The sequence below is a fragment of the Mauremys mutica genome, chromosome 2 (genome assembly GCF_020497125.1).
Source record: "Mauremys mutica isolate MM-2020 ecotype Southern chromosome 2, ASM2049712v1, whole genome shotgun sequence".
NCBI lineage: Eukaryota > Metazoa > Chordata > Testudines > Geoemydidae > Mauremys > Mauremys mutica.
Genome location: NC_059073.1, coordinates 189574083 through 190148268, shown reverse-complemented (window position 1 = coordinate 190148268; position 574186 = coordinate 189574083). Strand labels below are relative to the sequence as shown.

Below are 574186 nucleotides of genomic sequence, written 5' to 3'. Positions count from 1 at the left end.
ATTGCATCATGTTATTCCTAGAAGTCATGGATGATGTAATCATAACGAAGCTTACATCACTCTGCTGAACAAATTGCCCTATATCAGCTCTAGAAATCATACAGTGTCGTGCTCTTTTATTTGTCAGTGTTTGATTTTGCAAAGGGACACATTTCTGTTTAGCCAAAGTGAGCAGAGATGCCTCGTACTTGAGTGAACAGTGCAGATAACTTCTGCTATGTTTGTGGTGAAGTGACTTTTGCATCACAAAAGCGCAGTATAACCACTATGGTTAAGAAAGCCTATCACCTTTATTTTGGCTGCAAAATTGGAGATCAGGACAAGAGGTGGGCCCCACACATATGCTGCAACACTTGTGCAACAAATCTTCGCCAGTGGTTGAACAGGAAAAGGAAATCTATGCCTTTTGCAGTGCCAATGATTTGGAGAGAGCCAACAGATCATACACCAGCAATTGTTACTTCTGCATGGTGCCTCCAGTTGGGAAAGGTGTGTCAAAGAAGAAAAAGTGGACTGTGCATTATCCAAACATTCCATCAGCTATACGCCCAGTACCCCACGGAGAAGGACTGCTGGTTCCTGATGCACCAGAATCATTCTCACTTGAGTCAGACGAGGAAGAGGAAGAGGATGGAACTTCTGGTCCTGAACCATCAATGTCACAGGACCCACATTTTCTCCCATCCTCCTCCTCTGAACCACACCTCAGAACACAAGGTGAACTGAATGACCTTGTCAGGGATTTGGAACTACCCAAGAGTAAGGCAGAGCTGTTGGGCTCCAGACTCCAGCAGTGGAATCTCCTGGCAAGTGATGTTAGGGTTTCCATGTTCCGTGACCGTCAAAAGGATCTTGTCCCATTCTTCATGGAAGGTGATCTTGTAGCCTGCAACAACATCGATGGTGTGATGGCAGCCCTCAACATCGTTCACGATCCAGATGAGTGGAGACTGTTCATTGATTCATCGAAGACGAGTCTTAAAGCTGTTTTACTGCATAATGGCAGTGTTTTGCCATCAATTCCAGTTGGTCATGCAGTCCATATGAAAGAAACCTATGACAACATGAAACAACTTTTGAGGTGCATAAACTATGACCAACATCAGTGGCAGCTTTGTGGCGATTTGAAGGTTGTTGCTCTCTTGCTTGGTCTGCAGACTGGATACACAAAGTACTGCTGTTTTCTCTGCAAATGGGATAGTCGTGCAAGAGATTCCCACTACATCAAGAAAGATTGGCCACTCCGACAGTCATTGGAGCCTGGGAGGAAAAGTGTTCAGCATCCACCACTTGTTGAATCAAGGAAGATTTTGTTACCACCCTTACACATCAAGCTGGGTCTGATGAAGAACTTTGTCAAGGCCATTGACAAAACACAAGCAGTTTTCAAGTACCTCCGTGGAAAATTTCCAAGGTTAAGTGAAGCTAAGATAAAGGAAGGTGTCTTTGTTGGTCCTCAGATTCGTGAACTTCTTCGAGATGATGCATTTGACCATGCACTGCGTGGCAAGGAAAAGACGGCATGGAAAGCCTTCCAGTTAGTGGCAATAAATTTTCTCGGAAACAACAAGGCAGACAACTACAGGTTGTTGATGGAAAACCTCCTCAAGGCATACAAAAGCCTTGGTTGCAACATGTCACTAAAGAGACATTTTTTGCACTCTCATCTAGATTTTTTTCCACCGAACTGCGGAGCAGTGAGCGACGAGCATGGCGAGCGATTTCACCAGGACATTGCAACAATGGAGAAACGCTATCAGGGCAAATGGAGCCCATCAATGCTTGCAGACTATTGCTGGACAGTGACAAGAGATGCTCCATTTAATGAATACAAGAGACAAGCCAAGAAGCGCCGAGTAGACACTGAATAGGACTAAACTATGTACATAATAGTTTTTTGCCTTTTGTTTCATAATAAATTTTAGTTATATAACCCTTTTGCTGATTTTTAAAGTGTTACATAAACAGGACAGGTGAAATATTATCATGTAAAGCAACCATAAGCACATGAAAAGACCTAGGTTTACAATTTATGATTAAAACTCTACTATCTACACAATATACATAGACATAAAATGTAAAAACTTACATATCTTAGAAACAGTAGCCAATCAGTTGTTTTAATTGTCATATTTGAATTCAGCACATCAAAATACATAATAAATAGCACATTTTATCTCTGAAGCACACGACTTCTCAAAAATTCTAGACCAGTGTTATATTATGGTTTTGGTCTGACTTGATTTTTGAACGCCCATCTCCCACCTTTACAGGAGGTTACAATTCATTTTTGCCAATGCTTCAGAATTTATTCAGGTGATTTTGGCCCCCACTGCAAAAGCTTTCACCCCTGCCCTCTGCCCATCAAATAATTCTGCCTCCTGATACCCATCAATTTTGCCCACACAGGAGTTTGGTGCCCCACCACCACTTACCTCACCTCTGTTCCTTCTGTATTTCTTGCAGCACTTCATCCATCCCTCCCAGGACCAAAGCAGAGGGCTGCAGCTCGATCCCCTTCTCCTCTTTCCAGGGTTGAGGGGAACAGCTCCAAGGGTTCTTCATCACTCCTGCCCCTTCGCAAGCCAGGTGTTGCAGGGAGGGAGGGAGGCAAAGAAGAGCCAGCCCATAGAAGGGAAGGGAGAAGTTGAGATACCTTGAGTGGCTAGGTTCTTTCTGCTCCTTCTCCCTCCCACCTGTGAGAAATGGGGTCACCTCCTGGTGGGGGGGGCTCCTCCTGCTCCTTGCTGCTGCTCTGAGTGGTTGCACTTCCCTAGGAGGTGGGACAAGCAGCCAATCAGAGGGGGTTCCTCCCAGGCAGGGCTCAAATTAGCCCTGTCATTGCAAAGCTGCAACCCAAGCCAAACTCTAGCAGAAACGGGCAGAGTTAAAGACTCTGCAGTTTGTAACTGTTAGAGATCAGAGTGAGGCCTGTGTAGGGGCTGATTGTGCAACATACACCAACTGAAGGGTTCTTGTCACCTTCAGAAGCATCTAGTTCTGGAGACTATCAGGGACAGGATACTGCACCAGAGGGACTATTGGTCTGATGCAGTATGGCAATTCTTACGTTCCTGAGGTCTTGGGGCCTGGGCAGGTGTTGGAGAGGCCCTGCTGCTTCCCGGCTAGTCACTGAGGACTGTCAGCCATGGTTAGATCTTTATATTTTACCAGTTGGTCTTGGCCACCTGTAACAACCCACTCAAAGCGTGGGCAGAACCTCAGGTCAGCAGGTCTCTGCACTACAAGGGGCAGAAGTCCCACTTCCTGTGGACTGGCTCCACCAGAGGGATATTACCAGCTGCCTGATCAGCAGGGAGCTTTTTTGAGGTGCGGGGAGAGGGGAGCAGCAGCTAGAGGAAATGTGAAATGTTTGTAAGGTGGCATGCCTGGGGTTGGGGTGTGGCTTGGATGGATGGTTACAGGGGACTGGAGGTCTTTAAAGGAGCAGAATGATGGGTAAGTAGGGAGGATTGGACAGTGATAGGGGACAGAGGAGATCTGGAAGGAGATTCTAGTGTGTTAGAAATACACATGTAAACACTCTTTGTACATATTGTAGGACATATTTCCAAACACGATGTATGCAAGTAACTAACTACACAACCCCTTTTTTCCCCAACCTTGTCTGCCCCTTCTGTTTTCATTCTGTGCTCTCACGTCTTTCATCAAGACCACCATTTATGCCACAGAGAATGTGCCTGGCTATCTGATCTGTGAGACACATAGCATGCTGTATGTCCTTGGAACAATTCATGGTAACAGAGACTGCAGGGGAGCCTTTATAAACTGGGCAGCCCCTCCACTCTTTTGGATTCTCAAGCATTCCCCAGGGCTCTCACACACTTGTAATACTTACAACTCTTCAGCAGCAGGGGTCCTTGTGCATTTCAACTTTACCTATTACCAGGGCTGCACTGGCAGCTCCACATAATCCAAAGAATATTTTTAAGTGGCTCACATGTTGACAAGTAATTTGTGGAACTGAGAAATGGCTCTTCCAAGGAATCCAGGGGTATCCCCCCCTAAGGAAACTTTTGACGTGTGTGTGCACGCGCATGCCATTTGGTGCAATCTAGTGCATTCTAAAGGTGGGAGGGGCAGAGAGCATTCTATAAACCATGCCTAGAAACACCCACTTGTAGAAAAATATCAGCTGTATCTATAGAAGAGGCTGAATGCCACTGGAAGCAGGGAAATTCCCAGTGCTCCTCATTATTATTAGAAACCACTATTGGCATGTATTAATTATAGCATTGTCATTCAACTTTCTATTAAACACCTTTTAAAAAGTAACTTACTATTTCTACATTGCTTTTGTTCTCCCTTCTTTCTCCATTTCCATTCTTTTAGTCCCCTATACAGTATATGTTGGTGTCTTTTCACAGCTATCCCTTAATTTCACCTTCCTCTTTCTGTACATGTGCCGTGTCCTTCCCTGTGTTCTTTCATCTGTCCATCCCCCAGTCACTCCCTCATATAGAATCATAGAATCTCAGGGTTGGAAGGGACCTCAGGAGGTCATCTAGTCCAACCCCCTGCTCAAAGCAGGACCAAACCCAACTAAATCATCCCAGCCAGGGCTTTGTCAAGCCTGACCTTAAAAACCTCTAAGGAAGGAGATTCCACTACCTCCCTAGGTAACCCATTCCAGTGCTTCACCACCCTCCTAGTGAAAAAGTTTTTCCTAATGTCCAACCTAAACCTCCCCCTCTGCAACTTGAGACCATTACTCCTTGTTCTGTCATCTTCTACCACTGAGAACAGTCTAGATCCATCCTCTTTGGAACCCCCTTTCAGGTAGTTGAAAGCAGCTATCAAATCCCCCCTTATTCTTCTCTTCTGCAGACTAAACAATCCCAGTTCCCTCAGCCTCTCCTCATAAGTCATGTGCTCCAGCCCCCTAATCATTTTTGTTGCCCTCCGCTGGACTCTCTCCAATTTATCCACATCCTTCTTGTAGTGTGGGGCCCAAAACTGGACACAGTACTCCAGATGAGGCCTCACCAGTGCTGAGTAGAGGGGAATGATCACATCCCTCGATCTGCTGGAAATGCCCCTACTTATACAACCCAAAATGCCATTAGCCTTCTTGGCAACAAGGGCACACTGTTGACTCATATTCAGCTTTTCGTCCACCGTAACCCCTAGGTCCTTTTCTTCATCTCTCCAGTCTCTCACACATATCAAATAGCCTCTGACAGATACACATGACCCAGCCATATGCTTACTATTCACCCACCATATACTCACTCAGTGTCTCTAACCCCAGCAGAGGGCTAGGTGTGGGAAGCCACTCCTGCCACCAATGCTAGGAAGTAGGGGGCAGAGCTGCCTGATGGACAGGATGGTGTAAGCAGGGACCTCTCCCTGCACCACAGGGCCTCCTTTGCTAGAGCTACTGGGGCCTCTCCTCCAAGGGCCCTCTGCTTCAGATAGAGAGTAGGACTCAGAGAACTGCATAGCCATAGTAATGGAGGAAGCAAGGGAGGCCCCCAGAGGACCAGCAGCAAAGAGTGACAACAGAGCCTCTTGTTCTGGCCCTTTATTTCAGGAGTGTAGGCGCTGGGCCCTCCTACAGCATCCTTTGTTCTAGTGAGGGTGTGTGGAGCTGAGCTCCCCTATCACAAGACACTCTGTTGTGGAAGGGAAGGAGGCTGTGAAAAGCTGCTGAAGAGGAAGATGTCTCTTGGGTCAGCCTGAGGAGAATAGCAGTAATATTGTCCCTGGCAATATTGGGAAAATGGAATTGTGAGACAAACCCCTTCTTGGTGAGGTTGACAAGCCAGGCCTTCCCATAGCCCTTACCCCATGCCCATCTGCGTTTCTGCTTGAGATCCCAATCCACTAGTATGGCAAGGGGATGAATGGAAAGTCTCTCCCCTTCTTCACTGGCTGTGAGTAGAGAGGCAGCTGATCCTGTTCCTTTTTCACATGGAGCATGCTGTCCATGCAGGAAATTTTCGCCTCATACCTGGAAAGTGTGTGATGACATTACTGTGACATCCCATGATCCTGGAGCTAGTCCCAGCCCCATTGTGCTTATTGGTTAATCATATTCAACACATGCTTCTTTAGTTATACTTTGCAATTCTATAGCATTTTTCACTCTAAGGCCTGGTCTACACTACGAGTTTATCTTGAATTTAGCAGTGTTAAACCGAATTAACCCTGCACCCGTCCACACAACGAATCCCCTTATTTCTATATAAAGGGCTCTTAGTATCGATATCTGTACTCGTCCCCGACGAGGGGAGTAGTGCTGAAATCGGTATTGCCATTTCGAATTAGGGTTAGTGTGGCCGCAATTCGACGGAATTGGCCTCCGGTAGCTATCCCACAGTGCACCATTGTGACCGCTCTGGACAGCAATCTGAACTCGGATGCACTGGCCAGGTAGACAGGAAAAGCCCCGCGAACTTTTGAATTTCATTTCCTGTTTGCCCAGCGTGGAGAGCTGATGAGCACAGGGGACCATGCAGTCCGAGAATTGAAAAAGAGCACCAGCATGGACTGTACGGGAGGTACTGGATCTGATCGCTATACGGGAAGAGGATTCCGTGCTAGCAGAACTACGTTCCAAAAGACGAATTGCCAAAACATTTGAAAAAAATCTCCAAGGGCATGATGGAGAGAGGCCACAATAGGAACTCACTACAGTGCCACGTGAAAGTTAAGAAGCTCAGACAAGCCTACCAGAAAACCAAAGAAGCAAATGGAAGGTCCGGGGCAGAGCAGCAGACATGCCGCTTCTACACTGAGCTGCATGCAATTCTAGGCGGTGGGGGCGCCACCACTACCCCTCCTCTGACCATGGATTCCGAGGAGGGGGTAATCTCAGCCATGCCTGAGGATTCTGCGGACAGAGAAGATGAGGAGGAGGAGGAGGAGGAGGAGCTTGCGGAGAGCACACAGCACTCCGTTCTCCCCAACAGCCAGGACCTTTTTCTCAGCCTGACTGAAGTACCCTCCCAACCCTCCCAAGGCATTATCCCAGACCATGAAGCCATGGAAGGGACCTCTGGTGAGTGTACCTTTGTAAATATAAAACATGGTTTAAAAGCAAGCTTTTTTTAATGATTAATTTGCCCTGAGGACTTGGGATGCATTCGCAGCCAGTATAGCTACTGGAAAAGTCTATTAACGTGTCCTGGGATGGAGCGGAAATCCTCCAGGGTCATCTCCATGAAGCTCTCCTGGAGGTACTCCAAAGCCTTTCCAGAAGGTTTCTGGTCAATGCAGACTTATTCTGTCCTCCATGGTAGGACACTTGACCACGCCATACTAGTAGCAAGTAATCTGCTTTCATTGCATGACAAAGCCTGGCAGCGTATGGTCCCGGTGTTTGCTGGCATTCAAGCAACATCTGTTCTTTATCTCTCTGTGTTATCCTCAGGAGAATGATATCATTCATGGTAACCTGGTTGAAATATGGGAATTTAATTAAGGGGACAGAGGTGGCCGTTCCTACTTGGCTGTTTGCCTGTGGCTGAAAAGAAATCTTTCCCTGCAGTTAGCCAAGCCGGGGGGTGAAGGGGTTTTGGCGCTGAGCTTTTTCGCGTTTGGCTAGCAGGGATCTTTCCTGATACCAGCCACACAGTGGGGGGAGGCGTAAAGTGATCATCCCAGAGAATTGGATGAGCGGGGGGGTTAATTTGGTTTTTGCTGCTGCACGTTAACAGGAAAGCCGCAGCACTCAATGGGCTTTGTTTGGTATGTGGGAAAGGAGGGCGCTGCTTTTATGAAGGCTGCAGAAGCCGAAAGACAATGGCTTACCATGGCCGCATGCAAGCCAAATTCTGTTGCCCGGAGCTGCGTCTGTGATCTCTAACACCAAAGCCACAGGCACTCAATATTAAGATGCAAAATGTGACCTTGTACTGAAATCACATGTGCTATGTAATGTGAATAGTGTTGTTCACCGTGAAAGAGTATAAGCATTGTTCTGTAAAATGTATCTTTTTAAATACTTCTCTCCCTTTTTTCCCTCCCTCCCTCCCACAGCTGCAAATTTTTCAACCCTCTCTCCTCCATCCCGAAGGCTATCTCAGATAAGACGGCGGAAAAAAAGAACACAAGACAAAATGTTCTCTGAACTCATGGAATCGACCCGCAATGAAAGAGCTCATCTGAATGAGTGGAAGGATGCAGTATCAACGTACAGGAAAGATGCCAGTGAACGTGAGGACAGGAGGGACCAACGTGAGAACAGGAGGGACCAACGTGAAGAGAGGAGGGATGCTCGAGATGAGAGGTGTCGGCAGGAAGATCAGAGGTGGTGGGATGCAACACTGGGGCTGCTGTGTGATCAAACTGACATGCTCCGGCATCTAGTGGAGCTTCAGAAATGGCAGCAGGATCACAGAGTGCCGCTGTAACACTTGTATAACCACCCTCCCACCTCCTCAAGTTCCATAGCCTCCTCACCCAGATGTGTAAGAACGCGGGGGGGAGGGGGGGGAGGAGGCTCAGTGCATCCACCCACTCCACACCAGTGGACAGCCCAAGCAAAAGGCTGTCATTATTTTGAACTTCTGAAGTGGCCTTTTCCTTCCCTCCTATCCTCCTCCCAAATCCCACCCGGGCTACCTTGTCAGTTCTCTCCCTCCTTTTATAATCAGTTAATAAAGAATACATGGTTTTTAAACAATAGTGACTTTATTTCCTTAGAAAGCAAGCTGTGATCAAAGGAGGAGGGTGGGTTGCTTACAGGGAATGAGTCAATCAAGGGGGCGGGTTTTCATCAAGGAGAAACAAACACAACATCACACTGTAGCCTGGCCAGCCATGAAACGGGTTTTCAAAGCTTCTCTGATGCGCACCGCTTCCTGGTGTGCTCTTCTAATCGCTCTGGTGTCTTGCTGCATGTAATCAACGGCCAGGTGATTTGCTTCAGCCTCCCACCCCGCCATAAACTTCTCCCCCGCACACAGCAAGCAGCAATAACAATGGATATATTGGTTTGGCTGAGGTCTGAGCGAGTCAGTAACGTGCGCCAGCATCCCTTTAAACGTCCAAATGCACATTCTACCACCATTCTGCACTTGTTCAGCCTGTAGTTGAACAGCTCCTGACTACTGTCCAGGCTGCCTGTGTATGGCTTCATGAGCCATGGCATCAAGGGATAGGCTGGGTCCCCAAGGATAACTATAGGCATTTCAACATCCCTAACTGTTATTTTCTGGTCTGGGAAGTAAATCCCTTGCTGCGGCCGTTTAAACAGAGTGTTCCTGAAGACGCGAGCGTCATGAACCCTTCCTGGCCATCCCACGTTGATGTTGGTGAAATGTCCCTTGTGATCCACCAGTGCTTGCAGCATCACTGAAAAGTACCCCATGTGGTTTATGTACTGGCTTCCCTGGTGCTCCGGTGCCAGGAGATGGGTTCCATCTATCGCCCCACCACAGTTAGGGAATCCCATTGCAGCAAAGCCATCCACTATGACCTGCACATTTCCCAGAGTCACTACCTTTGGTAGCAGCAGCTTAGTGATTGCTTTGGCTACTTGCATCACAGCAGCCCCCACAGTAGATTTGCCCACTCCAAATTGATTCCTGACTGACCGGTAGCTGTCTGGCATTGCAAGCTTCCACAGGGCTATTGCCATTCGCTTCTCAACTGTGAGGGCTGCTCTCATCTTGGTATTCTGGCGCTTCAGGACAGGGGAAAGCAAGTCACAAAGTTTCATGAAAGTGCCCTTATGCATGCGAAAGTTTTGCAGCCACTGGGAATCATCCCACACCTGCAACACTATGCGGTCCCACCAGTCTGTGCTTGTTTCCAGGGCCCAAAATTGGCATTCCATGGCTAGAAGAAATCTTTCCCTGCAGTTAGCCAAGCCGGGGGGTGAAGGGGTTTTGGCGCTGAGCTTTTTCGCGTTTGGCTAGCAGGGATCTTCCCTGATACGCTCCTCCTCGCTTGGTGTTTCAGGTCCTGGTTCAGCATAAACTGCACGAGAATGCGCGAGGTGTTTACAATGTTCATGGCTGCTGTCTTGAGCTGAGTGGGCTCCAGGCTTGCTGTGGTATGGCGTCTGCACAGTTCACCCAGGAAAAAAGGCGCGAAATGGTTGTCTGCTGTTGCTTTCACGGAAGGAGGGGTGAGGTTGTACCCAGAACCACCTGCGACAGTTCTGGAACTATGGGATAGCTACCCACAGTGCAATGCTCCGGAAGTCGACACTAGCCTTGGTACATGGACGCACACCGCCGAATTAATGTGCTTAGTGTGGCCGCGTGCACTCGACTTTATACAATCTGTTTCCAAAAATTGGTTTCTGTAAAATCGGAATAATCCCGTAATGTAGACATACCCTAAGAGAGCAGTGTGCATTACAAATATTATGTTTCACCCTATCTAAAGAGGGGGAAACTAAAACACATAGGGGTAAAATGATTTGTCCAAGGTCACAAAGCAAGTCAGAATTATATCTCATGAATTCCTGGTTTCCAAATTATTCTCTCTCTTCAGCCAAAGTATCACCAAATATTTCAGATTGACTATTAAAAATAAATAACAGTGTTAGAAATACACAATGTTACATACAATACAAAAGATATGTCGGGGGTCTTTCTTGAACCACCATTTCTGGAGCTTAACTGGATTTCTTCCAATAAGTGTGGTCTCACTATATAACACTGCTGATCCATCAGTTTATCATGAATTAACTTTAATATTTTACAGGTGTGAGAACATGTCTATTTGCTATTACACATTATTTTTAAAGGATTAAAATGCATACACTGTGTGTCATTATGTTACATTTTACAGACAATAAAATGACTTGAACTGGAGCCAAACTTGTTGATAGAAGATTCCTTTACAAGTGCTTATGACAAAGAAAAAGAGTGTCTAGTTGAATGGTTATGAAATGGGTGTCTGAGCATAAATTTCCTTATATAAAAATAAACCATTTTACTAGAAGATTGTTGAAGTGTTCATCTATATAATATTTATTTGTCTCATCATGGCAGTAAAAAAAACAAAAAACCCCAAAACACTAGTGTGTGAGGAATATTTCCTGTACATTCTGGCAAGTATAAATAGTAGGCAAGACATGTTTAGTTTCCTGGACTACAGCTGTGTTGTTTGAAACTAAACTATACTGTCATAAAACAATTAAAATGGTTAACTATAGCTGTAGAACTAGATCCTTGTAGCTGAATGGAAGAGCAGATTTATGAGATAGTTAGCTTCTTTCCCCTGAACTAACAAATCTCTGAAAAAGTCACAGTATACTATATCATGGAAATAATGTAAAACAGCCTTCAAGACAACATACACCAACTGTAGAGTTCTTGTCACCTTCAGAAGCATCTAGTTCAAGATAACCCAATATTTTCCAGGAAAATAAGTTGTACTCTACTTAAGGAAAATGTGCAAGAATCGGTGGTGACAATGCCATTTTGTCTGTGTATCTTCTCAAAGACAGTCACAGAAGTAGGTGTAAATTACAGAGACTCAAGTTCCTAAAACTTTTCTATGCAAATGAATTGGTCAGGGGCATTACACCAGAGATGAATTTGGCCTAAGAATATCACTGTCTTCTCTTCCTCATAATAGTTAATATAAGTGGTAGATAAGAGCCCACACTTAATTCTGGTATAACTTCATTGACTTCAGTGGAGTTAATTCTGATTTACCCTAGAGATCGGAATCGGGCTTCCCTGTACTTGAAATTTCTTGCTGGAAGAAGCATGGTTAGATTAGGGCATAGGCACTATCGGCCCATACCTAGGGCCCCAGTCTAATGGACAGGGCCCTACCAAATTCACAGTCCATTTTGGTCAATGTCACGGTCATAGGATTTTTTAAATAATAAATTTCATTATTTCAGCTATTTAAAGCTGAAATGTCACGGTGTTGTAATTGTAGGGGTCTTGACCCAAAAAGGAGTTGGGGGGGGGAGAGTTTGCAAGGTTATTGTGTGTGGGGGGTGGTATTGCTACCCTTACTTCTGCGCTGCTACTGGTAGCAATGCTGCCTTCAGAGCTGGGCAGCTGGAGAGCAGCAGCTGCTGCTGGCCAGGATCCCAGTTCTGAAGGCAGAGCCGCCACCAGCAGCAGCACAGAAGTAAGGATTCCATGGTATGGTATTGACACACTTACTTCTGCGCTGCTGCCTGCAGAGCTGGACCCTCAGTCAGCAGTCGCCACTCTCCAGCTGCTCACCTCTGAAGGCAGCAGAGCAGAAGTATGGGTGGCATGGTATGGTATTGCCACCCTTACTTCTGTGCTGCTGCTGGCAGGGTGCTACCTTCAGAGCTGGGTGCCTGGCCAACAGCTGCCACTCTCTGGCCGCCCAGCTCTGAAGGCAGCGCAGAAGTAAGGGTGGCAATACCATGACCCCCCTAAAATAACCTTGTGACCCTGCTGCAACTCCCTTTTGGGTCAGGACCCCCAATTTGAGAAACGCTGGTCTCCTCCATGAAATCTATATAGTATAGGGTAAAAGCACACAAAAAAACAGATTTCATGCAGGTTTCACGATCTGTGGTGCGTTTTTCATGGCCACGAATTTGGTAGGGCCCTACTCATGGAGTCATGTGATTACATCGGCGTCTTGTCTTTCATTTTAAAATAAAGTATGTTTCTAGGCCTTATGGATGCAAAAAATCCTGAAAATGTGAACTCAGTGTAACTGATGCAGTGATGTCTTCAGGCTGTCCTGTCTGCAGACCCAAGCAACAATAGCTCTGAGAAATGTGAATTGCCCCATATATGGGGAGTTAATCTCAAGACTCGCTGCTCTTGGAGCCCTACCAACACCACCCCACCAGAGGACACTTAAGTACAGCAGGCCCAATCCACCTATCTAAACAGATACACCTTCCTTGCCTGTTGGTGTTAGTACTCAGGGATCCCTGGCTGTCACCCTAGCTGCTCCTGTGGGGAGAATGTCCCCTGCTGTCATTCCTGGTTAGAAGCTATCCTGTCTTTCTGGGGGTGGTGGGCCTTCCCCGGCCATACAGAGTAAGGTTCAGAGCTATAGTGTGGACCCTGTCTTGCAGTGTGCCTAGGGTGCTAGATTGCCTTATGATTTATATTATCGTAGCACCTAGGAGCCCAGTGAGAAGACTCCATTTACTTTGACAACTGTTGAAATTATTATGTCATGGTAGGATAAGCTTAAATATTGCGGGTCCCATTCTAATTCTAGAGAAGTTTTGATTCAATGGGAGGTTTGCTGAGTAAGCACTGCAGGACCAGGTCCTAAAAATATAAGTGAAATACAGATGTTCTGCACTTGCTTAGCCTGGAAATAAAACCTTGATACTTAAATAGAAGAACACATGGTGTCAAATTCTCCCCCTGTGTAATGTCACTGGACTCTCAGTTTGCTCTGCACAGATGTTTAGCAACATAAAATGACTGTTCCTCATTCAGAACTTACCCTGTGACACATTTTAACCTTCAGCATTCAGTCATTTTTGAGTTGTGTACAAAAAAAGTCTAGTACTTTCAAAGCAGAGAAAAATGAAAAAAAATGTTCCTCTCTCCTTTCACTCAAAAACAGATGAAGATGTTTTCCTTAACATTTCCAGAAAAATTCATCTTTATTCTGAGACCAAGGAGTAAAACAGGAGTAACTCCACTGAAGGCAATGGAGTTACATCAGTGTACAGTCTGTGCAGGAGAGGTTGAAATCAAATCAGACAGTTCAGTCCCAAATGGCACATTCTTGAGAAAGTTATATGAAAGAGGATGCTGAGTATCAACTTTATGACAAATGGTGTAATTAAAGATTTCAGCAGTTGAAAAACATCAACATAGTCATATTAGCTGATGAATATACCGTGGAAAAATTGGTGAGGAACCTTTAAAATGGGCTCTGCTTGGCACAAAGAAACTTCGGACGGACAAGAAGTCTAACACAGTGGTTCTCAAACTTATTTGATCACGCCCCCCGTCTTTGTGTCCAGGGCCGGCTCCAGACCCCAGTGCGGCAAGCACGCGCGTGGGGCGGCCCTTTCCCGGGGGGACGGCAGGCTGGGCCGGCGGACCTGCCGCAGTCATGCCTGCGGGAGGTCCACCGGAGCCCCGGGATGACCGGACCTCCCGCAGGCATGACTGCGGAGGGGGCGCTCGTCCCGCGGCTCGGCTGGACCTCCCGCAGGCATGACTGCGGCAGCTCCAGCGGAGCCGCCGGACCTGCGAACCGTCCGCAGCTGCAGGAGGTTCAGCTGAGCCGCGCGACCAGCGGACCCTCCGCAGTCATGCCCGCGGGAGGTCCGCTGCTCCTGCGGCTCCGGGGCGCCTCCCGCGCATGACTGCTTGGGGCGGCCAAAAAGGTAGAGCCGCCCCTGTTTGTGTCTGTAGTAGTTTATCTCCCCACACCCCCAAGTACATATATCGATTAAAAAACATCAACATGCAACTCTCACTAAATATTAAAAACAGTAAGGCATTGATTCACACAGAGCCAATGATCCATTGTAATAAGAACAAAAGCAAAACTGCAATTGTGGTTCATGCTTACAATTAAATGCGTACATTGCGTTGTAGCAAACGGATTAACGCAGCAACTTTGTATAATGCTCTGCAAGCTTAACAGAAATCTGTCAAAATGCACAGCACCATCTAGAGTTAAATGCATAGCGCCATCTAAGGACCTGATATATCTGGAGGAATCAGCGTTGCTAGTTATTCATTGCTGCGGGTAAAATGTGCACAGGACTTTTTTCCCCCTAAAGTTTCTCACATACCCCCAGAGTACATTCCAGGCCCCCCAGTTACAGAACCTCTGTTCTAACAGATTTTAATTGCCATGAATATTAATGTCATATCTGGAAAAAATATTCTTTTACTAGAATTGGTTGACGCATTTAGAATTTTTTTAATAATAAAAAATGACTTTTCCTAAAGTGTTTTTGCTATTCATTTTTTTTACAATATTCAAAATGGAAAAAAATTAGCCTTTTTTTGTGTCCCCCACTTCCTTTCTCCCCTTCTTTCCTTCCCTTCTTTACATGTTTTCCATTTTGCCACTAAATGCAATAGAACAAAGGCAGTCCCAAGTGGTTTTATTTTGTGTTATTTTGTTTTTTCACTTTTTCTTTTTGCTCACTCTAGAACTTCTAGAAACTTTCTCCACTTACTGTAAACTCAAGTTAGCAAAAGCAAAAATGAAAAAGAAAGAACAAAATTTATTCTATCAATTTAGTAGAAATGAGGTGGGGACTAAAAGGAAAAACTGGTTAATTTTGAAAATATTTTAAAGTTTCACATTTTTTAGCAGATAAATTCTGCTTCCATTTCAAAACTCACCTAACGAAAATGACTGAATTTTTCCAAAACTTTTCACTAATTCTTTTTCATCATTCAATTAGCTCTATATTTTTTACCTCATCCTGCAGAATATTTTATCAACTACATTAAATAGTAAAGTTTAGATATTTCAGCTTCTGCCAAGTTGAACCAGTGGAGTACTTTTTTAAGATCAGATGAGTATGTGAAAGGATTTTTTTAAGTAGGTATTTGTTACTTTCTGTCACATAAATATATTTAAAATAGAATATATTCACTGCTGAGGGTATATCATAGATGTTTCACTGTAGACTGTAAAGATTCATTTTCTGTGGCTAGTTAATTTGCATCTCTCTTTTCACATTTCCTTAAAAGGCTGCACAGATTATAGTAGCTGGGGACACACTGTAACTGGAGATAGCATTATAAACCCTAGCAGAAGATATTTGTTCCTTCCTGCTGGTATGAGGTAGAACAGTTATGCAAGTTTGTAAAAAGGAGAATTGCATTCTAAAAGGGGGAAGGGGATTGTACTAAAAGAAAGCACATGAGAAAAACCTTTTGAGTCCATTTGGCCCACAGCTGTATGAGAGCGCAACATCTAGTCCAAGTATTATCCTTACAATTAACACATCAATGAATTCAGTGTTAATTAGGACATTATATCATCATCATCATCCAGAAACTGATAAAGGAGAAAATGGCATATTTTTGAGGATCCAAGAGGATTTAATGTATATTGACATAAAATATAAGGTTTTCACTATTTCCAAAGGCTGTGTCTATTACTTGATCCACAAAAAGGATTTCCGGAAGCACAAAAGCTGGAGCAAGGTGCCAAATAATGCTAGATGGAAGAAGGCAGTAAAAAAAAAAAGAACGTCCCTCCCTCCATCTGCCATAAGATTAGAGTCAGCTCAAGTTATACACTATTTCTCACATTCATCAACAGAAACTAGGATTTATCCGTAAACGTATAAGCCTTATTCATGGCCACATGCCCAGAACAAGGGGCAGCACAATGTAATGTCCAGATGCAGGCCAGGAGGGAGACTGTGACTCTGAGAGTGAAATCCTGGCAGAATTAAAGTCAATGGCAAAACTCCCATTGACTTCAGTATGGTCAGGATTTCACCCTGAGTCTCTCTCCCAGTTCTCCTGCTTCTCCAGGAAGGGAACAAACAATGCTGTACCTAGTGCAGAGTAAATTTCTATGTTGGTCTGCATGATGTGAAAGCAGAGCCAAGGCTACATCTGATCTCCACCTTCTTCCATCCCCTCCCACTCATGTGCACAAGGTGGGACAGGAGGTACGTTTACACTGCAGTCAGGGGTGTGATTTGCAGGAACACTGCTACCCAGCTGGCAATCACTTGTGTGCCAGAAACTTCAATGGTGCAATAAGCTTGTCAGTAATGGACACAAGCTGAATGTACAGCCAGACCACCTTAAGGACCTAGCCAGAGATCTATTTGGGTGGCACTTGACTTGCAAGCGTGCCACATCCCTTTGGGATTTGCCATGATGATGCTGAATGTACCCACACTTACTTTCATCTAGCTGGCTTGCTAAAAATATCAGAGAGGATGTGGTGCCACATGCGTCAGCCCAGGCTGCACAAGCCAATACATACCCAGGGGGGCAAGGCAGGCTCGCAGAGCCTGCACTGCGATGTGCTCACTGATATTTTTAGTGAGCTAACTCAATTAAGGCTAGTGTGGCTACATCTACATGAGCTGCGAATTGCATTCCTGGCTGCAGTACAGCTGTACCCACAGTGCAGAGCTTGCTTCTCCTCCCACACTACTGCCCTTGATGCAGGTAGCCAATGCAGAAGTGTAATGGATGCTTGTGGCCTTGCTAGCATGATAGCACAGTTTGGACCCAGCTGCTCCTTTGCATCTATCAGGGGTTGAAGAGACCCCCGTCCTCTCCAACTGCAGGCTGGGGTAGGTCAGTTGTTCAGATATAACCCAAGTCTTAATCCAGTCTTATCTCCTCTGTTTCCCACAGCAGTGCAGCACAAGAGAGTATTATGGTCCTGTGGGCCTAATAATTTCAGTACCTCACTCGGCGACACAGGGAAAGGGAACAGAGAGTAGTAGTACTGCTTAATGCGCTGACAGAGCTCAAGGTCCCCACCTTTGAAAAGCTTCATAACTACTTGGTGTTGAACAGGTGTGTTCTTAAAAATGTGCCTTAAGCACTTGGCCAAGCTGAATAGGTCAGCCTTGTGTAGAACCAGCATATGTGGCCATGTGTGAGTTGGAAAGCCACTATCTTATCTACTCAGTAGGAGTCGCTAGAACCTCTAACATTCTAGGCGCAGTCAACTCTTTTCTCATCCATTCTTCTCTCAAAATATTATAGTGGCAAGTTATTTTATATTATGGTAGTGGCTAAAGGGATCCAACAGGACCAGGACCCTGTTGTGCTAGGTACTTTTTAAACACAGGATTGGGTTTGAGTTGAACAACTGCCCTACCACACAGGCATGGCTTCTGCACCCAAAGAATTTACATTCTAAGGCAACAAGTGACATGTTCATTCTGGTCTTACCCTGAGTGGTTTTGAGGATTTTAGATTGCCTGGTTCTTGTCCTCTGGTTATTGTCTGTGAAGCATTTGAATTGACCTTTGTTTCACCTATGCTTCTGTGATGAGATCATTTAGAAAGTATCATATAAAAAAAAAGCACTTAAGTCTGTGAACCCGAATGGAGTGAAGATACAGCAAGGATATTTATGGCAAATCAATGTATCCATCTAATTGCTGTCTTCCAAATTTAAAGGATTTATTTTTACTGCAGAAAGAATACTATTGGTAGTTTGTTCCTCCCTGAGAGCTACAGTACTTGAAACCAATAGCTGGATTTGTCGTATAGTGAAAAAGTGAGAGAAAATTCATCACATTAGGCACCACAAAGCAATTGGAATCAAGCCAAAAGCAGATGGTAACTCAAAAAGAAATCCTCTTTCTTCTGTAGAAGTAATATTAATACTTTGCACTTCTGTAGTGGTACCCATCTAAGGATCTCAGTATGTTTTACAAACATTAATGAACATAGCCTCACACCACTCTTGTAGCTAGGTGAGTATAATTATCTGAGGCATATACATGTTAATGAGAAAATTTCTCTCTCTCTCACCGGAACATTTTTCATTCTGGTAGGGGTATGGGGTCCATAAACTCAGTAGCGAAGGGTTCTTCAGTCACCACACTGTAGTAGGCAGTCCCACTAATGAGCCCTTCTAGAGTGTCACTTCCAAAGATAATAGCTATCATATCTGAATAAAACGCTTTCAACGTTAAGAACAACAGGTAATAATGCCCAACACTAAGAAATAGTAACTGTCCAACCTGTGGAAAACAAACAAGGGCCATAGATTAAATGTAAAAACAGTTTTCCACCAGCTCTCCCTAAGAAAGGAAACAAACAATTCAACACTATTTAAAATTAACCTTCCATAAGCAGGAGATGAAAAGTACAGTACCCACCCCATCCCTACCAGAATGAAAAACATTTATGAGACACAAATTTTCTCATTCTCACTGTGGGGGATGGGTCCATAAATTCAGTAGAGATTGAATTTTTGTAGCAGTACTCTCCCCTGCACCCATCACTATCAATTGTTGGGTGGGCTAAAAGAGAGCTCCTCCTGAAGGCTGCTTCACCTGACGGAAGTCTATCAGTTTTATAGAATTTTGTGAACATATGCAGGGATGCCCAAGTTGGTACCCTGCAAATTTGTTCATATGGTGCACTGGATCTGTCCCCCTATGAAGCTGCCATTGCCCTCATGGAATTGAATAGGAGAGTTTTCTCCTTGGCTTTATATGTCTCAGAAGTATATCTCACCTAGTATATCTTGCTATGGAGGCCCTCTGTCCCCTAACCCAGTGGTGCATTAGCTCTCTTAATAAAGATCTTAATTGCCCTCCAGACATCTAAAGCGTGCCATACTCGTTCTTTCGGATGGGCTGGATTTAGGCAAAAGGAGATGGACAAAAATCTCCTGGGACTGGTGAAAGGAAGATAGAAGTTCTGCCCTGTCATTATGGAAAACACAATTTTGAGGGAGTTACATAGAGGAATCCCAACCCAGAGACCCATCGGACAGATGTTATTGCCACTGTAAAGTGAATTTAGCTGTCTGGAAATTTGGAGACACTTTGGACATGGGTTTGAAAGGTAGATCCAAGAGTGCATTCAGTACTAGGGAAAGATCCCATGGGGCTACTCTGTGACTAGGACAGGGGTCGACAACCTTTCAGAAGTGGTGTGCCAAATCTTCATTTCTTCACTCTAATTTAAGGTGTCGCGTGCCAGTAATATATTTTAACGTTTTCAGAAGGTCTCTTTCTATGTCTAAAATATATAACTAAACTATTGTTGTATGTAAAGTAAATATGGTTTTTAAAATGTTTAAGAAGCTTCATTTAAAATTAAATTAAAATGCAGAGCCCCCCAGATCGGTGGCCAGGACCCGGGCACTGTGAGTGCCACTGAAATTCAGCTTACGTGCCACCTTCGGCACGCGTGCCATAGGTTGCCTACCTCTGGACTACGAGGATGTCTGATTAGGGAACTAGCTTTGTGGAATTTTTTGACGTGGGGATAAGGAAGATCAATCCCTGGCTTCCAGAATAGAGACTATAACAGATGCTTGAGTCTAAGTGTGTTGTACTGTAGCCTCATAGACAGACCTGTCTGTAAGAATTCTAGGAGCAATTTGACCAAACTGATTTTGCCATGCATCCTTTTGGCATGCACCAGGAATAAAATATTCTCCATATTCATGTTTACTAAGAGTTGGTGGAAAACTTTCTGGACTTCAATAATGTTGAGATCCCCCTCTTGGAGTATCCTAGTTGATTTTAATATGACTTCTCAATAACCAGGCAGTCATGTTCAGAGATACCAGGTTGTGGTGGAACATATGGCCCTGAAATCGTACATCCAGAGTATACTGGAGAGGTAATAGAAGGTGTGATGGTTCTCGAGGTAGCCAGGACTGAGAGTCCTCTTGTTAGGCCTCCACCTGCAGCATCAGGGAGACTTACTGGTGTTTAACTGAGTGTCAGCTCTCTCACGACACCAGCCTGTTAGCCACCCAAACAATCTCCTGTTAGCCACCCAAACAATCTCCTCTGGGCTATGCCAGCCCTTAGTTTGCCTTGCAGGTTAACATTAGGTGTTATCACCCCTGAGCTCCTTTGAAACATTCCCTTGTAGTGTCCAGCTCCTTATCCACCGAACACTCACAGAAGTACCAGGTCTATTGTCCCCAAAGGAACTGTATATGCACCAGCTTGAATGATTAAACTCAGCATCAGCTCCTTGTATAATACCCCACAGCACTGAAATATATTTATAGTGAAAAAAATGATACGTTTATTATCAAAAATTTGAAATTCAAGAAAAAAAAATGAGCACAGTTAATGAAAACAAAAGGGTTAAATATAAAACAAAATCACAACACAATTTTTAGAGATGAAACATAACAGGCTAACCTTCTGTCTAAAGAAGTGTACCTCACCCCCAAGCCCTTTGCAGCATGTTAACCAAGTCTGGCTAAGGTCCTGTTTTCATGAATACAAACATGTTGCCAGTTTACTTGTTAGGTGCAGGACTTCTACTTATATCCCCAAAGTTCATCCTCTGTCCTCAGGGACTGTAAAACCCCCTGTGGCTTGCTTTTCCTGGGTCCTGCTCCATCCTCACTGAATTCTCTTCCCGCTGTTGATTTCATATGTAAATGGGGCTTCCACTGTGTTGGCTTACAATGCTTAATTTATATACTGACAAAGATAGGTGAATAAACATATTTTGTCTGGCAGAAAACCTGTTTGTCAACTCTGCCTTAATACTGACTTTAGGAACATATTTTTGGTATACATATGTAAGTCCTCACATAGTATCTGTACATGCATTTCACAACCAATATTGATGACCAGCATAACCCTGGCTTTCCTTTAAGACCTACATGATATTCTTTGGTGAACCAGAATGTACATCCTAGGATCAGGATATTCTTGTAACCCTCTTGTCAATCAGCATTGAGGGATTCATGGGTCACAGAGGGGTCTCAGACATCTCCACAAAGTTTGAAAATCAGGGACATCTGGGCCAGTGTGGTACAATCAGAGATGCTGTAGCCTATTGTCTCTGTATGTGTTGGATAATGCATGTTATCACAGGAAAAGGAGGGAATGCATATAGGAGAGCCCTTGCCCATACCTGGGTGATGATCTTTTTTCCTGACCTAGAAGTTGTTCATTTTGGCATTGGAGCTGGATACAGAAATCCCATGTTGGTTTCTTAGACATTAGGACTATGTGGTCAACTCCCTCTGGTAAGACACCACTGCCCCTGTCTGCAATTTTGTGGCTTAGCAAATTTGCCATAGCAATCAGCTTTCCTTTGACAGGCATGGCGCAGACTGACAGAACATTTCTCTCATCCTACCTGAAGAAGGTTGTGGCTTCTGCTTGTAACAAGCTCAACCAGGTGTCCCCCTGTCCCCAGGTGTCTGTTTTGTCTGTTTATGTATGCCATGGCAGTAGTGTTGTCTGTGAATACAAGTATGTGTCTGGAGTTACGGTAGGGAGGAGTGCCTGAAGAGCTAGGTGAATCACTCTCAGTTCCAAACGGCTTATGGTGTAGTGAGATTCCATCTGTGACCATTGATTTTGTACCATGTGTTGAGTTGCATAAGTTCCCCATCCCTCCAAGCTGGCATCCATCATTATGATGTCTGTCTGCTGTTCTGCCAATTGGCTACTGTCCATGAATCTTGTCAAATCTAACCACCGTCTGAGGGATCTTTTTTACTGTGAAGGGAAGTCTTACAGTGTGAGTTGGAATTACGAACGTGATTAGGGAAATTCAGCAGGTGGTACTGAAAACCCTTGAGATGAACCTTTGCCCAGATGAGTAGGTGTATGCAGGACATGAGCATGCCTATTAAACGTAGCAAGTCGTTCCTGTAGGAATGTGGACTGTGAAGGATCTTGTAAGTTTGCTCCAGAAACTGTACTTGCATGTCGCTGGAGAGGAAGGCTTTCTGGACTGAAGTGTCCAGCCAAGCCCCCAGCTGTTCTATTGTCTGTGTAGGGACTAGCTGGCTTTTCTCCAGACTGATTATAAACCCATGCCATTGAAGGGTGTGTACTGTCAGTTGCATGTCTCTGGCTGACTTCAGGGCGTAGGGAGGGGATTCTTATCAGAATGTCATTGAGAAAAGGGTACACGTGTATCGCTTTTGGATGTTGGGATGCCACTGCTAGCACCAGCCCTTTTTGAATACCAGGGAGACAATGGCAATGCAAAAAGGAAGTGCTTTGTACTGCATGTGCAGAGTGCTTTATACAAATTGTGAATGGGAAAGATGGGAATGTGAGATATGCCTCCTTCAGGTCCACAGAGCTTAGGAAATCCCCAAGTGACAGTTGACACAGTAGACATGGTCTCCATTTTGAACATGCAGGAGCTGATCTTGCTTGTTGAGAGTCTTTAAATCCAGTACTGCCCTGTCCTCTCCATTTCTTTGGACAGATTCTGTTGCCCTTCTTTGGAGAAGGTGATCAATTTGCTGGAATATAGCCTTCCTTTTGGATAGGTTAAAGGAGAGGGGAGAAATCTGGAATGTGGGATCCCTTTGAATTCTATTCCTGGAGAAGGAGTCATCTCTGGGGTTATTGGACCTGGCGTTACCCCATCTATTCTTAAGAATCTGTTGTCTCTCCTACCATATTTCTCTGAGGCTCCCTAAACCCAAAAGGACAGTCTAGGGTGTAAAACTAACTTAAAAATCTCTCTTCTGAGCTTTATGATCATTAGCAGAGGAGAGATTTTTTTGGTTTTGTCCTGTGCTCCAGAAAAGGCTTTTTATAATTGGTTCCTCAAAAAGTTTCTCTCCTGAGTATCAGTTTGCTACCAAACCCCTGATTTGCAGAAACACCCCACTTTTATGTTCATAGCATAGATGTCATCTAGCTACCACATTGGATTTGATCAATCTGGTGAAGAATCTGAAAACATTGAGCAAACCATCTGGAACTAGCACAGATGTTAGGATTTTTTTTTTAAAGAGGATCCAAACCCCTTGGCTTTTGGGGGGATGTCACGTCAGAGAACAGCGACTCAGTATAAGTGAGTCCTGCTCTGGCGAAAAAAATGGCTACTGCTGACGGTCTGAGGGCTGATTCCACCCTTTGATCAGAGATATTTTTGGGAAGGAAGTTCCCTTCAGCCAGGAGGACAGTGTCCTTGACAAGGCTGCATCAATTTTAGGTACAGCAACCAAGAACACTTTTAACTGGCGTGCATTATAGAATTTTTTGGCTCATTTGATCAGATCCCTTGGCCTTTGTTGGGCTTTCCCTTTCCGCCTTTGCAGCCTTAAGCAGGACAGCCAGGATGAGAATTTAAGGGTCAGTTTTAGAGCCTGTTGGAAAATATTTCTGGGTATTTTATGCCTCCTCATCCCTCTTTTCACCCTTTTTGGTCAAACGCTCTGGGGAGATTCAAAGAAAGTAACTGCCTTTCTCAGCATAGACTCGAAAACTGTGTGGGGAACAAGAGCTCCTGGGGATTTGTTGAGGTTTCTTTTGCCTCAGATTTTGAAAGTTTATCCTGTTCCAAAGAGAAGGAGTATGTAGACTTGGAGGATTTATTTGCCGTATGGCTGCACTTGTGATCCTTACTCCACTTGGAGGAAGAACTAGCAGGAAAGAGAGAGATGAGGATTCCGAGTCATCTGCTGGGTGTGATCACCTCATGGAGGGAGGAGGAGAAAGTGGGGGAAAACTCCCCAGATGAGTTGTCTTTTCTGATCCCTTAGGAATTTGTCCCGGTGCTTTTTGGTCCCTTTTTCCCCCCTTGCCTGGGCTCCAGGAAGGAGGAAGTGGATGAGGAATTGCCTCGGTGTCTACATTTTGTCCTGTTCCTTGGTTTTTTTCATTGGATGCCACAGGGGTGGTGGTGGGGTGGGGGGCTTTAAGATGGCCACCAAGGAGGCAGTGTCAGGAGGCTGCCTATGGAACATGAGCTCTTGGCTTCAAACTGGTCACCGTGACTCTGCTATGAAAGAAAGAAGAGAAAACTGATTTCTCTGGGCTGCCACTGGTTCTCTGGAACGCTGAGGAACAAAGGGGTGTCCTGATTGCAGCATGCCCACCAGTAGGAAGGAGGAGGTCACTGGCAAAATGTGCAGCCCCACCCCCGCTCCCCTGTCACAGTGCCTTCACTGGTGAAAGAGAGGAGGGAAGGTGACTGGGGTCCTGGGGTTTTACCCTGCTTTCATTCTGCTTACTAGAGTTCCTGGGTCTCCTGTGATTCACTTCCTGGGGTGGGACACCTACTGAGGAGGCCCAGTCTATGTCACTGGCTGTAGATTGAACCTGTGGTGTCCTGGGTGCTTTTTTCAGTGCCTTGTTTTTCTGTGTCTTGTTTGACTGCAGCCACCCCCGTGCTGCTCTGTTGCAGCGGGCTGGCCTGCTTACTAAGTGGTGGCACCAAGGTTGGAGGAACGAAAGGAACACTTTTCCCCTTCGATATACTTATCCAAGGGAGCAGAGCACAGAGTACAGAACCTGCCCTTTCCCTTCTTTTTCAACCATTATCAGGGGCCAACTTGAGAGAAGAGCTTGGTAAAAGTCCCTGCAATTGCCTGGAGCTCCATGAGGTAAATTTTAGTGGGCCTTAAAAAGCCAGTAACCCCCTCCACTAAAAAGTGGAGAGCTCAAACAAACAAACAAGACAATCATCATCAGGTTATAGACAGGCTAGAAGACCTGACTCTAGACCTGCTGTGCCTTTGGCAACAGAGAAAATTCTGGAGGGGCTATTCAGCATGAAGAGTCATCTGGAGAATCAACCCAGCCAATCAAAACATCTGACTCTGCCTACTACAGTGTGGGGACTGCAGAACCCTTTGCTATTGAATTTATGGACCCATCGCCCGCTGTGGGAAGGGTGTAATTTTCAAAAGGCCCACTAATAAGAGTCCACATTGCAATTCCTAGATTTAAATAGATGCCAAGCCACCACAACTCCAATAAGCACCTCTGAAAACCAGGCCCTTGTTATCTTAAATTTGGAACCCAAAATACTGAGGCTCACGAAGTTAATGGCTACTTGAAAATGTTGGCATAAGAGACTTTTGCAAGGTCTCTTAGGAAGTCTGTAGCAGGGCTGCCAAAAGAAATAAGACCTCCAGACTTTAAGTCCTGTGTCTCAATTATAAGATCATTTTTCTTTTGGGCTCCTCTTTTTACCCAAACCCCTTTCTTTCCATAATACAACCACATTTTGTGACACCTTGGTTGTTGTCTCTTCCAAGGTCAAATCTTTCCGAGTAATTTTCACCAAACACACAGGCAATGGTAAATGTGAGAAAACAGATGCCTCAACATTTACTTAATTGCAAGTAATCTACATGATATAAAAATACAAGTAATTCTTGATTTTAAGAAAAGTCTCTGAGCATACAAAAAATTGGATTTAATAAAATCAGAGGAAAATACTAGGCTGAAGGATACACTATTGACAATTTTTTTAACATATAAATTTGGGGTTTACCTGTATGTACTTTAAATGGACAAACTGATCCTACATTTCACTTGTTTTCCTTCTTTGGCAAGGAGATGTGGATGGTTTTACATAAAATCCCAGCCCTTTTAAAATCAAAGGGAATATTCACATTGACGTCAATGGAGGCAGAATCTCTAACTTCTGTTATATGATTCTCAAAATTCACCTTTTATTTTAACTACAGCTAATGTACCTAAAAAGCTTTGGGGGGGGGGGTAGGGGGATGGGAGTTATGGGAGATACTCTGAAGTCCCTGTATTTTTCTCTCTTTTTCAATTCTTTTCATGAAATCATCTCTTACTGGGGCAACCACCACCAGTTGGAGTCCAACCACCACCACTCACAAACTGGCCAGATGGACAGTCTTAAAGGTATAGAGAGGAAAACAAATCTTACCCTTGGGGCTGCAAATGATGCTTCCTCTTACACTTTGATTTAACCATCTAATGCTACATCTGCAGAAAACAAATTCTGACAAAGGGTATGTCCATACTACCCGCCCGGGTTGGCGGGTAGCGATCGACTTCTCGGAGTTCGATATATCGCGTCTCATCTAGACGCGATATATCAAACTCCGAACGTGCTCCCGTCGACTCCGGAACTCCACCACCGCGAACGGCGGTGGCGGAGTTGACGGGGGAGCCGCGGACTTCGATCCCACGCCGTGAGGACGGGTAAGTACTTCGAACTAAGGTACTTCGAGTTCAGCTATGCTATTCGCGTAGCTGAACTTGCGTACCTTAGTTCGAACCGCCCCTCCCCCCCAGTGTAGACCAGGCCTTAGTCCAGAGTGGAGTCAAAATGCAGACTTTTGCTGTCAGGCCATTGAAAACTCAAGGCATAGGCTACATTTTGATAAAGCAAATAAAAAATGTAAAGCACTAATACGGGCTATTGCTGTGGAGCTTTAAGTTAATGAGGACCTTAAAGCTGATGTGGAACTTAAAGCTGATGAAGAATTTAAAGACAGAGCTAAAGACCCTGCGTATTTAAACATGCAACTCGGTTCAGTTAACGTGTACTACACATATACTAACTACTATATTGATGAATAAAAAGTTTCTTCAACTGTACTACATCAACATATTGATGAATGGGAAGCAAATCACATATTTATCTTTCATAAATTGAAGTGCTAAATCCTAACCGTTATTTGTGTCAAAATTCAAAAGTTAGCTGGCAACAAAGGGTGGCTGAGAATGGTGTTATTCTTATTATTTGTATCACCGCAGAGCCAGGGAGCCCCAGTCATGGACCAGAACCCCATTGTGCTAGACCCTGCACAAACGAAGGAAGCATTTCATTAGCAGATAAAGAATGATAGCCATGTGTGCACACCGTAATCAAATGCACTCGACTTGGAATGTAACCCTAAAGAAGTACTGGGCTAGTTTGCTCTCTCATTCTAAGATGGTGTCTATGCTTAGGGTTTTCGCACTGGTGTAACTATGCCAGTGTAGCTGCAAACCCTCAGGGTAGATGCACTGCTCTCGTATAAAACAGGGCTTGAACCGATGTGACTACAATTCAGTGTTTCTCAAACTTCATTGCACCGTGATCCCCTTCTAACAACAAAAATTATGACCCGACCCTGGGAAGGGCGACTGAAGCCCGAGCCCCACCACTCCAAGCTCGGGGGCCAAAGCTCACACCCAGCTTGAGGGCTTCAGCCATGGGTTGTGGGGCTCAGATTTTGGCTTCAGTCCCAAGCCCCAGCAAGTCTAACACCAGCCCTGGTGACCCCATTAAAATGAAGTCGCGACCCACTCTGGGGTTCTGACCCACCGTTTGAGAACCGCTGGACTACATTAATGTAGTTACGTCAGTACAAATTTTCCTTATCTAGAGAAGTCCTAAGGTATTTCTTAATGCCTGTTGTTGAGTATCTTACTCCCTCTCTCCTGTCTGTCTTCTCTAGTTACATCCCAATCCTGCAAACACCTGCACCTGTACTTAACATTGGATATGAGAGTACTCCTATTGAAGTCAACATGGCTACTCATAGGCATAAAAGTTAGCCACTTGTGTAAGTGTTTGCAGGACCTGGAAGCTCCTTGGGACTGGAACTGTCCCTTACTAAATGTTTGTACAGGGCCTAGCACAATGGGGCCTTGATCTTTGTTGGAGTAATAAACGAGCGCTCTTCTCTATAGACCTGTTCCTAGGTTTTGTTTATTTGTATTGAGTCTTGTTTGATCACTGTTCTCAAAGGTAGGGGTGGTTTAAGTATGAAGGCCCAGTGAGCGAAGGAACAGGGGGATAAAGGACGAAGGGGTACAGTGATAGAGCCTGATGTGGGCAATAAACACCTCTCAGGAAAACAGTGCTTCCTCTTTTTCCACACAATTTTTGTTTGGGAAACAAAGCAACAGTCTGCCCAAGGTAAAATACCAAACCTAGAGCTGAGGCAGAAGTAAAATAAATGCTTTAAAATTTCAGCATAAGGCATCATAGCTTCTAGTGCAACAGCCACTGATCTACTAAGGTGCTATAAATCTGTCCTTGGCAGAGTATGCCCTCATACATTCATGCCACTCCTACCCAGCTCCATCTCCTTAAGAAAAATAGCAGAGCTTTATTAATATTACTCCACTTTCCCCAAACTTTCACTAACCCCCCTACTATATTCCGTCTCCTTAAAGACTCTAAATTCTTCATAATGAACCTATCTTTCCTGGGAACGCTCCCTATATTCCCATATCAGGTGATCAACTTGTTCTTTAACCTTACATGTGTTACATAACCCAGCTTTGTGTCTACTGACTAAATATAAATTGTTTATTCAGACCACAGGGAGCAGTTAACAGACTAAATATGAGTACTTCACTGATCCTTTCATGACATTGGAGTAGCAGGTTATCCTCTCTATTTTGGGGCATACTTCATAGAATCTTCTTCCTCTTTCTCCTTGGTTCATAATGTTTAAATTCCTGTTTACTCAAAGGAGTCTTTATATCAATTCCTCCATTTTTAAAGCATTTTTTGCTTCCTTATCTGCCCCTTCATTGCCAGATATCCCAGCATGTGCCGGAATCCATGCTAGTACTATGGTCATGCTGGAGCATACTAACCCTGTTGTCAAAAACAATATTTCATTTATTAGCTCACCTCTGCTTTCTCAGGTACCCCCTTTAAGTGCCAGCATACCAGATCATGAATCTGAAAAGATAACAGCTATGGTAAGCTGTATGTCCCTTATTCATAATGGTAATATTATTCCCGCCAATTCAGCTGTCATAATGGCTACAAAATTAGATATTCTTTTAGATTTATTAACTCCAATCTCAGGGATGCACAAGGTTGCACCCACACTACGTGTTTTTTTATATTTAGAGCCATCCGTTTATATTCGAGAACGGTGACTCCATTTACCGTATATAAACTCATAAACTTTATCTGTCATATAGGTCAACTCTTTCCCTTTATTTTAGAATACAATTCTAAATCCTCATCCAGAGAGACATTTTTTCAGGTATAATTGACTGCCCCATAACTATAGATTTAAATCTCTTCTAGTCCTTCCTTTTCACTTAACTCCTTCACCCACATTTTAACCCTAAAACCCTAAGGGAGTTTATTGTGTCGGGCTACAATTCATCCACTTAATTCCCAACATTCCTCATATATTTTTCCAGTATTCTATTTAGTATATAGTATTCACTATTTCCCGTGATTTTAGCCCAAAATGTCAGCTCTAACATTTTCTTTCTTAAATAGACAGGCATTTCACCTGTAACTACCTGCATGATACACAGTGGCATTGGAAGAAATGTAACACATGCAGTACATAGCCCTTGATCTTGAATTGATGCTAACTTTCTAAGCTCTGGTCCAGATGCAAAAGTGAAGGTTTGACACGCATACTCCATGACTGATTTTATTAACACTCTATCTAGCATCATCAGCACTTTCTTATCTGCTCCCCAATTAATCCCAGCAGTACTCGTAAACAGATTAATCCTGCCTTAACATTTATTTGTAATACTTCCAGTATGGCCCTTCCAAGTAAGTTAATTATCAAACAATACATCCACATTTAAAACTATTAACTATATGCACCTGTTTTCCATAAAGATATAAATTGCCCATATCTCTAATTTTTCTCCCACTGAAGATCATTTCCTTTGTTTTAGCAATTGAAAATTTAAATACCCAAGCAGGTCTGAGACCTCTCTGAGTGTTTCATTGATTCTCTCTCTCCAGCCAGACTTATTCTCCAGTGTTTAACCCACAGAGCACAATCATCCACAAATAGGGTAATACCTATTCCTGCCCTCAGACTTTTTGGGAAATCATTTATCATAATGTTAAATAAAGTAGGGCTGACGACACCCCCTGGAAGAGTGCCATTGGCAATATTATAGATACCTGATGAGAATTTCCCTACTCTATCCTGTCTGGTTCTTTTACTCAAAAAAATCACTTCTCCATCAGAACATTCGTCCTTTCAATCCTACCATTGTCTATTTATATAACAAACAATCCCTCCCCGTAGGGTATCATATGCTTTTTCAATATCCAAAAAACCAGTTATCATATACTCTTCATTACTTATACTATTTTGTATTTCTGTTTCTAATCTTACAATATGATCAGATGTGCCTCTCCCCTTCTTAAAACCGTTTTGCACATTTTGCATCCTACTGATTGGAGTTCCCTCCTTTTAACGCCTCCTCCTCCAGTCCTGGCACGATTTGCAGGAGTAGAGGGGCAAGGTTACTCAAGCCCATAGCAGCTCCTCAATCCCTTCCATGCTGTTGCATATTTGTATACCCCATCACACAGGGACTGAACCAGAGAGCTCATCACACAAGCCTCTACAACTTGAGCTAGAACATGTCTACACTAGGAGTGCTTTGTCGGTGTAGATATACCAGAGCACTGTAATGGCAAAGTGCACTTTCCTGCTGTAGCTTATACTATACCTTATACCACCATCATCCCAAGAGAAACAATCCATACTGGCAAAACTGCCAGTATAACTGTGTCTACACTTGAGCTTTTGCCATCAAAGGTATGTTGGTCAGGGATCACACTTCTTCACACCCCTGACTGACATAGCGCTGCTGGCAGAAGTCTGTAGTTGGCAAACTGAGTTGGACTGGTCATAGAAGGGGATATTTAACATACACTGTCCTGGTGGTTATGCTGGTGCCATTTTTAAAATCTCCACTTTTTTGTGATCCCTTGATGGTTATGCTGTACAGAAAACTTTGACTTACAGAAGGAATGAGGCAGGATGGGAAGAGGCGGGGTTGGGGCAGGGAAGGGGCTTTGGGGTAGGGGTGGAGTGGGGGCAGGGCAGGGGCGGAGCACGGGTGGGAAGAGGCGGGGCAGGGGATGGAGCAGCACGCAGCTGCGTAGGGCACCAGGAAATGTGGTTCCCCAAATTTCCTGGTGCCCTACACAGCTGCATACTTTGCGTATGGGTAGGGACAGCCCCAGTTCCTGCCCCATACAGCATACAATCTAAGTAGTTCAAGTATTGGGTAAATGCAATGTTGTATCATGCCAGTATATCAAATCCCTCTGTCAAATTCCCCTTTCACCAGTGAGTTTTGTGATGGTTACTTAGGGCTAGGTCCTTGGAGATCTACTGAACTCAATGGCATTATGCTGATCAGCAATGGTTCAGGATCTGGCCCTTCAACTATATCAATAACTTTTAGTTCCATTTCTCTCTGTTTCCATTTCTCTCTGTTTCCAACTATCTCACTTACTATTATGAGAATGTTACGGCCAAATACAGCAAAGAGCAACTATTGGCAGACTTATGTCTCCCTTACGCCCGCTAAAACTTTCCATGAATGCCAGTGGGAGTCTGAGGTATGGAAGCATAGCAGGATTGGGCCTGTACGAGGAGGTTGTCATTTATAAATATTGACTTGACTGTTTATTTCATGTAGTTGCTTGTAAAATTCTTTTAGGCTGAAGCAGAAGGCACAGTGCAGATGGCAAGGATATTTTTCACAGTTTTCATGGTGGATAACAATATACGTGACATTTTGCTCATTAAATGTGAGCTCTGGTATGTGAGTAAATATGCCAGGCATCTGTGCTCTAAAATTACCAATATGAAAATGAACAACTCAAGTGTTTCAGTCAATAAATGTACAGCACACAATCAACATTCAGCAATTTTATGGCTATTGTGTGCAAGAAAAGCCCTGATTACAATATTGCAGGGAAAGTTCCTATACTGGCAGACAGTTGGCCATATTGATCTAATACTCCCCTGCCCTCTATATTTTATATTATATAGGCCTGATCCAAAGGTCATTGAAGTCAGTGGAAAGACTCCTATTGACTTCAATGAGCAGTGGATCACACCCAATGAATCTATGTTTTTAGTGGAAATAACACCTGCACTGCTGATCCTGGCAAGATAAAGCCATGGAGAAAAGAAAGGGAGATGACCAGGATAGGGGAGGAAAGAATGGGAGAAAGCCAACATAGGCAAAGATGGAGGAACAGATGAGCTAGACTGCAGAAGTTTGGGGAGGGAAAGAGAAGGGCCATTGGGGAGGAAATGGGATATGGGTAGGGTTGGACAAGAAGAAATAGCAAAATGGTTGAGCAGCAGTAGTAGTGGGTGAACAAGGGCAGAGAAAAGAGAATGGATAGTGGAAAATATGGGGAAGAATACATCGAAGAAAGAACAACGGGAAAGGAAAAAGTGCTCCAGTTTAGGAAAAAAGAAGAGTATGCTTTCACAAAGAAAGAAAAGAGAGGGGAATATAATGTACATGGAAAGAAAAGGCAGAAAGAAAAGACACCTGGTAGTGAATGTTATTTATTTGTGTTCTAGATTTTCTAGAGATATTAGTTTGAGATGGCTGCATTACTCAACAGCAGTGAAATTAAAAAAGTAACTAGAGAAAAAGACAAATAAGGTGTTTTGCTTCAGGATTTCATTCCAACCTGATCAAATCCAAGCCCTTCCCCAAGTCAAGATTATGGAGGCACAGGTATATAATGTACATGGAAATGTACAGGGATCACACTTCTTCACTCCCCTGACTGACATAGCTCTGCTGGCAGAAGTCTGTAGTTGGCAAACTGAGTTGGACTGGTCATAGAAGGGGATATTTAACAGGTATATAATGTACATGGAAATGTACAGGGATCACACTTCTTCACACCCCTGACTGACATAGCTCTGCTGGCAGAAGTCTGTAGTTGGCAAACTGAGTTGGACTGATCATAGAAGGGGATAGAACCTGATAGAAGCCCTTCCCCAAGTCAAGATTATGGAGGCACAGGTAGCAGCTCTGTATTTAATGTTCGACTGACGTTTGGACTTAAAGCCAGACTAAAATGCTTCTTGTTCCTGGTTAAATTAATTTATTTTGTTTCCATATATGGTACAATTTCGACTCAGAGAACAACTAATTTTTATTTATTATTTTCTTTTATTAAAAGGGTTCTGATAAAAGAGTGACATTTCATGTAAAATTTCAAAAAAAAAATATTTTTAAGCTGTTAATATTCAATTCAAAATACCAGTTCCTGGGTTCAGCTTGTCATAACCTTGTAGTGATACATAAAAAGGAAAGATTTAACAGCCCAAATGAAATGAAAACCCTGGTGCATTCCTAACCATAGTGCTGATAGTGCTTCATGACACTAAAAGGCTTGACCCTATATACCCATTGACCCCAGTGATAAAAGTCTCATAGATTTCAGTGGAAACAGGATTAGGTAATGATGCGACGAGTGGAAAACAGATTGGCATTTACTCAAAGAGGCACATGTCAGAACTTCTTCCTGATCTTGCTCCCTACAAGACCTTTTTATCCCTGGCCCTATTTACTTCTTTCTCAGAGAGCGGCTCAAACATATTTATGCCCTGTGTCCACCTGTTTCAAGTGGATTTGTACTCAGCATGGCTAAGCCATGCTTCCACTGCCTCTGCCTGTGTTATCGTGTCTACACTACTATTTATATCCATGCTATCTCGATGAGAACTAGCACACGTATGTGTACATGAGCGGGGAATTACACCCCAGCTCACAGTACAGAAGTAGATTAATGCAATAAAGATTGTAAGGCACTCAGACACTACATAAATGGGGGCCAAATACTAATAAATAAAATAAAACATAATAATAAATAATAAAAATACCTGGTTCTTATAAGAATACCTCAGGTGTAGGTAGAATACCAGACTTGATGGACGAGTGGTCAGGATACCAGGGTGAGTCAGCTGTATAGCTCTGCATATTGATCTGTGCAAGGTCCTACAACCTGTCATCTTGTCCAATCATCTTATCAGAGGGGAAAACAGGAAAGGAGGTAGTTGCAAAAGTGAAGAAGTGCTGGGAAAGAAATAATAAACAATCTAGCAATAAATTTAACAGAAAACTGGTTTGATACCTTACATACTAAACCAAACAATAACGCAATCATACATTTATGAATATGACAAGGAAGCATTTCCTTACACAATACTGAAAACCAGAAAGATGCTAATTTTGTTGTACTTTTAAAAAACATAATAAAAATCGATACACCATATTGAACTTAATAGGAGTTTTTCCATTAACTTCAGGAGTTTTGGATCAGGTCCCATGAAAATTGGAGCACGTACAAATCTTTATGATATCAAAGCAAGTATTGTGCTAATTCAGAGCTATTTTGGAGATTAGTATGGGCTCAGTTGTGCATTCCTTTGCACCTAAAACTCCTACTGAAGTTATTGAGAGCTCTGGGTGTGCAAGAAATGCAGGGCTGGGTTCTATATTTGTAAAGAATTTACTTTATGCCACTGCTGCTTCATTGAATAATGTCTTGCTCCTCAAATAGCCCCAAGGGGCTCCAGATTTGATGGCCACCCCATTAAGGTGTAGGGGACTATTCAGCATGAGGGAAGGTGGCAGAATCTAGCTGCCTGAAAGTTTGCAAACACTGTCCTTTTTCCTGCAAATGTCCATAACCAGTTTATTATTATAAAGGTCTATTCCACCCATAGATACTCTCTCAGGCCATAAATCCTACTTAAAGTGAAGAATTGGAAGTCTGCATGTTCAATATTAATATATTCTTTTGCTAACACCAGACTATTCAGTGCATAAGACATTTACTCCAGACAGATAACAATGAGATATTTCCAATTATTTATTATATATATTTTATAATTTAGAAGAAGCTGTGAGTAGTAAGATGCTGCATCTGCTTTGCATTTGTTAAAAATGGAGAAATCCTAGATATTTTAAAAGAACTGCAAAGGTTTTGCTGTTACCAACTGGCTTGTAAAATTCCTAAAGAGGAAAGCTGTTTTAAAAATACAGTTAGCATCGAATTTAAAAAAAAAAATTGTAGCATTAAACACCTCCCTAAGATCTTGAGAAATCAAAGCTATAGACTTCCTGTTGTCCCTGATAGAGTATGTGACATTATGACTACCATAAACAGTGAATGGAAAGAGCAACTCCATTCTAACCCCATCAGCCAGCCACCATTCGATGCAGTATAAGGCCCTTGACTTTGTATGGCCTTGACCTGGCTAAAGGATACTGCAGGACTGAGTTTTATGCATCTGGTTCCGGGCAGATATTTGATGCAGCAGAAAACAAGGGGGGATTGTTAAGGAAGGGGTGTAGCTTTGTTTACATGCAAAATAAAGACTAGATGTTTCCAAAATTAGATCTGATAGTATCGCTATTTGTATGCAAGCCCTGTGTGCAACCATACTAATTATTATAATAATAGAGCCTGTGTAACATGCTAGGTGCTTCAGATAAATTAACAATATTTAATACAAAACTCAAAATCAACGTCATCCTTATAGGACTGCGAGTGCTCTACAATAGAATGAGGCCAGCAGACAGGCCTCGGGATAAAAACTCCAGAGTAAACCCATTGTATTCCTAACCCACCTCCTCCCTGCATGACTGATAACAAATTTGCTAGCAGGGGAAAGGGCCCAAGGGTGTGAGGGAAAGCTTTACAAACACACCATTAATTACAATGTAATAAAGAGATGAATTACTCATTGGGGTGGAGTAAGGAAAAGCCGAGGGAACATAAAAGTTTCTGTGGGGGTGATAGTGTGGGAGGAGAGTAAGAAGCTGAGGTGGCCAGGTGTGGATGAAGCATGCCGAGGACTATAGCAAATCAGAGTCCACAGATCAATATATTGTCCGATTATAAGATTTATTGGTCAATAGCCATACATTGTCACTGGCTTTTTATTGGCTTCATAAAATTATATTTAATTATATGTTTATTTCTCAGTTATGCAAATCCCTGCACTTGAGAGGCTGAAGGGTTCTGCTTTAGATAATGATTGAACTGTGGTTTCTCCAATAGGTGTACAGCATTCCAATCCCTGCGCTCTGCCTAGCGCATGCTAGTGTTTCACAAGGGCTGTGCTGCTATAGCATTATAGTAGCACCTGGAGACTCCAGCTAAGAACAGAGCTCTGGTGTTCTCGGTATACAGACACATAATGAGAGACAGTCCCTGAACTGAAAGGGTGGGTGGGGGAACACTGGCACAGAGACGTGATGGCCCTGATCCTCACAGATATTGAAATCGATGGAAGTTAGGAGCCTAAATACCTGGCCACCTTAATGTCCACCCTGTTACCACAGATGGCCACTGCTCCTTTCAGCCTACTCCCACTCCGTCAATGATCCTGAGGAATCCAAGACACACAATGAGCCACACATTTCTTCCTACTTATTTTAAATGCTCCCATTCCTGCCTGTGTCTGAGCATCAGTAATAGTGGTGTTGGAGAAAAGGCCAACCTCACCTCCTGCTCATTCAGATTTCAAACTGTTTTGCATGTCAAACATACTGTTTTTTGAGTTGAGGAGAGAGACAATAGGGGGAGCTATAAAATAAACAGCCAGATTTTGGCTGGCCCCATTGTGGATGTGCACATGGATGAGAAGAGTGCAAGAAACCTCTGGACACTTTGTCGTCAGCACCACTGGCTACAATGCCAGTGCTGTGCTCTTCAAAATGGCACCCGAAAATGTGTGAGAAGGAGGCATGTCCATGGACCCACCTCCTCACCTCTGCATCAGTGGATATAGCCAGTCAGCTGCTAAGGAAGCTCTGTGAAACATTGTGCACGATTAGTAGTCAAGGACAAAAAATATTTATACACTCCTACTGAAACAGTATAGAGTGGTTAAAAAATACTCTCTCGCAGAGCCCCCTCAATGCCCTCCAGTTCCACGAGCTTCTCAGGGAAACCCCTCAGAACAGGTCTTCTGTCCATACAGAAGAGACTGGTCCTCATACCTCAAGCCACAGGAGGTAATGATCCTCCAATCTCTCATCCTGACCCAAAACCAAATCCGGAGTATGGATTGAGACTTCAGTCACCTGAGATAACCCCATAAGGTGACCATGAAGTCTTGAGCCAATCCAGAAGTTTTATCACCTCTGTGGAAGCCAAATTCAATAAGCAAAAGCAGCCTCGGTGTCTCCCAGACCACAGCAGAGAGAAACTTCATCAACTCATGCAGGGACTTTGCACTGCAACAAAGCAATCTATGCTAGCATTAACTGCATTTTAACATTATTATATAGTGTAGTCCAATGGATAAAGCACTTAGTTGGGTGTTTAAGGGCCTGGTTTTAGTCCTGGTTCTATCTGCTAGGTGACTTTGGGCAAGTCACTTCGGCCTAGATCCTCAAAGGCATTTAGGCTCCTAACTTCCATTGTTTTCAATACTGGTGAAGATTGGGGCCTTCACCTCTGTGTGCCTATGTTCCCCCTCTAGGTGCTACTGTACTACTTTATCAGTACAGCCCTTCTGAAACACTAGCAGGAAGAGTCCATGTGGGTAGCACTGTTACTCAGAAGCCTATTTAGCACTGGTTTTCAAACTACCTCTCTTTTACACTTCTACAACTTGGCCACGAGTAAAGGCTGGTGACACATATTCCAATAACTATTCCAGATAGCCTGGATCCTTAAAGAGATTGGGCCCCACATGAGGGAAACACTTTTGTTATAGAGTAAGTTCCCCAGACAGTGTAGAGATGCTACATTTCCAGTACACACCTCATGAAGACTTTGGTTCCCCAATGACACAATTCCTGCTTGGGAGCAGAAATAAAGCGGCCCAGGACAGGGCAATGACAGGCTGCAGCTACACAAAGCAGCAGGATACACCTCTGCCCCGATATAACACGACCCGATATAACACAAATTCGGATGTAACGTGGTAAAGCAGGGCTCTGGGGGGGTGGGGGGGGGACTGTGCACTCTGGCGGATCAAAGCAAATTCGATATAATGCAGTTTTAGCTATAATGTGGTAAGATTTTTTGGCTCCCGAGGACAGCGTTATATCGGGCTAAAGGTGTATTTTGTTACCTCATTGCTATACACAGTACCTGTTCAGAATAAAGGGTTTACCAGGACGTTGTGAGATCTTGTCAGTGAGATACTGTATGGTACCAGGAGTGGAAGGCACAGCGTGCCAGCAGACCCTGTGAGAGATCAGACCGAAATGGCTGATACAGAGCTTGTGCACCTCACAGTGTAACTCCCCCACCAACTCTAAGAATCAGGGGAAGTGCTGAATGTGCCTGGAAACAGTCCAAACAGCAACCTGAGCTGTATATGAAAGCCAGTGGGCAGGGCCGGTGCAACCCATTAGGTGACCTAGACGGTCGCCAAGGGCACTAACATTTGGGGGGCAGCAAACGTGGCGGCCGGATGTTTGGCTGCCACGGTCGTCGTCGGTATTTCGGGGGCGGGACCTTCCGCTGCCTCCATCGGGGGCACCATTTTGGGGGCGGGACCTTCCGCCGCCTAGGTCGCCAAAAAGGCTGCCGGCGCTCCTGCCACTGGGGCAAACAAAGTGGAGGTTGAGCAAAAGATTTTTTTTGTGCTCAATACTAGCAGACAGGTGTACAATGCAGTCTATAAAGATAGGGAAAAAGAAGAAAGCATTGCAGAAATAATGAAAATGTTTGAGGATCATTGTATCTCTAGAAAAAAAGTTACTTATGAAAGGTGTGTGTTCAGGACGAGAAGATAGAATTAAAGGGAAACAAAAGAGGAGTTTTCACACGCTTTAAACTAAAAGGTCAATCCTGTGAATATGGAATATTAAAGACTCTCTCGTTAAAAAAGAGATTGTCCTGGGATGTAACAATAAAAAAAAGTCTGTGAACAGTAACTAAGGGAGATGGATCTAATACTAGAAAGGGCAATATATATATATGCTAAGCAGGAGAACAAACAGAAACACCTAGGGAAAGCCTAGGGAAAGGCTCTAGTATATGACTGAGAGTACCTTAGTTAAATCAGCAAGGGAAAATTTCACAGAAACTAAATTGACCAAGTACAGAAACATGGAAAGCAGGAATAATGCCAGTGAAGTGGCAACCAGCATAAATATAGGAAATGCTCAGTATTCGGGCAAGTATGTAGAATCTATAATACACCCCACTATTATGCTAAAATGTGAAGAGAAATCAAGAAAGTGTATGTATTAAGTGCAGATAGGAATTCCTTAAGTGAAGAGAGAGCTGATCTTAAATAGAATAATGGCAGAGGCTGAAAACTTAAAGATTGGCTAATTAAAATGTGCAGAAATGGCACATAGGTGAGATATAAGATAGACACTGAGGCACAGGTACATGTGATGACAGAAACTGAAATAGAGAGCTGTACGGAGCACATAGAAATGGCAGAGTCAAAAAGAACCTGTGAAAGACTATAGTGGAGGAACAATTCCAGTGTTGCGAGACTGCACACTGACACTTAAATACAAAGGGAAAACAATAAAACAAGAGTTTGTGGTAGTACACAGAGGCAAGCAGCCAGTCTTGGGTCTACACACATATGAGGTGCGTGGTCTCGTTAAGAGGATGTCTGACATAGAGAGACAGAAAGATAACATAGAACCAGATATGAAAGTATAATAGCAACATTTCAAGATATATTCACAGGAGATGGGGGCCTCTTAGTAACATACATGATGCCGTTAAGAGAAGATGCAGAACCTGTGGTACATGCTACATGAAAAGTTTCACTAGTCTTAGAGGGTAGAAGAAGAGCTGTAACACATAACAGCAAATGGTATCATTTGGAGAATAGAAGAACCAACAGACTGGGTTCACTCCTTAGTAATTGAAAAGAGGAAAAGAGGGGGACTATGGCTGTGTATGGTCCCCAAGGAGTTGAACAAAAACATAAAAAGAGAACGCTACCACTTGCCAACAAGAAGTAAATTATCTGAGATGGCAGAAGCCAAATTCTTCAGCAAATTAGATGTACTGGCAGGATTTTGGCAGATCCCCTTGGACACTGAGAGCTCCACGATCTGTACTTTCAACACAGCATTTGGCAGCTACTACTGCTTCTTCAGACTGTCTCTTCAGAATACATTTGGCTCCAGAATTATGTCACTGTACAATGAGCCAAATGCTAGAGAGTCTAGCAGGTGTGAGAATGTACATAATAAGACCAAATGTCAATTTCAAACAGAAATAACATAGTAGGGAGAGAGACAGACTGCAAAGGGAATCTTGCCCGATGAATCAAAGATTCAGGCAATACTGAACATGCCGAGATCTGAAGATAAAAAGGGAAGTCAAAGGCTGCTAAGTGTGCTGATCAGCTCACACAACTCACCTAAGACATCTTCTCCACAAGGTCACAGAATGGGCACTAATGCCAGAGCATGAAGAGAGTTCAATGATTCAAAGCACATTCTGACATCAGCTGTGGTGCTGCAATTTTTTGACCCACTGTAAGAGATAATACTCTCCACAGATGCCTTCAAAGGAAGGCTAGGAGCAGGGCCGGCTCCAGGCACCAGCCCAGCATGCAGGTGCTTGGGGCGGCCAACGATGAGGGTCGGCAAGTCCGGCTCTTCGGTGGCAATTCGCCGGCGGGGCCCTCACTCCCTCTCGGAGCGAAGGACCAGCTGCCAAATTGCTGCCGAAGACTGAAGTGGCGGCGGTAGAGCTGCTGCCGAAGTCCCGCAGATCGCGATTGTGGCTTTTTTTTTTTTTTTTTGCTGCTTGGGGCAGCAAAAACCCTGGAGCCGACCCTGGCTGGGAGCAGTACTATTCCAGTGTCATGGAACTGATGGGTTGTCACTCTTAAATGCATCTACACATAGGTGCCGACTTCCCCGCTTTCCAGTGGGTGCTTGACCCCTGCTCTGCCCCCGGCCCCGCCTCCACTCCAGCCCTTCCATGAGGTCCTGCCCCTGCCCTGCCCCTTCCCACCCCTGCCCCACCTCATTCCAATCCCTTCCCCAAAGTCCCTGCCCCAACTACGCCCCCTCCCTGCCCCTATTACAACTCCTTCCCCAAATCCCCGGCTACGCCTCTTCCCTGACGCCACACCTGAGTGCGCCACGTTTCCGCTCCTCCCTCTCCTTCCCGGAGTGTGCTAACGCCACCAAACAGCTGTTTCGTGGTGGCCGGGGGATGAGCTGGGAGGTAGGCAGAGGAGCAGGGAGGCAGCATGCTCAGGGGAGGGGGAGGAGGTGGGGCGGGAGGGGAGGGGAGCTTGGCTGCCAGTGGGTGCAGAGCACCCACTAATTTTTTGCCATAGGTGCTCCAGCCCCGGAGCACCCACGGAGTCAGCGCCTATGCATCTACATGCAGAGCAGATGTACGCACAAATTGAAAAAGAGACACTAGGTTTGGCGTATGAGATTTCAAGACTTTCTCTAGGGTTGTAGCTTCAAAGCAGAAACTGATCACAAACCACTGCCTGCAATACACAAAAAAAAAAAAAGGACTTGGGGAAGTACCACCAAAGATACAGCAACTACTTTTGAAAATACAAAAAAAAAAGTTCCAATCTGGACATCGCTTAGTAATTGCAGACAGACTCTCAAGAACATGTGCTCTTTCTGATAGTACACAGCCTATGATCTGGAACAAGCAGTAAACAAACATGATAAAAGCATCATGTGCTGTGTCTCCAGGCATAGGAGATGAACTGGAGACAGAAACAGCTAAATATGAAGTGCTGCAAGCAGTGATACAAACTATAAGTAATGATGGGGGGGGGGGAACCAACCCTTCCGCCTGCCTATTTCCACTATAAAAATGAGCTTTCAGTGATCTCAGCAATGCTCTCAAATGTAGATTGAGGTTCCCACAATAATGACAAGGAAAATATTGGGACAAATACACTCAGGACGCCTGGGAATGACCAAATCAAAGAGGAGAGCTAGAGAAGTTGTATGCTTGCCACAGATGAATAGTGACATTAAAGAAATGGTGAGCAGGTGTGGAAGTGCTCCAGGAAGTGCAGACTTCACTTCTTCATGCAGGCTTTGGTTTTCTGGGACACATTTCCTGCTGTGGGCAGAAATAAAGAGGCCTAGGACAGGGCAGTCTCGGGCTGCAGCTACACAGAGTCGTAGGAAGTTTTGGTACCTCATTTCTGTACGTAGTTCTGTTCATAATAATGTGTTTATCTGTACATCAGCATGACATACAACAACACCCATCTCCAACTGGTTTGTGGATCAGATTCAGGCTTAGGTAGGAGATAGGCGAGTGGGCACCTGCCTGAGACAGCAGTGCACATGCTCAAGGCATAAATTTAGGTGCCTAGGGTACTTTTACAGCAAAAATGTAGGCACTGAGTGAATTTAGCTGCCTAACTGGTTAGGTGGCAGCTGAGCAGGTTTTGTGGATCTCAGTAGCACATAATCTGGGATTTAGGCACCTAAATCCCTTTGTAGATCTGGGCTGATGTGTTTTAGAGAAGAGTCACACAGGGCTGCCCAGAGGGGGGGCAAGTGGGGTAATTTGCCCCAGGCCCTGGGCCCTGCAGGGGTCCCTGGAGCAGGGTCCTTCACTCGCTATGCGGGCCCCAGAGAACTCTCACGGGGCCTGGGCCCCCCGAGCTTCTTCCACTCTGGGTCTTTGGCAGCAATTCGGCGGCGGGGACCCCCACCGCCGAAGACCCCCAGGCCCCCTGAATCCTCTGCGCGGCCCTGAAGTCACAAGACATATTTCTATATCCTTGACTGACATCATGCAGGGCTTATCACTCAGCGGAATATATTAAAAGGCTCTGTAACACTTTAAGCATCAATGTAACCAGTTTCCTTAGAGGTTTCCAGTCAGAATTCACGTTTATTATTTGTTTTCCTCTGCATGAAAGGAAAATATTTCCAGGGTGCAGCACTGTGAAATTTAGTACATGATAGACTTTAGCAAACTAATCTTCCATTTATTATTGTAGTATGTGACCGTGTTTGCCACTTGACTTGTTCTAGTTATCTATTTTCAGTGTCGTTGAACAGAGTAGCGCTGCAAAGGGACCTCCTAAAGACCTCTTGATGTACTATTGTATGTGGCACAATGATTAGGCACTTTAATAAATTATGGGTCCTATAAAATCGATTCTGATATATTTGTGTCATTCGGAGACACCCCCAACAGGTTTTTTTGGGGTTATCTGAATAACGGAGGGGGTCTACTTTACACTGCCCAGAACTAAATTAGTACATGGATGAGTTCTTCCTGTTCTCAGCATCTAGCTCTTAATTTCAGGTGCTGTGAGAAGACAGACCTTTCCAGTCAACCTCAGCGAGAAAGGGGATAAGGGTAGCAAAGATAGGGGATGAAGAGAATAAGAGTACCAGTTCTTGGAAGTCATGATATCATATACACTGGAGACAGGAAAGGCTTGGAGCTCCATGTTTCCCTTTCTGTGAGAGGAGGAGAGCCTGTACCTACACTAGGAGATCATTCTTCTTGAGCAGTATGCTCCTCCTTCCTTCTGAGGAAGCCCTACTGTTGGTTCCCTGCATTGTGACATGAGGGGGTGAGGAGGCATCTGGGCTCTTCCCATAGGTTTGGCGTGGGGTCAGAACCCTGGACACAGTGCGACTTAATAAAGGTGTGTTAACTTGTGATATTGCCCCTCCATGTTGTTGAATGCAGAGTAAGGGAGTTACATGGTAGCTAGCATAGGAGGAGCATTCTGAAGAATGTCTCCGGCAGGACCCATGCTATTCAGGGACTGGTGGGAGATGGCGGGGTGGGGCAGTACAGCAGAGGCAAGGAGTACCTATATGGATATTTTCCCAGGCTCTCCATGTGTGAGTTAAAACATGTTCCCTAACAGACGAATGTGTAGGAAACTCTATGAATTTGCTCTCTACTACATAGATTACCACCTCACAAGGAAGAATAGGGCCTTTAATTGGATTAGATTTAATCTAATCCATCTCTTTGCCAATGGAAAATTTCTCCCCACAAATCCTCCAGTGACATATAAAGAGTATGAGCCCAATATTTCTCCCATTACATTCAAAAGGAGAGTTATCTTTGACTTAAGTGGGAGTTACATCAGACACTAAATGCAGAAAATAGTGGGCCCAATCCTCAGCTGGTATAACCTGACATAGCTACATTGACTTCTGTGGAGCTACAACAATTTACAACAGGTGAGGATCTGGCCCTGTATTTTATTATATTTTTAAACAATCTGTCGTTCAAGAAAACAAATCATGGCTGTGTTTGTCTATTGTGTAGGTCTTTTATGCAGTTCTCTTTTACTAGCCATCACAGATCACACAGAGGGCATTGTTAGTTACACTTTGCAAGAGAGAGGAAACCATTAAATTATGGTTTGGGAAAATAAAACTCTTACCCTGAGGCAGTATGAGGCACGCAATTCTTCAGTACTGCAACGCAGCATGCACAATGATGCATTTTAACTGGATTCCGGGCCATATAAATACTTGTGATTCTCTATCCTAAATTACGCCTGTGTCCAATATTTTGGATTTTCATATAATTTGAACATAGAACTGTCACAGTGTAGACTTCAGGTTTAAATTATGTAGAGCTGATATTTTATTGCATAGAATTTGTTTCACATCTCGGTGGAAACCTGACAGCTGCATGACTATGTTGCATAAATCCAAAGGGGCATAGAAAATGTAAAGCAGAGGAAATGCTCCAGCAGAGCCAGCTAAATACACTTTGTTCTCTAATTATTTTTTAATCTTGAAAAAATTGCATGTGTAAGTCAAAGGTGACCTTAAGCACTTTTAAAATGTGTGGAACATCAGCATGATAATAATATTTTCTAAGGGACAGACCTGGTTATGCTCCTGAAGAGAAGAGCAAGAGGGCAAAAAGGAGCTTACTTATTCCCGTGTGTAAGTGGCTTACGCACAAGTAGCAGCACAGGTTGGGGAGATAGTAGTACCCAGTTGTGGCTGTTCTCTCTCTCATACACATGTTGGCAGGGAATGGAGGTGAGTGGACCCTTGACTCCATCTACCAGTGTAGCTGAGCCAGCACAGATTGGAAAAGAAGTGGTGCGAGGTAAAGGGCTGGCGCAGCTTCCTTCTTTCATGGAGCAAGGCGGGGAGAAGAGACTGAATTGTGACTCGGAAAGTTACAATGTGGACTGAGGTCTGCTCCTGGGGCAGCATAATTATGTGCTGCCCCTTACATATAGTGGGTTGAAAGGTTACAGCCTAGCCCAGTGGTTTTCAGCCTCTTTTCATTTGCGGACCCCTAAAAAAATTCAAATGGAGGTGCGGACCCCTTTGGAAATCTTAGACATAGTCTGCAGGCCCGCAGGGGTCTGTGGACCACAGGTTGAAAACCACTGATCTAACCCTTAAGATAAACTCTTCTCTTGAATAGTTATTGATGCAAACTTACTTTCTTTTAGTATGGTGTACTGTACTTTGTGTCTTCCACTTCCGGCTTTTGAGCTGGCAATATCATGATCAACACAAAGTTCGATAGGGCATTACTTATGTAGTGTGAAGTGCTTTGCACTGGGGTAATTTTCACCTCCTTACATCTGTGTTCTGTGTAAAGTGAAGAGCAGCAGACAAAATTCTACAAGATTAGGCTAAATGGGGCTCTGCAAAAATGTTTTGCAGATCCCTATATAGAAAAATGGCCACATCAAAAAGACCCATCACACAGTTCTGTGCTCCTTCTGGAATTCCTGAGGCTAATATTGGAGAACCACCTCTTTTCTAGACTCAAGTCTGGTGATTACCTCCTTGCTTCCTTGATAACTCTATTTCTATAGAGCATCTGTTAGACACCAATCTGCCCTCCAAAAGCTCACCAAGGGATTGAATGGCTCTACTGTTATATGGGAGTGTGGTCTGAAGATAAGACTGTAAGCCAAACTCAGCCCAGCTCCAACTCCGCCTCCCTCTGTGGCCTTTGACAAATCACGTCAAGGATTTTTTTTTCAATTGGGTGCCAAAAGGAAAGCAACTAAATCCACATTTAAGAATCTACATTACATAAGTGGCCTGAATTTTAGAAGGGATGAGCACCTGCATGTCTCATTTATTTCAGTGAATGATTCAGGTGTTCACTGCCTCCATAAAGTGGGTGATTTATTTAGGGATCTAAATATGAACTTTGGTGTCTAAATTTGGGCACTAAGGGCTAGAGTCACAAAAGAACTTAGGTGCCTAGATCCCAGAATCAGGCCTCTCTGGGATTCACAAAGCCAACAATCAGCTGCCCCCAGATCCTGTAGGCACAGTACAAGTTCCATAGGCATCTACGTTTCTGCTTCTGTGCATGCGTACTGCAGCCCTGCACCAGGCTGCTGGATGCCTGAGCCCCACAACAATGCACGAACTAGGGGAAGATAGGCATTCCTCTGCCTAGCTAAACTGAGGGGTCCAGTCCAGTAAGTGTGCTCAGAGCTTGCCTACCACATTTGGTACTTGAAAGTTAGGTGTGGTGATGTGCAGCATCACCATGCCTCAGTTTCTTATCTAGCTCTTAACCGAAACAAAAATTGGCTTCAGTGTCTGTGCCTCCATTTCTCCATCTGTAAAATGGGGATATTAATATTTACCTAGACCACAGGGTCAGCATTAACATAGTTAACATTGGCAAAGCATTTTGAAGCTATGAAATGTTGTATGCCGGAAAACGATAACAAACACTCCCTTAGTATCCAGCCACTTCGCAATCATCAACAGATTTTATCCTTGAAACACTCCTCTGAAGTAAGGAAATACTATTATCCCCATTTTACAGATTGGGAACTGAGGCCAGGGTAGATTAAGTGACCTGTAAAAGGTCTCACAAGTTGACCATAGCTGAGCTAGAAATTGAACTCATGCTTCTTGAGTCCTAGTCCAGTGCCCTGTCTATTACTTCTTATACCAAACCAGACTTCTACTGAAGTTGATCATTCTACTCACATGCTTAACGTTAAGCAGATGCTTAAGTGCTCTGCTGGATGGGGGTGCTAAATACAAACCTGAGAATAGACTGCAGCACTTTGCAACACGTGATTTCCCTCTGAGTGAAGTGCAAACCTTTTGGTTTTGGCTGTTCTATGGCACAGCTGAATAACTATCTTGTTGATAGGCTCATATTTTACTCAGAGACATGCCACAAGTAAACAGAATGCTGCAGCCCCCACTGCAAACTGCTGCAGCACGTACTGGTCTAGTGTACAATATTGCCAGACTGTATGCCATTCTTGATTGCAACCTTACTAAATAGACTCAGTGAAATGGAAGCAGACACTATGTACCTCTTATTGCGTTTCCTGCTCATACACATGTGGAGGAGCTATTTGGACAGTGCACTTTAAGCCAAGACTGTTTATTTCTCCTACAATGCTTATCTCAGTCAGTTACTATTCTTGTACATGTTGTGTCTGGTAAAGAAAAAGCTAGGCGGCTTGCCCTGGGTAGCTGGGACAATGCACATGGAGACAGTGCTTAATTAGTAATGAAAGAGGTGCCGGGGCTCAAGCAATGATTAATTTTAAATTTTAAACTTGTTATGACTTCGAATGTGTGGCAGTATTATTGTCATTACCAATGTATTATATTATTAAGAAACATTGTTAGTAGAAATCAACAAATTATATTTTTGATATGGATGGAACATATGTAACCAAACTTAAAAAAAAAAAAAAGATATAAGATTTTTCCTTACCCTAATCCTGCAGTGCTTGGGAGAGCTGGTACCGGATATAACCTTGTGCTTTACTTCTCCAGAAAAGTCCATAAAATAGCCATATTTGCCTGGCTATTCTCCTGTTTTCTCTCCTTGCTTCTTGCGTCATTGGCTCCTTTGCATCCTCTGCATCATCCGGGCACCCAGCTCTGAAGGCTGCGCAGAAGTAAGTGGGGCATGGTATGGTGCATTGCCAGCCTTACTTCTGTGCTGCTGCTGGCGGCGGCGCTGCCTTCAGACCTGAGCACCTGGAGGGCGGTGGCTGCTGGCTGGGCACCCCGCTCGAAAGGCAGCACCGCCGCCAGCAGCAGCACAGAAGTAAGGATGGTATGGTAACAAGACCCCTGGGATCCCAGTCCTCCTGCAGGGCTCTACTACCCCTACTCCCCCCCCCATCTTTTCCAGACCCCTCCCCCCCGGGTTTTGCATGGTGGGTGGCTGCCTCACTTGCCCTACTCTGATTATGGCCCTCCTGGATACAACCGTGTTGAGAATTTAAAGAAAATCATGTTTCAGAGCAAAAAATAGAGATTTTTTGAAAAAAACTTTCATAACTGATGCAGCAAGCCTTGAGGTGCCAGGACTATGAACTGCCAAGCCTAGAGGTGCTCAGCCCTGGCACAAATCAAGCACAGCTTAATAATAATATTGAGGGTAGCTAGAAGTGAATGAACCCTCAATTACACAAATAGGCTGTTAAAAGCTTTGTCAACATACCAAATCCTAAGAGTTTGGGATTCTATAGAAATATCCTCAGTTAATCTCTTCCACTGGCCGTAGGATCCCCCCAACCATCTCTTAGTTGTCTTTTGAGGATCTATTGGCCTGACTCTTTCCTGCCCTTGCTAATACCCTGCTCTCCCACTCCTTCAGTTTCACTGGGCATTTGCTTCCCTCATTCTCTACTTACCTCTCTCCCATTTCAAAGACCCACAAGCGTTTTGAGGGGAAAGAAATCATCCTGACCCTCTACCAGCTTTTACTGCACCAAGGCAGCCCCTGGCACATTGTTACTAGAGAAGAAACACTAGCTTATCTCCAGGGCCGGCTCCAGACCCCAGCGCGCCAAGCGCGCGCTTGGGGCGGCATTTTGCCGGCAGGGCGGCAGGCGGCTCCGGCGGACCTTCCGCAGTCATGCCTGCGGAGGGTCTGCTGGTCCCGCGGCTCTGGTGGACCTCCCGCAGGCATGACTGCGGAGGATTCGGTGGTCCCGCGGCTCGGGTGGACCTCCCGCAGGCATGCCTGCGGATGCTCCACCGGAGCCGCGGGACCAGCGCACCCTCTGCAGACACGTCTGCAAGAGGTCCCCCGGAGCCGCGGGACCGGCAGCGCGTCCCCTGCGGCATGCCGCCGTGCTTGGGGTGGCCAAATTCCTAGAGCCGCCCCTGCTTATCTCACTATAGTATCCCTAGTGCAGAGCTGCACCTAAGTGCTTCCCTGCTTCTGCAGCCCTATACCTCCTCCTCTATCTCTCCACAGGGGCCTGCAACCTATCTGATTGTGGATATGGGTTTGCACATTGCACCTTCTTCAGGGAAGGTACAGAAGGCATGCTTCCCTGCACACTGGGGAACTGCAGGATGTTTGAACATTTGTTCTGTGGATTTAATAGTGGATCCCTGTGTCTTCATACATGAAATCCACATTCAGACAGATAGAAAGCCACTCAAGCCTGATCTTCAGCTGCTGTAAATCAGCATAGCTCTGTTGACTTTACTGGAGCTATACCAGTGTACACAAGCTGAGGATCTGGGCCCTTATGTTTTGGATGGTTTTTGGAAAGAGCACTATACACCCAGTGCACCAGTAGTTGTACCAGATATAAAGGGGAAACAAGTGTGTAAATAAAAACAAAAAAAAGCCCCTCCTCACTTAGCTTTCATTTTATACAGTGCATATACTTACAGCAAAATGCCTTTGTGAAACAGAATCCCTCGCTAAAGAAATAGCTTTGGAAAGATTACCTTAGGTTTGTTTTATTTTTAAACAAAATAGGGTGCATAGCTTAAAAATTCTCCAACCACTTTTACCTCTCTCTCTCTCTTTTTTTTTTTGTTAGAGTGTATGTGCATTTCTTTTCAAAGTGAGCTAATAAACCTAAGAAAACTGATGATACTGGTGCTTGGACAGCCATCAGAGAAAACGGAATAAAGGTATTAGTGCAGGAAGAGAATTGAAACACTTCCAGAACTCCATTAACAGGATGAGAAAGTGGTTTCAGAGATGAGCTTCTATATTAGGAAAGCTTTACTTATTTCCTCTGAGATTCTGCCAGTCTCAAGAGGAGAGAGGGGTTGGGGAAGAGACAGCAAGATGGACATGAATAGGTGGATGATGTAGGGAAGAAAGGTTTTGATTCTTCATTATCTGGAGAAAATTGTTGAAATTAGATAGTCTATTCTTGAGGTAGATGGGGCTTGATCCTGTGCCACTGAGTTTTGCCTTTGACTTTAGTACTGGGACCATGAATTATTAGTGACGTACAGGGATTTAAACAAGAGGAGGAAATGGAACATAACACCAACCTAATACACACAGTAAGACAGAGGTGCAATCACATAAACAGAGCTGTGAAGCAGGAGTGAACATGCATGAGTCCTACAACCAGTTTGGGGAAGAACATCAACAGAACAGTAAAAAGTCAGTGGGGCTATAGTCCCTCAAACTGTGCCTCTGTAGCAGGAACAAATAGAAATGAACGTTAAAGGGACAGCACCAAATTAAAAGTATAGATTTCTGTTGGTAAAATATATTGTCACAAACATCTACATTTACTGAGATGTTTACTGTGTACATTGGACAGCTCTTTTGTGTCTTGCAACTTGTAAGAGAAAAGCATTTTGAAAGATAAGAAAATATGATTGCAAAGCCACAATGATATCAAGGAGACACAGGGGCTGGGTGGTACCTAAAACTGCTTTAAATTAATTTAAAAAAAAAAGATTATATTTCAACTTGGTGTCATTTGAGGATAGATAGATAGATAGATAGATATTCAAGTGTCCTTACACAAAAGCAAGAGGCATGGGGAAGAAACAAGAATAAAGTGAATTAATACTGTAATAAACCAGAGGGACTATGATTTTCTGGGTAATCAAAAGATGGTGATGTAATTAACACCTCTGCAGCATGAGAACCAATATTTACAGTCAACCTGATTCTCAACTGCCCTGCACTTTGAATGTTCCCCTGAGTGTTAAGGTGACAGGCCCAGAGAGAGGCTATTCTGATTCAGTAGGATTCTACCCCCAATTTGCACCAGTCTAAATAACTGTGAAGTAAAAGGCAGTGGGAATCAGGCCTAATGTTTATATAGAACGGAAAGGAGAGAAAAGAGAAAAAGTGTGGAAGGTGGTAGCTCTGTGTTTGTATGCATAATGAAATACCTAAGAAGGAAAAACATAATCAAGAGTATATTGCAGGTGGTCTCTGATGCCATCCAATCGTTAGGATGGAGAGATTCTCAGCAGGTAGCTCCTTTGTTGGTGTAGCTCCTTTACACCAGCTAAGTATCTGATCCTAGATTTCTGGGAGCAGCAACCTCAGACAATCCTGATGAGGATCAATGGAGGAGGTGGATCTGTACCGACGGTGACCTCATCTGAGGGTTTCACATATAATACAATAAAAACATCTCTCTGAAATAAACAAAAATTAAGACAGAGGGAGAAGGTAATAAATATGAGCCTAACTGTGATAATACAGAAAATAAGTCAGGAGAGATGGCATGACATGGGTATTAAGGGCTGCTAGTTCTAGGGCCCAGCTCAGCAAAAGCGTGATTGTGCATCAGCCACATCCCTTAAGGGAAGTTCTGCCCTAAACACAACACAAGTTTACCAGTTCTGCTTCAGGGCAGATGTCCGAGGAATGCATTTGATATTATCTAGAATAAAGAGTCCAGTAGCTTCTTCGTGTACCATCTCAGTTATTCATCTCCTGGGGGGGCGGGGGTGGGGAGTGTTATAAATATCTGGTACAATGTGGTCCTTGTCTTTTTTTATTCTGAATCCTCACATGATAACTTCTTAGATCTTCTAATTCAAACAGCTTTAATGTTTCCAGCCCTCAGCAAACTCACCTCAGAATCAAAGGTCTCATTCTCCCCCCGTCTCCCAACCCTCGGCTTGACAGCTTAGCTCCTAAACAACTGGAGAGCTAAGAGTTCCAACTTTCCCAGGACTATATATAGTTTATTATAAGCTTTCTGTGAAGAAACTATGTAGCACAACATAGAAGTGATACTCCCCTAGGCATTGGGAACAGCTGTTGGATCCTACACTTGACATTTTAGTCATTATCTTTTGTTTATAGTCCAGTTTGGTCCTCAAATTCCATCAGGAAGAGGCTATCAAGGTAGTGTGTCAGCTTTTAGATGCTTCTTCCCAGAGTTTCCTCCTCCTATCTTCTTCAGGGGCCTATTTCATTTGTATCTACTAGGAAAGCCTTCCCCATCCTTTCTCTGCAATCGTAACCCAGTCTTAAGCTGACTGACCTTTGTTTTCAAGCATCATTCACAAGCATGTTCTTTCAGTGTTCAGTAAAAATCATTTTCTCCCCACCCTTCCTCTAGCTAGAAGAGAGTGCAAATCACGGGCCTTTTGGACTATACAGCAGGAGAAAGATGCCTGCAAAAGCCTCTAGTTCCAAGAAGAGATAGAGATAGTCACAGATTGTTTCCTTCAACAGAGTTCTACTTACTTCTTTATTTTTCACCTTGACTTGACTCATATCCAGTAGGAATTTATGTGCTGACAGAATGACTCAGCGGAAAAGAAAAACAGCCACAGAGAAGCAGTCTTTTCTTTCAGGGATAAGATGTATAACAAGAAAGTAAGTTAAGCGAACATAAGAAGAAAAAGAAACAAAAAACTCCCTGTATGGGAGGTTTAACACAGTCCTGTGACCACAGGTCTAGAAGCCCAGCATCCTGTCAGCATTCTCTCCCCCAGCAGTCAACATATAGCTATTTGGAGCACCTGGGAAAGAGGAAGAGGGAAAGTTAACCCATTATTCGCTGGGAACCAGGTGGTGGTGCCCTTTCCCCACCCCAATCACATGATGTTACAAAAATGGTTTGTCAAAAGAATCCTTTGTTTTATTTTAAAATGTATTGCTTCCTTGTGTCTTTGTGAATTATGGACCCAAACCTGCTCTCATTAAAATGCATGAGACAGCGTCTGGCAGCTTGGCCCTGATGCAGTTTACATAAACAAACCTAAAGGCTCCCTTATGTCCAAGCAGTACAGTTTGAGCCAACTGCTGACTTCATTTCATCTAGACTGTCTTCTGCTGGATAGAGAGCAACACGAGAGATTCTTTTCATTCATTTATTTGAGTAGCTTAAAATGATCCGGTGCAGAGAGCTCATGGAAAGTGAAAATGTAGTCGTCTGGTTGGTGAACTCTGTTTTACCACATAAGCAAGATTATGATGAATACCAGAAAGTTGAATCACATTTATAACCAAGCAGAACCCTTCTACTGTCCAATTTATTTCAAAGCCTCCATTTTTCAAGTCTGCCTGTGTATTCTGCATTTAGGAGACGTAAAAATTGATTATCCTTTTTATTAGCTGTGCAAAGCTATTAAGACACTACTGACCAGATCATGCGCTGCAGCAGGCTGATGAGCGTGTGATATAAAGGTGGCTTTAAAGCCCATCCTCCCTCCTACACTAGTCCACTGCTACAAAGCTGCTTTAAACTGTGCTGGCTATCCCCAGCCCCAAAGGGATTGCTTTGCAGAGATTGCCAGGGCACAGGGACACCCTACTCATGTAAATACTAAATAAGGAAGTGTTATTTACTCCTTCTAAAAACACAAGAACTTGGGGTCACCAAATGAAATAAATAGGCAGCAGATTTAAAACAAACAAAAGGAAGAATTTCTTCACACAACACACAGTCAACCTGTGGAACTCTTTGCCAGAGGACATTGTGAAGGCCAAGACTATAACAGGGTTCAAAAAAGAACTAGATAAATTCATGGAGGCTAGGTCCATCAATGGCTATTAGCCAGAATGGGCAGGGATGGTGTCCCTAGTCTCTGTTTGTCAGAAGCTGGGAATGGGCAACAGGGGATGGATCACTTGATTACCTGTTCTGTTCATTCTCTCTACGCACATGGCATTGGCCACTGTCGGAAGACAGGATACTGGGCTAGATGGACCTTTGGTCTGACCCAGTATGGCCGTTCTTCCTGCATTATATGGTGTATATACAGAAGCCGGTTCATCCCTGCTGTAACTCCACTGATTTCAGTGGAGTATTTGGCCCATATAGCTGAATCTGGACATTCTTAACTCCTATTAGGCCAAACTCTCCCCTGCTTTGGAGTCTGCACAATCATTCCCAGCTCTGCTCAGGGAATGCAAAGTGGGATTAAAGTACTACCCACTCAGAACTGTCCACTTATTTTCCACAGATGATAGCATTTTACCCCCACTTTGCACACCTCTAAATGACTACACAAGGAGGATGGCAGTGGACAAGCAGACCCATTGACTTCATATATACGTACTTATAAACCATGGAAAATTGGGAGTAATTTATTTTCATGTTAGCAGTTAAAGAAAGGTGGTGAGTAAATTCTTTTGATGACTCACACCACTAATCAGAAAATTAAAAGAAAAATAGTCTTTCCAGTGTCATTTCTTCATCTTTTTGTTTGATTTTGAGAGATGAAAATATAAAAAGATGCTGTTTGCAATAACTCACTTCAAATTATAAATTTCCAGTAATTTCTTCTCTTTGAAGATGTTGCATACAACAAACAGGTATACAACCCAATCCTGGAAGCCTTTATGAAACTAAATGCACCAGAGTATTTTCATTGTATTCAATAGGGTTAGTCATGGACTGTTCTTGTGTTCACATGCTTAAATGCTTTGTAGGATCAGTATCATAGGCATGGGGCTTGCATTCACTAGAAGATTGTGTTGTGTTTGAACATAACAATGAAAAGTAGCTGATGCTGACCATGTTTGGCTGGTGAATGTAGACCAGGACCAAAAAAAATCACATTTAGTGTTGTGATAGCTAATTTGGAATAAATCTGGGTCTCACCATTGGCTGGGTAATTGGGAATGGATATTTTGAAGTTAAAAAGGAAACCACATAAAACACACTAATGGGAATCAGAGGAACTTAAGTCTGATATCACAAACCCTTTCTTGAAACCAGCCCTGGAAGGTTCTGAAGGAGAGGTGTGATGCATAGGAAGAGGAAAGGCATTCCAGGCATAAAGGCAGCATAAAAAAAAAGGCAGAAATGCATGAGTTGGAGAATGGGAGCAACAAGAAGAGTAAGGCATGGGTAAACAATATGGCGTAAAATGGGAAGTAGGGAGAAACAAAGGCAGAGATGTGAGTAGTGATAGAGTTGTGCAGAACCTCAAAGTAAAGACAAGGAATTTGACCTGCATGGAGTGGGAGCCAGTGACAAGAGTCAAAAGTGGAGTAGTGACATTCTAATTAGAACCTATTGAATAGACCAAAAAGAGGTGAGAACCATGGAACTGAAGAGGAGGAGATAACTTAGTCCAAAATGGAGAAAAGCCATGGCACGAAACTAAACTTTGGAGAGGATGCAAAGCTAGTGGCCAGACTCTTCCACACAAAAGAATGCATCAAATGCAAAGGCCATCAGGTAGCTATGTTGCAGCTCTGCAGCTTGGAAGGAGTACCCCAATACAAAGAACATTTTCTCAAGCTTGACACAGGATTTGGTCCTGGTATATTGACCTTCTGGAATCTCTTTGTTTTCTCTTTCTTCAGCCAGGCCTCTACCTCAGGCACTGCAAGAAAGGGATTATTGTGAAAAGTGATCATCATCATCACTGCCTGACATCACTGTGGATGCCATCTTCTCCAAGGTATCCAAAGATAGCTTCTCAGCATCTTTATTAAAGGGGCAACTGGGGGATAGAAAAGTGAAGTGTGCACTGAAAAAACAAAATGGTTTTCCTTGCCATTAAAGCAGGAGTGGGCAAACTTTTTGGCTCGAGGGCCACAACTGGGAATAGAAATTGTATGGCAGGCTATGAATGCTCAGAAAATTGGGGTTGGGGTGCGGGAGGAGGTGAGAGCTCTGGTTGGGGGTGCGGGCCCAGGTGGGGCTGGGAATGAGGGGTTTGGGGTGCAGAAGGGTGCTCTGAGCTGTGATCAAAGGGTTCAGAGGGCAGGAGGGGGATCAGGGCTGGGGCAGGGGGTTGGGGCATGGGGAGAGACTCAGGGGTGCAGGATCCGGCTGGTGCTTACCTCAAGTGGCTCCCAGAAGCAGTGTCCATGTCCCTACTCTGGCTCCTACATGGGAGCCGCGGCCAGGCAGCTCTGTGCACTGCCCCGTCTGCAGGTGCCACCCCGCAGGTCCCATTGGCCGCAATTCCCAGCCAATGGGAGCTGCGGGGGCAGTGCTTGGGATGGAGGCGGTGTACAGAGTGGAGCCCTCTGGCTGCCCCTACATGTAGAAGCCAGAGCGGGGCCATGCCACTGCTTCCTGAAGCAGCATGGAGAGGCCCCTGACCCTGTTCCCCAGCTGGAGCGGCAGAGTGGGGCCATGCCGCTGCTTCTGGGAGCCACATGGAGTGGCCCCCGACCCTGCTCCCTGGTTGGTGCGCAGGAGCAGAGCAAGCCCCAGACCCTGCTCCCCAACGGGAGCTCATGGGCCGGCTTAAAATGGCTGGTGGGCCAGATCTGGCCTGCGGGCCATAGTTTCCCCACCCCTGCATTAAAGGATATGTTCATCCTCCTCTTCCCTGCAATTCATATGCCCAATCTAGAAAAAACTGCATGCACCAACAGCAGTAAAGAATCATAGAATCTTAGGACTGGAAGGGACCTTAAGAGGTCATCTAGTTCAGTCCCCTCCACTCATGGTAGGAGGACTAAGTATTATTGGCAGGACTGATGTATTAAAGAATATTCACAATAAAAATAAAGAAAGAAAATGAGCTCCATTAAAAAGGTCAAAACACCCACTTACATTTGATGAATTAGTTGCAGTTGCAGTTGTGAGGAGCTTCCAAGTCCATTCAAAAGGAGAATGAAATACTCCACTGCCTTGCCTCTTGGGGAGCCGTTACACAGGTACAGGAGATTCATGCCAAGCAAGTTTTGGGGAATCACTTCCCAAACAATGGTCAGAATTTTTAGCTAATCTAACCCAACCTGCCATGAACTAGATGCACTATATCCACAAAGTGAAGGTCTGTTGACTAGGTATCTTTAGAGATACTAGGAAAACACACAGACTAATGTAATGAGCATGCATGGCCTAATACTGCTCCTTACTAAGAAAAGGGATTTTGCTATCGACTTCCATGGGAGCAAAAGCAGGTCTACAATTAGGGCTGCAGCACTTATACATGCTATAGATATTCTGATCCTGACCAAATACTAACAAAAATGACTTGCAAAGTTATTGATCTCTAAATGCTTTCCCAGTTGTTAATACTGAATGAGAGTATTCAGTATGTTGAGTCTAGTTCTTCACTCGCACACACCAGGCTAAGCCAGGAGTAATTCAACTGAAGTGAATTACCATGTGCTGGTGTAAAACCCATGTTGTTATCTGAGTGGAAAATCAAGCTCGCAATATTTTACTTCTGCATTGCTCTACTCTAAATGAGAAACTAATGCAAACATTTTAGCTACCCAAGAGAGGAGTTGTGAAACATCTACCATATTTTAATATGTAATCACACACTATTATCATAAATAGGATTTGAAATAATTATCAATACATCATTTTAACTATGACTCATCCTTAGGTTGTCTCCCTAAGTAGACTGCACATTTAATAATTAATGCCTTATACTTTAGCATCACTTATCACATTAGATATTATCCCATGTTCAGTCCATTCACTGGGAGCAAAATATATTGCCACTACATAGCAAAAACCAGACCACAGCCAAAATGGATCCATATGAGAATATGATCATGAATTCCCTTGTCATACAATCCATGCAATGCCACCCAGTCATTTTTGCATCAAACTCATAACTTCTTTTTGAGCAATAGCATATCTTATGGAATGACATCCAGTCTCAATGTAAAGACTGCAAGTGATACAGAATCCACCACTTCCCTAGGTAAGTTGTTCCAATGCTTAGTTACCCACACTGTTACTAATTTGTGCTTTATTTCTAGTCTATGTCCAGCTTCAGCTTCCTGCCAGGGATCGTGTTATACCTTTTTTCCCCCCTACTGGATTAAAGAGATGTTTACAGTTAGAAATGTCTTCCCCAGGTATAGGCCATGATCAAATCACCTCTTAACCTTCTCTTGGATAAACTAAATAGATCGAATTCCTTCATTCTTTCATTAGAAGATGTTTTCCAAACTCTGAATCATTCTTGTTGCTCTTTTATGAACCATTTCCAATGTTGTTTTTGAAATGTGGACACCAGAATTGGATACAGTTTTCTAGTAATGGTCTCACTAATACATTTTACAGAGGTAATGCCACCTTCTCACTCTTACTTGGTATTCCCCTGCTTATGCATCCAACAATTGCTTTTGCTCTCTTAGCACCAAGTGTAATGCTGTAACTCACATTAAAAGTTTATCTACTGTACTATTATCCTATAGTCCTTTTCAGTGTCACTGAATTCCAAGATACTCCCATCTTGTAAGTATGATCTATATTCTTTGTTCCTAGATGTATGATTGCATTTGCCTGTGTTAAAATGCATGCTACTCAAATGAGCCCACCTTACCAAATGAGGAGGCTGAGATAGCACCCAGTGGCAGAAGCAGAGATAGTCCTGAATCTTTACACTGCATATCTGAAGCATGGGTAATAAGGCACTCCAGGAATGATAGACACTATATGCAATCTGTTTGCAGCATCCCTGGCACACTTCTGGGACAGTAATAGAGGCAGGTGAATTGTGGAAGAAATGCAAGGCAGAGGCAGGGAAGCAACGTGCTGAGGTGAGCCAGCAAAGCTAAACTTTGTCAGGACCAAAAGCCATGGTGGCAGGTCTGGACTTTATGGAGCCTTCATCTCATGTGCAGTCTAGACTCTCACAGAGGTAAAGATGCTGCCATCACTCAGCACAGCCAGGCTTTCTGCTGGATGCCCTAGCTGACAAATTACCACCAGCTGCACAGCACAGTTTGTAGACTCTTTGCTAACAATTTCTGATTTTGTTTCTTTCACACATCAGAAAGGGCCTGCTGACTTCTGGATAGCACTAATACAGAAAGGAGTGAGTACAACACATTCGGCACACGTGAGAATCTGCCTGAAGCTAGCATGCCATACAGCACTGGAATCAGAACACAACATTCTCTGGGCAAGTAAATTGCCAAGTATTGCCCACCTGAATTTCCAAAATATCCACAGATTTTTAGATGCAAAAGTCAACACGTTCTGTGAATACTTCCACAGTGAACTTGTAATGAATGTATTCACCTTCCTGACTACAGGGAGTAAGAAAACAACATAATGTGGGCCTGAATGGCTACAGTGAGACGTATAGGACACACTTAACAAGTATTGTACAACATGGAATACACATGCTCTTCATAGGTAGCCTCTCCTCTCATCTCATTCACAATCATTTCTTCTACCAGAAGAGAGTGAAAATCCCTGACTGACCAGAGATCATCTATTGAAATGGACCTGGAATACTCATACTGGAAATCTCTACCATGATATTTTAAACATCCATCTATTTGGAAAAATGACCTGAAAGTCAAGAACAGTACATTCAGAGTATTCAAGTTGGCATTAGAATTACTATTTGCCTCAGCACACACTATGCTGTTCAGTCACAAATACTGGAGACTCCCAGGGCAACTAAGTTATGTTTTCAGTACACAATGGTCATCTTTAAAAGCTTTTTATTTGCTTAATTATTCATTATTATTATTCATTATTATTATTATTATTGTGCCTTCAAGCCCCAGTCACAATCCAGGTCTCCATTGTGTTAGGCACTGTACAAACACAACAAAAAGACAGTCCCTGCCCCAAAGAGCTTAATACAAGACACAACAGATGGATACACACAGACTGTTGGAGGACTACAAAGAGACACTAATGGTTAGCATAATAGCCAGTGGTTTCAGCATTACTTCAATATTTGCGTTATTGCCTAGAAATTCCGTATATTAAGTATAGGGAAGACAGGGAGTATTACAAATACTGAAGTGACATTATCTAGTTATCTAAGACAAAATTAGAATGTATTTAGGGGAATCACTCTATGCTATGAATTAAAATCTATTTTTAATTACAGATTTTGAAATTCATTTTTAAGAACTAAAACATCAAAGCTAATATGAAAAAAAATTTAAAATAAATACCTATTAAAGTCACACTTTATATTGAGGATATGTTTATGAATAGTTTATATAGGGTTAATGGATGTTAAAAGCAAGTTACAGACATAAGCAATGTGTGTTATAGGTGGTTATAAGCACTTCAATAGACACAGGGCCAGCTCCAGACCCCAGCGTGTGCTTGGGGCGGCATGCCACGGGGGGCGCTCTGCCGGTCGCCGGGAGGGTGGCAGGTGGCTCCGGTGGACCTCCCGCAGGCATGCCTGCGGATGCTCCACCGGAGCCACGGGACCAGCGGACACTCCGCAGGCACGTCTGCAGGAGGTCCACCGGAGCCGCGGGACTGGCGACCGCCAGTGCGCCCCCCGCGGCGTGCCGCCGTGCTTGGGGCGGCGAAATTATTAGAGCCGCCCCTGAATAGACACCATGGATATAAGCAAGATATTGACTTGGACTCTAACAATTGAATAAACATTAATTAAAAACATGTATATATCATATATTAACCATTCAGAAACTATAAATGCACCCTTAATATAAATGAGATCCTTATTAAAATGAACAAAATATTACAGTTTTGCATGCCTTATAGATGTTCATAATTTAAAAAGAAAGAGAAGTATGAATATGAATATCTTTTAGACGAAAAAATGCTTTTTACCTTTGGAATATTTACTTTTACACCTTTGTGCTGACTACAAGTTCTCTATGTACTTGTTCAAGCACCTGAACTCATCCACTGAAATCCAAGGTAGAATTACAAGGATATGTGAATACATATTTCCCTTCCCCCCCTTCGCCACAGTAACATATCTAAGCAAGCGTGGCACTATACCTACAAAATAAGAATACCACCAAATGGACACACACCCAGACTCTAGGGATAAGTCTATAGCTCATAAGTTTTCATATTTGATTTAGAGGACTGTCCAGAGCTACTGCATTAGTCCAGTTCAGTGGTCCTAGTCATTTCTATTATTCTCTAGCCCAAACTAAAATTATTATAATTCAGATTTTTATCATTTTCAACACAAATGTAAGCAATAAAACAAAACAAAAAACCTATCACCTCATATGCCCCCCCACACACAATTAATTCTGATGCTTCTCCCACCCAACCCTCCAACTGATTGCAGGGCCCAACAGTTTTTAGGTGATTTGCCTGACAGGCCACCCTGCTAACATCCCAGGTCCAGCTCCTTTCTCTTCTCCCATAACCCCTCTACTAAATCATGGGGGGGACGGGGGACAGATCTTCACCCTCCTAATGAGGAGATGATGGTTATCATAATCAATCATCATCAGAGATTTTTTTTTAAACCACTACCACCCCCCCCATACACCCCTGCCTGGGGAGCAAGAAGAGTAGGGAGTTATTGCAGAGCCAGCAGAGAGCAGCTGCTCCCCAACAGGCTCTGAGGACAGGGGCTGAATGCTGCAGGCGCATACCAGGCCTGTGCTCACAGGAGGAAGGGAAGAGGGTTGTTCCTGCCAGGTGGGTTGAGGGACCAGGGTGTCACTTGGCACACACAGCACCTCTGATTGGCTGCTGTTCCCCAGGAGAGAGGGGGATTGGGGAAAGGCAGTCAATTAGCTGGGGATTTCCCCACAGACTAGGTGGTTTCCCCACAAACCTGCAGGAAGGTCTGAAATCCCTTTGTCTACAGGAAACCCAGTAGGGTTATTTTTGTTTACTTATATTTTATGAATTTATTTCAAAATTAAAGGGCAAGCAGAAAGCAAAAGAGAGGGGAAGTATAAAAATCACAAAGATAGAGGGAGTTCAGTTCTGACAATTAAAGTACCAAAACCTCCATTGTCCACCTGTAGACAAGTGCCATCGCAGGGAACCCCCTGGTGACAGGGAGGCACTACAGGCACCTGGCCTCAGTTTCCCTTCAAGTCCTAAATATAATTCACATGGACCTACTGTCTTTAAAACAATGTTCCCCCTCTCTTAGGGACTAGTTTGTTATATATCACTCAGCTCCCCAAAAGACTCCTTTCTACTCACTCCTCAGGTTTAGGTTCAAAGTCCTTGTCAGGACTATGGATTGAAGTCCTGGCCTCTCCAGCTCATAGCTCACTTCTCAAATTTAAGATCTCACAGTCCTCTGTCTTTCCAGCTGATCTCTCCTGCTAAGCACTTCCCCCGTCTGGGCTTGGAGTCTTTTTAATTTTTTTGATTCCCCTGCCCACTGATCTATTCCATCTCTTAATCTTCCCCAGGTGGGTCTAATAACGCCAAACAACAGTCTGTGCTGGCTGGAGAGAGAGAGCGCGCATTGCCCAGTGTACTCTACAAGGCTCCTGGTCCCAGGCCCTTAAAGGAACAGCAGTCTGGGATGGCCCCATACCTTCCCTCTCCCAGACATTGACTGCTCCCCCAGACCCTATTCCTCTCTCCCATTGAGTGCTTCAGTTACTTTCTGGCCTTCATCTGCTTCCTTGGACACACGGAAGAGGGTAAATGGGCCTCTCACAGTACCCACTCTGGCCCCATTGCACCAATAATCAAGAATTTACATTATAAACATGTCTAGATACACTATACACCTCTACCTCGATATAACGCTGTTCTCGGGAGCCAAAAAAATCTTACTGCGTTATAGGTGAAACCGCGTTATATCGAACTTGCTTTGATCCGCCGGAGCGCACAGCCCTGCCCTGCCCTGCCCCGGAGCACTGCTTTACCGCGTTATATCCGAATTCATGTTACATTGGGTCGCGTTATATCGGGGTAGAGGTGTATTTCAGCAATGATGATTCTGTGTGACAGATTCACTAAATAGGTACAGGAAACTATATTACAGTATTTCTTTCGGCATACTGTATAAATTCAATCCTCCTGCTTGCTGAACTAATCTGAGTTTTGTGTTGGTGCTATGCGTATACGTCAAATGTACTGGAAGGGAAACCCAGTAGGGTTGGCTAATTGGCTGTTTGTTAGCCCAGCCCTACACTAATGTGTTAGGGCAGAGGGCATCCACTGGTGGGAGGCATCCAGCAAATGCTAGAATGCACTACACTTTGCACAAGAAAAGCAGCACAAAAATAGTATCCTTATATAAACTCAGCTTTTTCTAGTTTTTCTAGTCTTTTTAAAATAGGTTTGCATTCCACATTTGAATTTGTCCTTTGATGTATAGAGAGGTCCCAGGACTGCAATGCATCTCCTCCACAGACCATGGCCTGTCTAGAATGGTTGCTGCAGGCCCTCTATTCAACCTGTGTGAGGGCTTTGGGCCACTTAAGTATGCGTCCAGTACTTTCACCCCCAAACAGGCCAAAATCCAGCTTTGTTTGATCCTCTTCTAGATTCAGCAGTTGTGCAGGCTATGCTTTTGTCACTGCCAGTGCTTCTACTGGAGCCAAGCTAATGAAATATAAAGAAAAGGTTGGCCATTTCTCTCACCATGCACCATCCTTCCATTTGTTTGTTATTTTTCTGGATGGAATCCACATTCTTGTTCCGGAGACAGTCATTCATGGGTTACCTTGCTGTAACTCAGCTCAGCTAACAGGGGCAACAGAAGCCTGTGACAGCTGCTTGGCTAGAGATCATGAAAACCAGAAATGTCCCTGTTTTCAAGGACTGTCTCAGTTTCTAAACTGTTCAAGATATACTTTATTCAAAATTATAAGACAGATATTGCTACCTTTTCATTTACAAATTTCTTTAACTCCACTATTCCTTCCACCATTTCTCTTTGTCTCTCTCCCTCCTCCCGTACACAAAATCACTCCATCTTCATTAAGTCATGCCTCAAAGATGGCAGAATTTGGCTGAGAATTTCTTATTATTTGTTTTTATATCTTTGGCTATTTGGTCTTCAAAACTCCTTCTCAGCTTTTCTGTGTACTTACACTTTTACGTACCATAATCTGTAACTCTTTCTGTTGCCTTTGACAAAGAGTTGTCCATCAACAGTATTCCTTAATAAGTTTACCTGTATTTTGTTTCCCTCTTGTACCAAATTTTTACAAATCCATATATATTCTGCAATATGAGTATCTAAATATCGGAGAGACCTGAGTGTCTGTAGATCAGACAGAAGAAAGTATGTGTGATTTTGTCTGAGTAAAGAAGGAGTCGTGGAGGCACGTAGCAGTTCTGAGTGAAAATTTTATTAGCGTTAACTCTTAGGTTAACATGTTAACATTGTTTAAATACATTTTAAAATAATCCATGACCTTTCAAATGATATTCCAGGCTCCAGTAAAAGAAACTCCCAGCGCACGTGACAAGCAGTGACATGCCAAAACAGTTGCAAGAGAAAAATGTGTGTCCAGTGTACCATTCGTTTGGTATGTCAGGATGAATGTATTTCCTGCCAGAAATGCCATCCATGCACACTGGTATCCAAAGTGTGGCAAACAAAATTCTCTAATGCACACGTGAAAATGAAAGCAAAAGCATGTACAAGAAGAGCCCTTCAGATGCATACATGCACAGAAAGTGAGAGAACATATATAAGAATTTTTGCTATAGATTGTGAGATTTACAGCTTTGCAACGCCTTCCAAACCCTCTTTGGAAAAAATTCACAATGTTTTTTTCCATCAGACCAGTTCACCTTGGTTTCCAGGCCAAAAAAAAAACAACAACAAAAAACAGGTAGGGAAAAATGTTTGAACCACACTGTAAACTTGTAGGCAAGTGATGAGTTTCTCCAGGTACACGTATATTTGTGATGGTTTGTCGGTGTGCCAGAACCTAAAGCAGGGCTTGGGACTATTCAGATGAGCCTGAGCCACAAAGTGCAGATCCATTCATGTGGTAAGGACGTGTATGTTTCAAACACAGACAGGATGGAGTATGCTTTGTATATGTTAAATATATACGTGTGTGAGTATGTGTAGAAGTTATAACAGATAAAATCAGCCATTTCATATTAGTTCATATAAAAGTTAACATTCCTACCCAAGTCCAACACATACCACATGTGATTCTTATGTAGGGTCAGACTTTCCTTCTCTTGCTCATGCTGAGTAGTATCATACTCAGAATTCCCCACTGAAATCAGCAGCCTACACACAACATAAGTATTACATCACATAAATAAAGGTGGCAAAAATTGGCTCATTGCATTCACAAAAGGGCTAACTTGTGACTTAGACTACAAACCCCTACAGGGGAGTAGAAATCACCAAAACCTCATCTGAGGGCAATCCGGACCTAGGAATGCAGGAGTATTCCATCCTGTAGCAGGTGGGCGTGGAATAGGCAGAGCCTTAGCTCCACCCTTCTACATGCCAGCTGGTGCAGCTAAACCCAAATAGGGCTGGCATAATTTGCTGCTGGCCAAGGCCAACAGCAAATTACTTCCTACCCATGACAAGACAGTAGCAGGTGAGGAATTGGGATTCAGGCATTCTCTGGTTGCTCCTGCATTAATGCAAGTTATGTTAGCTTCACTCCTCAGGGCTGGCCTAAACGCACAATCTAACTTATATAAAACTATGAGGCCTATTTCTATCACTCTGTAATTCAGTAATACCTTCTTGCATGGTTGAGGTACTACTCCATGTAAGGGTGGCAAATCTGGGCCATACATTTATGTTTCATGTGGGAGCAAGGCCGGCTTCAGGGGTTTTGCCGCCCCAAGCAGCCAAAAAAAAAAAAAAAAAAGCCGCGACTGCGATCTGTGGCAATTCAGCGGGAGGTCCTTCGCTCCGAGCGGGAGTGAGGGACCCTCCACTGAATTGCCGCCGAATAGCTGGACATGCCACCCCTCTCCGGAGTGGCCGCCCCAAGCACCTGCGTGCTAAACTAGTGCCTGGAGCCGGCCTTGTGTGGAAGCACCCTGAAGTACAAGGGTGTTCAGATCCAAAGTTTGGGTTAAGGTCCAGCACTAATGGTCATATTGGAAGGGGAGAGGACTATCAAGGAGGCAAGGCAGAGTCCTTTGAGAGCCTGAAGCAGATAATTGTCAGCAGTGTGTGCTACCAACTCCTTCATATCACTCCCTCTTTTACCTCAGAGCCAATGTAATATTTCTTGCTAATGCAGACCAAGAAAAATTAAATGGGGAAACTTAGTTTGAAAGGAAAGTCACTGTTTACTTCACTTCCACAGCACTCTCAGTTTTCATACTGAGTGACAGCTTAAGACAGCTTTGGTTTCCGTATGATAATTACTTTTGAAAGATTATCTGTTCTTTTGGTTTGGTTTCAGTAGGAGTGAAGTAGCCATTTTATCTTGTTCATACATACACAAATACATGGGCATTCTCCCATCCACCTGTAGAAAGATGACATTTATCCATTAAAAGAAGTGCTAGCATAAAAATCTTCCATAACAGAAAATATAGGCAGATATTGGGAACACAAATTGTAATAAGCTCTTAAGTTAATGTTGTACACAGATTAGTGCTCCATAAGAGTATTATGTGTGTGTAATATCTTAGTTTTCAAGTGGATTTTTTATGTATGTTTGGACTAGTCCACCTTTACAAGATTTTTTTTTGCAAAAGAAAAAAAAAAGCAGTTAAGAAATATTGCTGAAATCCTTATTTCTGTATTGATTTTGCTGAATGAGTTTCTGGGAGTCCTTTAAAGTGGAATATTTTAAGAGATTAATAGGAGGAAGTGCCATGCTCCTAAATCTGTCTCTTCTTCACCCTCCCCCACTCCTTTTTTTTAAAGACACCATTTGATAGGCAATTATTTGTATTAGCTTCCTGTGTAACAGAATTGCATACTAAGCATTACCAACTGACTGCCTCATTAATTATGCTAAAAAACACAGCTGGTTCTCACTAGCTGATGAAATAAAGCACAATAGCGTACTAGCCTATGACTCTGCCTGCCAGAGTCAAAGACAGACAGAAAAAGAGTTTGACCTCTACTCTAGTTCAAAGTTTCACACACACACACACACTCTCTCTCTCTCTCTCTATGGGAAACTGCTGAACACACACACACACACATTGCTGACATTGAATCAGGAGAGTTTTCCCTTGCAAAACTACAACATTAGTATATGATACCATGAGGCAAAAATTATAGCTTGAGCAGTAGTGACAACTTTAGTTAAGGTTGCTAAGGTCCTTTCAAAACACTTCTTTTCTGTTATTGATGGAATTCAGGCAGAGAACCTACTTTTATCTGTGATATGCTCCGCCTTTTAAAAGAACTTCACCACATCTGACAATAAGAATTTCTTCAATAACTAACAGCTATGCATTCAAACAAAACAAAAAAGGTCATCTACAATGGCACCATCTGGTGATACTCAATAATGTTACAACATTTTTAAAATTAGGGATAGATTCTGCCACTCCTACTTACTTTCAGTAGTACCTTACTTCTCAAGTAGTCCCTTTAATTTAAATGGGACTTCTTATAGAGTAAGATACTTCTCCACATTAGTAAGGACTATAATTAATTATACATTACATCCCCATGGGAGGGAGGTCATTATTATCCACATTTTACAGATGAGGAAACTAAAGCTCAGAGGTCTTATGAGTTACCTAAATTCATGGCAAATAGAAATAGAACTCAGGAGTTCTGCCTTTCAGTCTCTTGCCCTAATTACTGAACACCTTACCTCTGTAGAACTATTCTTCAAAAAGTGTTTTAACCTCCTATGAAAGGTAGGAATGAGTTTCTCTCTCTTTTTAAACATCAATGAAAGAAGAGACTCTTGTTTCCCTCACTTTTGCATAGAAGTATCCTATCTCTCCGAGGCAAATCATTTGATATTTTAGGGCTTGATTTTTGTCAGCCTCGCTCATGCCGCTAGTACAGCCTTCCATGGGATTTCTCCCAGAGCAAGGTACTACTCAAACTAAGGAAAGATAGCACAGTTGGGCTCTTACACATTATTAATGATCTTTTAAAGAATTTTAAAACACAGCAATATCCTGCTATCTAGAACATCCACATGAAGAAAACCATACATCAGAATAGAACATGTGAATATGAATGATACTAGAGTTCTTTAAGTGAAAGAAGAACATTTCTGGACCTGGCTTTTAAATGTCTCTAAGATTAAGAGGACAGTTTTCCTTTTTGGCCTTCTGCCATTCTGTTAGCAATGTCTCAGTGAGCAGTGTTTATATTTCACATTGTTAAGGATAATCCTGAAGACATATACAATATACCATGCCTACAGCTGGATCACTGAGAAAATGGAGGAGGATGAAAGTGTAGAGGAGGCTGAGGTCCAGCACTTTTATTTCAAGCTTTTCTTTCCACTTCAGCCAAGTTAATCAGCAAAGTCATAAATTAAAGGTTTATTCCTAGACATCACATGACTTACTCAGAAATCATCATAATCACAAGTTTCTTATTTATTGGTTCCACATGTATTGGAAAAAAATGCTCAAGGAATTGTTTGCGGTTTCAGTACTTAGTCACCATTTGTGGGCTTTCCAGATAAGTATTGTAATATGGTCTGCTTTCTTATCATCCATTATCTGAAGTTAGACACAACTGAACTAGATTATTGCTGCTATGTTCTATTTGTTTACATTTTTCAGTAAGGAAGCCACAGAGCAGTTGCATAAAACTCAACTCCATATACTTCCTTCTTCCTTCCAAACCATACAAACCCGCACTGGGTCAAAGATTAAATAAGTTTATTTTGATATGTTTATTCAGGAATTTGGGCAGTAAATGTGACACTGAGCATGTGGAAAAAGACTATTCCTTCCTTTCATTCCCCATTGCAGTATAATACAACACTGGTATGTGCTCTTCATTAATTTCCTATATGACTTTGGTAAACTGAGACAGTGGTTCATTTTATTAATATAACTTTGTTTATGGGGGAAAAAATGAAGTCCCTAGAGAGGCTGGTATGCTCTGGCAGATAGATACTTCATAGCCTTCCACTCTCTTTTAAGGTTAAGTTCAGCAATACATACACTCACAAACAGGGTCTATATAATTTTACCAGCTTAGCTGTCCTCAACATGTGTTGTAAAATAATATTTTTGTACCAAAAATCAGATGAAGTTCTGCCCTTCTTTGGTTTGTGACTCATTCATGGACCCTTTTATGATTTCTGCAAATCCATTCATTATTAGGAAGAATTTCCTAAAGAGCATGGGTGAATATTTTTCTGCCTATGTGTACTTGCAAATTGTTACTGTGATTATTCACTATTTTTGGAGTGTTTGGAGTGATATTTCTGATTCCTGATGAGATGATTGAAATAGTGCAACATGAGAACAATGAATAACAGCAAATAGTATATGTTTATTAAAAAATGAGAAATTTTGGATTTTCACAAGCATTTTTATAAATACCCAACAGTCATCTGAATACACCGAAATGAAAAACACAGACCCCAGAAATAACAGTGAATTACAGTCAAGTCACTAATTACAAATTAAGTCTTCATTATTCAGCCAACTCTTGTTATAGCCATCAACTGCCTTTAACCACCTCTCCTGCATTCTCCCCACTGATGCAACTTCTTATAACAGATCAAACCTCTGATCAGCTTTGAACAGCTGCCATAGTTTAAAAATAAAATAAAACAAAACAAAACAAAACAAAAACACAAATGCTGCCCAGAAAATATTTCCTTCTTACCCCTGAATTGTGGAATTCCTGATTTTCAACCAGTCATACTGGTCTGAGTCCCAGGACAAGCAACATTCAGTCATTGACCAGAGACAATTATGAGCTCCAATATAACATGATCTACCAGGGCCATAAATGAGAACTATGTACTCTCAGAAAGCCAGGAATCGCTCTCTTAACAGCCTAGGGAATTTGTTTCTAGTCCTGGTAAATTAAAGATAGCAGACTATGTATGGAAAAGTATCAGAGGGGTAGCCGTGTTAGTCTGGTTCTGTAAAAGCAGCAAAGAATCCTGTGGCACCTTATAGACTAACAGACGTTTTGCAGCATGAGCTTTCGTGGGTGAATACCCACTTCTTCGGATGCAAGTGGTGGAAATTTCCAGGGGCAGGTATATATAAGCAAGCAAGAAGCAAGCTACAGATAACGAGGTTAGATCAATCAGGGAGGATGAGGCCCTGTTCTAGTAGTTGAGGTATGAAAACCAAGGGAGGAGAAACTGGTTCTGTAATTGGCAAGCCATTCACAGTCTTTGTTTAGTCCTGAGCTGATGGTGTCAAATTTGCAGATGAACTGGAGCTCAGCTGTTTCTCTTTGAAGTCTGGTTCTAAAGTTTTTTTGCTGCAGGATGGCCACCTTAAGATCTGCTATTGTGTGGCCAGGAAGGTTGAAGTGTTCTCGTACAGGTTTTTGTATATTGACATTCCGAATGTCTGATTTGTGTCCATTTATCCTTTTCCTTAGAGACTGTCCAGTTTGGCCGATGTACATAGCAGAGGGGCATTGCTGGCATATGATGGCATATATTACATTGGTGGACATGCAGGTGAATGAACCGGTGATGGTGTGGCTGATCTGGTTAGGTCCTGTGATGGTGTTGCTGGTGTAGATATGTGGGCAGAGTTGGCATCGAGGTTTGGCATGGATTGGTTCCTGAGCTAGAGTTACTATGGTGCGGTGTGCAGTTGCTGGTGAGAATATGCTTCAGGTTGGCAGGTTGTCTGTGGGCGAGGACTGGCCTGCCACCCAAGGCCTGTGAAAGTGTGGGATCATTGTCCAGGATGGGTTGTAGATCCCTGATGATGCGTTGGAGGGGTTTTAGCTGGGGACTGTATGTGATGGCCAGTGCAGTCCTGTTGGTTTCTTTCTTGGGTTTGTCTTGCCGTAGGAGGCTTCTGGGTACATGTCTGGCTCTACTGATCTGTTTCCCTATTTCCTCGTGTGGGTACTGTAGTCTTGAGAATGCTTGGTGGAGATTTTCTAGGTGTTGGTCTCTGTATGGAAAAGCTACTTCAGGAAGTTTTAAAAATTTATTACATATAATTTTTCTCTTCCTCCAAAGTCTGCACAGTTGCACTCATGGCACTGAAGCAGCCTAACTTCATTACAGGTAGAGTGAACTGAAAAATAATACTAATATCAATAAAAAGGCCTAAAACATTACTAATACTGGTATTTTTCTTCTGTGAAATATTTGCTTTGTAGAGAATACATGATGATGTGGAACGATAGACAGGTTTTATTGACATTTGCTTGAGACAACCTGCATAACTCACTCATGGTTTTGCTAATGATGATAATGTGGCCATCTCAAAGTCATGCTAGTAAAACTTTTACACCACAACAGCTTGTCATATCTATGGGCCAAATCCTCATCCCACTGAAAAGAATCAGTTTTTATCTAATGAGTTGAAAGGGACGAGAATATGTCCCTTTGCCCCACATCTACTGGAAAGCATCGGGAACCCTGAAAATTGTTTTTCAGTGGCTTCTGGGGTTTCATGCCCAGACCAGATACATTTTGATCTGGGGCCCGCTCACTTACACAAAGATGGCCCTAGGTATATACAGGGTTTTCTTATATATAATTCTGTATAAAGGCAGAGAGGCTTGAATAAAATAAGGATCAGCCTGAATCTTAGCCCAAAACTCAAAAGGAATAAAACACATTTACTCATTTGTTTAAGATAAACACATTCTCTGCAGTTCTTCAGTTCAGCAAGGGCAGGAAGCAGAAATCCTGAAACATCCTGGGCAAAGGCTATTCTTGTAAATTTCCTACTTTTGCTGAAACTGGGAAGGACTCAAAACCTCACAAGAAAGCCTGGACTCTTTAGACTTCCAGTCTGAGTCTGAAACTTCTAGAGACTTATCCACAATGAACAAAAACACCAAGGGCCAAATTCAGAGCCAGGCTGGGAAATCTACAAGAACAGCCTTTATCATGGTATTTCTACTGCTTCCTGTCCTGACTGAAATCAGGAAGTGTAGAGAATGTGTTTCTTTAAACAAGGTTTTCTCAACCACATAAAGGTTCTGGTTTTGTCTGCTTTGAGTCTAAAGGTCAAGATCCAGGCAGCAAAGTTAATGGGATTGTGTGGGATGTAAGTTAGTGATGGAATTTGACCCATTGTTCCTCTAATGTCTCTACTACTGTGATTTAGCCAAGAGGCCTCAAGTCCATTTCCATTTCTCCTGCAGACTGAAGCAAGTTGCTTAAACACTTTATGCCTCAATTTTTTCACATCTTAAAATGGAATAATAACCCTTTCCTATGTTACCGGGATATATTCAATTGATTGTTGACAAATGCCTTGAGATCATCTGGCATAAAGCACCATAAAGGTGATGAGTATTATTCTAATATTCTGTCACTGAAGAGCATCATAACATGTTGTATTTCAGCTGTGCCAGAAGGAAGGACTGTACTGACAAAATCAAATTGCCATGTGATTTTCTTATAATGTTCAATTCTGCATACACTTGATCACTCTATTAACATCAAGCTGAACTGTAATAAGATATACCAGAACATTAGTATAATAAAACTATTATAGCTCATTTCTATGTCACTGATGTTAATATTTAATGGACAGTGAGACAGGTGCCCCATTTTATGAGGCAATAATATGTTTCCTGACTGGATAAACTATGAATGCTGAAGGGCTGAACAGTTTGTCCCTAGAAGGGAACCAGATTATTGCTGAGGGAAATGGGACATCTATTGTAATGTCCAATGTTGTTCTGATTTAGAAAAAGGCAAAACCTCTTTTATTTCTCCCATGCTGCCTGCCACTGTTTATTGCTGTGTTTAGCTGTTGGCTTCCTTGCTGTGTTGGCTCAGAAACCAACCAGGGAGACTTCAGTTCTTTAACACTGGAGCAATGCACGGCTTACAGAACTGGAGGAGAAAGGGAAAAGTTTTTTATGGTAGTTCGCATTTCTTAAAATCAGACTTAAACCACAGACTTGGGGAGGGATGATAGAGTGAAGATGGTTTATTTTTGTTAATTAAAAAGAGATAGTTGGACTCTAAAGGGCAGATTCTCAGCTGGTCACCATGGCCTGACAATAAAGCTATGTCTATACTACACAGCTTTTAGCGACATGGCTGTGTTGCTACAGCCGTGTTGCTAAAAGTCGCACAGTATAGCTGTTGTTTATTGGCTGTCCTGCTGATAAAAAATTTCCACCCCCAATGAGTGGCATTACCATTGTCAGCAGGAGAGCACTCCTGCCAACAAAGAGTTGTTCACACCGGCACTTGTCGTCAGCAAAACTTTTGTCTTTCGGGGTGTGTGTGTGTTTTTAATACCTCTGAAAGACAAAAGTTTTGTCATTCAGTTACCAGTGTAGACATAGCCTCAGTCAATAGAGCCCATACTCCAGTGCTGGGATGTGACTCTCAGAGGACAGCCTGGCCACATGAAGGAGACTCAAAGGCTGCCACAGCATGAACTGCAAAAACACCAAGATGACCCTGGGATGTAGAACCTCACCTGACTTCCATTAGCAGGGTCCCTTTTATCCTCTAGCCATGGAATTTACACCTTGCAGAGGAATTATGCTACAGAATCTCAGCATTCATTAAAAAAAAAATGGAGAGCCCCTACGGTTGCAGAGAATACACTCTGGTCACTTTTTTGAGGTTACCTCTGCAGAATTGTGGGCATGAGTCTGCAGAGAGCCTGACACAATAGCTCTAACAGCTATGAATTCCTGCTCCAAGTATCTCAGTCAAGGACCCATGCACCCAATGATTCTGCAGCAGTGGAACCTGACATTTTTACGACATGCTACAGAATTCAACATTTTGATGCAGCTAGGTGCTTCAAATTTAGTTCTTGGGCTGTCACTTGCTCTCCAGCTTTCCCAACAAGGGAGAGCTAATTAGAGTACAGTGCATGCTTCCTGGACTATTCCGGGAAGCCAGGCAAAGGTAGGGGCTTAGGGAAGCCAGAGCCGGAGTCCTGCCTGTAGGCAGAGAGAGAGGTGAAGTATAAGCTAGGTAACCATGATGGAGGGGGATGGGAATGAAGGCTATTTACTTAGATTTTGATTTCTCTGAGGCAAAGGGTTGTCTTTTTGTTCTCTGTTTGTACAGTACCTAGTGCAGTGGCATTCCTACAAGTTACTGCAATACAAATAAGAAAATAATATTTCCTGGGAAAACAATATACTAATGTCACCACAGAATTTAGATGCTCCCAACAGAGTTTAGAGGTCGTTGCCATGGAATTTGTTCCAATTTTGCAATGGGATACACAGGGCCTTCTCCATGATGTAGGTAGCAGCCAAGAAGGGCTCTACACTCTAGGAACACACCAGTAAGTGAAAGGAGAAGGGCAATCACTCTGTCCTGTGGCCAGGCCCTCTCTTGCCCATTACATTCTGACACTGGAGCCTGGGCTCCATAGAATTACTGCCAGGCTGTGAGGACATATTTATCAATGCACCAATGTAAGCAGGTTGAGTTCCAGATTCTCCAGTCTTTTTAGTGAGAACCCAGATCAGTAGCCAAACCCCAGCAGGTTTACCTGGCCCTACTTAAAATGGAGATTATGGAAAGAAAGGGATTAGCTAGGCAACTGTGACTGAGCGAGTCAGATTACCGGGGGGTGATGTGCTTCAGCACAGATGGGTCCTTTTATTGAGAAATAATAATACCACAGCAGATCTGCTGGAATTTTCATTCATAGCATAGTTACCTTATTATTTAAAGGGACCTCTGTGGGTGGTCCCAGCAGGAAACAAGGCAAGTGGGTCTAAGTGCCTCTGTGGGTGGCCCAAACAGGAGGCGGGATAGCCAGGTCTTCAGATTCAAGCTTCCATCTCTGGGGGAAGAAGGTTTTGTGGGTGAAGAAGCAGAGAGAAACATTGCTGAATGGTGGGGAAACAGGAGACATGGGGGAGAGGCAGGACAAACTGAAAGTAGATTGAGAAAATGAAGATAAGGATGAAGTTATAACTGTCGATCCTTCCCAAAGTTCAGGGGTGGTCGGACCCAGGATTTCTACATTATGCCTTTCAACCAAACAGTAATGAGTTATGCATAACTGAAATAAAGCATAACTTTTTAACAGTGAGTGTAATTATATTTTGGAGCAACTTAACAAGGGTTGTGGTAGATTCTCCATCACTGGCATTTTTTAAAAATCAAGGTTGTTTCTAAAAGATGTGCTCTAGTTCAAACAGGAATCAATTCCGGGAAGTCCTCGGCCTGTATTATACAGGAGGTCAGACTAGATGATCACAATGGTTCTTATTGGCTTTATAATCTCTGAATCTAGAAGCATCACAATCCCCTGAGGTGCAGTAGCCAGGTACAATTACACCATTTACTAATGAGCAAACTGAGGCACAGAAAGGTTGCACAACAAGTCGTTGGCAGCACCAGAAATAAAACAAAAGGGTGCCCTGGTCTCCTAAAGGGTTACCATGACCTGGGGTAGATCTGAAAGTGAGCTCCCAGTCTTTATAAAATATTCCATATGGCCAGTATGACAAAGCCTCTAACAACCAAATTCATACCACTTGCATTCTTGTGGTACAGGTGGTCCAGACATGGGAGACAACTTACCTGTGAAAAGAAAAAAACTTCAAATTAAACCCTCTCAAGATGAGAGAAAATGGTTTAGAGTACTGAGCAGCAGCAGTCATTTTATGGAGCTCTGGAGAGACAAGTGAAAATTGCATATATACTCCTGAGAACCAGCTGGATGGCACGGTATCCCATGAAGATGGGAAATGGCTGCCAGCCCACAGACTTGTCAGACCTTGCCAACTGGGGACCTAGATCATGGTGTAAGGTGACATGCTGGACCTTTGCTCTTTTTCAGCTTGCACTTAAAGGGTAGGAGTAGTTAGTGGTTTTAAGGAGTAGCTAGTGCAGCCTACATATTGTCCTTCCAGGGACTCTTGCACATAGTGGGAGGGCTGTTTAACCCTAGACCAAGAGTTCACCTGCCTGAAGCCTTGGCCAATAGGATTCCAGGTAGCCAGCATCTGGTTGTCTCCTCAGAGTCATGGAGAATAACCCAAAAGGTGAATCTCTAGCTGAAAATTCAGACTTGTGAAAGAAAGGTCTAACAAAACTTTGCAAGTTGCTACTCTAGATGTGTCATCTTTAAACAGGTAAAAGCATAGAATTGGCCAAGGTGGTGGTCCAAAGAAACATCAATATACTGTGCATGCAGGAGACCAGTTATTCAGGAACTGTAACCCAAGAGCTGGGTGTGGCCTGTAAGTGGCATTACATAGGTTGTGGTGGAAGGAGAAATGGTGTAGGAATGGTGGTTTGTGAAAACTTTGTAAAACTATTTGGGAAATCATCAGGGTGAATGACAGTTTAATAGCTGTCCATATACAAATGAAGGCATGTGAGTTATCTGTGGTATTGGTATATGCCCTACAACAAGGCTGCTCTGAGGAAGAGATGAGGCAGAGCCTGCAGAATCTAGTAGATGTGGCCAGACTTGATAAATTACTGCTAATTCAGGGAGATTTCAGTGCTCATACAGGCTCAAGTGGATCAGGCATTGAGCAGATACTGGGATGGTATCTACTGGGATCTCAGAACTTAAAGAGTGCTGCACTGCTTGACATGTATTTAAGCAATCAGTGGACGATTGCTAACACTTTGTTTAAGAAGAGAGAAAGTCATCTTTACATATACTGAAGCAAGCATGCATATAGATTTCTTGCTAATGCCAGTGAACCAGAGGGAATAGTTAATTATTATAAGGTTGTCCCAAGCGAAATGGCCACACTCCAACACAAACCATGGTTGCGACTAGCAAATGAACCCAGCATGAGATTTGCTCCAACAAGACATGCACCAGAATGGGGAGACTGCGCAGCACAACTACAAAGGAGCTGGTCGCAAGATTTGAGCCAAGAGAGAGACAAATTGTAACAGCAGAAAAGGAGTGGTGTTGCTTCAAAAATATATTGACCCAAAAAGCTGAGATGCTATGTGAACATGCTAAGCAGGATAGAATGGTGTTGTAACACAGAGGTTCATTCACGTTGTTTGGAAAGAGAAGACAATCCCCAGAAAATAGAAAAAGTCTTTACTGGTACTGATACACAAAACAAAAAGGTGACATAAACAACTGTTCGAAGTACTGAGGAATTAAGCTGCTGTCTCACTGCATGAAACTGTTAGAGAGCCTCATAGATAGTTGTATTTGTTGAATAGCGGAATCCATTTTAGAAAAATAGCAGTTTGGTTTTAGAAAAGGAGAAGGGACACCAGATGGTGTGTTCATCACTAGATGGTGAAAAAAAATGTTGGAGGGGAATGTTGAGCATGTTTGGGCTTTCCTTGAATTGGAAAAACATTCAATAGAGTGCCTAGGCCAGGGGCGGCTCTAGACCCCAGCGCGCCAAGCAGGCGCGTGGGGCGGCCCTTTCCCGGGGGGGCGGCATTTGGCTCCGGTTGAGCTCCCGCCGGCATGCCTGCGGCAGGTCCGCTCGTCCCGGGCTCCGGTGGACCTGCCGCAGGCATGCCGGCGGGAGCTCAACCGGAGCCGCGGGAAGAGGGGACCCGCCGCGGGACCGGGGAAGGGCGGCGCAGTGCACCACGCTGCTTGGGGCAGCCTACTTTCTAGAGCCCCCCCTGGCCTAGGCAAATGCTGGTGTCTCTGCTTCGATTCTGCAGTGTACCAGAGAACCTTGTCCAGATGGTGATGGTCTTGTTTAAACAGTTCTATGACAAGAGTTTGGCCAGCGGTCAGTGTAATGGAGGGTTCTGAGTTGAAGGTTAGGCTCTACCAGGGCACGTTGCTATTTATTATTGTGATGGACTTCATTAATAAGCAAATACAAATGGAAGGTGGTACAAAGTTGATCTATGCAGATAACATTACACTAATCGCTAATAGCAAGGCAGATTTGGTCTAAGCAATCAATGCCTGGAACAGAGAACTAACAAAAGTATGAGTAAAGAAAAGACTGAGGAAAATGACTATACAACGTACAGGGCAGTGGAGAATCAATGCCACAGCCTCTTCATGCATAAAATAAGTTGGGCGCGTATTCTCAAGTTACTTAAAATTCCTGTTTGTAAATTGGCAATGAATTTAAGTGTGTCCCTCATGAGCATCAGTTCTATTTAATGGTATTTTATGCCACTTTGAAATGGAAAATGGATTTTAGCTTCTAGGGAAGTTTTTACTGGCTCCAGTTATACTGCATTTTATGTGGTTAGATGATGAATAGTAACTATGGGATGTCAGGCAGCAGAACACAGTTATGTCATGCTGAAGATAGGAGTGCCCAGATCAGTGGTTCTCAAGCAGGGGTCTGTGGCCCCTGGGGGGCCATGAGCAGATTTCAGGGGGGCCACCAAGCAGAGCCAGACTTAGACTCACTGGGGCCCAGGGCAGAAAGCCAAAGCCGCACTGCACGGGGATGAAGCTTGGGGCCCTGAGTCCTGCCACCTGGGGTTGAAGCTGAAGCCTGAGCAACTTAGCTTTGCAGGGGGCTCCCATGGCATGGGGCCCCAGACAGTTGCCCTGCTTGCTGCCCCCTAATGCCAGTCCTGGCTTTTATATGCAGAAAACCAGTTGTTGTGGCACAGGTGGGTCATGGAGTCTTTATAGCATGTTGAGAGAGGGGTCTCACAAAGAAAAAGGTTGAGAACTCCTGCCCTAGGTCAGAATTTTTAGATTTCATACAGTTTATAAACTGTCTAGTCATTCCTTTGATTTAAATCTTTATCCCCACATTTCAAACACGTCCTTTTTGTGAGCAGCTGGTCACAGAATATGTCAGCAATTTATAACTCAGCCTCCCTCTCTCTCTCTCTTTGCTTTATATTGAGGTGTAACTTGCGGTAGCCTGGGTAATTTAATTCTCATCCAACAGAAGCTCCAAAAAGGTGAAGTCTGTTCCAGTCCATTAAGTTTAAATGGGCTACCACCTTATTTATTTACTTACTTTTGGGCTGCTGTACAAAAGCATCTCTTAAATTCCATGTCTTCATTTCATTTCCAGTTCTGTCTCGCTTTTGAAGAGTGCTATTTTCCACCCAAGTGCAGATTGAAAAAAAAATAAAGAAAAGAAAAAAAAAGAAAAGAAAAGAAAAGAAAAAAGGAAACCCCCACAGAACTGCAGTACTAAAGAAAGGAAAATGCTCTCAGTGCAAAATCAGTTTGTAATTAAATTGTTTCTCTTTGATAAAAGGTATCTGAGCTGTTCTGGCAGGATACATTCGTTTTATATGCTGGATTATGGAGATGTTTGTGCAGATTTTCTTTACGTTGCAGAATTGATGAAAGAGTATTTAAATACAGCAACTGTTAGCAGACATTCCCCTTTTATTAGGTGCATCTGAAAGCCTTTCAGACCATGGCAGACTGCACTTCCCTACACTAGTTAGTACCAGCAGTGTAGTCAAATGCTTATCATATATAACTAAAGGACCTGACTCCATAAGGTGCTGAGTGCCCTCAATCCCCCTCAGAATCCCATGGGAGTGGATTACACTCAGCACCTTTCAGGATCAGGCCCTTAGGTAGGTTGAATATTTAGCTACGAACAGCAGTAACTTTTTAATCTGGAATTCAAGTGACCTTTAAGATAGGAATCAGTTCTTATCACATGTAAAGTTTGTGCCTTGTCCCACTGAAATCAGTCTCCACAGGCCTCTGATTTTCCATAGCCACAAAGGCTAGTGGCAATTCTCAGCTCTGCATCCTTCTCTTCAGCAGCCATGGACACGCCAACAAGCATTTCATATTGTCCAACTCTGCCCAGGTACAATAGGACTTTTAGAATGGTATCGGGGTGTGGCATAAGGAGCATAAGCACCATGGTACTGTGGGAACTCAATGCTCAGTCAAATGCAGAATCTGAGTTCAGACCCTGAGCTTGGTTTCTAAGCCAACAAGCAGCTCCTGGAAGGGAGGGAAGCTGCTCATGTTGATCTTTAGGGACTCCCCTGGGCTGACATAAAGAGCAACATTAGTAGGTTCCAGAGGATCTCACATCCAGCCATCCTCTTTTAGAGAGAAGGTCACAATGACATGGAGTATTGGATGGGGAAGTAATGAACCTCTTGATGTGCCCTCACTCAACTAAAGGAGGTTCAAAGCCATCACCCTTCCTACCTGCCCCAGTTCCTGTTTTGCTCCTTTTCTGTGCTGCTCGCCTTAGGTCTGGTGTAGCATGGTTCATTCTCTGAAGCATCTGGAGCTGGTGCTTCAGAGATCAGGATGCTAAGGGCTTTTCACACTGCTGCTGCTGCTGCCAGCATGAGAAAAGAGGAGCAGCTTTGCAAGGAAACAATACAGGAACTCAGAGGCGGTGGGAGGAAAGGAGACCCATCATGTAGTGTCTGTGGTGTAGAGGTACATACACATATATATGTGTGTGTTTATTTGGGATTGATTTTGTCAAGCCCACTGTAGCTACACAAGGGGAATGTGAAAGGAACCTTCTCTCACTCTGAGGCCAGGCACAATCATAGTCCTCGTGTTTTCCCACTGATGGCAGCAGCAATTGTATTTGGCAGCCTGGTTGCATCTTACCAAACTTCAGCCTTACAATAAATCCAGGTGAAGATGGACTAGCATGCAGAGTGCAGGTGAGGTGATCAATGGGGCATGATAAATTCAGTTTGTCACATGATTCTGCAGTTTAATGTACCAATCTGTATTTCAATACACACACACAAAATGGGCCAGATCCTCAGATGATGTAACTCAGCATATGTAACTCTATTGAAGCCTCTAGCTGAGGATCTGACTCCACGTGTTCTGGCAGTAACTCGGTGTTATTTTTTTCAAGTCTGACTCAGTTCTATTGTCTCATCGATGTCACAACAGCTCACAAGTTATTAAAAATTCATGGCATTCTCTTCCCTTCTACAGCATTTCTTAATATTTCAAGTGCTTTGAATTCTCCACAGATGGCCTTTAAGACAGTTGCAGCCAAGGGTGTAGCGCAGGGTATATAGGCTATGGATGTGTTTTATTTTTGGAGGCAGGACCATGCCCACATTTTAGCAGCTGTGAATGCTGGCATATGCTGGGGAAGAAAAGGTTTACATTGCATAGATTCCAATAGACTGCTTTAGAACAACTGATTTTGAAGCAGTTGGGCTGATAAACCACCATGATTGATCCCTGATGAGGGGTGATGTTTGAAGACAATTGTCAAATCTTCTGTTTTAGCTTCAGGAAAACTGATTCTTAAAACCCTCAAACTTTTCTTCTTCTGGTCCTTCTCTGTCATGCTCCTAGTCCCTGACAGGCAAAGGACAATGCCATATTTTAGAGATACATTCTTATTGCTTATTTTTGGCAGGGCTATAGCAGCTTTTTACTAAAAGTTTGAGAACTTCTGCAGTGTGGATAGTGCTGTCAAGCCCATTTTTAATGCAAGAACTTGGATAATCAGAGAGGTACAGTGTAACAGGGTAGGGTGCTGATGGAAAGATTATTTATGGTTTGTTTTCATTAAGGTCAATGTCCCTAGTCCACTGCTAGACAATGGATGATTAATTTCTGTCACTTTTTGGCATGTCAATTGGCCTGTAAAACATTTTGCCAACGTCAGTGACCCAATCAGAGATATGATGCAGTAATTAGTAATCAAAACCCTGATCATCTTATTTAATGACTGCAGTTGTGACAGCTACAGCAAGAGAGCTCACCCTTTGTAGGCATTAGTTTCTTAATGATGTAATACACATCATGCTTTAAAGTATCCCTGCATTTGTAATAAATTAAACACAATTCAATAAATTAAACATTGTTCAGAGTGAAATGCTGCAAGTGTGGAGGGACACTCAGCCTATGTCAGAAACAGGTTGGAAATCCTAAGGTTATATGTAAAGCTATGCTTTTGATTACTCTTGACTGTAGTGCTGTGAGAGAGTTATTGTAACACCTTCTGTCCTAATCTGACCTGCAAAGCATCGTCTCAGGCCAATGTGGTTTGGATTCTCCTCATTATTCGAGCTCTCTCCATTGTACAATTGGCAATAGATTCATGTCCTGAAATCACAGCCCACAACAAATCGAGGTGGGACAGCACGTCTCCAAGAAATGCATGTAAGTCAATTGCTGCAACACCATTTTTGTAGAATACGGATGTAACTGATAACTGGCAGCATTACAGTGTGCTGCATTTGACTCATTCTGTACATCAGAGAATTCCTCTTTTGAGACAGAAAAAGGGAATTTACAATTCACTATTTTTTTTCTAATATGGATCCTGATTCTCTCTTCCACCATGGTCCCTTTATTCCATGCCCAGTGGTAAAAATGGGGCAGAATTGGCCCCCAGGGAATACACCTGTGATCAGTGGGTTCCCTGGCTAGAGTAAAGCTAGCAGAACAGCTCCATGCTGGCCCCTATCTGGCCCCTGATATAGAGGGGCATGTCAGAAGTGGTGTGAGTCATTGTCAAAGAGCTCCTGCAGTCCAGCTCTTCTCAGTTGGCAAATGGCTTTCTGAGAGTCAGTATAGCCAGAGTGCAAATTAGAGTAGCCTCAATTCCTCCCTAATTTAAGGTCCCAGCACAACCAAGAATTTGAGAGGAGTAAAGGTAGTGTAATGCCACATTTGTCTCTGCACCCACACAGTTCCCTTGATGAGCACAGCAGTGAAGAAACAGGGAAATGGGGCCATAATGTAGTAGCACCTCAGCCTTCTTTACACATACTACTGACTACAAGGAATGGTGTAGTGCTTGCCAGCCATTTCAGCATGCTACAGAAATTCCGACTCAAAGGGTCAGACAGACTCCAGGTGAATCCAGTTATCCTGCCTAACTGTTATGAAGGTGCTTGCCTGAAGAGATTAATCGTACTTTGTTGCATGAAGGTTGAAACACTTGTGCTCAACTGGATCTCTGAATGAAGCCACTTTCACCCCAAGTCCCTGTGAAGTATGCCCTGAGCTCCATCAATTGAAGCCTTCTTGTTCATTGCGGCTACCACTCTGGGACCCATGGAAGATGTCTCTGAGACAGACAGAGAATGGCATATTTGGGAATTTGAAAATGGACCCATAACTACATAAATAACTAATGGGGCCTTGTTAGCCTTCCCTACTTTTCAAGTGGGCTACTGCATGTTGCATCAGCTGCAGTGAAACAACATGAGACTTTTCTGGTCAGCCCCAGATATGTTGCATAATAATAGTCAAGCTTGGAAGTGATGACAGTGGACAGTTTCCTGCTACCTATAGATGGAAGAAGGCTTTTTGAGTCACTTCCATTCTAGTGGAGTCTAGGAGCAGCAGCAGTGTTTGACAGTTGGGTGGCAGCTACCGTCACTTGACAATGCATTTATAGTTCATGCTACATTTTCAATGCACTTTTCTCTGCTAATCAGAATTACCACTCTTTTGCTCAGATTGAGCCAAAGCCAGTTGTTTTAAAGAGCTATGTCCCTGGGACCTCTGCCTTGCAGCAGGATGGTAGGCTAGGGGCTTCTGCCCAGCGGGGAAGGGCATCTTGGGGCTTCAGCCCTGTGGGGTGTGCCTGCAGCCCTGAGCCCTGATAGGTGCCTCCTGCAGGGCTGAAGTCCCAAGCCCTGGCAGGTTTGCCCGGGTCTCAAACTTCAGAAAATTGTCATATGCGGCTCGGAGGGTCAGTAAGTTTGGCCACCTCTGTCATATAGATTTGAAAAGGAAGGGTCAGACTCTACCAGTGAAGGTCTTCAAAGAGGATGAAGAGCACCCTTTGGAAAGACTGCATCCAGTTTAACAGAACTCCATCTACCCTCACCACGTGGGTAAATCAGCTCCCTTGGTTCACAGTGCCAATAGTCTAACAGTATTTGTATGGGCATTTCACCTTTGTGAAAGCCAGAAGATTGTCCTTCAGTGCAACCAGAACATTCTCTGTGTCGGGTCTGGACCCTGACTGGAAGAGATTTAGGAAGAAGTCAGATGCTGTAGGAGATTCCAATAACCTTCTACATGGAAGAGACCTTTGAGAAAAGAATTTCATGGGTGAGATCACTGATGTTGAATGGGTGTTTTTTGTTTTGTTTTTGAGCACAGACTAGACCATAGCATGTTTAAAGGCTATTTGTTGCTTGTTCTAGTCAAGCCACAAGGGCATAGATCCTACAGTTTGTGTGCATGTTTGTGCGTGATGTAATATATCACATCTATCTAGATTGTAAACTCTTTGAGGAAGAGCTGTCTTTATCTTTGTGTCTTGGGCAGCACTCAGCACATCGTCAGAAGCAAGCATATAAATAAATTATGCCTATGTTTATACTTACGGGTGTACAAATGTCTAATTCTAATACTGGACTGAACATTGAATAACTGAAAAGGGGATGATGCCAAAATCCAAGCTAGAAGATAAGTAATGGATAAAACACTAAATAATTCAGCCACATTAATTATATCTTATGATTTTGTGCTAGTAATATAAAATACATTCATCTTTGTTACCCCTCTGAACATAAATTATATTACTTTTCTTATTATAATTTGGTTAATAATTTGCTATAGACATAACACGTTGTTTAAAAAAGGACTGTAGATGTTTTACCAAAAATAAATGGTACAAGTGCAGCAGGAGTTGTGTATACCCTTATTCATTATTAAATGTTATCATTCCCATAGTCTATAAATATAATTGGTCAGTTAAATGAATTCCACAGAGAACAACTTTAAAATATATAAAATGACTGTGTTTGTTTCTAAAAATTAAAGTGAACTAATATACACTGGAAAGGTTAAAGTCTGAACATTTTTTTTCTCCATACTGTTGAGGATTAAGATAAGTAAACTTGCATTATAATCATATTGCCCTCTTTTTAAGACAAGTTTGCTGATACTGACAAAATGTTAATTTTTAAAATACAGATTACAACAACGAACAAGGAGTCAAACAGTTACTGACAGTTGATAGACACTTTGGGCCAGATCCTTAGCTAGTGCAAATCAGTGTGAATCAATGGACCTACACCGGATTTACACAAACTGAGGATCAAGCCCCTTAATCATGCTCTGTTCATCCTGCCTGAATTCTCTCCAGAGCAGAAGCAAGGGTGAGGGATTTCTGATACTGGAGGAGGTATAGAAAGAGTGGGATTCTGTGGCCTGCATTGTGCAGGAGGTCAGACTAGATGATCATAATGGTCCCTTCTGACCTTAAAGTCTATGAGTCTATGAGAATACCTGCTTTTAGCTATTTATCTTCAAAGAGACATATAAAAAACTATGTGGACAAAACCAAACATCAGCATATTTGCCAAAAGGTGGCTGGATACTACAGAAGAATACTCACCACCCTTTATGATTGGCTATGGCATAGCAGGCTTTTGTCTTCTAGCACCGCCTCCCAATGGTTGATCCAATCCTACAGTGGTCTACCTTTTCTTGTGACCTGGCCGGAGTTTCCTCATCTGAAGACCTCCCAGGGTTCTTTCCTTAGAAGTCCAGTTCCCACCTTATTATCAAGGCTCACCATTGGTGACTGCTCCATGTCTTTCCTTGGCTCCAGCCAGACTTCTCTATGGAGTAGAGGATCCCAGGGCCAACTATGCCCCTGGGCCTCCTCCTTGATCTACCTGCTCTCTCTATTCTCTAGTTCCAGAGAGTGATTGCAGCATTTATTCCTGCAGCCCCTTTTTGCTCCAGACTTTTCTTTATAGTCATCACTTAGCTCCTTCCTCAGCTGAGCTCATGTACCCTATCACAATACCTATTTTGGCATAGCTCATGAATATTTTAGGTACCTATGTCTATATCTAGAAGGCATTTAACCAAATAGAGTGGCAATTTCTGAGTCAAAGGATAGCTAAATTTGGCCAAGGGAAAGTTTTGATTATTGGCTAGTGCACATGTAACCCACACACCTCCTGGGTGTGGTGTTCTGTCCCTAGGGGCACCAAGACCACTTAGAGAGAGTTAATCAGTCTGCTTTACAGCTTTAGCTCATACACTCAGGGCCAGCTCCAGGTTTTCTCCCGCCCCAAGCAGCGGGGGAAAAAAAAACAAAAACCGATCGGCGGCAGCTCAATCGCGCCGCTCCATTCTTCGGCAGCAGTTCGGCAGTGGGTCCTTCACTCCCTCTTCTTCTTCGGCAGCAGCTCAGAGGGACTGAGGGACCCGCCGCTGAATTTCTGCTGAAGACCCAGACGTGCCGCCCCTTTGTATTGGCCGCCCCAAGCACCTGCTTCCTTAGCTGGTGCCTGAAGCCGGCCCTGCATGCACTAAGCTCCAGAGGCCCCAGGTTCAATCCTGCCCACTGACAATCGGGGTCTGTCGGTGTTACACACATATCTAAAGTTATTGGAAAGACTGACATTCTATTCAGTCCCTTAAGACTCAGTCTTGGTAACTAAATGTTATCTGGGGAAGTACCAGGCAAGGATGTCTCTTCTTCCTGATGATATATGAATTGATAATCAACCCAGCACAAGATATCATCAAAATGTGCTGATAAGTAATAAAGATAAGTAAGATAAGTACTAAAGGTCACATTTACTGTATATGCGGATGAATGACTAGATTGTATTACACAGTCTAAACAGTCTATCCCTACATTATTAGAAATTAGTGGTGTAATCAAAGGTAAATGCAAGTAAGTTTGCCTACTTCTCATTGATGAATATAAAGTTTAGGTTAGGTTAGTTTACCTACTTTTCTTTTTTACCACCATGTCACCATTAGAATCATCGAATAATTTAATGCATGATTAGGACACAAACTCACATTTGAGGTTTTACTTTGCAGGAAAGCCACACAATACCCACTTGAATTAATTCTAAAAGAATTTAAATCCTTTGGAATTAAAGTTCCCTAAAACTGGAAACAAATCCCAATATTAAACATCAGTCCTCCAGTCCAGACAATTAGGGTTGATTTAGATATGTGGATAAACCAGCATGAGGGGTATGGTAACCAGCAGGAAAGCTAACTATTTCTTCCCTGTTTATTGTGCCGACCTCAAGTGCATTCACAGAAACTAAACTTTCCAATCAAGTACAGAGAATGTCCCCCTATTTGGCTCAGTCAAAAAAAAAAAAGACAATTATAAAAGTCTCAAAGATTTTTAAGTATAAGAGTTAGAAGGCCTCAAACTCCATCTATATAGAGGTACATTTTGGGGCCTTGCTAATGTAATATCTATCTGGTTGACTAATGGAACATACTGGCTGCCACTGGGTCCAGAGAGAACAGCATACACATGACACATTAAGGGTCCAATGTTGCAATGTCTACACTACGAGTTTAGGTCGAATTTAGCAGTGTTACCTCGATTTAACCCTGCACCCATCCACACAACGAAGCCCTTTTTTTCGACTTAAAGGGCTCTTAAAATCGATTTCTTTACTCCACCCCCAATGAGGGGATTAGCACTGAAATTGGCCTTGCTGAGTCGAATTTGGGGTAGTGTGGACACAATTCGATGGTATTGGCCTCCGGGAGCTATCCCAGAGTGCTCCATTGTAACCGCTCTGGACAGCACTCTCAACTCAGATGCACTGGCCAGGTAGACAGGAAAAGGCCTGCGAACTTTTGAATCTCATTTCTTGTTTGGCCAGCATGGCAAGGTGCAGGTGAGTGCAGATCTCATAAGCAGAGTTGACAATGATGGAGTCCCAGAATCGCAAAAGAACTCCAGCATAGACTGAACAGGAGGTACGGGATCTGATTGCTGTATGGGGAGATGAATCCGTGCTATCAGAACTCTGTTCCAGTAAATGAAATGCCAGAACATTTGAAAAAATCTCCAAGGGCATAAAGGACAGAGGCTATAACAGGGACCCGTAGCAGTGCCGTGTGAAACTTAAGGATCTCAGGCAAGCCTACCAAAAAAACAGAGAAGCAAACAGCCGCTCCAGGTCACAGCCCCAAACATGCCACTTCTATGATGACCTGCATGCCATTCTAGGGGGTGCAGCCATCAGTACCCCAACCCTGTGCTTTGACTCCATCAATGGAGTAGGACGCAATATGGAAGCAGGTTTTGGGGACGAGGAAGATGATGATGAGGAGGTTGAAGATAGCTCACAACAAGGAAGCAGAGAAACCGTTTTCCCCAACAGCCAGTACCTGTTTCTCACCCTGGACCTGGAGCCAGTAACCCCCAAACCCACCCAAAGCAGGCTCCTGGACCCTGAAGGTGGAGAAGGGACCTCTGGTGAGTGTACCTTTGTAAATATTAGACATGGTTTAAAAGCAAGCGTGTTTAATGATTAATTTGCCCTGGCATTCACGGCCAGTACAGCTACTGGAAAAGTCTGTTAACGTGTCTGGGGATGGAGCGGAAATCCTCCAGGGATATCTCCATAAAGCTCTCCTGGATGAACTCCCAAAGCCTTTGCAAAAGGTTTCTGGGAAGGGCAGCCATATTCCGTCCTCCATAATAGGGTTAGTTGGGTTTCTGCTGCACGTTAACCCAGAAACTGCAGCCCCTCCTTTTAAATTGCCAACCCATTTTAAATGGCCAACCCAAGAGCCGCTTGGTATGGGAATTGAGGGCGCTACTGTTTGAAACCATTCCCACATGTTATGAAGGTTAAAGAAGCCAAAAGACTGCAGCTTACCATGGATGCCTGCAAGCCGAATTCTGTTGCCCAGCCCTGCATGAGCGATCTCTCACACCAAACCGGCAGGCCCTCAATAAGAGGCAAAATGTGACCTTGTAATGAAAGCACACGTGCTATGCAATGTTAACAGCAAGGTTTACCATGAAAGAGGGTACCCATTGTTCTATAAAATGTGTCTTTTTAACTACCTCTCTCCCTTTTTTCCCCTCCACCAGCTGTATATGTTTCTCCTTCCCAGAGGCTAGCAAAGATTAGAAGGCGAAAAAAAACACACTCGGGATGAAATGTTCTCTGAGTTCATGCTGTCCTCCCACACTGACAGAGCACAGCAGAATGCCGTGTCCTTCCCTCCTCCCCCACCCCTCCCGGGCTACCTTGGCAGTTATCCCCCTATTTGTGTGATGAATTAATGAAGAATGCAGGAATGTGAAGCAAGCGGTGATCAAAAGGGAGAGGGGAGGGTGGTTAGCTTACAGGGAAGTAGAGTGAACCAAGGGGGGCGGGGGTCATCAAGGAGAAACAAACAGAACTTTCACACTGTAGCCTGGCCAGTCATGAAACTGTTTTTTAAAGCTTCTCTGATGCGCACCGCACCCTCTTGTATTCTTCTAACCGCCCTGGTGTCTGGCTGTGTGTAGAATCATAGAATCTCAGGGTTGGAAGGGACCTCAGGAGGTCATCTAGTCCAACCCCCTGCTCAAAGCAGGACCAAACCCAACTAAATCATCCCAGCCAGGGCTTTGTCAAGCCTGACCTTAAAAACCTCTAAGGAAGGAGATTCCACCACCTCCCTAGATAACCCATTCCAGTGCTTCACCACCCTACTAGTGAAAAAGTTTTTCCTAATATCCAACCTAAACCTCCCCCTCTGCAACTTGAGACCATTACTCCTTGTTCTGTAATCAGCAGCCAGGCGATTTGCCTCGATCTTCCACCCCACCATAAACGTCTCCCCCATTACTCTCACAGATATTGTGGAGCGCACAGCAAGCAGTAATAACAATGCGAATATTGGTTTCGCTGAGGTCTGGCCGAGTCAGTAACCTGCGCCAGCACGCTCTTAAACGTCCAAATGCACATTCTACCACCATTCTGCACTTGCTCAGCACCTGACTATTGTCCAGGCTGCCTGTGTATGGCTTCATGAGCCATGGCATTAAAGGGTAGGCTGGGTCCCCAAGGATAACTATAGGCATTTCAACATCCCCAACAGTTATTTTCTGGTCTGGGAAGAAAGTCCCTTCCTGCAGCTTTTGAAACAGACCACAGTTCCTGAAGATGCAAGTGTCGTGTACCTTTCCCAGCCATCCCACGCTGATGTTGGTGAAATGTCCCTTGTGATCCACCAGTGCTTGCAGCACCATTGAAAAGTACCTCTTTCGGTTTATGTACTCACTGGCTTGGTGCTCCGGTGCCAAGATAGGGATATGGGTTCCGTCTATCACCCCACCACAGTTAGGGAATCCCATTGCAGCAAAGTCATCCACTATGGCCTGCACATTTCCCAGAGTCACTACGCTTGATATCAGCAGCTCTTTGATTGCGTTGGCTACTTGGATCTCAGCAGCCCCCACAGTAGATTTGCCCACTCCAAATTGATGCCCGATTAAATGGTAGCTGTCTGGCATTGCAAGCTTCCACAGGGCTATTGCCACTCGCTTCTCAACTATGAGGGCTGCTCTCATCTTGGTATTCTGGTGCTTCAGGGCAGGGGAAAGCAAGTCACAAAGTTCCATGAAAGTGCCCTTACGCATGCGAAAGTTTCGCAGACACTAGGAATCGTCCCAGACCTGCAACGCTATGCGGTCCCACCAGTCTGTGCTTGTTTCCCGGGCCCAGAATCAGTGTTCCATGGCATGAACCTGCCCAATTAACACCATGATGTGCACAATGCTGGGGCCCATACTTTGTGATAAGTTTGTGTCCATGTCTACGTCCTCATCAGTCTCGTCACCGTACTGCCATTGCCTCCTTGCCTGGCTTTGCTTTTGCAGGTTCTGGTTCTGCATATACTGCAGGATAATGCGCATGGTGTTTACAGTGCTCATAATTGCCGCAGTGATCTGAGTGGGTTCCATGTTCCCAGTGCTATGGTGTCTGCACTGAAAAAAGATGCGAAACGATTGTCTGCCATTGCTCTGATGGAGGGAGGGGCGACTAATGACATGGCTTACAGGGAATTAAAATCGATGAAGGGGTGGCATCACGAAGAAACACAAACAACTGTCACACAGAATGGCCTCCTCAAGGATTGAACTCAAACCCTGGGTTTAGCAGGCTGTTGATTTTACGGAGGGCCGGGGGAGCAAATGAATACGAATGAATACAAAACAAATCTGCTCTATTTCTTGTTTTGATCCACTCCATCTCTCTTATACATCTTAGGCTGGCAGCAGATGGTGCAGTACAACTCCTAGCCATCGTCATCTCCTGGCAGCTCACTAGAAGATGGTGCAGTACGACTGCCAGCAGGACTGAGTCTCCAGGAGACGAAACTTAAAAAGGGAATGAACCCTGAGTCACTCCCATGTCTGCCCAGGCGCCCGTGACCGACCTCACTGAGGTGGGCTAAAAGAGCACGCAGGAGTATGACAACGATGGCTACCAGTCGTAATGCACCGTCTGCTGCCAAAAGGCAATAAGCTGAGCTGCTGCTGCTGTGTAGCAATGCAGTCCCATGTCTGCCAGCACCCAGGAGACGTATGGTGATGGTCAGCTGAGCAGGCTCCGTGCTTGCCGTGGTATGGCATCTGCACAGGTAACCCAGGAAAAAAGGTGTGAAATGATTGTCTGCCTTTGCCTTCGTGGAGGAAGGGAGGGAGATGGCGGCCCAATGACATGTATGCAGAACCACCCGCAACACTGTTTTTGCCCCATTGGGCATTGGAATCTCAACCCAGAATTCCAATGGGCAGCGGAGACTGCGGGAACTGTGGGATAGCTACCCACAGCGCAACGCTCTGGAAGTCGACGCTAGCCTTGGTACTGTGGACGCAGACTGCCGACTTAATGTACTTAGAGCATTTTGTGTGGGGACATGCACAATCGACTGTATAAAAACGATTTCTAAAAAACGACTTCTATAAGTTCAACCTAATTTCATAGTGTAGACATACCTCCTGCAAGGTACTGATCCTGTAGGAAGTATCAATGAAGTCAATGGGAATAGAGTGTTCTCAGCTCCTCTCAAGAAGCACTTAGGGCTAGATCCTGCAAATGGATGCATTCAGACAGATCCTTGAAGCCTGGTCTACTTCAGTGCAGGAGGTGTCCACATGCAATAAATGTCATTATTGGGGGCTTTAGGGAGTAAATCTACTATTTTCTAGCTTTGAACTGTTCCTTTCCAGAATAAGAACTGACCCAAGAGTGACTTTAGCAACCTGTCTGTATCCCTGAATTTGGAGAAAACTCAGCCTTCCAGAATTGTATATATAGGGTAGGCATAAAGTACAAGCCTACTGAGATTTAAAACTATTACTAATTTAAGTTTACTAAAAAAGATTAAAAGCACAGTGACATCATAGCCTTTGCAGAACTTGAAATAATTTAAATTAACTCCCAAACCTGCAGGCCTTTTACTATGATAGGGCAATAGGAATTTGGGGGTTAAAAAAAAACAAACTTTAGGAAAAAAACAGAGGAACAGGTCCCATAAAGTGACTATTGTCAGTGGGCCCGAGAGAGAGAGAGAGTGTGTACATACTGTAACAAATCTGTGACCATCTAGGAACTTCATAGTTATCATTCAGCAGAACAGTTTGGCCACTCAAATCTTTATGGTGACAGTGAGGACCTAACGATTCCTTTAACTACCGGTATTACCAGCACAGGGTCTATGACCGAGATGAGCAATTTGATTCCACACACGTAGAGGGCAGTGTTACACATACATACTAGCCCAGGGTCAAAAGTGGGGTGCCGAGTCTTCATTTATTCACTCTAATTTAAGGTTTTGCGTGCCAGTAATACATTTTAACCTTTTTAGGTCTCTTTCTATAAGTCTATAATATATAACTAAACTATTGTTGTATGTAAAGTAAATAAGGTTTCAGAATGTTTAAGAAGCTTCATTTAAAATTAAATTAAAATGCAGAGCCCCCTGGACTGATGCCACTGAAAATCAATGTGGGTGCTGCCTTCGGCACCCTTGCCATAGGTTGCCTACCCCTGCACTAGCCTGTTCATTACAATAGCTATCATCCTTCTATCTAACTTGCAAAACCTCAGCTTCCACCCCCCGCCCCTCGAATTTGTGTGTGAAATTTCCCAGTGGGCAAACAATATACAATCTCTATTGTCAGAGAAGTAATGGAACAATTCCTGAAAGTGTGAATTTATGTTATGTTGTGTTTAGCCCATTTTCCATACTGCTTCTCATTCTTGGAACAGCCTCCCTTCTTTATGATCCAAACAACCCCCTAGTTCCATTTAAATTGCTCCTTGAAACACATTTCTGTGAAGCCTCCAGCAATAGATGACTGGGTATGACAAAAAACAGTGTTTGCAAACAACCATTTCAGTTCAGGACAGGCTTTTTGTTCATACAAATGTCTGGTCTTCATACCAGACAGGACATTCAACCAGGCATTAACGTGCAAACAAGAATTCGTTATTTGCTTTTTATGAGTTGCTGTTCGTTATTCTTCTCTTAAAAGTTTCAGCCATCCAGTCTCTGCAACAAGGGAACAGAAACAAGATCGTGTCATTTGGCTGAGCAAATCACATGCCACAAATGAAGAATAGCAAATTGTCAAAGTGAAAAGCTTGCTAACAAGCTAGAGGATGAAATCAGGATCAGTTTCCAGACAAGCTAGGGATACATTTTGGATAATTGATTTGCAATGAATAATTCAACAAGCAACAGAATGTTTTGTTTAAATTGTGCCTATTTTGAGCCTGAATGGTCTCTGTATGGTGTGTGGTATTATGTGACTTGTCTTCCTATGTTAGATTGTATGTTCCATTTGGCAAGGACTTCCTCTTTGCAGAGTACAGGTTGTCATCAGTGCTATACTCATAAATAATTACTATGTATCAACAATTTAAAAAGGGCAATGGAGAGAAAGGAAGTGATCCAGAGAAACCTATAAAAGTCAGTTCTGTTGTTGGAGAGGAGAGCTTTCTGTACTCCATCCCCCCACAGCACACACCAGGCTCCACTTTGGTTACCCAAAATCTGCTAAAGAGAGAGGGAGTTGGGAACCTCTGTAAAGGAAACAGCCAGTAAAACCACAGCCCCAAGCTTTTATTCTCATCTTGAATGAATTTCTGGAATTCCTTCCACAGAAAAATAGCAGTGGATTTATGGACTTTATTTAGCAGGCCAAATTAAACAGTCTTGGGATGGATGCCCAGTTGTCTGTGTGAGAGCAGAGTTTCATTGTCAAGTACCATAAATTCTATCTGTAATCCTCTGAAGTTGTGTAGATTTGATCCATTACATCATTTACCACCACAATCACATTGTACCTTTGGTCTCAAGGATCTATGTTTCTTCCGCTTTCTTGATATCTTGAGTCACCGAATGAAGGTTGGATCACGCTGACCTAACTATCCTGTCAAGGACTAAGTAGATGTGAGCAGCCATCACATCCTGAGAAGAATCCAGCTGAATAAAGTCATCAGAACTATTTGGCATCATTTGTGTTACAATAATCAAGAAAAGCTGATAAAGAAGCATGTGAGGACTCAGAAATGTTATTTAAAAAAAAAACCAAAACAAAAATCTCTTGCTAATCATTCTAGTCATTTAAATCAAGTTTGTACTCAAATATGTACCTGGCCAAATGTTTAAAAATAGACTTCTGCCTTATGCATACAAATTACGTCTGTGCATGAGCTAACCACTGATAAGGTGTTGCATACACAAAAGAAAATGTTTGTGCCTGCATATTTCCCATGGAGAACTTGGTTCAAGGTTTCAGCAGCAGGCACCTATTATACTATAGTGGAGGTTGTTTGTAACTCTGAAATGTTCATAACTCTGAACGAAATGTTATGGTTGTTCTTCCAAAAGTTTGCAACTGAATATTGACTTAATACAGCCTTGAAACTTTACTATACGGAAGAAAAATGCTTCTTTTAACCATCTTAATTTAAATGAAACAAGCAGGGACAGTTTCCTTACCTTGTCAAATCTTTTTTTAAATCTTTCCCTCCTCCCCGCCCCCCCCCAGTAATTTACGTTTAGCACAGTACTGTACTGTAATTGCCTTTTTTTTTTGGCGGCAGGGGGGCGGGGAGGGGCAGTGTCTCTGCTGCTGCCTCATTGCATACTTCTGGTTCCAAATGAGGTGTGTGGTTGACTGGTGAGTTCATAACTCTGAGGTCCTCTTGTACTATGAAAGCACTGTGTTGCAACAGTTCTCAGCAAGAATCGATGACCACCCTGTCCTTCCCATACTGCTAAATGGGAGGGTGTGGGGTGAGTCTCAACTAGATCAGGGTGCTGGTATGGAAAACAAGGTCATGGTATGGAAATGGCTGAGAACAACTGCTGCATTGCCTCAGTGCAAAATTATGAGGCAAGTAATTTAGACAGGTGTATCTGTGACCTTTGCAGTTCCTTTGCTTAAATGTATGACAAAAACAAAAGAAGTCTTCACCTTATTTTTCTTTATGGAGAACAGGCTTTCTTTACACTATGAACATACTGTGCAACAGAGCATTGCTTTATTAACAAATCCTGCCAAATGCTAACTGATGAGGCATAACCCTTACCTAACAGATTAATAAACATTTCCTAAGATGACACACTCGGCATTCTAATGCATTTATTTCTAGGGAAGCAGCTGGTCCAAGCCAGTGTGGACAGTATTAGTGGTCTTATGTTCTTTAAAAGACACATTAAGACTGAATTCAATCTCTCTCTGGGGTAGGGCTGCTCAGCCTGTCCAGGACCAGTCAGATGCAGCCATAAATGGAAGAACGAACATCTTTAGATAGTCAATAATTTGGTTGTTCCGCCAGGGAAAGATAAATGGTCTATACACAGAGAGGTGGCCATGTTAAGACTATTAAGAAGGGAGCAGTATGGTCTGACATGTTGTTTCTAGCCTCCTTTGTCCACAGCATCTACGCCCTTGTGCTGTGACACAAATATTGATCCTGCGGCCTGAAGAGGATTCAAATTCTAGGGCCAAATCCAGTAGCACACCCTCCATCCTTACCCAGATGGTATCCCAGGGACAAGTGAAGACCGAGTCCAAAGAAAGTAAAATGAACCTCCCCTGAACCATGCAAATCCAGTGTGATTTCAACAGGCATGCTCAGGAGCTGGGTGGTAGAGCAGCTGCAGTGCAGTGGGAAAGACTTTCCTTCAGTGCCTGGCACTGGGCTTTCAGTGACAGGAGTAACAGGGCTGGGGAGTATAAAGGAGGGGCCTATGAAGAAACATGTATTTGTCTTAACTTGGAAGTCAGGTTCAAGTGCATTTTGATGAGCTGGCTTCAGTCTTCCTGGGCTGGAAACAGCTCACTGCAACACAGGGCCTGGTGGAAAGGGGAGCTTAAGGAAAGAATGAACATTAGTGAGGAAGTAGAGGGTTGGGTATAGGGTGGGGTGGGGAGGGCGAGAGAAGACATAATTGTTGCTCAAGTAGAATCTTTTAGAAGAAAAACCATCATGAAGCCAATAATGAACTTTTTTAGAGAGAGCCCTTCTAACACTGCTTGCATCCGAAGAAGTGGGTATTCATCCACGAAAGCTCATGCTGCAAAACGTCTGTTAGTCTACAAGGTGCCACAGGATTCTTTGCTAACACTGGTGTATGGCTTTTTGCACCCTGTGTCTCTCTAGTGGCAAAAGGGGGGGGGGAGTCAGATAAGTACTAACGAGTAGCAATGGGCCCAAGCTATGGAGTTTCAGATTCGAGTCTCCATTAAGCTGTGCTTAGATTAAGTGTTTTGGTGCGGCCCATTATATGGATACAAAGTTGCAGATCTGAATTTCTATTTGCATATTCCCAAAGGGAAAGATTAGTTGGACACAAAGTTGCAGTCTAGGCCTCTCTCTCTATTACTGAGTATGGATAAGGCTAAGCCTTAGCATTAGAAAACACAAAATGTCTTTGTAGAGCTCCCTCTGTGCCATAACATTAGCTTGTGCTCTACGAGGAAGCCTGCCAGAGAGGCAGAGAAGAACATTCTTTAGAGAGAGTATATCTGAAAGCCTTGATTCAATTTGTATCCATCTTGACTCTAACATTGTCTCTAAGGGTATGTCTACACTGCCATGAAAGTCTGGGCTCAGACTCAAGCTTGAGCCCAAACCCCACTTCACTCTACTCACAAATTTCTCAGACTTGGGCTCAAACCTAGGACTCTGCAGGTCTGGAGGGTTCAAGCCGAAGTGAAGCCAGGACCCAGGGTTCAAGCCCTATTGCTTTGCAGTGCAGACACAGAGCCCCCTGACTTGAATCCTGGAAGTCTGCCAAAAGTATCCCCAGGGCCGGCTCCAGGAACCAGCTCAGCAAGCAGGTGCTTGGGGCTGCCAAGTGGAAGGGGCAGCACGTCAGGCTTTTTGGCAGCAATTCGGCAGTGGGGTCCCTCGGTCCCTTTTGGTAGGGAAGGACCAGCTGCCAAATTGCCGCCGAAGAAGAAAGCAGCGCGGTGGAGCAGGCACCGATTGCAACTTTTTTTTTTTGGCCGCTTGGGATGGCAAAAGCCCTGGTGCCAGCACTGAGTATCCCACAATCCCATTCCCACAATTGCATGGGCCATCTTCCTTTGTCCTCTCTATCGCAAGAATCTCCAGTCGACTCCAGGAAAATGGAAGCAATTCTGCTTGGCATACAGCAGCAACTCAGTGGTCAGCTGTACGCCAGCATTAACCCTTCTATTGTTTTCTGAACACCAAGCTGCAAGCATCTCATTAGAGAGCCTTCTGTGTTTGCAGTGGAGACAGACCAGAGCAAGCTTTTTGCAAAGCACATGGCTTCATAGTCACAGGAGCACAGCTCAAATTTGGTGACTCTCTAGGGCAAGGCCAGCAAAACAGTGGACTTCAGTAAAAAGTACCAGGAATGATCACACATAGCGGCAAATAGTGATGAAGTTGGCAGGACTGCAAATTTACCAGGCCAGTGAACAGTGCAGGGAGTGGATTAAGTGGTTCAAAACTATGTACAGGAAAAGCTGGGACCAGATCCACATCTCAGGCAGCTCACAAACATCATGCCTGTTTTATGAGGAGTTTGACCAGGTGCTGCATATGGAGCCAACTGTGGTGCATGACGACCATGCTGGCCCCAAAATCCAGCATAGGAAGTGATGGGAGCCAGCAGCAGGTGCCAAGCAAGGACAGTAAATTGACTGTTGATGCAACTGACCCCAAAGGATGCTTTATTGCAGGAGCAGCAGCACCACCCCCACCTGGGCTCACACTTGTAGGATGTCCTCCTGAGGAGCAGCCTGCTGCAGAGCCTGAAGCCGACACAAAAAGGGACAGAAGCCACCGTGAGCCTGACATGTTTCTGGATCCATTGTAATCTGGGTGAAGGCAGCATCTATACTGTCCTCCTTGAGGAGAGCTCCCCACCTCAATTGGTTCCCCCCAATCCCTGCCCCATCCTACCCTACAGGGCTCCTGGTCCCAGGCCTTCAAAGAGACAGTATCCTGGTTGTCATAGCCAACTACTAACTCCCCAGGACTGCTTCCTCTCTTCCTCCATTTCTGTGGCCTTTCTTTATTCCAAATTCCCTGGAACAAGGTCTTCTGTCCCCCTTTGGTCTTAAAGAGCCAGTATACCCCATTACAGTTATTTGTAAAGTATTTCCTTTGATTAGTTTTATGTATTTTGTCTTTTTAATTTAATTGGGTGTCTCCTTGTTCTTATATTATGAAAAAGCCCCAAACTACCTCCGCTAAACTCATTATTTTCTCTCTCTTTCTCTATCATGTCACCACTTATTTTTCTCCTCTCTGAAGAATGCCTTATATTTCTCACTCTCTCGTGTATATACATATATATATACACACACACACACGTATTCTCATTTGAACATTAGTACCAGAGGTATTTTATTCACTAGCTTTTGTCTGTCATTTGTTAATGATGACATCTATGTTATGAAAATGCCTCATCCAAGCAAGGAAAATCATTAGGGTGAATGCATGGTTTTGATAAACAACAACAAAAGTTACAAAACAACAACAAAAGATCCCCAGTTAGGAAGAGAATATATATGCAGCCAGCTCATGGCTATCTGCTCCAGCACTGTCTGCCAGAGCTGTCATGATGGGAAAAATATATTGTTCCACCATGGATTATCCCTGACAGTACTTAACAAAAATAGTATTTGTCTTCAGATTCCTCTCCGTCCCACACGCTCTAGCAGGAGCTCAGTTTCCATCCCAGCTGCTGCTCCCTCCTTTTCTACTTCTCCTAGCCCCACTCAGCCACAGAACGCCTCCTCCCCACCCTCAAGACCTGACTGCAGTGATGGCTGATGCCCAAGATGACTGGACACAAGCTGCCTCCTTCCACCCCACTCTCCTACCCTCCTCTTCAGGTTGATCAGATTTTCAAATTGGAAAAATGAGAACACTCTCAGGGTATGGGTGTCACTGACAGGGAATTGTTTGGGTGGGTCATAGATGGGAAACTTGTGGGGTCAGAAGAAGAAAGTGGCATCCTCTTCCCCTTCCAGAAGGGAATATGGGAACATTTTGCAGTGAAGGGCAGGGGGAAGAAGAGGGTATTTATCCCAGTGACCCCTTTACTGTCCTCCGCTAGGTCTAGGCTCTCCCCCTCCAGTCTAGCTCTTCTTATCCTCTCATAGTCCTCTAGGGACTCTTCCCTCTCCCTCTCCCTCCCCCAACCACTCTCTTCCATCCTCAAGCCCAGCTGACTCCATTCCCCCCGGCCCTCAACTCTGCCAATCCAAACCATCCTCTCCAATTTCAGAGCTTCACCAAGCCGTCTCAGCTCTTCCCATACTAACACCCATGTGCACAGAAATCCCTGCCCCACACACCTATCCCCTAAGCTTTTCCTGCTTGATGTATGTAGAACTCAGAACCACTCCTCAGCTGTGACCTTTCTCCCACTGGACACCCCAAGCTCGCACCCTGCCCCTATACACACAACCCTCCAGCATCAGAAAACCCACCCTCAGCCTCAGTACTCTTCCCTTTCCTGGTTAACATTCACCATCACCAAGCTAAGCAGCTGCCCCACCTATGTCACATTACCCTTCCTGTGGCTGTGCTTGAAGAAGAAAGAGCAGAGAAGGACTATGGTTACAGAGAGTCCTGTATTGTGAATTACACCTGTACTCCCTGCTCTGTCTCTCTTTCCCTCTGCTGCTTGCAGTCTATATGCATCAGTTCCAGTCCACCAGGAGTACCCTAGTGGTAGCTAAGTGTACTGCTGCGTCTCTGAATTCAGCAATTCCAATCCAACCAATGAGTCCTCTACAGTATATCAGCTATGCTTAATATTACGGTACAGCAATCATTCTTTAGCACTATAAAGCTGCAACTGTTCAGGCACTTGCTACTAAATGGGCCAAATTTTGTCCTGATTTACAACCTGTGCAGTGCCATTAAGGTCAAGGGGAGTCAGTGTTGGCAGGTTGATAGCACCATTGGAAAAAAAAAATCACACCACTTTTTGATAGGTGTGGATCTAGGGGCCTCACCTTAGGCACTCAGGTTTGAAAAAGCTTGGCCCAAAGGGACTTGCCTGAAGTCAGAGTCATGTCAATGGAACAGGAGTTCCTGGCTCCCAGTTCTGTGATCATACCACCTCTTCATTGGAAACTATGGATATTACAGACAGAGTGGAATGGGTGGAAACATCCCCATCCTTCATTATTCCTGACTGCATTTGAGTACTATTAGATTTGCACTTTCAGAAGCACTATGATTCACTGAATAATTTAAAAACCTCTGTATTTGTTGATGTGGGTATGCAGCCACTTGAACATAAAACACTATACTCCCTTGGTAACAGAAAACACCCAGGGATACTGGCTTAAAGCTGTGTCTGGGATACTAAGTAGTCTGAGGTGATTGTTGTCTCATGATGCTATTCTAAGTCTCAATATTTGGTGTCTCTCTTAAAGATCCAGCTCCTGGAGTCAAGTGATGATGTTTGAATCTCAGTTTTCATTTCAGGAAAAGTAAATTTCTATCCCTCATGGCAATGGAGAAAAATCTGAAAATGTGAACTGAGTGTACCTTAATGACTTAAGCTAGAAGGCAAAAAAACAACAAAACATTTTTTAAAAACTGTCATCATTTTAAAGCCAAACTCAATTTTTAAATACCTTGGTCGGGCAATGTTGGGTATACCTTGACCTCTCACTTAGGGTATGTCTACCTTGGATTAAAACAGCCATGGCTGGCTCAGGTCAGCTGACTCTAGCTCATGGGGCTTGGGTTGCAGGGCTATAGAATTGCAGTGTAGACATTCAGGCCCAGACTAGAGACTGGGCTTTGAGACACTCCAAAGAGGGAGAGTCCCAGAATCCAGATGAAGCCTGAACATCTACACTGCAATCTGATAGCCCTGGAACCTAGACCCAAGTCAGTTGACATGGGCCAGCCACAGGTGTTTCATTGCAGTGTAAATATAGCCTGTGGGTACACGTACACTGTGAATTAAAGTGTGATTGTAGTGCAGGTTGGCATACCAGCTCTAGCTTTATTCTAGCTAGCACAGGTAACAATAGCAGTGAGGACATGATGGCATAGGCCTTTGTGCAGGCTAGCCACCTGAGTACATACCCTCAGTCCCTGACACACTGGAACTGGGGAACTAGCTCATGCAGAAGCCCGTGCCACCACCTCTGCATTGCTATTTTTACCCACGCTAGCTAGAGGTCTACCACTGCTAAAAATCACATCTTAATTTGCAGTGTCTCAAAACACTCCCCTGACCTACCTGAACCAAGCAAGCTAAAAAAAATAATGTGGAGTTTGAGCTTCTCCTAGCAAACTTGAATGATTACTGGAGACCTGTTCTGGAGAGGACTTTGTGGTAATGGGTACTTATCTTTTTTTTTTTTTTTTTTTTTTTTAAAAGAATAGCAGGAAACCAGGGAGGAGGGGAGTTGGGAAAGTTCTAGGCAGAAGCTTTAAAATAAAGAAGAAAGATGGAACAGCTTTGGCCATAATACTGTATGCCTTAGTCTCAAAGTTTCTTGTTCAGTGTTAGAAGATAGTGGCTGTCTTTGTGATTGTCACATGAGACTCTGGGTAAATTAAGCCTTTCTGAGCAATGTCAAATTCATCATGACAAGTAGTACAGGAAGGGGTTCAGGCCTGTAGTGTGGTCAAGCCAGGCTCAGGGAGGCTCTGTGTGGTGACAGAGGCCGTGTTTATTCTGGAAGCTAGAGAGGAAGAACTACAGGGTCTGTCTTAGCTGACGTCTCTAGAAACACATGACAGATGTTAGTCATGATGATTAGTGCACTACAGGAAGGAGTTCAGATAATACCATGATGAGCATGGTATAATAATTGATATTAGGTACTATAAGGGTTACTGGAGGCCCATCTCTAGTTCTGAGACTATCCAGACAGCCAAAAGAGATGTTCTGTAATGAGTGTAAGATCAGTCTTTTTCTAGGTAGTAGCAACAAGTTAACAACAGCAAGAAAAGGAAAGGCACCATGTCTGTGAAGCAAAGAAGTTCCTCAAAAACTAAGGCATTTAGTGTCTTAATATCCCCAGCCAACCTTCATATCACTTGGAACAATGCGTGTGTGTGCGTGTGCGTGTGCGTGTGCGAGAGAGAGAGAGAGAGAGACTTATTTAATTCCCCCGAGGAGGTCACAGAGTTTATCATGGCCAAAGGCTTACAGCCTGGTACTCATTCTACAGAAAATAGCAGGGACTGTTTTAGAAAATGATGTATCCTTTCTCCTTCTCTCAGGACTTTGCTTCTGCCTAATCAGATAAGAATGCTATCTAAATCAGTATATTTAAAGGTGACCTACAAAGGAAAAAAATAGATTAGTGCCCAGTTTTGCTTCTTTAAGGTCTTTAAATAAAGCGTGAAAGAAGGTCACTACCTCCTCCCTGAACCTCTACCCCCTTGTACTTGTTTTTTCTTAGAAATTCAAGTCTTCTCTATTTTGTTTTTTGTTGAATGACTCTGACTTAGATTTTCAAGAGTGCTCAGTGCTGGCCTAATTCTGCTCCCACTGGGGAACCAGGACACTTAATATCACAGAAACCATCAGGCAAGTGAAACCTGATTAAACAGGGAGAGGAACAGTTTCTTATTCACACTTGTTTTGTTTATACCTATTTGACTCAAATAGTTGGGAAAATAACTTCTTAAGTCATCACCCTGCTCCTTTGATAAAGGATTGAGAAAACTCCCACTCCACGTCTCTGAATTATCCCAGAAATCCTCCACTAAAAGCAGCGATAAAACATTCCCAATATTCCTAAACAAAAAACAAACTCACACCAGTAGACAGCAACTCCTCCTCATCACAGTTTTTTTAAAAAAAGAATAAAACCATCTGTCAAGCCTTTTTCAAACATTTAAAAGCCAACCAAAAAGGGCAAAAAAGGTTTTTTTTTTTTAATTTCAGCTTCAACTCTTGGCTGCAGACATCACAGCTTCTGAGATTGGACTAAATGTAATGCTTTTTTTTTTTTTTTTTTAAATCAGATCCAGAAGGCCACCTAGAAACCACTGCTTATTCAGCATGTAACTGCTCACCAGCAGGATAGGGCAAATCAACAAGAGTATTTCACACCCATGCTCCACAATGGCTTCCTAGCCAGTTTCAGGCCCATTTCAGAATCCTGGCACTTGGCTTCATAGTTGAAAAGGGGCTAAGGCAGTGCTACTCAGACCTTAGTGGTCCAGGAGCCAAATTAGTGATCATAATTACCCAAAAGCCACAGTCATGTGGATTCATTGTTTCATTTACTAATTATATATTATATATATATTTTACACACCCCCACCCAAAATGACTGACCAAGTATTTTGTCAACTACAATTGGATAACATCATAAAAGCATCCTGATTTGTTAATAATTTAGATTGGTTAATAATTAAATCACAGAGTATTTTAATACATGCTGTAAAGAGCCACAGGAGACACATTCAAGAGCCATTTGTGGCTTGTGAGCCTCAGTCTGAGTATCAGTGGGCTAAGGCATAGGGGTCAGTGACGCCACCTCTTGTTCAACACCCCACTCCATCAGTTGGTTCTGATGGGGACATTGAGACTAATGGTTCAAACTTTATGGGGACAGAGTGATCTTAGTGGCAGGTCTTCAGCTGTGGAATTCACTGCAGCTGAGGAGAAAGTTCAGCCAGAGTCTTTCTACCTCTACAGCCTTATTGTTAATTTTCAGTAGCACCCACTATAGGTGAGGCTCTTCCCAAACGCTTACATAGGGAGGTCTCTGCTCTGAGGAGCTCACAGTCTGATGCAGGGCTGGATGAATCTTTTGTGGGACTTGGACCGTGGCCCCACCCTCATGCTGAGGCTCTGCACACTGCTCAGCCCAGGAGAGCAAGTGGAGAGGAGCAAATAGAGGGGAGGTGGGGGGAGTGAGTGAGTGAGGGACACGACCTCAGGGGGAAGAGGCTGAGCAGGGGTGGGGCCTCGGGTCAGAGTGCAGGCAGCTTGGGGCCACAACCTGGGCACTGACGGTGGGCCTGGTGCCCTAGCGCCATTGTAAACCCAGTACTGGTGTAATGCAAACAGGTAGACTGTGATCAGGGGACAGGGAAATCACAATAGCAATTTATGTCGAGTTTATTTACAGATAAAGCACAAGGCAAGGTGCTTTTTTGACAAGCCTTCTTCTAAGATCAGTGAGACAAATTGTGGATCCCACTACAACTGCTCTGCTGTCCAAAGTAACTATACTGGGTGTTTAGTCAGCCAGGAGAAAGCAGGGGGATCCACCAGCGCAGGGGGAATCCCTGAGTTGATTAGTGCTCCCATGCTAATCCTGGGGCTGTGTCCAGATGAAAGGAAATGTGACCTGGACATTGCTATTCCCCATTGGTTGTCAGACGCTAAAGTTACCTCATATGGCCATATGCAGTAGGGAGTAATTACTCTAAAGAGTAGCCCAGTTCCTAGCTGGCCCCAGGATTGTGAGTGTGAATATGGCTTAAAGCCACCACTGATCAACCCTCTTTCTGAGCTGTGCCAAAAGCAGCTCCTTTTGAAGCCCAAGATTGGAGCCTGAGTTACCAAAGAGGCCCCAGACATGTGCACTAGGGAATATATTACATGGGTCTGATTTCTCTGAATGGGAAACCCCACTTGGATGGTTTTAATTCGAGAGTCATCTTGGCTTATATCAAAACCAGTGATGGGGGGATTTTTCCAGAAAGGTAAAATTTGGTTGTTGCTTGGAGAGGCTGCCATTAGCTGTGACAGGAGAAAATAAACCCACTCCTGAGTGTGTCAGATCCTGCCCATACCCCAAGCAAGCCAACCCCATTCTCCCAGTATGAAATATTATGTTGGCTTCCCCCTCCAGGATTCACTCAAGCATCAGGAAACATCTCCAGAAAGCCTGGGCCACACAGGCAGCTGGCAAACCTGGCCACCCTTAGGAGGAAGAAAGCCAGGACCAGACATTTTGCAGGAGGGGCTGGGGAGCCAGTGCTGCCCTGGCAACTGACCTGATTGCTTGCCAAGAACAGCAGGGGAAAGTGGGAAGGAAGCTCCCAAGGAAAACCTAGCTTCTTAGCAGATTGTTGGCTCAAAAAGGGAGGGGCTAGGCAACGGTGCTGGAAAGCGGGGATGAGGTCAGGCTGAGAGGGTAATTGAGATTCAAGGTCTGGCTGACAGGGAGATATTTACCGATGCTTGAGTGACATTTACAGGCGAGAGGGGGAGCTGTGGAATGTTATATGCTGGGAAGGGAAGCATGTGAGAGTGGATGCAGTTGCCAGCATTTTTTAAATGTTTCTAATGACAGCTCTCCATTAGCCTGGGTTCTGGGGACAGCAGGCTCCCAACCGACAAGGGGCTACATCTGCATTCTGGAAAATGACAAGTTATCTTTGGCTATGACTCTTAATTACACAGGCCTCTAAAGGTTGGGGGTTCAGGTAAGCATCCCAAAGTTAGAGCCCATACAGCCCTTAGGTGAACCTGTGGAGGTCTCTTATTCTTCAGCCCCTAAACAACCCCTTCTTCCTCAACTGACTCCCATTACCTGCAGCTGTATTTGTCTGGGAGGAGGCCTGGTGAGCTGCAGCTCACCACATCTTCAGAACAGGACAAAAGGCATGTCCCTCTCATCCGGCATGTTCAGGGCAGGATAACAAGTCTTCCCCACCCACACTGGCATCACAACAGGTCTCTTCTCCCTTTTGACCTCTTCAAGGGGCATATCCCTTGCTTCCTCATATCCATGGGAGGGATGTGTGTGTGTGAGAGAGAACTTTCATGGTCTCTTCACTGTGGTTAATTTAGATACCAGACACAAAGTTTGTTTATTTAAGTTTTTAGAATAAAACTGTGTGTGTGTGTCTATTCCATAAATTAATCACCACATAAACAAAGACCTGCCCATAAATAGAGGAAAAACAATGGGAACATGAAGAGAGAATCATAGAATCATAGAATTCAAGATCAGAAGGGACCATTATGATCATCTAGTCTGACCTCCTGCAAGATGCAGGCCACATTAGCCGATCTACCCACTCTTTTAGCAAGCGACCCCTGCCCCATGCTTCGGAGGAAGGCGAAAAACCTCCAGGGACACTGCCAATCTGCCCTGGAGGAAAATTCCTTCCCGACCCCAAATATGGCGGTCAGCTGAACCCCGAGCATGCGGGCAAGACTCTCCAGCCATACCCTCTGAAAGAGGTTAAGAATATCATATCATTGACCCAATTTGACCCAATTAAGTACCAGTTTGGCACTTAATTGACCTATTGACTAAGCCCGTTATCCTATTATACCATCTCCTCCATAAACTTATCTAGCTTAATCTTAAAGTCATGGAGGTCCTTCGCCCCTACTGTTTCCCTCGGTAGGCTGTTCCAGTATTGCACTCCCCTGATGGTTAGAAACCTTCGTCTAATTTCAAGCCTAAATTTCCTGACTGACAATTTATATCCGTTTGTCCTCGTGTCTACATTAGCACTGAGCTGAAATAATTCCTCTCCTTCCCTGGTATTTATCCCTCTGATATATTTAAAGAGTGCAATCATATCTCCCCTTATCCTTCTTTTGGTTAAGGAAAACAAACCGAGCTCCTCAAGTCTCCTGTCATACGACAGGCCTTCCATTCCTCGGATCATTCTAGTGGCCCTTCTTTGTACCCATTCCAGTTTTAACTCATCCTTCTTAAACATGGGAGACCAAAACTGCACACAATACTCCAAATGAGGTCTCACCAACGCCTTATATAACGGGACTAGCACTTCCTTATCCCTACTAGAAATACCCCGCCTAATGCAACCCAAGACCGCATTAGCTTTTTTAACGGCCACATCACATTGCCTACTCATAGTCATCCTACGATCAACCAGGACTCCCAGGTCCTTCTCCTCCTCCGTTACTTCCAACTGGTGCGTCCCTAGCTTATAACTAAAATTCTTGTTAGTCATCCCTAAATGCATAACCTTACACTTCTCACTGTTGAATTTCATCCTGTTACTAATACTCCAGTTTACAAGGTCATCCAAATCTCCCTGGAGGATATCCCGATCCTTCTCCGAATTGGCAATACCTCCCAACTTGGTGTCGTCCGCAAACTTTATCAGCCCACTCCTACTCTTGGTTCCCAGGTCAGCAATAAATAGATTGAATAAAATAGGACCCAAAACCGAACCTTGAGGAACTCCACTGGTAACCCCCCTCCAACCCGACAGTTCCCCTTTCAGTACTACCCTCTGCAGTCTCCCCTTTAACCAACTCCTTATCCACCTCTGGATTTTCATTTCGATCCCCATCTTTTCCAATTTAACCAATAATTCCTCATGCGGTACCGTATCAAACGCCTTACTGAAATCCAGATATATTAGATCCACCGCATTTCCCTTGTCTAAGAAATCTGTTACTTTCTCAAAGAAGGAGATCAGATTGGTTTGGCACGATCTACCTTTCGTAAATCCATGCTGTAATCTATCCCAGTTGTCATCGGCCTCCTGCTCCTTAACCACTCTCTCTTTCAAAATTTTTTCCATTACTTTGCATACTACAGATGTTAAACTAACAGGCCTGTAGTTACCCGGGTCACTTTTTTTCCCCTTCTTGAATATAGGAACTACATTAGCTAATCTCCAGTCCAACGGTACAATCCCCGAATTTAGAGATTTATTAAAAATCATCGCTAACGGGCTAGCAATATCACTCGCCAATTCCCTTAATATTCTAGGATGAAGATTATCCGGGCCCCCCGATTTACTTCCGTTAAGCTGTTCAAGTTTGGCCTCCACCTCAGATACCGTAATGTCTACCCCCATTACTTCATTCCCATCGGTCCCTCTATCACTATTCCTTAGCCCTTCATTAGCCTCATTAAAGACCGTGGCAAAATATTCATTCAGATATTGTGCCATTCCAAGGTTATCCCTAATCTCCACTCCGTTTAAAGTTTTAAGCGGTCCCACTTCTTCCTTCTTGGTTTTCTTCCTATTTATATGGCTAAAAAACCTTTTGCTATTGGTTTTAATCCCCTTCGCTAGGTCCATCTCCACCCGTCGCTTTGCCTTTCTCACTGCATCCCTACACCCTCTGACCTCAATAAGGTAGGTTTCTTTGCTGATCCCTCCCATTTTCCACTCCCGGTACGCTTTCTGTTTTTTCTTAATGACCCCTCTAAGACGCTTGGTCATCCAGCTCGGTCTAAAACTGCTACCTACGAGCCGTTTTCCCTTTCTCGGGATACATGCCTCTGACAACTCCTGCAATTTCAACCTGAAGTAACCCCAGGCGTCATCTACCTTTAGATTCCTAAATATGTTGGTCCAGTCCACTTCCCTAACTAGTCGTTTTAATTTAGTAAAGTTAGCCCTTTTGAAATCGTAAACCCTAGTCTCAGATGCAATATTGATTATCCTCTCATTAATTATGAATCGAATTAGCTCGTGATCACTCGAGCCAAGGTTGTCCCCTACAACTATTTCCTCAACAAGGTCCTCATTACTCACCAAAATCAGATCTAAAATGGCATCCCCCCTCGTCGGTTCAGCAACCACTTGATGGAGGAATTCATCAGCTATCACGTCTAGGAAAAGCTGAGCCCTATTGTTATTACTAGCATTTGTTTCCCAATCTATATCTGGGAAGTTAAAGTCTCCCATGATCAAGCAGTTCCTATTAGTGTTTACCTCCTTAAAAACATTAAAGAGCTCCCTATCCGTCTCCAAGCTAGATCCCGGTGGTCTATAGCACACCCCAATCACTATCCCGGGTGAGGCTCTGGTAGTTTTCTTCCCTAATGTGACCATTGCCCACACAGACTCCGTATTAACCATTGCATTGCTAGTTATTTCATTACATTTCACCTCATTATTGATATACAATGCTACTCCCCCACCTTTACCTTTGCATCGGTCTTTTCTAAACAGCACATACCCTTCCATACCTGTAATCCAGTCATGGCTATCGTTCCACCATGTTTCGGTTATTCCTACGATATCCGGTTTCAATTCTCGGACCAGGAGCTCCAGTTCCTCCATTTTATTACCTAAGCTTCTCGCATTGGTGAACAAACATCCTACCTTTTGCTGTTGGGCTCCTCTCACTCTTCTCACCCCGCTCGGTAGGGACGCAGTACTACCAGTATGACCTGTCGATCTAGTATCTGTCCCCCCCCTCTTCCTTACACCTAACCGTCCCCCTCTGGCTATATCTGTTGTTAACTTCTTGTTCTCACTCCCAATGTATAAATTTGGCGTGGAGTGCACCAGGGCCCCTCCCAACCGTCTCCCCCCAGTGTCTAGTTTAAAGCTCTTTTAATCAGATGGGCCAGCCTCCCTCCTAGAAGTCTACTTCCTTCCCTACTTAGGTGGAGCCCATCCCGTGAGAACAGTTGTCTGTCCCCAAAAGCCTCCCAGTGCCCATACATCCCAAAGCCCTCCTTGTAACACCACTCTCTCAGCCAACTATTAATCGTCAGGATTCTCTCACCCCTTTGGCGCCCTTCCCTAGGGACAGGTAGGATCCCACTGAAGATCACCTGAGCCTCAATTTCCTTAAGCGTCTTACCCAACCTGGCATAGTCTCCCTTGATCCTGTCTAGCGAGAATCTAGCAGTATCATTCGTTCCCACATGAAGGATGACCAAAGGGTTCTTACCTGCTCCTCTTAGGATCCTTTTCAACCTCAGGTCCACATCCCGTATTTTAGCGCCCGGTAGACAGCACACCCTTCTGTTCTCCGGATCGGCCCTGGTCACAGGCCTGTCCAACCTTCTCAGTATGGAGTCCCCAATCACGTAGACCTGCCTTTGCCTGGGGACAGTGCGGTCCTCTAACCTATCCCCCATTCCCCCTGGTTGCAAGCTCCTTCCAGAATGCAATATCTTGGATCAATAGAGCGCTGTGCTTAACTTCTCCCTCAATGGAAATCTTTTTTGTTAGCCCGTGTGTTAACTTTATTCAAGCCCCTGGACTCCAAGCTTGTGTTATTAAAGATTGCATTGGTTCTGTGTTACTTGCAGCAGTAACAATATATCTCAGGTGAGGGGGAGGAAGGGAAACCCTATTTCCATCATGAATTATCTTCTGGAGTAGTCTCTGTGGCCCTGAGGATTGCTATGGTCCGGCTACTGCTTGTGGTCTTAGAGGAGAAATCAAAATCTGAAAGGCCCCCAGATCGCCTCCAAGCAGTGGCTCTATGGCTGCTTCACCATCACTGGGCCCCACTCTTCAACTTACTACCACATGTGGTATTGGCACTGATAGAGTGATGCTGGGGATGAGGTGCATTGTGGGGAGGGGGCCCTTCAGCTGAATGACAGGAGGGGAAATGGTGAAGGGGTAGAGTGACCTGCAGAGACACTGGAGCCAGAGGATGGTTCCAAACTAAGCTGTTCTTGAGGGACAATGAGCCTATCGGAGGTGGAGACATCTTCCCAGGGCAATTGGCAGGCAAAGGGCGGGGAGGGGAGGCACAGCCTACTGAGCTTCTCCCAAAGTGCCTCTGCACTCACAGAGGATGCTTTTGTCCCCGTCCCCTCCCCACCCATCTCCAGACTCTTCTTAGTCTCATAGAAGCTTGGTGTAGCTTCTGTGTGATCTCCACAGAGGAGCGGGACAGAATCTAATGTTGGCAAATCTGGGAGATATGGAGCCAGCAAGTTAATTTCTATGAGCCCTCTGCTAACCAGCAATTCTGCAGGTTCTGACCATGCAGCTCTGCATACTCTGTGCCCATGTTGGCAGCAGACTAACCATTCTCAGAACTGGTGAGGCCATTGCAGAAGCACTATGGAGTAAGGCAGAAATGCATCCATTAATCCTGTTTAAGAGAGATAAAGGATTTGGCCTGGTGTGCTGGTACATTTTTTTCTAGCACCATCTTATGCCTGAATCATGTAGGCTTATTTGTGGATTTATAGGCAAACTTGTCTTTTGGCCACAATGATAATACCAAGAGGACACTAGTGTGTATTGCATTTTGACTGCCAAGTTTGTGAACATCTCTTTCAGAAACCACTCCCTGGCTAAGGGGCTCATCCTGCTCCAGCGAAAGTCAGAGTCTATCATTGAACTAGACAAGGGAAGCATCGGGTCCAAACATGTATACCTAAGGTAATGGTTTCCAAGATTTTCATGCAGTAATACTTAGCACTTTTCAAACATTACTAATTAACCCTCACAACCTCTTGATGATTAAGTAACTATTATTATCTAAGGCAGCAAGGTTCAGTGAGTTGTCCAAATGTTTTTTTATGTGTATTACAGTAGCATCTAGAAGCCTCAAAGCAGCATTAGGGCACCGTTGTGCTAAGTGCTGTCCAAAATTAAGTAGTATAGATGCACTCTCTGCCTCAAACAGTTTACATTCCAAATATGTGGAAGGTGAAGGGTAAGAGAAAGGGGTACAATGTATAAGCAGAAGATCGGGAACTGAGGCACATAAAGTAACTTGCCTCACATCACACATTAAGTTTGTGGCAGTGCCAAGAATTTAACCCAGAACTCTGGAGTCCCAGGACAGCTTCTTAACCACAAGCTCAGAGGGAATCCATGTCAGGCATTGCTTTGGGACCTTTTAGGTCCCAATCCCAAGCTCAGATCACATTCCCGTTTACCAGCCATTACCCTAACTCATGCTGGAAATTGGGGTGCTCCTCTTGAGTGAAGGGAGAAACTCCATTGTGGATTGCAATACAAAACAAACAGCAGACAGTAACTGTGCACTGGGGCTCAGCACACCAGTGCATCTTCTATTAGTCTTACTGTAGCCCTCTCGGAGACCAGTTATGCACCAGGATCTCCTTCTGTGAGGCACTGTACAAACAGAACAAAAAGACAGTCCCTGGCCCAAGAAGCTTACAATTTAAGTATAAGATAAGAGACAACACCTACAGACAGACTGACGGGAATACAAGGAAATAATGGGATAATATTGGTCAGTGTGACATGGGGTCCACTCACCACAAGTGGAACCTCCTTCTGGTCAGTCTGGGGGAAATCAGCTTTCACCAGGTAAAAGGCCTCCTTCTGCTTCTCACTGTAGGTGCCATTGCCATTCTCTCACTGCGACTCCATTTTTGTGACTCGGCCCTCTGGCCAGGCCAGGGCATGGGTTTGCCCCTTTGGGAGTATCAAAGGCTTTCCTCTCTGTGTCTCAAGCAGTCTTCCCATTCACTGCCCCATAGTGCCACTCCCTCAGTAGTTGTCTGAGAAAGCCAGGACTCCAGGGTTAAGGACCCTCTAGTCAGCAGCCAATATCTGTTCCCCCCCCCCCTTGGACCTTACAGTCTGTCCCTGAGCCCTTTCCTTACCATCTGGCTTTCCCCAGCTCCCTGGGTTTGGTAGCTTCACAACACCCTCCTCCCAGGCAGTAACTATAGGCTACTTGCCTCTGTAGCCTCAAACACACCTCCAAGGGAATAACTACAGACTACCTCTCCAGAGCACAGCTGCTCTCAGCTACTGGGCTTTACACAGGTCCCTTGTGTTCTGTCCAGCTGAGGCTCATTTAATCAGTTCCTGCTCCTTGGTTCCTCCTCCAGGTGCAGTCTGGGGAGTTAATTGGCACAGTTAGCCACCTTAACCCTTCCAGGGTTTGTCTGAGGTGGACACTCCATCACACAGCATGACAGGCAGTATTCTCTGCACACTAGCAGCCTCACCATTGCCAAATTGAACATAGATAGGTGAGCCTAGAGTGCCAGTCACATACAGGGAAGTAGCAGCATAGGTACACATCCCTGTGGTTTGGAACTACTGCTTTAGCAGATCCCTGAAAAACCTTGGGAAAGTCTGTAGTCCCAGTGACTGACCTGTCTCCCCTTTGACATGAATCGGTTACATTTGTTCAGCTGATATGAACCTCTTAAATGCTTTTTTCCCTTGCCACATTGCCCACCCATTACCTTATAAAAATGAAATGAAATACCATGCTGGAACATAATGATTAAAATATGAGACTGCACTTTTTATCTTGAAATGAAATATGGAGGCAAAGCAGACAGAAGCACAGCCTTTTGTGTTTGGTTGGGTGCATGTATTATTTATGATGTGGAATGAGTGAATGATTGCCTTGAATTTTGATATGTGAGAGAAATGAAGTGTTATTAGTACTTTTAATGCACTGCTACAGGAAAAAGGTTTCCTTTAAGCCTCTGATCTGAGAAGAGCAGGATTATGGCACATTTCACATATATAAATTATAACTGAATATGCAGAGCTTATTTAGCAACACTGAGCTATCTTCACCTATGTGTAAACTCCATTACATTTAGTAGGTTACATCAGGGATTAATCTGCCCTGTATTTGTCAATTAAAACTGCAAACAATGGCAACCTGGTTCTTGGCAGAGTGGTGACCTTCACCCCAGTAACTTAGTTTCAAGGGCCACAGAGCTTTGCGGCTGAATAATAGACTCATGTCTGTAGAAGACTTGAGTCATAAAAATCAGGCTTCTGTTCTGACATTGTGATTTCCCCACAATAGCCATCAGGAGAGGAGATGAATTAATCCCTCTTCTGAGTGCCAAAATGACCTTTAATAATTCAAAGTTAAAGAGACAAAGCTATACATTCTTATACAACTGGAAGAGACTGGGTCAGGAGTCTGGATGCTGTTATCAATAACACTATATTCTTCAGGAGATGATTCATCATCAAAGAATAGCAAAAGATGATCGTGTTGGGGCACGTGTTTAAAAGCCATTTGGACCCTATTTTCAAAGCTTGTTACCCCTTTTAACTTGAAAACCAAGAGCCTGATTCCATTTTCAGTGTAACTAAAGGTCACCAGACAATATCCTTCATTTTCTTACCACATATGAGTCCTAACATCAGTTGTGTGACTATTTTCCAACCACTGCTATTCACAAGACTCCCATTTTCCTGCTGCATCTATCCATTTTGTGAATTCTGTCTATTCTCCTCACTAACTTTATATACAGTACATATAAAAAGAGACCTAACACCCATAAAGATACTCACACACACATACATGCTATAGTGGCATCAATTTAAATCTAATTAATGTTTGGAAAGCATTTTAAGATGAAAAGCTTTGTATACATACTGATTATCATGATTATTCAAATTCTGTTTTTCCTTATCCTATCATAAATGTAAGAGAGAATGTCAACAGACCAGAATGTTCTCACAAGGTAATGGCCCCCTGCTGCTACAGAAGTGCTAAGGCAAACTGGAGGCATTTATGGAAAAACACTGTTGAGGCAAAGGAAAGATGCTCATTTTCAAAGCAGAAGACATTGATTCAGTGACAATGTTATCATCACAGCAGCTTTATTCTTATTGTAAAAAATAAACAGATGTAGATTTAGTCATTTTATATCTCATAGCTGTAGATGTATGAAGGGTGGCACTTGCTCACTATAATATATTAGAGAATCTGTTCCAATCTACATAGTCTCTCTGTTGTATCTAGGTACTCATAAAACCTTTAGCCAGAGATCAATTTATATGTAACCCTTCTGCCAGGTGAAGCCAGCAACAACCAGGGCCGGATTCAATATCTACGGGTTCCTTTTCAACAATACAACACAGAACCAGCTCGAGCCTCTATCCAGTAATCAGGGAAAATGACACATCACCTCTGTGTGCCTCTGAGAGGCAATATTTCTCCAATTGCAAGCACGGAGTCTTTTAATAAAAGGAGGGAAGTCACCCAACAATTAGGAAAAATGTCACAAGCAGAATTCATAATCATAAAACTCTGAGCAGGACACCCACCCCAGAGTGAGTGGGGAAGTGCCTTCTGCCTCATGTTCTTGAGTTCTACAACCAACAATTCCTTTGCTGTGCCCCCACCGCACTCACAGTGGTTGTCCTTGGTCAGTGAGGACCTAGGGTTCAGAGGTGCATCTGTATGAGTTCACCTCCCACCTGGGGAAAAAGGCACCTTGCTTGCTCTGCTATCTGCACACTTGCTCTGGCTGGCCACCCTGCCAGCCATGGTTCCTCGTTGCTGGCCGCCTGGCCAGCCATGGTTCCTCTTTGCTCGCCACCTAGCCAGCCACTCATTCGTGGCTGACTGTCAGTCACCTTTTACTGCTACCTGTATCTCTGCTGTGACCTCTGCACATCAGTCTCTTAGTAATTTTCAACTCTTTGCAGGCTGGGCAGAAACACTTCCCCACCACCACTGATTTCAGCTCTCATTTGAGCACTTTAACAAAAAGCTCCTAATGAAGCCTATTTAACTCTATCTTTGAACAGTGGGGAGGAACAGGTTAAACCAGACCGGGAACCCTTGGGGAGAGTCCACAACTCCTGGCTAAAACACCTATCCCCACCCCTATTACTTTCACAGGGCTCTGGCATTCGAGCCCCTGGCTTTGTGAGGGCCTTTCAGCTGAGAGTGACCCCTTAATCGGGACAAGCTCAGCACAGTTTTGCTCTGCTTTAGTCATACAATGAAGATAACAACATTTCATAACCCCTGCATTCAATATTTAAAAATTTCATTGAAGTTAATGTTAAAATTATATAATACACAGCTTGAGACAAGAGTGTCTGTACATCTGGGTATAGTGCTTAGATTATCCACAAATACAAAGTTTGATTTTAAAAGTCATATGATACATTTAGCACATAATCAGCAATAACCCAAATTTAGGTGAATAAATTTAACAATACAGTTTAGATATTAGCATCCAAGAATTTGGGTACATCACTCATAAAAAGGTATAAAGATATTTGGCTGTGGAAACCAAAATATATCAATGAGTAAAGATTGTCCCTCAGTAATGGAGAATTTAGGGTAGGTTGTCCATTTAGAAAATATAATCCATCACGGAAGTATTTCAGTTACTTTCCTTACTGCACTCTCATCAGCACTCCAGCTTATCACTCCTGGTATTGCCGATGTCAGGTGATGTGTTCTAGATAGATGTCCCTCAACTACCTGATGGTGTCCAACACCATAAGTTGCTGCATCAGCCAAGCGTAGCACTGACGGATTCCAGATTCTCTCAATGCTCGCTTGTTACTGGGGTCCCCTGCGTCCAGAGCTCGACAATCAGCGCATGTGTCTGAACCTGGTAGCCCTTAGCTCTCAAGGTGTCGGCCAGAGGGGCATATTTCTCCACTTTTCAAGCTTGGGCATCGCGGAAAACCAGGGTCCTATTCTCAAAGGGCACTCTAACATCCACCATCAAGATCTTCTTCCAGTCCTCATTGGTGATGATAATATCTGGTTGTAGTTCACTGTCAGTTCCAGGGATGGCAGAGTTCACAGCCTCCTTCCCTACGGGTGGTGGGATGGCTCTGACTAGGCGATCTTGGATGGCTTTGTGTTGCTGTTGCCAGGTTCTGAAATGGGGCTTGCAGCTACACAGGATGTGGGGTAGTGTCTTGTTGGAATAGCCGCATTTCCTACATCACTTGTCCCATGGCAGATGATTCTGCTCAGTGAACCTCCAGTCTGCAAATCGGGTGAAGCTGCCCCTGGGAGGAAGTGGTTGCTGGCGTCTCACTTGCATATCACCTCAAATGCCTTGCCCTGGTCTGGCTTCTGCTTCAGGTTTTCCACATACTGGCAGTGGATAACATCCTTCAGGGTCCTCTCCAGCATGGTTCTAGCTTTCGGAGTGAGGATTGTGTGGTCCGTGTACTTCACCTGTGGCACCAGGACTCCCACCAGGACTCCCACCACATCCAGTAGCAGCCAAAACACTTCTCCAGTCATCGCGTAGCATTGCGAGCACGAGTTCAGAGTGAAGCAGTCTCCCCCCTCTTTCAAATTCGCCTTCCATCCAGCTACTCAGGTACGTGGTGACATCTTGGTTGGATGGGGTCCTGGTGATTCGCTTCTTGATGGCATCCTGCAGAGCACTCTCCGTGATGTTTCTCACCATGGCATCCAGGCATGTCAGAGGACATAAGGCGTGAATGATCACAGCAACGTCGCACAGATCACCCATTCGAGGGATGTTGGTGCCGCCCTGCCTGTGTGAGATGTACACAGGTTCATTGCTGGCTCTCTGGGGAAGAAACATGCACTTCTTCACCAGCTGCCTGATGGTGTTCTCTGCCTTGTTCAGAGGTACCTTTGCCACAGCCAGTCCCCTCAGGATGAATGAGATATGGGGGATCAGGAAGGTGTTCAAGGTGTTGATTTTTTGTCACGGTGCCAGTAGGGAGGAGTCTATCCTGGCCCCATCTCGTGATCTCCGTGATGGTATCCTTAGGTGTCAGCTGGATGTGGAAACCCTTGGGCCTACTGAGATGTTGGTATGCTTGCCCGTCCTCGAGGAAGATCATGGGCAACATAGACTGGTAGAGTTGAACTCTTCCAGTTTGAGATGTTCTTTGCAGGTGATTCATTGAGACTTACATTTCTTCTGTGTCTCGAAAGGCAGGTCACAGAGGGCAAACCAGAAGGCGATCCACGATCCACTTGCTATGGATTCTCCTGAGGTGTCTGCTGAGACCGCCAATGTACTGGAATCCTCAGACCAGATAGCAAAAGTATGTCCGTAGGGAGGGAATACTGGAGATAGACGCATTCATTCTCCTTTTCTTCTCCCTCTGTTGGATGGGCTTCAGTCGTATCAGCTGATTTGCTAGATGCTTCTCGTTGATCTGGGAGAGTAGTATGGAGGTTCAGCTGTGCAGGCATCTAGTGAGGTGTTGAGGTCCCCCTGGGTGGTTTCTGAGGAGAGGCTGGTGTTTCCGGTTGGAGTACCCTCCAGAACAGCAGGACAATGACCAGCTTCAGGATCCTGGGCAGTAGAGAAGATGGAAGAAGTTCTCCTTGTAGCATCCTTATCCTGAAAAGTGGACGAGATGATGTTTCTCCTGGCAGTGATGTCCTGGAAGACCATCCTTGACATGCAAGATCTCCCTGAAGCAGTGTCTCCAAGGGTTTTCTTCATGGAGGTGCTGCTTTTCCCATTGATATTGCTCATCTGTGATGTTCTGGAAGCATTAAGGGTCTTCTTAGAGGCTGTTCCCCCATAGGCATTCCATGGAGCAGCAGCAGTCCGAGCAGCAGTTGAAGGTTTCTGTGGAATCGGCAAGGGAGCGATCATCTTCTCAGTCTGTCCTGGAGTCTCCAAAGGAACATGAAAATTTTCTTTTGAAGCAGTAGCAGTAGAATCCATCTTCAAAAAAGTAGTCTTCTTCAGGAAAGCAAGTTGAGTGTTCTAGAAGGTGTATTTTGTGCCTCAGTAATTAAACTGATAAGAACAGAGACTACACTTGATCTTAGCTGAGAAGCCTATATGGGACTATTTGAGAAGTAAAATACTATCCAACATGACTTAGACTAGCAGATTCTGGCTCAAAATGAAAAGTGTTGGCTCTGTATAGATATATATATCTAAAACAACCAGGGTCTGAATGAACTAGCCCCTGACAGCTAGTTCAGGATGGGGAGAGACTTCAGGAGCCAACTGTGTTTACATGAACATACCTACTCTCCGTAGAGTCTAGCAGACAGGAGTTGTGTAGCTCCAAGTGATCAGTTTTGGCTGGTGTTGGGTTACAAAGACAAATGAACCCTAAGATAAGTCTCTGAAGAAGGGACCTTCTGGGGTAAGAGACAATAGTCTGTAACTGCATAAAAAAAGAGGAGTGGGGACAAGCTTTTATCCCTCACCTAGGAGACAAGCTGACAGCATGCTTGTCTCATGAAAAAGGGATCTCAGCCTGCCTGTCTGGAAGGTGCTGGTGAGCAATACTTTAGACATGAGAGTATCTTGTTAATTAAGTCTAGGCTCTAGAATGTGTGTTATGATTTTATGATATATGTAACCATTTGTTTCCAGTACTTTTACGGGCTATTAATCAAGTGTCCATATTTTGTTAAATAGACTTTTACTTGTTTAAACTATCAACCTATCTAAGTGCTGTGTGTTTAAGTGCAGCAGTGATCTGAGGTGTAACTGGTAAACTATGGGTGCAGCGAATCTGTGAATACTGCAAGTGTCCAGTGGACCAGAGACTGGGCACTCCAGGGCGACACTTGGAGCACTTGGGGGTTGGAATGTGCCTATTGCTATCCGGTAGAGAGAAAGCAGGGCCTGCAGAGGCCTAGAAGGGAGGGCTTGTGTTGTTTGTGGCTGGTGGAGTTTGGGAGCTGGTCCCTGGCAGACGAAGACAAGACTTCCTCAAACTAAGAGCAGGTGATAGTGAGATGTGTCAGAATCTGGGGTACTCCCAGGAAGCCTCCTAGTAGTTATACTGATGCTTATTTATAATGGTATAGTTATTCCTGCCCAAGAAATGGAATAAGCTATTTGAGTATCAGGCACCTTTATACCAGTATAACTGTGTTCCCACTAGGGGATGTACAGGTATAACTATTTTGGTTAAAAAGTCCCACCCTTCACTGAAGTAGTTATCATGGTATCTATGTGTAGAGACAGCCTGAGTATGGGTTGCAAATTCAGGCCCATTTTTCTGAAATACTGTTTTACAGTATTTTAATGAGAAAGCTGGTTTCTGACTGGCTGGAATTCTTTTCAACATGAATCAGTAAATAAGCATCAAACATCCAGTAATCAAATTGGCTGGCAGAGGCTCCATTTTATATAAGAGAAATATTCTGAAGAAAAAAAAAGCTAATGTCTTTTCCACCTACTTTAGTGGGGCATGTTATGTTTTCCTACACATAAAAAGTGATCAGATGCCTTCAGTCTGAATGATTGAGTGAGAGAAAGCAATTAAACAAAAAAAGAACAAATGTAAAGTCTCTATGATAGTGCACAGTTTGGGTGCCTCCTTTGTAACACATGCTACATCAATGGTCTCAGAAAATGGCAGCGGCCTTTGGAGGCAGCAAAATCCCAAAAGTTTAGAAGTGCAGAATGCAGAAAACAAAATCATTACAGTTACTTAGCTACATACAACATGGGTTTTCTTGCTGGTACTCTTTTTTCTGTTGTTTTCTTCCCTCTTGAAATGATTAAAATGGTTAGAGAACAGTGAAACATGCTGATAGATAGTGAAACACGCAAAGCTTAGAAAGCAATTTTGGAGGTCACATGTGCTCAGATTGATTATGCAGTAACCTGATGGTATCAACCTTTTCATTTTCCAAAGCTGGGGGGAAAAAAAACAACTTTAATATAACTGCTGGCAGATTGTCCTTTTCCAGATACAGCCTTGTCTAAACAATAGAACAAATGCCACAAACTGGAGCACCATGTTTTTCCCCATTCCCTATACTGCACACACTGCTTCTTCTGTTAGCTAGCTGCATTAGCCATAATAACACTAATGTATTTTTGATCTTCATCCTAAAAGATTCCAATGTGTTGTGCAATTTTTGAGCCCCATGCTTCCCTCCATTCTGCACCACAAAGGGGAATGGGGGAGGTGGGAGGGATTCAAGAAAGAATAAGAAGGCCTCAGAACTCATAGAGGAGTTCTATGGGAATACCCTATCCCTCCCCAGGGCCCAAAAACCTTCACTCAGCAGAGTTGGGACTCCATGGGTCTTGGAAGGGCCAGAGCTTTTGTTCTGTGCAACTCTGTCCCCTTCAGCCATCAGAGTAAATCCCAGGGAGAATGCACATAGTAGCAAACTCTGGTTAAAACAGCATTAATTCCTCTCCATGGCTCCGGAGGAATAAAGTGTAGGCACACCAGGAGCTAGCGTGGGAGCCACGGTGCCAGAAGAAGGCCAGGAAGCTTTGTGTGGAGGGGCTGACCCGCTAATCTAATCTCTCCCTTGGTTCTTATATGACCCCCTCCCTCTGGTAGCTGAATGCAATCCAAGTATTTAAAAACAGAAACAACAATAACCTTTATCTGAAGCCTGGCTCAGTGTCAGCTGGGATGGAGCATAGTTTCTCCATGAAGGTTACAGCGTTGTAGGATTTCCAAGCATTGGTCTGTGCACTTTGGTGCCGCACCCCCCCAAAGAATCTCCAAGCCGTTTGAAGGGAGCAAGCCAAGAAATCGCAGTGAGGTGATTCTCATGGAATTTCCTGCTTACTTTGCCCCTTCTGCGGTTCCCCCCACCCGTACAAGAACAAGTAGAGTCACATATAGAGGAATCCTTCCTTCACCACTAAAGCACAGCCACCAGCATGGTAGAACACAGCAGATATTTAAAGGCCTGATCCAGTGCCCACTGGAGTCTTTTGAAAGCTCCCATTGGCTTCAATGGGCATTTCCCCCCCTTCTCATTAAAGCAATGAGAGCATGCAGGTAACAACTTTATTGTTATTTAACACTTACATAACTCTAACACAACAGAAACCAGTCTGCTACTGTCCGAAGCTTGCAACTCACTGTCTGTCCTTGCAGTCCAGGGCCATGCTTTCCAAAATGGAGGGCACCCTCTTTGATCTCCACAGCTGTACCCAATATCTTTACAGAACAGCTGCTCCACACAGGCATTGGGTCAAGCCCTAAGTGTGAACAACACCCCTTTGCAATAGTTTGAGACAGGAAATATCCCATTGCAATAAGGTGTATTGAAATGATCCAATTGTATAATACCATTTATTTGCCTCATCTATTGCATTTAAAAATCTGTTCTTCAACCCAAACAGGTCCAGATACCAAGTTTTGAAATATATATATTTTAAATCCAGGTTTACTGATTTCCTTAGTTGTCTTGCTGGCAGGTTCTGCTGTTGGAGTTTCAGCTGGATTGCAGCTGTGGAAAAGAATGTGAGACAGCACTGGGAGATTCTTAGCTGAAAAGTTATCTTGCCCTTCTAGGAACTAGGTTTTCTTTGACTTACCTTTGATTATAAAGCATTTGTTGCCTAACGTACAATGTATGTGCGGAAATTATCTTATATAGTTTTGTCCCTTGAGATGCTTGTTCCAGGCTTCCCTTTGGTTAAAGAAAACCGAGTTCCCTCCAGGAAAACATACAGCAAAGGATCTGGTTTAAATTACTTTACAAGCCGTATTGAAAGTGGGCCCTGAGTAATGAAACATGAGATCAGCCTCCTGAGGAAAAACAAGAAATCCTCACCCTTTGTTCTCAAGTTGGGAACATACAGCACGTTGCTATCTTGGGTTGGAGTTTGTGAAATGTATTTAGAGCCAGCACAAATCTTCTTACTACACAGAGCGAGGTTCTGCATCTTGCTGGAGACCACACAAACCTAAGAATGGTTCTGATTCAATCCAGAAAAGAAAGAAAGAAAGAAAGTACAGGCTGTCCCCAAACCATTTCAGAGCTTTTGCATTTGCTGTATGCTCACCATGTTTTTACTTGTTATAGAATCAAGATTAAAATCCAGTCTCTCCACTGTGAATTTTTTTAAATAGTTTTTAACCTTGTGTTGACAAATCTTTCCCATGAGAATAGGACTTGTATTGGGTCAGTTGACAGTAGCTTTGCTAGTCTGAAATAGTCCTCATCACACCCAAAGCAAAGTCTGTAACACAGGACATGCTTTTTATAGAAAGAGCCCCTGTGATGTAGATCATTTAAACATTTTAATAATTAAAAACCATCTGTGTCCTATCAAGAAAATAACTTAGGAAAACCATGGAACTGAATACCTACTTTTTGTGAATGCAGCTCCATCTCCTCCTTGCATTTTGTAACAAACCTGTGGATACCTATTTTGGGAACTTTATGGTTAATCTATACTACACATTATGGCCACAGCAACTGCAAGGAAAGAACAAGATTCTTTTTCTCCAAAACTTTAAAAATTAAATTCTTCTGATACTCTCCATTACCTGCTAGTAGTACAGGGACCAGGACATACTGAGTACTTCTGATTCCATCCACTAAAGGATAATGGAATACTTACATATTAGTCAGGTCAATACACCATAAACTCCTTGCTTCATCATTGTTTAAATCCATATCTCAAACATTCAGATTCTAATCATGCCCAGGGATGCCAATTTAGCTCCCAGCCATCTCATCCTAGCATCAACAAGAGCAAAAGGAGAGCTAGATAAATAGATGCAAATATTCACTAAGGCCTGGTCTACACTAGGATCTTAAATCGAATTTAGCAGCGTTAATTCGAACTAATCGCTCAACCGTCCACACCAGGAAGCCATTTAATTCGAACTAGGGGGCTCCTTAGTTCGAATTTGGTACTCCACCCCGACAGGTGGAGTAACGCTAAATTCGCACTTGCTAGCTCGAATTAGGCTAGGTGTGGATGCAAATCGAACTTAGTAGCTCCGGGAGCTATCCCACACTGCACCACTCTGTTGACGCTCTGGACAGCAGTCCGAGCTTGGATGTTCTGAGCAGCCACAAAGGAAATGACCCGGGAAAATTTGAAATCCTTTTCCTGTCTGGACAGTTAGAATCTCATTTCTTGCTTTGACATCGGGGCGAGCTCCGCGGCACCTGCAACGATGCAGAGCTCTCCAGCAGAGGAGTCAGCCCAATGCAAGAATAGAAAGAGATCCCCAGCATGGACAGACCGGGAAGTCCAGGATCTGATCGCTGTGTGGGGCGAGGAGTCTGTGCTGTCGGAGCTGCGCTCCAACAAGCGTAATGCAAAGACCTTCGAGAAGGTCTCCCAAGCCATGACACAGAAAGGATACAGCCGGGATGCGATGCAGTGCCGCGTGAAAGTCAAGGACCTGAGGCAAGGCTATCAAAAAGTCAGAGCGGCAAACGGACGCTCCGGAGCACAGCCCCAGACATGCCGCTTCTACGAGGCACTGCATGCCATTCTCGGTGGGTCTGCCACCACTGTCCCACCAGTGACCGTGGACTCAGTGGATGGCATAGTGAGCCAGGACAGTTCCTACTCGATGTTCGCCGATGGGCAAGACGACGAAGGGTCCGTGGAGGAAGGCGCAGGCGACAGCGAACACAATGCCGCTTTCCCTGACAGCCAGGATCTCTTCATCACCCTCACAGAGATCCCCTACCAACCCTCACGGCCGTGAACCCGGACTCAGAGTCAGGGGAAGGATCAGGCGGTAAGTCGTATAAACAAGAAAATATTTATTTGCTCGAAAACATGTATACCAAAAATATAAATTCTATCTATAAATACTATATCTAAAAGTTTTTAAAGGGAAACTAAACGAACAGTAGGTCTACACAGATTGGGATGGAACAATAGTCCTCCATGGACAATTCCACAAATGCTTCAAACAGTTCCTCAAATACCCTCCGCAGGAGGTTTCGAGGAAGAGGTGCCTTATTTGGTCCTCCGGTGAAGCTCACTCTTCCACGCCACGACATCCTCAGATACAGGGGAACCATCGCCTCTACCAGCATGGCCGCGTAGGGTCCCGGTCGGTGAAGTGCTTCCCTTAACATCCTTTCTTTCTGCACTCGAGAGACACGCCTCAGGGTAATCTCGTTACTGAAGTGCTGCATCTAATTAGGGCAATTAGCGAATAGTTACTGTTCTTAATGGTTTACTTATACTTTGCATAACAAAGCCCCGCGCTTAGCAGCCACGTGCTGTAGGCCACACAGGAAAAGCATACATTGATCTTTCCCCTGCAGTTTCGGGAGTGGCTGCAAAAGGGTCATAGTATCTGATTTCCAGATTGCCTTTAGCACGACGGCACAGCTATCCGTTAACTGATAAGCATAATGTACTGTAAGGCTTACCAGGACTCTCTGCTAGAGGGATTCTGCTATCTCTCCCGACTTCTCCGCTCTCCTGTTCAATGGCGCAGCCAATCAGAGCGTAGGCCAAAATGTTGTGCTTCTCTGGAGACCACGTGACACTTGTTGTCCGGTACGGTCTTCTTCATAGAAATTGACTAGACGGTGTTCACTGTTCGCCAAAATGTATCTGTACAAGGAAATCACTAACTTTCCCCATCACACAGCTTCGGCTCCTTCCCGGACTGCCCCGGCATCCCCCTCGCAGAGACTGGCAATGATTAGACGGCGAAAGAAGAAGACTAGGGACGACATGTTCGCTGAACTGATGGCCTGCTCCTGAGCAGAGGCTGCAGAGCAGAAACACTGGAGGGAGACCCTATGTGAGCAGCATCGCACACTCATGGAACGTGAGGATAGGTGGCGGCAGGAAGACCAGCAGACCACCCAAACGCTGCTTGGTATCATGAAGGAACAAACGGACACGCTTCGTCGCCTTGTTGATGTCCTGCAGGACCGCAGGCTGGAGGACAGGGCCCCCCTGCAGTGTCTCTGCAATCGCCCTCCCCAGCCAAGAAGTCCTGGTCCCCCCTCACCCAAAAGTACAAGACGGAGGGGTGGTAGAGGCCGTGAGAACTGTCACTGAACCAGAGCAGAGCGGCCGTGTACCCCGCACTTCTCACGTTAGAAATTTGTAGAAGTGCTTCCCTTATAGGCTCAGCCAGTCCCAAATCCAAGGTTCATCCCCCCACTGTTTATTAGATTAATAAAAGATGTTTGCTGTTAATCACTGTTTCCGTCATGTCTTTCCTGTCAGAGGATTTTTCGGTGTATGGGTTGGACAGGGGTTTCATACTTGCACGGTATAGCCTACAGTACCAGGGTACAGACTTGGGGAAAGGATCAACTGCGGGGCACACACACACTGCAGTCAGTAGGCACCAGGGTCATTCTGTGTTGTGTATGCTGCCCCTGATCATTTCGTAATGTGTATGCTTGTCCAGGGTCCTAGCGCCTGCCACGCCATTACTGTGAAGGCAGGCTGCCCTTACGATGCACTTGCAACGGATCCACGAGCCTATCTGCTGCCCTGAGCCCCAACAAGAGCCCTCATCCACGGACAGATAGTCACCCTTCTCCCACACCCATCACCCCTTCCCACGCAGAAACCCGCAGCCCACTGCCGTCATCCAAACCCCTATGCAAAGAAGGCACCACTCGCCCCTTCCTGCAAACCCTCCCCTTCATGCAGAACCACTGTCATCCGTCCCCCACCCCAGGGACCTATGTAGGAGCAGGAGGATGTCAGTCCTCTATGGAGGAAGCGGTCTGTACGTCAGTGCACACCGTGCCCAGCACAGTATGCGTCCATGTCTCAACACCAGAACAGAAATGCAAAGTAAAAGAAAGATTTATTAATAATGAGTGTAACAATTAATTTGCTTAAAAACGTGCTTTGGAAGTGGGGGAAACTTGGAGAACGCGGCATGTAGCCGCAGATCCAAATCGACACAAACTGACACAGGCCCAGGGTCAGTTTCTCTTGAAAGCAAGTGGAGAGTCATAGGTTACCCTGATCTCCGAGGAAACTTGCTTTCAAAGCCTCCCGGATACAGAGCGCTTCCCGCTGGGATATTCTCTCGGCACGGGTGTCTGGCTGAGCGTAAACTGCAGCCAGGCGATTTGCCTCAACCTCCCATCCGGACAAAAAGGCCTCGCCCTTGCTCTCACACAGATTGTGCAGCACACAGTATGCAGCAATAACTACGGGGATATTCTTTTCGCTGATGTCCGAGCGAGTCAGTAAGCTCCGCCATCTCCCCTTGAGACGTCCGAAAGCACACTCCACCACCATTCTGCACTTGCTCAGCCAGTAGTTGAAGAGTTCCTTCTCTCTGTCCAGGGCGCCTGTATAGGGCTTCATGAGCCAGGGCATTAGCGGGTAGGCTGGGTCCCCGAGGATCACTGTAGGCATCTGCACATCCCCAACCGTTATTTTGTGGTCCGGGAAGAAAGTACCTGCCTGGAGGAGTCTAAAGAGACCAGAGCTCCTGAACACACGCGCGTCATGAACCTTGCCCGCCCACCCGACGTTGATGTTGGTAAAACGTCCCCTATGGTCCACCAGTCCTTGCAGCACCATGGAAAAGTAGCCCTTTCGGTTAATGTAATGGCTGGCCTGGTGGGCCGGTGCCAGGATAGGGATGTGAGTCCCATCTATAGCCCCACCGCAGTTTGGGAATCCCATCGCGGCGAAGCCGTCTATGACAACCTGGACGTTTCCCAGGGTCACCACCTTTGAGAGCAGTTGCTCAACGATTGCGTGGGCTACTTGCATCACAGCAACCCCCACGGTAGATTTGCCCACGCCAAAGTGGTTCGCTACTGACCGGTAGCTGTCTGGCGTGGCAAGTTTCCAGAGGGCTATGGCCACTCGCTTCTGCACACTCAGGGCTGCTCGCATCCGGGTGTCCTGGCGCTTCAGGGCAGGGGACAGCAAGTCACACAGTTCAAGGAAAGTGCCCTTACGCATCCTGAAGTTTCGCAGCCACTCTGTGTCATCCCAGACCTGCAGCACTATGCGGTCCCACCAGTCCGTGCTTGTTTCCCGGGCCCAGAATCTCCGTTCCACACCATGAACGTGACCCATTGCCACCATGATCTCCACTGCCCGGCGTACCCTGCTTTCTGAGAGGTCTGCGCCACTCTCCTCACCGCGCTGCCGGAGCCTCCTCGCCCGATTTCTCAGCAGCTGACTGTTGCAGAGGTGGACGATAAGGTGCGAGGAGTTGACAACGGCCATAAGTGCAGCGATGATCGCAGCGGGCTCCATGCTCGCAGTGCTGTGGCGTCCGCGCTGTCACTGACCAGAAAAGTGCGCGAACAGATTTCCCACCGGCGCTTTCAGGGAGGGAGGGCGTTTGTGAGTGACGGTTGAATGATGACAGTTACCCAAAACCACCCTCGACACATTTCTCCCCCCAGCAGGCATTGTGAGCTCTACCCAGCATTCCAATGGGCAGCGGGGACTGCGGGAACTGTGGGATAGCTTCCCACAGTGCACCGCTTCCAAAGTCGACGCTGGCCCCGTGAATGTGGACTCAGAAATTCGAATTAGTGTATTTAGTATGGATACACAAATTCGACTTCATAAGGTCGAATCCACAAATTCGAACTAAGTTGATTCGAAATAGTCTTGTAGTGTAGACAAGGCCTAAGAAATCTACCCTATGCCATTTTTTCCTCTGAGACTGTAGATGTCTTTTGAAGCATGACACTTGAAAACAAGCTATCCTGTCATGAAGAAATAATGGGCCAGATTCACCAATATGCTCTGGCTGCTTTCTGTAGGATCAGACCCAGACAACTCCAGATCCAAGAGGTTTTTGAGTGACAGTCTAATCACATCTGATTACAAAAGGCTTGTTAATGGTGTTGGTTTTTCCCTAGAATTCCTTAAGTGTCTCAGGCCTTCTTCCTTTAGTAACTAGCTGTAATACTGGGACTGCTGTGATCATCTGAGGCATTCGATCTAATGGCCCTCTGATTGGGGGCAGGGGTAGCATTTAAGCAGCTCGGTGATGGGCCCTGGAATTCACTTCTCATCTTGAGTCACCTGAGCCTGGACTAGATTTCCAGGACACAGTGTCAGACTTGCACTTTGGTCTTGTGATGAAAACAGCGGACAGGGACTCAGGAGGGGTGGGTTCAGATCTTGGCTCTGCCACAGAGTTAACTCCAGGATCAGTACCTTAGATTGTACACTCTTAAGGCAGGGACTGCCTGTTATGATGTGCTTGTACAGCAGCAAGCTCAACAGATCTTTGATGGGCCATCAAGGGCATGTCTGCACAGTCTACAGCAGCCAACCTCCCAGCCCAGAGGCACAGATTTGGGTTTGCAAGGCTCAGGCGAGCATTCTAAAAGTAGCTGCGCAGACAGTACTTTGTCGTGGCTCAGGCTCTGACCCCCCCCGGCCTCCAAGGCTACAGAGCCCACACCTCAACTTCGAAGTGCTGTCTACACAGCTATTTTTAGAGTGCTAGTGTTAGCCCTGCTAGCCCAAGTCTGTTGGCCCAGGCTGTGGGGTGGGGCTCGCTGCTGTGGGCTGCATAGACATTCGCTTAGGTGCTACTGTAACAATAACCTTTTTGCTTAGGGTACGTCCATACTACCCACCGGATCGGCGGGTAGCAATCAACTTCTCGGAGTTCGATATATCGCGTCTCATCTAGACGCGATATATCGAACTCCGAACGTGCTCCCGTCGACTCCGGAACTCCACCACCGCGAACGGCGGTGGCGGAGTTGACGGGGGAGCCGCGGACTTCGATCCTGCGCCGTGAGGACGGGTAAGTAGTTCGAACTAAGGTAGTTCAACTTCAGCTACGCTATTCGCGTAGCTGAAGTTGCGTACCTTAGTTTGACCCCCCCCCCCAGTGTAGACCAGGCCTTAGGCTTTCTCTGAGGGAGAAGAATGAGTAAGGCTTAGGGAGGCAGAACTGGATGCCATAATGGAGATGTGTGTTTATAATCAGGAAGGTGTTACTCTGTTGAAAGCCTGCTTTAAATTTAGTAGCTGTATTCGCATTTGTACATTTTGGTGGTTCTGCTGGGAATGTGTCTAGTTTAGATACTTGATGCTGGAAATGCATTTAGCTCAAAAGATGAAAGGAATACATAGTATCTGTTTGGGAGGATTTAAAAACAGAGTTGGAAGCAGCAGTTTGGTACATTTTATCTTGAGAACTGCTGGCTAGCTGAACAGCTGCTTTCGCTGGAGTTCTGAAACAGATGCTACATCTGGGGATTGTCAGTTTTCCTGCTGCACTCTCTGTCTGTGTTCGATGTTCTCACGTGAATGATGTGCACGCTGGGAAGCAGCATGGTTCAGCGGCTAGGGGGTTAATTATAAATCAAGAGATTTGGCTTCTAATTCTGTCTCTGCCACTGACTTACTGCGACACCTTGGGCAAGTCTCTGTGCTTCTGTTTCCTCCCATACTGTTAGTCTATTTTGTTGTAAAAGTCTTTGGGGCAGGGATTGTCTATGTGTTTGTACTGCACCTCGCACAAGGAGGCCGAGATCTCAATTGGGTGCTGTAGCCACAACTTACTGTAAGACAAATTAATAATAATAATATACAGGAAAAGAAACAAGGAAAGAAAGCTCTTGCCTTTTTGTCAACTCAGCTCTCTCACCAAATAAAGAATTAACCCATTCCAGAAGTCTAACCTCTTCTTGACTGCTTGGATGGCAGGGTAATATGAATAAAACATGCTATTCACTACTTTTAAAAGTATTTACATAAAATACATTGCTATATTTTACTGCTTTTTCATGTTATACAAGCCCACCTTTAGGTGGTAAGATTTACAGCAGGCTAAGATTTATTGACCTAGTTCAGCATGGAAATGGCTGCTAAGATTGACTTGTCAGCAGTTTTTAATTTAATTGCTCTTTGATCCTTCAGCCTTGAAGATATTTGCATTTTCAGCTTAGCATCTCTTGGCAACACTTGTAGAATACAGCAGCAGCAGCTGAGACCCAGAGCCCTACAACCTGTTAATTGCTCCATTTCTAGACGTGTCCTGATGTTGAATTACAATAAAGTTTCAACCTCTCTCTGCCCCTATAAGCATGCTTTCTAGTGGGAATAATACTCCTATTTGTTTTCATTCCCTAATATTTTAATCCTCTTTGGATCACAGAAAATATACAGTCTCAAAGGGACATTTTTCAACTGGAAACCAAAAATGGATACATCCGTGCGGCCAAACTGCCTGTTCTTTGCTCAAATAAGTGCACAAGAGAGATCCTCACGGTGGGGGAACAAAACCTACCGCTGCTAAACATGGTTGTGAGGCAATGGCTTGTCCCCTTAATATAAAATAGGCCTCTATTTAAGATGTCTCATTTTAATGGTCTTTAGTTAGGGGATGGGGGAAAAAAAATAACACACCACATCCTTCTCGGTTCACAAAAGCAGCATTAATCAACAGGTGCGTCTCAGGGCAAAAGTGGCTACTTGGATAATAGGCAGGACCATTAAGGGAAAGCAGAGTGAGAAAAGAGAATCAACAGCTCCAGGAATAAGAGAACAGCCTTGGTTCATGAATGAAACCTTGAGTAATTCTATGAAATACCAGAGGTAGGAATATGTAACGTATAGATCTGGGGCTTAGAAAGAAATTTCACACAAACGCTGACCAGAGCAGCAGCAAAGCAGTGCTCTTACATGGGGTGGGATAACTGTTGCTAAAAGATTAATACAGAAATAAAAACAATACTTTCTACAGCACCTTCCAGCTGAACACTGCCATGGACTGTTTCCCACTTGAATTCTAGTCTGAAGGCTTGGGACAATAAGAGTGGGTCTGGTGCCAGGAGGAAAAGTGTGACTGTTCTTTGACAAAATGGACTGAATCCTCCGAACTGGCATGTGCAAGAAACCCAGTACTGGCCAGCGTAGAGGCACCATGCACTGCTGAGGTCAGGGGTATGGAGGACACCACTCCATGAATCAGGCAGATCAAAAGGACGAGGTGCTAACCAGGGAGATGCTCGGCACCTTTCTGGGGCCTGTGGATCTCTCTGAGGAATCCCTGGATCCAGATGTAGCAGCAGAGTTGGTATCCAAACTGGTTAGGCAGGAGGGGGTCCTCTGCATAGAACTTTGCAGTGTAACATGTACCAATGGAGGCTCATTTTACAGGCTTGTGGGCAGGAAGAAGAGTTTTCCTAGTTTTGTGGTTCATATGAATGTCAGCATCAGCATTTTTAAAAGGGCAGATATAGCCTCACGTGTGGACAGACACATCCTTCTCTCCCCCTGACCTCTACCATTACCCCTCCCCCACACCTCCTAAGCAAAGTGCAGGCTGCTGAGCCCCACCCGCCCCAAGCCACCTAGTTCACTTCCTCTGTCATACCCCCAAGGTCAGAATCATCCTCAGTAACCCCTCCCCCTGCTTTGGCTATATGGGCCGCTGTTCCCAGTCGGAGTGCACATGCCCGCTCTGCATGTACAATGGCTGTCTGAATCACACCATGTACATGGATTCAAAATGACTGACAAGTGAGAGGGAAAACAAGTGATACAACAAAATCTGTGGTAAAGGCAACAATAGAAGCCAAGAGTCTTGACTTCCAGTCCTGGACTCTAAGCTCAGAAAAGCACAGACCCAAACCTGCTTTATGGAAGAATCCTTTTTCTTTGGACTGGCACATTATAACCAATGTAAAACAAATCCCATTCATATTTGCACTGCGTCCACTGCATCCATATTACAGGAAGTGTGGGTGACAATGGTGCATATGATGGTGTCCCACAATTTTGTTCTTTTGCTAGGATTTTCTGTCTCACAGCTCCTGGGGCATAAAGCACCTAGCAGTTGTTGGCACCTGAATAGTGTTGGTTTCCCCCCAATCACATGCAACTGCACCAGCATCTCAGTTTGTCTAAATAGAAACTTTTCAGGACTGTGGGCATAACAGTACCAGTATCAGGAGCATAAAAAGGTCAGAAAAGCGATATGGCACATGTAAGCTTTTAATTCAACCCATACAAATCAAACAGAGGCCAGGAGGAAAAATAGGAGAAAAAAGAAGATGGAGTTTCGAGGCAACCTGCTGCCTTCAGATTTGGCTGAAGAATACAGCAATTTATGGAGTTGGATTTGACTCTGCCTCTACCAGTGTTTGAGTAGTCGTTCTGAATACATATGCCCTGATTTCTTACTGGTTCCTATTTTAACAGGTTCAGAAGCTACAGTTAATTTTTCAAAAAGGTTTCCATGATAATCTCCTGTTTTTAGCTGTACATAACAACTTCATGAAAAGTTTTCTTTGGGGGATGAAACATCCTGTGATTTGTCCCCACCTGAAGGCTTTTCTTGAATTTCTTGAGTGAAAAATATACACTTTCGCCATTAAACATTTCTAACCATTCTTTTTTGCTAAAAGAGTTAGACTTAGCAAAAGTTTCAAACTTGAAAATTTGCTTCTAAATAGTCCTTAATGAGGGCTTTTGCTAGGTTTTGTAATAAGAGAAGGTTAACAACAAAACACAAGATAAAAGACAGTATAAGCAATTGATGTTTTGCTGAACATGCTCAGTAAAAGCCTCTGGTAAGATTTCTTTTCTGACACCCATATTGCTCCCTGGCAGCCCGATAAGTCCAAGAGCTTCTTCAGCGACAATTTGCATGAGGTTCATGGTATAATTTTCCATTGCAGTACACACAGGAAAACCCTTCCAAACAACAACGGCTTCCTTAAAGTGACACCATCAACTTGAAATCAAGTCAATTAGGCGGGGAAAAAAAAAGGTTCAGGTATTATGTCTGGTCCTATGTTTAAAATAATAGGAAAATGTTGTGAAACTACAAAAATTGGTAGATGGATACAGGGAGCAAAACTTCTGCTACATAAACAGCATCGAGTACCTTGTCAGTGCTTAAATAAATAGTAAATAACAATATTCAGTTAATAATAAATAATACCTTTGTTTCCTCTTTAGGAAGGTACAGTCATGCCGGTGTAAACCAATGCACTTTGCTAAGGAGTGAGACACACAGTAACCTTTTCCAGCCAAATGAAGACAGCAGCAGTGAAGGGTACTCACAATTCTATTAACTGCAATGAAGTGAGAACTTCTGAGCCTAGTTGTGATCATTCACATGCTAACCCTAACCATTCTCTTTTTCTTCAGTTTTCTTTTCAAAAGAAGATATTAAATGCAAATACTGTTAAAGCAACATTAGTGTTATACAGTTTTTTTAAAATCAAGAAATGCAAAAATTAAGGTTGCTATAGCAACATCAATTTAAGCACATTGTACATGTATGTGTTATGGCCCACACTTAGCAATACACACACATACACACACATATATAACAAAAATATATTAAACTGAACAATAGGAATAAAAATAAATTGTATATTAAGTTGTTAAAAACTTTAAAGTATCAGAGGCAAATCATTCTGGTGCAAATAATCACTTATTGAAAAATCAATGGAAATTTTTCTGTGAGTAATGTGAGCAAGTTTTGGTCCTTATTATATTAATAAATAACCTATACACATGCAATTTGTTTAAGTTCATGTTGTTGCAAAAACCTATTCTTAAAGTTGCTGCAACAAAGGGGCAGACACTGAGGTCTTACTCTTTATACAGTCATTCAGACAAACATCCACTGCAGGCAAAATTTTGTCCTGATTATTAATTATTAGTATTATTTTTTGCATTCAGGTGATAAGCATGTGTTTAACTCTAAAGCACCTGGAGGAGTGTTTCATTCTGTTCTAGAAAGATTACCACATGAACTGCCTGTGGTAGGTGCATCTATTTCCTAACCTTGAAAATTCATCTGTGTTGCAGTGACAAGCTGATGCTGGCCACATTTTTGCCTTTGATCAATGTGGTGTAAAGTGTGCAAATCACATCTGTGGGGTGAAGAAGGTGAATTCTTCCCTGCTTGAAACCCAGGCGATTGATGTACACTTCAAAAGATATTTTTGTCCAGTGCCGTGTAGCCAATATTTGCAGCCTACTACTGAACATGGAAAAAAAAGAATCCCAGAAAAAACAAAGCTATATTACCTAAGTCAAATATTTTGTGCATATAACCAGAATTATTTAAAATTAAAAATGGAAAGACACCGTTAAGAACTGTTTCATGATCAAGTGATACTCTGAGCTGAGGATATAGTTATAAAGCAATGTAAAAAGTGAATGAAACCAGCACATTCTCTATTGTAGCTTTGGGACCCGATTCTCTCCTACTTTACACCAGGTGTAGTTACTTACACCTATGCAAAGTGTAGACACTACCATATCTGAATTCTCCATTCCCTTATGCTCGGGGTAGTGTTTTCACTCCCTCTTTGAACAGGTATAAATAATGACGATAGGGCAGGGGGTGCAGGGAGTTGGAGGGGGTAGTAATCAGGCCCCATGGAATTGCCTTGTAAAATTGATATGAGGAGAATAAGTCTGTATACAATTCAACGAGTTGATGAAAAACCTTCCTGTCTCCCTGATCACACACATTAAGTATGCATATTCAGAATAAATACCTTGCTAGCAATGACTATTTCCCATGTTCTTTTCTTCACCACTTGCCATGTGCTGCTCCTCTCCTCAGGCCAAATTCTGGTTAAGTGCATGCTAGAAAAATCTTGGCCAGCAGGTGTATGATGGAGCAGTTGATGGTCTGTATTTTGGCCCTTCCAGGAGAGCACCCACTTTGCTGGCTTTCCACAACAGGAGCCATGTAGGGACACTACAGGGACCAGCCAAGAGGTAAGTGGGTATCTTCCTCATGTATGCTCCCTTATCTGGCCATGGTCTCTAGGAAACAGTGCCCCACAGAGATGAATCCTACTTTTAGTGGGAAGAGATTGTATAAGGGGGCTACACACTTAGTTAGAATTGGCTTGAACATAGGTGCAAATTAACTCTCCCATTTGTTGGGTTCATTAGGGCCTATTTTCAGGCAGCCACCAGAATATGGCCCTCATGTAAGTAGAAGCTGTGGTTGTAGTGAAGAGAGGAACAGGAATAGTGTACTCATTTTCCAGCAATGATGGTGCAAGAAGTTGGACTCCCCATTGGCCTCAAGGCAGCTTTAACTTGCTCTGTGACCCCTGAAGTGGACTTTCGATCATCTTTTCTGTGTCACAGTGAATTTGACATTTTGTACCACAGATGTTCTTACTCTTATAATTGTTTTATGCTTTGGATTTTGATAATTGGAGGTTTCTTCAAGGATAACATTTTAAAAAATTTAGCTCTGTATCATTAGTGCAAGCCTTATGGCTGAGGATGGTTGTATGGCTTGAATCTTAAGGCATATAATATACAGTATATCATTCTCTTGGGATCCAATTTTGCAGCCCTTGTTCCACTGAGTAGCATTTACTCATGCATGTAGTCTCATTGAATTCAATAGTAATCACATAAGCACCAAGGGGTACAGAATCGGTGGGCACTAAGGAGATTCACTCTCATACCAAGAGAACAATATACTCCTGTGAGCCCAGTCTTGCAACTCCTTATCTATAGAAGCTGCACTTGTCTTCAGTGGAATTATTCGTATGCAGGGCCGCCCAGAGGATTCCGGGGGCCCGGGGTCTTCGGCGGCGGGGGGCCCTTCCGTTCCGGGACCCGCCGCCAAAGTGCCCCGAAGACCCGCGGCGGGAGCCCCCCGCCGCCGAATTACCACCCGCTGCCGAAGTGCAGCCCGGTCTTCGGCGGTAATTCGGTGGCGGGGGGGGGGTCCCCGCCGCGGGCCTTCGGGGCACTTCGGCGGCGGGTCCCGGACCGGAAGGGGCCCCCCGCCGCCAAAGACCGGGCTGCGCTTCGGCGGCGGGTCCCGCTTCCCCCCCCCCGGCCTCGGCCTCTTACCCGAGCGCGTCTCCGGCGGGGCCTGAGCTCCGTCCCGCTCAGAGCCGCGTGGTGAGGGGGCGGGGCTGGGAGCTCCACGCCGAGCGGAGGCAGCTGCCCCGCCCCCTCCCCACGCCGCTCTGAGCGGGGCGGGGCTCAGGCCCCGTTGGAGCTCCCAGCCCCGCCCCCTCACCACGCGGCTCGGATCGGGGCGGGGCTCAGGGGCTCGGCCGGAGACTCGGCGCTTGATGCGCTGAGGCTCCAGGAGAGGGGCGGAGGCGGGAGCCTCCGCTCTTCTCTTGGGGGCCCCTGCGGAGCCCGGGGCAAATTGCCCCCTTTGCCCCCCCCTCTGGGCGGCCCTGTTCGTATGAGTAAGATTTACTACTTTGAGTAACAATTGTCAGGATTAGTTCCAATGTATGTAAATCCATTTTTATGGTGGTACCTCTAGTTTTCTGCTGTAGGATAAATTGGTAAGATTCTAGGGCCAAGATGACCACTATGTAACTAGGCCAGGGGTCGGCAACCTTTCAGAAGTGGTGTGCTGAATCTTCATTTATTCACTCCAATTTAAGGTTTCATGTGCCAGTAATACATTTGAACGTTTTTAGAAGGTCTCTTTCTATAAGTCTATAATATATAACTAAACTATTGTTGTAAACTAAATAAGGTTTTTAAAATGTTTAAGAAGCTTCATTTAAAATTAAATTAAAATGCAGAGCCCCCTGACCGGTGGCCAGGACCCGGGCAGCGTGAGTGCCACTGAAAATCAGCTTGTGTGCCGCCTTTGGCACGCGTGCCATAGGTTGCCTTCCCTGAACTAGACCAACCCACAAAACGGTGATCTTAACTGATTATCATGGTTATGAAACAACAGCAAGTGGCTTTGTGACTATACATAATTCCATAATTAGGAGATAATCTTTCTCCATAAGTGTTGCACTAATATCAGGATTTATATCGATTTGGTTCCTTGGTTCCATTTGTCAGTTTTTAATAGCATTCCCATCAGATCAGTCATGAGCCTTTTTCTGGTTTGAAACAGTTTACGTGAAGACTCTGAGAACTGAAACGACATGCTGCTGTATTACCTTTTCATCCCTCTCGAGTTCCCAGTAACTGTACAGATAGTTCTGTAACTGTAAAGAGCAAGGCAAAGATTCTTGCAAATCTTGTACAATTTTTTTAATTGTGGCACTAACAGATGAATATTTTACAATATGTAACATACAGTCATATTAAGTACAGATGGCTAAACAGTCCTTCTCTTTTTTAACATTAGCCACACTACAGAGCTATGTTTTTAAACTCCAGCTCTGAAACCCTCCCCCCACTCAAATATATCCATTCTGGGCTGTGTACAGTGCTAAAATTATTATAAAAAAATTAAAATATACAAACTCTCACTTCCTCAGATTCATTACAATATAGTAAATATGAAAAAATGTTGACTGATCTGTCCTTCTGAAGTTATCATTTCAATTTAACGAAATATTTTCAAAATATATGTCAACTACCAAAGTAGTTAATATTTGTAAAATAAGCTGCTATAAATAATGGTGAGACAACACTAGAGCCATCATGAATTAGAAACAAGGGGCCAGATTATGTGCAATTTACACCAGCTCAGGTTCTGACCCACAGACTTGGTCCTGCTCTTTCATATGTGAGTGGGCACACCTCCGTTTCAGAGGGCAGGAATGAGTCCCAGATCCTGAAAGACTAAGCAGTGTTTTGAAACGTTACATTAGAGACTGTGAAGGCTTTAAGTAAAGGTCCTTTTTATTTCACATCTCACAACACTTTCACAGTGTCATGAATGGGTTCAGTATATCTCATGTTCACTGTTGATTACCTGCTTAGTGAGAGTTCTAGAGATATAAAACTCACCTAATTACATAACATAACAGCATATGGCAAATTTAGGCAATTCAGAATCTGCCACAACTTATTTCTTGTGATTAATATTGAGGGATCTTTATTCTACTTGCTTTTTTTCTTATTGGTTCTAGCTATTTTGTCCAAATCAAAGAGTAAGAAACAAGTGTATTGTTTGAAACATTTGCATATTTTAAACAACTTAAGACTGAATGAATGTTATTGTTCACACAGATAGCAAAAATCTTTATTTTCCCCGTATACACCATTAAGTGTTAATGTAGGACTACACAGTGTTTATATTTGTATTAATCTGCCAACAATAGTTTATTGGCAATCTTAAATATTTAGAGGCAAAACACACGTCCTTGGCACAGAAACTGTGCAGCAAAGCATCATATTTTCCCCTTAGAATCATTATGCAGGTACACTCAATTGCAACTTATTTTGGCCCGTAGACAGGAGAATAAACTAAACTTCTTGATGTTCTTTGCCACTTCAGTCTTTGAATGATGATTATGTGTGTGTGTGTGAAGTTAGATTTTCCAATTACCTGTTCTTTAAACATGATTCAAACTAGGAGAGGGACCTATAATAAAAGAAAAGAACATGATCATTCAATATGTTGTTAAACCTCCAACTGTTGACATTACTAGCCAAACATTCTCTTGTGGGGTCATTTTATTGTTATTTTTATATCACCATTCTTTACTAGCGAATAATTTGCACTCAGTGAATTTAGTGTCTTTTCTTTCTTGCAGACTGTGGACAGACAGATCAAAATTTCTTTCTGTGATGTGATTGGTCACATAAATTACCTGGTGGTTTGTTTTTGTGTGCATGTTCCCTGGTGAGAGGAGAGGGAAATGCATAGGCCTGGATTCAGGAAAGCATTTAAGCACATACTTAACTTCACCCCCATTCATGAAAACACCTAAGAATGTGCTTAATTTAAGCTTAACTTTACACACGTGCTTAAGTGCACATGCTTACGTGTCCGTCCAAAATAGGGATGCTTTCCTGAGTCAAGGCCAGAATGAGGAGAAGAACTTGAAAAGCCATTGGGCTTTGACTCACTCGGGAGGAGAGAGGATTTTAGGATCACATAAAAGTAAAACAGATTAGCAAATTTTTGATAATTTTAAACCTTTTCCTTTCTTGGCCATAAAGGCATTGGCAGAAGCACGGTTCCTTGAAAAATTAGTCTGATTAGTCTGCATGATTTATTAGCTAGGAGAGGAGTTGAAATTTATTTTTGTCTTTTCACATTCACACAAAGTAACAGTGCGCAAGTGAATGCTTCTAATTGTGAAGGGAGATGGTCAGATTACTGTCTGGCTCATTTAACCTGTGCACCAGAGCTTGGCCAGATGCTTTTGAGGGAAACTTCTGCCCCACTTCTGTGCTAAGCACCCAGCACACTATTTCAGAATTTCATTTGTCCTATTTAATCAAACTACACTCTCCTAGGGTGACCAGATAGCAAGTGTGAAAAACTGGGACAGCTGGTGGGGGGTAATAGGAGCCTATATAAGAAAAAGAAAAAGACCCCAAAATCGGGACTGTCTCTATACAATCGGGACATCTGGTCACCCTACATTCTCCAGATATGCAACCCACCTCCTCCACCTGAATGCCAGCACTCCCCCGCCCACACACTATCCAATATAAAATACATGGGTGTAACTCCCAACGAATGGGATTTGTATAGATGTGAGAAAAAAATTTGCCCAGTGGTAGTTGCAACTGTGTAACTGAGAGGAGAACTGGGTCCATCCTATATTTCCATTTTATCGGGCAGACATTGGCTGCCATTGTGCTCACAGCTAGATGTATAATTGGTCATTTGCATATGGAATAACTGTGATTCCTAGTATAATGATGGTAAATCCATGTGCAAATTACACACATATACACATGCAGAAGTATACATAATTTCAGAAGTCTGACCCATATATTCTCATACTATCTCTGAGATAAAAGGAAATGAAAGTAAACAGAAATAAAAGGAAATGAGTATAGCCAAACTGATATAAAAGCCACATGATACAATATTTTGAATACATTATATCACTATTGAAACTAAGGCCAAATGGGTGCAGCACCATTAGTAGAGTTTTGTCTCTTAATACCACCAGAGAATTTGGGCCTAGATAGGCAGTAAATCTTTTATTCTTCCCTATATCATCCCATTCATCCTCTTGCCTTAATGCTTCTGTCTAATACTATCCAGTCACCGCTGCTTCCAGTGAAAGCCAGGAATTAAATATCTTGTGTGCTCTTGTCCACAATCTGTTAGTAGCTAAGAACCCAGGCCATTGAAACCCACAGCAGCCAAAGCAAAGGGAGATCAGATAAGGGCTCCTGTTGATGATTAACTGCCCTTAGGCTATGGTAACCCATAAGCCCCCCTTACACACTCACATATACTATCTAACATAATGACCATGCACTTCTCACAGGTGGTCCCCAGCAACACACCTGCAGCTGGATACATGATAGGCCTTATCTATGGCTTGCCGTCAGACCTTGGAAGTGTGAACACCACACCATGTTCCTGGATAGGCCACTATTTCATTAATACTGAAACGAAAGACCTTCTCTTTATGTTCATGGTCCCCACCTCTTTCAAGTGATAGGCACGAGCCTCCACTTCTCTCTGGGATGGCACCCTGTGATCCAACCACTCTTAAAATGTGTCTTTGGGTTACATCCTCCCGGCTGCCAACCATGATATAGAGCAGGCCCAACAATCCTGGCCCCTGAAAGTGTTTTTCATTGAGAGTCTCTGGACAGTAACAGTATGCAGTGATACAAATGCCACTTCAAAACAAAGTACGATTTATTTGCCAAGAGGTCCAGAGCATTCAGATAAATGGATTAAAAACAACAACATAGTGTCTTGCCTACAATTGGCATTCCCCTCAAATGATCAGTGTCTTTTGATCTCTAGGAACTCAGCCCTGGCAAAACAGCTGTGTGACCCAGGTTGGAGCCAAGGAGTTTCCTCTTCACAGCTATTAATTTGGCCATTGTTTGAGTGTTTGTTGGGCTGTTCCTTATCTAGGCCATTGTGTTGCCTTTCCTGCCTGGTTCCTGAGACAGCTCCATGTAGTCTAACACCATGGCAAGTAACCCATCACAAATGAAAATACAAATGCATGGATGTTATTCATAAAAAGAATAGAGATATTTCCTGGTTCTCCCAACTATGCACTAGCCAAATTACTTCACCATCAGAAGTTCTTGGTTCCAGAAAACTTCAAGAGGACAATGGAAGAGAAATCCACACAACTGAAAGACCACTTGTTGACAATCTGTAACCAACATCTAATAGAAAACATTGACAAAGGAGTTTCAAAATGAGCCCTGCCCTCATGCCTCCCACACATGCCACTGTGGTTCTCTGATGAATGACGCAAAATGAAGCAAGACAGAAGTCTGCAGTGCCGGTGGCACAAAATTCCCTCACATCTGCTGTCCATGAACAACTCAAGGCTCACCAGCAAGGCTCATGCTGCAGCCATAAAGGAAGCAAAACATGACTCTCCCTCAAACATACAACCAGCCAAATAATGGCCGGCAGAACTATTCCATGCTATGAACCTGCCAATCAACCCAGAGTGCCTATCTCCATGCAATGTAGAGATATATAAACACAAAAGCCTAAATCCTATCCACTCTGAATAGTTCTCATCTTGCTTTGCAATTAAAATCAACTAAATCAGAGTAGGCCTCACTGAGACAGGGATACCACCTAGGAAACCTCTCCCATCCCATCTGCCTTAATGGAATTTGAACCATTCTCCCAAATAGAAACCCTGGAGGATTCAAAGAAGTTCCAGTCCACCAACTATACAGCTGAACGCCTATCCAACTACTGACCACTTTCCAGCCCTCCCTTTTTCTGGAGGACATTGAAAGGGTGGTGGCATCCTACCTTCAGCAGTACTCATCCTCAGCTTACATCCTGGGTGCCTCACCTTCTAGATCCAGAGGAGGGCACAACAAAAAACCAATCTGGCTAATGGTGATGCATGATTTTCTGGCACTGGTCAGAAAACAAACCTCTCTGCTAATACTGCTAGAGCGCTCTCTGACCTCTGACACCATAATTCTTACAGTGCTAACGAATTGCGTGCCAGAAGCTGTAGGCGCAAATGCAGCAGCATTCAGCTGGACGCACTCATTCCTAGTAGACAAAATTCAGAGAGCTGTGATGCAGAGTCCGGCAAGGCTCAAGAGACCTTTCTTCTCCACTTTAATTTGTACAACGGACTGTCTGGAGAAATTATGAGGTGCCCCAGATTCATCTATCACCAGTATGCAGATAACATATATCCCTCTCCACCAATGCAGCCTCTGCCTAGGTGTCCTAATGCCAGAAAGAAATGAGCATCTGGCTCTAGCTTAACCCAGGAAAGACAGGAGTAACATTTGTAGAAACTGAGGGAAACACTTTGAGGAATTTGTCAGTACTCTAACATTGCCAATGAGGGCATTGGGTGCCAGATTGTCAAAAAGATGTGGAGCTCTAGGGCCACACAGGACTTGCTATTCAATTGCTCCTTTTCATCTTGGCAAAAGCCATAGGTGAGGTCCTCTTTGGTCTCCTCCATGTTAGAACTACAGGAAACTCATCTACCCTCAGAATGTAACCACCAGGACAAAGATGAAATTGCCACAGTGCTTACCTGCATGCCTTCTAAACAACAAAGGCCAATGTAAATGTATCACATCTGCCTTCATGGACTCCTCTGGCTCTCCGTTCACTTCAGAACAGGTTTCAAAGTCCTGATCCTGATCTATAAAGCTTTAGTGAATGGGGGCCTGACTAGTTCTGAGACCACCACCACCAGCAGCCCTTTCACCCTGCAAGACAGCTAACCTCCACAGGGATAATGTAACTGGAGGGATCTATGTTTAGACTATTAGACACTTTGAGAAGACCTGGGACTCAGAAGCAGGACCATGGCTGTTGAACTCCTTGCTGGAAGAGTTCAGACTGAACCCAATCCTGATCGCACCATTGTGTAAAACCCACTGTTGCTAGGAAGCATTTCTTCAGGAATAGCATGGATAAATAAACAAACAATAATACATAAAATATACCAGAAGATCTAAATCAACATTTTTCTGTAACCGGGTGGAATGGAGAGAGAAAGCACCATTTGTTCTGAAGTCTTTTGCTTCTTCATAACGTTGTTAGATGGTTTACACCAGGGTCGGCAACCTCTGGCACACAGCTCGCCAGGGTAAGCACCCTGGCGGGCTGAGCCAGTTTGTTTACCTGCTGCGTCGGCAGGTTCGGCCGACCGCGGCTCCCACTGGCAGCGGTTCACCATCCCAGGCCAATGGGGGTGGCGGGAAGCCGTGGCCAGCACATCCCTCGGCCCACACCGCTTCCTGCCGCCCTCATTGGCCTGGGGCAGCGAACCGCAGCCAGTGGGAGCCGCGGCAGGTAAACAAACTGGCCTGGCCTGCCAGAGTGCTTACCCTGGCGAGCCGTGTGCCAGAGGCTGCCGACCCCTAGTTTACACCAAAGTGATAGGTGCCTTATACATACCTAAGAGAGCATATTATGTGTAATTTTACACATACAAAATAACTGCACAAATTGGTTTATTTTAGCATGCTGAAGCTGGACCCTTAGAGGTTCCCTGAAACACTACTTGTTTGTGTAATGAGTAATAACTCTGTAAGAGTTGTACTTTATAAGAAATTAGATCTTTTATAGCTATAGTATCAATTGGTTGATAATATTGCTCAGTTTGTTTTATTAAGGGGAAATGGACAAGGCTAAATCATATTTATGTGTTTATGGTTTGCATCAGCGGAGTCCCAAGGTGGGAAAACTCCATCTGTGCTTGCAAATACCCAAAAGTCCATGGGCTAAAGTCCATTCTCAGTTACTGAGTGAATTCTGGAATAAAGCCACTGAAGCCAATGGGCCTGAATCTGTTCTCACCATCATTTGTGTAAATCAGGAGTAACTCAGTTTGACAACAGAATCTGGCTCAAAGAGTTTAATACAGTGACTCCAAAATACCCCACTGTCACTCAGAGCAATATTTGGCCCCTTGGGAGTTGCATTTATACAACTAAAACCAGAATGAAACCCACAGGGCCTGAAACTTATCTCATATGAACTTTGTACTGGTATAATTCTATTAACTTCAGCGGAGTTATTCCTGACTCACACCAGCGTATGAAAGTCTGGAAATCACCATGTGCGCTGTGTGCACATACTTGCATACTGGGTGGTTCAGTTTCATTTTCTTCACAAGGTTTATGTAGAACCACAATTTAGGAGAGATATGGAATGTATTAGTAAAAATCTGGCATATCATAAAAGGGAGACTGTCAAGAATATTAGGCCTCACAATCTGATCCACAGTCAGCCTTGAGGGTGGCTGACTGGGCGAATGCACTGAGTCCCAAAACTTATTGGAATTAAAGGTGAATATTTATCCCTAAATTGCTTAGGTGCAAGTTTTTTGGAAAGGGCTAGAGGAAAGGTAGATGCGCCTAATTCTGGCTTATTCTAGGCCCTGTTTGTTCAGAGGTCAACTGGAATTATTAGTTTGTCAGAATATAATGGAAGAGGTCATCCAAATTCTATGATTTTTTAAAATTAATGTTCTTAATGTTCCTCTTCAAAAGAAAAATATGTATGCAAATTTTATTCTCACACGAAGAAAACCACACGTGAGGTGATGTGCTCCAATGTCCAAAGACTTGAGATGCAGCACTAATCTTTCCACTGCAGTTAAAGAAAACATGGTACGTATCTCTTTAAGTTGGCAAAAAAAAAAAAAAAACATAGCTAGCACAACTTGCAAACTGCTCCCAGGGCAGCACTGCAACCTCAGCTTGTTTCAGCGAAAAGGCTGAAATTATAGATGAGCACGTTTACCTTTCTTAACCTTGCTGCTCCAGCGCCAGAGCGAATAGCCTCCATTAGGGCCTCTCTTGCCTCCCCAGGGTTACTGGTAGCAGTGACAGGAAATTTAGGAGCTGTCATTGACTTGTGGCTGGGAGGAGGTGGTGGCGGCGGCAGGACAGGTGGAGGGGGGATCCAAAGTTGCTCTGCCTGACAGGCTTCTTTATTTTGCAAGGACAGTTCTGCATTTCTAAAGCTCTGCAGCTCTTCAGAGGCCGATGATGAGATCTACCACCGAGACAGTTGAACGTGAATAGTTAATATCTGGCATAACACTAAATTGTAATTATTTGACACTTGATGCACACTTTTATTTCACCACTCCCAACTTCAGTTTGCTCAACTGATATAAAACATGTAGAACTTTTGTTTGCTCATTGGTTTAAACATCTGTTACTACTCTCTCACATCACTCAACCGGGCTGATTACCAGGACCAAGGACTTGGCATTGACTGTGTCTCAGAAACTCTATCTTTACTTACTGTGAACTCTAGCATCCTGTAACTCTTCTTTTAGTGTAAGGTAAAAGGCTGACAGTTGGACTTGGTGTGAGTTTGGGTTACTTTGGAATTCCTTAATCTAAAACTTCTGCATGGATTATATGTGCAGAAGCCTGCTCTAACATAAACAACCTGGTGGGGAGCTTGCTTGTGCTTTTTTCAACAGTCTTTTGTCTTAAACAATATGCTTAATACCTATTAATAACAATGATCATGTCATAAATGTCAAGAATTTATTTATCCTCCAAGTATTTTGCAAACATTAACAAATTTATCCTCACAGGACAAAAGCGGGGATACAAAGTAAATATTATTATCCCCATTTCATAGATGGGGAAATTGAGGCAGAGAGTGGCATGTGAATTATCTAAGGCCAAGGAGGGAGCCAATAGCAGAACAAGAAAAGACGGTTACTCACCTGTAGTAACTGGTGTTCTTCGAGATGTGTTGCTCCTATCCATTCCATGTAGGTGTGCGCGCCGCGCGTGCACGGTTCTTCGGAACATTTTTAGCCTAGCAACTCCGGCGGGCCGGCTGGCGCCCCCTGGAGTGGCGCCGCCATGGCGGCGGATATATACCCCAGCCGGCCCGTCCGCTCCTCAGTTCCTTCTTGCCGGCTATTCCGACCGTGGGGAAGGAGGGCGGGATTGGAATGGATAGGAGCAACACATCTCGAAGAACACCAGTTACTACAGGTGAGTAACCGTCTTTTCTTCTTCGAGTGATTGCTCCTATCCATTCCATGTAGGTGATTCCCAAGCCTTACCTAGGCGGTGGGGTCGGAATGAGACGTGGCGGAGTGTAATACCGCAGAGCCGAAGGCTGCGTCGTCTCGAGACTGGTGCACCAACGCGTAGTGGGAAGCGAAGGTATGGACTGAAGACCAGGTGGCCGCTCTACAGATGTCCTGGATGGGGACATGGGCCAGGAAAGCGGCCGATGAGGCGTGTGCCCTCATCGAGTGTGCGGTGAGTCGGCACGGGGGAACGCGAGCAAGCTCGTAACACGTTCTGATGCAGGACGTCACCCAGGAAGAAATCCGCTGCGAGGAAACCGGCTCGCCTTTCATGCGGTCAGCTATTGCCACAAACAGCTGGGACGAACGCCGAAAAGGCTTCGTGCGGTCGATGTAGAACGCGAGTGCTCGGCGGACGTCGAGGGTATGCAGCTGCTGTTCCCGAGGCGAGGCATGCGGCTTCAGGAAGAAGACCGGGAGGAAGATCTCCTGGTTGAGATGGAAGGCCAACACCACCTTGGGGAGGAAGGCCGGGTGTGGTCGGAGCTGCACCTTGTCCCCGTGAAAGACGGTATATGGGGGACCCGCCGTCAGGGCGCGGAGCTCTGAGACCCGTCTGGCGGATGTGATCGCCACGAGGAAGGCCGTCTTACAGGTAAGATGGAGGAGAGAGCACGTAGCGAGGGGCTCGAAGGGTGGGCCCATGAGCTGGGCGAGGACCAGGTTAAGATCCCATGTCGGAGCAGGAGGACGCACCTGCGGGTAGAGACGGTCTAACCCTTTAAGGAATCGTGATACCATCGGGTTGGAGAAGATCGAGCGACCTCCTATAGCTGGTCGAAATGCTGACAGCGCTGCCAGGTGCACCCTGAGGGACGAGATTGCAAGACCTTGACCTTTGAGGTACCAAAGGTAGTCGAGGACAGTCTGGATGGGGGCCGAGAAAGGGTTGATACCTCTCTGGTCGCACCAGAGGGCAAAGCGCTTCCACTTGGCGAGGTAAGTAGTTCGCGTTGAAGGTTTCCTGCTTTCGAGCAGAACTTGCTGCACCGCTGCGGAGCAATCCCTCTCTGCGTCGGTTAGCCACTCAGGAACCAAGCTGTAAGATGCAGCGATTGCAGGTTCGGGTGACGAAGCCTGCCGAGGTCCTGGGTTATGAGGTCCGGCCACAGCGGAAGGGGAATGGGTTCCCGAACCGACAGCTCGAGCAGCAGGGTATACCAGTGCTGCCTCGGCCAGGCCGGAGCGACGAGTATGATGCGGGCGCTGTCTCTCCGGATCTTGAGTAACACTCGGTGGACGAGCGGAAACGGAGGAAACGCGTAGAGAAGAGGCTCTGTCCATGACAGGAGAAACGCATCTGAGAGGGAGCCTGGAGCTTGACCTTGGAAGGAGCAGAACCTGTGGCATTTGCGGTTGGACCGGGAAGCAAAGAGGTCTATCTGGGGAAAGCCCCACCTCTGGAAGATGGAATAAGCCACATCTGGGCGAAGGGACCACTCGTGAGAGGCGAAGGACCTGCTGAGGCGGTCGGCCAACGTGTTCTGCGCTCCTGGCAGAAAAAACGCTTCGAGGCGAATCGAGTGGGTTACGCAGAAATCCCAGAGGAGCAATGCCTCGTTGCAAAGTGGGGAGGACCGCGCCCCGCCCTGCTTGTTGACATAAAACATGGCTGTGGTGTTGTCCGTGTAGACCGCTACACAGCGGTTCTGCAGGTGAGCCCGAAAGGCGAGACAAGCTAAGCGGATCGCTCTCAGCTCCCGGACGTTGATATGGAGGGAGAGCTCCTGGGGTGACCAGAGACCCTGGGTGTGTCGGTCTCCTACGTGAGCCCCCCAGCCCAGCGCCGAGGCGTCCGTCGTCAAGGTGATTGACGGGCGAGGCGGGCGGAACGGAACTCCCTCGCAGACCGTTTCCGGGTTCAGCCACCAGGTGAGCGTCTGGAGAGCGGGCTTTGCCACCGTTACCACCATGTCTAGGGGATCGCGATGAGGGCGGTACACCGACGCCAACCACATTTGGAATGGGCGAAGTCGCAGCCTGGCGTGTGCGGTCACAAATGTGGACGCTGCCATGTGACCCAGGAGGCGGAGGCAGGATCGCACCGTTGTCGTCAGAAAGGCCTGCAGCTCCCGAATGAGGGAGGCCAACGTCTCGTGCCGAGTGCGAGGGAGGCACGCTCTGGCCAGATTGGAGTCGAGGACCGCTCCTATGAACTCCACTCTTTGCGCTGGAACTAAAAGGGACTTCTCGGTGTTGACAAGCAGGCCGAGAGACCGGAACAGATGTAGAATCTCGGTCACCTGATTCGCCACCAGCTCTTGGGAGCGGCCCCGAATCAGCCAGTCGTCGAGATATGGGTAGACGTGGATGCGACGACGGTGGAGGGCTGCGGCGACGACCGCCATGCACTTGGTGAATACCCTCGGCGCGGTGGAGAGGCCGAAGGGGAGCACTGCGAACTGGTAATGAGCTCCGTTGACCATGAAGCGCAGGAAGCGTCTGTGGGGGGGGTAGATTGCCACATGAAAGTAGGCATCCCTCATGTCGAGGGCAGCAAACCAGTCTCCAGGATCCAAGGAAGGGATAATGGACCCCAAGGTTACCATTCGAAACTTGAGCTTGCACAGGTATCTGTTGAGCTCCCGGAGGTCTAAGATGGGACGAAGGCGTCCTTTCGCCTTGGGGATGAGGAAGTATCTGGAATAGAATCCCCTGCCTCGCCTGCTGGGAGGCACCTCCTCGATGGCACCCACGCTCAACAGAGATTGGACCTCCTGTAAGAGGACTTGCTCGTGAGAGGGGTCCCTGAAGAGGGACAGGGAGGGTGGGTGGGAGGGAGGGGGCGAAATGAACTGTAGGCGGTAGCCGTATTGGACAGTGCTGAGGACCCAACTGTCTGATGTTATAGATGACCACGCCTGGAGGAAGCGGGAAAGGCGATCGGAAAACAGAAGGGGTGGATCCTGATTGGAGAGTGGTGAGCGGCCCTCGGGCGTCCCATCAAAAGGCCGTCTTTGGGTCTTGAGGGGCCTTGGACGATCCCTGGGCTTGATTACGCCGCCCGATGGTCTGCGGCGGAAGGGGGCTGAGCGCCTATTGTTAGGCGGGCGAGGTCGGTTGTGTTGAAAGGGGCGATAAGGTTGACGCCGGAAGGAACGCCTTTGGGTGGCCGGCGTGTGCATTCCTAATGTGCGGATCGCCACTCTGCCGTCCTTTAGGGTCTGAATGCGGGTATCAGTCTTTTCTGAGAATAGACCCTGCATCTCAAAAGGAAGGTCCTGGAGCGTGTATTGGACCTCCGGCGGCAGAGTAGAGGACTGAAGCCATGCAATGCGTCGCATGGTTACCCCTGACGCTATGGTCCTGGCCCCCGAGTCCGCTGCGTCTACCGCTGCCTTAATTAAGGTTCGGGAAGCCAGCTTTCCTTCCTCCAGCAGTGCCGAGAATTCTCGGCGGGAATCCTGCGGGGTGAGCTCTGCAAATTTCCCTAGGCAGCCCAAGATGTTGAATGTATATCTCGAGAGCAGGGCCATTTGGTTGGCGATGCGGAGTTGGAGGCCGCCCGCTGAGTAAATTTTCCGGCCTAACAAGTCCATGCGCTTGGACTCCTTCGACTTTGGCGCAGCGGCGGGCTGTCCGTGTCGCTCCCGGTCATTGACAGATTGGACAACTAGAGAGTCCGGAGCTGGGTGAACGTAAAGGTATTCGTACCCCCTCGGGGGGACCGAGTACTTCCTCTCAACCCCGCGCGCTGTAGGCGGGACGGAAGAGGGCGACTGCCAGATAGCGGCATTGTTCTTTTGAATTGTCCGGATGAAGGGGAGCGCTACCCTCACGGGGGCCTCCGCCCCCACCACGTCCGTGATGGGGTCATCGACCTCCTGGACTTCTTCCACGGGTAGGTTGATGGCCTTAGCTACCCTTCTGAGAAGGTCCTGGTGAGCCTTGAGGTCGATCGGCGGAGGCTCCGACGGTGACGCCCCTGCCACCGCCTCATCGGGGGAGGAGGATGAGGAAGGACCCGGTAGCACTTCTTCCGGTGCCTGCTCCGTGTCTGCGGGAATAGGTGCCCGCGTTTCATGCTCTAAGTGCGTGCCGTGAGCGGCGGCCTGTGGAGTGGGGGACGGAGGTGGCCTGCTGACCGTGGCTACCGGTACCGAGCGCACCGAGCCTGGCTGTCGCGGCGGAAGGGGAGGCCCCTGTTCATGTTCGGCCCAAGGCACCCAAAATCCCCATTGTTGAGGTCCATGTTCTGGTGGGAGGGACCCCGCCCGGAAGTCAATTGCGCTGCCCCTAGGGGAAGCGACTGAGGGCTCTCTTGATGGCCAGGGGGGGGCCGAAGCGGTGGCCGGGCGGACGTCCGGTGCCGGAGTAAAGTGCCCCCGCGGTGCCGACGGACGGTGCCGGTCGTCACGTGGTGTAGCCGGCGAACGGGACCTGCGCGTGGCGCGGTGCTGGGAGCTCGACCGGCGGTGCCGGGAGCTCGACCTACGGCCCCGGGAGCTCGACCGGCGGCCCCGGGAGCTCGACCTGCGGCGTCGGGAGCGCGACCTGCGGCGTCGGGAGCGCGACCGACGGTGCCGGGAGCTCGACCGACGGTGCCGGGATGCGGATCTGGACCGCGTGCGGCGGCGCCTGGAGCGACTGCGTGAGTCTCGACGCCTCTCGCGGTGCCTGGAGCCGGACCTGGTGCGGTGCCGGCGAGTCGGCGACCGGGACTTGGAACGTCGCCGGGAGTGCGACCGGTACCGCGACTGGGAGCGGTACCGGGACTGCGACCGGCGAGGAGACGGGGAGCGTCGTCTCGACGTGGATCGTCGTGCCCGGTGCGGTGGAGAGCGGTGCCGTGAGCGAGATCGGGACCGAGATCTGGCGGCGGTGCTGCGATCAGCTCGGAGGCCCGGGGACGGGGGGCGCATCATAAGTGGCTTCCCAATAGATTTGAGAGTCCGCACCGGTGGCACCGGCAGCTGAGCGCTTGCATCAGCGGTAAGGTCAATCAAATGTCTTGCCGTCGCGAACGCCTCGGGCGTGGACGGCAGCCTCAGCTCCTCCTCGGTAGGTACCGGGGAGCCGGGCGGTGCCGGACTCGACAGGCCTTGCGGCGTCGGAGTCGACAGCACGGTGCACGTTTTGTGCACAGCCTCAGCCTGCACCGTTACAGTCGGAGGCGGCTGGGCTAACGGTTTCTTGTGCTTGTCCGAGACCGTCTTCGGCACTTTGCGCTTCTTTCCCGGGGAGATGGAGCGGTGCCGGGTCTTCGGTGCCGGGTGCTGAGATGCATCATCGGCACCGGGGCGGCTGGGTGCGGTCGGCGCGCTGCTAGCTGAGGCAGTCTTTGGCGCCGCCGGTGCTGGTGCCGGAGGTTGGAGGGCCGACTCCATGAGGAGTTGTTTCAACCTTGAGTCCCGCTCCTTCCTTGTGCGAGGCCTGAAAGCGACGCAAATGGGGCACTTGTCCGACTGGTGTGCCTCTCCAAGACAGCGGAGGCAGGAGTCGTGCGGGTCACTCACCGGCATAGACCGCTGGCAAGCCGCGCAGGGCTTGAAACCCGCCGGTCCGGGCATAAGCCCGCACCGGGGCGGAAGAAGAGGGCTAACCCCTCTAATTCCCTAATGACTATCGTAACACTAACTATAGAACTATTAACAAAACTTAACAACTATGATAACTATATACACTAACGATCGGAGAACGCTAAGGCTGTGGAGGAAAGCAGATCACTCCACTGATCTGGTCACGGGTGGAAAGAAGGAACTGAGGAGCGGACGGGCCGGCTGGGGTATATATCCGCCGCCATGGCGGTGCCACTCCAGGGGGCGCCAGCCGGCCCGCCGGAGTTGCTAGGCTAAAAATGTTCCGAAGAGCCGTGCACGCGCGGCGCGCACACCTACATGGAATGGATAGGAGCAATCACTCGAAGAAGAACTCAGGAGACCTTATACACCATTCCTGGGTGGAGGGATAGCTCAGTGGTTTGAGCATTAGCCTGCTAAACCCAGGATTGAGAGTTCAATCCTTGAGGGGGAAATTTGGGGTAAAAATCTGTCTGGGGATTGGTCCTGCTTTGAGCAGGGGGTTGGATTAGATGACCTTCTGAGGTTCCTTCCAATCCTGATCTTCTGTACTCTGTCCCCTACAATACATATACATTGCACTAATAAGCACAGGCCACATTGTGTGAAAGTGATGGATAGTTCCTTAAAAATAATGCAAAAAGCCCCTCTTTACTGGAGAAAAGAATTTGAAAGTGTCTCTCTGATACAACAATTTATTTTCAGAACTTCCTTCACATGGATTCTCAGCTATGCCCAAGAAGTTCAGTAGCGTGTGTGTGTGTGCAAACATGGCCTTTGCCTTCATCAGTCCTGGAATGGCTGTGTGCCAGGCTGCTCTTTCTCTGCCTCTGGTAACATACTGTGTTGTGGGATGTCAGTACCCGAGGAAGCTGTCTATTCTATCTGCCCCAAGAGTAATGAGGCATTCACAGTTGCTTTGAGGATAATGGAGTAACATAGGGAAGAACAGGGACATTTTGTGGTTGGTAGACATCCAGTGATCCCCAGCTGTGGGGATAGTTGGTAATGGTTTGAGTCACTGCATCAGGGAGATGGGACACTTCTTGCCCAATACACTTCCTTGGCTGGGCCAGTGAACTGAGTAAAGGTTCATATTAGAGCAATTCAAACTCTGGCTATTAAAAATAAGAGATGCCTTAATTAATGGTTAGATAAATTCTTTCAACAGAAGGCGTCATCCAGCTGTCGGGAAATAAGTCAGATTTTTAGTTAGTCGCATACAATTGCATGTATACATTGCATGCATCTAACTAATTACCATAAACAGAATGTGCGTGTGGAGGTCAAGTATTTGCATGCACATATGTCCAGTAGGTAGATTTGTGGGGTAGGTTGACACATAAATTAGGTGGGTTGCAAACTGCCTATTCCTACCATGAAAAGCTAATCCGTAATGTCTAATCCTGTGCAAATGCCGAACTGAAGATTGTTGGGTTAAGTATCTGGAGTGTGCAGTCCCATATTAAACTAATTTGGGTTTACCTTGATTTAATGTTAGCCATCACATTAAAAATGTTTTCCCCTCAGCTACCAGTGTACAACTCTAGTGGAGGCAATGAAGTTCTATAGCTGAGTGCAGAATTTGGCCCATCACATAAACATTACAGTCCTGTCCTTTGTTGTCATAATTTTTTCTAAGGTCTTCTTGTTGCAATGCAAATTATTTTGCATCACTCTAGGTCACCGTGCACCCAGCACATTCAGTAGGAACAACCAATGAGAAGAGCACTGATCCTATTTATCTATTTCTTACCTTTTTTAGTCTTGAGGTGCCACTGTGGCCTCTGATCGCTGCCAGCAGGGCTGAATGCTCATTCTCTGGCTCAGCATATGAGGATTTCTTCTGACTTCCATTTATCATGCTGTCTGAACTCTAGAGTATGAACAAAATAGACACCATCAAGTTGTTACTAGATATTTGCTTAAAGGTAGTTTGAAAACACTTTATTAAAATTGTTCGGAGCACATATCTGTATTTTAAGCTCTGTGGGCCAGGCAGCTTTGCTTCCTTTGGGCCTGATTCTGCAGCCCTTATTCATAATGGATACTACTTACTCAAGCAAGTGGTCCCACTGAGTTAAAAAGGAATGCAGAATCAAGCCTTCTGTGTACTGTGCAGAACACCAAGCACAGTATCAGCAGTTAACAAATAATAAATCTCGATGATATAAAGTAACTGTATATCTTTCATTGACGTGTAGCTAAATGTTTCCTATATACTGCACATTCCGATGTTTATATAACTTTCAGGAATACAGGTTAGGCTTTTAGGTTAACCTCAATTACTCCTCTCTTTATACTGTACAGCTGTATTCCTCTGGTTATTCTAACTAGTGCAAGTGGCTATGCTGTTGCATAACAATATACAGTACGTGCGGAATAACCAGTGGCCTGGTTCTGAATTTTGCTATTATAAATTTTTTAAATACTACGTGTACTACGGCTCATCAACAAGAGTACCAGTTATAAAATAGGCTGCTGTCTACTCCAGTGAATACAGGCTTTTTCCAGTTTCCATGGCCTAAATGAAGTCTCCACTTTACCTTTCGGAGTTTTTCCTTTCCTCCTGCAGTCTGAATGGCTTCCATTAAAGTGCTGTGCAGAGATGTATCTTTTGGAACTGGTTTCTGGACAATGGGTTTAAACTTCTTCTTTGGCCCAAAGATATCGGTCTGTACAGTGACATCAGATTTATTTATACTGTCAGGCTTCTCATCCCTTTGAGAAATGACGTGGTTATTCACAGGCGTAATATTTAGCTCTGACAAGGCTTCCGAAGAATTAGTTTGTATATTGTTACCAGGATGCCATTTAGTGGGCCTCAACAATGAGCTGGAAGAGGATGTAGGTGCTGGGAGATCAGGTGATGTGAATGATGAGGAAGAATTAGTATGGTCCGTCTTCTCACATTTCTGATCAGTCAAAGGATGTGTGTTTTTATCAACTATACTATGTTTCTTGTTAAAACTGTGATCACCTTCTGCAGTCCTGTTATCCTTTGAAGAAGATTTAGTTGGTACACTGATACTCCGTTTATAGAAACCTACAGGGGTTGTCTGATTCAGTAACCTGATGTTCACTGCTTTGTTTTTCGCAGCAGAATTATCACCAAGCATCAACCTGCTATTTGATGCTGTGTGACTGCAAGTAAAAATATTTGAATAAGAGTCTCTCATTTCTGCTGGTTTTATTTCCATAGGGCTGTTTTTGGCCATAATAATGCATCCTTTGGGGAGAGGTTCTGTTCCAGTTTTTATCAATTTTTCTTCATGATTATTCTCCTCTTTATCATGCTTCTCTATCAAATCAGTCTTAAACGTAAGTGGATCTAGGCGTTTTGCAATGGCAGAGGCAACGTAATGGCTTGACGTTCTTTTATAAGGCTTTAGAAATGGGAACTCTGTCTTATCCTTGGTAATTGTTGGGGACACTAAAGTTTTTACCTGAGACTGTGTGGCTGGCACAGGTGGCTTGATTCTTTCGAGCTCAAAATGCCTTTCAGCCACATTTGAAGTAACTGGTTGTGATGGTATAGGTTTTGGATCTGTTAGAGAGAAAGGTTTGCTTTCAGATTTTGAATTAAAGGGTTTGGCGCTCACATTGACTATTGACTTTTTAGAATTATGTTCTATAGAATTGTCAGATTGTTTTCCTGAAGAGTTTGACCTCCAGAATTCCTTTACTCTCCCAATAAGAGGTTCCTCAGTTTCACTGGAAGAAATATCTGACATGTTCTTCTTACCAGCATTTGGAATCATCAGGTTGCCTAGGTCATCTATCTTAATGGCACCAGTGGAGAAGGAATTACCTCTATCGAAGTATTTTATTTCAGGTTTGGGAGGGACAACTTTAAAGGTTGTCAGACCTACTTTAGGTTCATAGCTTGTTACAGAACTAGGGGCACGATGACCCCACAGAGGTGGTGATAGGATATCTTCTTTCTCCTCAGTTGTTTTGGTTGATGGGGGCTTGAATTCCAATTCTGTTTTCATTTTGTTCAAGAATCTTTCCTGACTATTTTGTTCATTAAATGGATTTGTTTTCTCGCTTGCTATGTGGATTTGAGTCTTAGGCTTGAGGTGAGAAGAAATCAGCATGGGTTTGCATTCCTCAGAACTAACACCATCTTTATAGGTGTTTTCCAGTCCCAGGTTGTTTTCATTTCTCTTTTCAAACGAGGATGTAAGAGATTCAAACATCTCTCGCCTCTGTTCTACGGGCAGGGGTTTAGATACATCGTCAGAGGACTGTTGGTGAATTAAGTCCATGGATATACTCCAAGACCCACCATCTACATGTTTTTTATCAAAAGACCCTGCACTGTTATTATTTGTAAAGTTCCCTAAATTAATGGAATCAGCTGAGATATCTTCATCATCTGCGTTAGGGAGTAATGCATTCTCTTCATCTTCAATTGGACCTACTGCGTTAATATCCAGAATCTCATCTATAATTGTTACTGGAACAACAAAGGCAGCATCTTGAGCAGTGTCTGCATCACTGAAATGCGGGCTGGATGCCCCATTTGTGTGGTTTGATACAGAGTCATTATCTGCTTCATAACGTATACCTTCCATTGCTGCAAAAATATAAACAAAAACTTTCACTAATTGTCAGATACGTGCAACATCACTGTCAATTACTCAAAGATAGTTTAGACAATCAACAAATCAGGATTTTGATCACACTTACATAACTTATGACATACCTGTTCACAAGTTTCCATACGTGTTCCTGTGGTAAGAAAAAGCAGTATCTGCATACATTTTACTGTCTGGTTGATGATTACCATCAGCCTATTGTGCGTACACACCTCCTGATGTGGCCAATGGGAATCTCAAATGTGTAGTTGAGGGTAGAATTTAGTCTATTGTTTATACCTTAACTTTCACAAATGTCTCAGTGACAAATACTTCACCACAATATTCCAAAGGAGTATTTCAGAAAAATGGCAAACATCTCTCAATTATGATTTTCAAACCTGGTTAATAAAAACAGTCTGTCTGAGGGACTACCTCAAGCAAGCCAACAACGAAACTGAACTTACATTTCTTTTTCTACCATCCCGCCCTCTCATCATCATCCAGGAATGTAACAATTTCACTGTGAAAGGAGCTATTGGGGTTTATTTCTTCTTTCAATTACTTTGGTGTAAATCAAGAGTGACTACACTCAACTTAATGGACTTGCAAAGGTATAAACCTCCCATAAATGAGATCATAATAGGCCCACTGCATTCTAAGATGCTGCAAAATTATGAGGTTTAAAGAAGGGTTTACATCATTTTGCATCAAACAAATAATTGTGTGATATTTTGATTTATCACAGGTGGTTAGGAAGCAGGGTATTTCTTTGTGAAGACATTTAGTCTCTTTTTATCTATTCTGGTCAGGATTTAGAGTTCTAACTTTAAACTACATTTAGGAATGCAGTTGAAATATCACACAGAAAACATCCCCCCTTCTCCATTTGATCCTGATGAAATATACGCAGTTTGTGTGGTATAAAATGATAGGATCTGGCTACAAAATTGCAAACTACATATGGCACATTGATCACAAACATCGTGCCAAATTCTCTACTTCCACTGAAGTCAGTGAAAATATGCCAGCAGCAAATGTGGCCCATAAAGTGCTAGCTTTCTGGTAGCAGGCACTCATATACAGTGATGTCCATATAAATAACTGGATAAATAGATAATAGCAGTCTAAGGATACTGATTTGATCTAGCAGCAAAACAATATGGGTTGGAGTAGCAGAATTGTATAGTGTGGGTAAAATTTTGCTCACAGATATACGTGTAGCTCCCAGTGACTTCCATGAGAACCTTGCACATGCACAGGGCAGAAACTGACTCTGTATATTTTTGCCATGCCTTGCAACTTCTGTAGCTGACACAGTTCCCTACCTTCTAAATCTTCATCCAGTTCAGCCAAAGTCTGTTGGAGTCGTGCAGCAGTGAATACATCCTCATTGTCATTCTTAGCTGCAGTCGTTTCTTCATCTCTGCTACTAATTGAAAGAAAAAAATGGTGGGGTTATTTTTGCATTGTCACTCTGAAATCCATTCTCATTTCAACCCCTTTGGTTTCATTGTAGATGTGCAGCACCCCCCCCCAAAGAACAAAACCCATGCAGAGCTACAGGCACACACCATACTGACACAACCACGTCTCTTATTAAAGTATCTTTGCACTGTGGGATCTTTGTAGTTTCTCAGTGTGCTGGTGATCAAAAGATTAGGATTAATAAAGCTTGTCACAAAGAAATGGCTTGGTTTCACTGTGAAGTCTGTACAAAGGAGAGTGCCCAAATGGAAATTGTTTGCATATCTGTGTTATTTTAGAGCAGGCTGCTACATGTATTGTGCACACAATCTACATACATATGGATTGCAATAAAAAATAAATACAATTAAGGTCTGTTAAACATCCATTTTTCATTCTGAGGGGAGGAAAAAGGAGTAACTAATCTCTTTGGAGACAGTTCTAACCATATTAATTATAAGCCTGATTATTCACTCAAATATAACAGTATAATCAACAGTAACACCCCTGGTTTCAATGAAGTTATGCAATGGTTTAAAATCAGTGTGAAATCAGAATCAGGTCTCTCATATTTTCTTCAATTGTTTTTTTTTTTTTTAATTACCAGAGATATTTGTGTGAGAACAAGATCTTTGTTCCTTAGAGGTGGAATCCTGACCCCACTGAGGTCAGTGGGAATCTTGCCACTGACATCAGTGGACCCAGGATTTCACTCTAGGACAGGTGTGGCCAACCTGTGGCTCTGGAGCCACATGCGGCTCTTCAGAAGTTAATATGCGGCTCCTTGTATAGTCACTGACTCTGGGGCTGGAGCTACAGGCGCCAACTTTCCAGTGGGTCAGGGGTGCTCACTGCTCAACCTCTGGCTCTGCCACAGGCCCTTCCCCCACTCCATCCCTTCCCACTCCCTCCCCTCAGCCTGCCATGCTCTCGCTTCTCCCTCCCGCCCCCAGAGCCTCCTGCATGCCAGGAAACAGCTGATTGGGAGGTGCAGGGAGGGAGCGGGAGGTGCTGATTGGCAGGGCTGCCAGTGGGTGGGAGGCGCTGAGAGTGGCGGGGATGGGGGAAGGGTGGAGCTGATGGGGGGCTGCTGACTTATTACTGTGGCTCTTTGGAAATGTACATTGGTAAATTCTGGCTCCTTCTCAGGCTCAGGTTGGCCACTCCTGCCTAGGCGTTTGTTTATTCCTTCTCCTTATTCCTCACTTTAAGTCATAACTTGCCAGTCTGTGACATCCCAGTTAGGATTTGTCCTTGTGCTTAGGCTACTGACAAAATAATTTCCTGCTCCAGCCACTCTCAAATCCTTTCACTAGCTTCTGTTTGCCTGTCAAACTTCTTATCCTCATCCAGACACTGTACAACTAGCTCCTGTCCACATCTGCTCTGTTTCCATTTGCTCCCCCACCCACTACCTACGCTCCTCCAAACCCTCCTCCTTCCTGTATGTTCAATTTATACTATTCTCCTCTTCCATCTTTGTGCCATCTTCCATGCCCCAGTCTTATTCTTGAAACTCTTTCCCTTTCCTTCTGTCCCTAATAGTGTGAACCTTCTCACTCAAACCCATCCTTGAACATGCTTCCTTCTGGGAGGTCCTCATACATACAATAAAATGTACTGCTTCAAGTAAAACTGTTCAGCAAATCATATAAGTCTGAATGTTGTTGTCTGTGTTTGAGTCAGACTGCAGGGGCCCAATCCTGCAGAGTACTGCTGAGTGCCAAGGAACCTCAACTGCAGTTATAATTAATAGGCACTCAGCACTTCCTCAAAACAGGCCTTCTGAGTTTCAGTGGGTTCTAAATTAGCTGTTATCACTCAAGAGAGAGATTTGGGCGTCACCGTGGATAGTTCTCTGAAAAGTTCAGCTCAGTGTGCAGCCGTGGTCAAAAAGGATAACAGAATGTTAGGAACCATTCAGAAGCGGTAGAAAAAAAGACATAAGACTAGACACCCACACCTCTAATACTGTGTCCAGTTGTGGTCACTCCTTCTCAAAAAGAATACAGTGGAAATGGAAAAGGGAGAAGGGCAACAAAGAAGATTAAGGGTATGGAACATCTTACAATAGACTAAATAATAGACTAAAACAATTAGGACTCTTCAGCTTAGAAAAGAGATGACTAAGGGAGGGGATATGATAGAGGTCTATAATATCATAAATGGTGCGGGAAAAGTGAATAGAGAAGTGTTATTTACCCTTTTACACAACCCAAAAGCCAAGAGTCACCCAATGAAATTAACAGATAGCAGGTTTAATAGTGAAAAAGTATTTCCTCAACTAACTTGTGGAACTCATTGCCATGTGACGTTGTGAAAGCCAAAAGTATAACTGAGTTTTTAAAAAGAACTGGATAAGTTCATGGAGGGTAGGTCCATCAATGGCTACTAACCCAGAGGGTCAGGGATGCAACCCAAAGTTTGGGGTGACCCTAAATCTCTGACTACCAGAATTTGGGAGTGGAAGACAGGGGTTGATCACTCCATAATTGCCTTGTTCTGTATATACTCCATGAAGCTCTGATATGGGCCCAAACGAGACAGGATACTGGGCAAGATGGATCATGGTCGGACCCTAAACTCTTATGTCCTTATGAGAATCTACCTGAAGCCATTTTGTTTTCATTTATTGAACTTGGGCTGCAAAAAGTCCTTTTGCTATTGCCCGTTGAAATAGACCTCTGAATTATTTTTTGGGGTTGTTCTCCTGTTTCTGTTGTTGACTTAATTAACTTATTACAACACATTTTACTTTCTATGCCATTTTGTTATATAAGTTTCCCCTACTGACTTCAGAATGAACTGAATAAAAATATCACATCCATAGAATCAATGTCTTTTAAAGTTCACCTCTACTTTCTCGCTTCACTGTGTCAGCATTCCTGCAGCTCTGTGCTTAAATGCACAGATAAATTCCTTGAGCCTGACTCTCCTCTTACTTACACCAGCGTAAATCAGAAGTAACTCCCCTGAAGTTATATAAATAAATTGGTATAAGTGAGATCAGAATCAAGCCCCCAGTCCATGCCAATACATAAATAAATAAGCCCCAGAACATTTTTCAGATGTTTGCCATTGCCAAAGACACCAGCTCAGCGAAGCATTTGACCATGTGCTGAATAATAATCAAGTTAAAACATAGCACTTTAACACCTGCTTAACTTTAAGCAAGCAGGCATGTAAGTCCATCTGAAAGCAATGTTTAAGTGCCGTGCTGAATTGGGATCAAATCCAGTAACCAAAATCTATTGTTTAAATACAGAGAGAAAGAACTGACAAACCAAAATGTTATATAGGAAACAGACTGCAAACGGTATATATACATTGCTTCAACAACACAATGGGCCAGATCTTAGGAAGTGCTGATCATCCACCGAAGCCAATGGGAGCTGAAGATGCTCAGTACCACCTGGGATCAGGCCCTACATGTGTTACTCATCAGTCACATTGGAATGCTTATGTTAACCTGAGTTTTCTTGTCAACAGACCTATGGAAAGGCAAGGGAGCAAGAAGAGACAGGTTCATTCTCATCTGATCTACAGGCTGAAGAAGTGAAGGTTCCAGTGCAGAAGCCAGAGGATGCAAGGCCCCAATCTTACAAAAAACATGAAGTAAATGGAATTAATTATTTGAGAAAAGTTACCGAACTATCTAAGCTCTTTGCTGGACCAGGCCTAAGCAAGGAGCTGTTATCCACACGCAGTGCAGAGTTCTATTATGTGTGGGTTCTCATACTGTGCTCATCACCGTAGTATCTACGCAAATTCCAGCAGTGCACTAAACCTCATGATTAATACCTGTCATGTGCTGTTTGTTCTCTCATCCTCTTGACCCCAGAGTCCAAACTATTTCTTCCCGTTTTATGTATACTCCCTCCCCCCACCCCAAAAACCTTATTACTCCTGGGGGAATTCTAGGCCGCTGCGCAATGCAGAATTTTACAGAAATTAATGTTGTGGAGGCAGAATTTCCTTTTCCCCACAGAAATGGGCTGCAGTGCAGCTGGCAGCCATTAGGGGCCACTGGACCTGGCAGAGCCCAGCCCCCACCCCTAAGAGACACTGCGGAGGAGAGGGGGAGGGAGCTAAAGGGTTCCTGGCAGCTGCAGTTCCCAGCATGCCCTGAGGGAAGGAGAGGGCGGTGCACAGGAAAGTGTGTGCAAGCCGGGGACCGAGCATCAGACTGTTTTTCCCTCTGGATCCCTGTGCTCGGGGGAGGGGAAGAGAGAGGCGGGTGTCTGGGCTGTGGGGGCACAGCTGGGCTCTGAGGGGAAAGAGGTGCAGGTATCTGGGCAAGGGGGGAGCCCCACGGCTTGGTTTCGGGAGGGTGCGGATATCTGGGCTGGGGGAGGGGATTTAGATATATTGGCTGGGGGTAGGGACCACGGCTAGGCTCTGCGGGGGGTGGGTTGTGGGTGTCTGGCCCACTGGCTAGGCTCAGGGGGGAAGGGAGCGGAGAAACAGGAACTGGTTTGTCATAGGGGGTTTCTTTAACTCTCTACTCCTGGGGGAATTTTTGTGTGTATCTGTATTGTTACAGACATACTTGCTTACAGGTATTTTGGAATAAATTACCAAAATGATGTGATTATGTAGTGTTATTTTGAAAAATTAAATCTGCAGAATTTTGCAGAATTTTGCAATATTGTACACAGATTTTTTTTTTCAGGGCACAGAAATTTTAATTTTTTGTTGCAGAGTGCCCCGGAGAGTAACTTATGTTTTATTCTGATAGTGTTCATTCAGTCTCCTAAAATACATAGGAAAGTGGCATTACAGATAAAGTCTAGTGGATTGTGCTCAGGGGCTAGGAACCAGAAAGTCTTGAGGTACAATTCTAGCTATAGTATGGACTCACTGTGTGGTCTCAGGGATGTTGTGTAGAATCCAATCCATCTCTCACTGAAATCAGTAAGAGCCTTTCCAAGATGCTGGATTTGGCCCTTACAGCTAAATTATTACTTCCCCTTAATAGGCACAGAATGGGCAGGGATTTCTTCCCAATTTCTCTGTGTACTTGTGCAGTGATAGAGTATTGTCTGCTTCCTAATCTCTGTGCCTCAGTTTCCCTAGCTGTAAAACTGAGATAACAATACCTAACTCATAGGAGTGTTACAAAGAAAATTAGTTGCTTGTACAGTGCTTTGGAAATGAAAGTACTGTACTATTATTATTTTTCTCTTAAGCATAAGGCTTTAGGGAAGGTGCAATTTTTTGTGTATTTCTTAATTCTAACAAGATTCATTCTCCTTCCCCCAAAAAACTTTCCAGTGTCCATATACAAATATTAGGGCTTTTCTTGAAATGATCATGGTTTCAAAATACAAGTGTGTGTGTCTTGCGTGAGGGGAAGATCTAGGGGTTTCCAGTAGCTCACGTGACATATACATATGCTTAAAACTACTTTTCACATGACAGTCTTTAGCAAAAGAAAACAAAAGAGCCTTTAATTTCTTTTTAAACCCTCCCTCCCTACCCTTTAGCTTTTTCTTTTGTTGACAGTTCTGTTTTGGCTAGAATCCAAGACAAACATAAGATTTATTCTGATATTGTGTTTTACATGCTGGATAAACATTAGCAATGGCATTTTCTCACACACTATTTTTCATTCGGGAAAGAACATGATAAACTTTAGGTTGCTTTTCTCATACAGTAAGAGGTGCTGAAAATTATAGCACTGCTGAGTTTTTAGCCAAGCTAGAAAGAGCAAACGTGCATAGCTCCAGAACGCTGCTCTCTATATTCCTTATGTAGATTAGCAGAGATCCATGCAAGGGCAAAGCCTGGGGTGCAGCAACTCCTCACCTACTGACTTTAATGTTCCACTGAGCTGAGGCCCCAACATATAATTATTCCTCCGCAGTCACTCTCTCAGCTGGAGACAAAATGAAAGTTACGGCAGCATTTTGTCAAATTAGCACCACAGAAAAAGGACTTTTATGAGAAAGTTTAATTCAAAGGGGGAAGAGAAAAAGCTCAGCTACATCTAATCATAAATACAGCTTACAGTTAAAGACACTATAATTGCAGTCAGAGACGCTGCCATTATAGTATATTTAGAGCGACTTCTTTGGGTTTTAGCACATGATCAAATTAACCCAATCCTGAATTAAGAGTATTTCCAAAGAGTTATGGAAAGCTTGATATATAGTATCAGATGTGGATGGCTGCAAAACAAGCTTAGTGTAGCTGAAAAACACAATGGGTAACACAGGGCTATGTGAACTGCCTTAAGGAGACAGAACAGTCATGCTGATTTTCTGCCCCCATCCAGTAATATCAAAAGACCCAGGTTAGCGGTTCCCAGATGTCCATTCTTGGCACAAGGCTCATCTATGCTAAATAATCGTGGGCCCTATCTTGAAAGGTGCTGAGCACTGATGACTTCCACTGAGGGGCCTACTTGAATGGGTGTTGAGAGCACTTGGCACCTCACAAGAGGCAGTCAGTAGCTTGGAGGAACCAGCCTGCCCTTTGGTGTAGCAGGATGATCCTAGGATTAAAACAACGGACAGGGACTCAAGAGCTTCAATTCCCTTTTCTTCCACAGACTTTCTTGTGTGGTGTTGGGCAAAACACTTTATTTCTCTGTGCCTCAATTGTTCATCTGTAAAACAGGACTAATGATCCTTCCCTATCTCACAGAAGTGACGTGAGAAGAAATGCTTGGAGTACTCTGGGAATGGGAGCTACGTAACAAGATAGATATTGAATGAGTTTAAGCTGCCCTGAGAACATGTTTTTGAAAGAGCATCCTTGTGAATAAGGCTTTCTATTTAAATTAAGTCACGGTGGGGACCCCAGACAACCTCCATGTATTGTATTGCCATTTGGACTGGATTTTGTAATTAATGTAGCTAAATGCTTTTCAATGGTGGGAGTAGCTGTTTTCCAAATTAGCCAACAGGCCTCCAAAACCTTTGAAAGCATTTGTTTTCCTCTTCATCTTGTCAGAGGTGAAGGGGCTTTTTGATTTGCCATTTGAAAGAGAACGTAAAGGCTGAAAAACAGCACAGTTAGGCAACCACACTCCCAGAGGGCACCCTACAGTTTGACACCTCCAATTCCAACCCCTTCCCTCCGCCAAAAAAAGTTAGAAAATGATCTCCTTTCCCCTCAAGCCTACTCCCTCCTTTCTGAGGTGCAAGTGAACTTCAGTGTGAAAACTTTTAATGTTCCAGCTTCATATGACCAAAACCTGCAAACAGTGCCAAACTGTATGCTGTTAATGTACTGGAAAGTACATTCCATTTGGGACCGGTTAGATAATAAAGTCATCATTTGTTTTTAATGCAAGGTTTCTGAAAGTGACAGACAAATAGAAGAAAAGAAAAAACATTAGGTCTGTATTCTGCCATTGTGTGAATGCCACATATCCCTGCTTTTCATGTTGTTAAAGGAGAATAAAAGGCAAGCAGCACTCCCTTTTTGGACACAGGAGAGTTTGGTTATCAGGTTTATTGGAGTGTATTATATTTATAGGAGGGTAAAAGTGTGCACAAAGGTTGAATGCATCCATTTCCCATTCTCAAAGAGTAACTGGCTTGTCAAGACTAGGATATATGGGCCCAGTTCTGCCCTCAGATATATAAGCATTACCACCAATTGATTTTAATGGGAACTGCATGAATATGAGAGAAAAATTGGGTTGCTTCTTTGTAGCAAAAATAATGTGCATTTCTACTACAGGTCTCTTTCATGTTCACTGGTCAAAAAACACCACACTGAAATTCAAAATGTTGCTGTTTAATATATATTACTGCTTTGCATTTCTTAATATTATCCGAGTGCTTTATATACAAACATTAATGAATTAACCCACAATATAACGCTCTGGAGTGTAGAAATATTACCCCTGTTTTAAAGATGGGGAAACTGAGGTACTGTGAGGTTATAGTACTTGTCTCAGGTTGAGCACCAAAAATCTGAGCCAGAATCTTGATCTCCTAACTCCCAGCACTGCAGCTTTATCAATACTACACTTCCTTACATGTAAAAGATTCTGCAATTCCACAAGGACAAAACACTTTGCTTATGTATACATTTAATTAAAAGGCTGGCTTGGATTGTTACTCTAATGACTGTGAAGGTCTATTACTTTAGAATAATAGTTTCATCATCATCTTCCCTCTATGTGCATCAGCCAGCAAAGAAATGCATGAATATGTCCAGATTTTTAATATTCTTTTATGGGGGGGGGAACCAAGGGAGGGGGAAGCCAGAGATAGAGAAGGAAAGGATGGAAATAACCATATTTGTAGAATATGAGGGTTGTAAACCTCTCAAACATTTGCGGGGTTCATAAAAGTAATTTCCATTCCCCCAAATTCTCCCATTTTAACCTATTTCTTCCCTATAAACACAATTCAGATAATATAAAATGTCCTTTTTACCTCGCTAAAATAAAACCCATCCTATGTATTATGGATAGTACAGTCCAACATGACATTCTCATAAAAAACTAGGGAAAATGAGATCTAGATTAAATTAGTACAGTATAAGGTGGGTGAAAAACTGGTTAAAAGATCATTCTCAAAGAGTAGTTATCAACGGATCACTATAAAATGGCGAGAGTGTGCGGGAACGTATCTAGTGAGGTTTCACAGGGGTCAATCCCTGGGTCCGGTACTATTCAATATTTTCATTAATGACTTAGATAACGGAGTGAAGAGCATGTTTATAAAATTTGAAGATGATGCCAATCTGGGAGGAGTTGCTAGCACTTTGTAGGATAGGATTAGAATTGAAAAAACCAACATGACAAATTGGAGAAATGGCCTGAAATCAACAAGATGAAATTTAATAAAGACAAGTGCAAAGTACTACATTTAGGAATTTAAAAAAAAGAAACACACAAAATGGGGAATAACTGTCTAGGCAGTACTACTGCTGAAAAGGATCTGAGAGTTATAGTGGATCACAAATTGAATATGAACAATATGATGCAGTTACAAAAACGGTTAGTATCATTCTGGGATATATTAATAGGAGTGTTGTATTGAAGACACATGATGTAATTTTTCTGCCTTACTCAGCACTGTGGGTAGGAGCCTCAGCTGGAGTACTGTGTCCAGGTCTGTGCGCCACAATTTAAGAAAGATGTGGACAAATTGGACAGAATCTACAGGAGAGCAATTAAAATGATAAAAACTTTAGAAAACCTGACCTATGAGAAAAGGTTGAGAAAAGGTTAAAAAAACTAGGCATGTTTCGTCTTGAGAAAAGACGACTTAGGGATGACCTGACAACAGTCTTCAAATATCCAAGGGCTGTTATATAGAACAATGATCAGTTGGCCTCCATGTCCACCAAAGGTAGGTCAAGTAATTTGCTTAGTGTGCAGCAAAAAAGACATTATGAAACACTGTCTAAGTATAAAGATACTTAAACTCTGGAATAGGCTTCTAAGGGTGGCTGTGGAATCCACAACATAGATTTTTAAGAAGAGGCTGGAGGAACACCTGTCAGGGGTGGTCTAGGTTTACTTGATCCTGCCCTAGGGCAGTTGGGCAGGACTAGATGACCTCTTCAGGCCCCTTCCAGCCCTGCATTTCCATCATTCTCCTCTGTCCCAATGCTAGGCTGTCACAAGTGGCATAGATGTTCTACGTGGGATATTCATTTTTCATTAGAATTTCTCTGTTCCTCTCTGCTCTTCCTCCACTAGTTTCTCTATATTTGTTTTTCACTCTGACCACTTTCTGCTTGAATTTCATCATTACATTCCCCCCCTCTTCTCTCAGTTCCCATTTTCCCTAAGGAACACAAAGCTTATATCATTCAAGTTTAAATGGGCTGAAAATTAGGCACAAGTTCATCCACCCCTACTCTTTTATCATCAGCCCATCAAAAAAAACAAATAGCTCTGTAACGAACAGAACAACAGTTTCTCAGGTTGGTAACAAAAAGACGCTTCTCCTGCTCACAGTAGCCTCAGCTACTCGGATGAGAGTCAAGTGTTACAAACTCTCCAAAAAAGAGAGGAAATAGGCTCCTTAATTCGAATCCAGGTCATTAATTGATCCCAATAGATTTTTTTCATGCCCTCAATCAGCTTCATCTGGAGGAATCTGCCTCCACTCGTTACTGCTGAAACTATCTCAGGCAAGGGAAAAATCCCCTTCCCATAGCCCATGGACAGATATTAACACATGGCTCAGCACTGTGTTGCATTTACACATCTGGTCACAGGCTAAGAATGCTGTATTTTTTGGCTTTGTAATCTGCACATTCCTCTACTTTATAATTTACAAATCTCTAGCTGGTTATTATTAATTATTATTATTATTATTATAGGTGGGGCTGGTGGCACTGCCTGTTATTAAGGTTGCCTGATTTTTCCATTGTAAGACCCTGTTTTCAGTTGCATACATCTCTGTGAAACTTCAACTGTTTGGGTTTAAATTTTCAAGGCTGGGTGTTTGTCTCTGGCATTTTTGGGGAATTCAGCTGTTTCTGAGAATGAAGCAAGGGAAAAATATGCTGTTTTGCCATGCTAAAAAATCCTTGAGATCTCTTTGGAGCAAGGACTTGAAATTTGGAAGTGAGTGGCCTTTCTTAAGGGATGTGCCTTTTGCATTCCTGTGAAAATCTGCCCACGTTATAAGTTTTTGAAAAATCACAGTTTGCATATGCTCCACAGCAGCTAAAATCTCTGAATTCTGCCCTCACCAAGCATGTTTGAACCTCTCAGCTCCTAGTGATGACCTAGAGTATGCACCAAAGCCATTCCCACAGTGAGACTGAGTATGCTCCACACCCAGGGTTACATGGGAGAACCCGGACCTTTCCTGTAATGGCTGCTCCCCCTGCCCCTCTGGACAAGGGTGGGGCCAGGCACTGGAAGTCAGACCAGGGAGCGTCTGTCCTGTGCTCTCAATGGCCACGCTACTTGCGCCCAGGCACTGTGAGGGAGGAAGTAATCTGATTCAAATGCAGAGGGGATAAACGTGGGACACGGGGGAGAGAACAAGGAGTCTGTTGAGACTGGGGCTGGAGAAGGGAGAGAAACTGGGACAGGGAGTTGGAGTGGGGGATCCTGGGACTAATTTGGTGGGAAAGCTGGGACAGGAGCCACAGAGGAAGAGGCTAATTGGTTGGGAGCTGTGGGGGAAAGAATGGGACTGGAAACTGGTGAGAGACCAAGAGGGGGGACTGTAAGTCATTTGGCTGATGGAGGGGAAATCGAGTTTGGACACAGCTTGGGGGGAGACTGGGACTAGGAACCAGTGGAGGGAGATGGGAGGGATGAGACAGATCTGACAAGGAGCTAGGGTGCAGAGGGAGAACTGGGACAAAGAGCTAGGGAGTGGGTGAGGGAGATTGGATGAGGAGCCTGGGGATGAAGACTGTGACTGGGAACTAGTGAGGTGAGGGAGAGAGTTTGGATGAGAAGCCAGGAAAGAGAAACTGGGACTGACTGGGCAAGGAGACTGGGGACAAGGAGCTGGGCATGAGGGTGAGGAACTGGGACTGGCTGCGTGAATACAGTGGAGGGAGACCGAGTTGTGGAATAAATTGAGACTCAGACAATGAATCTGGAGAGAGATTGGGACTGGCTGGCCAAGGAGACTGGGACTAAGACAAGAAGCCAGGTGTGCGAAACAGACAAGGCAGGGACAGGTTGGAGAGGGTGGGGCACAAGGGGTCAGGCTTATAGGAAATGGGTAGAACAGTCTGTCCCCACTAGACACACTGCCTTCCAGAGCCTGGAATGGAAGCCAAGATTCCCAAGTCTCCCCTTTTCTTTGCTGTCAGCAAATATGTGCAAAAGTGAAACCCACTGGGAAAGTGTGTCTCTCATCCCCTTCTAGTGCTTGTCTACATACAGGATGGCAACCTACTAGTGCTATCATTTACTTTGTTAGCTCAAGTCTGTGCGGTGGATCTTAAGGTTCTAACCCTCTAATCACCCATGTGGGTATCAATATGATGTCACAACATGAAAATTTTCTTTTTTCATTTTGCTTTTTTAAAATCTAGGAAATTATACACACAAATCTATGTTAAAAGAAGTTTATTAAGGTTGCTAAGTCACTCACTCAAAAGTTAGGAAATGTCAGAATTAAAGTTGCCCAGGCAACCTTAATTCAGCTCCCTTGCACATATGAAGTAGATACAGTCTTTAATTACATGATCGCATACTATTTTTTCCTACAGCGCCCCACTTCATTTAGTGCACAGGATCGTCCAGTTCTAGATCTGGAGCAGGGTTTTGTAATTAAGGAGGCTGTTGTCTGTAGGACCCCTGCCTCATTTGTTGTTGAAGCTGGAAGATTGTAGTGAATAAGGCAGGAGCCTGCAGGAAGAGAAATAGGGGGTCTTATGGTTAATGTGACCTTGGAGAACTGAACTCTATTCTTGCCTGTGTCACAGGGTTCCTGAGAAATGCTAAACAAGTCACTTAAATCAAACTTGTCATAGACAATCACTAATTGGTGTGTTCTTCATTTTCTGGGTGCCCAACTTATGGCTCTGGGGCCTGATTTGCAGAAGTGCTGAACAGAGCAGGCCAAATAAATGATTGAGACTCATTTGAGTTTGGGGGCTCAACCAAAATATATGGAAAAAAATGGGTTTAATTCGAACCCATATCAATTTTTTTTGAATTTTTTTGTCAAATTGAAAACTTGAAAAATATTTCTTTTGAATAGACTAAAAATATTTTGGTCAACTGAAACCAATTTTTTTTCAAGCTTTTTGGTTCAATTGGGACATTTTTGGGCGGTTTTCATCTTTGTGTGCGTGTGTGTGTGTTTGTGTGTCTTAAAAAATTGGTCAGATTTCAAAATAGAATGCTGTTTCAAAATGAAAAAGCCAAAATGAAATGGTTCGAAACAGTCAAAGAAAAAATGTTTGGACTTTTTTGATTTTTCCCCATAGTTCTTTGGCTGAAACTATCAGTCCAATTTGACCCAAATCTGCAAATGGTTTTGGAGCCCCCCAAAAAGCATTTTTCAGCAAAAACGTTATTTGCTAAAACCATTTCACCCAGCTCTAGTGCTGAGCCCTCAGCATTGCAACTTCAAGGTCAGCAAGAGCTATATTTGAACATATTAAGTTCTATATACTGCTAAGTACCCTGAAAAATCAGGTCCTAGGAGTCTGAAATGGGAACCCAACATTAGTGGACACTTTTGACCTTAATCTCTCTGTGTCTCAATTTCCCATGTGTAAAATGGGGGTAATGCCAACCCCACACCTCACGGGGGGGCTGTGAAAATAAATTAATTAGTGTTCAGGTACTGCTTGGATACAAGAATGATGAGCATCATAGGTAAGCTCATGAGGATATTAATCATTCTGACTTCAGAGCAGGGTTTGAATAGTCTGCAGTAAATAAGGCATGGGCCCCAAACTGAGCAAAGAGGATCAAACAAAATATTGAATAGCTGCTCATTAAGTGAGCACTATCCATCCTGTGCACAGAATAAGGCTGGGGTCCTGCAGAAAAAATTATATGTGATCAGGTGATTAAAGACTATGTCATAATACAAAAGCACAAGGGGGCCAAATGAAGGTTACGCTGGCAGAGCCTAACTTTTGACTGCTTGATTTTACAACCTGAATAATGTTCTTTTAACACAGCATTTTGTGTGTAATTATTTATACAGTTCCACACTGTAGGTGTGCATGATGCTTTGCAGATATATAAAAGTGACCGATCCTTGCCCCAAGGAGCTGGCATGCTGACACCAAACAAAGAATGGGAAAAGAGGGGGTATGGGAGGACAGGAGTAACAACTGTGAGAGATCATGAGATGTGTTTATTGCTACGTATGCAACATTTTAACTTCTCTGTGGTTTGCTTATTATTCATATAATACTATATATTAAAATTTTGTGAGCAGGTATGTGATAAGATGCTAACCAAAAGAAGCCAGTTGCAAAGAGGGATATTAAGGAAGTGAGTTAGGCTGAAAGGTTGTTCAGGGTCAATGCTTAATGATGCTTACAATCATTTTTTCTATTATGGTAGACCCTAAGGCCCCCAACAGAAACCAGGAGAACATTGTGCTAGGCACTGTGAAAACACTAAGGGTAGGTCTACACTTACCTGCCGGGTCGACGCGCAGAGTTCGACTTCTCGGAGTTCGAACTATCGCGTCTAATCTAGACGCGATAGTTCGAACTCCAAACGCGCTCCCGTCGACTCCAGAACTCCACCACCGCTAACGGCGGTGGCGGAGTCGACGGGGGAGCCGCGGACTTCGATCCCGCGGCGTCTGGACGGGTGAGTAGTTCGAACTAAGGTAGTTTGAGTTCAGCTACGCTATTCGCGTAGCTGAACTTGCGTACCTTAGTTTGACACCCCCCCCTAGTGTAGACCAGGCCTAAGGCATAGATGTACTCTCTAGCTCTGCTTGAGATGCCACCTAAAAATAGCAGTGAGGCCAGGGTAGTATGGTGGCAGCTTGGGCTAGCTAACTGCCCACAGGTCTAGCCTGAGCCGGCACTCGTGCTACACTGGCTGCACTCCTATTTTAAGTATACTAGCTCAAGCAGAGCTAGCACAGGTATGTCTACGTGAGCTGGGAATCACACCTCCCAGCTTCAATGTAGCCATACCCATAGCAAGAAACAAGCTCTGCCCCTAAGAGCTTACAATTAAAACAGACAAATGGTGAGAAGGAAACCAGAGGGAAAAGAAAGGTGAAGTGACTTGCCCAAAGTCACACAGCAAGTTGATGGCAGAGCCCAGAATAGACTGGATTCCCAGTCCAGTGCTCTACTTAACCCCAAAACAGACATGAAATTACATTTTTGAAAATTAGTGACCCGGCAAGCTGCTCATTGTGCATGGGCAAAGCTCTATGAAGGCAATAGGACTCCAGCATGGGCACCCGGCAGAGCTGGGTGACATTTTTTGTCCAAAACTTTTTCCTGCCAAAAATGCAGATTTGGTGACACTAAAACATTTCACAAATTTGTGTCGGTATCAGTGAGCTATTCCTTTTGAAAAAGAACAAAGCTGATAAAAAGAAAGAAACATTTTGTTCAGACATTTTTGAAAATAAATGTTTGGTTCAAAACCACTTTTTATTTAGAAATATCATTTAATTTTATTGAAAACACATTAAAATGCTTGAAATCAAAACAAAATGTTTTGTCTGACCCCCTATCTTTTTTTTCCCATTCACCAGAAATTTCAAAAGACTTCATTTTTGGGTTGATCCAAAAATCTCTCCCTCTCCCGCCTGCCAATTTTTTGGAATCGCCAGTGAAACGAAAAATCTATTATTTGCACAGCTCTAGCATTCTGGTCACCTGCTGGAGCAGCTCGCAGGATTTGGGGTTTTACTTTGAAATCTCTCTGCCCTGCGTATTATGGGTAGTACCCTATAAGACCTTCTACTTGAGAAAACTTCGTTGGAGACACAATTGCTGTAGTTATTGTCAGTTCTGAAAGTGTGAAGATAGCTGTACATGTCATTTCATATCTGAGGATAGATTTATGCTTGCAAACACATACGTCTACTCCATACTAAGAGCCAGATTTTGCCTTTGAATGCACACATGGTTTTCACTGACTTACATAGCATCTGATGGGCAGACTCGGATTGTAATTCTCTCCTGTGATTTTCAAAGGCTGGCATGCATTTCAGTTGCACTTTCTCAGAGTTTAGTCATACATCCCTTATGATAATAAATAATAAATAAACTTTTAATTTTTAAAGCCACCCATGCCTGAAGGCCCCTGGAAGCCTTAAGAAAATGAATTAAAAAATATAATTTGCCAAAAGTAGGCAACATCGCAGAATACCTCCTGGAGCATGAGCTAAGCATTATGTGGGACTCATTAGCTTATGTAAACACTCTGGACCTGATTTTCACTTACTCATAGGCTCTTTACTGCACTGGCAGTGCAGATGGGCCTTAAAGCGAGTGAATGTAATTTACTCCCACTTCCAGAACAGTGTAAAGTGACTTCAGTGCAAATGAGACTCAGACCTTTTCTTTCTGTAATAGGTCTGTTTTCCTAGAAATTACTTATTTTGCAAGGTAACTAAAGCCTAGCGTTTAGTCAACTTTATAATGATTAATAAAAATAATACAAAATGTTTAGAATCTCCTGTAACAGCCTTTACAATCAGTTTTCAAATACTGGGCCAAACTAGTCCCTGGTGTAACTGCACTGGGCTCAATGGAGTTCAGAACCATAGATGACTCTGTCCCATTCTTGCTAACTGGTGCACTTTCATATAACACAAAACTAATTGGCTCCTGGAATATTAAAGTGAATCAAAAAATGGCATTTTACATCACATATTACTTGTCCTTTATAGCATTTACATACTTTCCAGTTTATTTTATTTTATTTTAAAGTTGAGCTAGATCCTAATATCTGGAACTGGTAGAAATGTAGCAAGAATTCATGAGCTTCATTCATTGTTTTCTACTGGAGCTCCAATGCTTAAGGAACAGAAATATAAGAAAGTATAACTTACTGTAAACGTTCATACAAAACTCTACTTTGACTTCACCGGGAGTTCAGCTCCCAGATGGAGGAGAGGGGATTGTGTAGAAGGCTCATTTCTACAGTCCCTGCTCATGTAAGGAACTATATAAAATCCCAAAGTTTTCAGCTGACTTTACTACATAGGCAGTGGATCTGCTATGACATAGAAGCTTTGAAAATGACATGCTGTAACTTTTCCTGCAGTGCTCAAAACTGACTCAAATTCAGATCATGAACCTAAGATTTTAATACAAACAGGTATTTAAAAAAATAAAACAAACTTATTTATTTTCTTTCCTAAGAAGTGGTTTTTTGAAGACTTAAGGAGTTGACCTCAAGGGGAGTAAAAATGGCATTGTTTTCAATACTAGTTTGTTTGCAAACAGGTTAGAAGCGGAGTTGGAATTCACACACTATAGGAGAGAACACATCAGTTTAAAAGATTTTGCTATTGGCATCTCTGGTACCGCAGCATCAGCTGCTGTTGCCGTAGTACTAAAACCTATTACAGATTTTAGGCTCCCACAGGGCCCTAACGTTGATCTGAAGTGATTTCATACTCACAGGAAGTGAATTAAAAAAAATAAAAGGTAAAACATGCAAAAAACACCCACAATGTGCTAATTCAACATGAGGACTGAGATTTTTACATGGACAAAAGTTAGCAAATTTTAAGTGATATTTCCAACATGATCCATAACTTACATCTCTTGCTTATGTGTAACATTTCCTAAAATTTTCTATAATCATAACTTTATTGTCATCTTTGTGTGGATCAGAGGCAAAGCTGAGTCCAAAACGAGAGATGTTTTTGCCTTACAATGAAGTGAAAATTAAGGCAGATGTTGACTTTTAAGCTGTGGTATGTGATGTTTTAATGGCATGCGATAGGTCTTTCACTTTATTGGGAAGCATGAAACATGCCATCAAATGCTGCAAAATACTTTGCACTGATTAGGAATGCTATATTACTGGGCTATGCTGTGGTGTATTTTGTGCTTCAAAGTCACAATTATGATATGAAATTTGGGGATAAGTAAGGAGTGTTTGTGGTAGTGAAGATTGTAGTTACTTTTGGGCAGTGTATACAACAGCCTGGACATGCATATTTTATCTAATCAGTTTGGGCCTTGCTGTTTCAAGTGAAGACAGCTTATTCCTCTCATGAGCCCTGATACAAAGCCTATTGAAATCAGTGGGAGTCTTTCCACTGACTTCAATGGTGTTTGGATCAAGTGGTTAGTGCTAATCATACTTATTATGCTAGTCTATGTCATCCTCCATAAAGAAATTATTAGGGGATCTATAGTGGATTATACAGCAAGGAAAAGCCACATGGAAGACAGAGTTAAAAAGACATCTGTAGGGGTCTTGACATCAATGGGAATAGGATCAGGCCCAGGGTCAGATTTAGGGATTAAATATTGACTGCAGGCCAATTTATCCCCTACTTCAAGTTTTGCCCCAGAAATGCGTGGAAGGAGATAATTAGGCCAATGCTACATGCTCTTTTGAAGGTACAGTAGATTAGATACTAAACAGAGGGAGCATGGGCTTTGTGTCGAACAAGTAGTAACAGGTTTTTTCCCCCCTTGAATCTTGCAGTGTCACACAGAGTGGGTGCCCTTCTGTGTGTCATCTTGGACCACCCTCCTTGCTGGTGGCATAGCTCCCCTTGATTTCCGGTTTGCATCAGCAGAGCACTAAGAATTGAGTTTTCTTTTCAGTTCCACCATTGACTCACTATGTGACTTTTGGCAAATAATAGAAAAGTCAGTTTCACTTGTGTTTGCAATCAGTTTCCAGGTTTTCATGTATTAGCTGAGTGCTGTGATATTTGGGCTGAAGAAACTGCAGGAAAATATTTATTTGTCTAAAAAACATTATTTCCTTGGTTGGCAGTGTTGCTGTAGATATGCCGATCTGCAATAAAATTACAGCCCTTCCCTCATACATTATCGCTGCTGCAGAATTAACCAAACGATGACACAGAATTATTTTAGCCTTCATGGAGAAATCAACCCCGAAGAGCAGCAGAATTTTGCAAGAAATTACAAATTAAAACAAAAAAGTTACTTCTGCCAGTTGTTACAAGCACATGATCTTAGGGCGTTTTGGCACTAAATATTTTCATTAGGATGAGCCCTTAGGTGTTTATTTGGCATTGGGTTATGAAATAGCAACAAAAAGTAGAAGCTGGCTTTGCTAAATGCTTTCCTATAAGAAAGGCAAATGAGATTTTTTTTAGACTATTTTACAAGTGGGACTTACCTCTGGTGAGCATTTCCAGAATCGTTGCTATCACAGGAGGTATTCCTCACAGAGCACAACTCTGCTGCGTAAGTTCCATCCCTTTCGGTATTGTCCTCCTGACCATTCACTGGCTTGTCTTTCAATTTCATATTGTCATTTTGTGAATCCAAAGATACGACATCAGATGGAGAACTCACAACACCTGAGTCTTCAGTGGTGTCTTCTGATGCAAAACAGCTGCTTACTGATGTTGTCTCCTCTACCTCTGATAGTTCCAAAACCATACCATCCACAACATAAATATTATCATGTGCAAGCTGCAGGCTCTCTGAATGAAATACAGTAAAGATAGTTAGCTAAAAATCACTGCTCATGCTTAGATAACTGAAAGAACATAGGGTGAAATCCTGGATCCACTGAAGTTAATGGGAGTTTTGCCACTGACTTCAATGGGTCCTGGTTTTCACCCTTGATATAAATACTAGCTTGACTGGAAATGAATGGAAATGCCACCAGAAACACCAGACCAGAAACAGAAGACATTTGATAAAGATGACCTGCAAAAGGAAAAAAAAATGGGGACTTTGCCTATCTTTGCTTCCTGAAAGGTGGTTCTCTTCTTACATACTCCCTTCAACATTATTTTCCTTACCATTTTTCCTTTAAAAATGTCAGCAAACTCAAGTCTGTCTCTGTTTACTCTGAAGAACTTCTTGGAGAATTATAGGAGTGGAAGCTTTCTGCTCCTTCAAACAAAGGGGCAGAGCTATGTTAATCTTTAACAAAGAGAACTATATTATTATTAATTATTATTATTATTAAGAACAGAAAACCCCAACATTTCAGTTTTATAAAGAAGCAACAGGGAACACACACAATATTTTTCCTTTTGCAAGTCAAACTTTAATCTTGTAAAAGATGTAAGTAATGAGACTTTTAACAGACACAGTATAACTGTTAACTCAGTACTTCAATTAATTTCCTATGCTTTTTTCCCCTTCTTTAAGTGAAATATACAATTTTTAATTCCCCCAAAGATATATACAAATTTGGGCTCCATCCTGCAATTTATTCATGTAAGGGAAACTCCCACTGATGTCAACAGTTTTGATGATGGATTGGAGGCAGATTCGAGTCCCAAACAGATTTCTTTCAACAAAAGGAATTATTATTATATTTATAGAGATTAGATAAAAATGTCTGCTATGACCTGATCCTACAAACATTTATAATTGTGCTGAACTTTAATTATGTGAATACTCCCACTGGTGCCAATGGATCTACAATGATGGGTAAGATCAAGCACACGCTTAAGTGTTTCCAGGATCAGAGCCCAAGACTTAGAAATAATACACGATCTGCAAATCAGTAAGAGGAATACAGACAAACAACTATTGAATTTGTTTTGTTACATTTTGAGCTGCAGTATATTATTCCTGAGGGTTTTAAAATATCTATTAGTCAACTGAGGACCACTTTGTGTAAGAAAAAAAAGATTATAATCAAAATGGAGCTTTAAATAAAATATTTATTTTAAAAAGATGTATCTTAGCAATGAAGCTTCAAATAACATTTAAATCAAATCAAACCAAAATTCTCCTTGGTTGAGTTACACAATGTCATTAAATACTGAAATTGATTTCTGACAGCAGAAACAATAAAATCCATAGGGTTACAAGCCATGATTAAAGCTATAAGTGCTGTCAAAACGTATTTATTACTGAGGCTGCTGCAAAAACTCTACTGCAAGTTTGAGGGGGATGTTACTCAGTTTTGTTGACCTTATTTTCTATGATGCTAGCTCTTGTTTTTCACATTTAATCACATATTTTATTCTATTTAAAAATCCTGTTAAAATAGTCTTAAAAAATAAATAAGAGGCAGTACATTGATTATAGTATGGTCATGGTATAGGAAAGTGTTTAGAAGAGCATCAACACATGCACAGATCTGAGAATAACCATAGTACATAATCACCAACACTGAAAAAGGATAACATGACCAGAAAATACACAATAAACAAACACCACCATACTGTTTGTGCTGCTTGGTTTTCAATTACTTTCAAAAATACAATTATTAAAGCTATAGTAAGAGAAGAACAGATCATAGTGGAATACATTATAGTGAAGTAAGAAAGCAATTTAAAGAATGAAGCAATGCACAATGCAATATACCTTGATGCATGAAGTTCTGTATGTGACAATAAAATGGCTACATCTATTGCCACAAACATGCGATAAATAAGTCCGATATGCTGTTGCCAGAGCTGTGCATGCTCAGTTTGCTGCTCTAGCACAGCTGGCTGGAGTGATCCCTGCAATATGTGTCTGCCTGTGGAATTCTCCCCTTCCTCCTGTGTCTCCCAGCACCCCCACTTTTCCCCCCACCCAGCAAATGTCTCCTGATGTGGAGAAATGGGTCTGAGACCTCCACTTGCCAATATCATCCAGCAAGATGCCCAGTTACAGGAAATGTCTTGAGATCCCCAAAGCTCCTATGCCATATACTGAAAAACAAAATAAATACCCCTCCTCCAAACCGCTAGGCCCAAGTGAGAATTGAAACCAGTGTGTAAGCCTTTGACTCCTGCAGGCACACGATTCAATGTGAGGGCTTCCCCATGGTCATTAAACTGCAGTTCTGCTCTGAAAAGTGACAGTGTAAAATGGCACCTTCCTATTCAACAAGGAAGGAGTAAGGATATGATTGAAGTTGCTTCTAAAAAAAAAAACCCAGATGCTTGTTCCTTTCTTCCTCTTATCACACCACTCCCAACAAAACAGCAAATATACGGCCACATCCTGACATCCTTACTCAGTGGAAACTGCCATTCAAGTCACAATTATAGACTGAGTAAGGACTTCAGGATTTGGTCCATAGATAATAATTACTACAGATAAATTAACGTAGCTGAAACACTGCTGCACTCTGGAACGCTGTCTATACTAATAACTATACAATGGGGCCAAACTCCGCTCTCAGTGACATCCAGCTTCTCCACAAACTTCATTTGGATTGTACCAGTGTAACATAGTGTAGAGTTAGGCCTGCAGTTGATAAATAAGCATTAACATTTCATACTGTGTGCCATGTCTTCTCTAACTGCAGTTAGATGGTGCCCAGCAATACACAGCACACTTTCTCACCTACCAGGATACGGACTCTGGAAAGCCCAAATGTGTCTTGCAACACAGATCTGCCCTGCCTAGCAATAAAATGCCCTGCCACTGCACAATTAGGTCAGTCATAAGTTACAAACTTTTTGTTTTGTTTTTTTTTTGTTTTGTTTTTAAGAATGTTTCCTGTGATCATCTAGAGGCAAAGAGGAGAGTACCTCATCAGTCAGGAATGTGAGCTCTTGCTTAACACAAAAGGAACCTTGTCACTCTAATTTCAATACCCTGTAAGTAATTAAGATAACACTAAACTCTGAGTTGAGGAGAATCAGATAGTATACATATAAATAAATGTATTTTGATATTGCATGTATATATACATACACATCATACACACATACAATACATAAAATACATACAGTGTCTACATATGGTACAGACATCACTTTCAGTTCTATCCTGCCTGATTTACATTTTCCACAATTTCAAACTGATTATTACATTTAATATTTTATGAGTGACAGGGGATATATCCTGTTCCTAGTTACATTGATGTAAGCCTGGAGTATCTCCACTGCATTCAAATGAGGTCAGATTCAGGCTCCAAGACTTTAAAACAAGCATATCCTAAGAGTATGAGCCTGCACTCACTGAAGCCAATCAAAAAACTCTCTCAATGGATTCAGGTTAAGCTGCTTTATTTTCCAAATTATGTCTTCTGTTTTTATGACATTGCTGGTTTACTGCCATATCCAGCCATGATAGAAACAGCAAATCAAAATGCATTTTAAAAGAGGAAATTGTTGCTTTAACCCCTGTCTAGTGAATAATCAGGGCTCAGTAATAGATTTACAAATGAAACGTTCCTTTAATTCTTCTCAGTATTTGCTCTCTGTGCTAACAGGGCAACCATTATGTTCAGATTTTTTTCAACTGCTTGTTTCACTGCCAAATATTCTTTTTTCACAGGGTGAAATCATTTTGCTGTACTGCAAGTGGTTTATTACAGTATTTTTGTGAGTAATAATAAAAAAATTACCATATGTTAAACAACACTGAATTCTTATAATGGCGCAAATATTACAACATACTTATTTTAGTGACAGTGCTCAAAACCTCTAGACAATTGCTCTAAGTATTAGCAATAGTCATAAAAAGCTGGACATGGGTCACACAAAGAAGCAATATTTGAAAAAAATTCAGTAGTATATCGTCAAGAAAGAAAATGTACCTTTATAAGAGGCATGGCAGGTGACACAGCAAAAATATAGTCTATAATTCATTTTTATAATGATTACAAGAGATTATGAAAATAGGTAATGCAAGGATCACTGTAGCAATCTTCATACAAGATAGACATTTTCTAGAAAAATTATTTTGTTTTTAACAATGGACTAAAAACTTAATGCAAATATAATTGGGAAACGAATCGCTCTCACTAAGCAGAATTAGCAAAAAAGACAAAATGGACGAAATTCTCCCTTGAGTTATGCCAGTCCAGGCCCATTTACTTCAGTCAGGTTGCCTAATGTAACTGAGGGGAGAATTCAGCCAATGGGTATCTCTACACTCTACACTTTGAGTGATGGATGTGATTCCCAGCTTGAGTCGTCATACCCACAATAGCTCTGATTGCGGCAGTGTGAACTGCAGAAGGGGCTAGCTGCCCTGAATATGTACCTGTCTGAGATGCTAGGCACATACTGGGGGAGGGGGGATGGGCAAGCCCCTCCCACCACTCTTGCTGCCAGAGTTGTGCTCTATTTTTAACATGCTAACTCAGTCAGAGATAGCATGGGTATGTCTCCTCAAGCTGGGAATCAAGCCCTCAGCTTGAAGTGTAGATATACGTGTGTGTGTGTGTGTGTGTGTGTAACTGAAAGCCTTGCAGAACTCAATCAATTTGACAGCTCTTCTCAGTAACCACAATATATATTTATAGTCATTCATATGGGCATCAGCGGAAGGAACCTAGATTTAGCTCTGAGGCTTTACCTCTCCATGTGGTTGCTCTGCAAGGCCCGGGGGTCATGGGCCAGGAGAAGGTACAGATGATTGCCCTTCGCTAGGGTGACCACACAGCAAGTGTGAAAAATTGGGACAGGAGGTGGTGGTGGGGGGGGGGTCCCCAAAATCGGGACTGTCCCTATAAAATCAGGACATCTGGACACCCTACTCTTTGCAGTGCAGTCCCCCTTCCTACTCCAGAGCATCCTAGTGTAGTATAATGCTGGCCTATTCAGGATTAGTCTGCATGTTGTGCATGGTCATCTCCGCATGCTTTGAGAGCGGGGGCTCAGGGACACCAGCCAGAATCAGAGCACCTGGGAGTGCAGCTTCTGCAGCTGCGATTATAATCTAGAGGCCTCCACATGAAAGGCTTTAACCTCTGCAGAGTGTCATACTTCTGTACCAGAAATGGACTGGTTACAGAGTTTGCTTACATGCACCAGATGTGTTCATCAAGATCCTTTGATGCTATGCCAGGTATGGCTAAGGTTCATTTAAATAAAGTATTTTACACATTGCAACCTAGTGGCTGAACAGTACAATACAATTTAGCATTCCATTACATCTTCCCCTTTAAGTTCTACAATCCTATCATTTACAATATGTACATTATCACGCGGTCTTTGAAGTTTAATCCGTTAAGCATCTCTGAACTGTACTGGTTTTCTAATTACACAACCCCAACATGTAACAACTTGGTCATCTGTCTGTCCATTAGTTGCAACAGCTGGTTCTGGTCATCAGTTTGGAATCCTTGAGTCTTCTTGTTTTGCATCTGTCATCTGAACAGTTTGCTCTGTTGATTGTTCCTTCTGAGGAACAAACTATAGATGTTGAAGGTTTCCACTGAAGGCTCAACCACATATGGCCTGGGCACTGGATTCTTTTTCTTTACGAGAGCTGTAATGTATTCCACTGTGATCTGTTCTTCTCTTACCATAGCTTTAATAATTGTATTTCTTTACGACAGCTTTACGACATCCTTCTTCTCCACCCAATTTGACATGAACACAGTCACCAGGTTCTAGATCTGTCAGTTCTCTGAGTGATGTCTGTTGTAAAAGTGTTCATAAGCTTTAGTCTTTTTGTCCAATTTGGCCACTCTCTTCATGTCTGGCCAGTTTGGAGATTCTTTTCCAAAGTTGGAACAGTAGTTCTGAATTGTCTTCCCATCAGCAGTTGTACTGGACTATATGCAGTAACTGCTACTGGTACTGATCTGTAGCTTAGAAGAGCAAGGAATGGATCTTCATGCTATAGGATTTTCTTGGCTGTCTGTACAACTCTCTCAGACTCTCCATTTGTCTGCGGGTAATGTGGGCTGCTAGTAATATGATCAAAATCATATTTTCTTCAGAAGAACTTAAATTCTGCTGCAGTGAATTGGGATCCATTGTCTGTCACTGGTTGTTCTGGAATACCAAAAATGAGGAAAGCTGCCTTTCAAGTACATTATTTCTATATATATATATATTCTATATATATCTATATATTCTATATATATATATATATATATATGGGAAAATAGTCCCCGATGACCCGGTAATGATGCCCACTGAATTCGCATAAAACTGCAGCAAGCTCTTCCAACATCTGTCTGGCAGAGGCATTTTTATTAAAGGTTCTTTGTGTTGTGTTGGTCCATTCGTTCTTCAATGTTCACATGCAGATGCTTATTCTTTATGTCCTTGCTGATGCCCAGCCACCACATTGACTGGTTGGGCCATTTACGATATCTAGTTAATCCTTGATATTCTTCAAGGATGAGGTTTAAGATTTCTCCTCTCATTTCATTTGGAATTACAAGGTAATTGCTTTTAATCATGAGTCCATTTGACTTGCTCAATTGTCCACATACTGCAAAGTAGTCTCTTGTCACTTTCTTAGCCCTGGTCTTCGCTACGAGTTTAGGTCGAATTTAGCAGCGTTAGATTGATTTAACCCTGCACCCGTCCACCCAACGAAGCCATTTTTGTCGACTTAAAGGGCTCTTAAAATCGATTTCTGTACTCTTCCCCGACGGGATTAGTGCTGAAATTGACCCTCCTGGTTCGAATATGGGGTAGTGTGGACGCAATTCGATGGTATTGGCCTCCGGGAGCTATCCCAGAGTGCCCCATGGTGACCACTCTGGACAGCACTCTCAACTCAGATGCACTGGCCAGGTAGACAGGAAAAGCCCCGCAAACTTTTGAATTTCATTTCCTGTTTGGCCAGTGTAGCGAGCTGATCAGCACAGGAGGCCATGCAGAGTTCATCAGCAGAGGTGACCATGAAATCCCAGAATCGCAAAAGAGCTCCAGTATGGACCAAACGGGAGGTACTGCACCTGATCGCTGTATGGGGAGATGAATCCGTGCTATCTGAACTCCGTTCCAAAAGACGAAATGCCGGAATATTTGAAAGAATCTCCAAGGGCATGAAGGACAGAGGTTATAACAGGGACCCGCAGCAGTGCTGCGTGAAGCCTACCAAGAACCAGAGAGGCAAACGGCTGCTCCAGGTCAGAGCCCCAGACATGCCGCTTCTATGATGAGCTGCATGCCATTCTAGGGGGTGCCCCTACAACTACCCCACCCCTGTGCTTCCCTCCTCCCCCACCCCTCCTGTTCTATCTTGGCAGTTATCCCCCCATTTGTGTGACGAATTAATAAAGAATGCATGAATTTGAAACAACAATGACTTTATTGCCTCTGCAAGCGGAGATCAAAGGGGGGAGGGGAGGACGGTTGGCTTACAGGGAAGTACAGTAAACCAAGGGGGCGGGTTTTCATCAAGGTGAAACAAACAGAACTTTCACACCGTAGCCCGGCCAGTTATGAAACTGGTTTTCAAAGCTTCTCTGATGCACAGCATTCGCTGCTGTGCTCTTCTAACCGCCCTGGTGTCTGGCTGCGCGTAATCAGCGGCCAGGCGATTTGTCTCAACCTCCCACCCCGCCATAAACATCTCCCCCTTACTCTCACAGATATTGTGGAGCACACAGCAAGCAGTAATAATGATGGGAATATTGGTTTCGCTGAGGTCTAACCGAGTCAGTAAACTGCACTAGCGAGCTTTTAAACGGCCAAAGGCACATTCTACCACCATTATGCACTTGCTCGGCCTATAGTTGAACTGCTCCTTACTACTGTCCAGGCTTCATGAGCTATGGGAGCAAGGGATAAGCTGGGGTAGGTGCAACTGCACGGTGCTGCCGACTGGTAGAGCAGCCTGAGGCAGAAGCCTCCAGCTGGCATGATATTCCAGGCAGGACTGAATCTCCATTAGACAAAACTTAAAGAAGAGAATGACCTGGAGTCATTCCCATTTTAGTACAGGTGCCCCCGACCAACCTAACCAAGGTCGACCAGGAGAACCCACGGGATGACGACGACGGCTAGCCCCATCTGCTGTCCACAAGGCAAGACAAGGGGATACTGCTGTGTAGCACTGCAATACTGTGTCTGACAGCAGCACCCAGGAGACATATGGTGACAGTGAGCTGAGTGGGCTCCATGCTTGCCATGGTATGTCGCCTGCACGGGTAACCCAGCAAAAAAGGCGAGAAACTATTTTTTGCTGTTGCTTTCACGGATGGAGGAAGGGGGGGCTGATGACATGTACCCAGAACCACCCGCAACAATGTTTTTGCCCCATCAGGCATTGGGAGCTCAACCCAGAATTCCAATGGGCGGCGGAGACTGCGGGAACTGTGGGATAGCTACCACAGTGCAATGCTCCAAAAGTCGACGCTAGCATCAGTACTATGGACACACACCGCCGACTTAATGGGGACACACACAATCGACTGTATGAAATTGATTTCTAAAAAATTGACTTCTATTAAATCGATCGAATTTCGTAGTGTAGACATACCCTTTAGATACTTGGGCCAGCCACCCCAATGTAACTTAGAACTTCCTGAAGTTGAGTGTCTGTGAGGTTGCTTTTTGAAGGTGGTTTGGTGTCTTTTCTGACAATGCTTCGCATGCATCCGTATCAGCCATGAAGACCTTTATGTCATCTTAGAGTTCACAGGTAACTGAGTGTGATGTTGGGCTCCATGTGAACGTCTGCTTCTATCAGATTTTTCCCAGGAACGTATTTAACAATTGGGTTAAATGGAATTAACCGTAGCAATAGACATTGGCATCTCAGTGGTGCTTCATCCAGTTTTCCATTGATAAGGGTTACAATCAGTTTATGGTCTGTTATCAGTGAAAATTAATCCAGTACACAGAGATATCTGTAAAAGTTCTCACAGGCCCATACTCTTACCAGGCACACCTTTTCAATCTGTGCATACTGTTTTTCTGCTACCGTGAGTGTGCAAGAACAATATGCGACTGGCTTCCACTCAGAGCCATGTTGTTGCAACAACACACCACTTACGCCATAGCTGCTTGCATCCGCACCGACCCTGGTGGATTTGTTCACATTATAGTACTTGAGAACTGCAGCTGTTGAGATCATTTCTTTTATCTTTTCGAAGGCAATTTCTTGATTTGGCCCTCGTAATCGAGAAGTGCTGGAATTTAACAGTTCATTCAGTGGTTTTGTCACTGTAGAATTGCCTTGTAGGTATTGACCAAGGTAATTTACCATCCTCAGTATATGTCTCTATCTGGTACATTAGTTGGTGCATTCAATTCTCAAATTGCTTTTACCTTCTCAGGGTTACGTTCCCATCTTTGTTTATTGTTTTTCTCAAAAACTCAGTTTGGGGTAAGTGGAAAATGCATTTTTCCTTCATTAGCTTCAGTCCAGAAGGTCTGATTAGGCCAAGGACTTCATTGACGGTCTTGTTGTTTTCTTCCATCTAAGATCACACATGAAAACTACCACAGTATGCCAACATTTTTATGGCTGACTTAGAACAACACTTCCTCAGCTCTCATCCCCTAAAGCCCCTACTCTACTTGCGCTACACTGATGGCATCTTCATCATCTGGACCCATGGAAAAGAAGCCCTTGAGGAATTCCACCAGGATTTCAACAATTTCCATCCCACCATCAACCTCAGCCTGGACCAGTCCACACAAGAAATCCACTTCCTGGACACTACAGTGCTAATAAGCGATGGTCACATAAACACCACCCTATACCAGAAACCTACTGACCGCTATACTTACCTACATGCCTCCAGCTTCATCCAGACCACATCACACGATCCATTGTCTACAGCCAACCTCTAAGATACAACCACATTTTCTCCAATCCCTCAGACAGAGACAAACACCTACAAAATCTCTAGCAAGCATTCTTAAAACTACAATACCCACCTGCTGAAGTGAAGGAACAGATTGACAGAGCCAGAAGAGTACCCAGAATTCACCTACTACAGGACAGGCCCAACAAAGAAAGTAACAGAACACCACTAGCTGTCACCTTCAGCCCTCAACTAAAACCTCTCCAGCGCATCATCAAGGATCTACAACCTATCCTGAAGGACGATCCCTCACTCTCATAGACTTTGGGAGACAAGCCAGTCCTCGCTTACAGACAGCCCCCCAACCTGAAGCAAATACTCACCAGCAACCACACACCACACAACAAAAACACTAACCCAGGAACCTATCCTTGCTAGAAAGCCCATTGCCAACTCTGTCCACATATCTATTCAAGGGACACTATCATAGGACCTAAACACATCAGCCACAGTATCAGAGGCTCGTTCACCTGCACATGTACCAATGTAATATATGCCATCATGTGCCAGCAATGCCCTTCTGCCATGTACATTGGCCAAACCGGACAGTGTCTACACAAAAGAATAAATGGACACAAATCAGACGTCAAGAATTATAACATTCAAAAACCAGTTGGAGAACACTTCAACCTCCCTGGACAATCAATTACAGACCTAAAAGTCGCAATTTTTCAACAAAAAATCTTCATAAACAGGCTTAAATGAGAAACTGAAGAACTGGAATTAATTTGCAAACTGGACACCATTAAATTAGGCTTGAATAAAGACTGGGAGTGGATGGGTCATTACACAAACTAAAAAAACTATTTCCCCATGCTAATTCTTCCTCCTTACTGTTACTCAAACCTTCTTGTCAACTGTTTGAAATGAGCCATCCTGATTATCATGACAAAAGTTTTTTTTCCACCTGCTGATAATAGCCCACCTTAATTGATTTGTCTGGTTAGAGTTGGTATGGCAACCCCCATCTTTTCATATATATATATATCTTCATGAAAACTTATGCCCAAATAAATTTGTTAGTCTCTCAGGTGCCACAAGTATTCCTCGTTCTTTTTGCTGATATAGACTAACACGGCTACCACTCTGAAACTCCATTTGTGCTTGTTAACAGTTCTGCTATCTTTCTTTGGAAAATTTCAGGTGTATTGGTAATCCCAAAAAGTTATCTTTGAAAGAGATGTGATAAATTTAGTCAGTTTAGCACTGTCTTTGGCTAAAGGAATTTGCCAGAATCCACTCAAGGCATCCACTTTGGATAATATAATAGTGCCTTTCACTCTGGGGAGAAAATATTTTTCTCTCTCAACTGCTTCATTGAAGTCTTTTAAGATCCACAAAGATTCATATTTTTCCATTTTTCTTGATAACTGTTACCACTGGGGCACACCATGCTGGTGGCTCAGAGATTTTCTCACTTATGCCAATCTGCTCCATTCTCTTTAACTCAGTTTCCACTTTATGAGGTATTGGCATAGTAATCCTGCAAGGTGTGTGTACCTGTAAGATTCAGCATTGTCGCTTAAGATTATTTGTTCTGGATTGCCTTTCAAAAATCCAATATTACCAAATATTCACCATTGAGTTCTTCTACATTTCTCATCAGGCCCATCATGGCTGCCTCATTGAGGCTGAGAAGGCTGTTGGTCTGTGGCCATTTGATCACATACACTCTGAATGTACAGCTTTTTTCTTTGTAAGCTGATTCTGTGGTGAACTGGCCCATGCAGTTCAGAATACCTCCAGGGCTAGTCAGAGCTATGTCAGGTGACTTCAGCTCTGGGAGGGATTGAAGGTGATTGTAAGTCCCTTCTGAGATGACTGTGACATCAGCTCCTGAGTCGTTTTTAAAGTAAATAGTCTTGCCATGAATATTCAGTTTCATTCTCCAGTCAGACTCTATCTCGTCACAAGAAATAGATCCCAGAAACTATGGCTCTTGAAGGTCTATAGTATGAGTGGAATCCCTGACTGCTTTGGTGCGGCAAACAGCTGAAAATTGTCCATATTTCACGCATTTATTATACTCCATGCCTCTGGTTGGACATGTATCATCTCTTGGGATATGACTTTTTCCACACATTGTGCATGTAGGCTGGAATTTGTCCCTGTTAGCCTGTAATTTCTTTCTGCTTGCCTCAGGGATTTTATGATAATGACTTTTAACACTCAAGTGTCTCTTTACAGTTTCTAAGCTACTTTCAGGTTTTTCAAGTGTGTCAAGGTTTTGCTGTCTCATCAGCTCAGACTTCTTTACTCTCTGTATAGCTGTGGCTAGGGTTAAATCTCTCTTCAGTTGTAGCTGTTGTGAAAGGTTTTTATTTGTTAATCCAATATCAAGCCTCAGTCTTATATTTTCATATTTTGCATTCCCAAAATCATAGTTTTCAGACAATATATGCAGAACTCATAAAACATTCAGCATTTTCTCCTGGTTCTGGAATTCTCTGATGGAAACATACTCTTTCATAAACCATAATTCTCTGAGGTATACATTATGCATCAAACATAGCCAGAATCCTTTCATAGTCATCTTTGTGACTGCATTCAGTAAAGTCAAAGGATTTAAAGATATTGCTCTTCTTGTTTTCCCAAAGCATACGTTAAAGAAGATACTTGTATATCACAGTTTTCTTTGTGGAATTTGTTTGCAGTTGGAAATCTTGCAAAATACTACTTCCAGTCGTCCATTGTGAAGGTTTGTCAAAGGTGACGTTCTCTGAGGCATTCAAGAGCGGCATGTTGATGAGACCCTCCAACCTTTGTTGCTTTGTTCCTTCCGTTTGCAACCTTTGTTGGTATCTTCCTTCTGTTTCTTAGGTTTCAGAGTAGCAGCCGTGTTAGTCTGTATCCGCAAAAAAACCAGGAGTACTTGTGGCACCTTAAAGACTAACAAATTTATTTTAGCATGAGCTTTCGTGAGCTAAAGCTCACTTCTTCGGATGCATAGAATGGAACACACAGACAGGAGTCTATGCATCCGAAGAAGTGAGCTTTAGCTCACGAAAGCTCATGCTAAAATAAATTTGTTAGTCTTTAAGGTGCCACAAGTACTCCTGTTTTTTTTCTGTTTCTTAGTTTACTCCTGACATCATGTCATGTACTTCTGTGCCAGATATGGACTGGCTACAAAGCTTACTTATCATACCAAACGTGTTCATCATAAAATCCTTTAATGATCTGCCTGGTATGACTGAGGTTAGTTTAAATAAAGTAGTTTTCACACTGTGCCACCTAGTGGCTGAACAGGATAACACAGTTTAACCTTCCATTACAGCTCTGTCCCAGGAAACAAGTGGGTTTATAGTGCTGAAGCCTCAGTTGGTTTCGTGGGATGAGGAATGGGGGCTATCTTTGCCGCAGATGTGGCACAGGCAGGTAAAGTCCACAGGGCTTAATCCTGGGTTGCAGCTACAGTTCTGGTGTAATGGAATCAGTTACACTGTTCCAATTCAATGGTGGTGTGTGTCAGATAGCCACAAATGCAGATACACAGGTAATGGGAGAAAGACTCTCCAACCATAACCCAATTCCCAGCCCTCCATTCTCTTGTGTCTACAGCAGCCCGGGAGATATAGTAGTCCCTGAACAGATCTGGTCACTGCTATTCAGGGAATCTGGAGAGCAGCACGAGATGAAGAAAGTCAGTTGGCTTTGTGTAAAATAGACACAAGCAGTTCCTAACTAATGTGCAGAATAAATTGGCAGAGAAAAATGGCACTTAGGGAAAAAAAATCTCACTTCCATGGCACAAGCTACTGTGAAATTCCTCCAAATCTATGGTAGTACAAGACTCAGCATTTGCCTACAAAATGACCCTTCCCCAGTCCAAACATTATTGGCTGAATATTGGAGGAGCTCACCTTAATAAACAATAATCTGCTTCAGATCATTTAGCCACTTTCCCCCGTTTCCTACATCTCCTGTCTGCACAAATCCTCAATGGTTTTTGGACACTACACACATTCACATTTCCTATGCAAATAGGTTCTATAAGGACAATCTCTCCATACTGCACAAAAGTGAACCTACTACAGATGCACCATCTCTGTGCCAGGAAAGCATGAAAAGGGACAAGTCTCACCTGAGACAGCAGCAGAAAGGCAGACACGGAGTATTAAGTCACTGGATGCTCTCCTTGTACACACTTTGCGCTTGCGATTACAGTAGTCTCAAGGCTGCTTTAATTTGTGCCAGCCGCTTGGACCAACTGTCCTCAAACAGGAGAATCAGTGCAGTGTAGATTTATTTCACTAACGATGCCCACTTTGCAGGTTACACCTCAGCTTTCACAGCATAGCTGCAACGACAACAACTTCACACAGACCAAGCTGCCTACACAAAATACAGTACAATGGAGAATCAAGTGTTGGGAACTTCAGAAGTTTTCCATCTCTTTTTCTGGATTTTCATGCACAGGGGACAATCAAGCCCTGTGTATCCAATTACATGTGGAAAATAGGACTGTAAAGCGATTTAAAAAATTAATCGTGATCACATGATTAAAAAATAAATTGTGATTAATCACAATCACACTGTTAAACAATAATGGAATACCATTTTTAAAAATATTTTGTATGTTTTCTACATTTTCAAATATATTGATTTCAGTTATGCAGAATACAGAGTGTACAGTGCTCATTTTATATTATTTTTTATTACAAATATTTGCACTGTGAAAAACAAAAATAGTAGTATTTGTCAATTCCCCTAATACAAGTACTGTACTGCAATCTCTTTATCATGAAAGTTGAACTTAAAAAGTAGAATTATGTATAAAAATAACTGCATTCAAAAATAAAACAATGTAAAACTCTAGAGCCTACAAGTCCACTCAGTCTTAATTGTTCAGCCAATCACTCAAACTAGTTTGTTTACATTTTCAGGAGATAATGCTGCCTGCTTCTTATTTACAGTATCACCTGAAAGTGAGAACAGGCGTTCGCATGGCACTGCTGTAGCCAGCATCACAAGATATTTATGTGCCAGATGCACTAAAGATTCACATGTCCCTTCATGCTTCAACCGCCATTCCAGAGGACGTGTCTATGCTAATGACGGGTTCTGTTCTATAACCATCCAAAGCAGTGCAGCCCAAAGTAAGTTCATTTTCATTATCTGAGTCAGATGCCACCAGCAGAAGGCTGATTTTCTTTTTTGGTTGTTTGGGTTTTGTAGTTTCCACATCGGAGTGTTGCTCTTTTAAGACTTCTGAAAGCATGCTCTAAACCTCGATCCCTCTCAGATTTTGGAAGATACTTCAGATTCTTAAACCTGGGTCAAGTGATGTAGCTATCTTTAGAAATCTCACATTGGTACTTCTCTGTGTTTTGTCAGATCTGCAGTGAAAGTGTTCTTAAAATGAACAACATGTTCTGGGTCATCATCCAAGACTGCTATAACATGAAATATATAGCAGAATGTGGGTAAAACAAAGAGACATACAATTCTCTCCCAAGGAGTTCAGACACAAATTCAATTAATGTATTTTTTTAATGCGCATCATCAGCATGGAAGCATGTCCTCTGGAATGGTGGCCAAAGCATGAAGGGGCATATGAATGTTTAGCATAACTGGTACGTAAATATCTTGCAACGCCAGCTACAAAAGCGCCATGCGAATGCCTGTTCTCACTTTCAGGTGACATTGTAAATAAGAAGTGCACAGCATTATCTCCCGTAAATGTAAAGAAACTTGTTTGTCTTAGCAACTGGCTAAGCAAGAAGTAGGACTGAGTGGACTTGTAGGCTCTAAAGGTTTACATTGTTTTGTTTTTGAGTGCAGTTACGTAACAAAAACAAATTGACATTTGTAAGTTATTCTTACATAATAAAAGCAGCAAAGAGTCCTGTGGCACCTTATAGACTAACAGAAGTTTTGGAGCATGAGCTTTCATGGGTGAATACCCACTTCATTGGACATGCATCATGTGAATTAACTGCGATTAATCCACAGTCCTAGCGGAAATTATTATTATATGGCTAAATTTCCACTATAAAATGGTACTCTAAAATTTATTTACCAGGTCTGTGAGCAGTCTTAGAGGAAACAATAAAAGTCCCAATTGAAAGTAGTTATTCCTTCCCATTTCTTATACTTATTTTCACCACAAGCCATCAAAGAGAAAAAAGGCAGATTTAACAGGAAATGGAGAATTAATCAACATGAGCAAAATCACCCCTTTCTCTTGCCTTGATCCTCTCTCACCTCAACTACTGTAGCCTCTTTCTCTCTGATCTCCCACCTTTCCACAGTTCAGCTGATCTAAAGTGCCATTTTTTCCCTTTCACTCACTACCCATACCTATGACCCTGAGTCCCTTTGCTGGTTCCTTGACTTTTATTGCATCGAGATACAGTTCCTTGACTTCACCCTCAGTGCAGAGTAGCTCTGACTTGAGGGATCTCTCTGTACTCAGAGACCCCACCCCTCCTCTCCTGCTCTGTGGACAGTAACAGGTAGGAGATGCCCTGGGGCTGAGAGGTACATGGAGTAGCTACTCACACTGGGTACCCCGCCTGCCTTACCTGGCCCTACGTAGGCTGGGGTTTAAGCTATAATGAAAAGGAAGGAGACAACACAGATCAGGATAACATGGGAATACAGTCAAGAATATTTAGCAGATTTCTTCAGACTTCCACTTTATAAATCATCCCAAGTAGTTCTAGTAGTATGCAGTGATTGATAAAGGGGATTCCAGCAAGTCTCAGTGAGACAGAAGGAAAACTAGATCTAAAACCAGAAACTGCCCTATATAATAAGGGTTGGTTGAGAAATATGCTGCTAGCCACATTTTGCTGGTAACTGTTAGTCTTGAGTGGTAGTTTTTGGCAAACTGCATCCTTTACAAGGGTGGTCTGCTGCAATCCAAGCATGCTTCAGGATCTGAACAAATGGACTGTGAAGGTGATTTTCAGCAGCTATCTTGGAGAACAAAGACTTAAGCATGTATAAAATTGCATGAATAACACATGCAGTATCGTGGTTAAAAGTAAAAACGATTAATGCACCTCTGCTACAAACCGACATTTTATTAGGTGATTTTAAAAACCACAGAAAAGAGCCCATTTTCTAAACCTTTTTCTTTTAAACTTCACCATGAGTTCCCCTGTGCATTCTGGTTTATTCAATTCATCCTTTTTCTTACTGATGTTTTCCATGGTTAAGAATTCCATAAAATCCCTATGACAGATTCATACTTCCAGGATAATCCAGCGAAAGAACATAAAACACATTTGTGCTGTACTTATGCCTTCCTTCCCAATGGACTAGCTGCCAGCAAAGTCAGCAAGAGGAGACAAATATTTTGTACAGTTGAAAAAAACGGAGGCAAATTCTCTTCTCATGGGCCTGATTCACCTCACTATTACAATGGTGTAACTCCATTCACTTAAAAACAGAGTTACTACTGATTTGCACTGATCTAACTGTAAGAAACGGACTCACTTATGCTTAACTCTTATAGAAGTCAGTGGGAATTGCACTCAACTGAGGACAGGTTTTGGACATCAGTTTTGTATTTATGTGGTCAAATCCTGTTCGCCATACCCATATAAATAGTACCCTTGCGGCAAATGGGACTGCTGCATGAATAAGGCAACTAGTATTTAGCCCCCTGTCAGCAATATGAATTATTTTATGGGTAATTATAATCACAGGGAGTCCAGAAGTTGCCATCAGTCCATGGTAAGCCATCACTAATATTTTTCACCTATGCTAATGGTTGAAAGTAAAACCCAGACTGGAGCTGTGCCTAACGGGAAGGAATTTTATCATTCTGTCCATTTTTTTGTGTCAAACTTTCTATTTATCTCATACAGACATAGCCCATTATAAATTGTGACATCATTCTCTAGCTCCACAGTCAGCTCATTCATTGTTTCCCCTTGCTTCTTTATTTCTATACATATATAGAATAGTATCTATAACCATCCAAAGTCAACAGTTAGAACATCCAGAAAATTAAACGTTTCACATAGAACCCCCATGTCTAATTAGTTAGGTGACCCAAAAGAACTTCACTTTATTGGCCAGAAACATAAAGCTCAGCTAAAACCACCAATAACAAGTACGCTCATAGAAGAGTTTCAACAGCTAACTTCCAAATATAGCTCTATTTTACGCATTCTTTCAGACATCTCCATGGCCTAAAGACTCTGAGCTCTACTCTGGTCTCTTTTGATTTATGTGACTTGACCTTCTTTTCCTCTTGGACCTTCTGAGTCATAGTACAGCCCTGCTTGTTTTCCTGTTCAAAGAACAAAGCACCACCGACGTTCAGGTGCAGTTTGGCTAGTGGTTTATTTTTGGCTATTATAAGGATATTTTAAATATGGGGAAGGCAATTCTTTTTATTGAGCATGTGTGTGATCCTTCTAGATCTTAATGCACAGTATACACTGTAAGGATCTGATCTTGCAGTACTCATATACTTAGACAGCTGGCTCTTTGGGGCAGGGTCTGTCTTTGTGTTGTGTTTGTACAGCACCTAGCACAGTGGAGTCTGGTCCATGACTTGGGCTCCTAGGTTCTACTGTAAGTCAAATAATAAATAATAATCACATATGTGCTACACAGCGTGGCACCCGATTTAGCGTTCATGAATGCTTTGCTGGGTCAAGGCTATATCTGGAGTTTGAGGTTTTTGTGTACACGTTTCCCCATAAAAGACAGGCTGGCTCAAGGAAATGGTTTAGTGACATGAAGCCTTGCAACTGAGCTAGTGGTCTTCGATCAGGTTAGGGATGGCTGAGAAAAATCATTTCCCCCATCCCAGCCCCTGGGGAATTTCAAAAAGATTTTGGTGAAAAATGTTTGACAAAGGAGGGCAAGGACAGAGGAACAAAATAGGGAGAGAAAAGGGGAAAATACCAAAACCCCAACTCATTTGGTTTTGTGTTTTTTTAAACAAAAATTTCATTTTCAGTGTTTTTCCCCCATCCCTTTCTCTCCCAACACTCCTATTTCTCCCTTTCCCCTTCTCTTTTCAAATGCCATTTTTTGCTTCTGTTTTACTTACAAACCTTTTTTTTCCTGACAAAAAGCTATTTTCTTTCCATTTGGTTGGAAAATTCTCTACGAGCTCTAGGGAGAACATGGAGATCCACTGATCCTGATAAAACTCACCTTCATGACTGGAAGTCTTGCTTACAGTTTCAGCAGAGGCCATGCACTGAATAAGAGTGACCTCTTCAGAAAATTTAGTCATGCTGGTGGGATAGTAATTAGTTATCAGTGTCTGTGCTGTACTTAGAGTGAGGGCTTTAGTGTCCAGTGCAATCAATATGGTAACTTTTCTACAGATACTAAATTCACTCAGAAGGAAAACACATCATAGGCACGTGTACTGTATGCTATTGACATCATATGTCAAAGCTGTGTATTACAAACAGATTTTTATTTCATGCACAATGAAAGCGAAGAGAAGTTACTTTATTTCTTTTTCTGGAGAGTATTTTGAGAGTGTGGGAAAGTGAATGTGATTGGTGATTTCATTTGAAGACTATCTGAATCACATTTTTTAGCTTTGGTGTACACAGCACAGGAAAGTTGCCAGGTACAGAAGAAGCTGGGCATGTCCACAAGGGAGTGGAGCAAACAAGCAAATTACAGCATATGCATTCTTTTTAACCAAATGTTTTCATCCGGAAAACTTGGGTACTTAAATGAAAGCTACCCCCAAGCTTCTTTTATGCACATGGCCAATGCTTAATCAGCAGATTGCTCTAGTTTTTCACAGACTCTCATCTTGAATAGTTTTCAATGGATTAAGTTTTTCTCCGAAAAGACACTTGCAGCTTTTCTCTTTTGAAAGGGAAGTGGGACAGGTTTTACCAGTACCCTGTCAAAAGGGAACTGTATGGCTCCAGATGGTTGATTTACGTGGCTGTAGGACTGTTAGTGAACCAAAACCAAGGGGTTTAAATATAAGCCTAACATACCTCGCTCAAAATAATCAATACATTCTTGCATTTTGTCCCAAAGCTTCCAAGTTCCTACCTTCAATAAGGCCTTGAAGTGACACAGGCTGGCCTTTTCAGAGGCTTCATTAAACCATGTTGGTGCAGAGAGCATCTGTGTTCCTGGAGCATTTCTACTAGCTTTTATATTCAGTAAAACTCCCAGAATTCTCTCTCTCTCAAACGGGCCATACTCTTTATTTCATCCAGCATACACAAACTAAACTCAAATAAAGAAAATATTGGTTTTGGATTTAAAGTTATGTCAATAGATGACTACCTGTTACATTTGCTACACTCAGGTCCTGATTGTGACACACATATCTCATAAGTAGAGTTGGTTGAATATTTTTTTCCCCTCAACAAAATCTTTTTTGGGGTAAAAAAGCCTTTATAAGACAAAAATATTTTTTTCTCAAAATTTTCCATTTTTTTATAATCCCAAAATGATTTTTCCCCTTTTCTCCCTTTTGTTTATTTATCCTTTTTTGGTGGCAAAATAGAAGACAGGGAAAAAGGAATAAAAAGAAGGAAAGAAGGAAAACATCTCAAAACCTAAACATTTTCAAACCAAACTTTTTCAATCAAATATTTCAAATAAAAATGATTGTTTTTAGAAACCTGTGGAATTATTTTTTTTTCCAAATTTTGAATTGCTTAGTTTTCATACACATCATTTTTCTACCAGTTCTATTCTTAACGAGCTATTCTGGCAACCATGAAAGGGAAAATGACTGTGCCAGCCATAGCTCTCCTGCGCCTCATGATCATCCTGTTATGTTGTGTCCATCCACCCCTCATTTTACGTTTTGTCCTCCACTATGTCCCACCTTTAGCTTATGGTACAGTAGGTTGGGAAGTATGTCCTTAATACAAGCCAAGAACCAATTACTGCATTCCCAAAAGGAGCTGACACAACAGACACTGCCTCTGACCTCAATCCCTTGCTCCCCAATACTCTAAACCCAGAAATGAATGTACATAGGCAGAATTCTCTAGTTTTTAGAATGAAAAATAAGGAAGAAAACAGAAAGAGCATTTTAGCCAGTATTTACAGATAGAGAAGCTGTCTGTCCTATCACATAGGATAAGGAGTGAGCATCTGAGCAGGGGCAAGCGCTAGGCTACGGGCATTATGAGCTACCTGAGGCAGAGAATCAGAGAACTCCCAACCACTCACTACTGGGAGCCTTCACTCCCAAGATCCCTTTTAAATCATGATGGGCCTGAGCTATACATTTCAGATTTGTATTTCAAACATCAACCTTCGAGATTTTGGTTCGGCCCATTATAGATATAGGAGGCCCTGAAATTAAGATCCAGCTTGAGATTCCAAAAGAATACACACATACAAAAATAACATGGGAGAGGTGCTCAGTGCAGCTCTGCTAGTGATAGAGTACAAGAGTATTTATATTTGGGTGTGTAGGAGAACCTCCAAATTCAAATGGCAATTGAGCATGTTTTCAGTGCTTTCCAATCAGTAAGGGTTTGCTAAGGAGGCAGGTAAGGGTACATTTTCCTTATTTTGAGAAGGGAGGGGCAAGCCTTAAAAGTATAGAGTTCAGTTCATAGGATAAGCACTCATACAACTTTAGCCGCATTGTCCTTGTGTGTGTGGGACTGGGCTGAAAATCTCACAAGAACAGAGTTCCATGAAAGAGTCCTGGTACTTCCTGCTTCCAGTTACTCTGGAAAGTATGAAATGTAGGTTTGTTCCACACTTCATAAATTAATCACACAGCCAGAGTCAAAGAGTCAAATTCAGCTTTGGCAAAAGAATGCAAAATTTCATAGAGTACAATGGAATTGTTCCCTCTTATGCCAGGGCTGATTTTGACCCAGATCCTCCAGAGTCATATCTATTATCTTTAATGCCATAGTAGTGGAACAGATGTACAAATAATGAAATATACAGGCGCCATTAGGAAGGGTGGCTATATTTTCCTAAGCCTGCTTCATTCTCTGCAGAATTTTCTTAAACTGTGGGAAAGTGAAAGGATTTGTGATTAAATTTTAGGAACTACTGACTGGATTAGAGAATTTAGAACAGGATAGGTTGCTATGTCATCTTTTACATTCAAGGTGCATCAGAGTGCTATAGGGGATTCATTAGTGTTTGTACATACTTTGGAGACGTAAAGTTCTGTATGGACTTAAGTATTGTTATGAGCCTGATGCTAAGCACTTTCAACACCCACTGACATTGCAGGATCATTCCCCTTATTATATCAGCAGAGTATATTGAAAGCAAGTGGTAAAGCAATCTCTTCCTGGGTTGTGGATATACAGACAGAGGACAATATCTTCCAAACAGTTAGTGGGGGATGTGTACACTAACCCCAGTTTTTAGAGGGGTTACTGGAATAGGAAGGGTATTGTGCATATTTTCTTGTATAGTGTTTCTCCAATACCAAATTATGTCACTAGTTGTAATTTTCAATGGTGTATTTATCTAGCCACACAGGTGTTCTTGCTTTGCTACATGAGACATTTGCATAAGAAGTGTGTAAACTGTGGCAGTAGGTTTGGCTCTCTGACCTGGAGCAGGGAGTTCACAGCTTTGTAATAAGCTTAGAAAACAGTAATAACAACATGGAATAAGTTATGTTCTATCTTTTAAAATAACATGTATTTTAGTATGGAAACTTAAATGGTACCTATTGCATGTACTAAATATATGTTGAGAATCATGGAAGTGATCTGAAGCCACGTTAGAAAGAGAGCACTACTTTCTTATACACACACAGAGGGACTGATTCTCATTTACACTACGGCCCTTTTATACCGCTCTGACAGTGTAAAAGGTCCTTAATAGCTCTTCAATCTAGCAGAGAAAGGCATACCAGGATTCAATGGCTGGAAGCTGAAGCTAGACAAATTCAGACTGGAAAAAAGGTGTAAATTTTTGACAGTGAGGGTAAATTAACCACTGGAACAATTTACCAAAGGTCATGGTGGATTCTCCATCACTGGTCATTTTTAAATCAAGACTGCCAGTTTTTCTAAAAGATCTGCTCTAGGAATTATTGTGGGGAAGTTCTATGGCCTGTGTTAATACAGGAGGTCAGGCTAAATGATTACAATGGTTCCTTCTGACCTTGGAATCTATGAAGAGCAGGTGTCAATGTAATTAATGGGCACATCAGAATCAGGCCCACAGATTTCATTTTACATTCTCACCGCCGATAGGCATTTGATAAATGGCATGGGCATATGTTACGTAAATAAATATATCATATGCCTGTGCAATTTATCACAAATTAGGACTGGATCACATACCCAGTAATCCAGCTCCTCTGGTACTTATTCTAACTTTCCAAACCCATGACCAGCTTCAAACAGTTGACAAAATAAATAAAATCAAGTATCAATCTACCAGAGAGAGGTTTCCTCCTTCTTCTTGCAAATACGAAACTGGAATTTTCTCCCCAAATTACACCTGCTTGAGGCCCAGGATGAGTAAGATTCAGTTCTGGACTGGAGATAGATTTTCTACACATAACAATATAATGAATGTAAGGATTGGTATCTTGTAGCCCTACCACTGAAAAGGCATAATTTCTAGCTTCTCAAAGGGAAACACAGCTATCATTTCAATCTTTAGAAAGGTCTACGAGAATGGACCTTAAAACTATGACATTATGTATAAAATATATTTTAGTGGTTTATAAAACCTGTTACTTTTTTCTCTTCCTTTGATCCTTGAGCAAATGGACTGATGGTTCACAGATTCACAGAATATAAAGCCAGATGGGGTCACTGTGATCATCCTATCTGACCTCCTGCATAACACAGGCCATAGAATTTCCCTGAATTAATTCCTCTTTGAACTAGAATCTATCTTTTAGAAAAAAACAACCAATTTAATTTAAAAACTAAAAATTGACAATGATGGAGAATCCACCACAACCCTTGGTAACTGTTCCAGTGGTTAATTACCCTCTCTGGTAACAAAGACACCAGCTTTTACAAGTGGAAGGATACTAAAATAATCTCTAAAGACAATTGAAAAGTTCTGTAAAACTCATGCTGATAAAAATCTTTCCACCACAGCACATCATCATGTATCACAACTCTCTTGAACACTAGGCTGAAAATCTGTCCTGTTCCTGTGCAGTTGTGCTTGCAGATCTCAGGGAAGCCCCTGCACCCTCTCTGATACTTACAGTACAGGGCACTGCAGAATTTGATTAGCTATCATATGTATAGTAACACATATAGGTAACCAGGGCTGCCCAGAGTGGGGGGCAAGTGGGGCAATTTGCCTCAGGCCCCGGGCCCCGCAGGGGCCCCCATGAGAGTTTTTCGGGGCCCCTGGAGTGGGGTCCTTCTCTTCCTCCAGGGGCCCCGGAAAACTCTCGCGGGGCCCGGGCTCCCGGAGCTTCTTCCGCTCCGGGTCTTCGGCGGCAATTCGGCGGCGGGGGCCGAAGACCCCAGACCCCCTGAATCCTCTGGGTGGCCCTGTAGGTAACACACATTCCAACACAAAAAAACATTATGAGAGCCTTGGTAACAATCTGGGACAACATGAGCTCCCTCTGGTGGTTACAGTAACACTGGACAATTCCTATGGTGGTTCACCAAAGCCTAATCTGGAGTAGTTAATGAATGCCTACAACTCTACTGTATGCAATACAAGTTGACTGGCACTTGGCATGTCTCAAAACTGGATCCATCATGATTTAAGCATCTCCCTATGGTCATTTTGGCACTGACTTCTCATATGTATTGGAATTCAAATCATTGAGTTATCTTGTGATTTATAAACTATCCACATATTTCTCCCCTCCTTCCGTCAAATGAGTCATTACATTTTCAAACACAGTTCTTTTTACCATCCCAAATTATCTGGTGCTGAAGGAAAATATCTGGCCAATCCTATTTGGTGGAGAAACAAAATGCTGAGCAAATTAAATCCACACCATTTCCCATTCATTTTTCAGCTTAGTATGAGTTGACAAACACACTTTGTTGGAATTCAATAGTCCTTATAGTCAATTTGGTATTAGCTTTCCCATGTAATTCTCATTATGTTTCTACTGCCCTCATGGAATAATATGGGCAGTAAAACCAACCAATGTACACTTCCACCAATGCTAACTTGAGACACTACCCTAGTGAATAAAGGGCCTGCTCCTGCTCCCAGTGAAGTCAATTGGCAAGGTCCCATTAACGTCAATGGTTCAAGATAAAGGCCAAAGTAGCTGTCATATGTTTCAAAGACACTGGGCTAAATTCTTGTTTTTAGCCAAAACTTTTTTTACTGTTGAAAACTTTTTGGTTTTTGGAAGTTTGGCTGGAAACAGAAAAGCTTTTAGTCAAAAAACCAGAAGTCTTCCATTGGAGATTTTCGTTTTTCAGGGTTCCAATTTTCCAACCCAAAAAACCCCTGATTTTTTTTTGAAGAATGCAGACACTTTCCAGGAAAAATTTTCTTTAGTTTAAAACCTAATTTTCCATTGAACAAAAATGTTTTTGACCAATCCTACTTAAAACATACCAGGCGCAACTCACGACTGCATTACTCTGGTTTTATACCAGTGGAACTCCAGGGATTTTAATGTAGTTACATGCAGTGTAAAACTGCAGTAATGGAGACTGATTAGCCCAACATTTTGTGAACATTTACAAAGTTTTAAAGAATGGAGAATTACAATGAAACCTGCACAAAAGCCTCTTTTCTTAAGAGACTTCCCCAAAGTACCTTACAATATACTGAGTAAAATTTTGCTCTATTTTTTTAAAAAGAAGACTCTGCAGTATGTGTTGATTCCTTGAGTGGGTTCTTAAAACAGGTGTAACTGAACACATAATAGCCACTTTATCCTTAAGACCTGTCAAAACTCTTTCTCATCATATTCCACCCTCTTTGTAGGAATACTCTGCTTTCTTTCTCCTCTTTTTGCATACCTGGAAAGGATCCAAAAGGCATATGATTTTGCTCAGGTTAGAATAAGAATTTTGTGTGATGTAAGTAAGGCCTGGTCTACACTGGCGGGGGGGTTCGAACTAAGGTACGCAAGTTCAGCTACGCGAATAGCGTAGCTGAACTCGAACTACCTTAGTTCGAACTACTTACCCGTCCAGATGCAGCGGGATCGAAGTCCGCGGCTCCCCCGTCGACTCCGCCACCGCCGTTCGCGGTGGTGGAGTTCCGGAGTCGACGGGAACGCGTTCGGAGTTCGATATATCGCGTCTAGATGAGACGTGATATATCGAACTCCGAGAAGTCGAACGCTACCCGCCGACCCGGGCGGGTAGTATAGACGTACCCTAAGAGTCACATTCTCCATCACACTCATTTAAATAACAAACATCTTAAATACCTGTTGCCCATGAAGGCAGAATAGGGTTTTGGGTGTGTACGCTGTTTCAGCTCATAAAACCCATGGTTATGATCCAGAATGAGTAAAAAAATGTGCTGGGGAGCCGTTTGCATGAACAAGTGTCCTCAGTGCAAAGAGTTTTAGGTGGGTGTGATCCTACCAACAGTTCATATTTTAACTATAATCATCTGCATATTCCTTTTGTAAATGAAAAATGAAGACCTGCAGAATCAGATTTATCTCGAGCAAACAATGTTTTGAATCTTGTTACAGAAATATGACAAATATTTTAGTTTCCATAGTGTGTTTGTAGAATCAAGAAGAAATTAATCAAAGTAAGCATTAGTTTGAAAAGTAAAAGTAAAGGCTATGAATTAATGTACTTGGTACTTATCCTCAGTTTTCTGTTTAGGCCCATTATAGGTTCGACAGACCTTTAAGGTTTCTATTTTTAACTCAGTAACTTGATCAGTGGCCAAGATATGAAAGGAATCTTGGACTGTAGGCTATGCTCACTTTCAGGTCTATCCAGATGGCACAAAATAGCTGCAATAAGGGAAAACATAAAATGCTTGGGAAAATGCAGACTGCAAAAGGCCTAGCCTTATAGAAAAATGAGCAATTGTACTAGAACCTTTTCAATAAATTTGTAAAACAGATTGCATGTAAGGAAAAAAAATGTGAAACACTGAATCAAATTAAATATTGACCCAAAGCAACAAGAATAATTTGTAATGAAACAGACATATGAATTGGGAATCTTTTTGATGGTGATACGTATCTGTATAACACAGGCTTCAGTTCTGGAGAATACACTTAACAAATGAGTGTGAAACAAAGCCAAACATAATCAATATTAATTAAATGAAGGTGTGCAAGTTCAAAAAGAAAGGAAGCCAAGGTTTCAGTCAGATAAAAGGAGCTCTTCTAGCAGGGAAGGAAGAAAGGCAACGGAAGAGTCAGGGTAGCAGAGGCAACGGGAGGCGTCAGAGGTATGAAGGTCATAGGATGAGGCAAGTTCTGTCAGACGTGCTTGGTGTGTGAAGGGAATGATGCACAACAATAAACTGTTGGGAAAAAAGTAAATGGTAAAACATATAAACATAAGTGAAGGCAAAAATGAAAGAATGGCTAGCATGCAAACTAACCTTCAGGGTTAGCTTTTTAAAAGAGCCAAATCTCACTGAAATTCAATGGCATTTGGGTATGTAACTCCCATAGGCGCCTTTGAAAATCCTAGCCTGGATTCGTGGGGCCAAATTCATCACTGAAAAAGCAGGCTCAATTCCTCTGTAGTCAATGTAACAACATGCATAGATGCTCAAGGTGCACGTGACATCTGGTTTTCTGGAGTGAACTTTAATACCCATGGAAGGTGCTAGGTTGACAGTCTGGGAGCTCGAAGTTCTTTATTTAGTCACAGGCCAGGCATGGCAGGAGGAGTGTCCAGACAAGCTTCCCTATACTACCCTTTCAATGCACCTTAACTACGTTCTAGGGACCATCTCTAAGCAGTGAGAGGTAGCTCATTCTCTAGGCTCACATAAATCTTAGCATCTTATGCTGAGAAAAAAAACTGGGACATTGATTATTTGCAACTGTTGTGAGATGTGTGTGATGTCAACACCTCCCTGACTAGCAAAACAGCCCACAGAGTAGCCCACTTCAGAGTAGCCCACTTCACTTCAGATCTAATTTACATGTACTCAAATCTTTACATCTATGAAAAGATGGCTTCCCCACTATGGATGTCTCCTGTTATTTTTATTTAAATTTAATAAACTTCAGTCTTTAGAAATTGTCCTTAAAGGGCTGACAATACCAGATACCTCCACCTTAAGTTACTGAATGGAGGTGCTGAAGGTGTTTGTAGAACTGTTCACTCTCACATCTGTTGTCATTTATGGTTATATGAGCTATGCCACACAAGGTTTTCATTAAAAAAACAACACACGGGATGGGAGGAAAGAGGTACCTTATCAACTCCCTGTTCTCCTCAAACAGAATTGAATTACCAGTCAGCTAGAAATATACATCTTGGTATGTTATCCATATAATAAAACTGGAAAATAGGCTTGCAACCCCTCTCCCCCCATTTTATGGTAATGGAGGATATTTGACCATTGTATGGTACTTTATTTTTGCATAGAATGCAAATTTTGAGTCAAATTAGGATTTCAGTTTATGGGTTAGGTGCCTATAGTTACATTTTAGAAATTTAATACGGAACCCGGCCCTTGTTGCTGTTGGCTCCACTTGGCAGAAGGGTTACAACTACATCAATTAATCATCCTTACTCAGTAAAAACTCTTATTGACTTCACTGGTATGCCAGCCTGCACAAGAGGGAAGAATAGATTTCAGGATCCGACCCAATAAGAAGGTGAAATATTTATCCATTTTAAACTAACTTTTAGTTCTCTATTGTATTTTTATTTTGTGGTCCATAACATGACAAAATAAAAAGATACCATATAAAGGACACAGGAGTAAGGCTGCTATTCAAATGGCCTGTTTCAAACCATTTTAAGAAAACATACTGTAGTATCAGCTCTAAGTACAGCATCCTCTACATGGCATAACAGATAGCTTGTTAACAGCTCATTCATTAAGAACATACAAATTATGGGGCAAAATCAAACTCCATGCAACAGATGTAACAGAGTCTCCATTTGTGAACTACAGTCAAAACTCAACCAAACTCGGAATAACAGGTCACAACAGCCAGATTAATAAGTTAAGGGAGGAAAAAGGATCCCACAAATATAACATTTCAAGACATGCGTACAAAACATATATCTCTCTCTACTGGTGCAAATATTAACAAGAAAGCTCAGTTAATGACAATAAGATTAAAGAGCAAAAATCATGTAGAACAATTGTACTGTTGTTTGCAGAAAACACTCTTACCATTAAGGCAGAAAAGCTCAAATATCTCACGAAAGGCCCTATTCATGAATGACTTACGCTCCACATAAGTTTGGGAAACTGTGAAGAGTGATTTCCCCCCCAACCCCCATCTAACGCCTACAAAATGGCTATTCTTCAATATAGGCTTGTTGGAGCACAATGGGACAACTGTCTGGTTGGCGGAGGGGGGGGGGAGGGAAATGAAGAAAGGGATGTAGTGCCTGATAAAGAGGTGGCAGAGAATAAGGGATAGGAATGTAACTTGCCACAAATGATCACAGAGTTTGAGCTCTAAAACAGCAATCATGAGAAGACAGGCTGAGGTGGTAATTTTCCTGGTCAACATTAGAAGGATATGATCCTTACCAGCGTGAATTCTTTTGTCATTTAGGAACAAACTTACTTTCCATTAATATCAGGCATCAATAACTTATTCTTCCTCCCACATTTTTAATGAGAAAACACTTTTATTGTCTAAATCTAAATCTATGCTCTTTGAATCGTCTGCATAGGTCCTATCTGCAGTGTACAAAGCATTCTCAGGCAACAGGACGTCATTGCAAACTCATGTGTGGTTCTAACCCACCCAACCCCTCAATCTTCTCATTTCCTGTCTTTAAGGCCAATTTTCTCAAGCTTAGGTGCTTAATTTTAGGCACTTAAATAAAAGTGTCCTGACCTTCAAAGGCTCTGAGCACTCACAACTTTCACTGAAGTGACACTGAAACGCCTACACTTGAAAATTTGGACCTAGTACTCTGGTACATATAGCAGTTTTTAGTGACCTTTTAAATGAGTATTTCCATTTTTGGAAAAAGCTGATTTTCTTCATTTTTGCAACATGTGCAAAGCCCCCCTGGGCTGCAGTGTCTATTATCATGCCAGGGCAGCCACAGTAAAGGATGTCAAGAAAGCATGGGTGAAATCCTGGCTCCATTGAAGTTAATGGCAAAATTCCTATTCACCCCATTGCTTATGAATTCAGAAGTGGCAGTATCAGAAGACAAAGCAGGAGCACAGAGTAGAAATGTACTTCCTCCCACTCAATGCTGTGAAACGCTCCCCGCTCCACCAATGGAAAGGATAGTTTATTTGTTGAAATTTGCGAAGTTATCTGTTATCACCATCAGAAAAGGGGGATTTCCTCGTAAAATAGCTGAGATCTGTGTTTTTGTGAATGGCAGACAAGACATCACCATTTACTTCTATTCAGGTTCTTATTCTGCATCTCTCACTGTGGCATCTGAGCAACTTTTTAGTGCACACTAAGCAATGTGGTGCCTTCTTTCTCCTTTTCTCTCCCCAGGAATAAAGTTGTGCGGGAACTGCAGAAATTGATCAAGAGCACATAAAGTATGTATATGTATATTTCTAGGGGAGTACAGAGTATAAATATGAAGGTGCAATAGGTGCAGATTTGCCCAGGTCCAATATTGAATAAGAGTCCTTAAAAGATGTACTAAGCTCTGCTTCCTTGATTTGGATAAGCTGAGGATACTAAAAGCTCATGTAATGTTTCCATGTAAAAGCTTAAATCAAAGACATTTAGCTGGGATATCACATTTGTTTAAGAACAAAATGATCCGACGGATAAAAATCAGAGGAGAATTGATTAAAATGCATTTGATTGCTAGAGTGGAGCGGAGGACCATTGCAAAATATTGTAAAGATAGGAAGTCAGTTGAAGCACAAATATTGATTAAAACAAGTCCAGAACAGATCTTTAAAAAGAGAACCACTGTGTACAAGCTGATGGTATCGAACCAAAAATCGAATTACAACAAGAATTTTGTTCATACATTAGTAGGAATAAAATAGGTTAATCCACATTAACAGTTGTGTTTTCTAGTAGCAGAAATCCTTCACATAGAGACTTTTTCCTCCTTCCCCCCTTTATAAAACTTGACATTCTACATCTCTTTACCTAAGATTTGAACAATAATGCATTGGGTTTAGCTAGTGGGCAACTACCCCGCCCAACATTTATACATTAGGTGAAGATAGGGTTGCCAGCCCTCCAGGAATTAAAGATTAATCTTTAATTAAAGATTATGTCATGTGATTAAATCTCCAGGAATACGTCCAACCAAAATTGGCAACCCTAGGTGGAGAGCTACTTAGAGTATAATCTTTGCAATGAAAGCTTCCCAGAGAAGGATCTCAGTGGGATTAGCAGAGATACACAACCCTTTATGTGGTTACCAAACAGGCTCTGATGCTGCAAGTTATTGCATCTGAGAGGACACTGCACCTGTATAGAACCCTGCTGGTGTGTGTGTGTGTGTGTGTGTGTGTGTGTGTGTGTGTGTGTGTGTGTGTGTGAGAGAGAGAGAGAGAGAGAGAGAGAGAGAGAGAGAGAGAGAGAGAGAGAGAGAGAGAAGGGGGGCTTACCCATGTGGAGTCATTTGCAGGATCTGAGTCTTAGATCATGTACCAAGATTTGAAAACAGTCAAGTCTATATGATAACTCTGAAAATACAACCATGTTTCACACAAATAAGGAAGAGTGGCACAACTATCACATTGCATTGTCTGATAAGATTTCCCAAGGGAGAGAGTGCACCCAGGGCTAGTCAGGAGGCATTGGAAGATGTACATATTAAGGTGAGTAGACCTTTAACAGTACATGGTGGGTGTGACTGATTTTCTTGAAAGGGGATTTCAGCTTGCAAAAGCTTGGGAAATACTAGTCTGATAGATTACAGTGGTTGCTCAATAGTTTATTGCACCTCTATGTTTTTGGATGGAGGGGGAGAATGCTCATGCAGAAACAAATCAAATACTAAACCACACATTTCTGCTTTGAAATGCATGAAACTGCATGATTTGATAGTCATATTTACACATCTCCATATAAGAGCTAAGCAGCTGTAGCAATATTATCTATAAGCAAATGTTTCATTCACCTCATATTAATTAATCATATGGATATAATGCATTGAGCATTTCTAAAGAAGAGGCTGGAAAAGAAAAACATGTATGTCTGGAGAACAGAGAGGAAAGTCTGGAAAAGCTATCCTTGACAATAACCGCTAAAAGAAATGAAAAACAAATACATAGATTTTTAAACATACGTTTAGGTACCAGGTTTGTTGGTGCTGTAACATCTGGTGCTTCACTGTAATAGTCAGTTGGATCCATAATGTCTGTATCAGGAGGAGGGTAAGGTGGGGGTGGGGGAATCACTAACTGGGGTGGACCACGTGTGTTGCCTCTAGGAGGCTTTTGTGGCACCTGTCGTCCATTACCTACAGGAGGATCAATTAGCTAGTTACTTTATTGTCAAGTCAATTATTTGTATGTTTCTTTTAAAACACACAGAAGTGTGTGTATTCACCTGCTCCCCCCCCAACCATCCACTCTGTCTGGGTCTGATTCTGCTCTCACTTACACCAATGTAAACCAGGAGAAAGTTGACAGATATATGCTGGTGTTAAATTTAGCTACATGAGATAAGAATCAGGCCCAATATATACATGTATGGCACAATCTATACACATCAATCAGCATAAATCTCAATTGCTGTTTTGGCAGATAGTAAAACACACTAATTTAAAAACACTATACAGAAAATATCTTCCTGAAGGTGGATTTTTAAAAAAATTGTTTCTCCCTTAGACACATAGACTTTAAAGTCAGAAGGAACCATCATGATCATCTAGTCTGACCTCCTGCACACTGCAGGCCACAGAACCTCACCCACCCACTCGTGTAATAGACCCCTAACCTCTGGCTGAGTTACTGAACTCCTCAAATCATGATTTAAAGACTTCAAGTTACAGAGAATCCACCATTTGCACTAGTTTAAACCTGCAAGTGACCCATGCCTCATGCTGCAGAGGAAGGCGAAAACCCTCAGGGTCTCTTGGTCCCTTGGTCTGACACAGCCCCACATCTGTTGAGCTATAGGATACTATGCAAAACTATTTCCCTAACTCTTTGAGGAGGTAGGGGAATGGTGAACGTTGGTATTTCTGAATGGATGTGCTATTTGGGCTTTCATTTTCTTTTTATAGTTTTTTCTTTTCGGCTTTGACAATGGGCAGAAGCTGCTGGTTTTGTTGCTGTTTCTATGATGGAGTTTCCAACCTGTGTCAGAAATGCTTAGAACCTCAGAACAGTACTTAATTTAGTATCATGCATACTAAATGGAATAAATGGGTGTCCTTTACATTATTAGACATATTAATAAATACCAGCAGTGTCACATCTTGCTTGCAAATGATTGTGGGTAAACCCTGGAGATGTTTGGTCTTGATAGAAGCCAGATCTCTCTCTCTTCTTTTGGAATAAGACAAAGAGACGAGATAATTCATAGGTCTGAAGAACATGTTCTCCATTTGTGATAGTGCTGGAGTCATACTCGGCTACCACTAACATTCTCTTGAAATCCAGCAGGCCCCTGTGCCTTCTGACCGTATCTCAAACTTTCTTCTGTGTTTATGGGAAGGCTCCAGCTTAACCAAACCTTAAGTGGAATTAGTGAACCACTAGGAATAGCTCTGAGCTATCAATCAGCCAACTTCACCCAAGCCTCCACAAAGGATTTAATTTTGGCACTTTAGATTTCTTCTTACAAGGCCTTCAAAGTGTGGTCATGCATGCATTAGTGCAGCAGTGTAGTGGGAGCAAGAAGGCTGGAAAAGATTTAACTGAATAGGGTTTTCATAGACTACATCCAGCTGATAAAGGTTCATGGAACAATTTAATGTCCATAAGTATGCTGAACTCCAGTGACGTTTTTGACTGCTTTAAGAGAATTAGGCACAGCACTTTGGGGTCAGTATAAGTGATTTGGTGTTAAATATTTGATCTGACCCGTTTGCCAGTTTAAGAGGTTTTTCTCCATGATTTTTACATTCCGATTAGTAGGGTCAGGGTGGGAGGAGGTATTTTAATCTGCCCCATCATGCTGCTGACTATTTCCTGTAGCAATTTTTCTCTATACAGTCTTGCTTTGTTCGCTCCTTTCTTTTTGCTTCCTGACACATCTGTGCTGTCTCATGGTTTCATAGTTAGCGCCCCAAAGAGAAGCTGTTTTACCAAGCTTCCCTCATTATAACATTGTGTGTCTATAATTATATTAATCTAAGACTGCAGCAGAAAATGAAAAATATATAGGAGATTATTATGCGACATATCCTTAAATCAGCAAAGCTCCAGTAAAGTTAACTGAGCTGTGCTGATTTACAACAACTAAGGTTCTGGCCAAAAGACACCTATCTATATAGCTGTGGATAGAAATAAGTGTGTCTGTTCTGTTTTATTTCATCTGTAACATTTCAAGCAGTGACATAAAATAAAGTTAACATTAACATAGTTAAAACACCAAATGTTATCAGTAATGACTTGTGGTTTTCAAGGGGAGGCATTGGGAATGACAGATTGTGACATCCGCAATAGTTAACAGGCAGCCAATTTTCTGAAAACGATTGTGCTATATTGCACAGCGATAGCATTCTCCTTTGCGAGTTTAAATAAGAGATGTCAATGGAGTCAAATATGTTACAGGATAATGGACTCCTGCTGCTACATAAATGCTGACGCATTAAATGTGAGGCATTTACTGAAAATAAATGTTGAAACAAAGCTAAGAGGTTTCTTTCTAAAGTGTGAAGCATTTGTAATGTTAGCAATTATACATGACAGGGTGTTCATTTATGGTATCATATATGCAGTCTTCAGTGCTATGTGAAAATGCTGAGGTCGAAGGTGCAACCTGGAGTGTACCAAGTGTACTGTAGCACATTTTAAATGATTCCCTTAATGTACTGGATAATGAGTTCCAACGCAAGGGGTTATTAACTCATATCTTTCAGAAATCAGTTTTTTATCTAAGGGAATAATCTTGCAGTCCTCACACAGACAAAACTCCCAGTGACCTGAAATATCTGGAGGGCTTTTTCTCAGTTTCTCTTTCTATCTGTGTGTGAGTAAATGAGTTATATTGCATAAAACTGAAAACTATAATTTTCTTGAGGTATGTATGAAATTTATTGCAGAACCTATCCGTTCTTTTCTTGCACTGATTAGCTAAAGACTCTATTAATGCAGATTCATCTCAAACAGGACTGAAGACAAGAACAAAACTTTATGGAACATACTCCACTGCCATAAAACCATCATGGGACAACGGAAAAAGTGTATTCAACAGTAGCAAGGGCGATGGCTTTGAAAACAATGGGGCAGCCCTTCAGCTGGTGCAAATTACGATAGGTCCATTGAAGAGAATGGAGCTATAACAACTGAAGTGTAAGAACATAAGAACGGAAAAAAAAAACAACCCAACCTGTGTGGTGCTATGTCAATTTACATCAGCTGAGAATCTCCCTCTCTCCATAGAAGTCACCCGTTGGGTCCAAACTCCATTCAACTGGGGCAGGGGAATGGGCCGGGAGGGCATCTTCAGAAGGGCATAGTGTTGGCCTAACTCTGTTTCCACTGAACTCAATGATGAAACTGACTTAAATGGGAGGAGAGTTGAGCAAAAGCAGAGCGGGATTTTCCAAAGCACGTTTAAGTGTCATGCAAAAACATTCTACTCACCCAAGCAGTATTATTCACCTTTCAAAACTCTGTGAACCTCAAACACTTAATTACCAGACTTTCATTCTTTAGGATAAATATTTTTACAGATTACATAGTTTCCAATGCAAGGGGCCATTTTAGGGAATCTTCAAATAGCGAGCAGTGCCACATAACGCACATGCATTCAATTCGAGGAAGAAGAGAAGAGAAGTGCTTACCCACTGTGCTCTTCCTCTTGTCTTCCTTTTCTTCTGTTCTGTTTGGCATGACAGGAACAGGAGGAGTCGGTGGTGGAGGGGCTCGTCTCTTTTTTTTCTGTAAATCATTCTGTGTTGCCCCTTGCGGAATCTAGCAAAAAACAAATGGAAAAATTCACATGGTGAGGGATGTAATGTTAGGTTTCCTGCATTATCAGTAACAGAAATGCACAGCAGGTCACAGAATTTGTTTCTTACATAAATGTACTTCAGCTCAGAATATTGCCATGATGCTTTGTAATGAAAGTCAGTCCTAAACTAAAAGGACATTATAAGGTAAGATTGGAAGAGAAGGGAGGATATAGCGACTCAGTAGGAGGAGTTCCAGTCTGCAAAAGTATGTGTATTTGTTGATCCTGGGAATTAATGGGCCAAATATTCTCAGATGCATGCTCCTGAAAGGTGTTGGGTGCATAAAATACCCAATCCAAAGTTCATTGATATCTTTCTATTGGCATCTATAGCCTTTGGATTATGGCTAACTACTCGACGTTGTTCATGTAGGGCCTGATTGGCTCTCATTTTCCCTGATTTTCTTCTCAAACTAGTGTAAATCAGGAGCAATCCCAGTGAAGCCAATGGAGTTACACTGGTATAAGTGGGAAAAGAATCAGATCTACAAGTCCTATGTTATGTGGCCAAGTGCCTACGTTGGAATGTTGTACTTTTCAAGCGAGCTTTTGAAGATTTGGCTGAGGTGCTGAGACTTCAAATAAAGGCAAAATGCTGAAGTTGGTCAGTCATGAGTTAAAAGCTTATTAGATCCTTTTACAAAAAACAAACAAACAAAACCAAGTGACTAGAGTGTTGTTGGATGGCACAATGTTTTCTGCAGTTTATTGGAATATGGTTGTGTGTGTGTGCATGGCTTTATGTTATTGACGACCCTGAAAAATTTACTGGAAACAGGTTAGGCTGTTATATGTCCTCCATTTTGAATCTTTGAGTGAATAGAGTGTTTGTGAGGTACTAATAGCACGAGGCTGAGACAAACTTAATATAGACAGCAGCTATGGAAGCCTCCCATACATGCAGCTCTGCCTATGCACCGTCATCATCACTTGCAATACAGCTGCTATTCCTGTCCTGAAACTCTACTGAGCAGAAACTACCAAACATGCTGGGGTGGAAAAAAAAGGTTATGTTTATGAACCTGTATATTTATTGTGGAGGATGACAATATAGCAAACAATATCTTCACAATGCTAAAGGCTACTTTCAAAGTTTCAGCTGAGCAATCGCACGTGAAAACATCTTTCGTAAGCATGCAGTGCATCCTGACAATATCTGGGATACGTGACTGAGTTCCTAACGAGGTCTATGAAAGAGTAGTACCCAATTTAAACCAATCTTCTTCCACAGTGCCAGCAAAATCCTTCCATGTCAGCTCAATCATTACTGTACTTTATGGTAAAGATCACGTGGTAAAAATATGAAATCTCGACGCAGGTGCATCCAGACAAATAAATGCTAACGAAAACATCTCCTAACACCACAAGCTTTGGTGTCTGGAAAGACCAGCCCCAGGAATAGTGCATGGAAAATTAGTAGAAGGAAAAAAATTCTCTACATTAGTACTTTGTCTGGGGATCATTTTCCTGATCCTTCTAGCAACTTTATTGCAGTGGAACACTATACTCTATTAATTTTAAAGTTCAAGAAATTTTACATTTCCCCCCACTTCTCTACCATATTTAAATCTGGTTTCTAGATGCTAAGAAAAGTTTATATAAGCCAGGGAAGACTGGTAACAAATTGCATAGTTAAGAAGGATCTGCATAATAGCACATGCTGTTATGCAATGGGAATCAGAGTGTTTTTTTTTTTAAACTATATTTAATAATCTGTGAGCCAAACCCTGCAGACCTTAGGGCCCAATTCAGCAAAGCGCCCGAGCTCATGTTTAAAGTTAAGCATGTAGTTAAGTGCTTTGTTGAACTGGGGCCTTAGTTCCTATTCTTTTTTTGGGGGGGGGGGGCGGAATAGAGGGGGAGGGGAGAGCGAGGGGAAGACAACACATTAAAGTAAAAAGGAGTTTTTCCTGGAACACTCTTTGTGACTGGGGCTGTGGTGGAGGAGGTGCTGACAAAGCAAGTTCTACATCTGGGTGTAATGAAAGACATGCCAGGAGATGTTAAAAGGGCCATAGGGCAATGATGAATAGGGCCCAGTTTTCCTAACTGCTGGTGCCTCAACTCAGCCTAAAATGTGAAAATGGTGCTGGGCTCTGGCTGCTTGGAACATCAGCAAAAATGAAGATTCTTCAGTTAGAATTGAATTAGCAATTTTGATGATGATGTATGAACCAGAGCTTAGACACATCTTTTGAATGAGGAGTGAGAGAGTTTTTATTTCGCTAGTGTTCTGAACACAACCCCAGTTTTTGGATGATTGCCATAAGCCCTGCTGAGAAATACACTGCTGGGGTTTTTGTTCACAATTTGATAGTATAGATAATTACATCAAGGAAATATTTGGAAGCCTTGCATTTATTAAATGCTACATTTTTATGAGAAAATTAGTAATAAATTGCCTACTAGGCAGCAGTTAAGTGATGAGTCACACAAATAAATCCAAAACGTTAAAATAACAAATAGATACCAGACATATAGTTATATTAGATACAAACTACATTGTTATATAAATTAGATATATTAGATATAAACTAGATTGACTGATTTACAAAAATTTTAAACTTGGAACTAATAAGAAGTTTGCAGTTTGCCTGTCAGCTCACTGATCACTTTGCACATGAGTTTTAACCCCATGTCCCACTTTCAATTTCTTTTAGTTTTTTTATATTGTGAACTATTTCAGAGAAGCACCATGTTTTCCTGAGAGTTTGTACAGTTCCATCTGGAATGCTACCACTGCATAAAGAAATCACCACCACCAAAGAGCCTGAGTCAGAGAACTCCTGTCCTTGGTTCCAACCTAACTGAACGTGGGCAGTGATAGACCACCCTACTCCATCGTTACTGCCAGCCATTGACTGGTAATCACAGAAGTAGTGAAGGCCTAGCTTATAAAGGGATCTGTCTACCAATACTACATTATTAATGACAGGTTTCAGAGTAGCAGCCATGTTAGTCTGTATCCGCAAAAAGAACAGGAGTACTTGTGGCACCTTAGAGACTAACAAATTTATTTGAGCATAAGCTTTCGTGGGCTACAGCTCACTTCATCGGATGCATGTTCTTCAGAACATTCCATTCTATGCATCCGAAGAAGTGGGCTGTAGCCCACGAAAGCTTATGCTCAAATAAATTTGTTAGTCTCTAAGATGCCACAAGTACTTCTGTTCTTTTTACATTATTAATAAAACCGAGGCAAATATTTCTCTCCACCTGGGAAGTAAATGAATAATACTTTTAAAAGAATCAAGTATTGCAAATAAGCAAAAGGTATACATATGTTAGAGAAAAGTCTGTGCTCTACCAACTCAGCATTTGAATGTAAAACTGTTGCTGAAGCTTGAAACTGGTTCCAAATACAGGTTACTTGCCACCAAGGTAATTTGTTGAATGAATACTTAGGTGCAGTAGGCTAGTTTTCTTCTGTATTCATAAGACATTCATTTACAGTTGATGAAGCTATTTTGAGCTCTGAACGTGTACCTTTTAATTCTACACAAAATAAAAAATGGAGTTAATAACTATTGCACTGTGTGGGTGTGAGAGCACATGACTGTGTGCAGTGGTCCTTTATCTGGAAAGTATTATACTCTGTATGCGCAGTGCGCCTGACTTGCATTCAGTTGACAAATAGCTATTTCATGACAAATAGAAATACACAGGATCTAGAAGAGCTGTAATGAGTGGCTGTGAGGCATCACAGTAAATGTACCCTAGCTTGGAAAATATAGGTTGGAATTTTGGTGGAATAAGAATGCCCTAAACTAACTGGTGTTACTGCTAAAGTGGCTACTGTATCTTTTTCAACATCTGCTATTCTGCAGTCCTCAAATTCCAAGCGTCCAGCATGGCACCTCCCAGCACAAGGCAATTTCCATCATCAAAACAGAAAAGTGACAATTCATCAAGATAAAACAAAAAATAAAATAAGTTAAAAATAAATTCTTGCACATGCATCTCTTTGCACTAATGTCAACTGAGTTACAGCTGAGGTATATTTACCACATTAGCACTTTTCATCCAACAATCTCATTTTTACAAAGCAAATGTTCAGACTTCGAGTTACAGCTGTATCATCATAAGAAAGAGCATAACCATAAGAGAGAGTGGTAAATTTGAAACATATATTGCCTGGGACTTATATTTACCAGTAACTCCATTATATTACATACAGTAAATATATGTGCATATATATACACTTCTATCTAAAGTTTAAGGTATGGTGAAGTTAGCTATAATTAAGGCCAAGATTTTCAAAAGTGACTAGTCATTTTGAGGACTCAATTTTTGGGTGCCTAATGCTGGTCACTTTAAAGTGGTCTGATTTATAGAGACACTCAGCACTTAGAGGTGTCAAGTTGGGCATCCAAAAACAGAGGCAGCAAAATTCACTTGTCACTTCTGAAAATCAATGGAGTTATTCCAGATTTACACAGGGGTCACTGAGGTTAGAGCCTGTCTCTAAAGAGCTCATTTCTAATCTTCTTCGTCATGAACTGACTGCAATTGATAGAAATTCAATAAAAGGCCAATCTCAAAGAAAGTCCTTATAAGCTGATATCTCTGATGGTTTTGAAGGGGCTAACGTACAGCAGACAGTCCAATCTTTAACGGAATGTGGGAAACTCTGTGTCCACTCTAGTATGCTCAACAGGCTTTTGTTTTGCTGAAGGAAGAGCTAGACTGAGGACCACTAATGTTACATTTTCTTGTCCATGTCTGTTGTGTTTGTAGAGGAATTAAGCAGCAATCAGGCATTTAGAAGGAAATAAGTTACTTTATTGTGCATCCGACGAAGTGGGTATTCACCCACGAAAGCTCATGCTCCAATATGTCTGTTAGTCTATAAGGTGCCACAGGACTCTTTGCTGCTTTTACAGATCCAGACTAACACGGCTACCCCTCTGATACTTTATTCATTATGGCATTTTAGATCACCGCTAAGAGAAAATAAATGATCTCTGTAACTCCATCTTTCATGATACTATCTTACAAAAAAGGGTCAAAAATTAAAGGTGGGGCTGAGACCTGAAATTCAAATCTGAATCTGAAATGTCCCCAAATTCAGTAAGGTTTGGATCTGAGGGATTCAGCTTGGCCATTATGAAGATACCCAGGAAGGCAGGATATGGATTCAAACTTTCTCAGCTGGGTGACTGGATGCAGGGTTTCTGTTTGGGATCATTTTTAATCATCACCTATTCCACAAGATGTTCTACCGGCATGTAACAGCTTCCATGTTCTCTCTGCATTCCTGCAGACAAAGCAGCCATTTCCACTGCTTTGGAGAAAACTGGACAGACTGGTGGAAGAGAGATAAAAGACTAGAAGCCTTGAGAACCAAAGGGAAGAGTAGCATAACAGAATTTTCCTCTGTAAATGATAAAGATCCTTTGGCACTTGGTGAAGAAGAACTCGCATGTGAAAGGCATTAGCTTGGTGCGTCAAATTCCTCAAAGATGTATTACTTCCTACTCTACGAAGAGGAAAGAATCCTCTGCAGATAGCAGTTTATTTTCAGCTTGCATACTTATTTACCAGTGATACTTGCTTTCAGGGCTGAGCTTAGATAGATGTATAGAGACACAAACAACCTGAATGTTACAGAAAAAGGAAAAAAAAAATCAAATGCACCAACCACTTCAATAAGGAAGGCTTAGTCAACTACATAAAAATATTGCTTCTCTTATCCTGTTGGCTAAGTGCGATGTACTCACAAACACATCATAAAGAAGATGAAAAGCTTGTTTAAAACTAGCAATGCTATACATATATAAAGAGTGTCTAGTTCAAGACTGGGTCATAAAAATTGTTAAAAGTGGTTCTTTAATGTCAACCTTGGTAAATCTATCTAGGAGGCTAAACATAAATGGCAAAAAAACACAAAGAACATTGTGTTTCTTTTTCGCAATCGTATATACCAAAACAATAGAACTTGAAAATAATTTGTTATGGCTGGCTGCTTCTTTTATAAAGAAATCAAGCCTTAACAATATTATCTGAAGTAATTTCCCATCCAAACTTTGTTATAAGAGCCCCTTACTGAGTGCAATAGATTATTTTGCTGTTCTCAGCACTTGTGTTTAGCTTTTGTGACATTTTTAAGAAAGCTTGATGAGATGATTAGGTGAGTTTCTGGTTATGCAACAAATAAATAAAGAGCAATGTTAACTTCAGGACATGTTTTTAAAATGTTCTTTGAGTACGGGCTACTGTAAAACTGAACTAAAATAGTCCTTTGTGACCTAAATCTGATAAATACTGTTCACCCCTTCTGCCTCCTTTATTGGTGAGACCACACAAGATGCAAAAGGCGATTTTCTATTAAATTCATGTCACTGGCTCATGTATTACTTTGGAAAATATTTACAGTATTACAGACAAAGCATTTGAAGAACATGGTGAGGGTATTTTAATTTTGTGAGAGTTCAAAACTTGAATTACATTTTTGGCCCAGAGATGAGATTTTGGTAGATATTAAAAACTAAAAGTGTATTACAAACAATGCCAAGAAAAAATGATGTGTCAAAGTGGTTGGGAACAGAGTCCTATCTGGCTAAAACCTGAGAGTTTCATTCAATAGCATTCCATAATGGGCACATTATGGACATTAGCAATTGACAGGAACAGATTATGTAGATATGGTACAGAGGGACTGTCATAAATAAACAGATCAGGGTTAAGGTCTCTTTTCCCTGGAAAGGGTTAACATGTAGTACCTGGTGACCACCTGACCAGAGGACCAATCAGAGACGAGATAATTTCAAATCTCTGTGGAGTGAAGCTTTTGTCTGTGTTTTCTTTGTTTGTCTCGGGTTCTCTTTTTGGATCTAAAAGAGACCAGTCATGTCTCCAAGTTCTCCTGGAGTAGTTTCTACTAATTAATAGTGAGTATTAATTAGAAAGGCGAATTAGTCTTATGATTTGATTTCTATATTTGCAATTGTGGGTTTGCTAAAGGAAATGCTTTATTCCTGTTTGCTGATATTGCTTTTACTGAGAAAAGGGGGAGGGGGAATTCTCTCCAAAGATTGATAAGCTTAGACCCTGTATTGTTCTATCTTGAATTACAGAGACAAGTTACTTTCTTTTTATTCTTTAATAAATTCTTTTCTATTAAGGACTTGTTTGGTCTTTCCTTGGGTGGATTCTCAGGGAAAGAGAAGGGGGAGGTATCCCTCTGTAGTTAGATCCCGGTATCTCTCCTAGGAAAAGGGAGGGGGGAGGAAGCAGGGGGAATGGTTTGTTTCTCCTGGGTGTAAGAACTCCATGGATTTGGGGTTCTTGGAATCCCCTAGGATTTTGGGGAAGGACTGTGTCTCAATCCACATTTCCTGATTGAGTGGTGGCAGCTTACTAGATCTAAACTAGGATTTTAGTTTAGAGGGAAACCAAGTCGGGTCCCCATCTTTGAACTCACAAGCTCAAAGTGGGGGTGAGACCCTAGGACATGGTGGCAGAATACATGCGGGTCCCCATCTTTGAACCCACAAGCTCAAAGTGGGGGTGAGACCCCAGGACATGGTGGGCAGCGATGGGAAATCTACCCTACGGGTTAGGGTGGGGGGAGAATACCTGCGGGTCCCCATCTTTGAACTCACAAGCTCAAAATGTTCTTTGAGTACGGGCTACTGTAAAACTGAACTAAAATAGTCCTTTGTGACCTAAATCTGATAAATACTGTTCACCCCTTCTGCCTCCTTTATTGGTGAGACCACACAAGATGCAAAAGGCGATTTTCTATTAAATTCATGTCACTGGCTCATGTATTACTTTGGAAAATATTTACAGTATTACAGACAAAGCATTTGAAGAACATGGTGAGGGTATTTTAATTTTGTGAGAGTTCAAAACTTGAATTACATTTTTGGCCCAGAGATGAGATTTTGGTAGATATTAAAAACTAAAAGTGTATTACAAACAATGCCAAGAAAAAATGATGTGTCAAAGTGGTTGGGAACAGAGTCCTATCTGGCTAAAACCTGAGAGTTTCATTCAATAGCATTCTAGTGGGCACATTATGGACATTAGCAATTGACAGGAACAGATTATGTAGATATGGTACAGAGGGACATATCCAGATGGAATCCAACCCGAAAGGGATAGCGAACTTTTTCACATGAAATAAACAACAACATAAAAGTTCAAACGTCAGAAGATCATCAAGTAAGCTTTCAACTCCAGCATTAGCTCTGTCCCTTAAATTTTGCCCATGCTCTGCCTACAGGCCAGGCACTCCCATTGTGCTTGTCAATTTTTCACCATCATTCTTTTCAATAGATCCCCAATATTCCTGCCAACACTCACTGTGCTGGTCTGGCAAATGCCAGCCACTCCGTATTCACAGGCCAAAGACCTGACTTTCTCCAAACCTGTCCTCAGTGAACTGTTGAGCATGAGAAAGGTGTCAGTAAGATGGGTGCCCAGAACATTGAGTATTGATCAGAACAGAGCACAACCTGACTTTTCCAGGGAACTTCTGAGGTGCTTTCAAGTAAACCCAAAAAATTCACGAGCAGGATTGTAACTCAGGATGAGACATGGGTTTCCCATCCAGCCTATTCACCAGATTTGGCTCCCTCAGTCTTCTAGCTGCTCCCTAAGTTGAAGGAAGACCATTGTGGGAAGAGTTTCAGTGATGATGAGATGATTGCAGCAGCCCATGGGTTTCTAGACATACAAGACAAGGATGTCTACAAGATAAACATAGACAAGCTGCAGCTGTAATGGACCAAGTGCACTGATATCAAAAGGGACTTATTGAAAAAGAAACAAATAACTGAATGCAAATTATGTTTTTTCCTTTGTCAGTCTAGAAACTTTCTGAACGCCACTTGTAGTCCGAACACACACATACAAAGTTATCATCTTTAGGTCAATGTGTGACCAAGACCTTGCAGGGCAAGCACTCGCTGGTGAAATGTTCTTGCCTTCCAGCTCTCACTCCCTCTCCTTTCCCCCTTTTCTGTAATGTTTCCTCCTTTATTCTTTGTTATTTTACTGACTGCTCTCATCTTTGTTATTTTTTCAGTTTTTAATTGTTTGTCTAGTGTACTACCAACCGTACTGGAGGAGGTCCAGCGGGTGTTTGACAGATAACTATTTTTTGTATTTTACAGATTCATGTACTTGGACAAAAAGAAGAATGCACCTTTACTAAATCATGTATTGACTATGGGCCACATTCTGCCACCCTTACTTATGCTGAGCCATACCTGACAGAGTTGCCATATTCTCTGATTTCAGCCAGCCAGACTTTGATACTCTTACTTGCATGTATTTCTATCAGCCTACTTGGGACAGTGGGAGTGGCTTTTTAAGTGGAGTCAGGGGCCAGCCTACCTGGGACAGACTCCTGTAAGGGAGAATGAACTCAGCCCTACCTGGAGGCAACTCAATCCTTATGTAATTGATTGGCAGTTGTTTAGCTAATGACTTCCCAAGAGAGCTCATTAGAGCAAGGAGCCAGGATGCTGTGCTCCCAGAGAGAACAGCTCCCTAGAGAGGACAGCAACAGAAGAAAAGTGGCTACAGGTGAGGGCTGCCATGGATTAAGGTAGAGACTGAACTGGAACAGACAACTGCAGGCCCCAAGGAGGAAGGGTGTGCACCCTTGAGCCCTGCCAAGAGGGGCTGTGACTAAGAAACTCAGGCCACCAGGAGGAGGGGGCATAGAATATCAGGGTTGGAAGGGACCTCAGGAGATCATCTAATCCAACCCCCTGCTCAAAGCAGGACCAGTCCCCTGACAGATTTTTGCCCCAGATCCCTAAATGGCTGCCTCAAGGATTGAGCTCACAACCCTGGGTTTAGCAGGCCAATGCTCAAACCACTGAGCTATCCCTTCCCCACATGCAACTTCAAATTCAGGGGGAGACATTTTTATATCTAATTTATTTACATTTAATAAAGTAAAACCCAAAGAGGGGAATACCCTTTTGGAATTCTTAGGAGACCCTGAGGCAGGGGAAACTGATGAACACAGTGCCTGTAGTGCCCCTGAACTACAGGGAGTAAGGTCCTACAGAGTGTAAGGAGGAGTGGGAGATCCTGGCCTGGTAAAACCCTTCATAGTTAATATTCTAACTGGGCAAACAATTGTAACATCAGGGAATACATATCAGACCACCCTGTCTTCTCCCTCACAAGGAACAGTAGCAGATCTTGAAATAGGAAGAATGAATTTACAGGAAGCCCTGCTCAACAACTTTACTGATTCTTCTGTAGCATTGTGTGAATTTTATATGGTAGAATGGTAGAGTTTTTTTAATTTGTAAGGTTTTCACTGAGATTTTGTATATCACTTACTGCAGATGAGAAGAAAATGTTTTGAACCAAGCAGAAGCCATTTTAAAGATATCAACGGCATAGAGATAAATTTTTAAGCTGCAGAAAGGAGATATAAAGCTGTCTGTTCAGCTTGGTGATATAAAAGCTGCTCCATGCATTTTCACAGAACAGCAGACCCTTCACCCTGCCTCAATCTAACAGCCATAGGAAGTCCCAGTTTGACATTAATATGTCCTTCACACTATTTACTCACATGTCTAATACATTCAGAACAGGTCATGCGTTATTAGACTTTTCTTTGGCATACATTGACCGAGAAACCAGATTTTGGGAGCCTCTCAAACAAACAACACTGAGTAATTTTATGAAGGCTGATCACACTAAGTTAAACTGTGTAGTGTTTCTGGCCAACGCTGAATTCCTCCCTTCCCGCTCCATAGAATAATGTGACTAGAAATTGAATTTATCTGACTGAATTCCATATGTACTGTAAGCATAAAGTCAGTATGGTCTGATGTTTCTTTGAGTAATTCCCAAAATATGGTCATTGTGTTACAGGAGATCATTTCAGTGGTGGGACATTTTAGTAGCGTTCTCTGATCCCTAATGTAACACAACAAAAATCAATACCTTGTGGCTCTATTGAGATATTCAGAAACATGGTATATGGAAAGAGTTTTAGGCTGACTTTTGAACAGGATATTCTATAAAGTAGTTGTAATTTACTATGGACAATTATCCATAGATTTAATGCGGATTCTACTCTGATCGATGCCAGTACAGTTCCTTTGAATGGGCACTGTTAATTCTGCTGGCCCTACACTACTGAACATTTTTATGAATGACCTGGAAGAAACCCCCAAATTATCACTGATACAGTTTCCAGATGACCCAAAAACTGTGGGAGTGGTAAATAATGAAAAGGACAGGTCACTGATATAGAGCGATCTGGATCTCTGGGTAAACCGGGTCCAAGCAACTGAGATGAGTTAATGGAAATGTATACATCTCAGAACAAAAAGTACAGGCCTTATTTACAGGATGGGGGACTCGCATGTGGATGGAAGCTTGAACCAACATGTAAGAAAATCAAGCTTGCCTGCGAAGACTTCTCCAGCCATCCAAAGAAGAAAGATACTTGAAAGAACATTCTAAGAACATCCTCTAAGTCTGGATAGGCTTCTGAAGTTGATGGGCAAAGATCCACTGGTGATGGTTCATATCAGCATTAATGACATTGTGCCATGGGATATCTTGCAGACAGTAGATGACTTCAGGGAATTTGAAAGTGTGCTGAGATCCTTCCTGTCCCAGGAGTGAAGGAAGACAAAAGGCAGAATATTCTGGAAGTGAACCACTGGCTAGGTAAGTGGTGTGGGGTGGAAGGCTTTGTTTTTTTGGAACATCGATCCACCTTCTATGAGGAGAGGGACATATATAGTTTATACAGCCTCCACCTCAGTAGATGGGGGACCAATATCCTCAGGGACAGGCTGGCTAAAGTACTCAGGACAGAGTTAAAAAGACGGTTACTCACCGTTGTAACTGTTGTTCTTCGAGATGTGTTGCTCCTATCCATTCCATGTAGGTGTGCGCGCCGCGCGTGCACGGCTCTTCGGAACATTTTTAGCCTAGCAACACCGGCGGGCCGGCTGGGTGCCCCCTGGAGTGGCGCCGCTATAGCGCTAGTTATATACCCCAGCCGGCCCGTCCGCTCCTCAGTTCCTTCTTGCCGGCTACTCCGACAGTGGGGAAGGAGGGCGGGTCTGGAATGGATAGGAGCAACACATCTCGAAGAACAACAGTTACAACGGTGAGTAACCGTCTTTTCTTCTTCGAGTGATTGCTCCTATGCATTCCATGTAGGTGACTCCCAAGCCTTACCTAGGCGGTGGGGTCGGAGTGAGACGTGGCAGAGTGCAAGACTGCGGAGCCGAAGGCTGCATCGTCTCTGGATTGCTGCACCAACGCGTAGTGGGAAGCGAAGGTGTGGACAGAAGACCAGGTGGCCGCTCTACAGATGTCCTGAATGGGGATGTGGGCCAGGAAGGCTGCAGATGAGGTGTGCGCTCTTGTAGAGTGAGCGGTAAGACGGTCAGCTGGCACCCCAGCCAGCTCATAGCAAGTTTTGATGCATGCGGTGATCCATGAGGATATCCTCTGAGAGGAGACCGGCTTGCCTTTCATACGTTCCGCAACCGCTATGAACAGTTGTGGCGATTGCCAGAAGGATTTTGTCCGATGTATGTAGAACGCAAGGGCCCGTCGGACATCTAGGGTGTGCAGCTGTTGATCCCGACCCGAGGCATGAGGTTTCGGGAAAAAAACGGGAAGGAAAATGTCCTGATTTACATGGAAGGCTGACACCACCTTAGGGAGGAAGGCCGGGTGAGGCCGAAGCTGGACCTTGTCCGCATGAAAGACGGTGTACGGAGGACCGGCCGTTAGGGCCTGGAGCTCGGAAACTTGCCTTGCTGAGGTTATTGCGACGAGAAATGCCGTTTTCCACGACAGGTGGAGCAGGGAACACGTAGCCATGGGCTCGAAGGGGGGCCCCATGAGCCTGCCCAAGACCAGATTCAGGTCCCAGCGCGGAGTCGGGGCCCGCACTGGTGGGAACAAACGCTCAAGACCCTTGAGGAAGCGAGAGACCGTAGGATCAGAGAAGATGGATCGGTGACCGACGGGTGGCCTGAAGGCCGATATTGCTGCCAGGTGCACCCTTAACGATGAGAGCACAAGACCCTGCTCTTTAAGCGACCAGAGGTAGTCCAGTATCGTTGGGATAGGGACGACGAATGGATTCAGATCTCTCTGATCGCACCATATGGCGAATCGCTTCCATTTGGAGAGGTAGGTCGAGCGAGTGGAGGGCTTTCTGCTCTCCAGCAGGACCCGCTGAACCGCCGCCGAACAGGTCCGCTCCGCGTGGGTTAACCACTCAGGTACCAGGCTGTCAGATGGAGGGACTGCAGGTCCGGATGGCGGAGCCTGCCGAAGTCCTGTGTTATCAGGTCCGGCCATAAGGGCAGAGGGATGGGATCTCATACCGATAGCTCGAGCAGCAGAGTGTACCAGTGCTGTCTCGGCCAGGCCGGAGCGACGAGTATGAGGCGGGCTCTGTCCCTCCGAAGCTTGAGCAGCACCCGATGTACGAGCGGGAACGGAGGGAAGGCATACATTAGGTGATCCGTCCAGGGGTAGAGGAAGGCGTCCGACAGGGAGCCCGTGGCGCGACCCTGGAACGAGCAGAACTGGTGGCATTTCCTGTTCTCCCTGGAGGCGAACAGGTCTATCCGGGGAAACCCCCACCTCCGGAAAAGCGTGTGAACCACATCTGGGCGGAGGGACCACTCGTGGGACAGGAACGACCTGCTCAGGCGGTCGGCCAGCGTGTTCTGCACCCCTGGAAGATAGGACGCCACCAGGTGAATGGAGTGGGCTATACAGAAGTCCCACAGTAGCATCGCCTCCGTGCACAGCGGGGAAGATCGGGCTCCACACTGCTTGTTGACATAAAACATCGCCGTTGTGTTGTCTGTCAACACCGCGATGCAACGCCCCTGGAGAGTGGGGCAAAAAGCTTGACAGGCGAGGCGAATGACTCGGAGCTCTCTGACATTGATATGGAGGGAGAGCTCTCGGGGCGACCAGAAGCCTTGGGTGTGCAGGTCGGCTAGGTGCGCTCCCCACCCCAGCTCTGACGCATCCGTGGTCAGAGTGGCGGATGGTTGAAGGGGGCGGAAAGAGACTCCGGCACACACGACTGCTGGGTCCAGCCACCAAGTGAGCGAAGCGAGTGCTGGCTTCGTGGGCGTGACCACCATATCGATGGAGTCGCGGTGGGGCCGGTACACTGACGCGAGCCAAATTTGAAATGGGCGAAAGTGCAACCTCGCGTACTGGGTGACGAACGTACACGACGCCATGTGGCCTAGAAGGCGGAGGCAGGAACGTACTGTTGTCCGTGGGAAAGCTTGTAGGTCTCGAACTAGAGAGACCAGAGACTGATGCCGAGGTTGGGGCAGGCAGGCCCTGGCCAAATTGGAATCCAGGACCGCTCCGATGAATTCCACTCTTTGCGAGGGGGTCAACATCGACTTCTCGGCATTGATCATGAGCCCTAGACGTTGAAACAGGGCTAGGACCGTGGCCATGTGGGACGCCAACAGTTGGCGGGATGGTCCTCGGATTAGCCAGTCGTCGAGATAGGGGTAGACATGTATCCGACGACGGCGGATGGCCGCGGCCACCACTGCCATGCACTTGGTGAATACCCTCGGTGCTGTAGAGAGGCCGAAGGGCAGCACTGCGAACTGGTAGTGTGTATTGTTGACAACGAAGCGCAGGTAGCGCCGATGAGGAGGGTAAATGGCGACATGAAAATACGCGTCCTTCATGTCGAGGGCGGCAAACCAGTCTCCCGGATCCAGGGAGGGAATGATAGTCCCCAGGGTCACCATGCGAAACTTGAGCTTGACCAGGTATTTGTTGAGCTCTCGGAGGTCTAGTATGGGTCGTAGGCCTCCCTTCGCCTTGGGGATTAAGAAATATCGGGAGTAAAATCCCCTGCCTCGCATGTTGCTCGGCACCTCCTCTATAGCACCCAATCTCAGTAGAGACTCGACCTCTTGTAGGAGGACTTGCTCGTGAGAGGGGTCCCTGAAGAGGGACGGGGTGGGTGGGTGGGAGGGAGGGGGCGAAACAAACTGGAGATGGTAACCAGACTCTACCGTGCGTAGCACCCAGTTGTCTGATGTAATCTGGGACCACGCCGGGAGGAAGTGGGAAAGACGATTGAAAAAGAACGGGGAAGGATCCGGAGGAGAGACTGATGGGCCGTCCTCGGGCGTCCCATCAAAACGCCTGCTTCGGGCCTTGGGGGGCCTTGGAAGGCGCCTGGGATTGGGTACGGCGATTGCCCGATGGGCGACGTCGATTCAGTCTGCCCTTGCGTGTATTGTCCGGTCGAGACCTGGACTGGTTGAACGGCCGAAAAGGCTGCTGCCTGAAAGGCCTCCGTTGTGTCGCAGGCGTATGCATGCCTAGCGTACGGATGGCAATGCGCCCATCCTTAAGGGTCTGTATCCTGGAGTCCGTTTTCTCCGAGAATAAGCCCTTCGTATCAAAAGGCAAGTCTTGCAGAGTATACTGGACCTCTGGCGGCAAGGTGGACGATTGCAGCCAGGAGATCCTTCTCATTGTCACCCCTGATGCTAAGGTCCTGGCTCCGGAGTCTGCAGAGTCCAGTGAGCCCTGAATAGAGGACCTGGTAGCTTTCTTGCCCTCTTCCAGCAAAGCTGAGAACTCTTGCCTGGAGGATGTTGGAACCAACTCTGTAAATTTAGAGAGGGCTACGAAGTTATCGTAAGCATAGCGGGCCAGAAGAACCAACTGGTTCGCTATGCGTAATTGGAGGCCGCCAGCCGAATATATCTTCCGGCCCAACAGGTCCATCCTGCGCGCGTCTTTAGATTTAGGAGCAGGCGCAGGTTGTCCATTCCGCTCCCTGTCATTCACAGACTGCACCACTAGGGAGTCCGGGGCCGGGTGGGTGTATAGGTACTCGTACCCAGTCGGGGGTACCGAGTACTTCCGCTCCACCCCACGGGCAGTGGGAGGGATGGACGCTGGGGACTGCCAGAGCGTGGTGGCATTTTTCTGGATGGTCCGAACAAATGGTAGGGCCACTCGCATGGGGGCCTCCGTTCCGACCACATTCGTGATCGGGTCCTCGTCCTCAACAACCTCCGCTACCGGGAGGTTAACAGCTTGTGCCACCCTACGCAGGAGGTCCTGATGGGCACGTAAGTCAATCGGTGGTGGATCGGATGACGAGGATCCTGCCACCGCCTCGTCTGGCGAGGAAGACGAGGAATGGGCCTGAGCAAAAGGAAGTGGCTGAGGTTCGTCCATGGGGTGCGCAGCCGCCGCCTCCCCGGGATGTTCCGTCTGCACCGGCGGTGGTGGAACCTCAACCGGAGGCGATGGAGGGGGCCTGCTGACAGTGGCTTCCGGCACCCCTTGGACCGAAGTCCCCTGTCGCGGGAGGAAGGGGGCACCCTGAGTCTCGTGGGCGGCCCAGGGGGTCCAGAAACCCCATTGCTGGGGACCCGGGTCTTGACCTTGCGGGTCCGCGTGGTAATCTGTGCCGGCGTCGTCGTGTGAAGCGACCGACGGCTGACGGGAAGGCCACGGGGGGGCAGAGGCGCTCAGAGACTGCGCCGTCGATGCCACTAGTCTGTCCGTGGACGGTGCCGGGTACCGGTGCCGATCGTCTTGGTGCCGGGAGCGGGAGCGGGACCTGCGACCGCGAGAGTAGCGGGAGGTCGACCGCGATCTCGATCGCCGTCGATGGGAGCGGCTTCGAGAGCGGCGTCGGGAGTGGTGCCGGGAGCCGGATCTCCCTCGGTGCCAACGGTCCGGAGAGCGGGACCGGGACCTGGAACGCCTCTGGGAGTACGACCGGTACCGCGATGGAGAGCGGTACCGGGACTGCGACCGGCGCCGAGAAGGAGAGCGGTACCGGGATGGAGACCGGTGCCGCGACCTTGAACGGCGGGAAGGTGACCGTCTCCGGGATCGGGACCGGGAGTGGGACCTGGATCGCCTTCTATCCCGTGAGTCAGGGGTGGCAGGTCGTACCATGGCCGGTTTGCCCACTGACAGAACGGCTCGCACCGGCGGTGCCGGGGGCCGGAGGCTCGGTGCCTCTGTGAGCTCTATGAGCTCCCTCGCCGTCGAGAACGTCTCGGGCGTGGACGGGAGAGGCAGCTCTACCACGGCGTGCACCGGGGAGCGCGGAGGTACCGGACTCGACGGCCCAGCCGGTGCCGGAGTCGACGGTACCGCGCACGGTCCGTGCGCTGTCTTGGACGGTGCCGAAGGCGCCGCTGCTGGCTGCTGGACCACTGGTCTCGCTGAAGTAGTCTCTACAGCCTTGGGCTTAGGCTTCCGTTTCCCCGATGGTGAATGGGAACGGTGCCGGGGCTTCGTTGCCGGCTGTTTCTTAACAGTCTCGGTACCGGACCGGCCGGGGACCGCTGGAGCACTCCTCACCGAGGACGACGCCGGAGCCGGAGGAGTCGGCACCGCAGGGGTAAGCGCCGACTCCATAAGGAGCTGCCGCAACCTAATGTCCCGCTCCTTTTTAGTTCGCGGCTTGAAGGACCTGCAAATGAGGCACTTGTCAGGTCGATGTCCCTCGCCGAGACAACGAAGGCAGGCGTCGTGGGGGTCCCCAACGGGCATATGCCGCTGGCAAGCCGCACAGGGCTTGAATCCCGGTGTCTTGGGCATACGCCCGCACCGGACGGGAAAAGAGGGGCTAAGCCCCCCTAACTCCCCTTAATCTAACTACTAACTACTCAATTAACTCAATTTAACAACTAACTATATACACTAAATACAAACTAGAACCAAGGTGAGCTAGGTACGTGGAGGACGACAAGCACTCCACAGTTCCAACTGCCGTCACGGGCGGGAAGAAGGAACTGAGGAGCGGACGGGCCGGCTGGGGTATATAACTAGCGCTATAGCGGCGCCACTCCAGGGGGCGCCCAGCCGGCCCGCCGGTGTTGCTAGGCTAAAAATGTTCCGAAGAGCCGTGCACGCACGGCGCGCACACCTACATGGAATGCATAGGAGCAATCACTCGAAGAAGAACTAATAGCACAATGGGAGGATAAAGAGAGGGAAGACTGAGCACTCAGCACAAAATCAAGACATTTTGAGAACAAAATCAAGGAACCATAGGACATGAAGAGAAGAAATTATTTAATTGCCTATACACTAATGCTAGGATCCTAGGTAACAAACAAGAAAAAATTGAATTGCTCATTTATGAGCATAAATTCAATCGAGTTGGTATTATTGAAACCTGGTGGGATGATTTGCACAACTGGATTATTAAAATATCAATGGTTATAACGTATTTAAGAAGGACTGAGTAGGCAAAAGTGGAAGGGAAATAGAACTCTATGTCAAAAATGGCATTATCTGGTTCTGAGTCACTGATAACTGGGAAGAAAATGGTCTTGAATGCTTATGGATCAATGTCCTAACAGATGAAGCACAAGATGAGATATTATCTGGTGTCTGCTACAGACCACAAAATCACAATGGAGAACAGAACAACTGCCTCCTTATTCACCTATCTATAATGTGTAGAGGGAAAAAAACCCCGTGTAATCACGAGGGACTTCAATGAGAGTGACATATGCTGGAAGTCTCATGCTGCCAGTACTAAAACATCCTTGGAATTTCTAAGCATCAGAGATGACGATTTCCTAACTCAGAAAGCATTGCAGCTGACATGAGGGAATTCTGTATTAGACCTTGTCCTAACAGATAAAGGCGGAATGGATCACATAACTAAACATTAATGGTAGCTTAGGTACATGTAATCATGACAGGATCACATTTATAATGTGCAAGCAGAATAAAGTCCAAACCAGGTGGGGTGTGTGTATGTGTGTGGTTTGGACTTTATTCTGCTTGCACATTATAAATGTGATCCTGTCATGATTACATGTACCTAAGCTACCATTAATTTTTAGTGATATATATAAAAATACACACACACACTCTCTCTCTCTCTCTCTAGGTGCTTCAATAGGGCCAATTTCACAAAACTGACAATAATTATGAGCCAAATCTGAGTAGTGGAAGAATATAATCAGAAAAATGTGAATGATAATTGGGAATCATTTAAGAACACCTACTAGATGCCCAAAATGCCACAACCCCACAACTGAAGGAGAACGTTATGCTAGTTAATAAACTGATTTGATTTATAGGGGAAGAAAAGGCAACTATAAAAAATAAAAACATAAGATATAATAAATGGAAGAAAAGGGATGTTGATAGTGATGAATATAAATCAGAAGTTAGGAATTGTAGAAAATTGATACAGGAAGCAAAGGTACACAAGGAGAAGTCTATGCCCAGCAGAGATAAGGATAATAATGAGTTTTTAAAAACATATTTGGAATACAATAATTCTGTTAATAGTATTGGTACATTACTAGATGGAAATGATAGAATAATCAATACTAATGTAAAATAGGCAGAAGTGTTTAGTAACTATTTCCATTCTGTATTTGTGGAAAAAATTATATAGTCTCATTATATGGTGATAACAGTCTTTTCATTCAACTAGTAACTTTGGAGGATGTTAAATAGAAGCTACTAAAATCAGAAATTTTTAAACAGCAGGTCCAGATAACTTGCATCCAAGAGTTTTAAAAGAGCTGTCCGAGGAGCTGACTGGACCTTAATACTGATATCGCTGGTCTACAATTTTTGAGAAGTCGTCTGCTTCAGAGATAAAATGTGCTATTTATTATGTATTTTGATGTGCTGAATTCAAATATGAGAATTAACACAACTGATTGGCTACTAGAAAAAAGAACAGGAGTACTTGTGGCACCTTAAAGACTAACAAATTTATTTTAGCATGAGCTTTCGTGAGCTACAGCTCACTTCTTCGGATGCATAGAATGGAACACACAGACAGGAGATTGGCTACTGTTTCTAAGATATTTAAGTTTTGACATAAGAACATAAGAACATAAGAATGGCCGTACCGGGTCAGACCAAAGGTCCATCTAGCCCAGTATCTGTCCACCGACAGTGGCCAATGCCAGGTGCCCCAGAGGGAGTGAACCTAACAGGCAATGATCAAGTGATCTTCCTCATGCCATCCATCTCCATCCTCTGACGAACAGAGGCTAGGGACACCATTCTTACCCGTCCTGGCTAATAGCCATTTATGGACTTAGCCACCATGAATGTATCCAGTTCCCTTTTAAACATTGTTATAGTCCTAGCCTTCACAACCTCCTCAGGTAAGGAGTTCCACAAGTTGACTGTGCGCTGCGTGAAGAAGAACTTCCTTTTATTTGTTTTAAACCTGCTGCCTATTAATTTCATTTGGTGACCCCTAGTTCTCGTATTATGGGAATAAGTAAATAACTTCTCCTTATCCACTTTCTCAACATCACTCATGATTTTATATACCTCTATCATATCCCCCCCTTAGTCTCCTCTTTTCCAAGCTGAAGAGTCCTAGCCTCTTTAATCTTTCCTTGTATGGGACCCTCTCCAAACCCCTAATCATTTTAGTTGCCCTTTTCTGAACCTTTTCTAGTGCCAGAATATCTTTTTTGAGGTGAGGAGACCACATCTGTACACAGTATTCGAGATGTGGGCGTACCATGGATTTATATAAGGGCAATACTATATTCTCCGTCTTGTTCTCTATCCCCTTTTTAATGTTTCCTAATATCCTGTTTGCTTTTTTGATCGCCTCTGCACACTGCGTGGACATCTTCAGAGAACTATCCACAATGACTCCAAGATCTTTTTCCTGACTCGTTGTAGCTAAATTAGCACCCATCATATTGTATGTATAGTTGGGGTTATTTTTTCCAATGTGCATTACTTTACATTTATCCACATTAAATTCATTTGCCATTTTGTTGCCCAATCACTTAGTTTTGTGAGATCTTTTTGAAGTTCTTCACAATCTGCTTTGGTCTTAACTATCTTGAGCAGTTTAGTATCATCTGCAAACTTTGCCACCTCACTGTTTACCCCTTTCTCCAGATCATTTATGAATAAATTGAATAGGATTGGTCCTAGGACTGACCCTTGGGGAACACCACTAGTTACTCCTCTCCATTCTGAGAATTTACCATTAATTCCTACCCTTTGTTCCCTGTCTTTTAACCAGTTCTCAATCCATGAAAGGACCTTCCCCTTTATCCCATGACAACTTAATTTACGTAAGAGCCTTTGGTGAGGGACCTTGTCAAAGGCTTTCTGGAAATCCAAGTACACTATGTCCACCGGATCCCCCTTGTCCACATGTTTGTTGACCCCTTCAAAGAACTCTAATAGATTAGTAAGACTGATTTCCCTTTACAGAAACCATGTTGACTACTGCTCAATAATTTATGTTTTTCTATGCGTCTGACAATTTTATTTTTACCTATTGTTTCAACTAATTTGCCCGGTACCAACGTTAGACTTACCGGTCTGTAATTGCCGGGATCACCTCTAGAGCCCTTTTTAAATATTGGCGTTACATTAGCTAACTTCCAATCATTGGGTACCGAAGCCGATTTAAAGGACAGGTTACAAACCTTAGTTAATAGTTCCGCAACTTCACATTTGAGTTCAGAACTCTTGGGTGAATGCCATCTGGTCCTGGTGACTTGTTAATGTTGAGTTTATCAATTAATTCCAAAACCTCCTCTAGTGACACTTCAATCTGTGACAGTTCCTCAGATTTGTCACCTACAAAAGCCAGCTCAGGTTTGGGAATCTCCCTAATATCCTCAGCCGTGAAGACTGAAGCAAAGAATCCATTTAGTTTCTCCGCAATGACTTTATCGTCTTTAAGCGCTCCTTTTGTATTTTGATCGTCATGGGGCCCCACTGGTTGTTTAGCTGGCTTCCTGCTTCTGATGTACTTAAACAACATTTTGTTATTACCTTTGGAGTTTTTGGCTAGCTGTTCTTCAAACTCCTCTTTGGCTTTTCTTATTACACTCTTGCACTTAAGTTGGCAGTGTTTGTGCTCCTTTCTATTTGCCTCACTAGGATTTGACTTCCACTTTTTAAAGGAACTCTTTTTATCTCTCACTGCTTCTTTTACATGGTTATTAAGCCACAGTGGCTCTTTTTTAGTTCTTTTACTGTGTTTCTTAATTTGGGGTATACATTGAAGTTGGGCCTCTATTATGGTGTCTTTAAAAAGGGCCCACGCAACTTGCAGGGATTTCACTTTAGTCACTGTACCTTTTAACTTTTGTCTAACTAACCCCCTCATTTTTGTACAGTTCCCCCTTTTTAAATTAAATGCCACCGTGTTGGGCTGTTGAGGTGTTCTTCCCACCACAGGGATGTTGAATGCTATTGTATTATGGTCACTATTTCCAAGCGGTCCTGCTATAGTTACCTCCTGGACCAGCTCCTGTGCTCCACTCAGGATTAAATCTAGAGTTGCCTCTCCCCTTGTGGGTTCCCGTACCAGCTGCTCCATGAAGCAGTCATTTAAAGTATCGAGAAATTTTATCTCTGCATTTCGTCCTGAAGAAATGTTCCCAGTCAATATGGGGATAACTGAAATCCCCCACTATTATTGGGTTCTTAATTTTGATAGCCTCTCTAATTTCCCTTAGCATTTCATCATCACCATTACTGTCCTGGTCAGGTGGTCGATAATAGATCCCTAATGTTATATTTTTATTGGAGCATGGAATTTCTATCCATAGAGATTCTATGGAACATGTGGATTCGCTTAAGATTTTTACTTCATTTGAATCTACATTTTCTTTCACATATAGTGCCACTCCTCCCCCTGCACGACCTGTTCTGTCCTTCCGATATATTTTGTACCCCGGAATGATTGTGTCCCATTGATTGCTCTCATTCCACCAGGTTTCTGTGATGCCTATTATATCAATATCCTCCTTTATCACAAGGCACTCTAGTTCACCCATCTTATTATTTAGACTTCTAGCATTTGTGTACAAGCACTTAAAAACCTGCCCCTGTTTATTTGTCTGCCCTTTTCTGATGTGCCAGATTCTTTTTTATGTGACTGTTTATCATCTGACCCAGCCCTTACATTATACTCTTTCGTCCTCTGCTCCTGACTATAACCTGGAGATTCTCTATCATCAGACTCTCCCCTAAGAGAAGTCTGTGTCCGATCCACATGCTCCTCTGCAGCAGTCGGCTTTCCCCCATCTCCTAGTTTAAAAACTGCTCTACAACCTTTTTAATGTTTAGTGCCAGCCGTCTGGTTCCACTTTGGTTTAGGTGCCAAAGTGGAGCCATTTTATGTCTATGTATATTGTGTAGATAGTAGAGTTTAAATCATAAATTGTAAACCTAGGTCTTTTCATGTGTTTATGGTTGCTTTACATGATAATATTTCACCTGTCCTGTTTATGTAACACTTTAAAAATCAGCAAAAGGGTTATATAAATAACATTTATTATGAAACAAAAGGCAAAAAACTATTATGTACATAGTTTAGTCCTATTCAGTGTCTACTCGGCGCTTCTTGGCTTGTCTCTTGTATTCATTAAATGGAGCATCTCTTGTCACTGTCCAGCAATAATCTGCAAGCATTGATGGGCTCCATTTGCCCTGATAGCGTTTCTCCATTGTTGCAATGTCCTGGTGAAATCGCTCGCTGTGCTCATTGCTCACTGCTCCGCAGTTCGGTGGAAAAAAATCTAGATGAGAGTGCAAAAAATGTCTCTTTAGTGACATGTTGCAACCAAGGCTTTTGTATGCCTTGAGGAGGTTTTCCACCAACAACCTGTAGTTGTCTGCCTTGTTGTTTCCGAGAAAATTTATTGCCACTAACTGGAAGGCTTTCCATGCCATCTATTCCTTGCCACACAGTGCATGGTCAAATGCATCATCTCGAAGAAGTTCACGAATCTGAGGACCAACAAAGACACCTTCCTTTATCTTAGCTTCACTTAACCTTGGAAATTTTCCACGGAGGTACTTGAAAGCTGCTTGTGTTTTGTCAATGGCCTTGACAAAGTTCTTCATCAGACCCAGCTTGATGTGTAAGGGTGGTAACAAAATCTTCCTTGATTCAACAAGTGGTGGATGCTGAACACTTTTCCTCCCAGGCTCCAATGACTGTCGGAGTGGCCAATCTTTCTTGATGTAGTGGGAATCTCTTGCACGACTATCCCATTCGCAGAGAAAACAGCAGTACTTTGTGTATCCAGTCTGCAGACCAAGCAAGAGAGCAACAACCTTCAAATCGCCACAAAGCTGCCACTGATGTTGGTCATAGTTTATGCACCTCAAAAGTTGTTTCATGTTGTCATAGGTTTCCTTCATATGGACTGCATGACCAACTGGAATTGATGGCAAAACACTGCCATTATGCAGTAAAACAGCTTTAAGACTCGTCTTCGATGAATCAATGAACAGTCTCCACTCATCTGGATCGTGAACGATGTTGAGGGCTGCCATCACACCATCGATGTTGTTGCAGGCTACTAGATCACCTTCCATGAAGAAGAATGGGACAAGATCCTTTTGACGGTCACGGAACATGGAAACCCTAACATCACCTGCCAGGAGATTCCACTGCTGTAGTCTGGAGCCCGACAGCTCTGCCTTACTCTTGGGTAGTTCCAAATCCCTGACAAGGTCATTCAGTTCACCTTGTGTTATGAGGTGTGGTTCAGAGGAGGAGGATGGGAGAAAATGTGGGTCCTGTGACATTGATGGTTCAGGACCAGAAGTTTCATCCTCTTCCTCGTCTGACTCAAGTGAGAATGATTCTGGTGCATCAGGAACCGTCAGTCCTTCTCCGTGGGGTACTGGGCGTATAGCTGATGGAATATTTGGATAATGCACAGTCCACTTTTTCTTCTTTGACACACCTTTCCCAACTGGAGGCACCATGCAGAAGTAACAATTGCTGGTATGATCTGTTGGCTCTCTCCAAATCATTGGCACTGCAAAAGGCATAGATTTCCTTTTCCTGTTCAACCACTGGCGAAGATTTGTTGCACAAGTGTTGCAGCATATGTGTGGGGCCCACCTCTTGTCCTGATCTCCAATTTTGCAGCCAAAATAAAGGTGATAGGCTTTCTTAACCATAGTGGTTATACTGCGCTTTTGTGATGCAAAAGTCACTTCACCACAAACATAGCAGAAGTTATCTGCACTGTTCACACAAGTACAAGGCATCTCTGCTCACTTTGGCTAAACAGAAATGTGTCCCTTTGCAAAATCAAACACTGACAAATAAGAGAGCACGACACTGTATGATTTCTAGAGCTGATATAGGGCAATTTGTTCAGCAGAGTGATGTAAGCTTCGTTATGATTGCATCATCCATGACTTCTAGGAATAACATGATGCAATTCATATAATGTATGACGCAATACCAGCTTCAGATTGCATCATTCATTGTTTTGCCTAAAACAAGTACTGTCCAAACCCAGTCATAGATTTATTCATAGATCCAGTCAAAGATGTATTTTAGTCATTTCTGGTTTAAATTGAGATCCCTTCCCTTTATAACTCACTTATCCTCCGCCATTCCCAAGTCAAGGGTCGTATATACTGACCCAAAGCATATCTTGAAAACTAGAGCCAATCAACAATTTTAAGCATCATTTTCGTTCTCAGTGACCCAGAATTAGTAAAGTTGGACTACATTTATTTCAGAAGCATTTTGGCTGTAGAGCAGTGTATTCAATAACTCTTGGAACACTGGGGAGGTTCTAGAAGAATGGAAGAAAGCTCATGTTGTGCCAATTTTTTAAAAGGGTAAATGGGATGACCTATGTAATTATATGCCTGTCAGCCTGACATCAGTCCTGGGCAAGATGATGGAGCAGTTAATATAGGACTCAGTTAATAAAAAAATTAAAGGATGATAATGTATTGGGATTCTCCTCAAGACCTTTTTCTTACTTGGCTTCCCAAGAACTCACTTGATCAGACTCAAGCGAAGGGGGTGGGAACCACACATCTACATTTACACAGCAAACTTTTCGATAGACATATTTAAACATTACATTTACTATACATTGCATTACACGTTTTGGGATTGGCTTGGTTACTTTATAGGAACCAACACCTTTACAGCATGCTTTGCCACGCACTGTCCACACACAAGTTACTTTTTAACCTCATCATATGTTTCAGGCTTATTTTGTCCATTGTAAATAGTTCCTGGGGTGTTCCCTCTTATCTTAGCTACTACAAACATTCTGTCTCTTAGCTTACTGACACATTTACCTATCTTAGTTAGCACAGTCTTTCTGTTTCAAGCCTGCTGATTAATTTACCTTCCTAGTCCTGAATCCCCAAAATGGAGCCTGCCTCACACATGCCCAATTACTTATGCCAAGCCAGTCATACATAATGTAATTGATGCAAATCAACATGGGCTATGGAAAATAGATCCTATCAAACTAAAATGATTTTTTTATGAGATTACAAGTTTAGAAGATAAAGGTAATAGTGTTGATGTAACATGCATAGACTTCAATAAGGCATTTGACTTGGTATTGCACATTTTGATTAAAAAACTAGAACAAAGTAAAACTAACAGCGCACACATTAAATAGAATAAAAACTGACTAAATGTTAGGTCACAAAATTTAAGGGTAAATGGAGCATCATAATGAACTAGGTATGTTTCCAGTGGGGTCCCACAGGAATGTTTGCTATTTAACATTTTTATCAATGACCTGGAAGAAAACAAAATTATCACTGATAAAATTTACAGATGACACAAAATTTGGGGTAGTGGTAAATAATGAAGAGAGCAGTTCACTGATTCAGAGTGAGCTGGATTGCTCGGTAAACTGGGTGCAAGCAAACAATATGCTTTATGTTTTAATACAGCTAAATGTATACATTTAGGAATAAAGACTATAGGCCATACTTACAAAACAAAGGACACTATTCTGGGAAGCCGTGACTCTGAAGAGATTTGGAAGTTGTAGCGGATAATCAGCTGAAGATGAGCTCCCAGTGAGATGCTGGGGCCAAAAGAGTTAATGCAATTCTGGGATGCAAAGAATCATTGAACTGGAGAGGTCATCTAGTCCAGTCCCCTGCACTCAAGGCAGGACTAAGTATTATAGACCATCGCTGACAAGTGTTTGTCTAACTTGCTCTTAAAAATCCCCAATGATGGAGATTCCACCACCTCCCTAGGCAATTTATTCCAGTGCTTAACCACTCTGACAGTAAGGAAGTTCTTCCTAATGTCCAACCTAAACTGCCCTTGCTGCAATTTAAGCCCATTGCTTCTTGTCCTATCCTCGGAGATTAAGAACAAATTTTCTCCCTCCTCCTTGTAACAACCTTTTATGTACTTGAAAACTGTTATCATGTCCCCTCTCTGTCTTCTCTTCTCCAGACTAAACAAACCCAATTTTTTCAATCTTCCCTCATAGGTCATGTTTTCTAGACCTTTAATCATTTTTGTTGCTCTTTTCTGGACTGTCTCCAATTTATCCACATCTTTCCTGAAATGTGGCACCCAGAACTGGACACAATACTCCAGTTGAGGCCTAATCAGCATGGAGTAGAGCGGAAGAATTACTTCTTGTGTCTTGATTACCAGGGTCGGCTCCAGGCACCAGCTCAGCAAGCAGGTGCTTGGGGCGGCCAAGGGGAAGGGGCGGCACATCGGGCTCTTCGGCGGCAATTCGGCGGTGGGTCCCTCGGTCCCTCTCGGAGGGAAGAACCTGGCGCCGAATTGCCGCCAAAGAAGAAAGCAGCGCGGTGGAGCTGCTGCCGATCAAGGCTTTTTTTTTCCCCGCCGCTTGGGGTGGCAAAAACCCTGGAGCCGGTCCTTTTGCTTACAATACTCCTGCGAATACATCCCAGAATGGTGTTTGCTTTTTTTGCAAGAGCGGTACACTGTTGACTCATATTTAGCTTGTGATCCACTACGACCCCCAGATCCCTTTCCGCAGTACTACTTCCTAGGCGGTCATTTCCCATTTTGAATGTGTGCAACTGATTGTTCCTTCCTAAGTGGAGTACTTTGCATTTGTTCTTATTGAATTTCATCCTATTTACTTCAGACCATTTCTCCAGTTTGTCCAGATCATTTTGAATTTTAATTCTATCTTCCAAAGCACTTGCAACCCCTCCCAGCTTGGTATCGTCCACAAACTTTATAAGTGTACTCTTTATGTCATTATCTAAATCATTGGTGAAGATATTGAACAGAACCAGATGCAGAACCGATCCCTGCAGGACCCCGCTCGTTATGCCCTTCCAGCATGAGTGTGAACCATTGATAACTACTATATATACTTGTTCATAAGCCAAATATTTTTGGTAAAAAAGTGACGCATCAAAGAGTGGGGGTCGGCTTATAAATGGGTCTACACCAAAATTTGATGATTTTAAACTCTATGGAATCATTGAATTGAATATCTAATACATTGTCATTTTGTTTACCTGGAGCGTCTGGAGGCATGGAGCCCCTCAGCTCCTGTAGCCTCAGGTCGCTGTTCCCAGCCAATGGAAGCTGTGGGAAGTGGTGCCACCTCCCGCAGCTCCCATCGGCTGGGAACGGCGAACTGCAGTCACAGGGAGCTGAGGGGCTCCGTGCCTGCAGACACTACAAGTAAACAAAGCGTCCTGACCCGCCAGCGGCTTACTCTGACGGGCCGGGAGCCAAAGTTTGCCAATCCCTGAAATATAGGGTCGGCTTATGAAGGAGTCATACAGTTTTTGCTATTTTTACCTAACCATCTTGGGGGGGTCGGCTTATAAACAAATGGGCTAATGAACAAGTATATAGGGTACTCTCTGGGAACGATTTTCCAACCAGTTATGCACCCACCTTATAGTAGCTCCATCTAGGTTGTATTTCCCTAGTTTGTTTATGAAAAGGTCATGCAAGACGGTATCAAAAGCCACAGTAAAGTCAAGATATACCACATCTACCGCTTCCTCCCATCCAGAAGGCTTGTTACCCTGTCAAAGAAAGCTATCAGGTTGGTTTGACATGATTTGTTCTTGACAAATCCATGCTGATTGTTATTTATCACCTCATTATCTTCTAGGTGTTTGCAAATTCATTGTTTAATTATTTGCTCCATTATCTTTCTGGGTACAGAAGTTAAGCTGACTGGTCTGTAATTCTCAGGGTTGTTCGTATTTCCCTTTTTATAGATGGACACTATGTTTGCCCTTTTCTAGTCTTCTGGAATGTTTGCCGTCTTCCATGACTTTTCAAAGATAATTGCTAATGGCTCAGATATCTCCTCAGTCAGCTCCTTGAGTATTCCAGGATGCATTTCATCAGGCCCTGGAGATTTGAAGACATCTAACTTGTCTAAGTAATTTTTGACTTGTTCTTTCCCTATTTTAGACTCTGATCCTACCACATTTTCACAAACATTCACTATTTTAGACATCCCATTGCCACCAACCTTCTTGTCATTAAGCACCTCTGCCATTTCCACATTTTTTGTCATGGTCATTGTCTTTCCCTCCTCAATGAGTAACAGGCCTACTCTGTCCTTGGTCTTAAACAAGTGAATATCGAGTAGGAGTACAGACATTATTTTACCTCTGTATTTAGCACTGGTGTCAATACTGCTGGAATACTGTGTCTATTTCTGGTGCCCATGATTCAAGAAGGATGTTCATCAATTGGATAAGATTCAGAGAGGAGCCATGAGAATGATTAATGGATTAGAAAACTGCCCTCATAGTGACAGAGCTCCATATATTTAGCTTAAGGTTAAGTAGGAAGGTTAAGGGATGACTTAATTACAGTCTAAGTATCTACATGGGGAACAAATATTTAATAATGGCCTCTTCATTCTAGCAGAGAAAGGTGTAACACAATCCAGTGGCTGGAAGTTGAAGCTGGATAAATTCAGACTGGAAATAAAGCATAATCTTTGACTCAGAGTGTCATTACCCATTGGAACAATTTACCAAGGATCATGGTTGATTCTCCATCACAGACAATTTTTTAAATCAAGATTGGATGCTATTCTAAAAGATCAGCTTTAGGAATTATTTGGGGGCTATTTTATGGCCTGTGTTATACAGCAAGTCAGATGAGATGATCGCAGTAGTCCCTTTTGGCCATGGAATCTATTACTTCCCAATACTTCACTTTTGGATTTTGTAACCCAAATAGCATTCTTTTAACATACTTGTTTTGCATGTTATATAAGTAAAGGCTAACAAAAGACAATACTGCAGGCTTACTTTAGGCCACGACACATTCTAAATTAACTGGACTATGCTTGATGAGGCTAAGGTATTATAAATAGAGCTGGGCAGAAAATGCAGTTTTGGTTGATCTGAAACTTCACAAATTCATGTTAAGTTTGCTGAATAGTTTTGACTGAACTGAAAAATCAAAATGTGTTGGCAATGCCCAAACGTATCATTGGGCTGAAGTCATAAAATGGCTGGAGAAGGTCCAAGTGGTTATGGTGGTGCCACCCTTTTTACAACTTTAGCCCAATCTTTAAGGCACTTGCCTGAAATCTGAGAGACCTAGATTCAATTCCCCTTCTCCACATCACGCAGAGGACTCAAACCTGGTGGGCGTTAGCCCAGTGTGCTAAAAGTTAGAAGAAAGGTGGCACTTCCTCCTCCTCCCCTGTTGGTTTTGTGAATCTAGTCCTCTTTTGCTTTTGTTTAATGCTGGAATCAAAACAAACAACTTCAAGTTGGGCCAAATGAAACATTTGATCCAAAATGAGTTCTGACCATTTTGATTTGCCAAAAATGCCTAAAAACTTCATTTTTGGTTTGACCTTTTTTTCAGAATTGCCAAGAAAACAAAATATCCATTATTTGTGCAGGTCTAATTAGAAATTCTGTGCTAATTTTTAAACCTAAGTATAACAGACTATGAAAAATATTTTAAAGTAATAAAATTTCTAACCAACTTAGGCTGGGATTTTAAAAGAAGCCTTACAGAGTTAAGAGGAGGCTATCCTATTGATTAGGGGGCTACTCAGGCTCTTGGAAAATATTGGTTCAATTCCTTGCTATGGCACAGACTTCCTGGGTGAGCTTGCGTATAGCAATTACGTCCTATGTTTCTCAGTTACCCATATCTAAAATGAGGATAATTCTTCTCCCTCAGATAGAAGTGTCATGAGTATGAATCCATTAAACATTGTTAGCTGTTCAGATGCTATGGACATGGGGCCACAGTGTATATAGTTAGGCTCAAATCTTATTAAAATTTAATGGGATTAAAACACCTACTCCCATGACACTCTTTTTTTAAATCTCACCCTTATTTAATATTATTTTAAATACAATTCACAAAATATTTTAGAACTTGGCTCTTTTATTGAAAATCTAAATCACACTCTCTCTCTCCTCTCACACTGCAATGCATCTCGCAAGTTACCTGAAATACCAAATATAAAGTGAAGCCAATACAGATGGTGTTACACCAATCTCTCAGTTAGCTACAGTAACAGAAGTGGAGCTTAGTATTATATAGACTGACTAAAAGGATAAAAAATCGTTACGCTACCTTGATAATTGATAAAATTTGAGACGACAAAAGTCAAAGATGGCCTTAGTTACTGAAATTAATAGAGACTATAAACCAATAATTGTTTATCGCAACGACATAAGAAAGCCAACTGAGGGTGAAGGGGCAAGCTCATTTTTCCATCTGTTTTTAATGAACTCACCCAATGTCACAGTCAGAGGCAGTTAAAATTAATATGTCTAATCATCTTCAAACATTAACTTGTTCAGCTGAATGTGTCAGACAGGAAGCTATCCATAAACAAATCTAAGATGTTAAATTACTAAAATAGCTGCAGTTTCCTCCCTCTGAAAAATCTCATTATTAGCTTTGGTATTATTTCCACTCAAGGAAGTCACTCTACAACACCAAATATTTTCACATGCACTGAAATGTATAGACTACACAAGTCCACGGATGTTTGTTTTGGCAAGAGAACTGAATTTCCTCCGTTTCTCTGAATACATTGTATACATTCCTCTTCGTTGCTGTCTTCATTTAGAAAGAGGAAGAAACCCCAAACGCTCACACAGATCATCTCTTGAAAAAAGCAGTTTGACTTGCTACTAAGGTGCACTCTTCTTCCTATAATATCTTAGATCGAGTGGGGGGGGGACTGATTATTACAAAAAACCCTCAGAACAATCTATAACATTTTTAGTTGTACATTTGCAGTCATTTGATTAGTTTGTGTGGACAATAATTTGGAAAACAATTAAAAAAAAAAACAACAACTTTGATTCTGTGATCAGACAAGTACATAATGTGGAGGACCGTGACTTATTTTTTCTTCTAATAAATTATGAATGAATTTAGTAGGGATTAATTATATTGGCTTGATCTAGGCATATAGTGCTATCGGGCAGATGTGTAAGGCAAGAGTGGAAGCTATGGGCATAAGGGTTATATTGCCTTTTTAGTGTTAGATTTTGGATTATGACTTAAAAAAAAACAAACAGGAGATTGTTGGGGGAAAGAAGTTAATTTGGCATATTCCATTCTCCCTGGGAAGGACTATCCCTACCCTTCCACAGAAGAACCCAAAGAAGAGGAAAGCCACCTGGAAAATCCAGGAGATTCATCTCATATAGTTTTCTCTCTTGTTCATCCTCTGGGGGAGAATGTTTTCAATCTTGTGCTGGAGAAAAGGAGTATGGCCTGTAAATCCTAGGTTCTAGGGGAGAAACCAGACAGCAATCCTGTGAAGCTTGGGGCAGTTGTGCAGGGAGCAGCCCCTTCCTGGTGCTCCTCAGTTCCTGCCCTTGGCAGTACAGGTCACCCTGGTGCTACGCTATACGTGCCTCCTTCAGCCCCTCCTCTCCCACTGGGAAGGAAGACAAAATGAGTTACTATTGCTTGGAACAACACGAAGACCGAGATGGGATTTCTTCTCAGAAGTCTGCCAGGTTTGGAGGAGAGCAGGCCTAGCCCCACACCAGCTCTATCCAGGGGCAGCTCCAGATCCCAGCGCGTGCTTGGGGCGGCATGCCGCGGGGGGCGCTCTGCTGGTCGCTGGGAGGGCGGCAGGCGGCTCCGGTGGACCTCCCGCAGACATGCCTGCGGAGGGTCCGCTAGTCCCACGGCTTCGGTGGAGCATGCGCAGGCACGCCGTGCTTGGGGCGGCTAAATGGCTAGAGCCGCCCCTGGCTCTATCACACCCTGCTCCTGAAACTTCCCTTCCCAGTCCAGTGAGCCACAGCCGCATAGAATGTTTATGAAGGAGCTGGCTTGGAACCGAGAGCGAGCCAGCAATGAAGCTAAACCACCTCCTTCCATTATTCCCTGACTCTTTCCATAACATAGCTTCCTTCCCCTAGTACAAAATGAATGAGAGTAACAAATCCCTAGTTACAAGGTCTTTGGAAAATAAGAAAGGGTTAACAGACCACAATGAGATCCAATCAGAAAGTTGTGACTTATTACAAAATATGGTCCTATAAGTCTCTAGTGTACAGTGCATACCAGTAGTGTAAGGATAGATAGCCTTTTCTAAAATGACACTTTCCCACACAGCTTTGCTAGTGTATCCTACTATTGCTATTGCGGTCCTGGGCATGTCTTAGACTTCCAACAGTGTACTCTTATGCATAATTCTACAGGGTTTCTTTGTCAAACTGCGATGTGTTTGAATGGTAGGCACCAATTGCAACTAGGATGAGACCAGCTTATTTTCTCCTGTAACCTAAATGAAGCAATCTTTACAGAGGTGAAAGACTAATGCTGTAACCACCCAAAGAGCCTGAGGAAAAGAATGTGGATTCATTTAAATGAGAAACAATTCAGAGTTCTAACCAGCTTGAGAACGCTGACTATTGGACTGCATTCATTTTGGTATGTTTTTCTTGCTTACTTACTAGTATTTAAATTACAAGCATGCCCCTATCTAGTTTAGTCTTCCAGAAAGCCACTCTTTGGTACATTTCTTTCCTTTTAAAAATCAAAGTATTTACATCATTGGAGTTAAGGATGAAAATTAAAGAGAAAATGGGGTTTCTTATAGAAATAAGCTTATATTCTATAAAACAGAGCAAGGACATAATCATTTCCCTCCATTTACTGGTTGCCACTTCTTAAGAGCTTTCGCTGCTTAACATTATTTTATAGTTGTTCTATCTAATGTCCACAAATACTTTGCCCAACAGAGATTAATAATTATTTGACACATTTTCTTTCTAATTAGAGTTTAAGCCCAACATGACGTCAGCATATGCCATTTGTCTGTGTGACTGGTGAGCCAGATTAAATTTACTTTATTTACTAAATGCTGCAACCTTGCCAAATTGCAGGCTTGCACAGAACAGTATGTTCGGGTGCTGACTGTCTTGCCAGCTTTCAAGGAAGTACTTGACGGAGACCACATGTGGAGGTCAAGTGATTCTATCATGATATCACCAGATGGTAAATTATGGTATTATTCCCAAGACAGGTAGCATAGTTTGTTTTGAAACAGTTGGTAGTTGCTCCATGAACTCTCAGCCAGAAGCAATTTCACAATTGCAAAAGACAAGGAATGCTGTCGATGTTGGGGGGAATGCTTTCCCAAAGAGACTTCGTACAAATAATTTGAATTCTAAGCGTCCAATCTGTATGTTTTCTAAAAAATAAATAAAAGTGCTGTTTTATTAACTCCTATTTCAAATCAGAGTCCTTCCTTTCCAAGCTCACTCTGAACAAATCCTGTATTCACACATGGTTTTTGATGGCATGGGGTGAATTCTGCACTAGAGGCTGAAAATAATAAAATGACAGTAACTACATCTTATATAGCGCTTTTCATCGGTGCATCTCAAAGCACTTAACAAAACATGTCACTATTATTATCCCCATTTTACATAATGTGAAAACTGAGGCAAAGGGAAGTGAAATTACTTGCCCAAGGTCACCCAGTAGGCAAGCGGAACCAGATATCCTGAGCCCCAATCTAGTGCTCTGTTAATTAGGCCATAGTCTTTGTATGTAAATTAAAACTGCATGTGTTTCTGTGATATACTGCAATCCCCCAACTTCCACAGCCTTCACTGGGAGTTGAGAGCTCCCATCGCATTCCAGGACTGAGTGGATTGGTGTGCTACAACTATGTGATTGACCGGGTAGGAGCGGTACATAACCAAGCTTGCAGAAGCCACTAGAAAAGCTGCCGCCTGAGGGATCTTGCAGGGCCTTCAATGCTCATCAACTTAATGTGAGATGAGGGCAGGGCACACAACACTTTGCACAATCTAGCCCTAATTTATACCTGCTGTGCAACCTAAGCCACCACTGAATTCAGCTGACGTTGCCCATGTTTTTCTCGAATGGGTAGGTTAATGTTTTTTTTTTCTGGGCATATTTGGCAAATTGCACTAAACTCTTAATTTCAAAAACAAACATTTGTATAGCAAAATGCTATAAAAACCACAGGGACGAAGGACTCTCTTTCTTTCAGTTTTTATCATAAATGTCCGATGACTTTTTTAAAATCTAAAGCTAAAAAGTGGAACACAGTTTAAATAACCAATCATTTTGAAGGGAGTGTTCAAAAGGTAAGTACCTGTGTTCATTTCCCAATACACTGAATGGGAGTTTGGATTGAGACAGGGTTGCAAGACAGATCCACACAGGGCCAGTGCAGAGGAATTTTTGCTCCCTATTGCATGTCTATTCAGCGATACAGCTTGGGCCATAATCTAGCCCTAAATCTTCACTTGAACTCTCACAATAACATCCTCATTCACCCTTGCCAAATTTCAGAAGCAAATCAATGACCCTTAATTGCCTTGGGACTGAGGAAGTTGGGATTTTTTAATTGGCTCATCATATTGGGACATTTTAACCTATTTAAAACTATGGGACAAACGAGACCAAAAAAGGTGACACAGAAGTTACTAGGGAAGGAAGCTGCCTGAATAAAATGGAAAATATTATTAGTACACTTTCTGCAATTTTGCTTTTATAAATTGGACACTCGCTGCTAGCAAATTACTCTGCAACAACCCCAGGTTGAACAGCAGGAGATGAGGAAAGGATGGGTGGAAATTTGGATTCGCACTGTGGAAACTCTTTAGATTTACAGAGAAGAGAATTATGTCATATGTACTATTCAAGTGGAATATGTACTTAACTGACACTCTTAGAAGATGTTAAGAAAATATATTCACAAGCACTAGAGAGATTTAATATAAATCATTATGCTAGTAGCCTTTGATAACTTTTATTTTAAAGAGCTTATACATTTTAGCTTATGATGGAATATGCATGTAAAGGCCCAGAATTCATTATAGTTAGGGATAATTTTTTTCTTTTTTAAAAAATTGGGCCAAATCATTCCCTCTGCTAACAGTCCTGTCAACCCTCTGTATGTTTCCCAATCTAAATGTGACCACTCTCAGAAGGGCATTACATGTCTTTAGCTGCCATGGCATTTTTCTCCCTGTTATTTTAATTTGGTGCTTGCATCATTAGCAGAATCACTGTGTAGTTGTCTAGTTAAATTATGCTTTATGAGTGTGTAGCAGATGTTAAGTACTATCAGTTGATTTCATATTTACCACACAAACATTAACTTCTCAGACATGAATAGAACAAGCTTGTATCTTTGGTTACGTCTTGTTCGGCTATCTGAATGGTATATTTAAAGCTCTTTAAGGAGAGAGGAACAAATATATTTCAAATTAGAAATTAATTATTCTGTGTTCTAATTCCATAGACATTACCTTAGGAGAATGCCCAAAAGACGTCATTGTAAGGACCTCAGTCCTCCTTTACTTCATGCTATTGTTTTCTACAAATGAGTTCTAGTACATTTTGATAATGGATTGTGTAATGAGGTCATTATAGTCCAGAACAAATCCAGCAGAAATATTAGGCAGATAAAACTTTCAGATTTATGATTGGTTACTGTTGCAAAATTTTAGTTGATTTATTTCTTCCCACAATTTATTGGCTGATGAGGAAAACAAGTTTAAGACTGGCTTTTATAGCATAAGATTACTAGTAGCAACATTTGAAAAACCCTAGATAGCTACAATTTTTTAATTTATATTACAATTTTCAGCTTCAGAATCATTTCTCACCTGGTTATTTAGATTTTCTAGAATAAACCACTGTCCAACACTCTCACAGAAGTGGTTTAATTCAGTCTAAACTCATCTCTAGTATAACTCCATTGAAGCCAGTGGAGTTTCACCAGGGATGAATTTGCCCCAATGTATTCTGACAGGTTAGAAACATCATTCTTATTTGCTAAGCGCCAGCAATTAGATCTGCACTGTACAAGTTCATCATGTCCTGAATAATGCAGGTCTAGTGCCAGGCAATTTACAGCTGCGCACCTATCAAGCAAGTTGCTTTAAATTGTTTGGTGTAAAAATTCACATTGGGGATACAGTTATTCCTTAAAGGACCATTTACACTTAACACAGAGCTTCATCTCACAGAGTGCAAGTGTGGAGTTTTATGCTTTGAGCAGAAGACAAAAACCAAAAAAAATCCCTGATAAGCAGCACTAGGAATGCAAAGGTTACTGATACTGCATTAATGAAAGTCTTGCTGCATGGCTGCCAAGCTGCTCCGGCTTAGTGAAACAAAGAACTAATGGGTCGCTCCAGTGAAGTCAGTGGGAATGGTGCCACTGAATAGTGCCAGTGGGTATGGGTCAGGGCCGGCTCTAGACCCCAGCGCGCCAAGCGCGCGCTTGGGGCGGCATGCCGCCGGGAGGGCGGCAAGTGGCTCCGGTGGAGCATGCGCAGGCACGTCTGCGGGAGGTCCACCGGAGCCGCCGGACCGGCAACCGCCGGCACGCCCCCCTTGGCGTGCCGCCCTGCTTGGGGCGGCGCAATTGCTAGAGCCGCCCCTGGTGTGGGTTCAGATCCTATGAGAGGAATGTGTCGATAAGTGCCTCTGTAGCATTCTCCAAGAGCATTAGACCCTATTTGAATCCTAACTTGCAGTCAGAAAGGAGAGTGAGGGGCTTGAAACTTACTACCACTGTGTGCTTCACTTTACTTGCTCCTAACAGCCCCAACTCAGACTTGTAGAGGAGTGCAACAGCCCTCCCCCATCTGCAACCTTGCTGCATGCCCCACAAGGACTTGTGACAAGAGACCAAACTCCCTCCCTGAGAAAACAAGCAGAAAAAGTAGTGCAAATGTCGAACTAGGAATGACAGGTTGAATGTGGGGAATCTCCGTTATGGGCAAATCTGGAATATCCTGTGGGCTTGGGTGCAAGTGGCTACTCTGAGTCCCTGCTGGTGCCGCAGCATTCACATTGCTAATCTTAGTGCCAGCTCAAGCCGAGCTAGCACATGTCTGTCTACCTGGGCTGGGAGGCACACTCTCCCAGTTGCAGTGTAGACATACCCATGAGGCTAGTGCCCAGGAGCCTAGTGGCAGAAAGTAGATTGAGAACAGAATGGTGTATCGTGTAACAGGGTGGCTTGGCTGCATTCTTCCTGCCCTCCTAGGAGCTCGAAAAGGTGATGTGTCTTTGGGCCCCAAGGATGGATCTTATAAGCATTCAACCCCTAAAAATATATCCCTATTACCAAAAACCACTTTAAGGCAGGGTTACAACTACGACCACTGGGGAGATTGCCAAGAAAATTCAAGGTGATACAGGTAATAGTGTTGGTGATTAGATGGCACTCAAAGAATAAGTATTGGAATAAATTCCTCAGAAAAGTTACAGTGTTGCCAAAAGTGTCATGTTTTGGTTGAACCCCAGTCCTCAGCCTGTCAATAAGAGTACAGGAGCACTTTTATTTATTTATTTTTCTAAGAGTAAGATTTTTTCTGTTAAATGTTAATGACAATTTCAATGACTAATCATTGAAGAAAGTGTGTCTTTGTTAAAGTTTCAACAGCCCTGTACTTTTAATGAAAATATTGATTCTCTGAGAGCTACAACAATTCCTACAGTAAAATAAGGCAACACAGGAGGTTGACATTCCTGATATTCCTAAAGTAATAAACAAAGGCAAAAGAACTTTTAAAAAGAAAACAACCCCCCTTCTTTATACACCATAGAGAAGAAGAAAAAAAAAGAAGAGACAGGAACCAGATTTTTAACTTTCTTTGAAAGTCACCTTTAAGAAAAGAAACCATGTGCTCTTTTCTCCTTGGGAACCAATTTTGTTTTCCTGTCTCTAGGGAATGAATAAAAGCTGGAAACTAATCTAGAAGATGCAGGGAAAGATGTATTCTGAAAAACAGCTTTTTCCTGTTGCAGAACCTGATTCACTGCATCCTGCCTCAGAAAATGAAATGTCTCCTGGATGCTCCACAGAAAAAACATTCACAACCCACTGAAAGAAGAAAGGAAATGTGCATGAGACAAAGGTTGAGAAGACCTGACCCACAAAACCTCCAAGTCAAAAGAAACCTCCCTTCCTCAAGGGAGAGAAAAACATACGCCTGCATTTTGATAACTTGTGATGATGTCTTTGACTTAGGGGTAACCTACAAAAGGAAGATACAGTAATTGATTGGAATCCACCCATCCCTTTTGTTGAATTAAGGGCTCCTTGGTAACAGGGGATACAACTGGAATCTGTTTCCAACACTTAACTATTCATGACCTTGATCCAAAGCAGAAAATTACACAGAAGTACAGAATAAGGTAGAAAACGAAGGGAAAAACCACTCAAGACATAAACCCTACACTCTCATAGCATAGCAAAACAAAGACTGAACAAATGTCATCACTGCTGTCATTTGAGGAAATGTAAAATTGACCACCAGCTTGACCCTAAAGAGACTGGAAATTCCTTCATGCTAAATATGGTTCTAAAGATTGTCCAAGGGAAACTGAGGACCTGGTGTGCTGGATACAGCAGAAAACAGACTGTGTTTTACCCTACACTCTTGCAGTGTCTGCATTAGTGAACAGATGTTAATTGAACAGATGGGATAGCACTGGTGCATAGTGAATGCCAACTGTGCCATGTGTCTACACTAGCCATTCCCATTCAATTGCAATTTTGCCCCGTGTCCACACTTGTCCTGTTTTACGACACCACAGCTGCACCTCCCTCTGGGTATTTCCCATACATCTTTCTGAAGCAATGGCTTCTGGGAGCCCAAGAAAATTGTGGGGAAAGAGGTCAAATCCTGCAACCCAGTCCCCATCTCCAAAGAGAAGCTAGGATCAATGCTCTGCTGTTGCTCAGCAAGCAAGGCTTTTGCTGAACCTTTTGAAAAACAGTTGTGAGGCCTCAATGGGGGCTGGAGCAAGATAGCAGCTGGTGTTCTACGAATGCCTGTGGGGAATAGCAGAAGATGCTCTAATGGTATGTCTACACTTAGAGCTGGGGGTGAAATTCCCAGCTCAATGACACATACCCATGCTAGAGCTCACTGAGCAAGCCCACTAAAATAGAGTGTAGCTGTGGCTAGCCATCCCAAGTACATACCCATCTGAGATGCTAGGCACCTACTCAGGCAGCTAGCCTCTCCCGCCACTCACGCTGCCGGAGCTACACTTTATTTTTAGCACTCTAGCTGGATCAGAGCTAGTGCGGATAAGTCTCCTTGAGCTGGGAATCACAACCCCTCTCCAAGTGTAGATGTACCCTGAGAGTATTTGTGAGGAATGGAGAACAAGACCAGTAGTAGCTGGAGATTGTGGAAATGGTTTTCTCCCTATGAGTAGCTGGCTCTGTGCAGTACAACGGGATGGTGTTCATCAGCTGGAACACTGCTCCCGGGTTCAGGCTGTGACCACAGACTAGTGGACACAAGTCATTCTGAAGACTGAGCGTGGTCAGCTAGCCATGATCTCATAGTGTCAGTCCAGAAGGATGAGAACTCCAAGTGGAAGAGTGGCAATTGATCTGTGGAGCTATGAGACAGGTCACCTCTGTAGACTGGTGCACTGTGGGGGCACTAATGGGAAGACTGTTTGCACTGGTGAGGCTATTACACCTGAGTCCCATCTACACTAACACTGGCCCAGTAGAGACTGACATAGAGAAGAATGATAGAACAGTTAAATAAAGCAAGCCTAATTTTTAGAGGTGTTGTGCAAGAAAGTAAATGAAGCCTTTTAATAGTTACCTAATTATGGACTGCAGAACCTAACTTTAGGCACCTATTTTGAAAATCTTGGCCCATGTTTTTAACTATGTAACTAGTAATTCATAAGGCAGAGATAATGGGCCAATTTTTCAAGAGGCTCCTAAACTAGTGCATGCAAAAGCAACATTTGTGCATACAAGCCAAAGTGCACAAATGCCCATTTGTATGGGAAATTTGGGGAATGCAAATTTAGAGTCCACTTCTGAAAATCTGGTTCAATGTATAAAACACTAATGCTTCCAATGGTTCTTTCTTACACATGCTAGTTCTCATTGCTGGCATACCTTATTCACACCCACGTCTCTCCCATCCCATTCCTTTTCCTGTTATTCTTTTAATAACATTAAAATATTTAAAACAAAACACTTAGATCTTAATTTGTTCTGTGGTTGACAAAATTGTCTTTTTTGTGTGAATAGCACGCAGCTGGCTTGCTGAGCATGCACCCAATGCTAGGATAATTGTTCCATATTCACTTGAGAGGGCAGTAACTTCCAAGTCCTAATTGTAGCCATTTAAGTGCACTATTAAACAACAAAACAGAATACAAACAAAGAAATAAACATACAAATAAACAAAAAAACCCAACACCCATTGGCCCAGAGCATCCCCTACCACAGTAATATTTGTTTAAGGTGGCCTAATGGGGGAGGAAACATTTTCTTTTGCCCCTTCCCCCAAATTGTTCTGGTCTCACAACCATTGGCACTTTCAGAATTCAGAGGATCCTATGGCACCATAAAAGACAAGGCTCATCCACCCATGACTGCGGAGGCCCTGTGCACCAACTCTAGTGTCCCAGCTCTGCTGCCTCCAGCAGCTTGGCTCCAGTGGAGCTATGCTACCAGTGCCTCCTCTGGCGACAGCTGCAGTTGGGATCCCCTGCGATGTGGAGAGCTATGGTAGAGGAAATAAAGCCTGGAACTATGTTTCCTTAGTAATTTGTATGGAGCAGGTGAGGGGGTTGATGTGACCTTCCAACTCAGGGCCCTCCTCTGTCCCTGCCGCTGTGCAGGTCCCGGATGCCAATCCAGCAGCTGTACTTCTTCAGGGTCATAGAATGGGATGAATTTGGTCTATGGTCTCCAGTACAGGGTACCAACAGGGAATGGCCCCCACAAGTGTGCGGCTTGGGAGACTCCTTGGGCCAGCAGTGGTGGTATTTCATTTTGTGCCATAGCTGTCCTAGATTTGTGTGCAGAATAGTCACTGGTGGCCTCAGAAAACCTTGGCCCTTTCCCTGGATTGTACATATAAAAATAAAGAACATGGGCTTATCCCTCGGGTTTCATCTATCTCCAATCAGACCAGGGCCCCAAGTTGGAAGAGGCAAAGGGGACTTTATGTCCCTAATCCAAGGCTGGCCATTTTCAATGTACATTAAAACATCCTCAGAGTAGCTCTAACTTGGACCCAACTTCATTGGCCCTCAAAGTACTATTCTGGCAGCAGGCAATCACTTCTGCTTTTAGTCATGCCCACAAGGCTGTGCACCAGAGGGTGGCCAAAGATCTGGCCCTATGCACTGGTATTTATTTGTACTGATTTTTTAAAAACAGAAAATGGATGCGTCTGTTGTGGATAAACTGGCTTTTTACAAGTTAGGGAATCCCTGTAAATGGAGTGATAAGGCCACCAAGCACTGACTGTTTAACCAGGCAGCTCACTATCTCAGCAGCATTGATATCACACACTAGTGATGATGGAACAAGGACAAGTGAAGAGTCCTGCACTTAGGACGGAAGAATCCCATTCACTGTTACAGACTAGGGACCGAATGGCTAGGAAGCAGTTCTGCCGAAAACGACCTAGGGGTTACAGTGGACGAGAAGCTGGATATGAGTCAACAGTGTGCCCTTGTTGCCAAGAAGGCTAACGGCATTTTGGGCTGTATAAGTAGGAGCATTGCCAGCAGATCGAGGGATGTGATCATTCCCCTCTATTTGACATTGGTGAGGCCTCATCTGGAGTACTGTGTCCAGTTTTGGGCCCCACACTACAAGAAGGATGTGGAAAAATTGGAAAGAGTCCAGCGGAGGGCAACAAAAATGATTAGGGGGCTGGAGCACATGACTTATGAGGAGAGGCTGAGGGAACTGGGATTGTTTAGTCTGCAGAAGAGAAGAATGAGGGGGGAATTGATAGCTGCTTTCAACTACCTAAAAGGGGGTTCCAAAGAGGATGGATCTAGATTGTTCTCAGTGGTACCTGCTGTCAGAACGAGGAGTAATGGTCTCAAGTTGCAGTGGGAGAGATTTAGGTTGGATATTAGGAAAAACTTTTTCACTAGGAGGGTGGTGAAGCACTGGAATGGTTACCTAGGGAGGTGGTGGACTCTCCTTCCTTAGAGGTTAAGGTCAGGCTTGACAAAGCCCTGGCTGGGATGATTTAGTTGGGGATTGGTCCTGCTTTGAGCAGGGGGTTGGACTAGATGACCTCCTGAGTTCCCTTCCAACCCTCATCTTCTGTGATTCTATGATTCTAACTTCTGCTAGTAGAAAATGGGCTGGAAATACCATATACTTAAAAAGCTATCTGTCTCCACCAGCTTTAAAAAAAACCTCACAGAAGTCAGTGTTAGGAACTTGCCAATTGGCTTAGGTAACTAAATAGTGTTCCTCAGTATTTCCAGTATTCTTTGCACTTCTACTTCCCATTATTTATTGAAATGTGGATGGCAAATATTGAGGTACATTTATCTAGGTCTCTAGGAGAAAACCGGCACCTGTTTTTATTTTTTTTTTAAAAGGGCAGCCACTTTACTTCCTTGTGAAAAGATTTTTACAAAGGTCTGATTTACATTTGTTTACACAATACTAATCTCAGGACTAACCTTTCCTTTAGGGCATAAAAATAAAACTTTTCACCAATACTGTGAATAAGTTGGTTCACTATGACCTGGATCCTTCAAACACTTACAAATATACAACTTTATTCCCACTGCAGTCAACAGGAATACTCATGTGAGTAATGTTAAGCATGCACCTAAGTGTCTGAGGGATTGGGGCCTCATATTCTGCCCCTAAGGATCTGATCCTGCTCCCATATAATTCAGAGGCAAAACTCCCATTGACTTCAGTATAGCCTGATTAAGCCCTAAGTGAGATACAGGAAAGGAACTGAAGTAGTAAGGAAAAATCCACATCAATTAATCTACATCAATTCACCTCTAACAGCAGCAATCTCAAAACATTCCTGGGAACGTAGGTAAAAATGGCAAAATCTGTTTAAAGCAAGGGAACACTGTGGAACACAGAGTCGACAGTGCTATTCCAATATACACCCACTCAGGAGCTGACCCTAATTTAGAATAAAATTAAAGATGCTCTGAAATGAACACTGGAATGCCAATTGCTCTGTTATGTTGCCTCATCTGTCTGTCTCCTTAAGGGAGCCATAACTGGCTAATAACAAACCTCAGATACCAACGTACAACAGATTAAAAAAAAACAAAAAAAACCAAAACATTTTTTTAAACATCCAAAGCAAGAGAACCAGCATGTGGCTCCTATAGCACATTCCACAGAAATTGCATTTATGGCTTTTGGGGTTGACACTGGGTCTATCGTGTAGATGACGGTGGCTGAAGAGACCCATTTTGTTTTTGATGTTGTTTCCTGAAACCTTAGGGTTTCATGTTGAATAAACTATCTACATACTGTAAAAAGGCTCTTAGCCAAAGCCCACAGTGCCTTGTTTACAATCTTTTCCTGCTCTCACCTCTGTATTTTTCCCACCCCCTATACACAGAATGCTCTTCTTACCTTAGTTTGCCAGTTCACTATTCTCCCTGCCTTCAAGTCCCTCCTAAAGACTCATTTCTTCTGTGATGCCCACATGAAACAAACTGCACCAAATATATTTTTTAAAAACGGACCTTGTCATTAGGACACTAGACAGGGATGCAGTAGCTCTGGGTTCAATTCCCAGCTCTGCCAGACTTCCTTGGCAAGTCACTCAGGGTACGTCTAACACAGCGGCTGGGAGGTATAATCCCCAGCATGGGCAGATGTACACATTCTAGTTCTGCTTGAGCTAGCACCTAAAACAACAATGCGGTCGGGCCAGAGGCTGAGGCTAACCACCCCAAGTACTTGCCATTGGGGGTCGGGTGGGACTGTACTTGAGTGGCTACCCTGCTGTGCATTGGTTCAAGCAAAGCTAGTGCGTGTATCTCTACCCACGCTGGGAATTACATCTCCCAGCTGTTGTGTAGACATACCCTCAAGTCTCTCTGTGTCTGGGTTCCCCATCTATACAGTGGGATAACAGTACTACCTTTCTCCCATCCTTTGTTTGTCTTGTCTATTTAGACTGTACAGTCTTTGGGGCATGGACTGTATTTGCAGAGTGCTTAGCATAAGGAAACCCCAGTCATAGCTGGCTCCTCTGAATTTCCCTGTGCGTCCAGTTTTCCCCAATTCTCTTCTACCGTTAGCTCTCCGAGGCATGGAGATTTTGCATTTTGCATTTAGCTCAGCACTTCGAACATTTTTGGCTCTGAGTCAATAACAAATAAAATAATATTCCCTAATTGGTAGAGCTAGTCAAAACAAAAAGGCTTGAATATTTGTCACTGAAATTTCAAAAATTCCACCATTGAACATTTCCACCATCACTATTAACGGGATCACTAAGGTCTCTGGAGGCTGTACAGGAATTGCTGGAAAAAGGAGTTCACCTTTTGCTGAGCCCTCACAGAATGCCTTTTGCATGAATTGGCAAACTAATCTCAATGGTCTGTGAACTCAATATCAGAACTGAAGATGGGGAAGATTCCCCTGCTTCTGAGGCAGCCTATCCCTGCCAGGATTGGTATTTTAACCCTGGCTCACAACGATACTTATGAAGAATATTTTTTGTGGACTTTGCATTATAATAAATTGCATCAAATGGCAGATGTCAAAAAATGTCTTGAGGGAACATAGAATCATAGAATTCAAGATCAGAAGGGACCATTATGATAATCTAGTCTGACCTCCTGCAAGATGCAGGCCACATAAGCCGATCCACCCACTCCTTAAGCAAGCGACCCCTGCCCCATGCTTCGGAGGAAGGCGAAAAACCTCCAGGGCCATTGCCAATCTACCCTGGAGGAAAATTCCTTCCCGACCCCAAATATGGCGGTCAGCTGAACCCCGAGCATGCGGGCAAGACTCTCCAGCCATACCCAGACAACTGAACAGACAACTGGATTCCCTTCTTGGGCTTTTTCCTCCCTCCCTGCTGTAAATTACTGAGTGGAAACTCTGCACAGTCTGGAATACTGCTTAATTGTGCTCTGAATATAAATGAATACTTTCTAGTAGAGGTTTTTAAATGGGAGAGGAGAAAATACTACCCGTGAGCAAGTCTTGGGAGGCAAATGTTTGGCAGGTCATTCCAGCGGTCTTTCCCTCATAGAGGTCAGCTATCATTGTATGCCCCTCTGAGATGGCAATCGAGATATGATTAAATTACACAGCAAGCAGTTATCTGACTATCTGGAAAACATGATTGAAGAAAATCTAAACAATTAATAAGGTATATTCCAATCTCATTGCATATGGCTGTTACAGATTGCAATCACTGGGCACAAACATGAGAAATGCATCACTTACAATTTATCTACACTGCTATAAAAATGGAATGTCCTAGAGCTTAATAGTGAGTAGGAAATAGTAGGAAAGGGGGTCAGGGTAAGTTTGCTACGCCTCCAGTGCTCACTTTTCTATACCGCTTTTAGGGAAACAGATTCAGTTTAAAGGTAAAAATCCTTTTCAAGTTCAGAACACTACCATTCTCATTTTCTAATAATCTGCTAGCCTCACTGAAAATAAACATGTTCTCCTTTTGCAGGATCTTCCTGTTAGTAACAGTTGCACATAAATAAAGTTTTCTAAACAGACATCTTATCTTTTTATGGAAGGAAGTCCATTAATAAGGAATTGACGTTCTTCCCTAAAAAAAAAATACATTTGTTAATTCTTTCCCATAAACTATAGAAATAAACTAACACCCTGAGATTTTTTATTCTATTTTCACAGCAAACTGGATAGTCTGCACGTAGATAAGGTTAGCACTGTTTGCGTTTCTGTATAAACAATGCTCTTGTTGCTACCTTACCATGCAACATCAAATAACTAATCTTTTTTCTCAGGTTTCAACTGCTTCATGGAATTGTTGGTTCATTTCTGCTGGATTCCTTGCAGTTATGTTGGATCATCTTCTACAGTACAGGTTGTGAACAGTTTGCCAAACAAGGCACTTCAGAAGCACATTACCCATGTTTGCTGTCTTGAACTGCAAAACTGTTTTCATAGAGATGTCCTTTCCCCATCAAAAATAGGACAAAGGAGCACTCAGATGAACTCAAACAATTGATCTGATAAACTTCAGTACTTCAACTTTACTGACTTCGTAAACTAGGCAAGACATTTCTAGTGTCCCAAATTAACACTATTATATAGAAAATATATGATCCTTATTCAACCACACGTTTTCCTTCTACAAAATGTTGTTCTTTTAAAGAAAAAAAATTATAACAAACTTGATGTATGTTATGTCACTTTCAACAAATAACAGACATATTTGTTCCCAGACAATCCAGAAAGCAGTACTTTTAGTGATGGGAAAACAATACTGAATTGGGAATGTTAGTATGTAAAAAGGTTTCTGTGCTCCAAAATTAAAAATGTAAATGACATTTTAAATGAAGATAAGCTCGAAACAGTGTAGCCTTTATATTGTGATTATACTTGTGTAAACGTCTTATAAAATGCCATAATATTTGTTCAGAAATATCCATGTTTCATAAACACAGTGAATGTTTAATTTTAGGGGCATCAATGTATTTATTAACATGGAAGCCAAAAGGAATTAAAAATATACACAGTGCACCAAACATTGCAACACAAGGTATGTTGCTGATGCAAAACGCATGGGAAGGGATGTTAGTAAACAGCACCTATCCAAGTTCTAGAAGAAATCTTAATGTTATGTCATACATATCACATTTTTACCAGAAGAGCTACAATAATGGGAAATTTGGGACTCATAGGTATGAATCATGGAATGTCTGGGGTGTGAGGGTGTGAGTGAAAGAAAGAGAGAGAATATGGAAGGGGAAATGAATCAAAGGAAAGTGATGTCTGTGTGTGCATGGGATAATCTATCCAAACTAACCTGAATCCATCTCGCCTGGGTAACAACAGCAGTGAAGACAGTGCAGTGAGAGCTTTGCAGCAGGATAGGGAGTCAAGTATGTACCCACAGACAGGGCTGGGCTTGTACTACTTGCAGTGAAGCCCACTGCACTGATTTCACTGCTGTTGTTACTGGCGCTAGCTAGATTTAAGCTAGCTCAGGCAGGCTAGCCTGTGCACAGCTTCTGCTGCATAGACATGACCTTGGTATATCAACACTGTCTATACAGCCTTCTATCTGAGAAGGCATTTAAAGTACAATACTGTTCTTTTCTGATCACCAGACCAGGAAGAAGTTACTTCAATGGAAGGCAGAAAAAAGTAAGCCATTGTAAAAGACATTTAACAAGATACAAAGTCACTGGGTAAACTCCTGCAATAACTACTCACATCAGCTCATTCTAATCATTAAAATTAAACTAAGAAATAAAAACAACTAACAATAACATCAGCATAATAATTCTACTGTTCAGTCCCATTGTTTTTATGTTGCAAAATTTCCTCCTCCTTTAGGTATTTATTGTCTATTCAGGGGTCAGTTGTGGCTTTGCTGCAAGCCTCACAAATAGGGCAACAGGCACCTGTGCTGGCCTGGAAGCAAACTGGGAAACAGACTGTTATTCAGACAATCTGCCTCCCATTTTGTTGGGGGACATAACCAGGGCTGGCTCCAGGCAGGTGCTTGGGGCAGCCAAGGGGAAGGGGTGGCACCGGCACGTCGGGCTCTTTGGCGGTGGGTCCCTCGGTCCCCCTCGGAGGGAAGGACCTGCCGCCAAAGTGCCGCTGAAGAAGAAAGCAGCGCGGTGGAGCTGCTGTTGATCACGATCGCGGCCTTCTCCCCCCCCTCTCCCCCCCCCGCCGCTTGGGGCGACAAAAACCCTGGAACCGGCCCTGGACATAACCTGGAACAGCATATGTCTTCTAGCACACCAGTGCTGGCCTGTGCACTGGAGGCAGAACCAGGGCTCTGGATCACATCAGTTCTGGATAATTGTATTACGGGAGAGCAGTCCTTTGCTTTTTAGGATTCAACCCAACAAAAAATTGCTCACTTGGAAGGGTGCTGACAGAGTTAGGAATGGATCTTTAGGAATGAGGGGCAGTTCTAGCAATTGAGGTGAGTGATACATTCAAAGCTCAACAACATTCAACAAGAGTCCTCACTGAAGTTATTGAAGAGTTTCACTGGTTGCAGGATTGACTGGCTGACCAAAGCATCCAATCAGTGGGATTTATTTCTAACTCCATTATGGGTTGGTTCTAGTCAGTGCATTTAGCAACTCTGCATTTCCTTATGTCATTCTTACCTGCATTGTCATCTTTGCCACTCCACTTGTCTCCATACTTTGCAAATGGGGTGTTGCCACTGGCGGAGGAGGTGCTCTGCGTTTTTTAATTTCTGGGTTGGCGGTCATTCCTGAAATGTTGCCAAGAGATAGTGATGGACCCAGCGTAATGGAACGTGAATTCACTGAAGGTGAATTTGGAGCTGTTGCAAAGCCCTGTAAGTAGATGTATAACTTGGTCACAATCACTTTTTAAAGACTATGGGAAGAAACACAAGAAAAACAATTACACCCATTTACCCTTAAACTCAGACAATGTTCTGAGTGATTGTGTATGATCCTCTGTCAAACTTTGCCACATTACACACTGCACAATATCTGGACATTTTTCCAAGATCAACTGACATGTAGTAACCCCGTTCAGAAGGGGGTGAAAGTTGCAACAGATGAAACATATATTCATATTTAGAAAGAAACAGTCAACCCCGTACAACTTATTAGAACCATTGTTGGGTAATAGTAAGGAAAAATGCACAAAATTAAAAACAAATTTGACCATCTCTTTTCCACCATGAACTATGTGCAGCTTGTTAATATGTCAATCCCTTTTAATCACACCCAGAGTATTGAAATATCACTTAAAACTCCAGAACGAGGATTATAGTCAGCAACTCTACTCCTCAGCACAATGCAAATTTCTACTGTAAGTATAAGATCATTTGTGCAGAGACAGAGCTTTCTTGGGGGCCGATCTGAGGTGATGGAACAAACACCAACAGAAACTAAGGACCATCACAAACCTCACCACCCTCTGCTCCAAGTTCAAGGTGCACTTCTTCAACCTTTCCCTCTCAAACTCAAACACATACATAGCATCACAGACATATTATGTTTTCTGAAAAAGCAAACTACCAAAGCACTGAATTGAACACACAATTTCCTCCCTGGGGTAGAGATAAGAGAAAAAATGAACAACACATGACAGATATTAGTCACATTCTTTAACACAGTACTGGAAGGCTGCTTAGATACTACATTGATGAGGATGGGTAAAGAACCTACATAGAATAAAATAGATTCCATTTCCTACTAGACATATGTCCACATCACAAACACTATCACAAGCTGACAGTCTAAGCAACAAGGTCAAGGACACAGAGATAATGAACTATCGTCTCACACAAGAGATGGCCCCCTCCAGCTCAGGACTGAGGCACATTAGCAACCCCGGGGAAGCTTGCAATGCTGCTGCCCATTCTGTATCTATTCTGTGGATAGAGAACTACTCTTCTAGGGGGGTCATTCTGGCACCTTTCACCAGCACTACACTTACACTATTTTTAATTGCTTGGCTTGACAGCACATCTTCTTCCACAACAGTTGGGATGTCACAGAGAAGAGAGCACAAAAAAGGAAGACTAAATATACACAGCAGGTTCTGAGCAGAAATCACATCAAAGAAAATACTGGCATGTAGTGGCAGCTGATCCGGAAAAGGTTTCCTCTCAGTTTCTTGGTTCCCTAATTAGGCCATCCATACTTCCAGCAAAGAGTCACCGGTCAGATTCATCACTGGTGAAAATAAGTGAAACTTGGTTGCCATGGCATTATCCATCTGTGTGGAGAGCAGTATTCCTCTTCAAGATGTTGGATGATCTAATTGGGGATTGGTCCTGCTTTGAGAGGGGGCTGGACTAGATGATCTCCTTCCAACCCTGATATTCTATGATTCTATGATATGGAAACTGCAACAGTCCAATGCTAGTTTGTGTAGTTTTAAGGAGACCACCACTGAAATGAAGAGCTGGATTAGATAGGGGAAAAAAAAACAATACAAGAAGAAACATGGTGCACATGTTTTTGACTGCTCAGTAAAGTTCCATGTTCTGCAGGCACCATAATAAACTATGAAAGAGAACTCAGATGCTACTTTTACAGGATTAATTGATTTGAGTCTGATCCTGCATCTACTATTCACATGGACCTAGCATGGACTTAAGTAGGAATTCTGGATGGACTGGGTGCAGGCCACTTTATTACTATGTAGATTGCTTACTATACAGTCGACCTTCAGGCTGGACAAATATAGCTGGCACAGGAAGTCCCTGGTACTAGTATACCAGTAAGTGTTCTCTCATGGACTATAACCTGCATTTACAGGGGGGTTAGATCATCATCTAATATATCTTTTCCATCTCTGATTTCTCTGAATGAGAAATAGGGTTTATGGTTTAGGGTTTAACAGGGTTTCTCAACCTTTGTACCTATTCAACAAAATCACAGCCTATAGTATGGGCTTCTAATAAATATGGTTTTGCTGCATCTTTCAGGCTTTATCTACACTGGCAATTGAATGACAAAACTTTTGTCTTTCAGAGGTGTTAACCCCACCCTCAAAAGACAAAAAATTTTACTGCGACAAGTGCCAGTGTGAACAGCGCGTTGTCCGCAGGAGCGCTCTCCTGCCAACAACGCAAACGCCGCTTGTTAGGGGTAGAAGTTCTTTGTCGGCAGGAGAGCCGGTAGTGACACAGCTCTGTTGCTAAAAGCGGTGTAGTGTAGACATAGCCTTAGAGGTGAACATACTCTATCCTTGGCTGTATCTGCTAGGCAGCAGCAGATAGCCTGATCTCATCTGTAATCTGCAGGGTCTCTGTGTTCTTAGATACTGTGTCTGTTGTGTCTGGCTCTATATAATAGAGTATGTTTACTCCTAAGTATATGCTACCCTACAGACAGTAGAATATAAAGAAGTTTCCTTTTTTGCACTCTTAGAGGAAGACTGAAGAAAACCAGTTTTAGCACTAATTTATGTTTTCTAAGTTTTTACCGAATGTTTCAAAAGGTTGGGGAATCTTGTTAATAGGTTCACAGAAGTTAGAGATTAAAATGACAATTCAGATCTTCAAGTCTATCTTCCCTGCAAGTGCAGAATATTATCAGCAACAGAGGACTTATCCAGTATTAATCTGGCATTGCATTTGATCCAAGGTCATACTCTCAGTAAAGGGCCACCAGAATCTTTTTGTTGAACAAAGCACTCTGGGAAGAAAATACATGAAAAAATATTTTTGACTAGATTTTGTTTTAAACTAGTTAATATTTCTGAAGGGAGGTGGGGGGAGGAAGGGGGAAACACCGCAACATTGACATGTACCAACACGCAAGTAAGTTAAAACAAAACAGTAAGAAAAAAATAAGTAAGGATCTACCCCAATTCATTTCTGTGTGTTTCCGAGAGCCAAGTCTAAGAATAAATGCAATTGATGCTTGAGTGGGATTTTCAAAAGCATTCACTGCTGCCCTAACTCTGCTCAGATTGAAGTCAAACTTCCATTGTCTTCAAGGGAGCAGAGTCTGGCAAACACTGGGAACTTCTGAAAATCCCACCCTTTTCAAAAGAACTTTACACAAGTCTGGATAGAAAGATAATCTAGGGGCTGATCTTGTAGACCTCTACTCACTCAAGTACTCCTCACACAGGCAAGTCATCATCAGGGGCGGCTCCAGGCCCCAGCACGCCAAGCGCGTGCTTGGGGCGACATGCCGCAGGGGGCGCTGGTCCCGTGGCTCCGGTGGACCTCCCGCAGGTGTGCCTGCGGAGGATCCGCTGGTCCTGCGGCTTCGGTGGAGCCGTGGGACCAGCGGACCCTCCGCAGGCATGCCTGCGGGAGGTCCACCGGAGCCGCGGGATCAGCAGACCCTCCGCAGGCACGCCTGCGGGGGGTCCACCGGAGCCGCAGGACCGGCGACCGGCAGAGCGCCCCCCACAGCATGCCACCATGCTTGGGGCGGCGAAATGTCTAGAGCCGCCCCTGGTCATCATTTTCATTCATTTCTGTAGAACATATACCCTTGTATGAGGACTAATCACATGAGTAGGACTGTGCCAGGACCAGACCCTTACTAGTAACTCTGGATCTGATCTATTTTCCACTAAAGTTATCAGGAGTCTTTCCATTGATTTCAATGGGAATAGGATCAGGCCCTGTGTTAGATTCCTTTAGAAACAATAGATTGGGGGCTTGATTTTCAGACAGTTTAGGTATGCAGTTACTGAGAATGTGTACACACACACACACACACACACACACTTGTAAAATTAACTATGTTCAAATACAATTATTTTATTTGCACACATATTTTGCCCAAATTATCTCTCACTTACTATTATTTTATGCTATTGTCACTACATTGACTCCACATGAATTATTCTTGATTTTCACCAGTGTAAGTGAAAGCAGACTCAATCTTCATAATTGCAACTGTCTGCCTAGGTTCTCAGAAAAAAACAGGCCCTTTATCCTCTATTTTTATTCCATTTAATAATACATTATTGATTTTGTGAACATGCTGTGAAAAGACAATCAAATTTAGTTCCTACAACCTTTGCATTTCCCTGCATTACAAAAACCAGTACAGCTTCAGATATCAATGAAGTACATTAATAAAGACATGTTAAAATATCTTCCAACTTTTAAAGTCACAGACGTGGGGCATTTATAGAGCTTTTGCTCCTGGTTCAAAACCACAGTATATATTAAAAGAAAAGAAATCTTATATTTGTATTAGCTCACATTGTACTTTTTTCTGAATACAGCCAGGGAACACTTACTGTTGGCACAAGCAGATACAAATGCCCTGACAGAGTTGTGCCAGTTTATGTCAGCAGTGAATTTAGGCCCCAATTCAGCAAAGTCCTTAAGCATATGCTGAACTTTAAGAATGTACTTACATCCATTCCTATTCAGCAAAACACTTAAGCACATGCTAAAAGTTAAACCACTGTCAGCTGCAATGCTTACTATTATTTTAAGTGTGTGCTGCCATAGGAACTTGTGATAAACACACACACTCTTCTGTGGACATTTAATTCAGTTTATTAACAACCAGAGAAGGTGTAGGCCAGTGTCTGTCACAAAGCTTTCCCTTAGCTTTTCTATCACTCTCTGATGTACCTCGCAGTCCTAGGCAACTGATTTTTTGGCTCACCAACCAAACTCTCTAACTGTGGTCCACCTCCTCCATTTTTTGGAAGAAATGTCTGACCTTTGAAGGGTAGGGTTTAAGCTTAGGGTCCATCCCTGTCCTCAGCATATCTTATGGGCTAGCTAGCTCGAGCAGCTCCCTTCTCAGTCTGCGGGCTTCTGTTAATCCCATTCTTTGGTTGCTGATTCTCCCCATGCATCATACAGGGAGCCTAGGTACTTACCTCAGGGCAGTTTATTGCATTCGGCAGCAGGGCACCTAAATGTTACGTGTTGCAATGCTGAGTTTTAGTTCCCTTTGTGAATCTAGCCCTATGTGCCTAACTTCGGTTGACATCAGTGGGGGTTAGGTGCTTAGAAGCTCCTGAATATCTCACTAGGGGCCTAAACACTTTTATAAATCTGGCCCTAAGACACTTTTGAAAATAGGAATTGGGTTCTTAAGTCATTTAGCTGCTTAAAAAATATTACCCTAATATATTAATAAGATTTAAATTATATTAGATATAGACATAGTTAGGCTATAAAGCTGAAAGTCAATGAGGTTTTTTACCCCAAACAGTTTCCCTCACCACCCTCTTTTATTAGTTTCCTTGGCTTTCTCATGACACAAAGTGGCATTTAAAGGTCATCAGGAGACTGAATGCTGCTTGCCTGCAATAGCAATTTGGCTTCCTGTTCTCTGTCCACACTGGTCAATAATTTTTTTTCAAAATGTCAAGGTTTTTTTTTTTTTTCCCTTGTGGGAGTGTTACAGCCAGGCCTTTCTTCTGCATCTTTGTGCCAAACCTCACAGATTCCAGCTACCTGTTTTGTTATGCAATTTCCTTCTGAATGGTTTGTATATCAAAAACCAATCAATTGGGTTGTTTTAAGAGTTGGAACTACTACATGTAACAGGAACAAGAACAGCTTTTTTTTAAAAAAAAAAAAGCCAAGACATAAAAAAATAAAAATAAAAACAAAACAAAAAATATCTCTGTATGGGAGATGAACTTTTGTGTGATCGTACTGAGAATTAATGTGAACTGAAAGATCTGGAAGGAACAGACAAATCCATCAGCCCAGTGACAACGGGAGTATTTATCGTAGTGGGAAATGTAAACCCTATTAACACAAACTCACATTGATTGGCTGAATGCCACTACAGCTGATTACTAGTAACCATTTAGAATGCCAGGCAGGTTAAGTCAGAGACTATGGTAAAAATTGAAGTTGGATGATGCTCTCCTGGAAATGATGATAAAACTCCACATATTAGCATTAAATGTGACAACAAAGAAACTGAATCAATTCAAACACATGCTTCATAACCAAAGCATAGTAGTGTGGTCTCCAGGCCACCTGGAGGGACACACATACAAAAAACATACTCACTGAGACCACTGACTTTTTTTAAAGTGGGTCATCTTAAATATAGTTTGCTTTTTCTAATCACTGAAATTCCCTAATGACTTTTAACTGTGATGCGCACATCCTACTTGCAATCAGAGGTTTAAGAGAACAACTGCATTTCTTTTTTTTCTTGATTTTTATATTATCTCACTCCATTCAACTTTGGAAAAAAAAAGAGTCTACCCACCTAGTACAAAATTAACAGTACAAAGGCAACTATATAGTTTCCATAATAGTGCCAGCTATAGTTGTAACGCTGTTCATTTTATACAAACAATATCTTATTGAATACACTTTGACATCCATGTTTTCAAGGTTTTATTTCAAGGTTTTGAATTAATCCTTTGGAGACTATAAGCCAAATTCCCAGCCTCCTCTGCTGTCATTTTGGTGCTAAGCTGGCAATACAATACCTATGTTCTAATTTATTAGAATTTATTTGGTGAATACCAGAACTTGTACAACTAGAATTAGAAATGCTAGAACCGGATGCAGAGAACACACAGGGATAAGGAGGGCAGGCTCTCTTGCTAAGCTCTGCTAATTCTCCTTCACACTGATCTAGTACATTCCTCCTCTTTTAGTTCTGGTTTGCAGAGGAGCAGGAATCAGGCATCCTAAGTTTTGGTGGTTTTCTGTAATGTGCACAAAGAGCGCTATGGACCAGGCTGACATCACATTTAACTGGTGACCTGTTTGAACAGTATTTCCCAGTGTAGGAGAATGGATGGACTCCTCTGCTGACCTATCATATCAGCAGATATTAAGACCATCTATCAAGCTGTTGAAGTCCTACAGGCTCTATGTGGCAGGTGCCGCTCACTAGCCCCTTCTGGATATATGAAAGGTAGGAACACCCCTCATGAGGAGGGGATTCTAGAACACAGGAGGTCCTGGAAGCAAAACTTAGGGACAGTCAATCTCAGAGAGACAGCTTAGGTTGCGGTTTGTATAGTACTATTGTGTTTGAGTCCCCAGGAAGGGAGTAAGTAGGATGACCAGACAGCAAGTGTGATAAATCGGGACGAGGGTGGGGGGTAATAGGAGCCTATATAAGAAAAAGGCCCAAAAATCGGGACTGTCCCAATAAAATTGGGACATCTGGTCACCCTAGGAGTAAGTCTGGATTTAAACACAGGGTCTGTGTGATCTGTTAAGAGTGAGACCCTAGCCTATTCCCGAAAAATACAAAATGATGTAAAATGATGTGTGTGTGTGTGTGTGTGTCTGTGAGAGAGAGTGGAGTGAGTGAGAAGCATTCATAAGTCAATCCTTTTATTTGAAAATCTATTTGGTATTTTAATATATTTCTATATTCCACCCCTACTCCCATTTGGGTCCACGCCCATACAGAAGAGACACCCCTCTCCTCCTTCCCCGTACACTCTGGGGGCAGTAGGATCCAGGTGCTGCCTCCCCTTCTCCTGCCATAGTACCTTGAGTAAGAACTAGAGAGCAGCCAGCCAGACTCCGACCCCACAGGAGCAGAAGCAGCCAAAGCAGGGACCTCTGGACATTCCAGTCAAAATTGTAGAAAGTTCTCTGATTTTCTCTGTCCTGGGCTGACTGGCTGTTTGCCCCAAACCTCCCCCGTCACAGTCTCTGTACCTCATATTCTTTCCACACCTGCCCCTCCACCCTGTCCTCCTTAGCCCCCTTCCCTTTTCTTGCCATTTAGCAGATCCCCTCCTAAGTAAACTCACCCACATAAACAAAAACAAACAAAAAAAACCCAACGAACCAAAATCATGGCACGAGCATTCCGTTTGATGCTATGACACTGTTTGCTCTGCTTGTGTGTTATAATCCTTACCCCACCCAGTATCTGTCTTGTTTATTTAGACTATAATGTGTCACTGTTCATTTGTACTGCCCCACTGGTCTGTATCCATTTGCCTTATGCTTAGACTGTTATATTTTTGGGGCAGTGACTGTCTTTTTGTTCTGTGTTTGTACAACGCTTAGCACAATGTGGTCCTGGTCCATGACTGGAGCTCCTAGGCATGACCATAATACAATATCGAACACCACAAATGAGTCTATAGATTATTCATGAAGTATCTAAAGGTTGCTAAATAATGTTAATGTTGCTTAATATTTAAGCTTCATTAGCGGGTGAAAAAAAAAGTATTTAATGGAGAATACATGTTTTGACTTACAGATACATTTGTGAATTCATGAAAACTAAAAAAAAATCAAATACTGTCACATCAACCTTAAGCACCAATATCTAGTCATTATTCATAATTTTTTCCTTCCAATATTCAACCAATGCCATCTATTATAAATTTGATCCTAAGTCTCAAAAGATGAATTAATTGTTGTGGCAGCTATAAATTATATCAGAATACAGATTTATCAATTTATGGAACTGATTTTGACACTCAGATACACATTCTTAATTATATGCATCCCCAGATAATTTATATATTTTCCAGAATTTCCTATAGGCAAGACCCTGCGATTCTTCATGAGACAAGAACTAATTGAAATACAGGTTGAAAATAGAAATATATAAATGCAAAACACCAGCTGCTTAGTCCTAAATTTTATCTGTATATCTCTGTCTCCAAGCCCATGTTACAGTTCAATACATTTGCTCCAAGCAATCCGTCCTGTTTTAAAGTCTCACTCCTCAGATTGTTCCGAAGTGAAACAAATCAGGGCATTTTATAAAACTTTTTTCTGTCACTACTACTTGACAACATGCCAGTGCCAACAGTAATGAGATTTCATTTGCAAAAATCTCATCCCTATAGCAAGGAAATCTCCTCATTGGCAGAAGAGGAAAGCAATCAGGGTATCAAGGAAAACTGGGAGCAAAATCTTCTTCACTTATAGCAATGCAGCGGAATAGAAGTTAAGCTTGATTTACATTTTTCTGTGTTCATGTAATCTGCTGTTATTTAAGTGGCAACGTGTCACTAACACATTTTATAGTTTAAGCAAAATATTCTATAGGAACAATTAGAACCAAGCTTTTCCTGACAGGAGGCATATATAAAACACTTGGATTCTCTGGTCCCATACTGGACATTTCAGGTCATATGTGATAGCCAACAAATGTAGACCCTATTGAATCTTGTGACTCAGAGCTGGGTAGCTTGGTGAGATGGAAGGAAATAAATCTCCTTTAATTCAAAGGTCTTAGCATTGACAGAAAAGAAAAAAAAAGCCTTCTCAATTTAATGCAGTGAATATATAATTGCTGTTAATCCCTCTTATGCATAATCTGCTCAATTCCTGTCATTAAGTGTCACATAAAGGGTGAACAAAGGGTTTCTCTGAAATTGAAGGTGACTAGTCACAAAGACTAGAAACTAAAGTTGATGATGGTTCTTTACAAAACAATGATTCCCAAATCAAGCAGGTAGGTTCTCCAAGAAACAAACAGCAATGTTCTGTTAACTCTTTCAATGTCAAGCCAATTAAATTTGCAGCTAGTACTCCTGTATCTGTCTTCTTCAAGTTTCTCAATTCCCAGTAATAATAGTTTAACAGTTCAAAATCCGTGAGAAGTACAATTTTTCAAAGACAAAGGCCTTGGCTACACTTGCCGCGCGGGTCGACGCGGTGAGTTCGACTTCTCGGAGTTCGAACTATCGCATCTAATCTAGACGCGATAGTTCGAACTCCCCGCACGCTCCGGTCGACTCCGGAACTCCACCACTGCAAACGGCGGTGGCGGAGTCGACCTTGGAGCCGCGGACTTTGATCCCACGGCGTCTGTACGGGTAAGTAGTTCGAACTAGGGTACTTCGAGTTCAGCAGCTGAACTTGCGTACCTTAGTTCGACACCCGCCCTTAGTGTAGACCAGGCCAAACATAACTACACACAGGAACCTGCTACCGAATGTTTCTAGATAGGGATGTACGTCTATATGTGTTATAAAAGCAATTGTGAATTGTGTGTGTGAATATATGAAAACACCATGTTTTCTAAAACTCCATACAGCTCCAAACAACATAACATTGCACATTAAAATTGACGCTATGTCCTAAATCATAGAAATATCAATGGGCATGATGCTAGCATTGCAGAGCTCCAACGACTCCCACTAAGGCTAAGCACTTTGTACTATCATCCTGTACGACATCACATAAATACTGACATGCTTTTTTGGATTATGAAAATCTCTACCTGTAAATATTCTCAAATGTATTTGGAATATTCTTAACTAAACATGGACAAGACAATCACAAATGCAGCATAGAAAACTATCCTGCATTGAATATTTTCTATTCCACTCAATAGTTTAATGTAAATTTTATTGTCTGGTGTTCTGGCAGGCTGTAAATCAGTGTTTCTCAAACTGGAGTCGCCGCTTGTGTAGGGAAAGCCCCTGGCAGGCCGGGCCAGTTTGTTTACCTGCCCCATCCGCAGGTCCGGCCGATCGCGGCTCCCACTGGCTGCGGTTTGCTGCTCCAGGCCAATGGGAGCTGCTGAAAGTGGCGCAGGCCGAGGGACTTACTGGGGCTTTCCCTACACAAGCAGTGACTCTAGTTTGAGAAACACTGAACTAATTAGTGGGTGACAGTTTGGAATGCTGACAACAAGCAGTTAGAATTAGGTTTGTTTGCATTTCATACAACTGTGAAATGATTGATAGTATGCTGCAGAAGTGTGCAAAGACATTTCAGTGTCTCAGCTGCTAGAATGTAGTTTTTAATAGATTGAGCTTTCAGGAAACACTAGAATCAATCTGCATATATTGCACGCTACTCTATGGTGGTGACCTAGCTACACAGTCCATCTAGACCGCTAAAAGCTTACTTTTCAGAAATATCTTTTTTGCATAACATTGTCAAAATGCTTCATTCTATGGAAACAGAAAACTGCTGGGAGGTTTTGTATTGTTTTAATGAATTTGAAACACATTTCTTAGATCAATAAAGGAATTGGGGGGAGGAGAGGAAAGGGGTACAATCACCACTCTGATATATTAAAGAAAAAAATAAAGGAAAAAAATCCCAAACAACCCAGTGAACCACTTAAAGATTGATTTATACTCTGTGCATGACATATTTCTGCTCTATTTTAAATTATTTGTAGACATTCATATAACATAATTTACGTGGACTACAGTGTATAGTAGTGGGACTGTGCCAAAGTGATAAAAGGTCCCTGCCCTGTAAAAGAAAAAAAACCCACCCCAATACAGAGCAGATCATATATAAAGAAGAGACTTGGCTGAAACTTGTAAAATTGCTTCCCGCCTTCCACCACAGTTTGGAATGGAAGAGGTTGAGGGAACCTGATGTATATTGAAAAGGAGGTTATTCCAATCATATAGGGCTTTATGGCAAAAAGTTCAGAACAGAAAGTGGTCAAAGGAGATAATTAAGGTGGTGCCAACAGAAGCCGGGACAGTACAAGAATCAGAAGGGGATGTTGGATGAAGAGAGGGAAGAAATAAAAACAGGAATGATGGAGAATTAGGAGGATTAAGTGTTCACTTGATATAGAAGAAGAGTGAGAGCTGCTGCAGAGATTCAAGGAGAGGAGAGGTTCTGCTGGAGGAACAGTGATGAGAATGGGGTGAGACACCTGGGATGAAGACTGAGAGAAGCTCCAAAGTCCAAGAAAAAGCTGAGGTGGAAGAGAAGACAGTGAAATATTAACAGAGTTGAAGGCTGCAGAAAGGTCAAGAGAATGAAGATAGAGAAGAGGCCATTTAGACTCGGCCAAGAGAAAGTCATTAGTAAATCTGGTAAGAGCAATTGTAGCAGACTGAAGACAACAAAAGCCAGATTATGTGAGACTGCAGAGAATATGGGCCTGATTCTTCTTTCACTTACAGCAGTGTAAATCAAGAATAACTCCACTGAACAGAGTTACACTGGAGTAAAACTAATGTGAGATCAGAACTGGACTCTGTAAATGCACCTGCAGCAGGGAACATGACGTGGCGAGAATGAAAGGGAAGAGACACTCACTTAATTTCTTCTATTATTAAGCACTTATCAATCATATTACCTCCTGGAAGCTGATCAGAGTTCTTTAACACACTGAATTTATCATGGCATTGAGAGTTATTTTCTCTAGCCTTACTGGATCAAATCTGAGGTGTCCTCCGTCAAGTTATGCCAGCTTAAATTAATTAAAAATTAATAAATTAAAAAATCAATAAATCAGTTTGATAGGTCCCTAGAAGATGTGCATTTCCATTTTTGCCAGACATCTGGTTTTGCAATTAGAAGTGCTTTTAAAAACAAATTGGCCAGAACTCCCAGCAAGTGTATATAATTCTAGTTTACAGGAACATAGGAATTGCCATACTGGATCAAATCTGAGGTGTCCTCCGCCAAGTTATGTCAGCTTAAATTAATTAAAAATATATGTATCTCCTAGAACTGGAAAGGACCTTGAAAGGTCATTGAGTCCAGCCCCCTGCCCTCACTAGCAGGACCAAGTACTGATTTTTGTCCCAGACCCCCTGAGTGGTCCCCTCAAGGATTGAACTCACAACCCTGGGTTTAGCAGGCCAATGCTCCAACCACTGAGCTATCCCTCCCCCCTTATACCAGTTCACATTCTATCTCAAAGTTGTTAACTTTAAAATAAACCTACTATAATACCCACAAAGCATAAGATCAATAGGAATGATTACCAAGAAATACTAGTATTAAAAATGTTAGCATTAACTATTTTTTCTTTTAAAGAGCAATATATTCATGTTTTCTGGAGGCAGATGGAAGGGATTTCCACTCCAACCTAATTAAAAAAGTAGACTTTTCAATTTTACTACATGATTTTCCTTTACGAATGCCTGAGGGAGATTTTCAAAGGCACAAAGGACAGTCAGCTCCCATCAACCTTTGATAGGTGGGATCCTAACTGTCCTTTCTGCATCTGAAAGTTTCCTACATATTCTCTTAGCAAAAAACTACAGATGGAGACCACTGGAGAAGACCACTAGAGAACATCTTACCTGGAATATAGCGCCAGATCTTCAGCTAATATAAATCAGTATAGCGCAGTGTTTCTCAAACTTGGGACGCCGCTTGTGTAGGGAAAGCCCCTGGCGGGCCGGGCCGGTTTGTTTACCTGCCCCATTTGCAGGTTCGGCTGATCGCGGCTCCCACTGGCCGCAGTTCGCCGCTGCAGGCCAATGGGAGCTGCTGGAAGTGGTGCGGGCCAAGGGACTTACTGGCCGCCGCTTCCAGCAGCCCCCATTGGCCTGCAGCGGCGAACCGCAGCCAGTGAGAGCTGCGATCAGCTGGACCTGCGGACAGGGCAGGTAAACAAACCAGCCCGGCCCGCCAGGGGCTTTCCCTACACAAGCGGCGACCCCAGTTTGAGAAATACTGGTATAGCTCTTCTGGGCGCTACTCCATATTACAGAAGCTGAGGAAATGGCTCCCAGTTTCTAGTCTCATTCCCATACAAACGCTCTGTTAATTTAGAGCTAAGATTGTGCAACAGCATTTTGCTTTTAAGTCTGTGGTAACCGTGGGAGGTAAATAAAACCATGAGATTGTCAGGGCAAAATTTTTAAAAAGGGACCATTTTAAAATATTGCCTTTGCAATTAGCTAATATTTTGCTAAAAATACTATGAAAAATTCACATGCCTTCTGAACAGTTATAATGTGAAACTTGGAGACTAAGTTCAGTTGTTGAACCGTGCAATAGAAGGATTTTTATTCTGCTTGAAGTGCAGATCTCAAAAACAAACTTTAATTATGGAGTCACTAATGACATCCTCTATAAGAAGAGGATTCTAATGTGGTGATTCAGATGAAAATAGCCTGAAACTTTATGGCTTCAATTAGCGCTTTTAAACTTTTAAAAAGTAATTAATAAATATTGTACGTTGAGTTTTAACCACCTAAGGCACTTACCCCAGCCCAAAGAACTGTATCTGCACCTTTCCATGCTGAGCAAGCTACAGAAGGCTGTGGATAATGGCACTCAGCAGATCATTCTGTTCAGGTGAAAGGTCAGCCTGCTGTTGAAGAAAAACATCACCACACGGGCCAGATCCTCAGCTGGTGAAGTTACTGGAGCAATGGCCATTTATACCAACTAAGGACTGGCTCCAATCCAACAATAGGCAGGAGATATGAAAGAGCTGGGTGGTAGGAGATCTCTTAGGAAGAACGGATGCAAAGGCAGCAGCATAATACCCCAGTCTGTATGACACTGCCATTTCTGTACAACAATTATTTCATATCCCAAAGGGCTTCAAAACGATGTACGTATGACATCAGTGAGATGCACCAATCAGCCCACAGCACGTTGGACAACATTTTGACCAGCCACACCAAACACATGCAGTCTTTCAGAAAGTTCAACAGGACCTTTAACATTATACGACAAAACAAGACCTCAGTTTTTTAGGTCTTATTTCAAAGATACCTACATAAAAAAATCACAGGGTTCAGTTCATTTACCTCAAAAGAAAGAAGGGCTAGACTAGACACTATCAAGATTTGAATTTAGGATTTCAGGAAGTATAAAGATTTTATCCCTGATACTTCAGCCACCAAGCCATCTTAACACTATTAGCTAGCAGCTGTGGAGTAGTCTTTCCAGGGAAGTAGAGGCACCCACATTGATTAATATAAGCACATAAAAACAGCCATACTGGGTCAGACCAAAGGTCCATCTAGCCCAGTATCCTGTCTTCCGACAGTGGCCAACACCAGGTGCTTCAGAGGAATGAACAGAACAGGCAATCATCAAGTGATCTATCCTGTCGCCCATTCCCAGCTTTTGGCAAACAGAGGCAAGGAATACCATTGCCGCCCATCCTGACTAATAGCCACTGATGGACCTATACTCCAAGAATTTATCTAGTTCTTTTCTGAACCATGTTATAGTCTTGGCCTTCACAACATCCCGTGGCAAAGAGCTCCACAGATTGACTGTGCATTGTATGAAGAAATGCTTCCTTTTGTTTGTTTTAAACCTGCTGCATATTAATTTAATTTGGTGACCCCTAGTTCTTGTGTTATGAGAAGGTGTAAATAACACTTCCTTATTTACTTTCTCCACACCAGTCATGATTTTATAGACCTCTATCATAGACCCCCTTAGTCATCTCTTTTCCAAGATGAACAGTCCCAGTCTTATTAATCTCTCCTCATACAGAAGCTGTTCCATATCCCTAATAATTTTTGTTGCCCTTTTCTGTACCTTTTCCAATTCCAATATATCTTTTTTATATTTGAAACTTTTAAACCAGATTACAGGCTCTCTGGCAAAGGGATTTTCTCTGAATTATTTACTTGTGTTGTGGCTGGTACAATAAGGCCCTGAACCCTGACTGAGTTCTTTAGGTGCTTCTACAATAGAAATACATAATAAGAACATACACAGTTCTAGCAATGTTCTGTAAGGAATAATACTCCACTGTTAGATGGACTCAATACATGATCTAATAGGTTTTTCCATCTCTCATTTTAAAATACTATGATTCCTGGGGTCAGAAACCATGGCAGGTACTTCTCCTTTGTATGGAATTTTAAATTTGGATCGCAAATGTGTGTACTTAAACGCTGAAGAAATCGTGATAATGTTAATTTCAGGGTATGACAATCTCACGAGAGCAAAGGAATGCAGAGTAGAGACTTCCACTCTGCCCTTGTGTCATCCCATTTGGCAGACAAAATAATCAATATTCTGAAACTTGCTGGTAAAGACTAGCTGAGCTGTAATAACTGAGCACATCAGGGTGAGTTAAGGGTAAAAAAGCAGATTTCCCTCCAAATGTTCTTCCTCTGTTAGGATTAAACCCGATCCTCATTGTTATTTTAAAACAGATTTCAATATTGGTTTTTTGTTTAAATAGTGGTATCACTCGTCATTTATTATTTGTATTCTGGTAGCATCTAGAGGCCTTGCTCTGGGGTCAATTTCCCATTGGTCTAGCCCCTGTACAAACAAAAGGACGGTCCCTGCCCCAATATAGGACATTGCTGGGTGACAAAGTACAGCTTTTCTGGAGCTCCACCTGCTTCAGTCCTCTCTCATTTCACACACACCACTGCACACCGGTCTCACTTTCTGCATTTACGAACAGGCAGTATCTTACTGAAACCACAAAGGGTATTCCAGGTCTAAAGGTTATTAGGGTCACTTTAGGACTGACAGTCCTAACCTGTGAATGCTCCACACTCATGACTCTTTTGGGCCTTGATCCTCTGCTGCCTTGCACCTCGTCAGGTCAGTTACACCTGCGTAAGGTAGGCATGCAATGCTTTCAAGTCACAGTTCTCCACTCCCCATCACAGATGGTGGCATTTTGCACCCACTTTTTGCACTTGCAGTCAGAGTGCTGTGCCACATGTATTTTCCGTATCAGTCCTGAGTTTAACTGACACAAACCATGGAAGTCCATGGATCCTTGTCTATATTTGGGGACCCGCTGGTGCTAGCACCACTGCATCTGAAGCAGTGGCAGCACTGGTGGGAATTTTCTCCTGCAGTTCCCATGTGTACGCACAGCCCTAGATAATAAAAGAAAAACTTACTCTTGCATCAAGTTATTTTTCATCAAAGCCACTCCTTGTTTTGCCATTGTACATAACTCTGCAAGTCTCCACTTGTTTACTGTGTTCTTCCAATGGGAAAATCTTTGCATGTGCTTTTTAAATGAAGAGAATTAACCAATATGAGCTGCTCATCTGCGTCAATAGCACACCAACAAGGAATTAAGCCCCGAGGTGCTAAGATAGCCAGAAACTGCCACGGTGTTCACTGCACTGAACTGAACAGGAGGGAGCACGGGTGGTTTTCTAGAAATTCCTAGTGTAGACAATTCCTGGAAGCTCAGAAAGGGCCTTAAAATCCAATGCCCCTGAAGTTAATTGGAGCCTTTCCATCGACTTCAATGAGCTTTGTGTCAGGCCTCCAATGGCCACTGTAAATTGACTGTGCCAATGGTCCCACTGTAAGCCACCATATATTGCCAATCCCAATACAAAATCCTAAAAGCCCAATAACTGGAAGACAAAAAGCTCTTATTCTTTTAATATACGTAATCACTTCAGGTTTTACTATTTAATTCCTACCAAGGAAACACCTGGGGAAAGTGAAACATCTTTTAAAAATGCTCAACCACATTGGCCTTGTTAGGCAACAGAGTTGTGTTGGGGGTAGTTTGGAACCACACCAATGGGGGAGCTCCAGGGTCTGCAGGAAGAGTGAGTGCGTTATGCTGGTCAATTCTCTGTCCACAGCCAGCTTCTCAGAGAGAGAAGTGTGTGTGTAACCATTCCTTTTGCAATGGCCTGCCCTAGAGGAGGGTGCAGGAGGGATGAGTCTCTGACTGGACGACTGGATCTTGGGGTGGCAGGGAGGAAAGGAGAAGCTCCTGAGCCCTTCCCCTCTTATGTACTCTTGCAAAGACCAATTATGCAAAGTATGAGCAAGGATGGGAGAGTGTGTGTGTGTTGTGCTGAGAGATTTTGTGCTGATTTTACAGGTGGTGAATGAGGGGTGTGCATGAGGTGGTGTGAGGGGCTGTGTGTCTTTGGGGTTATTGTGCTTGCTGGTTGTGTTTTTGTGTTGGGAGATTAGTAATGAGTTGTGTCAGTGGTGTTGTGCTATAAGATTTTGTGTTTATTTGTGTGAGTGGTGGATGAAGGATGTGTGCTGCTGTGAAAGCCCAAGTGTGTTTGGGGTACTTTGAGTCAAATGGATGTGGTAGTTGGGCCAAGCAATCCATCATCCGTACAGTCAGCATACAACCAACAAAACTGTTTCATGCAAAGTAGCTGTATAGTAAGGGTGGTGATTTGGTTGTTATCACAGTGTTTTCAGGACTCTTGGTATGGCAGAGATACCTGCCTTTCTGCAGCTGTACACCGCACAGGTGTATTTTGTAAAGTCAAATGGCTGAGAACATAAATATTGGATGGTAACAGACAGTGAATCCCAGTGATGATTTAACCTGATATTCTAAACAAAATGAGCTCTCAACCACACTTGCAGCTGTTTCCATCACTTCACACTGACTCAACTGACATTCTAGGCTTCATAGTGACACACAGGTGACAATCCTGGAATCTTATTATATCAGTAACACTGTTATTTCTATTTTCATTGTTGAGTTCACAAAAAAGGTTAAGCTTCTTCCTTTAACAAGAGAATGGGCATAGTCCTCTTTCCCTTTTTTAAGTGTGATCAACCGCCTTCATTTTAATTCAACTTTGTTAAAGGGGGCCCATTTTGAGACTCTCACTGTGTCTTCATGACTGTGAGGAAACATCTATGGTAGGTTAAAAAGTGGACTCAGTTGCAAGCCCACTTTTACACCCCGCCAGGGGAGTGATGAAGTATAAAGCACCCCATCATTCCCCTGCATGAGGGCATGCTACTCTTCCTCCCATGCAGAACCTTGCTGCCAACATGGAAAGGGAGTCAGGATCCAAATTATTACTTTGCTTCATAATTTTGTCCCTGATCTGCTCATGGGAAAGAGCAGCAATGTGCTGTCCTTTACACAGAGCTTGTGGTGACCCCACAATCTAGAACCGTACGATATAAGCCACAGTATGATCATGCATGGAGGAAAAAAAAGTAAGGCTTCCCTATGGCTGACTGCATAATATGAGGTAAAAAATCCTTCCCAGAAGAGGAAAGTGTGAAATTTTACTCACAGCCATGGCAATGAGGTAACAATCCCCATATAAGCTACAGAGAGAGATCTAGAACTAGGTTAAGCAGATACATCTACAAAAAGGCAGAATTTGGCCATAGGGACACATTTTTTATAAATGGATCAAGTGATTTTGAATATTAACACACACAAGTATCTTGATCTGGATTTGACAGCTTGTACACTGTTTTGCAGCTCAATGCAGTTTGTAAAATGTGACCAAATTGTGAGGGAAAACATGACCAGATACACACATGCATAATCTTGTTCTGCAGTTGTTAGAGGAAAGCAGAGGATTATCTTAAACACTGGTAAAGCTGAAAACACTGATAACTGGTATAATCAAAACCTCTGAATCTTAACTAGTGTGGTGCTCCAGTATGTTGCTATCTGTTTATTTAATATTCAACCTGATAAAATTAGAAATTGAACATGTCAAAACCGTTAACAATCACAAGCACAATTTTAAAGAAGTGCTGGGTTTTGTTATTAGTCTAATCTGGTTGCCCATAATGACTTTTACTAATTTTTCTCCATTTGGGTACTTCTGAAAAGAGAGGTAATTTTAATTAAATACTAGTTTAAAAGCCAAGTTAATTACTTGTGCTGACTTGTGTACTCATCAGTAGTTTTAGGTTCAGGTAATATAGTCTTTCTGATCTATACCCCTTGTACCAGAACAAGGTACTTACCTAGCATTAGTTAAATTTAGATGGCACCACTATCCACTATTATTCTCCGCCCACTACTGTTTTGCTAATCTCCCATGCCAGCTGCTCAAATGTTTACATTTGAAGGGTTTTCTCTGTTTGTACAGAAACAGTCTCTGCACAGTATCTCTCATCTGTACATTTACCAGACTGAAGGCAAGAAAAGCTTGCTGCTTGATTAATAGTTTTAAATGTTTCTTACTCCCCCCCCTCTTCCCCTTGTGTCAAATACATTGCCATTAGATTTTTACAAAGCAAGCCCGCTGTTGCAATTTGTGGCCTTGATTCTAATTTCATTTATTCAACTATAAATGAAAAGTGACTCCACTGAAGTCAGTGTAGTTACACCAAGTTCACACGAGTGTAAGGGAGATCAGAATCAAACCCTGTATCTGAAAGTATGTAGTGCTGCACAAAACTAAGGAACAATTGTTATAATTGGAGAAAAATCCTTACATTTTACATTGCTTTAAAAACATCCTGCGCAAAACTCTCAACACAAAATTTCCCAGGGTTAAGACAGGGAGCGCTGGCAAGTGGGTACAGCAGGAGACTGGGAGTCAGGAACCCGAATTCTATTTCTGGCTCATTATGATACTGGGTCAGCAAGGCACTTAAGCAGGTGCGTAACGTTAAGCATATGATTGTAAGCTCTTTGGGGCAGGGACCGTCTTTCTGTTCTGTGTACAGCACCTAGCATAATGGGGTTAATAATAATAGGAGATATACCAATCTCCTAGAACTGGAAGGAACCTTGAAAGGTCATCAAGTCCAGGCCCCTGCCTTCAATAGCAAGACCAATTTTTGCCCCAGATCCCTAAGTGGCCTCCTCAAGGATTGAACTCACAACCCTGGGTTTAATATGCCAATGCGCAAACCACTGAGCTATCCCACCCACCTAGTCTGGCTCATGACTAGGGCTCCTAGGCAGTAACACAATAGATTAACAAATAATAATATATGTCAATGGGCCTACTCGGATGCTTAAAGTTAAGATGCTGTTTAAGTGCTTTCATGGGCCAGTGCCTATGTTACTTGCCTTGACCACACCACGTTTCTTATCTCCCCTCCAGCTTCCCCATTTATAAAATGGGAATGATGCTTCCTTCCCTCACATGATTATTGTGCAATCTGAAGTTTGTGAAATGCTTTGAGATCCTTTGCTGAAAGGTTCTATTCAAGTAGGAATTGTTGTTACATGTAAGAAAACACATTTCAAGAACAGAAGTGAGCCTGGGTGGATCAGAATATGCTATCAAAAGTGTATAGATTCCCCTCCAGGCAATGTACTGTTTCCTATTTCTCCTCCTTCCTTTCACAAAATGTTGTATAGAATGTCTTCATTTAAATTAAGGATGCTAGGAATAGGAAGAAAGTCCTGAATCGTTTAGAAAGCTTTAGTCATTGACTCTGCTCTGTGAGGGCAAGGCCAGTGTTAGGTTTACAGATACAAGAACAATAAAATCTAGTTTGGTGATAGTCAAGAAACTAAGAAAAAATTGTCACATGGCTACTTCGGCTGTGAGCTACCTTATCCTAGAAAATCCAGTCTCACACCGAGGTACAAGGGAGGTATTCACATAATTCTCATTAACGTCATACTGCCCTAGATCCATGTGAACAACTCCCACGGATGTCAAAGGCAGGATTGAAGACAGTATATGGCCCAGTCAGAGTTACGTAACTCCCCTGTGCATCAAAGAGAGAACACAGCTCTAAGGCTCAATTGGACAAACATTCTTCCTCCCACAAAGTGAAATACATTGTGTCCTGTCAGCAAATCCTCTCTCCCCTGCCGTTTGCTGAAACACATAATTTCACACATTACCAAGTAACTCAATGCTACCAATGAACAGTGTGAAATTTATGCCCAAATCACGAGATCATTTTATGTAAAATATATAAGATATTGCTCTCTAATATTTTTAATGAAATTGAGTCTGCGCTATCCATGCAAGTATTTGGAAAACAACCAAATGGAATTTTTGCTCAAGCTTCATTATTCTATAGCTCTTTGGATGGAAAATAATTCATATAATCAGCAAAGGCAAAAAACTGTATTTTATCTAAATTCTGTATACTCATAATTATATTCGGGGTGCTGGAACAACTTGTATAGTGGGGGTGCTGAGATTCATTGAACCAAACTGTAAACCCTGCAAATGATGGAAACCACTTCAAGACAGGAGGTGCAGCAGCACCCCCAGCACCCGCACCTATGATTATTTTATACTAATATAATAAACATGTGACTATGACTCAGTCTTCTGCTCCAAAGATATAGGCCTTTATCACTTGAAGAAAAGGAGACTCTCCATTGCATATTAGCAATATATGGCCTATGACACACAATTAAACAGTTCTCACTACATACAGTAAAGGGCAGTAACAGACAAGTTGTTTATTACCAGTAGTAATATTTAGGAACTTTAAGCCTTAGAAGGAAAAGTTTAGATAGCCAATATAGACTGTATCTTACATACACAGAAATATGAGAAATCTTTTTTTATGAAACTATATATTAAATAGTAGAAAATCAATCACAAACCTTGACCCTAAGGTACACTTGTCTTTAAAGGTGTTATTTCCAACACCCCTATACTTTTGCCAATTGCACTGAGCACTGTGTGAATGTGAATTACAAGCCTATTTTGCCATTAAGGGATTTCTGGCAATGTCATATACCAAAGAAGCAGCGTTAGAATAGATTGAGATGGCACCAGAAACTATCAAATGGAATTAATCGCTTTGTCTTTCTGTTTTTTGGTTTTTTTTTTAAATAAAATATATAATAGCCAGACACACACAAATTAAACAAAAAACATGGGCCTGATTTGCTGCTGCTTTATTTCAGCTTTGCACTTACTCAACATCACTGATTTCAGTGAAAAGGTGGAACAACATAATAGTGAATCAGAAACTTAGTCTTTTCCATTCCCCTTCCCTCCTTTCTCCTCTTCTTCACCTGAAAATGCCACTGCAGGGTCTTTTCTTTAAAATGACTTTAATTAAAAATCACTGCAGGAGCAGCTTTTGCTGAAATGCTTCTGGAACAGCAACAACTAAATGGAAAGATATTAAACCTCCTAGTGTCCAGAGGCAATCTGGCATTCCATCCATAAATTACAAGTCAGGGAACAATGAACAGGTGGACTCTGAGAGTCTACTGTGTAGGAAAGCAATGCACAGCATTGCTAACTCTATGATTTTATCCTGCGTATTGCAGTATTTGATGTTTTACTTAAAGAGCCAGCTCCTGGAGGCAAATTATTATAAAGGAATCTCACCAGTCATTTTAAAAAAAAGCTTCAAGCCACCATGATTGCAGAGAAAAGCTTGAAAATGTGACCTGAATGTATCATAAATGCTCAAAAATCAGAAGGTAAAAGAAAAAGAACCTCTACATTATTGTTTTTAAATCTCATGGTTTTTTAGCCATTCTTCTGATTTCTGGGGCAGGGCAGACAAATTATTTTTGAAGGCTTGGGGTTGGCGACACTGTGTTATAGACAGGGCTGATCGTACTGCCTGCTACTAAGTTTGCTGTACACGTCCCAAAATAAGACCCTGTTTTCAGTCACTTATAAATTGTGTGAAACAAATTCTTTGGGTTGAAGTTTGCCATGCTGGGTGTCTGTCAGGCTGAATTATTTTGGAAAATTTCAGCCAAAACAATTCAGCTGATTCTGAGAATGAGGCCAGGGAAAAATATGTTGTTTTTCCCATGTTAAAATAATTATTTGAAAAGCTCTAGCACCCCATGTTTTCGAGCAAGGACTTAAAGTAGCAGAGCGGTGGCCTTTTGCTGTCCCCGTGAAAATCCACCTAAATTTGGCCAGATTACAAACTTTTGAAAAACCACAGTTTGCACATGCTCAGCAGAGATGTTTAGATTTCAGCAGCTAAATTCCCAGATGATTCCATGAGTACTGGGCGTGCTCCAGTCTGGGGCTCAGCAGCACCTTCCCTGTAACTGCAGCTGTTGTGGGCTGTGTATTGTGTGAGTGTCTGGGCACCTGAAATGACAGAAAGGAGACCGCCTCTCCTGTACTCTCAAGGACCCTCCTGTTGGGCCCAGGAAGCCTGGAGGAGAAAGCTGCATGATTCAGCTGTAGAGGGTACAACAGCAGGACTTGCAGGGGGCTAGGACACAAAACAGTGTGTGTGGGGGAAAAGACTGGGAGATGACGGCACAATTGGCCATCTGCCCTGAGTAAGATCCCATCTGAAATCTGAGTTAGGTAATTGGGTAGCTAGCCTCTGCTGCTCACACCACCACAGACACATTTCTATTTTTGGCACACTACCTCAATCCGAGCTAGAGCTGATATGTCTAACCAAGATGGAAATTATACCTCCTGCTCCAGTGTAAACATACTCTTAGTCCTGAAAAACCCAGAAACTAGAGTACATGTGCTTGAGCTCCACCTACTGGCACCTTATCTGTTAACTAACTAACTATATACAGACACTCATAACATTAGCAAAAAGAACAGGAGTACTTGTAGCACCTTAGAGGCTAACAAATTTAGCCTAACTTGATGGGCTTGAATAGAGACTGGGAATGGCTGAGCCATTACACACATTGAATCTATTTCCCCATGTTAAGTATTTTCACACCTCTTGTCAAACTGTCTGCAATGGGCCATCTTGATTATCACTACAAAAGTTTTTTCTCTTAATTAATTAGTTGGTTGGGCAACTCCCACCTTTTCATGTTCTCTGTATGTGTATATATATCGCCTTACTATATATATCCCCTTACAATATGTTCCATTCTATGCATCCGATGAAGTGGGCTGTAGCCCACGAAAGATTATTCAAATAAATTTGTTAGTCTCTAAGGTGCCACATGTACTCCTGTTCTTGTTACTCTGAAACCTTTCATAACATTAGGTAAATGGTGACAACTCCCATCTCCTGCAGCTTTTGGAGAACATTTTCTGGCTCTTCTGCTGCTGGTTAGACAAACTCTGTTAAAGAAAAATTGTGTGTGGGGAGAAGGAGAGAATTTAAAGTGAATGGGAGGGTGAGAAATTGCAAAAATAAAAACAAAAAGTGTAAACAGAAACAAACAATTATTTACAACATGGTCACCATTATTACTGTGAGAGCTTTGCTACTGGCTGAAACAGTCACATGTCCTACTGGAGGACAACAGAACCCTTAATGGAGGTTACAGAAGTTGCAGCATATTAAGAGCAAAAAATATTTTTAAAAGGTTGGCAGATGTTCTGGAATTTCTTGTTTATAGGAAAAACTTAAAAGGTGACCACTAATGGTTACCAATATCCACAAACTGTGGCATTAGCTATTAAATACCAGTATTGGTTACTTTTTCAAACACCAGTGCAATAGTTTTCCACTACAAATCAACCCTACTTCATATTTTAGAGTTGTACTGTGCTGTAATGTGTGAATATTGATATAAACTCATACAAATACACAATAACAGACTGGCACATATAAAACATGGTAATGCACATTAATAACACCATGGGTTTGATTTTCAGACTGGACTTAAGCTGACCTCACTTTTTGTGCTTGTGAGTTCATATTAGCGCAGGGGTCTCAAACATGCGGCCCGCGGAGCTCTTCCCTGCGGCCCGCGGAGCTCCCCAGGGCCGCCCAGAGGGGGGGGCAAAGGGGGCAATTTGCCCCGGGCCCCGGGCTCCGCAGGGGCCCCCAAGAGAAAAGCGGAGGCTCCCGCCTCCGCCCCTCTCCTGGAGCCTTTCCCCCCCCCTTACCCCCCCCGCCTTACCCGAGCGCGTCTCCGTCCGAGCGCCTGAGCCCCGCCCCGATCCGAGTGGGGAGGGGACGGGGCTGGGAGCTCTGGGCTGAGCGCTGCGCTCGGCGTGGAGCTCACAGCCCCGCCCCCTCACCATGCGGCTCTGAGCGGGATGAAGCTCAGGCCTCGCCGGAGACGCGCTCGGGTAAGGGGGGGGGGGAGCGGCCGGGGCCGGGCCGTGGGGGGGGGGGAAGGGAAGCGAAGCGAGACCCGCCGGGCCGGGCCGGGGGTGGGGAAGGGAAGCGAGACCCGCCGGGGCCGGGGCCGGGCCGTGGGGGGGGGGGGAAGGGAAGCGAGACCCGCCGGGCCGGGCCGGGGGTGGGGAAGGGAAGCGAGACCCGCCGGGGCGGGGCGGGGCCGGGCGGGGGGGGAAGGGAAGCGAGACCCGCCGGGCCGGGCCGGGGGGGGGGAAGGGAAGCGAGACCCGCCGGGGCCGCCTAAGTGCCCCGCCGCCAAGCCACCAAACAGTTGTTGGTGGCGCTTAGCACTTTCCAGGAGGGAGGGGGGAGGAGCGGGGAGCCGCGCGCTTAGGGGAGGAGGTGGAGAAGAGACAGGGCAGGGGCGGGGCCTCATGGAAGGGGTGGATTGGGGGTGGGGCCAGGGGCAGCAAGGGGGCGTGTCAGTGATGCGGCCCTCGGGCCAATGCACTAGTCCTCATGCGGCCCTCGGGGTCATTTGAGTTTGAGACCCCTGTATTAGCGGATGCTGTTTGTCATTTTAGACACAGAACTATCAGAGACTGTGCATCATAACAAGATTAGTTGGCTCAAATTATTCACAATGGCTAACTTCAGGCATACAAAGGAAGGCCAGATTTTAAAAAGCTTGCTCGGTATGTGCTGAAGGAAATCTCTGAACATTATTCTTCTGAAATCATCTTCCTAAACCACAGAAACCTTGTGTGATAAGATTTTGTGCTGAAGTTTCAAAACCTCTGACAAAATGCCTGACTGTGTTTTTATTAAGTATTTTTTTCCAAACTGATTTATAACATAAACAAATTCCACATTAGAGATATATGTGATTCAGCACTTGGGATACGTTGCTTCCTTGTGATTTATTAAACTATTAGGACCCTCCAAAATAAACATAACTAATTTTAGCTCTTGCTGGTAGGAGTATCAGGTTTCATTTAGATTAGCTGTTCTTTGGAGGATAGTGACACCATGTGGCAAAAATTACTCTATTCTCCCATTTCTTGCAGGCTGTTCTAAATTCCAACTGAAAGACAATAATCCTTCTGAATAGAGCAGTGGCTCTCAACCTTTCCAGACTACTGTACCCCTTTCAGGAGTCTGACTTGTCTTGTGTACCCCCAAGTTTCACCTCACTTAAAAACTACTTGCTTACAAAATCAGGCATAAAAACACAGATGTGTCACAGCACACTATTACTGAAAAATTGCGGACTTTCTCATTTGTACCATATAATTATAAAATAAATCAATTGGAATATAAATATTGTACTTACATTTCAGTGTATAGTATACAGAGCAGTATAAACAAATCATTGTCTGTATGAAATTTTAGTTTCTACAGACTTTGCTAGTGCTTTTTATGTAGCCTGTTGTAAAACTAGACAAATATCTAGATGAGTTGATGTACTCCCTGGAAGATCCCCCAGGGATATGCATACCCCTGGTTGAGAACCACTGGAATAGAAAGAGAAGTATAACAAACTGTTCCAAATATGTTGTGACTTCTGACTACCATGTTTGTTTGCATGTAAATACATACTATATATATATATATATATATATACATATACATACATACATACACACACACACACACACACTTTTCAGTAATTTGTTCACTTTACAAAACATCATATTAGGCCTATGCATGTCTGTTTTTCAGTTCTGCACAGAGCTGACAGATCCAGCACACAATGAGGGAAATTATTTTTGTTTCATTTAGAATAATTACTTTATTCCTATACAATCTTTTACTTTTATAATGAAGCCTTATTTTTGATGGGTGCTGCAGACCACTAAGCAGAATTTTCTTCTCTTACTTTGTATACATTCTATATCTCTGTGGGATTACACTTTCCTCCTACCTTTATCTCCCCTTATTTTTACTGATGCCAGCAATACATGTCCTGTCTCGTTTATTTTGTCTGATTCCCCCCATTGATTTAAAAGAGAATTTTCCCTTATCCTGTAAATGACTAACTACTTGGTGGTGGTATTAATGGCTCCAAACAAATTTGTATAAACATGACACTGAAGACTGTTTGACTGATAATATGAATATACAACCATAGGCGTTGACTCCGTGAGTGCTCTGGGGCTAGAGCACCCACGGGAAAAAATTGGTGCGTGCTCTGCACCCACCAGAAGCTCCCTGCCCCGCTCCCCCACCTCAGCTCACCTCTGCCTCCTTCCCTGAGCATGCCACGTGCCCGCTTTTCCCCCCCAGCTCCCAGCGCTTGCGCCGCGAAACAGGAGTTGGGGCAGGGACTGTGGGGAAGGGGTTGGACTGGGGGCAAGGAAGGGGTGGGGAAAGGGTGGAGTTGGGGCGGGGCCAAGGATGGGGGGGGGCGCGAGCACCCACCAGCGCTGGGGAAAGTTGGCGCCTATGTATACAACCTTTGCTTGAATAAGCTCTCACTATCTCTCATTTTGTAGAGTTACCTTCCATTTCTCCATATCGCCTGGCTCTCATACCCTAGAATTATCATTTATTCTACAGTTCAGTTTAGTAAAGAGACTGGAGACCATTGATGTAGAGAGAGGATGGATGGTCCAGGACTTGTGAGAACTGTGTTCAATTTCCTGCTCTACCTGAGACTTCCTGTTTGACCACAGCCAGCTCACTCACTTTCTCAGTTCCCCATCTGCAAAATGGGGATAATTGTACTTCTCTACTTCACAGAAGTATTCTGAGGATCAGCAGATTAAAGAGTGTGAGGTGCTCAGATACTATAGTAATAGGGGCCATATGAGTATTGTAGATAGAGCTCTGCTGTTCAAAGGGCATTGACCAGGAGCTTCCAAAACCCTCTTTTCCACTCGCTTACCCCTCAAAGGCATGACATTGCAATGACCTTTTCTTTGGCAGCCAATGCTGAACAAAGCTCCCTCATGGGCCCAACATTGCTTTCCCTTATGCCACCCAGAAGGGAATCTCTGAAGAGTCATGGAAGATATCCCCTCCTTGCAGGTCCAGAGCATATACCAGCTTGCCTTTGCTCCGGCACCTGCTCACCCTGGTGGCTCAGCACCAAATTTGAAAGCCATGCTCTGGGGCAATGCAAAATGCCTTGAGGACGACACAGAATTGCAAATAACTCTGAAGGGAGCCTTAAAGGGAATTATAGTAGAGGAAACACTTAACAGAGAACATTTTGAGAAAATTAATATCTTCCTTTATAACACTTCTCAGCCTATAGGATCCCAACATATCTTTCTAATTTAGGGCTGACCCTGATGTCCTCACTCATACCAATTAGTACTTTACTTCAAAGGGACCATTAGTGGAGTAAGCTGTTATTCAATATGATAAGGGTTTCAGCGTCTGGCCCATAAGGAGCTATATATATGATAATTTCACTGACTACTGAAATGCATCCACCTCTGCAGTGTGTTAGAGCAGCTGTTCTACAAGGCAAGACTATATGAGAAACTGGGACTTGAAATGAAAAGCAACATCGTATCTAATTAAAAATGCAGAAATTTCGATAGGTAGGTAGGCAGGTAAATAGGTAGACTGTAATTGGCTGAGCTGGAATTTGGCTAGGACACCAGAATTAATACCCTTATTCTTAAACAAAAAGAGTGTAATGGAATCTTTAATGCAAGTGATCATGAGCTTGGTTTTATGTCACATCTAAATAATGATGGTTACTCAGTGCCACAGTGGGGTGGACACTGACTCACAGGGAAAAGTGTCATGTATGGAGTCATTAACTCCATCTTCTTAAGCACCTAGAAGTTCCTCTGCCATGTACTGATCTGGAGTGGCCCTTCTTACATCTGCAGGTCACAAATAATATGCTCAACTATTATTCTTTACAAATAGTAATTAAAATAATTACTAAGCATAAAATAAAGGGCAAGCTATACTTAAGAGGATTTTCACAATGTTTAGTAACCAAATCTTACTTTTTCCTAAATGTATGTATTATCAGAGCCCCCAGTCTCTTAGTTCTGCCAGCCTGTATCGTTCATAAATCATTCATTTGAAAGGAGAGTAATTAAAAAAAAACAGTAAAGAAACCAGAGTTTGTGGTCATATATACTTTAGCAAAGCTATATATGTCTACTCTCAACTATCCTAAGACTAGATTTAGTTTTCTATCAGATGTCTGGTGTTACATACTATGCAATGATTGAGTTAGAAAGAAATGTATTATTGGAATCTAGAGTTTAAAAGCTACAATAAAGCAGTTTTTATTATTATTAATATTAATCCATATTAATTAAGTACCATTCCCATCAAGTATATATACTTGAAAAATGATGAGTGACTAGCAAGAACACAAAATAGAAAAAATATAACAAAACTGCAAAGTGATCCAATACACATCAGCTCTAGGGTCTAAACAAGGTGATAGCTCATTCTGTCTCCTTTACATAAAAAAAATACCTACAGTTCACTGATGTTGGATGTTCATAGATATTATGGCCAGGGGGATCATTTTGATCTCTAGTTTGACCTGCTTCGTAACACAGGCTGTACAGTTTCATCAAGTAGTTCCTGTGTCAAGCTCTGGCTGAGCTACAGCATATCTTTTAGAAAAACATCCAATCTCTATTTAAAGATATCAAATTATGGAGAATCCACCAGAACCCCTAAATAACTTGCTCCAATGATTAATTACCTTTAGTGTAAAACATTTGCACTCTATTTCTAGGGAGAATTTTTCTCACTTCAGCCTCCAGCAATCAGATTTTGTTATGACTTAGTGCTAGATTAAAAAGCCCCTTACTATTAGAAATATTCTCTCCATGTAAGGCCATGTAGACCATGGTAAAGTCATTTCGTACCCTTCTCTTTGTCAAGTTAAGTAGTTTGAGTTTCTTTAGGCTATAATGTCAGCAGGTGTTTTTTACTTTTGTTAGTTTTCAAGTGGTGAAACCCTAAAGAAGACGAGACAATTTGTAGTTTTCATACGTGAACAATTTGAGTTAAGGGGTATATCACAATCTGCTAACTCATGTTAAAACTACAAACTGCCTAGATTTTACCTTGTTTTTGTTATCACCTTTTTTTATATAGTGAAGGCACACCATAAAAGGCATGTTTCCAGACCACAAGCTATTGCAGCTCTTTTCTGAAGTTTTTCCCACTGGTTTCAGATACATGCATTAAGATGGAGATGCAATACTGCTGAGCAGACTACTTACATGTCTCATTATATGAATTTTCTGAGGAACAACTTTCATACTTCTATTTTAAGCATGTCCATACATTTTATCAGGATGAGAACCATAGCAAATAACATAGAAAGCTAGCTGCAAAAGCGTGAAGTAGTGAACAATGCCCACATTGTACTTGAAGATTAATTGCTCTTTGGAGGAAAAAAATAAAGGATTAATCACTCGACCTAAAAACGTTCCAGTTATTGAACATTGGCACAGTACCTCTGATTATAAGATTTGTTTGTACCTAAAGTTATATTGTTGTGATTTTAAAATAAATAGTTAGTGTTAGAGGTAATTTTTAAAACTGTTCTTTTCTTCCAGTGTCATAAAGTGTGATTCGATCAGTCAAAAAGAAATGTAAGGATGTAGGCCAAGGGATAGCACAAAGTGTAAACGAAGGAACTGTGGCTATGTCTTTATTGCAAAAAAGTGTGTTTTACAGTCAGATAGTTGTCTCAATGTAAAATCCTTGTGTAGACAGGGCACGGATAGGTGTTATCCAGATGTACCTAGTTGAAGTCAACTCTATACCCCTTACCAGGGGTATACTTTGACTAGTTACAGCCATATAAAAACCATCTTTGCCTCCTCTAGGACTTTACATACCCTTTTTGAAGTGAAAATATGGTCTATACCCCACCTATCCTGTAACACCATCATTACCTTTGCTGTACCTGCCCCTGTGATTGAGAAAATTCTCTCTGGACTTATTGAACTACAGTTTTCAAATCTAACATCCACCCACCCAGGGCCAGCTTTAGGAAGTGCGGGGCCCAATTCGAACATTTTCGGCGGGGCCCTGGCAGGGATGACTAAAAAAAAAAAAAAAGTGTAAAAAAAGCCTTTCATTTCTTCCATGTATTATTTACTTTCCATAACTATATAAATAATAAAATTATATATTATGTACATTGCATCATATATGCTGTTGATTGGTTATTAATGACTGCTGTTTCACATGTGTGGGTCCCCGCCACTCCCTGGGGGGTGTGCTCATGTGTGGGTCCCAGCTGCTCCCTGCCTCCCTCATTGAAGCAGGTGTGCAGGGTTACTGCCGTGGGAACTGCAGGGCAGCAGTGGACATGGGTCTGGTTGGAGGCAGGGCAGGGGCTGACTGGAGGTAGGGTCTGGCTGCAGGCAAGGCAAGGGGTGCAGGGCTGGCTGGAGACAGGGGGTGTGTGGGGTGGGCTGGCTTCAGGCAGGACCACAGGGGAGTGCAGCAGGGGTTGGCAGGGCTGGAGACAGAGGAGTGCGGCACTGGCTGGCTTCAGGCAGGAGGGTGCAGCAGGGGTTGGCTGGAGACAGGGCAGGGGGTGTGGGGCTGGGTGCGGGCAGGGCGGGCAGGGCAGGGTGTGCAGGGCTGGTGCGGGCAGGGGTGTGTGGGGGGCTGGCTGGCTTTGGGCAGGGCTGCCGGAGGGTGTGGCAGGGGTTGGCTGGAGACAGGGCAGGGGGTGCAGGGCTGGCTGCAGGCAGGGGGGCGGGGCTGGTGAGCAGGGCAGGGGGTGCAGCAGAGGCAGCTGGAGCCCCGGCCTTTAAATAGCCCCCAACCTCCCCGCTATTCCAGGGCTCTGTGGGGGCTATTTAAAGGGCCCAGGGCTCCCCTGCTTCTACCCCGCCCCGGACCTTTTAAATAGCCGCGGGAGCCCTGGGGAATGCATGGGGGCGTCAGGGCTCTGGCGGCTATTTAAAGGACCGGGGTGGCAGAGGCAGCTGCAGCCCTGGCCCTTTAAATAGCCCCCGGAGCCCCCCGCTACCACAGGGTTCTGGGGCTATTTAAAGGGCCCGGAGCTCCAGCCGGGAGAGCAGGGCTGCAGGGTAGGGCTTGCCGCGCTCCAGCTAGAGCTCCAACTGGGAGAGCGGGGCTGTGGGGCAGACGCACTACCGCCGGGGCTTTGGTCAGGGTAGCGGGGCCACGGAAGACCCTGGAGCAGACCGCAGCCGGGGTAAGTAAAAAAAATTTTTAAAAGGCGCCTAAGGCGCGGGGCCCTTTTAGGCGCAGGGCCCGATTCCTGGGAATCGGGCAAATCGGCCTAAAGCCGGCCCTGCACCCAGCCCTGCCATATGTGTTCCATCCATTTCTCCTGTCTTGGCCTCTTTTTCACAACTGTCGCCATTTTGGAATTGCTCTATCATTTGTTCTGCCTCAGTGATCTGACATTTTCTTCCCACCCCTTCCTCTTAGCCAAAGAGCTGCAGTTTCAGCCTGAGCATCACCTCCCCAGACACTCCTTCCTGTCTCACTAAGGGACTGTGAGAGCTCAGGCTCATGTTTCAGTCATCTGAGATGTCATCAATATCCTCTTCTAAAGATTTTGAAAGGTCCTCCAACAAAAAGGTAATTATTGTGATTAATAATTAGTTCACAGATTATGAGGCCAAAAGAGACAACAGTGAGCATCTAGTCTGATATCTGGTATAATCAGTTAGTGTCTAGGTTCTCCAACTATCTTGCCACGGTCATCTATCATAAAGAGGACCTGATATTTCTAATGTTAAAAACAAAAGCAAAAAATTATTTATAAAAGTATTAGGAGCCACACTGATGCACCAAAAAGGAGTGCACCAGACCACAAATTAAACTTATTATTTGCACACAGTTCAGCATTAAAGTCCTTGGGTGAAATCCAGGCTACACTGAAGTCATTGAGAGTTTTATTTGAAGACCCCATGTTGCATTTTAGGTGGTCAGAAAAGCCTGAACTGTGTGTTAAGACATCCAAGGATTGGGGCAACCACACTATAAAGCGCACTATTGCTACTTTTTTTAGTCAAGCAGCTGGAATAGCATCTGCTGATCTGAACAGTCTAAGGAGGCAGAAGCAGCAAAAGCATCTATAAGCCATGTTAGTACTTACATCCAAGCTCCTTTCACTAGCAGTTGCAGAACTAAAACCATCCTCATCCCCATAGTTACCGTCCATCCTCAAACGATCTTCTGTCTGCAATACAAACAAGCAGCCTATACCAATGTGGGAAAAACAAACAAAACAAGGCGTAATTGTGCCAAATCAAAGCACCAAATCTGGGCAAGGCCAGGGCATTCAACTAGCACAGCTGCATTGGACTTCTTTTTTTAAAAGAAATATTGACTAGTTTGCAAGATCTCCCTAATATAGCCAAGGCCAGAGAAACAGATGAACAGAGAGACCTAGGAAGAGCAGAAAAAACAAACAAATGCAGGAATTATTCAGCACGACAAAAGAAAAGAAGAGCTAGTAGAAAATGGATACTGAAGAACAAGGATCACATTGCCACTGATTCTCCTGGGTGCACAGGGGTAGGGGAACGTGCAAGGGACAAGCACAACATCTGTCTCTGTGACAAGGTACTACTCATCTTTGCTGATTCCAATGAGCAGACTAGCCAAAAGAGGGGTGGGGAAACACTGAGCTGTGGCCTTGCAACCCCTTCACAATAGCCTGCAGGGTAGAGCAATAAGCAGCCCTGTGGTCCCTGTAGAGCTGGTGCAGCTGCGTTTGGCTCCCTTATGCAGGGCTTTGTGCAAAGCATACAATCTAGCCCTAAGTGTAAAGTGTGTGCAAATCAGAATGAATCTAAATACATGGGAAGCAGAAAATCAAGTAGTGAATCACGTCTTGAATGAAATCTTGAGAATGGAAGGCAAGAGAATTGTGACTTGAGAAAGACCACTGTAAAGGATAGAAATTGCTTATCTTCAGTGTTAGCATCAGGAAAGAACTGTAAATTGCATTTTTTAAATATATTTTTCATGCTTTATTTATGAAGTGTCTGGTTTCTCAGACTGTAGCCAGTGAAGACTAGAAACAGGACTGGGATTCCTTTAAGCTCCTTTGAAAATAATAGCCAAGAATGTGTTATTCTTTTGTCCCTAGTTTATGAACATTAGAGAGAGAAAGGAGTTTGGAATCCTGCATAGCTCATGAGTAATCTCATCCCCATCCCCGGTGGATGTCATAAAACCAGGATTGTAATAATAGAAATGGTGCAAGTCAAACCTGAGGAGAACCAAGTAGAATACCAAGAGCATACAATTCACAGCAGAGATTTTTTTTAAAGTAAAAATTATATGCATAGTAATATATTATAAACAAGCCCTCCAGAGGAAGGATGGTCCTGCAGTTAAGGCTTTGGATCTCCCTTTAAGAGACCTGGGTTCAGTTCCCTGGTTTGCTATATACTTTCTGCCAGGCAAGTCTTCTTGGTGCCTTAGTTCTTTACCTGTAAAGTAGGGATAATTTTATCATAGAGGATAGCAACCCCTGCTTGACCTGCTTCCCATCCCTTAAAACAACCAATTTGCAGGTGTCACCAATAAGAATTTTCAGATGGGTCCAGAAGCTCAACTCAGGACAGATTTTCAAAAGCACTCAGCACCCAGCAATTCCCATTGTTCTCAATGGGAGCTACAGGGTGCTAAACTCTTACAAATATCTGACCCCAACTGTGGTTGCTGAAACCTTCTGACAGCCTAATTGAGCATTTTAGAAAATTTGACCCTAGGACACTGGCTGGGTTTAAGCTAAATACCAGTGAAGTACAAGCACATATTTCTTAGTAATAGTTAATCAAATATATTTATCAACTTCTGAGTTTACTGCTCCTGCCTTAGGACCAATTGAGATGTTGGGCTATAGAAACATGAAACTAAGTATTCCTTTTCTACCCTGGTATTGTACCAGGGTGAACTTTGTAGTACTTTATTATCCCATTTTTCCCTTTCAGAAAGTTACTGCTACATTTTCCTCCTCGGTTATGTTAAAAACGCTTGAAATCTGACAGTTGTCATAAAATGTTGACCCCAGTGAAGTTAATGGCAAAACTGCCAGCAGGGTCAGGATTTCACCCTTAATGTGTAAAATGACCTCAGTTGAAAAACAGTGTTGCCAACTCTCACAGTGTTATTGTGAGTCTCACCAATATTTGACATTTTTCTTAAAAGCACCAGGATTCATGTGATTAGCTGAGAAACTCAGTTTTAATTTAAGAAAAAAGGTTCCAGCTCTCATAGTTGTAAAGAAAAGCTTTAAAAAATTGACCCCAGTGCACCCTAAGGCTCAGAAACAAGGTAGCAAAGAAAATGAGCCCCCGAATTTATTAATTTTTAAATATCTCATGATTTTTAAGCCAGTCTCATGATTTTGGAATGCTTGGGTTTGGCAACACTGCAGCTGGGCAGAAATTAATAAAGTTAAAAAAATATATAAAATTGGCTGCTGTGTATGCACAATATAAACTTTCTAGTATAAGTTTGCACTTACAAAAAATGTGCTGTACATATGCAAGTTCTTTCCTAAACACACTCTTATCAGTGTTGGTTATTAATGACTTATGCTCTGACACTACATCACCATCCTTACCCCGTCACAATGGAATGGTTTGTTAATAAGAACGCTACATGCTTATCTAAGGTCAGATTTTCAAAAGAGCCCATTAACACTGGATGCCTCCATTTTAGGTTGCTCAGTGTGGGACCTCTGGATTCTGGTTTTTCAGAGGCTGAACAGACACAGCTCCTATTAACTTAACATGGAATTATGGTAGCTATCCACTACATGCAAGTGGATACATATAGGTGGACTTATGCCCACAAGGAGTCTCCCTAACTTTTATGAGATGCTGCAGGAGCATAAGAGTTTGCCCATGCATCTCTTTGAAGGAGTGGGGTCTTAGGTGCGCTATCCTTGTGATTCACACACACCCAGCCCCCATATGAATTTACAAACTGGGGTGTGTATACCTCACTGAAAGACAGAAGAGGTCCTAAGCTCCACCCCCGCAAGTCTAGTAGGTGGAGAATGGGGCAGGGGGCTTGGGAACTGCACTTTAATGGTAGAAGAGCTGTATATGGCTTGCAAGCCACAGTTTGGCCACACCTGCTATACAGTACCCTTCATTCAAGAGTGGATTAAGGCAGTATCCTGGGATCCATGCTTGGTCTGAGGGAGTCAATAAGAAAACAGGAGGCTATTGAGATGGAGGGGTCTTGAGAGAAAGAATTTATTGTGTGGAAGGAACATCAAAGAGTCCTTGAGGAGGTTGTGAGAAGAGTCTCTGCTAGAGGGGATTTAACTAGACTCCAAATTCTTGGTGCATCCTATCTCCAGTTAAGGCCTTGTTCCTCCACCCAAGGAACTGAAATCCCACTGACTTCAATAGAAGCAGGACTGGGCCCTTCATTGTAAAAGGTAACTAGAAAAGAAAGCAAATAATGTTTTGGTTTTTTTTCCACTTTCTTATCATGTATAAAGAAAGATTGAGTTCTTCCCTTTCTTTTTTATGCTGCGCTCATAGAAATGTTGACCTTGTCCATTCTGGTTTTCCTGGAGGCATGGATAGATGTCTGCAGAACTGGCAGGTTCTTGACATCACAGATTCAAAGGAAGAAAAGTCTGAAGGCTTATCTACACTTAAAATGCCACAGGGGCACAGCTGAGCTGCATCACTGCAGCGCTTCAGCATAGACACTTCCTACACCGATGGGAGGGGTTTTCCTGTCAGCACAGGTAATCCAACTCTCTGCGAGACAGGCTACATCAGTTTACACAGGGATATAGGTCATTTTAACAACATGGCTCAGGAGTGTGGATTTTTCACACCCCAACTGACACAGTTAAACCGATCTAATTTTCTAGTGAAGATCAGGCTTGAGTTACTGAAGGCTTGGCTACACTTGAAAGCTGCAGCGCTGGTGGAGGCTTTCCAGCACTGCAATTAGTAACCGTCCACACCTGCAAGGCACATCCAGCGCTGCAACTCCCTGGCTGCAGCGCTGGCTGTACACGTGGTCTGGTTGGGGTGTAACGATTGCAGCGCTGGTGATCCAGCGCTGCTCGTCAAGTGTGGACACACACCAGCGCTGTTATTGGCCTCCAGGGTATTAGCAGATATCCCAGAATGCTTTTATAAATTACTCTCTTTGTTTTGTTATACAGCCTCTCTTTGTTTTGTTGTGAACAGGGAGCTCCGTTGATCCCGGAGCTGCTTATAACACAGCTCCTGTTTGCTTTGATCAATCTGTACCTGGCTGTGAACAATCAAATGAGATAATGAGGCAGGCAGGGAGTGAGTGTTTGCTTGACAGAGAAACAGCGGGGAGTCCGTTTGGATGCAGGCTGTTTGCAATTAAGAGTTAAGACTAAGGGGTCGCGAACATTTTCTGATTTTTCAAGGCAGGAAGCTAAACACACAGTGTTGGCTCCAAAAATCCACTCTCTCTCTCTCCCCCCACTCCCTGTCACACTACAGCCCCACCCCACCCCTCTCTTTTGAAAAGCACGTTGCTGCCACTTGAACGCTGGGATAGCTGCCCATAATGCATCACTCCCAACAGCGCTGCAAATGTGGCCACACACCAGCGCTGGTAGCTGTGAGTGTGGCCACACACCAGCGCTGTCCCTACACAGCTGCACGACCAGCGCTGTAACTTTCAAGTGTAGCCAAGCCCTCGTGGAAGTGACTTATCTGAAACTGCTTATCATTGTTAATGCCTATTGAACTCAAAAGCTTAACATTTAGAAGAGAATGTGTTTTGTTAAATGCTCAACACACCCAACTACTTCAATTAAGGGCTGGATTTGAGACTTCTCATCTTTCTAAAGTAAAAAAGCCTAGCAGCCAGGACAACTGCCTTTTAAAATTGAGAAACACATCTTTCAGGCTTCAGCAAAACCAAAATAAACCCATTTTTTAATTCTTGTCCAGCTCACTTTTAACTCTATTCCCAAAAGCAAAACTTCTCCAGCCTGTCAGTGCATCACAGTTTGATATTAATATAATGCATGTGGGAATTGTATTGGATTTTTGGATATTGAGATTTTACACCTGAGACTATTTTTGTAATCTAAAACATGGTGTTCCACTTATCAGACCCTCTTAAGAATGGCCATTAAATATTGCTCACTCCTTCCCATGGACTTGTTGATCAAAATGGTTGTGCTTGAATGTAGTTTATACATTTGTGGATAAACAAATCCTTGAAAGAAATATAAAAGGCACCCTAAATAAAGGTAGAAAGAAAACAATTCTGTAGCATGATATAAAATAGATAATGGTTTGCAGAACCCTTACCTTGCTGCTTCTTTTATTAACTTTGAAAAATCCCAGAAATCCTCTCTTTTCTTTTTCTGCTGCGTCGTTGCTTATTGAAGAATTTTGACTTGTTTCTGAAACAATTATATTGGGTTATTTTTTATACTCTCAAAAGCACAGTTACAAACCCAGAAGTTTTAAAAACAATGATTCCAAGTTAACCCTTTACTCCCTGAGTTGTGTGTGCATAAGGGTGATCATGAGGCAAAATAATATAATTAAGTAACAGATTCTGGATCCTCACCTGGATCAGATCCTCTCTAATTTAGGGCCTGACCCACAGCTCTGAAGCCAATGGGAGTCTTTCCACTGACTTCAACAGGTTTTGGATGAGACCCATTGTAATCCTGAGTCTCAGGATTATGCATTACACACAGGAGTAAGGGGTTGTAAGATCAGTCCTGAAGTTGTCATTAAGACACTACAACAGTAATTTAGGGCTTGTGTCCTTCTAAAACACTACAGTGGCACAGATGTGCTGTCACAGCTGCACCACTGTAGCACTTCAGTATAGACACTACCTACCCTGACAAGAGGGGTTTTCCCATTGATTAGGTAATCCACCTCCCTGAGAAGCAGTAGCAAAGTCAACAGAAGATTCAGTTCAGCTCAAAAATCACCGCTCAGGGGTGTGGATTTTTCACACCATGGACCAACTCAACCTAATATTCCTAGTGTAGACCAGGCATTAGTCTTTGAAAATGCTTTTAAAGTACATATGAGGAGTCAACCCTCCCCCACTACCAACAATGCTCCTTTAAAAAACGTGATTATAAATTTTTAACAACCCATGGGCATGGTTCAAACCCATCAGAAGTCAATGGAAAGACTCCCATTGACATCAGAGGGTTATGGATCAAGCCATGTTATAGGAAAAGTAAACCTTCCTGTGGAAGCGGAAGCTCTTTAGAGACTGATCTTGCAACCTTTACTCATACTAGTAGTGCCATTTAATAACCTCTTTCTTGGTATTTCTGTGGATGTTTTAGGGCAGTGTTTCCCAAACTTGGGACGCCGCTTGTGTAGGGAAAGCCCCTGGCGGGCCGGGACGGTTTGTTTACCTGCCGCGTCCGCAGGTCCGGCCGATCGTGTCTCCCACTGGCTGCGGTTTGCTGCTCCAGGACAATGGGAGCTGCTGGAAGTGGCGGCCAGTACGTCCCTCAGCCCGCGCCACTTCCAGCAGCTTCCATTGGCCTGGAGCAGCGAACCATGGCCAGTGGGAGTCGTGATCAGCCGGACCTGCGGACGCGGCAGGTAAACAAACCGGCCCGGCCCACCAGGGGCCTTCCCTACACAAGCAGCGTCCCAAGTTTGGGAAACACTGTTTTAGGGGAAAGATGACGTAGGTGTGAACAGGCTTTGGCCAAGCAGCCAAATGCAGCCCAGAGAGTCCATGTCTTCCAGACTGTCATGTCTTAGATACAGAAATCAGCCTTGAACTGACTAGGGGATTGCATATCCCAAAATTCACTGCTCTATACTCATCTGTTTCACTGGCAGCTCGTGGTATAAGGAACAATATGATGCGACCCTGCATTACGTGGCCAGCAGCCAATAGGAAAGGCCATTCTGAGATCAAGAAGCTGAATTCAATACACCAGTTGAACAACTCTGAACACCCAGCTCTGATTAATGATAGTTCACCACCTCTCAGCCATTTGCTCTGCCACTTTAAAGGCCTGATCCAATGCTCATTGAAACCAATGCAGTTGTTCTCCCATTGACTTTAGTGGGCAACTGATCAGACCCTAAATGCGGTCCTCTAGCTCCTGGCAAGTTGTAATAGTCTTGATGTTTGCAGAAGTTTTAACAAACTGAGAAAATTCACAAGTTAAAAATACTTGCTTGTTTTGTAACATGAAAAATAAGCAAAATGACCTTAAATTATTTTTAACCATAAAAAACCATGTCACAAAGGAGACTCTTGTAAAACTTTTTGCATGTCATATAAAGCATCACATTTTTGTTAGAAGGTGTTAAGTGCATACAGCAGACCAAAATACAGTAGAAGAGTAAATATGATTAACAGATTAAAAACAGAACCAAGAAGAAAATGCCCCTCCAGCTCAACAAAAATACCAGCAATAAACTAACCAATATCTTCCTATATGGACTACTAAGCATTGCCTGCATTCATTGGTCTCAAATTGCTATCCCCGTGCTTAGGGCTAGACTGTGATTCACTGTGAATAAGGGCTTCACAAGCCATCCCTTAATATTTAAAAGTAAAGACTGACGGCCAAGTGGAGTTAATGGGAGCTATATGCAAATGTATGGGAGCAATTGGTCCCAAAAGTTGAAAGGGAAAAAGACGGTTACTCACCTGTAGTAACTGTTGTTCTTCGAGATGTGTTGCTCCAATCCATTCCAGTTAGGTGTGCGCGCCGCGCGTGCACGGCTCTTCGGAAGATTTTTACCCTAGCAACTCCGGCGGGCCGGCTGGGCGCCCCCTGGAGTGGCGCCGCTATAGCGCTGAATATATACCGCAGCCGGCCCATCCGCTCCTCAGTTCCTTCTTGCCGGCTACTCCGACAGTGGGGAAGGAGGGCGGGTCTGGAATGGATTGGAGCAACACATCTCGAAGAACAACAGTTACTACAGGTGAGTAACCGTCTTTTCTTCTTCGAGTGATTGCTCCAATGCATTCCAGTTAGGTGATTCCCAAGCCTTACCTAGGCGGTGGGGTCGGAGTGAGACGTGGCAGAGTGTAAAACTGCTGAGCCGAAGGCTGCGTCGTCTCGAGACTGCTGCACCAACGCATAGTGGGAGGCGAAGGTGTGGACCGAAGACCATGTGGCCGCTCGACATATGTCCTGGATGGGGACCTGGCTCAGGAAGGCGGCAGACGAGGCTTGCGCCCTCGTGGAATGAGCGGTGAAGCGGCCCGGGGGCACGCGAGCCAGCTCGTAGCATGCTCTGATGCACTGAGTTACCCAGGAGGAGATGCGCTGGGCAGAGACCGGCTCGCCTTTCATGCGATCGGCGACTGCTATGAAGAGTTGTGTAGAACGCCGAAAAGGTTTCGTCCGCTCGATGTAAAAAGCGAGCGCTCTACGGACGTCGAGGGTGTGGAGCTGTTGTTCCCTTGGCGAGGCATGGGGCTTCGGGAAGAAGACCGGGAGAAAGATGTCCTGATTGAGGTGGAAAGCCGAGACCACTTTTGGCAGGAAGGCCGGATGCGGACGAAGCTGCACCTTGTCTGTGTGGAAGACGGTGTATGGCGGACCTACCGTCAGAGCCCGGAGCTCCGAGACTCGTCTGGCCGATGTTATGGCGACGAGGAAGGCCGTCTTCCAGGAGAGGTAAAGAAGAGAACACGTGGCCATCGGTTCGAATGGCGGACCCATGAGTTTGGACAGGACGAGGTTCAAATCCCAGGTTGGGGCCGGACGCCGCACCGGCGGGTACAATCGGTCCAGGCCTTTCAGGAAGCGGGAGACCATCGGATTGGAAAAGATGGAGCGACCTTCCAGAGAAGAAGGACGAAAAGCGGACACCGCTGCCAGGTGTACCCGCAAGGAGGAGACCGCCAGACCTTGCTCCTTAAGGTACCAAAGGTAGTCCAAGATGGTAGGGACGGGTACGACGAAAGGGTTGAGCCCTCGTTGGTCACACCAGAGCGCAAACCTCTTCCATTTCGCCAGGTAGGTGGAGCGAGTGGAAGGCTTTCTGCTCTCAAGCAGGACTTGCTGCACGGCCGCCGAACAGTCCCTCTCTGCGTGGGTCAACCACGCAGCTACCAGGCTGTAAGATGGAGGGACTGCAGGTTCGGATGGTGGAGTCTGCCGAAGTCCTGCGTGATGAGGTCCGGCCATAACGGGAGGGGGATGGGATCCCGAACGGAGAGCTCGAGCAGCAGGGTGTACCAATGCTGTCTCGGCCAGGCCGGAGCCACGAGTATGACGGTGGCTCGATCCCTCCTCAGCTTCTGGAGCACTCTGTGCACGAGAGGAAAAGGAGGGAAGGCATAGAGGAGATGAGTCTGCCAGGGATACAGGAACGCGTCCGACAGAGAGCCCGGCGAGTGACCTCGGAACGAGCAAAACTGGAGACACTTCCTGTTCGCCTTGGAGGCGAAGAGGTCGACCCGGGGAAACCCCCACCTCTGGAAAATCGTATGTGCAACGTCGGGACGAAGGGACCACTCGTGGGAGAGAAACGACCTGCTGAGATGGTCGGCCAGCGTGTTCTGCACTCCCGGAAGAAAAGACGCTTCTAGGTGAATGGAGTGGGTCACGCAGAAGTCCCACAGGAGGATCGCTTCCTCGCAGAGGGGAGAAGAGCGGGCTCCGCCCTGCTTGTTTACATAGTACATCGCAGCGGTGTTGTCCGTGAGTACTGTTACACAACGGCATTGTAGGTGGGAGCAGAAGGTCCGGCAGGCGAGGCGGATGGCACGGAGCTCGCGGACATTGATGTGTAGCGCGAGTTCCTGGGGCGACCAAAGGCCTTGGGTGTGAAGCTCGCCCAGGTGGGCCCCCCAACCGAGCGCTGAGGCATCCGTCGTCAGCGTAACGGATGGGCGAGGAGGATGGAACGGGACCCCCGCACACACGACCTCCGGGGTGAGCCACCAGCGGAGGGAGTCGAGGGCCGTCCTGTTGACCGTGACCACCATGTCGATGGGGTCTCGATGAGGCCGGTACACCGTCGCGAGCCAGGACTGGAAGGGGCGAAGATGGAGCCGCGCATATGCGGTGACATATGTGCAGGAGGCCATGTGACCCAGAAGGCGTAGGCAGGAGCGCACGGTTGTGGTCGGGAAGGCGACGAGATTCCGGATGATGGAGGTCATCGTCTGGTGCCGGGCGCGGGGAAGAGAGGCCCTGCCAACCGTGGAGTCGAGAACCGCTCCGATGAACTCCAGCCGCTGCGTTGGGAGCAAAGTGGACTTCTCGGTGTTGATGAGAAGACCAAGCCGCTGAAAGAGAGACAGAATTTCTGCCATCTGTTCTATCACGAGCTGACGGGACTGAGCTCGGACCAGCCAGTCGTCGAGATACGGGTAGACGTGCATCTGACGACGGCGGAGGGCTGCTGCTACGACTGCCATGCATTTTGTGAATACCCTCGGTGCCGTGGAGAGTCCGAATGGCAACACGGCGAACTGGTAGTGGGCGTTGTTGACCACAAACCGAAGGTAACGCCGATGAGGAGGATAGATCGCGACATGGAAGTAGGCGTCCTTCATGTCGAGGGCGGCAAACCAGTCTCCCGGATCCAGGGAAGGAATAATGGTCCCCAGGGTGACCATACGAAACTTGGGCTTGAGCAGATATTTGTTCAGCTCGCGAAGGTCCAGGATAGGACGTAGCCCGCCTTTCGCCTTGGGGATGAGAAAATAACGGGAGTAGAATCCCCTGCCCCGCCTGTCTTGAGGCACTGCTTCTATGGCACCCACGCTCAACAGAGTCCGAACCTCTTGCAAGAGGACTTGCTCGTGAGAGGGGTCCCTGAAGAGGGACAGGGAGGGTGGGTGGGAAAGCGGGGGCGAAACAAATTGAAGGCGGTATCCCGACTGGACTGTTTGAAGCACCCAGTTGTCCGATGTTAAGCGGGACCACGCCGAAAAGAAATGGGAAAGGCGGTTGTAAAATAAATGGGAAGGATCCGGTAGGGAGAGTGATGGGCCGTCCTCGATCGTCCCATCAAAAGGCCTGCTTAACCCCCTGAGGGGTCTTGGAAGCGGCCTGGCCCTGGTTGCGGCGGTTGCCGGACGGACGACGGCGATTTTGGGTCGGACGTCTGCTGGTGTAGGGGCGATAACACTGTTGATAGCGGGAGGGCTGCGGCCGGAAGGGCCTGCACTGCGTCGCCGGCGTGTGCATTCCGAGCGTGCGGATGGCAACACGCCCGTCCTTCAGGGTCTGGATCCGAGCATCCGTCTTCTCGGAAAACAGACCCTGGGTGTCGAAGGGGAGGTCCTGGAGTGTATATTGCACCTCCGGCGGCAGGGTGGAGGACTGCAGCCAGGAGATGCGCCTCATTGTCACGCCGGATGCCAAGGTCCGAGCCCCGGAGTCCGCGGCGTCGAGGGCGGCCGTAATAGATGACCGAGAGGACTTCTTCCCCTCGTCCAGCAAGGCGGAGAACTCCTGGCGTGATGTGGAAGGCAGGAGCTCCGAGAACTTCGCCAGGGACGTCAGAATGTCAAAGACGTACCTGGCGAGGAGGACCATGATGTTTGCGATCCTCAGCTGCAAACCCCCGGCGGAGTAAATCTTACGGCCGAGCAAGTCCATGCGCTTGGCTTCCTTGGATTTAGGCGCAGCGGCAGGTTGGCCGCGCCTCTCCCGGTCATTAACAGATTGGACCACGAGGGAGTCCGGGGTTGGGTGAGAGTAAAGGTACTCATAGCCTGATGGTGGGGCTGAGTACTTCCGCTCGACCCCGCGTGCTGTGGGAGGAATAGAAGCGGGGGTCTGCCATAGCGTAGTGGCGTTCTTTTGAATGGTCCGGACGAAGGGCAACGCCACGCGGACGGGCGCATCCGCACCCACCACGTTGGTGATTGGGTCCTCATCCTCCTGGACCTCCTCTACGGGAAGATTCATGGACGCCGCCACCCTGCGAAGCAGGTCTTGGAAGGCCCGGAGGTCAATGGGCGGGGGTTCGCTGGTCGCAGCCCCTGCCACCGCCTCGTCCGGCGAGGATGACGAAGATGCACCCTGCAGAACCGGCTCCGGCTCTACGTCCGGTGGGTGAGCCTCCTCCGAACCGTGAAGCGTGGGCGATTGGCGGACCGGATGAGCAGATGGCTCGTGCGGAGGAGAGGGAGGCGACCGGCTAACAGTCGCTTCAGGGACCCTGGTGCTGGTGGTCACATCCCTCCTGGGAAACGGGATACCTTGACCTTCATGCTGTCCCCACGGGACCCAGTAGCCCCACTGCTCATGCGGAAGTCCTTGTGGGGTAGGCCACCGGTGGGTAGTATCATCGGCACCGGAGGCTACGGAAGCCGTGCGGGATGGCCAAGGCGGTGCTGTAGTGCCGACGGACTGAACCGCTGACGGCGGGAGGCCATGCACCGACGGCACCGAGGGTCGATACGCAGAGCGCCGACGGGACGGTGACCATGAGCGTGGACTCCGACGGTGCCGGGAGCTCGACCGGCGCCGGGAGCTCGACCGGGACCGGGATCCGCGGTGCCGGGAGTGACTCCGGGAGTCGCGGTGCCGAGACGACCTCCGACGGTACCGACGGTACGGTGACCTGGATCGGTGCCGGGAGTGCGACCGGTACCGAGATCGAGAACGGTACCGGGACTCAGACCGGCGTCGGGATGGTGCTCGGTGCCGCGAGGAGGAGCGGCGACGAGACTCCGAGCGGCGGGACGGGGACCTGCGCCGGGACCTGGACCGGGACCGGGACCGGGACCTCGACCGTCTTCCACGCCGCTCGTCAACCGAGGGCGGTCTTGTCATCCTGGCTGGCTTGCCGAGAGAGACAACAGCCCGCACCGGCGGTGCCGGGGGCCGGAGGCTCGGAGCCTCTATGAGCCTGATGAGGTCTCTGGCAGGGGAGAATGTCTCCGGCGTTGAAGGCAGCCTTGGCTCCACCTCGGTCGGTGCCGGGGAGCGTGGCGGTGCCGGACTCGACGGCGCTTGCGGAGCCGGAGTCGAGGGCTCAGGGCCCGTTTTACGCACTGCCGCAGCCACTCTCGTAGCGGACTCTGTGCGTGCCTTCGCCACAGCCTTCACCAGTCTCTGCTTGCGTGCAGGCGAGAGCGAGAGGTGCCGGGTCGTCTTCGGCGGCCGTTTAGGTACCGTGGCCACGGTGCCGGCGCCGGTCGGTGCCGCGGGTGCACTCTGCACTGAAGAAGCCCTCGGTGCCGGCGCTGACGGTGCCGGGGGCTGGAGGGACGCCTCCATAAGGAGCTGCTTGAGGCGACTGTCTCTGTCCTTACGCGTCCGCGGCTTAAAAGCCGAACAAATGGCACACTTATCTGTACGGTGTGCCTCGCCCAGGCAACGGAGGCAGGAGCCGTGAGGGTCACCCACTGGCATAGGCCTCTGGCACGTTGCACAGGGCTTAAAGCCCGGTGCCTTGGGCATGAGCCCGCACCGGGGAGGGGGAGGGAGAAAATACTCCCCCTATCCTTATCTAAACTAACTAACTATTAAAACTAACTATACTAACAGTAAAGAACTATATACAAAACCAGTAGAGAGAGCTAGGGATGTGGAGGACTACTGAGCACTCCACAGTTCCGACTGCCGTCACGGGCGGGAAGAAGGAACTGAGGAGCGGACGGGCCGGCTGGGGTATATATTCAGCGCTATAGCGGCGCCACTCCAGGGGGCGCCCAGCCGGCCCGCCGGAGTTGCTAGGGTAAAAATCTTCCGAAGAGCCGTGCACGCGCGGCGCGCACACCTAACTGGAATGCATTGGAGCAATCACTCGAAGAAGAATACATGTTTATTAAGGAACATCTGCACTAAACACACACTATGGTCTCAGTCCTGCAATCAGATGCACACGGGCAGATCTCATGGATGCAGAGAAGTTCCCTTGATTTCAATGGAACTCCCGTATGGGTGCACCCGGGTCGTCCCACATGGATCAGCTTTCCAAAGTATGTAATTTCCATGGTGAATTTACAGACTGTCAACAGCTTTATTATAAATCCCTTAAAAATTTTACACAGAGATGGGATTTCAGACATTGTGTATATTATTTCACGTCAACAAAGAATTCAGGGCAAAAATTTCCTCTTAAGTCCATATGGCAGATCATGACTGATACTACGCTCTCTGAATAGGAGGACAATGCAAGTAAGGACAGAGAATGCTGAAGTCAAGGGATGAAATCATGGCCCCACTGAAGTCAACAGTTTTGCTACTTATTTCAATGGGGCCAGGATTTCACACAAGGTCCTCAATATGAATCAGAACACTGTGCTTATAATTTTTTTAATGCATTTGAAAATAACTCCCACTTTTTGTTTCTGAATCACATACAGTAAACACAAAAGAACACTGAGGACTACTTTTCTAAAGTTGGGCAATTTTAGATAGACTTGCAAAATGAGTTCCTGCACCTGTTGTGCCAATATTCACATTTGTGTAAATCAAACAGCCATATGCACATATGTCCAAGTATGTCCATGTTTGCACACATATTTTTCAGGCACAGTTTAGAAATCAATGGCTGAAAATGTTTTAGTTTCAAATCTTTTCCCCAGGTTGTTGTAAAAAAAAGTTGGCATTGGTTTCTAAAGCAAAAATGCGTAATGGAAAAGCTCACGATCACAATGATGTCTACATGTATGTCTACACAAGATTCAATCATACCCAGTGATTGCAATATAGACATCTTGTGACACTGTACTCCTATTCTTCACAGTGATATTATGATGATATGATTATGACATAATTATAATGTATTTTATGCAAGATAAGTCATGTGAGATGTCACTGAAAAGGTTATGATTTGCTGAATATGATTATCCTATTTGTATGCATGTATCATTTTTGTATCTGAAGTTATGAATATTGACGATGTAGCTATATTTCAAATGTAGTTGCACCTGGGTAACGCCCACTACACAAGATGCTTGTAGTATAGATTGCTGTATGGGGAAGGACCTATTCAAGACAATGGGCCATTAGGAAAAAACAACAGGCCTTAGGAGAAGCTTATCTCCCATCTGGGGAGCATTCCTGAGAACGCTATAGACAGCCTCTGAGTAATGGCTGCTATGACTCTACAAAGACATGATGTGACCACATGTCTCTAGACTCCATCTTGGGATATATCAATGTTTTTCCACAGACCGGTCTGGGAACCAAGCTTTGAAACAAAGGGTTCCCACCATAAGCAAAAGCTATATAAGGCGGGGAGCGACATCATCTGGTGTGCTTCACTCCCTACCCAAGGAGACTCCTGAAAACACCTGAGGAACAAAGATTGAACTGAGGAAAGTGCTGGACCCAGACTAAAGGGATGTTTAGCCTGTGAATGGTACACCTAGGGATTCCAACCTGTAAGCAAGTGCAGCTTGCTCCTTAAGAATCTGCAGCCTACTCGTATCATCTCTTAGGGTGAGAATCTGCTATTCATAACCAATCTAATTAGTATATTAATTTTTGTTCACGTCTTTTGTTTATTTGCTAGGTAATCTGCTTTGATCTGCTTGCTAGCCCTTATAATCACTTAAAATCTATCTTTTGTAGTTAATAAACTTGTTTTTGCTTTATCTAAACCAGGGTGTGGGAATCATAACTTGGGGGAAAAGACTGTTGCATATTCCTCTCCACATTGAGGGAAGGGGCAAATTTTATGAGCTTATGCTGTACAGTTCCCTGTGCAACACAAGATGAAATGATTTTGGGTTTATACGCCAGAGGGGGTACGTGCCTGAGTAGCTTTCCCATGTAGGGGCTGGTCAGAGAGCCTGCTTCTAACCGCAGCTGGATGTGTCCCTGTATGTATGCTGGTGAAAGTGCAGGCTGGAAGACTTTGTAGCTTGTCACAGCAATATGGTGTGAGAGGGAGCCCACGCAGGACCCCTTGATGGGTCAGGGGCCTCAGTGGTACTCCAGTTCCAAGTGGCACCCTGGGGGGAACCCATCACACATCCCCTAATACAGTGGTCTCACTTAAAATGTCATTGTTTATCCACAATTATCACACACACGGGTATCTCAGTATGTTTTTTTCCAGTTCAAAAATAAAGTACAGGTAAACCCCAATTAGTTAAATGCATCCAGGGCAATCAAAACATTCTCATTTTGCTCATATGTGAATTTTGAAATCATGAGACATATCAGAATTTAAGATGATCTGAATTCAGATATCACATTTTAGATTACAGGCATCTACCAGGATTCCATGCATCAGTATGTGATAAGGTTTTAAAATATTAACATTTTAATGGAAACCATTCTATGACGAATGTATTTTCCCTCCTCCCACTTTGGCCAGAAATGCAGGCAAGTGAAGCAGTCCATCTGTACTGAAAAAAATCACTGTCTATGATATAAAACAGATAATGCAAACAACTCTGTTCCCTGTAGTATTTTATGCCATGACCTTGCAATTTTGTTATGCTACCAAAGCCATGCTAAAGACAACCTGAAGGGGAAACTGATTTCCCTCAAGCATTATTGTACAGTACCTCTATAGCTTAGAGAAGGTTCAGACTGAGTTTTTGATGGAAGAACTGGAAAAGGCAGGCAATGAGAAGACAAAAGAAACCACATTAACTTTCTGACATGTCACCCGGTAAACCACAGATACTATCCCAGGGGTCGGCAACCTTTCAGAAGTGGTGTGCCAAGTCTTCAATTATTCACTCTAATTTAAGATTTCGCGTGCTGGTAATACATTTTAATGTTTTTTAGAAGGTCTCTCTCTAGGTCTATATATTATATAAATAAACTAGTGTTGTATTGTAAAATAAACAAGGTTTTCAAAATGTTTAAGAAGCTTCATTTAAAATTACATTAAAATGTTCATCTTACGCCGCCAGCCCGCTGCTGGTAAGGAGTTCTGTTCACTTAGGCCAGCAGTGGGCTGAGCGAGGCCGGTGGCCGGAGACCCCAGACCGGCAGTGGGCTGAGCAGCTCAGCCCACTGCCGCTCAGGGGTTCCATCCGCCGGCTCCTGCCAGCCAGGATCCCGGCTGCCGGATCCGCTCAGCCCACTGCCAGTCTGGAGTCCCGGCCCTGCCCACATACAGTGGGTACCTACCTTCTCCCTGGTTCTGGCCCATTCTCTTCCTCTCTCTGCACTGAGCTGAAGATGGGAGTGCACTGAGCACAGGGCTGGGGGTGAAGGGTCTGGCCAGGAGCTAGAATGAGGGAGGGGGCTCAGGGTTGTGGCAGGAGGTTTGGGTGTGGGGCTCTTACCTGGGCAGCTCCCATTTGATGCAAGGGGTGCAGATGGGAATATGGGAGGGGGGTGCAGAAGCTCCCGTTTGGTGCTCAGGGTGGGGATGTGGGGGGTGCATGGGGTGTGGGAGGGCTGGGGATGTGTGGGGATGCCAGAGTCAGGGCAGAGGGCTGGGGGCATGTGAGGGGGTGCAGGTGTCAGGGCGGGGGGGGGGTGGGTATGTGTGGGGATGCCAGAGTCAGGGCTAGGGTTGTGGGCGGGGGGAGGTGAAGGAGTCAAGCAGAGGGCTGGGTATGTATGAGGGAGGTACATGGCTCAGGGCAGAGGGCTGGTGTGTGTGTGGGATGGGGGTCAGGGTTCAGGGCAGAGGGCTGGGTGACTGACCCCCTCAGAAATCCCAACCCCCCGGCTCCTTGTCCCCTGACTACCCCCTCCTGGGACCCCTGCCCCTAACTGCCCCCCAGGACCCCACTCCCTACCTGTCCCCTGACTGCCCCGACCCTTATCCACACCCCCACCCCCAGACAGACCTCCAGGACTCTCATGCCTATCCAACTGCTCCTCGCCCCCTGACAGGACCCCCAGAACTCCCAACCCATCCAACCCTCCCCCTGCTCCCTGCCTGCGCCAACCACTCTCCACACCCCTGCCTCTTGACAGGACCCCCAGAACTCCTGACTCATCCAACCCCCCCAGCTCCTTGTCCTCTGACCATCCCCTCCAGAGACTCCCACCCTGACTGACCCCCCCAGGACCCTCCTTGCTTCCTGTCCCCTGAATTCCCTGACCCCATCCACCCCCTAACAGACCCTGGGACTCCCATGCCCCATCCAACCCCCCCTGCTTCCTGACTGCCCCCTCCAGAGACTCCCCCCAACCACCACCACCCGGGATCCCACCCCCATCCAACCCACCCTGCTCCCTGTCCCCTGACTGCCCCCACCCCTTATCCAACCCCCCCCAGCCCCAGCCCCTTTACCATGAGGCTCCAAGCAGAGCCAGATACGCTGCCCCATGAGAGTGCGCAGCCCCGCCCCTCAGAGCGCTGCGCGCACGGCGGCAGGGCTCTGGTTGAGCGGGGAGCGTGTCTACTTCCCCGCAGAGCCAAACACTGCCCCGCGGGAGCGCGCAGCCCCGACCCCCTGAGCACTGCACGCACGGCGGCTGGGCTCCAGGGGAGGGGGGGAAGGTGGGGATGGGACGGCAGCTTGCTGCGCTCGGCCGGGCACTCCGGCCTGGGAGTGCGGACCCCCCGGCTTGCCGCGCTGGGAGAGTGGGGCCATTTGCCCATTTGCCTATGTTTCTGCTCCCTGCCCCCACAGGCGGAGCGGAGGGCAGAGGAGAGCGGGCCGGTCTGGCAGGGCCGGCTCCAGGGGTTTAGCTGCCCCAAGCAGCCAAAGAAAAAAAAAGAGCCGCAATCGCGATCTGCGGCAATTCAGCGGGAGGTCCTTCGCTCCGAGTGGGAGTGAGGGACCCTCCACTGAATTGCCGCCGAATACCTAAAAGTGCGCCCTGCTCCGGAGTGGCCGCCTCAAGCACCTGCTTGATAAGCTGGTGCCTGGAGCTGGCCCTGCGGGCTGGACAGCATTTTTAATGGCACACTGAAGTCCTAGCAGACAGCAGCGTACCATTAAAAATCAGCTTGTGTGCCGTCTTTGGCATGCATGCCATAGGTTGCTGACCCCTGTACTATCCATTACCCTTAATATTTGGTCTTCAGAAACACTATAAAGAAAGGTGTTTTTTGCCCCCCTGAAACTGGACATGCAAGGCTGCTGTTAGAAGCAACAGTGCACTTATCTGAGTAGAGAGGTTTGTTGTTCTAATTCTTAATCAGGGGTAGGCAACCTATGGCACGCATGCCGAAGGCGGCAAGCGAGCTGATTTTCAGTGGCACTCACACTGCCGGGTCCTGGCAACCAGTCCGGGAGGCTCTGCATTTTAATGTAATTTTAAATGAAGCTTCTTAAACATTTTAAAAACCTTATTTACTTTAGATACAACAATAGTTTAGTTATATGTTATAGACTTATAGAAAGAGACCTTCTAAAAATGTTTAAATGTATTACCGGCATGCGAAACCTTAAATTGGAGTGAATAAATGAAGACTCGGCACAGCACTTCTGAAAGGTTGCCGACCCCTGTTCTTAATCTTTATTGAAACTGCTTCAACTTCTAAGAGAAATGATGTAAGCAGGTGGAAGCAGTTTCTCTTTTAACAAAAGACTTAATAGAACTTTAGAAGTGGAGTCACTCAACTAGAATTTTCTCTTACACACAGTCTGTGTTTTAAGCACATCCAATACCATATTTAGGGTTACAGGTGGCTCCTGCTAATGAGATAAGATGCTGGAACAATCCATTTTGTCGACTTGATAATTGAGATGGGGACCTATTCTGCAGCCCAAATGAATGGGTTACTGCCACTGGGCAGGGGAAATGATACCAGAAAAACCTGGGAAGAAATATTGTGTTTGCAGGATCACCCTGGGGAAACTCCACTAAAATTATTTCTTTTTTATTTCTCAGGACTGACACCCAGACAGGTAGATATGAAAAAACAACAGAAAAGAATTAATCCTGCAGAAATACATTTGGGCTCAGATGTAAGATCATTCTAATGTAATGGTTAATTGAGAAACAAAATTTAATTTCTCATATCAATCACCTATGCAGTGGGTAACATTTGTACTATTACAGTCTGCTCCTATAGTTCAAATCCTGCAATTGGATCTAGCATGGGCTTCAGTAGGGCTCTTCACGGGTACAAAAACGTGACCCTGATTAGGGCCAATATTGTACACAATGCACTTTGCCACTTTTCTGGTCCAAACATTAAATTAAAAGAAAAATGTTTTAAGAAGGCCCAGACTCATTATTCTAGCGAGAGGTCTCTGAAATATGCCAAGTTATAAGGATGAACACTCTGTATGCTTAACATGCTGCTCCAAAGTGGTTCACTGTAAATATGTCTAAATAGAAGAGAAGTAGCATTTGAGTTGTGGCACTTTAATTTGTGGGTGTCGTTTTTGAGTCTCTCGCCATTTCAAAGGTAAGGAGATACTTAGTTTACTTAAAAGCCTAAACTCATTGAAATATAGATCATTTCAGGGTAAAACTGCTATTTAACGGACGGATTTGAAAGAAGAGACCAAATGCCAATGTAAATAAATGACTGTATAAATAAAAAATATGACTGCCTAGCACCATATGCAGTGGCAACATTATCTAAACAATAAACAATGACATCAACTCTGTTGGAAGAGCTACTCAGTGAGAGAAAAATGAAAGAAACAATTTTTAATGAAGATCACTTTTTGTTGGTTAAAAAATAGCACTTGGCAGTGTCAGCCTAAGAGGTTTAAAGCATATTTAATACCTCTACTCTCTGATCAAAGTGCTGTCTGAACAAACTGAAGTCCAGGTAGGTGGCATTAGAATATTGTTTAGAGGAGGAGAGAAAACACAAGAGAACATTATTTTAAATAAAAATACCTCATTGGTTCCTCTTCATTAACAGTAAATAGCTTTGTTCATAGGAGGAATTGCTTTGGAATGTAGCAGCAATTATTTCTCATAAGCCCTGGTCTATTTCTGTTCCTCTCATTTCTATCAGCTGCCATGATGATGGCATGTTAGCTCTCCCTCGTTCTCTGTGTCACAGCACAGGTGGATGAGCAGCTCTGTCTGGATACAGCACCAGTGCCCTGTGTGCCCCTGTTAACAGCAGCCCTCAGGGGCAACGAGGCTCCTCCTTTTGTGTTTAGACTGAGCCAACCATCTCTTTCACAGCTGTTAGCCTCTACTGGCATGATGCCTGGGAACAAGTCACGCTATTTACATTCTGGGGACTCCTGGATGGCAGCTGAATGCACTGTTATCCTTGCTGCTGCTACTGGCCTTGATTATAAAACATGAGTAGCTCTATAAAGCTGACATGAATGTCACCCTTCTATTTAAGTCTGGTTTTAAAGCAACAAAGATGTAAATACTGATCATGTGGCATGTGTAACCGTTGGTATGTCACTAAAGCCATAGCAGATGTGGTTCATCTAGACTCACCTCTTTTCCTGTCCCAGGCATACAGTTCCTTTATCCCTAACTCGTCCAAGGACTTTGTAAGTTCCAGCTCTTCCCCGGTGATATTGTCCCTCAGGAGGACGACATGCTCTGGACTGACCTCGCACTTTTCACAAATAGCTGGGATTATGCTATGCAGAGGCACCTCAGGACTAACTCGAACCACAGCCTTGTGTGTCTTCAGGTAATTCACTACCAACCTCATGGATTTCTGAGAAAGCAAAGGAAACAGACAGACACTGTCAGGCTTTATGTGGGTGTCTCCACACCGACCTCTCCGTGCTTTGCAGTGACACAGAGCAGGTACTGAAGACTTTTGTTTTGCCTTGATCCTTCCAGTGCAAACTTAGTGACTCAAATGGGGAAACCTGCTATTGGACAAGAACTTAAAAAAAACCAAGCAGTGATTCACGAGGTCAGTTTAATAAGAGAAAACTCAGAGGTAGTCGTGCATTAGGAATCCTACCGTAAATAAGCACCACCATATTTGAATGACATTCAAAGCATAGACAGTAAATACCTGGTGGAAGAGTGAAAAGTAAAGTTAATCAAATGGGAGGGGGGAAAAATCTGTTCCAAAACCAGATACTGGCAAATCAAGATTTTAATTCAAAGAGCAGAGGGGGAAGAAATTTTGGCCCATATTCTGGGTCACACGAAGGCCCCTTTGCACTGCCTAAAGGGGTCATAAATCCAAGAGATCTTGCCAAGTAAGGATTCTCCAGGTGGAGAACAGCAGCTCTTACACCACGCCCCTGCTCACAGTGCCTATACAGGATACATGGCCAGGGCAAAGGAGCTGTGGCCAGAGCACCGCTTATTTAAAACAATGTCATTTTTCAGTGTGCATAAGTAGCTCCCTCAGTGATATTTTAATGTGATCAGATGCACTGATTCCCATTAACGTTTATATTTCAGAGAAGCAATAAGTCTTTGGAAGACAGTTAGCTTCAAATCTCTCCCAGATGGTGAAACTTTCCATTTGGTTTAAGGTTTATTGTCTTCCTGCCCATTTAGTTTAAGGTTTGTTGTCTTCTTGATAAAAAACTTTTACTTATACAATATACTGTATGTGCAAAGTCACTACATAAAGGAAACAGGTGAAACATCTTAAAATTCACTTTAGGGATTATTTTCAGTTTAAAAACTTTATTTCATAAATGTCCTTTCAGATTCTGAGTCATAATGATTTAATTTGCCTTAAATACTATATTTAACCTTATTACTACAACAGAACGCTAGTATCCAGAGTGAGTAATAGTAATTTTACCAGTTTAACAGATGACTGCATCAGTCTGTACACAAGCCTCTCCCATCCTGATTTAAAGATAAAAAACAAAAGCGGGTGGAATAGGGAGAATCAGCATCACTGCTTGAAGTCATACTAGTATAATAATGGTCCCATAGCATTGTTCTAGCAGCGGGCAGTACTGACCTCAGGGATCCTAGGTGGAGGTCGTTTTGTCTTCCCTTCAGGAACTTTCTCCTTCAGAAGTACTGTCTGTACATCCAGCGCCCCAACCAAAGTATTAGGCTTATAACTCAAAGGTTCCATCCCACAAGCCTTCAACTCAAGAGTATGGTGAGCTGGATTCAAGTGGTACCGGCTGCACAAATCCACCAACAGATCCATCACGGCTTTACTGCAAAGAAAAAAGACTCTGTAATCGCAGTTGCAGGCATTTTACTGCAGGGTGATAGGGCCTGAAGCAGCAGCCCAGCTGTGTACATGTCCCGAGTTCAGCACTTCAACTCTTCCTCCTCAAGATGGTTAAAAACAGACTCAAATGTTACAAATCACATATTTTCCCCACTGCTGTGTGTGTGTTTGTGAGCCTTTGATTAATGACACATAGTTAGACCAGAACTCTTACAGCATAATCCAATGGTACTCATAGCATAAACCAAGGGTAGGCAGAGTGCACCTTGTCTGCTAAATGCCCCCATAAAGTTCTACAATCCAGTGGCCCTCATCCTTTTTATGTTGTTGAAGACAGAGATTACATGTCCCAGTATGCAATGCTCACATTGATGGGAGAAACCTGGTCAGTCAGATAAAAAAGAAGCGCTTCAGTCTGGGATCTGTAATCTTCATGGGTGATGTTTTTCAGTGAGAGAGAAAGAAACAGGAAAAACTACATAGATGTTGCACCATCTGGGGGGACAGGCATATTTCCACTATGCACCTTTAATTACACTATTAATTCACAAGCACTACAAGGAGCAGGCACTTAATGGAGTCACTGGGGAATTTGCAAGAACTGCTTTGGCAGCTCCAAAAAGTCAGGCATGGAGCTGTTTAGGAATCCTCTCTCCAGTGAGACAAAGGAGTTAGGGATTGAGCCCAACTTTCCGACCAGGATGCACCGGATATAGGGAGCAGCAACCTTGAAGCAGGAGCCAAGAAACAGTCTGAGAGGATGCTCTGCTCTTCTATCATCTGTTACAGATGTCTGGGTTGTGAAGGCTCCAAGTACATTCTCAGATGCAAAACGGACAAGCCTGGGAAATTTGAAAAATCAGATCATAGCTGAAAGAGGAACACTATTGGGAAGAATAAGAAGACTGAAGATCTAACCATGGTGGTTTTATGATGAGGGGTAACATTTCAGGGAAACCAGGCACCTTAGATAGCTGTGCTCCCTTGTGCAGTACATCATTATGAAAGTACATTTGGAAGTTCCATTGTCTAATATGCGTGCACTATTTCACATTTTCAAGCATTTATAATTATATTTTGAAACTGTTTCTCCATCCAAATGTAGCAATACACAAATCCATTGAAATATGCACACACGTGTGCAGAACTACAGCACATTCCCACATACACACATGTGCAGCAGTGAACATCCATAGTTAAGGTTGAGGTTGTATATCTGTCCATTGCAATATAGATATCAGTTTGCCTCTTTGTGTATAGACAGTGGTAAGTAGCTCTCTTTTCAAATAGAATTTGCATATGCTGTTTTCTTTGCCTAATTGCTGCTGTTTCAGAGAACAGAACAATCTGGAAGAACTTAAATTCATAACACCTCATTATAAGTTCTATACGCTACTAGACATTTTCATTTAAATAAGATTATGTGTTTCTGCAACACGTAGCATAGCAGTAATTCACACAAGTTTGGCTAACAAACAAAATGCCATCTTAAAAAATGCAAGCTATTTCATTCCAAAAAAAAATTAGCATAGAGACTGAAAAAAATACTGACCTTCATGCACTTAATTATTGCAGTTCCAGAACACAACTGTAATACTCATGCTGTGGTATCTCATTAAAAGTATGCATTGTGTTCATCAGCACTTTTCTAACAGCAATCACATTTCCAACAAAGCAGTAGACCTCATCCAGATGATATGAAAAAGGCAAATTATGGTCAATCATTTGAGATGAATTCAACTCCAGCAGAGAGAGAAGAAAGCTGATTTCAAAATCTCCAGCTAACTGCTGAGTACAGAGAAGATGGGAACTACATACAGTAAGTATTTCAGATGAGATCTGCAATGCCCAATCCTGTTTCATCCTGCTTATAAATACTCAAAACTGCCATGGAAAACATCCCCAAGCTTCAACTGTACTATTTAGGAGCCCACAGATTAAAAGATAACAACTTCAAAGAGCAAGTTTATCAAAACGGAAACTTGAAACATTTCCCCAGAATGTCAGCAGAATAAAAACAGAACTAAAAGAAGTCTGTGGACTAAATGCAGAATGAATAGATTCCCTTATAGATGAGAGTTTCCAGAGAGATAAGAACTCAAACTAAATGAAGTGGAAGCCCTTTGTATTAACATTATTTTTTTCTATAGAACTTCACCATAAGCAGAGTTCATTATCACTGGAAATGCACTTTGTACATTACAATGTACTTCAATATACAAGGAGTGTAGTGATCTCTGCATTTGCTGTAAATAGGATCCACAATGAACACCTCACTCACCATCCACAGAGAGGGTTGGCACTATACTGTCTGTATGGATGTGAAAGTTCAAAACATTTTCTGATTGTTACTGGTAACTTGTGGACTGGTTCCTACCTCACTTCATTGTTGGCCTTCAGGCAGTTATCTTGATTTTGGAGAGGTCTCTCTTTGGCTCATGTTGAAAATCAACTCTTCTATCTCTTTAATAACTGGAGATATACCTATCTCCTAGAACTGGAAGGGACCTCAAAAGGTCATTAAGTACAGCCTCCTGCCTTCACTAGGCAGAACCAAGTACTGATTTTTGCCACAGATCCCTAAGTGAATTCACAACCCTGGGTTTAGCAGGCCAATGCTCAAACCACTGAGCTAGCCCTCCTCCCTCTTGCTTCTTCCTGCTGGAGTTGTACATGCTGTGGAAGCCATGAAGTGCACTCTGTTCACAGAATACTATGTCAGGGTTGCTGTCAGCCATTTACACTTGCCACTCTCTTCTGGAGCTCTCTCATTAGGGATGCAAGATGGGATGTGTGTATCTTGCTTTTGACTGGACAGTAAAGGGTTCAAGCTCCTCCTTTGGGTTTAAAGGAAGAGTCTCTCTCTCTCTCACAGACTGTCATAAGTGCCAGGCTTGTGGGGAGGAGCTGACAGCTGTGGCCCATTAGGTAGTTTGGAGGGTGAAGCTGAAAGCTGGACTCATTAAGAGGAAACCAAGAGAGGTCAGGACAGAGGACTCTTGGAAAGCAGAAGTTCAACTTCCTTTCATGGTGAATAGAATGGATTATTCACCATCTATAAGAAATCATCATATAGAGCCAGTGATTTCTTATTCCCTGTTATAACCTGGGCTTGGACCATCCCGCTGGACTTTGTTGAAAGGGGAACTTTAGGGATATCTTTAGGCCACCCTGCTGAGAAAGGAACAGCTTGCACTGAATTTCCGTGATACAAGATTGAATTGGAATGTGCTCTTTTTGCCTGTCCCATTGGGACCCCTGAAGAAACATTTCCTTACCACGAAGAGAAAGGGATTCCCCTTGTTTGTTCTCCACTGCTTTAAAGTGTTGGTGAATCCTTTCCAAGTAGTAGCATCCATGTGACAGGGTTCTTCCCTATTTCCTCTTTATTTATTCCCACCTGCCCAGTGCCTTAAGACTCAGAAGTAGGCTGACCCTTCTTCCCCATCATCTGGACCTTGCTGCTTTCTCGGGAGCTTGTTACTGTCACTTCTAGAATAACCAAAAGGGGCTTCCTCCATCTCTGCCTCTTCACCTTGTCCCCTGGTGCCCCATTCTGACCACGATTGGGTGAAGCAGGTCATTGCTTTTAAAGTCCAGTTTCAGGACTACTCCAGCTCCAGAGCTGAGACCTCCTTTCTTTGCCCCCTCCTGCACAGGTTAATCTCTTTTACACTGACTGTCTAGCTAGGATGTACATTCTTTATTTATTCAAGCCAGAACTTGGAGGTATTAGAGGGAAGAGTCAGAAAACTAACCAAGTATATTTCCAACACTCTTTAGAGAGCTGTAAACTCTATAGCACAAAAAGGCCCCAGGAACTGCAGGGAGAAACCATGTTAAGGTTCAAACATGATTGCCCAGGCAGATATTTTTAGCAAGGGACTGTAATTTGGCTCCATGTCACTCTTGTATTATTAAACAGTATGATATTCAAAACCAAAGCTGGAAAGTAAAGAAGAGAGACTGCTGTATCAGCAATATTTATCAGGCTGACAGCCCACTTAGGTACAGTGTGTGGCTCATTTCTGCCACAGGGTTCCCCTGTAAAAATCAAGGAAGAGATTTACATTTGTGTATTACTTTGAAGACAGAGTAAACAACAGAATTATTCTGGGACTGGCCTCAACTTAGTCTCAACTAGAAGCATCAAGAGTAGTTAGTTTAAATATACACTAGTACATTTCAGGGGGTGGGAGAGAGATACTCTACTGACAATAAAAACAGGTCCCTGCCCTGTGAAACTTACAAACTAAACAGGTGAATGAGGTAATATCTTTTACTGCCCCAACTTCTGTTGGTAAGAGAGACCAGCTTTCTTCAGGTCTGGGAAATGTCCTCAGAGTGTCACAGCTAAATACAAGGTGGAACAGATTGTTTAGCTGTGTTAGGAGTTAACACATATTTGAAGGAACCTTTTAAGGTGAAGTGGCCCATTAACACCCATCCAGTCATGGGGGGAAAAGGAAGGTGGGGGTTGGGGTGGGAACAGCTGGGTGGGTGTTGTTAATAGGTTATAGATTGTTGTAATAAGTCATAAATCCAGTGTCTCTATTCAGTCCATGATTTTTAGTGTCTAGCATGGTTATGAATTTAAGTTGCCAGGATCATCTTTTGAAAGTGTTGTTCAGGTTTTGTTTGAGGATGAGAACTGACAGGTCAGATATAGAGTGAAAAGTGTTCACCCATCGGTGATAGGGTGCTTTTGTCTTTTATCATTTTCCTGCGTCAGTTCATTCGAGAGCACTGTGATTGTCTGGTTTTACCTATATAGTTGCTGTTGTTGGAGCATTTAATGCACTGGATGAGGCACACTACATGTTGTGATAGGCATATGTAGAAGCCATGACTCTTGAGCGGTGTGACTGCTACAATGATCAACACCCCTCACAACACACCGGAGTACATTTCCCAGACCTGAAGAAAAGCTCTGCGTAAGCTTGTCTGTCTCACCAACTGAAGTTGATCCAATAAAAGATATTACCGCACCCACCTTGTCTCTCTAATATCTTGGGACTGCACGGCTACAACACTGCATAAACTAAATAGGGAACCTTCAGCAAAAAGTGGAGTGGGGAGGAGGGGTGACAGATGCCAAAAAATGTCCTTTTGCTTTGTATTTCCTTATACTTGTCTATTTTGCCCATTTGCCTTTTGACTGCCTATTGTGGCTTAGGACCAGCCTTGCTCCTCTAATTTTGACTCGCATCCTATTTGCTATTTTGTACTTCAATTCTTGTTATTCACTTTTAATCCTTCCGTGGTTTTAAGTTTCCTAATTATTTGTTTTTAAACCTCTTCTACATTTAGCCCTTTATTATTTGTAACTATTTCCTTCTATTAACCTGGACCTGGTACCACCACTATGTACACAAACACACCCCCAGTCCCTCTCTCTTTAGAACTGCTCCTCTTTAGAAACCATTCTGTGAGATGACTTGTAAGCTGTAGCTGTTATCGTTTAGGTCTCGATCCTGCATTCAGAACAGGGAGAGCAGACCCCCCATATGCCTGTGCAGAGCCCCACTGAAATCAGTAAGACTCCATATAGGCCCAGGACTCTTTCCGCAAGGCTCTCAGTGTGGGATTTGGGCTTTAACTTGTACATTTTTTAGGTCAAGGATCTGTCTTTTATGGATTATCTGTGAAGTGCTAGCTTACTGTAAATCACCATAATAGATATGACTGTGGAAGCTTAGCCATCATCCGAGCTAGCTCCCTAGATGATCAAAAAGACATTCTCTCCTTCTCCTGTCCCATTAATCACCTCTCACCCTCCCTCGTCCAAATCTGGAGGTTGTTTTCCAAAGTCAAGGATAGTTCAAAATTCCCTGGCTATTCTTCTGCAACACATGGCAATATTATATGCAAAGTCCACCATAACCACTCCTAATGCTGCAGATATCAAACCCCAACAGTGACAAAAAGAGGGCCAACACATTAGCTAAAAAGGTATAGAAATTGTCTCTAGAGTATCTGGTGTATTTCATTAGTATAACAATGCTGTTGACAAGGTTGGAGAAGGCGGAGAAACTGGGAAGAAGAAAGCAACTGTACACTGTACTGTTAAACCAAAGGAACAGGATAATAGAAAACCACAGCCCTCAGAAACTTCTCCACGGGGGGCACTTACTGGGCCTTTTCATGGAGGTATCATCAGGTATTATAATCATAGAATCACAGGAAGGGACCTCCAGGGGTCTTCTATTCCATTCCCCTGCACTCATGGCAGGGCTAAGTATTATCTAGACCATTCCTGACAGGTGTTTGTCTAACCTGCTCCTAAAAATCTCCAATGATGGAGATTCTATAACCTCCATAGACAATTCATTCCAGTGCTTAAACCACCTGATAGTTAGGACATTTTTCCTAATGTCCAACCTAAATCTCCCTTGCTGCAATTTAAGCTCATTGCTTCTAGTCCTATCCTCAGAGGTTAAGAAGAACAATTTGTCTCCCTCCTCCTTGTAACCACCTTTTATATACTTGAAAACTGTTATCATGTCCCCTTTCAGCCTTCTCTTCTCCAGACTAGACAAACCCAATTTTTTCAATCTTGCCTCATAGGTCACGTTTTCTAGACCTTTAATCATTTTTGTTGCTCAATTTTTTTTGTTCTCAATAACGAGGACTATCCAGGCATAAGGACCTCATCTTACACACACACACACACACACACACACACACACACACACACACAGTCCCTTGCAGGAAACTAAACCTGATGCAATTTAAATTGCAAATAATCTCTGTCAATAAACACAAGCTATTAAGAGGCCAGGGATTAAAACATTAGGAAGTACAAAAGGGCAGGACAACAGAGGTGTTTGTCTCACATGAAGAAGAAAGCTTTGGCGATTTTGCATTAGAGCAAGTTTCATGCAAATCTGAAATTCTTGGAGATATTTTCCACAAATGATTCTTTAATTATAGGACTCAGTGCTCCACCGTCCTAGAACTTGTGCAACAAATCAGCAGGAGAGCTTTCAGTCAAACCTTCCACAGTCCCAATAGGGATGTATTGTAGAATTGCAATGAAAGTGTAACTGGATTTCATAGTGTATGAATCAAGCCAGTGATCATTCTTGCGGGGGTTAGTCTCAGAAGTTCACACACAAAAATGCTAGCTGGAGCACTCGACACATACTGCGAACACATAACATCGCAATTCAGCAGCACACAGAGGTGGGCAGAGGAGTGTCAGAACTCCCTGAAATATCCCCAGACCCTCTATCTCTCCTGATGATGCACCAGGCTGAAGTTGCTCAGTTGGATGTAGTGGGCTTGATTCTCCACCACCCTGCACCTTATCTAATCATAGATACCTATGCACAGTGGGGTACAAAGCTATAAAGAGTCAGGCTCAATGGATCTCTCACAAATGCACGTTCTACACTAGCAACTCGAATGGCATCACTTCTCATTTACACTTTCGTGCAAGTGAAAGGGGAATCAGCCCCAGTCCCTCCTGTAATTCACTAATCAAGATGGGTCCAACTGAGCTGCTACGTTGTACTGGTGCATCAGTTGGCCAGTCACAGAAAAGGCAGAGACTATGGACAGGAGGCAGGGTAAGACACTGTACGATGGGACTGGAAAGCAAAGAGAGCATCAGATAATGGGTGGAGGCTGGAAGGGCGGGGGAGAGAGAGAGAGGAGAAGGAGAAGGAAAGGAGAAAGGGAGAAAATGGAGGGAAAGAAGGAGAAATGAATGAACAACTTTGTGTTACACAATTATAATGCCTGGAAAGTATTGCAGAAGCCACAGACATCTGCAGAAGGGCCTCAGCAGCGGAGCACGGTGAAAAGGCTGCTTGACTTCGTCCCACCTGCCTTCTTCTAAGGGAGGGAGGCTCTACATCTTCCTCCCACCCCATGAAAGAAGTGTTTTTCAGGGAGCCTCTGTGCCTTCTACACCCTGTGCAGCATTCACCTGCAGGTGGCTTGACAGACCTTTCCAGTGGTGCTGCTAAGTGAGTGTTAGGCCTGCTGCTGGCTAAATTGTAATTAATGCACTCTAGGCTTGTCCAGTTGGCAACATCCCAGGGTACACAGTGCAGCTGGGATGTTCTACAGCATCCCAGACACGTTGTGCTCTCTGGGGTATACTAGAGAAGCCCCCGAAAGGAACTGCAGCAGTGTAAGATCCCAGCAGAAAAAGACCAGGGTATTGGGAGGGAGAGTCAGCCAAACAGGTCTTAAATCTTACAAATGGTTCAGATTTTGTTCAATTCCAGAAATGGGCAAAGTTGAAACCAGTTTTCAATTCACTCATAGGAAATACTGGGAAGAGGAGTGAACAGCAAGGTGGACTTTCTTCAGATCAATCCAGTTAAAAGTTAAACTACGGGGATAGTGATTCCTTCCTTTGCTTTCACGGACTCGAAGTGTCTGCTTCAAGCAACAAAAAGAATATTAGATCTGCAATTGCTTTATGAGTGCTCACATTTATTTGCTTTCTTAATGTCTTGTCATCCTTCCTCTTTCAGACCTGCCAGAAGCTTGTGCTGATCTGGTGCAATAAAAATCACACATTTAGGTTATTGTTTCAGGACATGATGCAGTGGTTACACAAGAGTACAAGCACTGATTAGTTGTTTAAAAAAAGATATTCCACGACTATTTTGGTACAGGAAGTCTGATTTCCCAAGAGGCAAACATATTATTCTGGAGTTCACAGGGATTAATTATTCTAAAAGGACAAAACGCTTTGTACAATACTATTATATCACAACACCATTCATCAGCAGCTCCATTCTGCCCTCAAATCTGCAGAGTGGCTTTTCCAAATTCTGAAACAACTTGTGCGTTTGAGGAGCCACTAGTAGCCACAACAATAAAGAGACACTGTCAATTTTAATTGTTTTTATACTTAAAAAAAATCCAATTTCTGATAAAGTGTTCTTAATAAAAAGAATTAAAGTCAGGCTATACTACTTAAACATCATTCAAATACTTTTTATAAGGACCTCCCTGCTTTCTTGCTGATGTCTAAAAGGGTCTTTTCTGCAAGGGAGAAATTGACTATACATAAATAAAGTCAAATACACAAAGTGAACAAAAATAGAGAATGTTTTTTCCTCTCTAGCTACTTTCAGTTATAATAATCTAAGGTATTACTTGTAACTATAGGAGGTCCAATATTTTGAGACAAACGTGATTCTCAAGTGGACACTTTCCTTTTAAATTGCTCTTCCTCAATTACTCAGCCATCTTTCATGATACTGATTTCCAGAGCCACATTACTTACTTTGCTGCTGGCAGATCTCAAAAGAGGAAGTGGTTTTACAGCCCTAAAAAGACAGATTTATCACAATATATAAAGGCAAATTCTGCTTGCACATTCACTGATATAAATTCTGAATGACTTCCATTGATGTCAGTGGAGTCATTGGTGCTTTACACTCGTGTAACAGAGCAGAATGCCACCCACCCGACTCAACTGGTGGAAAACTTGATAGGACTGGTGACGATTGAGATAGCCCCTGAAGAAAAAACAGGGAAGGGAGGAGACGCAAGTGCTTGTGGGAACATGGGGATGGCCTCTCTTCTTTCGACAGACACAACTGGTACCTGCTGATAGCGAGTGGGGCACAATTTAAAGGTTTTCCCCCCTCCCAACACCTTGAGTCACGCCTCCACCCCACTCTCAATGGCCCATCCTTGAAGCTCCCAGGTGTTCGCTCTGCTGGGAAAGGCAGCAGTGAAAGCAGTGGCTCTCCCTGCAGCTCCCACCTGTTTGCTGCTGCCTCTCTCCAAGGCCGCAGCTTACAGCTTGCCAGCCCCAGGAACTGTCACACAGGGAAGCGGCCTGGCAAGCAAACCCTGGCAGAAGTCTGGGGGGGGGAGGCACATGACCCCACATTTCCCCCCAACACACATCATCTCTGCTCTATCCCCACACTGGTCAGGCAGAGCAGGAGGGAAACTGATGTTTGATGAAGTTATGGCCTGCTGCTTAAAATCTATCCCTGTTTCTATTCTCATTGGCTGATGTGTACTGATCAACATGCAAAGTATTTTATGATATCATCTGAAACAGGCGTAACTGGGGTAGGCATGTATGAACTGAGCTGGCTTGATTAAAATAAGAACTGGCTCAGATGTTTGTCTCAAATTATAACTGAACCCCAAATTAAAAATTTTCATACAACTTCTTCCTCTATTACATTTTTACTTTTAAAAGTCTTTTCACTTTCTTGTTTCAAGTAGGCCTGGAAATGGAAGTGCAAAAACTGAAATTGTTATTGTGAGTCTTCTAACCCAATTTTGCAGCCTCGAGAAGTTAAGATAGTTCATATAAAATTCAGAAAGAAGCTGAACTTTTAGGCATTTCTCTCAACTACCCCTCTACCTCGATATAACGCTGTTCTTGGGAGCTAAAAAATCTTACTGCGTTATAGGTGAAACCGCTTTATATTGAACATGCTTTGATCCACCGGAGTGCGCAGCCCCTCCTCCCCCCCGAAGCACTGCTTTACCGCATTATATCCAAATTTGTGTTATATCGGGTCGCATTATATCGAGGTAGAGGTGTACTTTCAACATCCAAATCTTTGAAAGTTTGACCAATCCTAACCTAGAGCCAATTTCCTCAGCTGCGTGCTGATACTTCCCTATATTCATAGTCACCAATAGGAGTTCTCCACACAGATTGATGGCAATGCATTACATGGTTCATTGAGCATAATTTATTTCACACCCTTGCTGGGATACACTTCAGCTGCCATAAATAGTTAACCTATGGGGAACAGTCTATTTATAGATGATGGTACATTTTCAGCCAACTTTCAAAGGCTAAAGCCAGCACCTAGCAACTTTTGGTGTATTTCCAACATCCCCTGACAACCTTGGGCCCACAAACCAAATGACTGGATTCCACTGATCAATATATACAATATTAGCACTAGCCATGGTAGGGATAACAAACATCCATGAAAATCAAAGGCAGGTTATGGTATAAATTCCAATGCCCTGTTCAAGTGCAAATAGCTACTAAATGTATTTTCCTTTTTCATTCACTTCTCTCTCCCCCTCCCCCCCTCCAAAAAAAGATCACAATAGGGACCGTTGTAATTTTAGTGCTTTTGCAAATTTATTTTTGGAAGGAAAATATTTTTTCTTGGTCACTAGGCCCATGATGGCTAGTATCCTTTGCATGACACTCAGAGCTTGTTCAGGTTTGCTGATGAAATATCTGTACTTTTTGGCCAATGACAGCCAATAATTCTTCATTTCCTGAATCTGTTCTGTTTTCTGGGCCTCTTCTTTCATTTTGTAATTAGGTTCAAATAGCTCTTCTCTTTCATCATACCTGTAACCTGATGTCAGAGATAACTATTACTTTCCTTTGACCTTTCAGTTCCTTGAGTCTACTGAGGCTTTGGGCCTGATCCTGTAAACTGATACGTGCTGTGTGTTCTGCATTTTGTAGCTGGCTGTGGGTTTGAAACTGGTACATCAGGCACGGTTTGCTGGCAGAGTGTGCATCTCCCAAAGGCATCAAAGTGCCCACCCCCACCCCGCCATCCCTCAGCCAGAGAAGTGAGCATGCGTCTAGACTTTTGTTGCTGATTACAGGATGCTGTGTCAGATTGGGGCTCCTACCTGTACACAGGGGTTTTGCCCAGTGCTTAGCAGTAAGTACTAGAATATAAATACATGCACAATCAGACCCTCAATTATGTGTTTCTGCTCTAACTTTGTCACTGTTTAGAAGTTTAGTTACCCAAATATAGGTGCTGCTATGTCAAGAACTAGGAATTCTGCTGCTGTTTTGAGCCTTTTCTGTGTAAAGTATCAGAGAGTAAATTACTGGGTCTTGATGCCAAGGCATTGCCTGCTAGGAATTCAATGTTCCTTGTTTGGGTGATCACATTAGGTCCAGTACTGGTGCCAGCTTTCCTTCTATAGTTTAGCATATTAGTATTAATTGTTGATTCTACTGCGGGTTAGGGTTTATAGTGTAGGGTATTATACAACATATTTACATGAGTATTTATTCCTGTGTTGTTCTACAGCATCCCAGACACTCTGAAGAGGCTTGTGAAGTGCTTTTAAAGTATTATTAATGGGCCAGATCCTTCCTTCCCTCCATAGCAAATCCCATTAGTGGGGGTCCAGAGGAAGAAACGACCTCAGCTGTCTCCTCAGAAATATTTCTCCCCAATCTTCATTCATTGGTGACAGGATTCTTATTCCCCTGCCTCTATTCTCTGGCCACTCACACACACCAGGAGGCTGCGTTCCCCGCTTCCCTGCAGAAACCCAGCAGATCTCTGGGATATGCATGGACTAATTTCTTGGGGTTTAGTGAAGATAGAGGCCATATACATCCACACCAGCTCTGCTTCCCAGTGGCACATGCTCCTTTGTGCCCTAGCTGACTGGTTCCAATACAGCCACACTGTCAGGTCTCTCACAGACAGTGTTTCTCACCAGGATTCCTGTAATGAGGAATCCTTTAGCAGGGGGCTACAGAAATGTGCTACAGCCTAAGACACTCTTATTTGTCTCCCATAGCTCCATAGAACTGTGGGAGGACTGCCCATGCCCTCTTTCCACAGATCCCCTGAGGGGTTCTGTGGAAAGTGGGGGAAAACAGCTGCAGAGTTCCTCTTCCATTTGGGATGGAGGAGATCAGCATAGCTCTGGGGGCATAATCGGGCCCACTGATATAATAATTTTCTCTCTAACCTAGAATCCTACAGGAAAGGATGAAAAAAAAGAGACAAACTCCACCAGTCCTGAGAGGGGTGAGTTTACCCACCAGCATCCTATTAAAAATGCAAGATGTGGGGGAAAGGAGGTTCCAGGATGACAGAGCTGATTGGTGCCTTACCTCCCATGTACATTGTTCTTCTGTTCCACACCACTTGGTAAAACGACTGTGAAGTCCACTGTCCTGTTTATCAGATTTTCTTTCATGGTCACCAGGCTCTGGTCAGGGATTACTCCCAGCTCTGAGAGTGACTTCTGTTCACTCTGAATTTGACTTGCAGCAAGAGGTTGACTTGGTGGAGGGGGAGCTCGAGCCTTCATTTTTCTCCTTAAGAAATAAAAAGAAGTAGAGAGTTAGTGATTTCAAATACAATCCCTTGGTGGGAGGGTAAGCATGTGTTAAAAGGGAAATGCTTTCCCCCTGATTTTAGGCCATTTATAACACCTCCTACACAGGGGTGAAAGAAACTTAAAGGACTTACCAGTACGCTGGAGTCCTGAGCGCCAGCGTGGCCTCAACCAGAAGAGGCGTGGCCTCAACCGGAAGAGGGGGCGCCTTTCAAGATTAAAAGGCCCTGGGGCTCTGGCTGTGGCTGGGAATCCCAGGACCTTTAAATCACCCCAGAGCTACCAGCTGTAGAGGCATCTGGGAGCCCCAGGGCTCAGGGACGAATTAAAGGGCCTGGGGCTCCAGCCACCGTGGAGCTCCGGGCCCTTTAAAGCACTGCCAGAGCCCTGCCAGAGCTGGGGCTCCAGTAGTCGGGCTCGGGTGGGGATTTAAAGGGCTCGGTGCTCCTGCCACTGTGGGGAGCCCCAGGCCCTTTAAAGCGCCGCCGGAGCCCTGGCGCCGCTGGGGTAGCCAGCCTTCTTCAAGAACAAGTACGGTTTATTGATTCATAGAAATTTAACAAGTAGAGAGAAACAGGATTAAAACAATAAAAACCTAGATGGATATTTCTTACCCAAACCGAGCCTTCTCCTGCCAGTTTAGACAGCTTCCGCTTAATCCAGGCACATGCCAAGTACTGGGGCTGGGTGAGACAGGTTGCTGCCTCCCTAACTGCTGCCTCCCTAACATTCTGACCCACCATAGTGAGTCTCCCACCTCAGCTCGCAAGCAGACCTTGAAATCTTAAACAAAGGGTCTTTCGAATGGATAGAAGTTCCTTTGTCTGACTTGGAATCCTGCAGCTGGTGCAAACTGGTTTATGCATTTCTCCAGAAGGAGTTGGCCATGGTCTCCCAATAGTGGATACACAGTATTGTCTACTTGAGTATTATGCAATTAAGTTTGTCTATACTTATTAACTTTTCTTCTGGAACCCAAAAATTAAATAGGACTAATTTTAACTCTTAACAAGCAAACTAATCCATCAAACCCACATATATTGTATATATAATGCGGATCATTCCCATGTTCTTCACAGGTGGGAGCAGAGTTAGGCCTATACTTTCTCCACACCTTGTGCACTTTAGCAGGGCAGAGCACAATAATGCCCCAAGATATGTGAAGTGTTAGTTCTAGAGAAGCTTACTTACTAAGGCCTCAAACCTGTGAGGTGTTGAGCACCCTGAACTCCCATGGAAGTCAGTGAGAGCTGAGGGTGCTCAGGCCTCATCAGGATCAAGCCCTCAAAGACTCAGAAACGAGGAGATACTCCTTATCAATGTCTCTGTTTCAATTTCTCTAAACACTCCATTGTCCATTCATCATTTGTGTAGTAAATTGAGCCAAACAAGGACATTTCTAGTACAATTCATGCAATATAACAAATAAGACAATACCTATAACCTAGCCTGTAACAATGCAATGTAACAATGAATGATAAACAACTGATCTTTCTCTCTAAATGAACAACATTACTTTGCCCCTCTTGTCATTCATAGATTTTTAAAGGCCAAAAGGGACCATCAGGATCATCTAGTCTAGTCTCCAGCAGGCAGAAGAATTTGATCTATTAATTCCTGCATCATACATTCTCTCCTTTCTGCCTCTCTGTATATCTACAAAATTTAATAAAATAAAGCATTAAATGGAGTTAATTGTTTCCACTTGGGTGATAAAGGTGTGCGTACAAAATGCAGATATGGTAAACAGGTAACATGAAACATATCAACCTGGAATCCTAATACAAAGGCATAAGTACGTGAGGCAAGTCTGGAGGAAAAACCTCACTCATGAAAGTTATTTTGGACCATTTACATAATCCACGAACAGTAACATTACATGTTCTATTATTTTGTGTATGAAAGAGGTAGATCCAAAGCCCAGTGAAGCCAATAGGAAGACTCCTATTGACTTTGTCAGGCTTGGGATCAGGCCCTATTTCAACAGAAATAACAGTGATTGTTATAACAGCATTCGTTTTGGGGTTTAGGGCCTGGTCCTACTTCCATGGACTTCAATGAGAGCATCATTTGGCTCTAAATGATCTTTGGGTAAACAACTGGTCAAATTCCACAATGACATCTCATGGAAACACATTCCTAACTGGTTTCAGAGTGGTAGCCGTGTTAGTCTCTATCAGCAAAAACAATGAGAAGTACTTGTGGCACCTTAGAGACTAACAGATTTATTTGGGTATAAGCTTTCATGGGCTAAAACCCACTTCATCAGATGCATGGAGTCATTCTTGAGGACAGTGTCTTGTTACACAGGATAGTAGTGCATCTCTAAGCATGAGAAAGGGTGGTTAGGAACTGTGAGACATGAGACAGCCTCTCCTCTTCTGAGTAAGAAGTCATTGCACTGAATACTGGCATACCTTGGAAAAATAAGAGATGGTTCATACAGTATCATGTGAATGGTGGCTCTTTACACCAGGACAGTATAGTTCTGTGGATACACCCTGACACCAATCCATCATTCTCCAGAAACAGTTACATAGTTTTTGAGATACAGATGGAGAAGGTGCATCAACTTGCATCAAACAACAAACATCCTTAATAACAGAGAAAGTTCCACATAAAGTCAACTTTTACTTTCTCATTTGTTTGGAGGTAGCCAGGCAGACATATGATAAGTACCATATAAATGCTAATGCAATATGAGCAGCTGACTGTGCATATATTTAAGACAATTGGTTCTGATGACTAGTATCCTAATGACCCAGTCTCATTAGACTCATGCCCTGCTTATGTCAGATTTTAAGATAATATAGATGGGAAAGCAGTGCAATGTTGATCACACTAATTTGCAAAAAAAAAACCACCCAAAATCCAAAAAACACCCCCCCCACTGACCTAGATACATAGATTTTTTTGGGGGGGGGTGACTGGGTTCCATTTTGGGCTACCTCTCCTGCTAAATAATATAGATGGAGCAGAAACCCAGAAAAGGCTCAGAACACACCAAAAAAAGCATATCAGAGGGGTGTGAATTAGCTAGAAAAGGGGGCAGGGAAAGACAGAGAGAGATCAAACTCTGGGAAGCTGAGTAAGACCTGGACCTTTATCATCATGGCAAATCCCAAAGGGATGTAGCCTCCTTGCAGATGGAGTGCCAGAAAAGGACCATGAGCTTCAGCCAGAAGATCAACGAAGGACACAACTGGATTCAGGATAAAAGATTTAAATTAAACCAGGTGAATGACACAGGAGCCCCTATATCAGCTGTACACCATCTTGGCTCACTCTTACGCTGGAGTAATCCTTCCTTGGCCAAACATACAGCCTCGAAAGCGGAAGTATGTTGGTGGTACAGTGCAAAACAGCTGCCTCACACCTAATGGTCTGGTCCCCAAAGCTAGCAAAAAATCTGACTGACACCATCTGTATGTAGACTGACAATTCCCATGACAAGCTTAAGTCTGAGAAATCCAATATAATGCCTGAAAATTGTACTTTATGATGAAAATGCCCATAGAATGAGATGGTCACCAGAATGCTATGATATTACCCATGATACAGCTATAGGACAGTGCTGCTGCTTCCGGGAGCTGCTTGAGGTAAGCACTGCCTGGAGCCTGCACCCCTGACCCCTTCCTGTGCCCCAGCCCTGATCCCCCTCCCACCCTCTAAACCCCTCTGTCCCAACCTAGAGCACCCTTCTGCACCCCCAATCCCTCATCTCTAGCCCCCCCCCACCCCAGAGCCCGCACCACCCCCCCTGCACCCAACCCCCTGCCCCAGCCCGGAGCCCCCTCCTGTTCCCTGAACTCCTCATTTTTGGCTCTACCCCAGAGCCCACACCTCAAGCTGGATGCCTCACCCCCTCCCGCACCCCAACCCCAATTTCGTGAGCATTCACGGCCTGCCACACAATTTCCATACCCAGATTTGGCACTCGGGCCAAAAAGTTTGCCTGCCCCTGTTCTAGTAAGACAATTGCACAAACATTTATAGCTACACACTGGCTCAAACACAATGATTCACATGGACATGGCTGCTAAAAAAAAATCAAACAAGTCCTGACTTCAACTGTTCTACTGTGTGAGGTCAGTCTCTCATTCTGTATTATTGACGCAGCAAGGAAACTGGAATGGTGAGGGAGGAAAGAGCAAGGTGAGTTTTCTGGATTCCAGGGATGTTGGGACTTTTATTGTAACTTACCTGCAGTTGCAACTCTCTGAGGAACCAATGGGAGGGGAGAGAAGACAGTGAATATAGAAAGCAAGAGGAAGACTGAGAAAAGCTGTGACACTGAAAATGTCAGAAATTTAAGAAGAGGAAGAAGCGATTAGAACCGAAAGCTAAGTGAAGATGGTAATGGAACTCAGAGAGAGTAAGAAAGTTAAAAGGGATATATTAGTTCTGAATTAAAGCTGCATGTTATTTTTTAAACACACAGTAAGGCAGGAACAGACACTCTGGAGCTGATGACCTACTGCTGGGCCCCTCATGTAATTTATACCTAGATTTGCATGGATTTGATTTTTATTGGTAAATGTTGATTTCACTGTACACACACAAACTGCTGAAAAAATATTTCCATTGATAACAGTAACAATTTACAGATATGCAAAGTAAGACTTTATGGACAAAATGCTGTGACGTAGACTTTTGAAGTAGTAGATATTTGCTATGCATATTTTGACATGTGATTTTGACATTTATATTTTAACGGCTGATAAAGCTAATTTTTTTGAAACTCAAAGTCTACTGTCAATAAATAATTGTGACTCTTCCCACTGTCAGACCCTCCCCTGAGAATTTCCTGCAACTGTGAAAATTTAAATCTAAGAAAAAATCCCACTTAAAAGCAGATATCTGTGAACATTATAGAAAACTAAAAATCAAATTCTACCAAGCCTATTTATACCTGTGCAAATTGGAATGCAAGGGAAGTGAAAATGCTATAATTTTGATTTGATCATATTTTTAACCCACTTTGCAGACCTTTTGCACAGTTGTTAATGACTACACAAGGAACGTGGCAGTGGAAAATCAGGTCTAATGCCTGGAGAGGAGCTGGGGGTGGGTGCATACTCACCAGTGACCATTACTCAATGTGGATAAAACCTGCAGCATACACTTCCCCAAAGCAGTCCTGCAGTCACTTGACTTACTGATGCACACAAGGTCATGGTTGTGACCCAAGCATGCCCAGATATGACCCCTCTGGGGTGAATCTCTGCTGGCAGTTCTACAGACTTCCATCCTCTCCAAAATCAGAACTTTGCTAGGAATTCTGTTGATCCAAGAGTATATGAGCCAGAGTGGGATCCAGCTCACTCTCTCATACCTATGATGTTTTAGCAGGATAAACTGGAGTATACAGTCATAAGAGCTTAGTTTTGTTGCTAACCTAATGCTCAGAGAGAGCAGATCTGTAGATTAAGGTGGTGTATTGTTTACATAGTTACATTTCACACCATAACCACATTTTAATGCACTTAACTTTTAAAAATAATAACAACGTACCTTTCTTTGGCCACTGGCAATTCTCCAGACTAATTTTAACTCTACATCAAAAGAGTGTTTTCACAAGAAACACCGGAACAGTCGTGAGATTCTTGATAATCCCTGCTACCAGGCTGCTGATAAAATTACAGTCAAGAACACTTCTAGCCTGGATGATTCAATCCGTTTGTAAGCTTATATAAGAATGGTTCATTCTATGCCCCAATACAAGATAAAATAAAAATAAGCCGTTGCTATTATTACATACAATGCTCCATTTCTCCATAGACATATAGCACTGTTTACGAAGGGCTGAAATTCCTTATAACGATATATTCTAAACAGAAGAAAATGGATATGGCAGGGAGATAACGTGATGATATAAACAAATCCTCTGGCAACATTATCCTAAATCTCAGATTTGCCTCCTTGAGATTAGATTCCTCAAGGGGAAAAACAAAAACAGCTCCTCCATAGTACAGCAAGTGGTAGCAGCACTGCAGAAATGATGAATAGTCCCTTGTGTTTCTCCACACCACCAAGACATTGCAGTGCAATGAGAACAAGCCAAAAGCCCTTTGGACCTACACCTCTCTTGGTTATTTATTAATAAAAGTGCAATATGACGCAGCTTTGACATTCCAACTCCCATGACAAAAAACAAAACAAACTAAAACAGTCTGCATACCTGAAATACCACTGGTGCTAGAATTTAGACAGACCTTAGACAGTGTGTGGTAACGCTGTACTGCACAGGTTGCTTTCCTCAGTGCGTGGACTAGATATCCTGATAACTGCAATGACCCTGTGCATTTCAACATCCTGAAGAGAGAATCCCAGAGTTCTGTCTTTTCTCTAGCGCAAAGGTCACGTTAACAAGCATGAGGGTTCAGCCAGCCTCAATCAGAGGAAATGGATTGGGGCTGGGGAGAAGGCTGGTGCCTGGCCCCAGAAACTGGCTGCACCTGTGGGCCTGCTCAGGAAGGAGCTATAAAGCCTGGCTGGCAGCCAGGGCAGAGGGGGAATGGCCAGGGAAGGGTTAGTATCCAGACAGAAGGGAGAAACCCTGTAAAGAGGAGAAAAGCCTGTAAAGTTTGTATATAGTATTGCTGGTGGTGGGAACTATTCTGTGAATAAACCACGGGTGCTGCAAAGGAGAAGCCTGACGGAGCTTTATTAAAGGAGCCCAGAGCACCAGGGGGGCAGGCCAGGCAAGGACCCGGTTATAGAGGGTAAACGGGCTCACTTTTGCAAAGCGTTGAGAGCTGTGTCTCAAGCTCTTCACAGGCTGAGGACCCACTGACATCCACAGAAGTTAAGCGCACTCATCACCACGCAGGAAGAGCTCAGCAGTTCACTGTCCTGATCTCACTAAGAGCAGAATCTGTGCCTGTCCCCTTCCCGCATACAGTATATAAGCATGCTCCCAAATATTCATTAGGAAAATCCCAGTCTTTTAAGCATAATGAGCAAAATGCACTTTTGGCACAGAAAGCTAGCTCAGTATCTCTGCCCACTTAAGTTGATGGTGGGCCTGTCAAGGATGTGTATGTGGTGACCAGGGCCATTCGCTGACAATTTTGGAAAGGATGTGTGGTTAATTTTAGTGATTTTATTCATTGTTTAGGATAATCAGAGAGAGTATTGTCATTGGAACTTAGTCTGATGTACACAGAATGCTTCATAATCCATCAGTGTCTTCAGCATAGATAGTTTATGGTTTTACCTAATAGCACATATGTACTACTCTTGCATTAAAATAATTTAACCATTTGAAATACTTATCACAGACCCACATTCATAGATTCCAAAGCCAGAAGTTACCACTGTGATCAACTAGTCTCGCCTCATGTACAACACAGGCCACAGAACTTCCCTAAGATAATCGCTAGAGTATATCTTTAAGAAAAGCATTCCATCTTGATTTAAAAATCATCAGTAATAGAGAATCCACCCCTTGATAAATTGTTCCAATGGCTAATTACACCTCAATTAACAGAATGGTTCCCATGGAGGGAGAGCCCAGGGAAGAGTGAAATTTGTTTTAGTTACGGTACTTTAATTCTTCATTTCCGCACTTGTAAACAATAATAATAATAATAAAATAATAATAATAACGACCCAGCACCATAACTATGAATTACGTGGCTTTCTGGGTTTTGCTTTGGCTATAAAATTACATGTTTTGAAGCTTTCTTTAAGTTATTGATATGCATTTTCATGCTTAGCTTTTAAATGCTGCTGCGTTTTTTACGGAGAGCCCCCAAAGGTATGGTGATAATGATTCCCTGAATGGCATGAACAAGTCCTCCTGCACAGGTGGGAAAAATTAATTTGGTTCTGGCATAGCGATGATAATTATCAGCTTACTTTTTGATCTTCTATTTGATTCTACTGATGGAAAAACCGTGCAGCTTTGTGTGTTTTAAATATTAGTTTTAATGCAAGGAAGATTTAAATTGGAAATATTTACAGATAAGCACATTGTGGTGGGGGAGGAGGGAAGGGAATATCACTGTCCAGGGTGAAAGCTTAAAACAAGGGTCATCTTAGTATATATGAAAAATCTACTCAGGATTTGAGCTGAGATGTAGCATATCTAGCAGAATGTCTGGAACTCCATAATTCTAATCCTAACTCTTCCATAGATTCACTGTAAGCAAATCATTTAACCTCCATGTGCATCAATTTTCCAATCTCAAAATGGGGAAAATACTTATTTATTGCACAGGTGCCATTAGAATTAATTAATGGGTCTGATTCTGCCATGGGAAAGATACTCCTAAGATATGGCAGGTTCAGGCCCTATGTTTATAAAAAACTACATAATTGCTAAATATTATTTTTCATTTGTCCAGGACTCAGATTTCTGCACCAACATGGCATCTGCATTCTTGAGTGAATAGGAAGCAGTCATCTGACAGGTATGCCAAATGATTTGCCAGTCCTCAAGTGAAAGTCTGTATACCTTATTTCTATCTGTAAGCAAGTATGTGTTAGTTTCTTTGTGGCAGACTCCATCTTTCTACATTCACAGGGCCTATTTATCTGCTTTGTCTTTGTCAGGTGCCTTTTTCCTCCCCAAAAATCTATTGCCCACCTTCCCCTGAACAATATTTGTCTAGTTAAGGACATTTATTTCCTGCATGAGATAACACACAGTGCTTTGTTCATAAGACAATGTGGTATTTTGAATGGAACTAGATGGCAATACAAAATGGAGAGCTCATCTCTAAAAGCCTTTTCAAGCTTCAATGGCCAAGGTATTTTCTTTCCATTACCATTTCCTTTATCTTTTCAGAAAGCTATCTTATCTTTGCAAGGTGCCTTTTTTGTTCTATTGCTGTCTTTATTCTGATGCTTTCACGCGAAAGACAAAGCTTGAAGGTTGATCACAAAGCACAGGCTTAGGACCCAACAAAAGCTTATGAGGGAGATTTTTCAAAAGACACAAATGGGACTCCCACTGAAAGTCAATGAGATTTGGGCACCTATCTGCCCTTTTCGTTTTTGAAAAGCTTCCACAAAATCCAGAGTAAAGAATAAAGTTTGCAGATTCACAGATTTTAAGGTCCTGAAGGGACTAGTCTGACTTCCTGTATAACACAGACCAGAGAATTTCATCCAGTTTCTCCTGTATTGATCCCTCACTTGAAGGACAGCGAGGCTGAAGCTCTACCCATTTGCGAGCCTTGTATTGTCAGTGGATCCTAATACCAACTATGGAAGTAAGTTACGCCATATAAGCGTCTTTTATACCAGTAGGACTACATATCCACGGGGGAGTTGTACGGCTTTAACTATGTCAGTTTCTAAACTAATATAGTTAAAATGACAGAAAACTATGTCAAGTATCAGAGGGGTAGCCATGTTAGTCTGGATCTGTAAAAGCAGCAAAGAGTCCTGTGGCACCTTATAGACTAACAGACGTATTGCATCCGACGAAGTGGGTATTCACCCACGAAAGCTCATGCTCCAATATGTCTGTTAGTCTATAAGGTGCCACAGGACTCTTTGCTGATTTTACAGAAAACTGTGTGTAGACAAGCCCTAAAAGACATCAAGGATAACTTTTTTCAGAATACTTGGTGAGCCAAATCATGACTCAGCAAGCACTCACTGAAGTTAGTGAGAGTGCCGCCTGAACAACCTCTGCAGGTGTACACCTAACAGCTCTATGGCAGGACTGCAAGCTCCCGCTCACACAACCAGTATGTGGTGAAGATCGCACTTGGTGCTGGTGTTCTGTGGTTTTGCCTTAGTACAGAGGTGCACAGCAGGTGAGTAGTGAATACTATTTAATTATTTACAGCGTATGCTTGAGTGCATGTTAAGAAAAGAAAACACAGCCTTATGTTTTGGGGTGTGGGAGTGTGGGTAAATTACTCATTTTTAACATGATACCCCAATATGATTTTACTTCCAGACACTACATGTGGTAATTAGAGTGATAACATATCAGAAGCTCCCAACACCAATATTTTATTTTGAAGCTGTACCTTTTTTCTGCTTGTCAGTTTTTTCTCTTGTATTATTTTGTTACTGAAGGGCATATGTAGGGCACACTCAAAACCAGACACTCTTGTCCCTAAAAGCAGTCATATTGTACACAGTGAAAAGTTATTTTCCTCTCACTGGTTTGTTTTGTTTTTAATTTAGTACTGATGAAAGCTGATGAATTAATAGCCCTGCAGACCAATCTCTTCTGTTTAGCCAGACAACAGGTAGAGCACAAGCAATGCCAAGGCAAGCTTTCACCTTACCATCTGGCTATCATGCTTCAACCCTCACCGGCGGGGACCAACTTTAGGGGTAAGATTCTATCCTGAAGATTCAATAGACAGAGGCTGAAACTGCTAATAAAGGTGCCTATTAGCAGCAGTTACAACTGGGTGAGTTTTGTGATGTAGATGCCCAGCCAGTAAGGATATATACTGTAATTAGACACCAGTGGCTGGCCCATGCCAGCTGACCTAGACTCCCGGGGCTCCAGGGAAGAGAATATTTAATTGCAGTGCAGACATTCTGGCCTGAGCTCTGGGACCCTTCTGCCTCGCAGGGTCCTAGCACCTGAGCTGCAACACAAGCCCAAATGCCTACTCCGCAATTAGACAGACTCTTAGCCTGAGCCCGAGTCAGCTGGCATGACCCAGCCACAGGTTTTTAATTGCAGTTTAGACATAGCCTCAATTCAGCTCTTAGGGTACCAACTTATTTCACATACACTAACATCAAGTAATTGTCATCTGATACCTATTAAAGTGAACTGCATTGAGCCACTGAACTAGCAGTGAAAGGCATAGTATCCCATTACCGGTCTCCCTGACACATCCAGTCCCATCCCCAAACTCCACTGTTGGTTTTGAATTTTGACTCTTCAATCATCCAGTCTGGCTTTCCGCTCACATGTTAATCCCGCCGTGATCAAGCACTGAGCCATTGGTACCGTTTGATTTCAGGCAAACAAAAGAAACTATAAACAAAGCACAACACTGAGGAAATGTCATTGTTTGTACACATACTATTATATATGTTATCATAGTGCCTCTCAGCCTCAGTCATGGACCAGGAACCCTTTATGCTAGGTGCTGTGCAAAAAGACTGTCCTGCCCCAAAGAGTTTACAGTCTAATGGAAGAGACAACAGATGGATATAGACAGACTGATGGTGGAATACAAGTGAAAGAGTCAATCCTGCAGTCCATCTGAAGCATTACCTGATGCCCCCCCGTTAGGGTCAAACTGTGGCTGTCTCTGCATGGATGTGCTCAAGTAGCTAATGTTATAAGTGCACAAGGGTGCTGGATAGGGAAAAAAAGCCCACCCTCATCCATACCAAACCCATGTGAAAGACATCCACAACATTGCCACCTGCATTGCATTAGATCACAGCTAGCACTGTTAGCAATGCCCGAAAGGGTGCCCCACCCTACGCAATTTTACTATGCATTTGGGAAGAATCAGTTTAGCTGACATAATGCTGGCCATGACTTTGCAGTCAGTGTGGACCTGGACAAGTCACAAGATTGAACCCTAAAAACCCAAGTGTTAAATCACAATTAGCTGGTAACAGACATGATTTTTCTACACTTACCACAAAGTTGTGGCAGTCTGTCAGCTAATTTGATTCTACACAACTATGCCCACCTGCAGCAAATTTCTGTAGTGCAGACAAACCCAAAGTGATGTCTCTAAACAGGTTGCAGCCATGGTTGGAGTTGTGACACCCTGATCATTAATTAGTCTGGACACAGGAGGAGAAGTCCACAGTGCAATGTTTTATTTCAAGGGCACAGTTGCCAACTTTCACGTGGTAAATAAGCACTCCGACTTTCACAACAAGCCAAAAATCAAGCTAATCCCATTTCAAAACAAGGCCAAAACCAGACAGTCCCTAAGAACCCCAACACTCTATGTCAGTGGTTCTCAAAGCCGGTGCGCCGCTTGTTCAGGGAAAGCCCCTGGCAGGCTGGGCCGGTTTGTTTACCAGCCGTATCCCACAGGCCGTGGTTCGCCGCTCCAGGCCAATGGGGGCTGCGGGAAGTGGCGCGGAGCGGCTTTGAGAACCACTGCTCTCAGGGCCGGCTCTAGCTTTTCTGCCGCCCCAGGCAGAAAAGAAGAGCGCCGCCCCCCCCGAGCAGCGCCGACCGCAGCCCGACCCCCGCCCCCCCGAGCAGCGCAGCGCCGCCCTAGCCCCCCCCCAGGGAGGCGGCCCGCAGCTGGCTACCGGTTCGTCTGGAGGGTGGGGGGTGGCCGCTGCCCGCAGGAGAGCAGCGCGAACAAGCTGAGGAGCGGCCCCTCCTCTGCAGCTGGGGCAGGGCCGCGCTACCAGCTCCGCCTGGGGGGGGGGCCCTTACTGCGGAAGAGCGGCGGGAGCTGGTAGCGCGGCCCTGCCCCAGCTGCAGAGAAGGGGCCGCTTCTCGGAGTGCACCGGCGGGGACAAGCGGAGGAGAAGCGGCCCCTCCTCTGCAGCCCGGGCAGGGCTGCGCTACCGGCTCCCGCCTTTCCGCGGTAAGCAACCCCCCCAGGCGGAGCTGGTAGCGCGGCCCTGCCCGGGCTGCAGAGGAGGGGCCGCTTCTCCTCCGCGTGTCCCCGCCGGTGCACTCCGAGAAGCGGCCCCTCCTCTGCAGCCGGGGCAGGGCCGTGCTACCTGCTCCGCCGGGGGGGTAGGGGGGGATGCTTACCGCGGAAAGGTGGGAGCCGGTAGCGCAGCCCTGCCCGGGCTGCAGAGAAGGGGCCGCTTCTTGGTGTGCACCCGCGGGGACAAGCCGAGGAGCGGCCTGTCCTCTGCAGCCGGGGAAGAGCTCCCGCCACTCTTCCGGTAAGCGGGCACATGCACGCCCGTCATTTCGCCGCCCCCTAAATTTCGCCGCCCTAGGCACCTGCTTGTTTAGCTGGTGCCTAGAGCCGCCCCTGACTGCTCTATGTGATTAGATCTCCCCGGCGTGCAGTCTGGGACTGTGGTGAGCCCGCTGTGCGCCCCGACTCTCTTCTCCCCTTGTCCTCCCTGGCCGGGAGCCAATCAAAAAAAAGAAGCAACAAGTTACAACAAGCAACAAGCCACAAGCCAATCTACAAGCCAAAAACTAGTCAACAAGCAACTCACAAGCCAATTAAGCCAAAAACAAGTCCAATTTCTGTGTGTGGGGGGGGAGGGGGTTGTGGGTTTTGCTCATGTGCACTCTCTCTAGCACCACCAAAGTCCATATGCCCTCACACTACCACATGTACATTGCACTTTCTCACCTAGCTTATCAACCAGCACACCTCAGTAAAACAATTTAGTCCTTGGTTGTGAAAAAAACCTCAGCTCAGTAAAATATGAGAGAGAGATTCTAAAACTGTACATTTGGAAACACGGGTTAGTTATTAATATTATCAACTGCAAACTTTGACAGGATTACCACAGAATGAGACCAGTAGGCACTTCTAGTTTTATTACTTGTCAATAACTATAAAGCAATGAAATAATTAGTTTCTACAGGCGTCAATGGCTGAGGACTGGGATAGGTAAGACCGATGCGTTCCCGGAAAGTTTCACACTATTATTTTAAACCAGCGTAAGCAATAATTATTATACAAGTTTTCACAGGGTTTTTCCTTTTACAGCTGCTCTTCTCAAGCAGTATGTAAATATAAGAAATACAGTGTGGTTAGGCAAAGTGCTGATTAATGAACTGTGTTATGGCAACTGATATTTATAGCTAAGAGGTAACTTCAATGTGTATTTGCAACTCATATGTTACTGATTGTATTTTGGATTGTGCTCTATTTCTGTGCACCACCTAGTCCCTGATCCAACAAATTAAGCACATGTGAGTAATCTCACTAAGTAGACTTCATTAAGGTTACTTCTGTGCTTAAAGTTTAACATGTGCTTAAGTGCTTTGCTGGATGGGGCTCTAGAACAGTGTTTCTCAACCTTTTGATACCAGGGACCAGCTTGCTGCCTTCCTAAACTGTGTCAGGGAGATCTCAGGGATCGGTGCCAGTCCATGGACCGGTCTTGGAGAAACACTGCTCTAGAACACTGGCTTAAAAAAAATCTAAGGGCCAGATCATAGAATCATAGAATCTCAGGGTTGGAAGGGACCTCAGGAGGTCATCTAGTCCAACCCCCTGCTCATAGCAGGACCAAACCCAACTAAGATGTGAACCCTTTACTCACTGTGGCGAGCAGTTAGTCACATGACTATGCTACTGCAGTCACAGTGCTTGCATGAGCAACTGCTTGGGAAAGTGATCAAAGGGCTCACAATCTGGCCCTCTAAAAATAAATAATACAATTTGAGCTACTCAAGTCTTTTTACGTTCTTGTAACATCTGCATAAGTGTGCGCAATATGCAGCACCAGAAACATAAGGTGGAACTGGCTCAGAAAAACTGATGCCTCCATTTATTTTTAAAATGTCAAAAAATAGTGACCTTATTTCATGAAAACGGTCTCTTTAGAGAAGAAGCTTGTTTGTCATCTTCTTTAGCTATGTCTGCTCACAAGAAAAGCAGGTTAAACTGGGCATCACGAAGAAAATCCATGATGGCATCATTAGCTGGTTTTATATCTCAGTTTTGCAAGTTACTGAGCACTGCAGTAAGGTGATGGGTGTCCTCAACTCCCCATGATGTCAGTGGGAGATGAGGATGCTTATCACACTGCAGGATCATGCTCTTACTGCTGCTGGATATGGCTAGTGTCACACTGCAGGCTCTGATGTGCAGAGGTAAGAGAACTATGCTTAGAAAGATGCATTGCTGAACCAGGGTGGCAGCAGCAAATATTAACATAAGTTAGCAAGAGCCAACGGGTCTTCTGCACTGATCTGAATAATATTTTATTTAATAAGAATGTTTTCAGTACAGTTTAGCTACATTTATTGCACCTGCCTTGAAATAGGTGCTGTAAGCAGTGATGAGCTGCCAAAATATTAACAACCAGTTCCCTCCTCCTCACCCCAGGAGGGGGTCATGCCCCCCCACCCCGGGGACTCCTGCCCCATCCAACCCCCCCATGTTCCTTGACCGCCCCCCCGGGACCCCTGCCCTATCCACCCCCCTTCCCTGTCCCCTGACTGCCCCTTGCCACCCCATCCAACCTTTCTCTCATTCTTGATGGCACCCCGGGACCCCTGCCCCATCCAACCACCCCTTCTCTCTGTCCCCTGACTGTCCCTGGAATCCCTACCCCTAACTGCCCCCCACCGCCCCATCCAACCCCTGCTCCTTTCTGACTGCCCCCCCCGGGACCCTTGCCCCCGTTCAATCCCCCTGTTCCCTGCCCTCTGACCGCTCAGACACTAATCCACCCCCCCCAACTCCCCTGCCCTCTATCCAACATGCCCTCCCTGCTCCCTTACCGTGCTGCCTGGAGGTGGGGGCCCAGCTGGGCTGGGACTGGGGCTGGGACCGGGGCTGGGACCGGAGCCACCCGGCCGACGTCGGGGCCGGACCCGGGGGCCGGGCAGGAGCTGCGCCGCCAGGCTGAGTTTGCGGCAGGACCCAGGGGCCGGGCTGGAGCCGCGCCGCCCGGCCCCAGGGTCCGGCCGCGACCTCGCCGGGCGGCGCGGCGCCTGGAGCCCTCCTCCCACTGGCACGCCCGCCCCCCAGCCCCTACCCCAGCTCAAGCTCACCTGCAGGAAGCCGCTGCTTCCTTCTCAGCCCTCCCCAGCTTCCCGCGCGAACAGCTGATTCGCAGGAAGCTGGGAAGGGGGAGGAGAAGCTGGGGGAGCTTCAGAAGAGGAGGCAGAGGTGGAGTGAGGTGAGCTGGGGCCATGGGAAAGGGTAGGGAGCTGCTAGAGCTTTTGTTAAATTTAAAAGCCCTTTTGGAACTAGTTGTCCCTCCAGGAATAACCGGTTCTAAACAGGCTTCTAAATTTAACAACCGGTTCTCGCGAACCAGTGCAAACCGACTGCAGCTCACCACTGCCTGTAAGCACTTTGCCAAATGCATTCAGTGGGAATTGAGGGTGCTTGGCTCCTTTCAGGATGAGATCCATACACTGTGATTCTACCCATCTGACTGTCATATGGAACAATCCGTCCCTCTTGCTCTAAGTCACACTTGCTCCAAGAGTCCCAGACACCCTAACGCAGCAAGGAAGCAAGTTCTTCCCAGATGACTGAAGAATTTTAAAAGGTGTGGCGAAAAGCAATCAGGCTTCCTTGAAGAGGTAAGCCGTGGAAAGGAAAGGAGCAATGCAGCTAGAAGATGTACTCCTGCTGTAATCTAAGGGCAACACCCTGGCTGCATTTCCCTCCTTGGATAAGAGGACTTTTTCCCAACATAGTGGTTATTGGGTGGCTCCAGGAGCAACCTGCAGCAGGTAAGTGTAACTATATAACTGCAGCCCAAAGACCAGGAGACATTTCTTTTATTCAGCCAGAGCTGGATTGTCTTGGAGGCTACATGGCCCTGGATGAAGGAGCTGGATGAAAAGTCCTGAGAATCACAGAGCAGCAAAGTATGGCAGATGAATATTTATTTCAGTGATCTATCTTCCACCAAGTGATTTTGCAGTTTACTGGTATTGAGCTTTGTTAATGAGAGAAGGTTTCCACCCAGGGCCGGTTCCAGGGGTTTTGCCACCCCAAGCAGCCAAAAAAAAAAAAAAAAAAAAAGCCGTGATCGCGATCTGCGGCAATTCAGTGGGAGGTCCTTCGCTCCGAGCGGGAGTGAGGGACCCTCCACTGAATTGCCGCCCAATACCTGGACTTGCCGCCCCTTTCCGGAGTGGCCGCCCCAAGCACCTGCTTGCTAAGCTGGTACCTGGAGCCAGCCCTGCTTCCGCCTATCTTTTTCCAGAGTAGGCTTACATGGAGGCAGCACCAGTGACCTTCCAGTGTCTGCAGAAACCCCCAGACTGGAGAAAGGCCTGAATCAAAACTCCATCTCTAAACAAACCTACATTTGTTTTTATCTTAACTTGCATAGCTTACCCATGTGTCTAAAATATGAGGAAGCAAACCACTGGCCATGAAACAACCCTCCAGTTTGAGTCATCTAAATGCAAGTCTGAACTTTGTAGCTGGATTGGACTCTTAAAGAGCAGATATCTCACTCTGATTTTGCAGTACGTTCTATGTTCCCCCGCAACAAATGAAATCAGAGGTGCCAGGACATAAAGATGCCTCTCTTTACTATTTAATCATCTTTTTAATCAGCATTAATAATTAATTTGTAATTCATGTTCAAACAGACATTAAAAATCACACAAACCAACTTATTTAAAAATGTTAAGGAAGTGGTAATGAAATGAGCAACCTTAATACAATACTGGTGTTGTGTCAGGATCCCTCAATGATTAAATGCCAGAGCCACTAGTAGGAAATTTCCTACTTCATCTGAATTTCTATGTATTTTCTTGGTGCTGATTTGCTTAAGAAAGTTTGTATAAAAAAGGCAGAGAGAGATCTATATTTAGCTTTCACTTGGTTATTCTTTACAACTATAAATGGCACAGTAATAAATTGTTTCTTAATTAGATATAGACAGTTGAAATAAGAACATTTTTACAGATAATAAACCACTAAAGTTCAGTGTAATCTAATAAATTAATGGTCAGAGTGAAAAAAGATCAAGCCAGTAAATTACAATTTGATGAAAAACAAAGAAAATGCTATATTGACATATAATCTCCTCCCTTACACAGACTTACTGTGGGCACAAAACAGCTGGTTAAAGTGACAATGATCATAAAAGCCCTTCCCATCACCACATCCAATAAGAATAGAAATGTTCATGCTTTAAAAAATAAAAAGTCAGTGAAAATCTTTTAGTTAGTTAGTTTCAGTTTCTTGAATGTGCTTATTGTGCTCCTAGGCCCATGTATTAATGGTTGTGTTTTCAGTTGTACAAAACAGAAAGGGACACACTGGCAACTTGAGGATTTAACAGCCCCCTGAAAAGCAAACTAAGTGATGCTACATGGAACACCTGACTAAACATACAGCACCACCCAAAATGTCAACAAACCCAGATATTATCAGACCTACAGGGGGAAGCAAGCTTCTGAGCCAAGGGCCATTCACTGACAATATCCTACCTCCCAGGGCTGTTAGCTTGAACAAGTCATTTGATCTGAACCACTGGAAAATTATGTGAGGAGAGAGGCTGTCTCTAAGCTGGCTAGGACCTGAACCCTTATAGGGCTTTATTTATTAAAAACCAACACCTTGAACTCAGAGGTGAAAGTGGGCCCGTACGGCATACCGGTAAGAAGTGGCCGCCGGTACCAGCCCCTTTTGCCCTGCACCCCGAGGGCTGCCGATGGGGGGAGGAAAGGGGCAGCTGCCCTGGGGCCCGAGCCCTTTAAATCACCGCCAGAGCCCCGGGCAGCGTGGAAGGACTGGCTGGGGGAGGCTGCATTTGATAGCCATCGGATGTTGTTACCCCATACCCTTTTATCTTACTTTCACCCCTGCTTGAACTACTATTAGCAGCAGACTGCAAACCTCTGCTGAGGACGGTGTAACATGTTACAAGCGAGACGCCACTCTGAGAATGGAAGCTCCATATTACATGGAAGCATTGAGAGTGATAGTCAGTTGCTGCCCCATCCAGAGCAGTGACAAAGATATGGAGATCTGTGATCATGCCTGCATCCAAGAGAAGAGGTTGTCAAGAAGAGGAGATAAAAGAAAAGCTCAGTTGACCAGAACCTCCCTGTGGCTGCATGGCTGTGTATGCTGCTAGCAGGCAAAATGCAAGGCAGTGTGCATGCTGTGTCAGGTAGCTGCCCTCTGGGGACACTAGATGGAGGGTAGCAAAGGAAAGCACTACAGGTCTCCTCCTTCCCCTGGCTGATAAACACAAGGGATGGAATCTTGGCCCCACTGAATTCAGTAGGAGTCTTACCATTTTCTTTGAAGGAGCCAGGATTTCACCCAAGATGCAGAACTGAGTTCACAACATTTTGATGACACTGAAACCCAAACTATCTTAACTATCTCCTCCAGCAGGCTCTAGTACAGGTTAATCAAGAGTGATGACAAAACAGAATCCTATGGCATGGCACTTGAGACAGCTGTTGGGACAGATGAGCAGTCACAAAACACGGCCTCCCGCATCCTATCAGTTCACCTTCTGACACCTTCAAAACATAATTCCATCTTCTCTTACCAGGATCCACAATTTTATCAACATCCGATGGCTATCAAATGCAACCAACAGATCTAAAAAGCTCTAGCAAAGATATCTGGTCTTCCATCCATTGGGAAAAGATACCACCAATCCTGCCATTTACAAATCTAACCCCCCACTGAAAGGGCCCAAGAGAACATGAGGAAACCAGATAAAGCCAGAGCTACCATGCCACACCCTTCACAGTAGGGTTCTCTGACACAGGAAGGTCAGAGACATGGTGATAATTAGTCAGATTATTGGCATCCAGAGATGACTTCTTGAGCAGGGGCCTAAAAGTTGCTCATTTGAGCAGTGAAGGCGCCTTTCCTTCCCATATGGAGATGACGACACTATCCACCAATAACAGTTCTAACAGTCTTCCTGAATTCAACAGGAGGATTTTACTAGCCAGGTAGTACGCAGAACAAAATTCTTTAAAAACATTCTCTCTCTTGCAGCTTGCTGAACCCAAACACACACAGCCCTGGGCTAGTTAAGGCAGAGAACACAAAGTGAAACTGACTAAAACAAAAAGTGAAACTGCCCAAACTCAGGGCTGATCAAAGAGTAAATAAAAAGAGGGACTTTGACTTCACACTTGCACAAGGAACTAAAACCCTCTTCCCTTCCCACCTACACAGATTATCCAGATCTTGGATTCAGCCATGTGGGATTAAGCAGGGTCAATTATCTAGTTCATCCCATACTGGAAGAATGAGTAGAGCTTTGGTTCCAGAGTAGCTGAACCAGTGCAAACTAAGGTGGGGCAGAGGGTAGTAATTAATGCCAGTATAGGCTAGCAGGAATTTACCTCTCCTTGAAAGGAAGCAGGAGGAAGGGGAGGAATTATGTCTGAGAGGTGCTCTGAGTCAGAAGATCTCCCTGGGCTGCTTCTGGGGAGGTGCAGCTCATACCAGCCCCCTTTGCTCAGAGCTGTGCCTGAAGTCTAATTATAGCCCTTAAGGACTATGATTCCATTCAAGTTCTTACTGATATTTAACAGATAAGAAAGAATACAGCTAAATAGGCATTGCTCATGCAAATGTGGGAAAGGGCCCAGCATTTTGTGGCATGTGAGAGGCCTCTGAGGATTGGGCCCCTTTTTGGGGAGGGGAGCAGACAGGGAAAGAAAAAGCAAGAATTTCATTTCACAACTACCCCCAAATAAAAATGAACTAAAAGTTTAATCTTGCCCTGAAATCCTGGCATGCCTATAGTATTGGCAAAGGAAAACCAAATTAAGCATAGATGAATGGTGTCCCATACCAAATCTAATCACTTATTTTTAAATTTGGAAGGGCTTGAACAATTGAAAATATCTGGGTTGGGCTTAGAAAGAAATTCCACACATCCTTCTCATGCACCACAAGGGCATAGCTAACTATAATACATGGCACTGAAAAAAAAAGAAGGGGGAGAGGGATAGCTCAGTGGTTTGAGCATTAGCCTGCTGAACCTATGGCTGTGAGTTCAATCCTTGAGGGGGCCATTTAGAGATCTAAGGCAAAATCAGTACTTAGTCCTGCTAGTGAAGATAGGGGGCTGGACTCAATGCCTTTCCAGTTCTATAAGATAGGTATAGCTCCATATTATAAGGTAAAACAATAAAGAAATACAAAAGAAAAATTGTAAAAATCTACCTAACCCTTATGATGTAAATGAACAAATATGCACTTAGCACACACTTGTTTATAGTTTCTGCTGCAGGTAGGGTCAAGATACCATTATAATGGAATCAACTCTGTACATAACAGAAATATTTTTGTAATAAATAACTTTGGTGTGATAGCTAGATAAGGGAAACATTAAGTCTGACCGTGATCTCATTTCTCTCCTGTGTGAATTAGCAGTCACTACATTGAAGTCAATAGACATACACTCACACAAGTCTATTTTAAGCTTATGTAAAATGGGTGTAAGTAAGGAGAAACAGGCCATGGATTTCAGTCATACATGTGAATGACAAGAAACTTCTACATCTCTATAAAATATCTTTATTTCTCATGCTACAAAAGGGTGTGCTGTCAGAAGTTATTTTGTTTGTGAATATTTGATTTTGGTTTCATTCTGTGTTGTGATATAATAAATAGATTATATAACCCAACTACATTTTAATTGATACACAGTTTCTACTGTGGTCAATCTGAAAAACACATTGCCATATAGCCACAATTTTCCTACTGAAACATTTCCAGAATAAATATAAAATATGACTTTCTTTGCAGCATTTGGGGGGGACTGCAGGGAGCAAGAGAGTTAACAAGATAAAGGCTTTCATCTCTATACTGCCATTTCAATTTCAGTCCAGATCAGTCATGGACAAAAACTGTTACCATCTGATGGCTGTAATGGTCCCATGTGAAATGAGTCAATGGGCTCCAGTCCAATTTCCAATGGACAAGCACCCACATCACAAAAACAACCGCTCTTGCCACTAATTGAAACCATGCTCTGCGGTGGCTAAGGACTGACTGAGCAGAGACTGAACTACCCTCTCACAGAGGTCTCTCGAGGCATTGAATTGTGCTGGGGAGGAGCGATGGTCCAGTGGTTAGGGTGCTAACCTGGGCTACAAGAGATTGAGTTCAATTCACTGCTCAGCCAGAGTTCCTGTCTGACCTGTACAAGTCACTTAGGCCAAATCCTCAAAGGTATTTGAGGATCTGGGCCTTAATCAATCTGTGCCTCACTTCTCCACCTGCAAAACAGGGATAAAGGAAACTTCCCTACCTCACAGGAGTGTTGTGAGGTGTTCCGATACTATGGTGATGAAGGCCATATTAGATAGAGAGGAATAGGTAGGGCACATTGGTGGGCCATTGTGGGAAAGTTAGCATATGCGGTAGCAGTGCAATCTCTCTGTTTATTTTTAACTGTGTAACCAAGGTGCCTCGAAGCCTCAACCAAGATCAGGGCACCATCGTGCTAGCACTGTACATACACATAGTTAATGGAGACAGTCCCTGTTTTTAAGATAAGAGCGACAAAAGGTAGGAGAGGAAATAGAAGCACAGACATACCTCTGTCCAAGCTTACATAGCCAACAATGGCCACAACTAGGAATATAAACCTGGTTTCCTGATTCCCTGTCCTGTGACCTTATCCACTAGATCATAGTCTCATGTATTGTCATTCAGCACTTTTTACTAACACTGACCTTAGTGTCACTGTCCATATAAATTCTAGTCAATTAAAAAAGGAGTTAAATTTTAAATCCTCCATTTGTCCATTAATTTCTCTGCCAAACTGTGTTGTCCCTATTTTAAAAAATGCATTTCTTCCCTTGTTTTTACCTAAAAAGACCGACACAAATAACAAGTGGAACAGACAAGATGACTATACAAAATGCCATCAAATTCACAAAGTGAGAACATTAGAAAGAATAAAGCCTCCCCCGCCCCACCCCCCCAATCACCACCCCAGCTCAGTTATAGCAATCTGAAGTGCTATCATAACAATAGCTGGGACAATATTTTTAGACAAAATTTTGGCTTAAGTTGAAAGCATCCTTTACAAACAAACAAAACAAACAATAAATCATCTACCGTGGACAGAATAAAAGAAATATAAAAACATCCCAACCCAACCCCCCGCAACCACACACCAAATCTAACCAAGTCCATCTATCACTAAGCTTATGTCACAAGCCAGCTCACAAAGAGCATAACTTCATCACACACTAAAACAAGATAACTGCAGCTTCCAACTACAAAAATACAATATAGGGATGCAGTACAAGGCCTAAGGGCAAATGGACAAGGTTGTCTGGCCAATATGTTAAACTCACCCACCCACCCACATTCCTATATATAATTTTCCTTAATTTACCAAATAAAGTTGGAAGCCTCCAAAACAAACACTGTATTTAAGATATCAGCTCCTCACAAGGATAAGCCATCAGCAATAATACTACAAAGAGACAGATTCTGATCCTCTAACTAAAAAATGTAAAAAAAAAAATCTATTTTTTTTTCTTCACCAAAAAAACGGGGTTAATTGTAAAACAAGGTACTTCTCAACATGGGTAAAGGTATCAGCATCTGTCCCAATGCCAGATTTCTTGTGCTCACGGACACAGAGACACACACCAGGCACCATCCCTACTGTCTTTCTAACAGATTTGATCTTGTGAGGCAGAAGAGGACTGTGATGGATCAGAATCCAGGTTGAGTCAGAGTGAGATTCTTGTCTATTTCAAATCGCTATACGCTTGTAAGCATGGGCACACTTGAGATAATTTAATTCTATTTGTCTTTTTAAATGACTAATATTTATTAACCCCAGTGGCTTTTGAATATTTTTTAGGACTTTAAAAATATTAGATTTCACCTGTTGTTTCAGTTGAAAAAATAAAAGACTATTCATTCATTCACTTATATCACATGGAGACAAAGCTTTGTTAGCACTAATAAGTATTTTTCATGAAAGCACAATCCAAAGAGATTTGCATCCATAGTCTTTTAAATGAATTTATATCAACACACTCTTTGGTAAAGCAAAACAATGAACTTTAATATATATTAACCACCAGGGGGAGCTTCTACAGCCTCTGGAACAGTGGTTCTCAACCTTTCCAAACTACTGTACCCCTTTCAGGAGCCTGATTTGTCTTGCGTACTCCAAGTTTCACCTCACTTAAAAACTACTTGCTTACAAAATCAGACATAAAACACTAAAGTGTCACAGCACACTGTTACTGAGAAATTTCTTACTTTCTTATTTTTACCATTTAATTATAAAAATAATTGATTGGAATATAAATATTGTACTTACATTTCAGTATGATACTTGAGCCTGTTTTGCACTTCTAAGCCTTATCTGAAGCCTGAGTCCCAAGCAGCAGGGCTGAAGCATATAACTGAGCTTGTCAGGACCCCCTATGGCATGGAACCTGAAGTATTTGCCCTGCCTGCCACACCCTAATGCCAGCCCTGCACTTGCGCCGCCCCCCCAACCTGTCCCGTGACCCTCATTGGGGGCTGCAACCCCCAGGTTGAGAAACACTAATCTAGAATAGTTGAGTACCCCTTTGAAGGCCTGTGAGTACCCCTAGGTGTACATGCGTTCCCCTATTTGAGAACCACTGCTCTAGAAAAGAACAGAAACGTGACAAAAAACAAGTTTAGCTTAAGGGCTACAGAGTTGAAACTTTGTAGATTCCCTATTTCATCCTAAGCTTTGTGAGCAATCAAAACTTGCTTATATTTTGTTTCCCCTACCAAAGAGAGCTAGTGAAATATTTTAGACACAGCATGATTAAGGCTGATAAAAATTAAGTGATTAAAAGTTAAAGGGGTCTCCTCTCACCTTGATATAGCGGTGTAACTTGCATAGATGCTAAGGGAAGTTACTTGCTTGGATCAAAGGGAGAGTGAGGGCACTTTAGTTATCTATCTCATACAGAGAAAAAAGCAGGCATACTTAATTTTGTAATCAAAACAGACCACCCTACAGGATTTAAACTCAGAAGGCCAAATTCTCAGCAGGAAGAAAATGACATATATATATAGTGATTTCAACAGAGCTACCTCAATTTACCTCATTGGAGGATTGGTCCCACATGCTTCTCACCAACACAGATAGACAATCCATCCAGTAGGCTACAAAGCCTGAGTTTAGAGTCAAACATTTGCAAGTGTTAAATTGACCCCAAGAGTGAGATCCTCTATTATTCCATGAATTCAAGAAAAACAAATTGAGAACCATGCATAAACATTAAGAAGAGTATGTATATGCTATAATTTTTTAAAGGAATTTCCTAGTTGATACCAGATACATAAAAATCACAAAAATAAGATTTAGTTTTTACAATGAGAGAAATGTGAAGAAACTGGATTTTTATATTTCTAAAAGTTATGCAGGACCTTTCTCAATAACGAGCCCATTTAGTATTATTATATTATTATTTAAGAGTGCTGGACACAAATGCAATGGTTTGGTTCTTGTGACAATGCTCTGGTTCCAGATCAGGGTCCTGGCTACCATGCGGATAGATGTAACAGCAATGCTTTTGTTCTCACTTAGCCAGACTCAGTATCCTGACTTCCTATGAAAAATAATATGCACGACTATTTACCTAATAAGCTATATTTTCTCCATATATAATGTAAATACAAGTGTCTCAGGTATACAAGGGCCTATCTTTACCAATTTAAAAACAAACCAGTCTAACATAATATTGACTGGCTATCAGCTGGCTAAACATTGCTGACTGGAGTCTAATGGGGTAGTGTTTCCAGAGTCTAACACTACTTGCTCTACGAGCATTAGACACTCAAACTATTACAAGTATCCAGTGTCAAAGCACTTGGCGTCTTTCACAGTAGTAATACACTGGAGCTGAGACAAGGAGGAGTAGAAAGAGTGGGGGTAAGAGGTGAGTTACAAGGTACGAGTTGGAATAGGGAAAGGGGCAGAAGAGTGAAGAGAAGGTAAGAGATAACAGAGAAGGCGAGGAAAAAACAAAACAGAGGAGGCAAGAAAAAGAAGGGGCAGAGACATGTGACCTGCCATAAACCGAATCTCTTGTCAGTTACAGAAAAGAAATTTTGCATACAGAACAGACCTGTCAAATACAGGGAAGCAGCAGGATTGATGGAGGGAAAATTCTGACCGAAGCTGTAGAAATGTTTTTCTTACATCAGCACATTTCTGAAATGAACTATGGAAATAAAGAGAGGCAGGGTCCAAATACATAATAATACTTTGAGGAGTCACTTGTCAATAATGACAGCAAAGACCCCAAGGGAAGCGAGTAAATCAGCATTGCTCCCTTTTTACACATAAGGAAACTGAGCCTCAGGGAGGAGGCAGTTATATGGCAAGGCCACACTGTAAATCGTTCACAGAGCTGGGATGAGAACAGTGAAGTCCTTCTTTGCTCCCAACCTTTTGCACAAGCCATTAGATTTTGCAGCTTCCCTCTTGTAGCAGAATCAGCAATGGGAACTTTCTGAACATTATCCAGCATGAGCAGTGTGTCACATTCACTGATGCTATACAGCTTGTAGCTCATATCTCAAAATGGTGCTTAATTGATTTTCAATCTTCAAAAAAAAATAATGGAAGTGACACTCTATCCAGACTTAACTGAATGACTGCTAAAATGCCATGTTTTAAAGCTGAGACCTGCAAGAACTGCAAGAGACCCACTGTATCTCCTTTTTTTAGTAATCTGCTAAAAGCTAACTTTCAGTATCACAAGTAAGTCATTGTGTGCAAGAAAAGACCACTGTCTCTACTACTGCTGCACACAATAACTATTCTGCAGTATCCAATACTGGAGTGGAAACTCCTCACTGCCAATGTAATGTGATTATGCATTATGGAGAATGCCCATTTAGTGCTACAGACAGTAAGAAAAATGACTAGTGAAAAAAACAACATCCCACCATATTTACTTTCTCACTATCCAGTAGTGTTCACATTTAAAAGAAAGAAAGAACAAAAGGAAGAAAGAGGTATACTGTGTAAATTTATTATATATATATATATATATATATATATATATACATACATACACACACACACACACACACACACACACACACAGTGGGAGATTAATTTATAGGTCACCATGCAAATTTAATGTATTTCAAAGATTGTTAATGATCACACAACAGGGGATCTGCATAAATCCCAATGTCATGAAACAGAAGGCACATCTGCAGTGGAGTATATATATTTTGAGGCAGATCTAGACATAGAATGTCTGTGTTACCCAGGGCCACCCAGAGGATTCAGGGGGCCTGGGGCAAAGCGGGGGAGCTGCAGTGCTTGTACTCACCCGGTGGTGGTCCGGATCTTCGGCAGCATTTCGGCGGCGGGGGGCCCTTTAGTTGCTCCACGTCTTCGGCAGCACTGAAGGGCCCCCCCGCAGCCAAAATTCTGCTGAAGACCCGGACCGTCACCGGGCCAGGGCTCATGTGGGGTCAAGGGCCTGGAGCAAATTGCCCCACTTGCCCCCCTCTCTGGGCGGCCCTGGTGTTACAGCACCAATCTTTCTTCAAGTTATTGGTCTTGGACAAGAGATGCTGTGAATAGATCTTCTTGAGGCTGGGGTAAGCATTCCAGCAAGTTTCCTGAAGTCTCTCCTCCTACCATCATAGACTCATAGACTTTAAGGTCAGAAGGGACCATTATGATCATCTAGTCTGACCTCCTGCACAATGCAGGCCACAGAATCTCACTCATCCACTTCAATAACAAACCCCTAACCTATGTCTGAGTTATTGAAGTCCTCAAATTGAGGTTTGAAGACCTCAAGCTGCAGAGAATCCTCCAGCAAGTGACCCGTGCCCCAGGCTGCAGAGGAAGGCGAAAAACCTCCAGAGCCTCTGCCAATCTGCCCTGGAGGAAAATTCCTTCCCAACCCCAAATATGGCGATCAGTTAAACCCTGAGCATGTGGCAAGACCCACCAGCCAGCACCCAGGAAAGAATTCTCTGTAGTAACTCAGATCCCATCCCATCTAACATCCCATCATAGACCACTGGGCATACTTACCTGCTGATAATCAAAGATCAATTGCCAAAATTAGGCTATCCCATCATACCATCCCCTCCATAAACTTATCAAGCTTAGTCTTAAAGCCAGATATGTCTTTTGCCCCCACTGCTCCCCTTGGAAGGCTGTTCCAGAACTTCACTCCTCTAATGGTTAGAAACCTTCATCTAATTTCAAGTCTAAACTTCCTAGTGTCTAGTTTATATCCATTTGTTCTTGTGTCCACATTGGCACTAAGCTTAAATCATTGCTTTTGTTGCTGTGGATTAAGTCTGAGCTAACTGTTCTATTTATTCTAGGCACTGGCATACCTTGGAGATGCCAGAGGCTGCATTGGTGAAGAAGATAGTTGACACTGAAGTCCCATGGTGTTTCCTGATCTCTCCACTTGGAGTCATGTGTGTGTTAAAGAAGAGTCACAATATTGAACTCTGAAGGCCTTCACACAGTAAGGCGGACACATGCTCATCGTGATTGCCTGTGTATGAGGTCAGACTGAAACCAGAATAGTGCTGTTCAACCCATTCCCCCAGCAAAAGCTTTGAGCTAAAATATCAAAGGGGTTGAAAGATGGAGCAGCAGAAGCATGGAGATTTGACCTTTGTCCATGGCAAGAAATACATTTTGAACAGGTTGCTGCAGTGGTGTGTACCAGTTCATTTGGTGCATTTTAATGTGGGATGTGTTTAGTTCAAGTCTTTGCTAAAATGTTATCTATGGCTGCAGTAACATTAGAAGATCCTTATCCAGGTACTACAGTATTTGCTTTAAGAGCAAATAAAGATGCAGTCTGCAACAATAACAGCCAGACCAAGAGTGGTTCTTTTTCAGGTGCCCAGACAATGAACATAGGGGGCGGGGAATGCGCAGAGACTATTCCTGCCTTGCATATCCCATGCAACTGCACAGTAATTTGCACCAATACAACAATTTACAGAATCACGGTGAAATAGATTAACCTCCAAATGCATCCCCATTAAAATGTTTCTGATTTCAGGTCATTGTGCATATACCCTAAAAGAGCCAATGACCCTCTCCTACAGGCATGATAACCTCAAGACTGTCAGGATGATCTCTTCCCAGATGGGAGTTCCTCACTCCTTTCCATCAACAGACTGGCCTGAGACCAAATCCAGAGCTGGCAACCACTTCAGAATATGTTTATAGAGCGTTAACCATTTAGCCATGATCTTCACCATAATGCGCATCTCTTATATCTTTTGCTGCCAAAATATGACATCAGGAGGGATGGAAGACAGTTCATTTCTCAGCAGCTACCACAAATATCCTAAATATATATATTTTCCTTTCTGAATCTCTGAGAGAGAGAGATCTGACCTAGAATATAATGAAAGGGCATTTGATTCAAATTTTGTATCCAATGTTTTTTCTTACTTGGTTTGTTTATCTTCTTCTAAAAGAAAGTCAACATCGGCCAATCTGATTGGGCAACCTTACTATACTGCAGAGTCATCAGTACAGACTGGACAACAAATTGTCCCTTCTGGTTTTGTGGCAAAGGTTGAAAAGTATCTGGTGGTAACTTTCTATATGGATTTTCTTCTTGTCAGTAGAAACCATAACAGATATCAGCCTCTCCAGAGTCCAATGCTTCAGTCACCCTGTTCATATGCTTACCCCGTGTTTTTTAAATCAAATTCAGACCCTTCTGGATCTTCAAGGCATAGTTTACATAATTGGTCAAATTTTCCAAAAAGGCACCCTCGATTTGCAGACATAAATGGGGCTTGCATTTTTGCATCTGCAACAGAGCTGTGGGCACAAATTAGCATGCTTCTACGTCTAATCTTCTGCTTGCCATGCAAATTATATAGTCAAGGGTGCGAGTGTTCAGACTTCAGACCACAACTGAAATGCATTTGCAAAAGTGTAAGCGCAAGTTGTATAAACAAGAAAATAGGCCAGGACTCTGCCCTTCTGAAAATTTACCCCATAGTGTCATGCATTTATCATCAATAGGCTCTCATAAAAACTTAAGGGAAAAAATTCCCCCTCCCAGATGACTTCAGTAGGGTGAGAACACCTTTCACCTTAAAAACCTCATATACCCAAGCCTGAAACCTCTCTTCTCCTTCCTACACCAAGCTCAGAGCCCAGCAGGATCTGGAACCTCTAATCAACTCCCCGCCTCCAGGCTCCAAATCCTTCCTTGCTCCAAGATAATTCCCCCAAGACTTATAACTCATCCCTGTCACCCAAACTCTAGATTCAGAAATCCCTCCTCCAGGCCAGAACCCTTCTCCTGCCCATTTCAGTAAGTCCACAGCTCCCACCTTTGTCCCCCAGATTCTTGACATTAACTTCAGCTCAGAAACCCTTAAAGACCGTCCGCCCAACTCAACCTGCCAGCTCAGAAAACCTCTACCTGTTGCTAGGCCTGTAGAAGCAGAAGCAGAGGCAGCCGGGCTAGACTGTGGCTCCAGCCAGCAATTCTCTTCCTTTTGGGAAGCTAAAATTGAATTAGTCCAATTGTATTGCAGGCATCAGGAACCTCCTAGGGGCAGTAGGTGGTACTGCACATTGCAACTCGGCAGCCACACCATACACACTACACAGGCCTGGTCTACACTAGGCGTTTAAATCGGTTTTAGGAGCATAAAACCGATTTAACGCCAAAACCGTCCACACTAGGAGGCACCTTATATCGATTTTAATGGCTCTTTAAACCGGTTTCTGTACTCCTCCCTAACGAGAGGAGTAACGCTAGTATCGGTATTAACATATCGGATTAGGGTTAGTGTGGACGCTGATCGACGGTATTGGCCTCCGGGAGCTATCCCACAGTGCACCAGTGACCGCTCTGGACCGCAATCTGAACTCGGATGCAGTGGTCAGGTAAACAGGAAAAGCCCCGCGAACTTTTGAATATTTCCTGTTTGCCCAGCGTGGAGCTCCGATCAGCACGGGTGGCGATGCAGTCCGAAATCAAAATAAAAAAAAGAGCTCCCGCATGGACCATGCGGATGTGATCGCTGTAAGGGCAGGCAAATCCGTTCTATCCGTTCTATCAGCGCTCCGTTACAGAAGATGAAATTCAGAATCCTTTTTTAAAAATCTCCTGACAGACGCCATAGCAGGGACTCAGCGCACTGCAGCGTGACAAGCGTAACGGAAAGCCAAAGAATCAAATGGATGCGCATGGACTGGAGGACTGAAGCTATCCCACAGTTCCTGCAGCCTCCTAAAATTATTTGCATTCTTGGCTGAGCTCCAAATGCTTCTAGGGTCAAACACAGTGCCCGCGGGTCAGGGCATAGCTTGGCAATCTACTCACCCACCCCCACCCACCCCCAGAAGCGAAAGGTAAAACAATCCTCTGACTCTTTTACATGTCACCCTATCTTTACTGAATGCTGCAGATAGACGCGATAGTGCAGCACTCAACACCAACATCCTTGCTGGCCCCGTCATGGGCGGCTGATGGTACAATACGATGGAAATCCATCCTCATCATCAGCATAAGCTGATCGTGCAAAAAGATGGAAATCCATCCTCATCATCAGCCTCAGCTGATGGTACAAAAGGACTGGTAACCGTCCTCGTCATCAGCCTATTGGCCCTAATTTTTTCTGGTGGATGGATGGTGCAATATGGCTGGTAACCATCCTCATCATAGCAACAGGGGGCTGAGCTCCATCAGCCCCCACCCTTCATGTGTAAAGAAAAGATTCAGTTGCCCCTGGACTAGCAGTGGGATGCTGGGCTTCTCTCCTACACACTGCTTAATGTCCTGTCTGGACTATCATAGCAGCTGGAGGCTGCCTTCCACTCATTTCTCACTAACAAGTCAGTGTGTCTTATTCCTGCATTCTTTATTAATTCATCACACAAGTGGGGGGACAATGCTACGGTAGCCAAGAAAGGCTGGGGGAAGAACGGAATCAACAGGTGGGGTTGTTACAGGAGCACCCCCTGTGAATAGCATACAGATAATAATTTCTGCGGGCTCTGACACAGAGCAGGTGGTTCTCTAGCACACTTGCCTATATTAGGCAGCACTGATTCTATTTTTTGATACCAAAAAGGAGGGATTGACTCAGGGAGTCATTCCCAATTTTTGCTTTTGCGCCCCTGGCTGATCGGCCAGGGGCACTTATGACAGCAGCCAATGGTACAAAACGATGGAAGGTACAATATGGCTAGTAACCACTCTTGGCTTTTGCGCCCCTGGCTGATTGACCAGGGGCACTAGCAGCAAATGGTACAAAAGGACTGGTAGCCATGATCATCCTCAGTTCCAATTTATGGAAGGGTTTGGATGGTGCAATATGGCTAGTAACCATCTCTGCTGTCATGCAAAAGCAAAAGCATGCTTCTGTGTAGCGCTGCTGAATCGCCTCTGTGAGCGGCATCTAGTACACATACGGTGAGAGTCACAAACGGCAAAAAAAGCTCCATGATTGCCATGCTATGGCATCTGCCAGGGCAATCCAGGGGAAAAAGGCGCGAAATGCTTGTCTGCCGTTGCTTTCCCAGACGAAGGAGTGACTGACGACATTTACCCAGAACCACCCGCAACAATGATTTTTGCCCCATCAGGCACTGGGATCTCAACCCGGAAGTTCCAAGGGGCGGGGGAGGCTGCGGGAACTATGGGATAGCTAGGGAATAGCTACCCACAGTGCAACGCTCCAGAAATCGACGCTAGCCTCGGACCATGGACGCACACCACCGATTTAATGTGTTTAGTGTGGCCGCGCGCACTCGATTTTATAAAATCTGTTTTACAAAACCGGTTTATGCAAATTCGGAATAGTCCCGTAGTGTAGACGTACCCACAGTGTCTAGTATAGGCTGATCGCTGGGGCTTAGCCACCCCACAAGACTCTAGTGACCAGCTGCCTCTGATGCTATACCCTTCACTGCATCACAGAAAAGAAAAATGGAGAAAGCCTAGTAGATCCCATGCCCAGGCCGGTACAGAAATGCTCCTCCCAATGCTTTAGTACTTTTAAATATCACAAGCACAGGAACTTACCCCACTTCTCTTAGGACTGTCTGTAAGTCAGTGGGATTTGAGGGTGTTTAGCAGCTCACAGAAACCAATCAGCATCCCTCAATCCTTCAGCCTCTCTGCTGAGGCAGGTACCAAGGGTGTCAGTTATGGGACTTTTTGCAACATGGAGATCTGTCCACCGTAAATTACCTGAGTCCACCAAATATATTTTATAGGATATCAATCATCATACATGAACAGTAAGATAACTACTGATCTAAGTTGGAGATACAGGTGTAACCTTTGACGTGAAAGTCTTCATATTTCCCTACAGATTCCCTGAACGATTCCATCCCGCTGAAATACTCTCAGCACAGCATATGGATGTGTTGAAACCTTATTAGTCATGTTGCCTGGAGCCTCATTTTGCCACCCTTTCTTGTGTTGAGTAGTAGGTAGTTATGTGAGCAGTCCCACTGAAGCTGATGTGACTGCTCAGATACATACTGCTCCATGTGAGTTATGGAGGCAGTACAAAGCCCTTAAATAGGATCTGTTGTGTGTTTTGAGAATCTGCTCTAACTGTGTCCAAGTATTGAGAGTAGGACTCAGTGTCTTGAGCATCAAGATTCTTTGGCCAAGGTTCAGGTCAAGTATTGTAGACCCTACACCTCCTTGGCCAAAGGAATTGGATGATATTTATTCTCTTCTTCAAACCAGGGTGGCAGAGCTAAAAACAGAAACATGTTTTATTATGCATGTATAGGTTTTGTGTTGTTACAATCAAGCTGTTTTTACAGTCCAAGTCTATTCATTCATGTTTGTCAACAGAGTAGCAGTTTCAATACATAGATATTAAAACAAAAACAAAAAAAGCGGCTAAACAAGCTAAGATTTTATAAAGAATTCCTGAAGTTATTTAAAACAACATAGTCATTCTGAAGCACCTCAAGGGTTAAATCAGTTTTCCTAACTGGAAACTCTACTAGAATAAACCAACAGTGTTAAATGCTCAGACCCTCTACTCCTGAACAACTAGGTTTAAATCCAGGTTACCACCACTCAAATAGGAGGTTTTAGGGAAAATAGGGGAGGGGAAGTCAGTTATGCAAAGAAGGCATTAAAAAAACCACACACACACACACACACACACCACACCTTCTCTCTGTGCAGCCAGTGGAGCACAAAAATCTATGCTGATCATAATATAGGAATGCACCTATATTAGGATAAGGAATGCCTTATCCTCACAACCTAATTGAAAACAGTATCCTGGAAACATTCCCTTTTCCACCTTTTTCTTCAGAGATCCTCTACACACCAAGTGAAACACTCGGCCCAATTTTGCTTAACCTTACTTTTAGCTGCTCCTCCTTGGATAGCTATGTAGCCTTGACAAAGTCAGTTCACCTCAGTTTTCCCACCTGTAAAATAAGACAGCAATACTCACCCTGCTTTGCAAAATGCTTTGAGATCTATAGACAATTAAAAAAACCTAACATATCTGTCACATGCTTGCCTGAGCCAGTGGGTGTCTTAGAAAGCCAGCTCACCTTAATTTTACAGCAGTAAATTGATATTCAACTCAGTGCTACCTGGAGTTTAGATTCCATAAAACAAAATAGTCCTTTTCAAGTGCAACCAAAAAGATGGAGACAGGGATAGGCCCCAGGACCAGGTGAGATTTCATGGATTATCACACAGGAGCTCTTTCCTCCCATCTCAACTTCACCCAGACCTACATCCTGGAAGAAGCCACCAGCATTTTTAATCTTGCCTTCTGGGTCCTGATTGGCTTCTGTCTGCTCCCAGCCCCTCTAGCCCTGGAGAACCACTTCTTATGGGTTTTGCCAGCATCTGATCCTGGATGGCCTCTCTGAGCAGCACTTACAGATCTAAAACTTCACTCTTCTTTTTATCCAAAGGTCACCTTATTTGGGAGGGGTGCATCAAGGTGGTAGGGGCTCCAGCATGGGGGTAATAAATGCCTGGTACACCTTGCCATAGTTATTATTATTAAATGGTATTATATATTCATGTCACTCTTCTATATCATACTATATTTCAGGTTATGTATGGTACATACAAGCATGTGCCATATGTCTAGAGAATCTGTCCTAAGCCGCTCCGAATAGCGGCAGCTTAACTGAATGGCTGAAGCATAACCTAATGCCCCCTTATTTCATGCTGGTGAGGCAATGAAAGAAAACCTATTTCCTTAGCATGACTGGAGCTCTGCTTTGTTTTTCTTGATCCTAGATTTATATTCATAGTTGATCTTCAATGAATCTTTGGTTGCTAAACAACAGCTCCTCTGTCTGTAGTCAGTGAGGATGTGGAAGAGAAACTGCCAGAAGGAATCGTCTAACGGAGCTAAGGGTGAATTTACACAGTCTGCAGCATTCTCTGGTCAAATTCCCTTTTTTCTGGGCAGGTTTAATAGAATCCTGAAGTCAGAGCAATGTATACGATCCAAGGTAACCCGACAAGTGTGTGATTTCTTTTGATGTGTGTTCACACCCTCCTCTCTCTGAAGTTGATTTATGTATTGCAACACCTGTGTTGTCTTAGAAACACTTTGGCCAAGAATAACTCAACACACAGTAGCAGACTCTTTTTTACACCTGACTCGGGGGCACAGAGCGGCACGTCACGTAGCTGACTCGTTTTGAGTCAGCATGAAAGGCCCCGTTTTACAGAGATAGAGTCAAAACAGAAACTTTAGGAGGGCATGACACAGTAATAGCCCAGCTGAGCAAAAATTCTGGAAGGGGAGCCAGAGTAGTCTAAAGGACAGGGGAAAAACCTGACACATAAGGTGGGTCCTGAGGTTTCAAATCACCCTGTTACCTTTACTTTCCACATCCTCAGTCATTTAAACATAACATGGAGGAGAAAGGGGAGCTCTATGAAAAAAGAAATGCAGCATCAGGCTGGAACCAGGCTCAAAAGTGTGTTGCAAACGACACCCATTTTGGAGAGAGGAGTAAATTGCTGCCGGCGCTGGCAGCAAAGGAACAGGCTCAGGTGCTCAGGTAGCAGGCTGATGGCTGCAGGAACTTCCACAAATATTTTCTCACCATGCCTCTTGATTGTTCAAGTGCTTCAGGCTCCCCATTTCAAGAATGACAGCAAGTGGCTCCGGTCAACCCATAACTAGTTTAAAGCCTCCCTTATGTTCTATCTGTTCTGGGGGTTTATTTTAATCCAGAGCTCTCTCCATTCGTGCAGATTTCATAAACATTACATTTTTGTCTTTTTAAAGCACTGCCTGCTTTCCAGTAGTGGGATCCATTTACTGCAAAAATCTTTGCTCATTTGTTATATAAGTACAATGTATGGTTGGGGCCTCTGGGCACGCAAATACACAGAGTAAATAAATAACCAAATAAATATTTAATGTGCCAAATTCAACTTTGGTGTAAGCAGACACACTCCTATTAATGGGTGGAGGGTGTTGCTGCTTACTCCAGGAATAAACTTGGTCCATTATTGCCTTGTCTTTGAATGTATCCCTTGAAAACAACGATCTGATACTGCACTGAGAACTATGTGGTCAAACCCCTGCATCCGTGTGGAGTCCCGTTGGTCAATGGGACTCAATTCAGGCATCAGGATCTGATTCTGCCATTCTCATTATGGGGCTATACAAAGCAACACCTATTGTAAACTACAATACCAGCAAATGTCACTTGCCTTTAAGACATGAAATCTGACTTCAATTCCCACCCCAGCCTCTGTACACAACTCTGGTAGTGCATAGAGTCTGACAGGAATCACGAGGGGATTTGGGACAATTTGCTGAATGCAGGAGCAGCAGAGGGCTGAAATAAGTAGCCCTATGTTGTATTTAGTAATGCCAATCTCAAGAGATCAACAATCATGAATCAGACCCACAAAATAATGATTGCCCCAAAAATCAAGAGAGTATTAAAAAAGTATTATATTGTGGGGGTTTGGTTTTTTTGGTCTGTCTTTTGATTTTTGAACTCCCCCTGCACCACACCCCCCTCACCCCAAACTCACCTCTGCTCCTCCAGGAATTCTTCACCTCCATCTCCCAGGTGGGGTGGGGGAGGCTGCAGCAGAGTCCCCTCTATCCCTTCAAGGCTTGGCCTGGCACAGCTTCATGGGCTCTTCATCACCCACCCCGTCCTTTCCCAGGCTAAATTTTTTTTGGGGGGGGGACGAGCTCTTTGCCAGGGGGCTGGAGTTTCTTCTCTCATTGTGAGATGAGCTCCAGCTCCCTCTGAAATCCCGTACTCACGAAAAAAATGGCAAGAGATGGCAATACTGCGTACCTCCTCACAGGCCCAAGTACAGGGCAGTGCTGAAGGCGGAGCTAGGTGCAAGAGAGGGTATAGCTACACTACAATTAAAAGCCTGTGGCTGGCCTGCGTCCGCTGAGTTGGGCTCACAGGACTTGGTCTAAGGGGCTCTTTCATTATGATAATCACATTCAGGCTAAGGGTGGGTGGTCCCAGAGCTCAGGCTGCAGCCTGAGCCAGAATGTCTATGGCACCTGACAGCCCAGCGAGTCTGGGACAGCTTGCATGGGCCAGACGTGGGTTTTTAACTGCAGTGTAGACATACCCATCGTGCTCAGCATGATGAGGATTCTGGGCTGTGGGGAGGTATAGCTCACAGGCAGCCCAGGACAGGCTGCTATAAATTAGAGCTTTCCCTGGAACAGCTCTAATTTACACCTGGTGCCATTTCAGCTCCTGCAGCAGCCCAGAATCCGGAGAGCACAAAAGGTGGTGTCAAGCCCCCTTTGCCGCCCCTCTCTATAAACTATGCCGTCTGTGCTGTAGCATCTCTCAGGGGGCACAGCACAGAATCAATCCCACAGTTTTTAATTAAACACCTAATTAAAGCAAATGGCAACTTAAGACAGGGAAGCAGCAAAGAATCCTGTGGCACCTTATAGACTAACAGACGTTTTGCAGCATGAGCTTTCGTGGGTGAATACCCACTTCTTCTTGCATCCGAAGAAGTGGGTATTCACCCACGAAAGCTCATGCTGCAAAACGTCTGTTAGTCTATAAGGTGCCACAGGATTCTTTGCTGCTTCTACAGAACCAGACTAACACGGCTACCCCTCTGATACTTAAGACAGGGAGTTTGTTGTTGGAGGTGGCCCTTTTGTGCATATTATCTAGTGTTAACGGCAGAAAACTGTGTCTGAAACATAAGATAATGCTGTGTAAGAAGACAATTATATTCTTCCTCACATACTAATGATTATATATGTGCACAAAGTAAAGCCTAGCAAAGATTTAGCCATGCTTGTCTGGATCAGGGGTTCTCAACTGTTTTCTTTCTGAAGCCCATCCCAACAGGCTATAAAAGCTCCACGGCCCACAACAACTGTTTTTCTGCATATAAAAGCCAGGGCTGACATTAGGGGCAGCAAACAGGGCTATTGCCCAGGCCCCATGCCACAGGGGGCTCCGCGAAGCTAAATTGCTCAGGCTTCTGCTTCAGCCCTGGGTGGCAGGCCTCAGGGCCCCAGGCTTCAGTCCCATGCAGTCAGGCTACAGCTTTCTACCCTGGGCCCCAGCAAGTCTAACGCTGGCCCTGCTTGGCAGACCCCCTGAAACCTGCTCGTGGCCCCCAGGGGGTCCCAGACCCCTGGTTGAGAACCACGGGTCTGGATGATATGGCAGCTATATATATACACATACATATATAGCAACTGGATTTCTGTTGCTTCCAATTTAGAAACTGGGATTAGGGAAGCAAATAGCAACACAGTAAAATGCCACCCTGTTGGCATACCTTTTTCATCAGTAATAAAAAAAAAGTGAAAATTTCTGCTCTGTTATTCAGTGAACTTGTATGCATACAAATGAATTTGGAACTAAACTTTTTAATCCTCCCATTTATATTTTTGCACTTACAAAATGATTAAATAATCAATCTATTGTGGATCTATTTTAGAAATTTATTTGTATACATTGAATTAAATTGCCTGACTTCAGGAACAAGCTGAATAAAAAGATTGTGTTGTGTTGAGAAATATAAACAGGAGGAGACTATCAGAAAAAAGTTAATCACAGATCCCACACATGACACTAAAGTTGCTAGGACATTTCCAGTAAACGTGCATAAGCCAGGTTTAATTGTTTATCATGGAATTTGAAGTTCCCATCAAATGTGTCTTTTAAAGGCCTAATTTTGAAAGCACCGAGCAACCTTAATTAGTATTGAAGACAATGGGAGCTGAGGGCATTTGCCAGGCTGTACAATCGAGCTGTAAAGCATTCTCTTGCACCCCATAATCTCCAAAGCAGAGTTCTACTATGAGAAATGCATAACCCTTTCATTTATATTAATAACATAAATTTATTTAAACAGCTATGTAAAGTATATATAAAAGTTGGAAGATCACAATAAGGTTTGAATTAAAGATTCACATTACTGAACAACCTAATGATCATGTCACATACATTGGGGTAGTGCCATCAACTTTAATGGAAATAACTCTGGTTTACACTGGTGTAAATGAGAGAAGAATGAAACTTATGGTGTCTATATGCACACAACGGGCAACATTCTGCCCTGCAAATCAATGGGGCTGATCCCGTGCTGTGATTGCACTTAATAGCTCATCCATCATGTTTTTTCCCCCCATAGGCTGTGAAAACAGGAAGTTCTAAGAAACCATATGTCCCAATACAGACACATCTTGATCTGAATCTGAAGCTCTTTGAATTGCGCCATCTGAATAAAAAAATTTTATGAGAAGATAGGTGTAACCATTAAAAGTGTGAAAGCAGTAACTGCATTGGAGATTTTGAGGTGCTATTACCTGGAAACTGATTTGATCATGATGGAAATTCAGAACATGTCAGGTCATAAGAATACACTGCATAGCACAGGCCAAGAGATCATGCCTCGTGTCTTTATATTTGACATTAAACATTCCAAGTAAAAATACAGACATTTGTTCCTCCTAGAATCATCCAATACTTAAATAGCTACACCCACATCACTGGTGCGGGATCAGTCTCCAGTAGCTATAGCATTAATATTATATGCACACAATAATTATTGGAGGTATTGAAAGCAGAGGAAGAGGAGACTCCAACAGCACTGCAGAGGCAGATTTTGTTTTGCACAGTGTACAGAAATGTGTAAGAAAGACACAGTCAAAACAAGAATGTACATAAGAGTGACACTGAACTAATACAATAGTTAAACTGTAGGACAGTGTTCAGGAATACCCCCAAAATGCTGGAGCAATCAGTGTCAGCCTAAGGTACCTGCTGCACAAGTGACAAGTGCTCAGGTTGAAATTGTTGGAGGAGAGTCTTCACTTAACACCACAATGGCTAAAAAAAACCCTGATATATTTCACTTGTGAATCAAGGTAACTTGCTTAAATAAGCCTTTCACTTCCACTATTCCTGCTTCTCCACCTAACCTCCTTCAGAGTGTCTATGTGCAGCATGTTAGCCATGCTGCAGAAAACCGTCACTTCCCAGTCTGAATATTAGATCAAGGTATATTTCCCTGCTACTGTATTTTTCCATTTGAGCTGCATTAAAATCAGGCATAGGTGGAAAGAAAAAGAGATTCCGCTCAGAGAAGCACCTCAATCATACTCCAGCCATGACTTTAAAACTCACTCTCACTAACTCAGGCCTTGTATATATTACAAAGTTTTGTCAGCAAAAGCTGCCTTTTGCTGACAAAACAGAGGTATGCACACTACTACAAAGCTACTTTTGGCAGCAAAACTCTGACGTTTTGCTGACAAAATAAAACCACCTCAACAAGAGGCATAAACCTTTTTTGCAGCAAGGTTAAAGCGACAAAGCATCTGTGCCGCCCCACCACTCCCTTTCAAAGCTTTGGGAAGTATATGACAGCTGAGCGCCCTGCTCCCTTTGGGGAACAAAGAGCAAATCACTAACGTGGAATGCTCCTGTTCTGCCCTGCACTAGGAACACAGGGGCTGGCAGACTGCTGCTGCAGGGATCAGGGGTCAGGGGGGTACTGCTGTGCTGCTTTGACATTCTTCAGCACCGAGAGCTCCCGGAGCTGCTCAGGATGCCACTCCCGGCAGCTGAGGAGGCTGTGGGAGAACTCAGAGGGAATCGCAGAACCACAGGCAGGCAGAGCGGGCTGCTTCGGGAGAGACTGCTGTGCCGAACAGATCCAGGGGGTGATGTGGGAAGGTTTTCCCCTCCTCTGACCTCGGGATAAGTAATTCAGCCTGCTGCCCCTTCCCTGCCCCCCACACCAGACATGCCACTTTCCTCTCCCTCCCCTCTCTACTCCTGGGGGAATTCTGCACCACTGCACAATGCAGAAATTAACATTGTGCACACAGAATTTCCTTTCCCCCACAGAAATAGACTGCAGCGCTGTTGGCTGCCACTAGGAGCCTCTGGACCTGGCAGAGCCCAGCTCAGGCATAGAAGACACTGATGGGGGGAGGGAGAGGCAGCTAAAGGGTTCCTGGCAGCTGCAGTTCCCCACACGCCATGAGGGAAGGAGAGGGAGGTGCGCAGGAAACTCTGTGCAAGCCAGGGACCGAGCATCAGGCTGTTTCTTCCTATGGATCCCTGGGAGGGGAGGGGGTACGGGTATCTGGGCAAGGGGGGCACCGTGGGTGGGCTCTAGGGCAAAGACAGTGCAGTGTATTTGGGCCGGGGGGCCCCCATCGCTGAGCTCTGGGGGGAGGGAGTGCAAGTATCTGGGCTAGCGGGGCCCCTGCAGTTGGGCTCTGGGTGGGGAGGGGTTGTGTGTGTCTGGCCCCCTGGCTAGGCTTGAGGAGGAGAAGGGGGCAGAGAAACAGGAACTGGTTTGTCATAGGGGGTTTCTTTAACTCTCTACTCCTGGGAGAATTTTTGTGTGTGTCTGTATTGTTACAGACATACTTGCTTACAGGTATTTTGAAATAAATTACCAAAATAATTGAAACTCACGTGATTATGTAGTGTTATTTTGACAAATAACACTTGCAGAATTTTAAAAATATTGTGAGCAGAATGCCCCCAGGAGTACCCCTCTACACTTCAGTTGAAAAAGGGGCTGACAATCTACTAGGATGCCCCTGGAACAAAGGGAATGAGAAACCTACATCATGTGATGCTGTACCTACCCTATGGTGCAAACCCTTCCCAAAGCACCCTGCAGCCAATTGTACAGTGGGATAGCTACCACAGTGCACTGCTCTCTGTGTGGATGCAAGAGCTGCTAGTGTGGATGCGCTCTGCCGACACAAGGAGCTAGTGTGGACATGCAACAGTGGTTTGATTAAAGTGCTTTAATTAAAGCGGCATAACTTTTGCCAACAAAACTTCGTAGTGTAGACAGTGTAACTCATTATCCCCATTTTACAAAGATTGGATTAGAACTAAGTAACACGTATATGTAAGTAATCAGGTAGCATTTTGCACCTGTTCATGATGAATGGGATCTAAATTTACCCCATACATTTAATGTTTATTTAAATAACAAAGCAAAATATAAACCTCAACCAAAACTTTTCTCTGACTTGTTTTTTCCCTGTAGGATCCCTTTGCCCTTGACCTTAGTTTTCCTCTTAGGATGGAGGTAAGAGAATCTAGTCTGGCTGCCAGGGTGATCAGCAGAATCAATTTTCATCTCTCTGCAGTGTCATAGGGTCTGACACACTATTACAAATATGCATTTCTGTACTGACTTTTTAGGTGTTCTAAATGCATACTATTATGTTGTATCATGAAGAGACTATGGAATAGTGATGATATACAATTACAGTAAAAAGTCAGCATTTATCCATTATTATCAGCTACGTTCATCTTAGGCCTCATGCAGCCGTGCTCCATTCTTATAAAATGGTTCAATGGATAAACCAAAACGCTCAAATATAAACATCCCCTCCCAACAACTGAGTGATGCTGAAACCCACTGTGCGCATCCTATTTAGTTTCAACATTAGAGGGATGAGGTGACTTACATGTGAGTATATTTGAGCATTAATTGGCTTGAAAGTGTGGTTTCCATGCCAATTAAAGGCTGCACAAATATTCCTTCTTGCCCTCATGTCAGAGTCTGTGAGTAATGTATTAAGACAGAGGATGCTTTTTAAGGGCTACAGTCTACTACTGTTGCTTGTGTTGAAGTGAACTGAAGACAGTGAGAGCTTTGTGCTAAAACAGAGGAGTAGAACGTGACCTAAATATCCTAGGGAACTTTGCTTTAGCCAATGAATAACATTTAGAAAGGGTGCAGGATCGGAACATCGTTGAGGTATGATAGCCTACAGCATCTAAGCAAATGCTGTTATTTTGTTTGAACTTTAATGGCTAAACGCTGCCCTTATATAAGTGCACATATAACTCCCATTGACTGCAGAATTTAACCCTTGTGTTACATTCTTTAAAAACGTGTTAATAGATACTTGCTATCTACCATCATCAAAACTCTTTTTTTCTTTCCCAAACAAAACACAATATTGACTTAGAGTTAAGGTGCCTGAAGCAATTACTCTAACCCTGATGCAAAATACATAACTGCAGCATTAGCATTTAAAACCCATGCATTAGAAAGACTAGAAGTGACAAGCCAAAATGAGGTCCTACTCTGAAAATTGGCACTTTCTTATCAAATAGATCTAGTCCCCTCTGTGTTCAGAATTGCCTTTACTGACTCCAGTGACAAACATAAATATCGCTTTTCATTCCTGGTGCACAGACTTAAGTGGTGGACAGAGCTTGTTTTGGCCGCCTGCACAGGGGTGAACTTCACCCAGGCTGTATGTGCTTCTAAAGGTCCAAAGTAGTGGAGCTTTCCTCCTGTACATTTCCTAAAGTGCGCAGAAAAGACACTCTGGGTGTGATCCAGGGAGATACTTAGGTGCCCACATCCTGTTTTTAGGCATCACTACAATCCACAAAACCCCCACTCTGCTGTCCCCGAACTCCATAGGCACCTAACCTCACTTGGTGCCTAATTTTTTCCAGTAAAAGGTTCCCATGCATCTAAGTTTTTGCCTCTAGACATGCACAGTGCCACCTCTCTCTAGGTGTCCAGACACTCATTTCATGGCTAAGTCCCAGAGCAATTCACAACCCAAGGGAAGACAGGTGTTTGGCTGCCTTAGCCACGACTTGGGGCCTGATCTAGTAGGCATGCTCAGGGGCTGTATACCAGATTGGGCCCCTCTAGTGAGTTCTCACAAAGCAGCCAGGGGTGGGACCTCCCATACAGCCTTTAGCCCAGTGGTTCAGATAACTTACCCAGGATATTGGAGATCTCAGTTCAAGTCCCCCTCCTCCTGTGGTGGAGAAGGGATGTGACCAGACATCTGTCACCTCTTATGAGTGCTCCTAACTAGTGGGCTACAGGATACTCTGTTGTGGGGCTCTCTCAGACTCTCTGGTTGAAGTTGTTAAACTTTAATTAAATAATTGAATTAAATATTAATTGGGCCAGAAAAAGCATTAAAATGACTCTACAGCCCAGCAGTTAAGGCACTTACCTGAGCGGTGGCAGGTCCCTGTTCAAATCCCTTCTCCCCGCTCAGGATGGTGAGAGGGGGGACTGGAGCTGGGGGTCTCCAACATCCCAGATGAATACCCTAACCACTAGGTTAAAGGTTATAAAGGAGAGCCTCCTCTTTCCCCTCTCTAGCCATTTTGTTTCAAGCCCTGCATGCCACTTAGGCAGAGGAGCACCTATGTTCCCCCAGTTTGTGGCTTACAAGGAGTGATAGGCGCCTATCTCTGAGAAGAGGTGAGGCTTAGAACACACTGCTGTTGTTGGCAGCGCCCACTGGCTAGCTTAGGTGACTCCCCACCTCGCACGCTGGCTGTGTGGATAGCAGGCCAAGGTGCTCACCTCTCCCCATTTATTGTTTAGGAGGCTACATGCCTAACTCAAGCTTTGCAGATCGCAATGTTGTTCCTCTGATTTCTTTTTTTTTTAGGCACCTAAAGGTTAGGTACTGTGACACTCAGTGTTGTGAAGCCTAAGTCCCATCATGGATCCCACCCTCAGTTACTCCACATCTTAAAGAGATGCACAGAATCAGACTCCTTCCCACCAGGAGCTCTAGATGGGAACCCCCAAACTGTGGACTTCCTACAATCAGCAGGAGAGAATCTTATTCCTGGGAATGGTGGGAGGGACAACAACCAGCGAAGACTCTGCCCTAGTGAGCTTCTAAATGGTGTCAGCTGGAGCCCTGCTTCTGCAAAGCTTTGAGGGCTGCCAACCAGGCACTTTTTTTTTTAACCCCACTTAAATAGGGTTGCCAATTTTGGTTGGAAGTATTCTTGGAGGTTTCATCACATGGCATAATCTTTAATTAAAGATTAACCTTTTATTCCTGGAGACACCGGGACAATCCTGGAGGGTTGGCAATCCTACACATAAAAGAGCTGACAACTACAATTTTAAATACTGGCATGTATTTTATGTGTTAAATTTTAAGATCATAGCCTTTGACCATTTTTGTTAACTACCAATTTTTGTTGCATAAACAGAAAGATTAGTGAGTAATAAATGCATTAACTTTAAAAACTTAATCTGACCTCTGCATGAGATTTTGGTAGTGCATCTACTGATATTTTCATTGTTTATAAAACAACAACAACAAAGCACTGGTAAGATAGAGAGGGTCAAGAAAACACTAAACACCAGGCCTGAACTTTCAGGAGGAAGTTCTGTTTTACTCCTTAGCTATTGAACACATTTACTGGGGATGTTTGCACTGACACAGGCACACTTACACAGTTTCACAATCCCCTCTGGTTAATCCTGGTCCAAGTCACTTTTTATACCAGTGCACAGCATCTACATCAGGAGGTTGCATCGCTGTAGCTTATACTTACACAACTGCAAAAATCCCCAGTGTAGACAAGCCCTTACCTTTCAGAAAATTAACCCTGTATTCTAGGAGTAAGTGGTGTAATATTTGTTAGGACAACAATGGTTTTCTACTGTATGGCTAATAAAGAGATTTGGGGCCTGATCCAGCTCCCATTGATTTCAGTGTCCAAATTCCCATTAACCTCACTGGTGGTGGACTGAACCTTATTTTAGTATAATATTTAAATACAATCCTAACTCTGGGGTTAGTAGCTATGCCTCTACAATAGCTATTTGATTTTCCTTTGATTTTTCATAGTGGTTCAGTTTTTACATAATTTTATAACTAAAGAACTGCATATGTTCTTATTTCACACACATTCATTATATCAGCATCTTTGCTTTCAAAAATTCATCAATTAATAAGATATACTGAGGAAAAAGTTCATGCACTAATAAAAATAGTCTATATTTTCAATGAAAGAGAATATACCAGATACAAATAACCCCTCCCCACCAGCCCCATGGCTTTCCTTTGAGTCATCGCTAAAGAGCAACTACATGCTAAAAATTCTCAATAACCTACACACCCACACAACATGCGTCCAAAGATCATTTCCCAGCAAACATTTGTGGAGTTATTACTAACGATCCAGCTGCTAATTTAGCATCTGCTCTTCCTCTCAAGTTACCAACAAGTCCCCTCCCTATGTAGCAACCTGGCTCTGAATGGATAGTACTCACGCAAAGATTTGCCTCTTTAAAATACACTGATATATTTAGAATGAGTACACCACTTTATATGCAAAACAGTAAGAATATTTCAGATTAACTGAAAGACTTCAGATAAATAAAGTCAGCCTAATGAAAAAAATAGACATGCCAAACAAATAACTCTTCTTGATCTGGTAACTTCAAGATGGATTATGGAAAGGGGCAGGGGGACAGAGAGAGCTTTTTCCTATAAAAAGGAGCATTTTTAAAAGTACACTTTGCTTTAGGAAATTCAGTTTCTCTTTTTAAAGGTATGTCTTGCTATAGTATACTTAAACTGGAATTTCCTTTTTATAAAAAGAAAATATACAAGGTTTGCAATATAAAATATATTTTTATAAAGACAAAATATACAAGATGTTCAGAAGTACATACTTTATTAAGACTGGACCAGCATATTAGAATATGCACTCCCTCAAACAAAACTGCCTCTGATAAATAAAAAGCCTGACCCTTCTCCTTCTAAAAACAATGACAGTTTTGCACATGAACAGGTCTTTTGTTTTCTCTGTTCTGTGGTGTGGGTATTTTTGAGTGACTATGACTGAACTTCAGTCATGACTGATCTAACAGTGTGTAGCTAATTGACTTTCATTAGTCAAACTTTATTTTTACCTTTATTTTTACCTTTATCTAATGCACTGACTTCCTAAAATCGTATAGCTTAGTTCATTGGCATGTGTTTACAATGCATCATATTTTTAAAGGAAAAAATCATTTTACTATAAAAAAAATCAGTGCTTTGATACATATTCAGATGTCTCAAGGAATTTAACCTGTACCATATAATATTCTACTGTTATATATACATTTATATGCAACTGTAATAGCTATATATAAACATGACCATTTATGTTGTGTGAATTATGTACTACAGACCGATATAAATATACACACATACCTAGACATAATGAATGAACTGGCGCCAATGCCAGCATAGCCCTCTTAGTGAAGATCAGAACTATAACTAACAAGAAGCCAAACCATAGTTTATAATTAGTTATAACAAATATATATAAGGCATACATCACTGGATACATGTAAATGGTTTAGATTAAGAAGAACTGGGGTCAAACTGAGTGAGGAGAAATGTAGTGATGCACGTTCTATCCACAATCGCAAACTGCAGCCTTACAGTGTTCATATTAGCAGTTTTAATAGAAACATCCAGATACTATAGATTGTGAGACAAATCATTAGTATACTTAAGGCTTATCTACATGAACATTTAGTTTGCAGCAAGTTGGGGTATGAATCTACCCTGCACTAGCCTGCGATGACTAACTGTCTATGTGGACCCTGCTGACATGCATCAACATGTTAATGTGCTTTGATTTAGTCCTCTTTGAAATGGAATTATATCAAAGCACATTAATAAACTGTTAATGGTCATCAGCAGGGTCCACACTGATAGTTAGTCCATGACAGGGTAGATTCACTCCCAGTTAGCCAGAAATTAAATGTTCATATAGACACGCCCTGGGAAGAATAGGGTAATTTATTTGCTTGTGAGCACATATCTAATTCCCTCTTGATGCCATGCAAAACCCACGTAAAAAGGCTTTCTACAGAGAACCAATGAGGAGTTGAGGGAAAAGTTATGCCCCATTGGCTCAGTAGGATGGCATGAAACAGCTGCATAGCTGCAACTAGGGATTCTGGGAGTTTAGGCTAGTGGATTTGCATAGCAGTGCACTTATAAGCCACCATTCTGCACTGCCCTTGCCAGACCTTGAACTCCCTCTCTGCACAGATTCCCTGGCAGAAAGGAATCATTGTGGTTCTACTGGGTTTAGGACTTTCCATGACCACTGCTGCAGTGGGACAGCATTGGGGCCTTCAAGCTAATATTGCAATATATTTGCAGACCCAGCATTGCATTCAGTTGTGTCCAGAATGAGAGTTTTGCAAAGATAATGGTTAGAAATAAACTTTGAAAACTTAGGCCTGGTCTCGACTACAGAGTTAGGTCAACATAAGGCAGCTTAGGTCAACCTAACTCTGTAAGTTTCTACATTACAACGCTGCTCCTACTGATGTAAGTAGCTCACTACATTGACTTAACTCCACCTCCATGAGAGGCATAGCACTTTGGTCAATGTTAGGATGATACAGTGTCTGGGTAGACGCTACATTACTTACATCAGCATGTTGGCTGTCAGCCTCGGGGGTGGAGTAGAGGCTCCAACAGTGAGTCCTATGTGCACAGCTGAGGTTGTCAGCCCTAGGTCTGCCGAGCTCCAGCTGTCACTGCCTCACAATGCCCCACTTCAGTGGGTGGAAGCACTCCTGGTGAGGACGCGCACTCAGAAGAAGCAGAATGTAGACATGAACCACCGCTTTAATTATTGTGGTGGTTGTAGGTTGACTTAACTTGACTTAATTTTGTAGTGTAAACAAGCCTTTAAACTCTGCAAATAGCGATAGGACCAAAGGAGAAATGCTGGTACCGTCAACCACTTTAAACTGGTTCATATCCAACCCGAGAGGCAATAATTTCCCCCCTCCCTCCAAAGTAGAATGAGCAAATAAATACATTCTCCTTCTCCATTGCCAGGCCACAAATCTTAAACTTATAAGAGTGAACAGAAACTGAATGAAGTATAACCTCTCCTGCCTAGGGTTAGTTATCTTTTATCCCAATGATCTTTTCTTGAATGAATTATGTTTATACTTGGTGATGGGTAGTATATTTTCACATAGTTTTAATAAAAAGATAAATGCCTGAATTCTAGCATATAAGAGTTTGGCAGACACCACTGCCAAATCACAGCAACAAAAGCTATGTGCCTTAAGCATTGCGCTAGACAAGCCTACATAGGATTTCAGGTGATTGGGATTCTACACCAAATGCCTACATGGCTGCATTCTACCAGGCAGCAATCAGTACCTGTAAATCTCCCCCTCACTCTATGTCCTCTGCATGTGTTCTGAGGAAAAGACCAGCACTTGACAAATATTGCTAAACTTGCGTTTAGATGCATACACTGCAAATATCACAATCAGCATTGTATAGCGTCTGTCAAATGATCCTCTCCATGTGTTCCTGTCCCACTCAGCCACTTGCTGGCAGATGTAACTGGAGCCCAGAAATACTTCTGGAAGGAGGGGCAGACTAGTATGTAGTATGACACGATGGAAACTCTGGCTTCATAAGTAAGGTCCCCTAAGGTATCTGCATGTTTCTTTATATATATTTCATGACTTTTGTATGCGTAACTGTGTAACCTCAACCTTGCATTAGCAGCTTTATGCCTGGAATTTTAATACACACGTGTTCTTCCCCCCAGCATAGGTTGTGATTTTTCAAAGGCTCCAAAAGGAATAGGGCACCCATCTCCCTTTGAATTTCAACAGGATTGGGGGACCTAAGTCCCTTCGGTGCCTTTGAAAATCCCAACCATAAAATGCACCGGAACACTGAAGGCAGCTCCATGGCAGACCACAGTGTTGGATGAAGCATAAAGAATCATAGAAGATTAGGTCTGGAAGAGACCTCAGGAGGTCACCTAGTTCAACCCCCAAGACAGCAAAGTGACAGATCACCATCATAATAACACCACCTAGGTCTTATCTAGCACTTTTCATCAGGAGATCTCAAAGTACTTCACAAAGGAAATCAGTATTATCATCATTATCCCCGTTTTACAGATGGGGAAACCAAGGCGCAGAGAGGGCAAGCAACTTGCCCAAGGTCACCCAGCAGGACCATTGCAGTGCCAGAGAATAGATCCCAGCTCTCCCTAGTCATATACTAGTGTGTTGTCCACTAGGTCACATTGCCTCTCCAGGTTTGTTTCTGAAGTTTTGCTTTTGCACCAAGATCTAGGCACCAAATCTTGATCCTGAGCACAGAACCCAAGAAGGCACAGGGAATATAGTGGGAATCAAGGGGGAAAAATCTTTCAGATCAAAATCAACAGATCGGCCTTTCTACAGCTAGTACTGTAGATTCTACACAAGGTGCAGGCTTTTGGCTAGTAGAGCTGCACAGTTCCAGACCTACTGCTCACATCTCCACTTTGCTTTCCAACCTTCCTTCCAACATTGTGAAAAGACCTGCTGCAGAGCTGTAGAGCATGCAAGGAGTCCAGAGTCCAGTTCATGAACTGTCTGCATCCTGACCTCTTTAGCGAGGCATACACACATATTGTATTCTAAAGCAGTGCCTCCTATCTTCTAACCATGCGAGGGAGGGCACAGAACACCAAGAAAGCCCATTAGGGAGACTCTATGCCCTTTATATATTACAGTGATGATTACGATAGAAAATGATTGAATGGATTAAGGGAGAGATCTTCAAAAGGCACAAATATAACTTGGGCACCTAACTCCCTTGTGTAAATCTCTTCCTAATACATATTTTGGAACATACACCTTTGGGTGTTTAAAAATAGGAATAATGTTAATTAATTTTTTAAAAGTGGATCTAACATTTACTGTTTTCTTTCTACGTATGTGTGTGGCAACCTTTTTTTTGGTGGGGGGGGGAAGAACACAGAGAACAGAGAAAACATCCCTTCATAATTTAGCTTCATCCTTTAATAATTCTCAGAGAAAGAAATTTAATCCAGGAAAACCCCTGGTGCGGATTGAAATCACTTGGGTTTTTGTCTTTAGATGTATAATACTTATGAAAGATTTATAGCCACTCAGATGTTGTAGTGCACATCTAGCCAGGTGCTAAACACAGCCTGAGGGGACTGTTTGCAAGCTGACCTTATGCAGTTTGTTTTTCAAAGTAACTCTGCCATACCCTGATGAAACCACTTTCTGACGAGATGACAAAATTCAGTCTCCATATTCATTACCATCTGTTCAGAGATGGAAAAGTGTTAGAGCAGTGGTGAGCAGCCTGCAGCCCACAGGCCACATGCGGCCCATCAGGATAATCTGATTGGAGGCCGCGAGACATTTTGCTGACATTGACCGTCCGCAAGCATGCCCTCCCCTTCCCCCTACAGCTCCCAGTGACCACGTTTCTCTGTTCCTGGCCAATTGGAGCTGCAGGTAGCGGCAGCCAGCATGTCCTTGCAGCCCGCAGCTTCCCACAGCTCCCATTGGCTGAGAACGGTGAACTGCAGCCACTGAGAGCTGCGGGGGGCAAGAACACTCCAAGAACTTTAGAAAAGCTCAGCTCCAGATCCTGAACTTCATGGCTCAGGTCTATCTCTAGCAAAGACAAACGTGAAAAGATAAGAAACTTGAGAGAAATATATGGTCATATACACCTTTCTTATCTCCAGGTTGATCTGTTTACATGGGCCTACCCAGCAAATCCTATGCAATTAGGTCTTGATCTAACAGAATGCTTAAGCATATGATGAACTTTAAGCACGTGTGCAGTCCCATTGATGTTAAAGAGACTAATTATGTGAGTGAAGGTTGCAGAATCAGGCCCCATATTATAGATGTTCCTAACGCTTTAACTTTCTGGAACAGAGATAACTCACAGACTACCATACAGATTTCATAAATGGTTGGGGGGGGAAAAAACAACAGACAACAAATTTTAAAATCAGAAAATCCTCTTGTGTAGCAAGTTAGAATACAAATAATTGGCAATACTTTGTAAGCACCTTTTCATTCTAAGTTACTCTTCATGAAAAACAAACAACATGGGGAATTTACAGTGCTTTTCATAGCACGAAAGCCAAGATATATGTGTAAACAAGTTTTGTACTCAAGGCAGTTTTATATTTGTAAACTACTTCCCAGTAGGCATGGCTCACATATTTTCTCCTATTAAAAATATCTAACCACCAGACTTCAAGGAGTAACATTTCATTCCAAAACAGCTATGGCTAATTTGAGAATTCATTACCATAAACAGTGATAAAAACGGGCAGGGTTTTCAATTACAGGTGGCCTAAAGTCACAAAACAATTTGCACGCTTTTAAAAAATATTATTGGTATCTGGTCATGAGGCTAACAGCACTAAGAGAAGGAACAACCTATCCTTCTTCCTCAAACAAAGACTATGGCTTTACTGCCAAAAAAGTGTGCTTTTACAGCAAGGCAACAAATCCACATTCACCTATCTCACTGGTAAATGCTAATGGAGGCAAGGCACTGAAGTTTTACCATGATGTAGCTACTTGAGGTCAACCACAGGTGGAGGTATAGTTCTGAGTCTGACATTGCAGTAAGAACCACCTGTGCCTTGTCTCAATAGCATTTAACAGTGAGCCAACTGATGCATGCATGTTAGCTATCTCTCTGTAAAAAACAGGCTGTTGATTAATTTCAGTTGACTCGTGATTAACTCAAAAAAAGTTATCATGATTACATAAGAACATAAGAATGGCCATATTGGGTCAGACCAAAGGTCCATCCAGCCCAGTATCCTGTCTACCAACAGTGACCAATGCCAGGTGTCCCAGAGGGAGTGAACCCAACAGGTAATGATCAAGTGATCTCTCTCCTGCCATCTATCTCCACCCTCTGAGAAACAGAGGCTAGGGACACCATTCCTTACCCATCCTGGCTAATAGCCATTTATGGGCTTAGCCACCATGAATTTATCCAGTTCTCTTTTAAACCCTGTTATAGTCCTAGCCTTCACAACCTCCTCAGGCAAGGAGTTCCACAGGTTGACTGTGTGCTGTGTGAAGAAGAACTTTCTTTTATTTGTTTTAAACCTGCTGCCCATTAATTTCATTTGGTGGCCTCTAGTTCTTATATTATGGGAACAAGTAAATAACTTTTCCTTATTCACTTTCTCCACACCACTCATGATTTTATATACCTCTATCATATCCCCCCTTAGTCTCCTCTTTTCCAAGCTGAAAAGTCTTAGCCTCTTTAATCTCTCCTCATATGGGACCCATTCCAAACCCCTAATCATTTTAGTTGCCCTTCTCTGAAACTTTTCTAATGCCAGTATATCTTTTCTGAGATGAGGAGACCACATCTGTGATACAGCATGGCCAGAGGGCAGCAGGAGAGGGTTAGAAAGGAGCCTTATTCCCTGTAAGGGGAGGAAAGTTTGCTATAGATTAACTAGCGCACCTGACGCCAGTTAGAGCACGTGAAGCCAATTAGAGCACCTGCAGTCAGTCACATGATAAAATCCCATGCTTCAGTCAGACAGTGTGGGAGTTGGAGCAGAGAACAGTTTGGAGAAGTGCTGCAGTGGGCTAAGAAGTCCTAGACCCTAGGTAAGGGGCACCTGGCTTGTGCAGAGGGAGGGCAGGAAGCCCCCCACAAGCTGAAGGGCAGGAGAGGGAAGTAGCCCAGGAGAAGGAACTGTCAGTTCAAGTGGTTCACCACTATCCTCAGGGCCCCTGGGCTGGGACCTGGAGTAGAGGGTGGGCCCAGGTCCCTCCCTCTCCACTCCCCTCCTCTAGGACACTAGTGGGGCAATTCATATTCTAATTCAGGGGCAAGAAATGGCACCCTGAACCCCTCCCCAAAGAAGAAAAAGTGTGAAACCCATCATAACAGTGCTGGCAATTTGCCACACTATGCAGTATTCAAAATGTGGGCGTACCATGGATTTATATAAGGGCAATAAGATATTCTCCATCTTATTCTCTATCCCTTTTTGAATGATTCCTAATATCCTGTTTGCTTTTTTGACTGCTGCTGAACACTGTGTGGATGTCTTCAGAGAACTATCCACGATGACTCCAAGATCTCTTTCCTGATTAGTTGTAGCTAAATTAGCCCCCATCATATTGTATGTATAGTTGGGGTTATTTTTTTCCAACGTGCATTACTTTACATTTATCCACATTATATTTCATTTGCCATTTTGTTGCCCAATCACTTAGTTTTGTGAGATCTTTTTGAAGTTCTTCACAGTCTGCTTTGGTCTTAACTATCTTGAGCAGTTTAGTATCATCTGCAAACTTTGTCACCTCACTGTTTACCCCTTTCTCCAGATCATTTATGAATAAGTTGAATAGGATTGGGCCCAGGACTGACCTTTCGGGAACACCACTAGTTACCCCTCTCCATTCTGAAAATGTACGGTTTATTCCTATCCTTTGTTCCCTGTCTTTTAACCAGTTCTCAATCCATGAAAGGACCTTCCCTTTTATCCCATGACAACTTAATTTACGTAAGAGCCTTTGGTGAGGGACCTTGTCAAGGCTTTCTGGAAATCTAAGTACACTATGTCCACTGGATCCCCCTTGTCCACATGTTTGTTGATCCCTTCAAAGAACTCTAATAGATTAGTAAGACATGATTTCCCTTTACAGAAACCATATTGACTTTTGCCCAACAATTTATGTTGTTCTATGTGTCTGACCATTTTATTCTTTACTATTGTTTCAACTAATTTGCCCGGTACTGATGTTAGACTTACCAATCTGTAATTGCGGGGATCACCTCTAGAGCCCTTTTTAAATATTGGCGTCACATTAGCTATCTTCCAGTCATTGGGTACAGAAGCCAATTTAAAGGACAGGTTACAAACCATAGTAAAAAAAATTAATCGCGATTAATCACAATTTTAATCACACTGTTAAACCATAGACTATCAATTGAAATTTATTAAATATTTTGGATGTTTTTCTACATTTTCATTTATACTGTGTTGTAACTGAAATCAAAGTGTATATTATTTTTTATTACAAATATTTGCACTGTAAAAATGAAACAAAATAAATAGTATTTTTCAATTCACCTCATACAAGTACTGTAGTGAAATCTCTCTATGGTGAAAGTGCAACTTACATATTAAGGGGTTGTTTGTTTTTGTTTTTGAGTGCAGTTATGTAACAATGTAAAACTTCAGCACCTACATGTCCACTCACTCCTACTTCCTGTTCAGCCAATGGCTAAGACAAACAAGTTTGTTTACATTTACAGGAGATAATGCTGCCTGCTTCTTATTTACAATGTCACCAGAAAGTTAGAACAAGCATTTGCATGGCAGTTGTGTAGCTGGCGTTGCAAAGTATTTATGTGCCAGATATGCTAAACATTCACATGCCCATTCATGCTTCAGCCACCACTCCAGAGGACACGCTTCCATGCTGATGACGCTTGTTAAAAAAAATAATGCATTAATTAAATTTGTGACTGAACTTCTTGGGGGGGAAATTGTATGTCCCCTGCTCTGTTTTACCTGCATTCTGCCATATATTTCATGTTAGAGCAGTTTGGTATGACGACCCAGAACATGTTGTTCATTTTAAGAACACTTTCACAGCAGATTTGACACAATGAAAAGAAGGTATCAATGTGAGATTTCTAAAGATAGCTAGCTACAGCACTTGACTCAAGGTTTAAGAATCTGAAGTGCCTTCCAAAATCTGAGACGGATGAGGTGTGAAGCATGCTTTCAGAAGTCTTAAAAAAACAACACTCCAATGCGGAAACTACAGAACCCAAACCACCAAAAACGAAAATCAACCTTCTGCTGGTGGCATCTGACTCAAATAATGAAAATGAACATGTGTTGGTCCGCACTGCTTTGGATTGTTATCGAGCAGAACTCGTTATCAGCATGGACGCATGTCCCCTGGAATGGTAGTCGAAGCATGAAGTGCTAAAGATTCATATGTCCCATCTGGCACATAAATATCTTGTGACGCTGGCTACAACAGTGCCATGAGAACATCTGTTCTCACTTTCAGGTGACATTGTAAACCCAGGCAGCATTATCGCCTGAAAATGTAAACAAAGTAGTTTGTTTGAGTGACTGGCTGAACAAGAAGTAGGATTGAGTGGACTTGCAGGCTCTAAAACTTTACATTGTTTTACTTTTGAGTGTAAGTTTTTTGTACATAATTCTACATTTGTAAGTTCAACTTTCATGATAAAGAGATTGCAGTACAGCACTTGTGTTTGGTGAACTGAAAAATACTACACCTCTACCCTGATATAACGCGACCCGAAATAAGGCGGGTTCGCATACAAGGCGGTAAAGCTCTGACACGCTGTTCTGAGCAGCCTGTTAAGGGTGCTGGGCCAGGCCGGGGCTGAGGGGTTCGATAAGGGGCAGAGGATCTCTGGGGCGGTCAGAGGCTCCCCCCCGCCAAGGTCTGGGAGGCAGGAGCTGTTGGAGGGCACTTGTGGGGGTCCCGCAGTCCCAGAGTGGCCTGGGGGATTAGCGAGGGGCTGGAGCAGCCCGCTCTGCTTCCCTTGCCCCGGCCCCAGCCGTGTCACTTGGGGGAGGGGGCTTGGGGAAGGGATCCCCCCCTGTACTCACCAGCAGCGGCGGAAGCGGAGCAGCCTGGCCCCAGCCCCTCCACTCCGCCAGCTCCCAGCCGTGGAGCTCCACTTCCCGCCGCAGGTGAGTGCAGGACCTTTCCCCAGTCACCCCCCAGCGACATGGCTGGGGCCAGGGCAAGGAAAGCAGAGCGAACTGGGGCCGCGTCCCTCCGCTTCCAGCCACAGGTGACTGTGGAGGGGCATCCTTTCCCCAACCTCCCCGCACTCACCGGCAGCGGGAAGCGGAGCGCCGCAGCTTGGAGGTGATGGAGTGGAGCGGGCTGGGGCCGTGCTGCTCTGCTTCCCACCACTGCCAGTGAGTGCCTGTCAGGGGGTGGGGGGAAGCTGGATAGGGGTCGGAGCAGTCAGGGGAAAGGGGGATTGGGTAGGGGGTGGGGTCCTGGGGGTGATTAGGGATGGGGGCCTCTGGAGGGGGCAGTCAGGGAACAAGGAATCGGGGGGGGGGGCAAAGCAAGGTTGATATAACGCGGTCTCACCTATAACGCGGTGAGAATTTTTTGTCTCCCAAGGACAGCCTTATAATCAGGGTAGAGGTGTATTCTGTTGGTTTTTTACAGTGAAAATACTTGTAATCACCAATAAATATAAAGTGAGCACTGTACACTTTGTATTCTGTGTTGTAACTGAAATCAATATATTTGAAAATGTAGACATCCAAAATATTTAAATAAATGGTATTCTATTATTGCTTACCAGTGCGATGAATCACAATTATTTTTTTAATCGCAAAATTAAGCATGATTAATTTTTTTTAATCGCTTGACAGCCTTAGTAAAAAAACATCTTTTCTGGCAGTGAAGACATAGCATCAGATAACATCTAAAAGCAGGGGGTCAAATTAATTTGGATGATTAGGAGAGGGGGTGTGTGTGGCTTAAACCACCAGTATTAACACACGGTACATGAGAGGTCCTGATTCTGGTCTCATTATGTCTATTTGTATAATTTCTGCTCCTTCAGTCTTACAACACTGTAAATCAGGAGTAACACCACTGAAGTCAGTGGAATAACACCAGTGTCAGACTCCTGTGTTGCAAGCAAGGCGCAGTAATATGAGTGCAGGTGGGGATAGGAAGGTAGCAGTAGCTTGCTTATTTCCCTTAATGATCAAAGGACAGAATAAAGTTCTATCACAAATTGCCTCAAAGGAACTGATCAAAGCCCATTTTATGATTCTCCAACAACTATCAGTCAATCAGGGTGTTTTATGTGAGTCACCACTTTCATTTTCTCACAAATGCAAGCAGACTCATACGGTCTCTGTCTCAGATTCCCGTAAACCACAGGAATAGACAGCACCTGAGACCGTCCTGCCTGCCCTTAGTCTGTCTGCACAGTGTTACATTAGAAACATCACTTAGGGAAGAGATCCACAATTCTAACTAAGAATTCCGGAAGGTCTAACCAAAAAAAAAAAAAAAAAGCTGAGTCTCTTGTTGATCATATATTTAAGGATGACAGAAAAGAGCTTTGACAAGAAAGGGAGAGAGCATGGATGAAGAAAGTTACTCATTTTTAACCTTTCAATCATTCCCACACCAGAATCTGGCCTTCTGATTGTCTTGTCAGCTACAAGAGAAATCCATTCTATTAATTAAATAAAAATAAGTATAATACTTTGCATGTATGCAACTCTCATCCCTGGATCTTAAAACAATTTCTGAAGTCCATATTTTTTATTTATTTTACAGATGGAGAAACTGAACCATGACTAGTTTAAATGGTTTTCTTAAAGTCACATGCAAATCAGTGGAAGAGCTGGAAAGAGATTTTACTTACCACATTTGTTGGAAGGATAAGGAAAGAAGAAACTTTGTCTCAACTCTGCAACAATTAGTCTACCAATGTATTATATAGTTCTAATATAGTATTTAATTTTGCTATTCAAATATTGTTATGAGTGATTTATCAGATGGTCTAGAAATGCTTGAAATTGGGTGGAGGGAGAGGGGTTATAATTCAGATCACTAGGATTACTATCAAATTTACTCCTAAAGTGCATGATGGTTGACTCTAAAATTCAAAGATTTCTGGATTTAAGACCCCCATTTAAGATTGTCAGCATTTAACCATAGGAAAGGCAATGTATAGCTTTCATTTTATTTTTCTAATAAGTCTGGTCCTGCATTCTTTACTCAGGCATCTTTGTTGTTGATTTCTAATTGCATATCTTTGAGTTAAAACTGACATATGAAGGCTGGGTTCAATTTGAAGTTACTAACTTTGCATTCATGCATGTGCAGTAGGCATTTTCTGGTTTTTAAAAACCAGAAACCATAGTAAATAATTAAAATGTGTGTTGTTTGGAAAAATCTGGCTCCTCCTCTGCAGACACAGTGGGCCCTTAGGTCACAGAACCTCTCTCAAGCCCTGCACAGCACAAACCAGTTTCATGGAGGCGTGGCATGATGGCAGGAGTTGCACTTCGCAGCAAGGGAGGTGGTCATCTCCTCCGCTGCAAAGCGCAGCCCCTGCTAGCGGCTCCAGCCTCTTCCCAGTGGGGGGCTGAGGTGAGCCATAGCTCCCATCACCACAGGGCCCCGCCCCCGCTCCTCCTCTTCCCCCTGAGAACCCACCCTTGGCCAGGCCAGAAGTCAGACCCAGGCCATGGTAAGTGTGGCACAGGGAGCCTGGGCTTCTGTGGGAAGCCCCGGACCCTCCAACTGCCCTGGACGGCGTGCTCCGGGGGTGGGGACACAGGCCCTCTTCTACACAGGTGCTGCGGTGCCCCCCAAATTGTTCAGGGTCCATGGGCACGGGGCCTGTGGGCTTGTGTGTTAATCCACCACTGCATGAAGGCTACCTGTACAGCTGAGCATGAGGAGGAAGGGATTTAGGGTGGATGCTCTTGCATCAAGGAACATCCACCTCTATGGGGTTTATGGGCCAGAAGAGAGGTAAGAAACATATTTTCTTCCTTCCAAGAAGCTAGAAAGGAAGAACGCACACAAGCATACAACCAGAGATACTTGTGCACTTACAGACAGAGCGGGACAGAGAAAGAGAAGACTATATATGGCCAGAGGGCCACAAAATTATCCCCATGTGGTATTCTGGTATATTATTATGGCAATACATTATGGCTTTCTGCAATGCCATTGGATAACCAAGGAGCTCTCCAAGTCATCAAGCTCCAGCACCAGTGATAGCAAATAAAATCATCAGGAATTTCGGGAACAAATCCAATTAAAAATATAGCCTGAAAAAGAGATTGCTTCAGGACCACTACCTTCAACTAGCAGACTGCAGAGCAATAGAGAGAGAAATACAAAGAGAAGGAGAAGGATAATTGGCAAAATCCTTTCTGTGAACTAGAACTCTGGTAGCGGGGTGACAAGGTTTGATCTGTTTACAATATTTGTACAACAAATCCTGATTAGAAGCATCCATCTTAAGCATTATAACTTACCAGTAGGTGTCATTTACCTAGGTTTTTGTGATGTTAGATCCTAAAGTTTGGTAGCCTTATCTAGCAGAAAGTCTTATTATATTTCTCAGAACAGCAGAGTGTGTTTTGGAGAGGCAAATAGTAAGACAAGATTGGTTAGCATTGAGAGAGCTATGATGATGTTGAAATAGGAGCTATGCTCCGAGGGACCCAGGAATAACTTCTCACACGGTACCCATAAATGCATAGGGTGGGTATCAAGTGCCAAAAGAAGTTACTCCCAAAAAAAAAAAAAAAAAAAAAAGATTGTCCGCAGTTGCACCAAGATATTTTTTTCCTCGGCATTCAGAGCCTCTGCCATTTCATGTACATGTAAAGCACTCAAACAAGATGAAAGCAGATAAGAGGACAACATAGAAAAAAGTAAAATGATTTCTTCACATTGGGCTGAAGTTACTTACTGACTCTGCAGACTAATTTCACCAAGCTGTGAGAGCCATCATGAAAAGGAAAGCATATGTCTGGTCCATAGTGAATACAGAATGTGCCATTCAATCATAAGCATAGTTGGGGAAGGCGGGTTGATGGGATGTTGCACCCTCCAACTGCAAGCCAGGGGCATGAAATTTGCCCCCCCCCCACATGCGTGGCCCCGTTGGCCTGACTGGAGCTGTCCCCCCAAATACAGAAGTTAAACTACACCTATGCATTCAGTCCTGGCTCTATTTAGTTAGTGTTTTTGCTGCATATGCGCAATAATCCCCCCAGTCAAAAATGTAGTCAGGAAAACCACTAAGTGCAGAAGTAAGAGCAAAAATTAAACAACTTTTGTGTGCGTGTGTTTCTCACTTCTCCCCGCATACTCAGGAGGGTAGAGAGGGATGGGAAAGGAGAATAAGAGCAAGTACTTAGTGTACCCCCAAACATAACTTCAACAAACTCTCAAGAGAGAGTTCAAAAACTTTTAAATTTAAAACTTCACTAAAAGATAGTAAAATAAAATGATTTGAGATTGTTTTTAAAGACCTTTGAATAGGATTTGCTTTTGTATTTTCTGCCATGAACAGGTTGTATTGGCCTCAAGCTATGCTGAGAAGTTATGGCAAGCTCACGTCATGGGATGTGTGCATTGGGGAGAGGGGAGCGCTTTTGAAGCAAAGGCCAGTGTAGATAGGTAGTTTAACTAGATGATCAATCTGCATTTTTTCCAATTCACACCAATGCTATGACTACTGCTGGTTCCAATATTTTGAGAATTTCATGTGTGGGAGCTCCATCCAGCTTCCCTGCTCCATTGAGGAAGCCAAATTCCTGCCTTTGGCCTTCCTTCCCCATGTCAGGTCACCCAAGAATTAAAAACAATCCCAGGAACTCAAAAAGTAAGGGTGACTCCAGACATGGAGAGGAAGGAGGTTTGGCAGACAAGTGGGAATCATAGAGGCCTATAGTGAAAATGGAGATCCATGAATTATGAATGTATGTTGACAGCAAGACCTCAAAAAAAAAAGAATTTTGTTGTATGCCTGTTGTTGCCTGAGCATTTGTCTCAAAGACTCTGTATGCTGATTTTTTAGATGCACTTACATTAAGCTATATAAATAGAAAATTAATTGCAGCACTCGGTAAATTTATTAAAGCCATGCTTGGTGATTGGGACAGGAAACTTCACCAGCCATCAATGAATATTGTGCAGACAAAATCCCTATGCACTGTGAAAACGTGCCCTGGTATTTACTTGTTCTTCCTAAGGCAAGATTTAACTGTGACTACTGCAAGAAAGTGTACCATGCATAGCAGTTCTACCTTTCTAATTCAGATTCACAACCATATTACAATAAGGGGTGATTTGATTAACAAGTATGCATATATATTAATCAACAGACTACCAATTAACACACAACTGCAGAAATAAAAGTATGGAGAATGCAGTAGTCTAAGTGGATTGTTAGCAGTCCTTTGCTTACAGATAAAGGCTCACTTATTGGACTGATTAAGTATTATTATGTTTGTCTCTACTGCTGAACTTTACAGGTGATTATTGTTAGAAAACTGACTATGTGACAATGTCACCTTTTAATTCAACATCTGTGCCCCCTGTGTGACACTGAGCCTTATCTATTTACTGAGAAAAACAAGTTCCTACTCTGATTAGCATAACAGAGCTACTACAATTTAGAAAGACCAGGCTGGATTCTCTTCAACCTCATACATCATTAGTAAAATTATCATCTCAAGCCTGATTGTTGAATATTAGCTATGGCTGGTGATGCAACAGTTTGACCTTCTTATCCCAGGTTGAACAAAGAGGGATTGCAGTTAGAATTTTTTTTTCTTTTTTTGACATGTAAACAGAACAGTGTTAGTCTGGAAGTTATTGAGAGAAAGAGAGAGAATAAATAGGGAACTGTCATAGTGTCATTTTTTTTGCAGTCATTTTCAAACTGCAAGTACTATGGTTCAAAAGTACACACAGAAACCCAGAGCACATTAAAGGGTGGAATAATGCAACATTAATCCATTGATAAGGCAACCTTATTTCTGGTGCACAAGTACTAAATGTGGATATCAGATATTGTGGGTCACAGATGTCTCAGCACTCCCCCGACATGCAATCTTTCTGACTCATTTTTTGGCATATGCTAAATCTCTGGCTAAATTCTGCCACTGTAATGCTGAAACTATGACAATATACTGTTCACAGGTTCACTTACTTAGTGATAAGCAGTCTGGCCCACTGGTCACCTACCTCACATCTCTGAAAACATTAATTAATGTTATTCATTGAAAGATCAATGCAACTATTCATGTTATTTACTGTAGGAGCATGCATACTGAAAGACAGGAGAGGACATTTGATAATAGCTCGAATTTCTATTATCTGGAGATCAGACTACTTTGAAGAGCTCCTTAAAATCCTGAAATTGTCTAGAAAATGTTGATTTAAAATCTCTTTGTGATTCTAATCTACCAGCTGGCTTCACCCACCAAGATAGAAAATAAGCTTCTGGAGCCTTCTGGATGTCCCAGCATAGGGGGTTAAAATGTAAAAGCTGTCCATTTTCATAGAGATCTAGATGGCAGACCAATGGAGAAAACTGCACCACAGCATGGCATCAGATATGTCAAAAAATAAGTTTGTTGGAATCAACGAGAGTGTGTTAAAAATCTAGCTCAGTGGAAACTTTGTTAGGGCACTGAACTGGGAGTCAGGAAATCTGGGTTCCCTTCCTAGCTTAAACACAGACATCCTGTGCAACTTTGGGCAAGTCATTTAATCTGTTCAGTTTCCCATCTGTAGATGGGGTTATCAGTTCCCTGCCTCACAGAGGTGCTCTGAGGAGGCAATCATTAATTTTTATGAGGAGCTCAGGCCTTTTAAATACGTAGATAAAGACCTTCCCAAAATGCCAGAAATGTTGGGAAGATTGTGTACAAGCATTCAGATAACTGTGACTCATGTGAGGGCAATAACTCTGGCCATAACTACTAATACACTTTGATCTTTGCCATTCCATGCCAGAAGAAGCACTATACATCTCTGTTAAGAAATGGAAAGCCATTAAGGGATGAGTCTGGGGATGCATTTCCCCACCAGCACCTCTCGTGGCTGTGGCTGGTGTCATAGAAAGTCTGCATCAGTATCCCCACCTCTCCACCTACAGTTGTTTGACCAGGGCCGGCTCCAGCCTTTTTGCTGCCCCAAGCAGCGAAGAAAAGAAAAAAAAAAAAAAAAGATAAAGCCACAATCGGCGGCACTTTGGTGGCGGCACTTTGGCGGCAGCTCTACCATGCCGCTTCATTCTTCGGCGGTAATTCAGCGGCCAGTCCTTCCCTCCGAGAGGGACTCGCTGCCGAATTGCCGCCGAAGACCCAGACGTGCCGCCCCTTTCCATTGGCCGCCCCAAGCACCTGCTTCCTGCGCTGATGCCTGAAGCCGGCCCTGTGTTTGACCCTGTGCCAGGTGGCTCTCCTCTTATAACTCCAGCCCAGTGCTGAATTTGTGCTAGGGCTTAACAGGGCTGAGCCCCAGTACCCGTAGGCTTGGCAGTTCATAGCCCCAGCACCTCTGGGCTTGCCACATCAGTTATGAATATAAAAAAACATTGCTTGAGCCCCGGCATTTTTTTCATTACAAATTAAACACTGCTGCAGCCCTCTGGCTGGGTTGTTTATAGTCTCTAACCGTCCATGACAATAAAGAGTCTGACAGACTAGAAGTCCAATGACTCTAGCAATTGTCATTTATAACAACCTCCACAAAGTCCTGCCCCTTTTGCTCTGAGGGATTCTCATAATTTTTAGATTCCAAGGCCAGGAGGGACCACTGTGATCATCCAGTCTGACCTCCTGTATAGCACAGGCCATAGAACTTCCCCCAACATTATTCCTTTTGAAGTAGAGCATATCTTTTAAAAAGACATCCAGTCTTGATTTTTAAATTGCCATTGATGGGGAACCCACAACAAACCTTGGTAAAAACCATCGTGAAGAGATAATTACTCTCACTGCTAAAAATGTACACCTAATTTTCAGTCTGAATTTGTCTAGCTTTAACTTCCAGCCACTGTGTTATACTTTTCTCTGCTAGGTCAAATAATTTGTTCCCTATTGCAGTAGGGTGGCTTGCCCCTTTAGAGATAGGACTAGCCAATGCTGATTACTAAAAATTGGATTGGATCAGTTAATTCCCTATGAAGGGCAGCAGATGTCTGTAGGGAAAAGGGAAATTCAGAAAATGTCAGGATGTAAAAAAGACTTCTTCAAGGAAGACTTTGATACCAGGCTGTTTGGAAGCCAAAGCAAGAACCCCGAGGCTTCAGCCAGGTAGGTGCTGGGAGTGACCTGATAGGTGGGTAAAAACCCTGGACTCTGTTTTGGGACTTTGAAGATTATTTTTAAGTTTATTCACATAAATAAAGCTCCGACCCCCAAGAAGGGATGGTGAGTGGATGAGAAAAACCTGTGCGAAGTTTGTTTAAGAAGCCCTTTGAGGGAAAAACTGTTAGCATGAAACCCCTGGTCATGAAGGGTTACAAGGAAGACGGCCGACTCCATTACACCCATCTAGGTACTGCTAGACTGTGTTCATGTCTCTCCTTAACCTTCTCTTTGATAAGCTAAATAGATTGAGCTCCTTGAGCATATCACCATAAGGCAGGTTTTCTAATTCTTTAATTGTTCTCCTTGCTCCTCTCCGAACCCTCTCCAATCAACATCCTTGTTGAACTGTTGACACCAGAACTGGACACAGTGTTCCAGCAGCAGTTACATCAGAGCCAGATACAAAGGCAAAAATAACCTCTCAGCTCCTACTTGTGATTCCAAGGATCATATTAGCCGTTTTTACTGCTCCCTTTGCTGGTGATGGCAGGGAATCCCAGGCTCACTCGCTCCTCTGACTACCAGCCCAGTGACCCTACTTCAGTAGCTGCGACCAGGTCCTCACAATCTCTTCCTGCTTCTTACCTTGCCTCTCTTGTAGGCCTTCTCCAGACTCAAGTACTGTGATTCTCCCTCTCTGGAAGTCCAAACTCTGGAGTGATTCCAGCTAGTCTGAGCAGCTGAAGGAATCTTCTCTCTGTAGATCCTCAGTTTTTCTAGCAGTCACCTATCTCTCCTGATCTGCAGACTTCTTATCCCTCAGCTGTTTCTGGCCCAGTAATTAGCCACAGCTGGAGAGATAGCTAGCCTGCTTATAACCCCTAAGTGGCCATGGTAGTCTGGGCCTATACTCCCCATGACAGAATGTCAAGGAGTTGCTCGTCCCAAATCTGAATTTGCTGTCTTTCTAATACAGTAATATAATGGATACCATCTTCAAAATACGTCTTTTCATTGTGTCCCATGATGCATGCTACGTCAATTCATATCTCATAGACTATTTTAAATTACAAGTATTTTAAAATGTTATTTCCATGCTGTTGGACTATCCCACTGGTGCTGATTGCCTGATGGGGAAAAAAAGTAAAACAGATCATAGCACAATGCCAGTGTAACTAATCCCTGTGCAATCACATACTTTCCTAAAATTGAACTGAAGCAGCTCTGAAGATACAGGAACAAAAGCCAGGAGAAACCAAACAGAAACTACATGGAAGGGATATGGAGGACAAACAAGGATGCAGACCACCCAAGAGATGGCAGGGTAGAGTTAACTGGGACTAACAGGACCCCAGGGGGCAAAGCAGAATGGGAGGAAAGGGAATGCAAAATATACAAGAGGAAAAGAGGATGATGAGGGGGAGAGAGAGAAGGATAGTGAAAGAATAAGGGAGAATGGAATGAGAGCATGAAAACAATGGAAGAGATGGTAAAATGGAATATGAGAGAAGGAATAGATCAGAAACGGAAGCTTTGGAAAATGGTTGAGAGAATAAGAAAAATAGCATACATTCTACTGCATTTTTCTGACAATTCTGTTGTATAACCAATTTATTTTTAAATGAGTATATAATAAATAGTTTATTTTTACAATGATCTTTAATAATGTTGATGCATCAGTCATAATGAACTGAACAATATTTTATTTTCATTTTATGTCAGTATTTATACAAAATGTAAACTGTAACAGGATTGTTTTTGTTGTAAGCAATGGGCTTGATTCTTTTCCCACTTGCCATAGTTTTACATTGATGTAACTCTATCGACATCAATGGAATTACTTTTGATCTAGACCCTTGAATCAGGCCTTATGTCTGCAATGATGCTAGGACATATTTTATGGGGAATTTTCAGCATTAAGATACATATACACAACTCCCACTGAATTCCATGGGAGTTGTGTGTGTATGAGGGTGGAATTTGGCTCCATGTGGTTATTACTATTTGTAATATGAGGGATGATGCCCAGAGTAGGCATGTTTGCATAAGAGTTGCCGGAGGCAGGCAATGTTTAAAATATTTACCATAATATTTGTTTGCATTTCTAATCACACTCTGTCCTCCTTGCACATCAATTATTCTACACATTAGACAAGAGTCTTATACAAGTATAATGAAGGTGTTGTGTAGGCAGAGTATCAAGCTTTCCAGTTGTTCTACTTTTTTATTTAAAGATAAAAACACTTCAGGGCTTTTGTATATCTCAAATATTTTGACGCCTGAATATTATGATACAATGAAGTGTCCAAGTGGAGGCAAAGAAATAGTGCAGAGTAATGTTCTATATACAGCAGGTCTTCTCAGTCCTTTAAACACATGGCTTAGGGAGTTAAATAGTAAAGATAGATAAATACACAGTAAAACTTTTTTTAGAAGTTAGCTGTGCAATTCCATGATGTATGTCATTTAACATTAACTACACAGACAAGGAGCATAAGTAGAATTATACTGAAAGTCAAAACAAGACTTAAAAACTTGGCCTATTCTTTACTCAGAGACTTGTTTTCCTGAGGCCTGAATGTAACTGCTAGTAATGATATATGATCTTTATCTGTCTAGGTACTTAAACACTACACTGAAGGGACCCTATAAGTAACTCCCAAATGTATATTTGTATTTACCTTCACAATGCCCCTGTGAGGCAGGGAAATATTATCCTGTTTTACACAGGGGGAACTGAGGCACAGAGCTTAAGGCCCTGATTCAAGAAAGCACTTAAGTGCCCTGCTGAATAAGGATACTTCCTGAATTAGGGCCGAAGGGCCTTGTCCAAGGTCACACAGGAAGTCAGTAGGGGCTTGACCTGGCAAGACGCTGAACACTTGCAACTCCCAATGGCTATAGTCGGAAGTGAGGATGCTCAGCACCTTGCAAGACTGAACCCATGAAAAGTGGGAATTGAGCACAGATCTCATGAGCCCTCAGTTCAGTGCTTTAACTATATGACCATCCTTTCACCTAGGACTCAGTGCTGAATTCCTTGAGCACCCAGAACTCCCTCTGAAATGCAAGAGCAGAGACCTGCCCCTACTCCCATTGAAACCACTAGGAAGAGCAGCAGGCCCCATGCTGCTAGTGAACAATGTTTTAAACTGATGTATTTCTTGATTCTAACATCTGCTATGAACTAAGTTCTGCTCGTTGTTGTTTATGTTCATCTCCCACTTATGTCAATGAGAAATGGATCTTGTGCAACCAATGGCAGAATTTAGCCCACAATGCAGAGTTTAAGTTATGTTTGCTTGTATTTATTATTACATTATCTAAGAATTTAACATACAATCAGATTCTCTTTCTTCCAAATGCACATGTTCAAGGTAAGGTGCAATTAAAACTTTTAGGACTTGGTCCTACACAGGGACCATGGACAAATTAAGTCACAACAAGATCGTCCCATCAGGGCTTCAGGGGGACATAAGTAAAGCATACGCTTTGTGCTGGCCCTCTGCATAGAAGTGAATTTCACCCATGTTGGCACTACTACATAGTTTAAAAATCAGCTTCCTCATCTGAAAATGTATATTTAAATATAGCATTACTAATTATTATATAGAACATCCATCTAGTAACTGGTAATTATAATATTTCTTAGCTAGTAAATTCTAAAAATATTATCCAAAACTGACAAATACTTGGAAGGGCGGGGGGGGGGGGGACTGCAAGACTCTCATCAGATTGTTGTTTATCTCACTTTTAAAAACAACACAACACTATCACACTCCTAAGTGGGTAATTCTCCCAGAAACTGTGTCATGTATTACTTTTAGTTAGGGCCCTATCAAATTCACAGTCCATTTTGGTCAATTTCATGGTCATAGGATTTTAAAAATCGTAAATTCCATGATTTCAGCTATTTAAATCTGAAATTTCACGGTCTTGTAATTGTAGGGGTCCTGACCCAAAAAGGACCATGGGGGGTTGCAAGGTTATTGTAGGGGGGTTGCAGTACTGCTACCCATAATTCTGTGCTGCTGCTGGTAGCGGTGCTACCTTCAGAGCTGGGCAGCCAGAGAGTGGCAGCTGCTGGCCGTGAGCCCAGCTCCGAAGGCAGAGCCGCTGCCAGCAGCAGCGCTGAAGGATGGCATGGTATGGTACTGCCACCCTTACTTCTGTGCTGCTAACGCCTTTAGAGGTGGGTGCCGAGCCAATAGCCACCACCCTCTGGCTGCCCAGCTCTGAAGGCAGTGCAGAAGAAAGGGTGGCAATACCATGACCACCCCTAAAATAACCTTGCGATCCCCCCCACCACAAACCGCTCTAGGGTCAGGATCCCCAGTTTGAGAAACGCTGGTCTCCCCAATGAAATCTGTATAGTATAGGGTAAAAGCACACAAAAGACCAGATTTCACAGGGGGAGACCACAGTTCACTGTCCTTGACGCGTTTTTACTGGCCATTAATTTGGTAGGGCCGTACTTATAGTAAATTTATCTAGAGGAAATACATAGTAAAACTGTTCTACTGTGGACCACATGATGCGTTAATTTTGCTCACCAGTTTAACAAAGGAAGCTAGTAATAGTGCTATTAATGATTTAACCAGAGACAAAAGACAGTGCTGCTTAAATTTTGTTAAAAATTGCAAAGTAAAGGTCATTTTAACCTCTTGCTCTTATTTAACTATGTCAATTACTAGTGAAATCAGAAACATTTCTTGAGGGTTTTTTTTCTCAGACAGGTAACTTATTTATTTTATAGTCCTTTCATGAGAAAAACAGTACTTCCACAGACCCATGTATATATTTCCATATCCACCTGAAAGTCTCAAATGCTCATTTATTTTCTTGATACCGGCAAGCCAACAAAGGCAATCTAAATAAGCCTCTTCCCATATTTCATTGGTACCTCCTATTTTCGCATTTAATGGTAAGGAAAAATTTAGTAAAGAACCAAATTAAGATATTCATCAGTATCAGATACTAAAATTAGAAATTCAATAGTGTACTAATCTACATCTGCAGTGGATGGCATGCATGCATCATGTTGTGTAAAATTCCAAATCAAGATGATGGTATACAACTGCTGAGCTGAATGCTGATGAAATAGACTACCTGGCCCCACTAAAGTTTATGTGACTTTTGTCATCAACTTTACCAGGAGAAGGTTGAGACCTAAATTCTGTACAATAAGACATTCCAAGCACATCTCACCTTTGGAACAAATTCTACTGTCATGGTGGTGTAAATCTGGAATAATTCCACTGAAGTTTATGAAGATACTCCAAGATTTATACTCACGTACATGAGATCAGAATCTGGTCTATATACTCCAGTGGGATTACTCCAGTTTTACTACACTCAGATAAAACTGGATGGAGAACTTGGGGTTTATTTAGAAGTATCCATAATAACTCAATATATCTGCAGGCATTCTATCAGTTACAATCTTGGAGATAGGCACATAATATGCACTCCCAAAACAAGGTTGTGAAACTGCTTAAAGTATCCATTACAGAGACAAGGTGGGCGAGGCAATATCTTTTATTGCACCAACTTCTGTTGGTGAGAGACAAACTTACAGAGCAATCCAGGTATAGACTTTTCATCATAGTCACAATTTAGACACAAACCTATTCTTCAAAACATATATTCAAATTCACACCTTAGTTCCCATTTCTCAGCACTTTTTAAACTAATTCATGTTAATGCCTCAAATCCTTAAAAATACAGGAGAGAGATGTCAGATTTACTAGTTTCTTAAAATAAATTATAATTTTAAAAGATACTATTCAGATACAGGTCAGATACTCAAAGAGGTTACTATTAAAAAGAAAACTATCTTTAACATGAATTAAACCTCAAATCAACAACTACCACCAAGCTGACATTTCATCCTACAGGCCAAAGAAATACTGTACCTACACTATTTTTATTAGTACAGCACAAAGGAATACCTTTGGAGGCAATTTTCCTGCATCCACCACTCCCTGCATAGATCTGAAAACCAGTCATAACACTACAAGAACTAGCAAATGTAAACAAGTGGACAAGTTAATGAAACATTATATTAACAAAAGCACTGTTACACTTCAATCCTCTGCTTTATTCCAACTAAAAAGAAGAGAAATCAGAGACTTGTTTTCTTAGTTTAATTTAAGGTATAAATACCAGAATTACTGATTTTTCATTTCAATATTATTTATTCTGAACTAAAATTAAATGGCAAGCTTTTGAAAGAATCATGTTCTTTACCATGTTCTTGGAAAATGGTGTGAAGTAGAGCTATAAATTATGAGAGAAAAGAGAGTGACTTTTAAATGCTTGGTAAGTTTTTACTCCAATAAATGATGACCCACACCTTCATGTTATTGGTTTTATTAGTTAGCAACTGGACTAATAGTCACCTCTTTGACATCCAGCATTAATTTATTCTTTAAGGTTCCCAATCTATATTATATGGGTTACGTTGGGGTTGGTTACTTTGGGACAAAGGAGAAATAAGTTTCTTTCACAAAAGAGCCACCTGAAAGCCTGGGGACTGTAGCAGCAGTGGGTGGCAGCAGCAGGGCAGAGCATTACTGTCCCAGGAGCCTCCTAATGCTAGCCTAGAATGGGAGTTGAAATGTGGTAGGCCTTTTCCTCACAACAGCTAGAGTCATGGCACACTCCTTCTCTGCTCTAATTCCAGAACACCAGCACTTGCTCCTCTCCACCTGTGATTCTAGAACCTCATCACATTATCCCAGTCTGTTCTGATTCTAGAGTGTCAACATTTTCTCCCCTTGGCAACTTTACATGTCAACTCCAGAACCCCAGCACCTCCTGCATTGTGCCTGCAACTATCTTCCTCATTGCCGTGACATACGGACACAGGGCAGAGGAAACGGAGGTAACAGGGACAAGGCAAAACATAACTACACATGCTGTGTTTGTGCCTGTGGGCACACCCAAGGGAATGCTGGACAGTTATCAAAACTGTAAACATTTTGCTAGGAATAGTTTTCAACCAAGTGCTGGGGCTCGGTGCCATTACCTCCTCAGTTGCAGGAGGGTTATATACATGTCCTAGTGAATTTTAAGCTACTTTCTTTCTAATGACAGAAGCACTGAAAAATAGTCTGAAATTCCTCAATAATCATTCTCCTTCTCCCTATGATGCCTCCTGTCCCTCCTCTGTTCCTACACTTTACCCTCTTCTAGCCTTACATCATTCCCATAGTTCCTTCCCTTCTTTTTCCCTTTTGCACAACTTTTCTCTCCCTTCCAGGCTAACTTCCTCTTGTATCCTGTCAGTCCAGAGCAGTTTCCCCTTCTTTTCCCCCACCCCCATTTTCATGACTCTCTCCTCGGGGTTGCCTTCCTGCTCTCCCCATTGGTGCCTGCCCCTCAGGGATTGGCATCTGCCCCTCGGGGCTCCTCTCCTGGCAGCAGCTCAGCACCATGACATGCCACTTCCCCTCCTCCACTCTCCACCTTCTCCCTGCCAGCTACCCTTTATTCTCCCACCCCTCTCCTTCTGAGCAGCAGGCACCACCTCCTCCCCCTTCTGTGAACAGCTGGGGGGGGGGGGCTGGAGGGTGGTGGACGGTCTTGGCCAGATCAGGACTGTTGACAGCTATGAGCCTAGGCTCCCTAGCTCAGATCAAGCCAGTTACCTGGGAAACCTCCCCAGCAGCAGCAGTAGCAGGAGGAGAGAGAAACCACATGCCCAGAGCAACTCAGGCTCTGCTTCCCCTGGCTGCTGCCATCCCCAGAGGGCTGGGTGAATACTGCAAACAGAGGAAGAGGGTCACCCCTGGTTTGTGGGAGGAGAGGGGGCCGGGGTGAGGTAAATGATTATTATGAGAATAGCACCCAGGGTCCCCAGGATAGGAGGGGGGCCCCGTTGTGCTGGGCGCTGTACAAACGCATTGTAGGAAACCTTCCTGGAGCTTACCAAAATAAAATCAATCAATAAATCACCCCAGGCGAGTCATTAAAGCCACAAAGCCCTTCCCTGCCCAGTGTGTTGCAGGTCTCTTACCCGCTGGGAGGTTTATTGGTCCCAGACGCGAGAGTCTCCATGGATGGCTCACTCCTTTCCACTGAATGAAAGGCTTGATACAATTCCAGTTTGGGAGAGGGAGGTGAGGTGGGAGGGGGAAATGATGAGCTGATGCCTTTCTCCTCCTCCTCCTTTTTTCATTCACACTGTCCTCCCTTCTGGCTGAGCCATCCTCCCCTGGCTATCTGGGAGAGGAGAGAGTAAAGTTACTGTTCCCTGCCTGGCATCCGCTGAGCAAATAAGGCAGCTGGCAGGAGTGACTCCTCTCAGCCAGGCACCACGGCCGAGCGGGGGACACAGGCAAGGAGGGAAAAGGAAACGCAGCAGCCGCCACCGCCGCCGCCGCCCGGTGGCCCCCAGCACCTACCGCTGCCAGCCCAGCCCGCCCACAGCCTTCAAGGTGGCGGGCGCCCCGCAGGGCGCAGAGCCGGGATGCCCCGGGACACATGGCGATGCCCCACCCGCTGTCCCTGGGACAGTACGTGCCCCGCGCGCGGCCAACCCCGCAGGCACAAAACACCCGCACATTGCAAGCCCAAGCCCCCGCACATTGCAAACAAGCCCCCGCACATTGCAAGCAAACACCCCCTCCCCCCCCCCGCCGCGCGCGCCTACCCCCGCCGCCCACAGGAACCTCCTCCCCGCCTCACTCCGCCGGGCAGCGCCAGCTCCGACGCCCGTGGCGGCAGCGCCAAGCCCCGGGCCACTCACCTGAAGGCTGGGAGGGCCGAGCCTAGTCCCGGCTCCGCGCTGTCACACGGGCATGGCCGCTGCCTTACAGGGGCCGCCCCCTGGCGCCTGGCGAAACGGACCCGTTTTGAAGCGCGGCTCCGGCTCCGAGCCGGTGCTGAAGTTTAGGCGCGGGGAGGCGGAGGCGCGCGGCGAGCCCGTTTCCATGTGACTGCTCGGGACAAATACAAACACAGCGACGGAGCCTTTTCTGGGGCAGGGAGGGTGACACTGCCATGCACGCCGCTCCGCTCGGCCAGCCCGCCCGCCCGCGCCATAAATCACCCTCAAAGGGCAACGCCGGTCCAACTCCTCTTACACAGCCCGGCCCCGCGCCAGGACGGCAGCCCGCCAGAGGGAGGAGAGGGCAGGAGACAGGGCACAGCAAAGCGCCTCGTGCAACGAGCCAGATCGTATCACAGCACAGACCGCAGGCACCTGGGGGACAACGGCGCTGTCCGTCTCAAGGGTAAAAACACCTGTGGCCAGGAGCCGGGGCTTTCAAGGGGGTTGTCCAGGACTGTGGCATTTACTCCCTGGGGAACTAAAAAGAGCCATGAACCTCACAGCATGTATTGGTCCAAATGCAAAACTCCCTTCTTCGTCTCCCATATGGCAATGGAAAGTACATGGGGTGGGGGAAGGGTATTTATTTTTTTACTGAAAATTAACAAACAAAACCATCCGTCTATAAATGTTCCTTGTGGGGGTGGGAATGGAATTTGCCGGCCTAATTGAGGGTAGAGGGGAATATAGAAAGATTAGATTACATTACATTAGATTAGATTAGACAGAGAGCCTTTAAGGTGTCAGCTCTACTGAAGAAAATATTTCCAAGGTATAACACAGAACTCTCCTGGAACAGTTTAGTCAAGCAGTATAGTCAGGACAGATTATAGTGGACCCCCAGGTCTCCTATAGTTAAAAAGGTCCTATAGTTAAAAAGATTAGGACCAACTTTCTGTTTACTGCTCAAATCTTCTAGGTGTTTTAAACCCTCACAGTTACCTGGATTTCTTTAAAACTTGGTGTGCCTCATGGGGGTGCTGGCTAGGGTTAGTGGTCCAAATTTGACCACGAGATTCCTGAGATAGCCATGATCACAAGTCATGCTACAGCTGTGGACTTTCCAGCGCTGCAGGGCAGTTTGGAAACTGTTTAGAATGGCTCTGTCCCTTCCAGATTGCAAGGGTGAACTAGGTTTTCACCGGGTTCCCAATCAGTGTTTTCTGCAGCGTAGATGACACCTTAAGATGGTACTCAACTAAAAATAGTTCCCCTCATTCAAATTGTCCCAAACTAACAGCCTAGGCAAGCAAGAGTTGTGCTTGCCTCTGCCATGAGGCCAACGTTATGTTGCCACTGTATGTGTGTCACTGTTGCTCCTGTGCTTTTGGGTGTTATTGGACTATCAGACGAGAGTATCTGCACCACTCCCTTCCACCCACTCCATTTGCTCCATTTTCTTCCTTCAATCACTGGTGATGGTAGGAAAGGGGCACGGGGAGTATTGATGGACAGCTCAGCCTGCCAGGTTGGGCAGAGACCAGAGATAGGAACATGCAGGTTCACTAGCTTTAAAGCAAGAAATTTAACCAAGTCAATCTGACAAATGGGACAAGGGAAATGAAGCTCTCCCTGGCCCTGCTTTTTCACTCAGCAGCACCTCTGACAGCTCCAGAGGCTTCTCTTTCTGGAGCCCCCGGGGAAGAAGCCACTAAAGTTCACTCCATATTGAGCTCTCCTCTCACACACACCTACTTATCAGAGCGTATCTGGCTCAGGTTAGCATCCAGCAAGGAATTATTCACCAGACACTGCTGCTAGCACAAAATAATGAGGGAGTTCCCCCCCCCCATACACACACACTGAGTGATACCTGGCAGGTCCTAGTCAGCAGCAACACAGAAAAGATGTCATTGTTGTTTGCAAGAAAGCTACCATCCTTTCCCCAGGCATAGGATAAACTCTGGCAAACATTTCAGACATGGATTAATTTGCTAATGACAGCTAAGGTAGAGGTGTGCACCTCCCCTGTTCTGCGCTACAAGTGCCTTTGACTGAATTTCCCTGCACCATACTGTACTTCATTAGTACCAAGAATTTGGGGAAAGGATCATAATCTTCACCTACAATGTAAACAAAATGCAATTAATATAAACAAAATTCAGATAACTTAATCTAGTATAATACACCTGTATAATCATTCATGATTTCATCTCCTCTTTCCTTACATATCTGGAGTTCACTCCACTTAGCTCCCAATGCTCCAAACTGCAGAAGGTAAAGAATGCAGCTTGTGCTTGCACACACATACACGGTGTGATTACAACTCCACCATTCACAATCCACCTTACTGGCTTCTACATTCATTTCATGATCCTGTTCAAAATTGCCTTCTTTTATCCAGATTCTGCTTAGAGTTACACAAGTGCAACTTCTGTTCCAATTCATGGGATTTGCATCTGTGTAACGTGAGAGTAGAATTTAGCTACCCCGCTTTAAAATTCTCCATGGCTTGTAGTAGTCTGCTCCACACATCTTCTCTCTCTCTCTACTCCACCTGCTTGTCAAGCACCTGCCTTCTCTGCCCCCTCGCATAATCAGCCCACTGCTGAGAGAGCCTCTCTCATGTAGCTTCTGTTCCATGAAACAGCCTTCCTATATTTCTACCTTACATTGTACAGTCTTACAACCTACCTTAATTGACACTTTACATTTTCTCTCCCTCTATTATTGGCCTTATCCTTTTATGTTCTTATTTATTCACCATCTAATGTTGTCATATAAGAGTTTTCTGTGATTTATACCTCATTCTTATTCTCATATTTTAATATATAATTCTTTAAAAACTTTTGTGATGTAATTGGTAAGAAAGATGTTACACACAATAGTATCATTCTATACACACAATGTTGGTCTATTGTCATAGTAATTGAGTTTAAGGCCAGAAGGGACAACCACATCATCTAATGAGACCTCCTGTATATCATAGGCCATCAACACCACTCAGCATTCGGACACTAAACCCAACAACCAAAATTAGACCACAGTATTACAGCCCACAGGAGAGTGAACTATTATGTGCCACAGGCAGAGACTAGGAGGAACTGAGGCGGGTTGGCAACCTTGGGCATGCAGCCCATCCATCAGGGTAATTCGCTGGTGGGCTGTGAGACATTTTGTTTACAGGCACATCCCCCCACACTCTCCGCAGCTCCCAGTGGCCTCAGTTTGCCATTCCCGGCCAATGGGAGCTGCGGGAAGCAGCAGGCCGCAGTGATGTGCAAACCACCACTTCCCACAGCTTCCCTTGGCTGTGAACGGCAAACCTTGGCCACTGGGAGCTGCAGGGGGCTGTGCCTGCGGACGGCCAACATAAACAGATCATCATCAGCCCATCAGCAGATTACCCTGATAGGCCATGTGCCGAAGGTTGCCGACTCCTGGACTGAGGTTTACCACAGCAGAATGGAAGTCTGTATAACATTAGAATTATCATTATTATTCTAATGTATCTTCAGACATGCTGGAAGCAATAACAGAGTAATCTATTACTGTATATGCGACCGAAGAATCTGGGTTATGGGTGGATAAGGGTCTGATCCTGAAATGTGCTGAGCGCCTTCCACTCCCATTGGCTCCAACAGAGCATTTAGCACTTTGCAAGATCCTCTGAAATAGACCCAGTTCTCTGAAAGGGCAAAGGGTGCAGCATTTTCAGTGGGCATTGTAATTCCCACAGTACAAATGGCAGCGTGTTAATCAAGGCCATTTTTAGGCACCGGGCTGTCATTCTCAGAAGGACTGAGTGAGCAGCTGCAAATCCTGTACAATTATTTGAGTTTGGGAATGCTTCATTGCTCCCAAGACGGGGTTTTTAATCTCTCCCTAGCTGTATAGTCTCCAGTGCCATGCAATTCAACTGAAAGGATCCTTCATAGAAATCCTTAGAAAAAAATATTAAAAGTGTTTGGGCAATGGCTTCTTTTCAGTCAAAGGTCTTAGGTCTTAAAAAAAAAAAAGTGAAAAAATAAGCAACCAGAACATTACTATGGATTGGTTGTTGGTGCCAGGGCCAACCCAACCCATTAGGCAATCTAGGCGGTCATCTAGGGCGCTAAAATTTGGGGGGTGGTGACTGCGGCGGCCGGATCTTCGGCCACCCCGGTCTTTGGCGGTATTTCGGGGGCGGGACCTTCCGCCACCTCTGTCGGGGGCGGCATTTCGGGTGCAGGACCTTCCACTGCCTCTGTCGGGGGCGGCATTTTGGAGGCGGGACCTTCCCCCTCCTAGGATGCCAAAAAAGTTGGCGGCGCTCCTGGTTGGTGCAATATCTTTTTAAAGTCAGTTGACGCTCTGTTACACACATTTTAAAAAATCCTTAAATTGCTATATTTTTATCTTGTTTCATACTAAATAAAATACTACTGATTCAACCCTTTGAAACTATTTAATAATACATTCTCCTCGGAAGAAAACTGGTCCACCATGTTTTAGGGTTTAGCAAATTTTAGTAGCTCGAAGTTATACACACCTAATATATGAAATGTATAGTGCAAAATTAGCTGAACATGTGAGGAATCTAGTCAGACAGGTCAGAAGTTAAGATAGTTTCCAGCAACTAAATTGGTTTCTCTAGATCAGGAGGAGAGGTCAAGATTAGGTCAGGATTAAGTAACCTTTGTTAGCTAACCATGGGCTTTACCCTAGTGTAGATACCGGTTAACAAACCGTTTACCTAGATTTAGCTGGCTGAGGTCCACCCTTGAACCTTAACCGAGGTGGACCTTGACCAGTTAAATCAAGGTAAAAGATGTTAACCTGCATCTACAATAGGGAAAGATTGCACATAGATCAGGGTTAGTTAATATGTCACTAACTTGGTAGCTGCTCAGTCAGAATTTGTCTACCACCTTTAATACCTCTGCTTGAATTTTGTCAACCCTAGGAGCTTTCCTCCATTTGAAACCTTTGGTGGCTGCTTTAATTAGTGTTATTAGTCCCTCTTCTTTTTCTAATTTAGCATTTGCATTTCTCTTGAACCTGCATGATTGTTGGCTCTGGACAGTTTTAATGCAGAATGGAAATGTCTCTTCCATTGTTTGGCTTGTTCATGCATTTTCAAAATCTGTCCATGAGAGTCCCCTACGGGCATCACCTGTGATGGCCTGGTCCTTCCTGAGAGACCTTTCACTATTCTATAGAACTGCCATAAGTCTCCCCTCCCTGCTGCTGCTTCTACCTCTGCAGCCTTGTCCTGAACCCAGATATTTCTATCTTGCCTGAATCTCTAATTTATTTCGTTGTCCTTTTCTTTGTATTTTACATCTGATTCTAAAAGTTCTGCCTCTTTCTCGCACTCTTCCATTTTTATCTTCAGAGCTTTCCACTCGTCAATTGCTGCCCATGTTCCAGATGTAATCCATGCATCTTTCTTCCACTCTCTTCGGTGGCCAACTACTTCCTCTGCTATTGTCTTCTTCTGGTTTGACCATTTGTCTTTCATACTTTCATTAGCCTGGTCTGGTTAAAAACTGGAATCCGGTCTGTGTTTCTTTGTTTCTGTGAGGAAATGGGTGAAAAAACAAGTGCCACAAGACTGGAAAGATGGCCTCATCATGGCTTTGCCGATAAAAGGGTGATCTTATTCAGCGTATAAACTGGAGAGGCATTGTACTGCTATCGATCACAGGCAAAGAACTGACTAAATAGAATGAAGAAAGCAGGGGATGAAATATTACAAGAACAGGCTTGGCTTCATCCAGGTAGACAAGGTTGTGAACAGATATTCACTCTTCAAAAGGATCATAGAAAAAGCTACTGCTTGACAAAACCGTGTCTTATTCAGCATTATTGACTTTAAGAAAATGTTCAATGGTGTCCTCAGAGAGATCCTGTGGAATGTTACTAGGAGCTATGGAATGCCAGACAAGCTATCAACATAATAAGGAGATTATATGATGGAAGTAGAAGTACAGTAAGATAGGATACAGGCCTGAGTCAGTGGTTCGGTATTGTGTCTGGAGTTAGACACGGTTGTGTGTTATCACCTCCTCTTTGCATTAGCAACAAAAGGTATTGTGGACAGAGTAAAATGGGTTAAGCAAGATGAGCTACACAACCTTGACTTTGCAAAAGACATTGCTTTACAAGTAGGACATGGAGTGGAATGATTGTCTTTATATCAGAGGTAGAACAGGAAACAGAAAAGTTAAATAGAAAGTAAATGCAGAGAAAACCAAGATTATGAAGGTAAGAAACCAGACAACAGATACAAAGCTGTATGCGGATGGAAAATAAATCAAATAGGTAGAAGTGTTCTGCTATCTGGGGTGTGTGATGACATCTGAATGTGGCTTTCATAAAGATTTTCTTATGAGATTAGGAAAAGCAAACATCGCTTTTGAAGGTGGAACGGCATCTGGTGAAAGAGAGGTGTAAGAATGCGTGGCTATCCCACCCTGTTAATCTCTGAGGGAGGCCATGCCTCCTCACTGGCACACACCTGTGAGGGCGATATAAAAAGGGGAATTAGCTGCTCCCAGTGTTCAGGTCCTCAGGACAGGCAGAGCAGTAAAGCTGTCTATGAGCCTTGGCCCGCAGTCAGGGCAGGGTAGCTAATAGTGTAGGGCAGGGGTTGGCAACCTCTGGTACGTGGCTCGCCAGGGTAAGCACCCTGGCGGGCCGGGCCATTCTGTTTACCTGCCATATCGGCAGGTTCAGCCGACCACGGCTCCCACTGTCTGTGGTTCACCATCCCATGCCAATGGGGGCGGCGGGAAGTGGTGCGGGCGAGGGATGTGCTGGCCACGGCTTCCCGCCACCCCATTGGCCTGGGACAGCAAACTGCGGCCAGTGGGAGCTGCAAGCTGCCAAACCTGCCGACCCAGCAGGTAAACAAAGTGGCCCGGCCCGCCAGGGTGCTTACCCTGGCGAACCGCGTGCCAGAGGTTGCGACCCCTGGTGTAGGGGGCTCTGGCCTGCAGGCAAGGCAGAGCAACAAAGTCTGGAAGCCCCAGGCCCTCAGGGCAGGGCAGCAAATAGTCTAGGGGGTTCTGGCAGGGGAGCGCACCAACACAGTCTAGGGGGTTCTGTCAGTCTCAGAGGGAGGCCACACCTCCTCATTACATGAGGTCTCTGTGCCAAACTGATCCAATTATACCACGTAACTGTACTGAGCATACTACTATATGGAGCAGAGACCTGGCCAATAAAATGAGATTGGAGGCTTCTCATCACAGATGGCTGAGAAGATACTTCACATTTCATGGAAAGACAAAACAACAAATCCGAGAATAAAGGAGCTGACAGAGCAGACATATTAGAAAATATCATCAAAGAACGGTGGTATAGAAGATAGGAAATAGGCTACGCAAGCATTGAATTGCATACCTGAGGGAGGAAGAAGAAAGTGAGGATGGCCAAAAAAGAACTGGCAGAAGATAGTGACAGAGGATATAGAATGCATTGGCATCACCTGGAAAGAAGTATCACAAATACTGAGCAACTATAATCAATGGAGGCACTGGAAAACCCACTGTGTCAGTGGCACAGGAGAGATTAAGACAGGGGTAGGCAACCTATGGCACACGTGCTGAAGGCGGCACACAAGCTGATTTTCAGTGGCACTCCCACTGCCCGGGTCCTGGCCACCGACCGAGGGGCTCTGCATTTTAATTTAATTTTAAATGAAGCTTCTTAAACATTTTAAAAACCTCATTTACTTTACATACAACAATAGTTTAGTTATTATTACTGGCACGCAAAACCTTAAATTAGAGTGAATAAATGAAGACTCGGCACACCACTTCTGAAAGGTTGCCGACCCCTGTATTAAGAACTACCTTGTATTCACTAATCTTATCTAACCTCTTTTTCTACTCTAGGCAAATCCAAAGTACACAATCTTGAATGTTATTCCATAACACAGATGAGATCCTGATCTCAGTTCACAACTGCAGCTTTCTTGGCTCTATAACTCTGTGTCAATGGGAGTTTTGATTGAATAATGAGTGTAGGCTCAAGCCCATTAAAAGCAAAAAATGTTTTAAATGAATAGGAAAATCCACAGGGATCAGAACACTTCCAATAGTTTTACTTAAACCATTTCCTTCAGCCCCAGACTCACTTTGCTGTAAATTTTCAGCCAGAGGTATGGGAGTTTAACTCAACAATTCTTATTGATTTTAATGGGAGCCTATAATAACTACAAAGGAATAATATACATTTTAGGGACAACCTATCAAAATAGCAAACAAAACTGAGAATGTGGCAAAGTTGTATTTTTGGAAAATATCAAGCCAGAGTTAATTATGTCCCATTAGTCTCAAATATCAACTGTAAGAAAGCAGTAAAGAGAATGAATTTACTTTAGAGAGTCAGTATGGTCTAGTAGATAAGACACAACTAGGTGTTTGGACACCTGAGTTCTATTCCTGGCTCTGCCAATGACCTGCCATCTGACTCTGGGCAAATTAACCTTCCACTGTTTCCTGTGGCACCTTATAGACTAACAGAAGTTTTGCAGCATGAGCTTTCGTGGGTGAATACCCACTTCTTCGGATGCAAGCTTGCATCCGAAGAAGTGGGTATTCACCCACGAAAGCTCATGCTGCAAAACTTCTGTTAGTCTATAAGGTGCCACAGGATTCTTTGCTGCTTCTACAGAACCAGACTAACACGGCTACCCCTCTGATACTTCCACTGTTTGTTTTATTATTATTTGTATTGTGGTAGCACCCAGGACTCCTGGTCGTGAAGCAGGACCTCATTGTGCTAGGTGCTGTACAAACACAGAACAAAGAGACTGCTTCTGCCCCCAAGGAGTTTGCAATCTAAATTCTATTTAGATCCCAATCTGTTTGGGATAGGTACTTTCTGTTATTATCTGTTTTAACAGTGTTTAGTATAATGGGGCTCTGATCTCAGTTGGGATCTCTAGGAGCTGCTGTAATACAAATAAATACTAATATACTAAAACATGCCAACTAGCCTTGTCAATGAGCACAATGATATGCATACATTTATAGTTAGGCATTATATGGTTACAACATGGCCTAATCTGTATTAGCAATGATTTGTCAATGACTATTACTGTACATGTTCAACCAAATAGGTTTGTTTATTAGTACACAATGGCAAATTCTACCTGAATCTATGCTGGTGTGAAAGGTAGAAGAGGACCAGGGGGCTTCTTCTTTCTCCTATCCCACTGTAACCCATGCAGATGTCTACAAGGATGTTGACCTGATGCTTGGGCTAGGTGGTGGTCCATGCCTCCAAGACAGCTGGAAGTAGGAGCTGGGGAAAGTGTACACTATTCCTTTCTGCACCAGCAGCTAGAGCTTTGCTGTTAAGCATGCTGCCCCCAGATCCATGGACTTTTTCTGCCTTTGAAAGGAAGAACAGTTCAAGGAACCTCCACTTGGCCACTACACATTGGCTCCGCACCTCAACATAGACCAGGGAGACAATGCCACAGTTTAGAACATGCAGTCCATGGTGAGTAGAAGTCATGTGACTCAGAGTTGGCACAACAGACAGACATTTTATGAGACTGCAGGCTTGATCCACCAGGGATTTTGATGGGAGTTTTGCCTGAGTAAGGACTTCAGGATTGGACTCTGCCTGCAGTGCAGGAAGTCTTATGTTGATGCACTCTAAAGGGAAAACTTAAAAAATTGGCTGTAAATAGAATAAAAAGAATTTCTGTAAACTCAGCTGTCTGTAGATTAAAAACAGTGTATTTTAAAAGGGGTTATAAGTAGACAGTGAAGACACTGAGTAGCTCAGGCTGAAGCCGATATTTCTCTATAATGTATGGACACAGTCCTATGATCATAAGAATTGCAGGCTCCCCAGGACTTTTAAAAATATATATGTTAATTACATGTTTACAGGGATTATTTTTGTTTGTTTTACCTCCAATTTATGGATTGGTGGGGTAGTTAACATATCAAACCACGCATTTTGGATTGGAACCTTCCATACCCAATCATATTGTTCCCTCTGGCCTACTGATTTTGTGCTCAGTTGTGTCTTATGTGCATTAGCCCATGCTGGAGAGCCACGCTGCCCTAGAGAAATTTAAGAAGAGACCCCAGCGAGGCATAGTGAATGTGTGCTTGGGAGGTTGGGAGTCTTCCCCTCCCACACTATACAGGAGCAGTAGAACTACTTTGTGACTACTGCTACAATCCTGGAATAGATGCAGTAGTCCCCGTGGACTAAACTATGCAGGTACCGACCAGTGGACCCACACAGCCACAGATCTGTCAGCACCACTCCCAAATTACTGCTTTGTGCTGGGACATAGCCCCCACAGAGCACAGCTCCATGCCTTATGTGGAACATGCACTGTTGTATTAATTTAAATGGAATAAATGGGCCAAAAGTGTTGTTATAACCCAGTCACAGTCCAACACTGAAGAGTGTTAAACAAGGTCTGGTATACAGAAACATCAACCTGCTTAGTATCATGGCAAACACCACTAAAAATCATTATAACCTTTCATTAAAGGTAAAGAAAAGAAGGGGAAAACAGTTAAAGCATTTGAAATGTATACTACTGAATAAGGCTTTCATTTTAACATCATCTCTTGTTCCCTTTCCCTTTAGCTGGAAAGAGTTTTTAGAAGGCAAAAAGCCCTTGTTTCACAAGCTCTTAGATGGTCTCAAACGTGGAAATAACTGGCCTTTTGGAGAAAAGAGAAGTAGTAGTTCAGATGGGCTGGAGCTGTTGTTGTTAAAGTCCATTCCCGTTTCATCCCAGGTGGTGCTGGAGCCAACAGCTGGGCCCAGTAGATGTGGAGATGTCATCTGGGTCCCTCTCTCTGGTCTGGTCAGGACATCTCTCAGGATCAGGATGATGAAGGGCTCGGGGTCCCAGGAGATAGTGGGTTTGGCAGCCATGATAATGAAACTCACTCCACTCGCCACTTTTTCTCCCCAAAGTCTCTTTCTTTTGAGGACTCACAAAGGGAATGGTGGGTGGGATAGCCCATCCCCTCATTATTTTGTCCACCAATTAGGCCTAGTTTTCTACACACCAATTTTGGTTCACTGATTTCTGGTTCCACACTTTTCTTGTTTACCTGGCACAATCTTAACACAGTCCTTAAGTTATATTAGTAGGCTATTTTGTTTGGACTAATTCAGTCAGTCATTCTGTCTTGCTTTTACACCTTTTCCCATCAACATTTTTTATTATATGTTACTGCGACTCTTATGAACTTTCACATACTTTTCACAGTTGAGCTCAAAATTAGGGTAAATTTGGAGGCCCAGTTATCACGACAGTTTTTTCTCTGTCTGAAGCATGAGCCCTTTGTGTGGTCTCCCTTGAATTCTCCTTCTTCCCTTACATACCAGCCCCCGCCCCTGCACACACACATTTCTGCAGCTAAACCACAGCTGTTGCCAGGATACCAGACTAGGTGAACTACTGGCCGGATCCAATATGCCCATTCCTATGTTTCCTGGTTCTGCAGTGTTAAGGTCCTTTTGTGCCTGTAAAAGTGATGGTGTTGGGGGTAAGATTCTCCCCACAATGAGCAGCTGAGAGATGTTTGACTCATGCCCACCCGCTCTGTTATGCATTTATTTATGGCATGGGCAGTATAAGAGAATGCAGTAAAAGGTGTCAATTCTCTCTCTTTCTTTGGATGCTGTGCATTGGTACTACAGGACTGAAAAATCCCTGAGTGTATCCCATGCTTTTCCAGCCTGAGCTCCCCCACCCCGCTGTAAGCTAAGCTATGTACAATAATCCCCACGGATACCTTTTACAATGCTAAGCATAGAGACTTACCTACAACCATGCCTCATGGCAGTGTTGTTTGCTCCTTACTCACATCATTGTCAGATTTTTCCCGTCACTAAGCAGCATTTCAGACATGAGCAGCTGCTGTTCCGAAATACATATTCCCCAAGAACTTGTAGAAACACTGACTGATCACTATGCAATATTTGCTTAGGATTCCCTTCCATGTCCTGCAACTTCCAGAACATTCAACCAGGCAGGCATCTGACTGCAAGGGACACAGTGATCTTTATCCTAAATATGCCATCTGTATAGCTGGCTCTCCATTGTTTCAGGAAGTCAACCTGTCCTGGAGCAGGGATAAAGGTTTAATGAAATGTTGCTCAGTGAGCCATGCCGCACTTTCCCAATTGCTCAACTTGAGACAAGTCTGTGTTTTCAGATCTAAGCCTAGAACGAAGTGCAGAAAGAACATTCCAGTTACTGCCTGGGAAAGCCATGAACATTGCTAAACGAACTATCTACATATAACACACACCAAATTTTCTTTATGCAAATCATGACTATGTATGTGCGTGCATGTGGCTTTACCATGTGACCTGCCTTCTTGCCTACTCCATCCCTGTGTTGTAATCTATAAGTAATGTACTGGATTGTAGGTAGGTTGTGGGAGGCCTGACCTTGATCGAGAACTGCTCACATTGCAGATAATTATGACCAGGAGGAAACACATGCTTTTAATCAGTACTGTATTATTCACCGGCATAATTCCTCATAGTACAGGGTTCCGCCCTCAAGCCTTTGCTTATATTTACTTTTTGTGATGGATCCATTTGGTCTCTTTGGATTCGTATAGAGATGGGCTCAAACTAAGCCTCTCAATCCTAATTATCATGAACTTCAGGGAAGATGAGATCCAAAATTACCAGCTTCTCCCTAAATCTATAAAAGGCTACACAAGCCTCCTCTTTCCCTGCATGTTAGAGCAGTTCATCTCAGAGGGCAGCTCAGAACTTTGCAACTTGGGCCCATATCTAATTGTATGGTGTTACAATCTGCTTTCGCTAATACAGAGTCCTAAATAAAAACAAGGCCTCTGTCTATATAGAATATCAACATAAAGTCAGCAGCCAGAGCATAAATAATGACTGAGTTCCTATGCTAATTTCTCATTTGACTTTAAAATGAAGTGTCTATGTTGGACACTTAGGGTATGTCTATGCTGAAGTGTATTCCCCGGGTTAGAAGAACTTGAGGTAGCTTCCCCTCAGTTTGTTAACCTAGGACTTGGGCACCTAGATTCATATATAACCCCACATTAGGAACTGCTGAACCCTGGGTCCCAATCTGGGGCTCCAGTATCTATACTGCATTATGCGGGCCTAAGGCCAACAACCTGCATCCCAGAATTCCTGGTGCCCTCTCAAAATGTGGCCACTCTAGCCCTTTGTTCATAGTGCAGTGGGGGAAAAAGCTTGACTGTCCATAGAACACTAAACTGGGAGGAGTGGTAGATATGCTGGAGGGTAGGGATAAGTTACAGAGGACAAATTAGAGGATTGGGCCAAAAGAAACCTGATGAGGTTCAAACAAGGACAAGTGCAGAGTCCTGAACTTAGGACGGAAGAATCCCATGTGCTGCTACAGAGTACGGACCGAATGGCTGGGCAGCAGTTCTGCAGAAAAGGACCTAGGGGTTACAGTGGACAAGAAGCTGGATATGAGTCGACAGTGTGCCCTTGTTGCCAAGAAGGCTAACGGCATTTTGGGCTGTATAAGTAGGGGCATTGCCAGCAGATTGAGGGACGTGATCATTCCCCTCTATTCAACATTGGTGAGACCTCATCTGGAGTACTGTGTCCAGTTTTGGGCCCCACACTACAAGAAGGATGTTGAAAAATTGACAAAGCCCTGTCTGGGATGATTTAGTTGGGGATTGGTCCTGCTTTGAGTAGGGGGTTGGACTAGATGAACTCCTGAGGTCCTTTCCAACCCCAATCTTCTATGATTCTATGAAAGAAAGTCAGCCTGTGGGATTTTGGTGGACTCTCAGAGCATGAGTCCAGTGGGGTTGCGTCTATACAGCAAACCAATAGAGCTTGAACCCTGGGTCCTGACTTGACGCAGGCTTGGACCCTCCATGCCTGCAGGGTCCTAGGAACCTGGGTTCAAGCCCTAGGTTAGCACAGTTTGTATGTATACAGGAGGGGGGTTAGGCCTGAGCCTGAGTTCAAACCCTGGGCTCGTATTGCAGTCTAGACATACACTTAGTAATAGAGCTTCCATTTAAAAGGGACTTTATCTTTAGTCGTGTGTGTATTTATAGCTAGACTATATTATTAAGATTATATTCACAGACAGTCCGTTAGTTAAAAAAAAGAGGCTCTTTCTGAGACAAGGCACAATGTTATTACAAGGTTTCAACAGTTTTGTAGCTCCCTGTGCTGATTGCAAAATGAGAAAACATTGCATTAAAAACAGTCACTATTTAAAAATCTAAATTTCAATAATCTCTTTCATCAAAATTCAGAAAGTTTAACCTCCTCTAGTTGCTAATATCCTAAGGTGCCATTTTGAAACTTTAAGATGGATACAGAATTGCAATACTAATCTTCATAGCTATAATTTATGGGCCCAATTCTCATTTCACAGTGGTATTACCTAGATGTAGCTACCTTGACTTCAATGTAGTTAATCATGATTTACATAAAAGTAAATGGAAACAGAATCAGGTCCCCAATCTTATCAAAACTGTTATGCTACTGATACATACATATTTAGGCAAATATAGCTGAACCAATACTTCAACTGAATCACTTCAACTGCATTCTTCCATCATTATGGCCTTATGCTAAACAGCACTAATGAGCATACACAGATCTGAATGAATGCAAAAATTCATTAAAATTAGATTTAATGTACTCTGCGTATCTTGCTTCTTCAATAAAAAAAACAAAAAAGAAAAGGAAGATTCTTTGTCATGCTATCTGTAGCTTACTCCATAAACTGAGCACCATTAAAATATGTTTGATGTTAAATGATTAAATCTGTGCAAACCCACAAAGGGTCTGATTCTGTAGGGGTAAATCTGTTGAAATCAATAGAGTTATTCTGGTATGAGAGAAGAATCAGGCCTCAAAGGAAAAGAGATTCAATGATTGCTATTGAAAGGGTAATACCCAGAGAAAGCTTATGATGTCTGAAAGTTGGCAGATAAAATTAAGACAAAGTTTTGTTCCCAGAGCCAGGTTACAGCAATGAGTAAGGTCACACTGTCTCTGTATTTTCCTGCTTTTCCTCCCCTGAGGAGCCTCCACTGGCAATACCCCAGATTCCTCATCAAGTATAGATAGTGATGGTAGTACCCGCTTTTGAGCTTGGCTCTACTCATCACTGTGACCTGGCATGTTCACATTTTCAAGGGATTTTTTCAGATCTTTCAGAGCTCGTATCCAGGCAAGCTATTGTAGTCTTAATTGCACCCACACTAATTTGACAGCCAGTCGGCTGGAATTCAAAATCAAGGCACATAATCATCCTGTCTGGTTTTATTTCTAGGCGTAATGAAATGTCTTGCCTCTCAAAAAGCTCTACATGTATTTAAAAGGGTATTAGAGCTTAACATTAAATACGTGAGAAAGCAACAATAGGCTAGGCTAACACAGCTAAACATTGATGATCTCTTCTTTTCTAAAAGATGCATCGTTCATGAATACATTTTATTCTAGGGGATTGTAGTGGGAGGAAGAGGAAATGGAAGTCTTCCAAAAATGTCACATTCTGGAACCAATCAGGGTGACCTTAGGTAGACACTAAGGAGGTGGTTGCCTGGAGATCTTCATTCCAGGGTGCACCACCACCACACCACTTGGACATGTGCAATCATTCAAGAACAGGCCAGAGTCCTGACTAAGGCTTCTTTCTTCAGGGATTCTGCTCACTTGTTGCACCTCTGTTAACTGTACACAATTGGGCAAAAACAGAGACATTTTTGGAGGAAAAAAATATTCAGATAAGGGATTGGTAACTTGGTGAGCTGGGAAGAGGGGAGGAAACAAGGCATGGTAGGAGAAGAGCTTCATGGGCCTGATCCAAAGGCCATTGTAATCAATGGAAGGGTTTGCATGGGACCCTGTCTTTGGCCAGGATGCCACAACGCCTTCCAGTCCAGGCCGCACGGGCCATGATTTTTACACAAATACATCTTGATTCCATAGGCTTTTTTTGTAGAGTTGATGGGCTTTTGAAATTATTCATGTATTACAGTCATTATCCCTTTATCATTCATGCTGTCATGTTTCACAGTATCACAAAACTGCATTTATCTTACCAGGAACATACAAAAACCCTACCATTTACAACCCACCGAAAAACATCCCAGCTCAGGAAGCAAATGCCTAAAAGAGAGAGAGATATAAATCCAACATCCCTTTTAATATCCCTACTTTCTGCTAGGTGGATGTGCTGTTTGAACTTTGGAATCCTTTTTCCATTGTCTCAGGCTTTTGCTCCGTCAGTAGTTTTATTACACCTTTAACATACAGTCCTCACTCTATACTTCCACGTTATGTAATAGGGGTGGGGTAACAAATTATGACACAGTTAATCAGAAACGGGATTTTAATTTCATACGGAATCATCTGAATTTATTCAAAGAATGTACAGAACGAAAAACACCACACATTCAGCATATTCATTAACAGCCCAAAACAACTGTTTAGAGTTAATTTGAAAAACAAAATATTGTACATCTCTAATTTATAAATAAAGGAAATTAAGTCCCAGCTGACATGCTTGGTAGGATAACCTGACTGGGGGGAAATTATGCCTCCGCTCCAAGCCCTGGGAATAGGACAGTGCATTTTTGCACTGTCCTAGGAGCACACCAGGAAGCAGATTGTGATACGGAGTCACAATTTGCCTCCCAGTTCCTCCTCTACTCTAGGATCAGAGACATACCATGCACCAGCTCTATACCTGGCACAATGTTCAGCCCCCAGCATATTGGCATAGTTGTGCTGGCTGGAGTTTTAGGGTGGAAGCAAGCCAAGGTTCCACCCATTCTCCTCCTGCTCACCTGCATAGGATCGCAAGGGGAAATACAGCAGCTCTGCAGAGATTGCGCCACCCCCCAATCAACTACTGACAGTATAGGTAGCTGGCACAGGAGAGTAAAGGAGCTCCTTACATCCCCTCTATCCACCTGTACAAGTGCACAGCATAGGCCCCAATCTGGCCCTTTAATAAACTGAAGTTTATGCACCGAGATGAAGAATAATTCCAGGTTATGAGTAAGTAAATAACTAACACCAATTAAAAATCCATCATGGAGTAGACCATAATCACTCAGCTTCAATTGATTTATTCTTTTTATAGCATAAAACAGAAAATCCAATCTTCAAATATATTCAAAATGAATGCCTAACATGAATAGGAGTGTTTTCAGTATTTCTCAGTGTTTGAACTGAAAAACTCCCATTGATTTTCATAGTAAACATTGAACAAAAATCCCATGTATATTTTTGAAAATCAACCCCAATAATTAATTCAATGCCCCCCTTCCGAATGAGATAGTAGTAGTAAAACTGTGGACTGCCACCGATACCTCTTTAAAAAAACAGCCCAAGTTTTCAAAAGCGCATGCACATTTTGCATATTCCATACATGTCCATGCCCAAAGCTCATGCAGACATCGAGAACTTGCACGCACAGACATATGCATGTGCTGATCTGCTGTACAGATAAGCAACCCGTTTATGGCCCAAGCCAGATTGTGGATGAAGGTTACTTGCCTAACAGTTTGATCAGCATTGTGATTCCTTTCTGAGGGCATGTGACTGGGTTACCTGTGGAGTAGTGAATGTACGTATACAGACCGGGCACTGATGGAGACATTGCTATGCTCTCTCTCCACATGCATTTGCAGTGACTTTGAAGTAAACTGCTGTCGGAGGTGTCTGCTGATTTGAATTCTGCTATGAGAGAACTATTGTTCATATGGATCAGATGCTCTTGCCCTCACACAGGGGTGTGCAGGGCCACTATCTGCAAACATCTTTGGGTTTGCTGTCGTGGCCTGACTATGCAATTGCCTCCTTGTGCTTGCAGATGGTTGTTCTGCTCTTGAGGTAGAGTATCATAAGGGACCTACCCATGCTGGAGGCCCTTTCTGCATATGGAATGCAGAGTAACAACTTCTTCTGATGCTCACACCCTGTTCTGCTCACTCTCCACCCCTTTTCCAACTTGTACAGCCTATAGCAGACTCTCCAGGTCTATGTGCTGTTGTCTGGGATATGGAGGCTGCTTACTCACCCACTTAACCGGTTCATCCTCCCTTATACAGTTCCCAAAATGTGTGATATGCTTATTCACCAGAAGCTGCCTTACTGTTACATGCCCTTTTTCTCCCATATATCTCTACATGTTATAGAACTTTAAATGAAAGATTTTCCAAACTGAAACCTTAATAACCCCTCAAACAGGAAGCCCAGCTCATTGGAGCTGAACCCACTCTGTGTACTGCATAGGGAAACCCTACAAAAGTCCTTGCCAAGCTCAGCTAGTACCCAATACAATGAGGAAGGTTTGTGGATCTCAATCCTCCTACTATAGAATGATAGCTATCCTGTGAGCATAATCCTTCTATTCTTTCTGCTAAGACTTAGTAAAAGAGGTTAAAGTCACAGCATAGAAGGGCAATTGGACACACCATCTTCCATTCTTTTACACAAGAATATGACTTTTAAGAGAAGAATGTAATCCCCAGTATTCTATCTTAACTCTGAATCATCTGTTTCACTGTGTTTGAAGTCAGATCCTGGCTCAGGATATTATAAAGGAGGTTAATAATTTGTACAATAGTTTCCATTCCCTCAGTGTTGTTTATAACAGTGGATCTTGACAATGACATTTGTTACCTTGCCTCTTTCTGCCTTCATACTATTAATTAAGATAAAATGTGTATCACAGATATTTTTCAGACAGATATAATACAAGTAACATTTTTAGATACTTTACTCATAGAATTTTTTATCTAGGGATCTCAAGGCATGTTTACTTCACTGGGAGTTGCAGGTGCTCATCACCTCTGAAAATCAAGCCACGTATGTGGGTATTTAAATTGAGGCACCCAGGTTTGAACATTTGAGCCTACGTGAGTTACTAAGGGTCACAAAGGAAGTACAAGGTAGAACCAGGACTAGAACTCCAGAGTCCTGATTCTGAGTCCCCTGCTATACACACAAAATAGGAGCTCAAATACTGGCTCAACAAACTTGACAAGCCATCCTTTATTTCAGATATACCACAGTAGCTCACAGTTGTACACAAAAGCACTGCAGTAATATTGATGTGAGATGCAGAGTTTGGGGATGTAGAATACACAGAATCAAAAGGCCTTCAAAATAATGAACATGATTTCCAGAACTGTACCATTACACTAGTGATGCTGTTGAACCAGAAAGCCAACACAAAAGCTCAGCAACATTTCAAATATCGGGGTGGGGAAGGAATCATTGATTGCCAAAGTGATAAGGAGAAAAATCAGTAAGGAAAGAAGTGTTATTGCGAAAGCAAGCTTTAAAACATCTGTATGTAGAAAAACTGTGATGCTCCACTAGAACACAATATTGGCAGCTCTCCCTGAGGCTGAATTGAGAGAGCAGAGCCAAGAAGAGCTGATTCCCCAAATCTGATTCCAGAACTTTTCACACCCTCCCTTCCTGAAGGGGTGGGCATGCAGCAGCATTGCCCTGTTGAAACACAGGATAAGGGAGGGATTCTCAAGATCTGATCTCAATGTGTTTAACCCCAGAGGGCTCCATTGTGCTCCAACTGAAGTCAATTGGCCTTTTGTTTTTTACTTCAATGGGAGCAGGTCCCAGAGGATGAATCAGATGATGCTGGTCCGAGAAGGAACCTTGTGGGAAGTGGGCAATGAAAAATCCTACTAACACCTCCACGTAGGTAAAGGACTAACAGAAAGCATAAAGAACACTGTGATGAATTCTGTTAAATGAAGTTTTCAGTTCTGGTGTGTGAGAGAGGTGCAATGATGAAGTAATGAAGGGATTTTGAATTACACAGGTAGTTTTACAAGGTAAAGAGTTTGGGTGAAATTTTGGCTCCATTGACGTGAATGGGAATTTTGCCTTTGACTTCAATTGGATCAGGATTTCTCTCTCTCTCTCTCTCTCTCTCTCTCTCTCCACTCCCTGCTCCCCATGGTACAGGCGTATTAAAGTTGCAATGTCGAGCACTCAAAAGTTAGGTGGCCTGTGCAAACTTAATTCAGCCCTTCGTGCATATACATCATGATACAGCCAATGATTACATGATCACATACTAGTTTCCAACACTGCTGCCTCATTCAGTGCACAGGATGGAGGAGTTCTGGAGATGAACCAGGTTTGCATAGTGAAGGAGACTCTTGTGTGTAGGACCCCTGGCTCATTTGTTGCAGAAGTTAGAAATTGAGTAGTGAATGAGGCAGTGGAATGCAGGAAGAGGAAGGATGGGCTCATTGTTAAGGCAGTTGAATGCTGCACTAGATAATTGGATTCTATCCCTTCCTCTGTTAAAGAGTTCCTGTGTGATGCTAGGCAAGTCATGTAGGGTATGTCTGAACTGCAATACAACATCTGTGAGTGGCCTGTGTCAGCAGATTCGGGCTCTTGAGGCTTGGGCTGCAGGGCTATAAAACTGCAGTGTAGACATTAGGGCCTGGGCTAGAGCCCGGGACCCTTTGAGGTGGGGGAAGGTCCTAGAGCCAGTCTCTAGGCTGAGCCTGAACATCTACGCTGCAATTTATAGTTCTGCAGCCAAACCCCATGAGTCTGAGTGAGCTGACACAGGCCAGTGACGGGTGTTTTATTGCAGTGTTGACATATCCTTAAACAAAACTTTTCACAGGTGCTGACTGACTGTGTGCACCAGATATTCTGGGTGCCCAATTCGCCAGCCTGGGGTCTGCTTTGCAGAAGTGCTGAACACTCACTGCTGCAACTGACGTTTGCTGCAACTGGAACTGTGCTTTAAAAATACAAAGCTCTATATCATGCTAAGTACTCTGAAAAATCAGGTTCTAGGCATCTCAATTTGGGCACCCAATATAGGAGGACACTTTTGGCCTTAATCTCTCTATGCCTCAATGCCCCATTTGTAAAATAGGGATAATATCACCCCTTCACCTCAAAGGGTGTTACATATACATTAACAAATACATTAATGAATGTTTGTGAAGCACACTGATATTATAGTGATGAGTGTCATAGAAAAAGCCACAAGAAAATTAATAAATTTATGTTCACAGCAAGGCTTCAATAGTGTGCAGTAAATAAGGCATAGGGCCACCCACTGAGCAATGAGGATAAAATAGAGTATTGAATACTGATTCACTAAGTGTCCACCATCCATTCTGTGCACTGAATGAGGCTGGGGTTCTCTGGAAAAAATAGTATGTGATCGTGTAATTGATGATTGAATCATAATGCATACGCATAAGGGGGCAGAATTAAAATTGCACCTTAATTCTGGCATTTCCTAACTTTTGAGTGCTTGACTGTGTGTATACACACACACACACATTATATATGTATGTATATATATATACATATATATATATATAGAAAGAGAGAGAGAGAGAATATATATGCAGATAGCAAAAGACACTTTGTGCTGCTTCATTTCCACTTGTGAATGGTTTAGAAATCAAACCTCCTCATTTAATTAAGGGCAACAGTTATCACTCTATCTCATGCCCTTGCCAAAGGTTTGGCCTCTGCAATTACGTGGCTCATCTCATCAACATCTGCAGGAGATGTTAGCTTGCTTGTGCCAACTGTATATAAATGGGCAACAAAAGTGCCTTTGTACTACATGTTTGTCTGGTTTTGTAGCACTACAGCTGCCAGAAAATGCTAGATTTTTAATATAAACAATATGAGCCTGTTTCTTCCTTCACACACACTTAGGAATATCACAATGTATCTGGAAAATTGTACAGTGGGTGCAGTAAAAACATTATTGTTAAACCTTTTCCCCCGTAGCTGCTGCCAGTATGAGTGTGGAATTCCCATTCCACGGTCAGAGAACAGCTTCTCAAACCAAGCAGGGAGGGGAGACTCAGACAATACCAGCAAAGAGTCCTGTGGCACCTTATAGACTAACAGAAGTTTTGGAGCATACAATACCGATTCAATCCCTCTACGCACCTCAGGCAAGGCCATGCAATATATAGACTTGGGGACCACGATATGAAAGAACAAAATGGGAGACACCAAATGCAGCGGGAACCCAGAGATGAATAATTGTGTAACCAAGTTGATAAAGGAGAGATGGAAAACTGGAGACATTTTCTTCTCCCTTGCTTAAGACAGGAGGGAACTGTGGAAGTGGTTTCCTCACATTATATGCTAGAAAAAGCCTTTCTATCATAAAGTGAGGGAGTAAAATCCTGCCTAACCCTGGGAGAAAGGAAGGCGACAGGAAAGAGCTGCTCAATGTCATCTTGTCAGAATAAAGCCCAGCCCTGTGATGTAGCTGATGAGGTCAGTGCTTTACCTGAGTGGAAGATGAACGCTAGGCTGACTTTCCAGAAGAGACTCCGCAGTTTGGTAGGAAGGGAGAAGTGTGGATGTATGTCCAGTTTCATAGCCATTGGGACACATATGGGTAATTCAGAAAGAGACAGACAGGGAATGTGGACAAGGGGGATCCTGTGGACATAGTGTATTTAGATTTTCAGAAAGCCTTTGATAAGATTCCTCACCAAAGGCTCTTAAGCAAAGTAAGCTGTCATCGGATGAGAGGAAAGGTTCTCTCATGGATTGGAAACTGGTTAAAAGATAGGAAACAAAGAGTAGGAATAAATGGTCAGTTTTCAGAATGGAGAGAGGCAAATAGTAGTTTCCCCTAGGGATCTGTACTGGGCCTCGTCCTATTTAACATATTCATAAATGATCTGGAAAAAGTGGTAAACAGTGAGGTGGCAAAATTTGCAGATGATACAAGCTATTCAAGATAGTTAAGTTCCAGGCAGACTGCGAAGAGCTACAAAAGGATCTCTCAAAACTGGGTAGCTGGGCAACAAAACGGCAGATGAAATTCAATGTTGATAAATGCAAAGTAATGCACATTGGAAAACATAATCCTAATTATACATATAAAATGATGGGGTACAAAATAGCTGTTACCACTCAAGAAAGATCTTGGAGTCATTGTGGATAGTTCTCTGAAAACATCCACTCAATGTGCAGCAGCTGTCAAAAAAGCAAACAATGTTGGGAATCATTAAGAAAGAGAAAGATAATAAGACAGAAAATATCATACTGCCTCTATATAAATCCATGGTACGCCCACATCTTGAATGTTGCATGCAGATATGGTTGCCCCATCTCAAAAGAGATATATTGGAATTGAAAAAGGTTCAGAAAAGGGCAAAAAAAAAAAAAAAAGGATGCGGGGTATGGAATGGCTTCCATCTGAGGAGAGATTAATAAGACTGGGACATTTCAGCTTGGAAAAGAGACGACTAAGGGTGGGGAAGAGATGAAACAAGTCTATAAATCATGACTGCTGTGGCGAAAGTAAATAAGGAAGTGTTATTTACTCCTCATAACACAAGAATTAGGGGTCACCAAATGAAATTAATAAGCAGCAGGTTTAAAACATACATAAGGAAGTATTTTTTCCACACAATGCACAATCAACCTGTGGAACTCCTTGCCAGAGAATGTTGTGAAGGCCAAGACTATAACAGGGTTCAAAAAAGAACTAGATAAGTTCATGGAGGATAGGCCCATCAACGGCTACTAGCCAGGATAGATAGGGATGTTGTCCCTAGCCTCTGTTTTCCATCGGGTTAGCTGAGGCCAAGAACCTTGGGTATATAGCGGGGAGGGGCATGGTGAAGCCCCAGCTCAACAAGTTAGAAGCTATACAGAAGTGGCCCCAACCACTCCGGAAAAAACAGGTCAGAGCATTCCTGGGACTAGTGGGGTTCTATAGGCGGTTCATTCCCCACTTCGCCACCAAGGCATGCCCGTTAACGGGCCTAACCAAAGCTCGGGGCCCAGACATACTAAAATGGTCTGCTGCAGCCGAACCCGCTTTTGCGGATCTGAGGACGGCCCTCTGCACAGACCCCGTACTAGTAGCCCCAGACTGGGGGAAGGAGTTTATCCTACAAACGGACGCCTCTGAAGTAGGGCTGGGGGCGGTGCTTTCACAAATGGTCGGAGATGACAAACACCCCGTCCTCTTCCTCAGTAGGAAGCTCCTACCTAGGGAATGGAAATATGCCATAGTGGAGAAGGAATGCCTGGCAGTAAAATGGGCCATAGAAAGCCTCTGCTACTATCTACTTGGACAGAGGTTTACCCTTGTCACAGACCATGCCCCTTTGCAGTGGATGCACCAAAACAAGGACAAAAACGTGAGAGTAACAAGATGGTTTCTGTCACTTCAACCCTTCCACTTCACAGTACGACATAGGTCTGGAACCCAACATGGCAATGCGGATGGCCTGTCGAGGGTGCACTGCTTTCCGACCCAAGTAGCCCAACCCCGTAGTGTTGAGCAGGGGCGGGGGATATGTGGCAAACCCAGGACAAATGGCTACAAAGGGAGGGGTAGTAATTAGTCCCAGGGGTTAAAAGGCCTCTCCCTATCCACTGAGGAGAGGTAGCCATGGGGAAATAAGGTTCAGCTGGAACAGGGGTTACCAGGGAACTAGTTAGGTTCAGCTGGCCCCAACTGCTGGAGACCTTTTTAAACCCTCCCTGGCGTGGAAGCAGTGGGGAGAGTGAGAGAAGCAGAGAAGCTGCCAGCAAGTTAGGTGCAGCAAGGCTCTGAACCCCTCCCGCAAGGAAGGCTGCACTCTGTCCCCAGAAGGGGAGAAAACCAGCACAAGGGACTGACTGAGGGAAGGATCAGCCAGACCCTGTGCTACCTGGAAGGACTTTGCTTTGCCCAAGCCGGTGTCTCCAAGGCTAAAAAGGACTGAGCCCGCTGAGGAGAAGCAGGTACTTTGCCACAATATGCATTACATCCATATTTTAAACACCTAAAACAAATTAAAAATAATGGAGGGTTAAACAAAATTAACACACTATATTAATACTTGAAGTAATTTTTAAGGTCAGATGGCATTTACATTGAGCCTCCTTCACCCTGCTCTGTAAAGGGGCAGTAAAGTGGGTATATGTGCCAAAGCAGCATAATGGGGCCACAGTGTAAATGAGAATGTTTTATATTTTATTGCTCACACCTCTTGAGCACTAGCCCATACGCACTCTATGAAGAATTCATGGGAGTTTATTCAGTATTGGCACATTACTGTTAAACATTAATTCACAGGAATGTGGAGATTATTCAATCTTTTCATGTGCTGTTTGATCTGGTTATTAATTTATAGGGATACTGTCAGATAGATCAGTACCGAAGTCTAATGTGAGTAAACAAACTGTAATAACAGAAGTGTTTTAATGACTAAGGCCTGGTCCACACTAGGACTTTAATTCGAATTTAGCAGCGTTAATTCGAATTAACCGTGCACCCATCCACACCAGGAAGCCATTTAATTCGACCTAGAGGGCTCTTTAGTTCGAATTCGGTACTCCACCCCGACGAGGGGAGTAGCGCTAAATTCAACATGGCTATGTCGAATTAGGCTAGGTGTGGATGCAAATCGAACTTACTAGCTCCGGGAGCTATCCCACACTGCACCACTCTGTTGACGCTCTGGACAGCAGTCCGAGCTTGGATGCTCTGAGCAGCCATATAGGAAAAGTCCCGGGAAAATTTGAATTCCTTTTCCTGTCTGGACAGTTAGAATCTCATTTCATGGTTGGACATTGGGGTGAGCTCAGCAGCACCGGCAGCGATGCAGAGCTCTCCAGCAGAGGAGTTCATGTAATCTCTGAATAGAAAGAGGGACCCAGCATACACTGACCGGGAACTCTTGGATCTGATCGGTGTGTGGGGCGAGGAGTCTGTGCTTTCGGAGCTGCGCTCCAAAAAACGGAATGCAAAGACCTACGAGAAGGTCTCCAAAGCCATGAGAGACAGAGGATACAGCCGGGATGCAACGCAGCGCCGCGTGAAAATCAAGGACCCCAGACAAGGCTACCAAAAAATCAAAGCGGCAAACGGACGCTACGGAGCCTGCCACCACTGCCCCACCAGTGACCATGGACTCTGATGATGGGACAGTGTCGACGGCCAGTTCCTCGGCGATGTTCGCGGACGGGGAAGATGAGGAAGGGTTTGTGGAGGACGAGGCAGGCGACAGCGCTTACAACGCTGCTTTCCCCGACAGCCAGGATCTCTTCATCACCGTCACGGAGATCCCCTACCAACCGTCCCCGGCCATTAACCCGGACCCTGAATCAGGGGAAGGAGCAGTCGGTAAGTGCTTTAACCATGTAAACTTTTATTCTTAATATAACAGGAAGCTGAAGTATGTGAAAAGGAGGTCTCTCTATATATGGGGATAGAACAGAAATCCTCCTGGGAGATCTCCACGAAGCTCTCCTGGAGGTAATCGAAAAGCCTCCGCAGGAGGTTCCTGGGGAGAGCTGCCTTATTGGGTGCTCCGTGGTAGCACACTTTTCCGCGCGAGGCTTTCATGAGGTACTCAGGGAGCATTGCCTCCCCGAGCACGGCTGCATAGGGCCCTGGTTTGTGCTGGCTTTCACGCAGCATGCGCTCTCTATCTCCTTCAGTGACCGTCCTCAGGGTGATCTCGCTCGGAGACTCCTGCATCTAATTAGGGGAATTACTGTAATGTTATGCCTGGTCCAAAGTATTTTTAAAAAATCTCCGGACAGACGGCATAGCAGAGACTCAGCACGCTGCTGCGTGACGAGCGTAACGGAAACCCAAAGACTCAAATGGACGCTCATGGAGGGAGGAGGGACTGAGGACGCAAGATATCCCACAGTTCCAGCTGTCTCCGAAAAGGATTTGCATTCTTGGCTGAGCTCCAAATGCTTCTAGGGTCAAAAACAGTGTCCGCGGTGGGCCAGGGCATAGCTCGGCAATTTACGCAGCCCCCCACCCACCCCCAGAAGTGAAAGGGAAAACAATCCTCTCTTGACTCTTTTACATGTCACCCTATCTTTACTGAATGCTGCAGATAGACATGATGGTGCAGCACTCAACGCCAACATCCTTGCTCCCCCCACGCTATGGATGGCTGATGGTACAATAAGACTGATATTCATCGTCATCATCAGCCTATTGGCACATGGGGCAGTGCAAAAGGACTGGTAACCATGCAGACTACCATCTGTCAGGTCCCCCAGTGTCAGGTGAACCTAATTTTTCATGGTAGATGGTGCAGTATGGCTGGTAACCGTCTTCATCATAGCAACAGGGGGCTGAGCTTCATCAGCCCCCAACCCTTCATGTGTAAAGAAAAGATTCAATTGCCCCTGGACTAGCAGCAGGATGCTGGGCTCCTCTCCTCCACACTCCTTAATGTCCTATCTGGACTATCATAGCAACTGGAGGCTGCCTTCCACTCATTTCTCACTAACAAGTCACTGTGTCTTATTCCTGCATTCTTTATTACTTCATCACACAAGTGGGGGGACAATGCTATGGTAGCCCAGGAAGGCTGGGGAAGAACGGAATGAACAGGTGGGGTTGTTGCAGGAGCACCCCCTGTGAATAGCATACAGCTCATAATCTATGCAGGATCTGACAGAGAGCAGCTGTGCTCTCTGGTTCTCTGATACAGTGGTTCTCTAGTACACTTGCCCATATTCTAGGCAGGACTGATTCTATTTTTAGATACCAAAAAGGAGGGATTGACTCAGGGAGTCATTCCCAATTTTGGCTTTTGCGCCCCTGGCTAAGAGCAGCCAGGGGCACTTATGACAGCAGCAAATGGTGCAGTGCAAAAGGACTGGTAACCATGCCCATCTTATTACCAATTTATGGTATGGTAGATGGTACAGTATGGCTGGTAACCATCTCTGCTGTCATGCAAAAGCAAAAGCATGCTGCTGTGTAGCGCCGCTGGACCGCCTCGGTCAGCGGTATCTAGTACACATACGGTGACAGGCACAAAAGGCAAAACAGGCTCCATGGTTTACACGCTGTGGCGTCTGCCAGGGCAATCCAGGGAAAACGGGCTTGAAATGATTGTCTGCTGTAGCTTTCCCGGAGGAAGGGATGACTGACGACATTTACCCAGAACCACCCGCGAAAATGGTTTTTGCCCCATCAGGCACTGGGATCTCAACCCAGAATTCACAGAGACAGACTAGACTGTGTTCATTGTTCGCAAAAATTTATCTTTGCAAGGAATTCACTCCCTTTTTCCCATCACACAGCTTCGACTGTCTCCAGACCTGCCACAGCATCCCCCTCACAGAGGCTGGTAAAGATTAGGTGGCGAAAGAAAAAGACAGGGGACGAGATGTTCGCTGAACTTATGGGGTGCTACCTAGCCGAGGCGGACCAGCAGAGCCAGTGGAGGGAGACCCTCTCTCTGTACCAGCGCTCACACAGCGAACGGGAGGAGAGGTGTCGTGAGGAAGACAAGCAGGCGACTCAAACGCTGCTTGGACTAATGAGGGAGCAAACGGACATGCTCCTGCGCCATGTGCATGTTCTGCAGGACCTCGGGCAGGAGGACAGAGCCCCCCTGCAGTGTATCTGCAACCGCCCTCCCCCGCCACAAAGTCCCATACTCCCCTCACCCAAAATAACCAGAAGGAGGGGCGCCAGAGGCCGTGTAAACTGTCACTGCACCCCAGCAGAGTGCTCAAGTACCCAAAAGCTCTCATACCCTAAATTTTGAGAAGTCCTTTCCTTCCTGCCTCACCCAAGCCCCCATCCCAGTTTCATCCCCTAACTTTCTAGTTGATAATAAAAAATACTTTTCTGTTAATTACTGTTTCCGTCATGTTCTTTTAGAGGAGACTGTGTTTGAAGGGGGGGAAGGGGGTTGGTAATTTGACAGGAGAATCACCTTTACCAGGGTACAGACATGGGGGCAGGATCAGCAGCAGGTCACACACACACTGCAGTCAGTACGCACCCTGGTCAGTATGGGAGGTGGTTTGCAGGTTCTGTGTGGGTGGGGGGGTACGTGACTTTGTAGCGGGGGAGGGGGGTTACAGATCTCATGCAACGGTCCCTGTCCTGGACCACAGAGCCACACAGCAGAGGAATCTGTATCCGTCCTCCCCCGCCAAAAGGCCACATAGCCCCCCCACACAGAGTCCCAAAAAGGAGGGATGGCAGGCTCCGTTGAAACATCCAGTCCGGCACTGCAGACCGCTCTGGGAGCAGGAGCCTGTCATTCCTCGAGTTTACAGGCGGTCTTTACATCACTGCACACCCTACCCAGCACAGTCCGTGTTCCGGTTTCAACCCTGTAACGCAAAGTTATCAATAAAGCAACCTTTGTAAAGTTACAGTGGAACATGTATTTTATTTTTAAACGTGTGTTGGAAGTTGGGGAAGCGGGGAGGGCGGGATATGTAACTGCAGATGCTAGTCAACAGTCACTTGGTAAAGAAACAGGGGCAGGTTCAGCTTCTCTGTAAAGAAACTGAACAGTCACAGGTCATGCTGCTCGCTGCTCGCTGGTACTTGAAGAGTTCCTTGTCGCTGTGCAAGGCGCCTGCACAGAGCTTCACGAGCCAGGGCATTAGTGGGTAGGCTGGGTCCCCGACGATCACTATAGGCATCTGCACATCCCCAAGACTTATTTTGTGGTCCGGGAAGAAACTACCTTCCTGCAGGCGTCTAAACAGACCACAGTTCCTGAATACACGCACGTCATGAACTTTGCCTGGCCACCCGACGTTGATGTTGGTAAAACGTCCCCCATGGTCCACCAGTGCTCGCAGCACCATTGAAAAGTAGCCCTATTTCTCAGCAGCTGACTGTGGAAGAGGTGGACGATAAGGTGCGAGGAGTTGACAACGGCCATAACTGCAGCGGGATCCGTGCTCAAAGTGCTGTGGCGCCCGCGCTGTCACTGAGCAGAAAAGTGCACGAACAGATTGCCCGCAGGTGCTTTCAGGGAGGGAGGGAGGGAGGGCGTGATTGACGGTTCAATGATGACAGTTACCCAAAACCACCCTCGACACATTTTTCCCCCCAGCATGCATTGGGGGGAAATCCCAGAATTCCAATGGGCAGCGGGGAGTGCGGGAACTGTGGGATAGCTTCCCACAGTGCACCGCTTCCAAAGTCGACACTGGCCCCGTTACTGTGGACTCACACAGTCGAACTAGTGTATTTAGTGTGGATACACAACTTCGACTTCATAAGGTCGATTCCACAAATTCGAATTAAGTTGATTCGAAATAGTCTTGTAGTGTAGACATACCCTAAGTGAAAGCAGTTTTTGTTTTGTCATAAATAAGGCCCTACCAAATTCACAGTCCATTTTGGTCAATTTCACAGTCATAGGATTTTAAAAATAGTAAATTTCATGATTTCAGCAATTTAAATTGTTCTAATTGTAGGGGTCCTGACCCATAAAGGAGTTGTGTGTGGGGTCGCAAGGTTATCGTATGAGGGGGTGGGGTTGCAGTACAGCTACCCTTACTTCTGCGCTGCTTCTGGTGGCGGTGCTGCCTTCAGAGCTGGGCACCTGGAGAGTGATGGCTGCAGGCTGGGATCCCAGCTCTGAAGGCAGAGCCGCCGCCAGCAGCAGCGCAGAAGTAAGGATGCTATGGTATGGTATTGCCACCCTTACATCTACGTAACTGCCTGCAGAGCTGGGCCCCCAGTCAGCAGCTGCCACTCTCTGGTCGCCCAGCTCTGAAGACAGCAGCGCAGAAGTAAGGGTGGCATGGTATGGTATTGCCACCCTTACTTCTGTGCTGCTACTAGCGGGGCGCTGCCTTCAGAGCTGGGTGCCCGGCTAACAGACGCCACTTTCCAGCCACGCAGATCTGAAGGCAGCGCAGAAGTAAGGGTGGCAATACTGTGACCCACCTAAAATAACCTGCAACTCCCCTTTGGCTCAGGACCCCCAATTTGAGAAACGCTGGTCTCCCCTATGAAATCTGTATAGTATAGAGTAAAAGCACACACAAAAAACAGGTTTCATGGGGGGAGACCAGATTTCACGGTCTGTGACGTGTTTTTCATGGCTGTGAATAAAGTCCCCTAGTCATAAAGGTCCCTAAAGTCTTTGTCACTCAAACATTGCAAGATTGTGCTAGTGTATAAGAGCCAAAAAGCGAAAGTGATTAAAAAGGCAAACTTGACTTGAAGATGAAACTGACTAGTACATTTTAATTGCCCAAGATAAAGGAAAAAGCAAAAAAGAGTAGCATAAATAAGGAAAAGTGAGTTCATTATACATGAAATAATCTGAAAATATCTAGGATACAACTAGTAACACAAAGGACATTTGCTATTTTAAAATGTAAACCTTCTGGCCAGAAGGTCCAGAGAACAAAAAAACCCCACCCTCTCTATTTCTTCTGTTGGCGACAAGATAAAATGCCGCCAGAGAGAGCTTCATTTGTATAGGCCACCATTCCTCTAGTGACATTTGGGAAGTCTACATGTTCTATGTAATCTAAAGCAGTGGTTCTCAACCAGGGGTATGCATAGGTCTTCCAGGGGTACATCAAGTCATCTAGATATTTGCTTAGCCTTACAACAGGCTACATAAAAAGCTGAAAAGGCTTTCCAATGCAGACAAGACCCAAGAGTGTCCACACAGGGTCACACTAGTAAAACTTACCCATGTACACAAGTCCCTAATGTAAATCAGGCCCAAATACTACTTTTCTTATTCTGATAGAATCCTTTGTTCAGTGTTAGAAGAAAATACCTCTTTGTGCAATTCTTTACTATTGTCACATGACATGTCAGACATTAATCTTTTATTTTTGTATCAAGATTATAAAAAGAGAAAAAGAATATGCTACAATTCAGCACTCCAAAAGACTCAGTTTCGCAAATGAAACCTAAAAAGGAGGCATAATTTGGTTAGAATAAACAAAGTAAAACTCACACACACCCCTCAGAAATATTTAACCTGGTGAGTGAATCTGTGTATTGTTTCTAAACTATCTTTTATACCTCTCCCCGTGCCCCCCGCAAGAGCCATATCTAACAATGAATGATTATAGATGTGTCTCAAAGACTCAATAAATTGAATTCTCCAATCAGGGTGCACTAAGGCAGGTTTGAAGCTCAGAAGAGATGAGGATTCATAGACATGTATTAGAATGAAGAACACGCAGATTAGATCCAAAAAAAAAAAGAAAAAAAAAGCAGCTCCATAAAATCTCAGGAAGTATAACAAAGGTTCAACTGCACAACTAAATACACTTTTTTTAGAAAGGATAAAATCTCTCTAAATCTGTAGGATTTGTTTGAAAAAAAAATTCAATAGTACAGTAATTAACTACTTAGAGTAAATCCTCCCTTCAACCCACAGGGCAGATTTCAGATAATCAGCTCAAATGAAGGATTATCTTGCCTACAATGCGGAAATATTGATCAGCTTGATATTTCTGTCATCTGAACAACAATTCATGTTAGCTGCTCACCCTTGTCCCAGTGAGGCAAATACCTCTCCAAAAAGAGGACAGTTGCGGTCAAAAGAGGGTTTGGGTTTTTTTAGTCCAGCCTATGGCTAATTCACATTCTTCAGTCCTCACACAGAGATGGGATTCGAATATAATTGAACTGCAGCGGCCTCAAGAAATGTGGGCTCACTAGACAGATGGATGGAACATACCTCATATCTGCTAATGTAATGTTCCTAATACAAACATAAGCACTTAAGAACAGAACATGGATTTGAGACACTCTGGAAGATTTTTAGCTCTGTAAATATGTTGGCATCTTCTGACAGATATCAACCTCCAGGCATATGTTTCATGTCATTTAAAAAGAAATGCTATCCATTTTTCTTCTGACCAAGAAGCTGAAGTGTCAAGAGATAAGAACCACCTCTCTTCAGGAATAAACTCAAATGTATATGAAAATTCAATGGGATTTTTTTTTTTTTATTTCAGACTTCTAGGATGAACTAAATGGACAGCGTTGTGTTTCATTGATTGCTGTTGAGAAGCAAAGCTGGGAAAGTAACAGAAATATTTCTCTGATAGGTTGTCCCTCAGTAAATACAACCCATCTTAAATTCTCAATTACTTAGGGACAATCTACACTCATTGTTATATTTGCTTTCCACAACTAATATTACTATAATCTTTTATGAATAATGTACCGTACTTGAATATGTGAATGCTAATGCTTTAACTGTATCACTGAATTTATTAACCTTAATTTGGGATATTGAAGATTATGTACTATATGTATTTTATGACTTTAAACCAAACTTTGTATTTTTGGATAATTTAAGCATTATACCCAGATGTACAGACACTCTTTCCTTAAACTGTGTATTAGATAATTTTAACATTACCTTTAATAATTTTTTTAATCTGTCCTTTTTTAAGTGCCTCACACAATGGTTGGTCCATAGTCATTATTGTAATAAACATGAATAATTACATTCATTAACAAATAGGAAATTTCTACTCCAATACAGCAGGATACTACAGCATTTTGTGGCATCTTGCATATGTGTCAGTGGAGCAAAAGGTATCTATGCACCTGCTTTTTGGCATATGTAATTTCAATCAGAAAGGAGGGGTGTTTTCTGCTTGTCACTCATTGATATCCCTGGGAGATGCCATAGAATGCTTCAGTGCTTTTTATGCCATCTTTTGGACCAAACTTCTTGGTGACAGTAAAATAGATTTGATAGATGGTCCAGCACAGGGATTACAAACATGATCAACAGCCTTTGTGTGACATGAACCATGCCCATTGTCTGGGATAATTCATTGTGGAATGATCTTCTGGACTTCCTTTTGAAAATCTGCCCCCCCCAACAAAAATAAATGTGTTTCTGGTTATGTTGATCTCATTTAGGATGATAATCTGTGTACCTTCAAGTTGGAGAACAACTAAGGATCTTGTTTGATGCCTGACAGACAGATCACGGTGCTCTGCACAAACACTAGTTGCTTATAGTTTTGGTTAGAACAATGACTGTAAAATATGGAACCTTCTTACTCAACAAATCTGATCCTTGTGTGTATTATAACTCCAATCTTCTCTGACATTATTAATAATAATAATTATATTGTGGTAGCACTTAGAAGTCAACCAGGTCAAGGCCCATTGTGCAAGGGGCTGCAAAAACATATAGCAAATGTCAGTCCCCCTCCAAAGAGTTTACAAGTGACAAAGTTAATCTTCTACAGCTTTTTCCTCTCATCAGTAATGCAGAGGTAGCACAATTATGAGAATGTGAACTGGATGCAGTGTCATCCTGAGTATCATCATGAGAATTCTTAACTTAGTTCTAGTTCCAGGAACTGGTGTAAGCACATGAAGGATTTTGCTCACAGACTCTATATTGCTGAATTAGGAGGAAAAAGCCAAGCTTCACTTTCAGAATCTAGGGTGAGTTTGCTGGGATGGTATTTTACAAGCAAAAAAATGATCTGGGAGCCATCAAGACACAGTAAGACATGTGACTATGCCATTATCACACTCACTTTTCAGAGCACAGCCACACTTTCAGTCTAGATTTAGATTTTATATTCACTGAATATGGACTACATATGGACAGTCCATCCATTCCCGTATCTGTAGAGAGAACTCTGTGTTGAGACAAACGATTTTGACTGATTTCCATTTCCCTGCTTGTGCGAAGAGATAGGCATATCTATGGGCAAATCTCCTCTCTGCCAGCTATAATATAACCCATATGGAGGAATGAAAAAAACATGACTGATATATCAAGTCTCAAGTGCCCACAGGAAGAATTTATCCTAGAGATCCAGTCTTTAACGTCTAATGAGACCAAGCTTCCCACAGTTGTCAGCTGGGGAAATTTTGAATGTCCTTGTAACAGACCTATATTAATTTCTTCCTTCAGTGATACATACAGCCCAGAAATGCTGAACGTGAAGAAACAACTCTCTTACTCTGTCTGTAGTCTAGACTGGAAAGGTAAGCTTTCCTACACCCTTAAAGAGATGAAAATGGGAAACATTGTCGATATTGGCATCTCTTAAGTGATCAGTGGGCTTCCTGGCTTACCTCCTGTATTATCTAATTCTCTGGGGAAGAAAATAAATAGATATTCCCCTCCTGGGACAGAAACCATAAAATATTATAACTGCAGGAGAAAAAGGGCGCAAGAAAACCAATATAGGGTATTTTTAATGGAGGATTTCCCTGAAATTTTGAAGTTGTGGACTCAGAGAATTCATTTTAGGGCTAACTGTGTGTATTGTAAGTACCTGCAAGGGAGCTCCTCTCAAGTACCTCAGCTGTGGTAGTATGGCAAAGAGAGAGAGGCGTATGTAGGCAAGTCCAAAACCATTTAAGGCCTTATAGATCAGAGCCAACATCTTAAACATCACCTAGAAATCAATAGCCAGACAGTGTAGATCACAAAACATTAGCATCACGTACTCACAGTAAGAGGCTCAGCAGAACAAGATGTCCAGTGCAACCAGTTCTGCACCAGCTTCAGAGCTGACAGAAGTGTACGTCTTATGAATTACAACAAAACAGTGTATTCTGAAATGACAAAGGCATGGATGATGGTAATGAGGCCCATATCAGAAAGAAACAGTCAATCTCCTAGAACCTTTTTCTCTTCTAGTCACTGCTGCTGCATGATCATCTAACAGCATCTGAGAGTCCAACTAGACCCTCATGGGACAAATGGTGAACACCTACCCTCAATCAGGAGCACCAATAAAATCCTCTGTTAGCCTCCTTCAACCTAGCAACCTCAGCATTCATGTCGCACTCTCCATCAGTACCTGGCCCAAGCCAGGGAAGCTAATGATCCAACCAGTGGACCAAATTGGTGGTAAATCATGGTCACTTGCCACCTAAGCCACAGTGTGCATATGCTAAGAAGAAGATCTTAGTCTTCCCTGGATTGAGCCCCTTCCAGTTCCCTAGCAGTTATTACCATATCCTGAGAAAGACATTCTCGAGTAGCCAGACTTCTGAGCTGGACAAAAATGGAGAGAGAGAGCTGAATGTCATCCACATATTGAAAACATTTCAACCGTGTTCCTTGCTATCTTTCCAATGGCAACATAGACACAGGAATATGGAGGGGTAATAAGCTGGAACTTTGTGGAAACCCATATGAGAGGCGCTTTTGGGCAAATTTCTCAAATACTACCCCAACTCTCTCCACGATCAAAGAACAGAGACACCTCAAAACAGTCCTGTCTACCCCTGCTGTATGGCAATGCTGATATTCCACAGTCAAATGATGGGGCCACCTGTGTCCTTCTAGCAACAGGAACTGTACCAGGGTATCAGAGGGCAGAACTGGGCCAGACACACTTCTCTAGCTGATAAATGTTGCTTTTTTCCCCACAGGTATAATACTCTCAAACAAGTCAACAGTCAAATAAGAGGGTTGCGAAACAGTCATACAATGGAGTTAGCATTGCCCTACTTTCATTATCTTGATAGACTGGGTCACCTTTATAGTAGCAGCATTATCCGAGTGTTTCCACCTGTTTCATTCCCCTTGCAGCCTTCTTAAATCTGTACATGTGGAACTTAAAGACAGAAACACTCCAAATAGATTGAACACAACTACAGATTGTAGCCATATTAAAACTCATTCAGGCCATGTCTACACCATAACACAGTGTGGACTATGGGAGCATGAATTGCAGAGTGCACCAAAGTATTGCACTGTAACTGCCCTGTACGGACGCTGCTGCCGTGAACTAAAAGTGTGTGTTAATGTAGTCCTGTCTGAAAAGGATTACGTTAGCGCACTGCAGCGCAATGCAAACAAGCCCTTAGAGAATATGATTTTCTTGCTGCAGGATTAGAGTCCTGGTGATAACTTATAGTCCATCACTCTGCCTATAGAGCAAGCGTGGGAAGGGAGCAGGAATTTAATGAATGTGATATCAATTAGCTAGGAGTAGGAGGGCAAGGTCCACTGTGGTCTTATCCTATAACAATGCCTGTGACCTGGCAGCAGCTTTAAGTTCATGGCTGACTCTGTTGAGCTTGCCAAAAAGAAAATGGACATGTACACTTCGCTTTTGTCAAGTAACTGTGACCTGCCACTGAATGAAAGCAATTCCTAGGGAATATCAATACTGTGCAAGTAAAAGCATGTCTGCTGTATGATTGGCCTGTGTGGTTGACAACACTGTACAAGGGATTGAAGCTGAGAGGAGCTGAATGGCTTTTGAGACTAGTACTGAGTGCCCTCAGCTCCTGCTGAAATTAATGGGAATCTCACTCAGCACTAGTTAATAAGTGATCAACACCTTGTGGAACTCTACAGTATCAGGCCATAAAGCAGCTAATTCCCAAACTGGACAGAAAATAAATGATTATCTTTGAGAAAGAGAGAGAGAGAGAAAATGCCCCATTGGCAAGAAGTCACTTATATCATAGAATCATAGAACTGGAAGGGACCTCGAGAGATCATATAGTCCAGTCCCCTGCACTCAAGGCAGGACTAAGTACTATCTAGACCAGTGGTTTTCAACCTTTTTTTCCATTTGTGGACCCCTAAAAAATTTCAGATGGTGGTGTGGACTCATTTGGAAATCTTAGACATAGTCTGTGGACCACAGGTTGAAAACCACTGTTCTATGGGAACAACAATGTTTTGAGGACCCTTTAGACATAGTCTGTGGAGCCTCAGGGCTCTACAGATCACAGGTTGAAAACCACTGATCTAGACCATCCCTCACAGGTGTTTGTCCAATCTGCTCTTAAAAATCCCCAGTGATGGAGATTCCACAACCTCCCTAGGCAATTAAGCACTCTGACAGGTAGGAAGTTTTTCCTAATGTCCAACCTAAACCACCGTTGCTGCAATTTAAGCCCATTGCTTCTTGTCCTTTCCTCAGAGATTAAGAAGAACATTTTTTCTTCCTCCTCCTTGTAACAACCTTTTATGTACTTGAAAATTGTTATCATGTCCCCTCTCTGTCTTCTCTTCTCCAGACTAAACAAACCCATTTTTTTCAATCTTCCCTCATAGGTCATGTTTTCTAGACCTTTAATCATTTTTGTTGCTCTTCTCTGGACTTTCTCCAATTTGTCCACATCTTCCCTGAAATGTGGTGGCCAGAACTGGACACAATACTCCAGTTGAGGCCTAATCAGCGTGGAGTAGAGTGGAAGAATTACTTCTCGTGTCTTGCTTACAATACTCCTGCTAATACATTCCAGAATGATGTTTGCTTTTTTTGCAATAGTGTTATATCAATACTGAACAAAACATGCCCCTCCCCACCCCCCCAAACAATCCTCGCAAACCTTTAAAACTCCAATCACGTGAGACTGTTGAGGAAAGATGCTTCAGACAGGGCCTGGACTAAACTCCCAGGCCAAAGATACTTTTATAGACTCGGAAGAGGGAAGAAAGTTCCTGTGAATCCACAACACACATTCTACACTACCTCTTAAGTCGATTAAACATACGTCTCTCAGGGGTGTGAAAAAGACACCCCGCCCTGAGTGACGCAAGTTAGTGACTTAAGTGCTGTCCGCACCAGCGCTGTTTGCCGGAGATGCTTTCCCACCAGCATAGCTTCTGCCTCTCACAGAGGTGACATAATTATGCCGACGGGAGAGTGCTTTTGTTGGCATACAGCATCTTCACCAGACACGCTGCAGATGCGCTGATGTAGTGCTTCTAGTATAGACTTACCCATAGCAACACTGGGCCTTGTTAATATGTGCAGGGGATACCTCCCAGGGACATGTACAATGAAACCCTGTCTTTTATGGCTACAGAAATATCAATGGCTTAGTGGAGGTGGCTTTCCAGTAAATGTAGAACAGAATTGTTCTGGGTCCATCTTTTAGGCCAGAGAATAGCTAATAAGAGCGGTCTTTTGAGAGGTGTTACAGGAAGCGGTGTTGCACTTGGCACTCATTTCTCTGAATGAGAGCCAAGCCTTGGATTGTATAAAACTGTACTTCTGAGTTTGAATAGCACCTAGGAAAATAGAGCTCTGCTCCTGAATGAGACTCCTCGGGAGTCTACTAGAAAGTATTTAATAATGATTGAGAGTTCTTTGAGGCAGGGATCATCTGTGTGTGCCTGTGCAGTGCCTAGCACATTGGGGATGGGCCTCTAGGAATGAAGGTAATAAATTAATAAAAGTAATAATATTCCCTGTCATGATGTTAAGTGGACCTGCATTTTTGTGCTGTCTTTCAGATAAACTGTAAAATTTGTCCTGACCCCTTCTTGTAATTAAAGCACCCATGACACTGGAGTGGAGAAGTCAACCTTGGTACCATAGCAAAATTCCAGTGCACGTAATTATTACACTCCATCTAATTAAATTTCCCGAACAGTTTCAGAGTCTTTGGTTACTGTTTTAATACACTGCATAGTGTTGCTTTGCATTATAACACAGTTGCCAGGTTCCACAGCAGAGGCTGCTGTATTTCAGTAGTGGGTGAAGTGATTGCTGTGCATGGCTGTATTTGTAAAGCACTTTGGTAAGAAAAGTGCTATGTAAACAAAACATTTCCAACTATAAACCATAATCCACTTTACTAGTAGTTCTGTGAAACTGAGTCCACATTGTATGCAAACCTGTACAATATGGATATGTTTTCATTGCTTCAAAAGCATTCTTTGTTTAGGCATAATATTCCCTTACAACTAGGCATTTATAATTTACTTATTACAAAACAGAATCTTTCACACAACTGTCAAAAAAGTGAGAGCTGCTTGGATTATGCATGACTTAGTCTGTACAAATAAATATAAAACAAACAAAGTGTCAAGGAGGAATTTATATCTGCCCTAGGCAGTTACTCCTTATTAGAATTTCTTCAGTTTGGTATCTTACTCTTTGTAACATATTTAATTGTTGGAATCCATTCTAGTTTTTCCAAATAAAAGGGCCTATTTACTCATGCAAGTAGCCACACTGCAGTCAATGGGGCAGATTTTAATACCTTTACTCCCACTGGCTTCAAAGGGATTACTTGCACAGTAAGGTGTTACTTATTGTCAGTAAATGTATCAAAATCTCAGTGGGACTAGATATCATGATCACAAAGGTAGTTTTCCCAGGTTGAGGCTCATCCATTGCACTCTGGGTGTGCTGACCTCTGTGATTTCCCCAAATGAGGGAAACTCAATTGCATGAAAGAAAGGGGCAGATTCAGGCTCAAAGTAATGATAAAAGGGCTTGATTGGGTGATCCTACTCACATTGAATAGCACCTTACTGCACGAGTAGTCCTACTGACATCCAGGGCATAGGCACCAACACTCACTGGCAGCCCCACCGATCAGCTCCTCCTCCTACCCCCAGCGCCTGCCACCCACCGGTGATCAGCTGTTCAGCAGCATGAGGGAGGTGCTGGGGGGAGGGGTAGGAGCGGGGGCAGAAAGAGGCGGAGCGAGGGTGGAGTCGGGGAAGAGGCTGAACAGAGTGGGAAGGGGTGGGCGGTGCAGGGGTGGGAAGAGGCAGGGTGGGTGTGGGGCCTTGAGGGAAGGGGTAGAGAGGGGGCAGGGCCTGGGGGTCAAGCATCCCCAGGGAAACCAGAAAGTCAGTGTCTCTGATCAGGGAACTACTCATAGAGCAATACAGAGAGTTTGTTTGCCTCTTCAGGAAAGAACACTGATGTTAAGTCTTAGACACACACAATTTAAACTAGAAATTAGTTTGAACCAAAACCCCAAACCCTTTGAACTTTGAGGGAGATGGGAGACTTGGAATCCACATTTAGATCTGGATTTCAGTCAACCTCTCTCTTTAATATTGGCTGAACAAAAACCCTGAACCCAAACACCCATGATGAAGGCTGAGGGGTTCAACATCCAGAAACGGATCCTAACTCTGAGGCTCAAGCCCATCCCTAATACAGACATGTGTCACTGTAAAACACATTCAGGCTTCACTGTTTTCATGCCACACAATCCTTTGTCTCCAAAACAAGTTAGTTATAATCCACAGGAAGTATTTTCTTCATTCTCTTTGGTTTCATCATTCAAGGTTTGAAAAGCAGGAGAGGGACTGGAATATTATGTGCATTATAATATTAGCCCTCTTACTCCAACATGAACACATGTTTAGGGCCCCCATCACCACAGCTTCCAAGCACCTCACAAGAATGATGAACTTGTCCTCACATCACCTCTGAAGTCGGAAAGCATTATTGTCTCCATTGTACAGATGAATACACTGAGACAGGCAGAGGAAGGCCTTGTCTATACTGTGGATGTGTTTGCACTGGTAAGACACCTAGAGTAAGTCACACTTGTGCAAGCCCCGTTATATATTGGGATAGCATGTCTGTATTAGGGGTTTGCACAATGCAACTGCAGTGGTGCAAATTTCCCTAATGAAGACAAACCTCATGTGATTTGCCCAAGGTTTCACAAGAAGTCTGTGGCAGGAATGAATTCAGATCTCCTGAGTCCCAGATCAGAGTCTTAACCTCAGTATGTCCCTTCCTCTCTCTCTTGGCATAATGGCAACACATTGCATTTCACTACGCAAAAGGTCATTTAAATTGTCATTTGCTGCGCTTTTACTTTCTCCCCTTGTGGCAAGACTTTTGAAAACTGTATGATCCATTTTTAAACCTCATTAAAATACACATGGCAAGGAACAGCACCCATCCATGCTATTGTTAGGTTGCAAGTTCCAGTACATGAACCACATTTGAAAGTTATAAATTCCTGAAAACCACTATCCAGTACCTGGAGACTTCAAAGAAGAAAGGGCTTGATAACACAGCACAGGGCAAAATCAAACAGGGCAAAATCAAACAGGGCAAAAAAACAGCTGGACAGGTACTGCATTGACCTTGATGTAACAACAGTTTTTGTTCAGGGTGTTATCATCTTGGCCTCAGGCTAAGCCATGGAAGTAACCTCTTGAACTTAGAGCTCTTTTGGCTAGTGAGCTCATCGGATAAAAGTTTAATTGTCTGCATGTCAGTGTGTTGAGTCTTTATCACTTCTGCACTGTCAGTGTTTAATGTTACATATCCGAGGAAAGGGTCTATTAAATGTTACTGAGAACTCTAATTTAAAGAGTAGCCTCTGGTTAACCAAAGGGTAAAACAGAGAGAACCTGCTTAGATTTTACTTCTTTTAGGGGCTGACCCTTGCTGTCTGTTTATACCTAACATACCTCGGCTTTTCTTTGGCCAGTCATGTTTTGCAACAAGGATTGGATAACTGCAGCAGATGGATCTTAACTTACTGAGGCAATGCATGGTTCTTCAGGACGTAACACAGTGTAAGCCATGAAAAGACATTTGCTAATGCTTACGGAACAATCACTTAAGACATTACCATCCCTCAGTCTATTTAGGATAGGAGCTATCTCAGATACCACTGTGCAGTAACTGTTGGTAAAATGATTGTTTTGATAGGAACCACTCTACAGCAAAACTAAAGAAATCTCAGATGGAAAAGGTAAAGACAACTACACACTTGTCTGTGTCACTTTGGCAGTAAGACAAATCTGGTGGTAACACTGCTGTATTAATATGTTATTCAGTTCAGATCTCATGTTGCTGTAATTTCCCCTCTTTGACTCTCACACAGGCTACCTTTATTAGGATTTACCAATTCTTCCTTTCCCATGTCTATGTAACTTAGGTTGAGTTAGTGTTCCCTTATGGCAACAATCTCCTGTCAGTACAGGTTACATAAGGTGTCCCTTAAAATGTGCAAGCAAAGATGTTTTGTGATTTACTGCACAAATATTGCAGACAAGGCTTCACTTTGTTCTTCCTTCTATAAAAATATTTGTGCACAAATGCATACACAGTGACAGGCCACAAAGAAGAGAACAAATAGGCAGTGTTGTTAATCGCCAATCATGTGGGCCGGTGTTATATGTAAATATTTTCCCAGACCTTTACTTCACTAGTCAAATCAGCTGCATACGTTTCCTCCTATGCTCTTCTGTTGGGCACCAAAGTTTGATCAGCTATTGGTGCTGGGTCAGATGCTAGGAAACGGGGGCTATGACAGACACTGCTATATTTCCACCAAGAGGAAGAGAAGGGAGGTACTGTCAAATTTCGAATGACCAGATGGAAAAGAAAAACATTTTGATTATCATTATTAGCTGCTGCCATGGACTGGATTGCTGTGCATGGTGCAGTTATAGTCAAATTCAGTGAGACTATAACTGTTTCCCAATGTGGGACACTTGCCTTCACCCCTAGAGTGAAAAGGCAATTTGCTCAGAATGGTTTAGTCACTGAAATGTTAATCAATAGAACTCCTCACTCTTTCTCATTTATTTTCTGTCAGCTCCTGAGCTGCATGTTGTGGGGCAAGGAAGGGAAACAGAACATAGAATGCAGCTGCATGCTATACCACACAGGCTGCCAGCCAGCTCACAAAAGCCTTTTTGTCTACAGGCGCTGTCTGAAGATGTCAGATGCTCATGTCCCAATAGACTACTGTAATAATGCAGCTTGCACTCCGGAATGATAGTGTGGGTTATAAACAAGCCAGCAGAAACTTCCTAACAAAGATGGGGTAAACCATCAGATTCTTGGGCCAGATCCTCAGCTGATGTGCTTTATTGATGTCCATAAAGCTTTGCTGATTTGGCCTATTTATGGTGATTAATTCATTATTGATTGTCATACAGAAAGAAACAAAAAGTACAGAAAGGTAAATGACTTACAGCTTGTATGTTTCCAAATACCACAGGCTTCAGGGGGATTTCTAACAAAACTCTGCAATTACACAATTTTACAAAGTTACAAGACCAGACAATACAAACTCATTCAGTATTACAGAGCCATAACATGTTAGAGTCGGGGTAACAGCAATAAAATAGGAGAAGATATATGAATATGGAGTGGAGGGAAGGACTTTCTTTAACTGTATGGAGTGTGTGTGTGTGTGTGTGTGCGCGCGATGTTGATTGTGACTGTGATGCTAGTTTGTGTGTTTAAGGAGTTGCTTATGAATCACCGGACAAACATTAGAAAATGTTCCATTTAGATACATTTTCTGGTTTCCTGTTAGTTCTTTTGTATGACATAGTGGGTTAGATCCTCCTCCCCCATGACACAAAGGAGCTTGAATGCTGCTGTAACAATCTATCAGTGAATCCCCTTTCATGTAAAGGGAATCCCCATGTGGCAGAGAGTCAGTGCAATGGCTCTTCTCCACCTTTCTCCTGACCCCCGGAATAGGGCATGTATCAAGAACTTGGCTGTGGAAAGGGAACGTGGCTGAAGCCCTGCTACACTCTGGCAGTCCCCACCTGGTGTGATGGCTTCTTGTTGCAGCCAGATGTAACTCTGAGCAGCCCTGAGGCTAATGTAAGTTGTGCTGAGACCCAAACTGACCGTTGGTCAGCCACAGGATTGGAAGGATATATAAAGTTGCTATCAAGCTACGTTTGTCTCCCTGCTCCCAGCCACAGGCGCTCTGGACACAGCACTGGGGTGGCCAGGGATTGCCCGTGGTGTGGTGGTGGTATTATTATTATTTTTTTAAAGAGAGCTCATTTGTTCTTTCTACTTAGTTCTCACTTGACATGATCATCATGTTATCTTTGTGACATCATAATCATATCCACTGCAGGTGACAGTGATTGCTCCAAAAAGGCTTGATGATGTCACATGGGAATTAGGCAGAAGGAATAGATTATTCCTTAGACAGACACCCTTTCCCCCTGCAAATGTCCTCAATAATAAAGAACAAAGGAAGGAAATTACACAAAATATGATATATAGAAGAAGTATGATTTCCCAAGATAAGATTCTTCAAAGTCTTCCATGAGGTGTGAGTGGGCATTATGTTCTGATCTTGGAGCTCTAGCGTAACAAAACTCCCACTTACGTAAGATGGGGTCATAAGGCATTAATGAATGCACTGCTGTACAGTATGCAAGGAGTTAGAACAGCAAAGACCATGGCTCTCCTGCAGCTGCGCTATCTTTGGGATGAAACTTATGCTTTTCATATATGGGATTTCCTCAATATTTTTTAGGTCAAAAATAATTGCAGTGCTTTAAAAGGACAGCATTTCAGCTACAAATGAAACCCTTAAAGCTATTTCAGGTTAAAATAAGCAGCATTAAAGCAGAGCACCTTCTACCGCTGAAGATTCCATAAAGCTTTTATGTGATGCATGAGTATACTAAGCAAGAAGAGTGAATATTTCAAACAAATATGGTGACTTTTAAGTGCAAGAGAAAGCAAAACACTGCAGGAGGCAATGGAAGAAGGAACTTAAAAGGTCTATGTTAAAATTCTATGTCCTCAGTCTTTTGCAAGATCATCAGCATAGATGAAGTTTCAGACCAAAACTTGGATCTTGGACAGAAGCTGCTTACCTCTTCCACGGATGCAAAGAATAACTTTTCAGTAAGAAGCTAGGGGAAAGAAACACACCTGACCCTTATCTAACATATGCAAATGTTATATTTCAAAGGCAGAAATCTAATCTTCACAGTCTTATAGGTAGTTATCTTCATGTGCAAATTCCAGGAACAATTACCAGTTTAGCTAGCTGCTGTAATATCAGCCTAGGAAGATTTAAATAGCTATTGGCACCTAATGAAACATATTCTACAGTGAAAAAAATCTGTGGTTTTATAGAAAATGCTTTCTGAATTTCTCTAATTCTTTAGTACTGCTTTACAGACAAATGCATAGCAACAGGATCTTTGTTTAAGTTTTCATCTCATTTAATTTGCTCCCCTTCTTAATAAAGAGTAATAAGCACTCTTCAAAAGGATCTATAAACAATTAGGATTATTAATGCCTAGCTCTTATATAGCACTTTTCACCAGTAGAACTCAAAGTGCTTTACAAAGGTCAGCATCAGTAACAAATTAAGCCTTACAAAATGCCTGTGGGATATACAGGGGCGGCTCCAGGCCCCAGCACGCCAAGCGCGTGCTTGGGGTGGTAAGCCGCGGGGGGCGCTCTGCCGGTCACCGCGAGGGCAGCAGGCAGGCTGCCTTCGGCGGCTTGCCTGCGGGAGGTCAGCCGAAGCCGCAGGACCAGCAGACCCTCAGCAGGCAAGCCACCGAAGGCAGCCTGCCTGCTGTGCTTGGGGCAGCAAAATGCCTAGAGCTGCCCCTGGGGATATAGTAGGTAGGTAATTTTATGCCCATTTTATAGACAGGGAAAGTGAGACAGAGAAATTAAGTGACTTGCCCAAGGCCACCAAGTGTCAATAGCTGACACAGGATTAAAGCTCAGGAGTTCCTGGCTCTTTCTGCCTTTCATACATGATATCAGAGTCACCCAGTTATGACATTTCATTTGATTGCTGCGATATGAAGTCACGAAGGTTGTGACTTTGGCTGGTTCAACTTTCTATATGTAAAAGAGACAAAAAGGTTACCACTTCTACATCATGTTCCAGCCAAGGATCTCAGGACTGTATCCTGCAGAGTGATGAGCAGTCCTAGGTGGTGTTTTGAACCCTCAGCTTCAACTAACATGAATGGGAGATAAGGGCTTGTTGCACTGCTCAGGAGGCTCTGAGCACCTTGAGCCCTCAGAGAGCATCACAAACAGGAATGAAATCAGGCCATACTTGTGAGGTGGGGAGAGCCTGTGTTATTTCCATTAGTATATAGAGAAATGGAGTCACAGAGTGATTGAGACCAAAATGCTTCTGTGGTGTCTGAAGTTAGGTACCTATATTCATATTAGGCACCAGTGGCCTGAGGCTCAGCCGCAGTGAACACCAGCAACTCTCATAATAATTAATGGATTTATATCAGGGAATTAATTTAATCTACTGTCTAAAGTCATTGGGAGGTTAACAAGCTATTTAAGAGATTATCTGAAAAGGTTTTTACCTGCCAGGATCTGATTTCAGGGTTCTATATTTTTCCTTTAAGAGCTGAAGAGATCACAGATACCTGAAACCGAGCAAGAATCTGCGTTCTTTTCGGTGTTAATTGTGATGCCACTGACTCACCAGCTTTTAGAAGAGAAATAGAATGCAGAACTCAGGTACTGGAGGGAATAAGAAAAAATGGATGTTCAATTATTTTGTGTTAAAATGCATTTATCTATACAGTTTAACCCTTATGAGATGCTGCACACCTTTCATTTTCAATGAAGATCATGGAAATTGAGGAGGCTCAGCATTTTGTGGGAATGAGCTCTAGCAACATTACCAGTTGATTGATTCAGCATGGAATTTTCAAAAGTGTGCAGCATAGGGCTACCTCTGTTCCATGGAATTCAGTTGTAAAACCCCCACTGACTTCAATGGGAACAGGGAAGCCAACACAGAATGCTCTTGGAGAAAAAAACATGCAGTTCAAGTTGGGTTAATTTAAAAACAAAAGCTTTTCTGTTCATCTCTAAATAATCATGACTAAAAGAAAGTGAATCATGAGACCTCCAAGCCTCAGATCATCTTAGGAAACATCACTTGAGAAAGAGATTCTTTTATTGTTAGCAAATAGTCACTGTGTGTAGAGCTAAAACTCTTGTCTCCTCAGTGCCCTGTTATAGAATTTGGGACTAAAACCTCAAATCAAGCAGCTAGCTAGTTGTGCTTGAGCAAGACATCTCAATGATAACCTCCATGTCCAGTGATCAAAGCTATTGTTTTTCTTTACATTTCAAGATCACAGTCACAATGGAGAAAGAAGGCAAATCTAGGATAGCAGCATATAATATTGATGGGGAGGATATTTAATATGAATAGGGTTACCAGATAGCAACTGAAAAAATGGGATGATGGTGGGGGAGTAATGGGTACCTATATAAGAAAAAAATCCCAAAAAACGGAACTGTCCCTTTAAAAATTGGAGATGCGGTCACCCTAAATATGAAGGATCTTATTTAAGAATTAAATATTCTAATATAGAATTTCACCACAACCTTTGTGATGTGTACAGTTTATGGACAACTTTTCTTATTGCATCTTTATTTGCAGACTGTTCTGTTATGCACTGCCAGAGTACAATTAAAAGAGAGAATTATTAACTAAGCTTACACTTCACGTACATAGTGTCACGGTAGCATCAGTTATCTTCACATTGGGTTTGTGCCTTAATTAAGATAGAGAAGAGAAACTGGCTCTCTGTGTTGCTGAGACACTCTGTCTCACAACAGCAAAGAATTGGTGATAGAGGAGAGGTTTAGAAAGACATCCAAAGGTGCCAAAACTGTTGTGTTTTGTGCAATGGCTACAGAGTATATAAAATTGGCTTCTTTCCCCCCTAGGTTTTACCACAGTCAAATTCAAAAAGAGCAAGCATTTGCTTTGATGAGATGTGAATTTATGCAGACAGCAGGAAAATCCTCACTGACGCAACAATAAATTTTGTGGGGAGGAGCACATTTTATCCTTCCCCATCCACACATAATTTGTCTGCCGTCTTCATGTAGCTTTTCCATAATAAGGAGACTCTCTTGGGAATAGGTCACAAGGCACAGATAGCAAAGGTCCAGAGTGTTGACCTCATAGTGTACATGCAGGACAGATTTCAACTCTTTCCCCATCAACATGTGGAAAGGGCACAGTACTGGATCTCCAGCAGAAGACTATCACCTATATACTCCCTCTGTGAGTACTGGGCTTTGGAAGGATGCTCCAACTCAAGGTAAATATATAATCCTGGCCAAGGCTGGAGGGCTCTAATTGCAGGTTCAACCCTACACCCCCTTATTGCTTTAATAAGCTCTCCTAGATTTCCCTTTCTGTGTCAATTTCCCTTTCTGTGTCAACTTCCCTTCTGTGTCAACTTCTGGAGCTGGGACTCTGGGCACACACACATCTAGCAGTAACCACATATAATAAGAATGCAAGATACACATCCAGTGTTTTACTACTAAGCCGTGAGAATACGCCCCAAAGTCCTGTTTGGGTTCCTATTATTGAGAAGATGTGACCTGAGAAATATACAAACCATAGCACATTCAGGAATCTGAACCCAACCAAAAGAATCCCTTCTGCCTCAAAAATAATATTCATAGAGGTCTTGATAAAAGTAGAATCTGCAATAATTAAAAGAGAAGAATAATCGATCAAGATAATCTAAAAATTTCCTCTGTTGTAATGCTTCAGTTTTGGGGTGCCAAACTTGAGACACTTAAAAAGGGGAATGTTCACAGGGCATGTGATAAGCACTTTGTGGTAACTTGGCCTAAGATGTCTTGAGTTGGCCCCCCCCGAATTAAGGCACCACAAAGTCACTTTCAGAGTTCTGCAGCCAGTGTCAGACTCATTCCATAGATGAAACTAATTATATCTGCATAATAAACTATTTCATATGATACTTATCTCAAAGGAGCTCCTGAGGAAATCATTCGAACAGATTATCTTATCACTCAGGCTTTCCCCACCAGTTGATGGAATTCATGTTTTATTATTTTTAATAAGACACAGTTCATTCAAGCATTACACATGCATGAGATGAATATAAAGACTGACAAATGACAGAAATTTAGAGGGCATATGAATTAAAAAACCTTTCACTTCTAGGATGCTGGTTTGAAATAAGCTTGGGTCAGCAGTGACTGGACAGTTTCACCATCAAACTCTCAGGTCAGTTCCCAGTGGACATATTTCTCACCACAACATCGCTGAGAATGGGTTACCCATATCACTTGTTTGTGCACAGCGGGGAGAGCAAGTGTTGTGAGGCCAGTGCTTCCCCACATCCTCAGACAGGTGATCAAGGGTGAGGAATGGGTGGATTTGGGGTTAAGGGGGGAAGCAGGGACTGAATGGTGACTCATTCACAATTTGGTCCCTGATATGCTTCTGGGGCAGAGCAACTATGCGCTGCCCCTTATGCAAGGCTCATGGCAACTCAGGATCTAGCACTACAGACTTTCTACTTATTTAGGTCTGTTCTTAATATGGCTCTAATTTTCTTCCACAAAACACACACAGATATGATACAACAGTTTCCAAAGTAGAAACTAAAAGTTTGCTCACTATCAGGGTTTGTACTGATTAGTATAGGTTAGGGTTATAATTTTAAAAATATTTGATCTGACTCATTTTTCAAAAGGAGAGGCTCCTTTCTGTCCATCTCACAGGTCTGAATAACTGCCCATATTTTCTCTACTTTTAACCCCAGTTATTTCAAGGCCATTCCTGACAGCCAACATCCTTTGTCATTGTCATTCTAAACATATCTTGGGTCCCCTATGAAGCTACCAACTGGGCCTCCATTTGCAAGGCCTAAGATTTATAATGTGGATCTCTCCACCATCTCAACCTTCCTCGGGTAACTCTGCCATGCTAAATAGAGCAGAGTTCATATAGGTTCATATCTTTTTATGGCAGGAAACTGACAAGAAAGCCTGAGATTTTTATCATGGCTGCATTCATCACTCTCATCCCTAAGAGTTTTCTTTACCATAAGACTAAAACAATAGCATAAAAGAAATTAGTTTATTAAAATTAGGAGAATTCTCTGATTTTAGGTGTCTCTAGACAACAGTAGATCACAAGAACTGTCTTTTTGTAGCCTGCCTAAAAGGGATCTAGCTCTTCATCTTCCATTCCACTCAGTGCTTCTTTTACAACACCTTCAATTTTACAGGCAGACCAGAAAAATTCCACAGAAGCTTGAGTCTTGGCCAAAAACTCTAAGGTATGGGAGTAGGTTTAGATTTATAAGGCAAGAGCTAATAAAGAATGGGTTCAAAGCTGGTGTCTGCAATATTTTTCCCAAGAAGGAGCCAAGTTATCTCCACAGCTATCAGTTAACTTGTTCCCCCACCAGTTGACAGTGGAATAGGAGTGATATGCAACCCATTTCAACCTGGTGAAATGGATTCCCCAGTGACCCACATGCCACACGTGGCTACAAGTTTGGCAGAATTGCCTGATCTGGCCCTGTGCTTTGAAGAGACCTTGTCTGGCCTTTTTCAGCTCAGAGCCCACCAACACATCACCTTAACCAAAAGGAAGGAGTCAACATTCTGAGACACAGCGTGATACTTCCTCTCAGCACCAGAACATCTTGTCCCCATGGTTAAGAGCTCCATGTAAAGATGTGCACAACAGAAGCTATTTACAGTGGTTCTAGAAAGACCTATGGCCAATACTGGATCTTCCTGAGCACGTTATCTACTGGCACATTATCTATTACAGGGGTCAGCAACCTCTGGCATGTGGCTCGCCAGGGTAAGCACCCTGGCGAGCCAGGCCAGTTTGTTTACCTGCCGCGTTGGCAGGTTCGGCGGACTGCAGCTCCCACTGGCCGCCGTTCACTGTCCCAGGCCAATGGGGGCGGCAGGAAGCGCCGTGGACCAAGGGATGTGCTTGCCGTGGCTTCCTGCCTCCCGCATTAGATAACTTATTTTGAGAGCATGAAGACTGACAGCTGCTATATAAACTTGGGGTATGAATAAGAATAAAGATTTGTCCAAGGCAAAATTTCCATCCCCATGTGCTTCAGCTGAAAGGCTGCATCTCCTGGGAAGCCTTTTAGTTTGTGTAGGGCCAGCACCAGTATTGCCAACCACAGGAGTTCAAAAATCATGAGTCAGGCCCCCAGAACTCATGAGATGGGCTTAAAAATTAGGCAGATGTCAAAGTTTGGGCCTTTTAATTTGCCTTCTTTTAGGAGTTTATATATTTGAGCTTCTCTGCAACCAGGAGGGCTAGAAACTTTTAGTTTTCATGTAAAAAAACAAGTGGTTCTCATGTAATTACTTGAGTCCAAAAGCTGTGACTTTATTGAAAATACCAAATATCACAAGTGTTAGTAACACTGCAATTCTGACTTTTTTTTTTTAAATAAGAAGCTTGCTTGGGTTGCTAACATCCCCCAACCATTCATCTGGAAATGCCAGCAAATGCTTTGAGACTGCATAGGGGCCCAGCAGTTCCTTGTCCTCAGGGCCCACCACCACTGAATTCTTCTGGAGAAGAGTTGAACCTGTGAAGCCTATTGGGCTTTCTGAATGTGGGCTCCCTCCAGGGGAGTTCAGGGGGCAGGGAGGCGGGGACCTAGTCTGGGGAGCAGCCGCTGGGCACAGCTAGCCCCTGGGTTCTAAAAAGGCTCATTGGGATTTGCTCCTCAATAAACCAATGTGCGGGAGTGGGGGGAAGAGGGACGCAAGGTGGAAGTTTCACCTAGGGCACAAAATATCCTTGCACCGGCCCTGCCCCAGGGGGTGCATGCACCCCAGGTTAAGAACCACTGCACTAAACTGATAAGATCTGCATTTTAATTTAATTTTAAATGAAGCTTCTTAAACATTTTAAAAAACTTGTTTACTTTACATACAACAATAGTTTATAGACTTGTAGACAGAGACCTTCTAAAAAAGTTAAAATGTATTACCGGCACACGAAACCTTAAATTAGAGTGAATAAATGAAGACTCAGCCCACCACTTCTGAAAGGTTGCAGACCCCTGGAGTATACAAATATTACATGGAGAGTGAAAAAAATTCTATCCTTCCTTTTTATTTCAGTTCTTATTTGGTTTAATTTCTGGACTCAATACAAAGAGGGGCATGTTACTTGTTTAAACAAAATATTTGGAACCCAGAATCTCTCCATGTAGATCTGGGTGGATGATACTTGGCTGAATATAGGATGCACAGCCCCAGATAGCCTAATCAGCTGTGAGCAGAGTCAGGATGAGCTCTACCCTGACATCTGGTGGTGAATTATGGAGAGTGTGGAAAAGAATTTTAGGAGCTGATCGTGTTTGCATAGGCACACCCACCCCACCTGGCACAGCCCACAGCAGCCTGGGATGGTTGCTTTGGCAGCTGTGGGATCCCCAGTTTCTTTGTTGTTGGGGTGGGAGGAGTGGAGTGTTGTCACCCTGATTGTGTGGATGAGGAACTGTGAAACTGCTTTGTGACAGGGAGTCTCACCATCAATTGAGTGGCACTCGCTAGACAAGGGAGTGGGCTCCTTGTGTGAGCCAGAAGCATCAATTGCACCTCCATCTCTCTTCACTGTTGAATACCAGAGCTGATTTTTGATTTCCTTAAGAATCTAAGTTACAGGTTCCTGAGCTGAACTCACTAAGAGCCAAACTCACTAAAGAGCTGTGCTAACTAGTGAGGGAGCCTGAGGTTATATTGCAGAGTAGAGCAGCTGGCGGAGCGGAGCAGTTTGTGGGACAGTTGGAGTGCCCACAGAGTGAGCGGAGCCAAGCAGTTTGCGGAGATGGCTGGAGCGGATCACAGGACGGCTGATGGAGCAGAGCAGCTGGCAGAGCGGAGCAGTTTGTGGGACGGTTGGAGCGGCCCACAGAGCGAGCGGAGCCGAGCAGTTTGCGGGGACGGCTGGAGTGGATCACGGGATGGCTGGTGGAGCAGAGCAGCTGACGGAGCGGAGCGGAGCAGTTTGTGGGGAAGGCGGAAGCAGAATCCCACGGAGAGGCAGGACAGTCGGCCCCGGACCACGTAAGGTGCCCCTTTCTACCCAGGCTGGCAGGGGGAAAACCTCTGCAGATAGACTCTTGAACTCTGGGGCTGCACTGACCCGGGACAGAGACTTTTGGGTTGCAGGACTTTTGGGACTGTGGGTGATCTTTGGGTTGCTGGACTCTAGGCACATTTAGGGTATTGGACTTTGGAGTCTTGGGGTGATTTGGGGGTTACTGGACTCAAGAGCCCAGGGAAGAGGACACGGCCCAATTTCCTGGGGTGGGTCTTTGCTCATGGTTTGGTCTATGAACTCTAGTTGAAGTGTTTTCCCAATTTAATGCTATGTTTATCTCATGTTATTAAACATTTTCTGCTACACCAAGACTCTGTGCTTGCGAGAGAGGAAGTATTGCCTCTTCGAGGCACCCAGGGGTGTGTGTAAGATTTTCCCAGGTCACTGGGTGGGGGCTCGAGCTGGTTTTGCATTATGTTGTAGGGAAGGGACCCCTATGTATTGAACCCGGCCCTTGTTGCTATCAATTCGGCCTGGCAGAAGGGTTACACAGCTAATAATATATCTTTTCAGAAAATGAAAGAAAGCACATCAGAACAGCTGTAGGGAGTGTAGTTGATGGACAATCTGTCATCAGCAAAACAAGAGGTCGCTTCTAAATGCTTTTTGTGGTTGTCAAGAGAACTCTTGCAAACAGAGCACTTGTAAAATGACATAACAGTGCTGTATAGGAAAGAAAAAATTTATCACAGTGGTTTACAGAGATACCCAAAGGACCACTTGCAGAAATAGCACATTCAAATGCTGTTTGGGGATTGGACAGTCTTTTTGTTCTGTTTTGCACAAAGGCTAAGACAGTGGGGTCTTGATCTATGACAGTTCTCCTAGGCAATCCAAAAATACATGGGGTGGGATTACTGCCAAAAATAAAGACGCACACAAAACATATAACACAGTCAAAATCTAACTACAATTTTAGTGACATTCCCTCAAGTGGACACTATGGTGTTTAAGAATCATCTCTAATTTTGACGTATCTGCTCCTGCTCTAGCTAGTTTAGATCATGGCAGCCCGCCTTCCAATCAACACAGATCATCACAAATGTATCATGGTGCTCCAGACACTACACTGGCTCTGCACTGAATACCAGATCAAGTTCAAAATCCTGATCTTTAAACGTTTAGTTGCTGAGGCCTCAGTTACCAGTGGATGACATATCTCCTCTTATTCCGAGAAAGAGTTACAACAACTGTGCTCATCAGACAGCAGAACTACAACAATAAGGGTTAGACTCATGAGAACAGGGGCAGAGCTTGCTCAGTGGCTGGTACCCAGATACTGATCTCTCTTCCACGGAGCTGAGAATGACCACTTTCAACATAAGAAGTAGAACCCAACATTTTGCCATAGCATTCTCATGGTAAGTGAAGCAAATAAACAGATGAAAAACTATTGAAAGAGCTAGTGAAAAAGGAAAGACCTAAGGATTTACTTGATATAATTTCTGCAAGGTACTTGAATACCACAATGAGGTCAATACTTAGATTCACCATGTACATAGGCAAGGAAACAACTGGGCCATTATTTATTTATTTATTTATTTAATAAAAAATCAAACCTGAGCAATTTACTTGGCTTCAGTTTTTGGGTGTCCAACTGGAACAACATAAAAGGAGCCTGATTTTCATACTGGGTGCTCAACACTTTTTGAAAATTATTCCCTCTTAAAGGCATCTCACATTGGGCAACCCAAGATGGAGACATTCAATATCACGTACCATCGCACATTGGCTTGGGTATCTGAACCAAATGGTCACATGGCTGTCACCTCAAACATTTTCCTTGCAGGTTGTTTTTTCTGTTCCACTTCGCCTTCTCTCTGAACCATAAAACAATTCCTCTCCTCTGTATTTCTCCTGCAGATAGTGTCTTGCAAGTTACCAGGTTAAGCGTTCTTCTTTTGTAAGTGCTTCGTATTTTAAGCCTGAACCCTGTGGGTAAGATTCAGCCTGAGAAAAAGTGTTGCAAATATTTACCCTTTAACTTCTTTTCTGTGCTATAAAGTACACTTTCCCTTCCCACATTAAACACAAAGTAGTTTTTATACCATTTTTTTTCCATATGACAGGGTGATGGTGAGGAATCAGTACTGCACCATCATTTTGCAAAGCTGTGGAAAATAGGAGTTCACCTGTTTCATTTTATAAAATAAACTAATTTTCAAAGCCTTTCATTGTTATATACCATTGGGCGTGAACATCTCATGAGTCAATGAATCAACTTACAGGCCAGTTCATCAAATAAACCTCATAACGGTGGCAAAATTTTACTCCCTATCTTCAAGTACAAGTTTCTTTGTTCAAAAACAGAACAATACAACATAAATTACATAGACAGACCAGGCCCTTTCCCTGATCCAATGTCTCCTGACACTGCTGCTCCTTGCAGGTTCCTCTCTGAGCGTCTTGTTGGCTTTTTATCTAAAGGCCAGATGACCTATATGCTATCACCTGATCCCCAACCTGAAACCGATCACCCAAGAGGGAGCTAAATATTCTGAGGTGGGACTGAGCCCAACTCCCCTTCAAAGGCCAACCCATTTTGTGACAATCTCAATCTAAAATAATCTCCTATATTGTTTTAAAAAATAAATCGAACACTTCATTTGATTTTCAAGTCAAACTGATGCTTCACAGAAATCTTTGGAAGTTCTGCTCAGAAACGATTATGCATATACAGTAAATCCTGGTTTTCGTGTTGCTCTTCCCTCATCTCTTTTCTACAACCCTCTGTTTTTAGATTCATACTTAGGGGCTTTGAAAATGTTGCTGCTATAAACACAGGTGGCCAAGTTCACTGCAGTGTAATACTACTGAAACCAGTGTGGAATGATGCCAGGGATTAATTTTGGCCATTGCTCCAACTTCAAAGGTGGCCATTGTTTACAAAACCAAGTAATCTGAAAGCCTGGAAATAGGTAAGCTTCCCAAACCACCCTTAAGTCTATCTTTGTTATCTCTGCTCATCTTCCAGTTCCTGTGAGAGAATTTGCCAATTTTCTGCTCTCATCTTTATGAACAAAATGGTATTAGAATCAAAATCAGAGGGAATACTGTTACTGTATATTGGAGATGTCATGGTCTGGGGTAACCCTAGAAAGGAACTTGATTATGGGGGTAAAGGGTGTCTGTGTCATTGAAATGGGATTTAAAATTAGATAAACGAAAAGCCTGGAAAATATTTAATCAAAAAACTGTAAATAAGGTAAGATTAACTCAGAGGCTATCATGAAAATGCCACTACCTCTTAATAGACAGAAATTAAAGAATAAGAAATACCTATATACTATTCTAAAGTAATATCACATATATGCAGAGAACTTACGGAGTGGCATAGTATACTGTAGAAAGATTGGAAAGTACAGTTGTGCCACAACAACGGAGAAAGCAGAGGATATGTTTTCAAAATATTATGACACAATTTTAAAGGCCTTAAAGCGGTGACTGAAGGGTGAGGAATACACTTGCAAATAGTTTCATTGTCATTTTGGTGAGCTCATTAGCACTTACAGGCTTATTCCCCCCACACCTCCCATCCCACAGTGATTATAGCTACTTGTTGAGAAAGCATGAGAGCAAAAATTGAAGCCACAAGTGGGGGAGATGACCAATTAATCATTTCCCCTCTGTCATTTTGCAAGTTATGTCATCAGTTAGGATTAGGGTGACCAGACAGCAAGTGTGGAAAATCAGGACGGAGGGGTGGGGGTGGGTTAATAGGAACCTATATAGGAAAAAGACCCAAAAATCGGGACTGTCCCTATAAAATTGGGACATCTGGTCACCCTAGGTAGGATCCGCTTAGATTGTGCCCCAAAGAGCCTACTGACTTTTTCTGCGTGTACAGCATCTAGCAGTACAAATTCATGATCCATGACTGGATCTCCTAGGTGCTACTGCAAATACATATAATAATAAATGATTATTAACTGAAAATTCCTAATGTTGGCACTGCAGTAAAATAATAGACAGTATCTTGGTTGTGTGTAGCTGTTTAAAGCTGTCAGAAATCTTAATGCTCCCTGTTTAACAGGTGTGGTATGATTTTGCCCAATAACTTTAAATCCCTTGAAAAAGACAATTGTATGGCCAGATCTCACTGCCCTTTGTTTAAAAACAAAGCAATGTGTTGTTTAGAAGAGTGCTTCACTAGTCTTTATTGCAAGGCCTCTTTTTTTTTAAATGGAGCAATCACTTGTTACATGTAATTGTTCCTTAACCATATTTTAATATTCCATGTCAGTACTGGAGCCCGTCATTAACTCTGGTTGCTGTCACAAAGTGTCATTGAATCCAAGATGCCTATTCTAGTGCCATTTAAAGATAAGCACCCTTTGGAGATCAGCGGTGATCACAGTCATTTGCAGATACAAAAATAATTCTTAGCAACCCTTCTGGCCTTTTACAAACAAAACTGGTCAGTCGCTACAGCTGATTGGTCAAATATTATCCATGTTAGTGATACAGCTTTCTAAAATGAACAAACCCTCCATAAATAGATTTTGGAAACATCCTCCTCTCGTTTTCTTTTATCTGGAAAGAAGCAAGGGGAGGTGACTTGGGAAAAAGGATGTAGACACCCAAGCTGCCCCACTGAGTTCAGTAAGAGTTGAAGGAATTCAAGACCCTCCCAGGAGGCACTGAGCCCTTTGCATCCTTAAATGACGTAACCAAAAACTGTTGGTGAAATTCACTTCTGTGCAGAAAGGACAGTACAAGCCTATTCTACTTGAGCTGCATTTTGAGAAATCCATCTTTAAGAGATATATGAAGAAACACATTGGTTCAGAGGAGTGAACGCAGGTGCTTCGAGATAGGAATACTTGAGTTATAGTCGTAGTATAACCCACTAGTGTGCTATAGGCCCAGCTGTAGAGTCTTGGCTTGTCAGTTCAAACTGTTGCAACTCACGCTTTTAGCTCTGGAGGCCCCAGTTTAATCCCTGGTATGTCAGCCAAAATGGCAGCCATCACCTAAGTTCTGACATTGGAAAGTCATGTGCAGTCTTAAGCAAATCACTTATTTCTGAGCCTCATTCCTCCCCTCACCCCTGGAAAAAAAACATATAATAAATACTGACCTACTTACCTTCTGTGGAGTTGTGGGAATTGATTAGTTAATGGTACTACATTTCGGACTACTCACTAGAACAAGGGTTGCATGACAGGGACCTAGGAGTCCCTAATAATACTGACCTCACTTGTAAAGCACTGTCAAATCTACTGATGAAAATCATTAGATAAAAATATTATTTCTGAAGCCAAAATGTTGGCAAACATGCAAGAATATGAAGTAAAGGGGAGGGAGGCGAGTCAGAAAGATATAATTCCAATGAATAAATTTCAAGCACAGTTGTCCTAAAACATCAAAACTTAGAGAAAAGCTTATCTAAGAACAGTCTTGGCTTATAAATCAAAGAAATTCTTCCACAATATCCTCTCCAGAATATCATTTAATTCCTTCTCTCAGATCTGTTACAAACATTAAACACCAGCCGTAACCAAACCCAGATAATATTTTTTTTAATGATGTCACAATAGAATTTTTGGAAGCCTTCTTGATCCATCACTTACTTCATGCACTCAGCAGCCAACATCCCAGCTATCTGCCGTACACCATTTATCCATCTCCTGGCTGGTCTTCCCCTAGTATGACAACCCACCACCATGCCTTCCATGATAACTTTCTCAAGGTTATTTCCATGTCGACACCTGATGGGACCAAAGTGTGTAAGTGTGGATTTCTGACAGCAGGGTCTGCTTCTCTTCAGTAAGAACAACAAAAAACCAAGCCCTCCTGCAAATCCAATCAGCTTCCCCCCCGCCCATCAGCTCCTATGAGCAGGAAAACTCTGCGCTGGCGAGTGGCTCCTGGGGTTTGCTCTGAACCTTGTCAAATCTGGGCTCGGACAAATCAAACCAGGAAATGAGTTCCAAAGCCCAGAGGCCTTCACCAAAAGCACCCTGCTACCAACCCCTCCCTGATACAAAAAGAAAGGCAGTCTCCCAGGTACTCAAGACCTAAACCTGGAAATCAATTGTACACACTCTTTTTGTACAATTATTGGAAGGGAGCTGCAAAAAAAAAAAAACCGGAACATGTTGGGAGTCTAAAAGCCCTTCGACTGTTAGCTAGTTAACAGCCTTTTAGCCCTTTTCCCAACAGTCAGAGAGTGCATGAGAACGCTGGTGGGACCCATCATTTATATGACTCCCGTCAGACCTCTTCTTGACACAGAAAGTGCGTCCCTCAGCCTGATGCTATATTAGCACACTTCTCTGAGGCAAATCTGGAGTTTCTTGCTGCCAGCCTTTCAGTCAACATTAGACTGAGGAAAGCTGATGATCTAACTCAGTGCAAACAAAGTCACTGTTAAGTGCTGAAAACAAACTTCTGGAGACATAGTGTCTACTCTGACTCAAGGTCACCACTTAGTCAACCTTGGTCAATTACTGTATGGTGTGCAGTACTAAGTAATCACTGCAATGCGATATTAACTTGGGATTTGTAGAAAAAGAAAATGAATGTGGTGGGAGGTTTTTTTTTGTTTGTTTTTGTTTGTTGTTATTTTTTAAAGGAAAGGCTAGAAACAACAGCTGGAGTTGTTAGTGTTGTTACCAGATTTGCCCGTTATTTTGGGGTATGCTCATTTATTAGGGTTACTTTTCTGAGGGGAGGGGGGTAGCATTCTGTAATTCTATCGGTGTACTGCTTGTGTCACTTGTGATCTCATATGGAGCTCTACTTTTCCTTGCTGAATGTTCTCTCCCAATGGAGCTATCCTGCAGATCCTAGGTTCCCCAGGGCTGGGTTCTTCCAGCCCCAGAATCAGACGAACACACACAGATTAACAGAGCACGTCTGGGAGGACTGGGTTAATCAGCACTCCCAAGCTGACCCCTTATATGTCACTGGACTCAGTAGGCTGGGTCGAACAGCATCTCCAAGCTGTCACCCTCATATGCCATGGGCACCGCACTGGAATAGAGTACACCTGAGCAGGCTGGGTCGAGCAGCACTTCCAAGATGCCACCCTCACATGTCCCAGGTTCAGCACGTCTCTATCCCCACTTTCATGTTGCAATTGTTCTGGTAGTAACCCACTTGATGAGCAAACCCCAGAGGATTTTTGGATGCTGCAGGGATCTTTAGCTTAGGTATGAGGAGCGTTGCTGCAGAATGAATTAGGAAGCCAAAGAAACACCCAAAGAAGCCAAAAGAATGAATTAGGAAGCCAAAGAAACAAGGGGGAAGAGAGAGCAAAGCAACCAGCTTAAACATGAAAGTTATTTATTGCCAGGTAATTGCCATAGGGGAGCCAAACAAAACAGTCATAATATTAAATCTAACTTAAATTTGATTATAAAAGTCAGGTTTAGAAAACTATAACTGATCACACAAGTCACGGTCAGAAGACTATACCGAGAGAGAGAGAGAGAGAGAGAGAGAGATGGGTTCTCACCAGTCTGTGAAGCTTGAATCAAATCAGGGTTCCCAGGTGGTGGTGGTAGCTGAGAGTCCGGAGTGCTGGAGAGAGGCAGAGCCCCCAGTACGATCAGTCAGGAGAAGATGAAGTCCCAATGGAGCTGATGCAGATTTTGGATCCAGGCATCAGAGCACTTACTTGAGCGTGGGTAGGGGGTTTTGCAGAGAAACAACAATGGTTCAAAGGAGAACACTAGATTTGTTTATGGGTAAACTGATGGCTCAAGGGAGTATACCAAAGTTGTTTTGTTCAGGCTAGACAATAGGAACTGACCATTCCTGGCTGTGGGCGGTGTTCCTTGGAGGGAGCTCACAGTGCAATTAGGGATCACTATTTTGGATACCAAATAAGGATTTATTACTGAAATTGGTCCAATAACTATTGAGATGGGTGTGTGCAGGTGTGGGTCATTAACATCTGGAGCAGAGATCCCCCATCATGCAGTGCTTCCCTGCCTTTCTGGTTCCCGAGTTCCATGCGGTTCTTGCCTTGGAATCTCTGTTCTCCATTCTGTATGATAATAAAGATGCCTCCCTGTCCCATCTTCGATGCAAATGAGGCTAGGGGAGTTTCCTTAATCCTGTCACCCTTGTCCCAGGGGTTTAGGTGCGTCTTCCACCGCCTTTTCATTGCTTTTTGTAAGTCTTTCTTCTGATCGGTTTTGGTTCAAGCAGAAGCGGGGGGCGGGGGAAGAAGGTCTTTTGTGAGTCAGACAGGCTGGGTTCTGCACCCTGTAGGGTGACCAGATGTCCCAATTTTATAGGGACAGTCCTGGTTTTTGGGTCTTTTTCTTATATAGGCTCCTATTATTCCCCACCCCATCCCGATTTTTTACATTTGTTGTCTGGTCACCCTAGCGCCTTGGTTCCCCAAGAACACAGAGCTGATGGGTAATAGTGTGTACATAATGTATATATCAAGTCCCCAATGTGCTTGTTCTTGACCTTCATCAAGAACGAACTATTGCTCAGAAACCTGAACTTCAAGGTCCAGTGACTGGATCTCGCAAGGGAACAACATTCTACTAGTTTCTTTGTGGCTGGTAGAACTGGGGCAGAAGGGTAGCAGAGTTGTGTCTTAATGCAGGTACAAGAATGCTATAATCTTTGGCATGAAATAAAGATGTACTAGTGAAAAAATCAAGTATGGCCCTTCACATGATGGAGCCTGCAGCTCTTGGAGCTGCCTATCAAGCAGACAGTGACCAGGAAAAGAACTGTGTGAAAGCTGCCTAAAGGATATTTTTTCTAAAGGGTTAAAATGAAACAGGGGCTAACAAATTTAGTACTAGATATAAGTCACAAGAAGGTATGGATGGCCTGACTATAACCTATTGACCACTTTGCAAAATTATTTCTGGGTAGATTCTGGGAAGTGAACTACCCATGTGCCTCCTGAGGACTGATGATATTGACAAATGCTCCTTGAAGGAGCTAGCATTAGTCCCCATATTAGGCTATCTTGCAGGAATTCCATTATTTTGGTTACACATCATGTTCATGCTGCATCCATCACACCAGATCCTTGCAACGGGTGGATATGGGCTGTTTGTGGTAGCCCATAACCTTTCCAAAAAGGTCCTTCATCTGGAGGCATTCCTTTCATGACAGTGCAGCAATTCTGAAGTGACCAAATACATCCTGTAGATCAGGTCTTCTGTCCACATATTTTTCAGCTGTTGTACCTGGGTCCCAGCAGTCAGTCTAGGGAAAAGAGGAGTTGGCTATTTCTGTTGCACAGTACCATACCTATCATTCCTATTCTATTGTAGTATACCCATGCCAGTGGAATAAAGATCCCTGTGCTCCTGTTCCCACTGAAATTCTGTCTGATTTCCTGTTGGACCCTGTAAGCATCACATATACCTATAGTCTCCTCAAACTGTGACAAATGAACTCAGTGACCTTGGTGATGAATTTTTCCACACCCAAACCAAACATGTGCCTCATAGTTGTGAATTATAAGCTTTATTTTGTGCCAGATGTATGGTTCACAATCATGCTTATTTGTCCCCCAGTCCATGACTATATAGTGATTTGGTTGCTTCCTGAGTACAGTTTAGTGCTCTCTCTTTAAAGAAGATGTAACTGACATGCCTAATCCTGCAAGATGCTGAGCTCCTGTGAGATGCCAAGTATCTTCAATTTCTCGCTGAAGTCAATAGGAATTGAGGGCATTTGGCACCTGACAATCTGGCCTAAAAGCCTATTCTTTATTCAATACTCAAAGAAGAAAGTCAAGAGTCAGAGTTTAAGGCCAGAAGGAACCATTAGGTCACCTAGTCTGACCTCCTGTATATCATAGGCCACTAAACAACACCTAGACATCCCCACACCAAGCCAACAACCGGAATTAGGCCAACACATCACAACCGTCAGGAGACTACACTGTTGAATGCCACAGGCAGGAAACAGCAGGGACCGAGATGTGCCAATGCCCAAGGCCTCTGCAAAGGCAGGGAATTGATTAAATGAGATATTATCAAATGGAATGATCTTAAACAACTGCTCTTAGTTATAATTAATTCATAGCAGCCCCCTTTCCCCTCACCTTATGCATCTGTGTCTAGGGTGAAGACTTAGTCACTATCTGTACCAAGTAGCTAGTGAGTGACACTTTCATAATGTCAATAGGAGTTGAGGGCCTATCACAATGGGGGCTCTATCTCAGCTGAGGAGTCCAGGCACTATTATAACAGTGCTAACAATAATAATAAAGTCAGGTCACAAGAGCAAGTAATTCCCTTACTTCAGTGTTATTCCATGGCCTTTCCACCACAATGTGATATTTCTATCTAGTCTACCTAGAGATCTTCATTTATCCCCCATAAATATTTAATCTGCTTTGTAGCACTTAATTTGCTATCCCACTTTCACTCTTTATTACATAGGTACAGTTGATTTAACACTAAGCACTAATACTTTCTTATAAATAATTAACTGTGTGTAGATATTTAAAAGCTGTAGCGTACAATTACAGTACACATGACCATTGTGTTGTCTGACTTTTGGCAAACATCACTGGTATGTGCTGGTCAGATCTGTACAAAGTAAATTCTTTAAAACAGGGAACCGTACAAGACTGGAACCTGTTATTTGAAATCCTGCTCCCTCCAAATTGTAATTGTTTGGATAAAATGGAACCTGGCTCAGAGCCCCCTCTGGCTTTGCTTTTTTAAACATTGACAAGTTTTCAGAAAAAGCCAAAACTCAACTGATCAGCTTTCATAAAACCAGAGCATGGCATCTGCAGCCCATCTTAATTTTAAACTAAAGGATTCTCCTTGAAATCAATGGGAATTAGGCACCTAAATACCTTTGAGGATCTGGACCCATTTTCCTACCTTTTGTTTCTCTCTCCTACTGTTTACTCAGTATCAAATAAAATAAACAAAACAAAACAAACAGTGTCTGGAAGACTCGCAACCACAGTGTATAAATTATATTATACTGGGCTTGTGGTAGATTTAATACAAACTACCTTCCTGGAAGAGTTATATGAAACTAAATACAAATCTACAGCACCCTCTAGCGTCCAATATCCACTTACAAGTTCATTAATATCCTGAGCCACCTGTTGCAAGAGACATAAAAACCTGTGGTCAGAATTACCGGTACATCTCACATCAGTGTAAATCTGGAGTAACTGGAACCAGTGGAGTTATACTAGTTTTAAATCAGTGTAAGTGAGAGAATCAGACCCATAGACTCATAGAAGCTAGAGACGAAAGAGATTTGAAAGGGCATCGACTTCATCTACCTGCAAATGCAGAATTGTTCAGCACAGTATGTTTTCTCGAGTTCCAGTTTCATTTCAAATGTGCCAAGCAATGGGGCTTAAACCACTTCTCTTGGGAGACTATTTATCAGACAGATTTTTCTTACAGAGTAACATATCACTTCTCCTCTTCCCCTCAAATATTTATACATGAATAGTCCCCTCTAAGTCATTGTTTACTCAACCAACATATTTAACTTTTAAAATCTTTCCTGCTAAAACAAGCCTTGCAGACCTCAAAATAATTTCTGATGTTCCTCTGAACTTCTTCAGTTTGTAAACAGCTTTGATAGGGAGAGGCCCAGGAGTGAAGCCAACAAAAATCATTCTTCCTTGACCTACACCCTGCACAACCTCACTAAGGCTATGGCTACACTAGAGAGCTTACAGCAGTGCAGCTGCGCTGCTGTAAACTCTGTAGTGTAGCTGCTCTAAGCTGATGGGAGAGAGCTCTCCCGTTAGCTTAATTAATCCATTCCCAATGAACGGTGGTAGCTATGTTGGTGGGAGAAGCTCTCCCGCCGATATAGCACTGTCCATACTTAGATCGGTGTAACTTATGTCGCTCAGTACAGTGGCTTATTCACACTCCTGAGCAACATAAGTTATACTGACATAAATGGTAGTGTAGACATAGCCCAAGGTTGCATGAGGTTTAAGTGAAGGCAGAATTCGGCCGGGCCTGAGAATGTGTGGATTTTTTTTAGCCTTAGTTTTTTGTCCCAGAGTAGGAATACCTCAATAGACAATGGAGAAAATGTGGCAACATAAAGATAGCACTTCTGTTTTCTAGGGGTGGTATCTGGTGAACTGGGGAGATGCAAACTTAAATTGTCTGACTATTAACTAGACTTGATTATGATAAGGAGGATGATATTTGGTTCATGCTTTATATACCATTTATGAATGCAACCTTAATGTAAAAGGTTAATTAGTGATTAATAGCTGTTCACGGATGTTCTGATACAAATAGTGGGTTTTATAGATTTATTCCTGAAAGGTGTTATAGATGATTGTCAGCCATTGTTATATGAAATCTATTGACTTGCTGGATTTACAGTTGATCAGCCATGTATTAAAACATATATTGGTTCACTGATTACTCTTCTATATGATAAAGTTCTATTTATAAATAATTTAAAGTGTGACTGATATCATGCATCTTCTTGCTTTGTGTTCATTTAAAAAAAAAACTGATTTGCAGTTTTCTTTCTTCTGCCTTCCCTTCCTCTTTGGAGGGGTTGTTAGAACTTTTTAAAGACCTTATGTTAGGCTGAGGCATTCGTCAATTGGGAGTCAAACAGATTACTGCTGAAGACAGAAAACTGCATTATTTATCTGCTGTAATGGGCTTTTAAAAAAGGATTTGCTACAGCAGTTAGCACAGCAAAGAGGAGAGGAAGAGCCAGAAGTGACAGTGATGGGTTTTCAGAGGTTTACTTGTTCCTCTATTTAGTATTCATATCCCTGATGGAACAATATTGGTGCTATTGCCTGTCATTTTCCACACCACAGACAAATTGGCTCCAGTAGTGTTACTACCTGCCTCTGCATTATCTGGGCCCAATTGCACCTGTGCAACTCCATGATTTTATCATGCACTTGGAACACAGTAAACAAGTACATCAATTAATGCACAAAGAGAAATGGATGCCAGCTCATTCCCTTAGAACTGTGCTGCTCCAGCAGGAGTAAGTGTAAAAAGTAGTAAATAATGGTTACCAACATCAGTAATTTGGGACAGATTTTAAAGGACTTTAGGTGCCTAAAGATGCAGTTAGGCACCTGGTGTGATATTCAAAAGCTCCTCAGTGCTCAACTCTCCTTTGTTTCAATGGGAGTTCAGTGTCCAGATACTTTTGAAAATAGCAGTAGGCCCCTATCTGCATCTTCAGGCACCTAAAGGCCTTTGAAAAACTGGTCCTTAGTTTGCATATATTGTCATCCATAGCTCTCAAGGCACTTTGCAAGAAGCAGGTAAATATCACACTCCCATTTTGAAGCTGGAGAAATTGGGTCCCAGAGAGATGAAGTGGCTGCCCAAGGTCACACAGCAGGGCAGTAGCGGAGCTGGGAACAGAATGCAGGTCTGCTGATTCATAGTGCACTGGGTCACTCTGCTCTGAAGAAAGCTTCAGTGAGACTTTACAATACACTACATTAAATGAAGTATATTCACATGGTTACAACAGACGACTTTGATAATTAAAGGCAACTTTCAGGACAAGCTGAAGAATCCGTACAAGGGGGAATGCATTAATAAGCTACTTCTCAGAAAGCCCCTCCCTGCACCACCATCACTTTCAATTATGGTGAGAAACTGTTCAATATTTTATCCCACCCCACTGAGGATTGTGCAGAATGTTCCTCACTGGTTCCTTTGAATGCGATTTCAAACTGTATTTAATCCACCTTAATTAAATATACTGTAGGTTGTATGATATTCTTGCTGCTGGGATTGACGGCTTTGTTTTGATGCTTTGTTGCAATCTTTACATAACCTTCTGTCCTTTTGGAGACTGAGCTTTCGCTCTAAATTTGTGCAGCAATGCTAGTATCACAAAAGAGGTGAAGAAAATTAACTAGTTAACGATGAGCATTATAGGAACACCAACAGAAACTGAAGAGAACATCAGAGAGAATATTCTTAGCACTAAACTTTCATCCTTGCATTATGGGTACTTTTGCTTTCCTGTGTCTTGCAATGCTATCACTAACTATTTGAACAATAAATGCGGAGCCATGCAATAAAACTCCCTTTATCCCGCATTTGAGTGCTAATACTATGCAGTTTTTATCCTATATCACTCCTTTGCTGTAGTGAAATAAACATACTCATACATTACCATAAATCAGTGAGATGGCCTGTGGCAGATTAGCAGTACTTTAGCATTTGATTTGTAGTTTGGACGGCTGCTCTCTCTGTTCCTCAGCAGTACTATACTTGTTCCACGTCCAAATAGGATGTCATTCTCCCTGGCTTTACTGCGGTTCTTTGACTTTCTGACCTTCTATTTTAAATGCCAGGACATTGGCAGGGTGTCTCAATAACTGTGCTCCCTGCAGAGCTCTTAGGGATTAGTTGTAGTCAAGAGATCTTGAGACCTGTGTTTCAGAACAGTGCAATGGTGCTCAGAGTTTAATCTCTTTTTAATGAAAAGCTGATTTGCTTATCCCACTGCTCTAAAAATATAGATCTGTTTCTATAAATTGAGTTGTAATATTTTATCCTACATGATTTCTATATAGAAGTTAATATAGGGGTGAAAACATGAGGAGAAACATTTGTACTTAACCACTGATGGGCATTGAGGTTTATTCAGTGTGCAGGTAAAATAACCTAATGAAGGAGAGAGAATTTAATTCTCCCAAAGTCAGAAAGAGAGAACAAAATAGAGAGGAGATCGGTAGTAAAGAATAAACTAGCACATCAGAAATAAATGGTTCTTTTACAATAGAAGCAGCAAACGAAGCTGTGAGTTGTCTCAATATACACATTATAGGTATACCGCAAAGTGGTAGGAATACAAATGTTAATACTGATGGGGTTAGATACTGATTAATCAAAAGCAGATCTCTAAAACAAGTATGTGATACAGAGGTCTTCAGCATGGATCGCAACAACATTAAATACTTTTATATAGCGTTTTACAATCAGGATTTTCAAGGATGATTAGTGATTTTGAATGCCACAGTTTTCATTTGTTAAATAGGAGATGAATTAAAGGAGCCTGACATTTAAAAGAGCGGGGGCTTAGCCTTTTCTGTAATCAGGCCCCTTTAAGATGCCCCAATTTGGGCACAGAGACATTCAAAACTTTGGAAAAATCTTGGTCTATATCTTCAGAAAGCACTACAAACTAACTAATTCTTACAACACCCTACTAGAGAGAAGTAGACTAGGTATATAAGAATTATTGTTCCAATTGTACAGGTGGGGAAACTGAGGTGCAGAGAGATTAAGTGATTAAATCAAGGTCTCACAATAAATCACTAGCAGCGCTGGGATTACAAACCAGGAAGACCTGGCTTACAAGCATCAAGCAGAGTCTGTTAGACTACAATACCTATCTCTCTAGATAAGGTTAAGGTTGGGTGCTTATAATCAAGCACTGCTGCGTTGTCCAAATTTTTTCCATGAAAAAGCAAAAGCAGCCTACAGGTCAGATTCTTAGTGTAGGGGTCTGATCCTGGCTCTGGGTACTGGAGGTTGTGGTTCTGTTTCTGAAAAGAGTTTTGACAGATTGTAAAACAAAGTTGTCTCTCACACTTTGCCATCTGTCTTGTGTATGATTTATAAATACCTTTGCCCAACACACAAACAAAAACATGTGTTGGATGAGCAGTGTGCATCTGACTTGGGTATAAATTGAGTCTGTCTCAATTCATGACTAAGGTGAAGATTTAATCATGGGTATTTTTAGTAAAAGTCACGGACAGCTCACGGGCAGTAAACAAAAATTCACGGCCCATGACCTGTCCATGACTTCTACTATATACCCCTGACTAAATCTTGGGTACTCTGGAAGGAGGGTCCCAGGGGTGCGGCTGGTGCTCTAGGACAGGGAGTGGCCCAAGAGCACCACTGGTACTTGGAGTGGGGGAAGTGGCACACAGTCCAGGACCACCACTAGTGCTCGGGGGGTGGGGGTGGCCCGAGACCGCCGCTGCTGCTCAGGGTGGAGGAGGGGGTGGTGCATGGGAGCCTGACACCGCTGTTGGCTTCGGGGCTGCCTGAGCTGCTCAGGCCACCTTGGGGTCAGTCACATGGACTGCTGCAGAAGTCACAGAGGTCCCGGAAAGTCACGGAATCCGTGACCTCCATGACAGACTCGCAGCTGTATTCATGATGAGTAGCTGAGAAAACAAAGGTGTCAATCAATCTTTGAGATAATACTTTGTGTACCATCAACAAATTCTTGTTAAGACTAAGGCTATGTTAAGGAACTAAAGATCCATTGCTGAGCCGCCTTTTCTCCCCAGTCATGTGTTATGCTGAGCAGACCCTACATATGAGAAGAGCATCCAAGAGATTCTAGGGAATGAGTGGCTGAATGGAAAGAACAGTTTTTCTACCTATCTTTTCTAGCTCTATATCCTTCATCTCCAATGTTTCCATCTAGAAGTTCTTTTCAGAGAATATTATTCTATACATTTCAACATCCCTATCCTTACAGGCCTGTTTTTAATCAAATATATTTCAGATGTTCGCACTTGGCCTAAGACCTCACTGTGAAACTCAAGTTAATTAAAACTGTTTCCACTTCTCGAAGTCTTGTAAACTAAAGAGATACAGATTTTTTTTATATAGAACAAAGTCAAATGTGTGTGTAAATGGCCCTGTTTTGTAAAGTGCCTTGTGATCTACAGATGAGAAGTGCTATGTAAGAGCTAGTTAGTATTATACCACATCGTTTTACATGTTAGTGGAAGTAGAAAACACTGATTTGTAAATTTAAAAAAGCATCACAGCACAGCATTTAGCAGGCTCTCCCTAAATAATAAAATAAAAATTATTAATAAGGCTTTGGACAACTTTATCTGGGATATTGCATTCAGGTCTGAGCACCTAATTTCCAAAAATATATTGAACTGGTGGCAGTTCAAACAACAACATAAATGATTAGATATTGGAGGGTCTAATTCTGAGGAAAGATCAGAAGAGCTTCATATTGTATGTGTAGCCCAATTAACTAATGACTTAGGTCTGGGGATAACCATCTAGAAACATCTGAGTGGCGTGAGTGCCAAGAAAAGAGAGGAATTATCCAGGGCAAAATGAAGGAGCACAACTAGGAGCAATGCAATGAAATTAAAAGCAGGAAAACTGAGCAGCCACGATTCTGGCTTGAGAAAGGATCAGGAAGAACTATCCAAAATTACAGCCAAACCTTTTATTTTATTTCCCGGGCTCAGGTGCCAGCATTTCCATAATATAGTGAAACAGGTATCCTCCTGCATACATTAGCCCAGACCTTACTTGGTGTAAACTGGTGTAAATTCATTGAAGTGACTGAAGCTACACTGATTTATACCTCTTGCAGATTCTATCCATAATCTTTTTTTCCCTGCCTTTTTATCTCACACTGCAGAGAATCATCTGCTCTTAAATAATGAATTAAATGTTTTTATTAAGTAATATCCCTAGCACATAAAAGGTCCAGCTAAAATGCTGTTAAAATATATACTAGTTGTAATAAATATGATAGACAATGGTAATGAAACCATTTTGTGCCTGTAGAAGTACTGTAAGAAACATAAACCTGGCCTAAATTGTTCTTAATAACTGATTTTATTAATCTATAATTTCAAAATAATTGCTGCTGTTATATAAACTCTGATTACATTGGGGGAACAACTTAATGGTTCAGAAGTAATGTCAGAAACATACACAGAGTATTTTGAAGTTAATGGGAGTTTAGCCTGAGTAAGCACTACAGGATTTGGTACTTACTTGCCACAAAAATACCAAAATTTTGCCTTTGAATAAAATGGATGTAATTTGCAGAAAAGCCAGTTGGAGTAGCACATACTCTGAGGACAGAATTTGGACAAGAGAGATTAAAGGTCTGATTTTCATCCTGCAACTAACAGTGCATGTAATGAATGGTGGGGCATAAATATTAGGAGTTATACACCCAACTACCTGATTTGTATGTACAGACATCATTACAGGCCCGATTTTCAGAAGTGCTGAGAACCCTGAGCTCTCAAAGTGACTGGGAGTTGTGGTTATTAAAGGCCTCTGAAAATTTGATCCTTAGCATCTAATTTCTAATATTTATGTCCACAGTGAAGAGCAGTCACAAAAATAGAAGTGCAATTTTACAACTGTAAATTTCCACTTGTAAAAAGAGGCATGGCCAGTCTTTGATCCCAGTTACACTGGTCCATCATGCAGATGATATTCAGGCAGACTAACCCAACTGTTCCATACAGAGTCTCCAATAGGAAAGTATCAGAGGGGTAGCCGTGTTAGTCTGAATCTGTAAAAAGCGACAGAGTCCTGTGGCACTTTATAGACTAACAGACGTAATAGGAAAGTGAATCCTCTTCCACATATAACCTTAGGTTTTTAAATTTTAATTTCCCAAATCTCATTTTTGTGATATGTTCTGCTGATTTCACCACAGAAACTAATAACTCGTTTAAGAATATTTTGTTAAAAAAATTCTCCCCGTACTTCAGGGAGAATGGAACAGGTCCCCCAGAGGAGACTGTTCTCTGCTTTTAACATCTTTTCTGCCAACTTAAAATAGAAGAGAGAAAAAAAGTTGTGAAGTTGTTTACTCCGTTTAAATAATGTTTTACCTTTTTAAAACTTAGAAATAGAGTCAAAGAGTTTCAAACGTCAGACCTTAAAGTTAGGCTATTATAGCCAAATAACGAGCTGGTTTTGAGAAGTGCTGAGTACCCAGCAGCCCCTACTGACATGAAGGCTGAATAATTATTTGCATATCATTTGTTTTTGTTATTTGACCCAGCTCTGTTGATGGATGAATAATATTCCTTGTAAATGTTGGTATTTGTTCAAATGATTTGCAAATCAATTTTTGGATGTAGGGGGTCCAGGGGTTGGGTTGGGTTTCTTTTTTGACAAGACCCAGCATATACACACAGATTATTTAATGTGCTTCTGGGAAAAATAAATAATAAAATGCAAATTGCCAAGATGTTGAGGGTTAAAGGACCTGCTGTCAATTATTAAACGGCCTGTACTTTTCTATATTTTTCCATCACGCTATGTATGCCATACACTTCTCTGATGTTGTTTTTCAAGTCTTCTCTGTATACAGTGTATACAGAGAGTATCATGTAAAGAAGGTAATGTTGACATATCTACAGTCCCCAGCAAGGTATAAATAGAGGCTGTATTCAGGGCCAGTGCAACCATTTAGGCGACCTAGGTTTTCGCCTAGGACGCTAGGATTTGGGGGGCGCCATTTTCTTCGGCAGCGACCACAAAGGTCGGATCTTCAGCTGCCCCAGTCGCCGCTGGCATTTAGGCAGAGGGAGCTGGGGCAGAGGAGCGTGGGGAAGACCGCCTGCAGCAAGTAAGGGGTGTGTGTGTGGCATGCAGGGGAACTCCCCGCCCCAGCTCACCCATGCCCCGCCTCCTCCCCGAGCACGCCGTGGCTGCTTCACTTCTCCCGCCTCCCAGGCTTGCGGCGCCTAAGCTGATTGGCGCCGCAAGCCTGGGAGGTGGGAGAAGCGAAGCAGCGACGGCATGCTCGGGGAGGAGGTGGGAGAAGCGAAGCAGGGACAGCGTGCTCGGGGAGGAGGTGGGAGAAGTGAAGCAGGGACGGCGTGCTCGGGGAGGAGGCAGACCAGGGGTGAGCTGGGGCCAGGGCCGGCTCCAGAGCCCAGCGGGGCAAGCACCTGCCTGGGGCGGCCCTTTCCCGGGGGGGCGGCAGGCTGGGCCGGCGGACCTGCCGCAGTCATGCCTGCGGGAGGTCCACCGGAGCCCAGGGAGCAGCAGACCTGCCGCAGGCATGACTGCGGAGGGGACGCTCGGCCGGCGGCTCCAGTGGACCTCCCGCAGGCATGACTGCGGACGGTTCGCTGGTCCCGCGGCTCGGCTGCACCTCCCGCAGGCATGACTGCGGACGGTTCGCTGGTCCCGCGGCTCGGCTGGACCTCCCGCAGGCATGACTGCGGCAGCTCAATCGGAGCCGCCGGACCTGCGAACTGCCCGCAGCTGCGGGAGGTGCAGCCGAGCCGCGCGACCAGTGGACCCTCTGCAGTCATGCCCGCGGGAGGTCCGCTGCTCCCGCGGCTCGGGGGCGCCTCCCGGGCATGACTGCTTGGGGCGGCCAAAAACCTAGAGCCGCCCCTGGCTGGGGCGGGGGGAGCCTCAGGGTGGGGGGTGGGGAGCTGCCGCGGTGGGGCGCCTCAGGGTGGAGGGGGGGAGCTGCTGCGGGGGAGGGTGCCTCAGGGCGGGGGCTCGGGGATGGGGGAGGGTGCAAGGTGGAAGTTTCGCCTAGAGCGCGAAACATCCTTGCAGCGGCCCTGGCTGCATTTCTTTATGTTTGAAAGATCCCAAAGGATATTTTTGGGCGACTTGTCATCTACACTGAGAACTCTGTGTAGCAAGTGACCACAGGGCTCTATCCTGTTACTCCTGTTACAATGTTTAACATGTATGTATAAATATTTACAGAAATTAGTGAGGGACTACAAATCACAGAGCTTTCAGCAGGCTGACTGCACCGAAATGTCTTTCCATCTTGTGTGACCCAGCCAGCACAGCGAAGTGACTCACCAAATGCACTCACTAAATTAGGGACTTGATAAGAACCAGTTAGCAGAGGACTGACCCAATAAAGACTAAGGCAAGGTTGGCATACAGCTAAAAAAACGGAGAGAGATGGCAGTGTTCATATCTGGGAATGAGCCTGCCTTTTGTTATCTGGGTTCTTACTTAGGGGGCAGTGAGAAATTCTTGGCTGATTCCTGCACCTGGGATGGAAAGTATGACATTGGCTTGTATGTGCATGTGTCCTTACACTTGTCCATATGCTGCACTCTAAAGGGGAGTGCACATTTGAAACATGAATTGGTGCAGAATATAACAGTTTACTTATTAAGTGGTGCTTCAAGCAAAGGACTCAAAATTTATCTCATTGCTTAGGAAACTGCACTGCTTCTAGTTGGGGTCCAGGTGGAGTTAAGATATTGATTTTAACTGAGGTGGTCATTTACCCTCCAACAGTAATGTCCTTTTGAGAGAAAATGTTAGGCACTTTCAAGCTTAGGTCTACTGGAAACGTCTATTAAACCACTTGCTCCAACACAATTTAGAATAGTTGCAAAGTTCCAAGGTCATTTTGCTTCAAATGGTATCCACATACTGATCAGGAGGTCCTTGCTCACAGCAGTTGGAAAAGAGTTAAGAGCATCCCTAAGGCTCAGCTAGCTGTGTCAGCATGGAGCCTCTTCCTCCAAGCTCTCAGGAAGACCTGCTTTCCCTCAACAAACCCTCTCTACCCTGAGGTGTACCCTATAGAGTAGTGGCTCTCAACCTTTCCAGATTACTGTACCCCTTTCAGGAGTCTGTTTTGCTTTTGTACCCCAAGTTTCACCTCACTTAAAAATACTTGCTTACAAAATCAGACATGAAAATATAAAAGTGTCACAGCACACTGTTACTTTCTCATTGTTATCATATAAAATAAATCAATTGGAATATAAATATTGTATTTACATTTCAGGGTATAGTAGAATTATAGAATCATAGAATACTAGGGTTGGAAGAGACCTCAGGAGGTCATCTAGTCCAACCCCCTGCTCAAAGCAGGACCAACACCAACTAAATCATCCAAGCCAAGGCTTTGTCAAGCCGGGCATTAAAAAACCTCTAAAGATGGAGATTCCACCACCTCCCTAGGTAACCCATTCCAGTGCTTCACCACCCTCCTAGTGAAATAGTGTTTCCTAATATCCAACCTAGACCACCCCCACTGCAACTTGAGACCATTGTTTCTTGTTCTATCATCTGCCACCACTGAGATCAGCCAAGCTCCATCCTCTTTGGAACCCCCTTCAGGTAGTTTAATGCTGCTATCAAATCCCCCCTCACTCTTCTGTTCTGCAGATTAAATAAGCCCAGTTCCCTCCGCCTGTCCTCGCAAGTTATGTGCCCCAGCCCCATAATAATTTTTGTTGCCCTTTGCTGGACTCTCTCCAATTTGTCCACATCTCTTCTGTAATGTGGGGACCAAAACTGGATGCAATACTCCAGGTGTGGTCTCACCAATGCCGAATAGAGGGGAATAATCACTTCCCTCGATCTGCTGGCAATGCTCCTACTAATACAGCCCAATATGCCATTGGCCTTCTTGGCAACAAGGGCACACTGCTGACTCATATCCAGCTTCTCATCCACTGTAATCCCAAGGTCCTTTTCTGCAGAACTGCTGCTTAGCCAGTCAGTCCCCAGCCTGTAGCAGTGCATGGGATTCTTCCTTCTTAAGTGCAGAACTCTGCACTTATCCTTGTTGAACCTCATCAGATTTCTTTTGGCCCAATCCTCCCATTTGTTTAGGTCACTTTGGACCCTATCCCTACCCTCCGGCATACCTACCTCTCCCCCCAGCTTAGTGTCATCTGCGAACTTGCTGAGGGTGCAATCCATCCCAGATCATTAATAAAGATGTTGAACAAAACCAGCCCTAGGACTGACCCCTGGGACACTCTGTTTGATACCAGCTGTGAAATAGACATCAAGCCGTTGATCACTACCCATTGAGCCTGACAATCTAGCCAGCTTTCTATCCACCTTATAGTCCATTCATCCAATCCATACTTCTTTAACTTGCTGGAAAGAATACTGTGGGAGACCATATCAAAAGCTTTGCTAAAATCAAGATATATATCATCCACCACTTTCCCCATATCCACAGAGCCAGTTATCTCATCATAGAAGGGAATCAGGTTGGTCAGGCATGATTTCCCCTTGGTGAATCCATGTTGAATGTTCCTGATCACCTTTCTCTTCTCCAAGTGCTTCAAAATGGATTCCTTGATGATCTGCTCCATGATTTTGCCATGTATAGAACAATATAAATGAATCAGTGTCTGTATGAAATTTTAGCTTGTACTGGCTTTGCTAGTGCTTTTTAACGTAGCCTGTTGTAAAACTTAGACAAATATCTAGATGAGCTGATGTACTCCCTGGAAGACCTCTCTGCACCCTCAAAGGTGCCGCTGGTTGAGAACCACTGCTTTAGAGGACCTGTAATCAGCTGCAGCTGAAACACATCCTGCTTCCCTGTGCATATATTGTACCCTTCCTTCCTTCCATCCCTCCAGAATTTGGGGATGTATAAATGCCATTCACTGACTAGAGACCTCAGCTGTGTTAAATCAAACACCACTTGCCAGGGAAGTTGGATGAGCACATTTTTCAGGCCTTGGTAAAAGGAGGGCTGCTAATCCAAGAAAAAAAGGAGTCACTTTTTAGCCAGTTCCCTCTTCAAATCAGCATTTGGAGCAAATGACGAATGCCTGCAAAATGGCTGAGTCACTATGACCAAACCTAAAATCAGCAGCTGATAGGATGGCATGGTATCATAAGATCTGGAAATCTCCCTGTTGTTCTTATCTCTAACCCTTAAGCTTGTTTCAGAACATACATTTCTAAATAGCCATCTACCAAACCCTTTCCAATTGATATCTGAAAATATTTGGCCAATTTAATATTGCAGTTGTGTATGTTATTCAGCAAAAAATTTGTTCGATTTTCCCATCCCCGCCTTTATCTCCCAAACCATAGGCCTTTGCTTATTTAACTAAAATAATAGATAGCTAAAGCATCAGAACTACCCGGTGTGTGTGTGTGTGTGTGTGTGTTTATATTTTAGGGCTGTCAAGCGATTAAAAAAATGATCATGATTAATTACGTGATTAAAAATTAATCTTGATTAATTGCACTAATAATTGTGATGTTAAACAATAATAGAATACCATTTATTTAAATATTTTGGATGTTTTCTACATTTTAAAATATATTGATTTCAATTCAAATACAATGTGTACAATGCTTACTTTATATTTATTTTTATTATAAATATTTGCACTGTAAAAAACAAAAGAAATAATATTTTTCAATTCACCTAGTACAAGTACTGTAGTTCAATCTCTATCATGAAAGTTGAACTTACAAATGTAGAATTATGTACAAAAAAACCTTCATTCAAAATTAAAACAATGTAAAACTTTATAGCCTACAAGTCCACTCAGTCCTACTTCAGCCAATTGCTCAGACATACAAGTTTGGTTACAATTTTCAGGAGATAATGCTGCCCGGTTCTTGTTTATAGTGTCACCTGAAAGTGAGAACAGATGTTTGCATGGCACTGTTGTAGCCGGTATCGCAAGATATTTACGTGCCAGATGTGCTAAAGAGTCATAAGTCCCTTCATGCTTCAACCACCATTCTAGAAGACATGGATCCATGCTCAATAATGATCCAAAGCAGCACGGACCAACACAAGTTCATTTTCGTCCTCTGAGTCAGATGCCACCAGCAAAAGGTTGATTTTCTTTTTTGGTGGTTCAGGTTCTATAGTTTCTGCATCGGAGAATTGTTCTTTTAAGACTTCTGAAAGCATGCTTCACACCTGGTTCCTCTCAGATTTTGGACGGCACTTCAGATTCTTAAATCTTGGGTTGAGTCCTGTAGCTATCTTTAGAAATCTCACATTGATATCTTCTTTTCATTATGTCAAATCTGCTGTGAAAGTGTTCTTAAAACGAACATGTTCTGGGTCATCATCAGAGACTGCTCTAACATGAAATATATGACAGAATGCATGTAAAACAGAACAGGAGACATACAATTCTCCCCCAAGGTGTTCAGTCACAAATTTAATTAACGCCGGCTAAAAAAGTGCCATGCAAATACCTGTTTTCACTTTCAGGTGACATTATAAATAAGAAGCGGAAGCATTATCCCCCATAAGTGTAAACAAACTTGTTTGTCTTAGTGGTTGGCTGACCAAGAAGTAGGACTGAGTGGACTTATAGGTGCTAAAGTTTTACATTGTTTTGGTTTTGAGTGCAGTTATGTAACAAAAAAAATTTGAAATTGTAAGTTACACTTTCATGATTAAGAGATTGCACTACGTACTTATGTGAGGTGAATTGAAAAATACAATTTCTTTTGTTTATAATTTTTAGTGGAAATATTTGTACTAAAAATATAAAGTGAGCATTGTACACTTTGTATTCTGTGTTGTAATATAAATCAATATGTTTGAAAATATAGAAAAAAATCCAAAAATATTTAATACATTTCAATTGATATTCTATTGTTTAACAGTGCAATTAATCACGATTAATTTTTTAAATCACAATTAGTTGAGTTAATCGTGTGCGTTAACTGCAATTAATCAACACTCCTAACATTATATATATGAATTATTTGCACAGGCCTATAGGTTCTGTTTATTAGAGCACAGTGGTACATATGCATACTGTAGTATAATTGTCAGATTTAAATGAAATACCATAAGGCTCAAAGATTCAGCTGAAAGACGCCTGCAGGCCCAAACTATAATTTATAATTGCATCGTAGGTTTAATATCTTACATTTATGCTCACTTTAAGATTTCTTTACACTGCCAGAGTGGTGTAAAAGGGCCTTAGTATAAATGAGGATCAGGCTCCTTGAAGCCATATTCAGATTTAGTATAAATGAGTATTATTCATTGCAGCACTTCATTTATACAAGTTGGCAGCAATCCATTGACCATTTATCACATCTATTCTGTTTTTTCCTCAGGTTTTCACTGTATACCATATTAAAAACAAGTGTTACAAGATATACAAAACAGTGCTTAGTGAATGTACTTTAATGACTTTTCAATGCCATGAATTGAAAGACAGCTTTCTTGTCAAACACCTTGTCATGGAAGAGGAAAGATTTCCTGTTACTGATCTGGTATGTGAACTGAAAGTGTATGTAGAACTACACTGTTAGAAGGGCAAATATGTTATGATAAATATTTTTTAAAAGTCCTGTGCATATATGGTTTAGATAGCACTGCAGATCTTTGACACTGAGTGATGCTATTTAAAAGCACATTAGATGCAATACAAACCTCGGCTGGACAGATGGATTAAAAACTAAACTCAATGATTCACTGGTTTCTTGCCACTCTTTTGTGATGTCTGACAAAAATGCAGTGCGTAGTAGGTGAGAGTGGGAAACCAATTAATCTTATATGAGGCATACTATGCTTAATTAAGCACTTTAATATGGAACAAGGGAGGAGATAGATTGACACTCAGACTGGTGGTTGATTATATACTATTTAGTAAATTAATATAAAAATCTTGTGCATGCAACATACTATAAGGGAGTAAAGAAACAAGGCAAAATGAAATGGCTGACATTTTATTTTTGATCAACTTTTGGCAGAACTCTCCATCCTATTTCTCATCCCCTCTCTTTTTTTCTCCCTGAAAATAGCCTGAAGTAAGCCCTCCCCGAGAAAAATATCCCCTTTGATCTCTTTCTCAGGCCTTTAAGTTACTTATCTGATCCTATATTGTCTCACTTTACCTCAGATCCCTTTCATTAAGTGAGGAAAACTAACTGCATAAAGAGAAATATGGAGACAATGATAATTTCTAGCTGAAATACTTCATTGATCTGGAGTTACGGTTGGGAGTACATATCACTAAACATTATGTAAAATATATTTTACATAAACACCTAAAAGGAACTATTAGTAACCCAGAAAATTTGATATGAAGGTTAAACATAAATGACTCACAGTTAAGAAACACAGACAATTAATTTACACTGGTGTAAAACCATCGCAAGTGTGAGGATTTCATTCTTTGTTTCAATCATACCTTCTCTGTAAGACATGTTATTTTTCAATCAGCTCCTTTATAAGGGCTTTAAATACCCAGTGGCCAGCTACACAAATTTAAAAATTGGAGAACATGCTACAGCCCCAACTTAGGTAAGCACATGCTTAAGGTAAAGCATGTGCTCAAGTAGCCTTCCTGAGTAAGGATGCTTTCCTGAATTGGGCCCTGCATTTGTGCAGCTTGTTGATGGAATACAGAGAATGTGCACTATACATCACTGATTTTCTAACTGATTTCATATATCTGTCTCCAGTACTAAATGCACTGCTTTGTCACCATTATAACCTTTGCTCTTTTCATGTAAATGCTATCATTTAATGGCCAGGGCTTGGGAAGTTAGCAAGTACAGACATTCTACTTTTGTGTCTAATGACATGCGCCTAACTCTTGGGGCATGGATCCTTCCTGGGGAACAATTTTTTTCAGTATGTGTTTTATCTAATCAGGCATTGTGCATGACCATGAACAAAGGCTGGAGTCAGCACAACTGCCATTAAGAGCAGTGCCAGAGACATTACCAACCTCGTGTGAGACTAAGTGTTTACAGGATCAGACTGCCAAACTGGAAAGTGTATTTTCAGTGTCTCCTCCAGGAAGAAGGAGGAGATTTGGGTTTAATTTTGTAAATTACCCCAGTTTTAAATTATGAAGTCAATTAGTGTCATCAAAACTATGGGCTGGATTGTCACAGCCCTACTAAACTACAGAAGGGGAGTAAGGCCACCTCTTATACCCTGGCTCAGATTAGGATTCCAACAATGGGCATGAGAGCCCTGTCACCATCCACTGACTCAATGAGAGACAGAGAGTCAGAGGAGTTTTGGTTTGAGTCCTCCAACCCCGCCCCACTCACTGGTTGGAGTTTCTCACAGAGAGTGACTAGCTGGGGTGCAAAAGAGGGGATAAGATGCCCCACAAGAAGGCTGAAATAATTTACTCTCTCCTCAGAGCCAGGAGAGTCAATCAGAGTTCATCCTCTGTTCTGCACCCGGGGCAGTGCAGCTATGTATCTGCTCAGGGGATATTATAAGGGTATGTTGTAGCCCTAGATGAGCTTTTATGTGATTGCACCTGTGTCGATGTGTATAACTATAAATGTTGTTGCTGGTCAGAGCCATCCTTTCCTTTTTAACATGCAGCTCATTCTACCAGTTTTGCATCCGTAGGTCAGCAAAAGGCCTGACACAAAAGCAATGCCGCTGCTGGCTGCCAAATGGCTCAATTTAGCAGCCAGAAAGAGAAGATGTTGGCACAGGTAGAGTTTTTTATTTCTAATCAGCATTATTGCTCAGAAAAGGAACATCAGCTTAGTGAGGTTTACAGGCATGAAGGAATAATTCTGGGAACTTGAAATCTAAATGTTAACACAGATTATTAGAGCGGTAAAATTTTTTCTTTTAAGCAGTGGATTTATCTTGTAATAACTATATGTTTCAAGTCTTCTCACGTGTACTCTTCAGCTGAGGGAAGCTTGATTCACCAAGATCAATAATTCAGAGTGAGTATCCATAAAGCTCTGCAGATCCTGGGGTTAGCTGAAGAAGTATGGTTTTACTATACCATCAAACATAAAGGTAAGGTTTTTGAAAAATGCCCATACCTTGGCTTAATATAATTTTTAATCAGTTGGTCTCTATAGCAGCACCATTCCCCATGTCTTCTCAGAATATGTGCTGAGATCAGATAGAAAAAAAACAAATGGTTTTGCTACCCCAACTGACACATTATACAGTTCATCCTCAATATTAATTCTCTATCTTGAAACCTAACAAATATCACAGTAATGATGCATAGCAGGTCATCACCTACAGTTCTGTATGAGTGCTCTAGGAGCACGGTGTAGTTTGAAAATCACTGGTACTATCCTCATTATTCACGTCTACAGCCTTCTCTTCCTTGGTAGGCGACAGTTTGTCTCTCTCTGTCTGTTGATTCTTCATGAGTGTCCTCTGTATTTGATTCATGTCTTCTGTGGGTAGGGACAAATCTCTTCTGCATGGACCAGAGATGAATGGTTCTTTCAGTACCAAGAAGAATCCAGGGAACAAAGCATGCTTTTCCCATTCTTGATAGGGAATATTCCTGTTTGCCTGTCTAGCAATCCTTCTGGTTGAAAGAATTTATGGAAAGTTTTGAAGAAAGTAACCATCCAGTATTCTAACACACCCATTTTCACCTTGTTCTTGGCTGAGGACAGCCAAGAAACTAAGATTTGGATTTGCAAATTCACTCAGTACCAGGGCACCTTATTCCATCTGAATCCCAGCATAAATCTATGTGCGCTGGGGGATATAGATGTACATTTGACTAATCTGTGGAAGAATATTCTTTAGTTTTTGGATATGGGTGAAGTCAGATTTCCCACTGTAGATTGATATTCTGGTGATGGTGTTTTCCCTCCAGATGGTTACTGAGCTTTACACTTCAGTTGCTGGTTCACCTTGCTGAAACAAGGTAGATTTTTGATTCTTGCTTTCTTCTAAAAGTGGTGGTAGAATCACTAACAGTGTTGCCTGATGTCAGGGCCTTTTATATACGCTCCTGCACTTCAGACTCTTCTCTTGGGGGCATTCAAAGGGTGAAGCATGCTTCTTTCTGATCCCCACACTATTTTGGGATGTCTGACACACCAGGGGATATTATGAGGGAGCAATCATTGTGCAAATGAGTGTTCAGGCACTGTAATTGTATCCAACCTCTGCATAAAGAGCATAAGAATGGGGAGGCTTCCTGTGCTCTTAACTTAATTTTATGCACACCTGGAGTAGACAGGCATAATCCAATTATTTGTCAGCTCCACTAAATTGCTACCCCACTAAGATGCCCCAGCATGCATTGGACTGCTGTCATCAGTAACACCTATGATCACCCATAGAGGAAGGAGAGAACTCCAACTTCATTTAGTCTTGTGAAGGACATGTATGCTTTCATTTTATACCTCATATAGGATAGAAAATAGGATAGTTAAGAAGAGAACTTGTCCATGCTGGGTTGTATCAGTATGATACAGCTTTGTGGATAGGGAGGAAGCAGTAGATGAGATATATCTCAACTTTCGATACTGGCTCGCATGACTTCTCATAAACAAGCTAGAGAAATGAAGCGAACTATATAAACCACAGCCTACTATAAGGTGGGTGCACAACTGGTTGGAAAACCCTACTTAGAGAGTAGTTATTAGTGGTTCACAGTCAAGCTACAAGGGCATATCTAGTGGGGTCCCATAGGGATCTGTTCTGAGTCTGGTTTTATTCAATGTCTATGATTTGGGTAATGGCATAGATAATACACTTATAAAGTTTGTGGATGATACCAAGTTGGGGGGGTTGCGAGTGCTTTGGAGGAGAGGATTAGGATTCAAAATGATCTAGACAAAGTGAAGAAATGAACTAAAATAAATAGGATGAAATGCAATGAAGACAAATGCAAAGTACACCACTTAGGAAGGAACCATCAATTGCACACATACAAAATGGGAAATAACTTCCTAGGAAGGAGTATTGTGGAAAAGGATCTGGGGATTATAGTGGATCACAAAATAAAAATGAGTAAATGTAATAGTGTTGCAAAATAAATAAATAAATAAATAAACCAAAAATCTCATTCTGGGATGTATTATCAAGAAAGTTGTAAGCAAGACGTGAGAAGTGATTCTTCCACTCTACTCAGCACTGATAAGGTGTCAGCTAGAGTACTATGTCCAGTTTTGGGTACCACACTTCAGGAAAGATGTGGATAGATTGGAGAAAGTCCAGATAAGAGCAATGAAAATGATTAAAAGGTCTTGAAAACATGACCCATAAAGAAAGGTTGAAAAAATTGGGTTTGTTTAGTCTGGAAAAGAAGGATGAAAGGGGACTTGATAACAAATTTCAAGTATGCAAAAGACTTATAAGTAAGGGAGTAATAAAGCACCCTTCTTATCCACTGAGAACATGACAAGAAGTAATGAGCTTAAATTGCAGCAAGGGAGATTTAGGTTAGACATTAGGCAAAACTTCCTAGTTAAAAAGGTAGTTAAAAACAGCAACAAATTACCAAGGGAGGTTGTGGAATATCCAATACTGGAAGTTTTTGAGAACAGTTAGTCAAACACCTGTCAGTCTAGATAATACTTAGTCCTGCCTCAGTGCAGGAGACTGGACTAAATGACCTCTCGAGGTCCCTTCCAACCCTGCATTTCTATGATTGTCTGAGTCACAAGTCACTGATCATGTGGCAACAAACGCTTGGATCCAATTTACATTTAAAAAAGCAATCTAACAATTTGCTAACATGCCAGCCAATGGTACCCGAGATGAATATTCTATTCATTGTGTTAAAACTATTCCATTGAAAAAGAAAAACATCATGTTTGTTTATCTCTAAGGCACAGCAATTAAAAAAATTATATTTACTCCCACATTATTGGCAGATAGAGGCATACCTTGATATAAACTATGGAAATTATGATTCAGTCAGGTTTAATATACAACTCGTATTGGCAGAATTTCTGTGTTTAGTTTTCAGTAGAAGACCCAGGTGACTTCTAAATGTCAGGCTGTCATCCTAAACTTCTGTATTAGCACATTTATTTCTTGACATTTATTTTCACCAATATTATAAAGGAATATTATTTTGCACTGATATAGTGCTCTTCACTTAGACTCTCAAAGGACTTTGCAAAGGTGATTAAGTATTCTTTCCATTGGACAGGTAAAGTACCTGAAGCAGAGAGAGATTAAGGCCCTGATTCTGTAAAAATTCATTGATGTGCTTAACTTTATACCCTGAGCTTCAGCCCCATGTGGTGGGGCATTGGCTTTCTGCCCTGGGCCCCAGCAAGTCTAATGCTGGCCCTGTTTGGCAGCCCCCCTTAAATCTGCTTGTGGGCCCCCCTCAGGAACCCCCAGACCTCTGGTTGAGAGCCACTGCTCTAACCACAACATAGCCTCCCTTAAAAGGAGATGATTTACCATTTTGAATTGTCTACATTTTGAGACCAGGACAACCTGTTCTTTTGACAAATTAATTTTAATTACTGCTAGATTGTGGAAGGCATAATCATAAATTACTTACAACATGTTCAGAGAGGTACAAGCAGAAAGAACCCTTGTGTATAGGGGGGAAGCAGTAGATGTGATATATCTTGACTTTAGTAAGATTTTTGAGTAAGGCTCAAAAACAAACAAGGGAAATAAAACCCTGATAGAGCTACTATTCGGTGGGTGCCTAACTGGTTGGAAAACCATTGCCAGAGAGTAATAAGTGGTTCACAGTCAAGCTGGAAGGACATATCAAGTGGGGTCCCACAGGGATCAGTTCTGGGTCCAGTTCTGTTCAATATTTTCATGAATGATTTAGATAATAGAGAGTACATTTATAAAGTTTGTGGATGATATCAAGCTGGGAGGGGTTGCAGGTGCTTTGGAGGAGAGGATTAAAATTCAAAATGAACTGGAGAAATGGTCTGAAGTAAACAGGACAAAATTCAATAAGAACTAGTGCAAAGTACTCCACTTAAGAAGGAACAATCAGTTGCATGCATACGAAATGGGAAATGACTGCCTACGAAAGGCTGCAGAAAAGGATCTGGAGGTTATAATGGATCACAAGCTAAATATGAGTCAACCGTGTAATACTGCGGCAAAAAAGCCACCACATTATTCTGGGCTGTATTAGCAGGAGTGCTGTAAGCAAGACATGAGAAGTAATTCTTCTGATCTACTCCGTGTTGATTAGGCCCCAACTGGAGTATTGTGTCCAGTTCTGGGCACCACATTTCAGGAAAGCTGTGGAAAAATTGGAGAAAGTCAAGAGGAGAGCAACAAAATGATTAAAGGTCAAGAAAACATGACCTATAGGGTTGAAAAAGTTGGGTTTGTTTAATATGGAGAAGAGAAGACTGAGAGGGCACATAACAGTTTTCAACAGGGGGAGTGGGCTGAGAGGAGGGAGCAGGGGACGGGGTTTTTGGGGGGCAAGAGGTGGGGTGGGGGTAGGGGCTTGGGGAGAAGAGTTGAAATGAGAGCGGGGCCTTGGGGAAGGAGTGGCATGGAGGGGCAGTGCCATAGTTCCAGCACCAGTGGCAACCCCACTTTTATGGAGCTTCTGTCACTCCTGCATCACATGATATAGTTTTTAATGAAATATTAATCTTTAATTCCTGGAAACTCCAGGACAATCCTGGTGGGTAGGCAACCCTACTGTCAGGGTAGTTAAGCACTGGAATAAATTGCTTAAAATGGAATGGATGTTGTGGAGATTTTTAAGAGCAGGATAGACAAACACTCTCAGGGATGGTCTAGATCAGTGGTGGGCAACCTGCGGCCTATCAGGGTAATCTGCTGGCAGGCCACGAGACAATCTGTTTACATTGACCGTCTGCAGGCACAGCAGCCTGCAGCTCCCAGTGGCCATGGTTCCGGCCAGTGGGAGCTGTGGGAAGCAGTGCAATCTGCAGGGATGTGCTGGCTGCCGGTTCCCGCAGCTCCCATTGGCAAGGAACAGCAAACTGCAGCTGCTGGGAGCTGCGGGTGCCCGTGCCTACGGATGGTCAATGTAAACAAACTGTCTCACGGCCCACCAGTGGATTACCCTGACGGGCCACATGTGGCTCATAGGCCGCAGGTTGCCCAACACAGGTCTAGATAACACTTAGTCCTACCTTGAGTGCAGGAGACTGGACTAGATGACCTCTCGAGGTCCCTTCCAGTTCTATGATTCATTTAGGATGGTAATCTGTAAAGATTCTCTCTGTGTCATATCAGGCACAGGATGAAAGAAACAAACCTGATTTACAGCACAATCAGAGGTGAGCTCCAGCCGGTTCGCACCGGTTTGCAAGAACCGGTTGTTAAATTTAGAAGCCTTTTTAGAACCGGTTGTTCCAGGACAACCGGTTCTAAAAAGCTTTTAAATTTAACAAAGGTTCGGGCAGCTGTTCACCCAGCCCCCGGCCCCAGCTCACCTCCCCCTCTCCCCTGAATGCTCTGCCCTCATTCTCCTCCCCTTCCCCTGCTTCCCGCGAATCAAATGTTCGCAGGAAGCCTGAAACAAGCAGCAGGCAGGTAAGCCGGGGGGGGGGGGGGGAGAGGGACGGCACACGCGGCCCAGTCCGGCTCCACCTGAGCGGCTCCCCCTGGCCCCGGCTGAGCGCCCCAGACTGGTCCCAGCCAAGCACCCCCGGCTCGGGCTGGTCCCGACTGAGCGGCTCCAACCCGGTGCCCGCCGAGCGGCTCTGGCCCGGCCCGGCCCAGGGATTCGGGCCCCGCGGCTCCGGCCCCAGTGTCCGCCGAGTGGCTCCGGCCCGGCCCGGGGAGTCGGGCCCCGCAGTGCGGGGAGTCGGGCCCCGCGGAGCGGGTAGCAGTCCCAGCCCCAGGCAGTGTGGTAAGGGAGCAGGGAGGGGATGTTCGGTGGGTTGTGGGGGGGGGTGGATAGGGGTCAGGGCGGTCAGAGGGCAGGGAACAGGGGGATTGAATGGGGGCAAGGGTCCTGGGGGGGGCAGTCAGGAAGGAGCAGGGGTTGGATGAGGAGGTGGGGGCAGTCAGGGACGGAGAGAAGGGGTGGTTGGATGGGGCAGGGGTCCTGGGGGGCCATCAAGAATGAGAGGAGGGGTTGGATGGGGCGGCAAGGGGCAGTCAGGGGACAGGGAAAGCGGGGGATGGGTCAGGGGTCCCGGGGGGGTGTCAAGGAACATGGGGGGTTGGATGGGGCACGACCTCCCGGGGGGGGGCACGACCCCCTCGTGAGGTGAGGAGGAGGGAACCTGTTGTTAATATTTTGGCAGCTCATCACTGAGCACAATTAAAACACTGTCAGAGCACCCAGGTACAGCATAGCTCCAGTTTGGTAATGCAGATGGCTTTTCAGTTGTTCCCTAACCAAGATACAGCCTTGAATGTTGAAAAGTGAAACTAGGTTGTAAACAGGTTTCCTCACTTTGCTGGAACATTAATATAGATGAGTTCCAAAGCGATGCCAGAAGGGTTTAAAATATTTTCTGTTAATTACTCTGTACAACACATTGTGATAATTGGGAAATAGGGTGTTCGGTTAAAGTAACAAAGAAATGTAACGAATAAAAAAGGGGCTGGATAATGATGAGATTTCTGTATGACGGAATTTGAAGAAGAACCTGAGCCACTGGGTGTCACTGCCTTACCACTTTTAGGTATGGTACATGGTGGTCTGCAAGAGCAAAAAATAATCTAATTAAATTCTCAGAAATGTTTCACCTGGCAATACTCGATGGCTTGTTCAACAAAAAAGGTTTATTATCAATACAACAAGTATTGAAAGGCTTTTCTACAAGAACTGATTGCAAGGAGGTACCTCATTCATCTAGACTGACTTAATTTGCTGGCAGCTTTTAAAAATGCACAATGCTATCCTGTGATGATAAACAATCAGAAATGCTTGAAAAAGCGGTAATATTGTTAGTGGTGTGTGTGGGGGGGGAAGCTGTTTATGTTAATTGAAACTATTTGCACTTCCTTGTAGTTAGGATCAGGTCCTTAAGTAATCAGCCAATCTGACTAGGGCATAGGGGATTTGAAAGATGAAATAATGAATAATGAAACAAATATAAAAATAAAAAAGGATAATTATAAATGACAGTTGCAGATTCCAGATTACAATTAGAGTCTATCATTTTTAAGGGAACATATTTAAGGTAGCACAATTCAAAGGTAGACAGAGCAAATCCAATACACAGGGCCTGATCCTGCAGTCTGTGGGCAAATAAAACACCCTTTTGAAGTATGTGAGAGTTTTGGCCAAGTCAGGATTGTAGGATCAGGTCCACAATCTTACCAGGACAGTTTACATAGCTTTACATAAGCAGGCAGGAGACTGGGGCAACATGCCTTATATACAATACAGAAGGGACACACCAAAAAAAAAAGCCAACCAATTAATTTATAACTAAATTCAGTGTTCACCTATGTAATGTGTAGGTATATATAATGCAGTGGTGGGCAACCTGCGGCCCATCGGGGTAATCTGATTGTGGATGGTCAACTGCAGTCATTGGGAGCTGCGGGGAGGTGTGCCTTGCAGACGGTCAACATCAGCAAAATGTTGGAGGCTGGGGAAAGTATTTCAGCACATGGCTTCACAGTCACAAGACCTTGTAGGCAGTGCTGTTGTGGCCGTGTCGGTCCCAATATATTAGAAGGTGGGAAACATCCTCAGAGTGTCACAGCTAAATACAAGGTGGAACAGATTGTTTAGCATTAGTAGGTAACACATATTTCAAGGGAGCATTCAAGGTGAAGTGGCCCATTAATACCCCTCCAGTCATGGTGGGGAAAGGAAGGGAAAAGGAGAAAGGCAGCGGGTGGAGGCAGGGGAGGCTGTTAGTGGGTTACAGATCGTTGCACTAAACCATAAATCCAGTGTCTGTTTTTAGTCCATGATTTTTAGTGTCTAGTAGAGTAATAAATTTAAGCTCCCAAGCTCATCTTTTGAAAGTGTTGTGCAGGTTTCCATCATACATATCCTGGAGAAGATGGAGAAAGCCTCCCAGCCCACCTTTCCATTGCAAAGGCCAGCAAACTAATTCTCTTGTTACAGGATCTCCAAGGCCACAGAGACCATGCCGAGTCACTGTCTCTTTTCTCTGAATTTCTGCATAAGGATTTGTAGGGCAAATATTTCATCCACTATGGCACGAGCAAACAATCACGTTATTACAGACAGTCACGGGATCTGAGCAGCTGCTAAAAAGGTAGAACTCTTATTCTTTCAGAGGGAAAGGAAATGATAAGTGACAAGCCTGCAATGGAGAAATATGAAACATATTGCCCACCTGGAGGGAGAAAAATTGCATACACAGTAGTAAAATGAGATTATCGAGCAATGTTTGACAGATGAGAGACTGAAAATCCACTTCTTCATATCTGGCTTCCCTATGTGAATCCTCTGTCAGACACTGAATATTGGTGTGAATTTATCACAACAATAAATTAAAAGAAAATCTGTTAAGAGAGACTGATCACACACATGAAAATACAGTCTGATGGGACTGAAGCATCGATAAATAGAGTATGCAGAAACAGAGAGAAAGGTAAGTTCTTCTGAATGTGAATGTGTGGCTGATCATATGATTCTGACTCTGTTTCACTGAGATACAGTTTTAAAAACTACATTCAAAGTCTTTAGACTACATGGTTTCTAAAGGGAAACTGCAATTTAAAAATAAGTCCAAGCTTGTTTGTAAGATTGATTTAAAAAGTGGAGCCATGCAGGAACCAGAATTTATATTTTGTAAGAAATTTTGTAATTTTGAATTTGTTTTTGTTCCAAAAGTATTTTGTAATTTCCAGTGAACTTGAATTGTTTCAGGTCAGTTGAAACACTTCATTTGGGCAATCAAAATGTTTTATTTCAATATTTATGTTTATATTAACAATTCAAAACAAAGTTGTTTTGAAACAAAAAAAATCAAACGCTTCTTTCTGAAAGTGTCAGAACAGAAAGTTTTCAACTTACTGATGCTTTGTGTCCTCTTCTCCCCCACTCCTCCCCATGAAATTTTGTTGAAATTGAGATTTTCTTATGGGACATTTTGTTTTTGATGAAATGGCATTATCTGATTGAAAAAAAACTTCTGTTAAGGAAGGGTGGTGGGGGGGAGTTACCAACTCTATAAAAAAGGAACAACCTTTTCTAAGTTGTTTTGCAAAGATACAGAAGGAGAGGATTGTAAGGGAAAAAATGTAGTGTGTGTGTAGGTGCACGCGAGTGCGAGAGAGAAAGAGAGAGAAAACTATGAACTCTAGACATTCTATTGCTTTCACAGGCAAAGGAAAAAAGGGGGAGTGTGACTGTAAAAAAAAGAAAAAGAAAATGAAAATTCAAATGAATATTTGTTTCCAAATTTCTCATTGATTTTTTCCAATCAGAGCTGATAATTTTCTCACAAAAAATTTGCTTCCAGCAAAATTCAATAGTTCAGCAGGAACACTTTCGGGTTGAAAAATTTCTACCACCTCTGTGCAAGAAGAACTGTGCATCAGGCAGAAACAATACCTTCTAGAATAGTGGTTCTCAAAGCGGGTCTGCCGCTTGTTCAGGGAAAGCCCCTGGCAGGCCGGGTTGGTTGTTTACCTGCCGCGTCTGCAGGTTTGGCCGATTGCAGCTCCCAATGGCCATGGTTAGCTGCTCCAGGCCAATGGGGGCTTCAGGAAGCAGCACAGGCTGAGGGATGTGCTGGCCACCACTTCCCGCCACCCCCATTGGCCTGGAGTGGTGAACCGCAGCCAGTGGGAGCCGCGATCGGCTGAACCCGCGGATGCGGCAGGTAAACAAACTGGCCCAGCCTGCCAGGGGCTTTCCCTGAACAAGTGGCAGACCGGCTTTGAGAACCACTGTTCTAGAACATGAAGGGAGAAGGGATGCTGAGCAATCCTTGAAAATTGTTCACTTGCACTCATGCCTCACATATAGGACCAACTCTGCTGGCCTGCGTGGAGGTGAGGTAGGACTATGACCCTTCCCTCTCCTTGTCTCCTCAGAGAGTCTATTATATGTGGATTTGAGCATCATTGAACTCATGGAAGCTCAAAGACTATAGCTGTGCCCATTGCTTGTGCAAGGCACTATAGGAGACTTTCTGGTGCCCAGTCCCCCTGGACTTGTGCATTTATGCAGGGACTGGATGCTATCAAATCTAATGTTTTCAAAGTTCTTTGAAGAAGTAAATTGCTAGGGATTATTACATTCCCTCCACCCATTTTCTGCCAGCTCTACATCATTCTGTACTCTCCTTAATAGCTAGACTATTATCAAAGAACCAGGCTGAACACAGAGACAAAGCGACTTGTAACCGTAGCAACAGGAACTATATGCAAGCTCCCAGAAAAGCCCCCTTCCTTGACTCAACTCTTCTTCTTTGCAATTGTTCTCACACAGGTTTGCATAACACATTACAACACCGAGGGGCAAACTTTCAAAGCTGTGCACAAGGCTCCTCTGCTGTGCTGTGGTTCCCCCTTTAAATGGGTCTTCACTTGTGTGTATGGCCTCAGTCACCACCGTATCTGATGCTCACTGCATTTTTGGGACAGCTTGGAAGCCTGAGTCCAACACATGCATACACATTCTCTGCATCCTGGGGATGTGGGGTAAGGATAACAGAAATGATATTTTGCATCTTTGTGCAAATTTGTGAGCATCCCCATACACAGCCCCTTGGGGAAACTATTTTTAAGGATAGGAATAACCTGTGCACATAAAGGCCATTACAGGTTCAGAAGGAAATATGCACAAACATGCAGACCACGTCCCTGAGCCCTCCACTATGCCCAATGATAAATTTTTATGTCTCCTGTTAAGGAACCATAGCCACACAGCATTTGAAAGGGGACCAATATCAGGTAGCCACTGCGTCTTTCTCCTGGCCACAGGCCCGATGCTGCTATCAGTTCATATTTGTCTCCAGTGTCCTATGCAACTGGTTAGTTTGATGATTTGCTACCGTATATGTCCTTGTATATCCCATCATGCAGACATGAACAGCAGTATTTCTGTCTGAATTCAGAACTATTCTGTTCACTAGCTCCAGTTCTTAAATCTTTATTACCATGTTTCCTATTTTAAACCCAAATTCAGCAAGTTGCTTAAGCATGTACCTAACTTTAAGCATGAGTAGTCCCACTGTTGCCAATGAGAATATAGCTATGCTGAAAGTCAGGCACGTATGTAAGTACTTTGCTGAACTGGGGTCTTCAACAGCTATATCAAAGAGTTAGATATTTTATTTCCTTTACATTTGATTAACCTGAGATGAAAGTATATGTCTCAAAGCTATAGTGCCGGCTATACCATTTGTTATACCAATTATTGACCATCTGTGTTCTTCTGGGATGGCAGTTCCAAATAATATCAGATCAGGGACTGTAATTTATAGTTTCATTTTTCTGATTTGTGAAAGCCACAATCTCTTGCATTCAGACAGCATTTGATAAAAGCTACTCTGCAGTGGGTTTTTAGTATTTATGGGGCAATATATCCTGAAGGGTTACAGTTGCCATCATGTTGCCTAATGCATTTTTCCTTTTGACTTTGAAGGATACCATACCAATTGCTACAGATGGAATGAGTTGGCTTGGAGGAGATAACTATATAGTGACTACATGTAGATATTTATAAAAATAACTTTAAAGTGAAATGTGCTGCTCATGAAAGATGCAGGCTTGACATCCCTGGAAATTGAAACTCTGCCCTAATCCCCAGGAGCGTTATCAAGCAGCAGTGTAAACTTCTCCATGCTACCTTTCCAATATTCCTCAACCCTTCCCTAGACAGACTCCTCCTACAGGTTGAAGGTTAATTCAGATTCTATGCCAATTGACTTCTTGGCATCTTTGTTGAGACTGACAAGAAAGATGTCAGTTGCAACGATGGTTTTTGTGGAAGCTGTCCACTAAGAAACAGACTGAGACCAGCAACACATTTTACATACATACAGTAGACCACAAACAGACCTCCAGATACTAATGGTCTACAGACAGATTTTTAACGCTAGAGAAGCTAGACAGCTTTTGGATAGTTTTTTCATTATTGCATCTTATTTGAGGGAATTTTTAGGAGCCCACTTTTTTGAATGCATAACAGAGAATTACGAATGCCCATCATTGAAGACTTTACTCCAGCTTTTGTACAGAGCTCACAGTCTATGTTAAAGATTCCTGCCTGTTAGCAGTGTGTTTTTTTTAAAACCATGCCTCTCATTAGTCCCTTTGATTAATGATGTACATGCTTATTTAAATCCAATGTTTGGTTTATCAGATTGCACTTATGCTATGGCTCATCCTCATTAGATGTGGTAATTTCAATAGGACATACTACTGTAAGAGTGTCACAATGTGTGTGTGTGTGTGTGTTTTAACTGGCCTGCATATTTAGTTTACTAAAGATAAGGATAGAGCCAAAGCCAGGCTGCCTTTTGCCCTCTGGGTCATGGAGGGCCCTAAATGCAGGGTAGTGCATGGGACATGCTGGAAAGAAAGTCCATTGTTCTGGAAAGTCCACATCTCCTGTGCCCAGCAGAACTGTTAGCTGTGTGGGCACTGGCTGTGGCAATGTGAGGTGGGTTGGGACCACTGGATCTGTGATTATATGGAAACAATTGTCAAACCTCCTATGTGGGATATGACTAATAGCAGCTTTGGAGCAGGTGCACTGGTGCTGTGCACTCTGGTAGGGAAACTGTCTCCTTGACACCCAGGCACCCCCAAGGAAATTTTTAAGCAGGGCCTATCCACCGACACAGGGCTTTGCACAGAGATTCAAAACATGGCCTTCATACAGTGGGTGGTGTGGTAAGTTACTCTAATTAAAATACTCTTGGTGGCTCTACACCCACTTCCATAGATCTTTGTAGTAATCAATACCATATCTGTAATGTTGCTTTGCACTTAGACTGTAGTACTTTTCACTGGCAGCTAAGAAAGCACTTTATTAACATTCATGATTTAATTCTCACAACACCCCTATGGCATAACTACTGTATATTTACAAGGAAGTTGTGTATACCGTATATATATATATATATATCTCCTCAAAATATAATTTAAGGATTCTCATTCATCACACAAGTTTACTTATGAAGATCAGTTTTCAATCTTATAGATTTAGTAGCATTTGTTTTTATCTAATTTTCCTTCAATTTCAATGCTCCAATTTTTTTTCACTTTCTTAACTTGGTATGAGAAGAGGATTTTTTAAATACTGTTTATGGTGAAAAACTCCAAATTAATTTTATTTACTCATGTTAATGAAGACTTTTTTCCACTGTGTTGCTGGATCAGACTCTATGTTTTCTTTTAACCAGTGTTCAAATGATATCCCCCTGTATACTGCAGGAACTGTAAATCCCCAGACTTTGCTTCTGAGAAGTGGTAGTTTGAATTTGAATCATATATACTACCTGCTGTGCTTAGCACATCTCCAAAGTTAATGACTGCTATTTTTGCCCAATTGCTTTCTGCTTGTGGATTGTGTGGAAAGAGTTGCAAAGTGATTTTAAATATTTAAAAGATACAGGAAGACAGCGTGTTACACTCAACAAAATTATTGTGTATCTGCAAGAACAGCTGCATTTTCATTACACCTGAAGGCTTGCAAATATTGGCAAATTCTTTGTTTTTTTAAAAAGAAATAGTAGCAGAAACCCTTACATTTACAATACAATTAATGAGTTAAGACTATTGCAACATTAGAAGCAAAGCATTAGCAGAAAGATGCTCTGAGCTGTGGGAAAAATTTAAGAGGTTAGTTAAAAAGAAGAGAAATCATTAAAAGACAATTTGTGGGAAGCAAGGAAATGAGAGAGAATGGGAAATAAGATGTCTAAATTGGGGAGTGGTTGGGTAATGAAAGGATTAGCTTTCATCAGACAGAAGAGATCAGAAGGTAAAAGAAAATTAGCAGATCAAAGAATAAGATGCCAAGTCCATGAACAGAGAATGCAAACACTAGACAGCTAAATAGGGAGACGGATGAAAAAAGCTACAGCAGGCAGCTGATAATGGAGAATGGGAACTGTAAAGCAGAGTTACAAAGGGAATAACAAAACCAAGAGAGGCTGGCTCAGGGGATTAGTATTGTATATTCAACACACAGCCAACCTGTGAAACTCGTTGCCAGAGGATGTTGTGAAGGCCAAGACTATAACAGGGTTCAAAAAAGAACTAGATAAGTTCATGGAGGATATCAGCCAGGATGGGCAGGGATGTAAAACTATGCAAACCCATGCTCCTTTCTGGAGGCAAAAATTGGGACTAATATTTCACCAATTGCAAATCCACTGGTGGTGCTATGGTGGAAGCTGTTGTAGTAGAAAGGGATTACTTGTTATTACCACCTTATCAAATAAAACTAATTTGTACCATTCAATCAACCACATTTGTCCTGCCCACGGTTTATTACTTTGCCAAATTTCAATTTTCTAGAACCTAGATGTGTTAGCTCAAGATTTTTTCTCTCCATCTAAGTGTTTTTATTCCCCTCATATTCAAAAACAGTAGAACCATTTCCTTTCCCCTCAGACTTGAACACCAAAATTCACCTTCTAGCAGAGACCGAGCCTGGGAAATTTCAGCCTCAAGTACTTAGTTCTTGGCTATTGCTAGTGGCTATATCTATTATAGTATTGAGAGTAGTTCAGACTTGGAATCAGTGGCCCCAGACGATGCCAAAGGAAGTCACAAATGAATCACTGAAGGCAACTGAGTGCTGAGAATTTTCACAATATGGTCCAGCTCTTTTGTACTGATCCACAGTGTGTGAATCTAAAATATATTAAATAGACTCAAAAATGGAGCTGGGTGAAAATTTTCCATGGAAATTTTGCAGTGAAAAATGCAGATTTGGCGACACTGAAAAATGTGTCACACATTTATGTTGGTTTTGCTAAGTTGTTGTAGTAAAAAAAATTCTGAAAAAAAATCGAAACATTTTATTTTGACTTTTTAAAAAAAAGTTAAAATTTTTTAGTTTGAAATGATTTTTTTTACAAAATTTAATGTAATTTAATTTTATTTGAAAATGTTCAAAATTGGTCAAAGATAAAACATCTTGATTTTGGCAAAATGAAATGTTTCATTTAGCCTGAAACACTTTTTTTCCCCTTCACTCTCTGTTCAACTTTTTGAGTCATGAAAAATTTCCAAAAAAAATCATTTTTGGTTCAACTTGAAACTATTTTTAAAAAATTGTCAACTGTTTGGAAAATCTGTTATTTGCAAGTGGTACCCAGAAGTCCTCATTTCTGTGGTGGGCTGTTGTGCAGACCAGTTGAGGAGGTGGTAGAGGGAAACAGCTGGAAATCCTCTGACGGGTTTTTAATAAACAATGCCAAAAAGACTTGCCCATGTAGCCCATTTCTTTAGCTCTATGTTTATAACCAGGGTTAGCAGCTAGCAGACAAGCAAAAGACAACTGAAATGGGCAATGAGATTTTCATTATTTGTAAGGAAATCCTTACCAATCTGTTTTTGAGATAAAAAGTCACCATAATTCATTTCTACTGCTAGAGTAGGAAAAGTGGATTATGTCACAGATCCTCAATTGCATTTCAGGTGCTTGTTAGCATTTGGAGAACATAAGTAGGCTGATGCCTCTCCTTCCCCAGTTTTGAATATTTTAATCCCTGGTTTTGTTAACATCAGCTCGGAATAGGTTAATGCCTGGATTTACAAACTTCAAGATTCTTCTGTTGAGAGTCTGCAGTTCTGCACCTTGCTCTGAAAACAACTGGCTGGAATCTCACAGATATGAAAAGTCAAGCCCAAGATGAACTATGCCTCTTCATAAAACTTTAACCTGAGTGCCACTGAAATTCCAGGTTGGTTACAAAATTGTACTAAGAACTTACTCAAACCTATCTTGGACTGCCTGCCATTTATGCCTCAAAACATTTATTTATTATTAATTATTATTATTATTACTTCATATTTATGATGGTTGCAGCCAGAGACCCCAATCAGGATTAGGGTCCTATTGTGCTAGATGATATACAAACACATACAAAGAGCGGGTCCTTACTCTTATGCTCATAGCTATGCCTTTGTTTCAGAGGCAGCATGCCCTGCCATGGAGTATTAACTTCATCAGAAGAAAGAGGACCAAATTCTTCTGTTACCTAGGTGTCAACCTGGAGTGATTCTACTGAAGACAGAGTACACTGGTGTGAGAGGAGAATCAAACTCATGTCCATGCATCAAGGAGGTTACAATCTTAAGAGGCTATAGTCTTTGGGATGGGCATTTGGAAGCTGTTAGCCTTGTTGACAAAAAATATTAATATATTATTTACTATGATAGCAGTCCTGAAAATTTACAGGAAAGATGCTACAACTATATATTCCTCCATCATTCATATTATATGTCTGAAAGACTCCACCTCCATGAACACAGTTACTTGCTAACAGAAATCTGATTAACACTGATTTAAAGTTCTTTTTACCAGTAGCTTTAGGAATACTAAAATAGGATTACCATCTTTGTTTACAAGAACACAAAGTGCAAGTGACAATGATTGATCTAGAAGTGGCACATATAGGATGGACGGATCCACTCTTCATAAGGATTGTTCTTCTGCAAGGCGTTATCAGCAGCAACAAGGGCCAGGGTCAGCCTCTTAAAACTGACAGCCATTGATTGGTTCAAATGCCCACCCTGCATTTCTGAGATCACTAAATATCTTCTCTGGGTACCCTTAATAAGCAGTACTTCCTCACTCAGAGGCATTGAGTCTGTGTATGAAACAAGGAGAACTTTATAAGAGGCCAAGGGAACATACCAGCAACTTGGGAAAGCACAATAGTACATCTACATGAATGATTAATGAAACGCTTCCCTAGGGTAACTTAGGCAGTAGTCTATTAACTCAGTTCCCCATGCACTGGTGTGAATGTCCAATAAGCAAATAGTCCTTTACCATGTATATTTCCCTCCCTCCATCTGCCAAACCCCACTCACAGTTTGGTGTCAGTGGAGTATAATCCAAGAATCTTGAGGTGCACCTAGACAGGCCTGTTTCAAATTCCTTGGGAAGTGCTGCTGGGTCCTGAGGCTCCATCATTTAATCCAGCTGCAGCCATCTCAGCAATACATAATAGCTGGGTAAGAAGGGCCTCACCAGAGTTCTGCTGCCATCTTCTGTAGCTTCAGCAAAAAAAACCTTTCAGTTCAACCCTCCAAAAAAGCAAGTTCTGTGTTATTTCCTGTCATAAAGTCCTCTCAAAAGCCAGGATAAACAATGAAAGATATCTAGTAGCATACAGAGCCCTCAAACACCATACTTATTAAAAAAAAAGCAACAACCATTTTCCCCTTTATCTTCACTGTTTAGTTCCACTACCCAGCCAATTCTGAGTTTGTGTACATTTAGGGTGTCTCCCAGCATGTCACTGGAGGAATTCTGGGTAGCAAACATATGCAAACAAAGCTCTTTTTATAGTCATACTTCCCCTGTTTACTTATAGATGGGGGAAAAATTCTCCTTTCCTTCTGGAACTTCTGAACCATCTGGAGTTCTGGGTAAATAGCTTTTAGCAGATAAACAGCTTTGTTGTCATTCTTCTCCCTGTTCACCAACAAATGGGAGCAAAGAGCTCCTTACTCTCTAGAGATTCAGGCCATATGCCTTACATAACTAAGAAATGTGATTCATTTAATAGATCCAGGTCACTTAGAGCAGTGAGACACAATAGCTGTACCCCGTGGGTGGCCATTCTTCTTCCTCATCTCCCTTTTCTCTTTAGCTGCCCCTTTGATCTTGTTGAGCTTTAATAAATTGAGAGTCCTCACATTATGTGGATTTCTTGAAGGCTTGGAGCACTCAATGTAAATAACAGGTTTTCATTTCTACTTTACTTGACAATAAACACATTTTAAAAGCCTCCTGGCTATAAGTTCTTTATTATTGTTATATCCAGCACACTTCCATTTTAACAAACATTTTAATATACAACCTAATAATCTTTTGGTTTCTGCTTGGCTAAGGATGAATGAAATTGCAGACAGACTTGGGGTGAAATTTTGTCCCCAATGAAATCAATAGCAAAACTCGCATGGGGCCAGGTTTTCACCCCTTGATGCACTCAAGTATAGCAAGTAGCAAAATCATTAGCTTAAAAATAACTTAGTGGGAGAGTCCCATTTTCAAGCCATATAGAATTATTAAAATCAAGATGTGATTCCTTATGAAGCTTTTACACTGGATGTACTTTTAAAACAAACAAACACACTTTTTTTAGGTATTTGTGGCCATCTGTTTTTGATAAGAACAAATTATCTTGCAACTACCTTCTAATGGTGTTTTATAGCTTGCTTTCTTATACCCCAAAGACTGCCCACATGCTTTTTAATTCTTTATCTCTGTGTTCTTATTTAATATACAACACATAGCACATTGACTTACAAACAAAACTATCTCAGAGAAAGAGAGAAAGATCCTGAGATTGAGAGTTCTGTTTTGGTTCATAACTAGGAGAAAATCCAGATTTTACACAAACTGGCTGTAGCTGCTTCTGCTCTCACAAACTCCCTGTAACAGGGCGGGTGCAAGGATGTTTCACGCCCTAGGTGAAACTTCCACTTGTGCCCCCCGCCCCGAGCTCTGTGGCAGCCCTCCGCCCTAAGGCGCCCCCCCGCAGCAGCTCCCCCCACCGCCCTGAGGCACCCCCTCCCCGTGGCAGCTCCCTTTAGCCCGGGGAGTTGTGCGGCAGCTCCCTGCCCCAGCTCACCTCTGCTCTGCCTCCTCCCCAAGCACGCCGTCGCCGCTCCACTTCTCTCGCCTCCCAGGCTTGCGGCGCCAATCAGCTGTTTGGTGCCACAAGCCTGGGAGGGAGAGAAGCAGAGTGGGGCGGCGTGCTCAGGGGAGGAGGCAAGCAGAGGTGAGCTGGGGTGGAGAGCGGTTCCCCTGCGTGCCGTGCCCCCCCCTTACTTGCTGCAAGCAGCCCTCCCCGCACCCCCCCCGACCCAGGTCCCTCCGCCTAAATGCTGCCGACAACTGGGGTGGCCGAAGATCCGGCCACTGCTGTCACCGCCGAAGGACCCGAAATGACGCCCCCCCAAATGTTAGTGTCCTAGGCGACTGTCTAGGTCGCCTAATGGGTTGCACCGGCCCTGTCCCTGTTTGATTTGGTCTTCATTTTTAGCCAATGAGTCTTTTCATAAACACAACCCTTACAGCCAGTCTTGGTGCTATCTACTGGCAGATTCTAGCTATGTTTTAAAAACATCAATAAAACAGTTCACATAATGCTACCTTTTTAATTACCGGTATATTAATTTGCTGTGGTACAGCTGAACAACACTTTTCCTACTAAATATACATGTCCATGAGACGGCCTGAAGCCAAAGAAAATGTAATTTAGGGCTGAGATTTTCAAACACTGCAAGGATCTAGATGTCCAATTCCCATTAACTTTAGTGGTATCTAACTCCATTAGGCATATTTGAAATTCTCAGCCTCGAGTCAGTGAATGCCATTAAAAACTTCACAATTACTGGTTTCAGAGTGGTATTTATTAGTCTTTAAAGTGTCACAAGTACTCCTCATTCTTTTCACAAGTACTGTAATATTTGTGGCAACATTACTAAGATATTCATGAGAGACAAGGTAGGTGAGATAATATCTTTTATTGGACCAGTTTCTGTTGGTGAAAGACACATGTCTGGAACTACACAGAGGTCTTCTTCAGGTCTGGGAAAGGTTATCAGAGGGTCACAGCTAAATACAACATGCAAAAGATTGTTAAGGATAAGGCAGTGGTTCCCAAACTGTGGGTCTCATCAACAGATAGGGTCACAGCAATCTGCAGAGGATGCCATTTTGCTCCATGCAGCATGACCTCATATAAAAACTGTGTGCAAGGTCATGATGCATGGAGGACACCATTTTGCTCTACAAATGGTATCCTTGGCACAGCATGACCTCACATATACCAAACACATGAGATCATGCTGTACTATCAATGCCAATTTGCTCTACAAAATGGTGTCCTCCATACGGTGTAAGATCCTGGGATGAAATAATTAAAACTAGGTTATGCCAGCAAAAAGTTTGGGAACAGCTGCCATATGCAGTTAACACATATTACATGTGACCATTTAAGATGGAGTGGGAAATTAACACATCGGCAGTCATAGGACAAAGGCAGGTTAGTGGGTTAGATTGTTGTAATGAGACAAAACCAGTGTCTCTATTGAGTCCATGATTTTTAGTGTCTAGCAAAGTTATGATCCCAGGCTCATCTTCTGAAGGTATTGTGCAGGTTTCTTTTGAGGAGGAGGACTGAGAGGTCAGCTATGGAATGATCATTTTGTGAAAAGTTTTTGCCCCTGGGCAGTAGGGTGTTCTTATTTTTTACCATTTTTCTGTGTGAGTTCATTCAAGAATACAGTGATATTCATGGTAGGCTACAGTCTAAACACAATTTAGATATAGGGTTACAGTTGTGTGAATAATGGATTTTTTATTTCACCAGCAACTCTGGAAAAAAATGTTTTAGGTTGACTTGAAAATTAAAAAAAATTAATGTGCTTAGTGAATTGAAAAGAATTAAACAAAATGTTTTGCTTCACCTTTAAGCTTTTTCACCCAGCTCTAATCTACCAGCTGTGAAATTCCATGCTAAAGTTAATTTGGTCTGCAAATGTTGCCATATTTTAAATGGTAATCTGTGTATACACAAAGGAAACATCTTATTTGTTTTTGCAGACATAACACTATGGTACTTCCATAACATGACACCACTCTTTCTCTGGGAAAAAGAGGAAGGCAAACTCTGAGAACGACAGTAGAAAAGAGAAAATATCTGTGTGACGCTGTATGATTGGAACATGACTATTTATATCAGTAATATTGCCTGTTCAACTATTGCAACAAATCTCATACAAAGTATGTCATGTAAGGTGTCAATGGAAAAGTTATGATTTGCTAAATAAGATTATCCTGTTTGTATGCATGCATCAGGTTTGTATCTAAAGTAATGAATATTAACTATATTCAAAATAGTTTGCTTCTGTAGTAACATCCACAAACTAATTTGCATCCAGTCTGCCCAGCACTTTGTGAATGAACTATTCAAGCTGATGGCCCATTAAGGAACATTAACTCTTAGAATGAACCATAGAAGCAGCTCATCCCCTTCCTGTGGAGGCTTTAGATAAAATATGGGTAATGGCTCCTGCTGTGAGTTATCAAAGCATGTAAGGGCATGTGATTTGCTCATGTGACCCTGGACTCCATCTTGTGTCTGTACTTTTCCACAAACTGTGCTGGAGGGTTTGTTTGGAACAATGAAGTTCCCTCCACATGGGAGAAGGAATAAAAAATCCTGTAAGAATCTCCATTTTGTCTCTTTCCTGCTCTGATCTCTGGACTGGACTGAGGACCTTCCAATCTTTTGGAAGTTACCAGAGACTTTACCAGCCAGCAGTTTATTCTGTCACTGTTACAAACCTGATACAAGAACTCTGAAATGATTGCATGTATGTGATATTGACCATTTTAACTCTTCTCTTTCTTTTCTCTTATAAATAAACATTTAGATATTAGTTAAAAAAGTTATTGGGGGGATGGATAGTTCAGTGGTTTGTGCATTAGCCTGCTAAAGCCAGGGTTGTGAGTTCAATCCTTGAGGGGGCCACTTAGGGATCTGGGGCAAAAATTGGTCCTGCTAGTGAAGGTAGGGGGCTGGACTCAATGACCTTGCAAGGTCCCTTCTAGTTCTAGGAGATTGGTATATCTCCAATCATTATAATTGACAATAGTGTGATTATTGGGTAAGATCTGAGTTATATATTGACCTGGCTGTGTGGCTGATCTCTTCAGATCAAAAGACCCCTTTGTTTGATTAAATTGGTTTTAAATAACCACTTATCATAAAGTCTAGTTTCTGGGTGGTGAAACAAGGGCTGGGATGCCTAAGGAGACTGCAGTTTTGACTTTGTGTTAACCAGTGTGGTGAGACAGACATTTACTTTTGTTTCTGGCTTGGTATATCTTATAACAGAATAACCACCAGTTTGGGGTGAGTCTGCCCTTTTTCTCCTGAATCTGATATCCTCAGCTGTGACCCACTGAGGCACAGTGACAGTCTGATACTAGACAATGAGGAAGCAATCTTTAGCCATTTTCACTGCTGGATTGCTGCAACAAATACTTTGTTGAAAGATGATGAAAATTGCAAAGAAAATAATGGAATTCTCTTAAATATAATAACTGAAAACTTACCCTTTCCCTAATGTAGGAGATCTTGAGCCACATGTTCTCTTTAAAAAGTTGTTAAAATGTTCAAGGGCAGCAGTACACAAATGCTTTCACAATGTGGATCACATCTTAATACAGATATTTTATTGTGAATGCATCTCCTCCTTTTTTGCAGATGCACTGGGCATCTCCCCTTCTGTCTGTGATTTCATAACATCCCTGTGGCAAGTAGAGCCATTATTTACATAGAAAAATGATACTGGGAAAGCATTCAGAGCAGGAACTCTGCACAAATGCTTAGTTGCTTGTCTCGTGGTCCTCTACCTCACCTGCTGTGCTCCAGTGTTCCATTGATATTCTGTTGAAATGCCAGGAATGTCAGTGTATTTGTAGTGCATTTGGCAATAAGGCAAAGGATAAAGAGAAGGGTAATAGCTTGGAGGGAGGGGGGATATTTTTGAAATAACAGACTAGAACCTCTGCTCAGCTATTCTAATTTACATCATCTGAAATTCTGTTGCATTGGGATATTTAATCCATCAATCTTTACTTCTTCAACTTTTGTCATTGAAAGCATATAAAAACACAATATGCATTCATAATGAAGAGACTTCACATAAGTAAAACTAGGAAGATAGCCAGCGTGTTGTTAATGGACTATAGATAATCCAACATTCCAACTCAGTACTAAAGCTATCTTGTATGTCTCACTTTTTGCTGAAGGTTCTAAAACCAACCCATCATTACCATTTTGACAAAAGATAGTGACAATTGATGAAAATTTTAAAGGTATTTTAAAGTCATTTCAGAAACATGTTCCGATCAGTCATTTATTTGGGGGCTGTTTTCTCCCTCAAATGGCTATTTAGTGAAGATGAATGTTTGGTTATGGGAGCTCTTTCTCTCTTTATTCCTATCTTTAGTTTCTTATTAATGGAAAGGCCATAATCCTCTGAGAAAGCTCTAATCCTATGAGAATGGTTATGCCACAAAAAGAGAATGACATGTATAAGTAGGGTTACCATATTTCAGGTTTCCAAAAAGAGGATGGGGGGAGCTAGAAAGTGGGGCAGAGGGAGGGGGAGATGAAAGGGGGTACAGTTGGGGTGCTGAAGCAATTGTGACTGTTTCCCCCCCGGGGTGCAACCTGGGACTAGAACCACTGAGCCCTCTGTTTCACCAGCCTGGGCTCCCTGTCACACTGTGTTGCTGTGACAAGCTGCAGACTGCTCCCGATCCTGCATTTACACAAATCTTTACACAGGCATACCCAGCTGCAGTTACATGAATACTTCTCCTCAGCCACTCATGAATTAACAACAGAGAGGCTCCAACAAGATCCTCTCCAGCCTAGAACCCTGGAGCTGTACCATCCGACCCTGGTCAAAAGCCTGACTAGTATAGGAGTTATTACTCAGTCTACCCCTCCCTCAAAGTAGAGAGGACAATGCACAAGCCTTTGTTAACTGATCTGAGATTTTTCCCTAAGCACTTCACTTAAATCACACAGGTTTTAGGTAAAATATAAAATAGAATTAATAACAATAGACAGATCGATTTTAATTGATTATAAGTAATAGCAAACAGATCAAAGTATATAAGAAATAAAACAAAAACACAATCTAAGTTCTCTAAACTGGATAGGATTTGAATCAAGCAGTGTCTCAACCTGTTAGATAGTACAAACAGTCCTCCAAGCTTCCATACACAGGCAAGCTTCCTTCTTTCCTGCCAGGGACGAGCACTTCCCCCAGTTAAGTCTTTGTCCCTCTGGTGTTTCCAGGTGTGCTCTTGTGTGGGGAGTGAGGTCCATTGGTGATGTCACTTCCCTCTTTTATAGCTTCTCCCATGTGGAGGGAACTTTTCTTTCTTTCAAGCAAAGCCCATAGCACAGTTAGTGGAAAAATACAGGTATCAAAATGGAGTCCAGTATCACATGACCTAGTCACGTGCCCTTGCATGCTTTGATATGTCATGGCAGCCATTATTCATATGTAAGGCTATGATTTTGTCATGGATACTTCTAGTAAAAGTCATGGACAGGTCACGGGCGATAAACAAAAAATCACGGAATCCTTGTGACCTGCCCTGACTTTTACTAAAAACATCCCTGACAAAATGGGGAGGGAGGAGGGTCCAGCACCCTGCCCTCCTCTCTGCAGTAGCTGGGAGCTGCAGGGACCCCATTGCCCAGTGGATGAGAGGGAACCCCCTGCTACCCTGTGGGGCTGGGAGCTGTGGGTGGGAGGTCCCCTGCCACTGCAGTGGCAGGGGAGCTGCAGGGGGCCCCTTGCCAGCAGGGAGCAGCTAGGGGTCCCTCTGCCACCACCGGGTGGAAGCTGCAGGGGGATCCCCCAGCCTGTGGCCACTGAGCAGCTCCAAGGTCCTTCTGCCACCGCCGGCAGCTGGGAGTGGGGGGTGTGGGGGCTGGGCTGCGCTGCTGCAGGGTCCCCTGCTGCCAGCTGCAGCTAGTCAGCTGCTGGGTCCCCACTGTCATGGAGGTTGCCAGAAGTCATGGATTCCGTGACATAATCTTAGCCTTATCCATATGCTGACTGAAGTGTCTAGAGGTGAGGATAAGCCTTTCCCATGGCCCACTGTCTTTGTTGATGGGCCATTCGACTTGAATACACCATTCACAATGTGCTAGCTAAACTGGCTCTAAAGCTTTTTGGGTGTTGCCCAGGAGCAAGCACATTTGAAATACAGATAGACAGGCAATATTTATAACTCCAGTTACAAAAATGATACAGACATACAAATAGGATAATCATATTCAGCAAATCATGAATTTTCCATTTACGCCTCACATGACATATTTTGTTCAAGATACATCATAATTATGTCATAATCATATCATAATCATGCCACTACGGTAAATATGGGGTGCAGTGTCATAGTGGTATCCATGGCAGGGGTACTCTCTGGAGGTGGGGGACAATGTTGCTTCCTGTCACAATGGTGGGTTGTCTGGTGCAAGCCCAGGATGCAGCAACAGTCATCAGCCACCGCCTCCCTGCAGGACCCCTTCCCCAGGGCTGGGAGCTAGGGTCTGGATCGGTGGGATCCGGCTGCTGAGGCTGCAAGGGAATGGACCAATCAGCGGTGGATGCAGAGGGTGGACCAGTTGGGAACTGGACCAATCGGGGCTCTTTCTGAGCTGCAATGTCTGCTTTGTAAAAATCCCTGACATTTCCTGTTTGAAAACTCCACTCAGACAGAGGATGCAGCTTCAGAAAAGAGGCAGTGTCCAGGAAAACCCAGATGTCTGGTAAACCTAGTTGTAGGAAGCTCAGGTTAAAGGGAAGAGAAAATTCCTTATGATAAACAAGCACGTGAAAGAGCAGAGAAGCACAAAAGCATAGACAATAGCCACTGTAACAAGGCTATTGTATTGAGTATAGAGATTGCTACAAGTAATTCATGCTTAAGCAGCAAGAAGTTGCTAGTGCTACTCATGAGAATTATAAACGGCAAATGTTTGCTAGCTTGTCTAACTCCACAGAAGAGTTGGATGTAGAAAATAAATAAAGTTATTTCCCCCTTACTGCTTAATTTGATCACTTAAAATAAGACACCTGATTCTCCTTTCCAAATTGTGAAAATCAGGAATAATCCCACAGAAAGGAATGGGGTTACAATGGTGTTAAAGTTAAATTAATGTAAATGAGAAGAGAATCAGGCCCAGGATGTTTGTAATGTGCCTCTGCTCCCCTCTCCCCACCACAATCAGCTCTGATTTGATTGAGTGTGTAAACTTTATATGTAAAGCAATTAAGAAGATGAGAAGTTGAAAGTAAGGAAATAAAACTATATTTTAAATATATTCTAAATATCTAGTATACAAGAGTCAACATGGATTAGTGGATAGGGCACTTGCTTGGAAGGAGATATGGGTGCTGGGCTGGCTTTCCAACTTCTGGCCAATCAGTAGGGGGGTGGAGACAGGGCTCCTCCCACTCAATGCTTCTCTCTTTCCTTTTGCTCACAGCAGGGAATATTAGGTGATAAGTCCCTGCTCTCCCCTCTGTGAATGGATTTACTATCTGAGCAGGGACAAAATACTCTAGTACTTTCTGGTGTGGCCAAGGAAGGGCTGTGACCATCTACCCTTGCTTTCACTGAGTACCATGGGGCTGCACACTTGTATCAGAGGGCAAATTTTGGCCTTTTTTGGTTGCCTGATTATTATTTTTTTTAAATAAATACCTTGGAGTACTTTCTTGCCTGAAAGTACTTCTCTGGGAAACCCAGGCTCATGAGGACTACTGTATTTCATGACAGCACAGCCTTGCTTACATGAGCTCACACTGCTCTGGGCAGGTATTCTTGACATCGTGATGAATGTATTTTAGCCATGTCTTCTCTAACAGTTAAACCATCACCAGTGAATCTGCACCTAATGCTGAGAACAGAGGCAGGATGTGCTAATATAGACAAATCTTTGTTGTATTCAATTTTAGGCTGCAGCCGTAGCCTTACTTTTAAGCCATCTGTAAATGTATTAGCTATAGCAGTGGTTGTGCACCCCTTCTTTGTTGCTGTAGTAGCTGCTGCTCTCCGGGTGCCCAGCTCTGAAGGCAGAGCGGAGAGCAGTGGCAGCTGGCCTGCCACCCAACTCTGAAGGCAGCATCGCCACCACCAGCAGCAGAGAAGTAAGGGTGGCAATGCACCAAACCATGCCACCCTTGCTTCTGCATCATTGCTGTGAGTGGTGCTGCATTCAGAGCTGAGCGCCTGGCCAGAGGCCACAGCTCTCCGACTGCCCAGCTCTGAATGTGCACAGTAAGTTTTGTTTTTTCCTAAATCTTCTCATGCCCCCCAGAATACAATACGTGCATCTCCCCAATTTGAGAACCTCTGAGCTACAGGATGCATGTATATGAGTTTTGCCAGCATAAGGAGTTCAGCTTTAGGCACACAGTGAATTATCAATGTGCCCCTCTTCATCATTCCCCAAAATCACCATTCTAGGATGATTTTCTATAACTGTAAGGAGATGTCAAAGTAAAAGCCTTTTTTCTATACTAGCTACTTGGAAGCAGGGAATTTCCTTTTTTATGGTTTAGGTGAGCCACTGAATGAAATATTATCAAGCAGATGTAGAGAGGACTAGAGTGTCCATTTATAAGTGCATACAATACCAGAAGCTATTCTGCTTATTACACAGGAATTCACTGAAACTGATTGCAAACAGTCTGGTTTACAATACATCTCTGTAGAGAACGTTTTTGACTGGCTATCAAACAAATATTCAGCATATTTCCTTTACATCACTATAACACATTTTGCCATTTTGGGGATTTTTTTACCTTGATTTAGATTATATTGTGTTATACACAATTTTTTATACCATATAGTGCTTGATCCTTCAAATTCTCCATGTGTGGGCTTGTTATCGACTTCAGCAGGAGTTCCATGGGGAATGGCTTTCAAACTGCATGTATGCAGACCTCATGTAACTAATCTAGAAATCTTTTTAGTTTTCTCCCACTCTGAGAGAAAATACAAATAATAATATAATGATATTATTAATGAATTATGAAATAATTGAGTATTATCTATGTATAAAATTGTTGAGTCGAGAAACAGAGATAAATATTACAGCTGGTACAAAAAGAAAAATACCAGGATAAGAGAAAATTTAAACCAAAGCAGAGAGAGAAAATAAAAAGTATATCAATTGCATCAGGCCTAATAAAGAGTATTTAATTGTATGTAGGTAAACTGTTACAGTGTACCCTTTTGTCACTCAGTATTAGGATAAAAATGATGAATAAGGCAAAAATACATGATTATTTGTCAAATAACTTTACAAATATTTTCCTGGTAATTTGGTTGTTAAGACAATCTTTCAAAGTCTTGTGTGGTCACTAAAACCTGATCCATTGACTTTACTGGCTCCTGGATTGAGCCAAAGACTACTGAAACATTATAGGTGAAGTCAATAGTCAAAAGCTGTGCCAATGGGACCTCCATATCAGCAGTCTGAATCCAACCCAGAGGAGTAGCAGCTGAAAGGTACTAATGCCAGGTTGTGGGATTATGTGCTGTGGCAAAGTACCTTCTTCTCCTCAGCAGGCTCAGTCCTTTTTAGCCTTGGCTATTCCTGAGCACTTTGCCTGGGATAGTTGGTCCTGCCCGACCAGCTTCCCTGAGACCAACGTGATCACACTTCCCGAGTCTACTAACGCAGTGGTCTCTATACCATTCTTCTTAGCAGGCCTATCTATGAGGGACCATTGCAACCCGACTAGACTTATTAGATCACATGGTCCCCCTATATCTCCCAGTTCGCATTGCATGGGCTTTTCTACATTCGGGCATTGGGCAGCGATATGCCCCAATTCACCACAGGCATAACATCGGTACTCCGCTCGGGGCAGCCCCCTATTTTTCGGGCTGCTGGGCTTTATCCTCCACGTCTTTCTCCCCCAGTCCTCCAGTCTCTCCGGGACTGCAGGCTGCTCTTCTGCCTCCTTCCTCCCCTCCATAGTCCGGCCTGGCGCTAGGGCAAACCAGAGCCACAGCGCAGAGACTTGTCTCCGATTCTGGCGCCTTCCTTCCCCGGTGGTCCGAGAAAGTTCTTGGGCTGCTAAGTGTCTCTCTACGAGGGCAACTAGTTTATCATAGGAGGAAGGATCATTTTGGCAGACTCACCCTTATATGTCCGGTGGCAACCCCCTCATGTACCTGTCCAACACTAGGATTTCCACTGCCTTCTCCAGCCCATGGGTCTCGGGGCAGAGCCACTTCCGGGCAAGGTGGATTAAGTCAAATAGCTGAGACCTTGGCACTTTGTTATCCTGGTTTTTCCATTCGTGGAAGCGCTGGGTCCTTATGGCTGGCATCACATCTGACCTTGCCAGGATTTCCGCCTTCAGCTGGGGGTAATCTTTAGCTGTTTCTGTGGTCATGTCGAAATAGGCCTTCTGGGCCTCCCTGCACAGAAATGGAGCCAGGATACCTGCCCACTGGTCTTGGGGCCAGGCCTCTCGCAGTGCTGTCCTCTCGAATGTGAGGAGATATGCCTCTATATCATTGTCTGTTGTCATCTTCTGTAAATAGTTGCTTGCCCACAGCAGCCGGGTCCCCGTGCACCAGCGTGGTCAGGGCTTTTAACTGGTTCACTACTTCACTCTGGGTGGCTCAATCTTGGGCCGCCTGGTTCATCAGTAATTGGTTTGCCTCCTGTTGGACGCGTACTGTACCCTGGTAGCCTCTTGTTGGGCCACAGTGGCCTGTATAAATGCCTTCACTACATCCCCCTTTTTTTTTTTGGTTGGTTGGTTTTTTTTAGACTTACCCTGCCCTGACATGGCTTGCCACAGAGCCTCACTCGCTCATCACATCCCACCCCTGACACCATACATGGCAAAGTACCTTCTTCTCCTCAAGGCTAAAAGGAACTGAGCCTGCTGGAGACACAGGCTTGGGCAAGGCAAATCCTTACAGGTAGCACAGGGTCCGGCTATTCCTTTCCTCAGTCAGTCCCCTGTGCTTGTTTTCCTTCCTTTCTGGAGAGGGAGTGCAGCCTTCCTTGCTGGAAGGGTTCAGAGCCTTGCTGCACCCAGCCTACAGACAGCTTCCCTGCTTCTCTCACCCCCCCTCCCTTCCTTCCACGCAGGGGAGGGTTTAAAAAGGTCTCAAGCAGTTGGAGCCAGCTGAACCTAATTAGTTGCCTAGTATCCCTTTTCCAGCTGAACCTTATTTCCCTGTGGTTATCTCCCCGTAGTGGATAGGGAGAGGCCTTTTAACTCCTTGGGACTAATTACTACTCTCCCCCCTCCCTCCTTGTAGCTGTTTGTCCTGGGTCTACCACAGTGCATTCTTATACATCAGGAGAGCTCCATTGACTTCAAGTAGCAGGGTAGGGGGCCACCGCCTGAGCCCCGCCACCCTGGGTGGGGAGAGAAGGGTCTGCAGCCTGAGCCCTTCTGCCTCAGGTGGGGGGTGGAGCTCCGGATTCAGCTTCAGCCCCAGGTCCCAGCAAGTCTAATGCTGGCCTTGGAATCCTAATTAAAAGGGGTTGCAACCCCCAGTTTGAGAACTGCTGCACTATCAGGGGTGGCTCCAGGCACCAGCACGCCAAAATACTTAGAGCTGCCTCTGTGCACTATACAATTCTTTGAAAATAGCTTGATTTGTATTTAAACTTTGACTAATCAGTCATACATCTAAAAGAGCTGCCATTCCTGCCAAACATTCAGTTTTTGATCAGATATTCTGATTACAACATTTTGTACATTCACCTATCTATGCAATCTTTACACTGGGTAGGGTGGGCTTGATGACTCATCTGATCAGACACAATTCATAAAGTCTTCTTTCATCTGCCCCAACTCCATTCCCTAAATGGTATTTCTAATGGTTTAGCAATGTAGAAGGACCAGATCTCTGAGATATGTTTTCTAGAGTCTACCATTATTTTTTTTTATTTCTATTACCATAGACCAGGACCCCATTGTGCTAGGTGCTGTACAAATGCAGAACAAACTACAAGGCTGTTTATTCCTGTATGCCATCTAGGCAATTGAGCCATATAAATGCTAAATTATTTGAAAAGAGGTTAGCTCTCCAAAAGAATGAAAAACAATATTTGTTTCACTTTATAGAGTACCTGATTTTCATTTCTAGTCTATAGGTATGATATACAGTACAAGATAAATCTCATTTTGCAAACTTTTTCAGGGGGCGGGTGAACTTTGATATTCTTCTTCAAAATTACTGTAAAAATGAAAAAAAGGATGAGATAAAATCCCACAAAAGGCTTAGGAATTAAAAAGTACACTTGCAAATGAACCACACTTTCTCACTGTAATCTAATTTTCAATTTGGGAGACTTGATGTTGAACAGGATTTGCTACAGTGCTGCTACATACAATATTCGGACTGACTCATCAGATAACTACAGCAGCAGATTATTAACCATGATGACTGAATTTTGGTTTGTGCCTTGATTTGGCATTATGTAAATGCGTTTTGCAATTTTAGGGAAAGACTTCCAAGAAGTCTAGTGATAATTTGGAATTTCTCTGATGCAGAATATAGACCATTCTACCTTATTATCTTGTCTTCAGAATCAAAGGTACTCTCCACCCTGGGTTTTTGATAGTTCCGAGAACCATGATAATTATGTGTGTATGTGTATATATATATATATATATACACACAAACCCACACAGACTAAAGCGGTGGACTCACACTTGGTGCCTCCTTGTGGCCAGGCATGGGGTAGCTCTTTCCCCACTGGGTGTCTGCTGCTGACAGCTACTTCACCTCTGCAATGACCTGCCTCTTCCTGTAACTGGCCCTTCAGCCAGATCACTTAAAAATCTCTCCCTTTCTGGGGTAGTCCATTAACAAAAAACAAGAGGAATTAGTGCAAATAAACTGTGTTCATAGGCAACAGAGGGGAATGGTTCCCCCTCAGGATGTGTCAGACTCTGGCCCTCTCTTCCCTCAGGGAGGGGCCTTTAGGCAGTGGTCACTGGGGAAGCTGTTGCCTTTTCCTCAGGGGCTGAAGGTCTCCTCTCTTCTCTGGGCTGCCAACAAGTGAGCTGTTCTGCTTCCCTTTTAAACTTCTCCTCCAACCTGTGCATATCTTGCAGGTGTTGTGAAGTGGAGCTGCCTGAGACCAGAGTAGCTCCTTAACCCCTTGTTGTCCAGTGTGCGGTTTGTAAGCCCATCATAATTCTTTCTCTCTCTCTCTCTGAGAGTCAAATACAGAAATATCCCTGCTTAGGTGGCAGATATGGAGGCAAAGAATTCAGTTCAACACAGAGTAGCACTAGCATCTGCAATCTGGAACAATTTATATCATGCTCTGCTGTATCCAATTGAGATTGCACAGGGAATTTACATGGTCAGAATATAATTATGCAAAGTTGCATTTGACCAGAACACCTGCCTTAGACACCGGTAGTCTTTAAAAAAGAAATTTTAATAATGGTCACAACCTTGGTTTTACAATACACTCTTGATATCATATAGTTTTTCATGGCTTCAGCAAGCCATCATTGGCTTTAAAAATTAGTATTCAGTAACATTTTGTAGTAAAATATTCATCTTCAGAAAAGCACTATTTCAGAAGACAGAGAGAATCACTAGACAATCACCCCTTTCACTTAATTTATAGAAACATGAGAAGAATATAGTGAAAATATGTCATAATGAGTACAGATATAGTCAAGAGCAGGGGTCGGCAACCGGTGGCTCGCGGCTCGCCAGGGTAAGCACCCTGGCGGGCCGGCCCGGTTTGTTTATCTGCCGTGTCGGCAAGTTCGGCCGATCGCGGCTCCCACTGGCCGCGGTTCGCGGTCCCAGGCCAATGCGGGAGGCAGGAAGCCGCGGCCAGAACATCCCTCGGCTCGCGCCGCTTCCTGCCTCCCGCATTGGCCTGGGACCGCGAACCGCGGCCAGTGGGAGCCGCGATCGGCTGAACTTGCCGACGCGGCAGATAAACAAACCGGGCCGGCCCGCCAGGGTGCTTACCCTGGCGAGCCGCGAGCCACCGGTTGCCGACCCCTGGTCAAGAGAATCATATAATAGCTTAGTTCTACTAGAAAAACAACAGAAAAGATAAATGTTCTCTCCTCAGCTGGATGGGACATTTCTAGGTAACAATATTATGGAGTTCTTTAATTTAAAAATTAAATATTGGGTGACTAATATTGTCAAAAAGATAAATAAACTGTCTCAATAAAAATATAGATTAGAAAATTATACTTAAGGGTTTCACCCAGTAGTTGTACATCATTGTCAAATATGGAAGGAATACAACAATTCTGCCTCGGAGCAATGCAGTAGTGATTAAACTAGTGCCAAGTTCCAGATATGAGAGTAAGGCCTTCTCTCTCCCCTTCCAACTGACCCCAAGAATATGTGGTAAATGGGCTATTATCTACTCTGTTGGAGTAATTTGAGACACTGGTATGATGTTGATCTGTGTGGATTCCTATCCTCTATATTCTGGGTCATTTCCTTTCCCCTCCATATACCCTCCTTTTTTTTCTTCACAGGGCTGAAGAATACACTTCATATCCTCCACCTTGTGGTCAGCACTGTATGCCTGCAAAGCACTTGAACACATGCTTAAGTGTTTTACTGAATAGTGATGGATTAAGCACATATATGACTAACACCACCACCACCACCTCCATCTAACGGTACATCTATACTTATGGCAGGATGTAGAGTACAGACACTGCTTGCCCAGGTATCATGGGTATAAATAGCAGTGTTGATGGAGAGGCACAGCTTAGGTAAGGAGAATGCCATACATGCCTGACCCCTAAGATATATACCTTACATAGTTCTCCACACACTCAAGCATTGCCTCCCACATCTACATCTACACACTGCTGTAAGTGTAGAGGTGAACTTAGGTACCACTACCACAGTATCTGAACACCTCCCAATATTTAATGTATTTATCACATTACCACTGTGAGATGGGGAAGTGAGACTAACTCCCATTGAAATCAATGACAGGCACTTAAATACTGTTGATGCTCTGTAACCTTATGTAAGGTCACACAGAAAGCCTATGGCAGAGCAGGGCCTTGAACCATTATCCCCTAAGGTCTAAACCAATGACCTAACCACTAGACCATCCTTCCTTTTGAGTCAACTTTGCTCTTTTGGCCCCTTTCTCTTGTTGTGTTTGCTCATCGTAGCCTGAACGTAACAACTAACTGCCCATGCCCCTTGACCAAGACTAGGAAGTTGCTGTAGGAGCCAGAAACTCATCTTTCAGCATCTCTCCTTAGAGGTTCTGTATTCTCTTTTCTTTGGGGACATCAGTGTGAAATTACTCACACAACAATAATCATAACAGGAACAAGTTTAATACAAGCAGAGAGAAATTGGAATTAAAATGAAATCAATGATTGGCTTAACATCCCAGATTTACACTTTTCCTAAAATAACCTACACAGGGCATTCTCAACTTATTTACAGAAAAAAAAAATGAGAAGAGCGAATAGCTTACAACTCATGAAAGCAATCTGCTTTCTGACCCCCTTCTGCCAAGAATGTCAGTAAGACTGGTGTTCCCCTAAGCAAGATTTTTCTTTTGTCACGGACTATGAATTATGGACAGAAGCTCAAACCTTCCAACACAACATTCTTAAGTACATTGCTGACTTGGGGTTTGTAACACTATTAAAAAAGTGAGTCTGGAGGGGCCACTGGGCACAGACGAGGCTGCACCATCCCCTGAGACAAAAGAGAACCAAATTCTGTGATGATCTGCTCCCTGTCTAATATCATTAACCTTGGTATGACTGGATAGAGTGAGAGTCAATAGAAGCTGGCTCCAAAAGTGTTGCTCTCACAATCATCTTGAGTACATAGCCATTTTTGAACCTGTGTCTGTAGCACAGAGTATTTGAGTCACAATCCGCTTCCCTGTCTGCTCCTGGGACAGTGCAACAAAGATAAATGGTTTATCACAAGGTAGGGCTATAGTGCCTGTAGCTGGCTGCATTTCAGAAAGATACCCACCTTTTTCCTTATTGGCGCCACATTTAAAATTTTTCATAATATGAATCCAAGCAGAAACTAATGGCATTTTGAACTTATTTTAATGTTTAATTTCAAGTGACCTGGCTGCTAGTGAGTTAGCAGCAGAGGGAGGTCTGAAAAAAACAACTGTTTTTGTGAATACAGTCCTAGATATCAGGTTATGTGTGAATTTCTAATGAGAGTATGTTCCAATTAAAGTGACATGGTGTGGGTTTCTTTTGGAATCTGCTGCTGCAGATTTCCATGATGAATGGCATTCTAGGATCTGTGGGTTCTGAAGAGATTGGCTGTCTGGCTGTTGATTCGAACAGTGAGATTTCCATCCCTGCAGTCTGTCTCTGGTTTGTACCTTTTGAAACACCCAACTTCACTCTCCCACTTATATCTGAACACAATTAGTACAATATGACCACTGATGCTGCAGGCATTAGAGCAATTCCATGCTTGTGAAGCCTGGGGTGTGTAGTATTCATATTCTGGTAGAAAGAAATTAATTTAAAACAGATAAAGAAAATACCAGGAAAAGTTCATTAAGACTGTATCCCTACTATAAATTTTTAACATAGTGCCTTGGATCATGCTTCATAATGGTAGGTTATTAATACAGATTAATAATTTAACATTTTTCTACAGAAAATCAGATTATTTACCAGTCAGGTTTTCAGGCTGCTTATTTAGTTAGTTTTTATTGGCAAACTCCTTTTCCTACCCTCATTCTAACAGAGAATAAACCAATAAAGTTTTGTTTTCCTCCTTGTCCTGGCCAGGAATTCAGTAATGTCACCTATCAAGCTACTGTTCTACAGATAGATGGGCACATGTTCCCCTCCCAGTGACTAACCAGCAGGAAGGTAAAATATGCTCTGCAAAACTCAGCCGGTTTGAACTTCCATTGGATAAATTACACTTGCTTCTCAAGGGGGAGGAGCCATGGTACACATGGTGACAGGAGTGTGATCTGTGAGGGAGACAACACACAGGCTGTGAATATTTGGCCATCCCTACAGATCAGCTTCCCCTGTCTGGTTTTCCTCCCCTCACAAATGGGGCAGAAGACACAAGAGGAAAATAGGGTGTGTAGCAGCATGGTAACTTTTGGACATACATCCAATTGGAAATCCACCTGGTATGGGGGTCTATGGGGAAGCATATTACCTGGGGTGGCTGCTTTGGTTCTGTCTCATGCCAGTCTCATGTGCTGCCCAAAGCCATGCAGCCCTGACCACATAGCTGTCATGTGAAATGTCTCCTGTTGCTCCTGTGCCCAGAGAGGTCATGATACGGAGGCCCTGCTCCCCCTTTCCTCATGTTTCCAGGATATTTTCCCCACAGTTTGCTGTCTACCACACTGCCTGGCATTGAGGCCCACATGGCCCTGGGTCTGCAATATATGCTGTCCAGGCAGGCTGCCTCTGAATTTACAGTGACTATTAACTCTGGGCAGTCCTGTATTTATAGTGGCAGTGATATTGATGGATTTTCTATCTGGGGGATATTCTCCACCAATTTATCAGACTTTAAGGTGCAGTAGGTGAAGTGTTGAACATACACTTCTTTATATGGTCTACGCAATGAAAAACAAAACATTTTCTATGAGCAATCACCCATTCCAGGGGCCTATTGTCACAGCCAAGTCGGGTCAGCCAGACCTAGTATTTAGAGCCAGACTCTACAATCACGAGACAGGAGTCAAGAGTCAGCGGGTTCAGGATACTAGTTGGTCAGAAGCCAGAGGCAAATTGGAGGCCAGGTACCACATGTCAGATACCAGGAGTCAAGGTGAGTCAGGAGGCCAGGAAATCAAGCTATGGGAGCAGGAAGCACACAGTCTAGAGTAAGGTGGAACCCAGATGTTCAGCTTCCTGTTCTGGCTGAAGTAGGGCCTGTAGGTCAGTCACCTGCTCTGGGACTCCTCCAATTAGGCATCAGGGTGGAGCCAGGAACTGGGTCTAGGCTTCATGGGTTGGAGGTGAGTTATTGTCAGCAGGCTGCTGGATGGTGGGATGGTGTACAACTACGTCCAGGAACATTGTGGGATGGGTCGTGACTCATGGGTGATGACACCTATGGTCATAATGAGATAGATACTCTTCTCTATTACTATTAGCACCTGGCTCACAGCTTTGTGCCTCACAATACACCTGAGGAATTGCATAGTGCACACCCCATCATGCATTATTCATGCCATATAAAAACTAAGCTCAGAATTTCCATGCAAAAAGGCTTTATGAATAAAAAATTATTTCAGGCTCCATTATAGCTTGTGCATTATTAATAATGTTAGAAAATGCTGCTGAGCAAGTCTGAACTGTATCGAGTGCAAAAGAAAAAAGCATGGGTAAGTAGAGTTTTCAGAAAAAAGCCTAAACACCTGATTTAACAGACACTTAGTTGGATGTAAAAGCTGGACTTAACAGACATATATTTTCCCTGTAGATAGGTCTCATTGTTCTAAAGCATATGAGCACTGAGGAAATGTTATTCAATGTCCAATTTCAACATAGTGTTGAAAATGTGGGTGTGATGGACTGACAGCTGGTCGGGGGGAGGGGAAGGGAAGGTTATGTGGAAAACAGAAACCCTGACAAAAGCCTTGAGTTCCATTGCGAACCACTGCAGTCAAGAAAGGGCAAGAAGCCTGCCATGAAGCCATGGGGGGGTCTTTTAGCACAAAGAAAATGTTATCACAGGTCATTCTTCAGTTAAATGGAATTAAAGGCCAATGGACAGGCAGTGGGAAATGAAAAATGCATTAATACAATGCAGAAGGAAGGCAGAAAATGTGTTGCATGAAGCAGCTGTTGTGAATACAGTACCTTTAACACAGACCCAGGCAACAGCTTTCTGAAATGGCTTCAGAATCTAGGTTTTCTTCTTTAAAGTTTAATAGATAGACTATTAATAGACAGGCAAAGAATGTTTTAAAGTACAACCCCATAGTGCAAACTCTTTCACAGTTTCTGTCAAGTCACATAGACTTCTGCTAACTTGTTCTTCCAGTGCATTTGGAAACATATAGGGCCACAGTCCCCTCTTGCTCACACTCATCTAGCCCCACGGATGTCAGCAGAGTCACTCTTGAGCATCTGAGAATAGAATTTGGTGTGTGGACTATTGATCCTTTGAATCTTTGCCTGGTAGAGGTATACAAAAAGCACCTTTCATGTGAGATGAGTTCATCATGGCTTTTGCTGATGTAGCTGGGAAAGCACCTTTTTAGTTTACCTTCCATAGCTGATTCCTAGAGACCAAAAGGGTTCTGAGCCTCAGTTGTGAAAATGGGCAAGATGCACATAGAAGATGCCATAATTTCAAAATTAGATTGTGCAATTGTACACATACATTTGTGGGCACCTAATGTATATTTACAGGGAGAGGTAGGCCCCAGGGGCAGATGTACAGGTCAGCACAAGGTCAGCAAACATGCAGCATGGGGTCCAATGGTCACATCGCCTTAGGCTTTTTTAAACATAACAAGTGCAAAAAACCCCAAGCCATACAACAAAAATCACAGGCCTAAACAAACATGGAGTCTCACCCAAATTGCGTAGGCTTGCATATTTCCTATTATTGGAACCTCGCACCATGGTTACACTTTTCCTTGGCAAACTGTTCTGTGAGCTCTCCAGCTCCAACCTTGCTATCTCGTCTTTCCCAACTGCAAGCAGACCAAGGTCACTCAGCCACGTCTGTGATTATGTTGAACACATATAGTCTTAATGTGCTCATTCAATGTTCACCACTAGCCACTCCAAATGGTATGGTGAGAAAGAGTTGACACAACATTTCTATTTCTGGTAAAACTTCATCAAGAGAACTTGATACTATGAAGTTCAAATAGCTGTGGACATCAGGTGACAAACCTCTGTGTCTTTTGTAAAATATTACATCTTGAAAGACAATCTTGTGAACCAAGTCTAAAGAAAAATATGAGTATTTTCCCATATTAACAAAGCAAAGCAAAATGGCCATTTGCTCAACAAGGCTAATATCCATGGTTACATCTGCAATGACAGTAAAAGCTTAGCTTCTTTGCAGCTATTAAATATGTAGCTCCGGGTGTCTATTTAGAAAATACATATAAATTAATCAGTAATTGTCTTGCTTAAGTATTGGATTCTCATGGTGTCACTGATATGTTGGGCAAAAGTTGTATTGTGTCTGAGCATTATGTAATGATGCTCAACTAAATATATTAGTTGCTTTTCTCCAACACTTCACAGGTGGTTGTGGAAAGGGAGACCTAAACTAGCTAAAGTTTTGACTATGTCTAAAATGTTTACTTCTTGATGTTTCTGAATATTTTCAGATGCTTGTTCATCAAAACATGCATTGATGCTATGACCGTTAGTGAACTGTAGCGCTTTCACATTGAGTGTTGTTTGCTCCTCCCATGAACGGGCAACGACTTTAGCTTACTCTTCCAATCATTGAAACCTGTTACCTATGTTGATTTTTGGGATTCTGTATCTGCAAACAACCAACAAATGTGACACAATGAATAATATGAAAGATATGAATATGCTAGCCACTTGACATGAAAATCGTCAGTGCATTTTTCATTCTTTAAAATGAAGACGAAAAATAGCGGTTTACAGGAACAAAAAAGGAACTGTCCATTTGGCATTTCACTCTCAATGGGCTGGCAAGGACCAATCTGTACAAGCATACACAGTGGGTCAGGTGATAAAACTGAATCTTGAAAGTGACTTTTATCAGATGGGAATATCAAACTTATTTCAGCAGAAGACTGCTTTGACCAGCTTTATTGTTGACCTGCTCATCTACATAGCCTTGGTTTTGTTCCTTTCAAGCTCATCTACAGTATTTTTTTTTTTTTTTTGGTTTTAAGATCACCTATTGGATTTTTGCAGTGCTTAATTTGTTATGAAAGAGGTGCCAGAGCTCAAGCAATTTTTTTACTTTCATAATTGATGTGGCAAGCCCAGAGGTGCCAGGACTCAGGGCTCAGCCCTGGTAAGTCCTGGGACAAATTAAGCAGGGGATCTTTGTCTTTGTTGGTTAACATAAGAATGACCCTACTGGGTCAGACCAATGATCCATCTAGCTCAGTATCCTGTCTTTCGACAGTGGCCAATGCCAGGTGCTTCAGAGAGAATGAACAGAACAGATAATCATCAAGTAATCCATTCCCTGTCTCTACTGAGCTGAAGAGCCCTGTAGATGAGCTACCCTGTTGCTAGCTCATCTTACAAGATCTACAGTTGTACTTGTTTCAAGCAAAATGTCTGTGGAAATATCAGCTGCAACTTCAGTGGTACTGCATAAATTGTTTTCCAAACTTAAACCTTGGCACAATGACAGATTCATGCTTGTTGAATTGAGAAGCAGTACTTGACTTTCTGCTTCAGACTGCAGGGGTTGATCAGGAAGTTTACAAAACGATAATTTCTGACACAGGATCTTTGGAGGCAGTTTATAATAACAATCTCTTTTTCTTTTCCTTTTCTAAAACTAGACTTGTAATTGTATTGATGGTTTTCATTTTCAGATATGTTCTGGTATGAAAATAACTATACTCGGGGGGAGGGATAGTTCAGTGGTTTGAGCATTGGCCTGCTAAACCCAGGGTTGTGCATTCAATCCTTGAGGGGGCCACTTAGGGATCTGGGGCAAAATCAGTACTTGGTCCTGCTAGTGAAGGCAGGGGGCTGGACTCAATGACACTTCAGGGTTCCTTCCAGTTCTAGGAGATAGTTAAATAAAATTATAAATTAATGGAGCTATACCTAAGTTGGAAGTATAGGCCTAAATAAAGTATATTTTTGTGCTGCTTAATTTATCCTTCAGTTGTGGGATAAAATAAAATGTCAATTTTCTGTGCAGAATCTAAAAATTCTACTAGCAGAACTAGAGTGGGGCTGGCTGGAGAGAGTGCCGTGGGTCTGGGGAGAGGCTGGAGCAGGCAGACATATTCCTTTTAGTGTCCCACAGCCAGAGGAGGATATGGAGGCTATAGAAACAAACTACATTTCCTAACATCAGCCCTGGCAATACTAGAGCATGCTAAGTGGCTGCAACCCCTGCAGAATAGGGTAGGAAACTCGCCACTGCTGGGAATGATCAAATGCAGTGGGATTTTGCCAGGGCCTTGTAGGACAGGTGGGTGTGGGTCTCCTAGTACCCCTTTAAAATGGGGGCTGATGGCCAGGGCGGTGAGACACATGCAATCCATGCAATTGCATCAACCCTGAGGCAGCACGAGGGACCCTTGCCATGGTGACTGAGGGTGAGGCCCCAGATTCAAGTGCGGAGAGATGCCAGTGGCAAACGAATAGCTGGTGCAGCTGCTCAGGAGCCTGTGCACTTGAAGGGACCCTTCAGGCTCAGGTCTGCTTGGCTGCACAACATATGCCCAGCACAGGCTGTTGCCATTGTCTGCAGCCTGCTGGAACCACTAGGAAGAGCAAAGCGCTGGTCCCCACTGTCCACATTTGAATTTGCCTCCATTATGGTCAGAGGCTCATTCTCCCATCCCACTACCTAGGCAAATTCAAATAAGGGCAACAGGAACCATTATGCTGCTTTTCCTAGAATCTCTGGCTCCTACAACAACAGTTCTGGCTTTGGCAGGAGCAGTGGAACAGCGGCACTGGTGCAGGGCCCAGTCCAGAGGGAGCAGATGAACCGCATGGAGCTGGATGGTGGGTGGTGAGCAGAGCAGGGGTGCAGAGGCAGGTACAAGTGTGGAAGTGGGCAAAGTGAAAGTTTATTTAAATGTGGGCCATGCGATGGCATGTGGGAGCCCACAATGAAACCCTTTTTGTTATTCTGCCACTGGCAGATGGGAGAGGGAGACAGGGGAGTCCAGACCACGTGGGGCCTGGTCAGTATATGCTGATCTTGCTGACTGTTAAATCTGCCACGAGTGGGCCCCTAAGTGTCTGCAAACACTTGATTTGTGCATGCACATTAGGTGCATGAAATATAAATGTACAGTTGCACCCATCTATCTTTGAAAATCTGGCTCATGCAATACAGCCAAATAATAATGATGTTTTGTACTACAATAGCACATGCAGCCCCCAGCAGAGATCAGGGCCTCATTGTTCTAGGCCTGTACTTATATTCAATAAAATATGGTCCCTGCCCCAAAGAGTTCACACTATAAATAGCGGGAGGAGAAGCCACTACAAGTGGTACCAAGGGACACCCCCTTCCTTGGCCCCATCCAGTCCCTTTCACCCATTATGAGGTTCCTACATCAGTGCCAATTCTCCAAGTTCAGCATACACTTGCTTTTCAAGTCAAATGCTGCTTGTCCTTAGGCACTTGTGAACTTTGGTCTGCCCTGTCACTCCTTTGGTTTTCCCTAGCTCTGCATCTGGCCCCCAGAATCCTCACATTTCTATGACTCTACCAACATGCATCTCTCACTTGCTGGCACCAGCTCCACTGTCGCAGTGCTTAATGGTCAGCAAGCTCCTAAAGAGGAAGAACATCAAGTTTGTCCAAGGAGGGTGTGGTGAAGTGACTGCATGTACCTGTCTATGCAGTGTAATACTCAGCACTCCTGTGTGGGCCATAAGGCCTTGTGGATGTGCTTGCATCTTGGAGATATACCCATCTCCTAGAACTGGAAGGGACCTTGAAAGGTCATCAAGTCCAGCCCCCTGCCTTCACTAGCAGGACCAAGTACTGATTTTTGCCCCAGATCCCTAAGTGGCCCCCTCAAGGATTGAACTCACAATCAGTCCTTATTGGTTTAGCAGGCTAATGCTCAAACCACTGAGCTATCCCTCCCCCTTTGCAGACTACAGCCCTAAATGCCCTTTCCCCTGGAGCTAAGGCTGGGGGGCTGCTTTCCTCCACTCAGAATTACTACTGCAGGCAGAGAAATTATCTTTTCTTGATATTTATGAAGCTGATGTAAAAACAGATGGATAATCACTATAGCAACTTAATAACACACCAGGAGAGAGTCATTCAAAAACATTCCATGAGCAAGACCCTGACCCTTATAGTCCTCATTTTCAATCGCCTCAGTGATTTTTTTCTTCTGGTGCAATCAGGCAAATTCGTTGTGGGCCTATAAAGCCAAGTGGACTGTCCCAAGCCACTAAGAACTGTCTGCATTTGTGCATGTGAGAATTTAAGAAAGATCGTGTATCCTGATTTATTGTATTTTGCTAAATTCTTCCTACGGCATCACATACATCCTGTCTTGCATTTCAAGTTTAATTTATTCAGATAGTTACATGTTGTGATGCGACCTTTAGAAAAGGTATTGAAGTCAGATTTTCCCAATTAACTTGTTCAGCTGTGTTTGTTTGGTGAATTGCACCATGCATGTTGTATACTAGCCTTCTGTACTGACAACATTATCTTGTTCTGTGGCTCCCTATATGATATCAATCATTACAATAACTATTGGAAGACGGGAATAAAAAGAATTTGAAAATTTAAAAAAAATATAACTTTGAAGAACTTTTGAATGAGGAAAAATATCTCAAAGAATAATAAAGCCTGCTCTAGTGTCAGAGGCTGTGGCCATCCCTCCCTATCAGTCTCGGAGGGAGGCCACACCCCCTCGCTCTTGGGCTCCTTCAAGTTAATGATTGCTGTGGGGGAGGGGGAACTAGCAGTCTCTAAGGCCCTGGCTTTCTAGGCAGAGCCAAGCAGTCTAGAGCCCTGACCCCAGGCAGGGCGGAGCACCAAATGGCATAAGGGCTCAGGCCCACAGGCAGGCCAGGGTGGAGCACCAGACAGTCTAACCTGGCATTCTGACTCAGGAAGATGACAGACAAATGCAGGCCTCTTAGCCTAAGGTGTGGAGGCTGCCACCCCAGGGGGAGGGTTGGTGACAGGGGGACCCAGGTCCACCCTACTCCACTGAATCCCAGCCCAGGGCCCTAACAGTGGCCATCTGGGTCAGCGGGGATCTGGCCAAAACCCACTGATCACACAACCGGACTATAGTCTGGTCTCACTACTTCCTATGACCCCCTCGCTCTGTACCTGTGTCCCATGGGTATCTTCCAGCTCCCCAGGGTACACTGCTAGCAGCAGTCCCAGAAGCCCCTCGGCATTCTTGACGACTGGCATCTCTGGCAGTCCCTCTGGATCCTCAGTGCTGTAGCGGTCCCCCTTGGTTTCAAGCCCCAGGAACAGGCTGGAGGCACATCTTGTTTGGCAGCTCCAGACCAAGTGAGCTGCAGGGTCTACCTTTTATACTTCCTGTCATGCCCCTCTGCTTCCGGTGGGGCGGGGTGGCTTTCCCAGCTCTTCCCACCAAGGGGTGAGTGGTGGTTCCTCTCTGTCAGTCACCGAGGGAGGCCACACCCCTACGCTACACCTAGCTAGAGAGAAAATATAAGGTTTCCTGTTTTCTAGAGCATAAGACAGCAAAAGACTGCTTAAAGCCTATAGCAATAGTGCAGTGCTCCTAAAGATTTAGGGCATTAGCTTAAAATCAAGATAGTATGAGAAAATAGAGTCACTCCTTCCAATCCTGATCTGTGTTTTTCTCCTTCCCTACCACAGGAGATGTCCCTCCCCAGGGACAGATAATAAAGTTATTTGGGGCCATAACAGCTCTGTTGATCCTGTCTGAAGTGACAGATTAGGGGCCTGAACAAGTCTATAATTCTGCATTACTGTGAACAATAAGAAAATCTTTTTCAAGGTCTAGTGATGTAGTTAGGATGCTTACATTCAAGTCATTTGAATATGTGGTTTCCAAAACATTTGCCCTGGAAATCTTGAGGGATCATATTCTCTCATGATTTCCAGCATTTCCTAAGATTTGGCTGGGGTGGAAATAGTTCAGGAACAGGCTGTAGGATATTTCAGACAATAGCTAGTGAAGGTCCTTAGCACTTATGTAGTGTTTCCACCTGTAGGCCTCACACACTTTACGAAGGAGGATAAGCATTTAAATTGCAGAGTGAGAAACTAAGGCACTGAGTGCTCTAGGGACTTACCTGCAGTAACAGAGCAAGGAATGGAATGATGGACACCCACTCCCCCATTTTAGACGCAAACCTGGGAATCTTCCATGGTTGTTGATGTAAACTGTGCACATCAGAAATGTTGAAACAGAAAGTTTCTGTGAAACAGAAAGTAGATTAAATGTGACATTAAATAAATTAATTTCACATCCTTTCACACATCAAAAACTACTTTTTCTTATTCATTCCTTTTGGCCGTCACCAGGTCAGAAGCTATATGAATGCCTAGGTTTTGCAATGTGTTTACAGCCACCTGAAGTATAAACTATTTATATTTAGGACACTAGTTCTCAGCTTGTGGGCCATGCTCTGGGTCCCCCAGTTTTTTAGAATTGGAATTTAGAATTGCTCTCCCTTCCTCATATTGTTGGATGTCACTGATCAGGGCTCAGCTCACTTTGTCTGCACTTAGAGCGAGTTAATCACCAAACCACCAGAGTACTCTGCCTGATAACAAGAAAATGAGTTACCAATAATTCCATTTGTTGCAGCCTACTCTTTCCCCATCCTGTGTCAGGAGAGTCAGCATTATGATGCCACCTACAAGGAAACAAGGAATCAAAAGAAAGGGACATTCCTGGAAAAGAAGGATGCATGGATACATTGCTGGGTACCAAATATAATTGATGCCGATATTGCTAGTATGAAAAAATAGTACACAATGCTAAGGCCTGTCTAATGGACTGTGGTAATTTTGTGACTCAAAGCTCTATTACGGTTAGGGAATGTGGAAAATACCAAACCAAGCTCTGTGTTAGATTTCACACAGAGATTCAGTAACCACTTGTGGCTTAAAGACTGAGCCTTTAGATGCACCCTTTTTGTTTGTGAAATGGGATTTGTAACTGTAACTACAGCTGACTTATCAGGGGAATTTCCCAGTTGTTTCCTTCATGATCATTTCATTTTAAATACTTAGGTTACATCCCTGCCTTGTCTTGCACAGAGATGCTAGAGAAGTGGAGGGCACAGGGCAGCAGAAACTGATTTCTTTGTAGTAGCCCTTTGAATATGCTGGAGGTGCCCCCTTTTGAAAAGTGCATTAAGGTGTGTTACAGCACAATCCCCAACCCCTTTTGAGCATGTGCACTGACAGCTTGGCTCAGGGCCCTTCAGCTCAACTGGTCCCACTTTCCCCTAGCACATGTATAGTTAGGGACAGGATTATCCAACCACAAATCAATGGCGCTTTCAACTCTTATTGCAATGAGGAAGTATGAAAATATTGACAGAAATTAAGGCTCTAAAGATGAAAATCCTACCTCTAAGTAGCTATATCAATGTACCCTGCTCTGCTATAGCATCATTGTAACAGGTACTCTAAGGTTTTTTACTGTGGATTAATTTAATCTCCTGATACCACTCTGAAGTAGGTCATGGTTTTACTCCTATTTCACAGTTTGATAAATAATACTATCGAGAGGTTCATTGACTTTTTCAATGTCTCAAGCCTGGTCTACACTAGGCGTTTAAACCGGTTTTAGGAGCGTAAAACCGATTTAACGCCACACCCGTCCACACTGAGAGGCCATTTATATCGGTATAAAGGGCACGTTAAACCGGTTTCTGTACTCCTCCCTAACGAGAGGAGTAGCGCTAATATCGGTATTACCATATCGGATTAGGGTTAGTGTGGCCGCAGATCGATGGTATTGGCCTCCGGGTGGTATCCCACAGTGCACCACTGACCGCTCTGGACAGCAATCTGAACTCGGATGCAGTGGCCAGGTAGACAGGAAAAGCCCCGCGAACTTTTGAATATTTCCTGTTTGCCCAGCGTGGAGCTCCGATCAGCACGTGTGGTGATGCAGTTAAAAATCAAAATAAAGAAAGAGCTCCCGCATGGACCATGCGGACGTGATCGCTGTAAGGGCAGGCAAATCTGTTCTATCAGCGCTCCGATACAGAAGACGAAATTCAAAATCATTTTTAAAAAATCTCCAGACAGACGCCATAGCAGGGGCTCAGCGCACTGCTGCGTGACAAGCGTAACGGAAAGCCAAAGAATCAAATGGACGCTCATGGACTGGAGGACTCAAGCTATCCCACAGTTCCTGCAGTCTCTGAAAAGTATTTGCATTCTTGGCTGAGCTCCAAATGCTTCTAGGGTCAAACACAGTGTCCGCAGTGGGTCAGGGCATAGCTCGGCAATCTACGCACCCCCCCACCCACCCCCAGAAGTGAAAGGGAAAACAATCCTCTCTTGACTCTTTTATATGTCACCCTATCTTTACTGAATGCTGCAGATAGACACGATGCTGCAGCACTCAACACCACCATCCTTGCTTCCCCCCTGCCATGGGTGGCTGATGGTGCAATAAGACTGATATCCATTGTCATCATCAGCCTATTGGCACATGGGGCAGTGCAAAAGGACTGGTAACCATGCAGACTAGCATCCGTTAGGTCGATCAAGGGTGCCTGTCCCTAATTTTTCCTGGTAGATGGTGCAATATGGCTGGTTACCATCCTCATCATAGCAACAGGGGGCTGAGCTCCATCAGCCCCCACCCTTCATGTGTAAAGAAAAGATTCAGTTGCCCCTGGACTAGGAGTGGGATGCTGGGCTCCTCTCCCCCACACTGCTTAATGTCCTGTCTGGACTATCATAGCAGCTGGAGGCTGCCTTCCACTCATTTCTCACTAACAAGTCACTGTGTCATCACACAAGTGGGGGGACAATGCTATGGTAGCCCAGGAAGGCTGGGGGAAGAACAGAATGAACAGGTGGTGTTGTTGCAGGAGCACCCCCTGTGAATAGCATACAGCTCATAATTTCTGCAGGATCTGACACAGAGCAGTTGTGCTCTCTGGTTATGATATACAGTGGTTCTCTAGTACACTTGCGCATATTCTAGGCAGGACTGATTCTATTTTTAGATACCAAAAAGGAAGGATTGACTCAGGGAGTCATTCCCAATTTTGGCTTTTGCACCCCTGGCTGATCTCAGCCAGGGGCACTTATGACAGCAGCAAATGGTGCAGTGCAAAAGGACTGGTAGCCACGATCATCTTATTACCAATTTATGGTATGGTAGATGGTACAATATGGCTGGTAACCATCTCTGCTGTCATGCAAAAGCAAAAGCATGCTGCTGTGTAGCGCTGCTGAATCGCCTCTGTGAGCGGCGTCTAGTACAGATATGGTGACAGTCACAAAAGGCAAAACAGGCTCCATGATTGCCATGCTATGGCATCTGCCAGGGCAATCCAGGGAAAAAAGCCGCGAAATGCTTGTCTGCCATTGCTTTCCCAGAGGAAGGAGTGACTGACGACATTTACCCAGAACCACCCGCGACAATGATTTTTGCCCCATCAGGCACTGGGATCTCAATCCGGAAATTCCAAGGGGCGGGGGAGGCTGCGGGAACTATGGGATAGCTACGGAATAGCTACCCACAGTGCAATGCTCCAGAAGTCGATGCTAGCCTCGGACCGTGGATGCACACCACCGATTTAATGTGTTTAGTGTGGCCGCGCGCACTCGATTTTAAACAATCTGTTTTACAAAACCGGTTTATGCAAATTCGGAATAGTCCCGTAGTGTAGACGTACCCTCATTTTAAGTCATTTGCAGAGTTGGGAAATGCAACCTGTAGTGTGGGTTCCCAACACCCTGATCACCTCTGATGTTTATTACATATGCTTGTTTAAATCTGTAACAATTTTGATTGTTTAGCTCTGCCAGGAAAAGAAAAGGGAACTCCCCCCCCCAAAAAAAACACCACTATTTGCACCTTCCATCAATTCTGGATTGTCATATATTTGGTTTGCTGGAGCCTCTATGGCTACATCTACAGTTGTGCACTTCCCTAAGTACTTGTCTGTGTACTCATGTGCCCAGGACAGAGATGACCCTGATAGTGTGTGTGTGTGTGGGGGGGGGGGCGGCGGAGGCAGAGTGAGGGTAGCAGCTGCAGCCGATATTACTGAGCATGCTTAGTCCATGGAAGCATGCTCAGTACAAGCCAAGCAGCAACTTGGGGCAGGGGGGCACATGTTGCCTTTGCCTGCAGACCTGTGCCAAGTGTCTGGGTATACACTATGCAGTCATATACCCACCCACACTACCCCTTTTTGGTATGTAGTGGTAGTGCTACTATTTCAGGGGCAGAAGAAGGGACTTTATTCCCCCCAAATGACATGATTATGTATGGTGTTTCTGTGCCAACATTTATAAGGGAGAGCCCACATACATGCTCCTACTGTGACTCATGAAGCTGTACCCCAACATTGCTAATCCAAGATAAAGGGACTTCAGTGAGACGGAGTATATGTAGAATGGTGCTGGAGTGTCCTTTGGGAGTCTGAAAGCCCAATGGTGATGCCTGTAGATTCATTTGGGTGCCAATGTAGCCAATGCAGGTCGGATTATCATGGTGTGCTGTTCTTTGCACAACAGAGGTGAGGCTAAAGGGGAACACTTCCACAGTGAGTGGGCACAGGACACATGTTTTTCAAAACCTGTGGAGGCAGCCAGATCCTACCCATGTGCATACAGCTCTTGCCTCCCAGCAGACTGGGGAAATTTGTGATGCTGCATGTTTGTATGCCATGGACTATTAGGAAGCCAGAAGATGACTCAGGACTGTGTTGAGACAGATTATCATGACATTATGGTGCTACTGGAAAAGCCCAATGAACCATTGCCAGAGCTGTTGCAAGTAGGGTGACCAGAGACCAAGTGTGAAAAATCGGGATGGGGGGGAGGGAAGGCAGGAATAGGCGCCTATAGAAGACAAAGCCCCACATATCAGGACTGTCCCTATAAAATCAGGACATCTGCTCACCCCAGTTGCAAGATACCTTGGTGGGTTTTGATTCCCTGAACATGATGTTAATGTACTAACTGAAAGCAGACAGTTGGTGAAGGTAAAAATCTTCAGCAATGATTTTGTGCTGAGGGGAGTTTTAAGGTAGTTTAAGGGCAGTGTTGAACAGCATTTTTATTAAATGTTAACTGCTGTTTTCAGGGTGCTTTATGGGGAGCACTTAAGCATTGTTAAAGTACTTTAAAATGTTCTGTAAGGTTTCAGGAGGGCAGTCACACATTTCTTCCACAGTGCTCAGAGCAATGTATGATTACTCCCATGGCATGAGTACACCTATGGTTTCCAGTGGGGGTGGGAGAGAGCGGGTTTGTAAATGCACCACTGTAACATTCTATACCTTGGGGGAGTACTGTAACCCCCATATTGATAATTTTCATATAATCGTGATCTCATATAAAGCAGGCCTTGTAAGGTATCAGGGGAAAGGTTATGATCTGCTGAAAGTCATTTCTCCATGTATGAGTATCATTAATGCATATGAAGTTATGAGACTCATGTTGTATGGTGGTCACTAAAATGTGCTGTAAGTTGGGGAATCAGCCAGATATTAGTTCTCCAGAGGCAACAGCAAGGAAAGTAACCAATGCCTGGGCGGGCTGTCAAACACGCCATCAACAGCTATTGTCCAGCAAGGGAGCTACAATGCAATGACTCACCTGCATGAGGAATTGCTCAACCTTGCTTGGAGAGTCTCAGCAATGCCCCCCAGACATGCCTGGACTTGTGCTTCTCAAGCACAAGGGACTGATGGTATAAAACACATAGAGTGGACACATACTGGGTTCTTTTCCTGCCCCTGCCCCCACCTTCGCTGCAAGCAACTAACACACTGAGAAGAACACAAGACTCCAACAGAGAAGCTTGGTCCAGGTTTAAGAAACAAACCTGTACATTAAGGACTGCAATATCCAGTGGGGTGAGAAAAATTGCTTAATCTAGATGTTGCTCAGTCTAATAGGGTTGAGAGTGTAGACTGCATGCTTATATTTTCTTTTCTTTTGGTAACCACTCTGACTTTTTGCCTATCACTTAAAATCTCTTTGTAGTTAATAAATCTGTTTGTTTATTTTACCTGAAGCAGTGCGTTTGGTTTGAAGTGTGTCAGAGACTCCCCTTGGGATAACAAGCCTGGTACATATCAATTTCTTTTGTTAAATTGATGAACTCATATAAGCTTGCAGCGTCCAGCGAGCATAACTGGACAATGCAAGACAGAAGTTCCTAGGGTTGTGTCTGGGACCGGAGATATTGGCTAGTGTAATTCGGTTGCACAATCCAAGGAGCAGCTTACATGCCAGAGACTGTGCGTGAACAGCCCAGGAATGGAGGTTCTCACAGCAGAGCAGGGTAAGGCTGGCTCCCAGAGTCAAGGATTGGCGTGACCTAGCAGATCACCAGTCCAGATAACATCAGGGGAACATCACAACCACTGTTAATTTAATTTGTTAATTTAAATTTTGTTTCCTTTGTCTGTATTGTCAATGACATTGTTAACAAAGCCCTAAGACATTTAATTTAACTTATCTTCTGTTTTTCATTCTGGTGCTTTGCACAGCACCAATTATGTCACAACTTAGTTCACTGTAATGAACCCTTTTCTTGTTTTAACATTAGAAAATTGTTGGGGAGATGAAGGGGTGTGGGAAGGACAGAATTCATGACATTTCTTTGGCACCACACATTACAGAAATCACAGTCTTGTGCTGTGAATCCTACTCACCCATCCATAATGTGTTGAAAATACCATGTTGATCATATCTGGAAAGCAAGGTGCACACACAAGTGTAGTGAACACTAACTTTAATTTACATACATACATTGAATATAGAGCTAAAACAGTTTGTACCAGAAACAAATGAACACACTACCCCCCAAAAAAGTCAAATTACCTCAAAAGTGGGCAAACATTAATGTTCTTTAACAGGTCTCCTCACCCTTCCTCTCCTCCTCAGCCTGAAAAGGTAGGAAGGGGGAATGTTGCACAGAGGGACAAATGGGGGCATCTTCTGCATGAGGTTTGGGGGCTGAACGCAGGCTGGGCTACAGGGACATTCCCCTCCCGGATGCTTTGGAGGATTCCATTGCGTCACCCAGTGGGCCAGTTTACCTCTATTATATTCACTGCTCTGCATTATAATCTGCTTTATTATATTCAGCAGTAATGCAAGGAACCTACAGGCTTGTATCCTGTAAGAGATTGGCTTCAGCAGTTAGCATGAGTCTTGAGGCCTATGAACTTTGGCATAGATAAACTTAGGTAACTCATATGTTTTGGGGAACATCCAACCACAAGAGTGCCATGGCAATGAATTGACATATATGATAATGGGGTGAAATCATAAATACACTAACCTATAGAAGAAGGACACCTTAACATTGGTAAGGGGAGGAAATACAAATAAGGAAGAGAGGAGTGTTATATCCTTGGGGACAACAGTTTTAGGAAGAAATCACTTCAGACACAGAAAGCTGTAAACCTTAAAAGCAGCTATTTATTGCCACACACTGAACTAACCAAAAACCATCCAAAACTGGCTGGGCTATCCCCTAATAATCTAACTCAGTTGCCATAGCAACAACAAGATTCTATTACCACGACAACCAAATACAGAACAGGGAAAAACCCCTACTGAATATGCATTAGACATGGTAACGGCAGCGTAACATATAATAAAAGTGGCATTCCAGCCTGGGGGCAGTAGGAGAGAGATGAGGAGGGTGACAGATGAGGAAGATAATGGCTACCATTTCAGGGATGGTGTGAGTATGGATGTTCAGATGTACTTTCTGTATTATCTTTATCTACCTTACTGAGTTAGAGTTTGTGTGACTTTGCTAAATGTATTAATACATTATTTATTTGTAAATATAAATGAGTTCCTATAGTGTGAGTGTTGCACCTGTTCACATTGGGGTTCCCAACTGTACAATAATTTTATTAATATTGGGCCTGATCTTGGGATGAGAACCTGTCAACCCTCAAAGGGATAACTGGGAATTTTTATTCATAATCTATAGATCAGGCTACAATTGCCAAGGATTTTGGGTGCCTGCAGAGGATGTTGTGCTGGATATCCAGCATGCTCTCATTGCAGTTTTCCAGGTCCCAGACCGGAAAAGAGAAGTGGCTTTCCAATCCTGTGGCGGACATCCGGCCACTTATGCCAGAGAGATGTTTCTCCTAATGATCACCCCTCTCTGTTGTGCTGAGTGGAGCTGTTTGATGACTTATGAATGTGGACCAAGCACATTTGCCCTGGTGTTCCACCTGAAGAACCAGCTTGAATTTCTGCTACACCAAAATTTTGCTAAATTATGCTTATAGGACTAGGTGGCAACCCTAGAGGAAATTTACTGTATTCTATGCTAGCAGATTGAGTCCTCTTGGAAGAAGAAGAGAGAACCACAGAAAATGTCCAACCTTCCACTCCAATCTCCCTGCATCAGTGGTCCAGCCCGTGTCCAGAGAACTACATTGAAAGAGACGGAGAAACAGAGTGACTCCAGAAGTGTATTTTCTTCCCTGATCTTTTGGATTAACACTGCAAGCCAGTTACCTCTCCACTTCTAAGGGACATGGTACTGTTTGTGGAACTGCTGGAGTGGATGCTTCACCCACCCCTCTTCTGCAGAGTGACTCAGCACTGGGAGAGGCCACACACCAGGCACTGGAAATGGTAATTAGCATTTCTAAGGGTCACGGGGAACAAACCACTCTGACTTTCCTCGGACAAACTTTCATCAGTTCCCTTTCCTTTCCCAGACATAACAGGACTGAAGAAAAAGCCACCAACCACCACCACCCCTCTTGTGTGTGGCTCTCATTCATAAAGGGAAGGAAAGACAGGAGTGCAAGATGGGTGGTGTTGGGTCTTTGCACAAAGTGCCTTCACCCAGGCCCTATTAAAACTCACTCCCTTCCTTCCTCCATTTCCTCCCTATTTTGCACTGCCCAAGGGCTATTGCTTTCAGTGCTGGCTGAGAAATGAACAGATACAGGGCAAGGGGACTGCTCATTAATAATCTGTTATAGGCTCTGCTAAATGCTTTACAGTGGTTCATGGGATTTCAGCAAAATCATTGATTTACAGCCGTGTGCTGCTCCTGGACCATGTTGCAGTGGAGTGGTGGGGGAGGGCTTGGTGGTGGTGGGGAGGCTCTGGCATGTAACAGTGTAGCAAGAGAGGATGTTGTTGGGGATGGTGGGGGTCCATTGAGAGAAAAAAAACAAAACTTACCAGCCTTGAGTTCTGGTTCTTGCAGTAACTTTGGGTGCTCAGGCTTCTGGGGCAGGACTTCCTTAACTGGGTTCACCAGATAGAGGTGCAGAATCATATGCTCCTCTCCCACTGGTGCCTCATTGCCCTTTCTCTCATCAATGTCCCATCATACAATGAGGCCAGCAGGATTGAGGAGGAATTCAAGAGCGACTTCGGACTCTGTACATGCAGTTCTAGAGAGCACCTGGTATAAGCAACCTGGACGTAGGTGATCTGGCCTAGCAGTCACAACGGGGCTGAATTGTGCACACAAGGTAGTCATCGAGCAGCAGTTGGAGGAATTGCAAGAGCCAGGTCCCAAAAGGAAGAGTTAGGGTCAGAGTCAGGCCAAGGTGGAGACCAGAGGTCAAAGGCAGTACCTGGGTAGAATTGAGAGGCAGGAATCAGGGTCAGAATCAGCCTGGAGTTGGAGGCTGGAGATCAGGAGATCAAGCAAGTCTGGCATTGCAGTGGGCTGAAGTCTGTGTGGTTGCCCAGACAACTTCCTGGGACAACCACTGGGATTAAATAGGAAGCTTGGCCTACCACATGGTACCATCATTCTGCATCTTTGGGCAGTACTTCCTGTAGTGCCTACTCTCCACAGTGCTCCCTGGCTGTACCTCTGCCTGGCTTCTTGGTGATACTGTGGGAACATCAGCTGTCCTGACTGCAGACCCAGTTTCTAGTTTCCAGATCCTTACACCCTGTCCAGCTCAAAGCATGGGCATGTGCTAAGTCCCCTTCTGGAACAATTGTTGGAGTCCTTCGTCACAGGAGTCACAGGACCTTCATGTGCTCCAAGCACTGGGACAGAGTCTGGTGAATGCCACCTTCTCCAGCCTCTGTGAAATCTCCTGCTACAGGTGTATGCTCCTGGAGGATGGTGTACTCTGACCACACATTGCTCAGGACTGCAGAGTGTGCTCCAGAGACTAGGTGCCTGCTCTCAGACCATGATCACCTGTACTGATCAATAGATTTCAGCAGAAAACTGTTCTGAAGTGCTCAACATCGGCTGCTACTATTGATAGCAATGGGCTGGTCAGGGACCTTTATACCTTTGGCTAAGGGTCAGGCAGCAAAAGGGATCAATGCATTATGGGAATGGCCCCGGAGGACTCTCGATAGCCGTGACCTGGAACACGCCCCCTACCCCTGTCCACCATAGAATGGGTACAGGGCCATGCCATAGCAGAGACATATACACACCAACACTGCTCAGGCATATTAGCTTTCCCACACTAAACTGCCCTTCAGCAATGTGTTTCTGATGAGGACAATAGGGGAGTTATAGCACAACAATGTAACTGATCACAATTACATGTGCAAGTTCATACACACCCTATGTAACTGAAAATTACTAACTTTCAACTGCAGGTGGCAGCAGTTTCTCACTCTTCAAGTCATCTTGCTTAGGTTCACATCTGAGAATTCTGGTAACGTGCTAAAACGTTTGCTTAAAAATATCCTGTGTGTCTTTAAAACACTTGGGCTTTTTCTCCAACTCTGTGGCAAGGAAGGTTTTGATCATCCAGGGAAGGTTTGTTTGCTAAACTAAATCAGATATCCGTCTAAATTTGGGATGGAAACACTCTGTGAACAAAGATACATGGCAGATGGTGCAGGAAGAATACTGTTCAGAGATCACCATAGGGTTGAATGGTTTGATATTGATGATGATGATAATCATGGTTTAGGAGGCAAGGATGATGGTGAAAAAAAGAGATGCTAGTCACCTTTGACTATTTACAAGAATAACAATGGAATCAAAAATAGAATTGGATGAGTAAAATGACTAATGTGATCTTATTGAGGTAATAAAACTCAGTTAAATATTTTCCAATAAATAATCCAATCAACTCTCATTAAAAAAATAACTTAATTTGGTACATTAAGAATGCATGTCATTTGTTTCTTTATTGGGTATTTTCTATTGGCACTCATGGCTTCTTCCATCTTATCATAGATTTTATGACTAACAGTGGCTCATGACTAAGCAAACAAATTATTTTGCACTGAAATGATTGTTTTCTTCATCTGTTAGCTACAGTCACTAGGCAGGTATTTGTTGTGTACAAGAACTCTGCTAAAAACATTAGCAAACATTATTAAGCACAAAAAGAAAAATGATAGCTAAATGAGCTCTAAGCCATGGGCTAATCGAATGATGCATTGTAACACGCAAGGACAAGGAGAAATGACAAGATGAATTCAGCAGTTGCAAGCAGACAGAGCTTTGTAAAATCCCCCCAAAATAATTCAGCGAGATAAGGCGTGATTATGCACTTTCTATGAGTTCTGCGTCCTCTATGTGAGCAAGTAGCTATGAAACCCCTGGTGAAATGTGTCACAGCTTCATGTCCTACTGGGAAATAAAGAATTTATCTCTCTCATACATACTGTTAAAGTGCTGGAAATGGGTTCTCTACTCAAACTGCATATTTTATCTCATTCATTTAGTTACTGGAAGGCTTAATTTATCCAGGGATTGTTTAGAACTCCACTCAAGAATTCTGGAAATGCAGCAAGATGGGATCAATTTCCTGGCATGTGTAGACAGTTAATGGTGTCATGTTTTGGTAACTTACTGTAGGCAACATTCCTGAGTCAGATTCACCATTGAGTCACTCCAGATTTACACCAGTGTAACTCCATTGATTTTTAATTGGAAGGCAGTGAGTCTCCGGGGATAGGGCACTTTACTGGGACTCAGGACACCAGTGTTCTATTCCTGGCTCAGCTCCTGACCTGCAGTATGACCTTGGACAAGTCATTTCACCGCTCTGTGCCTTTGTTTCTCCATCCATCAATTGGTGATAATGATATTTTCCTCCACTGTAAAGTGCTTTGAGATCAATGGACGAAAATTGCGATATGAGAGCTAGGTAATAACGGAACTACAATGGTATGAAACTGGAATAATCCATAGGCGAATGATGCCATCTATGTCTATCTTTAAATTTCTCTGGCACTCAGAAGTGATACAGGTTGGATATATTTGTGTATAGAGGATAAATGGGCATGGAAAAGCCTTTGATAATACTTCAAAGGCCTTGGCATGGGCCCTTTAATGAACACATCTTCCAGTCCTTAGAGCAAATTGCACCTTCACATGGAAGATCCTTGCAAAAGGGGATGGAGAGAACAGAAAATCTGGAACTCACCAAATTCTCTTCTAATCTTCCATTTGGCAGGCAGAGGTGCAGCCTCCTAATGCAAGAGATGCAGGGGAATCCACCCTAGCTTCTCCTTCCGTGTGAATTCTCTGGCTTCTCATGCATCTGCACTATCAGGTGGGATGTGCTACCACTGGCCTGATACAATAACCATCTCTCCTATGAGTTAGCATTCAGGTATGGAGCACTGGATAATACAGCTGTACTTGCCTGTATACCACTTTGTCAGTGTCCCTAGCCTCTGTTCGTCAGAGGATGGAGATGGATGGCAGGAGAGAGATCACTTGATCATTGCCTGTTAGGTTCACTCCCTCAGGGGCACCTGGCATTGGCCACTGTCGGTAGACAGATACTGGGCTAGATGAACCTTTGGTCTGACCTGGTATGGCCTTTCTTATGTTCTTATGTTCTTTAGGATGGGAGAATGATGCTGATCTTTGCTCTCCATCCCCAACTTCCCAAATATTGTAGAACATGATCTCCAAGTCCATGGGCAGCAGTGAAGCCTTGGGAAGGTCATGATAATGCAGACAAGTCAGTACTTTCCCCCCCTACATCCCATCTCCAGCCAAGATTACCACCACAGTATTCTTATGTAGGTGATTAGACCACTTAATTCAGTCAAAGCTCTCAATGAAATCAATGGAAGTTTCATCTGAGAAAAGACAGCAGGACTTGTCTGTATGGTATTAGCTTTGAAGTATAGTCACCGTGATCGATCGGGCCATCAGCCCTCACAGAGGAGCTCAATCACAACATGCCATTCATGTTGTTCTAGTCAGTCCTTCAGCCACCTGCTGGCAGTGGCACCAGACATCTGCTCGGCAAAGTGCACCGCAACCCAGAACCTCTGAGCTGAAGTGATCTGTCAGCCTGAGCCTCCCAAGTGGCTGGGATTACAGGCGTGCGCCACCGTGTCCAACTTGACGTATCGCAACCTTTTAAAATACGTGTGTTGACCCTTTTTTTAGAGGCAGGAGCACATTTGCACATTCTTCTTAATTATGGTGTTGTCTCATCACATCTCAGAAAAATTTATTCTTCCTCTGGGAAACTACCTGTAACTGGATGCCAACTGAGGCTGCAGGAGGCATTGGGCTAGAAGGGTGAGATCAAGCGAAACAGGTATTTAATCACTGAAGTCTCACTAAAGCCCATATAATTCTATCAGATCTGCCATCAGATTTGTGAAATTTGGCACTATTGAGCCATTTTAGATTCTGACAGCAGCCTTCACAATCTATTTTAGCTCTTTGGGTATAATACTGTAGCTACCCTGCAAAAGGTAGGCAGGGATTTGCAGCTCCACAGTTTGTTTGTAATACTTTCCTTAGCTAGAATAACTTCTTAGCATATCTGAAGTCACTAGGGAGCTGTCTGGTTATAGGTAACCTTTCCTCTTTACTGGAGGTTTATTATTAGTGGTATTACAGTAGAACCTAGAGACTCCAGCTGAGATCAGGGCCCCACTGTACATGGTGCTGTGCAAATGCATAGCCAGACAGACACTGACCTAAAAAGCATACACTCTAAATAGGGAAGACAAACAAAAGGTGGAAGAGGATACAGAAGCACATAGAAGAGATGTCACTTGCAAGGGTCACAAAGCAGGTCAGCGGCAGAGCCGCAGGTATTTTGACTCTCAGTCCCGTATCTTATTCACTAGACTATTTTGCCCTTTGGCCATATAAAATATATGTATAGGCACAAAATGTAGTGCACAGAAATATCACTTAGGTTTGTGATACTTATTGACTAATATATCCTGACTAGCACATAAATACATCTGTGAATAATGTGTGTTATGGGTGCCATTTATATATATTAGTATGCATCAAGTACCAATATTATTAAACATATATATTGGAACAGGGATATAGCCTATACTGGCTTATTCCACAATCCTGTTCACTTATGCTAAGTATCACATACCATCTTGCATTTGCTGAAGTAAGCATTTGACACAAGCAGATTGGAAACTTGTCAAACTCAAGATACATTTGTTCTATGTCTAAGTACAAGCTGAGGAAGTACCTTCACAGATCGGTACCTGGAATGACAGTATCCAAAACAAAAACAAAGGAATCAACAGAAGAGGTGGCTACTCACCCCACGCAGTAACTATGGTTCTTCAAGATATGTTCCCTAATGAGAACTTCACTCTAGGTATGCTTGTGCACCCTGCACCTCGATCAGCAATGTCTCATAGCAGTGTCTGCTTGGCCCATGCATGTATGCTACTCAGTCTTGTGCCTGTGTGGTTATTATATAGTATTCTGCAGGCAAACTGCCCTCTGTTTGCTCTCTACCATGAAGCCCTATAACAGAGACCTTTAAGCATAGGGAAGGAGGGTGGGGAGCATCCATGTGGACATACATTTCAAAGAATTATAAATACTGCACTGGGAGAATAACCATTTCTTCTTCTTCGAGTAGTGTTCCCAGGGGTGCTCCATTCTAGGTGACTACTGAGCAGTTCCCTCTAATCCAGAGATGGCTTTGGAGTTGAGTCCAGTATGGAAGAAAGTACTGCCGAGCCAAACATAGCATTGGAAGTAGAGTCGTGAGCTATTGTATAGTGTCCAGCAAACTTATGTACAGAAGCCCAAGTTGTGCCTTTACATATTTTATTGATAGGAATGTTTTTGAGAAAGGCTGCAGAGGTGGAAATGGACCTCGTAGAATGAGTTCATGTGGTCGAGGGTGCTTGTCTATTACAAGATTTATAGCAAGAACTAATGCAGTTGGAAAGGCTTTGTTTAGAGATTGAGGATCCATTCTGCAAGTGAGACAAACAATTTGGGAGTCTTTCTGAAGGGTTTAGTCCTATCAAGATAGAAAGCCAGGGCTCTCCTGATATCAAGGGTGTGTAACAGTCCCTCTTATTTATCTAGGTGGCAGATGAATGGGTTGGTTAACATGGAACTTGGAGGAAATTTTTGGAAAAAAAAATTGTGGTGTGGTCATAATGTGACAAAGTATTGTGAAAGGGGGATATACTATAAGGTTCCCTATTTCCCGAACCCATCATATTGACATGATGGCTATCAGGAATACTGTTTTCATTGATAAATGGAGGAGTGAAAAGGTAGCTATCAGTTCAAATGGTGGTCTTGTAAGGCATTTAAGGACCAGACTGAGGTCTGTGTAGGATGCTTGATTGCCAGAAAAAGATTTTCTAGCCCCCTAAGGAACCTCATTGTCAATTGGTGAGCAAAAATTGAAAAATCCTTTGTTGGAGAATGGAAAGCTGTGATGGTTGCTAGGTGGACTCTAATGGAGGTCGGTGACAGCCCAGAGCTTTTTAGTGATAGTCCAGTATATCTGGCAGTAATGGGGCTGTTGGTAGAATATTTTTGAGAGTACATGTAGTGAATAGACTGTTTTCTGCTGTGTAATAGTACTCTTTTTACCTCCTCTGAACAGATTGTTTCTAATCCTGTAAACCATTGACCAGCCATGCTTTAAGATGAAGAACTCAGAGTTTGGGATGAAGGGATCTTATTGTCTTCCTGGAAGAGGAGACAAGGAGCAGCCTGGAGAGTGACTGGTGAGTAAAAAGCCAGCTGTATCAGGTAAGGAAACCATGTTGGTCTGAGCCAGGTCAGAACTATTAGAAAGACTCTAAGCTTTGTCCTTTTTAATTTTGAGTAGAACTTTGGATATTAGATGAGTCGGTGGGAATGCATAGAGTAGACCCAATGACCAAAGGTGAAAGGTATCCCCAAGGGATCAGTGACCCAGCCTGCTTCTGAAGCAGAGCTGGGCATATTTCTTGTTCACTGCTGTGGTGAACAGGTCTATTTGGCGGGTACCCCATTGATGGCATCTGTGGAGGAGTATAATAGACTCTGTCTCCCACTTGTGATCTTGGAAGATGTGCCTCCTGAGTGAGTACGCTGTCATATTCTGAACTCCTGGAAGATAGGCAGCCCTGATAACAATGTGATTGCATATTCACCAATATGATCGCCATATTTTGGGGTCGGAAAGGAATTTTCCTCCAGGGAAGATTGGCAGAGACCCTGGAAGTTTTTCACCTTCCTCTGCAGCGTGGGGCATGGGTCATTTGCTGGAGGATTCTCTGCACCTTGAGGTCTTTAAACCATGATTTGGGGACTTCAATAACTCAGACATAGGTTAGGGGTCTGTTACAGGAGTGGGTGGGTGAGATTCTGTGGCCTGCGTTGTGCAGGAGGTCAGACTAGATGATCATAATGGTCCCTTCTGACCTTAAGTCTATGAATTCCAAAGCTTGACAGCCTCGGCGCAGACGGTGGTGGACCTTGCCCTTCCTTATCAGCTGATATAGAACATGCATGACAAGTTGTTCATCATGACCTTTAGGTGTTTGCTCCGATTAGTGGTAGAAACTGGAACAGGTGTACCTGATTGCCCTGAGTTCCAGGAGGTTGACACACAGTGTGCTCTGGGCTGCGTGAGTGTCCAGATGGGCTCCCCGCCTTAGCACGGATGCATCTGTCATTATGACAATCATTGGGAAAGGACATGAAAAAGAAAGTCCTGCACAAACATTGCAATCATCTTTCCACCAGTTGAGGGATTCCTTTATGAAGGTGATTTTTGAAAGTAGTGTATTTAAACTGTGTTTATTTGGTGAATAAAAAAGTCCTGAGCCACCCCTGAAGGCAGTGCATTTGGACTCTATACTGTAGTCTATTATGAAAGTACCTGTTGCCATGTGCTCCAACAACTGGAGACAGTTCTTGACTAGGGCTTGTAGGCTGAATTGCATTGTATTGGCTATGTTAGAAAGGGCCATGGACATGTGCAGTGGGAGGTAGACTCTTGCTCCTACTGAACTGAGCTGAGATCCTATGAATTGCAACTTTTGCACAGGGGTCAAAGTGGATTTTTGAATGTTTAATTATAAGCCCATTTTGAGGAAGAGAGCTATGGCTATGAAGGTTTTCCATGAAGTTAGTTCTAGGGAGCAACCTTTCAGCAGCCAATCGTCCAGGTAAGGGAACCTCAAAATTATTTCCTGTGGATTTGCATGGCTACTACTGACATGATCTTTGAAAAGACCAGTGGGGCAGATGACAGGCCAAAGAGGTGCACCCTGTAGTGAAAGTGGTCCTGGCTCACAGTAAAACAGGAATTATTTGTAAGATAGATGGATTGCAATGTGAAAATATGCATCCTGAAGGTTGCGGGCTGAGAATCAATCCCTGGATCTAGTGACAGAATTATCACTGCAAGTGTTACCATTTTGAATGTTTGTGGCCTTCACATATGTGTTGACTAGCCTCAAATCTAGGATGGGTCTCCAACCACCATTCTTTTTTGGCACCAGGAAGTACCTAGAATAAAACCCTTTTCCTCTGTGCTGCATGGGAACCGGTTCTATAGCACACACTTGAAGGAGAGAGTCTATTTCTTGATTAAACAAGCTCTTATGAGAGGGGTTCTTGAAAAGGGATGGAGAAGGGGGGTTGGTTAGTGGAAAAGAAGTAAAATGGATGGAGTACCCTGTGGATACAATCTCAAAACCGTGTATTAGTAATCGACTCCCAGGCCTGCCTGAAGTGGTAAAGGTGGGGCCACTGAAGGGAGAAAGTTGAATTAGTGCAACTGGTAAGGATGAGAATGGTAACTCAGATCCTCGATCACCTCATCAAAATTGGTGCTTGGAGGTGGAAGGCTTTGAGGTCGAAGGCTGAGAGGTTGGGGGTTTCCATCTCTGGAACGTCTGTCTTTTGTGTTGTGGTTCATATGATCTCTGGGTGGTTGGGAATTGGGTAGGACAGGATCTCTGAGCCATCTGGGATTTGCTAAACCTTCACTTATATGCAGATGTATAGATCCCAAGAGAACAAAAAGTAGCCCTGGTGTCCTTTAATGTGCACAAAGATTGGGCTTTACTGTTAGCAAACAGTTTAGAACCATCAAAGTGGAGGTCCTCAACTATATTTTGTATCTCCTTAGGAAAACCCAAAAACTGGAGCGAGGACATCCTTCTCATAACTACTGCTGTAGAGATTGAATGGGCTGCAGTATCAGCAGTGTTGAGAGAGGCTTGCAGCAATATTCTGGTGAGCAGCTGGCCTTCCATAATAATTGCCTAGAACTGCTGTCTGTGCTCAGCTGATAGTTGCTCCACAAAATAATTCAGTTTGGTGTAATTTTTATGATTATTTTTCACCATTAACACTGGTAGTTAGCGATTCTGTATTGCAAAGATGGTGACAAAAAAGATTTTCTGCCAGTTAGGTCTAGACATTTATGATCTTTGTCATGGGGCATAGATTTAGCAGGATGCTGCCTTACATGTTCATTAATTGCATAGACCACCAAAGAACTAGGATAGGGATGAGAGAATAGAAACTCTGAGTCTTTCACTGAAACATAATATTTCTTATCTGCTCTCTTGCATGTAGGTGGAATTGTAGCCGGGGTTGCAAGGTCCAGAAGGGTCTCATTGACAGGTAAGGCTGTGTGGGCAGATGAAGCTGTAGGCAGGATGTCAAGCAGTTTATGATGTGATTCTTAAATTTCAATGACATGCATCCAACGAAGTGGGTATTCACCCATGAAAGCTCATGCTCCCAAACGTCTGTTAGTCTATAAGGTGCCACAAGACTCTTTGCTGCTTTTAAATTTCAAGAGGGATCTGCAAGGAGTCAGCAATTATCTTGACCAGAGCTGGAACCTGTTTAAAATCATCCACTTAGGACTGAGGAGTGGGCATAACTGCTTCATCTGGAGATGAAGAGATGTTGACCAGCAGAGAGACCTCTTCATCAACTCTAGGTTCTTGCTCCTCAAAGGTTTAATCCTGTGGATTGGGCCTCTGTAAGCATCCGGTGTTGGGGCTCAGCCCTCTCAGGTGCAGCCAGGAGCCAGGCCGCCTCACTATGCGGGGCCGCGTAATCAGTTCAGTCTCTGAAGTCCAAGCCCTAGGTCAGAGCGGGGCAGCAAATAGTAGGTCACGGGCTCAGGCCCTCAGGCAGGGGCTGAGCAAAACAAACAAACAATCAGTGAAGCCCAAGCCCTCAGTCAGGGCGGGGCAACGGACAGTAGTTCAAGGGCTCAGACCCTCAGGCAAGGGCTGAGCAAAATAAACAGTAATTTAAGCCCAGGCCCTTAGTCTGGGCGGGGCAACAAGCAGTAGTTTGTGGGCTCAGACCCTCAGGCAGGGGCTGAGCAAAACATACGGCAGTTCAAGGGCTCAGACCCTCAGGCAGGGGCTGAGCAAAACAAGCAGTCTTTTAAGCCCTAGCCCGAGGTCAGGGCGGGGCACCAGATAGCAGTTCTGGGCTCAGACCCTCGGGCAGGAGCTGAGCACACCCACAGCAATTCAGGGGCTCAGGTCCTCGGGCAGGAGCTGAGCAAACACACAGTCAGTTCAAGGGCTCAGGTCCTCGGGCAGGAGCTGAGCAAACACAATAGTTCAGGGACTCAGGTCCTTGGGCAGGAGCTGAGCAAACACACAGTCAGTTCAAGGGCTCAGGTCCTCGGGCAGGAGCTGAGCAAACACAATAGTTCAAGGGCTCAGGTCCTTGGGCAGGAGCTGAGCAACAACAATAGTTCAGGTAAGTCCAGACTTCTATGCCTGAGCGCTGGTGTGAGGGGGAGACTGCCACCCGTGAGTGGGGGTGGCAGGGGGGACACAGGCCCACCCACTCCACTGTGTCCCAGCCCGGGGCCCTAACAGCGGCAGTTAGTCTGCTGCTGTGTCGGTGGGGTCCTGACCGCAACACACCGACATCGGCTCGTAATCTGCCGTAGCCAGACTGGGGTCAGCTACCCCCGGGCTACTTCCCATCTCCCCCTCCATGGGTACCTGCTCATCACTGGTGTCCGCAGCGGGGTCCCACACCATGGGCTCCTTGGCGTGCTGAGGGCTGGCTAGATCGGGCTGCTCCTCAGGACTCGGCTCAGGGGGACGCTCGGGCAGCTCCTCAGGGTACCGGGCTTGGGGAAGGCTCGGCCAGTCCACCTCGGGGTATCGGGCTCGGGGAAGGCTCAGCCAGTCCTCCTCAGGGTACCGGGCTCGGGGAAGGCTCGGCCAGTCCTCTTCAGGGTACCGGGCTCGGGGAAGGCTCGGCCAGTCCTCCTCAGGGTACCGGGCTCGGGGAAGGCTTGGTCTAACAGGAGCTCGGGCAGCAGTGTCTGTCCTCTCCGGCGGCCAGGCAGCAACTGAGCGCTGGTGCCGGGCCTTTATACTTCCTGTCCCGCCCCTTGACTTCCAGGGGGCGGGGACAGGCAGCAGTGGCTCTGCCCATTGGGGCGGCTGTTCTGGCTCTTCCCTCTCCGGTGCAGCTGGGAGCCAGGCCGCCTCACTACAGCCTCCCAGAGAGGGGGAGTGATGAAGGCTGTCTACCTCTGAGATAAGTGGTGCTTGAAGTCCTGGAGAATTGCTGGTGATAGGTTGGCCAAGGGTCTTAGACTGGCCAAGGAGGTGGTGCATAAGGCATAGGAGGGGGCACTATAGGTGCTCATACAAGTGAATTGCTGGCTGAGACCGTGTATCATGAGTGGTAATAGCTTCTTCAGGCACTTCTGGAAAGGAGTCTTTATAGGAATGAGGAGAAGAGCCCTGTACCAATACTTGGGAGACCAAGGCAAAGTCTTCATCTAAATTCTCTTCCTTTAAATCACTGTGAAACAGTAGAGCATCAAGAGATATCTAAGGTGAAACCATTAGTACAGGGTGAATTTCCAGAGATCTCAAATGTCCTCGGTACCAAAAATATGTTGGAGCTCAGCAGTGGTGAGTCAGGCATCTCAGATACAGCTAGATCTCAGGGGAAAAAAACCTCCTGCAGTACCAGGCATGCTGTTGTACTAAATCCATGGCCTGCACAAAAGTGATAGTGGCTGAGGGAGAAGATGGTACCATGTGTCTTGGGTGGTCCAAGGAAAGTGCATCTGGAGCCCCAAGCAGGCTTCTTCAGTATTGAGTGAGCAGAGAAAGAGCTCTTCTTGCCTCCTTGGTCCTCTGATGGTACTGATGATCTTTCCAGGCCAGAGACTTTGCAGTCTTTTGGTTTAGCAGTGCTCTCAGTACCAGAAGAACCAGCAGCCTCATGGGTACCAGTTTGGAGAGCAGATGGTGCCTAAGTCACTGAAGTAATCAGAGACTGCAATTTCTTTGAGGTAGATTCTCTACCTGGAAAACTTGTGTGGCAATTGTTGGAAGTCTTCCTTTTATATGTCCTCAAGGAATGTGGCTCAGAAACAGTGGACGCAGCAGATTTACTTGGAGACCAGAGTGTGTGTGTGGGGGGGGAAGGGGGGGGTCTCCTGGCCTGGGTCAGAAGCTGGGCACAGCAAGCTCTTCATCGAGTTTGATTTCCCTGCTTTTTCTGGCTCTAGATTTCAATGTCAGACAATGTTATACTTCTGAGCAACGTCAGATTTCTTGTGGCAATGAATGTACCAGGAGTGTCCATCGCTCACCAGGATTGCCTCCCGGCATGACAGACAATGTTTGAAACTGGAGGTGAAATAGAACTATTTTATCTAAGTATCTCACTAAATATCTACCTATATATTTTTTGTTTAAATTAGGAAGCTAAAGACTACTACTGACTTAGTAACACACATGCACGGACTGAATGGACACTCTTATGTGAAATCTCTGATCAAAGATGCAGGGGCGCAAGCACACCTAGAGTGGAGCACCCATGAGGATATTACTCGTAGAGCAACAAGTTAGGGAACTGAAACAAGTGGATAGATTGGATTTTAGTGATGTGTAAAGAAAGATGTAACTTATAAAATCACATAAATAATACCAGCTGAAATGAGTAATTTGGGGAGCATATCATCTGCATAAGATGAATGTAACATCGCTACACTGTACTGCTCTTTGGTGATTGATATCAAATGGAACCTTTTTCCTTTACGATATTAATAAACCTGACTCACACTAGTTATTTGGCCTCTTGAGTATATTTCATAAAAAAAATAAATGACCCAAAGTGTGGTCAAGCAATTGACTATACAATTTATCAACAAACTCCAAGGCAGCCTTTGGGTGCATAAAGCAATGAATACATTGTAAGGAGACACAAATGCACTGAGGTAGTTTCTCCATGACTGAGATAGGGCCCAATCCTTCTCCCTTTGTTGTCAGTTGCTCTGATATTATTCATGCACATATATATCAAGTAAAATAGTTCCTGTTACAGCAGTAATCTGAAATTTCAGTTTCACCTCTGAGCATGAATAAACTGAGAAATATGGTTTAATATAAAAAAGCACTTAAATCTAGCCCCAGATACAGGGCTAGCTGTTGGATGCACATTGACCATGTGGTGCTGATATGTAGATTTGCAAAAGGCCCATTCTCACAGCTACAACCAGAAAGTGGGATCTCTAATTAGGAAAGTGACTAATTTTATAGAAGTTTGGAAGCCCTTGAGGCTTCCAGAAGTCTGCTGAAATATTTGGCTTGGCCCTTTACCCCAACAAACCACTGTTTACTTCTGAATTTCAGAATGCTTCACTTTAGATGCTTTGTTCGTTTCAAAGGATAATGATTTAGGGATGTTGCCTTCCACCAGGTCCATGCACAGAACTGATCCTCTGTGTGTGAATTTCCCCACTTTCCCAAGCAAAAGGAAAGGGCTCGGCTGCATTATTTTCCTTTCCAAGGCAGGACTTGCTGCTGGTCTCTAAGGAGGTCATATGGGGCCAGAGACTGCACTGAGTGGTCATGGGGCAGACGTAGGTGGGCTAAGAGACACAGCCAAGGTGACATATTGTTGGCCCTCCACCCCCACATAGATTCCTAAGAAAATATAACAAGCTAGTGACTGAATTATGTTTTCCATTACATGCCTTCTGTAATAGGTATCTTCTTTTTAAGGGAAGCTCTCAAGAGTCAAGGATAATACCTGCTGAGCTACAAGGCTATAGTAATTATGATTATTGCCTCTTTTGTTACATATTTAATGTGGTTTTAGAGCCAACTCTTATTAATTACATTGTGTTTACACTTTAAGTAGGCTCAGTCATGAGGTTAATCTTACAGAGCCTTATAATACCACACATCCTACAAAGAGTTTCTGGCACTAAGTTCATGGCCAGTTAGAAGCTTCAGATAATTGATATAGGTTTGTTTTACCTGGGTTAACTCTGAGCCATTGGGCCTAATTTTGCACTCAGTGGCAGTGTTATAACTGAGAGAAGAATTCCCCCCCCTTTGTTTAGCTGAGCAGAAATGTGCATGCTGCCTTTACTGATCTTCACAGTCTCATGCTGCTTGCATCAGTGATTGAGTCCCAAGTCCTTCTTTCTTATTTCTCTTGAATATTTTGCATTTATTCCACTCAATCAAAGTTTGCTGAAGTAAGCAGGACTTACATATTTTGGATATGTATGACATCAGTACTGCCAGACTCAGAGAGTATTTTCTCCTAAATCTGCCTTGTTTCACAGAAATTCATCCGAAGTCCATATCATCACATTCGACTGGTAGCTTTTGGAACAGTACTTGAAATGTACTGATAATAGAGGACCAACTATACACCACCTATACACAGCAATGTGACTTACACATACCTGTAAGCACATGTATTAACGCTCATTAGTCATCAAATTTGCTGACCTGATTTTTGTATCTGCCACTCTTTACGCTGACAAGATCAGATTGCCTGCTCACACCAATTAGCAGAAAGAGATGAAGCAAATTAAAACCAGAGAATACCCAGGCTCTTTTGGTGTGAAGGCAGCGGGGAGTTCCAGCAATGACTGAAGAACTAGGGCAAACATTTCATTTAAAAGTGAAAAATGTTTTTAAAAAATTAAAATAGCATGAAAGGAAAGCTTGACTAAACCCAGCTAATTGCAGTACTGGTCATTCTCACTCTCTTTCTTACATATGTACTTTTTTATTTTTAATTTGTGGTAGTTAATTCCTTTCAGAAGACCTGATATCATCACACTGGCTTCTGTAATAATTTTTAAGAGCACAGTACAGAGAGACTCAATGAGAGAGGAGAATGCTCATACCTAATTTTCTAGGGACTGATTTGGTTCCCTTCTGAGAACCCTGATTGGTTGATTTTGGCCTCTGGAGTGGGAAGGACATGAAGAAAGAATTCTAATTCCTTGTTTTATCTGATTTTGTGGAAACGGCTGCGAAGTTGTGCCTTGGGGACTGGGCTTTGTGGTTCAGGAGAGGGCAGAGAGCTGGGAGAGCAGCTGTTGTCTGTGAAAGAATCTGACCTTCCACACTTTGAGGAATTGTTTCTTAAGACTGTATTGAGCCCTTCATTTTGGGGTGTGGGTGCTAGGGAGGATGCACTGTTCTGAAAGGAGCACTGAGAGGCCTTCTGCTTTGGGGGATGCCATACTCCTGCTACTACATCACTTTGTGAGGTACAATTTACTTCCTGCTGCAGTGCCAGTAAACTGACACCAGAGTCAGGTATAATTGAACACCCAGAGTGAATAGGACAGGGGTGGCTAGAGCTGCTGATAATATTCTTTTGGGGCACTCTACCAATACCATTTTACCTTTTATGTTAACTAAATGGTTTGTTCAACCACTATGGATTAAGATCTCTCTCTCTCTCTCTCTCTCTCTCTGTATTGCCATCCTTGGACGAACTTTGTTTTGATTAGCATTTGTTGTTAATCACAGCAAATGTGAGATATACATAAATGAATATAAAGGTGAAATTGAGCCCTACACAGATGCACACAAGATCCTGTGCACCACTTAAAACTGAGGCTAAACACTTAGGGTCCTGATTCAGTAAAGCACATAACATTAAGCAGCTGTCATCCATATCCAGCTTAGCACTGAAGCACTTAACTTCAAGCATGCACATGCTTCAAGTTAAGTACATGCTGAATCTGGACTTTAGCGCCTGCTCCTGCAAATGTTGTCACAGGTGTGTCACTTTCCTCACAACTGTAAGTAGCCCCGTTGAATAAATGTGGACAAGTGTTTTCAGGGTTGGAGTTTAAATTGTTGCATAACGGCCTTTATGGTCCTGAGTTTAATTTCATTTCTAGAGCTAAGTGGAGCATACCATCTTGTTCTCTGCTTTGGGATGAAGTTCTCCCAAACACATCCCTCCTCCCCCACAAACAAATGTTCTTTATACCTGTATTTACATTTGTGGATGTTGTACAGATTCCTAAAATTCTACCTATTTTCCATTAATGTTTCTTCTGCTAGTCTGGTGTTTTCTATACTTTCTGGTATACCTTTTTTAAAATACAATCTTAGGAATGAAACAGCTGCTTTGTTCAAAGACTTGTGAAAACAGCATTTTGCCAGCAGTTGCTATTTCACAGACAAAAATTGTCCTTTGTCCTTTTGTGCCTGCCTAAGCTACTCTAAAAAGAAGTTCTGTACAGAGCAACAACAACCACCAATATTCAACTCAATGATTTGGACATCGTGTTATTAGTTACACTTCTCAGACAGGCACAATAGAGTTTATTGCACTTTGCATGCTCCAAGTGAGCACGAAGTAGGCTGAGAGGAACATACATCATATCCTGTTAAGCATCTTGAGGTTCCTTACCATTTTAATTATTACTGGATCTCATCCTATTTCCACTGAAGGCAATGGCAAACAAACTTGACCACAAGAGGAGTAGGAGCAGATTCATTATTATCATGACTATTATTTTTACAGGCTATTTGATAGAGAGATGTAGAGATGCTAAAGTAGGCTGCAAGGCACTGTATGTCTGGAAGAATTTCATTTCCAAACAGGGGGACAATCGGAAATTATTTAGGTTTGCTTCAGGACATGTCTCTTGGACTCAGTATGTCCAGCTTCATTTGAATTGTCTTAACCAATCTTCTCCCAGTTATCATAATTTTTTTAAATTGTTTTAATTAGCTTTTACTGACAAAACCTATGCAAAATTAGCTTTCTTGATTTTAAATATCAGTGGCATGAGCAGTGGGTAGTGAAGGCCAGGGGTGGCTAAGCCCCACCCACGTTCTGCCCCAAGGCCCTGCCGTCAGTCTCCCTCTTCCCTGAAGCTGGCTTGGGACTCAGGTCAGCAGCCAGTGGCTGGGGCTTGGACCTACTCAGGGGTTGGGCCAGCGGCTCAGGCCAGCCCTGGGATCGAGCCAGCGGCCCAGTGCTTGGGCTGTTGCAGCTGGAGTGGGCCGGCCAGTGTGGCTGGGTTGGGCTGGCTGGTGCTCCTCTGGCCGTGGAGTGTACAGGGAGCTCGGGGCTCCGGCGGGCAGGGGGTGGGGTCTTGGCAGAAGAGGCTGCATGCACTAGCCTCCCTGAAGGGGGAGTTCACCCACCACCCATGATCAGTGGCTGGGAAAAATAAGGCTCTGAGGCTCATTAATTACAGCATGTAGAGCTATACAGAATCTGGAAAATGAGTAAAAATATTTATTTGGGTCTGATCCACAGCCTACTGAACCCAATTGGAGTCTTTGGATCAAACCTGTGAGGACTGTTATGAATATTTCCCAATCCCCAGGATGTTAGGGCAAACCTAAATCACAAATTGACCACTGAGTTTATGTACTCTGAAACTATGTGAAATATCAAAAAAAGCTAAAAATATCACGTTTGTTCCTCACATTATCCAGGGAGATAGCAGCCTCAAAACCATGAGTCATTTCAGCATCTGATCTCAAATAGAAGCGGCGCCAGTTGAAAGGAAAAAGTTGACATATCCATAAGCAAACTTGGCACGCACCGTCAAGTGATGAAATGCCTCGGAAGTACTGACACTAAAGGCAACCGGAGCTCTCAGCTGAGAATTACTTTATTCCATACTCTGACATCCTTAGCCTTACCAGTCTATAACCCAGCTGTCTCATACAACTGACAACACTAACTCTGCCAAATGATAGCTTTCCCATTTATGAACACTGTAGGCTCCAAAATATTCTGCCTCTGGTATCAACAGCTGTGTGTCAACCATCATAAGGAATTTTGAGCCTCCAAGCTCAGTACCCAGTGATTTAGTAATCGAAATGCAACACAATTTTTCACTGTACTTTTTCTTTAACATGCCACATACAGCTCTGCATTTCATTGGCACAGGCATGTTATTAATATAAGCACCCATTCAGGGAGATACTTAAGCATACTTTAAACACATATGTACTATCATTGAAATCTATTTACAGTGGCCCATGGGTCTAAGTACCTTCCTGTATCAGAGCCATGATGTGTGCATTTTTCTATTTGACCTTTTCTGTATTGGGCTAAGCTTTAATTCTCCTAGCCTTTGAAGTATATTTTTGGACATTCACACAGGTAGCACCAAAGCAATAATGTGGAGTCACCTTGGTATGCATTTTAGAATTAATAATGCAACTTAGTTTGCAAGTACTTTTCCAGGGTTTCAGCTTCTATGCTCTGAGGTATATTTAACATACCCCTCTTGCTCTAAAGGTGCATACACATTATTGCTCTGAAGATGGAGCTAAAGATTTTTGAAAAGATAGCAGATGTTAGCCACAAATAAACAGACCAGATAAAAAGCTTTTTTTCCCTTGTAAAGAACTGATAAATAAGCCATGTTTTCCTGACTGCAGCTTATAGAGTTGGACATCTGTAGCTCATTAGTTGTCTACAACTGTCATTCAAATCAATTAATTGAAAGAATTAGGTGTCTTCTAAAAGAGGGGCAGAACAAAAATAAATTCACTTTTCTCTATCTTCTTTTAAATGTCCCCCTGGCATTGTTATGTTCTAAGGACAGCTACACAGAATAATTTATTCTTTCAAATCTTTTATCTTTGCCTCTTCTTCCTGTTCTCTGTTTCCTATGTATGAACTAGAATTTTGTTAGTACCTCAGAAATATCGAGCAGTTTCATGCATACCTAGTGGTGATCTCTTTTGCAGTGGGCATGTATTACATAATATGATGGGTAAAAGGACAGTTTCATAATTTGTGGCATAATACCATGGCTCATTATCCTAGTGTTGTAAGAGCAATCCATCACACAGCTGTTCTAGATTTGATCATAAGTGCATAAATCATTTCTCAACTCTTTTCTATGGATAGCCATTAATAAGTGAAATAATATGCTAAAGATTATGAATTTCATGGAATTTATTATAGGCAAAATTCATAGCCATCTCAATATTTAGGACTCCTAAAATTTGCATTATGAAGGATTCTTGCAAACTTTTTATGAGAAGAGAAGGGAAATGGTGACTCTCAACAGTTTATAACAGGGCTCGGCAACCTTTGGCACACAGCTAGCCAGAGTAAGCCCCCTGGCGGGCCAGGCCAGTTTGTTTACCTGCCGCATCCGCAGGTTCCACTGGCCACGGTTCGCCGCTCCAGTCCAATGGGGGCTCCGAGAAGCAGCGCGAGCTGAGGGATGTGCTGGCCGCCGCTTCCCGCCGCCCCCATTGGCCTGGAGAGGTGAACCGTGGCCAGTGAGAGACACGATCGGCCGAACCTGTGGATGCGGAAAGTAAACAAACCTTCCCGGCCCGCCAAGGGGCTTACTCTGGCGAGCTGTGTGCCAAAGGTTGCCGAGCCCTGTTATAAACTGTTGAGAGTCACCATTTCCCTTCTCTTGCTCAAGCAGCTCAGGAAAATGTTGGCAGTGGAGCAAACAATAATTGTGCAGGAACAGTCTAAAGAGTTGGGCCCACACCACTTCCAAACCAGCTTACCGCATTGCACAGGGAGGGCCTAGATAGCTGCGGAAGTGAGGGAGAAGGGGAGAAAGAACTAGGCTGGGCAGAAGTAAGGATGCACTGGGAAATATAAATCTAACATTTCCCAGCTTTTGAGTGCTTGACCTAAACAACATCCTTCTAATATATTTTGTTTGTGTGATTATTATTCACACTACAGTAGTGCCCAACTGAGATACTAGCTCTTCTGTTCTAGGTGCTGTGTGTTCATGTAGTAAGAGACAATCCCTTCCCTGAAGACCTTAGTCGAAGGGCTTGTCTACATGGCAAGTTATTGTGCAGCAAGTCAGGGTGTGAATTTACAGTGCACCACCTTGCCATGCAGTAACGTCCTCTATGGACCCTGCTACAGTGCACTGAAAGTACCAAACTGCATACTGTAGCAGGATCCACATAGGCCATTACTGCAAGGCAAGCTGCTACACTATAGATCCACCCCTGGCTTGCTGCGCAGTAAGTTGTCCAGGTAAGATGGACAAAGGAAGTTATAGCTCCATAATACAGATAGAGAACTGAAGCACAAAGGGATCAAGTGATTTGATCAAGAACACAAAGGAAGTCAATAGCAAAGCTGGGAACTGAACCCTCTTGTGTCCCAGTCCAATATCTTAGTCACAAGGCCACCAGATAAACAAGAGGAAATGCCTATACAATAAAACACTGGGACTCCTGTGATAAGGTCCAATCCTATGAAGTATTGAGTGCCTTCAACTCTCATTAAGGTCATTGGGAGCTGAAATTGTTGCATGCTCATTAGCTCAGCGCTTTTAAGGATCAGGCTCAGATAGAAGTGACATGGAAGTACCAGATTGCTCCACTGATTTTTCATTTTGCTTGTAGGCCCAAATCCAGCTCCCACTGAAGTCAGTGGATTTTTTTCTATTAACTTTGGGGGGGAGGGATAGCTCAGTGGTTTGAGCATTGGCCTGTTAAACCCAGGGTTGTGAGTTCAATCCTTGAGGAGGCCACTTAGGGATCTGGGGAAAAAAATTGGTCCTGCTAGTGAAGGCAGGGGCTGGACTAGATGACCTTTCAAGGTCCCTTCCAGTTCTAGGAGATTGGTATATCTCCAATTATAAAAAAAAAAAAAAAAAACTTAAATGGGTCCACTGGCATGGGGAGATTTTGTTTATAGACAGGTTCCAATCTTCATTAAGATTAAATCATGCTAAAAAGATTATAGATCATAATGTGTGGGAAAACAATCCAGTCAACAAAAGGAAGCTTAAGAATATAACTATCTTGTTAGTATCTTTTGTACAAACAATTCTACACTGTGAAAGAATACAAGACAATGGACAGAATACATGAGAGAAAAGTGGTGCAAGGATATGGTGAAGAAACTAAAGTAGTCAGAAATAAGGCCATCAACAGAGGGAGCGGGAAATTAAAAGACACAAAGGGGAAAAAGAAATATCTTTTAAGAGTCAATTGTATGTGACTTCTGAAATCTCCCCTCCCCCCAACTTCCATTGCTTTCACTCTCCTGCCCCCCCGCCCCCCGATCCTTTCTCACTCCTGACAGTTAATTAACAGTGTCCCTGCTACAGTCTGCTAGTCTAGTGACAAATTTCAGTAATTTGATGGTTCTGGCTGTGCGGAAATCCACTCCAAAAGCCTTCTCTGAATTCATTCTCTCTGTTGGATTTATTCCATGAATTAGATCTTTAGTTGCACTATGATCTATGCCAGAGTAGGATTTTATTTCTTAATTTTTACATTTGATACAGAAAAACTACAAAAATCCATGAACATAGTGTGAGTTCTTACCTTTTATCTTTAGCTCCTTGCTTGTGCCTTTATCTCCAGCAGGTTATATCAAAGCAGCATGACAAAAGAGGTTGCAAAAGTGGCTCAAGAAATTATGGATCTAACAACAACAAGAGAAAAAAGTAGATTAGATCTCTGCAGCCCTAGGAAGGAGCAGGATGGGAAGGTGAAGAGAGAATGTAGCTTAGTTGTTAAGGTACAGGTGTAGAAGATGAGGATTCTTGGTTCTGTCTGTAAATTCTCTGGGGCAGAGACTAAATTTTATGTGTAGTATACAGTCTTTAGCACAGTGGGGCCCAATCCCTGATTGGGGCCACTAGGCCTGTCATCAGTGGATACCTTTTGTAGTGTAGACAAGGCTAACTTCTGTGTCCCTCAGTTTTCCCATCTTTAAAATGCCAATAATCCTGTCTGAGAGACAAGGTGGGTGAGCTAAGTTTGAGCTTACACAGAGCTCTTCCTTGGGATCTGAAGAAGGTCTCCAGACCAGAAGAGGAGCTTTGTGTAAGGTCAGAAGCTTGACTCTCTCACCAATAGAAATTGGTTCTGTAAAAGATATTTCCTCACCCACCTGTTCTCTCTAATACCCTGGGACCATCATGACAACAATAATACTGCATACAATAATCCTACCTAATTCACAGGGGTGCTGATGTTTTAAAGACAATTAATTTTGTAAAATCTTCAAGATCCTCATAGGAAAGACACTAGTCAAATGCAGAATACTATCATTACTAAAAATTGATAGTTATGCCCAACAGGAAAACAGAAGTGACAATTATTAGGGTCCTTTCTACAACTAGCATTTATGCCTCTGAATATAAAAACATTATTTCAGGCCTCCTCCGTCTCTGATACTTAGTTTTTACTGTAAAACATATACACATTATACATTCCTGGATATTTCCTTACAGTTAAAGTTAAGCACATGCTTAAGTGCTTAGCTGGGTCAAGTCAGCATGCTCAGAACCTTGAAAGATTGATCTCATAGTTCCCAGATTTTCTGGGTTAGTTTTAGAACTGAGGGGGAAAGAGAGAAAGCATTATTTAGGATCTTATACATGTTTGAAAGCTGGGTACTCAAAACTGCAGGCATTTCTGAAAATTTGGCCCTAGGTGATTTGATTAACATCACAGAGAGAATCAGTGTTAGAGCTGAGATTAGCTTCAAGAGTCCCTTGGTCTCAGTCCTATGTTAGTTCACTAAACCATGGTGCCTCTTGTTATTAAGTTGCTCTTCCCTATGGCAGAAATCATTGTTATCATTTGCTGAGCAGTCAACTGACCTTCTCAGCCACAAACTCTGACCTGTGGTCTTGGATTTGATGTACCCAAAAATCGCAGTCCTGAGAGGCTGTTGGATGACTGTGGTCATTAGGTGATCAGTAGGTAAAATCTAGGATATGCTTTTGAATCCTACTGATCAGTTTACATTTTCAAGGCAATTTCCACAATGAAAAGGACTAGAAAGTGTTAAAATGAAAGCTGAGCTCAACCTCATAATTTTGGTCCTCCACGGGTCTTGTCAGAACTGCCAGAAATTCTATTGGCTCTAGGAGATAAGTAACATTTCCAGTTTTCTTAATCTCTCTGCTTGTTATTAGGAATGGCATTTGAACTATGTTGTGATTATGGATCTTAAAAACAAGACTCCTTCCTGAATTTATAAATTGAGTGATGCATTTCTCCAGTGCAATATGTCCTTCCATCAGTGGCACATGGGAATGCTGCCAAGAACACACTTGCTGCAGGCTGCCTGCTTTCACTTACAGATATTATATTGCAAATGGATTACAGTTCCATCATTTTCTTTGCAAAATAAATGGATGAGTCTAGTGTTTACATTTTGTGTATACAAAATCCATTACAAGTAAACAAGAGCATTCTGAGTTAAAAGTGATGTGAACCAGAAATGTGGTTCTCTCCCTGTAATATTGTTTAAATCACTTTGGCCTTGTTTTTAACAGTACTGTACCAAGCAACCGTCAAATATGGGTTGGTGGATTCAGCCATAACTTAATAATGGTTTAACATTGTGAAGACACTTTACAGGCCCATACAGCCTGATCCAAAGCCCACTGAAATAAACGGGAACTTTTTTATTGATTTATTGGATTTAGGATTAAGCCCTTATTGGCTGATCAGAGTAGTAAAGGATTCTGAGTACCTAGATGGAGTTTAAACACCTTGGTAATGAGCTTTATTGTAAAAGTGTACAAATAAATGTGAAGAATTCCTGACCTTTAATGGACCAAACACAAATAATACAAGGCTACCCTCAGGTAAAGTAGAAGTTTTCATAGATTCTGTGACCAGAAAGGACGATTATAAACATCTAACCTGACCTCCTGCATAACACAGACCATAGATACTTACCCAGTCATTCCTTTATCTAGCCCAACAACTAGTGGTTGAACTAAAATATATCTTTTAGAAAGACATCCAGTCTTGATTTAAAGATTCCAAGTGATGAAGTATTTACCACAGTCCTTGGAAATTTATTACAGACGTTAATTAATCTCACTGTTAAAAATGGTGTCTTATTCCAACTTTTAGGTTTCTTGACTTCACTTTCCAGGCACTGGATCTTGCCATGGTTTTGCCTATCAGACTGGAGAAGCTTATAGTATGACGTCTTGCTGGCTTTAGCCCCACCTAGCACAAAGGTCTAAAGTGTGGGCTTGCTTCACCCACACTTTAAAGAGGCAGATTACCCACCCTCCTAGCTCTCCTCTGAGCTCCCCTTTCTAGAGAAATGTCCTTCCTGACTGTCACTGCCTGACTCAGTCCCATATCCCAAAGACACATGCTTCATAAAGTGTGCTGGTCTTTCAAATTCATACACCACAGCTGGTCTAGCCCCGCTGTACCTGCAAATCTTTGCACTGAAGGCAGGCAGCTGGGAGCCAGCGGGAGAGGCTTAGCCCTTTCTGCGCCAGCCTTTGCATGCCCCATCACAGGAATAGATTCATTCCAAAAGCCAGATCCAAGCCTGGCTCTTAGGTTCAGGAAGTCAGCATGTCACTTACAAATGGTTTTTCAGGCTGTGCATGGCCTGAGCTTTTGTAGTGCAGAAGCTGAATTGAGTCCATATGGAAATTCACCTTTACTGTGGACTAAGACCTGTTGCTATTTTTTTAAAAGTAACATTCTTTTTATAATGGCCAGTTTGTTTGTTCCAATTAAATGATGCTAGTGATGTATTGTGATAAGAACTCAGAGCAGGTTCTTCATACAATGTACTAAGAAAATAAGATGTCAAATGGAAGTTATTGTATACAGTCATGGGCTCTAGTGGTGCCCATTTAGACTATATAACACTGATTGTTCTCTTGCAACCCTTTTAGTAGGAATACATCCCCACTACTAGGCTGTCAAGACTGTCTCTATGAGTATGTCTACAATGTAGTTAGACACGCATGGTTGGCCTGTGCCAGCTGACTCAGGCTTGCAGGGCTTGAGCTAAGGGGCTGTGTACTGAGGTGTAGACATTTGGGCTTGAGCTGCAGCCCAAGCTCTGGGACCCTCCAACCTTGCAGCCTGAGCATCTACACCACAATTATACAGCATCTTATCCCAAGCCCCATGAGCCCGAGTCAGCAGGCACAGGCCAGTTGCAGTTTTTTATTTGCATTGTAGACATACCGTGTGAGTCTCAAAGCTAGCTTCCTTTCCCAGAACATTTTCCTTTTTCCTCAAACAATGAATCTTCACAAATTCAACAACACTTGTACCTCAATATTGAGTGCTTGTAAAAAGAATTCCAGACTCAGGCGCATACATATCCACATGCGGAATACACATAGGCACTATCACTTTAAGAACCATTTTTTTCTAGTTTAAAAAAGTTCTTATTTTAAACCAATGTGTAAAGTTGTCAACTGAAGGTCTGATTCTGCTGGCTTAGGGTTTACAGCCTGATCCAAAGACCACTGAATCCACTGTGAATCTTTTCACTGACTTCAGTGGGCTTTGGATCAGACTCCAAATTAGTCAGTGACAAGTATAATATAAATAAACTATTCGGAAAATTAATGGATATTAGAGATGTTCTGTATTGTTCTACAAACTCCTATACACAAATATTTATTTAGCTATCAAAATTGTTAAAATTGATCATTGCAGTTTGCCATTACCTTTGCACATGGATGAAAATAAATAACCAAACTTTACATTTTTGTGTAATTAATTATCATTATCCCTTCAGAATAATGAATGAGAATTAAATAAGGCAATAATTATTATTCCTTCATTTTGGTTTAAATCTTTTAAAATGCTACTATTTTCAATATATGCCCTTGAGTGGAGTAATAATATTGAGGAGGATGGGGACATGTTAGAAAATGAACAACTGTTTAGGAAGAGAGATCACTTCAAACTGCCCAAGCAGCAGAGCTGCAACTCTGAACCCTAGAGATCAGCTCAGCTTTTCAGAACGCCAGCCAAACCACACAGACAGCAATCTGGCCTAGTAGACATTACAGCAAGCATGGAAAACACTATATCAGAACTATCAGTCACTGACTGTTTAGTAATCTGATTCCTGAGCAACTTCCCAGACATTTTACAAATTAGGGCATGAAGAAATGATTGATTTTTTTTCCCTTCAAAGAAATTGTGGGAATTTTCCATTACCCCTCTCCCCTGTTCATTTTGCATGATTCTCTACCCTTCTCCATAGGAGGATTTGTTCAGGGAAAGGACATGTTTAGGGCACACAGGGGATATATTGTTTCAGCAGTTTCCATGCTGGACTCAGCAGCACTCAGTGGTGCAGCTATGTGATAACTGGGTCTGAATCTGGCCCCATATTTTTGTATAATATAATGGATTTCCTTTAAGTGAAAAATAAAAGCTAATTTTCTGACTGCTACTTTAGATGAGCTTCAGGTCCCAGGCACATATACATTCTTTACAATCACCAAGTAGTCCCAATAGAAGTTTCAACACAGCCACCACATCTGCAGTGCAATGATACTACTATAGGGAAATTAAAAGTTAAGAAGGAAAAGGTTAAGTTTGGAGGGATTGTAGCAACATGTGAATGTGGTGCTGTCACAATAATCTCATCCTCTTCAGCTTTTTTTACTGGAATAAAAAAAGGAAAGCGAAGCAAGTCAAAATTTGAGTGAGACTGCTTTGCTTCAGGGGAAAACAATAAATAAACAAATACATAGCAAATGGAATAGCACTGTGTGTCATTTAAGAAAAAAAATGATTTTAGTTTGTCATTTGGGGCCGCATGTAAAGAAACGTCTGTATATAAATCTCAAATTCTGGCAGGTTCAAGTGAAAATGGCAGCACATCAGTATCCTTGGAGGGAGCGGGGGGAAGCCACAATGGACATGGAAAGTCAAATTATAGTGCTTGTTTCAACAAATGTTTAACTCTACTATGGCAGAGCTGATATTTTCCATATAGTAGCCCAAAATTATGTTTATGGGGTGAAGAGAATGGACGCTGTGTTACAGAATCTTTTATTCCAGCTATCATTTGTGAAAGTATTGACTCTTTGGAGTTATGTTCGAATGGCCTGGCTGGTCTTGTTATGATAGATTAAACTTCCTAATTCATTACAGGATGAAAGGAAAAACTTTTTGGGTCCATTCCTATTCACCTTACTAATATATTGGTCCAATTGGCTTCAATGGAATTGCTTGCTTGAGTGAAAAAAGCAAGACTTGGCCTTCTATGGAAAGGTTATTTTAGCTGAGGAAAAAAAAGCACTATACATACATAGTAGATATGTGTCTGGAGCAAAACCATGTGATGGAACACTCCCAAACTTTGTGGTATGATTTCTGTATCTTGTGTCTGTTTCAATTTGTTTCCCCATGGACTATATCTTTAAGTGCTAAATAAACTCATCTCTGCTGCAAAGCCATTCCATGTTCAGATGTAGCCAGTACAGTGGACAGACAGTTCTCACATGAAGACCTGTTCTCTTTTGGTTTGTCTCTCTTCATCTAAAATAAACGTCATTCTCATCAAAAGTATATCATTGCCCCATGTGAATGGGAAAAATGTAATATGAGGAATTTCAGATCCAGATCAGATTCAGACTTTACAGCTGAGGCCCATCTCTACACATAGGTATCTCTTAGCCTTCCCCAAATACAGGAAGTCACAGACTCAAGAGTTAACTCGCTAAGACCTAAGTAATTAATTTGGTGGTGTACAAGGCTATGAAGATATCACTTAATTTTGGATACTTACATAAATATACTTCTCATTGAAATAAGTGCCATAAAATTGGGCCCTGAACTGGCAAAAGATTTAAACATGTGCTTAAATTCATTGCTGAAGAAGGAGCTCTGTCTGGAATTGCTGCCAATCTATACAATGTCTGAGTAGGAAGTGCACTATTTTATAAGGTGGTCTGACTATGATGTTTGACTTTTTTCCTATTATATATATTGTCACCCTCTTGTCTAAGTATTTTCACACTTTGTAATAATGCAAAGAGATGTCATAGAAGCACTATAGGAAACTAACTGGGAATCAATCAGCATTTGATTAATTAACATTCTTGAAGAACAAACACTTTCCCGCTCAAGTGAAGTTGGTAGGTTCCATTTGATCAGACCTGAAGTTGAATTGTTTTGTTCTGAACATGAATGTTTGCATTCTCATTGTTAATCAACATACTCATGAAAATGATTATGCAATGTACAATAACATAATATTATATATACAGAAATACATTTTGGGCCTGATCCTGTGCCCATTGAAGTCATTGGAAAAAGGGATCAGGAACCTCAAATGTGTGAATGGCCAGAAATTAGGAAAACTGTATAAACACAGAATTGAGGTGCACACGTTGTGTTGGTGGTAGAAGCATGTTATAAGGGAATTTTGGCTGTGGTATGTGCCATCTTTTGGAAGATCTGAAGAAACCTAATGAGTACAACTGGTAAGTCCCTCAAAGATGTCACGGAATTTCTTGGAAAAATAGGAATATCAGCCCAGCTATTTTGGCCAAATCCCAACTACAGTACTTGCATCGTTCCAATTTAGGGCCCCAATCCTGCAAATATTTATGCACATGCTCAAATTTACAAACAAGATTGAGGCTTAAATTCCTTTGTCTCTTCAACTCCCTAAAGTATTTTTTCCTTGCTGACTGTTCTAAAATATGTTGGGCAGCATTACTGTGCCATCATAACAATTGCCACATCATTCCTCAGAAAATGGATGCATTTTGGAGGTGGCTGAAACAGTCCCAATGTTCTCTGGGCCTCACCTACCCCTATATTACACAAGTTTTATGTTGGTATAACTCAACTGAAATAAATAAAAATCCATTGGATTTCAATAGACAAAGTTGCTGTAATGCAGCGGTGAATCTGCCCCCCAAACTCTGTATAGTATTTCATTCCTGTATACAAAATACATAAATAAAAAAATAAAAAAAAATAAAGAATTTAAAAACAAAATAGTGATTTTGAGTTGTTCTGTCAGACCATCTTGAGAATTAGCTTGTATTAAAAACCTTAGAAACACAAGTAGAAATGAGGTATTATTTTATTTACCTTTTTATTTCATAACCTACAACAAACATTGCATAATGAACATAAGCAAGATGTCCAGTTGATAAATATACAGAAAGAGAGCTAGTTACAATGAATTTACTCATTAAGGACCTGTTCCAAAGTCCATTCAAGTCAATGGAAATCTTTCCATTTACTGCATTGGCTTTGCCTCAGGCTCTGAACATCCAAGCCCACAGAAGACTATGTAAGGATAAGAATAAAGATGGTCCTTGTCCTAGTGGTGTTCTTTGTTCAGTGTCAGAAGAAGGCGACACATGCTCGGTACATGCTGATTCTCTATCGTTACATTATAAATACAGTTTTGCTAGTGAATTCTATTTGCCTCCCACAGGAACAAAAAATAATTGTTCCATTCTTCTAAGCTCAGCTTTGATTTTATTTACTAGTGGATCTGTAGTTAATTTGATTTCTTTTAACATAATTAAATTTTGTTCCAGGACCCATTTTCAATTCCAATCTTCAAATTAGCATCTGCTATATGGATTAGTGTCCTAATAGATAAAGCACAGGATGGGGTACTAGTTGGTGTCTGTTAAAGACCACCAAAGCACACTAGGGAACAGGACAACTGCCTCATTATGCACCCATCTATAATGTGTCGGTAAAAAACCTGTTTGTGATCATGGGGTACTTCAATCTGAGAGACGTGCTGAAGGTCTCATGCTGTCAGTACTAAAACATCCTTGGAATTTCTAAACATTATAGATGATGATTTCCTAACAAAAACTGTTGCAGCCAACACACGGGAGTTCTATATGAGACCTTGTCTTTTCAGATAAAGAGGAACTGGTCACAGAACTAAAAGTTTGAGAACTGGGAGGCATGAAGCCCAGAGGCCCATGTCGTCATTGGGCAGAAGCCCCACCACTCTGCCACAGGGCATAGGCCTCGAACCCCATTTCCAGTCTGGTATGTGGAGAATTGGGGTGGGGTGGGGTGGGAGCTCTGTGAGATGCACTTTAACTGTAAAAGAACCGCATGCAGCTGGGGAGCCATGGTTTGGCCACCCCTGTGATATAGCCTCATCATATGATAACACTCTCTCCATTCCACTAGTATCTCTGGGGAATGTTTAACAGAAGTTACTGAAGTTAGATATTTTAAATCAGTAGGTCCAGATAACTTAACAGATCCAGATAATTTGAATCCAAGAATTTTAAAGAGCTGTCTGAGGAGTTCACTGGACCATCAATGTTGATTTTCAATAAGTCTTGGAGCACTGAAGAAGTTCCAGGGCACTGGAAGAAAGCCAATTTGTAAAAAGTGTAAATACCATAACCTAGGTAACCATAGGCCTGTGAGCCTGACATTGATCTCTGGCAAGATAATGGAGCAGCTGATATGAGACTCGATTAATAAAGAACGAAAGGAGGTTAATGTAAATCAGCATGGGTTTATGGAAAATAGATTCTGTCAAACTAGCTTGATATCTTTTTTGATGAGATTACCAGTTTGGTTGATAAAGGTAATCGTGTTGCCATATTTAGACTTCTGTAAGGCATCTGACTTGGTACTGAATGATATTTTGTTTAAAAAAACTAGAACCATATAAGATTTATGTGGCACATATTTAATGGATTAAAAACTGGCTAACTGATAAGTCTCAAAATGTAACTCTAAATGGGGTATCATTGAGTGAGTCCTTTTCCAGAGTGGTCCCACACAGATTGGGTTCTTGGCCCTCCACTATTTAACATCTTTATTACTGCTCTGGAGGATAAAATAAAATCATCAGTGATAAAGACTGCAGATGACAAAAATTGGGGACATGGTAAATAATAAAGAAGAAGGTCACTGATTACCAAGTGATCCAGATCACTAGGAAACTGGGCACAAGCAAACATTTCAATATGGTTAAATGTAAATATATACATTTGGGAACAACAAATGCAGGATGGGGTCCTCTATCCTGAGCACCAGTGACTCTGAAAAAGATTCCGGGGTCATGGTGCATAAGCAGCTTAACATGAGTTCCCAATGCAACACTGTGAACAAAAGAGCTAATGTGATCCTGGGATGTTTAAACTCAACTAGGAGTAGAGAGGTTATTTTACCTCTATATGTGGCATTGGTGCAACCACTGCTGCAATACCATGTCAAGTTCTGGTGTCTGCAGTTCAAGAAGGAGGTTGATAAATTGGAGAGGGTTCAGAAAAGAGCCACGAGAATGATTAAAGGATTAGAAAACATGTCTTACAGGGATAGACTCAAGGAACTCAATCTATGTAGCTGAGCAAAGAAAAAGGTAAGGAGGGACTTGATTATGGTCCCCTACATGGGGAACAAATCTTTGAAAATGGGCCCTTCAATCAACCAGGAAATCCACAATGCAATGGCTGGAAGTTGAAGCTAGACAGATTCAGACTGGAAATAAAGCATAATTTTTTAACAGTGAGAGTAATTAACCACTGGAACAATTTATAAAGGCTTCTGGTAGATTCTCCATCACTGAACATTTTAAAATCAGGATTGGATGCTTTTATAAAATCTATGCTCTAGGAATTATTTTGGGGAAGTTTTATGGTCTGTGCTATACAGGAGGTCAGACTAGATGATCACAGTGGTCCCTTCTGGCTTTAGAATTTCTATATTGGGAGAATTTCAAATTTGTTACCTTTATTTTACAAAATGGGTAATGCTCCAGATTTAGCAATTAGTTTCAGGTGTTTTTCAATGGTTGCTCCCATATTAGGGAACATAAGATGCTGCCAGCATACATTGGAACCGGATTCTCCTGGGTCCTTTACCTTGTTTAGTTACTTACACCTGTGCAAAGTGGTTATAAAATGCCACCAAATAACCACTGAAAAAGTCACAGTGCAATACATCACTTTAATTCTACACTCTTCATTCATTATTTCAGTATAACATCTTGGGCCAGGCTGTAGTATGCTTACTCCCATTTGGCAATGCCTTACTCAGTAAAAACCACACAAGGGGACTTCTTACGGAGTTAAGTGCTACTCTCTGTGAACAAAAGAGTGGGAATCTGGCCCATTATGACTATTCATATGAAACTGTGAATCATGTGTAAGTTTCAATAATATTCTTGCCCATTTGGGCCCAAGTGATTAATCCCTATTCAGGGCATTGCAGTGTTATTTATGTTAGAAATTGATTATATGAGTCAGGTATATTCCTTGGTGTAATCATGCTTATTTATGAAAAGTACACAGTACTGTTTTCCCAAAGAAAATAGAAACAAACAGGAGGATTTTCCCTTGCTCAGAGATCTCCAAGCCTGTCATTCCAGTGAGTTCTGTGCCCAAGAAGCTTTGTTTCTCTGCTTCTTCCCAGGAACACCCTCACAACTGCATGTCCATGTTTTCATCTCTAAGACTCACAGGCTGCAAAAATCAATATCCTAGTCCCTGTGTTTACAGTCAGGGAAACCCCTTGGTCCACATGCCCTACCTTTGACCTGCTTAATTGCTTTTTCCACTGAGTCTGAAAGAGAACTTGGCACACCCATTGACTTCAACATAACATACTATATATGGCTTTGTTTAATAGTGTGCGTTGTATTCTTGATCTTATCTCTCTTGAAAGTCATAATGTAAGTATGTGGAATTTTGGTTTTTTTCATGCTCAACATTATTCACTTTATCAATCAACTGTGCATTTTCCTTCTGAGTGTCTGAAGATGCCAATTGTAATTTTAAAATGACAATTGTCAAATTATTAGATAATGCAGCATTAGAGAATTGAAGGTAGAGTGTTGCTAGGTAGATTTCAGTTCTTTGATGTGTGCACTGTCAGTTTCAAAAGTGTGCAAGAGTATTAGTGAAGTAGCATGGCTGGATGTTTCAAAGTCAGTGGAGTGTTTTGGTGTGCAATCACCATTAGAGAAGATGTCTCAGAGTATGATGTTGCAGAGAACTACATCTGTAGCATCACCTGCAGGTCATCTTTCTCTGTGAGCAATTCAGTCCTCTGGCTGAGGGCAAGAAAAGCTCAAACTTGTAATCAGTTTCTCTAAACAGATCTACCTTTCTCTGGGCTCCATTTTCAATTTCCTTCTTAAGTTACACTGGAGTCCTCTTCCCTCCTTCGGCACTGAGCACCGGACCCTCAGAATGAATCTCTCTGAAGTCTCTGCTTGCTTGCAGACGCCGGCCCAGGCCCCTTCAGACAAATCCCTTACGGTGATTCCTCCCCTCAGACTGACCCATCTCATGTTTCATGGGGCTCAGGTGTCCATTAAGTTATCACCTGATGCTTCCCAGTCCCACTCCTTTGGAGGAGAAACAACTAATTGGGTACATCTGTTGAACCTGTGCCATAATTAATTGACCATTAGCCTGTTGATAGTGGCTGGCATTTTTCAAAAGCATTCAGCATTGGCCTAGTTCTGTTCCTTTTGTAATCAGTGGTAATAGGAGCAGTTTTATGCAATTGTGGAACACTTGTGAAAATCCCACCCACCATGGGGAGCATGAAGGGTGTCACCACTTGTGTTTGACTTGCTTTTTAATGTTTGTGTTGTGAGGAAATGCACATGAGCAAACTTTGACCTAAATTAATGCAGTCTTCAGTGTGGCAATATCTTCAGTGTGGCAATATGCAAATGTGGAGGCTGATGGCTGTGCCTGGTGAGAGGGGCTAGATCAGGGCTGCCGAGAGTGGGTTCGGGCCCTGGTGAAAAAATTTTTCGGGCCCCCCAGCAAGGGAAGACCTGCTAAACAGGGCCAACAAAGCCGGGGAAGCTGGGCCCCAGGCCCCCTTCTGGACCACCGGGCCCCAGTAATTTGTACCGGCTCTCCCTCACTCCCCTCGTCAGCCCTGGGAAGTAGACAAGACAGGTGAGAAGTAGACAGAAGGCCTGACACTAAGAAAATGGCCAA

The 574186-nt window shown here is 43.4% G+C and overlaps 1 protein-coding gene, 1 long non-coding RNA gene and 2 pseudogenes across 10 annotated transcripts; 2 read left to right on the top strand and 2 right to left on the bottom strand.

Annotated features, from left to right (window-relative positions):
- Positions 1–118105: 118105 nt before the first annotated feature.
- LOC123365519 lies at positions 118106–118268 on the bottom strand (annotated as a pseudogene).
- An 18845-nt stretch (positions 118269–137113) lies between these two features.
- Positions 137114–405152, bottom strand: COBL (cordon-bleu WH2 repeat protein). Of its 8 annotated transcripts, XM_045004528.1 has the most exons (16): positions 405028–405152; positions 404296–404501; positions 331495–331701; positions 318429–318636; positions 316976–317204; positions 301059–301153; positions 295865–295948; positions 262172–262366; positions 212609–212738; positions 208937–209110; positions 176364–176673; positions 157492–157595; positions 154127–156162; positions 153337–153456; positions 144738–144992; positions 137114–138410 (listed from the first exon to the last, which is right to left on the bottom strand). In XM_045004528.1, the coding sequence occupies exons 2-16, from the start codon at positions 404334–404336 to the stop codon at positions 138393–138395; spliced, it is 4206 nt and encodes a 1401-aa protein (XP_044860463.1). In that variant the 5' UTR covers positions 404337–404501; positions 405028–405152; the 3' UTR covers positions 137114–138392. The 8 variants fall into 8 exon arrangements, with proteins under 8 accessions (XP_044860463.1, XP_044860469.1, XP_044860468.1 ...); XM_045004534.1 differs by lacking the exon at positions 208937–209110 and having other exon boundaries at positions 405028–405151; XM_045004533.1 differs by lacking the exon at positions 295865–295948 and having other exon boundaries at positions 405028–405151.
- A 39741-nt stretch (positions 405153–444893) lies between these two features.
- Positions 444894–445006, top strand: LOC123365512 (annotated as a pseudogene).
- Positions 445007–538570: 93564 nt separating this feature from the next.
- On the top strand, positions 538571–553157 carry LOC123364577. Of its 2 annotated transcripts, none has more exons than XR_006577169.1 (5): positions 538571–538707; positions 546812–546935; positions 549335–549441; positions 549787–549834; positions 552923–553157. It is a non-coding gene; the product is annotated as an uncharacterized LOC123364577 (long non-coding RNA). The 2 variants fall into 2 exon arrangements; XR_006577168.1 differs by having other exon boundaries at positions 552728–553157.
- Positions 553158–574186: the final 21029 nt, after the last annotated feature.

Excerpts from the sequence above, each read along its gene's own strand:
- COBL (XM_045004528.1), bottom strand. The coding sequence starts at position 404,336 with ATGGAGACTCTCGCGTCTGGGACCAATAAACCTCCCAGCGG. Across the intron at positions 317,205-318,428 it reads CTCCACCTAGGATCCCTGAG|AAATCCATGAGGTTGGTAGT; the intron begins GTCAGTACTGCC and ends TTGCTTTCTCAG. Across the intron at positions 209,111-212,608 it reads CAAGAGGAAGAGCACAGTGG|GTAATGGACGACAGGTGCCA; the intron begins GTAAGCACTTCT and ends ATCCTCCTGTAG.